This window comes from Oreochromis niloticus, linkage group LG2 (assembly GCF_001858045.2).
Source record: "Oreochromis niloticus isolate F11D_XX linkage group LG2, O_niloticus_UMD_NMBU, whole genome shotgun sequence".
NCBI lineage: Eukaryota > Metazoa > Chordata > Actinopteri > Cichliformes > Cichlidae > Oreochromis > Oreochromis niloticus.
This window is the reverse complement of record NC_031966.2, coordinates 20,879,875-21,320,542: the sequence shown is the minus strand read 5'-3', so window position 1 is coordinate 21,320,542 and position 440,668 is coordinate 20,879,875. Positions and strand designations below refer to the sequence as shown.

The following is a 440,668-nucleotide window of genomic DNA, read 5'->3' as shown; positions in this document are numbered from 1 at the left end:
GTGCACAAGATGGGCAGCATTTCACTACTTGTGGCCTAAGTTTTGTTTGATGCATATTTCATTCATATTTATCATTATTATTATTATTATTATTATTATTATCTGCTATGACTGTGTTATAACCTAGTAAAACAAACTCTACCAGCAAAAGCAGAATTTTCTACTGATAAAATGAAGTAAGAACCCATGTGATTAAGAGCCATGCTTCACATTAGAGTGGTTGCTTTCTTTCTTTTCACCTTTAAATTACAGCAAGGTCAAGTAATTTCACTCTACAGAGAACAGTGAAAAAAAAGATCTCATCAAAAGCAGATGATATACTGCTGTAATGTAACCCATCTGGCCTTTCAAAAAAGACTGCTTCTCACAGTTCTGTCAGGACTTTAACCACAACTTAAACAAAAAACAAAACTACAATTTTATTCAACAGTTTTGCAGTAATAATTGGGTAAAGCTGTGGAATGAATTACAGTCAAAATAAGTGCATCTTTTGAACAGATAAAAGAATATAGAAGAAACAAGGACAACGTTGAGGATGCACCCCAGCTCCAGGTAACATCAAACTCTTAATAAAACTGCAGCGAGTCAAAAAAAAAAGAACACAGACAGTTTCTTATGGATCCCAAACCCCTAATGCATTTTTGTGGTTAAACAGGACTTATTTTTTCTTTTCTTTTTTTTAAATAATAAGCCCAGCAATCAATAGAGCTACACTATTTTTGTTGCTGATCCTACCATACAGTCATAGCTGTTATGAAATCATGTGTTTGCTTACCGTTGCTTATTCAAGGCAGTAAACTTGGCAGCTCTATAAACAGTACAGATGTATATGAATCAAGCAATGCGCAAACACTGACTCCAACTGTGTCCATCTCCAGTTAGGCATAACAGCATTGCCTCTAAACTCACCAATAACCTAATAAATCCTGCAAACAATAATTAGCTGGGAAATGAATGCAGAATAGTAGCAATATTTTATCATCTCTTAAGCTTTTTGAAATATACAGTTCTTTCCCTATAGGGGAAAGAAATTGGACTAAATGCAAGTGGGGCCTATCAGCAATATTTGATCATTTGTCACAAGTATTAAAATCTGCTATTACCATCGCTTAATTCTACCCCCTTGACACAAATCCAGCCAGATTTGTCATGAGCTGTGAACGGCCATCTGTGCGTGTCACTGCAGTTCATATCTGCCAGAACTATGAATGCACAGCTGGATACAATGAAGTAGAAATATGCACTACGCCCCTGGCACTGTTTTACCCACACACCTGTCCCAGCTGCACCTATACACTACTTACCCAGAATGGAATGACTTAAAAAAAAAAGAAAGAAGGCCTAATTTCATTACCATCTGCTTAGGAGAAAGACAGACACTTTATTTAGAATCTGGCTTATTTAAACTGTGCAACTGTTAGGCAGAGGCTCATCTGCTTTCAAATGAGAGACTTTAACAGTGTGTGTGGGAGTGCAACTGTGCACGCAGTCCTGAATGTGTGTGTGCATGCGCGCATGTGTGTGTGTGTAAGCCTACATGAATGTGGGTGGTTGCACGTGTCTTGTAATAAGGTTGTTTTCTTCCCTTTGCTTCATTTTGAACTACTTAACCTTTGCTTGAGGAAATTCTTCAGAGGCTGAGGCTCTTTTTTTATTTTCCAGTACATAAATAAAAAAAAATCACATAATAAATCAAAGATAAAACAAACAAAAAAGGCAGGATTAAAGCAAAGTGTGTGGGGGGGGGAGTGTTGCCTTTAGACCTGTTGAGAAAGACAGAGCCTGCCTTTACCTTTCCTAAGTGAGGATGAATTAGACCACCATGGAGAAGAGAGCAAAAGCTTGGCTCTCTGCCTGCAGGTTGATGGAGGAGAGCTATGAACTCTGGGAAATGAGGATCTAAACAGAGTGTAGATCACCAAGCCCACTGGCTCTGGCTCTATCAGACACAGCCTCTCTCTCTCTCTCTCTCTCTCTCTCTCTCTCAGACTTAAACACCCAGACACACTCTAACACTCACACTCCACAGTCAATGTCTAGATTAATCTCTGAGGGAGGAATCAATCAACGCACCCGGTGGCATCTCGGAGAGCCCCGGAGGCTTGATGGTCCCGCTGAAAGAGAGTGATATGTCCAGGTGCTTTAGAGACATCTCAGCAGAAATCTCTGCCTTTCCATCTTTCCCCATGAAAATGACAGCGAGTTAGTTTCAAGGAGATATGAAGCTAACACCATGTCATTGACATATGGATGAAGAGCCTGGGGAGAAAATCTAAGGAAAATCCACAATTTCTTTGTACATGTACAATGACAATAAAAGGTTTTCTTGCTTCTCAAGAACAAAAGTCACAAAGTGCTGTACAATAAAAATAAGATACATCAATCAAAACTATATAAATGGATTGAATTTCTCAATTTAAGTCATCAACGGCGTCCAATTAAAACCAATGGAAGTGAGTTTCACAACTTTGAAGGTCCAAGGTACCACCAACAAGCACGGATCAGCTAACCCCAGAGACCTTGAAGTTGCATATGCATGTAGAAGTTAATTAATACAAGGAGGCATCAGACCACGAAGAGCTCTTAAGTGTTCACCAAAACCTGAATCTTAAACTTTATAGGGAGATAGTGTAAATAAGGCAAAATTGGTGTCATTGTTGGGACTCTTAGAAAACCTGGTGAAAAGCACAGCAGCACGATTCTGAAACAAATGAAAGCGAACACAGCAACAAAGAATTACAATAATCAAGCTATGGTGAAATTAAAACATGTGCGATCATTTCCATTTCAGATTTAGGCATATTATATGTGTAGATGGTACAATGTAGGGTCAGCACAGCATGATCATCTCACAGCAAGTAGGTTCTGGGTTCAAAGCCACTGGCTGACTGGAGCGTTTCTGTGTTGAGTTTGCATGTTCTCTTTGTGTCTGTGTGGATTCTCTCCGGGGACTCTGGCTTCCTCTGGATAAACACATTAGGTTAATTGGTAACTCTAAAATGACCAATGTCTGTCTCTTTATGTTAATGCTGCAATAGATTGGTAATCTCCTCTTGCCTTATGACATTAGGGATCAACTCCAGCCCCGGCATTACCTGAAGGACAGATAATCTGGCAACATTATGGGATTTGAATGACCTATCAAGCAACAGGTGGTAATTTAACCCTAACCTAACAGAAATGCTGGCTAAGCAGAAGTCTACAAACTACAGGCATGCAGTCTGTCCAAAAAAGAGCATTAAAGGTTAAGTCCTTGACTTCCCAATATAACTATCTTTATTTTACTTGTCCACACGTTAAACACAGAAGTCCCCACCCTGGAAGAAGTTTTTAAGCAACCTAAAATGCAGATTTCTGTGTGAACTAAAGGTCAAAACGGATAGAAAATGCCCATGTAAATGAGGACAGGGCCTATAATTGTGGCATTTTCAAAAAATGACAAATACTGAAGTTCCTCAAATGGCGAATTGTTGCTGCTGGCCTCTAAAGCTATGTAAACCACATAGACTCAGGTTGATAAAACATCCTAAATCTGCAGCAGATCAGGATGTTTACAGTCGTGGTCAAAAACTAATTTGTAGTAGCAGTTTCCTTATTATTAACCTCTGTAGCAGTACACATGGGAAGGCAGGCATCAAGTACATTAAACAGTCTTTAACCTACCAGCTCCCTAGTGCAAACCCTCTATGACTGCACCAATGTTAGAATAATGTAGGTAATAGTTAGCACAGTCCTCCTGAGTCCTGCTACACAAACTCCTTTGGATAAACCATGCAGAGACAATGCTTTGATTTCTGGTTTAATTCCATTGACGTTTACAGGAGGTTTTGTGTGAAAACAGCCAATATTACAAAGCCCCAAATTAAAGATATACAGTCAGCGGTTGCACAAAATCACACATGCCAACAAGTGACAAAGTCACCAACAAAGCAATGGCTGCTGGCTAAATGAGTCACCAACTTTCCCATAAAACATTCTGTAATCAAGGATCCATTGTTTAAAAATCCAGACAAAAAAATTATGCTCCATTATTGTTATAAATTCCATGTGCTGTGTGTAAATAATTTATATTTGTATTCAGGCATTTCCCTCTCTCTCTGCTGCATTTTTATCTGAATATTAAAAGCATTACCTTTGCAGAGATGTCGTGCACCTTGTTTTTCTCCTTTTTAAAAAAAAAAATGGACACTATGAGGTTATATGAGGAGTTTGGAAAACTATAAAATGATTCAAGTATCAATTACACGTCATTTTGTCAGCTCTGTTTGGTATAAGTGTATCTGTAACAACTACAGGTGGCCCGCGCTCACAGTTAGAGTGCAGCGTTTTGACCAAGCTGTCTTGAAGATTGAGTGTTTCTATTTGGATGAAACAATTCAGAAGAGGCTTTTGGTTTAGCTAGAGGGGAGAGTGTCTCGGAGGAGCTCTTCATCATCCTCTACAGCCACTTTCACAGGTTAATGAATCAAGAAAATACACTCAGGACTTTCTTACTTAGGAGCTGGGGGTTGCGGTTTATGGTGCATTTAAAAATTGATAGCGGGAGATAAAAACGCAGTGAAGTCAGTATTTGTGCATGAGCTCCTGTTTTGCAGGGACCGCAACAAGAATAACATTTCACATGGAGCACCAACTGAAAACCGCACAGATGGTCAGATGATTTAGTGCTCAGAAATGAGATTTGTTGGAACATCTTTTAAAACATTGTAACTATAAGCAGCAAAAAAATAAACTTTTGGTTCTGTATATCCTGCTAGCACATAAACACAGCCTACGTCATTGCATTATGATTGATTATTTAAGCTCCTAATATAAATCCTTCTCCTGGGAGATAGAATAATTAAAAGCAGCCTGATAATTTTGTTTAGTGAACCGTGATAACTCTTTGATCCATGCATATCTGATCTGTGCGCCAAAACAGCCATCACCATTTAAATGATGCTCCATATTATGATTACTATCAAGCCGCCTCTGCTCTTGTCTTCCTTCATCTTTGATATTTATCAATCCATCCTTCATGCTGATGGAAGCCCATTAGCTGCAGATGCTTTCAGGTTGACATGTTGACTTAATAAGCTCCATCTCATGATAAAAATAACTGTCCGTGGCACACGTGTCTTTCCCCGTCTGCATACGAGATGTTCTCTAAAAGAGTGCGCTGCGAGAGAAGGTGAATAATGAAGCCATACTGACATAAATGTGACACTACTAGACAATCACCCCCTCGAGGGGTGACTGGGAGGAACAAGTCTCCTGGGAAAACTATGCAGTCCCCAGGCAGAACATCACCCAGAAAGCCAGGCGTTCTGAGCTGCTGTTCACTGCATACATATACAATCAATTTTAGAGGTGACCCCCTCGCTCCCAGCGCAGCACTCAGCTGGCGGCTTGTGAGCATCTTAACTGCTGCCAGAGCCTTTAATTGGGGACAACTCTGATTTAGAATGAGATTTCTAACAGATACAAAACTACACATCAACACCTGTTTTTACCACTGCCACTGCCATGGTTTGTAAATAGCTGAAATTAAGCACATATAGTCCAGATTTCAATCAGAAATGCAAAGATATTTGGAGAAGATCCTTTTAGACTGAAAAACACCCTCCATTTCTTTACTGTGTTTCATCGGGGAGAAATGTGAAATTGAAATACAGTATATGAGACAAAAAATGGGCAAAGAATTGGTAAATATTCAATATTTAGTATGACCACCTTTATTCTTCAACACAGCCTGAACTATCTCGGGCAAGCTTTCCTATAATTTCTGTAAAGTTAGTTCTCCGGGCTTTTTGAAGGGCATTCATTGTGTATTTCTCTTTCCAGATATACTTTTATTGCAGTGGTGATGAGCAGACTTTCAAATACTGTTCATGTGCTGTAGATAGTTTTTAGGCCTGCCACTTTTTCCCTGACCTGCTTAGTTTCTTCATATGTTTTAAGGAGACAATTCACACCTTGCCTTGATATGCTAAGTTTTAGATAATAGGTCTTTGGAAATAACCTTGTTAGTGCACAAATACTACTATTTTATTCCTGTCAAACTGTGTTATCGTTGGTATTTTCATAGAATTGGCTAAAGAAATGGAAAAATGGAAACAAATTATGTGTTTTTGCACCAGTGTGCTGGTAACAAAGTGCCTACAGATACAATTTAAATTTCTTTTGCTGTTGTTTGTTATGTGTACACAGCACTGGTTCATCCCTGGAGTTGGGTGCCTTTTCTATGCTTGAATGATTCATAGGTGGTTGAAAAAGGAAACAAACACAAAAAAACAACCCTCTGAAATGGTCAGATAGAAAGACTTGCCTGAAAATGAGTGAAAATTTTGTGACTTTTGCACAGTGGTGAATAATGTAGAACTTCCATAAAAGATATCCGATATCTCCTTACGCTACTGACGTGTGTTTAATCTCAACGTGAGAAACTGGTGCGAACATTAAACAGACTCAGTGAATAGCTTTGTTTGAACATGACATGGATTTGTTTAACAACAGATGACATATCGAATCTGTCAGAGAGGAGAGGAATAACAGTGCCATCATTTTTCTTTCCTTCCTTCTTTACGATGATGTTTTGAGGATTTTAATAACTAATTACAATTTTCAAATTGCCAGTGTGTGTGCATTAGAATTTCTTTGACCGGTTCAGTTTTTCCATCAAGTATGAGGATATTCTGCCAGGTTTGATTGCATTTGGACTCAATAATAAGCACTAATATAAAGATTTAGTCATCATAGTAGGGTGTGAATCATAGATCACACAAAAAGACTAAGATTTTTAGAAAACAGCCATGTAAGATTATCCTCTCTATCTCTCGAGCGCATGAACAGCAGGAGATATACTGGGGGAGTAGATATATTGTTATCCTCGGGCTGCAGCGCCCCATGCAGCTTTACATCAATATTATCCCATCCACCATAAATGATCTATAAATAACAGAACTTCTCAATGTAATCACAGAGGTTTCCTGCCTGTTTTCATCTAATTAGTGGCTGAGTTAAACAGAGCTGGACAGACATTTCCTATTACTGTGCACTAGATTGTAGGAATCTACTGTACTAAAATAATGTAATATAAAGCACACTACATGTGGAGAAACAGCCGGCAGGTCTCATATGCTTTAGTTGGCTTTGAACCAGTTCTAAATCTGCCATCCTCTCCACTTGCAGGGTGAAGAACTTGCCTCTTTTCACAGTAAGCTGACATTTCACCACAGCCAAAAGTTAAATGTCGCCATGTGAGGCATACAACTGTGTCATGAATCTAATGCAGCTCAAGGTCTGGCAGAACTGTAGATTTGTCCACTGCAGTACATTTCTGTACAGAAAGACTGAAATATGGAGTCACTGAATAAATGTAGAGGACTTCAATTAATTTAATTAATGGACGTCAGTATAGACAGATGAATTGATGCGTACAGTAAGCACAGAGGTTTAATTGGTGGTTGGGTATAGAAATACACATTTAAGTAGTAATGTACCACGATTAAACGTCTGTTGTATGCTTTTCATATTTTATGGCTCTTGATTTGTAAGGAACTTAATATGTTTCTCGTGAGACAGTTGTAAGGTGTGTAAAAATCATCTAATGGGCATACACTCAGTTTAGCAAAATAATGTTCAGCTTTAACCATACACATTCAGTATCTGCCCTTTTCCACACCGAGAAAACAATACCACCTAATTTCAAACACTGAAGTGAGGTTGTGTTTCTCGCGCATGTTTAGGTAATGCTCTCTCTGATTCTCACTTTTCGAGGCTTAGCAGAGCGTTTGGTTTTGCTCAGCCAACATCGCGCCGTTAAGCCCAGCTGCATCCCATCAGTTTGCTACACTGCTCGTCTTGTCAGATCTTGCTTTGCACTCTGGAGGTCTCACATACCCTGCTTTGTTCTAACTGCAGATGGTTGATTGAGAATTCTGTGGTTGGTTTTGTTGGATCGTCCACAGCAGCCGGAAGAAGAGACGTTCGACAAAAGTACATAATGACGGAAACAATATGAAAGCACTGCAAACATTCAAAGACTCGCTTCCCTTTTAGCTAAAAAAAAAACATGTAAGAATCCACTTTAAATATTTAAACTTCATCCTTTTGGACCTCGTGATCAAAGTTTGATCGTAGGCACATTAAGTAGGAACAATGCTTTCAACAACATAATGAGTATATAAACAAACTTGCGAGCAATGTGGTCCATAATAGAAACTGACATTAAAAGTAAATCCATAGTTCTGCATAAAATCTACATCATAGTTACACTGCAGCTGCATAGCTTATTGCACACCCTTCAGCATAGCCTGTGGTTACAGCCCCAAGTGCATTTTCACATCTCTCCATGCAACAACAGCAACTCGTCCCCTTGGTCCACACATGGTGTAAACACAGTATGCTGATTATCACAAGGATAATACCTTGAAGGAAGAAAATACATTTGTTGCGGACTGTAATTGTATTTGGTTCACAAAGCTAACCCCATAGTCAAAATTCCATCAGTGCAGCCATAACTTACAATACAATTTTATTTCTTCTCATATGATGCTTCAAAAATGCCTGGAAAGACTCAATCTTATGTGTGGCCTCATTAGGATGTTGTGGTTTAAACAATGATTATACTGTAACTGCTGATTTTATAGATGATGTCAGGCCAAGTTGCAGAGTAACACAAAAGTAATGTCACAAGGATTCTGACTTTACTTGAGAACATATTTCACACATACTGACTTCTTTTCATTGGCTCCCATTTAAATCTAGAGTCAAATTTAAAATCCTTCCACTCACAAACAATGTGCTTGACCCCGAATTGTCCCTTAGTTACGCTGCAAAAGGCCTAGGCTGCTGCCGGTGTCCCATGATGCACTGATTATTACTTTATCGCTCGCCTTTTTTGACTTACTCTGCGTTCATAATCAGTGTGTATTACGAATATCTAGTTTTCTTCTAAAGCATGTCATTTGTCCTGTCTTTTTTCCTACACCTCCAACCAGTCACAGCCGATGGCTGCCCCTCCCTGAGCCTGGATCTGCCAGAGGTTCCTTCCTGTTAAAAGGGAGTTTTTCCTTCCTATTATTGCCAAGTGCTTGTTCGCAGGAGGTCAATGTTTGTTGGAGTTTTCTCTGTATTATTGTAAAATCTTTACCTTCAAATATAAAGTGCCTCGAGGTGACTGTTGTCATGATTTGGCACTATATAAATAAAAGTAAACTTTATTGACTTTAGTGAATGAGTATGTGAGTATGTGGGCAGCACAGTGGTTACCACTGTCACCTAACACAGTTTGAACGCACCAGCTGGCTGGGGCCTTTATGTGTTGAGATTGCGTATGTTTCCCTTTGCCTGAATGAGTTCTCTCTGAGTACTCCGGCTACCTCCCAAGGTCCACAGTACAAAGTGTGTTAGATTAACTGGTGATTCTAAATTAATGAAAGGTGTTAATTTGAGCGCGAATAGAATCTGTGTTAGCCCTGCCATTGACTGATGGCCATTACACCGCACCCCACCTCCACCACAAGGCAAGCTGCAGCTAAATCACATCGCCACAATAAGCGAGGTCCAGTGCAGAAACCTCACCATCATTATTTCATATTTTAAAAAGCAGTTCAATTATATTTCCATTGTTTGTCATTCAGTGAATTTAAGCCCAAACGATGTTAATTTTTGTCCTTTCATTCCTGCAAATTGACTGTTAGAGAGTGAGTCAGTAGATGATTAGTGAGTGACTAAGCTTGTCAGTGTGCCTATCTGTGCTCATGACCTTCATGCTCTTTCCTTCATTCATGTGTGTATGAGTACATTTTCCATGCTATTTTCACAAGCGCATTCCTTAAGGACAAGTGACAGTTATATAATGGGGGGGTGGGGGGTGGGGGGGTCTAAGTAAAGCAGCCATCAACGTCCTGATTTGTGCAATACATAATGCAAATTGTATATTTTTCCACGCTACTAAGCAAAACAGAGTTTCCGTGAAGTTTCTGGATGACATCCATGTCTTTCAGTTTCCACAGGATGGAAAAGCTGTTTCGAGTTATGTTAGGTTTAAAGCAAGTGGCGAAGGACACAAATTGCACGTAGAGATGTATGAAGATCACTGTGTAAATATCAAAACTGAGAAGAGGAAATACTGCAAGAAAATTACGTTTTGGGCTGCACATACCTTGACAAACATATGCTTCAAAGTGTATCTCATTTACACACAGATGGTGACAGGGCTGGGGTTCACCATCTCGCCCAAGGACATTTTATGCGGACATGTGCGACATGTAGAAAAAGGAGTGAACTGCCAAACGCTGATTAGTGGATGACCAACTCTACCACACAGACCACAGTTGACCCTTCATTTTCTGGTCAATTTTTCATTCTTACTTGGAAATGATCTGAGAAAGGAGGCGTGAAACTCTTAGTGTCCTCCAGAGTCTTTAACATACTTTTCTCCCGCAGCCTAATAGCATAGTTTATAGTCATGTCTGAAAATGCTTCCTAATCCACAGACCAGCAAAACCATCAACTATGCTGCATTAAAAATGTTCAAAAAAGACAGAGAAGAGAGACGTGGCAGTAACACCACATGAAGAGGAGGAGGAAACAAAACTACTTACACAGATTTTTTTCAGGCTAACAGCAGTGTCACTGTGTTCTCAGAAAAATAACTTGTAATGTTGGTATAAATAGAATTAGGGTAATAATGCACATGAATAACGTAATGTCATTCCTGACCATGAAGTCAGGGAAAATTAGGACTATTAGCACCATTCCATTCATGATGACAACATGTGCTGTTAGCTCTGCAGAGAAAATAGCCGGGAACAAGGTCAGTCTCTTATGCACTTAGTAGGCATTATGCACTATGAAAGGTCAGGTTTTTTGTGTTTACTCATTTATGATTTTACCATTTTATATAATGATCCATTCTAACCTAACAATATGGTAATCTGTGGATAATGTCATATTTTAAGGTTCACTCAGAGACACTCTCAAAGAGCTACCTGCTAGCAAATCATCATGCAGTTAAGATTTGGGGGAAAAATGGCAAATTCAGTTTGTATTCTCTGAATAATTTATGGAAAATCCCATAAAGCACATTGCTAACATATAGATCAACATATAGAAGATTACTGAATTATCACGTGATATCACAGAGCATGATGGCCACTATGATAATATCAATGTGAATACACATAAATTGTAGAAACTGCACATGAAACCATACTGATACAAGCAAACCAAGACTCAGCCACTTAAATGACAGCTCCAAGCCATGTAATTCATCCTCATCTGGATATAGCCAGCTAGCAGTGAAGCAAAAGCTAGCTCCTATTATCAAGAACACAACTGCCTGTGCATCTAGAACACAGCAATACTAGTAGTAAATAAAGGCTGAACAATCAGAGCAGCAGATACTTAGCTTATACTCCAATATAAAAGAAACAACAACAAAAAGCTGAAAAGTCGCTTAATAGGCCCCCAACAGAGGAGTAAGGATTCTTCAGGAAAACACAGAAAATTCTGCCTGCATGCATCACTTTCACAGAGGAACTGCAGACATTGCAAAAGGATTCACAACGCGGTGCCTCAAGGTCTTGTTCTGGTTTCATATGTTGTGCTCATGCACACGCACTCACCTGCCACTTTGGGTTTAGCTCCTTCTTCCCTAGGGCTCTGTTCAAGGTGTAATGACTTTTAGCTCCATCCAGCAATGCAAATCAAACATTTTAGAGCGAATGTCTGCATCCATTGGCAGCCTGTTTTAACTATTGTAGAATATCAAGAACTAAAGTCAAATGTAGTCTAAAATACAAAACGAGAGAAAGAAAGGTGGAATTGTCCAGCAAGATTTTAGAATATAATTGTCTTCGGGACAAACCAGCCAGAAACAATCTGAGTGAAAAATAACATTTTAAAAATTAGCAAATAAAAACATCTATGATTAAGGATACTGGGGTCATTTAATATCCACACAGATTAAATTAAAACAAGTTGTATATGTTGCACCCTGAGTTTATGTGTTAAAAACAAGCCTCAGAATTCTTATTGAAGTTCTTTGTGGTCATTTCGCCAGTAGGTGGCAGTGGTGGCTAAGAGAAATGAGTAACTGACGAAGTAATCCCTTACAAAAGTAACACAGGCCAGTTATAATGGAAGCCATCATTAACACAGAACTGCTGTTTTGCTGTGTTTCAGGTGAGAGCCGTATACAAGCACTATATACATTTATGTGAAGTTGATACTTATTTAAAGTAAAATGTTTGGAGTGAAATTCCTGTTTATAGGGTGTTTAATGTGACCAATTAAGGGAGATAATTCAGGTTATCTGTGATGAGTAACGTGGGTGTGCTAGCTAAATAATGTTAGCTAGCACATTTGACTTTGTAACCTTGTTGTTCGGTCAGAAATATGATAAAAACAATTAGCTGGTTCCAGTGAAAGTTATAAGAAATGTTTTGGTAAACCAGCCAGTACATGGAAGCCGTCAAAAGCACAGAACTGCGGTTTTGAGTGTTTAACATATAGCATTTTCCGACATTCAGGCCCCAGTCATCCAGGCCTAGAAACCACTCAGTGACCCAACAACCATCTGGCAACCAGTGGTTGCTAGAGAAAGATGATGTGCTTTCCCCAACTGGTTGGTGAATGGTTGCTGGCAGCCATCAGGTGAAATCAGTCGCAAAAAGTGCACTGCACAAAAACCTGCTCAAGATTACTTTGATCACTAGTAGATTGCTGATGTTGCTTGCAGGTTGCATTGAAGATGCTGTTTGCAAACACCCTCTAACTACTTGCCTAAACTGGAAACAAAGAAGATTCACCATCATGAAAAGGTTGTGCCTTACCACTGCAGCCAACATGTTTCAAAGGTTGTCCATTTCTAGTTTGTGTCACGCTTTTCAGTTTCACTACCTCACAGAGAGTAGTTGACGCATGTTTGCAGACACTATGGTGTTTTCCATACAACCTACCTACGAACAACTGTGGCAATCTGTAAGCAACCAAACCAACTGCAAGGATGGTTTTAGTGCAACGCCCACTTTGTGACCAGTTTCACCCATCAACTGCCAGTCCCCTAGTGACTTGTTGTTGCCACTGACTAGTCTCTAGGCCTGTGTGACTTAAACCTAAGCAACGGAGACAACTTTCAAGTAAGATGAACATCTAAATAACTCATATACCATATATATATTTAAATTTCAATAAATGCGTGTATGTGCACTTCTACTCAGATGCATTGTGGGAACTCATCTTTGGTGGTGACCCAATAAATTAAAAAAAATTAAAAGACGAGACTGGTAAATGAGTCTTGAAAACACAGACGCTATGCAACATTAGCTTGGAAAATAATTGTTTTCTTTGCTCAAATAATGATTTATTGAAAAGCTCTGTAGACGTTTGCAAGCGTGTCTGAAGATTTGGAATAATAGTGGTTCTTTTGTTTGATTCAGAACAAATTATTTGCTTTCAGTTTAATAAGGATTCTTTGTCATGCAGTCAAGCAGTTACTCTATGTAACAAGCTACAAACACTTCATAATGATTTCAGCATTTACTGGTGTTATTTGTACGGTATCAGACAATTTGTAAGGCAGCCCCTCCACGAACCATGTAATAGTTTGCCTGCACGTGTCAGCTGGCAGCAGCCTGTTTTCTAACCATTGCTGTATGACTGTGGAATAAGCCACGGGCAGGACGATTCATACAGCATCAGAAATGAGCTACGGCTGATAATCCGGTGGTTCAGAACATATTACGGCCTGATATGGAAAAGTGTGTCACAAACAGGGGATATAAAGAAGAGGATGCTTATAAATATCAGAGGCAGCCTGGAATATACAGTCAAATAGCAAAGAAATATTGAAATGATTAAAAAAAACACTACTTTGTATCCCATTTTAGCCGCAGGAAAAGGCAGAAAAATGAACCATATAGGCAGTATTTAGGGTCTGAACTGTTCATATCTACTGAGTGCAGTGAACTCATTGTCATGTTCAAGAAACCGGTTTGAAATGATCTGAGCTTTGTGACAAGCAGCCATCAGAAGACGGATACACTGTGGTCATAAAGGGATGGATATAGTCAGCATAGATACTCTGGGTGTTTCAACCAGGTTCAGTTGGTAGAAAAGGGCCCAAAGTGTGGTAAGAAAATATCTACCACCTGAATCATTCATACAAGGCAGGATGAATTCACACTTTCATGTTGTTTATGCCAAATTCTGACCCTACCATTTAACTGATGCAGCAGAAATCAAGACTTATTTACAGTCTTCTGTTGCCCAGTTTTGGTGAATTACAGCTTCATTTTCCTTTTCTTAGCTGACAGTAGTGGCTGCTCCCAATGTGATCTTCTGCTGCTGCACCCGTGTGGTTATTTGTGCCAAGACTCAATATGTTGTGTGTTCAGAGATGCTCTTCTGCAAAAAGCAGTCTGGCCCTTCTTTTTGGAACTCCAATATCAAAAAGGAAGAGTAAGGAAGGCGGTCGGTGTCCTGCGAGGTCTCCAACTTATTTGGAACTCAACCTCCCTGAACGTTAGGGTCAAGATCAGACTGTTGAACTCTATCGTCATTCCTACTGCACTATACGCTAGTGAAACCTGGCGCTCAACAAATGCAATTACTCGACACCTGAACGTGCTTCAACAATGCGGCTTGTGGCGAATCCTGAGAATTTCCAACAGGGACCGAATAACAAATGAAGAGGTCTTACGAAGAGCAGGCACCCGCCCTTTAGCCAATGTTGTTGCAGAAAGGCGCTTCCGCTTTGTGGACCATATTTTACGTCTACCCCCTTATCGCCCAGCCAAAATTGCCATTACATGGCTCCCTCGCACAGGCAAGCAAAATCAGGGCTGACCAAAGATCACATGGCGTTGAACGTTTATGGATGATCTGAGAACTGTCGACATTGCCTGGGACGAAGCTGAAGCAGTCGCCGCTGACCGACATCGATGGAGATCTTTAGCTGCCCGATGCGCCGCTCGGCGTAGGAGGAACTAAGTGCTAAGTAAGTAATATCAAAAAGGCATTTTCGCCAAGAGAACTGTGGCTTACTGGATATTTTCCCCTTTTTCCAGACCATTCTCTGTAAACCCTAGAGGTGAATGCTCAGTTTAAAATTCAGCACACTGATTTGACCATGTCTACATACCTGGAAGCACTAAGTTGCTGCCCTGTCATTTACTGAATAGATATTTGCATTAACAAGCAGTTGTACCTAACAAAAATGGCCAGTGAGTGCAAATGTAACCTCAAGTGAATAGGCTGAGGAGAGCAAATAAGTAACAAAGTGCATTAACGAGAAAATATAAACTGAAAAACAGTCTGGTCAAAATAAACAATATGATAGAGCAGAAACAAAAAAACAAAAACAAAAACATTACTACTCGCATCACAAAACACTCCTCTTAAAAAAAACACTAGGGAACCAGAGTATGTCATCATCTGTGATAAGTCTTTAATGGCACACATCTATATTAAGCTAATTGAGTTTTGTTTACTCTGTTTCATGGACTGAAAATGTGCTCAGATGGCAGCTTTAAAGGTCACGTTGTTTGCTTCACTTCTCTTCTGCATAATGTAGCTTTGAGCTTACTGAAATCACCCATACAAGGCAGTCTTAAAGGGGCAGTGGAGACGAGTATCTGTGGGTCTAGTGTTTATTATACTAAACTTGCATTACCAGGCAAACTTTCTCCTTTGTCATCTTCTCCTTCTTCTTTCTTTATGGCATGAATCTCATTAATCTGATCGCTAACCCTGAAAAACTTAAGTGCAACTTAACAGCAACTTAACTTTACATCAGATGTCAGCAACGTAAATGTTTCATACACAAGGATTTTATTTTTTGTTCATCTGTGTTTCTTCACTCTGTTTTTTGAGGTTTTTTGCCATGTTGCCACCTTCCTGCTCAGAAGAGGTCAACAATGTAAGGCACACCTTAAATAACATTTCACTTAAATCCTGCTTTTCTGTACCAGCTACAATTTTCACAGATTGTTCAGTTCAACTCAGCTCATGTGTGATTACAGATATACCGATTGGAGTGAGAAAAGAGTGCCGAATTATTTTTAGCGTCCTTCACTGGTTTAATCATCAGGGTACAGGAAGGTTTAATACAGTTCCAGAGGTTTATATGTACTTTATAAAATGCATTTGTTGTTGAAAAGAAAATGGTTTTATCATTAAATACTCTAGATGAAATGTTATGTCCATGGCAAAGCACTGAAAAGTGCTTTTTATGGTGCTTTCCAATTATGAGTGACTCACAGGCCTTGCAGAAATCTTGCTACACTGTGCACAAAGCTCTTAAGTGCCTCAAGTTTGGGTATAGATAGAATGAAAGAAGAGCCAGAGAGTAAGTTTATCACCTGGGCAGCAGCCATGAATTCTGTGAAGCAACATTTCTGCAGACCACAGAATGTCGGTCTAGCCGCTCTTCTTACTGAAATGTTGTTGCTCCTGAGCCAAAGGGAATAACCCTGACAGACTAAACAGAGTTCTTACTGCTTTATCTCTGCATGCCTTTTTCTTCGGCTTTATAAAATACCCCAGAAAGGCACCTCTGTAGGTTGTGTATCTCCTTGAAAAAAATAAACAGTGTGCTGTACATACTTTAGCAAAGCACCACACACAGCTGCAGAAATGCACAAAAATGTGCACCTGCACATGCACACACAGGAACACAAAGCAGAGTTCAGAAATTCTCCCAAACTTTTTAAGATCCTCCAAGATCACTCCAGCTCCAATCCGTGCTCATTGACCTTTGTGCAGACAGGAATTTGATCCTCATAGAATCTTTTCCCTGATTTAGCTTGACTTGATTTTTTTTACTCTTAATCACATTTACAATTTTGTATCAGTACGTCTCTATCTTACTGCAATCAAAATCTAATTTTTCTTTCTCTCTACCATCTCCATCAACCTTGTGTGTGTGGTGGTGGTGGGAGGGGGGATGTAATGGGATTAGAAGTTTGAATTGTCAGGGCTAAATGTTAGTTATATTGGGAGCGGGAATGTGGCAGGCAGGAAACCCCCTCAAGGGTACAGATGCCTGAGCTGATGGAGAAATGAAAATAATTACCTGGGGTTTCTGATTTATGCTTTCACGCAGGCCTGGAGCAGTGCCTTTTACGCCCCTTCGCTGTCTGATTCACTGCACCGTTATCCAGTGGCCTAAGTCTGCAGGTGTCAATTTAAGCATGAGGAAAAGCTCTGCCGTGTGGTGTTAAGAGAGGAGAGGCAAGGGAGGCGACTGCCTTCTAGGCCTTGCAAACCCGCAGCAGCTTTTAAATGTCAGACCTCAATGCCCCAGCTTTGCTTTTTAATACAAAATGAATCATAAAAAAAGGTTAGGTAGAAATATCACTGAGTTCAGGGTTGCTGAACCAATGAAGCACACCTCTTTTCATCCACTAGGACTGTAATTTTTCTTTAATCTTTAAAGTAAGTTGCATGTAAATTTAGTTTGACCCAGAAACACCCATTTAGAAACTCAAACGTAAACCTAACGGTGCATTTCACTCCATGAATCGCGCTATGAATATCAGTGTATTTGTGGTTTATGTTATCCTGCTTACTGTTCTAAGATGAAGGAGAATTTTAGTCCCTAATTAAATTCTGGTCCAGTGATCCCATTACACACACTTACTTACAAATACCTACCACTGCTTGTTTCTGTTAAAATTATGGTAAGAGCGTTTAAATTGTGTGACTGTGCGCCAGGGAGCAAGAAAGTGAGAGTGACTGTTTTGAATGATTATAATGTTTTGGATGGATGAGAACACTAAAGCCAATGCCACCCAGTTGGTCAGCAACACCTACTGGGTCAAAAGTTTCTGAATAGCTGTGTAGTGTCACATAACCCAGTAATTCACGAGCCTGATGGGAGAAAATGTGATTAAAAAAATTGCAGTCTAATAAATCCTGAAAGATTTCATACACTCACCCTAAAAATTGATTTTCACATAAAACATGAGATTGCTTGCGGTCCACTGCAGTTCCAAAGGTGGGAAATCAATCAATCCTTCATCACTACATTTCTGGGTATTAGCTGCCTGAGTTTGTGCTTGGGCTAAAATTTATGAACCTTAGTTTTTTTCCAACTTTTACTTTGAAGTACTTTTAAAACAGCTAATTTAAAAGAAAAAAAAATCATTTTTGACTTTACTTTTACCCTCCCAAGGTGGCACAATAATAATATTTTATTGATATTTATAGCACTGTGCAAAAGTCTTGAGTCATCCCTCATTTTCTTTATATTTTGCAACAAAAATGATAAACAGGCACCATGATTTATTAAGATGTGCAAACATATATGGACATGCAGTATGTACGGGGAAAAAAAAAGGGTTTGAACATTTCTAACAAACTTCAAAATCAGTAATTGATACAACCACCTTTATTTACTCTCATAGGAAAGCTTTCCTGTCACGTCTTTAAGTAGCCTTCAGGAATAGTTAGCCTGTTGTTTTATTCTCTGTCACAATGATCTCCAACTGCTTAAGTAATGTTGAGGTCCAGGCTCACAGGAGGCACTATCTCACCGATAGTGGGCTTTTTTTTCTTTCCAGATATGCTTTTACCGCACTGGCAGTGTGTTTGGGATCATTATCATGCTGAAAGATAAAGCTGTTGCCAATCATATGCTTTCCAGATATAGTGCATGGTGGATCAACATCTGATGGTACTTTTCTGCGTCCCTAATGCCATCACCTTAAACAAGATCCCTAACACCACTGGTGAACCTAAACTCTTGTGCTTGTGTAATCTGGCATACCTCAGCTTTAAGAATGGCTTCTTGACAGCCACCCTGCCACTTAGACCATTTCTAATGAGATTCACTCAATAATAGATAGATCAACTGAAGGCTTAAATGCATTTATCAGGTCTTGTGTCAGGTCATTGCTGGATTTTTTCCCGTTAATGACATGACTTTCAGATACTGTTAACCAGCTGTCGATAAGCCCAACTCTTCTTCTTCTTCATGGAAGAATGGCATTTTTTATAGAGGCATCTACAGAAATGGGACAAATTATGTATTTTTGCAACAGGCTGCTAGTAACAAAAGTGCCTACAGATACCACTACTTCTCCTTAAAACAGTAATAAAATGCTATAATTTCACTCACAAAAACAGAAACTTCTTGAATGGTGTGTATCACACAGCAAGCTGTAACTGTTATTGGATAATCCATTAACGGTATGGGCCCAGGCTAATGGGGTTCCTTATATATAAATAAATAAATAAATAAATATAAATAAACATATTCCAGAAGGCTCAAACAGTACACACACACAAAGTTAGCTATTCATGTAGCTCAGGTGGGGCCTAGGAGACAACAAAAGGCTTTAATGGCTGTGTTGGAACCGGGGGCGTCACCAAGGGAGGAGCCGGGGGGGCACTGGCCATCCTCTATTTGGTAATAATTCTAATAAACATGAGCGCAAGGCTGAGGAAGACACCCTGCAATGAGTTGAAACATTACCTTGTTATTTATTTGTTATTTATTATGGATTTCAAAATCTTATTTGCCTTTAATATGTACCTATTTTACCTAGCTAAACATATAATTCTTTTTCTCTCTCTTTTCGCCATATTTCTGAATAATCTACATTTGACAACTGCATCAAAAAACTGGAAATTCTGTTTTTGGTGTGCCACCCCAATATTTTTAGTGGCCCCCATATGGCCACCCCTATTAAAAACTTCTGGTGGTGCTTCTGGTTGGAACAATTGTCAGTCAATGCAGCAATGCCCCTAACTCCAGTGTCAAGGTGGACGAGTTACCAAAAAAAAGTTCACTTCCCTCGGAGTTGTTATGATGAGATAGCCTATCCACAGAGGCCTTTTTTTTTTTTGACCAAGCTGTAAATATGCTTTTTAATGCTTGTCAACATCAGATTGGAGATTAAATCGCTTTTAGAGCTCAGCACTGGCTTATTTTTCAGCTTCACAGTTGAGTAGTTGGCATCTACACAACATCTCACTCCCAGCTCACACACCCAACTCGCTGGCTTTACGGTATAAACAGTGGTTACCCCTTAAGTGTCTTTTCTATCACGCCAGGTGGTCCAAAAAAGACTAGTAGGTTTCCTTCAGCAGGACAAAAGTTCTGTTCTGGGTTAAATGTGGTATGTGATAGACGCAGGTTATGTTTTAAGTTGTGATTAAGTTGTTTTAACCCATGGAAATCAATGTAACAGAAAAAGACACTAAATTGCATTACAAATGGTGTGAATTGCTTCCTCACCAAGCTTTAGTTTGTGACACATTTGAAGTGAGATACTAATTTTACTTTAATCTGAGTCCTGGTGTAGTCCTTATTCTACAGACGCCTTGCTAACAACACACTGCCTGCCCATGGTTTGTGAGCTACAAGTTTGGTTTGCCTCATCTTCCCAGGCCAGCTCCTGTCAAACATTCAAAAGCTTGTTCCCACAGCAACTGAGGGGGGGTTTTTTATACTTCCTAAAAGGCTTCTTTTCTTGCTTCTTAAAAAATCGATTTGAGAATCTTAAGAATAACACATATGGGTGCAAAAGTGGACTACTAGATCTTATTTTGTTGTTATGATTGTTAGAATTACTACAGTATTTGTACTACCCTAGTAGTTGTTGTTGTTCTATAGCTAGTTCAGTGCTGTCCATACCTCCAGTGTGTTTGTTGAATCCTCCCTTTTCTATATCAAGGCTTTCCTCAATATAGTCTGACTTTAGCTTTAGCAACTTCTTACTTCTCATTCTCTCCACCTTCATTCTTTTTAGTATCAGTTTCAGCCTCTTGTTGAATGATGGTTTGCAAGGGCATCTGAAATCAATAATAGTAAGAACTGCATCTTTTATTACATTTCCACACCTTGACAGCAGCTTGGAAAGCCTGATCAGAAGCACAAACACAAACACACAGGAACAAACACACACACCTCAAGGTCTCCTTCATGTTTGAGCGACCACAGAAATTATGTGCTGATGACACCTAAACAGATTGTGTAATTACTTTTGCCCTGGTGGCCCTGGCCTGCAACAGAGATTTCCAAGTCCTAAAGCTGGTTATTACTTATCCAGAATTGTGGTGTTTGTGCATGTTTGGAGCTGCCTGATATTTATGATGTGATGCAATATAAATATAACTACAAGTTCAAGCTGAGATTGGAGCCGAGCCAAGCCAGAGAAAAGGGAAGGCCCTCCAGGGTTGAAGTTTGCAGGTAACGCTGCAGAGGGAGCGGTAAAAGTCTGAGAAGGACAGAGTGTGGCTCGTAGCCTGTAGATGCACCACAACCCCTCCTGTGCACAAACTGATTTGTTCTGTTGACAGCCGGCAGGCAAAGGTCATCTCTGGTTTCTGTGGAGACTTTTGCTCCCTAAAGCGTCATGCACAAGTTCATGCTAAACATTGTGACCTGTTACAGAAAATAAACCACAGGGTGCTGACAAATACGCCTATAAAAAGTAACATCAAGGAGGTGTTAGACACTTTAGGAGCTGGTGGTTTAAATTTGACCTGACATGCTTAAATATCACAGTCTTTTTTTTAATTTTCAAATTATCTAATTTGTTGTTCCTTAAGGCACATTTTGCTTCTAGGCAGTGTCAGATAAAAATATGTTTTGTTTTCACCTGCTCATTAAAATCTAAAAAAACAGGAAACAAAGTCAAGGACCGACAAGGTGAAGAGCGACTGGAAAACAGCTAAAACCTCATAACAACAGATGTGTCATTGTGTAATCATTTTGTATTTAATTCTGTAAAAACCAATCTTTTTATCCAGCGGGTCAGGTTCTTTATAATTAGTGTTCAGTCTTTCAACGATTTGTACTCTAAGCTGCAGGCTCATTGATTGGAAAACAGATTAATGTACTCAAAGCAAAACTTACATCTGAGTCCAAGCAACAAATTGAGATCTTTTCATGCATTTAATTCTATAAAAGGAACCCAAAAAATACACTTTGGCTGCTTGTTCAGAGTGCATTCCAGTGTCGCTGCTGTTGTTTGACAAATTCCAGATAGATCCACACTTTAGGTTCGGGTTAGTTGGCATTGGAGGGAAATTGCAAAACACTTGCAAACATTACTGTGAACATTAGAATTACTGTTGTTCATCACGGGACCTTTGATAAGTTTGATGAGTGAAACCAAATCTATTTTTTAAAAAGCTTATCTTGTCTTTAAAATCTTAATGCGTTTTAAACATAAAGCTGGAGCTGCAAAGCAGAAAGTTTCACACCTGTTGCTTTCATATTGATGACAATGGTCCACATGTAGAATTGTCAACAACAAAGATTTCAGCCTGAATTGCCCAGTCAAAGAAATGGTGAGCCATGTTAGAGAGGCAAAAATACAAAAGAGTGGTGCAGTGGTCTGTTTGTGGTAAGCAGGTGGTATTGGCAGAATAATCCGACCTGCAGAGAAAAACGGGAGAGAGAAACGGCTTCAAACAGGTTTAGACCATCGCTGTTGGAAAGGGATTTTTGTGAAGTAATAAATAACTACTGTAATTAGCCAGCAGATGAAATAAAACGGTAGTTGGCCTACTCTCCACAGAGTTTACACTCAGTTGCAACATCAAGGTGTATACTGCCCCCTGCTGTGAAGGAATATAAATGTTTTATGGCTCTTTTGACATTAAAAAAAAAAGGTTGTTTTCTCTGATCAGAGAATTTTTCCCCCTAACTGATCTAAAATGTCACAGTCTTACTTAGTAGTACATTGAAAGCATTTCAAGTAATTCATTCCTGCAGTATTTTCTGGTAAAGTCAGTACCAGCCTCATGGAAAAGGGGGAGGACACTTCATTGCTTCCTCGCTTATCTTTCTTTTCCTATTTTTTTAAATCACTACAATTTTGTATGTTTTTTCTTGGGTTTTTTTTTTTTCTTTTTTTGGGGGGGGGCATTATTACCATAAAATAGCATAGAAGTAGACATTCATTAAATATACACTGTAGAAAATGTAGCATTACTTTATAAATTCCTGTAAAAAGAATGTTACATTGTTATTTTTTGCAGGATTGTACTATAACAAAATACAGGAAAGTCTGGGTTTAGGGTTCTGGCAAACCTGCTCCCAGTATTTTATTGTAAAACTGTGTAGTGTTTCTCTTTTAGTGTAGTTCAGTGTGCATATGTGCAGAACTTGACATTGAAAGGTAGTTTTCACAATCATTTGCTGATCAGAGAATCATTTCCCTGTCTTAAAATCCCTCCATGTCCAGTCACATCCATGCCGTCACCAACAGACTCGTCAGAAATTCTTGATACTTATAACTTTGTTATTATAAGATAAACAGGTATCACCTTTTCATATTTCCCCTTCGCTTCTCCTCACTTTTGAGAACCATCTTCCGGTTATGGCCCCAAACCATAGTTTAAGTCTCTCAGTAAAAGATTAGTAAGGTGAGGATTTGCCACAACAGGAAGACTTATTCCATGAATCAAATAATGCTCACAGAGCATGCCGGGCTCCTGGGGGAAGTTGCACAGTTTATTTGGCTAGGAAACCCACGCTTGCTGTCACTGCAATTGCTTCCAGACATCACACTCTGACAAGACCTCTGAGGCACCCTCACAGTATTCATATTTCAGATGTCACCAGCAGAAACACACAGACAAAAGTTTCCCACAGAGGGAAAAAGACACAAAAGTCTTTCTTACCACAATACTCACATACCCATACGTTATGTATGTTGAAAGAGTTATTGATTGTTCCCAGCATGACAGACGAGGAACAAAATCCACAGTCTTTGTTCTGTGCCAAAGCGCATTATTAAGTTCAACTGAAGCTAATGCAAGGCCTCGGCAGTCTGTGACAGCCAATTAAGTATAAATCTTTGAAAGAAATCTTTTTTTGGTAGAATATTCCCTTTCTGTGTTTCAGCAGACGGGGCTTCTTTGCTGAGCAGCAGATAGTTATGTTTCTGAAAAGCACAACCTGCCCATTAAGTCCAACCCTGGAGAGCAAATACTAGAATTTCAGGACTTTTGAGGAAGTTTGTATCTCATTTGCAAAAAACTTACAAAATGACTTAGACGCCCAAAGTATTAAAACACTGACAAATAGATGTGAATGATTGCTGTAAAGCTTAATGACAGAGTATTGTGAGACTGCTAAGGTTGGGATTTTTTCCAAACTAGTTTTAAATTACCTGATACTGTTAACTTGTTGGAATTTAACTGCTCAACTTAACTGATGAAAATAATGTGACTGACTTTTTGAAATTCATGATAGCATGTCTGACTATAAGAGTTTGTGATGACTGAGCATCGTTTTGTAAATGTAAGCAGGCCCTGTGAAAGCAGCCCAACTCTAACCCCTGCACGCTGGCTGTGAATAAACTTTCTGATCATGGCTCCAGCTGTAAGCCCATTGCTCAGCAGCAGTACGTGTAACATGGAAACTCTTTTATCCCCAGATAAAAACACACGAATTAAAGTTGAGCTCAGTGATCTTGCTGCATCTCCATCATACTGCCACAGAGCCAGGATTCTTTGACACGATCCATCTGTTGTTTTCCTAACGTCCGTTTCAAAAGAAATAAGCCCCATATGAATGAAGGTGAGGAACTGGTGACTCTGTCTGCTTTGTTACACCTCATTGATCTCCACAGGTAACATGAGGTCCTCAAAGTGAATCTGAAAATCAGTTCTTTCATTTCCACTTTCGAGGAAAGTCAAACAATATCCTGAGCGAACTCTGCCAGCATGATCCACTGCAGCCTTTTACTGAGAAGACATCCTATTGGAAGCGCATTAAGATGTTTGACAAATTCTTTGAGTCCCTGTTTGTCTGTGACAGATAAGAGAAACAAGAGGCATAGCTGTGTCTGGAAAACAGCAAGACTGTATGGACAAAATAATGGGTGAATGGGTGAAGAAATACATGAGGAATAAGCATGCACGCACACAAGCTCTCCCACTGGTAAAATCCATAAACGAATACATATAACAACTTCTCTCTGATGCTTTATTCCACCTTTCACCTTCTCTCGTGGGAACACATAAACTGGAAAGGACTGCTTTGTGGTTTGCGAGGTTTCCAACAAATGCTTTCTTTTCTCTAGAGCCTCGTCTGCACTCCTGTTCAAGTGAAGCACAATTAGTTTATTTTCTCCCTAGGGCCTAACTCATAGGATATGTCTTTGTTTAGATCATACCGAAATAATGAAATTAAATGTTTTCTTTTTACTCCACCTGATTTACAACAGCACCAACACCTAAGACTCTTCCTGTGTTAGAAGAAAGTGGAGATGAAGCTGGATGAAGATGGTTTTCTCTCCCAGGGGACGAGGCTGCTTTTAAAGCAAACGACGACACACGAAAGGCGTCATAAATATTTATAGGAGGTGATCGCAGAGTTGTCTGCATGAAACAAGAGTAAAGCATGCACACATGAACTTTAAATTAAAGTTTCAACTCTGATGTCCTATTTCAAATAATGGAATAATTAAAAAATAATCACAAAAAAAATGTATTTTCTTGTCTCATGGATAAAATAAAATGTTGAGTGGACATTTACACACATTTACAGTAAAACATTTCAAAAGATGTTGAACAATATAAGCTGCTGGTTAAATAAATAGCAGTCACTTGTAACTTTTCAGTGTATTCTTCCAAAAGAATATAAAATACAATGAAAAATGTTGTCATACAAATTTCAAAACAGAGCAGCAAGAAGAGAAGAAAACCACCACAGATGATCTGTCAGCACTCGTGACAAACTTATGACTCAGTAAAATACATGAAAACAGTGACAACACATCAAAGACAAAACTCACTCCTTTATTTTTCTTTATCTATACATTGTTGTAATATATTGTTTAGTTACTCAGTCTTCTTCTGCAAGGAACATATACTACATACATCGAGACACTTTATCAGGTGATAAAGTGTCGCCACGATCAGAACTGCATTAAATCTTCATGGCACATGTGTGATACAAATCTCCTGTTCTACCACATAACAAAAGTGCTGTATTGGATTGAGATCTCATGACTTCGGAGCCCATTTGAGTAAACTTATTGTCATGTTAAAGAAATCAGAGCTTTGTGATATGTTCCATTATCCGGAAGCAGCCATCAGAGGATGGGTGCACTGTGGTCATAAAGAGATGGACGTGGTCAATACTCAAGTAGGTTATGGTGTTAATGAGCTACTAAGTTGGAAATAAGTGTGCCATTACACCACCATCAACAGCCTGAACCATTAACACAAGGCATCATGGATCCATGCATTCATGTTGTTTAGACTCGATTCGGTTTGTACCATCTGAATGTTGCGGTAAAAACAAGACTTACAAGGCCAGACAACATTTTCCCAATCTTTTATTGTCTAATTTTGGTGAGCCCATGGACATTATAGCCTGTCTCTTGTTCTTGGATGTCGGGAGTGGCACCTGGTGTGGTCTTGTGCTTCCTGGTTCTGCATGTTGTGTGTTCAGATGCTCTTCTGCAATAGGTTGGTTCTACCAAGTGGTTATTTAAGTTACTGTTGCCTTTCTGTCAAAGTAGTCTGGCCATACCTTCCTGATGTCGGGCATCAGCCAGTGAAGGTGTAAAAGCTCTAATATTTCTGATTTATTAGTTTTGTTAGTAAGAATATTTTTTTAAACTCTCCTTAGCTGTCAGTTCTCATGCTTTCTGTTTCAGTAACATGATATTTTCTTGAAGACAGAAGAAGAAAACATATGTTTTTGTATATATTCATTCATTGCTTCAGTGTAGCAGGTACAATTGAAGGACTCTTGTTTTCTTGTGGACATTTACTGACACCTAGTGGATAAAGGTGAATGTGTTCTGGCGTTTCTTTATGCTGCAGTTTTGCAGTGAATAAGTAAAAAACAGTATGAACTTAAAACGATGAAAGATATCATCCGTTGTAGTATAAATTTGCCTTAGGTTTGAATCATCAGTATCATTTTTTATGAACACCTCTATTTTAGTTCCTAAAAACAACAGAAAAAAGACATCTTAAAATTCTCCCACCACATTATCTACATTTCTGACGCCGATGTTTCATACAGATTTTAGCAAAGTAAACACTTTCAGTCAGTTGCAACCACCACATCCTTTTTTTCACTGCTGAAGTGACTGAATATCTAAATAACAAACTGCAAATATGCATCAAATATACTTTTTATTGGCCTATTCTTTTGTTTAAAAAGGCAAAAGAGCAGAGGATTAAGGCATGATGAATCAAACCTGGATCCCAAATCAGACTGAGCTTCTATTGATCAAATAAGCGAAATAAAATATGAATTAATAAATATAAAATGCTAACATGTCTTTTACATGTCTTTTAGATCCAATCCCCTCTTTACTTTTTAAAAACACTTTATGGATTTTTTGAAGCTGAGCTTTTATACATGATGAATTGCTCTCTTCATTTGGGTGTCTTCCCTGCTGCCTTTAAAACAGCGGTGGTGAGGCCCCTTCTGAAGAAGAGCAATTTGGATTGTAATGATTTTAATAACTACAGACCTGTATCCAACTTACCATTTTTAAGTAAAATTTTAGAAAAACTTGTTTTTACTCAGATTAATGATTTTTTGAATGATAAACAGATCCTAGAGATATTTCAGTCTGGATTTAGGGTGAACCACAGCACAGAGACCGCTCTCCTAAAGGTTTTAAATGATCTTAGATGTAACTGGGATTCCCAAAAGCTCTCAGTTCTGGTGCTACTGGATCTAAGCGCAGCCTTTGATACAGTAGACCACGCTATACTTTTAAACAGATTGAAACACATGGTGGGCCTCTCTGGTGCTGTACACAACTGGTTCACTTCCTATCTCTCAGACAGAACTTTTATGGTGAGTATGGATACATGCTCCTCTAAGATCCATAAAATGACATGTGGTGTGCCTCAAGGGTCGGTTTTAGGCCCTGTACTTTTTAATTTGTATATGCTCCTTCTTGGCAGTGTCATCAGGAGGCATGGAGTGAACTTCCACAGTTACGCTGATGACACTCAGCTGTACATCTCCGTGTCTCCTGATGACACCAGACCAATGGATGCCCTTTTTAACTGTATTCTAGATATAAAATCTTGGATGGCAGAAAACCTTTTAACTCAATTCAATTCAATTTTATTTATATAGCGCCAAATCACAACAAAAGTCGCCTCAAGGCGCTTTATATTGTACAGTAGATCGCACAATAATAAATACAGAGAAAAACCCAACAATCATATGACCCCCTATGAGCAAGCACTTTGGCGACAGTGGGAAGGAAAAACTCCCTTTTAACAGGAAGAAACCTCCGGCAGAACCAGGCTCAGGGAGGGGCGGCCATCTGCTGCGACCGGTTGGGGTGAAAGAAGGAAAACAGGATAAAGACATGCTGTGGAAGAGAGACAGAGGTTAATAACAGATATGATTCGATGCAGAGAGGTCTATTAGCACATAGTGAGTGAGAAAGGTGACTGGAAGGGAAAAACTCAATGCATCATGGGAATCCCCGGCAGCCTACGTCTATTGCAGCATAACTAAGGGAGGATTCAGGGTCACCTGGTCCAGCCCTAACTATATGCTTTAGCAAAAAGGAAAGTTTTAAGCCTAATCTTGAAAGTAGAGATAGTGTCTGTCTCCTGAATCCAAACTGGAAGCTGGTTCCACAGGTTTTACAGCTTAACCAGGACAAAACTGAAGTTTTAATCATCGGTCCTGAGGCTCAGAGAGAGAAACTCTTGTCTAAATTACAGGCATTTTCACTATGCCCTTCACTACAAGTGAAAAACCTGGGTGTTATTTTTGACTCTGAGCTTGGTTTTATCCCACATATTAAACACGTAACCAAAATTGGATTTTATCATCTAAAAAATATAGCCAGAGTCCGCCCTATTCTCTCTCGGGCCAACACGGAGATGCTGATGCATGCTTTTATTACCAGTCGCATTGATTACTGTAATGCCCTGCTCTCTGGTCTCCTCAAAAAGAATATTTCACCCTTACAACTTTTACAAAACTCTGCAGCTCGTGTGCTGACGAAGACCAGAGGGCAGGCCCACATTACACCGGTTTTAGAATCGCTGCATTGGCTCCCCGTGTGTTTCAGGATCGATTCATGATCATTTATGTTAATGAGAGTGTGGGGAGTGAGTGGGAGGGTGGGGTGGGGTGGGCTGCTTTTAACCATGTAAAGCACTCTGTGCTACATTTTTTGTATGAAAAGTGCTTTATAAATAAAGATTGATTGATTGATAATGATTTACCCTATAACTGTACTGGGATTGTACTGTTTCTTTTTAATGCTGCTGTCATTGTGCGACATTTTCCTCATCATATTGTTTCTCTTATTACGCACTGGGGAAAATACGTTTCTTTGAACACAGTCTTTTCATATAAACGGAAGAGATGATGGTGTCAGATAAATTTTCAGACTTCCACTTCCTTTTTTTCTTTTTTTTTTAACCACACAGTTCACTAGATGTCTGTCAGCTGGCCCGGGGGCTACAACCAGGGGATTAATATTTAAAGATATTCTTTGATTTGTACTTATGCCATCATTCCTAATGACTTCTTGAGGACGTTTTAAGAATTCCATGAGTAATTTATGTACCTGTGTTCTATAAGTCTCAAATCAGACACCTTGTGATTTAAGCACGTTCATCTTGGATTCACTCAGGACCAAATGTGCAACAGACCAAACGTGGAAAAGCTTCTGCATGAGGAGACTAAAGCCAGGTAACGCATATAAATCAGCTGACTAACAAACAAAACCAAACACACAGCTTTGGAGGACGTCAGCACGGCTGGCAGAAAGAGTATTTCTGGCTTATATGCGTCTCTACCAGCTATAAATCGAAACGAGTGGTAACATTACTTACATCATTGACTTTGTTAAGATGAGCTCACACCCACATTATGTTTAGTTTCAGAAATAATGCCTCTGTTGAACTCATACTTGTTTTGTCCTCACCCGGACAACCAGCAGTGAAAATTAGACCGCAAACAACAACAGCTCTGAATGTATTTGCTTCCAGAACACGCAGCTTTCTCCACTAAAGTTGTAGGACAGTACGGGAGATTAATCTTTCATATCAGCCGTGTCAATATTTTCATTCTCAGCAATCATTTACAGGCGCTTCACTGCAGGACATTCGGACTTTTGGAACTGCGCTTCTATAATTAGTAGCTCACTCTTCAACTGAGTTTGCTCATTTTGGACCGAATTTGTCTCTGTTAACCACGATCAGCATAATAATGTCTGTCCTCCTTTTCCTGCTACTCTGATTCTAGAATACTGCAACCACGTTAGAAGATGTCACATCATCATTTAATGCTCACATGATGTTATCACCTGTTTTATTCAGTCTTCACATTCATTTCCTGTTTAATCTCGTTCAATCTGCAGCATGAATTCGCCTTCTGTTTTCAAATTTACTCTCAATTTCTCTGTTTTTCTATTTTAAAAATAATCTGCACTTTTCACATTATTTCTTAAAGCATTACATTTGGGTGGTAAGTAAGCCAGCTGCTGCACAATGTCTTCTTTGAGTGTTCATGTTCAAACCCCCATTCCTCTGAGCTCTTAAAATCCTTCATATCCTCGATGGATTAAACACTCAAGAGCAGCTACTGAATTAACTTTGTGGTGAGTTTGTTTCTCTTTGTGATGCTCATCAGTCTCAGCATATTATACTGAATCTGAATGATCATTGTCTGACTATAATCACGTCTCCACACTAAGCTCTTACTAAAGGAGACTTACAACTAAGAGAAAAGGCCAAAATTTACAATGAGTACAGCTACACAGGACCCCTCTAGAAATCAACTGAGGTTAACATGAACTGAATTTAAAATCCATTTATCGCAGTTCAACTTCATATATTTTTACAATACACTCACCGGTTCAAGTTTTTTTATGCACACAAAGCTAAGTTATGTATTGATTACTTGATGACACCTGTCTTTGGTCTGTATTCTACCATTAACTAAATTACAGTACATTAAACTTCAACTTAAACCCATACAGTACGCTGAATATAAACGACTGTGGTTAGGGTCTTTCCCAGCCTCCATCTGCACCTGAAATTCTCAGAAAAGCCTTGCTGTCTGCTCATGTGATCCAGTTCAGGCTGGTTGAAGTGAACTTTGAATGCTGTTATGTTGGAACTGTGCAAAAAGTCAAGCAGCACACAAAATCACACAAACACACTTTCAGAAGCAAACGTCTGCACAAAATGATTCACACACTCATGCTGCATGTGTTTCAGCACAACTGTCATTTTCACTGATCTATCAATAGGTCTAGCGTCGTGTACAGGCATGCTGTACGTGAATTACTTAACACAACTTTCAGTGCTCATTTTATGAATACAAGTGAAAATAGATATTATTCATGTCAGCTTGTTTGTTCTGTTGTTGTCTTTCTAAAATTGTCTGTATTTCTTGAAGTTGACCAGGTTTGCTAAACTTGCTAAAAAAAAAAACATTAAAGAAAAAAACTGCACAATTAAAGTTTTCGCAACCAGGCAAGAAACATTGACAACCAACAGCAACATGGTGAAAAGCATCAAAGACTACAGGACATCACCAGCCCACACTGCAAAGAACTGACTGACAACTGGAATGTGTCATATTGTCAGTATGATAAACCCCAGCACTCACATCTTGCATACTGTAGGTCACACAAAGTGCACAGCCTGAGAACACTCACCAATGTAAAGATGACAGCTGACTGATAGTAGACTGAAGCGCGGTCTCCACCCGAAACAGCATAATCTATGTGGAAATGTCACAGCTGAGGCTCTGTTATATCTCAGCAGCAAAACAGAAGACATTAAAGGATGGAAACTTGCTTCGGAGCGCCTTAGAGCGCCTAAATGTCAGATTGAATTCATTTGCAAATGTTATTTAATTTCATCCTTTAGGTAACAGAGAGCAAAGTCATGTTTGCTGTATGTAGGTTGTAGCCTAATCCATGAATCTCTGCTCTGTGTTTTGGTGGTTTGAGTAAACCTTCTTGTTTTTATAAATAGAGCAGAGTGAAAGTGAAAGTAAAGGTGAGAAAGCAAAGTGCAGCTTGTACACAGTTCAAAAGACAATGTGTTTTTAGAGTGTTTATTCATGTTATAATGTAGGTGCACTCAGTGTGAGAATCTGCTGTTCCTTTACTGCTTGAGAGGAGTGGAAGGCAAACGCTGTCACAGAAAACAAAGAAGAGCAGCAAGAAAGCAGCACTAATTGGTTTACAGTAGCATAGAAGCCATTCGGTGTATTTTACAGTCTCATGTCTGCTGATGGTTGTGGCTTGATCTCTTTTGTTTCCTATCGCCATAAACGTTCATCCACTGGTTTTAAATTGCACGTAGAGCACCTCAAAATTGTATTTAGAGGTGCTCTATGTGCAATTTAACCTCTGTAGCTCTATTTAATGCTACTCACTTATCCTCAGTTATAGTATTTTAAGGATGAAATTACTTTGTATTATTAGATCTGATAGATGTAGCTACTAGTTAAAACATAACAAGCTTAATATACCGTTGAAGATTGACTAAGACATTGCCTAACAACTTTCCCTTGCCTTCATGCCTTAAGCTATAAAGATGCAGGAGGATTAGGTCATTTATGATAGCAAAAGGCAAGATAACCTAGAAGTGATTATGATTTTAACAGTCAATAAATACACTCACTGGACATTTTATAAGGTAGAATGGCAAAACCAATTTTACTTATATAGGACATTTCATTATATGTAAATTAAATGTGCTTAAAACAGAAAGTAAAAGCATAAAAAATCACTGCATGTTTACAATGCCTTAAGGCAGTGAAAATAAAATAAAACAATAAAAACATGCACAGCCATTAAGTGTAAGTGCCTGTGTGCCTGTTTGAATGTACACACAGATGTAAAAGTAGCTTGTTCCAAAGAACAGGACCACAGTACCTGAAAGCACCGTCGGCATACTTGGATCTGATTCTAGGAACATTTGAAAGAGCTGCACTAGATGAGAGATGATCAGGTGCAGTACTGGTACTTTCTAGTACTGTGCTGGATCCCGTTTTGGCTTCAGAACTGCCTTAATTATTCGTGGCAAAGATTCAGAAAGGAGCTGAAAACATTCCTCAGAGATTTTGATCTATGGCATTTAGTATAGTAATACAAAATAAAAGAGTCTGATCTCTTTGTACGATTCAGTCTGGTTTAAAACGACTCAATATTCAGTTACACACTCTCTGCAGCCTTTTTGAATTGTTTATCATCGTTTAATGGTTTATTAACAACTTATTATTATTATTAATGAGAAATTAATTGTTTTATTTTACTTATTAATTCTACTAATTTCTCATATTTTTAATTGCATAGTTAAGTAACATATGGCATTCACTAACTTTTTATAGCTCACAGCCTGGGACCCCACTGGCTGCTAATGCCTTCTATATAAAGAAGGCGAAAATTAGATATTAGCAATTAACTGTTAATTGCCGTTTTCATAAAGCCTTATGAAAACTGTGGGCTACTTACACTCCTGGCGCATTTCATAACCTCACGCTTTCCACCTTAACAGTATGAGGCAATCTTGCACAATGTTGCGCATGCCGCCAGACATTTTCCACGTGTCAGCACAACCGAGACGCGATGAGCCGGGAGCCGGTGAAGCAGACTGCCGCGGGGAAATACACGAGGCAACGATCGTGCAAAAAGATGTGAGTGCATTCTGTTAACTTACTATCTGTGGCCGACATGTCTCCCAGGGATTTTTCTGGACGTCTGTGGTGTGTTGTGCACGTAGGCTTTGCATTATGCCCAGTGTCAATGCAAATCTGTTCTATGTTCTCTGCAGACCCTTGTTCCCACATGGTGATTCGTGTGTGCGTGCTCCCCTCCCATGCCCTCGTATTGGGCGCATCCTAATGGCCAGTTTCCTACCTGGCGACCACCTCCTCCACGCGCCACGCTCGTCCCGTTATTTAAAGAGCCCACACGCGAAGTGACATCTGCTTTCTGTTATATAGGAGATTACTAATTATACCTTCCTACAATAACGAGGATCGTTAATCATCAGACTGATTGGTCACTTTATAGATTCGTTTTACAATAATCAACCAAAGACCACAATGGACAAAGGTATGAGCAGAGTAAATGTATTCATTTTATTTCTTTATTTATTTATTTACTACTGTGAAACTTCTTGAAAAGTTGATTTAAGCCAGAGGGAGCTGATTACACCAAAGTTTGGATTTTGTTTGAGCTGCTGTGTTATTGTGTTGTAATTGTTCACTCAACTGGTGGAAGTAATCCTACTGTGAACTCTGTGCTGGAATGTGATGGGGATTTGAACAAAGCTGTCAAATGATTTTCTTTTAACCTGGAGTTATCCCTCAAAAAAAGGACCATGAAGATTGTCTCTCACCCTTGTTATCACCTTGTCACTGGAATCTGAGATTTCACTTTGCCGCGTTGCCGTTGATTTAGCCTGTGGATGTGTGTGTCTCTGGTGTGAAGCACATGGGGAAATTTGTGAGTGAAAGCGGTAGCCTGATGTTTACTGTGTTATATATATGCACATTACTGCACATGGTTTTCTTGGATCTCTGTAAAGTTAAAAAAAATAAAAAAAAATGAATGGGGGATTTCTGGTGGGTGGAGGGGCGTTGTGGAACAACCGTAGTATAATCTGTATTTTGACAAAAGCCAGCTAAAACCTCTTGTGGAAATAACAGCACGTCTTATTAACAAAACCAAATTTTGCAACCTGTGACAGCGAACGAGTGTAATATGAAACTGATTCTGGTTTAATCTTCTGTCTATGTGGCAAATGAGTGTATTGCTTTGTGATTGCTTAATCAGGTTAGATTAATGGTTAATCTGTGTGGCCGCAGAGTGTTTGTGGGGGTTTATCTTAGAAGAATTTTTAGCCTAAGGGGTAGAGCCCTTTATATGAACATTTGTCAAACTTTCCAAAAGCTCACATTTGAGTGAGTTAAAAGAACTCAGATTGTTTTTTCTCTTTAAAAAAATAATTTACATCTTGAATAACTTATAAGTAACATGATTAACCTTATGATCACTTCTGTTTTGTCATATGCTTGATAGATGATTCACAGACAGGTACCCTTGAACTCTGACACATCATCTCATGGGAATTAAATCTTAATTGCACATTCATAAATTGTAACTGCATTGCCATCATTATTAGTGTCCATACACACACCCACTTACATACATATGTAGCTTCTTGCCAACCCCGTGTGTTCTCTTATGTGCTTGATAGTTCGAAGCAATATGACAGAGTTTTGGAAGGAGCACTCTAAGGCTGCTACAGTGGAGGAGATGATGCTGGATTCTCGTGCCAAAGAACTGACTCAGCATGAGCTGCCAGAGATCCTCTCCATGCTGCCTAGCCTGGAGGGATGCAAAGTGCTGGAGCTGGGAGCAGGAATTGGGTGAGCACACAGCTGCAATTGACTTAGAATTCTGGGAAAACAGTACAGAAGACAAGAAAGTCAGTGCTTTAAAAGACAGGGATTTAGTAGAAGTATAAGCTAATAGAGTACTGTAATATTTTTTAAAACATTTTGTAATTGGCATATTAATGATGGAGAAACTGAACTCACAGATCATTGTTCACTCAGTAGGCTAGTTTCAGTCATTATACGAATGTACTGTTTACAAGGTTGGGGAAACCTGCAGTCAGCTGAGACTGAAGAAGTCACTTGGATGAGTGACGAACGTTTCTCCCACTCAAGGCGCTGCGTCCAGATGAACAGAATCAACGTTTTTGGGTTTAGACTCAATTAAGTATAAAGATTTATGACCTAGGAGCACTCAAAAGTCATGTTATATTCTTATGTTTGTATCCAGTCGTTACACCAAGCACCTGCTGACCAAGGCAGCCCATGTGACTGCTGTGGACTTCATGGAAAGTTTTATAGAGAAGAACAGGCAGGAAAATGGCCACCATAGCAATGGTACCTTCCTCCAAGCTGATGTCACAAAGCTGGATGTTCCCCAAAACAGGTGTGTGTTAAGATATCATCGTTAATATTTAACCTCACTAATGGCGTGGTTCGATGAACGGCACTACTGTGAGTCAGCTGGTCTACTGGCCTGACTCTGAATTATCTCAAGAACAGCTGGATAAACTGTCATAAAATGAGTATATTTAACATACGCAGAAGTGGCTTCAGCAGAGGCTTACCTTGGAAAACGATAAAGCTGACATTTGCCCTTTTAAGTGAAATGACAAATTTTTTCCATGAAATCTATCTTCCTGCATCCTCCTAGCTTTCTCTTTGAGGGCTTACATGTCCACGTCTGCAGTGTCACTTGTGCAGATAGCGAAGAATCGCCCCTTTTGTCAGCTATGACCCACAGATCAAATAGTCTCGAGGAGGAGAGTCTACAGTTTCCAAGCCAAAGGCATCTTAGGAGGAGCATTTAGTATATACTGCTTTAACTGTTGCGTATGCTATCATGAACTTGGTCCCAGTGCGTAGAAAAGGCAGAAGTATTATGGCCACAATACTCATTCACCACAACTTTGTCCACTTCCCCAAATTAAACTTAAGTTAAAAGGTCACTGTTTCCAGCACACATCATAGGTGTACAAGTGGAAATAGTAACTCTGAAAGGAGCCAGTCTTGAAAGGCACAGAGAGAGCACGACACACACAGCTTTATTTGTTATATACTGAAAATCCTGCTGTTGGTTACTGTGTTAAAAGAATTGTGCTTTTTTTCCTCAGCATTGACTTTATGTTCTCCAACTGGCTACTGATGTATTTGAGTGACGAGGAGCTGAATTCGGTTATGCAAAAAATGCTGACCTGGCTGAAGCCTGGAGGCTTTCTGTTTTTCAGAGAGTCCTGCAACCACCGGTCAGGTACAGATGCAGAATTAAATTCAATGTTTAAACCTTTAAGGTAAATGAAGGTAACTTAAGAAAGATTGTATGAAGTCCTCTGCCTGTATATTTCAAAAAGATTTAATTAGATGTCTCTACTCCTTCTTTTAGCTGCTCTCTTTCTATGCTCCATATACCCTAATTTATCTTGCAAATATTCTGCACTACAATTATCTTCTGAACTACAATGGAGATTAGTGTGTTTTCATTCATAATTTTCTACCAAGGTGACAGTAAGAGGGACTTCAACCCCACCTGCTACCGTACTGAGGCACAATATAGCCACATAACTACAACAGTGCAAGTGACGGAGCCAAAAGAGGGCCAAACGTTTGGTTTCGACATTGTCTTGAAAAGGAGAGTTCAGACCTACGTTGAGGTAGAGACATTTGAGTCTTATTAAGATTTCAAGTGTGAAAAAAGCACATGGCAGTTTCTGATGCTGGTGTGTGGACGTGTAGTCAACCCATTTTACTACTCCTTATCTCCGTCACCTTCTCATCCATCCCACACTTACAGATGAAAAACAATCCAAATCAAATCTGCTGGCTGCTAGAGAAGGTCTCTCGCTCCTCGAACAGCCAGAACGGATTCAAAACCTTCCAGCAATTCCTGGACAACCAGCAGTACACCAAACGTGGCATCCTGCGCTATGAGAAGATGTTTGGGGCTGGTTACGTCAGCACAGGAGGACCTAGCACCACCAAGGTAGGCAAATCCCAAAAAATATGGCTGGATGCAAACGACAAGTGCTTCTTGGAAGGAAATTTAACAAGTAAAATGTAAAGATATGATTTTGAGTTATAAACACAATTACAGAAAATGACACAGAAAACTGCACACCTGAGTAAGTATTCAGACCTCTGAGCGTCTAACACTTTATTGTGGTGCAGAATTTGCATTAAATGGACTGGAAATTTTATTCAGACCCTTTGTGGTAGCTCTTCAAGTTGTGTTCAGGTGTAATGTTTTTTTCTTTGAATTATTTTTTAAATGTCTCTGAAAGTTAATGTAAAAAAAAAAAAGTTTTAATCCTTCAAAGGACCTGGGCTACCCAGTCTACGCTTTCGAAGGCCGCAAAGACTGGAAGTGAGCGGCTGTTAAATTGAAAGATCTAGCCTAAGATGCGCTTCTCCTGTTGTCTAGCAACTGCAATGATTGCAGCTACAGCCGTGGTGAATGACCGAAATAGAGGAAAATCTTGATTTTATGTAATTTATTTTATTTTTATTGCAGAAAATTGTGATGTTTCATCTATATATGAGCTGAGAACACCACAGCCATGGGCTGAGTCCCTTTAGCTAACAGTTATCTTAACTTTAGTTAGTAAACTAGTTTGCTAGTGTAGCTCACAAGACTAGTCTCATTTCATTTTGACGGTACAAAAAGGTCTAAAGTTATAGATATTTTATTATATATAAAAGGGAGCGTCTAACAGGAGCAAGATGATACAGACACATGACTTCCTTATAGAATACTATAAGACACACTTTAAGTTTATGAACGTACAATTTTTGCAGCTCTTTGAACGCTTTATTTCAAAGAGCTGCATACTTTTCTCACTGAAACCAACACAACGATGAGAACAATATTTTAACTAAATGTATTCTGGATAAATCAAACCATTATCAAAGTTGGATGTGATTCCCTTTATTTCATCAAGGGTGGAAAGCCTCTGTCCAGTCACCTCTCACGTGTAGGTTTCTCTGTCTCTCCTGACTCTGGACACTTGTAGAAAGAAATCAACCACGGCAGTTGACAACAAAAGCAGAAAATGTAATCAAATATCTGTTAACTTTCAGATGAAAGCACAATTTCATAGAATCACATTAACATATCTTATATATTGTAATCAGAGAGAAAAAAACTAAACAGAATATAGAATCCTGCAGAAATGTTGGGCTTTATGACAAAGGTGACAGGCTCAGGTTGTATGATATAAGCATGCCAAAAACAGCATAAAAACAAGAGGAGGATTTCTCTATTAACTCTCTGTCTTAATATAATTAGTTGCTGTAAACAGAATGAGAGCTTATGTAAATATGACTTCAGCACATCCTGGTTACATTAGTCTGTTTCCTTACCACAGTTCACGGGTCAAATGTTTGGTCCTGGTGAACACACTTACCTTAAAAATTGAACCGTCTGCTTGTTTTTTCGCAAAACATTTAAGTACATTTGGCTTCACACCGGCAAACAGACGCAGCTTCAGCAGAAAACTAACTAGCCAACTAACCAACCAACCAAAGCATGCAGGACCTGAGCCGCATTAAGTTGGCCAAAAGTTAGCTCAGTTCAGCTTTTTAGGATTCTTCTCTGCTGGATATTTGATAAAACTCAGCACTTACTATTAAAAGTTTATTTCTGGACTGCTTTGCTTAAACCGGCCACCATTTTTTCCAAAACGTTTCTTCAACCATAAATTCGCAATGAATTCTGGGATAGGGTGGGCCATCTGATGCCACTTTTTCTGAGACATTTTAGTCTGATGCCAGTCTGACGTCTGAGGATGTTTGAGCTGATGTTTGAGGATGTTTTCCTGAGACCTGCGGATGTCCTAAAACAGGGGTGTCCAACTCCAGGCCTCAAGGGCCGGTGTCCTGCAGGTTTTAGATGTGTCCTTGATCCAACACAGCTGATTTAAATGACTAAATTACCTCCTCAACATGTCTCGAAGTTCTCCAGAGGCCTAGTAATGAACTAATCATTTGATTCAGGTGTGTTGACCCAGGGTGATATCTAAAACCTGCAGGACACCGGCCCTTGAGGCCTGGAGTTGGACACCCCCTGTCCTAAAATGTACACCGTAGTGGCCTCAGTAACTATGAAATAAACATTTGTAGCCAGAATAACCTTTACGAGTTGGTTTCAAAGCCAGGCTTAATCAAAGAAAACATTTTTGTGCTAACAGGAGTTTGTGGACCTGCTGAACCTGAAGCCAGGACAGAAGGTTCTGGATGTTGGTTGCGGCATTGGTGGAGGAGACTTCTACATGGCAAAGGTAAGAGCCACTCAGGCTCAGGCTACACTTACAATGTTGATTTTAGGGCACTTATCATTATTGTAAAAGCTATAACTATGGCAATTATTATGTGATTTTTTCAGGCATTTGGAGTGGAAGTGCTCGGCTTGGATCTGTCAGACAACATGGTGGACATTGCGATAGAGAGGGCAAAAGTAGAGAACGTTCCATCAGTACGTATGTTATTCTGTTGATTACAACACCAAAGTTAATGGCTGGACTAATGACTTATTTCCAAATCTTTAACGGTATTTACTGTTCCTCAGGTGCGGTTTGAGGTTGCCGATGCTACAAAAAGGACATTTCCAGAAGATTCATTTGATGTGATCTACAGCAGAGACACAATCCTGCATATAGATGATAAACTAGCCCTCTTCAAACGCTTCCATGTGTGCATCTCTTTAAGTCTAAATGGTTTCATTTCATGAATTTCACAACTTTTCTTGTAATTTGTAGAGAAAAAATGATACAGCACTAAATGTAAGAAACATCTTGTTCTTGTTGATATCCAGTCATGGTTAAAGCCAGGCGGACAGTTGCTTATCAGTGACTATTGCTGTGGGAAGAAGCCCTGGACCCCAGCATTCGAGGCCTATGTGAAACAAAGAGGCTATGTCCTGTATACACCTTCAGAGTATGGCAAGGTAAAAATACTCATGTATAAAAATTCTAGTAGTTTAAAACTTTGGACTCTTTTCAGATATGCAGATTATATTTTCTGTTTTTGCAATTCAAAATCCTGTTTAACAGTATAAGCATTGCACTGTAGTAAAACTACAAACTCAAATAGTTTTAACTTAGTCAAAATAAATGGAGAAAGCTGCTAAATCTGCTTATAATAGTTTTTCACATATACTGTATGCTGGAATCCGTGCATTATTGCTTCATAAATACATAAATCCCAGAGATGTGTTTAGAAGAATATAGAAGCAGCCAAATTTTCCAATATTATGTCCAGAGAATACAGACTTTGTATGTTTGTACTACTGCAGTCCATCAGTTGATGGTGCTGTCCCCACACTGCTTAATCCCTCCTCTGCCTCCCCATCTACAGTTCATTCAGGAGGCTGGTTTCAGCAAAGTTCGAGCCGAAGACCGCACAGCCCAGTTCATCGAAGTGATTAAGACAGAGCTGCAGAGAGCAGAGGCCATTAAAGATGAATTCATTAAGGTGGGAATGCACAACCACAAAGTTCACACAGTGTGTCAAAGATTGCACCTTCATAATTGTGTTATGACAGAAAGCTAAATTCCTCCTTTAGTGTGCCGTCCAACACAACTGTATCTTTTCCTTGCAGGAATTTTCTGAAGAGGATTATTTTGCAATAGTGAATGGATGGAAAGAAAAACTGGAACGTTCCACCAGTGGAGACCAAAGATGGGGACTTTTTCACGCTACAAGAGACTGAGTTGTTGAAGCTCGCCGTGTTAGAGATAATAAAAGAAAAAAGAAACAATGTTTCTGCTACATTATTCTTTTTATGGGTATGCTGTTGTCTTTAAAGAAAATCACTGACAACTCTTTCATTATTTTGTAGCAATATATCTTTAACTGTGTGATCTACACTTTGCCATCTTGTATTTCTAGTGAGCAAATATTTTTGGGAGTATAACAACAACAGAGTGTAAAAGAAGGTCCAGACAACTGCACAGAGTAGTCAAGGTTTATTCTGGTTAAGCAGGTTGTTGGTATCCAATTACTTAAATGTAAACAAGTTGAAATGAGTTCTTGAACTAAAAAAATAGCACTGTTCTCAACTGCAGAGGCAAAATCAATTGACAGCAGATTGATTTTTGAAGGAAGATGCAATTAATTATTTCTAGTTAAATTAACAGGTGCACAAATTCATCTAATAGACAGTGTATTGCAACAAGTTTGAGTAGCTAATACTGAGCAGATAGACCCAGGGGAAAACAAATTCAACAGGAACCAGTTAAACTGGTTGAAGCAGTCAGCTCATCTTTTCTGGGCTGTCTGCATTCTCATGTCATCCCATGTCTCATGACATCAGATTACAGTTTAAAACCATCAACAGGATTTGCAAGTATTGCTGGGATGTGATTTGCTCATCTGGCTGGGGGAGGGGTTTGCCAATAACCAAGAGTTAGTAAAACATTACAGAAAAAGAAGTTTCTTTAGCTACATTCAGCTGCTCTCTTATTCTCCAGGGATTGCCACAGTGGGTAGCTCCACATGTTTGATTTGGCAGAGTTTTCTTCCTCATGCAACCACAAAGAAACTTCTGTCTCCTTCCAGGAAAAAAAACTAGAGATCTTTTGTTTGGTAGGCAAATGTGTAAACCACTACAATAAGAGCCACGGTTGGTAAAGCATTGCAACACCTCCTAAATCCCAAATTTTTAATTAAATACATAGTTTTTCATTTCTTAATAAAAGCTGGGATAAATCAATCTCATGAATTCTAAAAAATATGCTAATAAATACCAGATAATTACTCCGTGTTTACCATTAACTGCTTCTTCAAATATTCTCGTATGCCACATTCATCCACTGTGCAGATTTGCAATAATGATTCTGATCCATTTTCAAATCTGTGTGGTAACGCAGCAGATTTTCCTAAATGCAAAAAGACTTCGTAACACTTTATAATGCCACTGTTAATAAAAATGAATCGCTAATTAAACTTTAGTTAACAGTGTATTACAACAGTCATTATTATTGCTGCTTACTGTTTGGTCAATAGCTGGTTTGTAAATCACTGTAAATTTGCAACTGACGGTTATAAAACGTGTTTGGCTATAATAAAGCTGAAGCCTCTGTTTCTAATACAGACCAATCAATCATGACAGAAGCTGTGGTTTGTGTCCTCTTTCACTTACAGTTTAATTTTCATTTCGGTTAGGTTTACAGAAAGGTTGTGGTTTGATTTGAAATACTAGTTAGGAGTGAAACTCCTGTCACTATTGCCATAACACACGCATCGCTGCTTTACACCCAAGGACGCCTTGTGTGTAATAAACAGTAGTATTTTATGGCCTGCGAACGAAAGGAAATATGTCATCAATGATTGACCCTATCCTATCCTACAACACATATTTAATAAAATATAATATTGATTCTACAATTATGGCTGTTGGCAAAAAAATATTTCTACAGTAAAGCAATGAATCTTTTTAATTTGAGTAATAAAATATACTTTGTTGCGTAGCTCTTGTTAGTATTGTTTTAGATCCCCTGTTGCCCTCAGCACTGCCTTAATTCAACAGGGCACAGATTCGACATGCTGGTGGAAACATTGCTCTCAGATTTCAGTCTGTATTGGCCTGATAGAATCACACAGTTGCTGCAGATATGTCGGTGGCACATCCAGAATGCAAATTTCTCATTTCACCACAGAGGTTCCAAAGGTGCTCTATTGGCTTGAAATCTGGTGACTGCAGAGGCCATTTGAGTTCAGTGAACTCATTGTTATGTTCAAGAGCATTGCTAGGCTCTTGTAACACTGGGGGCTTAGGCCGGCGTCAAAGGCTTTTGAATTTTCACTCAATAACACTGCCACTCTTAAAGCTATTTACTAAATTTCAAAAAAAAAATTAATATATGCCAAAGACTAAAATGTCACAGGATGACACTGAAATAAATAATCAGTGCAATTTGAGTTCCTCACCATTTTTTAACTTTAAGCAGCAGTATAAAACCTTTAAAAAATGTAACATTAAAGTAAAGTAGTTAGTTGTGAGACCATACTGTGTCACTATTTAGTTAGAAAGCTTGTTTCATCCGTCCTTTTCTTTTCTTTTCACCTTTCTGCTCTTTTGTTGTCTAATGAACCTGCTCCACTCTTAACCCCCTTCTGCTCTCTCCCCCTCGCTTTCATGTCCTGGTTGTAAAAAGAAAACAGTCAGCAGGTGCCACCCAATTTTGATCTGACGATTAGGTTATTAACTCGTTATGTATAAACTTCCTTTATACGTGGACTCAAACACTGTATTTATCATTCAACAAATATCAAAATGCAGAATAAGCAAATTTTCTTGTCATCAAAAGCTAAATAGTTATCCAAGTCACTACTAAGTGACAGTTACAATATTTATGATTTATAGCCCAAATCACATTTTTTGAATTTGTTTGAATTAAATATTCATTTGCATATATGAGTTTTAATTTTTATTGTATTTTCTATATCCGTACATCCATTATCTTCTGCCTATCCTTATCAGGATTGTGGGGAAAAAAACCTCACCAAAAACATGGCAAGGTTTTTTTTTATTTGTTAAAAATGTACTGTGTAATTTAACTAGGGGGGAAAAAATCACACTGATGATGCAGAAGTCTCCAAAACTGACAAAACCCATGTATCAAATATGATACTCTAGGCCTTAAGGGGTTAATGCGGGCAGACATGACGTGCATCACTCAGTGTCCTGCAGGATATTTATTTCTATGGCATTCTGTGCCCTCTCCACCTAATGATGTCTGTGTTTACAGGCACACAGTGTTTTAACAATCACGCCTCTTTCATGCTATTTTTGTCATCGCTCTCTATATTTCTACATTTCCTTTATTTCATTTATGAATCCACAGTGAATGTGGGACCTAACATTGTACACAGACCTAAGTCAACTTGTTTGTGGCAGACTTCGTATACAAAGACATGCATATCTTGGAACAGTAAATTACACAAATGCACTCAAATGAAGAGTTCATTTCTTTGCCTCTCTGATATGATTCCTATAGAAAAAACATAACTGACTACTAACATACACAGTATGTTTTTACAAGGTTTCAGCACTGACGTGCATTCTTCAATTTAAATGGCCATAATAACCTGAGCTCTTTTATTGGGAATGGGAATGAGTGTTTCAGAGCGAGGTACAGAGCGTCTCCCTGTCATCATGGTTACTCACTGTAGCCATGGTTACTCATTGTCAACTGCGTGTGCAGTTTGAGAGGAGAAAGCATAAGAGGCTGTGCTGCTGTTTAGACCTGGCATTACTTTGAGCAGCATGAATGATTTTAAGAATCAATAGATTTATTTGTATTTTTCTCAGGTTTCTCTTGATGGTCTAAATAACTTTGTTATGATGAATTATTATTATTTATTTTTTTTCAGATTAGGCCTAAGTGAGAAAATGAAGGTCAGACAGATTGTGAGGAATATGTGTGAATCGTTGACTCAGTGTGTGAGAAACAGATGGCAACCATGACTTGTAGCAATGAACGCGTCAGAAGCACTTCACCAATTCACCGACCTGAGTTTGTATCTGATGCAGTGGCCATTTCATGCCTTGCTTTAACTGGTTAGCAACCACCAGTTTGTCAGATCCAGACCAATCAGCAGTGACAGCTAACAGGTGCTGACGTTGGACCTAAAGGAGGAATGCTCTGCTGTGATTGGTCGGACAGAGATGGGAGTGGGACTTCGCCCCAGATAAACTGCGGCAAACAGATGCCTAAATACAGGCTTCCTCTAAAAAAAATTTCATTCAGTCGGGAGATCGGAGGGTACTGAAAAAACATCTGGAAGTAGAGCCCCGAACACCCATGGCTAGCGACAAACCTGTGTTCAAGAAACCAGTTTGAGATGATCTGAGCTTTATAACATGGGGCGTTATCCTGTTGGAAGCAGCCATCAGAAGATGGATACGGTGTGGTCATAAAGGGACGGACATGGTCAGCACCAATTCTCAGGTAGGCTGTGGTGTTTTGAACAATGCTCAACTAGTATTGAGGCCAAAGTGTGTCCGAAAATATCCCTCACACCATTACACCACCTCCATCAATCTGAAACATTGACAGAATACAGCACTGATTCATGCTTTCACATAGCTTACACCTAATAACTACTGAACGTTGCAGCACAAATCGAGACTCACCAGACCGGTCAATGTTTTTCCAATCTTCCGCTGTCCAATTCTGGTGAGCAGGTGTGAGCTGCAACTTCAGTTTCCTGTTAGTATCAGCTAACCACGGCGCTGCACTTAGCTGACAGGAGTGGCACCCGGTGTGGTCTTCTGCTGTTGTAGTCAATCTCCTTTAAGGTTCAACGTGCTCTTCTTCATACCTTTGTTGTAACAAGTGATTATTTGGATTGTCTGGATTGTGCCTTCCTGTCAGCTCGAAACAGCATGGCCACTCTGCTCTGGCAAGACACTTTAACCTCTGTGAGCGACAGAGAACTCCTGAACACAGAATTTTTTTCCCCATTTTCAGACTATTCAGTAAACATTCAGTAAAGAGAAAGTTGTTTGGGAAATTCTCAATACAACCTCAGATATTCAGACCAGCCCATATGGCACCAAGCCACATTCAAAGTCACGTTTCTTCCCTATTTTGATGCCTGATTTGAAGCTTCAGCATGTCAGAACTGTTTTAATGAGTAGATAAGGAGGTTTGCCTAATACAGCGGCCATTTACTGTAAGCATTTAGCTGAATCTGCAACTGAATTATTGTGATGCTTGAATGAAAAAAACAACATATTTCAAACACGAGTTATAACAAAGTAACAATAAATCAACTTGGTAATAAATGCAATAACTTAGTAAAACGTCATATTAACATAAGATCTGCAGAAACAAATACCTCAGCTGTGTCTCTTTCAGACTCCTCTAAGCGCGACTCCGGCTGACTTCCTTTGACAGAGGCCCCGAGGACGCGCCCACTGCTCTGTATGGTTACGTACCTGCGCACGGAGAGCTCACACGACGAGAAGCAAAATATTCAGTCGCAAAACATGGCGAGGTTAAGTGAGCATGGGATTCGCCTGAGTTCTGTAAGTATTTCAGATATTTCCTGTAGAGGATTCGTATTTGTTTCGACAATTTAGAAAACGGCTCACAGTGGCTCACAAAAAAGAACAAGTGGAAGTAGGAGTCTAACTTCTTTTTTTAATTCTTTTTTTAATTTCCAGATGAGTCCTTCCTTCCTGAACAGCAACTCCACAAGTCATACCTGGCCTTTCAGCGCTGTGGCAGAATTAATAGGTAGGCGATAAGAAATTTCCCCCATAATACAGAAACTTTCCACAGTCCCGTGCACCTGTTGGTGCAGCTTTTCATGGTTTCTTTCGCACCGCTCTTCCGCTGTCGCGCACAAAGTCGGCGTGTTGAGCAGACATTTGTGTTGGTGCTAAAATGGACCGAACGGACTTCCTCTTTCACATGCGCGACGAGTTTGCGCTCACACGCCTAAAGACGTGTGCTGACAGCTGCAGACGCTGTGTTGTGGTAATAATCGCGTCGTAAAGCAAGGATAGAGGAGCTCGTTCTTTTAACGCTCTGCAGTTTCAAATCCTAGTCCTGAGATATTACGAACTGCTCAACTGCAGTGAGGTTTTCTGCACTGTCGCTACTCTTACTTCTCGTGAGCATTAACAGAATCAGTTTGGATTATTTTTGACAAAATACATATAAAACATATTGGTAAATATGCAGCAGTAGCTTATTTGCGCCTTCATGTGACATAAATGGATCGTGTCTGGGCTGTCAACATTGCCATTCCTCCACTCTGTGCGCTCTCATTGGTTAAGACGTGCTGACCGTCTGTTGGCTGCTGGGGCTTTTTTAAAAACCGGAACAGCTAAGGGAGTGCGCTTTAGAAACGCATTCGCACCACTGTCCCACGTGAAAGTACAGGCTAAAGTTTAGAAACAGCAAAGGGAGCCACGTGCTTCTTGGAATAAGCGCGCAGTAATTCGTGATAACCCTGCAGAAAGTTCCAAACTCCGTATGTTCGATGTTTGTTGATCATGGTGTGACGCAATTGGTGGCTGTGCCCCAAATAGAAGTATAGACTAAAGCACATGCAGTAGCGTCCAGAGATCAGCAGTGGAGTTGTAGATCTAATGATTTGTTCCTGCAGCATGAGTCTCTTTCTCGGATCTATAATGTGCAGTATCACTTTGACTATGCCTGCAGGAAGTTCACATTGTAAAGAAATATAAGGAAGGCATTAAAGAAACTAGCCTTCCCATGTGCTTCTCTCATTTTTCTTATTTCCAATTTTCTGTCTGTCGTCTTCTAGACAATGCCTCAGACCCCGGTGTGTCCGCTAAACAGTTCTGGATAGATGTTGTTCATGAAACGGATCACCTCTGTCTGTCTTTCATCGATAATGGCAGCGGCATGACCCCCAACAAACTGCACAAGATGCTCAGGTGAGACACGTGTGAAGTTCACACACAAGGGAAAAAAGAAACATAGAAAGACATGTAGTGCTGCACACTGATTGTGTTCCTCTTTTCTGCATTTAACCCACAGACACACACACACAGTTTCCAACTGTGGCCCCACGTGTGCCACTTTGTGTCACATTCACACACTAGGCTGGTTTCATCTTCTCAGCTTGCTTCTCAGTGTTCGATAATTAACACTTGCTCGCTTTTGTTTCCAGCTTTGGTTTTACAGAGAAGGGCTCAGGTAGGGCCAGTCAGCAGGCCATCGGGGTTTACGGGAACGGCTTTAAGTCGGGCTCCATGCGCTTGGGGCGTGACGCGCTCATCTTCACCAAGAACGGCGGCTGTCAGACTGTGGGAATGCTGTCGCAGACCTACCTGGAAAGCATTAAAGCCCAGGCTGTCATCGTCCCCATTGTCCCTTTCAACCAGCAAACCAATATCCTTCACGAAGGGAGTGGGAAATATTAGGATGCAATATTAGGTTTACTGTGTGAATTTGCTGATGCGTAGACGTTCTACATCAGCATGACTTCCTGATTTTTTTGGTTTGAGAACTGATGAGATCATTTGAATGGCACAGGGTGTGTGGGTGTGTGTGGGGTGGGGGGGGGCATGAATTAAAATAGGTAGGCCACGTTTAAGGCTGATAACAGGAAACAAATATATTATGTATATGTGTTTATTACCATACATGCTCCCTTATGTTCTGACCTTAATTCCGTGTTACAGTTATTAGTTGTGACCGAGGATTCACAGGCCAGTCTGACAGCCGTCCTCGACCACTCGATCGTCAAATCCCTGGAGCAGATACATTCACATTTTGACTCAATTCCCTCCAAAAAAGGCACCAAGATATTAATCTGGAACATCCGCAGGTCAGAATCACATGTTCGTGTTACATTAAAGTTGAGAGATAAGAGTGTTCCACACGATAAAGATCTCCTTTCCACCACTAGCAGTTCGATAAAACCAAATCTGAAAAATTTGTAATCTTGTTAGATAACCGTCATGATGTCAATCATTTTGTTGAACTCTGTACAACAAAGCAGATTAGCGCAGACCTCATTACGCTGTTTCTTTAGTTTGAGTCACGTCAAAACATCTCGGTTAGGGTTTCCAAGTTGGCGTGTTATGATCATTGGTTGAAAATACCACAAGATGCTGAGGAGTGTGCAAGCACAGTCAGTATCAGAGGGAGGCAAGCGGGTACAAACACACATATGTGGTATTTGTGTAAGCATGGTTTTATGCAAATCTATGCAAAGTGATCCACATTCAAATACAAACATCCTCACATGGAGTACAGAGAACCTCCTAAATTGAAGATTTGAATTTTCTCTTTTCCCCCCTCAACTAAATTTCTTAGAGATAAATGGTTGACTGAAGTCAAATTGTTGTAAAGTGCTAAAAAGAACCAGGTCAGGTTTCTCATACCTCCTGTTTCACTTCCTCTTCATGCTGGAGAGAGGGGTCACCACTATGAGTATAATCATCCAGCATTTCAAGTATTGCCCTGTGATTCAAAGCATAGTAGTTAGACACAGGAGGTGAACCCATGCAGTAACTTTGTGTTGCAAATCCTTCCCAATTAATGAAATGTCTTGCAAAGCCATCTGCGGAGCTTTCTAGATAGGCATTACACGTGTGCAGTGAAACACAATTACATGTTCTAACAGCCGCTTTCTTTCGTGCTATCCCGAAGAGCCAAAGATGGTAAGATGGAGCTCGACTTTGAGACTGATCCGAATGACATTCGTTTGCCTGAGATTCAGATCGAAGAGTTGAAGAAGGGGCTGAAGAACAGCGGATCCTTGAGAACTGAGCAGAACATCCCAGACATGCATTACAGTCTCAGGGTGAGTGGGTAAAAAAACACTTTACCATCTGTTATTATGTTAGAGCTTCTGTGCGGTCTATAATATTAATATTTGGCTTGGGAACCTGTTTAGGAGGATTTTAGTGTTAAAGGTTATGATCAGGGTTAGAGAAAAATTCAGGGTGTAGTGGTTGTGGTTTACGTGTGGGTTTAGCCATACAAGTGCTGTGTGTGTTGGGGGCTGGGTGTAAGAGTGTCTTCCACTTTTTGGCAGATACTGAGTACCTCCACACTACTGTAGACAAACTGTCAACCTTGTGGTTTTGTAGTAACACTGCCCCAGTTTCATTTAAAAAAATGGCGTTTTTGCAGGTTTTAAATGATAATTGGCAAATTCTAAGAGTTTACATTTTGTTTGTAAATCATGTTTTTCATGTTTCAAGATTCAAAAATAAACCCGCTGGTGAAAAATGTGCATTCACGAGTGGATTTCAACCGACAAAAGAGTATTTCATATTTAGCCTTTTCAGTTTTCAGCCTCGCTTCTTTCTTTTTTTTTACCTTCTCCGTTTTATTTGCTTGCATGTTTATCACAGGCCTACCTCAGTATCCTGTACCTGAAGCCGAGGACGCAGATCATACTGAGGGGGAAGAAGATTCAGGCCAAACTGGTAGCAAAGAGGCTGATACACATTGAGCATGACGTCTACAAACCCCACTTCAGTGTATCCTTACGCTATGTGTGTGTGCAACAGCCAAATTCAAGTGTAAACAGGAAGTGGGATTCGCGTGACTGTTGGAGATGAAGCATCTGTGTTACTTTACTGGGGTCTGGTAAAAAAGAAAAAAACACACACACACTTTTGGTGCTTAACAGATGTTCATGAAGGGAAAATCCAAACAAGCTTCACAGTGCCAGTTCATGCGGTCTCATATCTAGTTATTATTTTTTGGAATCGTTTCATGTCTTCTAGAGAACTGAGATTTTGAAACTGGGGTTTTGTGTTATCGTGCCAGTGATCGGTTCAGCGCCCACAAATCTAAACTTTATCTCTTTACCTATCTAATATTTGACTGCATGCAACAAACCAGACCTCGGGGATAGGATAAGAGTTATGAAAATTCTGAATTATACTCTACTATAATTAATGATAAAGTAATTAATAATAATTACTACAATAAATTTAATAAATAATGCTGTTCTATGAACATTGTTACATGTTTTTCTGTTAAAATAATTACATTAGTAACATCCCTTTAATTATATAAAAATTATATAATTTGTCAGTTTCCTTAACTGGTTTTTGTCAGAAAGACAAAGTGAAGGTGACCTTTGGGCTTAACCCAAAAAACAAGGATCACTATGGGATTATGATGTACCACAAGAATCGTCTCATTAAGGCGTATGAGAAAGTGGGCTGCCAGCTAAAGGTAAAGTAAAATAATGTATGTTACAAATACTGTGGGGCTACCCTGGGTACCTGCCTCTGTTTAATAAATGTCACTCTTAAATTCCCTTCAGACTTCAGGCCTAAGAGCGGGCATCGGCGTCATCGGCGTCATTGAGTGCAATTTTCTGAAACCTGCTCATAACAAGCAAGACTTTGAGTACACCAAAGAGTACAGGTAACAACCAGCAATAAATCAGATAGTTGCTTTATTTGTTTGTTTTGTTTGTGAATATGAGCTGTTGAGTTGGAGTGGTTTCATCCTGTATGTACAAAGTTAAGAGCAAACACGGTAACTTGATCGCGTAATCTTCAGTCACTGACCTTTAATTTCTTTTTCTGTCATTATCTTATTTTAAACACATTTACAGTTGTTTCCTCTTTTTACTCCCAAGACTGACCCTCGGAGCTTTGGGCCTAAAACTCAACGACTACTGGAAGGAGGTGACAGAGAAGAAGGCCAGGGAGCGAGAGTTTCAGGCTCTAGACAAAAATGAGAAGGAGGTCCAGGAGGATGTCGATGAGTAAGTGTTAACTGGTTTTTTTTTCACAGATGAAGTCAGAGCCAGATTTTGGAAAAACAGTGAGGTCAGACAATGGAAATAGTTGCTGTTAAATTAGCCGTATTATTAGAACATTAATGGTTTATTTTAAGTTAGGTGTGATGCTTTCATATTACAAATTATAAACAAATAATACATTGCATAAACATGTTGAGGCTCCGAATACAGGTTTACAGTATGAAAGCTGATAAATAAGCTATTGTTATTTGTCATCCTACCAAGCTATATGCTTGTTTGTAACACTGTTACAAGCTGACATCATTGTACACTAATAATAATTTCTACACTTGGCGTTGCGAAGTTTTATAGGCCTATTAATGTGGAGTCTGTTGGCTAACTAAGGTGTTTTTTAGTCAGTGATGTTGCCATTATGAGGGGTGAGGCCTCAGTGTTCTCTTGCATGTCCATCATTGCTGTGTATCATCAGGTGGTATTCATTGTTGCTGTTCTCACACAAAGCACCGGCTGCTGCTGCAGCTGTACAGAGATCAATTGAAGTGGTCATTATGCAATAGGCTGGGGGTGCCCTTGGGCCATTTCTCGCCATACAGCATAGGCCTTTTTTTTGAAATTCAGCTTTAAATTTCATTTCTAGTTCTAAAAAACAAAACTGTGTGGTGTTGTAGTGGTTAACCCTGTCGCCCAACGACAAGAAAGTTCCTGGTTTGAACCCTGTGTGGAGTTTTCATGTTCCTCATGTGCTCGTGTGAGTGCCCTCTGGCTACTTCCTCCGACAAACCAAAGATAGCATGTTAGGCTAACTGGTGACTTGAAACAGGCCATGGATGTGAGATGTGAAGGGCTTGAAGTGTTTGGAATAAGGTACCGTATGGTGTGTTTTGACTTGTAGTCTAGAGCACTTGGAGTGGTCAGTAAGACTAGAAAAGCCAGTCCATCACTGGTATAACAAGTATAGACCCAGACCTAGCTAGATACTGTTATAGCTGTAGTGCAAACAGTGACCAGTCATCCGGTTCATCTGGCTCTAAATACGTGTAAGTATTAAGTCTAGTTCAAACAGAAAGTCTAAATGTAGAACTCGGAAAGGTAGGAAAGGTAAATAAAGGTTGGGTGACAAGTATAAATAATTAGGGTGGAGTAGACAGCTAGAGGAATAGAAAAGTAACGGATGCCAAAAAGCTAGACAGATGGTAAATAGTACTATCAAAGGAGGAAATAATAAAAAAAAAACCTAATAAACCCTTACACTGCGTTCAGTGGTGCCCAGTATTATTGGTGCACTGCCTTTTCTATACAGGTGGTTTACATACATGTCACTGCTGATAATCTGACACTCCTCACTCACCCCTCCAATAAGATCAGTGTACTTCAAAGCCCTGCTGTTCCACATCATCGCACACTGTTTTGAGGAAACGTGCTGTTCAACTCGGAAGGGTTTCCCACAGTTTTCAGGTTTATTCATGACCAAAATGTAGAGTGCGAATAACATATCCTCATTCCAAAGTTCAGTTCAGCCGCAGGTCAGTGCATGCTAGAACTTGGCTATTTATCAAAAGTCATAATATCATATCTATATTAAACCAGAGGACTGAGACTCAGCCTCAGGGGTAAAATTACAGAGACAAGGAACATAAAAATATCATCTATATGATCCGTTAAGCCAAAAGTTTATATCTAGATAGATAGATAGATAGATAGATAGATAGATAGATCTTGAAGAGATCTGTTGTGTTCAAAAGTCTAGACTTACTGAGATAAAAATAGTTAAGAATATCTTTAGTGCCAACTTTAGCTTACTGACAGCTGTTGTATTTACAGGGGTCCCATGTGGTTACAGTGTGAAGAGTGTCTCAAGTGGCGAAGCATCCCTGACGGCTTTTACAAAATTGCTCCTGAGAGCTGGACGTGCAGCCAGAACCCAAATTCACGTTACAGGTGGGTATTTCATATTATTTCTGATGATTTTAACAGCACCGTTGTCTTGAGTGAGAAACACAATTATATAACGAATGCAAAAGCTGGATCATGTTCAACAACGCTGAGTTTTCAGGAGCAACGTTACACTGCTGGAACACCTAATTATTTGTGTCAGGCAGCATTTATCTTCTTCTTTCGGCTGCTCCATCGCTGGGCCGCCACAGCAGATCATCGGCTTCCTCGTAACCCTAACCCCTAACATCCTCCTCTGTCACGCTAACTTTCTAGATGTCTTTCACCACATCCATTTGTCTTCTCGGTGGTCTTCCTCTTTTCCTCCTGCCTTGCATCTCCATCTACAGCATCTTTGTCCAATACATATATATGTATCCACTGCCTCCTCTGCCCATATCCAAATCATCTTAGCTTTGTCTCTCTAACTTTGTCTCCAAGCTGATCAACCTGATATATTCATTTCTAATTTCGCCCATTCTGATCATTTACAATGAAAATCGTAATATTTTCAGCTCAGAGCCACTGCAAACCATACGAATACCATCTTGTAAACCTTTTTCGCTCTTGATGCTATTCTTCTGTCACGAGTCACCTCTGACATTTGTTTTCATCAACTCCACCCTGGCTGCACTCTCTTCTTCCCTAACATTTCAATTTTTAGTATTGTCTTAATGAAGTCAGAGCACAGAGTGGAGACACTGAATTTTAGCAGGCAGGAAGACCTTCTGAAAGCCTCTTTTTTTTCTTGAGCTATTCTGTGGACTAGAGGTCAAGATATTTTAGCCTCTTCAGCATCAGCAGTCACCATTTCCTTTTTTTGCTCTATATCTTTAATCCTTTAACTCTGCATGGTCATATTTTAGCGCTCTCTGTGGTTAATAGATCGAGCACGAGCCCTTTCTGAACCCTACGTGTCCTTTGCATTCTTTTTCTCCCTTGTATACTTTTTATTTCACTGCTTTTCTTAAAAAAGACAGATATTTCTAATGGCTTGTATGATGCAAAACGTCATTTTAAATTTTCGCCCAAGCCACTGCTGACTGAATTGAAAGTAAGCGCAAGTCTCTTTGTCTTTACAGAAGCTGCTCGTCACCAGAGGAAACAGAAGAACATGAGGAGCTGTTAACACCGAGCTATCAGAAAAGCCACAAGAAACTGTAAATTCCCATTTCTTTACACCTCTGAAACTTTGACTGTATGTGAAAATTCGTACATGGACGGATATATCACACTGCAGCTCTTTCTGCATGCCTGCTTGCTCTTGTGGGTTCACATGCCGTTTTGTGGTTTCATGCACTTATTTCCGGCGGTTGTCCATGTGACTCTAAGCATGCGTGTCTGAGAAAAGTTTACTGGTGCTATCCTCTAACTGATAAGAATCTGTCAGCTCTTTAAAATATGGTACTATGTTGCTCATCAGTACACAAAACGCTTTAAGTCTGTTATTTAGACACTTATACAGAAGTAAACAGAAAGGGTAACATCTAATTTGCTTGAATTTGGCAACTTTTGACAGAAATCTGTTAGATACAAATGTACTAAGATAAACCACAAGGTTATAAACCGCTCACTGACAGCAGTTAGTGAGTGATGCAGAGACTAAAGTGACTGTGGTCTGCCCATAGACTGTATGTAAAAGATGGATGTGACTTGAACCTGAAATCTTCCTAGTGGACGACAGGGGGCGACTACTTAGGTAACAAAAAGAAACCTGATACTAATCTTACAGGCAACTTGATTCATCATGTCTGATTACGACTCAGATTTACTAAGCAGAACAGCTTGTGTGCTCAATCCCCGAATGGCCTTCATGGGTTCAGTTAGTAAATACTCTCCTCCATGTATTTTGCGCCTTCATAAAGGAACTCCCAGAAATGCAAATGCAACAGGGTCAGCTGTGAGTTCCCACCACTTGCGTGCAGTCTTCTCACTGCACTTGCTTTTATACGCACTGTACTTTTTTTACACAAAAAAACACAGTTTATAACGCATCACTAAATGAAATTTAATACTTGGATTTTGGTTTAAATTAACCTATAAAATGTATGTATTTGAAAAATGAATCCCAAAACAGTGCCAATCAAATTGCAGCAGAGAAAATTATATTTACAGACGATAAACCAGAGCGTAACGTGATTCTCCGTGTTTTTATCTTGCAGAGAGTACTCCAGAGGCACAAAGCGAAAATCATTAGAGGTATGTAAATTTGTTTGTTTCTTATCTTTGTTGTGTTTTTGTCACCGACAGTAAAGGTCCCGTACTCTGTCTCACAGGTGCTTTCTGCTGTTTTCATTGCAGGTGTCTCAGTTACAGGAACAAGTGTCTAAACATCAAATCGTCTTACGGAGTTCATCTAAGCCCACCAGAGTGGAAAACGCCGAGACAAACGCAGATGAACTCACAGATCTAAATGACACTTTTGCGAATGACGACGCGGAGTCACAGTCGGACACGGACACGCAGGAGGAGGCCGCTGCAAGAGACACAGTCACTAAAAAGAAGAATGAAATTGCAAAAGGAGCGTCGCCCAAGGAAAATGAGACAAGTGACCAGAGGCTTCAGGATGAAGAGAGCAACAAAACGGAAAACGCAGACATGGAGACAGAAGAGGAGGAGCACTTAGAAACTTTAAGGTGAGGGATGAATGAATTTAATGAAAAAGAGAATCTAATTCCAGTCTAATCCAAGTGTATTGATCCAAACTTTTGCTTTGGATAATGGTTGGATATAGTGTAGTGAATGTGAATGTACCATTTTTAATTAAATTATACGTATATATGTATACATATATATGTGTGTGTGTATAGATAGATAGATGTATCAGTGTTTAATACCTTGTATCAACCGATTGAACCTTGTTTTTTGTAGCCCCAAAAGGGAGTCAGATTCAATATTTTACGGTGTTAAAAAGAAGCGTTACCTTTGGAAGCTTCGCCAGCCCGATTCAGGAGCTACGGATAAGGAGTTGCATTCTGGGAAACAAAGTGATGTATTCAAGACATTATCCCCAGAAAAAAACAAAAAGGACGCCAGCAGCCGGGTAGAAAACTCGGACACAAACCCGCCGCAAACCCACACCGGCAACACGTGGCAACACTCACCCCCCTCCACACAGACTGTGATGGTGCCCCCCCTGAGCCGAACAGAAGGGCAGCAGAGCGGGGTGCTGCCCACGGAAGGGGTTAACCGGGAGGCTAAAATGCAGAGGCTGGTTGGGTTGGAGAAAGAGGCTGAGAAGCTCCGCAGCCTTCTAGGTCTGGAAATCACAAAGACAACTCAAGGAACGATGACAAATGATGACAGCGATGAAAAAAGTCCAACGCAGACACTGGCGAAACCGACGGGACGCAAAGAGGTCGGCTGTCAGATGGACATGGCTGAGGTCAGAAACCATTTATAACCATTTTTGCGTTTTTAGTTCATTTAAATGTTGGTTAGACTAAAGTTTAATGAAATCACATTTACTCTTTCATGATTTGCTTTTGATTCTCATCAGTCCTTCTTGTAATGAGCCTCTTTTGATATTTACTTTTAGTAGTTATTAAACATTAGAAGGACATGTAATAATAATTCGTTCTGGTTAAAGTGGCCTGAATAAATTGATTTAAAACATATATTTTCAACAATATAGAGTGTCTAGGTGATATCTTTTCACACCCCGCTACTGTATTTAATTATTAGCACTTATTAAACTCTGGTTCTTTCTCTTCCATAGTTTCCTTTTGTCCCGTCTCTCTCTCGTCTCCCTTTTCTTTCCTCTCGCTACCATCCGGTCACAGCAGATAGCTGCCGCTCCCTGAGCCTGACTCTGCAGGTGGTTTCTTCCTCTTAAAGGGGAGCTTTTCCCTTCACACTGTCACCAAGCCGTTGCTCACAGGGCATCGCATGATTATTGGCATTTTTTCTGACGTTGTAGGGTCTTTTTGTCATGGTCCTGGGTCGAGTGACCCAGTGTTTGAGTTTTATGTATCTTTTGTATTCATTTGTGCCCTAGTTTAGTTCATCTAGTTTAATTTCTAGATTGCAGTTTAGTCTTGTTCCTTAGTTGTTTATGTCATCTCCCCCCGTACTAAGTCTCCCTGGTTCATGCGTCATGTCTGCGTGGTTATGTTTAGTTCATGTCATGTCTAATCTCCATGTTTCCTGTTTTACTTTGAAAGTCTGTATTCAGTGTCAGTGTATTTAGTTTCACCTCTCCTGTCCTGTCGTTAGGTTCATGTGTGTCAGCTGTGCTCCCATGTGTGGCCGCTTCCCCTGATCATCCCTCTGTGTCGCGTCGTCTGTGTTCCCACCCTCCGTGTTTCCATGCCCAGTCTTTTGTATCCTCAGCCATAGCCTTACCATAGTTTGTTCCCAGTTTAGGTTTCTGTTTAGTTACTGCTCTTGTGCTGCCCTCATTCCTGTTTGTTTCTTTCGTGATCATCAGCCACAATAAAAGGCTCGCTTTTGTTTAAGTTCACTCCCGTATCCTCACTTGTGTTCGCACCTGGGTCCACCACACACATCTCCGCACGGTCTGTCTCCACAAACCGTGACAGTTTTTACCTTACAATATTAAGCACCTTGATGTGACTTTTTCATCATTGGAGCTTTAAATTAAAAAAAATTGAAATTTGATTTGACTTGAAGAGCTGATTTTAGCTACTAAAATATATTAATCTAAGGTAATCCCAAGTATCAGTGTTGATCATCTTAATAAGTAGTTGAGTGTTTTGTAATAGTAATCATATGAACAAATCAAGCACAAAAGAGTGAATTATTAAGAAGAATGACAAATACTGCAGTGTAATGTGCTTTATTTTAAAGCAGTTAAATCTGATTTAAATGAAATCTAAATGAAAACTTTATCTCCTGCTGTCTATCAGTGCTCTACTTCATCCTCTGGCCTTACTCAGGCTGCAGAACTTCACGGGTTAAAAGCTGTGAGTGAGTCCAACATCCAGCCTGAACTGAGCAGAGCCAGGAAGGAAAAGACCGACAGCCAGTCGAGGACAAGAGTCAGTGACACTGAGGCCTGTGAAGACAACAGGTGAGTGCTCTATACAGACGTCCACATGCAGCTGTGTAGACAGGGATCCCAAGTTATATATTGATATTGTTCTAACTTGAATGCCTATGGCTTAATTTATATTTACCTTCACCTGCACAAGGTAGGTGTAGATAAATGGATCGAGTATCAGTCAAGACTGGGATTTATTTCACTTCAGCTTGATAGGTTTCAACAGGTTTTAACAAAGTGATAAAGGAATTCCTCGTGAACATCTCACTTGTAGCCTTTTACACCTATTTATACACGATACAAAAGCTCAGTTCTCCCAGAAAAGATTTTCTTCGAACAAGAAGTGAAATCTGAGCTGTTCGGGTTTCTTGCTGTAGTGACAAATCTGTCGTCCGCTCAGGTCTGTGCAGGAGAATCTGCATGAAATCCGCAACAACGTGGTAGTGCTTCTCACGGCCCTCCTGCCCCAGCTGGACCTGACTGGCATCAGCCTGGAGACCAATGATGTAGACAACATCCTGCAGCAGATCATAGAGGTCAACTCCCTGAAGCTATGATCAGTACTAAGTCCAGCAGAAGTCAATTATTATTCGTTGTGTTACACATACTTACACAAAGTTTGGATCAATTAAACCATTTCCTACTTCAGCATACAGTATGTATATGGTAATAATTCTCTTTCTGTTGAACCGGAGAGTAATGTCATTCCCATGTTTTTCATATTCCTGGTGCTGCATGTGGATTACGTGTATAATAATGAATGTTATAAAACCTGGTAATATTTGTGTTCCGTGTGGTAATCAGTTTGCAGTGTTAAAATAAAAGACATGTATCGAATTACTTTACCTCAGTGTCTTTCAAATTACAGTTCAGGTGTATAAAAAATTGACCTGCACTGATTACTATGTCAAGCTGCGAGTGCCAAGAGTTCTTGTTAAGCAAGAGGCAGGAAAAATGCTAAATACTAGTTTGCAAACCGTTTATATAAAGAAAACTAAGAGAAAAAAAAGTTTTAACTTAAATTCTTGTAATTAACTGTCAGGGTCAAGTCACCAAGTCTGACTACTCGTACTTATGAAGCTGTCTTGTACATATGGCAAACGGTTGTCACATCATTTTGAATACTTGTGCAGTATAACCTTTAAGAAACGTAAGCATGTTGGTCATGATGTCAGTCAAAAAATATGAGTTTTTTGTCTCAGTTCATCCATTAATTTTTTTAACTATTGCTTTTCATTGTTCTGCTTCTTTTGTTGTTGTTTTTTAAGTAGCTATTTAAGTTGCTGTACACACTCGGTTGCTGATTTCTAAACAGGATTTGTTATGTTTGCATTAAAATATTGAAACCGGTTATTGCTCACTGCATCTCTGTTTTTAAGCTACTCATGGGTTCAATGGTGGAATTTAAAATGTGCCTTGGGAAGGTTTTCAGTACTTATTCTTTTTGACCACAAGGTGACAGTAAAGCCTCTCAAAGAAACCTTTGGATGCTGTAGTATCGCCCATCCAGGGCACACGGTAACTTTTAATATCTTGTATTGATATATGAAAACTAAGTGGCGTCTGTGCAGAGTGAATGGTATTATATTACACAATAGTTTGATGCAGCATTAACAGTGTGCCACAAAACCAACCAACACACCCTTAAAAATATTTCTTTTCTGTCTCTTTGACATTTTTGTAAACACAACACAGTGCATGAAGAAAGTATGAAGGGATATATTGATGAAAGGTGTGTAGCGATAATTTATTGACGAGGCAGACAGTTTCATAATGCAGGTATTCATTCATTGCTATTGTTTGGCTATTAAACATTGGAAACCCATTATAGCACGTTATCAGCAAAACTCTTCTTGCTTCTGTTTTTTTTCTTCTTTTAAAGTTGTAGATGCTGGCGGTCGATTGGTGAATGCTATTTTCAAATAGTCAAGTATACCTTACCAACCTCTTCATTAGGTAAACCTGTTCAACTGCTCGTTAAATATCCCATCGACAAATCCCATGGCAGCAACTCAATGCTTTTAGGCACAAAGACATGGTGAAGACAACCTGCTGAAGTTTTAGAGGATCATCAGATGGGGAAGAAAGGTGAGCTAAGTGGCGTTGAATGTGACACGGTTGTCAGAGTATCTTATAAGATGCTGATCTAGTGGGTTTTCCTGCACAACCATCTGTGGGGAGTATAGGGAATAATCTGGAAAAGAGATGAGAAGTATTGGTGACCATGTCCATCCCAATTTCAGATGGCTTCTTCCAACAAGTTAACGCACCATCTAACATTGCTCAAACTGGCTTCTTGATTATGACCATGTACTCAAATGGCCTCCACAGTCACCAGATCTCAGTCCAATAGAGTTCCTTTGGGATGTGGTGGAATGGGAGATTCACATAATGGATGTGCAAACAACAGATCTGCAGCAACTGTGTGACGCTATCATGTCAATATGGACCAAAATCTCTGAAGAATTTTTCCAGCACCTTGATGATGTGAAGAATTAAGGCTCTTTTGAAGGCAAAAAAAATGATTGAACCCAATACTAGCAAAGTATATTAAAAGCATTGCTATTCAATATACTCCACATACCTGTTATTCATCATTATTTGCTCTTTATAAATAAGCTATATCACAGCCTCTGCTCTTTGAGAGCGTACCAACTGAGACAGAAGCCCCTCCTTCAAAATCAACACCTTCAAGTTCAACTGAAATTTGCAGCTGCCTACATGGAAAAAATACCTTTTGGAGAAAATTCTTTGGTTCGACTGCTGCAATGACAAGCGGTCTGTTTGGAAGAGTAAAGGTGATGCTTTCAAACCTGACAACACTGTCTGAGCTGTCAAGCATGGTGGTGGTAGCATCATGCTCTGTGGCAGTGGTACATTCCACAGTGGATGAAACGATGAAGCAGGACCTTACCTCAAATCAATATCTAGATATCTTGAACACAACTGGGTATTCCAACAGGACAGTGTTCCCAAACATAAATCAAAACTGGTTTTGGAATGGATAAAGCAGGCTAACGTTGCACTTTTGGAATGTCCTTCCTAAAGCCCTGAGCTCAACTCTGTCAAAGATTTGCATCACGAATTCTGCCAAGATGAGTGTTCAAATATCCAGCCAGAATTATGCCAAAAACGTCCAAAAGCATCAGTTCATGTGCGACTTACACTTTTAACCAAATGTCAGAGGCGGTGTGTGTCCGTCTGTGTACTTTCGACACTGTCTGGATTAGGAAAAATCCCAAATAAATTCAAATTTGTGCATCCGATTCTTGTGATTGACGAATGTGCAGTACAATCGTTCCAACCTTAAAAAACAAAACAAACAAACAACAAAAAAAAAAAACAGTTTAAAGAAATCATAAAAAGCCCCAAAATACAATTGATGTCCACTATGAGTATATATGAACGTTTGTAAAACAGGGATATTTGGCTTCTGTTTCATAATTATTTATCAATAATGTTTCCAATATGAAAAGCTGATGTTGAATGTAAGAGTGAGTGTGAATAAAGCTCCTTAATTACAAATATTTAAGAATGTGTAACCCTGGGGTGTAACTTTCTCACTCTGGGCGCCACATGGTGTAGCAAAGTCAGATAAATCTCTTTCCTGGAACATTGTCATGTAATGTTACCACAGCAGAGCGCGCAATCTCACTCACACACTAACCACAGATCCCCGCGTGCTTGAACCTCTCAGTGACTTGGCCCCTCTCCACCCTCCTCCCTTTAAATATCTCAGCCCACGGAAGGCGCACCAGAGCCGTGGCAGTGTTCGACCCGGGACGCCATGGAGCCGACAAGTGCGCACGCAGCGATGAGAGCGACACTCGCGCTTTTGCTGCCTCTCCTCTGCTCCTCCGCGCTGCAAGAGCTGCAGTCAGGTGCTACTGTAAGAGAGTATTATATTGCAGCTGTAGAAATCGGCTGGGACTATGAGGCTCACCCAACAACTGAACAAAGGTAAGCTCTTTTTTAAATTTAAGTCTGATTTAGACAAATGAAATCACGAGCAGTCTGTTCGGTGCGTAAATAATTATGATGCTTATGTTTCCAAATGAAGAAGAAGACTTAGCTTCAGAAAAATCTGTGTCCAGTCAGTTAGGTTAGATTTGTTTTTATGTTTTTAGCTTTTCTTTATGTAATTTATGATCTGTGTTTTGTTTCTTTAAATTACTAAAAGTAATTTAAATGCAGTTTTATTAAGGAAGAGCTACTAAGGGTATTTTAAGTCAGTTTTCTCATAAGTTTCTCTTCATATTTTTATGCGTGTTTTTATCTTTAAGAAGGACATCCAAGGACATTCCTCAAAAATACATCAAAGCAATATACAGGGAATATACAGACTCCACATACACTGTTCCCAAGCAAAGACCAGCTTGGACAGGTAAGTCTCCTTGTAGATATTTTTAATAATCAATAAAAAAAAAGCCATAAGTGCTTGTATCATACCACATTTTTGAATGTTACATTAACATCCAAGGACAGTCAGACAATTTTTCTAAGTGGTTTGAAAAAAAAATGAAACAAATCTAACTTTTTTTGCCTGAATTGTTTGAATTCTTTAAAAAAACAAATGAAAATGATGTAATTTTCTTGCAGGGATTCAAGGCCCTGTGATCGTCACGCAGGCTGGTGAAACGGTGGTGGTCCACTTCAAAAACCTAGCCTCTCAGCCCTACAGTATCAGCCCTGTGGGAATCACCTACTGGAAACAATCTGAAGGTTGGAGTAACAGAATGGAAAGAATTGCCGTTATTCTTAAACCTTTTCTTGCTTTCACTTATGCACTTACTCACAAGGTGTACCTTACTCAGCAGGATTCCATTCTTCCTCACCAAGCAGCTAGCAAGAAGTTGACTCAGCTTTCTGACTCATGTTTGTTTAAACATAAAGTTCATTCACAAAAAGAAAAAGCCCAGATCCTTGCTTTCCAGTGCTACTTTGGCTGAGATCAACACTTTTCTGGTTTTGCTTGAGTCTGAGAATATGTTATCCAAATCAAAATGTACCAAAACAACTGCTTGTTGAGGCTTATTAATGGTTTGATCGAAAACAGAACTCAGGAAATAACAGTTGCCACCTCATTCCTTAGAAATTGCAAAGAGAAACGGTTTTCATTATCTTGCGTGTGCAGATATTGCACTGCCCGTGAGAGCCAAACAGTCAGTCTTTAAACTTCTTTCATCTTCAACAGTACCCAACCGTCAAGGATATAGCTGAATATCCCTGACTTAAGAAGGTTCTTAGTGTTAATAACCCCCCCTACAGATTAATGCTGCCATGGATCTAACGCAGTCACTTCCTGTAAGCAGTTCATGTCTTACCACCAAAGGATAGATTCCTATAACTGTGCTTATCTTAATCTGAAAAGCAGCTCCTGCCATGTCCAGGAATGGGATTTGATGAAGCAGATCCAATCACTTCAACGTCACCACCACTCATCAACCACTCTGTTAGATACACCTTGCTAGTAATGGGTTAGCCTGTCTTTGTGTCTTCAGAACTGGCTTCATTCTTCATTTTTGTCCATATTGACATGATAGCATCACACAGTTACTGCAGATTTGTCGGTGGTGTCCCGTTCCACCACATCCGCTCTATTGGATATTTGGTGACTTTGAAAGCATTTTGAGTACAGCAGACTCAATGTTGTGTCCAGTGAACCAGTTTGAGATTATTTGAGCTTGGTTCTGGCCCAAGATGAACTTTAGCACATCATCTTGACTACTTATCTACATGCCTTAATGATGCGCTGATTTGCTGCCATGGGATTGGCTGATTAGAGTTATAAGACAGAGTGGCTAGAGAGTGCATTTCCTGCTTTTAATTCTTTCTACTGCTGAAAGGATACAGATGAGTCACAAAGTGATGATGTGTTTTCTTTCCAGGAGCTGGGTATGATGACTCCACAGCAGGCCAGGAGAAGGAAGATGACGCCGTCTCTCCTGGAGGATACTATGAGTACGTGTGGGACATCAGCCCTAAAGACGGCCCCACCACCAGCGACCCCGATTGCCTCACCTACTCATACACATCACGAGTCGATACAGTCAGAGACCTCAACTCAGGACTCATTGGTGCTCTGCTCATCTGTAAAACAAGTAAGAATGCTACTGACTCATCTTTCTGTTGATATTTTCCATAAACACATACTATCTTTTGAAATAAAAGACATGAAAATTTAATCAAAAACACAAAAAGAAAGAAATAAGGCCATCTTAATCAGAGCGTCATCTAGCTTTAACTGCTCTGACTCTGTTATGTTTCAGTTAGAGGCATAGTTATGATAGCACTGCATAGAGATAAAAGCAGTGAACTGGAAAGAGAATTTCAAAGAAGTGTAAGGAAATGTGGAAATGTACTCAATGCGATCCTTCTATCGCATCCTGCATCGCATGAATTATGCCTGTCTTCCTTCAGGTGCCTTCGCAGAAGACGGGGAGAGGAGATATCCGGCGTTCGTCCTGTTTTTTGCAGTGTTTGATGAGACCAAAAGCTGGTATGGAGAGGTCGGAGAGAGGATGAGCAGAGAGAAGTTCAAAAGGAAAAACGGCAAGAAGGAATACCACACCATCAATGGCTATGTTAACTCGACGTTACCTGGTAATCAAAGAGCCTGACTCAGAACAGAAATCACTTAACATTACAGCGAGAAAGTCACGCTGTAATGTTAATTGCCACTAACACTGTGTGGCCACAGCTTATCAGTGGCTGCTTTGTATTTGGTCGTCACAGGAATTTGGTCACATTTTATTCTCCCTTACCCACTCTCTCTGTTTCTGTGTTTTTGTGTGTAGGTTTGACAATGTGTCAGGGCCGAAATCCTGTGTTCTGGCATCTGATAGGCATGAGCACAGCTCCAGAAATCCACTCCATTCAGTTTCAGGATCATTCTTTGACGGTAATCTAATGTTTCATTCTGGAAGGGCAGGAACATTTATGTAATAAGAATACACTTACTTTAAGGAATATGTGCTGCTTCCTTATTATTGCTTATTACTTTTCTATACAACCCTACACTCAGCGTGGCTTCAGAAACAATGCAAAAGATATATAATGAAGCTCATTAAACTGTTTGTCACAGTAAAGCATTTTGGGATACGTGTTTTCTTAGAGTTAGGTGATGTTAGATTTACTACCTTTGTTTGCTTTTTTTTCTTCAGATATTGAACCATCGTAAAGTCACCGTGGAGGTAACCCCCATGAGCTTTATCACTGCAGAAATGAGACCTCACACCATCGGCAGCTTTCTAATCAGCTGCAAAATACATGCTCACCGCCATGGTAAGAAACACCAAGACTCCAGAACCGGAACATTTTATTCATTTTGTTGTTTTGCGAGTCTTCATTTTCATTGTGCACGTCTGCTTGCCCCAGATGGCATGAACGCATTGTTTACAGTGGATAAAAAATGCCCCGAGGCCGTCACTCCTCCAGCGCCCAACCTGCGTCAAGTCAAACACGACGAGGACTACAGCGACGAGGACTTCGACGACGACAATTTGTTCAATGTGTTCAACTTTAAACCAAAGAATACACAACTGCAAGTCAGAGGCCTCAGAGGACAGGAGTCCAAAACCTGGGTGCATTATATTGCTGCTGAAGAGGTCACCTGGAACTACGCTCCTCATCTCAAATCCTCTGACAGGTACTGAGAGGAATCATAGCAGAAGAGCCGAAGAAGAACAGAGCGGCACTTGTTTAACTCAATGTTTGTTTTCTCTTTGCTTCATCAGTGAGTTCCAGTCCAGGTATTTGCCTTCAGCTTCGCACCACCTCAGCTACCAGTATAAGAAGGTCGTGTATGTGGAATACACAGATGGATCTTTCACTCAGCGGAAAGACCCTGACAGCACACTCCTCGGCCCGATTCTGAAAGGAAAAGTCAATGATCAGTTCCATGTGAGTGAATAACATTTCCGAGTTTTGCATGCTTAAATTTAAGCAAAACCTATCAGAATCACACCAGACCGTGGGGTACACTTACCTTTGTATGGCTTTAATATTTTTTCAGATCACATTTAAGAACCTGGCCAGTCGCCCTTTCAATATCTACCCCAATGGCCTTACCAAGATCTTTCCACTGCAAAGATCCACAAATGGTAAGCTTAAGAGGCAAAATGGTTGTCTATCAGTTTTGAGTTGTTTTGTCAGAAATCGAAATGTAAATTTTAGTCATTACGAGGTGGCATTTTTAAGGTTTCTCACACTGTTTAAGGTCATTTTCCCACTTTTAATCTGTAAATATAATCCTGCAGTAGCAGATTACTGATCTGAAAAGCACACAGATAAAGTCAAGAAATAAATGACAGTTTTAAACACAGCACCTTTAAAATTGACAAGTTAAATGTAACTGTTTTTGATTAGTCCCTGTCACCAAAACGACTGACTCTAACGTCTGATCGATTATCTTTATTAAAGCTTCCTGATTTCATTCACAAAGTCTTTTCAAATCTAACCAAACAGCTGCAGAGAGAGACCTGCGCTCAATGGGTGTGCCCCCCAACAAGACGTTTGGCTACATTTGGAGGCTAACAACAGATGATGGGCCCTTGGAAGGAGACCCCACGTGTTTGACCCAGCTGTATCAAAGCACCGTCTCCCCAGAGAGGGACTTGGCCTCTGGGCTGGTGGGCACCCTGCTCATCTGCAAGTACGAAGCCATCGATTTCAGAGGACAACTGGTGAGGAGAATGTTAATATATTCAAGCTGCAGCCACAACTGTTAATGTGCACTGACGTAACATAGCAGCTCGCTCTGTGTTTTGCTGAATCCTGTTGTTGCATGCAGTTGGGACCAGATAAGAAGTTCAGCTTGATATTCGCCATATTTGATGAGAACAGGAGTTGGTACTTTAATGAAAACATGCGGAAGTCCACTCAGAAGTCCATCAATACCACAGACCCCGACTTCTACAACTCCAATGTCATTTACAGTGAGTTACATTTACTTCTTTTTGGTGGTTGTTACTGAAATGAAAGCCACTTTTGAACACAAAATATAGAAATAATCATCAGAAGTTTAAAAAAAAATTTTTTTTTCCCTAATTCCTTTCAGGTGTAAATGGCATCATGTTCAGCAGGCGTCAGTTTGTGATGTGTCAGACTGATGTGACCTTCTGGCACGTTGCCAGTGTGGGCACCCAGAGTGACTTCCTCTCCGTCTACTTCACTGGAAACATGTTTCAGTACCAAGGCCTCTACCAGTCTGTCCTCACCCTGTTTCCCATGACCGCTATAACTCTTCCCATGGAGACGGAGATTATTGGTAAGGGGATAGGCCAACATCTGCAGAGAGAGTCAGCTGTTGTAACTGCAAATTCATTTGTTAAATATTGTGCGAGGGTGGATTCAAACTTTAGGCAACTCTGGATTCTTGGTTGTGTGTGAATCTAGTACCCTATTTCCAGACACAGTAAAAACACTGTTATCAGGGATGCAACAATCTGGAGAGTGCTGCTTTTTTAACAATGAGTATCAAGGCAGTTTGGCTTGTGTGCAGAGTGGATGTTTTGCTTTGTATGACACACACTCTCACCTTTGCCCTTTTGTAGGTGAGTGGGAGATCAATGCCTTTGACAGCAGCCTCAAGAACCGCGGGATGAGCATCCGCTACACTGTTCGTCCCTGCGGCAATGGAGACCTTGTTGATCATGACAGGGATGACGATCTCTCTGACTATATTGATAAAATAGACTTCCTGCCAAGAGGTTTTAGACCTGAAAATCACACAGTGTTGGTTCGAGTGTGCAAGAAAGCCCGGGCTCAAAACAATACTCAGTCACTGAACACCACCGCTCAAACTGTAGGAACTGGACCAAGATGCCGCCTGAGGAAAGTGAACATAGCATCGCTGAAAGGGGGGAAAGCTCCCTCTGAGAGTGAAATCCCACTGGATGTCTTGAAAGAATTAGACAGAGATGGAGAGAGGGCAGCTTCTGAGAATCAGACAGAGCATGGAGAAAGACAGAGACAGAGAAGGCAGGCAAACAGAAATGAGACAGATGAAGACATAAGTTCTGAAGATTTAATGGATGAAGAAATTACGATGGAGATTGTCCGAGAAGTTGTGGAAAACATGACTGACGTCGATGCCGAGGCAAAGGCTGAGGAAAGCAGCGAAATGCAAAGCAAGAAGAATGGCACATTGGTAGAACTTGAAGAGAGCAATGAGATCATACTGGACCGCGAACCCCTGTTGAGCACCAAGGCTGCAGAATTACAAAATTCAGAAGACATGGATAAAAACTTAGTACCGCAAAACCACATTCGCATCAAGCCCGAGCGACTTATACATGATCTGCCTGATGTGGAAGTCAACTACACTGCTGCAAACACAACGATTGATCTGTCCTTCGAGTATGATGACTACAGTTATGAGGTACCGTGGTGTATGTCTTGCGCACATTTGTAAAGGACATTAAATAGCACGAGCCTCACTACATAAATTCAAATTGTTTTTTAGGCGAATGACACATTAGATACAGTTGGTGCAGATTACATAAACGTGCGCTCTGGAGAAATCAGACCTCGGCACTACTACATTGCTGCAGAGGAGATCATCTGGAACTACGGCATCAGAAAACCACATCAGCTCTTGGAAAACGGGTAAGAATCAAGTGTCCTTGCAGAAATTCTAAGAAACTGTCATATTTGTGGCAGTATGCCTTTATTTTTCCTGTTGTTTTCTGGCCTTTTTGACTTCTTTCTCAAGTCTGTGTAATAAGAATAGGTCAGCTGAAGACTGAGAGAGGACAGGAAACTGTCCACCCAGGGTTTATGCAAACAACTTCCCCCATTAAAATGTGAAAACCTAATGTCACCTAAAAACCCCAAAAATACATAATGTAATACAATGTAACATAATTCGTGTAAATGGCAGTTTTGACGCAATTCCTCCTTTTAGTGAGATACGTCGAGGGTTCAGGAAGTTCCTGCCAGATTATAAGAAGGTGGTGTTTCGAGCCTACAAGGACAAAGACTTCCTGCAACCTGAAGACAGAGGGGAGCTTCAGGAGCACTTGGGAATCATGGGCCCTGTCATCACAACTGAGATTAATGATCTCCTTACTGTGAGTGCTACTGTACCCAAACCAAAGTAAAACAATCACTGTTTCCTCCAGAACTCCAGATCATAGTTATCTAACATGGTGCTGAGATATGGAAATAAATGTGAACAATGGTCATCAATTAATTAGTTAACTAAACCCATCTTCTCACTATGTCTAATCCCAGGTGACCTTTAAGAACAGCGCATCCAGACCGTTCTCCTTTCACCTTCATGGAGTCTATGACCGAAGCCAGGGGGCCGGCACTGCCCAAACAAGCTCCTCCTCTGCTCCGCCCGGGGTGCCAGGAGAGCCTGTTCCTCCTGGTGAAGCCCGAACTTATAACTGGAAAGTAACCAAGAAACAAGGACCGACTGACTCTGAATTTGACTGCAAGACTGGGGCTTACTACTCCACTGTGGACAAGGTCTGCAGAGGTCTTCATTTGTTCCTATCTTAAGATAGGAACTAAAATGACCAACATTAACACTATTCACCTAACTAGGAGAAAATTCACAATTCTTTTTTATATTCTAGGAGAAGGACCTTCACTCAGGTCTGATCGGTCCACTTGTGATCTGTAAGCCTGGTACCCTCCAGCCCAATGAGAACACGCAGCCAGGCATCCAGGCGTTTTCCCTGCTCTTCCACACCTTTGATGAAACTAAAAGCTGGTACCTGGAGGAGAACCTGAAGCGACACTGTGCCCCACCCTGTCAGGTCAATGCTGAGGATCCCTGGTACCACACCAGCAATAAGTTTGCAGGTAAAGATTAACACATTGATTTCTGATGTAAAATCTGCCTGCCGTTGTTAGGCTGTAATCTCTCTAATAAGTAATGCCAATGTTCATCCTCAGCAATAAACGGCTATGTGGCAGAGACTCTTCCTGGTTTGCTGTTAGCCCAGTACCAGCCAGTCAGATGGCACCTTTTGAACGTAGGAAGCGACACAGAGCTCCACGCCGTGCACTTCCATGGTTTGCCTTTCACTATTCATGCTAAGCAGGAACACCGTATGGGCGTCTACAACCTCTTCCCTGGTAAATACATATGCATATTTATATTCATATACTTATTTCTCCACTCTCCCAGACTCTACTGCTCTTCGTCATATGTTAACACATGAACATGAACAGATGCTTCCACTGAAATAACAGATTTTTTTTTTTAACATTTGGGGTTAAACATGTTTTTGTTTGCTTTTCCTGCAATGAAACACACTTTTTTCATGTATTGCATTGCTCACCAATTTATTCCTCCCTCCTCTAGGTGTATTTGGCACGGTGGAGATGAAACCCCCCACGGTCGGCACTTGGCTGGTGGAATGCACTATTGGAGATTATCAGCTGGCTGGCATGAGGGCTAAACTACTGGTCTATGACCCAAGTACGTGCAATGTACTCTGAACAAGTAAAGCTGCTGTAAATAGTATTGACTGAGTTTTTAGGTGAAGGCTGGCACCAGCAGAACATGCTAAAAATTGTATAATATATGGGTAATTTTTGTGTGCATGTGGAAACTTTTAATGCATGGAATTTTTTTGGTTTTGCTATGCAGAATGCGTTTTGCCGCTGGGGATGAAATCCGGGAAGATTGAAGATTCCCAGATCACAGCATCAGATCACATAGGTAAGACAGCAGGAGAAGGGGAAGAGTGTTTTTATATTTATTTATTTTACTTCAATTCAGCAGGGAAACACACCAAGAAGGCTCTTAATCCCTCTTAGTGTGGACAGAGGAGAGGAAGGGCTTAACGTGCAAATGAAAAGAACTCACTCTGGTGGCCACCAGGAAACTTTATGAGACCTGAAAGCCCGGAAATTACCCACAGTGAGATGGATTATAACCGTGTTTTCACATGTGTGTCCAGATTACTGGGAACCGGCGCAGGCGAGGCTGGACCAGTCAGGTTATATCAATGCCTGGATGGGCAAAAACAAGCAGTCATGGATACAGGTTAGATGTGCAGCTTTCTTTGTTTGTTCTCTATTTCCTTCACTTACATAAAGTCATGATGTTCTGAACTGATCTAAAAAATGATGTCAAAATTACTTTAATCAATCGGTTATTTCATATAAACCAAAAATAGAGCACAGGAGAATATAATGCAATGTCTGTGTTTTTAGGTTGATCTGCAAAGGCCCACCCTCATGCACGGTGTGCAAACACAGGGAGTGAGGTCAAGGCTGAGGGAGCACTACATCACATACTTCACTGTCTCCTACAGCCTGGACCAGGAGACTTGGACTAATTACAGAGGAAACAAGACCAGCAACATCAATGTATGTCCACATGCTGAATATCTGTTACAGTAAGGGTTAAAACTGCCCTGTGATATTTAATTCCACACTTTCTAGATATGAGGCTTGAAGTAAGTGAATTTTACTTCAAATAAGCCAGGCGTCCTGACTGTCATTGCAGCACATAAACATGAAAATAAGATTATAAAAAGACTCAGCTCAAACAATCTAGTTATAAGGGGAACTTGTAGCTTTTTTTAGTGACAAATAAATCAGTTATTTATCAAAACAGGAACTTTACATTTACAAGAAATGTCAAAAAGGCCAGTTACGATAAACACCACTAGATTTTAAAAACAAAATCTAAATATAAGATTATCACACTGAACAGAAGCTGCAGTTTTGTGGCATGCACCACTAAAATGTTAACCCTTCTGGAAATTAGTACTGCAGCTTTGAAAAGTCCAAAACTAGAAACCAAACGTGTCATTTGCAAAGCCCACATCACCAGAAAAAAGAGAGCACGTGACCACTTTTATATTTTTACTGAAGTTCCAGATATGGCACGAAGTCTTTTAATGTGTGCTGTTGTGAAATTATGTGTTATGGAACATTTCACAGGGCAAAAGCAGCTCCGCTATCTGTTTCCTGTTTCATGTTTGGAGGAAGACAAACCGCTTCCTCCCTTATTCCTTTCTACTGAATCCAAAAGTTAAAGTGAAGAGTAGAAGCTCAAGGGAAAAGTGAAACTTGCTGCTGCGAAGCTGTTACTTAATATTTGATTGAGTCGACGGCTAAAATGATTTCCAGTTCCTCATAGTTGCTTCTAGTTTGCGTCAAAGCACCACAGAAATGAAAAGCCAAGGATAAATAGTAAATGAACTAAAAGGGAGGCTTTATTAAATTGTTTCATTCTTAAATAAATGCTGTAAGACACCAAATACTTTACTTTAACAAGTTACTCATCTCAAGCAAATTTCAAGTCTGGAAAAGAAAGAAAAGTATGGAGAATGTGAGGCAGTTGCTTCAGTGCTGGGTTGTTCTGCTAAAACATGCCGTCCTGCCAGCACGTGATCTAAAATGTGGTTCTGTTGTAGATCTTTCATGGCAACCTGGACAGCTCCAAAGTAAAAGAGAACCTCTTCTCCCCGCCATTCGTGGCACGTTACATCAGGATCCACCCTTACCGCGTTGTGCAGAGGCCCGCTCTCCGACTGGAGCTGCTGGGCTGTGATCTCAACAGTGAGTTGTACCAAAAATAAGAAGAATGATCTCACTGTAGTTCTGTATAGACTGTGAAAGTGCTTACATCATATCTGTATGATATATGTGCGTTGCCAGGCTGCTCTCTCCCTCTCGGACTCCAGATAAGGCGTATTCCTGACGGCAGCTTCAGCGCTTCCTCGTCTCATTCCTCGTTTCTCCGTACCTGGAAACCGAGTCTCGCTCGCCTCCACCAGGAAGGCGGCGCCAACGCCTGGAGGCCAATGGTGAACATGCACACACATAATTACACATATGCAAAATTTGTAGAAAACTGTACACAGACTTATTTTTAATTAACATAAAGAATAAGAACAAGTGGCGGCTTTAAGTGAAGTTACTCTGGCCTTCATTTAGCACTTCAGAACTACACATGGGGAGAAAAAGATATTGATTATGTTAAAGTTAGTGGAGCAGAGACCATAAGTTCTGTTTAACTCTGTGATGTCTGGGAAAAAATATGTCTGCCCACCAAAGATATCATAAACCAGACAGTTTGTTTTATATCTCATTTAATCTTGGAATACAAATGAAATATTTAAAAATGTTATACTCTAAGCAGCAAAAATAATAACAGATCAGCTTTGCAAGCACCATCAGTGCCTCAGCTATACTGTTCAAGAAGCTTCGCCGCTGATAGAGAACAGTAATTTGCATAATAACATTTATTAGGCTTTCGATCTTCTGTCTGTCCTTTTATTTTTTGGCCTTTAGTGTCTCGTTTCCTTCTGCACAACTTATCATTTTCACACTTCGCAGCACTGAACTTTAGAGGTGTGATTTGTCCTTGTGGAAAACTCTTGAGCTGCTTATTAAAGGTCACACACAGCAGTTGGGAGTGAGGTCAACCACTGTGCGCTACCTTTTACCTAGAACAGTGTTTTAAAAAGGCTTCAAGAACCTGATCGAATTCGATACTATTTTACTTTTTTTTAACATCCTCATTGGCTCCGCTAGTACCTGAAGTCAGTGCTAAGGTTAGACTAAACAGGAATACTGCAAATATGTCAGAGGATACTGAAAATAAATCATTTTCTTTGCTTTTCTTTGTAAGCGTGAGAGATCTGATTTTTAGACTGGGTTTTAATATAAAGAGCACAGACACGCAGTGAGTTTCAAGTTCTGTTTAGACTTCTCATGCCAACCGTTTCCCTGCAGTAAACAGCTAAAATGTTTCCTGAATGATGAATGGAGGATTTAAAGTACATAAAAAGTCTTCACAATAACCACTCATCTAGTTCTAGCCATGCACAGCGAAGTCATGTCAGTGGAAAATGATGCATCGCATTGCCAAAAGCATTTTCTTAATTTATGAGTTTCCTCCTTCCTGGTAATACAGGAGAGGAAGCAGTGTGGTGTTCATTTTGGCCATCTCTACATCTCTTTGCTTTCTTTGCTTTATCTGCTTCATTCAGAAACATGTATCCATTTTAGTTTAGTCATAAATTTATTTATTTTTAACTAATTTAATTTACTAATTTTTGCACATAATATCACAAATTTATATATATATACTGTATCATTTTGATTTAAGAGGCTGAGCATATTGGTGGATTAACCATTATATAAACATTTTTTTAAAAAGTTGGTAATTACCAATACTGTTAATTGAGGGTAGCTGTGGCAAAAATCTTGCACTGAGAGGTGATCAATTACATTTTTTAAACACTGTATGAAGCCCTGGTTTCAATCCTACATATTATATGTTGCATGGTACGTATTGATCCTGTCAACATGCTTTTTTTCCTGGGTATCTGTCAATTCAATTGCACACCACAATATTGAGTTTCTGCAGCCCAAGAGGTCAAGCTGTTTGCCCACTAACTAGAAGGTCAGTGGATCAATCCACAATCCGTGTGAGAACTCGCCGTAAATTCAAAAGGTCAAAGTCTTTACTGTATATTCAGGCAGCCGTACACAGAATGTACACGGTATGGACAGAAATATTGGGTTGCACCTCTTTATCTTTGAATTCAGGGGTTTTCAGTCCCATCGCTACAGAATTGAAGAAGTGTGGTGCTGTAACGATGCGCCAACACTGCAGTAAGTCAGTTGGTGAAATCTCTTCCTTTCTGCATATTACACCATCATCCGTGCTATTGCAAAGTGGAAGTGTTTTGAAACCACTGCAGCTCAACAACAAAGTGGCGGATCACATTTAGTTGCACAGTTGCCAACAATCTGTTGACTCATTAAATGCAGAGACTCGTGTCTCATCCAAAGAAGACAAACTGAAATAACAAGACGTGTGAGTCTTCCAAAACAAAACAAGAAGCAGAACAAGTAAACAGGCCAGGTTAACTGATTTTCAGAGTGTTATGCAAGCCAGGAGAAGCTTCTAATTAATTAATTAATTAATTAGTAATTAAGCTATTAAGCATTATTTTGTGATCAACTGAATGCACACACTATGCAAAACGTTTTTTTAAAAGGTACAGTTCTGGTTTTATCTACAGTCTGGTTAATCAGACTTACAATTTTCCATCTTCCAAGCAAAATATATAAAATGATGGGTGACTCAAGATTTATGCACAGTACTGTATTTCCTAAATGTATCCACCTTTTTCTTCCAGACATAGACATTTATAAGCATTTCCTAAATTTCACACTTGCACTTAAGCATTTTTTCTCTCTCTTTTATATCTAACCATCTTTCCTCATGTATCCCTCTTACCTCAGAACAACAACCCCCACGAGTGGCTGCAGGTTGACTTGGGGAAAGTCAAACGCATCACAGGAGTCATCACCCAAGGAGCACGATCACTGCTGACCCAAATGATGGTGACGGAGTTCTCGGTCACCAGCAGTCTTGATGGGCACTCCTGGAGCAGCGTGTTAGACGAGAGAGCCCAAAGAGAAAAGGTAGGCTTAGTGTTTAGTTTTCCAGTAAAATGAGGCCTCTGTCAGTCTGGGATGGGCTCCAGATTCCTCTATGACTTCACCTACATAAAACAGTCCATAAAACTACAATGACTAACATGCTTACTGCTTCTTTAATTTAATTCTTCAGGGAGGTTACCAAAATGTGTTGGCATTTAAAGTATTTTGATGTTTTAGTGCTCTAAAATGCTCTGGGTGCTGGCATGCAGAACCAGGTGTCCGATCCTGCATGAATCTGTCGAACTGTTTACTTATCGCTTCTCTTCTTTCTTCCTCTGTTCATCCAAAGATCTTCACAGGAAACAACGACCCAGACAAAGAAGCCATCAATGTTTTTGAGCCTCCGCTGTTTGCCCGCTACATCCGAATCCACCCACGGGGTTGGATCAATGACATCGCTCTGCGTCTGGAGGTGCTGGGCTGTGACACACAGCAGGGCGTCTGAGACCACCGGACAAACGCAACCAGCAGCACGAAGCAGCGTTTAAGAAGTAGAAAAGCCCTCGTTAAGTTATATATAAATTGTATTAAGCTATTTTTTCTGTGGCTGCAATCTGTGAACAATTACTGTTCAGAAGAAATTAGAGCTGAAAACTCCACCGTGCTGAGAATTACCACTTCAGCACATGGCTGCAATAACTACAGAGAAAACCTTTTGAATGTAATCGTGTGTAAATATTTCTGACTCAGATGGATGTATACTGTTTGGCTGTTTTATATTATTGGAAAAGTTTGTATTTTTGTGCTTTAAGTTTGAATAAACTATGAATTTACTAGTTAGAGTGGTGCTTTTTTCATGATAATAAAAAAAAAATATAATATATTACATAACATATTATTGTTGATAGGCATAAAGGCATATGCATAAAACATTTGAATTCTTATGGCTACTTTCCAAACTGTTAACTAGTGCAAATTTGGAGCCTGATCTCCAATTACTTTTCCTGCTTTTGCTTTCTTCATTCTTTCCAGCTCATTATCCATGCTCTTTCTTCATTTCATCTGTCTTCAGTCCAAAATGTTCCCAAACTGTTATTTTGGCTTATCCGCCTCCACCAGGCCCTCCTGGCAGAAACAATGAACACTTCAGGTCCAGCATTGTTCTGTTACAAGTTAAAATATGCACTCCCGTTCAGCAGAGGAAAAACAAGTCTGTTCACACACAATGATAGACCGACCAGGTCCAAGGACTGTCAAACCAATGCTAAGATCAACAAGGTGTGTGCATGCCTGTATCTGTTGGTTTTGCGTGTGTGGTGGCAACATGAAAACAGGGAAGTCACCCTGTTTGTAGGTCCACAACCTTTATCACCTCATTATCAGCCAGGAAGTTTCCAGGCAGGGGGTCTGTGTTTCGTTTGGAGGCCCGAGCAACGCTGGACAGGACATGAACTGGCAGAGAATTGGCTGTAGCACAATATGCCTGAGAATCACATCTCTCTGAAAACAATAGCAAATTGTCTATAATCTCAAAAACAGACATAGCACCTGTATTGATCTCGCGCTAACCAAGCCACACACATAATCTCAGAGGAAAGGAGAGGCTGTGGCCTGCTGCTCAACTGCTAGTATTGAGTTTAGTGTGTGAAAGAAGCAACAGCAACAAATACAGGCCAGTCAAATACAGCAAAGTGGACACGGGTGGAGCTTAAATGGCTCAACATGTGTTTAGGTTTATTTTCCAGCTTCTGGTTTCACTTTGTTCTTCGTAATCATTAAAATGTTGACGCAATACAGAAAAGCCCACAACTGAAATTATACATTTAATGTTTGTTTCTTTTTTCTTTTTTCAAGTCCCTGCTTCACATCACCAAAAGTCCAAAAAGTTTTCATGTTGAGGTAAAACTGTGATTAAAGAGACCAACTCAGACTGTATGAGTTTTGAATCACGCCTCATTTCTTTGCACTTTGCTGACAGTTTCCTCAATTCTTGAAAGCTTGAAGATCAATATTTGGTATCTTCTTTGGATGTTGACTGACTTTTATTCCATTTTTTGTCATGATGATCCCACACTGCTTCAATAACGTTGACGTTTGGGTCTTGGGAAGGCCCATCCATGACTGATCCTGTTCCTTGCTGTGTGTTTTCTTATCCAGGTATGCTTTTACAGCACTGGCAGTGTGTTTGGGATCATTGTCATGTTGAAAACTAAAACCACAGCCAATCAAATCCTTTCCAAATGTTTTGTGGATCAAAATCTCACGGCATTTCTCTATGTTCATAATTCCATCAGTTTTGACAAGATCTCAATCACCGCCAGACCCAAACCACGACAGTGCCTCCTCTGTGTTTTACAGATTGCTGTAGACACTTACAGTTGCACCTCATGTCCTCATTTAAATAAAAACATTTCTAATTTGGATCCATACACTCCACGTTTCCCTCCTTCTCTTCTTGAAAACCATCTTTCCAACCTTGTGCCTCCTTCTGATGAGGCTTCAGTCAGCAGCAGATGGATGAAGTGAAGGACGGATCTCTTCCTATTTCTGAAGGATGACTTTCAAAACCTGTTCAGCTGCTTTAGGCACTTCTTTTTGTCCACTTTCCTCAAATTATTTAAGAAAAGCTGCACACCATATGCAGAAAAGTTTTCAGCTAACAGCTGTTAACTCACTGTTGGTGCCAAAAAAACCTTCCGGTTCCTCAAAGCTACTCACAAATGTTGCTGTGAGTTATTTCATGAAGGAATTATTTTAGGAAGGAAAATTTAGCAAGATATGCTGGGGAATATTTACTTCTTGTGCTGACGCTATTATTTCACAAATAGCCGTCATCATTTCTGGAAAAAGATGTTGATGTTGATGACGATGACGATGACGATGACAATGACGTTGACGTTGACGTTGACACTGACGTTGATGTTTTTCAAATCGTTTTTTGGCTGATTTGAGTGTCATAAAGCAAATTTTATGTAGTACAGTCTAATTAAAAGAAAGCAGGTATCTTTACAGTGGATTCAGTATGACAGCGTAATCTAGATGGGCAACTAAAGCTACAAAGCAGATCAAAAAATACATTTAATTAAGAAAAAAGAAGGAAAGAAATTTAGAAATATCAAATAATCATAAAAATAACAGCACAAAATCAAAGTATTGAACATCCAAGTTTGTTAAGGCTCAAATGTATTTAATATAAGAAGACCTTTCTGTTGTTCAGCTGGTAAGAGGTGAGAAACAGGACAGATGGATGTCATCAGCGCAGTGGGTTTTTGAGGTTAATGTGCAACAACACACAGCTGACCTCTAGGGCCCCTCAGTTTCTTCTCTTTTCTTCTTCTTCTTTCAGTTTGCATCATACCAGACAATGAAACGAAACTAAAAATTTGCCGAAGTCTCAGGAAAAGTTGGCAATTTTAAAAAATTATAGCTTACCTCATTTTAATGCGAATCATGAAACATTCATAAAAAGTTTTTTAGACTGTTCTGATAGACTGATGACCTGTCCTGTCTCAATAGGCTCAGCCCCACCCACCCCCACCCACCCCCGACCCTGAATTGGATAAGTGGAAGATAAGGGGTGAATTTTTAGACAGCAACATATCAGACTGAGCTGATTTTAGACATTTTAAGCCCATTTGCTTTGAAATTGTATTTAACCAAACTGATTACTGATTCTGATATGAAAAAGTCAGCTGCCACAAAGACAGTAATCTGATTAAGAATTTCCAAATATGACCAATGAGTGATCAGAATTTTCTGATTTTCTCAAACATTTTATACATGTGAACTTCAGTGAGCGATTGCCATACTTCTTGTTGTGACAGCAGTGTAAAGGAATCTGTTTCTTGGAGTTCGTTTTTACCAACCAGCAGGAAGGAAAACAGAGTGACACAACTGAAGAAAAGACCACAGTTTTATCACCCTCACTGACATCACTTCCTACCTTGGCCTAAGGCCCCTGAGAACTGACATATAGATTAGGGAAAAAACCACACAAAAAACAGAAGTACCTCGTCTATACTTTTTTTCCCACCACCTTCTTTTTCTCCTTGCAAAATTGAACAAAAATAGTTTTGCTTTCACATTTTCTTCTCATATTAAGCAATAGAAAACTACTATCCAATGTATTTGTATAATATACACATATACTGGAGACTGTAACTGTCAAATCTAAATCAAACCAGTAAAACAGCTCTTCGTAAATTGCCCTTCTATCAAGCACCTACTCTTTTTTTGGCTGGAAAGCCGAGGTATACCCTGTGGAGTGTTGGGGCTATGTGGGGGGAAACGGTTGTCTAGATGCTCTGTGGTCGTGGAGGGACAAGCTCAAACCTGTGGAAAGCCATGAAACCGCTAGGAGAGGAGGTGGAGAAACATCCATGATCAGCCTCACGCTGATGACCCTGGAGCTGACCTTCTGGCATTGGTGGAGGTGCGACAACCTTAGTGCCAAAGCAGGAAATGTCACACCTGTACAAGAATCTACAATATCCACTCATTCAATCCAGTAAAACAGCTCTCCCATTAATTGTGCTTTTATTAAGCTGCCACACTTTTTTTCATGTTGTCCAAAAGGTCATAATTACTACTTTTATTTCTCCACCACATTAACATACATAATGGGTACGACTCTACTAATGAATATGAGCTTCATCACAGTCAAACTTTTGAAGAAGATGCTGCACTGCTTTGCAGTAGATTGCACAATGGTTCCTAATAAAGTGACCAGATGGTCAGATTTAAAAAAGTAATAATCAAACTCTATTTTTAATACCTTTTAGAAAGGAATTATCAATATAATGATTACTGAGCCTTAAAGATCTGCGCTCACTGCCCATAGGCATTGTTCAAAGATGAGCTGCTGAATGGACTTACTCAGGGGCTCTGGTTCCAAATAAACTGCAGGGTTTTCCATTACCGTGGTGATGAATAAACACTTCTTTGTAACAGTACCGTCTTGACCATATTAAGAACCATCCCACATGTGCAGCATGGTCCATATGCCGATTTTCCATTGTGACAACACCCTATTACCCATTACCCTGAAAAACTTTGAGATTACAAATATTTCACAAGCACAGAAGCGTCTCAACATCGGTTTTTCTACATCATCGTGTGTCTGTTTAAACATGCACATTTCAACGAAAACGGCTTAACTGTTGTGGGGTTTTACCTTTTTTAATTAGCATTACAGACTTCTGTAAATACCATGGCCTGCATCTAAGTTAAGTAAGTAATATATTAAATGAGTTATCTGTAAACAGTTAAATGATAGAAATGTCTTTTGTTTCTACAACCATTTTTTCACCATTAACTACAAAAATATATGTTTTTATAATGTGTAATCTTTATATATATATATATATATGGAGAGAGAGAGAGAGAGATAATATAATGTGTTTCATATTATTATTTCGCATTTAATAGTCCCTGCTGCACTAGCACACATATAGTATAGACATGATTTTTCTGTCTCCTGTCCTCATTTGTTTTTGCTAGTTTCAGACATCATCAGACTGTAATGAGTTAACAGTTCTGGTATAAAGCTGCTTGTTTGTGGAAGTTACTATCTACTTGTTAACATCATTGCTGTTGACTTATTTAAATCTCTAAACCTTTAGATTTAAACGTGTTCTTTAATCAGATTCTGCTCATGTTTAAACATTTGTGTGCATTCACAACATGTCAAACATATCTGAGTTTTTAAATGATATTTAGAAATCATGTAAACCCTTTGGTGACTCAAGAATATGCACCGTTGTCTAAAAACTGGCTCACAGACTTGCAAACAAACCTAAACTTGAGAATCAGTGGCTCGTAGGGTTTGCAGGAGTCATATTTATTGAAAGAACAAAAATCAAGTGCATGCCCACTAAATATTGTGGGAGACAGAGTAATCCATCAAACAAAACCAACCGGCATAATTATTAAACTACATTCAATTAATTGTCATATAATTATTAAAATAAGTCAATTTATTTGCAATAACTCAATGTTTACTATTTACTTTACTACTTTCAATATAAGACATGAGGACAGGGACCCCTGGTGGACAATTTTGAGTGTTACATTGGTGTTTGCTTTGGGGAAAAAAGGTTTAGTATTGAAGCTTGTTTCAGCTGCGGGGGGGGGGGGGGGGGGGGGGGGTTATTATCTCAATAAAAAAAATTTATTGAAATTTATAGTTAACTTGAAGTTTTGAGATAACAAATATTTAAAAAAAAAAAAAAAGTAAAAACTTCAGTGACGGTAACTTTTTTGTCAAAAACAAGCAGTCAAAACAATCTTCCGTAGTTTTCACTATATGGAAAGATCTATTGTTATAACATATTTTTCTAAGGCACTTCCTTAAAGTACCTTCAAGGCAGATCATTTGCTGTGTCGACACTACTGCGGTAAGATAAAAGCCAGGGCTGTTCCAACAGGTAATACCAGTCACTAACTGCAAATCTATCTAGAGGAATATATGAAAACAATTCTTAAAGGAAAATTGTTATGTTTTCTTCTAGAGGGCTCAACATGTAGGAAAGAGTCAAAAGGTTTAGTGGTTTTTGGGCTTTGGAAGAACAATGAATATCAATGGTAAGCAGCATCAGCAGAAATCAAATTCAGCTAAATGTCTTTAGCAGGTTTACCAAACAGCTCTTGGTACAGTGTCTCTCCTTTCTCCAGGGCTAGGACTAGTTCAAGTAAATTTACTGGAAAACAAGGATGTGACTCCCTTTCTCTTTCCATAGGGCTGACTTCCAGTAAGTAAAAAGATCAGGTAAGTAGTGAGGCTGGTAGGGCAAGAGTTGCTCAGGAAGGTTAGTAGAGTTATTTGCAGCAGGTACTCAAACAGGAAGTAGGAGACAGGTAAGTACAAGACTAATGATTCCAAACACACAGGTGAGCAAATGATTAACAAGTGGTCTGAGGTATACTACCACTACCATAACAGTCACACAAAGAGTGATGGTGTACTCTGAGTTTAAATACTGCATGGATGGGGCATCTGAAAAATGGTAAGGAGAGAAGAACTGTTCTGAGCATACTGCAGCATGTCCAGGGCTTTGATAGATTGGCCGACCAGGACACTATTACAGTAATCCGGGTGGGAAGTGATCATAGCATTAATGAGGGTTTCAGCCTTATTCTGCAGATGGTAGAAGGCAGATTTGGAAATGGATTTAATATAGAACAAGAATGAGAGGGTGGAGTTCAGTGTCCAGTCATGTTAAGGTGTAAATTGGCCACTTTTAAGAGCAATGACTTAGATGGATGAATGGACAAACAACATGTGCCTCCAGAAGTATAAAAGAAATCCATGAATTACACAGTATACAGTCATGCAATATTAGAACGCTCACAGTTAAAGGTGTTAAATAATGTAAGGTGTGCCCCAGAAATATCATCCTTCATTGTGTTTATGGTTGCTTTACAAAGGAGGGAAAAGTAGCGCCAAGCTCAGAGTTGAAGTCAACAACTGAGTTATTCTTTGCCTTGTGACACGTGCCCAGTCATTCCCTATGTACATAAAGAGCTTTGCTTTCCGGAGCTGATTCAGTGAAGCGTAAACTTCAAGATTAACCATGACCAGGTGCCTAAGTGAAGAATAGTGAGGCCAGTGCAGGATTTAAAGCCTGAATGAACATAGCCATGTTGCTCTGGTGATAGTGGACATATTGCACATTTGAAGACAGAGAGTGTGACCATGGACAACAGCACAGAATTACATTTCTCTTTAAAACCCTAAACTCTAACCCAATGTTAATCTCCAGTTGGGTGAAAGAGTTGACAAGTGAAGCACAACGCTATAGAGAAAAGAGTGACAGCATGAGTTGCAATGTTACATCTTTATTATTGGTTTAATAGAAATAAAAAAATGTGCCTCTTTTGATACAGATTCAAAATTATGACAAAAAAAATTCCATACATTTTTCTAGCAGCATGACTTAATCTCAGATCATGTGATGTCACTGGCCTTGTTTGATCATTTTGTAAAATGAATAAAACGGATAGATATATTAAAAAAAAGCTTCTTGTTTTTGTGCAAAAGTACAGCTTGTGTGAAACAGAAGGACAAAAGGTGGCAGCTTTAAGAAGTGAAGAGAGGCCATAGAGGTTTAACTGCAGGAACCTTGCTGGAGGTTAGAGAAGGAAGGTTAAGTAGATCCCTGTACTGAAATATGTAAGACTGTGAGGAGGTCTCAGCTGAGCATCACTGCAGAACTATACAGACAACGTACTGAATCAGTCAACAGTTTTAGCACACCTCTACTTTTCCAGTTACTGCTATTTACATCACATAATGTCTAAACCAGTGGTGTCAAATATAAGGCTCAAAGGCAGGGATAGGCACGCCAAGGACTCCAATCTGGCCCACTGCACAGCTTTGAAAAATGTGAAGGAGGACATGAATCATTTTTTGTTTGTTTTACATCTTTTACTAATGATAAAGAACTCCCTCATGACCAAGTAAATAATAACCCTAACAATTAAATAACAGAAAGTTCCTGTTGAAGCTGGCCCTCTGGGTCCTTTCGATGTTTGGCCGTCTCTAGAGAAATTGTTTGCATCTACTTTCAAAGCTAAGTTGAACTGCACCGCTACTGGAAATTATTTTCTTCATTCAGTTTTTGTTTCAATTTACTGCTTACCTTTGTACCATTTACAGTCAATAGACATTAAGTGCTTAAATCTCAATTAATACCTGGAAAATGGAGGGAGTGCTCGAAACGTTTGACCGTTAAGTGGAACATGGAAAGGTCTATACATTATGCATGTGCGACCAAAAGCACCTAAGAAAAAAAAATCCTGTAATATTGTGTTCTTCCTGGAAGGGATCCATAGTAATCTGCAAATCATGACTCAGCGTATAATATAGAGACCCTCAGCTATGCTTTAACACATACTATTTGTTTTAGATGTTACACAGTAAGCAGGGATTGAGGTCTGAAGAGCAGCAAAATGACACATTGCACAGCGGAATAACAAGGCTTGCTACTGCAAATGGTGAAGAAATGATGCTATTATTTAAAAAAAATTAACTAAAGAAAAAGCAAGTAAATATGACACAGTATAATCACATTTAGTTTATCTGACCTGTATTTCTATGGGTTTTTGTAAGAATCAAACAACCAAGAAAGCACATAGGGAATCATGCTAGCGTTGTCTTTTCACGTGTACGTTAGAGTTTAATGTGCCTCTTTGAAGCTGCGACATGCATAGTGTGTCACAAGCAGCACAGGAGAAAAAGGTGAAGCTTTCTGGGGAACAGTGACAAGTCTGACAACAGCTCAAAACTTTCTAATAATACAAAGTATTTAAAAAGAAAACATTAAGTAAAACAAGTAGTAGTGTTAGTAGTACATACATAGTTTAGGTAAAGTAAAAGGGGCTCTACTGTAGGTTTAGCTGTTCCTGAACTACTACTGGCTACAGCTTTGAGTGCTACAGAGACAAATGCAACTTGTAGTCCAAGTAAGCATTCATTATTACAGTCTGACATGATCAGAATGAAATTAATGCAGTCTCATGAAGTGGACCACAAACCCAGTGATTCTGCATAGATCAAACGGCTTTGCTAAGCCAAGCAGACACCCTGTAACCATACACATTTTTCATTCATTCGGGTGTTCCGCATTTATGTATTCCTTCAGAACCGGACACACAAACTAACTCAACAGTTCTCTTTCCAGTAGTATCACAAAAAAAATCTTATTTATGATTAATTTAAAAGAATTATAATAATATATGTCATTTTTCTGTATCTTAATCTACAGTAGGTTACAAAATAAGAAGCATTCAGCTGCTTCTGACCAGAAACTGGATGAAGCTGTTAAAAAATGAAAAATAATCAGTAGAAAAGTAGCACAGGTATATTTGAAAATGTTACGATTTTAATTCTGGTCTCAAATCTGGAAACAAATTCCGGTCACGAGTACAGCCGGGCTACCAGCTTTAGGTAAATGTAAGGCAGACAAGTTTTCACAATTTCGGTTTCTGCTGTGACTTGAATGTCTTGTTTTCGTCTTCAAAAGTGTGATTTGGAAAACACTAACACGATGCCAACATACTCAAAATTAAGAAAAAAGCAAAAATTGTATCTTCACAGTCAATGACATGCTAAAAATCGAAAAAAAAGAGAAATCTATTACATTTTGTTTGGACGGATACAAATGGTGCATAAAGAAAAATCACTTTTCACAACTGGGGGTCACCCAAGAGGACATAATCTTGCGACATTAGCTTTATCTCACTTTTTTTTTTACCAGTCTGTGGAATATAAATGACACAGGCCCTTAGTTTGAGCAGCAGTAGAATTGACGCTGTACACAAAAACGATTAGTTTATATAATAATATTTGCCTCATCAAATTTCATATTTACATATGGGTGGATGCACTTCATATAAATATAAACCAACTCTATAAGGATGCTGAATTTGCACTTCTAGAAGCATCTCCTGAAATCATTTATAATACTTAATTACAAAATCTGTTGGGCAGCAGGTGACTCTTTTAATTAAATAAGAGAGTTTTTGCTTGGAGACTATAATATCATGTTAAACTGTTATTTTATATGGCTGGTGTAAACCCATCATTTTTAATTACCACCATATTTTTTTATTGGCCAGCAGCAGCTGCAAATTATGTAAACAACCGTTTGCACTGCCAGTAAAATCTAACAAAGCCTTAGACCTCAAACTAGAGACATGTGATTTTGCTTCCCAACATGCGCATATCATTATATAAACTGTTTATGTTCTTTTATTCCATCTTATTAAGTATATCTGACGATTAAATAACAGCATTTCTTCAGCTGCAGACAATTTCATGAAGAGAACTCGCGGTGAAGACAATGAGTGAATGTGTAGGAAGAGCGGGAATGCTGAGGACTGAAAACAACAGAGTAAACGGATACAAAGGCAGAGGATCTGTCAACTGTTTACGCACCAACTGTTTTGTGGTACCTAAACAGACACTCGTGAGGTTTTGGAGGAAGCGGGACTGACTGGCAGTTTTGTGGCTCTCGGACTGTAACAGAAAAAAAAAGAAAAATCTCAACACAGAACAGCAACGTTATAAAGTAATGGAGAATGTCAAAGTGTTCAACTGGATTGCTGAGGATTGTGTAATTACTGAGGTACAGGTGTATGTTTCCTATCCAGAACCATTTGTCCATATAAAAACTACACTCAGCAGTGAGGTTTGTGCAGCTTTTATGCTCTGATCTGTTGTCAAGCAGGAGCGGACTGAGTAATGGCAGTGAAAGCAAGGAGGGGAAACCAACAAAGAAACACCAGCTGAATGCCACGGCATTCCCCCCTTTGCGATTCAGTTATGCATAGAACCACGTAGTACTGTGTAACTCAAACAGCTGATTATTGCAGCTCTACTTCACGTCTGTTCGCTGAAGTCCGTCGTTCAGGAGAACCTGCAATCTAAAAGCGCAGAGGTAAGTGGTCCAAAGTGGTAAGTGGTAGTTACCACTACAGATTGTCCTCCCGAGGGAATACTGTATCTCAACAAGATTGCAACTTTGTCTCCTTTTTTCCATTTCTGCAAAAACAATGAGTGATGCCGTCGTAGTGATGCTAAATTAAAGCAGCAAACTGGCTGGATTATCTGTGAGACGGCCTGATGAGGGCTTGAGCCATTTGGCAGTTTTTAATCTCTCCCCCCTCTTTATCAACAGACCCCAACTTAGTTTCATATTAAATAAATGCCTCTAATATTAAATGGAGATTCACACACGCACAGGATGCATGACTGACATCATCCCTACCCTTAATCCTACCCATCCAAACCAACACCCCAACCATAACCTTCTTGTAAACAATCCTTAGGCCGCATCATAACCTTTAAACAGGCAGAAAGGACGTGAAAACACGAGGGCTTGCCAATATGTCCTCGGTCAGTGGTCTAAAACTCAAACTAGTCCTTACTAAGATCACTAGGCAACCACACACACATACACTTTCAAACAAAATGCCTTTTGCAAAGTTGAATAAAGTCTATGTTTTTCACAGCCATTAAGTTCCCATAACAACTGCTCGACTCCAACTCTTTCCACACCTATAAAGCACAAAACTGTTGTCAGTTATTTTTCAAAGCTGTGTCGGACACAGTTAATTCAGATTTGTGTAGCACCCTGCTAAAAAAATTTAGTTTGGTGAGAAAAAAACATTAATGCTTTACAGACTCAGGAGGAAATACCCTCTATTAACTGTGGTGTTGAAAAGTCACTGACCCAACATTGAAAACTGGTAACAGGTCTAAAACACTAAGGTTCATTGCATATGAATCAGTGGAATCAACAGCTGCCACAATTACACACGTCCTCCTTGCAGGCAGACTGGTGAAAATTTTGCTGAAGTTTTAGACCGCGGGGTGTGAACACACAGTGCAGCCAGGGTCTAAAACTCATGTGCAGCTGAGCTGAGGTGGATTGTATCTGCTGGCTCATGTACTAGTAGAAATATCTGTTACCTCCTGTGACATGTACAACCAGTACGCATGCTTCTCTTCTAGCTGTCACAGCAGAAAACACAGGCAGAAGCGCAGAGCCGAATACAGCAAAGCTGCAAATCATTTAAGATATAACCGTGTTTAACTACTCAAACTAAATAAAACACATTGTGTTAAAAAGAAATCAAATGTCTGAGGTACAACATGAAGACATTTTGACTTTATCCCTTCACTAGTTGTTATTTTATATACCTCTTCATCTCAGAAGTAGGATCTAAAAACAAAAGTGTATCTTTTTTACAGCTTCAAAAGCTAAGGTAGCACGATTAAATGCTATAAAATCAGAAAGACTGCTTTTTAGTCTTCATTTAGTTCCTCTTGGAGGTATGTGTTACAACGATTCTAGATTAGACTACGTTGTGCTTTTCTGCTTTTATCCACCTCCGACGCTGATGTGCCCTCTTTACATCCACTCTGTGGCTTGCCGCCAGAGCATAGTCCACTTCTCTTCGCATTTAAAAAAAAAAAAAGAAAATAGCCAAAGAGGGGGGTCTTGGAGGGTTGCAGGTTAAAGATCAGCCAACAGGAAATCCACAGTTGAGACTTCTGGTTAGGTGGAGGGCAATTTATGGATGAGAAAAGGTGCTGGTGGGCTGAATCCCTGGGGAAAAACAGTATATGCAATATGTTTTAGAAGGAAGGAATATCTAGATGTTATTACATACATGTATGTTTTCACATACTCGAGCCATGCTTGACATATGTAAATATGTATAACCTTTGTATGACGCGATCAGATGTGTGTCTCTACATCAGTATAGCCGGGCAGGATGTCCCCATTGGAGCAGCTCTTGGGCTCCTCGGCCAGTGGGGCGCTGGGCAACATGTGGGCAGTTGTGGAGATCTCCTCTGGTGACGCCTGACCTCGCTGGAGCCTGTGGTGGATCAGGGGCACAAAGAACAGCACCACGCCCCCCACCATCGGAGGCACACCAGCCAGGGAGAAGGCCACTGTGTAATTCCCAAAATAGTCATGCAGGAGACCTGTGCAGCGGAGGTAAGGAGGCAAAATGCGAATGGAAAGATTAAAACATCTGCTTTGAATCAAGCATTCCCAGTTTGTTTATACTGTGTATACACACAGTGAAATAAATGCACACCCTCTTCCACATCCTGCAATGCATTTAAGCTATTCCGCTGCCTGGCAGATGGTGGACATCGCACACTAGCGAAGACCGGCCGTGTGTTGACAAAGGCAGTGAAGAAACAGATTCAGAATTACCAAACATTGACGTAAACAATGCAGGATTCAAACCATTTACAAACCAGGGTGTGCAAAGATTATATGAGGAAGGAAATCCACATTTGTTGGGCCTCAAGGACACATGAGAACAGAGCAGGGATTTTTTTTTTTAACTGCAGCTCTGGGCCTAGAAGACAATAAGCTTTGTCAAGCCTCTTAAAATGAAGGGTTCTTTAGTTTTTTGTTTGTCTGCTTGTAGGTTTTAATGCTAACTAAGCATTAGAATGAACAAACCGTTTTTAGGTTCCAGCTCTGTAGCATGAAAGTGGTATTAGTTTAACTCCCAACGATAAAGAAAATAAGCAATTTTCCAAAACAATAATAAGAGCAAAAGCATGTCAGTAATCCTAACACATCAGGAGTCTTGTCATAAGGGCCAACTTCATGAGCACCTAATAGCAATTTATTTACGAATAAGTGAGATTATTCAGGTCTGAAAACATCTCCGCCAAATCCCTAAACGTCAGTCTGTCAACACTTGCTATGTACACATCCTATGCTAAAGAATACATGCTACACTCTCAGTACAGCAACAAAGCAAGGTTCATGGCATGACATGGCTTATGGGATTCTTCCTCCAGACAAACCTGTTCAGAGCAACACATGCTCGAAGTGACAATTCATACTATAAAGAGCCTAGCTGCCCTTATTTTGCATGCAAAACACATGTTTTTATGTATTATCTCCTACATCCATCCTTTTCCTTATTCAGTGTCACAGAGGTGCTGAAACATATCCCAGATAGGTCTCCAGGCTATATCAGGGTTGTTTTTGTGGATTAAAGGGGCCCCAATATGCTCATTTCCAACTCCATGTTTTATCTTTAGACTCCACTAGAAAGCTTTGTATGTGTCACAATTCAAAATAATAATTATTTTTCTTATCATGAGGCCTGGTGCAGCCCCTCAGTTTTTCCTCTGACACAGTTCTTTGGTTCCAGTAACCATAAGTCAATACAAAAGACACTTTCTCTGCATGCAGGTCACAGTGTGCATTCTCAAGTAGTGCAATCTAATCTCTTAAAGTAACATCCCACCTGCACCGCGTGTTCATATTACGTTTTGGTGATACTGTTCGCTTAGAAAGGAGATAGAAAGCCAAGAAAGAAGGCTGTTCATTTTTGTAAAATTCACGGAATTTGACAGGAAAAATTCCTTATTTTCTGTCTTGTTTCCTGGCATTCTGGTCAATTGTGAAAAAAGACAAGTGCCCAAAATGAGAAAAATATTTCGGGTCATTGAATAGAAAACATTAAAGATGAAACTGGATCTGCTATATCTTGATTATGAAAACAAGACTTTGCAAAAGAAATGGATACAGCAAGGCTACAACTAGCAGTTATTTCCTTTAATTGAACAATTTGCATACTGTCATAATGCCTGTTTTTGTTTAACCAGCACTATAATACAGGTGCATAATAATATGTTATTACAGTAAGATGGATTAATGGTTGAACCAGTATCACCACTGATATTGCTGGCATAGCTTTGGATATATCATTGATCTATTTCAGTGCACTGCTGTCTCTAAAACTGCAATGTAAAACAAGAAGCTGTCATTAGGAAGTGATGGTTATTTTGAAAAATAAGTCTCTTTTAAGGAAATAAAAAAAACCTGCCAGACAGCATGACTCTTCATTTGAAAAAATACATTTAGCATTTGACATCTAAGAGTTTCAGTGTGCTGGCTGAGGCTACAAAGGCCAGGAAAAAGCTGTCAGGAAGTCAGAAAGTTGTGTAGTAAAAGCAGCTCTGGTATGTGTGAGAGGTAAAAGAGACTGTCGAGATAAAGTCAAAGGATGCCTGAGTCAGCAACGTGCTGCGACTAGTGTTCTTATGTATTATTTTTTTATTAGAGAGCTGGACAAAAGAAAAACAGATCGAGGATCAGTACTGTATGTACTTTTTCATGAACACAAAGGACAGGCAGTGGCTGGACATGAGCCCAACCATCTCTAAACACAAACCAGTGTATAATCTGTCCTGCTGTGCATTTGTCTTTCTCCCTTTACTAATTACATTGATTGTACCCAGGTCCAAGGTTTTTCTCTGCTAATATAATTCAGCTCGTTGTGCATCATTACTGCCAAATGATTGTGCTATGCAAAAAGAGGAAAACACACACACACACACAGCACTTACCAGCGATAGGTGGACCCGCAGTCATAGGGATAGACATGAGGCCAAGAAGGTAACCTATAGCCTGCGAGGCCTGCATGGGCCCGACAAGCTCAAAAGCTATGGGAGCCATCATGGTGAGGAAGCATCCATCACACAGTCCCAGAAACACACACACAACCACCAGCCCGGCGAACACCGAGCACTGAGGAATCATCATGGACATCAAGCCAAGAGCAATGAAGGAGACCACCTGAAAAATACAGCAAGAACCCATAAACAAGCTTTGAATGTCTTGATGCTCTCTAAACATTGTAAATCTTTTAGACAGGTGAATATGTGTTAAATGTAGTCAGTCAGTTGGCTCATATTGCTTTCTTTTTGCCTTTGTTCGTGCATGTAAATCTGGCCTCGGGCAGATATGGTTACGTGTGCTAGTGGACACACCCTCCATCTACTGGCTCCACCTACACATATTTATGTCAGGTAAATATGATTTGAGAGAAAAAAAAGCCAAGGTCTAGAAAGGTCTGCCAGAGAAATTGATCACGAACGATAAAAAGTCCTGATATGTTCTCATACATACTTTAAATATGCACAAAAAACAGTTCTGATATGAGTAACTCTTACCACTTGGCTCAATAACTCCTGTTGGTCCTTACTGTGAAATACTATTTAAGAATTTTTGAATTAATTTTTCAATCCAGGACTCTTTCGGTGCCATATCGCTCTCTTCTAACGTCTCCGTCAAGCTGAAGTTCAGCATCATAGTTACGTTTACCGTGGTAATTCACCTGAGTGCACTGGTGCCATCATCAATCTGATTAATCAACTAAACGCTTATGGATTATGAAGAATATAAAACATATCAAGCTGTCTGTTCACTAAGTGTACAAAAAGCTGTTGTCTAACAATGCAAACTGATCACTGGGTCTACGGCATTAATGCTTTGAATGGCTGTTCTGTGTCACTTCAATGAGCCAAAGAGTGTTACTTTAAATCCCTTCACAACTACAACAATGTGGAATTAAGCAATTAAAAACTGTGTTCAACACTTGGACAAAGAAAGATAATGGATTTCATTCTATAAAAGACTCTTGCATAACCAGACTCTTTAATATTCACCGCCACACTGTCAACAAATTCTTTACATGACTAATACTGCAAATGAAGCTTTAGAAATACCTTGTTTGATATGACAGACCAGCACATTTTAAGTATGCATGTCCCACAATTTCTAAGTTGTTTTTATATTTTAATTAATCTGTAACTCAGTGTCCCTTTGCTTAGTGAGGTGCTTGAATGAGTTTGCTGGTTCTAGTCAAAACAATGGATCCTTGTGTTTGCATTCAGCAGAAGCCGCACGTGCACCAGCAAGAAATGGCAACTCCTGTTTGTATTCACCGCACAAATTGCTCTCACGTCACTTTCGCCTATTTTCCAGGAACTGAATCGTCCCTGACATTATCCAGTCATGTAATTCCCCTGGTATTGGCAAGACTGCTTTTCATTCCAGAGAAACATAACGCCATTAAGCCATTAATAAAAATGAATTTCTAATTTCACCAAGGTAATAAAAAATAAATATTTTTGTAAAACTGGGCCTAACAAACAATGTCATTGATTACAGTTGTGTGAAAAAGTGTTTGCCCCTTTTCACGATTTTCTATTTTTTAATGTTTGTCACACTTAAATGTTTCAAATCATCAAACAAATGTACATTAGACAAAGATAGCACAAGCAAACACAAAATGCAGTTTTTAAATGAATTATTACATAAATTAACTGTTGTATATCGCATCTTTGGAAAGCTGAGTTCTCAGGACTGATTACTGCCACACGTGTTCTCGATCAAGAAATCACTTAAATAGAACCTGCCTGACAAAATAAACAGTTGACCAAAAGATCATCAAAAGCCAGACACCATACTGCGATTCAAGGGAATTCGGGAACAAATGAGAATCAAAATAATTGAGATCTCCCAAGAGGTTATAAAGCCATTACTAAAGCTGTGTGACTCCAGCGAACCACAGTGAGAGCCATTATCCACCAATGGCAAAAACATGGAACAGTGGTGAACTTTCCCAGGACCAAAATTACCACAAGAACGCAGCGGCAATTCATCCAAGAGGTCATGAAAGACCCCAGAACAGCATCCAAAGAACTGCAGGCCCCACTTGCCTCAGTTAAGGTCAGTGTTCATGACTCCATAAGAAAGAGACTGGGCAAAAATGGCCTGCATGGCAGAGCTCCAAGATGAAAACCAACATCATACCAACAGTCAAATATGGTGGTGGTAGTGTGATGGTCTGGGACTGTTTGAGTTACCCTTACATAGGAAAAGCATAGAAAAAAGTGCTTGTGTGGGTGAATGAGGCAAATTGTATAAAAACCACTTTTTGACGGGCAAACTTACCACTGTGAAGTGAATTAGGTTTCCCAAAAACATACAAAACAGCAAAGAAAAGCAGTCTGCATAAATGTTAGAGCTTCAATATTGTCCTCACCTGCATGTAGACTTTCCGTAGACCAGGAATGAGGTCCCCGATCTTTCCAAAAGTGAGGCGTCCCACTCCTGATGAGGCTCCTATGCAAACAAGGAGCACCCACTCCTTTTCAGTCTCCTTGAACTGTTCTTTTACAAAATTAATCTGAGAGACACAATAACACAGAATCATTACTGTGGACACTGTTAGTCCGTAAATGTCCATCGTGTTACTGTGCTGCAAATAACGACAAAGATATTGTACAACGTGCTCATGAACCGTATTCTTCATTGCCGAGAAAACATTACACTCAGCATTTGTTGGAGTGGAATATTTCATCCTTCACCCCAAATCAACCTCAAACATTAACAAAATGTCCTCTTCAACAGACCTTTGGAACAGCGGAACAGGAAGACCGAACGCATATAGGTCAGAGCCTCCCACTCCCTTTAGCCGTGACCCCCAAATTAGATCCAAAACATGAAACCGCCCTCTGAAGTCTTTCCTGAACATGCTGGTCCTTGTGAAATATTTGCTCTGCTTTGAAGGTCTACATTCATCAATGGCCATAGGATAGGTATGTTTAGGGATACAGAGAGGCCATACAGGAGAGGTTTCCTGAGATGGTCGAGCCAATACAAAGACCGGGGCAGTGTTTACATCTGGGCCCGGGCCTGAAACAACAGGCCTGACAGAGGGAGGCCGGAGCTGGAACATCCGACATCTGGATAGAGGGAGATCAACTTCACAGCAACTTAACACTTCATCTTCATTTTTTACTATCTTACTATCACACACCAAATTCAACCAGAGTACAGACTTTGAAAGCATACTTGAGTTTGTGGATGTAAACAAAATGGATAAATGCACTTCTTTTACTTTCGGCCTCTCTAGCTGAGTAGTGTAGTTAGTAAACCAAAAGTAAGTTACTGTCAAGCTCTTTGGCCTCAACATGACATATTTAAAATATAGATTTTTCCCTTTGGGCAACCCTTTTCAAAGGAAGAACATTTCCAGGGCAGATATGTACACTTAAGCATAAAAAAAATTAAGAAGAGCACAATTAACTCCTGGCAACTGAGTGCTGCTACTCACAGCAGCTATTGTGACAAACTCTGTTATCCTTATTGAGAGGGACAAAGCCGATGTTCAGCCACTGCTCATTTACTCAGCTGACATGCATTCAATTGCCCTCTTTTCGAAAAGCCTACAGAAGATGAATGGCACCAGACCGCCCACAGTGCAACAGTATGGCTCTGACATCAATCTCCCTCCCCCTCATTTCCAGTGTCAGCTGAGAAAAAGCATTTTTACATCAAACCCATGATTATGAACCCCACTGATCTCTAATGCTCTTTGTGTAAGCGTATAATATAAATAAAGAGTCGGAATGTTTTAACACAGCAGAAATAACTGAAAGGCTGTTAACAGTCCTTTCTTTCTTCATATAATCTTTCATTTATCTATCACATAAAACCTGGGCTTATTGTAAATATTTATAAAGCAGCACCATTTAGAAACAATTACTTCTTTAAAAATATACATTCTTGACTATCTTATGTTCTTACCAGATGGATATATGGCACGAAATAGCCCAATACAGCTGTAGCCACTCCAAACGCCCACACTCGGTATGTGACGATGTGAAACACACGCAGATTGAAGTACTTCCTGATGGTGGTGATCGCCCTGCTCCACCTGCCTCCACCCTGAGCATCAGCTTGAGTTTGGGATTCGGCATGGTCGGGGCCTATTCCTTGGGGGCCCATGCCTCCCCCAGCAGGGAGCAGAGGCTTGAACGTTAGCGCCAGCAGAGCCTGGATCAGCATGAAGACACTGAGGATCTGGAATGTTCTGCTGAGGCCCAAAGGTTCCACCACCTCTTGGAGTAACACCGGAAGGCCCATAGAGAAGAGGCTGGCACCAGCTGTCACCACACCATTGGCCAGACCCAGGCGCTGGCGGAAGTAGTGACCCAGGATGACCAATGAGGGCTGGAAGGCAAAGGAGGAGCCGCAGCCAAACAATATGCCGTATGTGAAGTAGCGAAGGATCAAGGAACTACAATGAAAAAAAGGGGCATCAGGAAGAAAAACAAGCATAAAAATAATAATACATAAACCCAGTGTAGGTTGCCCACAGAAAACTCTCACAGAGGACCACACGGGCTAGCCAACCCACATGGGTTTTCTATGTGCAAGCTCACTCTGGGTTACCCACAGAATTTCCTCTTGGGAGCCCAACAGGGCAAAACTGCTACGGGCCCCACATGAGCTAGCCTACATGGGGCTCACATGGGTCTAGGGCCAAGCTCACTGTGGTTTACCTACAAAATTTCCTCTTGGAGGCCTAAAAGGGCAAAACAGCTACGGGCTCTGATTTAGCATATTATTTTACATGGTTTCATTCGTGGACATCTCCGACAAACATGTCTTACTTTGCAAACGATGTACTGAGCAGTCCTATAAAAGCCAGCGCCGCCCCACTCACAGCCGTCTTCCTACAGCCAAAGTGGTCTGTGAACATGCTGACCACAGGTGAACAGAAGAAGATCATGCCCATGGCCAGGGCCCCAACCCAGGCTGGAGAGGAAGTTGAGAGAAGAAAGAATTCATCATCGGAAGCATGTGGAAATCTCAGGTGTTATACCTATCACCTAAAGTAAATAAAACACAGTGTTATATCTGTTTGTACACAAAGATCACAGTGTGTGCAGTCCTTGACCATTAAAACTTGTGGAGGTTATTGCATGAAAGTTAAAAAAGGCATTACTGAGCAACAACACGGCCTTCATGCACATATGCCTGCGCCTCTATGCAAATCTTTATGTTTTGTTTAAAGTTTTTGAGAGCTTGCAAGCTGTTTGCAAATGTCCCACCTGACCTCAGCAGCAGCCACGCTCAAAGTAAACATGTGTAGCATGTTGAGTCTTGCCTTTAAATGCCTCATACAGTAGGTATTAATTAACTCAGACAATAAGAATTTTGCCCACAAGATTTCCTGAAGCTTTGAAAAACTACAAAGCTTTGTACGCTGCACACTAGTTTTTTCTTCTCTGTCTTTGTGACTCTCTCACCACCTGATGTGATTTGCTATTAATATACATTTATGTAACTCTACTCATTATTGTGTCTACACTTGCATCATGTAGATCAGACACTCCATAAGATTTCTCATGGTGATTAAGCAGATCAAAAAGTGAATCAAAGTGGATAGTTCTGGCCTGTAGAGCATGCAGTGTTAAAACATAACGAGGCAGATTTCTCTAGCAGAGACACCGCGTACCCTGCAGTACAAACAAACACATGTCTGGATCCAGTCTCTGAGGGAGCAAAGGTAGCTTTAATGTCTACCATGGTGTCTGGGCCTTGGGTCACACTGGTCCAACAGTCCAATAGAAATGAGACCAGAGAGACTACTAAACAGCCTGATGGCAGGATTTATCTATCTAAGCACACACACACACACACACATGCTGAGTTCAGAGTGAAACATGAGCTGTGCAACACTGTATAAATAGTCTTAAATGTGGACGTTGGCCTAAACACTATGTACTATACTATACTGTATACGTGTTCTGGTACACAGAGTACAATTAAAGCACGGGACTCTACTCGAGTCTTTCTACAGTTTATTCATTCAAATTAAATAGAAAAAAGGGGGAGGGGGGGGGTCATATACCCAGCCATATAGGTGGAATCTACGTCCTCAATAACAATTTCAGTAGATTTAATATTATAATATATTAAATCCTTTTGATACACATTCACTAGTCACTTTGTTACCTTGCAGTGCTGGGTTACACTTAGAATCAACAAGGTGATGGAAACAGGATTTTGTTCCGTATTGACATCATAGCATCACACACTTGCTGCACATCCATAATGTGAATCTCCTGTTCCACCACCTCCCAAAGGTGCTCTAGTGGATTGTGATCTGGTGACTGTGGAGGCCATTTGAGTACAGTGGCAACAACACTGTCATGTACAAGAAACCAGCTTGAGATGATTTTATCTGTGGCATCCAGTCATAAAAAAATTGATATACTCATATCATAAATGAGTATATGATAAATGACCATCATAAATGGTCAGCTACAATACATAGGTAGGCTGTGATGCTTAAATTGTGCATTATTGGTACTAAGGAGCCCAAGAAAATATCACCCATAATATTGCACCACTACCAGCAACCTGATCCTTATTACAAAGCAGGATGGATCTATGCTTTTGTGCTGTTTACACCAAATTCTGAGCCTACCATCAGAATCCTGCAGCAGAATTCAAGACTCATCAAACCAGACCAATATTTTTCCAGTCTTCTAGTATTTAGCTTTGGTAAGCCTGTGCCTCGGTTTCCTGTTCTTAGCTCACAGGAGTGGCACCCGGTGTGGCCAGTGGTTATTTGAGTTGCTGCTGCCTTTATATTAAAGTAATCTCTCCATTCTCCTCTGACACGTGCCATGTATATGGCCTTTTCACCCAGAGAACTGCCACCCTTTTTTTTCTCTTTCTAGAGATGGTTATGTGGGAAAATCCCAGTAGATTTCTGAAATACTCAGAATGGCCCTTCTGGAACAAGTAACAATGCTAGATTCAAAGTAGGAATTGTCACCAGAGCGGATGCTTAAAGTATTGTAAGCAAGCAATGAAATTGTGATTTTACACCGACAACTGCTAGCACTAATGGTTACATCATGTGTCTGTACTAACCGAGATTTAGATCTAAGCATGCTGCATCCTACCAAATGACGGAACTTCTATATTATCAAACCTTCTGAAAGCAAAAGCAAAAAAAATAAAATAAATTTCAATATTCAAGATCCTCAAACTGTTGCATAGCGGTATTTTTTATCAGTGAAAAAAATGCAATTTATAACAAAAGTGAAATTTTGTGCAGTGCAATCTGCATTAGGTGTATTTATATATATTTATTTTAATGAGTAAGAGTCACACTGATTGTTCAAACTGAGTTCAAACTGTCTGCATTATGATGTTTAAATTATGCATGCAGAGGTGGAAAGACTTTTTCCAGTCCAGTCAAATTCTAGATAGCATACTTTGAGGAATTTGCAAGTAGTGAGAAATAAAAACATAAAAACAGTGCCCTTTAATTACCTAACAGTGTGAACTGGCTGGTAGTTATGAGTGCTTCTATTGCTGAATTAAACTCACTGCATTTCCTCAGCTTCAGATATTATTTCTTACTGATGTAGCTCCTAAGACCACTTAAGCTACCACCTGTAACACTTTTCCTTTTTTCTGTTCAATACTAGATGTCCAGCTGGTTTGTCTGGAAAATACCACAGGCTCTTAACTTAATCTCACCAATCTCAGCTAGTGATTGCGGCATTCCCATCTGGACATGCACTGCTGCTAGCATGCTGTTTCTTGCAGACTCATTCTTGGAAAGCCCAAAACTGACACAGAGATGTAAAGTGTTTTATAACACTCAAATTGGTCAGTTTGGCATTATAATGTAGTTCCAGTATTGCTTTTTTTTAATAGATCTAGCACATGCAGTGCTGGTATTGCACCAATAACAGTGTGGACATGACAAACCAAAAGGTCCGATGTGAAATCAGAGGGTCAAAACAACAGGCCCGTGTCACATTGCCTTACAGCATACTCTATATTCTGGCCAGCCCCACAACAAAGCCCCATTTCCCTGTGTCCTGACACAACAACTGAGTGCACTGTGCTCATTAGAGGGGATTAGGTCCAAACACTTTCAAACAAAAGCAAAAGAACACAGTGAGGGAGACTGGAGCCAAATGAAAAGATGTCTGTTTGTGTGGGGTAGCAGAGAAGGGGCTTAACAAGCTTCCATCTCTTAATGTGATAGATGAAGTCTGACAAGAAGCAGCAGAGTCTATAGGACCCATATGCATGGTAGAGTAAGAACACTTAAGGCAAAAAATGCTGTTGGGTTTTATATAAGAAGTTTATGTAAGACTAATGAGTTTAGCATGCTTTATGCTAAGCTGTAATATATGCATGCAAGACAACAGTGTGGATTTCTTCTATGTGTTATGTAATTAAAATATATATTTATATAACTGTTTCTTCTCTGATCTGTGTCACGTGTAGCCATCCTAGACAACCATATATATGACAGCTAAAGGTACACTAAAACTAAGTCATTCATATCACAGAGGTCCTGTTACTCCATTCATAACAAAGCCGAAATTTAACCAGGCATTAAATTACCCACACTGCAGTTACTAAATTATTAGGTTCACAGATCCTTTTTTATGAGCAGCTGTAGTGCAATGAGAAACTGACACTATTTTGTTGTCCACAGCACCAGATTTGAAATGAAATAATGAGGTTTAACTGCCAACTTTCAGTCTTAATTTGAGAATATCAGCATTCATATCAAATGACTAGAGTAGGAATAATAGGTCATTAGTTCCCTTGTTTAAGGGGGCAGAAAGTAAGACACTTTGAAGGGAAACTGCTCAGAATGTGGTCTGTGGGTTTTCCAGAATAACAAAGACACGGTCCTTGGAAAGATCTCTTGCTCTTGTTTTTGTTTTCGTTGCTTTGAGAAGCACCAATGAAATTTTCTTTCACTTCCAATGTATCCAGCGGTGTATGAAACCATCTGCTTAGACGTCGGCGAATGCGGCGCACTGCTGCTTTCACCTCAAAATTATTGTTTCTGAGCCAGTGAGCCCAAACAATCAAAAACACATCTGTTCAAATGCTTTCTGACGCTATTTTCCACGGCTGACGCAGACGCGGGGAAATACTCCTGAACCTAAACAATGCATCATACTGTTTCTGAGAGCGCCTTGGGAACGTACTCCTAAAGAAACAATAGTCATACGTATTTTTGTCCCTCAAGGTAACATAAAATGCTCTTAGCAGGTGCTGTGGCAACATAATCAACTGAAAAACACAAATACATTGCTTTTACACCGCTACGATCCAGGAGTGTTTTTTTGCACAAAAAGAAGTTTAAATGAGGAGCCGACTCTGACATTAAAGATTTCTGGTATTTTGCTAATGAAAAGAACTGTTAGGAAAAATTAGATCGGAATATGTACGAGTAATCCGTATGATCTAGCTCAGGCTTCAAACTGCTCCAAACGCACAGATTCAGAGCATTTTTCCTACTCTTTGATCTATATGATGAGAGCACATATCCCTAATACGGTCAGTCAGTCAATCATGAGAAGTTTGGCTTGAATTTAGCCGGAAAGAAGCTAAAACTTCTTGGTTCAGGCAGCGGACAAACTCAGAAGCCGCACCAACGTCCAGTATTAGATCAAACATGTTGTTTTTTTAACTGTGAATCATCCACAAATACTACAGTATTTGTACACTATGAAGATGAAGATGAGCATAAAAGTCATCTTTAAATCAGTCCTTTTTATCTTATAATAATTAATACCATACCAAGTTAAAGGTTAAAGTCCATAAGAAGGACAGAATATTCATTTTAAAGCATGAGAAAACACTGCTTGTATCAAATGGCAACATAACACTGAAATCTAATAAAGACAGTAGAATGATAAGGATGTTGTGTTAGCAAAAATATAGAAAGTACAACAGGTGAGGCGACACAGTTCGCAAAGGCTTGCTAGGAGAAGGCATGTGGAGGACCATCTGTCAGAGATCAACCAGGAGTGTCTTCAAACAGCTCAGGCTCAGACCAAAAATGAGCTCTGACAGCAAAGCTATCGGGATGCTCCTTGAGTTGTTTGCTCGGTACCACTCAGAGGAAAATCAACCATTCCCTCTGTTTACTAATCATATCATATTTCAGGCTGAGAGTAAGTGCAAACTGCTTGTGTTGACACTATTAATAAAGCTGAAAGGGGTAACCCTTTTTATTTTTTTATTGGATGTGTTTTGCAGAGATTATACTATGTCATGTGTCGGCGTAGTAGCACAACTGAAGTGAATTGGATTGAACTGAAATGATAGTTTCTGCAACAACATCTATAAACAGATGCGTTTTGGTATTGAGGGCACACTGATGTCCTAGCGGTTAGGGTGCATACCCCATAGGCTAAAATGCACTCAGGAGAAGGGTCCCCAGCCAAACACTTGATTAAATGCACCTCATCCTGTCTATCTAAATACAGGAAAAAATACCTAAAAACTAACCAAAATCAACGAATAACAGTCCAATTCCTCTTTTTACACCTCTTTATATATCTTTTTATAAGCACATGGAGCTTCAAGAAACTTTTTCCAACCTGAACCCATTCCACTGTCCACTGGAATGCTAAAAATGCCTCAGTGCACCCTGATCTGCCAACCTGAGATTTCCAGCTGCCCTGGGAGATGCTGGAGAAATCTGGAGCAGGGGAAAAACAATAATGCACTACCTACCAAGAGCACAGCCCTACGTTAATGATTTAAGACGTGTTCTTGGCAACGCTTCCAGACAGAATATGGTGTTACTTCACTTGTTTTTGATGTTTTTGAGAAAATCCAACAATGATTATTAAGCACATCTAAAATAATGAACAACTAGATTCTGGCCAATAAAGAAGCACAGAGGGAAACCTGGAATCATTGTTTTGAAGGTTTCCCCAGTTTCTGTGTATTACAACCACTGTGTATACAGATGTTATAAGCATATGTTGGACTTCATTCTTCACCAATGTCTCCTTAATGTTCTGTTAAAGGCTTTTTAACATTAGAAAGACTTTAAATAAAGACGCCATTGTTGCCTTTAAGCAATGAATCAATGAGTTTAAAGTAAAACAGTTTAAAAGTTATTTTTTTTACCTGACTGCTAACGGTGGCCAAGATAAATAAGGCACAACAAGGTCACACAAAGAAAACAGAGATATGATCAAGCACCACTCAATATTTGGAAGACAGCTTTCGGCAGTTTAGTAAAACATCTTTAACGCCTCTCAGTCGCTGACTAGTTTGGGCTTCTTATAGTTATTCCTAACTATATACTGTTAGCATGCAGCGAATGAGTGCTTTTAATCTTTAGATATTTTTCTTTTCTCCTGCTTTCCTAGGTCCAGGCCAGTGAGTGTGAATGTCCCTGTTATTTCAGTATTCTCAGAGTTTTCAACACTTAGAGTTATGAATGCATAAACATTGTGAAGTTTGACTTAAAAAGGTTCTCCTTTGCCTGCAGCATTACTAATGCAGCCTATCTTGCAGACGCTTGTCTCAAAGTCTTTGAACCAGGAACAAAACATCGAGAGTAATTTTTTTAAATGGACCCAAGAAATCCATTAAATTAAGAGATATATAAAGCCAAAAATCAGACTGCAGGTGACAGGGCAATTAATTTTCTTCTAGTAAAAAGGAATACACTTTTTAAGCTTTTGTGGGGCTCAATTTTAGGAGTTCTTATTAATAATAATAAGGGGAGGAACAGTTGAAATGTAATGAAAGAAAACTAAAGTGTGTCCCCTACTTTCATCCAGCAGCAGGCCCTCTACACTTACTCTGGATAAACAACAAATTGCTAAACACGTAACCTTGTTCTACGCAAACAGCTGATCAATAGTCAAGATGAGATAAACCCAGTAATTGTTTGATCTGTCTGACTGAGCTATCCACCGCATAATTAGCACCGATACTGCTCCACTCATTTTGGCTTCAATCCTATCAGTGTGACAGGACCAGGTAAGCTGTTTATCCAGACTGGCACCTAAAAGCTGGACCTGCCCTGAAGTCGTATCCAGACAAGACACCAGCTTGTCTGTAAGCACTGCAACATAAGGAAGTAATCATTTCCTGATTGGCAGAGCTATGTTGGCATTTCGAGTTTTTATCTTAAAATTTTGACTTAATAACTCGAATTTCAAAGAATAACAAAGGATCAAACCACACTTTGAACTTTGGAGGTGAACCCACTCCACTTCTGTTTTTTGGTTGTATTTGTTAAGTTTTAATACTGCTAGGCTAGTAGTTAGCGAGTGTTTTAGACACTGTCAGTCTCTTCCATGAAAATTAGGAGGGACCAGCTATCTGCTAGCAACCAAAGCGATTGCAAGGAATTTTTTGATACAGTTATCGATTCAATCAGTTTCAGCTGACCACTGTCACTTCAAAAATTCCAGGAACACACATTTTTCCCTAGCAACCAGAGGTTTCTGGGGAATGCCGCCCGGTCTCTATCCCTTTGTGTCTGCAGGCTTAGCTGAATAACTGTTAAATAACTGAGCCACCAGTATCTACACTGAAAATGTAAGCTTTAAGGTACTTCAGTTACAGTTCATTGTTCCTTATACTGAAATCAGCACGTCAAGCAAGAAAGCGCCACCATTTTTTCTTTTACATCTAGCGGTTCATCTAACGAGTCATCAGTTTTCTATGCTAAGACAGTAAATGTTGAGCTGCCGTCAAGGCCAGTGATAGAAAAATAACAGTTACCTCCTATAAAGGCTAAAACCGTTGGCTATGAGGGAAAATCGTTTCTTTCAGACTAGTTAATAATGTTCAAAAGTGAGATTGGCTATAATCCTTATTCATTTACCATCAAGGTTATGTAGTCCATTTGTGCAGAGAAACAAGATTTAACCTCCTCTATTTGTATTGCTTTCAATTAAAGTCTAAAATCTTTTAAATTTCTTGATAAATTCTTCAGTTGGTTCAACAAATAGTTTGCTATCCAATTTATTCGTGTCGTGGCTTTTATTGATTTCCATTAAAAAAACAGTTTCTTTACATATTTTTTATGAGTTTTGACAGAGTTAGATGCCTAATATGTCAGTAAAAGTATTCTATAGTACACTCCTATCATGCTTTAGTTAATTGAGCTTGTGTTTTCAATCTTTGGAGATTTAGTTTCTAACAATGACAGCATTTATTCTATTATTCTCTCCCAGTTTCATTGCAGCGTGCTTCATTTAGTTCAGCTCCACATCAAGCCACAGGGCTAAAGCACAGCTCACAATAGGTTAGTGAGTTTTCTTATGGGTGCATGCTTGTCTAGAACAGTCTGTAAGATATCCAGGAACGAGCATAATGCAATTTCTGAATCTTTCACGCAGTGTGTTCTTTTCCCCTGTGAATTTTTTACATCATAAGTCTTTGAAGCAGAATCTGTGACCTTAATCACGTTAATGATTGCTATTATATTATGCTTACTAGATCCATTAGTGTGCCATTAGTGTAGATGTGGTCAGTGCATGAGGCAAACATGGCTCTAGACATGCCAGAGCTCACTGTGGTAGGAATGATAAATATCTGAGTTAAATCACTCGCATTCTTTGTAATCTCTCTTTAAGAGCGCACATTCACATTCACTGCATTTCTCTCTGCTGATGTGTAGATTTGGGAAGCACTGCACATTCATTTGATGTAATGTAGGTGACTCTGAAGCCAACGGGCTTCTGCGACCGGATCAGATGTTTTCTGACGTTCACAGAGATACCATAACCTGCTGGTATAGTTACTACAGAGTCTTTAAGTATGCTTTTAAGAGAATAAAGTGCACAACGCTCAGTAAGTTAACCAACTTTACGCTTATAGACAAGCAGAACATGACGAGCTCCTTTTTTTTCTCATCGCAATTTTCCTCCTGCTCCGTTTCACGGTGGCACATAGATGGAAATAGTTTCAGGCTTCAATGAAAAATTAATTCCTCGCTCACTCAGTCCCTTTCTTCTGCCCCTTCACACACATTCCCTCTTTGCCAACTCTGCTGCAGCTGAAACAGTGCCGGCTGCATTTTGAACTTTTCTCCCACATTCGGCGCAGCCACGTTCAGTCGCGCACCACCTGACGGGGGGCTCACCCCTCGCTGATTATGAAAGCAGCACTCTTTTTCCTCTCTCTCTCTCTCCTTTCATTTTCAAAAGAAAAGGTGTGCTGGGCGCGTGCACTCACTTCACAAGTTTACCAACATTTTTGTGGTAACAAACGGAAAAAATGACTAAAGGTGTCATGCTGTAATCATGGAGGAAATCATCACCATATGTGACTCATAACCCACACACACCTCGCCATCATTAAGAATTTAAAGAACCTACTGTTCTGAACACCTACTTCGATACTGCTGGTGATTCTGAAACTCACTTGTTTACTCCTCAATGTTTATGAAAGAGCTCAGCAAGGCCTAAAGGTGGTCTCCAAGTATGATTTCACCATATCCAGCCTTTTTTATCCCTTGTGCTTTTTTCTATTGAGCAGTCTGACATCTTTTAAAATGTTCTACACGTGTGAGTTTAGACTGGATGTCTCAAAGAAGCCTTTAAAATCATAGCTATTGTAGCTAAGCTCTTCCCCTGTGTTTTTTCTTGCAGCTGAGGTAAAAAGGTCAGGTCTCAGCCTACTCACTTAATCTTTATGAGCTCAACCCAGAATTAAATCCAAGAAAATGCTGGAGACGAAATCCTAAATATGTCAAAAAAATGTGGGGGAGGGAATATAAACACCTCGTATAAAATTCCATCAGCTTCTTTTATTAAATAGGATGTCTTTCCCATACTCCCCCGCTCCTTATTGCGTTTACACTGATAACAATAATAAAGGTTCACATTTGTTCCAGCAAACAGCATTAGAGCCATAATCCCTTCCCACATCATGATCTTAACTTTTGCTTGTGATTGCAGGACCTGACGAGGATTTTAGGAAAAACATCCACTCCTGTTACATGATTCCCGTGCTCAAAACATTTCTCTGTATGGATCAGCAGCCTGTAGCAGCAGCTTTCACGGTTTTCAAACTGAGGAAGGGGAGGAGGAGGAGGAGAAAGAAAGGAAGGAGGGTCCCTTTCTTCTTCTCCCAAACAAGAATTCCCATGATTACTCATTTAGTCAGTATTTGTTAACAAGATTAACAAGCACAAAGCTAGAAGCCACGGTTACCCAGAAGCCCAGAGCTTCATTAGCAATAAATTGGACGCTGACTTTGTGAACTCATTGAAGAACAGAAATGTTTCCACTGGAGTTGCAGGCACAAGAAAATGTCAGATTCCTGCAAACAATTGGTTTAGCACCAGTAAAAGGGGGGAAAAGCCTTGCCCCATTGTTTCTGGGGACTAATTTATCTGCAACAACAAGACTGAGCTGTCACATTCCTGTAAATTAACATCAGTGATTTCTTTATTAAGATTGATATCCTTGACTGCTTTGTATAGTGGCTTTCTCGTTGCAGGGAGCTGAGCGCAATCAGTAAATAAGGATAGAGAAATAGGCTGAACATTTAGTAATGAAAGCTTACGATCCTAAACAGAATGGTTGAAATGGGAGAAGTGGGTAGGGTAATGATGTGACTCTAATAATAACTACCTGTTAGATTTTATTAAATACTAGAAGCAGCAGCAATATCCCTGTATTTATATATCTATCTCAGGATTTTTATCACTAGTCATGAGCATCTTGGGGACTCTAACAAGTCTTTCCATACAGATCTAGCAATGCATGGGTGTATCAACCAATATCAGCCTTGCTAACTGCTATTATCGGTCTACTAAATGGATTACATATACCGTCCTGGCCAATATTTAATAAGACAGCTTTGTTATGGCTAAATGTTCAAAGATATTGTGATAAACAGCTTAAAGTTTCTGTCTTTGTTTGTTTGTTGGGAACCAAGAGGGGAATAAATAACAAGAAAACTGGCAAACTGTGTTGTGGATAAACAGAATAGCCTTAATGAATAGTTAACAAGTGCCTACGGTGCTTTTTCAGTTAAGTGCCTGTAACTCATTAGAATGCTGGAGCTTTGCAAAACAAGAAACTCCAACCGGATGTAAGGACTGATTTCAGAGTAGGTGAAGAAAAGAATAATTAAAACATAAGAATACAGTAATAAGAATACTTTACAGTGCTGGTGGGGCACTTGTTTTATTCATTACTGTGTTTAGTGTCCTACTGGGAATTCAAGTTATTCCACTTATACAAACCAACATACTGTAAATTAATATAAAGTTGATGTTACATGTTTATTATAGTAATTGTGCTTTAACGCTTTAAAGTCCACAGCTCTAATTTCCACTTTTTTACAAATGTTTCTATAATTATAAACCAAATGTGCATTAAGAACTTTACTCCATCTACAGCTCACCTGGGCAGAGAGATACTGCTTGAGTAGTACTGTACTTACTCACCCACTTTGAACTGGGATGTTTGGTCTAAAGGGTCTGTGTGCTCCTTCACCAGCATCATGTGAAGGATGCCGAAGGAGTTGTGAATCCCGAAGATCGACCCGTTGCACCAGGTTGCAGCAAAAACCACCAGCCAGCCAGCAAAACCACCTTCGGGTGGGACGAAGCCAGCTCCGTGGCCGGGATTCTCTACCTGCACCCCCGCCTCGAAGTCCGAACCCGGCGTGAGTGGTGGCTTGCACCCGGTCTCGACCAGCTGCGTATTGCTGTCCTCCTTCACGATTTTACTCTCGCTGCTGTCCGCCTGGTCATCCTTTCTCTTGTCTGGGTCTTGAGGGGCATCCCTCTGCTCCATCTGAGGACCCGGAGCCGGCTGTTGCGTCCGGGACTCTCCGCCGGACGGCTGCGCTTGGTTGTCTAGCCCGTTGGTCCCCATGCTGTCTGGTCTGGCGGAGAGGTTACTGTGGGCTTTTGGCGCACATGCATGAGATATAGGTCACTGACATAAGAGCACCGATTTGAATAACAGCTTTGATTGGTTATCTGTCAAACGTGAAAGACGGATGGTGTTTTTCCTGGCACACAAGCTTCCTACACGCTGCTCGCAGCCCAAGTCTGAGCGTCAACTTCAGCGAATAAACTCCAACCTGCAAACGTAGCGTGTGTCATTCTGGCCGGAGGTCTGTATTTCCAGGAATTAGCTCGCACCGCCTATCCTTCCTTTTAATGCAAGCCTGCCTAACCGCCTATACAGACTAATACCATGTATTTACTTGTGTTGGCTCTTCTCCTCGGTGCCGAAAGAGGATCATCAACCTGCGAAAACGTCCGCTCCGCCTCGACTCCGTGTAGACCCGTCGCGCAGTCCCCGCACGGTCACCAACATCTCCCGGTGTTAAAAGCAAGAATTAGACGGTTCTTATTATCTTTACAAGGTGGAAATGTAACGTAGGTAGGCCTGTGCATTTCCCGTAGGCTGTATCGGCTCTCAAGTGTCAACACAAACCGAGCCGTCATTCAGCAAATCTACACCCCCCTCCTCCTCCGCCTCCTTTCCCCGGCGGATGGACAGTTAGAGCCAATGGTGGAGCTTCAGTACAGTTACAGTAGAACGAGTCTGCACTTCGTGGCTTTTCACGGAAAGACCCGAATGTGGCCTGCTTTCCCCCCTTGTGTCGGATTAGTAACAACATCCTGTGGCTAATGCAAACATCCGTTTCAGCGCACTTTCCTATATAATATAATATCACATGATATGACTGTGTTATATATCGACACGTGACGAGATATAATGTCATCCAAAAATCAAAATCTGAGATTATAATCTCAAAAAATCGATTAACTAACTCGAAATTTCAAAATATTTTCCCAGTTTAGGTTTATTTTCTCAGACGTTTGAGTTACTAAGCTCAAATTTTAAACACCTAACTCATAATTTTGATATAATGACTTATTCAACAAGTTGAGACGAATAGTTTTAATGTGTTGATGGCAAGAAATCTTTATTTATTAATCCATACATTTATTTATTTCAATGGCATAAGCAAGGTTCTACATACAGGGTATTGAAAAAAAAAAGACAGCAGTTTTCCATCTATGATGTTAAAGGGGTGAAGGGATAGCAAGCAGCGATAACGAGCATTCACCACTACGGGGAGCTACAAATCAGTGTAAAGGTCTCTCGTTAAAAAGAGATTTTAATCGAATAGATACATAAATTCCAAAGCTACATGATATTTTAACATATGTACAGACAGGTTTTGTTGTCTGTGATATACCACAGCAGAAACCACAGGTGTAAAAAATAAAATGATTGGTGATTTAATTCCTGCTTCAGCTTTGAGGACTTGGAAGTGAGCTTAATGTTTAGCATTAACCTGACCAGTAACATCTTATCTGCGCTTTTCCTACTGTGATGGCAAGTGAAAAACAGTCTTAGCAGGTTTGTCAGTAAGTTTATATATAGTGCAGCTGAAGAGCAAAAATAAAATGTTTATGCCACTGGCTGCTGTCCAGAAAGAGAAAACTAGAAAATCCTTCACTGATGTTTGGTAATTTTGAGATATTTTGAGCCTCTAAGTCACTATTCTGTGGTGTTGATACATTGTGATGTACACAGTATTTATACTGCCAGTGTGCCAACTTTCCACTCGTAGCCTGATATTTAAAACATTCTGCTCATTGTTAGCCAAGACTCTGGGAAGTACTTGTGCTGAGGGTGTTGCAGCACCCCCTGGCAAATTGTAAAGGACCTGTATGTCAATTTAATACTGAAAAATGATTAATAAATAATAGCAATAATAAGTTTTAAGTCATTTCCTCCATTATGTTTTAAAATTGTATTATATTAGCTTTTAATAGAGAGTAAAGTAGATCTTAGGTTACTCAGGTTCAGTTGTGTCCCTGCTTGCAGAGAGGTCACCAGATATGCAACCCAGCAGCACAGTATAAAGGCTATACAAAACTGCTTTTCAGATGTCTTTGTGAATCCTTGACATATAACAAAATCTAGCAGATTATCAGAATCAACAGAATGCTCCTACAGCACTAATGGTGACAGTGAAAGCATGTTGCCTATTGGAGAACCTTCACAGACACGTTGCCTATTTTTATTATCCTTTATTTATCTAGGTAAACATCTGATTGCAGTTAAAATATCTTTTTCTTTTTTTTCTTTTTCAAAAGAAACATGGCCAAAAGAGCAGCATAAGTTACGAAAAATAAAGAAAAAACTCCAACCAATATTCAGCAGACAAACAAGTGAACACATTGTTCCAGGAAACAGGGACAGTGTACTTATAAGCCTTTGTTTCCATATTCCATTCTGACTTTGGTGATAAACATTTGTATAATATTGTGAGAGCATGTGCTATATCGGTTTTGGTTTTTACAGATAAACACAAATAAGAAGGAATCAGCCTGAGCAGAGATTTATAGATAAAACCAACCAATTTAATGCTGAAGTTTCTCCAGATGCATTACACAAAAACAAAAAAAAGTCAGGTAACGAACCAACTAACCTATGAATCAACATAGATGGAGGACACAACAAGGGACACAAGCAAACTGAGGGTTTAAATAAACAAGAGAGGCCAGCTGTGGGGATGATGGGAATGAGGCCAGAGTGGAGACACCTGGGAAGAAACATGACACAACATAACTTAATCAAACTAATGAGGCACGGGAAGCAAAACCAAACATAATGAACATGAGACGAGAGACTAGCAAAATAACACTGAGACAGAGACATGGACAAAGACAGACAAACTTGACATTGCTAAAGAAACATGACTGACTACACACACAAGGGACCGTGGGGAGGACACACAAATTTTTAAAATATTTAAAATTTTAAAATAATACATTTTAGTTACATATAAGTTGTAAAAATAGCTGTAAACTATCAATTTTTAGATTAAAAACATGTTTTTACATCATTGTGGTAGAAGTCAGGCACGTTATCTGTTTACTAACTCACTGGATTGTACGGATATGGACAAGGGGAAAAAATATGATCCAAAGATCAAAATCTGGGATTGTAATCTCAAAAAATCGATTTACTAACTCGAAATTTCAAAATATTTTCCCAATTTACATTTATTTTCTCAGACGTTTGAGTTAGTAAGCTCAAATTTGAAAACACCTAAGAGACTAAAACAGGCTGGACACGAAAGGGAACAAAGACAAACAAAGAACTGAGAACTAGAAGCATGAAAAACTAAACTAGGAAACAGTGAAAATACTGAACTAGGAGCATAAACAATGAAAAATAGAACACAATCATAATAACTGAGAACTGAATAAAATAAATGAAATAAATAATTAACAGTAACATGAAAAAAACGAAGAACCACCACAGTGTTCTTGTTAAACGGTATTTTGAAAAGCAACTTAGAACATTTGCAGATAAATCAGTATTACCCACAATTTCATTGTATATGTACAATGACAATATAGGGCTATTCTATTCTATTCTATTCCATTCTATTATTCAGACTGTTTACCAAAATGGTCAAACCTTCCACAAAACAAGAAAAAGAGCAGCACTGTATTTTTTGCAGTTCACTACACCATTAATGTCGTTCATATTAATGTTGAATTTCTTCGCTGCAGAGAGCAGAAGTCTACCTTCAATTATTAGAAGACTAACATCAAAGTAACTATTTGATATCAGTGATATGATGGAAAGTTTCAGGGTGGATCCTGAAAACTTGCTGGAGTATCAGGAACAAGTAATACGTTTTTAATGTGCTGCCTCAGCATGAATCACCAGTAGCCTTATGTTAGTTGTCTCATGTATTTCCTTTATGTGTGAATAACTCTTGATTTAGGATATAGTAACAATGTTTAGGGTACTCTGATAAAGTGTGGTGTGTGCAAATATAAATTCTACAGCTCTTTAGATTATTACTTAGTGCTAAGGGTGCTATGTTATCACAATATGCAACACAATTGTTTGTGTTGTATAGCACTTTTCAGCATTGAAAAAAACAATTCTTTTCAAACATTACAAAAAGCTTGTCATTTCCCCACATATATCTCAGCCAAAATCTTTTTTAATAAGCACATAGTCAAGGTCTTAACAAAGTAATGAAGTTTTTTTCAGTGCTTCATAAGGTTTTTTTGTCCTTAATTAGGACAAAGATTAAAAATGTTGTGAAAAATGAAAGGTTATTCTTTGCCAGCTATAGCACATTAAAGGATGAGAACAAAACAAGGCCTCATCTGTTTCTATTCGTTTCTCTCCAGTGTCTCACAGTGGGGGCTACAAGAGGTTGAAGGGGTCTTTAATAAGTACACATCTGAGCATTCCTCACCCCGCCTCCTCCCCCAACCAGCACCACCACCCCTCTCTCAAAATTACACATAAACACGCTGTTAGGTGACCTTATGTGCTGTCCCTTTCCACAGTAACACCTGCAAAGTACGTGGGAAGTTTTGCTTTAACAAAAAGAATTTTAAAAAGACAGCTACACCTACAGATTGTGAAAAATATACAGAGACACAATCCTTTCTCCTTGCTACTTAGCACATTAATATGCTGAACAGCGCACAGAACCCCCCACCCAACCCCCTCCCTTCCTAACACACAATGAAACCAAAATTCAAAGCACAGATTTTAAAAAATCTGTGCCAACTGGTGAGATCACAGATGGTCAGTTAGAAAGCTTGCTGAGAAAGAGAAAATAGTAGTGCAAGAAGGGAAAAAAAGAGTCAAAAGAGGAGGTGGGGGGTAGCCCTGAAAGGAGAGAATGATGAGGGGGTGTAGATGAGGAGGAGGAGAGAGTTTGAGAGAAACAGCTTACGACTGAGAACTATAGACAGTTGAGAGCACACGTGAGAGCAGCCACAGTGGAAACAAAGAACTTCAGACTTGAGAGTTGAGACATCCACCAGCATTAAGCAGGTATAGACCCATTTCAGTATTTTTTATTCGCTTTATAGCTCCATGTTTTATTTTTAGAGGTTTAGTCATAAATATTAGCTTTTAACTGCTTTTTAAGAAATATTCTCTGTGTTATAATTCATTTTATAAACTGACTAGACTGAGTCTGCTTTTTGTCCTTTTTGGGTTCCCACAGAACTCCCCTGGCTTTCTGCCAGGTACAAATGTGTTTGCAGGACCGGACACTGCAGATGTTTGAGTATACTCAAGAGCATTTATCAGCTGTAAACGGAGGCCAGCCAAAGAATTTTATTTTGTGTCTCACCACACTAAACCAAGACTTTTATTTTTCTCTCCTTTGATACAGTGAAATGCCAAAACAGAGAACAAATGTTAAAGTCTCACTGTTTTTATCCTTGGTACCACTGCACAACCTCTGCTTCTTTCATTCTTAGAAATTTCAACCAAATTCAGTAACAAGTTCCTTTTTTTTGCTACAGTGTGTTCCTTATGTAACTTCCTTCATGTAACTGAAGGAAATTGCATAGAAATACGTTGTAAAGTGACCAGTGACCATATTTATTCTTGTCATTTCTTTTCACAGAGATGACCTCACTTTGCAGGAACCTGGTGGCTCTTCTCTTTTTTGTCTTGCCTCCCATGCATTCCCATTTCTTCACTAATGCTGCCTCTGCTTCCACACCCATCACCCGTCGACGGATCATACATATAACTGACACAGGCTCAGAAAGCCAGGATGATTATGACTTTAATGAGGATGAATATGACATCACCAAAGCTCCTCCTAGGGTGATGTCCTTCCCAAAGATGAACCAGAAACCCCAGCTCTGCAAGTATGACCCCTGCTCGGAGAACCAGGTTCCCTGTGCTACACTTTCAGTGCAAACTGGGTGCCTCTGTCCTGGGATGAGTGGAGCTAATGTGCGTCCTCACCCACCACGTATCCAAGCATTGGTGCCAGTCAGTGAGGGGAGTGACAGAGGGAAAATACAGGTGCAGTGGTGTGCTCCATCTTCAGTGGTATCTGAGTACAGAATAGTCATCGAGGGAAGGGACGGTGAAATCCAGAAGTTTGGGGATGCTTCACGGTGGGGTTTGGTCAGATCTTTGGAAGTGGGAACTAAAGTTTGTGTGGTGGCGGTGAACAACGCAGGAAACAGCGATCCTTCAGATTTTTCATGTAAGCGGTATGAATCTCATGAATCTTCTGACCACACACTGATGGCCTGGGTCATAGGAGGTGGAGTCGCTCTCCTTTTACTGGTTGTAACAACAGCTCTGATCTGTGGGAAATATCAGAAGTTTCGAAAGGGAAAGCGAGACTCTACTGATGGACTTATTAAAGTACAGGTGGAACACTGTGATCTGGACAAATGCAGTTCTGTAGTTGTGTAATCAGTGATTGTAGAATTTAAATATTATTTAAATTCCTTCAAGGAATTTGTAAATACAATTATAGCAATGTAAAATGAGCTAAAGTGGAGGAATAATGAGAACAAATAGTTTATTATGCTCTTTTGCAGTCACCATGATTTTATTTGCTGGCAAATTAACTTCTGTAGATTTGTTGTTGTTGTTTTTTGTTAATATATCAGAAACAGAATGTAAAGTAAATATTGTTTTTTAGGAGACAACTACTGAGTGATTTTATAGTAATAAAATCGTTTAAATTTAAATTTGTGTTTGTTGCGACCATTAAAAGGTTTGTGCTCACTGCATTTGATCTTTTATGCATGTCACACTCATAATTTTACTGCATAAACACTTTTTCCAAAGATTTGTAAAATATTTAAAACCACTGACTGTACACTGTAAAACAGCATTCAGCATATGTATTGATTTAAACACCGTCTCTTACTTTTACTTTGAAAGGAGTGACAAGTTGATTTGATTGGCTAAGCGATGAAGTCTCACTGCTTAACTCCGCCTTCCACCGGTATGTGAGCCAATGACACAGAACCAAACAAATGTATCAGGAAGAAGATGCAGTATTGTTATACCGTATGTGAATGTCATTGCATTCCCATTTCTAACTTTCACTCAACAACCAGGATGGCGAACACAGGTGAGTCTTTTTAGCCCACTCTTACAGTTACAGTTAACAAACTACAGAAGATTTATTACTGTCTGAATTTGCTGAATGAACTGAAAAATGTCTAACGTAATGAGTAAAAGACAACTACTTTTAACAGTGACAAACCAAAACTACAGCAGCTTAAGAAGCAGTAATACAGCATTTTCATAAAAATGTTTTCATATGTTTTCATGAACTTTGGGGTCACTTTGTTAAACTGTTTCCATAGCCTGTGCATATTTCTCTATCTAATAATTACAAAAAGAAAAAAAAAATGTAGAATAAGAATGACTCAGCAAATAGTGAAAAGATCAGATGGGAGACTACCAGTCTCCTTGGGAATTGTACTCGGATACTCGAGCAACACACAACAAACAGGTTTAATCGTTACTGATAATTATCTGCATACCATAACCTGTTGCATTAGCAACGAGTCAGTCCGGTGTACCTTTAGTCATATGTTACAGATTAACACTCCTCACACCATCTGATAAAAGCAAGTATGCGTGCCGTCATGGAAGACTAATCTGCCTGTAAGGAATGTACTATATAAGTGGCTCTGTATGTCAAGCTCTGCTTTTAGGAAGTCTTTAAAGTTTTTTTCTGCTTAAACTAGAAGCTAAATTGAGAAACTAATGATGCGAAGATAAGTGGCAGTTTAGTCCGGTTTGTTCTTCTGACACTGATTTTGATATCTGAACTCCAGGAGAACTTAAAAGCTGATTTATTATGTATACTTTCCTAGTACTGTGTTTGACCCCCATTTGCCTTCAGAACTGCCTTCTTCTTTGTATAAATTACAGAAGGTGCTGGAAATATTCTTTAGAGATTTTTGTCCATATTGACGCAATAACATCACAAAGTTGCTGCTGATTTGTCCCCTGCACATCCACGATGCAAATCTCCCCTTCCCCCACATCTCAAAGGTTGTGGAAGCAACGATTCTGACTCTACTATTTGAATGTCACAGAAATTAACAGTAGGCAGACCAGGCAATGTTTCTGCAATCTTCGCTGCCATGTCATTGGCTGATTATATATTTCAAAGGATGAACAGCTGAGCAGGTGTACCTAACAAAGTCGCTTGGGCGTGTACGTGTAACTATGATGTACAGGTTGTTGTGGCACTAACAATAGAGCCAAGATAGTCTTTGGATCACTGCATCACCCTCTCCATATGTCATGTTATCACTGATATCTGTGTGGTTAGCACTGGTACGTCCTTCCTTATCAGTGTGTTTGCATGTGCCTTTGTGGGCAGGTAGAGCAGGTATCACGTTACAGCTAAGCCTTCACATGAACAGCAGTTAGTTTTCTTTGACAAGGATGCAAGAATGCATTCTTGTGTCAGGATGATTTGTCAGAGGAAAATTAGTATTTAAGGAGTCCGTGGTGCAGTTTTATTTAATTTGATGAAAGGTTATCATGTGGTTTCTCCTGTTTCCTGCCATGTTCCCAGTTACCAAGGAAATCTCCTATGAGGAACTGAAGGCTCTTGTGGGAAAGAGCCCGAAACTCATTCTGATTGATGTCCGCAGTGAAGAGGAGGTGGCAAAAGGACATATTCCAGGATCCATTAATATTCCACGTAAGTCTGTTTTATATTTCTTAATATATATATATATAATATACACACAAAGACCTTTGCATGTGTGTAGTGGTGACTGTGGTTTTTCATGTTCTGTCATTTACGTCATGTTTTCTATCTTTGCCTCTTCTTTGATTCCTTCAGTTAGTACAGTAGAGGGTGCTCTTAAAATGGATCCAGATGAATTCAAGGTCAGGTACGGAGTAACAAAGCCACAGCTGGATGCACCAGAGCTGGTTTTTCACTGCCAGATTGGCAAGCGAGGGGCAATGGCTACCACCAAGGCTCATGAGTTAGGATACGTGAAGTAAATAAGTTACTGCTTATAATACATAATACACACACATGCATACACAAACACATGCATACACGAGGCCCATTGTTTTCTAAAACAAAAACTCCAACTGTCCTTTATTAATACAAAGGCAAAGAGTCCTTAAGACTTATTATTAAAATGTGCTGCTTTTTATGTAATAATGACAGTTTTTGTCTTTCATGTCTCTGTTCTCTGTTTCAGTGCACGTAATTATGCTGGTGCATACAGCGAGTGGTCGAAGAAAGAAGGAAAATGATGCCAAAGGAGAGTTTCATATTTATTTATGAAAATAGGAAGTATGAAATAAATATTTAGCCATTTCAATCTTGTGGTATTTTTCAGACTGTATGCTGAATTTTATATTTATTAATAAATACAAATAAATAAATAAAGTTTTTGTGTTTTGCTGTAAAACCACGAAAATATTGGAAGGTAATAAAACATGTGACCACATCCTTGATATTCCTGGGGTATTTTAACAATCACTAGTTTACGCCATACGGTTTATAAAGGAGCTCTAGCTTTTTGCTGGTGAAGCTTTTTATATGTTGAATTAGCTCAAAACAAGCCTTGAAAATCATCATTTTTAAATACTTATTACATTTTTTTTTAAGTGGTGGGTTGTGGGGGAATATAAGCACCTTGTATAAAATTATCTCTGATTCTTTTAATATTTAAAAAGAAGACCTAACAAGTTCCTGATTTTCAGCTTTGTAAAACACAATGTCTTTTTGTAATGTCTCAAATTAATCTGCACTCACATTAAAAAAAGGTGTCAAAAAGATGCCTTCTCTCCCCATCTTACTGCGTTCACACTGTTATTAATGAAGGCTCACATTTGTTCCAGCAGCAGTGTTAGAGCCATAATCCCTTCCCACATCATGACCTTAACTTTGTTTGTGATCGTGGGACTCCCTGGTCAACGCCACCTCTCTGTATGGATCGGCACACTGCAGTCGAAAGAAAGGAAAGAGCTTAAGAAAGGAAGGACCTTTTCTTCTTCCCAAAAAAGAGTTTCCATGATTACTCAGTTAGTTTGTTCTTTTTAAAAAGATTAAGCCACAGCTAGAAGCCACAGTTGCCCCAAAATCACAGTGCTTCATTTCTTTGTGAACTGATAGAAGAACAGCAAAGAAGATTCCCAGTTGTTTGTCCACCTAACTTCACTATCTGCTCATTTTCTCACCTGGTTCCTCATCCTCTTGTACAATCTCTCTGTACTCTCTCCATCCTCCTCACCTCTTCTTTGTACTGAACATCACACACAAGCATTATATTCTATAACAAGATAAAATAATAATAATATAACTTTATAAAAATTCTTATAAGAGCAGGTGGGGGATCCATAGATGCCTGCTCTTAGTATTTTGTTTGTAATTATGCGACTCAAAAGTGTTGTTACAGGGGGAATATTAAAATAAAAGAAAGGAGGAAACTTAAGTTATAAATTGTAAGATGTAAAATATCAGTTGATTTTTTTAAAAAATTGTTGTTTATATAAATAAAAACAACATTGTACTAAAAAAGTAGTTTTTATAGGATTTCTACCACAAAATGTTTTTTACATTTCTATATTTCAACTTGTTTTCTTAGTTTTGGGTTATTTTCTCAGAAGTTTGACTTAGTGCATTGAAATTTTGAGATAATAACTAACAAGTTTTAACTTACAGACGGCAAGAAATGTTTATTTTATGTTATGTCATTTTATTTGATCATTTATTTTTCTGTGGTAGAAAAATATTTATTTTTCCACACACAGGGGATTGGAAAGGAAATGGGGGGAAAAGAAAAAAGGTTTAATAATGAGCGTTCACCACTAAGAGGAGCTACAACTCAGTGTAAAGGTCTCCACTGAAAAAGAGATTTTAATCTCAATGATACTTTTACCTGGGCAGACAAATAAATAAATAAATAAAGAGCATAGACTGTAAATCTGTAAAGCTGCATCTTATTTTAACAAATATACAGATCACTAAAGTACTGTGAGATATATATATAAAACATTCCCCTCTTCCCCCTGTGGGCAGTCTATCCTTCAAGTTCGGGTCTTCTACCAGAGGCCTGGGAGCTTGAGGTGCTGCACAGTATCTTAGGTGTTCCCAGGACTGTGCTCTTCTGGACAGAGATCTCCGATGTTGTTCCTGGGATATGCTAGAACTACCTGCCTAGCTTGGGAGTCACTGCACCTAGTGCGATTACCAGTGGGACCACCGTTACCTTCACTCTCCACATCTTCTCAAGCTCTTCTCTGAGCCCTTGGTATTTCTCTAGCTTCTTCCTGATGTTGCTGTCATTCGGAACCACTACATCGATCACTACAGCCGTCTTCTTCCACTTGTCTACCACCACTATACCACCGGTTGGTTAGCCACCACATTTTGTCTGTCTGTATCTGGAAGTCCCACAGGACTGGTAGGTCCACTGGTAGGGCTTCTGGATGTCTGCCGGTGGTACATACCGTGCAGAGGCCTGTCCTTCCATGATAGTTCCTCCTCTTCCTGCTCTTGCTTGGGTTTCTGCTGCCTGAGGTATTTACTGAGCACGCGGTCGGTTGGGGCCATCTTCCTGATGTATCCGTGGATACATCATTGTCTCATCCTGGACTGTGGTACTGACACTCACTAGCCCCTGCCTCCTTCCTTCCACTTACCACACAGTCTCCGGTTGCTGGACTTGGGGTGAAACCCTCCATGCATGGTCAGGAGCTTTCTTGTCTTGATGTCAGTGGCTTCTATCTCCTCCTTTGGCCATCTTATTATCCCAGCAGGGTACCTGATCACGGGCAGGGCGTAGGTGTTGATAGCCCGGATCATGTTCTTACCATTCAGCTGACTCCTCAGGACTTGCCTGACCCTCTGCAGGTACTTAGTGGTTGCAACTTTCCTAGCGGCCTCTTTATAGTTCCCATTTCCCTGTGGGATCCCCAGGTACTTGTAGCTGTCCTCTGTGTCTGCAATGTTGCCTTCTGGTAGGTTCAGGTGTTCATGCTATTGGCTGCTATCAAGACAGTGATAGTTTTGAGATGTTTTGATGATAAATCTCTCAGTCACTAGTATATGATTCACAGCCCAGTATTTTAAAGAATTCTGCTTCTTATCAGCCAAGGCGTGTGGGAAGTAGGGGTGCTGAGGGTGTCATAGCACCTCCTGGCAAATCAAAAAGGATGTGTATGTGTATCAACTACTGAAAAATAAATAATAAATACCACCAATCATAAGTCTATGTCATTTTCGCTGTTATGTTTTTTGTTCTATTTATCTACATTCCATTCTATATTCTTTCATTTTTAATAGTGAATAAAGTGTCTCGCAGTGTGATCAGACTTGCAAACAGAAGCCCAGCTGCAGAAGAAAAAAAGCGCTTTTCACATTTCTTCACAAAGCTGTGAAAAATAGCAACATCTGGCAGATTATCAGAATCAACAAGCTGCTCTGTTGGTCGTAATGATGACAGCGAAAACATGTTTGCTGTTTTTACTATCCATGATTTATTATCATTTATTTATTATACAGGTAAAAGTTTCATATCGATTAAAAGCTCTTTTTCAAGAGAGACCTGGCCAAGAGGGCAGAGGACGTTACAACAAACACAACACATAACAATATGTAAGTAAAGGAACAAATCCAGGTGGTATTCAGTACAGACTAATGAAAACAAACCAATCATAATAGATCATTACAAGAGCACCATTAAAACTAGTCACACTGACCAAGAGACGTATTCTCTCGCTCCAATAAGGTGGACTTAGAGTGTCCCCTGCCGTAACCACTTCGGCTCGATTATTCCAGGAAACAGGGACCCAGGTCTTTCAAGGTGAATTTTAAATTACACATTCTGATCTATAGCGATACCTAAATACTTGGATTTGCATCCATTTAACACCAGCTAAAGTTAACTGAGACTTAACAACATCATAGAAAGACTGCAGAAGCATATTTTTTGTTGAGATTTCACATTATGTGACACATTTGTTGATATGTTCAAAGAAAATATGCTGTTTATTCGTTCAAAACATTAAAAGGGCACAAAAGACTTTAATAATAAAAAAAGAGGAAATGTGTTTGCAGCAACTCTTCTTTGGGTCTAGTCCGAAAATATTCAATTTTCCGTAGAAAAAATTTGTGAAATGACCTGTTTCCTTGCTTCCTTTATCAAATCCCTTAGCACATCACACACTGGGACTTTCTTTTATGAAATGAGAGGAGACAATGTAGTCCCATACATCACTGCAACAAATCATCTAACCAGTCATGAACCACAATATTTAAAATTTTCAACAACAGGCTGTTAAATGCAAAGCTGAACTCTGATCATCAAACTTCCTGATGGATGAATGTTGTCCACAAACACATATTTATATTAGTGCTGTAAATCTAGATTATGAGTTCTATTAATTCATCAAGGTAAGTTCAAGGTTCTTTATAATAAATTTTTTATTGTTTAGGTCTATTGTATTAATGCCTTTAGGATAATGATTAATTAGGTTTTACTTTGATTCCGCTGGGAGTGATGGATGGGGGTAATTTTACTTCAGTTGTAGAAATCTTAAACAAAGAGGAGGAAATGAGGTAGACTAGATTACATATCATTTCAGCAATAATGAGCATTCTGCTAAGAGCAGTGCAAACTGCAGTTCACCCAGAGAGTGAGCAAGAGGGAGGGAGTGATGTAGGTCTACTAACCAAAATAATACACAACAAGGCAAGTCAGATCAATGAGAAGAGTCTGAACGACATCAAACTATATATTTCTGATAGAAAGGATAACTCTTCTGATAGAAATTACTGGGCACTGCCAGAGAGGTTCTGAGGACTGAGACTCAGGTGGAGCAGAGGATTTATCCAGAGGAGAGCTGCGTTAATGCAAATTATCATCATTATTATTACAATGAACAGTAATTATTTATCATCAGATCAGATGTTAGTGAAGGTACTGATGCTGTGTTATGTTAGTCAATGCACGCCTGGCTGTGTTTTCTTTTGTTTTGCATACAGACATTTTTTCCTACATGTTCCAAAACAAAAGCTGCATTTGACAGTTAAATAAAGAAACATCACATATTGTGTGCACACTGCTGAGAAAAAGGCAGCCCAGTTCAGTTAGTTTCTAGTTTGTTTCGTGAAAGTACCAGTACTATTGGGGAATAATTGGGCTCGGCTCGACTTTGAGCCATTCATCCAACGTGCCAACCACTTACTCATTCTGATAACATCTCCGCCTTTCATTTCAAATTAATAAACACTGCTAGAAGCACAGATCCACAGCAGGCTTACACCTTGCCTATCTATTAAATCCAGTAGCTTTTTAATGCTAAAAGAAGGTTTTGCAGTGCAACGAACCCTAAATCTGGCCCTCTTTGTTCCTTCTTTTTTAAAACTCCGACCTTTGAAGTTAAAGGCCGTTCTCGTTTACATGACCTGCATAAAACAAGAAATTAACAACATACTGTTGTGAATTAAGATGCACGTTTTGCATTTCATTGTAGTTTCAACACTGCGGGCATCTTGAATTACATTGTTAAGGAGACTAGTTTGGATTCTCATTGCATCACTCTTCTCTTTATCTAAGTCCTCATGACATATTGACCTTGTTGACATTTTTATTAAGGCCAAGGAAAGGCGGTAGGAAGAGAAAATGTGAAGGACTCTTAGACTGCAGCCTCAGTTTTATGTAGGAAACAGGTGTGGCTGACAGGTCTTATCAGAAACATGCCTGTTGGAACTTGGCTAATGGCTTTTAAAAGGGGCTCTGTGCTAAAATTCTTTCTCTTCCCTCCAGCACGCTCTCATCTGCTGGAGAGAAGAGTGGCTGGTTTGGGTTTTGTTTGCTTTTGGTAAACTTCCTTTCCTTCAGATACATTCATCATATACTTGCTTCCTACTGACAGGAATTCCACATGTATAAGAGCTTAATTTAATAAAATACATGCTTGTTTATTTAAGCCCCCCTGTCTGTCTGGTGTCTGTATTTTGTCTGGGATTTGATCCGGTTCATGACACATAAATAATTAATAAAATATGCATAGGTATTGTAAGTTCATTGGGGAATCAAATGAACTTTTTATTTGTATAGCACCATTCAAAATTGAAAAAAGTGATTTACAGAGGGGAAAAAATGAAAAGGTTCATATATGCCTACATAAAAGTAAAAAAATAGAGCATAAAATTTTACGCACATTCAAGTTTTTTTAACAGAGAGGGAAAAAAGGGGAAAGGGAAAAAGAAAATAGAAATAAACCCATCTGTGTAATTTAAAAGGCCAATAAAATAAAACAAATCCGATTCAAATTTATAATTCACTCTATTGTGGGCAGATTTGGGAATGTGGGACCTCGTCATCACATAGTGCTGCTACATTACACTTCTGTTTCCAATTATCCTCTGGAGGATCACTGGGACTTCACGCTGACTGGGACTGCATTCTGGTTCCACGGCTATTTTAAGCTGAAAGTAGTGGTTCACACAACATCACAGAGTCTGGTAATAACCCTACCACGAGATTCCTTTTGAGTGAAGTGGGAGGTCAAAGGTGATTGGGATTTAGCCAATAGCAGTGCTTCCTGTTTAAACAGAAATAGCTTAAATCCTCAGAGACGTATGGACTAGGAGAGGGAATGGAGAATGAGTTTGATTAAGTCACGCCAAATCAATCAGAAACTGAATACGTGAATGTGAAACTAAAGGGATGTTATTTTAATTCAATAAAGATATGTTAGAGGAGATTCCGTATTTAATAAATAATTGTTGTTTTACTCAGGAAAATAATATATTAGAAAAATTTCATATCAGTAGGGATTTTTTTTACCACTACTACACCACTAGTTTAAACCATGGAGCTGTCTATATGGTGGTGGCTGTGTATCACATACAGCAACATGCTTAAACATGTAGGAGTGAAGGAAAGGGGAATGTGCACTGGCAGGCAACTCATTATCTCAAGTAATATGACTCAATCTTTATGGCTTCCTTTATTCCTCAGGGACCTCTGAACCACATTTTCTATGAAAAAACAAACAGTCTGGCCTAAAACTGACCGCAGAAAGTAATTAAAAAAAAAAGCTCAGCCTCCTTAATGATCATCTCCACCTTCAACAACTGCTGACCTTATCAGTACATAAGAGCGTGTTAGAAAAACCAGTGAAGACAAAACAGTGACTATATCAGCTATCAGCTCAGTCTGTGCATAGTTTTCCTTCAGCCACCTGTGTTTGCTTGGTTTTACCTGAGAGAAGAAGCTGAATAAGGGAGTTGAGACATTCCTCCAGGAATTACCCACCTCCCAACGATCACAAGACTTACTGAACATAATCAGTCACTGACTCTATGCTGTATACTTTTTTAAATCTACGCATGTATTCTTTACGTGATTGTAAGCGTCTGTAAGTAGTTGTTACAGAGTTGACAATGAACATGAAAAAACAGGCAATAAATTAAACCTAAAAAAAATGGCTGATTGGCTGTAGCCTGTTAAAAATAGCAGATACTTCCTTCCATTTCTGTTCTGTCGATTCCGCTTTCCATATTTGATGAAGAGAGGAGCTCCTTCTTTATCTGATGTAATCCTACCCTCACAAGTGTGACCTCACACACAAATAGCATGCAAGCTGATGGAAGTGTCTCTGTGTTGGAGTCTGCCTAGATGTATCGTTGGCTGAGTCATTGCTTGCAGACTTTTGAAAAAATCTTTATTGTAAGCTACTGTTTCTGTATGTTTCTTTTAATCTGACACTGTGTTCATGCAGAATGAAATTCTTTGGCTCTCTTCATTGTTAATGTCATAAAACACTGATTGTGCTTATTTTAGAATAAAAAAAATAATGGAGCAAAATGGCCACGCTGAGCTGGATGAAGCAAAAAAAAAACTTACTGCTGTGCCGAAAATGTGAGAATATTTCTGTAATGAGAGAAGAATCGTTATCACAGATCCTGGACTGTCCTCAAGGATTGACTGGATGTTGAAATGAATGACTTCAACTTGATGAACCACAGAAACTTGTACCAGACAGTTTCAGGGAAACCTTTGATACTTGTCAGTTTCTGACGTGGCAAACGGGGGATCAGACAGGGGAAGAGATGGTTGTCTCACGTAGCCAAAACAACATGAAGACAGAATATACATATGCGGGACGACTTAAGGAGAAGCTTTTCTTTGACTTTTCTAAACATGGTCTTTGCTACTGAATTTACGGTAGTTCTTCCTGAATTTTCTACTGAACCATGACACAGAAATGATACATCTTATATTCATGCTTGGTTGACTGACTAAACACAGGAGTGCAAGGAGAAAACCTACGCTGCCTTGTTCAGAGACATAATCCGCATTTATTGCTAATGAGCAATAAATCAAGTCATTTTAAAACCAGATCTTGGTACTTGGCAGTTCCTTTGAAGAACCGCTGAAATAGTTCTTCAGTGTCTTAAATAACCCCAGGATCAGCAGTCGTGTAACCATTGAAAAGCTTTGCTAACTTTTTCTCCAAATAAGACATTAAAAACTTTTTTTCCACCAGAAGTTCTCCCAGTATCAAGATTCTCCCTTAAAATGTCTTTGGATGAACATTAAAATACAGTTGTGACCGCAGGGAACTTTTCACAGGTCTTCATCCGAAAATTAAAGTACTCGGAAATGGAAAGTTTTCCATTTTGACATGACTAACATGATTACAGTTAATCCCGAGGATGTGAATGCGTTCATCAAATGTTTGCTTCATCCAGTAAGCACTGAGATATTACTTAAGGGAAATACCACGAATATCAAGTGACCAAAGATGTGGAATAGATGACATTTCAGAAGTAATCGATATCTGACCACTCCTGGGAACCTTCATTAGGTTTAAACTGAGTAGTCTTATCGGCTTCACTTGACCTGTTTGAAAGTCTGAACTTTTCAATTCAGCGATACACTTTTTAATCCTTCAGCACAGCCTTTGAACAAGGCTGTGCTGAGCCAGGAGAAAAGAACATTTGGATTCAATATGCCTTCTGCATGATAATAAAACCAAGACGTCCAACACTGTTTCATTTCCCACAACAGGCACAACCACTTGTGAAGCGCCTCCTCTCTTCTCTGAAAATGTGTTACTACATTGTAACTTCCTAAGTGATGACTCAGCTGGACTCCTTTTTAACAAGCACATAGAGTTTCAAGATCTTAAATGTGATAGTGAAGAATTTTTAAAGTTAATTAGGAGAAAGACTGTAGATGTTATGAAAAATTAAAGGCTACACCTCACTTTCAATTCTTTAGAGCTATGTGGGTCTAAATCCTGCTAAGTTTTTTTGTGCAGCATAACTTTTCCCAGTGTGGATTCATATGATGTTATTATGTGTGTTCTTGAAGCGCCAACTAAAGCTTTTTTTTTTTTTTTGCATAGATTGAGAGTTAAAGCATTAAACAAACTGGCCCAGTAATTGTGTTGTTCCACTTTGAATCACTGCATGTTTTGGTTCTTTTCTATTTTATTTTTATGTGGACTCATTTATCGCTTTCTTTAATCGTTTTGCCCTCATATGTATAGTCATAATCACTAAAACTTTAACAGATTTGCCTTCAAATCTTCTCATATTTATATCAAATAATCATTCTGAGAAAATTCAAAGGCACTTATGACTTTTTAAACACATTGTTTACTTTTCTTTTTTTTACACACAAAGGAGCCAATCATCATCCTCCCAAACAAAGAACTGTAATGTTGTATAAAATACTCTGAATTCTATCAGCGTGACTCTACTGCCTAAAAATGGCCAGAGATCTTGGGAATTGTTTCTGAATTGTTTCAAAGATCCAAAGATGTCATCAACATTTTCAGTGGTATGGGTTGAATGAATCTTTAACGATAAAAGGAGGCTCCTGCGCTGGTACTTTTCCTCTCATCAGTGCCACAGTGGCATTTGGAACAAGAAAAAAACATCTGTCCTTTGCCAGCTTTATCCCATAAAAGGGTAAGAACAAAACAAACCTCCATCGTTCCTCTCCAATGTCTCACAATGAGGGGCTTCAAGAGATGCAGGACAACTTTAATAAATACACACCCAAGCATTCCTCACCCCCCTCCTGACTCTGAAAAGCACAAATAAACACGTAGTTAGGTGACCTTATGTGCTGTCCCCTTCCATAACAACACCTGCAAACCATATGGGAAGTTTAGCGTTAAAACGAAGCAATGAAAAACAGACAGCTACACCTACGGATTGTGAAAAACACTCTGAGCAACAAGCACAAGCCTGTCTCCCGCTGTTACTTAGCAAATTAATATGCTGAGCAGCACACAGACACATGGCGGCTCTCCCCCTCTTCCTCCTAACGCACATTCAAACACAAATTCGAGGCAGGGATTAAAAAAATAAAAGAGCACCGGTGATCAGTTGGAAGAAAAACAAAATGGCAAGAAGTGAAAAAAGAGTAAAAAGAGGAGGTGGGGGGAGGCCCTGAAGGGAGAGAATGATGAGGGGGTGTAGATGAGGAGGAGGAGAGCGTTTGAGAGAAACAGCTTAAGACTGAGAACTGGAGACAGTCTGGAGCACACGGTGAGAGAAGCCAGAGTGGAAACAAAGAACTTCAGACTTGAGACTTGACACATCCATCAGCATTAAGCAGGTACTGTAGACCCATTTCAGTATTTTCTTTGCTCCATGTTTTATTTTTAGAGGTTTAGTATTATCTTTTAACAGCATGAAAAATGTTCTCTGACTGTTATAATTAATTTTATAAACTGACCAGAATGAAAGCCAGTTTACTTTTTGTGCATTTTGGGTTCCCACAAAACTCCCCTGGCTTTCTGCCAGGTACAAATGGTAGTGCTGATGGGGTAGTTGTACTTGCCTTCCCGCACTCAGTATTTATTTATCTAACCGTGTTTACAGGACAGGACACTGCAGATGTTTGAGTATACTTAAGAGCATTTATGAGCTGTAAACCGAGGCAAACAGCATCCTGGTGCCTCGAATCCAGCCAAAGAAATTCATTTTATGTCTTACTAGAAATAATAAACTGTTTTATCTTTCTCTTCTTTGATATATTACCCTCCATAATGTTTGGGACAAGGATGAATTTTTCTCTGCTTGTCAGTCCCCCTCATTTCCATCCATCCATCCATCCATCCATCCATCCATCCATCCATCCATCCATTCTCTTCCACTTATCTTATCAAGGTCGGACATTGGTCCATGAGTGTAGGGATAAGTTACTTATGCTTGCTTCTACAGAGTCTATAGTTGCCATTGTTCAACAACAGGAAAAAAGCTAAAGGTATTATGAGAAGAATAAAACAGTTAAAGACATCAGCTCTGTAATCACAATGGGCCTACTAACCCCAGGAAGACCACTGCTGAGGACAAAAGAACCTCACTATGGCAAAGAAACAAATCAGAAACGGTCTTCAGGGACAGGTATGTGTTTGTCAGAGACTTCAAAGTCTTCATGAATAGAAATACAGAAGCAAGATGCAAACCACTAGCTGGCCACAAAAACAGGACAGCCAGACTACAGTTTAAGTTTAAAAAGTACTTAAACGAGCCTGCAGAATTCTGAAAAATAAGGCGTCGTGGACAGATGAGAATAAGATTAAGCTGTATCAGAGCGAGGGCAAGAGGAAAGGGTGGAGACAAAAAGGAACTGCCCAAGATCCAAAGCTCGTCTTTTAAAAATGGTAGCAAGGGTGCTGTGGCTACCACAGGTGCTAGCAAGCTTATCTCCTCTGATGATATGACTGCTGAGGGAAGTTGCACAATGAATTCTGACGTGCATAGAAACGTATCTGTTATCTAGACCGCAAGTCATCCTGCAACAAGATAATAATACCAAGCATACTGCTAAGGTAACACTTAAGTTTCTCAAAGCTAAAAAATCATATTAATAATTTTTTTTTATTGTTCCCTCCATTAATTTGCTCAACACCTGATGGCACCCTGAAAAGAGAGGGACTGATCATATCTGCACTCTAAAGTATTACACCGAAGAGCAGAGGAGAACTCAAAGAAAAATGTGTCTTTGTATCAAACAGCATGGAGTTGTTTTAACAGTTAAGATGTTTACAGTTACTAGTCATCTTAACAGTACGTGTTAAGGTAAATGGCCTGTATTTGTATAGTGTTTTATTTAGTCCCTATGGACCCCAAAGTGCTTTACACTACATTCATTCACCCATTCACACACAGGTGATGGCAAGCTACATTGTAGCCACAGCTGCCCTGGGGCGCACTGACAGAGGTGAGACTGCCGGACACTGGCGCCACCGGGCCCTCTGACCACCACCAGTAGGCACCACCGTTGCCTACTGGTGGTGGTCAGTTTGCATCAATCTCAAGCTGTGGTTAGTTTGCATCAATCAGTCTATTTATGGCTGTAAAGTGACCAGTGACCATCTTTATTCTTGTCATTTCTTTTCACAGAGATGACCTCACTTTGCAGGAACCTGGTGGCTCTTCTCTTTTTTGTCTTGCCTCCCATGCATTCCCATTTCTTCACTAATGCTGCCTCTACTTCCGCACCCATCACCCGTCAACGGATCATACACGTAATTGACACAGGCTCAGACAGCCAGGATGATTATGGCTTTATTGAGGATGAATATGACATCACCGAAGCTCCTCCTAGGGTGGTGAACATCCCAAAGACGGACCGGAAACCCCAGCTCTGCAAGTATGACCCCTGCTCGGAGAACCAGGTTCCCTGTGCTACACTTTCAGAGCAAACTGGGTGCCTCTGCCCTGGGATGAGTGGAGCTAATGTGCGTCCTCACCCACCACGTATCCAAGCACTGGTGCCAGTCAGTGAGGGGAGTGACAGAGGGAAAATACAGGTGCAGTGGTGTGCTCCATCTTCAGTGGTATCTGAGTACAGAATAGTCACCGAGGGAAGGGACGGTGAAATCCAGAAGTTTGGGGATGCTTCACGGCAGGGTTTGGTCAGATCTTTGGAAGTGGGAACTAAAGTTTGTGTGGTGGCGGTGAACAACGCAGGAAACAGCGATCCTTCAGATTTTTCATGTAAGCGGTATGAATTTCGTGAATCTTCTGACCACACACTGATGGCCTGGGTCATAGGAGGTGGAGTCGCTCTCCTTTTACTGGTTGTAACAACAGCTCTGATCTGTGGGAAATATCAGAAGTTTCGAAAGGGAAAACGAGACTCTACTGATGGACTTACTAAAGTACAGGTGGAACACTGTGACCTGGACAAATGCAGTTCTGTAGTTGTGTAATCAGTGATTGTAGAATTTAAATATTATTTAAACTCCTTCTTCAAGGAATGTGTAAATATGAGTGAATATGTTAGTAAAGTGGAGGAATAATGTTAACAAATCATTTATTATGCTACTTTGCAGCCACCACAGTTTTATTTGCTGGCAAATTAACCTCTGTAGATCTGTAATATTTTTTTAATCTATCAAAGACGGAATGTAAAGTAAATATTATTTTTTTAGATAGCGTGCTGAGTGCTTTTTTTTAAATAAAATCATTTAAATGAGAACTCTATATGTGTTGACTTTTTTTAGCTTCCACTTGAAGGTTGCGTTCACTTTATTCTAATAATGCGATTGTGTCTGCATTATAAGAGCTGAGACAATTAGACTGGTTTACCTTTGCTCCTTTAGGCATGTCATACTCATAATTTTACTTGCACAAAACATTTGTAAAAAATATTTAAGCCACTGACTGTACACTGTAAAACAGGCTTTTGCACAGTCATTAAATACCTCCTCTAGCTTTTACTTGGGAAACAAATCAGTAAGACATTGATTTGATTGGCTAAGCGATGAAGTCTCAAGGGCTAAGCTCCACCTTTTACCTGTAGGTGAACCAATCAGGTGCCACCAAACAAATGCATGAAGAAGAAGATGCATTGTTATTCTAGCATGTGTGATTGCTAATACCATTCATATTTTCATCTTCAACCAACAAACAGGATGGCGAACACAGGTGAGTCGTTTAGCCCACTCTTCCACTTTGTTAACACGGTTACAAACTATAACATTTATAATATTTAAATATCATATTTTAATATTTATTACTGTCTGAATTGAAGCACATCTAATTTAATGGGGAAAACATTTTTTAAAATAACAATTTAAAACTACAGTAGCTTGAGAAGAAGTAATAAAAAGCTTTCATAAAAAATATGAATGAACTTAAACTGGTTTGGGGGTTCTTTTGTTGAACTTTTTCATTTTCCCACTTTTCTTTCTCTTACTACTAAATATTTAGATGAAGAAACCTCACTTTGTAGGGTAAGAAGGACTCAGCAAACAATAAAAAGGTCAAACAGGAATCTTTTAAGACGGTTATTCGAGCAACAAACAGCAATCAGCTATAATAACCACCAATAATTATCTGCATATATTCACAGCCAGTCAGGACAGTGTACCTTTAAACCTATTTTACAGGCTCATATTCATCACACTATATGATAAGAACATTTATGTCAACATGCGAGATAAATTATCTTGTAAGGAATATAGCATGAAAGCGGAGCTAAATGTCAGGTTCTTTTTTCAGGGCATCTTCTACTTAAACTAGAAGACAAATTGAGAAACTAATGATGTGAAACTAAATGGCAGTTCCAGTTGGTTCTTCTGACACAGATTTTAATATCTGAACTCAACACTCTGTTTACCTTACTGTGTTTAAATAACTAGGACAATTTACATCAGCCACTTTAATAGGTACACCTTGATAGTAAAACAAGCTTTTAGCTTCAGAACTTTCTCAATTCTTCTTGGTATCGATCCCAGAAGCTGCTATAAATAAGCTTTAGAGAATTTGGACCATGCTGAAATGACTCTTCTATTGTTTAATTTTCGGTGAGCCTTGTCTGCCGTGTGACAGGTTAATTAAATTTTTGAGACGATGAACAGCTGAGCAGATGTACCTAACAAAGTGGCTGGGTCATATGCATGTATTTGATTATTATTGCTAGATTGCTGCGGCACTAACAGTAGAGCCAAGATAGTCTCTGAATCACTAAATTACACATGCCAAATGACATGAAACCACTGATATATGATACCACTGATATGACCACATCCTTCCTTATCAGTACGGGTAGAGCAGGTGTCATATTACATCTAACCCTTTCACATGAACAGTAATTAGTTTTCTTTGGCAAGGATCCTTAATAATGCATTCTTGTGTCAGGATGATTTATCACTTAAAACCTGTATCTAAAAGAGACAGTGGTGTAGTTTTATTTAATTTGAAGAAATGTTATCATACGGTTTCTCGTGTTTTCTGCCATGTTCAAGGTACCAAGGATATTTCCTATGAGGAACTGAAGGCTCTTGTGGGAAAGAGCCCGAATCTCATTCTGATTGATGTCCGCAGTGAAGAAGAGGTGGCAAAAGGACATATTCCAGGATGCACCAATATCCCACGTGAGATTGTTTTTCAAGTTCTGTACGTTTTCTCTAAGTTTTCATTTGCATCTTCATGTTTTCTACCTTTGTCTCTTCTTTGATTCCTTCAGTTGATACAGTGGAGACTGCTTTTGCAATGAATCCAGATGAATTCAAGGCCAAGTATGGCATAAAGAAGCCACAGCTGGATGCACCAGAGCTGGTGTTTTCCTGCCAGTCGGGCAGGCGATCAGGACTGGCCATCGGCAAGGTCCAACAGCTGGGATACGTGACGTAAATACGTTATTGTTTATAATACACAATACACACACATACATGCAGAAGGCCCATTAAAAAAAAAAAAAACTTCTTTATTAACACAAAGGCAATAAGTCCTTAAGACTGTAGAGAGCCATCTTTGGTTTTTGTTGTTGTTGTTGTTACAAATGTGCAGCTTTCTGCTGCATGTTTGTGATGTAATAATGACAGCTTTTATATTCTGACATCTTTCATCTCTGTTCTCTATTTCAGCGCACGCAATTATACTGGTGGATACAGCGAGTGGTCCAAGAAAGAAGGAAAGTGATTTGTGCTAAAGAAGAGTTTCATATGTCTTCATCCAATCAGCAACTGTGAAATTTAGATGTTTTAATCTTCTGGTGATTTTTTCACACTGTGTAATATTAATATTGAATTTTATATTTATGAATAATTACAAAGAAATTAAATTATTACATTTACTTGGAAAGAATTGTGTTGTGTTTGTTATTCTTTAAAAATGAAAAAGATCCCAAAAGATATGATAAATACATGCATAATGATGTCTTTGCAAACAGAGGTACACGCAATGAGCCTGATAAACACCACAAAATAACAGCTGTACAGTACAAAGTACCAGTGGTACAGTGACTTTTATTGCATCATTAATAATTATTTATCACCATATAATTAAGTGCTTTTGCTAACATTAACAGAGAAGAGCGCCTTGAAAGGTTTTTGCCGCCTTTCTGATTTCTTAGTTTTATGCCTGTTTGTCACACTTAAATGTTTCAGATCTGCAAAAACATTTTAATATCAGGCAAAGATAACACTAAAACTAGAACTAAAACTAAATACAAAATGCAGCTTTTAAAAGATTTCCATTATTATGGGAAAAAATATCCAAACCAACAAGGTCCCGTGTGAAAAAGTCATTGTCACCTTCTTGTTAAATCATGAATTAACTGTGGTTAGTGACATTTTTTTTTTTTGGAAAAGCAGAGTTCGATTTCACTATCTATACTATCTTCACTTGGATTACTGCGAGACCTGTTGAATCAAGAAATCACCCTGTTTTACAAAGTGAAGCAGGCTAAAAGATCTCAAAAAGCAACACATCATGCCGCAATCTAAAAAGACTCAAGAACAGATGAGAAACAAGGTCACTCACATCTATCAGTCACTCTAAAGCTTTAAGACTTTTGTGAACCACACTGGTGAACCTAAATTACTTCAAGAGTGCATCGATGACTCAAGAACTGCAAAACTTTGGGGAAATAATCTGTTGACTGATAAGACAACTTAATCAAACTTAAATAATTTTTTAAAGGGTTTGAGTCCCATTACGTCTGACCTAAAACTAACAAACGCAGGACTGCATAAAAAGAATAGAAAACAAACCCTCCAATTTGACCGGGGTAAAATAATTCTGCAAAGAAGAGTAGCCAAAAACTCCTCCCCAGTGATGTGAAAGACTCATTTCCAGTTACTTGATTGTCGTTCTTGCTGCCAAGGACAGAACAACCACTGAACAGATTTACACTGCACTTATCTTTTTTCACATAGGACCAGATGGATTTGGATAGCTTTTATAATAAATGAAATAATCATTTAAACAGTGTGGCGTATTTAATCAGGTTATCTTTTTCTATTACTAGTATTTGATTAATGATCTGAAACAGTTAAGTGTAACAAATGTAGGGGAAAAAACGGAGAAATTTTCTTATGATCTAATATGCCTAAATATATAGACATTTTTTAAGATCAATTTTAAATGTTCAAAAACATACTTTTTAAACTACTGCCTATTATATGCTTACATATAAATTATCAAGTCATCATCACTTTTCATTAAAACTAAATAGTAAGTGATAAAACAGTTAGCAATACAATACATACCAATAAAAACCATGTTCAAAACTATGTAAAAATATTATTATTACTATTATTATTATTATTATTATTAATATTATTAATATTATTATGATTGTGTCAAATATTTTAAACAACTAATAAATAATAAATCATTTTCAAATTACATACAGATGCTTTCCTGGATTGGTATGAGTCAACAGCCTAATTACACGGAACAAAAGTTTATGTTAAATATAGGTTAGGGTGCTGATTTAGCACAAAGGCAACAACTGAAAATGCTGAAAGAAATGCAACAGGTAATTTTTTTAAGTAATAGCTATTCTTGATTCATGGTAGAAAAGAAAATGGATAAAGAGATTTAGAGATTTAGAGAGCAAATTACTAGCTAATGCTAACTAGCAAGTAGCGTTAGCATGCTAAGCTAGGAGTTTGTTTTTTCAAATGGCCTCTCCAGGTGCTGCGTTTGCTCATGCTAATGGGAAAGCAAAGGCAAAAGCTTTGTTTAAGGACAGGAGGAGGACTTTTGTTGCTTTTGTGGACTGACACAGGAGTTTCTACGCAAAAGCTGAACTGCACTGGTGAGTCAAAGCAGCTGAGATTGCTATAACACCAAATGAGCAGTAAAAGAGGTATAACAGGGAGATAAATGAGGATTAAGGTGGGGTTTGATCAAATATTGAAATGACAATGTCTTTGGATAAATGGGGTTATTTTTGATACACACTATATATTAGAAAAATACAGTATTTTAATATCTACAGGTCATTTTATTAGGGACACATTCAGCTTCTTATAAAATATCTGATCGGCAATCAAATGGTAGCAGTTGAATTTGTTTAGGTAAGTAAACATGGTCAAGATGACTATGCTGAAGTTCAAACTGAGCCTCAGAATAGGGATAAAAACAATGCGTTGGCATGCATGTTGATGCCCAAGGGGCTGGTCTGAGTATTTCTGCTGAACTGCTGGTATTTTCCCACACAGTCATCTCTATGGTTTACTGAAAATGGTCCAAAAAGAGGAAAATATGAGATGAGTGGCAGTTCTCTTGCCCAACCTTGAAGCAGATGGGCTACAGCCACAGTAGACCACACAGAGTGCGGATGTTTTGTAGAAATGAGGCTACAAAACAAACAGCCTAACCAGTATTAGAAAATAGAAGATTGGAAAAGATGCCTGGTCTGATGAGTCACAATTCATCGTGGAATACTTGGATGTTACGGTCACAATTTAATGTAAACAACGTGAAAGCACAAATTCATCCAGTCTTGTATCATCAGGTCAGGCTGCTGGTGGTTCACTGGTGTGGGGGGATATTTTCTTGGCAGACTTTGGGATCCTTACTACCTATTGACCATCAAAGAATGAATTAAAGCAGCTTTGAAGGCAGAAGGGGGTCCAACCCAGTACTAAGAAGGTGTACCTAACAAAGTGGTGGGTCTAGGGTAGCCTAGGTAGATGAGTGGAAACTAACCTAAAATAAAACTTCAATAGATTTTTATTGTATCAATTAAAGCTACAAATTATGTCGTAAATATTAAGTGTCTACATAAATTAATTTAATCTCCAAAGTATGGTGAAGATCATTTCATCAACAGATGATTAATTGGTTACCTTGAGGCATGAAAACAAAATAATTTATTACTGTACAATTACTGTTAGTGCCTTCATGTAAATTTACTGCAGTATAAAGATAACTAACAGGAAGCTAGTTGTCCCAGCAGCTCTTGGAACAAAGGCTAATGTTTTGTTGTATTGATCTAGTTAATTGCACAGTTGCAGCGGCTGGCCCCTGGTGTGCAGGGATTCAAATGGAAGCCCTCCAACCTGGTATGTATACACAAATATAGACATGTACACATAACTGGAACCTCCGTGCACTACATCGCCTCTCTTCTTGCTACATCAGTCCTTGCCAGTTTGAAAGAGAGCATGTTTCCCTGTGTGTGGCCATGTAATGAGCCTGACCCTGAGGAGCTGAGTGCCTTCACAGATCTGTATGGTTCCCTCAGATTGCTTCTATCTTTTCAGGTAGAAAAACAACCCAGATGAATTCTGACATGCATTTATTTTTTCCTTGTCTTTCAGTTGTAACGCAAGTAGTGTGAGTCACATGTTGTTTTAACATATCTTGCAACGTACAGGTAAAAGACACAAGACATTGCACTTCAGAGTGGCAAGCCCATATAGAGGCATTCCTGCGCACATTCTCTTTGGCTAATGCCGGGGTATGAACAGATCTGTTTCCCCATCTCGAGTCACATGTTAGGCTTCAAGCAAAAAAAGTTTACATCTTTCTTATTTTTCATAGATACAAATCCACCTCAAACTCAAAATCAACGGGGAGACCTCACTGCGGGAACTGAGGTACAAGTGCATCGATGTATATCATAGCTTCTCCCTCTTGTTTAACATCTCACAATTAATGACTTTGTTTTTAAGTTCATTAAGGATGTCACTTTATAAACAGAATTTAGCTAGTTATTTTTGAGTAAGTTTAATATAAAAAAGTTCAAGCAAAAGAGTATTGCAGTAGATCATTGTAATTGCCTTGAGTGGTTTGTCTTGGAGTAAAAAGATAAAAACGAGACAAAAGGCTGGCTGTGCTAAACCCTCTTGAGTGGAGTCTGGATTATAAATTACAAAGGAATGGAAATATCCGTCTCTGTTTTATGAATTGCTGACATAATCATATTATTGCAGTGTAAAGTTCAAGAGAAGAGTTGCACTGGCGGACCAACTGTTACTGACCCTGGACGTCACCTGTTCTGCACCGTCAGTAATGCCGCTTTTAAAGATTTGACCAAAATAACTGCCTCCTATTGATCTGTCTGATTTTCTCTTGTCCCCTTGAATTTAAAGGCCTCCGTGGTGTGTGAAGAAAGGGTGCTGGTGTGTGAGAGGACACCCTGCTATAGGAGGCAGGTTGCCCCTCAGCATCCCACCACAAACCATGGAGCAGGGCCTCTTTGGGGATCTGAGTGTTCAGGTGGTTGCACTCCTGACCCCCTGTCTGCTGCCATACCCCAATGTGACAACAGAACTTACTCACATACAAATATCCTTTTCATGTCTTATCATACATCTGTACCACACAGTCTCATTTCCTGTCATGGTAGGCAAAGGAATTGAATACGAGGGGAAATTCAGACAAGGGCCTGACTCATTTGGGGCATCTGATTTGGATTAGTCTTCCTTAACATGTTTCCATGTGTTGGTATACAACCCCAGTAACATTCCTGTCAATGGCCCCTCTGGCTTCTTTCAAAAACTTCCAGCTGTTCTGGACTGTCAAGAGCTGGGACTAGATAGACTTTACTGCTCTTCTTTCAAAGGTAATCACTGCTGGGAACAGCATGTTCTGATGTTCAGGGTGTATTTTACCTCTTTTTGCTGAGAGGTTTGATTTCCCAATAAAAAGAGTGTAAAACGAACCTGATGTAGGTCCAAAGTCCGGAACAGTTAATCCTGTCCTTACGGGATATTAAGACATTGAAACAATTAGAACTTGGATTTGTTACCTTTGTTGAAGAAAACTCATTTCAACCACCTGCGTGGGTTTATGAGAGAATGAGCCCAAGCCTGAGGCTGCTAATTAAGACTTTTATGGACCTCATAAGGCCGACATTTGAATGGGAGAGGCAAAACCAAACGGAACAATGGACGCAGAACAGAAAACATAAACAAAAGCATTAAGCACTAAAAGAAAATGGACTACAGAATTTACTTTCTGTCACAACACAGTGGTTTTCCCTGCACTCTAAAAACCTGCCTCATGAGAATGGGGTTCATCTGCAACTAATTTGCACTTGAAATTTATTTCCAATACAAGATTTAGTGCTCCAGTCGCACCACAAAATATTCTCATAGCAGCGATTTCAGTTGTGGAGAAAGGGTTTGACCTAACTGTCTGTTTCCCATGAATAACTGTGCTTTATTACAGTAATATACTTAAAAGGTTTTTTCCTTTTTTTTTCAGAAGTATTTACATAATTTTTCATGCTAATAGCTTTTGGGATGAGCAGTGTTTCATTTTCGTTTCATTGATATTGTCACAGTGACAGTGTAGAAAGCATGTGGAATGTGAACTGTGCGCAACGTGCAGACTGAATGTTTGACTTGATGACAGTGCTAGATAAAAAGACAGGACAACCAGAGTTCCTACAAATCTATCATCTTGAGAACAGGACCTGTTTTGTTGCAAAATATTCAGCAGTTGAGAAGACACATCCACAAGACTGCCAGTGCCATGCACAAAAAAGTCTGTCCCATCAGAGTTACCAAAACCTTTTAGAGCAATCCGTCAAGTTTTTCGGGTTTAAATTTGGACCAAACTGATGGACATAGAGGCAGCAGCATTATAGTTTTCCAACATGTATTTTGCAAATTAGTTGTATATGGCATATTTGAATAGTTTATAAGATCATTTGAATTACAGAGTAGTAGTCTTGTAAATATTATATGGTTTCTCCTGTCAATGAGTACCTAACAAGCAGGACGCTCTTCTCTAAAAAAGACCAAACTATCTTCTTGCGTCCAGACAGCAGTCTAGTAAAATGAGCCTAATTTAAGTCTTTATTAACCATTTAGTCATTTAGATTTTATTTTAAGTAGTAGCAGCAGGTATTTAAAGCCTTACCCTAAAGAGAGCTATCAAAAAGAAACACATCAGTCTGGAAGCTACATTTTAAAAAGACTTAACGGTCACTGTTTTGCACACAGAGCAGACTGGAGCAGTTTGATTAAACGCACTCATGTAGTGATAACAGTCAAAATACGGCCCTTTTATCAGAAACTGCTCTTTCACAATAAGTGTTTCCCCCTTTGTATACAATAAATCATAACTACAAACAAAACCGACAGTCTGTATTAATCAGCAATACCCTGCCCATTCACATTCACACAGTGAAACCTGAAAACACCCCGTAATCCATCCTGCTTCACGCTGTCTCTGACCATCTTCCATCATCATTTATTTTATTTAAGAAGTTTGATTTGGCATGAAAAGAGACACGTTTGACATGTTATTTTTTAATGCTGACATAAAAGGCTGCAATAAATAAATAAATGCCCTTACAATTATCTGCCCAACCCAGAGGTGTGTCTTTAATTGCCAGCATGTTAGATACATGTCATGCTGGTTGTAACCCATGTGTGGCTTCATGCAAACACTCTGTTTTCTTCTTAAAATTCTTATCTCAAGTAACTCCCACTGTATCCATCTTATTATTTTCTTTACTTTGGCATAAATGTTTCAACATCCCCTGCAGATCTTGTGTATAGCGGCGGTACTGTGTACACAGTAGAGAAAGACAGCTGGGATGATCCAGAGCAGGAATCAAGTCTTCCCACAGTGCAGCAGAGTCTCCTGCTTTTCTTCTTCTTACAGCATAGTGACCCCTTCACCTCCCAGCTCACTGATCTTATGGGTGAGGAACCGCAGCAGCATGTACAGTCACAAAACCCTACACTGTAGGCAGCCTTTCTTTCAGTTTTCCAATGCAAACATGCAAATTGTTGATCATTCAGCCACCGAGGTGTTGATAGAGCTCCACCTGGAGGACATTCTGAACAACAACAGGCAGGCCGTCGTAGCAGCCGTGCAGACTGAGCTGAAGAACACACTGAAATCGCAAAATCACAGAAAAAAGGCATGACAAACACATACACGCACATGCACAAGCACACTAAGTATCCTACTTCTTTTACTTAGAGTTTTTAGTCCTCTAATGATAACTATTACAGTCCATTAACAGAAAATGAATCAGCAACAATTTTGATCATTGACATCTTTTCTCTCTTTTCACTCACTATGGATTGAATTGGTTATGCAATTAAGCACAACCCTATACTCAGGTAGATTGTGATGGTTGTTTTATATTCATTTCTAACACTTATCGGCACCAGAAAAAAGTAATTGTGTATGTTTGTGTGTGTCCTTAAGCAACAAGAAAAGCTGCACGCAGCTGCTGAGGTGATTCTCAGTTCGTCCATGAGCATCGTGAGCAGCAGCAGTAGCATGGACTTCAGAAATGCCTGTCTGAACCGCATGAAGGTGTGGAAAAACTGCCTGTCTCATGGTGTGATGCAGAAACTGAATACTGTATTCAGAGGCGTTGACAACTTGTTAGGTTTGTGTTTGTCAGGTACATGATACACATGAGTTGGCAGCCTCCCTCCGTGAATCACTGTGGAGAGTGACATCATGGAAATTCGTTCCCAGGGCCAAGTGCTTTTCTACTAAGGTGAGTGAGACGCTTGCTTTCCGCCAGCACCACCCAATTCCTATAGCAGCTCCTCATTACCACTGTACCTCTTACACTGAACCACAATCTGATGCAATGTCATTGTTTTAACAGATGGAAGTACATCCTGTACACGATGAGCCCACCACAGCAGAAATCTGAGAATCTCTGTGTTTATCTTAAGAGTTCTGTTATGGTTAAATGCTGCGGAGGCGGCAGAAGAGGGTTTGAATGTGTTTAAAAAATTTAAAGTGCACCAGTTGTGCTGCCAAAAGCAACATCTGTTTAATCCATAATTTTAAAAGCACAGTTGTTGTTATAGCTTGGTTGCACCAGTTTATTTTTGTAATAATATTCCAAGGCTCAAATTGATCTCAGTTTTTCTTATCAATGTTATACCCATAGAAAAACGTCTGTAGCATATATCTATTTAGGATGTGAGGTGACATCACGTAGTGCTGGAGTACCAAATATACATTATTTGAGTGAAACACAGGGGTTTAACAGGAAGGTTTAGTGGGCTATTACAAGTTTAAAGTCAGAGTTTTCAGTGTGATAAAAGTGCCTCTCTTTTTACCTACATCACCATGGTAACCTGGAAAAAAAGCCCTAAAATCAGAGGCAGTGATACCTTTGTATTTGTCACAGATAGCCAGAAGAATGCCCACCGGATCTTTAATGAGTATCTGTTGTTGAGATATCTCCCTAAACTGACAAGATTGGACCCTGAAAAAGCCCCAGTTCAGATACTCATCCGTGAAACATTGGCATTCATCACCAAGAACTGTGCAATCAATATAATCAATTTCACTTTGATCTGGTGGCAAACAAAAGTGATTTTCACATCTTTTGGCTATGTTCCAGTAAGTTTGAATATTTAAAATTTGTAAAATGTAAAGTTTCAGAGCTCTAACATGCATCCATCCTATTAGAAATAAACAACAGCATTAAAATAATTAACTGGAGTTCAAATGTTTATTTTACCACTTTGTGTGCTAAATGCAAGATTAACAATTATCTGCTGAATTAATTTCCTGTCTTATTTCTAATAGTTTTGCATTTTACTGTTGTATTCTTTAAAGAATTTGGTCACTATATTATCATTATCTTATATCATTTCTGATTGGAGTAGGTGGCACTCATAGGGATCATTTTATGCAGAAGAAGAGTCATATGAACAACTAAACAGGTAATACAATTTGGAATATTATCTAAATTTAGAAAAACAAGACGTTAACGATCATATAATTAAGTTAAGGATATAAATCGGTAAGGATGCAATTTTTCGCATTCTTATCTGATTTATGCAGTTGTTTACAGTGCAGTTGTTTCTAGAGTGCAAACGAGTTTTGATAGATATAAAAACAGACAATAGGAGTTATTGCAAGAATGAGTCTGTTTTGCGTAACCTGTTATTGTGTATCGTAACAAGTTCCTAATGTGTGCATGGACAAAAAATGTTAGTGTGTAGCAGTGATTGTGAGTGTGACAGGTCTGGGAAGAAGCCGTTTCCCAGCCTTGTTGTTTTGGCACTGATGCTGCACTTTGTGAGGTGAGGGGGTAAAAAGTCCATGGGTTTAAAGAGTCCTTTTTGATACTGGTAGCCCTGCTGATGTAGATATCTTTAATCAATGACAGGCTGCTGCTGCTGATCTTCTGCAAGGACACAATTGTCCACTCCAGAGACTTCCTGCCAGCAGCAGAGCAGTATCAGTAACACACACTGCACACCTATAAAAAGATCTGAGAATTGTGGTACCCAGACCAGTGCTATCCAATAGTTAAACTGTACACATATGTTATCCAGTGATTCCCAAACTATGGAGCAGATAACCAGATGATTAAATAAGTATAAATAGATAAGAGTTAGTTGCCATTTGTCTGACCATTATTCAGATAGAATTCGTGCGTCCTTTGTTTTTAATTGTTGATTGGATGAACTGTGGGGCATTTGCGTTTTTCTGCTTCTGAAGTGGGACACTGCTAAAGTTTGAAACAACCAAGTTACCAGGACAGGCTTTTATTTTTGTGGGACCGCCAACTTCCGTTTATTATTGTTACGAATGTGACGCATATTCCGGCCGCCAACACGAACAGCGCTTTTTCGCGGTAAAATGAAACAGGCATCAGGTCGACCATTATTATTTCGTTTGTACTGTCTAACAGCTAACCGCCTGTAGGTAGTATTTAGAAGCCGTGTAGTTAAAAAAAAAAAAAACTAGGGTCAGCGGCATTGTCGCGAAGTAAGAGTAAAGCTAACGTTAGCAGCTATCATCACAACATTGGAGCTTTTCACGTTTTCCACAACGTAATAACTGTATATCATAAAACCATGTCGCTAGTAACTACAGAGAGCTTAAAGGCTGAGCTGGAAATATTCGATATACCCTATCAGGATGATTCCGTCCTCGACAAAAGTAAGTTGCTAACTAAGATGACCGTTTTTCTCATATGGATTGAGGCTTTACACAGGAGAGTGTGCTAGCAAAGAAGCTAAGTGTATTATCACTGTAATCATCGAGGACTCTACCATACGCAGGATAGCAGTAATGTAGTGTTGTGACATGTAGTTTAAGCTGTTGTCATCAGTCATAATATTTATATACCGATGTCAATGCGCTTTTGTTAGTTAAAGCTTTTAACTAAAATAGCATTTTTCTTCTTGATAACTTACTTTCACAAGTCAAGTAAATTAGAAATCAGCTTTTTTTTGTTTTGATTTCATTGATACGTCTTTTATATTTACTAAGCCATTTTTAAAGATCAAGAACAGTAATTATTCACTGCAAGTTGTGTCCCACAAAATTAATTCACACTGTACTTGCTTCTAGTATTTTCTCAGACACTCAGATTAAATCCTTGGTTGTTTTCCCTCATATATCCTCCATTCAGTGGTGGAGCAGTGTATTTGTAACAGACTGCAGACATCCGAGATACTGCATGAGTGGGTTGCCTATAGCGCCACAAAACAAGGGGTGAAGCTCACCATGGACACTCTGGAGCAGTTTGAACATGAGGTAACAGGACCACAGATTTTAACATGCATTACAAATTACTTATTAAATATGCAACAATGTAGTCATTCTCTACTCCTTATAAATGCAGCATGTTTGTCATCTTGCAGGTTTTGAACAAGAAGAGCAAATCCAGAAAAACCTCCCGGAAGGAAGAAGCATCCAGTAGAATGAGAGACATTAGCAGGATGGATGATTTGTATCCTTCACACTGATGCTTCAGCGTAAAGACCCGTCCATCTGCACTGTGTGGAGTCATGTGTTTTCTTTGATTTGTGTCTGCTAATGTTGCTGTTGAGTCATAGACTTTGACAAAATGAATCAGAATAAAAGCTGAGGAAGAGGAGGAGGATCTCTTAGATTCTTACTCTACTCCTGCTAAGGTAACCAAACACTTCTTGCTTGTCAGCAGCAGAGCATTATCTAATCTGAACAAAAGAAATACATTTTCATAACTTTAAAAAAAAAGTGTATCCATTTATGTTTTGGGTTTTTTTGTTGATATTCCTTTAAAAGCTAAGATAAGCTAGATGTGACTCGTGGGTCTCCCGCAGAGTAAGTTTGAGTCTATGTAGACAGACAAGATCCTGACTGTGTTTGTTCCTGTCGGTACAGGGCTCTCAGAAACGACCTCTGACGACACCAGAGCATCCTCGTTCAAAGAGAACTGCAGCTCCGATGGCCAGCCCGAGCATACTGCTGTCTCCAGCCAGCTTCTCTCCCAAGTACTCTCCACCCCATGCTGCTCTGATTTTTTTTGAAAACATGAAAATTATGCTCTCTGGTTGTGTTAAAGTTAAAAAAGAAAGCTTTATTTTTGTCACTAGTAACTTTTTTAAAGATAAACTTTTGTATTTGCATCACTGTCACTTTAAGTGACCTCCCCTTCTCTCTTTGGAAGTGCGACACCCTCACAGAAGTACAGCCAGCGGGGAGGAAAGGGGGAGGTGGTGGTCACATTTGGGGCTGTGCAGGGCACCCGTTGGGTGGGCAGGAAAGACCCAGGTGCAGGCGTCCAAGTTGAGATATTGGAAGGACCGGAAGATTCCCTTAACAGCAGCTACAAATACATGTTCCAGAGGCTGCGAGATGTTCGAAACGGTACATAGTTGCACACACTTGATTAAAGATTTCCTGTATGTTTGAGTGTAAAATCACTAAATGAATATACTCCAGAACCTTTGGATAATATTTTTTTTTTCCTGGGTCTTTCCCAGTGTTGACAGAGAAGATTGAGGAGCTAGGAGAAGGACTCAGGACTCACTTCAGCATTGAGGAGTTCTCCCCCGTCTCTCTGCCTGCCCAGGTACAGAAGAGATGACACCTTCAGAAAACTTTTAAATTAAAGATTCATCCCCACTGCTTAAACAATAAATTATTAAATAATAGTAGGTTGCGATAAAATGTTACGTTACATCACTGAATTCTTTTTCCTCTTAAAATCATATATATTGAAGAGTAAAATCAAACCTGCTTAAGTCTGTTAAATGTATTTGTTTGATTAAAAGTTAACTTCTTTCTTGGGTTTGCGTCTTCTTCCCTGCAGGACAGTATAACTGTGCTAGGACAGATTTGCTGTGACAGTAACGGCAAACTGAATGCACAGTCGGTTCTGCTAGAGGCCGGACCAGAACAAGGCGGTCAGCAAGTACCTGTTGACCTATCGGAGCTTAAAGAGTATTCTCTTTTTCCTGGTCAGGTGAGCTGAAGAAAATATCTTACTTTGACAGATGAAACTAGAAATGGGTACGCTGATGAGGTCCTTCCTAATGACCAGTCGGTGGTTTCTCCTTTGCCTGTGCACTGAGCTTATGTGCAGCAGGTTATATGGCCACCAAGAGTAACAGAGCATGCCAAGGACATGGGCTTGAGACTGACCCAGTGTCTGACCGAGAGCTCTGACAGTTTTTCCTCTCATAAAAATAAACTTTCAGAATTATAGGAAACCTTTTATCAGCAGAAGCATGTAGCTTTATGTTTTTGCAGCTCTTTCCAACAAACCCACATGTAAGAAAACATTTATCTAAATGCTTCTATTCTGTTTTTTTAGGTGGTGGTGATGGAGGGAATGAACACTACAGGAAGAAAACTGGTGGCTTCCAAATTCTATGAGGTCAGTTATAAGTTTTAGGCTTTAACACTTTTTGCCTGTTTGTGAAACCTTTTGTAATGGTGTTGTGCTTTTAGGCTGTTCCTCTGCCGTTCTACAGTTCTAACATGAAAATGGAGACAGATGAAGGTAAGATCTGTCTTTTATTTTGATCAATTTTTCAGATTTAGCTTGGAACTTAAAGCCATCTTCTTACACTCCACACTCTTCATTTGTTGCAGAGCCACTGAATGTACTGGTGGCCTGTGGACCGTACACTCCCTCTGACAGTCTGACCTTTGACCCCCTGCTGGACTTAATCAATGTTATTGTCAGGGATCGTCCTGATGTCTGCCTGCTGGTACAGTCTCCCTTGTTGTTCCATCATAAAACAGACACTATCCATGACAGAATTTCCACTAAAGCTCACATGTACACTGTCAGGAGTGTATTATGAGGGAGACAGTCCTCCCATGACTCTGTTTTGTCTGGTTTTCCTATTTCTTGTTTCTCTTCTCCAGCTGGGCCCATTTGTGGATTCCAAACATGAACAGATTGAGGTCAGTGTGACAGAGACCGTGTTTTTCTTGATTTTGAGTGTGTACACCACAAGAGGAAACATTTCATGCGCATTTTTGCACGTAAATTTTGTTGCGCATCACACACACAACAAAAAAACAAAAACCGAGAGCCTGAGTCAAAATATCACAATGATAACAATGGGTCAAGTTTCCTCTTTAAAGCATGTGGTCCAATAGATAAGTGAACAGTTTTTAAAAGGACGACCATTCATAAGGAACAATTCTAAACTCCTGAACAGGACTTTATTTAACGATCAGTCAAAATAAAATGTAAAGGTTAAAAAATCAAATCAAAATGCTTTAAAAGGGATATGTGTGTCGACAAAAACTAATAGGTATCACTTGCTGAATAAAACTTCTGTGTTATCCTTCAAGATATAACACTTAACCCACAAATAAAATGATTAGTTTCAGTGTTATTGGGTCTGGAAATGTATCCAAATTTGCAGTGTGAATTCATTTTAATCAACATATATGTTTGTTTGTTCATTCTTTGTCATCTTCATGTGTTTCTTAAATAGAAAGCCCAGGTGACTGAGACTTTTGAGAACATTTTCAACAGATGCATTGAAAGCATTGTGGATGGGACCAGAAGGTATGTGTTGTCTAATCAAAGCTCAGAGTCAGACAGCTTTGGAAATCCCCCTATCCATGTCACTTCCTTTGTAATGTTGAATTCAGGATCCATGTGTGACCTTTTCTGCAATTTTCCAAAAGTAGCAGGAGGTTTTTTCGCTTTTGTTTTAAATCTGTGCCTTAAGGACATTTAGCTGCAACCCCATCTGAAACCCTGCGACGTAACCTGCATGCAATTGCAATTGCACATGAAAATTGTCTTTCTTGTTGCTGCATTTAATTACATTTATTTGTGCATAAACTATGTTATCACATTATACAAGCAAGTTAAGAGAGAGATCAGTCACACTGTAACGATTCGAGGTTTGTTTTTGTCTTTTGTTTTTTTTAAACTATGCTTTTCACCTGTTCAAATCAGATTTTCTTTACCACAATGAAGCCTCGTGTTTTCTCGTTTTCTTTAATCCAGTGTTGGCTGTCAGCTGGTGTTTGTGCCTTCTCAGAGAGACATCCACCACCATTTCATCTACCCACAGCCTCCATTCAGCCTGCCCCACATCAACAAAGAACAGGCCCAGGTTAGACACTGTTGTTGCATGCTGATGAGCACATGCAGCAGATTTCTGAGCACTCGTGGCAAACCTTATTTTAATAGTGTAGCATTGTTTGTCTTCCGTCCTAGAGATGTCATGCTCTCAGGTTATATAATGTTTGTCTTCATGCTTTGCAGCGTGTCACCCTGGTCCCTGACCCCTGCACCCTGCTGATTGACGGTGTGACTATTGGCTTGACATCAACTGACATCCTCATCCACATGGGTCCAGAGGAAATCAGCTGGTGAGTAAGGCTGTTTTCTAATTTGCACCAAATTCTGACATCAAGGTTGCAGTCAAGATCAGAAACACCAAAGTGAGTTACATTTTATTCAGATTTATAAAGAACAGGTGTGACCGTTTTCTTAAATTATTCACGTTTTCCAATGAAGGTCATCAGTGTACATAGTTGAAATTGATGTGTTGCATTGCAGTGGAACCGGCTCAGACAAATTCTCACGCATACTGAAGCACATGCTCACACAGCGAAGGTAAATCCTGAAGGAGTTCAGATCTATTTATTTATTTGAGGTCACGTATTATTTAGTGATCGTGTCCATGTTCTCATGTCCAGTTACTACCCACTGTATCCGCCTGCGGACGAGGTAAATATGGATTATGAGAAGTTCCAGAGCTTCGGCCAAATGCCGCTCACCCCCGACGTCCTTGTTGTTCCCTCTGAAATGCGCTACTTTGTAAAGGTAAACAACTCGTCTTCCCTTTGACATCCTATATATACACATTTATTGAGCTAATTGATTGCAGAATCATCAGGCATTGCATTGATAATATAAAGTAAAACAGAAAAATTATTGCTTCTTTTTTTTAAACGTGAATTTTTTTTTTTTCTTTTTGGATGAGTTTTTTACGAGTGTTATGTTATTTAAAATCCCCTCCCATCTTCAGGACGTGGTTGGCTGTGTGTGTGTCAACCCTGGGCGGCTGACCAAAGGCCAGGTGGGCGGGACGTACGGGCGGCTGCTCATCCAGCGCAGCCCTCAGTCAGAAGACGGGAAGAGGGAGAGCCCGTGTTTGACTGCTCAGGTGGTGAAAATCTAACAAGAGTGCAGACTCTCACTTCTAATTGTCACCAGAAGTGAGCTGGTTTAACCAGGACCAGCTGTGCTACAGGCATGCTGATGGAAAACCATTTAAAAAAAATTCTTTTGTATATTGGTTTATTTTTATACCTTGAATATGTTGAAGTGTACTGTGCTCATAACTGATGGATTATCAGTCAAATACAGCAGCAATAATTTCTTTTTCAATAAATTATTGTTGCCCTTTGTACAGCTTTTGTAACATTGTCTCTTCCAATTGAGTTTTATTGTTGTTCAGATGTTTTTTTTATGTTCCTGTGCCTCTAACAGGAGGAAGTAACACGCTGAAAAATCCGGTTGCTTTTGTAGCTCAAATTGAAAATAATTTTGTTTGCAGGGAAGTCTGAGTAATGTCTGTATTCCAGTTTAAGATTGTAACATTCAAAAATGCCTTTAATTAAAACAAGAAAAAATAAAACAGTTATTAAATAACCTGTTGTTTCTGTTTTTAATACAATATTGTAAAACACTACTCTGCAGTACTTAATTTTAAATACAGTTTTGTCTCTTTTAACTTGCACAGCAGTACCTTTAGTCATAAAAATGATCGAACTCATCAGAGTCATTTGGGTCCTCCGTCTTCGACTTGTCATGCTCCACTTGAAAAATTCCCATGTTGGGAAAACTTGCTGGAAAATAAATTGAGCATAAATCAAAAGTCCTGCAGCCTTTCTAATGCTACTGTAATGACTGGTTATACTGTACCTTTGGGCTTCTCTTCAGCTCTCAGATACTTTTCTCTAAAAGCAAAAGGAAAAGTGAGTGGCACATCTCACACTGTAATTTAAGTCAGTCAGTTGAAAGAGTACTTACTTTTCCTGTGTTTCTTCTTGAGGCGCAAGAAGGTTCTCAATATCATCTTCATCACTGACTTCGTTTGAGTCATCATTATCAGATCCTGTTTTACCCTCTTCCTGTTCCTGAGCTGCCTCATCAGTTATAATCTGTGTAGATCTAAAAACGGGGATTGCATTAGATTTTTGTGATGTCTGTGAGGAATATTTCAATCCTTCACCATCTTACCTCTTTTCTTGTGGTGTGACGATGCAGTTGTCTGAATCTATCTGATCTTCCTCACTCCCGTGTTCCTCTTCCTCACTTTTGTCATCCTCCTGTTGATTCGAGTCCTCATCCTCTTCTTCACTGCCTTCACTTCCATCCTCTTCGTCCTGAGAGGAGGCAGCACCCTGTTTTCTGTTCTCAGTGCCTTCGTTCTTCAGCCTGATTGACTGTTCTTCACCTCCCTGCTCCTCTATTTCATCATCTGTAGATGTCTCTGCTTCCTCCTCTGTTGCGTCCTTGGCAGAAGCACCATCACCTTGTTTGATATCGTAGTCATCTTGTTCTTTATCTTTTTGACTCTTCTCTTTTTCTTCACCGTCTTCTTCAGCTTCCAGGTTTTCCTCTGTCTTATCTTTAACTTTTTCTCCTGTGCTGCTTTGCTCAGCGCTGCTACTGTCCTGCTCTTCTACTTCACCGGCATCATCATTTTTATTCTTTGCACTGTCACTTTCTGATTCCTTCTCCTTCTGGGATCCTGACTCTTTGCATCTGTTTGTTTTCTCTTCATGATTTTGATTCCCTGCTTTTTCACCCTCGTATGTCTCACTCAAACTTCCTGACTCCTCACCAGTGTCCTGAATCTCGGAGTCACCTCCCTTACTCACAGTCCTTTCCTCTGCCTCCTTCTGAGATCCTGGTGATTGAACAGAAAGATCCCCAGTTTTCTTTGTCCTTCTGCTACTGCTCCTCAGGCTTTTCTCTGACGAGTCATTGCTTTCTGAACTTTGGGCCACTCCAACTGTGGGACTGAAAATGGCACTCGAATTCCCAGATAACCTGAAAGATGGAAGAATGGATGAATGAATTTGCTTGTCTAAAACAGTAGTAAGTATTAAGAAATAAAGCAAGAGGAGAACACTTGTTTCTGATCTTTTGTAACCTCCTCTCCAGCATGTGCCGTTTAACTAATATGTATTTTTAAAAACTTAAAAATTATATAAAATTAAGAGGTAACAAGAATGTGATGTTTTCTATAAAATGTGGGTTAGTGCTAAGTTGTTAGTATGACTGCCACACGCCATCAAATACTATCCCCAGCTTCATTTCCAGCCAGTTTGACCTTTACTGTCATTCCTGTGCTCTCTTTTCCTGCAGCTTCTGTCTGTGCTGTGATCAAAGGCAAGTAGTTGCACCAGAAAGATCAGGACACACATAAATCTACTACATTTTTTTAAAAAAGGAGACAGAAATGTGCCTATAAATTGAGGGGGGTACTGATGAAGGTTATTCAGAACACATTTAATAGACTGGTGCAGCATGAAGGGAAGAAACTTAGGTGAGATGATACATCAGTGGGATCCAGTGAATTCAAAGTGACATCTACAAGAATGCTGCTTACTCCTGAGGGCTGCATCTCTCTCTGTCTGAAGAGACACGCTGTTTTCTTCCTCCCTTCTCCTCCTTCCCCGCCTTTTTGCTGGAGTCCCTGCCACTCTCACTGCTCTCACTGTGACTGCTGGACAGACGGACTGGATACAGAATGTACGAACACAAAACACAAGTCCACACACATGCTGAATACGCACAAAGTCTCATGTAAGAAAAGTATTTATTTTTATGTATTCTCTTTTCACCTGGTTTAACGTCTAACTCGTGGGACGAACGACTGCTGCTGCTTCTGACACTCCTCTCCCTCTGTGAGCTCAGCACTCTGCTCATTTTATCCTCCTCTCCTACAGTCTGCGAAACCCTTGAGTCACGTAAAGGCTCCTCCATATAAAGCTGGCCCCACAGGGCCTCGGAGTATGATGGAGTTCCAGTTGCACCAGCAGGCAGGTACCAGGGGTAGTCAGGCTGTAGGGAAGCCCTGCCTTGTAGATCTTGCCTTGGCCAGGGATGATGGTACTGTCCGGGTGCGGAGGCGGGATAGTAAAGCGGATATGGGTGAGGAATGATGGGTGGAACTCTGGTAGGAAATCTGGCTATCTGGGATTGACTGCGGCTCAACCAGGAGGACCGTGTGTGGGGAAGATGGGAGGAGCCATCTTGGTTGTAGTCAGTGTAACCTTGAGGTGTAGCAGTTTTTTGTGGCTCCGTGGGTGGACCTGAAAACAAGGATACATGTTAGACTGGTGTTTGTCACACTAACACAGGACTTTAAATAAAATATGTGGACACCTCAATCTTCAAAATAACACGTGAGACCAGATTATTACCACTGAACAATAAATGTGATCTAGTCGTTTCCTAAAGTGAGCCACAGCATAAAGGCTTACCTGCAGAAGATTTCATCACGTCCGTGTTCTTTAAACATGACTTCAAATAGTCGTCCATTTTCTGTTGAAGAAACAGTTTCTTTAATACACTCTCAGGAAGACACGGCATTAGTTGTAAATAAAGAAAAATGACTTAAACATGGTTATTGTTAATCTCCTTGCATTTGTCATTTTGAGGTGAGAGGAAGTGGAAACATTGAAAGTTCTATCAAATACAGCTGTGATCAGAAATATACATATACTCATGATGGGCATGAACGTCACTGTCATTTTGATTGTTTCATGATTTCTGTGAACTGTTGGGTGGAATGATTGTAAAGCATACATATTTAATGACTTTGAAAAAAGAAGAACTGGGTGCATAAATTTGCACGCCCCCACTAATATCTGGTTAGATGAACCAGCAATCAGCAAGCTTCTGGCATAGTTATTGTTGGATATTTGACCACTCCTCTTTGCTGAATTGGTAGAGTTCATTTCAATTGGTTGGTTCCTGGCATTGACTCAACTTTCAAGCATCCATGCATTTTCAATAGGGTTGAGGTCCAGCTTTGGGAAGGCCATTCCAGAAGGTTAATGTTAGCTGGCCTTATCCATTCCAAACCCAGTTTTGATGTTAATTTGGGATCATTGTCCTGCTGGGAACACTTAACTGTGTCCAAGTTTCAACTACTTACATGTTCAATTCTTTAAATTGATTCTTTGAAGAATCTGGACGTGGGCATCCTTCTAAATTATTTTATCCACGTTATCCACCAGTACCTGTGTCAGCAAAACAGCCCCAGAGCATAATGCTACCACCACCATGCTTTACACCTGGAAGTTTCTTCAGTTTGAAAGCCTCATCTTTACTCCTCCAAACACACCTGTTGTCATTGTCGACATAAATCGATCTTTGTCTTGTCTGACTATAAAACCTTGGGGTTTGACTTTTCTGTGTAGGGAGCTGCAAATTTTAGTCCAGCTTGAAGTTGTTGATTTAGTAGCAGTGGCTTCTTTCTCGGTCAGCGCCCTCTCAGTCTATGGGAATGTAAAATTAGCTTCACTGTGGACAGTGATGCTGGTGTACCAGCAGTTTTCCTGTTCATGGAAGGCTTGAGCCTTTGTGGTTCCTGGATTGTTCCTTAATATCTCAGTAAAGTGAATAAATCTGAATAAATTGTGTTACGTACAACTGATTAAACTTGTTATCCTGGAATCTACAGTTATTTTGAAATGGTTCCAATAGACCTTCCCAGTAAAGCAGCAAATACAGAACCAGCTCTACATTTTGACCACACACTTTAACTTTGTGAATAATCAGCTCGCCATGCTGTGCATTACTTGTACCTTCTTCTGAGCTGCCTGTCTCTTCTCCTTAAGTTGCTGCTGCCAGCGGGGGGAGTTCTCCTCCAGGTATCTCTCATACTCCATCTGCAGGGGTCAAAGCAATAGTTTATTTTAAGAGCTTCGCGAGGAAAGAATAGATTTCTTCCAGTGTGTCGAATGCGTCTTTTTTCTGCACGTCTACACACCCGAATCATTTTCATGGCAGCATTGCGGGCCAGCATCTCTTTCAGTGTGTCCTGGGCTCTCTCAAACTGCTGCAGCAGCTGCCTGTTTTGTTGCTGCGCTGTGTACTCTCTTTCCTTCAGCTCCTGCCAGCGTTGCTGCAGGTGCATCACTCTTGAATAGGACACAAACATAAAAACTTGGAGTTTAAAAAACACTTACTGAGAAAGCATCTTGCTGTCTTATGTCTTACAGATGTTCCTGACTGTGAAGAGCTGAAGGGTCATCTTGCAACAATACCGGCTTGTTAACACTGTAAGAGAAAGAGGTCAAGAAGCAGCAGGATGGTAATCTAAGCCACACCTTCCATCTACATACAGCCCATCTTTCCAGATGACATGGCAGCATCTGCTTCTTAGATTTGCCAATAAAACTAGTCTTGACTGTGAACATTACTTTTCATATAAAAACTGCATACACACTTAAATGATGTCACCTTTTAAGAGTTTAAAAGATTTTAAAGTCAAAATCATCCATCATTCTCTGCAAATATGGTACCATTTAGGTGGTCTAACCTCTTATTTCCACAGAATTGTCTTTCTTTGGTGAAAGTGTTTTTTTCTGAGCCGTTCAGACGCCCAAGAGACAGCAAATTTTCCTCTGGTGCAGCCATGACTGTGGGCTCTCAGTAGATGAGGAGATTACCAGGGATTAAAGGCTGTGTTTCAACAGGGGAGGGACCAAAGACATCCTGTCCAATCAACATATCGACATGCTAATGAGGTTAAACAGCAGCGAAGTCAACTTTATTGGTAAGTGGGTAACCAAGTTACTGGAACTTGTATTTATGCAAATGTGTGAGCCCTTAGTATAACATAATCAAAACGATTTTTTTTATACCTAATATCTGGTATTTTGAGGGCATGTAGCAGGCATCAATGGAATGCCATCTATAATCATCTATGTGTAACACTGAAGCTGCAAGAGGTAGAGGTGTGAAGGCTGATGAGTTTAAATACCTGGGGTCAACCATCAAAACCAACGAAAACTGCATAAGAGTTGAAGAAGACTGTACAGGCAAAGTGGGGTGTGCAGAGATGAGTGTCAGGGGTGATCTGGGACCGAAAGATAGCAGCAAGAGTGAAGGGTATGATGTACAAGATGACAGTGAGAGTGCGACACAGTTGAAGATGCTCAGATTTTCATTGGGAGTGACCAGGATATACAGAATTAGAAATTAGTCTATAATTTCTATAATGAAAAATTCATGTGATACTCAGGGCCGAAGGTGAGCTTCTCTGACTTGGAGAAAATTTAATTCACCTTCAAATCAGAAGTAATATAAATATTTTTGCAGTTCTGTCGCAAAAAGTACACCTGCTACAAAACTGAACAAACGAATAAGAGGAAAAGCTGCTTTGTTTTATCTCTTTCTTCAAAACAGGGTTGTGATTTAAGCAAATATACCACAAAATGGTGCCTGCTGGCACACAGAAATACATTTTGGGGCGTAGAAAAAATTCTAAACAAAATTATATACAAATAAAGGGCTAAAGGAGAGTAATTTAGTTATGTTTTGCCCATGGCAAGTTAGAGGTGGAACCAAAGTATATTGTTGCATTGCGGATGTATTTTCATGTAACACCCACTAGCAGACGAGATTCGGTCCACAATCAGAGATCGTGCTTGTCAGTGGCTTTTAAAGATTAAAACGGTACCATTCATTTTCTTACGCTACTGTAACTTTCCGGAAGACACGTAAGGCATTTTTTTAATTTCGTGTGTTTGACTTCATCTCACGCGAGAGGCTAATTGAGATTGTTTTAGGCTAGTTAAGCTAGCCAACGTTTACCGCTGTGCGTCGGTCAAAGCACTCCTTCCGCTATCCGTATTCACTTTTAGGTGCAATTTCAAATAAAACATGACGAGTTTAGCTAGTAAGGTGTTTTGCAGGGTGGAGAAGATGTGTCACCACCTCCCTGTGGTCCTTAACACGTTCCTGGTTTTCTCCATAACCGGAGAGGTGAGTTACCTGGTGTCGGTGGAGGCTCCGCTGGAGCCAGACCAGAAGAAGACTCAGTGGTCCTCTCGATGGAAATTAATCCACCTGCTGGCCCAGTATTTCATGTTGGGGAACATCTGCTGGAACGCCCTGCTCTTCATGAAAACCAGTCCCAGCATCAAGGGAGTGTTCCTGGGAGGAGAAGTCCTCGGCCAAGGGTGGAGGTGAGGATTAAACAGCTCTAGAAATGAACATTTGATGATGTACAGGACATCGTATGTATAATATTGCTACCTGTCTACCTGCTTTGTGGGCTTTGGGTTTGTTGTTGTCGTCATGATTTGAAAAAAAATCTTCATTTAAATCTTGTTCTGGGCAACTAAAGCATCGAATCAGAAAAACTACTTCCTGTATGCTTCCCTATCCTGCCCAGCATAAGGTATAAGCAAGGCAAGAGTTTCTTGACATATTGTTTTAGACTTTAAAGAAAGACAAGCTAGTAAAAACACTGAATCCTAACAGCTGGACCTCCAACAGTTTGAACAAATTATTTGTGACTGAGATCTGAGATGAGATGTTTATGTTTGAGTGAAGTGATCAGATTAAATTTGCAGTAAATCTTTGCTTACAACTGTGCAATGCAATAAAAGGGATGGGGGGGGGAATTACATAACAAAGTTTAGCATTGCATAACATGTACTGCATGTTAACAAGAAATATAACCTCTGCTGACAACTGAAACAGATTGTAGGTTTTCTCAAATCTGAAAAATGCAAGACCGGGAACCATAAATAATTAATTTAACCACAGCAAAGAAGTGAGATTTTTGCTTTTTGCCAGATCGAAAGTTTGCTTCACACTTTATTCCAAAGCGGGTCTTCATTTGAATTATTAACGTGGGGCTCAACAAAATCTTTATTTTTGATGCTAACAATAAAATAGATTTACTAATAACCATACATTAAAAAAAAGTCTGTCTTATTCAAAGGTACTGTTACACATGTGAAGCGCACACTCCTCCACGCTGTTCCCACTGCTACGACTGCAAGGTGTGCGTGCTGCGGCGGGATCACCACTGCGTCTTTTTTGGCCAGTGCGTGGGCTTCCGCAATTACCGCTACTTCCTGAGCTGCTTGTTTTTCATGTGGTCGGGGCTCCTGTACGCCACCCTGATGAATGCAGAGGTCTTCATTGTCATCTTGAAGGAGGGTGTGACAGTACACAGCATCCTGCTGCTGCTCATACCCTGGATCATGCTTGTTTCAGGTACGATACGGTTTGTCACAGTGTCTCATGCATGTTATTACTGTGATACTAACTTTTTGGCCTTTTGCTTAAAAATGACTGAGAAACAGTTGCCGCTTGATTTTCTTTTGGTCAGATAATTGATGAATAATAGTTTTGGATCTAGTTTATATTACTTGGTATGAATGTTATCAATCATGAGGATAAATTGAATAAGGGGAGGCATATTTGAATTTCTCAGATAAATCTGTTTGCACTTATAGATGTTGCTAAATGAACATAATGTATTAAAACGGAAGAAAAGAGGATACTGTTATCTCTGCTTAAAGAAAAAGTATCCTTATTGCAGTCTGATTTTGCCTGGTATTGGCTGATATTACCACTGTTGACTGGTATCATTGCTGATCACATATCTTAGTAACCACAACAAAAATCTAAAATTAAAATCAGCTAAATGTCAGTATCACATCCAAATATGCAGTTAGTGCATCTCCATTATTTTTACATCTCTGACTAATAAGGCTTAAGAAAAAATAGTTAAAATTATTCAGAAATACATATTTTAGTATGTATTTTAGAAACTCTGCGGGTTTTTGTTCAAGTAAAACTGATACTGTCTTCGTGCCTCTGGTTGATTGGTTCATTTGATTGTGATGACATGAATCACAGACCTCAGTTTGCCTGGATTTGTCATCACTTGCTGTGATTTAATGTGTGCTGCTGTTCCTCATCACCCCAGGCCAGGTCTCAGCGCGTGCCTTTGCCTTCGCATTCATCGCAGACACATGCGTAGTGGGTTTCCTGCTGGTGTCTTCCTTCTTCTTCTTCCATCTCTTCCTGCTGTTTCGTGGTCAGACCACCAGGGAGTGGTATTCGTCCCGCCGACCCTACAGCCTGGGACTGTTTGGCAATCTGCATCACACACTGGGCCTGCGTTGGTACATCTGCTGGCTCTGCCCTCTCATCCCCTCGCCGCTGCCAGGAGACGGCATAAACTTCCAGGTCACAGGATCGCTGGAGCCCTCGCGGTAACAGCTGCAGATCGGAGCGGGCCGAGTGTCTTTACTTTAGTGGTGGTGGTTATTGTTATCGGGAGCAGCAGGGGAACTCATCTTAGTTCAAGAAGAGGTAGCTTGGAGTGGGAAGAAACTAGTATTTTCTGTGGCTGTGTAATGTGTTGGTGGGTGTAACTCACTGCCAGTGTCTACTCTGTAGATTCTGTGCTGAGACAAAGAAATTAAGGGTCTTCTTTTGGTGTTACATTGATCTTAAATGGTAATCCGTACACTCAGCAAGGCTGGCCTCAGAAAATGAACACAGAAATTCAATGTGTTCATTTTGCACGCGAGCACTGACAATATATGTTTAAAAATAGCACTGAAATAAGAATGTATTTTGACTGAACAACGTTCAGTTTTAATCCTTGTTGAGAAGCACTCACAATCTCTGACAGTGACGCCTCGTGGGAGTGTTGATAATAGCTGCTTTCTTGGGTTTTCCCTACGCTGAAGCTGCCTAAATCCGAACGTTACACAAGTGTGGCTTACGCTGTTCCTGATTACTCCATTGGACTGTAAAATACACAATCATTTGCCTCCATTTTGCTGTTGCTCCGAGGATGCTCCTGAGTTTATTAAACTGACCTTTTTAATTGGATTCTACTGTGGCAGGTGGAACAGTGGGAGACACAAAGGAACGGTCTTAATGTCTTCAGCACAACATTAATTTGAAATAAATAAAAAGAAACACAGAAATTGTGTGAATTCAGTATTTAAAATTTACATGCTTATGATGTGTGAAAAGTTTTGCCTCCATGCTTGATATTTCTATCAGTGTCCTCATTCTGTACACTATATGTTACATACTGTAAAAAATCTTTAGTGCAGCAGTCCCCAACCCCCGGGCCTCGGACCGGTACCGGTCCGTGAGTCGTTTGGTACCGTTATTTTGTTATCGTTTTTATCATTAACTCGGTTTTCCTGGGTCTTTTCATGTGTGTTATGAATAAATCTTCTTTTTTTCGGTACCGGTACTAGTTTTATTTTGTTGTATTTATCCGCGACACCTTAAAGGCCGGTCCGTGAAAATATTGTCGGGCATAAACCGGTCCGTGGCGCAAAAAAGGTTGGGGACCGCTGCTTTAGAGCATCCTGTTTTTGCATACAAACACATTCAAACTCTTATAATTGATGACCATAGTTTTTCTTTTTTCACGAGGCATCCCTGTAACTGTTTACCTGTCTTGAGTGTACTTCATCCTGTCAAGTGCTTCAGTTCAGAATAATATGGAAGAATGCAAACATGTCAGTTTTAATTGATGCCAAATGAATTTCCTTTACCTCCATGTATTTTACTCCTTGGCAGCTTTTATTTTTCTTATTTTAATTCTTCTGGCCTAAGTGTACTGAAAAATTACAAGCCTTTTTTTGTTTGTTTCTACTGGTCACTAAATTTTTAAAGATTATTAAGATAAAGGTTATTATTCTTTACAACTGTTGTTAGTTTTTTGCCAAAAAATATCATTTTGTTTGGTTGATTATTGGGGTTTGCCTTTTAAAGGTGTTTGCTTGAAGGGATATACCATGTTAAATGTTTAATTTTAATATTATTCTATTTTTGTTAAAGTTGTTGTGCTGAAATAATTAAATTTTGGGTTTCAAAAGTTTTAACTTTTTCTCATTTGCATCATTTTAAACTGCAATTGTTGTCATGTTTGACTAATAAAAAATAATTCTTATTCCAAATAGATCCTGTTCAAATAGTGAACAATTAAACAATCATAAAAATCACCAGAAGATAAAATCTTAGCCAATCACATGGCAGCAACAGTATGGCAGTGTATTTATGTATGTAGAGATGGAAAAGGGGAAGAATGGTGATTTACGTGACTGAACATGGTTGTTGGTGGCAGATGGATTGGTCTGAGTTTCAGAAACTGCTGATCCCCTTGGAGTTTTCTGCACAGCCATCTGAAAATAACAGAAAATTAAGAGAAATGCATAAACTGAAAGGAAGGCAAAGTAATTCAAATAATTACTTGTTACAACCAAGGTATGCAGAAGAGCATCTCTGAACTCAAAACACAGTGAACCTTGAAGAAGATGGGCTACAGCAGCAGAAGACCACATCAGGTGACAGGAAACTGAGACTCACCAAAATAAAACAATATAAGATGAGAATAATACTGGTATGGCATGCTGAGACTCAGTTTGTTCTGTGACATGCAGAAGGTAGGGTCAGAATTTGGTGTAAATAACATGATATCATGGATCCATCCATCCTGCCGGCTTTCAGTAGTTCAGGCTGATTGTGGGCTGTAATGGTGTCGGGGATATTTTATTACCACTTTGGGCTCTTTGGGACGAACTAACCATTTAAACACCCACAGCCTGTCTCTGGCCATGTCCATCCATTTGTGACAGCAGTGTGCCCATCTTCTAATGGATGGTTAATCACAAAGCTCAAAACATCCAAGACAGGTTTCTTGAACACAACACAAACAAATTGTCATATTTGTCTAATATTGAACTAATATTGAATTGCAACTGAAGCAAGCAGCATTATCTATCAGCACAGTTTAAAATATTTCCAAAACTTTTCTGATGCCTTATAAGCAGTATCAGTGAGTCTTACAGTTATCCTGCTATATGAATTTGTTATAAATTCGACGCATATAAGCGATATGGTAAAAGTGCCTTCATTGTGAGGAACTCCCAGCCTGCATGAATTGAACTAATTGCTGCCATGGTAACCAGCTTACTATTGAAGCTAGATCCTCTTTAGCTGCTGTGACCAGGTATCTAGCAAAGATTTCATGTGCTGGTAAGGTTTTTAGCTTGTTAGTTTTATACAACTATAACACCAGTGAAACACTGTTATAACCTCTGTTAGAAATTTTCTTTATTGCACAAAGTTGAATTTAATTTAACTACCGCTAACTGAAAAAATTGTAAAGCTGGCCATTAGCTTGCACGTTTTTACCTTGCATTAGCGGGGTTTTTTTCTTTTTCTCCATTTTAGTATGTTTAAACATTTATGTAAAGTTATAATAATGCATGTATATCTGTATTTTAAAAAGCTTAACTGTCCTTTACAAAATGGTTAAGTTCTCATAACTTAATAGCTTAAATTATTAGCGTTACAGTTTGCTAAGCTGCGTTAAGCGTTAGCTAAGCCTTTTTCATTCATTTTCAAATTAAATGTGGCCTTAGTCATACCTCCCTCTATATTTACATTAAAAGCAAAATGTCATTCTACCCAAATGTGTGATGTCCTGGTCTTGCTAGCAAGGACAAAAAAACCCCCCAAAAAACATGTCTTGTATGAAGCATTTCTGGTTCAGATATACTAGTGTTTGTTAGTTAACTAGTTAACTAACAAACCCTTACTGTAGCCATAGGAAGTAATAGGGCAAGTTGCAGCCAGGTGCTCCAAATGTAAATCATTAATTGACCTTAAGCAAGTGCCAGCACCTCTATAAAAGCAGGAGTTTAGGCATTTTACTGGGCTGAAGCATTCAGGTGTGTGTTAACATAATGTGTCTATAATTCCAGGAGTGGACATCCCAGCATATTCAAGTTCAGATTGTGCAGTGCTTAGTGAAACTGCAAAAACCCAAGTGCTACATCTCAATCTCGCAAGCCTCAATTAGCATATTAAACGTTAAAGTTCATGAAAGTATAGTTATAAAAATAAAGAACAGGTAGGGTTTCTTTGGAGTCGTTACCAAAAGAAAGCCTGTTCTGTGTGTCAGCATGGCTTAGCTTTATTACATCTGAACAAACAATGATACTTTGTTTAAAAAGACAAGACCAAAGTGAAGATGCTTAGACATAATGCACAGTAACATGCTGTGTTGGGCAAAAACCAAGCACAGCATGTCAAAACAAGCATCTCATACTCACTGTCAAGCATGGTGGTGAAGGGGTAGTAAACTTGTTTTGCAGTGGACAATGAACTACTCTAAATACCAATATTTTAGTCTTATGTGAGGCCATCTATCCAGCAGCTAAAACCTGTTTCAAATCAGGTCATGCAATAGGACAATAATCGACAGCAGCAAATCTACAAAAGAATGGCTAAAAAAAAGTAATCAAGGTGCTACAATGGTCCAGTCAAGGTCCAGACCTCATCCCATTTAAAGAACTGCAGATAAGTAAATCCCAGCAAACCTCAATGAACTGAAGCAATAAAATGATTTAGTTTTTTACAAGACTGAATAGAGACCTGTTAAAACTTTCTTTTTCGCATGACTGTAGTGGCCTAGATAAATTAAGTAGATCATGGTTTTTTATGGCACAAAATTGTCTTTTGGAAGGAGACCACACATAAGCACAACTTGTCCACATATATTTAAGATAGTTTATGATACTTTACTTTATAGAAACCTGTGCATTTGCTTGTTATTTCTTGCCAAAAATGTATTTATGCTTGAGTAAATAAAGTCTCCTTGAAATCTAGCTGAAATCTAAATTACTTTCAACACCATTCACTTCAAAAATATGTATTGTGGCTTTGTCATTATTTTATATGAATTTTGACAAAAACATATGTTGATCGTAGCAGGGTGAGGAATACGCCAGCTCAATGGATGTCATGGAGGAAAACATGTGAGTGATGCTTAATGAACACACACTCAACCAAAATGGGTTGATTTACTGTGCAGCATATGACCTTTTTCTGTGATGTGCAGGTCACCAAAGAAGATGCTTGAGAAAATTGCAGAGCTGGAATACAGTCAGAGTCTGCTGAGAGCTCAAAATGCTGACATGAGGAAATTGCTGGATGCCGCAGATGATGACATGGCAGCGCTGGGCTCAGAGAATAAGTCCCTCAGAAAACTAGTTGAAACGTAAGTTGAGACAGATTACTGTCACTACTTGATTGTGGAAGGGTCACTTCCATTTTGTCTCCCTGCCATTTGGTGGCATTCAGTTGCAAGTGTCACATGTTTCCACATTTTGGCTTCCAGTAAAACATTGTGATTTATATTTGTTTCGGAAAAGTCTGAAAGAGAAAGATTGTTTTCTTTGGCCCTGAGGACAACAGCAGTGTTTCTAATTCTTGCTTGGAATTTAATGAAACAATCCAGTACTTTATCAGCTTGAGTTTTTAATATTTTACTAATTTCAGATTAATCTTGTTGTTTTAATGTTGCCTTTGAAATACTTCACATCTCGCTGTTAGATCTCTCCCACCTGTGGGATTTTTTCTTTTTAATAAATCAAAAATACAATCTTTTTTTGTTTGTTTTTTAATTTAAACCTTTATAAGTAAGTTGTTATTACTGGATAATTGTGCATATTTTTTTGTTTATATGTGGTAATTTTATTTATTAGTTGCTTTTTTTTAGCAACGTGGTCGGAAGCTTAAAACTGTGTGCTGTGTGTCTGCAGCATGGAGAACTTTTTCCAAGACTTGCAACAGACTGAAGCAGAGCCTTGCATAGCTCTGGCAGATGACTTTGAGGCACATAGATGGAATGTAGAAAAGATCCATGAATTGGTTCGTAAGAAGTGTTTGAAATATAGTAGAGGAATTATCTAATCCCCAGCTGAATTTGTAAGTTTGCTCACTTACAGTGAAATAAACAGTGTCTAGTTTTAATGGTAGTTTCATTTTAATGGAGAGATGTGAGCCAATGTGGTACACAGATTACAGTCAATCAATAACAGATACACCTGATCTTGACTTGTTATATGTGTAAAGCAGTCCTATCCTCAGAATCAATGTCTTTTATTCCAACCTCTCCACTACCATTGGCAAGACCAAAGAGGTGTAAAAGGACAAGATGGACAAGATTGTAGAGACTACACAACCATCAGCAAGAAGCTTTGTGAGAAGGTGACAACTGTTGGTCCTCCACCTGAAACTGGTACATTGGCACAACACCGTAATAAATTGAGATCTTGCAGCACCCGGAAGGTTCCCCTGCTCAAGCAAGCACATGTACAGGCCCATCTTAAGTTTGCCGTTGAACAGCTAAATGATTCAGAGAAGGTTTGGGAGAAATTGCTGTGATCAGGTGAAAGCAAAATCGAGCTCTTTGGCATGAACTTGACATGCCGTCTTTGGAAGAAGAGAGATGATGACCCAATGAGCTCTATCCCCTCAGTCAGGTACAGAGGTGGAATCATTATGCTTTTTCTGCTAACAATACGGGAAGTCCCTAAAGTCATGGAAGAGAACCCCCTTCCACAGATGGATCTTCAACCAGGGCAATCACCCAAAACAACGATGTGAATAAAGAAGAAGCATGTTAAGGAGCCTATTCAGTCTCCTGACCTCAATCCCATAGAAAGTCTGTGGAGGAAGCTGAAGCTTTGATTTCCCAAGCAGCAGCCAAGAAACCTAAAGGATTTAATAAGTTTCTTTAAAGGGTAGTGGGCCAGAATCCCTGCTGAGATGTGTGCAAACCTGGTAACTACAAGAAACATCTTCAACAGTTTTTTCCGCCAAGTGCTAAGTCATGTTTTATTATTGCATTCAATGGCACAGAAATCAATTTACTACTTTTATGTAATGTGTTTTTTTCTGAATAGTTGATAGTCTGTCTCTCTCCATTAAAAAGAAACAACAATAAAAATTAGAGACTTATGATTTCTTTGCCAGTGAGCAAACTTACAAATTCAGCTGTGGATCAAATCATATTTCTCCCAGTGATATTTAAGCTTCATAAAATGTAGATTTTATGTTGCACTGATTCGCACTGCGAGTTCACTTCAGATGAACCTTCATGTTTTTGTGTAGGAGAAGGAATCCACCGTAATGAAGGAACAATATGAGAAACTAACTGCAAAGGTAGATATGCATTACTTTTCACATTCAGTAAAAACTTTTACAGTCATATTTTATAGCACTAGCATCAATGTGCAGTGATGCATGCTTATTTATCTTGGATGAATTTTGCTTTTGGGGTTCAATTTTGACATCTGATGTTTTGCAGAAACTTGGAAAGCAGTGTCTAAATTTAAGTATAATTTAATTCTTTCAGCTCAAAAGCCTCCAGAAAGAGATAGACCAGGACAAGCTCACTTTGAGCAACCTGAAGTTTGAAATTCAGGGCTTGAAGGTAACATAATCAATTCCACCATTGTTATACCCACCTCGATGTCACACATTAGTTAAGTCTGGTTATGAAGCCTCCATCTGAGTGTTTTTCATTGCCTTATTATAGTTTTGAAACTGAATGTGGCAAACAAGGAGTGTATCTGACTGCAAAAACAAGGACAGCCCATTCTTATGTCATTGACAAGTTATTTACAAACAAGAATACTGTTCATAATCCTCTTTTTTGGCTCTAATAATGTCCATAATCTACAAAATTAATGTTTTATTCAGAATGATCTGAAATTAGTGAGCTCATAAAGATCCCAGTAGGGTGTCATATCATAGATCAAGGAAGCTGATTGCTGTTTTCCCACAGTGTTCTATACAACCGGAAGACTTTTTACAAAAGAAAAGTCATTAACAATAGTGCAGACTTAAAGAACGTCCATATTGGTTTCACTTGACAAACCTGGATGACATGAGTATATTTTATTTAACTTATTCTCTTCTAGTATTTTTATAATCTTCTCTTCTGTATTTTGTGTGTTTTTTAGTTTCAAAGGGAAGAGGACCAGTCAAAACTGGAGCACAAGGATGAGGTTATTCATCAGGCAAGTATAAGATCAGCATCGACATCAAAACAAAGCAGTGACTGACCAACAGTTTCAGATTTTCTCACAAACATTAACAGTAAAAATTGTCACAGTTCTCTGTTATTTATTATTTTACCATTTTTTTATAGATAGACTTGCAGTTGAAGCAGTTAAATGAAACTGTGGAAGAGTGCTTCAACAACATAAAGGTAATAATGTTTTTATCCATTGATATCTAATCAAACATTAAACCAAAAAAGTATAATTTATGCAATTTATACATATGATGCAACTCTTTATCACATGGATTTCAAACTAAGGTGAATAAGAAATTAATAAGAGTGAGTTTGTTAATTGTGTCAGTGATTGGCAGATTATTGGCAAGAGAGAGATTTCCTTTGTGTGATGATGTGGGAGCTTGCATTGGAGCTGCTGAGATCTGCAAATCCACAGTTGCATGTAAAAGTCTGGGTACTCTTTGGGTCTTAATTGACTTGTTGACAGGTCAAGAAGTGCAATAGTTGAAAAGACTGTCAGGGCATCAAAGGGAAGACTTTTAAAAAGATCAAAGTACCTCCAACTTTCAATTGTCTGACAAGTCACTGAGAAACGACAGTTAAAAGGAACTCTGAAAGTCAAGACAATATCTGCAAGGCTTAGAAAACTTTGAGCTAAAACTGCACCCCTGCTGTGCAAGAAGGGAAAACAAATCAACGTCATGAATTCAAAAGAGCTGCTGGAAATTTTAACTGACAGAGGAGAGTTGGTGCACTATTTCACTGTGCAGTTCAGATGTGCAAACACAGCCTGCATGGAAGAGTCCTCCAAAGGAACCCTTACTTGTAGTCACTTCACGAAAACATCTGGAGAAGTCAGAGCTGCAGAGAGATAAATAGTCTAGCCAGCTTCATCAAGTGTATATTTGGAAGAAAGTAAAAGCAGGTTGATCAGAAGACTGTGTGAACTGTTGGGTATTGATGCAAAGCAGACATCAGCTTTCATCACAATCAGAATACTTTATTAAAGGAAGTTATGTGGTTACATTTGCTTAAAGACAATAAGAACAGTAACAGACTGAACTAAACTTGCTTAATATAAGAAATAGCTCTAATACATACAAATAGCTTAATTATAAATATCCAGAATATTACAGAGATTATTATGTGATGTATTATGTGATTGATTGGAGTTGTAAGCTGACGCTTTTGGAGGAGCTCTCACAGTTTTCTGACTTAAACATCACTTAAAGTCAGCGGGGAGATCTTAAACATGCTGTGTCCCTGCAAGCCGTGCACGCAATTACTGTTTGATTAAAAATGTTTTTAGTTAGAAATAAAAGAAACTGGACATGAATCTTTCAAGAAAAACTCATCTTAAAGTCTGTTTGGTGGAGAGATTGTATTTTAGTGCTTACTACTTCATCTGCAATGTAAGAGTCAGAGATTTCTGAAATGTGATACTGCATTTGGAATCAGTCCATAGGCGATGCTCACAAAGAGTGCCCATTTGAACAAATGTCCAACAGTCTCCATGTCTAAATGCACAGCACTCTTGCGGCAGTTGCACAATTCTGGCTTATAAACTTTTGAGGTGTTTTACTGTCTGGCCCTGTGTCTGTGCTGCAGGACCTCAGGCAGACAACGCAGGAGCTGAGTAAGCAGATGGAGGACAGACGAGATGAGGCCACATTGTAATCCCGACTCACAGATCCTCTTGCTTTAAAAGATTATACAGTATAGTGGGAGAGCTCATAATGTACTGCGTCACTCTGTTTTTAGTGACCTGATGAGAGAGAAGGAACGAGTGCCCGACCGCCCTCTGTCCTTTGCAGAGGAAATTAAACTGCTGGCCTCAACAGCTGAAGTGAATGACGGCATGACAAACTCCACAAATCTTGGAAATGTATGACGTCTATATGAAGTTCAATAAAATAAATACAAACTAGAGAAATTGAGTTAGAAATACTACATTAATGATGCCTGCTACAGTGTCTACAGGAGGAACCTGAGACTGAGGAGCTGCTGAAACCTCATCTTCTCACAGTTAACCTTCAGTCTAAAAGGTACTCAGATAGGATTTTGTACGTGATGGAGTCATCCTGTTTCATCTTCTCACTCATTATTCTCACTCTTGCTTCTCACTTATGCAAAGATGCCCAGGTACTTTGGAGGCAGCGATCTGGAGAGTAGGTTTCTTTATGCTGTGCATCTTCATTCTCATGATTTTAGCCATTGTGGCTTCAGGATGCTTTGTAGGAACATCTGACTTCTCTTCCATCACCACTTTGTGGGCTAGCGCCCACCTGATGTTACAGCCCTACTTGAGTGTACAGTATGGGGCCTTGCCTCCCATTTGAGCTTAACTCTCTCTCTGGTCTGTTCTTGTATTTCTGTTCTTGTATTTTTTGTAAACATGAGTTCAGAAAACAAACAAATAAAACTTCAGCCTCAGGGTCTTGGATGAGCTTGCTGACTGTCTATTACACTGTTTTGACAGAAACTTCTAGATTCTAAACCAACAGCATTTAGAAGCTGTGCTGATCAATAAAATCATATGAGCAAAAGCAAGTATCTTAACTACAGAACAGGATTAGGGCCACGGGAAAAAAGTGGGCACGTCTTTTTTTTTTCCAGAATTCTGAGAAAAAAGGCAGAATTTTTTCAGGATTTTGGAAAAGGAAAAAAAAAGACATGTCCACTTTTTTTTACAGCGGCCCTAATCCTCTTCCATACTTAACAGCAAAGGAGACCGGATCCAAATAGTTTCAGTGAAAGGCGACTAAGAATAAAAGACCCCACCCAAACAAATAAACTATAGATGTTATGGCTCTGTTTGCAGATTGGATCTTTTTTAACTTTCACTTTATTTTGTTTTGATTTTTTAAAATCTCATTTCACTGTGTTATCATCTATGTTAAGTTGTATTGCATATATGTCTTTATTTAGCATCATTCTGATTTTATTGTTGGACCTTACTTCACACAGAGGCTTTACTTCCTTTAATCCTTTGAATTTTCTTTTTTAATCAATGGATATATATATATAGACTTTTGGAAAATATTCTCATTCACCCCACAAAATCCTCTCACGTGACACTTGAATCATTGCTTCGTGTTATCAGTATTTCGCTCGCGTCGCCCCACCCAGCTGAAGGCGCTCTAGTCTGTAGGTCCAGGAAGAAAAAAAACCCTCCTCCCCGACGGGAAAATCATAAACAACAGATCAAATTTAGGGCAGGAGGAAAGAGAGGATACTGACATATAGGCGCTGGCTGATGATTCATTGTGTGCACGTATCCGCTGGGTGTATGTGAAGCGTGTGGATGCTGCACGGTTAGTGCTGACTGACTCACGGAGATGCTGTGGACAGGCCGAACCTGTTTAACATCCGCTTGCTTATTGGATGGAGCAAAGAAAGAAAGACGATAAATCAGAATAAGAGATCAACAGGCCAGTTGTATTCGGTCTGAGAGAAGGAGCCCGAAGAAGAGGGACAGCGGCATGTTCTGAGCAGAGAGCCGACGAGCAGTGGCAGCAGGCGGGATGAAGGCTCCGAGAAGACCGAGGCAGACGCGCCTCCTCCCGCGTTTCTGCGTCTGTGGAGTCGGTCTGTTCGCAGCCGTCTGGATCTTTCACTTCTGTGATGTTACAGGTGTGTATAAAGACCCTGATGTAAAGTTTTCTTAACCCCTCCTATACTTTTATTATTTTCTATAACAGATCGAATTGCAGTATTTAGGCAAATGTCACGTTGCAGCTGTACATATTATTTTAGCAGGATACTAGTAAAGAAACACGTTAAAGTTGCATAAAAGGTTATATCCTCAAATAGCTTAACTGTATTTATATGTGAATGACTCCTTTTAGAGTACCATAGAGCAACTGTGGATCACAGCAGCTCCTTATTCAAGAGAGAGCTCATCCAGCAAAAAGAAGACAACCAGACTGGGGGTGCTTCTAGACCTGGTGAGGTGCTTTACCACGTGTTTGTGTCTTTCACATACACTTTGTTTATAGGCGTGCACGAGCCAACAGGAAGATTATCTTTACAAAACTTTAAAAGTCTAATCGCATCAGTGTGTTGAGCTAGAATGAGCTCAGGTTTAGATAATCACGGCACTGAGTGTACAGTCCCTGTGATCTTCTGAGCCCTTGTGTGTTTATGGCAGTTAAGGTGTGCCATCTTAATTTATTTCTTTAAATCAAGAACTATTTCCTCTTGTGCATTCCTTTACTCCTCTGGTCCGCCCCTCGCTTCATTTCTTTAAATTGAGCACATATAGATGTTTTAAAAACAGGTCTTTAATGGTTGCTAGGAAACTGAGTTTGTGGTTTGATGTAGTGTGCATCTGGAGCGGTTCAAAGTGCCCGCTTGTGGTAATGACCTGCTGATTAGTAACCTCTCATCAGCCACTCTACCATTGCTTATGCATGCTTGGATCTGTTTGGCTGCTCGAGATTTTTACAGAACACACTGAGCTACATATTCAGTCAGAAATAAATTCCTGCCTCACGGAAATACAGTGCAGATCAACTTAAAAGCCTTGAAGACATTTTGTTCAAACTATCATATTTCTATTTTTAAGAGCATCATTTGGTTCCTGATGCTAAAAATATACCGTTTGATTATGATCTGAATTAAACCAACGTCACATCATTTCTGCCTCTTAGGTGTGATTTGTGTTTGCCTCTAACTGCACATTGATATCTCTTTCACTTTTAACAGTGGTTTAAAAAATCTGACGTACAGTTAAATCAGAAAACCTTGAGGGGAAGTCACTTGGGAGGCTGCTTTTCATATTATTGTTGCGTCTGTATCATGAAAAAAAGCTTTTTAAATGTTGCAGTGAGCTGTGGTATTTATGAGCTTATGTGCAAGACAGTGCAGCCAAGCAAAACAATCGCTTTCTGCTGGGAGGAGAAAGACTGTGATGCATGGTGACGCTCAGCCAAATTAGATGCCTCTGAACTTCAATATAATTGGAATTGCTTTTAGAAGAACTGACAAAGAAAGTCAATGCAAACACTTGTTTTTGGATGGCGTGAGGGATAGTGTGAAGTCATAAGAGGAGCATGGAAAATTCAGCTGTAATGCAATTGGACTCCTGGTTGTGTGACTTTAAACTCAAGCTGTGTCTGCACTAGACAAGATACAGGATACATTCAACAAAGTGAGATACACAAATTCTAGATCTGACGCATGCAAGGATAAATGCCTGCAGGTTCAGGGTGGAGCTGAGTTGTAATTCTAATCACAGCCTTCATTTAGCCAGCTACCTGAGGCTCTTCTCTGAGCTCCAAGGGAACAAATCCTCCTTTAAAGAAAGTGTGTTAAAGTCACTGTGAGTTAATTTTGAGACGTGACAGAAACTAATCTTCAGATATCAGAAGATCAAAGTGTGGGTTTTAGGGAGTTTTGTTTAAAATGTAATGTATTAGAAAACTTGGTAACTGGTTTCTGTTGTCCAACACTAATTCCACACGTCATTAGATTACACTCTATCCATCTTTTCCCAAGCTATCAGTGAGTTTCCTGAAGACATCTTTACTGTGGATCAGAGGAGACAGGGTGCAGTCCTCCTTCATGTTCTCTGTGTGAGTATCACCTCTGTCTGAAAGCCTGCGTTTGACATAATAAAAAGCTGTATTTTCTCTTATTTTCATCTTTAACCAAATCTTCAGTAATGCGTTTGCTGTATTTCTCAGGCTATCTACATGTTTCATGCACTGGCCATTGTCTGTGATGTTTACTTTGTGCCATCACTGGAAAAAGTGTCAGAGGTATGACTGAAAGTAAAGTAATACTTGATACTTTTCCATTCTACTCTAGGTATTAAGTAAAACCTTTAAAGGGTAAGAAGCGAGTGTATTTTCTTTACTGGTTTTAATTCATCTATAAAGACATGAAACAATAGTGTGTTAGTCTATCAGAAGTCTCTGTTTAAGCCTTGTGGTATTAAATTATAAACTAGTGGTCATGTTCATTGGACAAATGTAACCTTAGTTGATGTTTTTGTAGTAGTTTTTGGACAGCAGCAGAGGTCTTTGGCTACGGCAGGCTTTGGATAAACACACCGTATTTATTAGGATCAGTCCTGTGAAAGAAGAATACCAAATATGACCATCCTCATCCTTAAGCCTGTTTAATCTCCTCTCTCCATCCACTAGAACCTTCAGCTCAGTCAGGATGTTGCCGGGGCAACCTTCATGGCAGCTGGGAGCTCCGCCCCTGAGCTCTTCACTTCTTTGATTGGTCAGTATCCCAGTCAGTCATTCCCTCCAGCTGGTTAGATCAATATTTCTGCCATCAGTGCTCCAATTAGAGGCAATCGGAGAGACAATGTCTAATCAGGACAGAGAAAAGTGCACATAGGGAGCAAGCAGTGATTAATTTCAGCCATTTATCATTAATCATAGATGTCAAGAAGACATTAATTTTTGCTTGATGGTTTATCATGTCAGTGTGGAGCAGTGGTTTTTTTTTTATCATAAGCAGTGTTTCAGTAAATCAACTTTCACTTTTTTAAAATAAAATTGTCATGGTTTGGAACCTTTATTTTTTATTTTGGAGTTTATGTTCAGATTTTTCCTGCTATTCCAGAGTCTATAGTTCTGTGTTTACTTAACTGTTTTCCTAGTGGAGGGTTGTGTGTGTCCGTGTATTTTGTTTTCTGTTTTCAGCTCATTATTCCAGCCTCCCCCTGTGTTGCGTTTGTATTTTTTAGTGTGAGTTTTCATATCTCTGCGTTTAGTTGGGTTCTCTTGTTATTTTTACTTTGTTAGTTAGTTGTCTCTTGTGTCTTGTTTTGAGTTTCACTCACTCCCCTGCCTCATTGTCTTGATTTTGTGCTCCTGTGTCTCATTTCATTCACTCGCTCGTTGAGTAAACAGTCCTGTCTCCATTGTAGCCTCTGTCAGATCGTCTGTGTGTTCACTGAGTTAGTCTCTGTGTTTTTAAGCTCTGCTTGTCATCCCCAGCTCTGTTTCTTTGTTACCTTTTTCTGGGACTTTAACTTTAAGCTTATTGATAAGTAAGTTAATCTGAGTCCAGGTCTGTACATTGAGCTCAAATATGTCAAAAATTTAACCGGTTCAAATATAAGATAAGATGTACATTATTTATCCCAGATGTGGGAAATTCTTTTGTTACAGCAGTTAAAAAATGACGTTAAACACAAAGAAGCATATACAGCAGGTCAGTAAGTGTAACTGCTTATAATAATGTTGCCCACACACTGTGACACTACAGTACAATAAGTAAATACATCACTTCTACTTTTTGCCTTTTAGCATTATTTTCTTTTCTTCTTCTTTTACACAGATATAAAATATCAGATATAACTGTCTTGTATCAGGTATTGCAGCATCACTGTAGCACAAGCCATTGTTATTGTTAGCAGTATATTGTGATATTATCATATTGTGACTCTGATCCTTTATTGAAACTAACTGCTTTTTTCTGCTTTTTCTGAAACAAATGTTGACCTACAGTTTGTAAAAATGAAAGCCTTGCTTCTAAATCAATGTTGCCTTTGGAAATGTCCTCAAAAACGGCCTCTGATACAATATATTTTAATCTTGAAAGAAAAAAAGTCTTGCTTTGACTTTAGTTGACTTCAGGCAATTTGCAGTAAATATTACAAAGACATCAGCCCAGCCCCTCTGGGTGTCAACTGAAGATAAATTACTGTGTTTGTCTTCTGTTGAGAAACTCTTAATTTGTACAATGTTGCAGATTAAACACATGTGCATGATCTCCGTTTGATCTTTCTTCTTCTGGACTTAGGCGTGTTTATCACAAAGGGTGACGTCGGTGTGGGAACTATTGTGGGATCAGCTGTCTTTAACATCCTGGTTATCATCGGCATCTGTGGCATCTTTGCAGGACAGGTACGCACACTACAGAGCACCCCTTTCTGCCTGACGGAGTCTTCACTGTGTTTCATATTTCCTTTCTCTCTGCAGCCCATTGGTCTGAGCTGGTGGCCTCTGTTCCGCGATGCTGTTTTCTACATCCTGTCCATAGTGGTGCTTATTCTGGTGAGAAATCTCTACAGTAAAAAACTCAGTACTGATGAAAAATCCTGAAATATTCACCGTTATATGCAACATTATTCCTACAATTAAAAGAAAGCACCTTTTAGTGCAAGAATAAAAGCAAATGAAAGATCACTTAAATGTTAAACTGGTGCATCTAAAGTGAATATTTTTAGTGATAATTCAAGTAGGACACAAAGTCACAGCTCATACTCTTAAACACACTGGTAATTCTCCAAATAACATGTGGCTCTTTTAGGTACTTTAGTAGCCCTACATTTGCTGCGCATCTGCAAGCCATTTTGCAACCCGCCTCTACCTCAGCCCCGCCTTTTATGCTGCATGTGGCACTTAATCAGTGCAGAATCTGTAGATCAGATGTTCATGTGAAGGGCGCTAAATCATTTTAATTTTTTTTTTGGCTGATTTAACTACTATATAAAGTATATGGCTAACAGTATAGGGAAAACTACACACCTCCCGTATTATTACTGGACATTAATATTGGATTTTTGTGGCCAGTTTTTATTATTTCTCATTCTTTAAAAAAACAATCTTTTGCATGCCTATACTGCAACTTATCGCAGTGAGTTATGGTTTAAGTATGGCTATGTTTCTAAAACTAAATAAAACTAATAGAAGTTGGCATTAAAGTTTATATTCATTTTATTTGTAGGTAATCTATGATGAAAAAGTCCTATGGTAAGACCTTTTTACACAAGACTTTTTTAGCAGCCAGTGTGCGTTGGATGATTGTGTGGGTGTTTGTGAATCTGTGGTGGTGTTTGTGTGCATGTTTCAGGTGGGAGACCATCATCCTGATCTCTATGTATGGACTCTATATAATCATCATGAAGTGAGTCTTTGCTTCTGCTCACATTTCCAACCTAAAGCCACAACATGTTTTATACGTACCATAGGCCGAATCTTCATGTGTTGTGCTTTGTGTAGGTTTAACAGATCTCTGTGCTGCTTGGTGGAGAGACACTGCAGCAGGGCAGGTCAGCCGTGTCTGAGCGGTCTGCGACGGACGACGGCTGTCGGCAACGCCGGAGACGGCGACAATGACATGGTGCCGCTGAAACCAGGTGAAAAGGGTCGTGTTTGTACGTGTGCGCGTGTACATCCAAAACAGGACACAGTTTGCCAAGCCTCTGAGCAGCATCCAGCAGACCTAGTGACACAGTTTAAGCTGTCAGTCAAAAGCTTCTTGTGTTCCCCTGGGGATTTCCAACTGGCTGAAATAGAACTAGACCATTTTGACGAACAAAAGTTATTCTCTACTTTGTCACTAACACTCTGTCCTTTTTGTCCTCCCCTCTATCTTCTTTTATCTCCCGCTAAACATTTTTCCGCTTTTCTTCCTTCTGTCCCCAAGACTCATGTGTGGTGGCCGGTCAGGATTCAGGGGTCGTGATGGTGGATGAGCTACTGAACTCGCACCCCCATCAACTCACTCTGTCAGAGGCAAGCCTCCGCCTTCTCATCACCCCGCATTTCCCCCCCTTCACCCGCCTGCGCATGGCAGGATGCATGGTCATCAGCGAGGTACACTGCACATGCTCACACCCATTGCATAACATCAAGCTACCTTGGCTTTTTCGGCCAGCTTGGTGGGTATTTTAATGTAGATTTGCAGCATTTAAATTTGGACGCTTCAATTCAATGGTTTTCTTTTCTTTTTCTTGAAACATAGAACTAGTTAGGGAGAAGTACACAGCAGACACCCAAAGCTGTGGTACTGGAATCAGAAGACACTAAATTGGTGCAGACAAACTGGCACACAGGGAGATGTGTACTGGCATATCAAACGACATCCTGTTTGCCATTGTTGCACAGATGCCATCTAATAAGCCCACAAAGAAATCACACCGACACAGAGTGCAGCCTAATGCATAATATTAGCCCAGACACAAAAGCAGACAAGACCTCAATCTCCAAATCTGCTTCCTCACTCTCTCAGCTTTCTCTCTGTGCTTGCCATTTCCAGCATCAAATTAAAGCACACCTGCCAATGCTATGCCTGCTCTCTCCATGCCCCCCTCCTCCAAAATAAAGCTTTCTAAATCCCCTCTGGTGAATGTGAAGACTTGCGTAGCTGCATAATCACTCTTCCTGCCAGTTCAAATAATCTTAACTACCTTCATTTCCATAACCCTGCTGCAGTGTTTCTCATGTGTTTTTGTTTTCTCCTGAATAAAGTTCTTTCTTTTCTTAAATTTCTCCTGACTTCCCTCACCAACCACCCACAGAGGCAAAGGCTGATTCGGGCTCGGGTTGGCCCAGAGGAAGGGGCAGCTTCAGGGGAGGAAGGTTCAGGAGCTAGTGGACCTTGGGGGAGGGAGAACGGGACGGTGGCTGAGGGAGAGAGACAGCCACCAGAGGGAGAGAGGGAGAGGGGTAAAGAGACAGTAGTGGAGACATGTGGGGGAGGACAGCCCAAGGAGGAAGAGGACGAGGAGGAGGAGCAAGAGAACCAAGATGAAGAGAATGTTCCTTTCAAACCGTTCGTCCTGCCAGGTAAGAGCTGGCCTCACAGCTGACTGGGATTTTGTTTTTAATACTTGGATATGTTTCATATCATTATGCTACGAAGGAAATCATTTTTAATATGAGTTTATCTGACTAACTTTAGATTGAATTTTAATTATTGCATATGTTCAATACAGAGTCTAATATATGCACCATCACACACCATCTTCATGCCAATTCACATCCAGCTGCTCAATATATCTAAACATTTAGGCCAAACTTGATCCTGAAACAGAAGTAAACTTTTTGCTAAAAAACACGTCTACATGGTAAGACTGAACTATGACTCTTAACCTAGTCTATCTTATCAAACACGTCTTTTGGAACAGCAAGAGACAAAGCTTACTGTCAGCTCTCTCAACTCAGCTTTATAATATAAAGTATCTGAAATGCCCATGTATGCAATTCTGCTTCAAAGAAATGCTAAAAAACACACAACTAGCTAGAGTTTTAAACACTATGTTGTAATATTCATCACATATTTAAAACTCAGGAAAAGCAGAAAAAGATTAATCCTGAAGCTCAATCATGTACCTGGCCACAGGATGCCATCTTTTGCCATCCGCAGCCAATCAAGTCTTCATCTCCATAGAAAATGCACAGATGAGAGACTGTGTCGATCTTCTAAAAGGCTTTTTCTGTCATTGGAATCAACCAGAACTTCTTGCTTTGATAAATAATAATATAATTATTCATCAAAGCACTGTAGAGATAATCCTCTACAGTGTTTGATAGCTGATGGAGTTAGTTAAAAGGAGATGACACGAGAAGTCGCGGACACATCCAGGCTGTGCCGGTGAATAATTTAGGTGTTGTGGGCAAACTGGTGGGTGTGTGTGTGTTTCACATTGTTTGTGCATTTATGCGTGTTTTCATCATGTTCTCAGATGGGTGGCGCGTGCGTCTGAAGTGGCTGCTCTCCTGGCCTGTGAGCGTCCTGCTTTACTGCAGCATCCCTGACTGTAACCTGCCGCGGTGGGAGCGCTGGTACCTGCTCACCTTCCTGTCCTCCACACTCTGGATAGCCTTCTTCTCCTACCTCATGGTCTGGATGGTAAGACGCACATTCACACACTCACATATTTGTTTTAAAAGACACACACACACAGACATATAACCATTTTTCTTCTGTTAAGGTGACAATAATCAGCTACACACTTGGAATCCCAGATGTGATCATGGGCATCACTTTTCTGGCTGCTGGCACGAGTGTCCCCGACTGCATGGCCAGTCTCATTGTCGCCAGACAAGGTGTGTATTTGTGTGTTTAATATTTAATGTATGAAAGGAAAATGAAGATGTGAACATATGATGTTGTTACGCTGCAGGGATGGGCGACATGGCTGTGTCCAACTCCATTGGCAGTAATATCTTTGATGTGCTGCTGGGTCTGGGCTTTCCCTGGGCGCTGAGGACTCTTATAGTCAGCTATGGATCAGTGGTAACACCAGCTGTTCTCTGTACCTCAGTTTCAGTTTTACTTTTCATATGTAAGCTAGCATAGCCTCAATATTACCATGAAATGTGTTTGACGAGACAAAACAAGTCTCTCAGCACCTGAAGAAAAGGTTTGTAAGTACCTTACATGATATCCAAGGCACCTTTCAAACTTACATTTGTAATTGTACAATATTTATAAAACTACTGCATTATTCTTTCATTGTTAACTACCATTTCTTTTGATTTGTCACTGATTTGTAATGAAGAACTAACTCAAAGCTGCTATAACTAGTATTTGAAGGTTACATCAGTGTTAAAATGTGAAGATTATGCTCATCCAGATCACTGTTTAGCTCTGCAGTCTTATTGTTTTGATTCACTGTTACTTCTCTCAAAACACTGTCTTTAGCTGTGAAAGCAGCTGTTGCTGCAGCCCTCTGTAAACTGTTTGTTGAGGACCAGTAGCAGACACACACAGCTAATGCCTAGTAAGGGAATGCCTGAACCAGATATTTATTCCAGGAGTTGCAAGAGACCAAAAGCTTTTTTCTGAGGCCATGGGCTTCCTTCATCCTTTCTTTAAGCTTTGTTCTGATTGGATGCTCCTCACAGACAAAAGGTTTGAACAGCAGGTAGGCGGGGTTCCTGTGCTCGTTGCCAGAGTTCTCTGAAACTACCAATTGTCAAGGATCTCTCTTGGCATCATAAATCATGATTTTGTTTTATTTAATTGCAGTCTGAAGCCTGAGCATTTGGCTCACATGGATTACCTGTACAGTTGCTGATTCCTTTATTTGAAATGCTGTCCACTGGAATAGTAAATAAATGACAGGGAAAAAGGAAAATCATACATGGTCCCTTTTAAACAGTGTGAGTGCAGCAATTAAAAAAAAAGCCCGAAAATTAAAAATCATTGGCCAAAAACAAAATATGACTGTGAATATGTTATAAGTGTTTTTAAACAGCGGGGTAAAAGCTTCACATTGTGTGTCCTGTCAGGTGACGATAAACAGCAAAGGCCTGGTGTACTCAGTGATTCTGCTTCTGGCCTCAGTCACGCTTACTGTGAGTAGCTCATCTCCTGCTGTTATAAAGCACAGATCAAATAGTCAGATTGTGTCGCAGTAAACAAACAGACCACCTGCCTGGTTTTCCTCCCCTGTTGATTCCCATCACAGCCTGAGAGCCTTTTCACTAACACATTTCATGATTACACAACAAAACAAAAAGCTCTTATTTATTTTTTCCCCGTGTGCCTCTTGCTGTCCGTCACTCCTCAGGTCCTGTGTGTCCATCTGAACCACTGGAGGCTGGACCGCAGGCTGGGAGTCTGCCTCCTGCTGCTCTACGCCGTCTTCCTGCTCTGCTCCGTCGGCTTCGAACAGCTTTAGACGACACTCCCATTACACACAAACAAACAGCCCTCCTCCCCTGCTGCCATTATTAATGAAAAACGTACGGAGAGATGATTTATGGTTTCGTTTCAAAGTGGCTTTTCACGATAGAGTCGTTACTATGACACCGGCTGCCTACAAGCGAAATTGTTTACCTTTGATAAATGAGTCTTTTACAGAGTTTTGTACTGTAGCACTTCCAACCCACTGATAATGCACTGTCTCACAAGAAATTTATAAAATATGGAATTTGTATTCTGAAACCTAGAATATTGTATAAAAACCCCAAAGTGTGTTAGTTTACTTATTATTACTGCCACAAGTAACCTCAACGAGCAGATGATTTCACATATAAGTATATATGGTTGCTTCTCAGTTTGCCCACTCATTTCATGTAAAGTTTTGTGTTTTCCTTCCTTCCTTGCCTTTGTGTCTGTAGCTGTAAAAATGGCATAGCATGGCTAATCACGCTCCAGATATTTGCACTAAGCCACTGTTGTCTTGGCCTTGTGTATTATGTAGGCCCCACACCCCTTGCTAAAAGCTTCTTAACACAAAGGTTGTGTATTAATTTGTCCTGAAACAAAGGTGATTATATTCTGCAAGATGTTTATAAATGTCTGTCTGGAGAGAGTCCTGAAGTGTATGTCTTTGAGTGCAATAAAAAGCTTTGTTCTGTCATGTTTTTCTTCTGAGGCTCGAAATCCATAATCACACTTTTAATATTTAACTGTACTGTGAATTTGTTTTATTTGCACTTAAACTAAAGTGAAAAATGCTAAATTTAAACTTGTTTTGAATGGACCTGATGAAGCGTGAAAACCAGTGGTTCTCAAACATTTTCTGGCATTTCTCAACAAAAGGATTCAAGTTGAATTTTGCTCAGCTCTTGATCGGTGCAACATCATCAGCAAACTGTTGGTTGTTTACTTTTCCTAATACTTTTATTCACAGATATAGCAACCAGGCCAGATGGGCTACCCACAGCCATGGTCAAAGGTGGAGACTCAAATTGGTTCTTGGGACATGGAAACTAACATAACTTTGTCCTATCAGCAGCTTACCTGCTAAAGCAGATGACAGAAGAAATGTATGTAAATGCTGCTGTTACTGTAACGCAGTGGCAGTCTCGTTTTAGAATGCATATCGAAGCTAGACTAAAAACAGAGTCAGAGGCGTTTACCTGCTGCAGTTCAGCACCACGGACAGTTCCACAGCCGTTAGCTAATTTTAATGATAGGGAAAATGCTAAGTATATGCAATATGATTTCAGTAAACAAAAAGGAAAAGAAGCAGTGTTATGGAGCTTTGTGACAGCACGCATAAGCTCAAATGCACTGAACAGGCAAACGAGGAGCCAGATGAAATCCTATTGCAGCTCACTTTGATTCTTCTGTCCTTTAGATTAATTACCAAACATGCAGTCCGACTTTACACGACTGGATGCAAAGTGAGCTTAAACCTTCAGTAAGAAATTAGCATTACTTTAAACCATAATATAGTACTGTCGGAGCGCGTCAATTCGTCTTAGTAATGTGACCTGTGGGTGGAGCTGGGAAAGCCCAAGCCAGCTGCTTGACACCAGGAGCTGAATATTGCTTGGAGACTATAAGGAGCAGACCTGGACAGTTTGTCTCTTCTCTTCTCCTCCACATAGCAGACAGACTTATAGCACATAGACATGCACTCTCACTGCTCACCTATGACACTACTTTTTTCATTGATTTTACTTTTTAAATCAGTTAATAGATACACATTCAACAAGGGGCTGAAACATTCCTCAGGGATTTTGGCCCATCTTCCAACACCTACTTCAGATTTGTCGCCTGCAAATCCATGATGTCATTCTCCTGTTTGACAACATCTAAAAGGTGCTCTACTGGATTGAGATCTAATGATCGTGTAGGCCATTTAGGTACACTGAGCTCAGTGTCACGCTGAGAAAAACCCCCCAGTTTGGGCTTTGTGACATGACACATTATCCTTCTTGAAGCAGATGGGAATACTTGAGTCACAAAGGAACATGGTCAGCAATGATACTCAGGTAGGCGGTGGTGTTTAGACAATACTAATTTGGGACCAACGAGCTCAGAAGTATGAAAATATCCCACACACTATTACAGCACCACCACCAGCCTGTATCAACTTTATCAACCAACCAATGATGATACAGTGCAGATTAGATCTATGCTTTCATGTTGCCAAATTCTGACCCTGCCATTCAAATGTCACAGCAGAAATTGAGACTCATCTTCTGTTATCTTCTAACTTCGGTAAGCTTGTGATTAGCCTGAGTTTCATATTCTTAGCTGACAGGTGTGGCATCCGGTGGGGTCTTCTGCTGCTATAGCCCAGCTCTTCTGCACACCTTGATTGTAATGAGTGGCTGAGTTATTGCTGGCTTCCTATCAGCTTGAAGCAGTCTCCTCTGACCTCTGACATCAACAGGGCATTTTCTCCAGAGAATATATGCTCAGCCTGCAGCATATGGTCTTTCTGTAGTGCTTTTTATGATCATTTTCTGGAAACCCAAGAGATGGCTGTGTGGGACACATTCAAAATCACCGGAATTGCCTTTTCCAGGTGGCACTGACCTGTCTAAATTCAGTGAGTTGCTGCCATTTGGTTAAGTAAGCAGATCATTTTGTTAATAAGCAGTTAAACAGGGGTTCCAAACCATAATTAAGGAAGGAATAATTCAGGAAAAGACGAAAATGAAAAAACTATGAACACGTTATTCAAAGTGATATTTTTCATTCAGGCTAAATTGGCTTCAATACCAAAGAAATGTAAAAATAAAAATAGTACAACAAAGTACATCATTATACAAATACTCATGGAGGTTTGACATATCAGAATAATCAAATAAATCCAAACATGTCACAGTCATAACAAAAATAGAAAAAGGCAAATACAGTACAGAGAATGCATTAGGAGCTAGATATTGAAGTGTTTGCTATGCTGTAGAGTTTACAAAATTCTACTAGAAAACTCCCAATACCAATGGAATATCAGATAATACAAAATGTAAAAAATAAAATAAAATACAAACAATACAATGTCAATAACAACAAAAAATAAAGAGTGTGACATGAGAGTGTGTGTGCGTTCATACAGGTGCAATCTGCATGCAAATCTGCCTCAGTGTGACAAATAATGAAAGCAGCTACATTTTGTGAATGAGTGTGTGCCACTGGATCAACAGAAATGGGAGTGTGAAAGGATGATGTCACTGCCAGATGAAGTTTACAAAGCAAGCACAAAAACAGCTGTGAGAAAAGGATGCTACTTTATCCTAATTAGTTTCATGTTTCTGACGTCCCGGCAAAAATCAGGTTTTCTGTCTGATGGAGAAAGATGAGAGAGAAAAAAAAAGGCTTTTGTTTGATGAGCTCAGCCTACAGCATATGGTCTTTATGTAGTGTTTGGTTGAAGTAATGGAGTGGAGATGAAAGGTAGCAAATACAAAAACTTTTTGAGCGAGTGACAAGCCGCTGTTGTGTGATGGCGGACCTCGGCACTGACCGGGTCCCTCTCTGGAAACTTCCTCAAAGGATAAATACTCCGATGGATCAGACAAAAGCACACATGCCACTACAAAAGCCCACTAGTAACCAGAACAATAACAATAATGATAATAATAATAACAATAAGAAGAAGAAGAAGAATACTCAACCGTTTACTGTATGTTGTGACATTTTCCTTTCGCTCCTTTCGGGGCATAAAAACAGATCATTCGGCAGAAGAAGAACTGTGGTGGGTTGACACTGCACACTGTGTCTTTGTGTGTGAGGGGTGCAGGTTATTAGCTGTGGTGCTAATCCGTTTTCTCCTAGGAGCTCCCATGGAGACAGCAGTTACTATGGTTACTGTATGCGCTCTGTCTCTGGTATCTGGTGTGTAACAGTCCAGGAGAAAGTGTGTGTCCATGCTGTTTGACTGCAGGCCTTGGGGACTCTGCAGGCAGGTTGGTAGTGACGGTTTGATCCCCGTGGTTGCTGATCTGAGGTCTGTTTTGGCTCTGTTACCCCCCTCCCCCTTTGGGCGCTGAAGATATGAAAAACTTCTAAAGCTGATCTGCAATCTCGCTCAGCTACATCTGGACCGAGCCTCGAGCTCCAGACTAAGAGGAGGTCTGACGCTTCAATTCGGGGTGGGATCCTGGTGCCTGAAGGGGGTGGAGTCCACCACTGCGTTGTCACTCAGGGGCGGAGCTCTGGTTTTGCTGGTATATGGAGGCTTTGTCCTTCAATAGAGCCAGGCACAGGTGGCAGCTCCAGCTCCCTGGAAAACACAGAAGCAAAGTGAGACAAGGCTCGAAGTGATGGAATCTCGGAGTAACTTGGCAGATACCAGAAGTCACATTTTTAGCGCTCTCTCAGTTGTATCTAACAATTTCCTTTGAGTTTGTTACTCTCTGCTGTAAAGTGTATGCTTACCCTCTGGTGGTTCAGTCATGGGTGGGGTTAGACAGTACATGTGGTAGCCTCGATCACAGTCATCACAGAACAGCAGCTGGTCCTACAAATACACAAAATTTCAGTTTGCTGGAGAAACGTTCACCTCTTTTCACTCTCCATGACTTTCTAAAACCCTCTGCATTTAATAATTAGTTATTGTTATTCATGTTTGGCTCTTCCACAGTGTGTCTTTTATCCAACCTTCCTCCCCTCACCCCCACCCAGTCGATAGCTGCCCCTTCCGAGCCTGGTTCTTCTGGAGATTTCTTCCTATTAAAAGGTTTCTCTTTCCCACTGTCACCAAAGTGCTTGCTCAAAGGGGGCTGTCTGATTGTTGGGGTTTTTCCTGTATTATTGATGATCTTTACCTTAAAATGAGACACTATATGAAAACTGACTTGAAGTAAGGAGGAACCACAGCACAGTTACTCTCAGAAACTGCCTCAACTTCTGTTTGTCAAAATAAGGTAAAAAAAAAAAAAAAGAATAAATAAATGAACAGACTTTTAAAAATACTGGTGACCACCAGTGCTACCCATCAGAGGATTAGGGTACCCCTTCATAGTAGATACACCTAAGGCAGGAGTGTCGAAGTCCAGGCCTCGAGGGCCGGCGTCCTGCAGGTTTTAGATAACACCCTGGCTGAACACACCTGAATCAAATGAGTAGTTCATTACCAGGCCTCTGGAGAACTACAAGACATGTTGAGGAGGTGATTTAGCCATTTGAATCAGCTGTGTTGGATCAAGGTCACATCCAAAACCTGCAGGACACCGGCCCTCGAGGCCTGGAGTTCGACACCTGTGACCTAAGGTATCAATTTAAAAATCTTACGACACGTCCTTCTCATTCAAATTATCGCATTAACAAGAGTTTCAGGAAACCAGACCTCACCAGGATTTCAACTAATCTGAGATTTTTAATAGCCAGCCCTATGGTATCAGTCTGAAGTTCTAACATCACCTCGTTGTCGAGTTATCGCATTCACAAACTTGGGTGTCCACGTCACACGCCAACACCCCATCAGCCTTTTACACCTGAGGTGTAAAAGTGTGGCTAAGTTTACAAACTCTCCTCTTTCCATTCAAAAAGAATATCTGATATAATTTTATATGATTTTCTCTTTATTTGAACACTATCCAATTTTTAAATCTGATATCCAAAGATACTGTTTCTATGGCCCAGTATGTTACACTGGTGTCAAGATAGCAGTTCAATAAAGAAAATAAAGTTAATCACACCTACATGAGCCACTATAACAACTACTTTGCTTTTGTTTTTCCTCTCAGGCTCATTAAACTCATTAAAAACAGAACATGAGATCACAGAGGTCAGATGCTCATTAAAACAAAAAGATTTTAAAATTAGACAGTTTTATGTGGACATGATGAAAAAGAGAAAAAAGGGGTCACAGGCAGTTTTTTTTTTTTTTTTTTTAAACTTAGCAGCAGCCAGTAACCACTACACATTAACGTTTTGGGAATCTGTTTTGCTAGAAACATAAAAAAAAAAAAAAATCTCACATCATTCTCGGAGGTGCCACAAACGTTGCAGCACTTGCACTCGATGCACTGCCAGCGATAGGTCTTCACTGCAGCCATCATCACTGGTGTGAACTGCAGGCACGTTGGGTGGCCTACGCAAAGGAGACAGAAAAAAAAGACCAAAAACAGTCAATGTGGCATTTTCATGCAGTGCAATAATTTTTGTTGGTAAAAAACAACATTAAAAACAACATGGCTGTTTTTGTGTACCTTTATAGAAAGAACACACTAAGATTTGCCAACATTTCCGCTTTAAACTATATGTGTGATAACCAAGCCCAAAGGGACACGACATGTTCATACCTGAGCGACCACAGTCTGAACAGGATACCAACTCTTCTGATTGGCCGGTCTTCTGGTTTAGGGTGGAATCTCCCAGACAGAAGTCACAGTAATCGTTGGGCAGTGCCAGCCCATTGGGACCCTTCTTAGTAGCTGTACAGGAAATAAGTGAGAAACTATAAGAATCTGAACATATAAAGGAAAGAGAACACTGGGGTCTTCTTCCAGGTAAGCAGATCAGCATACAGAGCTTACAAATGAAAGTTTCAAATTTTCCAAGAACAAACCTGTTTGTATCAGGCCTTCCAAAAACAACATTTATAATGATGATGCATTAAATTATGATTGAAACTTAAGTATGAGTGACAACTCACAAAATGCACTTGTTTTTATGTATCTGAGAACACGATTTCGTGTGCACAAAGGATTTTTTTTTTTTTTTTTTTTTTTTTTTTAAAGCAAGACAATGGATATGTTTGGGGGTTAAAAAAAAACAGAAAAAAATAAATATGGATGATATGCTTAAAAAAAAAAAAAGTCAAAAGTCCCAACTGTGCAAGCACGTTTCAGTCAGATATGCCTCCAAATTTAGGATCTGAAATCATGAAAATCAAAAAATGAAAAGAGCAAGAAAAATAAAAAAAAAGAATGAGAGAGAGACTTCTCTTGAACAAACACACACATGCTACATGGCATGCAACCAGACCTCCCTCCCCTCTTTCTCTCCATCTCTCTCTCTCAGCACTAGAGAGTGACTCACTCTTCTGCTCCTCAGGCTGGCGAGGAGTGGGTGGTGCCTCGATCTCCTCGCGGTCCTCGCCCTCCTCCTCTGCCAGGTGAGAGTGTGTATAGTGGTAGCTCAGGCCAGGACGGTTCTTGTAGCGCTTCCCACAAACTGACACACACACACACGGTTATACAAAAGTGTTATAGTTGTGGCAGCGAATTTTAACTACCGTCCAAAAGGCCCAAGTTGGAAACAAGGTGGACGTGCACCTTTCACCACCTCAAAACCAAGTAAAAAAACAAAAACACCAACTTCATTTCATATGATTAATTTTTGGCGGACACGCTAGTAGCAAAATCACACAGCGAAGGAGAGCATTTGCACAGTGAGCTGGGGCCAACAGGAAGTTACACAGCACACACGAAGCAGCATCTCAGGGATAGGAGAGGGGAAAAAAGGGAAAAAAAGAAAAAGATAACGCATCCCCAGGCGAGCAACTTTTTCAACTTCTGCGTAGTCAAACTTTAGTTCCAGGTGGGATCTTTCAGATGACTCCATGCATGGCACAAGGCTCATCTTTGTCTTTTAAGAGGAGAAAAGCAAAAGCCTCTCTTGCTGGCATGCGTGGCGCACACAAAGACGTTACACAGAAAGCTAATACTCACTGTCGCAGGCGTAAGGTTTATCCCTTTCCTCCAGTGCTGCAGCTGCGGCCTCCGTTTTCTTCTTGCCATTCTTGTCACTGCGACCCTGAACAACAAATTGCACAGTTGAGACAAACAGACTGACTTAAACAACACAACTTACAATATCCATGGGAAAAAAGTGTGTTTAAGAAAAACTCAGCAGCTCACCAATTGCTGCAAGTTCTTTTAATTCAGTTATCTATCAACTATCGTCGTTTTAGTCAAAGGAGTTTGCAAAGAAAAGCGTCTGGACTTCTTTAAGTTGCTTGAAGACGTTTCACCTCTCATCCGAGAAGCTTCTTCAGTTCTAAGGTCAAATGGCCGAGAGTCCATTTGACCAGGGGGTCCTTTGTCCCTCCTTGGGGGGATACTCCCACTGGGTTTAAATCTGGGACTCTCGGCCATTTGACCTTAGAACTGAAGAAGCTTCTCGGATGAGAGGTGAAACGTCTTCAAGCAACTTAAAGAAGTCCAGACGCTTTTCTTTGCAAACTCCTTTGACTACAATGACCTGGATGACTGAGAACCTTCACAGACATATCGTCGTTTTAATTATGTAAGACAAATCATGTTGACTGGAAATAAGACAAAGGATGACTTGAATTATCATCTGGTCACATGTTTTTCTTTTTGTTATAATAAAGATTTCTTTATTTCATGTCAGAAAGATGTAACATCAGCTGTCAGCTAAGTTAATATTTTAAACATATCTGTTTGGACTCACAGTTGGTAATCCCTACATGAAGAAACAGAACACTAACCTTGGACTTGCTCTTCCCTCGTCTCTTGGGGGTCTCATCCTCAAAGTCTTCGTCATCCAGATCATCCAGGTAGTCGTCATGGTCCAGCACTCTCTACCATAAAAATAACAGCCTAATTACTTCTGCTTGTTAAAAACCAAACAAACAAAAAAAATCATTTGTGCCATTTTTAACAAAAAGCATCAACATCCAGTCAGCTTTGGGTCTGACCTTACGGATGCGCCCAGAGGACGTGGTGGTCGTTGATGTCACAGGAGGCTCCACGGTAGCCGGATCGTCCTCGGGGCCGCGGATATCCGCCACACCGCTCCTCCTGTCAAGGGGCTCTCCTTTCAGCAGGGCCTCCAAACTGCTGCCATCCACTGCTCCCAAGGCATCACGCTTCAGACCCAGCTCCAAGTCTGCTGCACAAACAGAGCAGAACAAAAATGCATACAACCACTATTTAATTCACAGCTGTAACAGATAAACCAGCGTGAAGAAGAAAGAAAAACAGAAAAGAATTAAATCTATCGAATGTTTATTTAAATGGAAAAGTTGTTTCACCAGAGGTGGTACCTGGTTTGATTGGGGGGAAAGCCAGGCGGGGATCCTCAGGGGGATGAGAACGCCGTTTCTTCCTCCAGCGACGGGCTGGATAGGTGTAGAGCTGTCCTGGAGCTACACCTGATGTGACACAGAAACACCAAAAGCTGTTTTAATGAGAAAGATGACATGCTACATCCTGTATATCAGTTACAGAGATAATCTAAGGGAGCTTGGAAAGAAAAGCGACTGGACTTCATCAACCTCTCATTCGAGAAGCAACTACTCAGTTCTTTAGTTCTTCAGAAGCTTCTCGGATAAGAGGTGAAATGTCTTCAAGAAACTTAAGGTCGTCCAGTCGCTTTTCTTTCCTTGGATGACTGAGAACCTGCAAATACTTAAAAAAAATCATCCAACACTACGTCTATACCTGCACTTCGGTGTCTCTTCTCCATCCAGATGTAACAGTTGGACTGGGCTACACCAGTCTGAGAGTCCAGGAAAGGCATAAGGATGCTGCGCTCAGCACACAGACGAGCATTATAATTATGACACTGCTCCATGGCATCTCTGTAATACTGCTCTCCAAGCCTGAAAAGTCAAAGTTGGACACTAACAGGTCAAATAACACATCGGAACAGACTGTTAATAATCAACTGCTAATTAAACAAAGTTAAAATAATCAACGCTGAAGAGATAAGTAAAAATGTATCAGCTTGGCTTGCTTTAGCTCAGCCCTGCACAGTAAATGGGTGCATCTCTAGCTACAACTATCCAGAGCTCAGAGCCAGGCACAAGTTAGCAGCCTCGATATGAGCAAAAGATCAATGCAGTTATGTGGAAAATTAGGCAAACAAGTGAAAAAGATACAAGAGTTATTAACATACTGCATACAACATACAGCAGAACATTTTATTTTCAGTAATTTAAGTGACAGAAGACCCTCTAATTAAACTTCAACTTGGGGGAAATTTTCAAGTTTAATCATCTCTTTATTATGAAAATAATATTTTGCTTTGAAAAAAAAGTTTAGTTTGGTTAATATATGCTCAGTTATAGTTCTTAGAAAAAAGGGAAACTGTATTGGCACGTGACAGTTAAGAGAAATCTGGCAAGAAAATTGCAATCAGTGCTTCTCTAGTACTAAACAATTATCTATTAAACCTTTTTTCAGCTCCTATTTTTGTTACTTATATGCCAAGCAAATTTTAGCTGGGTTTAACAGCATGACTATGCTCTCTACAGAGTCAAGAGAGAGTGGATTAAGACACATAGCACCTGATTTTCACTTTAAAACAGTCTGTTTTGAATGACATGCAGCTGATACATGACTGTGCTATCACACAAACCGGCCTTTTTGAGCTGCACAACAAAGGACCTGTGAAATTACTGCAAACGGCACTACCGAACAACCTACTGCGACTTTGCTCGCATATTTCACCACAAATGTCTCTTTTACTGCTTTGTGATTACGTCACAATTTAACTATTTTAACAGAGTAGTCAATGTCGATGTATCTAAAATGAATAATTAAGGGTTACTGATCTCCTCATAAATACACAATTAATTATGTTGAATCATAAGCAGTAAAACGATGATATTTTCTTTCTGTGGTCAGTTTATTTAATTATTTACTTACGGGCGACACCAAACCAAGCCTAGTTTCATTTGAGCATTCAGCATTAACAGTAACGGTGGAGGGTGTCAGAACAAAAGGTTGATTGTTAGCGACTCTCTCGTCACAACAAAGCGCCCGCCAACCTGACAGGTTAAAGGAAAATTAACCCTCCTTCATCTGCGTGTGGCTGGCTACAAACAGTTTAAAGCTTTTAAACGTAAAAGCACTTTTAGTACAATTAAAACTAGCTGAACTGGGCTAAAACGGAGGCTGAAATGCAGCTCCATAGCAGGGTTGATTCCCTTATGTTTCCCCAAAGCTAACAAGCTAACAGTAGCACGGAGGATAACGTTATCCTCTTGGGACAATTATCGTATTCAACACTGAAGATGCGATGTGCAATTTTTCTGCGCCCTGCCCTTAAAATGATGAATAATTAACTAAAAAGCGCTCCTGTGCTGCTGCTAGTTTTACTCTCACAATAAATAAAGGTAAACTTACACTTTAACAACACTGTCGACGGCCGCCGCCATATTTGCTTATTGCGGTTGTGTGATGTGCCACTGCGCCTGCGCACAGATGCTGGAAACCGTTATTGCCTCCACCCGGCGAAAAACACGAAGTGCGCATTTTTACAGCAAACTCCTCCGCACTTCGGTTCCGCTGCACAGCTACGTTCGGGTAAGAGGAGTCATTTTTACTAAAGGTGACCTATAGACGAAGGAATATTACACATGAGCAAAAACTAATGCATAAAATACTGATAAGTTTAGAAAATGTGCCATGTGTTTAAACTGTGTGTCTCTCGAAGTTTTTTTTTTTTTAACTACAACCAAAGTTCAAATTTGTCAATAGAACAAGCATTTATGTTTACTGTGAGGAAGGGTTGTCTACAGTAGGTATTTTCAAAAGTTTATATGCCCAAGGGCAAGCCAACATAACAATGCACACCTGAGTTAATGTTTCAAGTATCAAGAAGTTTATTGTCAGTTCGTATAGTGTTACCCAGGCTGAAACGAAGTCCTCTTTCTCATCAGCCTCTACAGTGCAATAGTCAATACAAATTTAGCTGAGCAGTAAAAAGGCAGTAATAAATTGTAACAATAAGTAGGGATAAATAACATAAATTCTAAAACAAACACAAGTCTAAATAGTCACACGCATTCAGGTAGCAGCAGTCCTTTCAGGCTTTCACAGAAAAGGGTAATTAATTTAAGTAGTGTGTGTATCTGGTTAGTATATTGTATCTTCTGGGGAGTATAATGTGTGCTCAAAGTAACCCCTGCACCATATAATCTTTGCTTATTTTAACTGTATTTTTTTCTAAGAGAGCTGCCATCCTACTATCATATGCTTAGCCTCAGTGGCCTTATCAAACAGTCCAACAAACGGGTCTAGGTGCTTCTGGTTCAGGTGTAGCGCTTTCTCAATGAAAGAAGCCAAGTTTTTTTCAAAGATTATTAGGTGTGCCATTGATAGTTTGTTTACTTGGTCTGTCTGAGGTCTGTATACATGCTGAGTAAAGCTCAAGTTGTCTTCCTGAAAGTTCAAGGATGCAATTCCTCCACTGTTATCTACTTCAATGTCATGTGCCAACACAATGCAGAGCACTGTGTACGAACCTGGATACTGTGGCTCCTCTGAAAAAGAAAGCCTCAAATCATTGCTTGACTCCCTGGTATAACTGCCTGGCAAACCTGCACCTTAAAACAGATAAAGCGTAAGCTTGAGAGGAAATAGCGTCTTATTAAGTTAGAGCTTCATTTAGTCTGGAAAAGAATTTGCTGCCCTAGCAAAAAGCCCTGGTTGGAGAAAACAAGAACAACCCCAGGTGTCTTTTCAGCACTTTAGCCAGGCTGACAAAGAGTCAGGGCTCTGTTGAGTCAAAAATTAATTAAACGTTAGCTTGAATTTCTTCATGAATAAAATTTTAACCACAAGAGAAAAATAATATTTATAACAGTCCCACAGACATATTATATTTATACAGATACTTTCAATACTATAGTTATTTAGATTTTTTCTCTTTGATTGATCATTCTCCATTAGCGCTAATAATCACTTCTTCGAAAGCATCAATCTGTGATCCCATTCCTACAAGTCCATTTGGTAATGCTTTAATCTTGAGTGTGGTCTCTTTCTAATAATGGACTATGTACCACAGCATTTAAGGTGCCAGTAATTAAGCCATTGCTTAAAAAGAAACCCCTTATCCAGCTAATTCAAAGCCAATGTCCAACCTTCCATTTATCTCAGAAATTCTTGAAAGAGTAATTGTAAAACAGCTAACAGAGCATCTGCAGAGGGATGATTTATTTGAATAGTTTCAGTCATCATCACACTACAGAAATGGCATTATGAAGGTTAATGATCTTCCTATAGCCTCTGACAGGTCGTGTCTCTGCTTGTCCTGCTAGACTTCAGTGCAATGTTCAATACTGTTTATCACAACATTTTATTACAGAGATTAGAGCTTGCTGTAAGTATAGGAAAAGTACTGTGCTGCAGTGGTTTGAATGATATTTATCTATTAGACTCTAATTTGTTCATGTAAATTGAGAGTTTGCCTCTTACAATAATTATGGAGTATCACAGGGTTCAGTGCTAGGACCAATTCTGTTTACATACCATTACTATGCAGATTCAATTCAATTCAATTCAATTTTATTTATATAGCGCCAAATCACAACAAAAGTCGTCTCAAGGCGCCTCATAGGTACATAGAAAAACCCAACAATCATAAGATGACATGCAACTTTATCTATCCATAAAACCAGATGAAACACACAATCATATCATAAAGACATTAAAACCTAGTCATTAGTATGTGAAATTAAAATGTTTTATTACAGTAATGCTGACTTTAAAAAATAGTGAAGGTTTATTTCAGCATGTTGGCATCACAAGTGTATCAGCTGATAACAAAAACATCATTACTGCCAAATCAACATACCCAGTGTACTTTACCACTCAGGCTCTGGGCCATCAGGCAAGTGTTTATGTTGAACCGTGCCCAATAAATGCCCCTGACTTAGACTTAACTCTAACTTTGACCCTCAAACTGGCTTTTGAAAGGGTATAAAACATTAGGGTCAGCTAAAAAGTTATAAGTTTGGTAAGATTTTTTTTTTTTACATCAAGGGCCTAAATAAATTCTGACACTCAATATGCTGACAAGAGAACTTTTTGTTTATGTGTATTTTATCTTTAGTTTCCAGCGCAAGATGACGTCAGTCACACATGTAGCCTAAGCAGTTTGTGAAAAAGTTGCAACCTACAGCAGGAACAAGGTCCTAACTGTTCTCATTTCAAAATAATAATATTTTTTATACATGAACATGAAGTGAATAGGGAGTTTGTAGATAAAACAAAAGAGGGTTACTCTGTCCACAAACTAGTTATCTTAGATCTAGTATGTAAAGTAATCTCAATAAAAGACTTACTCATTGATGAATTGAAAATTCTGAACAAGTTACTAGATTTTGAAATCATGTGACACTCTGCAGAATGAGTGTTTTTTGCTAAAGCACAGGATTTTGATTGCAGTGTAACAATGTCTACACTGTATTTTAGATTGCATTGCAACTTTTGCTGAAGTCAAGACTCTAAATCTCCTTCCGCCACAATTTCATTGGCTAAAAGTTGCAATTCTGTAATTCTTTAGATTTAGACTTTTATCTCTGCAGGGATTTATTAAATCTAATTATTTCCTGTGGCATCGGTATTCTTGAACAGGCACTTTTTGTCTACCTGGAAATGATCGTAATTTCCTGGGTCCTTTGGTGTCTGTCAGGAATGAAAAAACCTGCATTCAGCCTCAGATTTTTGCCTTATCTGCAACAGGCTCAGCCCTCTATGCCACGAGGAAGCTTAGACTGACTATGAAACAAACAGAAAGAACAGTCAGGCAGAGACGATAGGAAAGCAGCCCTGGATTCAGGATTCACAAAGGTACCAGAATACCCACACTAGTGTTTGACTTTGATTCTCATTGCTTAAACCTGTCACAAGTAGCAGTTAGCAATAGCTTCTGTCTGTATTTACTGGAGCTGTTGACTGTAAATTAAACTAAGCTGGTCTCTGATAAAGCAAGCATGTGTTTTAGTTTGGCACTTACTGGTGACTAAGATTTAAAACACAGTAAAAGTGTAAAAGTTTACAAAAAATACAAATAAGAGTCACCGTATCACTTTTTAGTCTACACAAAAGGTCACTCAGATCAGGTTTTAAGCCAGTTTTTACCACTGCATTTTCACATTCATATTATGCCACAATCCATTTATATGGATTTATAAATTATTTTCAAAGCTTTCATGACAGTTTGTAACATGTTTTTAAAGTATTTTAAGTGGTGAAGCTAATGCATTATATGTTTAATATTCCCAATGCTTTTCCTTGAATGCAAGGTTGGAGAATTGTTAGGTGTGGCTAACATTTGATCTAACTACTTCTCACCTAACCAGTACTCAGGTCAGTTAGGCATTTTTTTCAGTTGCCAAGGCTTTGTGCAAATTTTGTCGTATGCACTTTCTGTTTGTTTTTGTTTTTTTTAACCACAGAAGTATTCGTTACCTCTATGATGATGATGATGATAAAGAGAGGGAATTCACACAGGCAGACTTTATACTGTTAAAACGTTCCCTAAAATAAAACAAGCTTTTAGAGCTGGGAACTGGGAGCTTTGTTCAAAGATGTATGTCTCAACAGCTCTTTTTATTAACAAATACAATTTTTGTTCTAGCTGTTAGTGGGAGTAGGCTCTAATTTTATAGGTGAGTGAGTCTTTTAAGGTTAATTGATTTGGAAAAAAAAAAAAAACCCACCCAAACAGTTACAGACTGGTTGGTGGCTTGTCTTTTGTTTAGGTACTTATTTACAACCCATCAGTAGATGAGTTGCGTTTTCAGAAAAATACATGTCCATAAGTGTTTTAATGAAACTGACTTATTTAAAATGTTGTAAATAAATTCTAAGTCATAAATTAATTATATACCTCCAAAAACTGGTCCAACAGAAACTGAACATTGTAAACTGCAGTGGTAGAGCAGGTTATCCAGAAACTACGCAGTTGACATGTAAATTTATATTCTAAAAAATGCCTCCTAGAGAAAGTCTCCTAGTCAGTATATTGTGCCCCAGGTGCTGTGTCAGTTTATGTCCACACCTACAGTAGCTCTATGTCTCACCAGTAGAGCCCAACACACAGTTTACAAAGTGCTTACATTTTTTACCAGTGTGATGCTGACTCCACCACATAAGTAACTTTTAAAATTGTAATAGTTGTGGTCTTGCTGGCTTATTTTTTTCTGTGATCAAACCACTAGAACACAGTTTCATGAAGGCATTAGCTGGGTTTTCATTATCACTAGCCACACGATTGACATGAGTGATTTGAGATTTGGTATTTTAGTTACCTAACGTAATATTGAAACAGACACCGTGATGAAGTCAGTACATTAAGTTTTTCAGCTTTACCAGGAATAGCTTGGGTTGAAAAAAAGAGGCACGCGGCTGAAATAAAAATCATCCACCAATTTGTGGCCTTTAATATTAGAACAGTAGCCTGAAAACACATCACTACCTCCGAAAGAAACAGGCTGCCTTTTCTACCAGAATAAAAGACAAAGAATAAATAGTATTTTGTATTTGTATACATGTAACTATGCAGCATGTAACTCCCCTAATCTGGCATTCTGGTTTGCCCCAGGGGTTCTTAATTATGGTGACTGAGCTGCTTTTACTCTTTTGCTCTACATTCTGCTGAGGAAACAACTAGGAACAGGTTACTACTAAGGTTACTACGGTGACTGTTACTAGCAGCTATATTGGCAAACATTCTTTTAATTCAGGGCACTTGTTTGTGTCCAACTCAGGTTTACCAGCATTTATTGTTTGTTGTTGTTTTTCATAAGTTTTACTGAGTTTTTATTGGGAATGAGTGTCGTGTGTCAGGTCAGCCAGTTTACTGATATTGAGGTTATTTGTGGGCTTTTATCTCTTGCTTTTGAGCCCACTGTCTTGGACTTTTTACTAAGCACTTGATGTAAGTGTCTAACGTGTAGCAACAATCGGCAAAATCATTCTTAGCTGTGAGCTCCTCCTGTCACTACGGTCTAGCAGCAGAGCCAAGCCGGTGGATATTTCTCCAGAGCTTTCTAGACTGTATAGAAAAATCCTCATGCAAGAAACAAGGACCAAGAGGCGGAATACAGATGCAACTCAGAAACGACCGTAGAAAGCTGCTGGCTCTCCCTACCATCCTCTTGTCCAACGTACAGTCTTTAGCTCTCTTATTAATCTCTGCCTTGACATGCGACAGTGTTTGTAAATAGTGGCTCTGTGAGTTTGACTGTGGGAGTATATTGTGTGGGTAAGCTGCAAACAAATTTCCCTTTTTTGGGATTAATAAAGTTGTTTTGAATCTGAATGATGAACTCCTGCCTCCTGACATCTGACCCACGTTAAACTCATGGACTGAACATACACACACCCACAACCACTAGCACTTTACCACTACTGTATAGTTCTGTGTAGATAATCATTCTGTACATACGATAATTTTTAATCCCACAACTGTTTATAACTTACATAGTTCACATTCTGTATAACTGTATATCTCAGATTTCTGTATAGTTTTTATTTCATATTTATATCCTGTTCATAGCCTGTACATAGCTTGTACTCACTACAGCCTGTACATACTTATAGTTATAGAATATTCATAACATACTTCACACTGTGTACATTATATCATACCATAATAGACCCATTTCTGTAATATACTTACACATCTCTATTATTGCTAATTTATATTGTAATATATCTATATCACGACTAAAGCACTTTCTGGATGGATGCAAACTGCATTTCGTTGCCCTGTACCTGTGACATGTGCAATGACAATAAAGTTGAATTCTATTCTTTTCTATTCTATTCTAACTACGCAACATAGTTTTCAAGTTCTCAAGATAAATAATTACAAGATGTGAACAGTTCTGATGAAGCTTTTCTTTTAGGCACAGGTAGGCTTGCCTTCCATAAACTGTCACTTAAATAACACCCCCAAAATCTCAAATAAACTCAATAAATGTCCTTACCTTTTCAGTCGTTTCTAGTATCAATCATTGAAAAAAAGGGAAAAATATAAGCAAATTTAATGATCTCCATCAAAAGTTTCACTCCGGCTTTAACCAAGTGAGGCCATCAAGACTGTAACCACAGGTATTTGACGTCCTCAAAATCAGAGAGATTTCTGATCTTCAGAAAGGAGCTTTCATCTTTTTTCTTTAAATCTCTCTGTATGCTCTCTATATATTCATCCTCTGTCTCTCTAACTCCTCTTATTTCTTGATTTGAATTAATTCTGAATACTTGATGATCTTTTAGGATAGAAGATGATTCTGTACTGACTGAATACATTTTTAACCCCTTTCACTAACTTAATAACTAGTAAACAGTAAAAAAAAAATGTAACTGAAAATATAGTCCAGTTTTTAGAATTCTGCTACACTGGTTACAGTGTGGCACCTGGCAGCTTATTCATCTACAGATATCAGTTTATAGAGTTGTAAGTATAATTACAAAGTTTTTTTCCATTTCCAGCCTTGGTTTTCTGAACACATTTTTGGAGTCATGCCAATATAAAACTAAACTATAACTGAGTAATTCAACCAAGAGAGAAAAGTCTTAAAAACAAACCTTACATTGTGAAGGAAAATTCCAACCCCAATCAAGAGCTATTCTGGGAGTTGTGAGAAACGAGTCAGTAGTTTTCAACTGTAGAAACTGTCAAACATTTACTAAATTCTAATCAAACAGTAGCACTCCAGACTGCCCTTGACTGCCCCACCCATATGACATTACAACTGATAATTCATAGTTTAAAGTTGGCCACACCGTTTGTAGGAAACGTTAGGGTTTGACTAAAGATTGTGCATTTGAAAATCAACTTATTAGAGTCTTGTTCTATTTTTTTTTTTTTTTTTTCATCAGTGGAACCACGTTTTGTCAGTCATTAAAGCAGCACACAATGGCTCTGAACATCCCGGGGCTGGTGGTAATGGTGGTCTTCTACCTGATGGTGCTGGGCACTGGCCTGTGGGCCTCGATTAAGTCCAAACGGGTGCAGAAAAGCAGCCAGGCAGCCCAGACAGAGGTCACTTTGCTGGGAAACAGAGGGATCAGTCTGGTAGTAGGAGTCTTCACAATGACAGGTGAGAGTGCATGTTTCTGGATATTTGGCTGTTATTGTTAAGACTACTCTGCCGTTTGACATAATTTCAACAAAAACATGTGCAGCTATTAAGATAAAGGGACCAGCCTGTTCAGTGTTAGACACACTATGAAAAGGCTGCATCCTTATAATGTAAAAGACAACAAACCTTTCTTAATACAGTTTTTAAAAATATATTGTTGTGCATAATCTAGCCTCTTTTATTACATAGTGAAGTGGAACTTAATCAAAGCTAATAATTTTCTTTTATTGTGCAATTTAATTCCTACATTTTGAGTTACACTGACTCACACACAGTTAAAAGAGAAAACAGATTTTTTTTAAATTTCATCTCATTTACTAAAGTGTTCACACCATCAATTAACTGCTCATTTAAGCCAATATTAATTCAGAAGCCTCTTTACCTGAGCCTGAAGGTCACAGTGTAATTCCTCTGTGTGTGCTTGTGCTGTGCTCTCTGCAGCTACTTTTGTTGGAGGCGGCTTCATCGTTGGTCTGACAGAGGCAGTGTACACACCAACTATGGGGCTGGCCTGGGCGGTCATGCCAATAACAGCAGCCCTGTCTTTTATTGTTGGTAAGAGTTTTAATAATAACACTATCATGTGTATAATTTCTGTGTTTGCACACTATTTCACATTTTCTGAAAAGAGGGGCATGTGTGTGTGTGTATGGTACTACAGAATTTAATCATTATGATTTCTCAGTCATACTCTGGTACGCCTACAAATATCATATTCATCTGAGCTATTACAAAAAACATCTACAAAATGACCTTTTCCAAAGCAAGGTTTTTATTTCTTGATATTATTTTTAACGTCTAAATCAGGAATGATGTGTCTTATAAGACAAAGGCATATAACTGTGTCTATATGATTACTTTAAATGTGTATTAAATCGGAACTCCACAAATTTACAGAAACACTTTTTATGCGTAATGATTTATGCTGTGCAAAATCATTAGGATTATTCGAGAATCAACACTGTTTCTGAAGGGCCTCTTTTTTTCAGTGTCCACAATGACTCAGTATTACAGGCCTGTAATGATAAACCACTAAAGTACTCTTTTGAATACACAACAGACTGCATGCAGTGGCACTCACAATAATGTACGGAGCCAAATTTGTCTCCCTTTTGTGTGTTATTTCATAATCCTGTCACGACTAGAAAAATCTCAAAACCTACCTTTTCTAAATTAGCAGGCATGTGTTAAGGAAGTGGGAACACACATCCGTGCAAATTAGCACAAAATAGGATTTGCACAAGATTATAAATGAATCTTAAAGAGGAAGTCCACTGATTTTCAGTAGTGAATGTGAAGAATTTGTTTCTGCCTGTAGATGGAACTGCTCAAAATTCGATAAATACAACAAATATTAGTTAGTTGAGAGTCAGCGGCCTGTGTGGTCTGCATCAAGTTGCACTCTTATGCAGGCAGGGGCACAAACTTGTCTCCCTTTGTTTGATTTTAATCGTTAAGGTGGACTTTTCTTTGCCAAACCAATGAGAGAAAGAAAATATGTGACAATGATGGACCCGTTCCAGATCAAGTATGGAAAATCAATAAGTGGAGCTCTGTCCGTGGCTCTGTTAATTTCTGATCTAATCTGGGTGACAGGAACTCTTATCGGCTTAGGTGAGTGACACCCACATATTTTTTTTTCGTTCTCTAGTGATAACACCTGCAACTGAATAATTTCCAGGATAGAAACAAGTGTCTTAAGTTCGTGCTGCTACAATAGTTTTAACAGCATCCCAAACACATATACAACAACCTACTATGATCATATTAACTAGAATTTCATTAAATCGTACTAACGCATGCTGTTGGTGTCATCCTCAAGTGACTGAACACATTTTCCTAAACTGAATGAAGGTAATTCTGATGTATGTGGTTCTGTATCGTTTACTGTGTTACTTTTATAGGAGCAACAATAAGTGTGGTCCTGGATTTATCCTACATGGTTTCCATTTGGATCTCTGCTGCTGTAGCCATCGTATACACATTAATGGGAGGCCTCTACTCTGTAGCCTACACAGACATAATACAGCTAACACTCATATTCTTCAGTATGGTGAGTTCACTTGCACGGGAAACTACAGCCCTCTTTATAAAATGTTGGGAAACTGTGTTGAATTTATATAAAAAAGCACAATTAATGCAAATAATTTAGAGTTTTAAGTTTGCAGAAGAGACTATTAACCACAACAGTTTCTCATACTGCTTATAATATAGGATTAGAATGGTTTCCAGTACATTGCGTTGTATTTGTATTACAGTTTTAGGGTGTTTTTAAATTTTTCATTCCAACTTTTTAGAAACGGTTTTAATTTAATGTAGGCAAATCTAATGTGATTGTGAATATTGTGACTATCTTAGTCTTCATGTCCTTGGATCTTCTTCTATTCTGCAGTGGCTCTGTGTCCCCTTCACCCTGATAAACCCCCACTCAGTGGACATTACTAAGACTGCTTTCAACTTTACCTACCAAGCCCCCTGGATTGGTTCTGTAGATAAAGAAAGGCTATGGAGGTGGATTGATAATTTCTTATTATTGGTAAGAACTGAATTTGTTTTTATTTAGGACTGAATTTGGTAAAGGAAAAAACACAGAAAAACATTAACAGTTGCAGAGACCAAGACAGATTTCTAGCAGTAGACTCTTGATGGGTATTAAAAGATATAACTGTTTAAAATTAAGGCTGTCTATCAGTAAGTACAAACAAGCATCCAAAATAAACTATTACAAAGAAGAACCTAAAACGACCAAAATTTTAAAAAAAAAGTTCGGTTCAATTCTATTTTATTTATACAGCACCAAATCACAACAGTTGCCCCAAGTTGCTTTATATTGTAAGGTAGACCCTACAATAATACATACAGAGAAAAACCCAACAATCAAATGACTCACCTATAAATGGATCGGTTTCAATAAGTAGTTTTCATCCTCTGACTATGAACCTCAAGCAGATGAAATCCAAGATGTGAAAAGTGGTTCCGGTATAACTGGTCAGAGATGGATCAATCAAACAAAATAGGAAAAAAAAGCTTTATCAGCTTTGTCAAAGCTGATAAAAGAACAGGGTATCCCTTTAAATCCAGTAAAACTAAGGATATCAATGTGGACCGCAATATTCATCTTAGAAAACATGAGTGGAGAAATTGTGGTTAACAAGTGAACTCTATCAAATTACATTCAGCAATATTCAGTCATTCAGCATTAGGCCTTCATGGGTATGAATTATTTGCATGATGTACGCCTAATGATGTAATGGGGGAAAAAAGGACATAGTTTTCGTTTAAATTAATGATTATTAATACTTAATACTATAATTAATACTAGAAATGTCCATTTACATTCAAAGGGCCTCTGAACAAGTACTGAAACTCCAAATAGACACAAAACAATCAGTCTGATGAGAGACAAATGAGCAAATGTTTAAACCAATAATGTGCACTCCATGTGAACATTATAAACCTAAAGCACATAAATTAATCAGAATTAAATAAACAGTTTGTCATTTGCTGAGTGCTAATAAAATATAAATATTTAGAGAAAAAACTAAAGGTGAGAGGTTGTAAACTAAAACAACATTACCCTAATAAATGGCTAACTAACGAAATGACCGGCTAACTGTCACACTGTCATTTGTTTAAGGCTTTAGGTAACCTTGGATATCAGGACTTCCACCAGAGGACTCTGTCAGCCTCTTCATCAAATACAGCCAGGATCACCTGCTTTATTGCAGCTCCACTTATTTTTGTACTTGGAATCCCATCTGTGTTGATTGGAGCAGTCGCAGCATCAACAGGTACAACAACAGAGAAATAGATTTAATAAAATTGTTAAAATATATTTTCATTTATTTGTACTTTCTCGGTTTTTATGCCAGACTGGAACATGACCTTATATGGCTCCCCATCCCCCTTTGAGCGAGGAGATGCTGGTCAGGTTCTGCCAATTGCTCTGCAGTACCTCACTCCAAACTACATCTCCATCATTGGCATTGGAGCTGTAGCTGCTGCTGTGATGTCCTCAACAGACTCTGCACTATTATCTGCTGCCTCCATCTTCTCATCCAACATATATAAGAACATCCTAAGGACCACAGTAAGAGACCTGAAAGGGGAAGATTAGAGCTGTGGTTATGTCTTTTCTGTTTCAGTTTTCAGATTTTTTAACATTTTTTTATTTTATTTATTTTTTTGCAGGCATCAGACAGGGAGCTCCAGTGGGTGATCCGTGTCACTGTGGTGCTGGTGGGCGTGGCTGGCACATCGCTCACCTTCCTAAACAACAGCATCATGGTTTTTTGGATCCTGGGCTCAGACATAACCTACACCATCATGTTCCCTCAACTAGTCTGCGTCCTCTTTTTCAACATCTCCAATGGTTATGGCTCCATCATGGGCTTGCTAGTTGGAGTGCTGCTGAGATTGCTCAGTGGTGAACCATCCATAGGGTTACCTGTTGTCCTTCACTTCCCGGGTTGCACTCTTGAAGATGGCATCTATGTCCAGCGCTCTCCGGTCAGGACTATCTGCATGTTATCCACTATCTTTGTTACTTTGTTGTTCTCCTACCTGTCATCACAGCTCTTCAATAGAGGATTGATTTCTGAGAGGTGGGACGTATTCAAAGTGAAGGCCAACAAAAAATCACAAAAACTAACATTAACGAGCAATGGCATCATCAAAACAGACGAGGAGAAGCCCGATGGTCAGAATGAAACTGAACTAATGCTAACCACCAGTCAGTTGGAGTGACAAACTAATGATTTAGTGGGATGCAGATGTGTTTTTTATGGTGATATATTATCACACCTTCTATTTTTATGCAAAACATTTTGTGAATTGATCATGTTGGCCTTAGGACCTTGGAGGAATTCATTGATTCTTCCAAAGTCATCCATTTGTTTATAATCAGTGCATGCTTTCTACATGCAGTATATACATTTCTTAAAATTACATTGAAGTAATTTCTTTGAATTCATTTTACTAGGATTTCTTTAACTGATTACTGTTAGTAATGGTGAATTATACTGATATAGTGTTACATCAATAAAATTCCCAAAGAAACTGGGAGATAATACATGAATCACTGAATGAATATGAGTCCGTTTATATGTATGAATCTCATGTAGCATTCATGCCACTGGCATTCATTTTGCTGGATGGATGTATGGAATGGAAGATGGATGCTCGCAGTAAAGTGCTTCCTTACACAACAAATTATGATTTGGGAAGAGAATTAAAAATATTTTTGGACTTGCACTTATGCTACAATCAGCTGATTTCAGTTCATTTTGAACTGAAGAGGAAGATAGTGGTCTACAGCGTGGATATGGACATTATTTTTATTTTTATTGCCCAAAGGAGGAGAGCACCGTGGGAAAGTGCAAACTACATTATGCTGCTAACACAACTTCGGCTCTTTGCCAACAACTGCAAGGACAGGATGCTAACGCTAAGCTAACCAAAAACCCAGAGTGACTTAAAGCTGAGTGAATGCTGACCCCACCCAGCAGCCAGACCCTGAACTTCAACAGGTAACATCAGTGATGTGCAGTCAGGCTCTACCTGTTCATGTTGCTAAAGTAGAATCACTGTGGACATTACTGTAAAGTTTCTTTGTTCCGGTTCTAATCTTTTCTTTGTGTTGCTGGCTTTGTGTTCGCATGTAGATGCTTTGAGAACAATCATATGTGTGTCCCCATTAGGTTCAGCATTTGTGTTGGTGTGTAGGGCTGTAGTATATAGGTTTATATTGATAAATGGTAATTATGAGACTGTGCATTTCATGCAATTTTACGGAAAAATGCTGATATAATGTAAAGAGTAACAAATTACTGTCTTCTGGGAGTAATTACTTTTAGTAATGACCCCAACACTAATCAACACCAAGAGTGGAAATACTGCCATTATGCACAAACGTTTGACAACATAACACGCAATTAAGTTGCACAAATATGATGTCTTCTATATGCTGCTTAGTGATGATGGTGACTCTCAAAGTGGATGCAGTGAGAATCCAATGAGAGTTGATAATGGAATCAGAATCGCTAAATTCTTATCAATTCTAGTCAGACTACAGGACAATTTTTCACTGTGCCAGAGTCTATGTTAAAAAGCTCAAGTACAGTATGGCCTGTAGCATTTGTATGATAGTTTACTGGCAGTGGTTTCGGTCACAGTCATGTTGGAGCTGTAGTAACAAACAAATGGTTTACTGGAATGTAGATTTGTGTTGTTATAATGTTACACTAAACAGAGAATTGACATTTGAAGTACCTTTAACTGTTACTTCTGAATTTAAAGCCATATGAACATTACGTAAAATCTATATCTCGCATGCGTTCTGAAGTATGTAAGTGTAGGTGTTAGCATGCCTGTATACCACTTATTTAAATATATGTTTTGTGTGCACTGATAGAGGGTACTCATGTGTTACATTTAGTGCGTGTGTGTATCATATATAGCAGGATTTTGTTGGGATTTAAAGGAAATCAATATGCAATTACAATCCTATTTCCAATAATCTTAGGTCAGTCACTACAGTTAAATGTAATTCAAAAAACAAATCTAAGATTTGGAAATAATTTCTTTGGATTGTTCAAATGTTTAAATTTAACACAGTATATATCTTGTGAATATCTGAAATATAGCAAAACTTCTAATTTTGTATTAGAACAGACTCAACTGAAACATAAATAATTATATGCTCAACAACAACACTAGTTCTTTAAAGTTAATGGTAAATTACTTTGTAAATTACTAAGTGAAATTACAGTCAGGTCCATAAATATTGGAACATCGACACACTTCTAACATTTTTGGCTCTATACACTATGGATTCCAAATGAAACGAACAAGATGTACTTTAACTGCAGACTGTCAGCTTTTATTTGAGGGTATTTACATCCAAATCAGGTGAACGGTGTAGGAATTACAACAGTTTGCATATGTGCCTCCCACTTGTTAAGGGACCAAAAGTAATGGGACAATTGGTGTCTCAGCTGTTCCATGGCCAGGTGTGTGTTATTCCCTCATTACCCCAGTTACAATGAGCAGATAAAAGGTCCAGAGTTCATTTCAAGTGTGCTATTTGCATTTGGAACCTGTCGCTGTCAACTGCCAAGATGAGATCAAAAGAGCTGTCACTATCAGTGAAGCAAGCCATCATTAGGCTGAAAAAACAAAACAAACCCATCAGAGAGCAAATACATTAGGCGTGGCCAAAACAACTGTTTGGAACATTCTCAAAAAGAAGGAACGCAGGGGTGAGCTCAGCAACACTAAAAGACCCGGAAGACCACGGAAAACAGCTGTGGTGGATGATTGAAGAATCCTTTTCCTGGTGAAGAAAACACCCTTCACAACAGTTGGCCAGATCAAGAACACTCTCCAGGAGTTATGTGTATGTGTGTCAAAGTCAACAATCAAGAGAAGACTCCACCAGTATGAATACAGAGGGTTCACCACAAGATGTAAGCCATTGGTGAGCCCCAAAAACAGGAAGGCCAGATTAGAGTTTGCCAAACGACATCTAAAAAAGCCTTCACAGTTTTGGAACAACATCCTATGGACAGACGAGACCAAGATCAACTTGTACCAGAGTGATGGGAAGAGAAGAGAATGGAGAAGGAAAGGAACTGCTTATGATCCTAAGCATACTTAACATTATCTTGTATTATTGATGATGTGACTGCTGACAAAAGCAGCACGATGAAGCTGGAGCTGAACAACAACACCCTGATAACGACTGTGTTGAGACTGTTCTTCCCTTTCTATGCAAGGCCACCTGGGTTGGCTGGAAGACTGTTTACTTAGCCTGGCAGGGTGAAGGACACTGTCTCAGCTGAACTCTGGACACATACTCATATACACTCATCCCCCCCTCCCCCCTCCAAACGCCTTCGACGCTTATTCCCTTCCGATGCTGACGGTGGATCATGGAGACCAGCGCATAGGCTGCAGGCCCGGATGTACTGTGTACATTGGCTGTCTCTCACCCTTTACCCATCCCTGTTGCTTGTCATGTGTTTCTTTGGTGTATTATGAGTTTTTTCATGTGCTATGTGCAGAGGTGTTTTTTTTCTGTTCTCAAACTGATCTCCCTGTTGGAGCTCAGTCTGGGGGGAGTTATGTTTTTTTTCTCCTTATCTTTCCTCATGTTGTGCTTTTCCATGTTATACCCCTCTGACCTGTCTTCCCCATGTGATGTTTGTGTAATGTATGTATGGTCGGATGGGTAAGGCGGCGCTGGCACGGCTGGCAGCCTTAACCCAATTTCCCTCGGGATGAATAAAGTACAATCAAATGGTTATAATTAAAAAACTTTTATTTTCATGTTGCAGCATGTTTGATACACGTCCTAGGTATAAATTCACTAGCTGGGAAATTTCTGTATGTTGTTTGCATGTTGTAACATCAATAATAGCTGAATTAGTAACTGTTTGTAAATCCCTTTTGTGAACACTCATTATTTTTCATATAGTTATTGAATAATATTGAATATTCATTTTCATTTAGTTTGTATATATTAAGTTAAGCAACAGGAAACACCTAAAAGTTCTGTATCAAAGTAACATACTTTGATACCGCAATAGTACTTGCACCTGTATGGAAAATTCCAGGTGCAAGTACAGGCTGAAGTGTGGTTGTTTGCAACATCGTTGATGTGGTTTCGTCACTTTGAAATGAATCCTTGGCCAGTGTACTATCAAATTTCTTGGTGTTCTTTTCCACTCATGTACAAGCCAGACCACCACCAGTTTTTTGGCCCATCTACAGCATATGCAGCATTCCTTTTGCATTTCGTATCCTAATGCCTATATTCAGCTTGTCTGCTGCATCCAGCACCAGCACCTGAACTTTGGCTGTACTTACTATATGTATTCTTGCTTTTTGTCTCATCTGAGCCTGATAAACATTGCATCCCCCTTTGGCTTTAATGAAGCTATGAATTGTTCATAGCATAGTTGTTCCATTTCAAACAGGCAGCTTTTGAAACTGGCACTGCTCTAGTTTGATTTATACCATAAAACCATGACACATGTGACTTCGGACAGATAGGTGGAGAATAGAATAGAATAGAATTCAACTTTATTGTCATTGCACATGTCACAAGTACAAGGCAACGAAATGCAGTTTGCATCCATCCAGAAAGTGCTTTGGCAATAATATAGATATATTACAAAATATGAATCTATTATAGGTATGTTACAATGTACACAGTATGAAGGTATGTTATGAATATGCTATAACTATAAGTATGTACAGGTTGTAGTGAGTTTACAGGCTATGAACAGGATATAAATATGGTTAAAAATATGAAAACTATTCAGAAATATGAAACTATACAGATTGTAGATATACAATTGTGAGTATTAATAAATAGTTGTAGAAGTATAATTATTGTATTGTACAGAATGATTGTCTATACAGAATTTACAGTAGAGAAACAATGTTACTGACATCTGAATGTTTGGTGATCACTTAACAAACTCACGATGTAGATCAATCTATCTATCGATCTAGATATGCTTACATGTATTAGTTGTATTAGATGCATTAGATGGTCTGTTTACCCTTGCCTTGTGTGTTTTTGATTCTTGGCTTCATGACCTTTTTGGATTGTGCTTTGGCTTTTCAAACATTCTGGATTTGACCTTGATAAAAAGTTATTTTTTGTGTCAGCTGAGCCTGATTTTGAGTCCTGCAACTGAGTACTACTTCTTCCTACGACCCTTGACGAAATGGTAAGTTAACTATTGTTACGGGTTCAAATATCGAGGGAGGGCACAAAAACAACAATTGGTCCAGGAGAGTCGGTCAAACAATGATTTTAATGAACACACGCGTGGGGAGATGAACACTGCACACAGTCAGCATCAATCTCTGCCCAATAATACACAAGCAGTCCTTTTTATAGCATCAGGGTATTGTTTATGACGCCCCCTCCTGCGTCAAGCAGATACAGTACATACATGAGTTTCAAAGACACATGTGTCCTGTTGACAACTTTTGACACATTTAAAAGGACATCTTCTTCTTCCCGAGGCCAGGTCCTTCCCGGTAATCTTCTAACTCTGCTTATCCCCTAGAACAAACTGTCTCTTTTGCAAACATAATCTTACAGCTACAAGGTTTTGCAAACTATTATTTGAATATTTGAACTCTTACCTAAACATGAGTCTAACTACTGTTTCACGACCTCAGCATCCACTCGGCCTCACTCCGCCCATTGACACTTCTGACCTTTTGCCAGACAGAAGCTCTCTGTGATATGTGTAGTAATCTTAACTAAGAACATATGTAATCTACTGAATAGATGCTTCACCAAAATGCCACTACTCAAAGCTTAATAAAAAGGATATAAATGAATAAAGAAATACTAATGGATAACCTGATACAGTGGCTTGCAAAAGTATTCGGCCCCCTTGAACTTTTCCACATTTTCTCACATTACAGCCACAAACATGAATCAATTTTATTGGAATTCCACGTGAAAGACCAATACAAAGCTGTGTACATGTGAGAAGTGGAACGAAAATCATACATGATTCCAAACATTTTTTACAAATAAATAACTGCAAAGTGGGGTGTGCGTAATTATTCAGCCCCCTGAGTCAATACTTTGTAGAACCACCTTCTGCTGCAATTACAGCTGCCAGTCTTTTAGGGTATGTCTCTACCAGCTTTGCACATCTAGAGACTGAAATCCTTGCCCATTCTTCTTTGCAGAACAGCTCCAGCTCAGTCAGATTAGATGGACAGCGTTTGTGAACAGCAGTTTTCAGATCTTGCCACAGATTCTCGATTGGATTTAGATCTGGACTTTGACTGGGCCATTCTAACACATGGATATGTTTTGTTTTAAACCATTCCATTGTTGCCCTGGCTTTATGTTTAGGGCCGTTGTCCTGCTGGAAGGTGAACCTCCGCCCCAGTCTCAAGTCTTTTGCAGACTCCAAGAGGTTTTCTTCCAAGATTGCCCTGTATTTGGCTCCATCCATCTTCCCATCAACTCTGACCAGCTTCCCTGTCCCTGCTGAAGAGAAGCACCCCCAGAGCATGATGCTGCCACCACCATATTTGACAGTGGGGATGGTGTGTTCAGAGTGATGTGCAGTGTTAGTTTTCCGCCACACATAGCGTTTTGCATTTTGGCCAAAAAGTTCCATTTTGGTCTCATCTGACCAGAGCACCTTCTTCCACATGTTTTCTGTGTCCCCCACATGGCTTGTGGCAAACTGCAAACGGGACTTCTTATGGTTTTCTGTTAACAATGGCTTTCTTCTTGCCACTCTTCCATAAAGGCCAACTTTGTGCAGTGCACGACTAATAGTTGTCCTATGGACAGATTCCCCCACCTGAGCTGTAGATCTCTGCAGCTCGTCCAGAGTCATCATGGGCCTCTTGGCTGCATTTCTGATCAGCGCTCTCCTTGTTCGGCCTGTGAGTTTAGGTGGACGGCCTTGTCTTGGTAGGTTTACAGTTGTGCCATAGTCCTTCCATTTCTGAATGATGGCTTGAACAGTGCTCCGTGGGATGTTCAAGGCTTGGGAAATCTTTTTGTAGCCTAAGCCTGCTTTAAATTTCTCAATAACTTTATCCCTGACCTGTCTGGTGTCTAAATCCAATCGAAAATGTGGCAAGATCTGACAACTGCTGTTCACAAACGCTGTCCATCTAATCTGACTGAGCTGGAGCTGTTTTGCAAAGAAGAATGGGCAAGGATTTCAGTCTCTAGATGTGCAAAGCTGGTAGAGACATACCCTAAAAGACTGGCAGCTGTAATTGCAGCAAAAGGTGGTTCTACAAAGTATTGACTCAGGGGGCTGAATAATTACGCACACCCCACTTTTCAGTTATTTATTTGTAAAAAATGTTTGGAATCATGTATGATTTTCGTTCCACTTCTCACGTGTACACCACTTTGTATTGGTCTTTCATGTGGAATTTCAATAAAATTGATTCATGTTTGTGGCTGTAATGTGACAAAATGTGGGAAAGTTCAAGGGGGCCGAATACTTTTGCAAGCCACTGTATATGTGTTTTGTAAGCGTGTTCTTTCCATAGCTCAAAGACTGAGCTTCAACTCTTCATGAAATGCAATATGTGTATACAATAATTATAGCTGCACCTGTAATAAAAATGTTAATATGAGATTATGACAATACCTGTAATACAAGTTTTAACACAAGGCCAACCGCTTCAATAAATGCTTTGATGAAATGATAATTAATGCAATGGTAATGATGATGATTATGAATAGTAGCAGTAAAATATTTATCTAAACTCCACACTATGAAAATGTCTGTGAAATTGTATCATGTACAAAAATTTGTGGTAATTGTTCATGTTTTTTTAAAGAGAAAATAGTCAGTGAATCTCCATTCATATAAAGTATAAATGCTAAGTGACCTCTGTGGTCTGGCAAAGCATTGTGCAGCATGGAAGCTCAGTTGTTTCCCCGCTAGTTATTTTTAATGTTTATATATTATACAGTATACAATATACAATGTGCACTTCATATATATTATATGTTGCATACTGGGCCACCTATACATTTAATCTACAGTCATCCATTGAAGCAATGTTTGTGCTGATGTTAAAGCCAAAGGAGATTTGGAGCTCTACAGTTATTAAGTCAGCAGAGTGTTGGTGACTCACCATTCAGGGACCCTGCTTTTTTACTTTACGTGGTCTGACACTTTGTGGCTGAGTTCATGTGGTTCCTCAACACTCCCACTTTGCAGTAATACAACCTGAAGGTTGTTGAATGCTTAGGAGTGAAACAAAACTCACAAAACTAACTTGTTGCAATGGCGGTATCTTCTTACAGAACCATGCTGGAATCCAGTGAGCTCTTTAGAGCTACAGATTCGTTCACAAATGTTTGTAAAGACAGACTGCATGGCTAGGTGCTTGAATTGATTTCCATTTAGTCCTTCCATGTTTAATAGTCTTACTACCCACATAGCAACTGGAACTTCTTTGACTTTAGAGGGCAAAATATTTCTTCATAACCCTGTTCCCCCCAAAAAACAACGTTAGGACATGTACAGTTTAAATAAAAGAATTTATTTTTACAGGAAAAAAATATATGACAAAATTATAGTGAAAGGTGGAATGTTTTAATGTATCTATAACACGTTGGCAACAAAGAGCTTCCCCTTATGAGACACTGTGAATACCATTTCTTAGTAGTAAGGTGATGCCTAAATACATACAAGACTTGTATGGACTTGCTGGTAAGACCATATGAAATGTAAATGGATGCTATTTTTTATTATCCACCCAATATGTTCACATTGCTCTGGGTCCCTATATGACTTTTTAAGCAGTGATAAAACATTTCCCTCATTCTCGTTAATGTTAGATGACCTGATTCAGCACAGAGGACAGCTACCCGTAGCATCCTGGTGTAGTTCCTTTTATTTCTGTTTTTAAAAATCAGCTCTTTCTTGCCATTGTGGAGTAATTGGCAAATGCAATTATCTATCAGTTATCCGTCTGTCTGAGTAGAGAGAGGAATAACAAAGTGCATCAGGTAGAGCAATTTATTCAAACAAGTCCCACATAATCATCTAACAGCCCATCTCCTGGTATTTCCACACTCCCAAATCTGTGCTGGGAGACAGCATACCTTCACAGCTCCTGAAGGAGATGCACTACTTGTGAAACCTGAATGGGCTGCAGGTACCGATTCATACTAACAGTACTGCTAACATCACTTTAACTGGAGAAAAAATCATTCAAGAGGGGATCAAAAGGTGTCTGTGGTCACCCCCTGAAACACATTTTTCTTTTGCAGGGGCTGCAACTGTTGATATTTTCATTTTTAAAAAATGCATAAAGATTAGTTTTATGGATCTTTTGTTGTAAAAACTGTCTAAATCTGTTTGCTAGTTTTAGTAAGATGAAAATAAAAACACTGGCTTTTAGTAGTTTCAAAGCAAAGTGTCAGCAGTCATTTCTGAAATGCTAAATTTAAAGGCATTTTCTTTTCCAAATCAAACTGCAAACCCGTTAATGAAGACTGAAATCTCTGCAAGGAAACAGTGGCAGTGGCATGAACTTGCATACTTTATTTCTTTACTTGGTGTGATCCATAAAGTTTCTCACAAAATGCTGTCATCCATAAAAGTGTGTAAACTTAATATCCTTCATTCCAATAAAAGTGGACGCCTGCCAAACAATGGGCTGGATTTCAACAGTACTACAAACTGCTGCCTCCAACATACCTTGAGGCTGAATCCACACCTCTTTGAAAACAGGTTTACAAGTGGAAAATTACAAATGTAAAAGGAGTAGGATTGTTGAGCTGGACTGAAGGTTAGCAAGAGTGATGGAGCACTAGCAATAGATCAGACTAATGATAACAATTCCAAGTTTGCAAGAAATGTGCATTACTGAATACTACAAGACTTGTAGCATTTGTTCCACACATGGCACAACGATGGTAACTACATTAAATTATTCATGAATATTAATAAGTATTAATGACAGAGCGTGTCATTAATGATGCTACTACTATTACTAACAGTAAAATCACAAGCTTTAATTTTCTAAGCTTCACTCAAAGTGGCAGTTTTTGTTAGACAGTTGCTACTCAGATTGATTTGTTAACTCCATATTAATTTCACTATTAGTATAAACTCAAAGTTAGTCTATGCAGCTCTGGTTATTCCAACAGGTAGGAATAATAACTGTGTATACTCGATAGCCATCCATACATTTGCTTGTGCATGTCACAGTGTGAGAGGAAGGCTACTCCCTGGACAAAGGCATTACAGACAAAGGCAGTGCATTACAGCACCTACAGTTTTGAGATTATCTGAACAGGGATCTGCTCCTATTTTTCCTTTGTGTTCTGTTTGTGAGCTTTGTTATTGAGCAACACCACTCCAGCTCTACATCAGGAGGCAGATCATGCTTATTTAGCAGTAGGTATTTGAGAGAGCTAGTAGGAGCCATTGTCTGTCTGTCTGTCTGCAGCGCACGATGACCCTCAACGTCCCAGGCCTGGTGGTGATGGTACTGTTTTACCTGATGGTGCTGGGTACCGGACTGTGGGCCTCGAGGAAGTCCAAGGGGTTAGAGAAAGACAGCAAAGCAGACCGGAGAGAGATCACGCTGTTGGGCAACAGAGGGATCAGTCTGGCGGTGGGAGTCTTCACCATGACAGGTTAGCATGCAGTGTGTAGGAAAAATGGTGAATGTGGGAGAAATTTTAAAATATATATGTACGTATGTATATACAGTATATATATATGTAGACATCAGAAAGGTAAATAAACACTCCATTTTCAAAAAACTAGAATTTTCTGGCGGTTATTTCTCGGTTCAGGTTTTAAAAAGTTAAATACATAATTAGATAACTGCAGCAGCCTCATATGCAAACACCAATGCTGAAGAGCAAAGCTGTAGTGAGCCAATTTTTTTTCTGTTCTGTGCAAAAAAGAAAAGAAATAAAGTTGGAGCTCGATTCTCATAGACAATAACAAAATTATTGCATGGCTTAGTTTGTTAAAATTTGTTTAATATCATTTAGTGTCACTGCAGAAAGGATGTGTATTGTGCAAACAGGCACCTCATTGTGCCCTTTACATTATTCTTTATTGGTAGTGAAAAACAATTATGAATCAAAGCTTGGTTGGTCATTCCATGGCACAGGAATCATGCCTGTAGATATGTTTTTTTAAATAGTATTTTGTTCATTTCTGAAGAAATACACCTTAAAACAGTTAAAAATGGCTCCTACAAGTGAGGCTGTTCAGTATGCTGTTGCTTTAGATTTGATCTGTCCCAGCCTGCATCTGAGTTTTTATTTTATGACCTCATGCAGTCTCTCTCTCGCTCTGCTGCCAAGTAATTGATTTATATTGCCAGATAACATCAAATACTGCTGTGTTTGATGTTATCTTTCCAAAGCTAATAGTGTCATCAGTAAAAATAAAAAAATTAAACTAGTTGAACTTACATTAAGATTTTGCCCATTTAGCAAACGGGCACACTTAATAAGACACAATAGCAAAGACAAAGCATGTTTTGTGTGTGTGTGTGTGTGTGTGTGTGTGTGTGTGTGTGTGTGTGTACATTCATGCTGTGCTCCCTGTAGCTACATTTATAGGAGGCGGCTTCATTGTTGGCCTGACGGAGATTGTGTACACTCCAACTCTGGGACTCACCTGGGCGGTCATGCCAGTGACAACAGCGCTGACTTTTATTGTTGGTAAGTTTTACAGCGTGTGTGATTTCATTTCAGTGTGTTTCCAAAGCTTCATGCAGTATGTTCCTGCACAATATCTGTATTTTGTTTCACATTCTGGTGAGTTTGAAATGTCACACTGACCCTCATATGATGCTGCAAGTGGAGGAACACATTCAACTTAGTAAAAACTGTAGTACAGCATTTATGTCCATCGCTGGTAGACATAAATGCTAGATATAGATGGACCTGATAAACGCAGATCCATCTTATTAGTGCAATAATGGATTTGCATACGATTATTTAGAATATATTAAAAAGGAACTCTGCTGATCTAACAAATCAGTATGAGATCAGTGGAAAAGTACTGCAGACATGGAAAAAAAAACCTGATATAATGCCTTTTACAGTTCCGGGAGCTGGAAGTCAGTACTGTGACTGATGGATACAAGTTTAAAAATTTAAAAAGTCTGGGTGTGGTGAAAAGTTTTGGCAATGCTTTGTAACAAACAAACAAACTATCTATTATGAATTTGACAGATTTAAAGAACATTAATTATCAGATCACAGACTTCAAGCAGTGGCACTCCTGTGCAGGCAGGAACATAACTTTTCCTCTCTTTTTGTGATTGATCCATTGAGGTGGACTTTTCTTTGCCAAGCCAATGAGGGAGAGGAAATATGTGACAATGATGGACCCCTTCCAGATCAAGTATGGAAGGTTAATAAGTGGAGTGCTTTCTGTGGTTCTGGTCATTTCTGATGTAATCTGGGTGACAGGAACTCTTATCGGCTTAGGTAAGTGGAACCAATGCAAAGGAAAACAATAAAAATAACACACAAACAAGCTTAAGACAACTGCGCACTGATTGTGCACCAGAGTAATTATAAAGATAATGTTTTTGATATATGACCATGTGAAATGCTCAGACGTGTTTTATGGGTAATAATCACAGGGAAAGTCTTGCAAGGAATGCAGGATTTTAATTATATTACTGCGAGACTCGCAGCTGTTGTGCTCCATAAAATCCAGTCAGGTCCCTGTGCTTTTTATCAGTCTTGCATATTTTAAGTCTGTGAATATTACACAGAAGTTATGAATCAACATTTAATTGACTCATATTGAAGTGTGCTGTTGGTACTATCACCTAAAACTGAATGGGCATGATTCTGTCACTCCTGTAGGAGCAACAATAAGCGTGATCCTGGGTTTGTCCTACACTGTTTCCATTTGGATCTCTGCCACAGTAGCCATCATTTACACATTAATGGGAGGCCTCTACTCTGTAGCCTACACAGACATCATACAGCTAACTCTCATATTCTTCAGTATGGTGAGTTTACATTAAACATTTTTGACACCTAAGTTGGTCAACTTTGGCTCACCACAGCAGCAATCCCAGTAATTTATAAGGCAAAAATGAAAACTGTGAGAGCTTGAAACGACTGCTTCCTTGTTTATTTTTGTAGTGGCTCTGTGTCCCTTTCATCCTGATGAGCCCACACTCAGTTGACATTACCAAGACTGCTTTCAACTTTATCTACCAGGCACCTTGGATTGGTTCTGTGGAAAAAGAAGAGGCATGGCTATGGATTGACAATGTATTATTATTGGTAAGAATTAATTCTATCTTTTGCAGTAATTCCTAATTATTGGAGGAATAGATACCCGAGAGACCTCCACTGCTTTGAGGGAGTGGCTCAAGGGTCCAACAAGAAGCAACAGATGCATTCCTTTTTTTGCTTATTATATGGCTTTCTGTAACACGATTATAACAACAAAATCCAAATAAGTAATGTACTTTGAAAATGCAAATGAGCCACATCATAACTGTTAGTGTGCAGTCAATCTGTGGGTCATGCATGAATTGGGCTATTTCACTTAATCACCCACTGTAACATCAGCCAGTGGATAGTGAAATTCCTTCAGTGTAGTTCAATTCAATTTCATTTATATAGCACCAAATCACAACAACAACAGGAAAACCGAGCGAGCGCTGTGGCGACAGTGGAAAGGAAAAGCTCCCCTTTAACAGCCTTTAAACCTCCAGCAGAACCTGGCTAAGGGAGGCGTGGCTATCTGTAGCAACCGTTTGGGGTGAGGAGAGGACGAGAGACAGATATTAATAATAAGTAATGATTCAATGCAGAGAGGTCTGTTAAGACATAGGGGAATCATGGGAATCCCCCAGCAACCTACACCTATTGCAGTATAACCAAGGGAGGATTCAGGGTCACCTGATCCAGCCCTAACTGAAAGGAAAGTTTTAAGCTTAATCTTAAAAGTAGAGTGTCCATCTCCTGAATCCAAACTGTAAGCTAGTTTCACAGAGAGGAGCCTGAAAGCCGAAGGCTCTACCTCCCATTCTACTTTTAAATACTCTAGGAACAACAAGTAAGCCTGCAGTGCGAGAGCGAAGTGCTCAAATGGGGTGATATGGTACTATAAGGTCAGAGCCTTCAGTTTTCAGGCCCCTCTTCTATGGAACCAGCTTCCAGTTTGGATTCAGGAGACAGACACTATCTCTACTTTTAAGAGTAGGCTTAAAACTTTGCTCTTTGCTAAAGCATATAGTTAGGGCTGGATCAGGTGACCCTGAATCCTCCCTTAGTTATACTGCAATAGGTGTACGCTGCTGGGGGATTCCCATGATGCATTGAGTATTTCCTTTTCAGTCACCTTTCTCACTCAACATGTGTTGATAGACCTCTCTGCATTCAATCACATTTGTTATTAATCTCTGTCTCTCTTCCACAGCATATCTTTATCCTGTCTTCCTTCTCTCACCCCAACCCTGAGCCTGGTTCTGCCAGAGGTTTCTTCCTGTTAAAGGGGAGTTTTCCTTCCCACTGTTGCAAAGGTGCTTGCTCATAGGGGGCATATGATTGTTGAGTTTTTCTCTGTATGTATTATTGTAGGGTCTACTTTACAATATAAAGCGCCTTGAGGTGACTGTTGTTGTGATTTGATGCTGTATAAATAAAATTGAATTGAATTGAATTCTTATTTTCTTCAAGATGAAGATGTAAAATGTTCTAGCTTCACAGAGGGCTTACTTATAAAGCAGCAAACTATTTATAGACTAAATGATGATCTTTCTTTCACTATTTTGATACAGCTTTAAGTGTATGGGTTAATTACCCCAAATGTATGAATCATCTTTAATTAATTTTTGTTTGCTTGTTTTTTTGTTTATATGTATGGGGAAAGTTCTCAATAAAAAGACTTTATTTTAAAAAAAAAAACATACATACCTCAGAGGCAGGTATTGTATGACAATATGATATCATTTATTGTGTGATATGGTGATGTATAATATACTGTGTGAAGAGTGTGTGAGGTTTATTTGTGCAGCATGACAAACTGTACAGATTATTATGACTTGGCTATTAAAAATAAATTAATGGCATCAGTCACAGATTTAAAGTATTGTAGTCCTTAATTGTAATTTCTTTTTGAAGGGTTTAGGTAACCTTGGATATCAGGACTTCCACCAGAGGACTCTTTCAGCCTCCTCATCAAATACAGCCAGGATCACCTGCTTTATTGCAGTTCCTCTAGTCTTCATACTTGGAATCCCATCTGTGCTGATTGGAGCAGTCGCGGCATCAACAGGTACAACAACAGAGTGAACAACAAGTGTAAAAATGTTAATGAATTTATATGACTTTATATAACATTTTTATGTTTTTATACAAGACTGGAACATGACCTTATATGGCTCCCCATCCCCCTTCGAGCGAGGAGAGGTTGGTCAGGTTCTGCCAATTGCTCTGCAGTACCTCACTCCAAACTACATCTCCATCATTGGTATTGGAGCTGTAGCTGCTGCTGCGATGTCCTCAACAGACTCTGCACTATTATCCGCTGCCTCCATCTTCTCATCCAACATATATAAGAACATCCTAAGGACCACAGTAAGAGACCTGAAGGGGGAAGATTAGAGTTGTGGTTATGTCTTTTCTGTTTCAGTTTCCAGATTTTTTTTATTTATTTTTTTGCAGGCATCAGACAGGGAGCTCCAGTGGGTGATCCGTGTCACTGTGGTGCTGGTGGGCGTGGTTGGCACATCGCTCACCTTCCTAAACAACAGCATCATGGTTTTTTGGATCCTGGGCTCAGACATAACCTACACCATCATGTTCCCTCAACTAGTCTGCGTCCTCTTTTTCAACATCTCCAATGGTTATGGCTCCATCATGGGCTTGCTAGTTGGAGTGCTGCTGAGATTGCTCAGTGGTGAACCATCCATAGGGTTACCTGTTGTCCTTCACTTCCCGGGTTGCACTCTTGAAGATGACATGTATGTCCAGCGCTCTCCGGCCAGGACTATCTGCATGTTATCCACTATCTTTGTTACTTTGTTGTTCTCCTACTTGTCATCACTGCTCTTCAACAGAGGATTGATTTCTGAGAGGTGGGACGTATTCAAAGTGAAGGCCAACAAACAATCACAAAAACTAACATTAACGAGCAATGGCATCATCAAAACAGACGAGGAGAAGCCCGATGGTCAGAATGAAACTGAACTAATGCTAACCACCAGTCAGCCGGAGTGACAAACTAATGATTTAGTGGGATGCAGATGTATTTTTTATGGTGATATATTATCACACCTTCTATTTTTATGCCAAATATTTTGTGAAATGATCATGTTGGCCTTAGGACCTTGGAGGAATTCATTGTTTGTAATCAGTGCATGGTTTGTTCCTGTTTAAGTCCCTGTTAAAGAATACTATCATTGACTTACTTAAAAAAATACTTGAACCTTCTCTTTTTAGCACTTATATACACTTCTCAAAAGTTATTGCTTAGAAAAGGTTAAGGCTAAGCAGCTTACAGCTGTTGTACACAAATACTTCATAAATTACAATCTTTCTTATGTAGAGTTCAGTCCAGCAAAATAGCACAGTGTTACAGTCAGCCGTGTCCCAGACCAGACACTGCTGACCATCACATTATGCTTGATAGACTGAGATACTGGGTGGGTGTTTTAGGGTCTGCTTTGAAGTGGCTTGCTTCATATCTGTCTGAAAGATTCTCTTCCGTGGTTGTTTCTAAATTCAGGTCTCCTTCCACTTCTCTTGCCTCTGGTGTGCAACAAGGTTCTGTTTTGGGGGCCCTATTGTTTCTGGTATATCTGCTCCCTCTTCAGTATATTTCTCAGCGGTAGCAACAATTTTCTCAAGCTTAACAAAGAGAAAACAGAAGTTGTTACTGCCCCTGACAGACTTCTGCCTAATTTAAACTCTTGGTTCCCTTGTCACTTTTCAGGACGCTTAGGGTAGCTTATGACTCAGCTTTGACTTTGGATTCTCACATTAAGTCTCCGCCATGTGCTTTCTTTTATCATGTCATTGCACCTCTGCATTCTCAGTCATTTTTAAACATGTTGCTGTCATTAAATTTGAAACCAGCATTGTTTTTTTAAACATTTCTATTTCTAACATTTCTATATCGATTTGAAATGGTGTCCTTTTTAAACAAAGGTTTAAATAAAGGGGTTTAAATGATTTGCTGCTGCATTATGTTTTTACACAATTTCACTTTTTTTTTTAAATGTCATTTTGCATTATTGAGCTTGTGTCAATTGTGTTGTGTTTTCAGATTAATCTAGAGGTTTGTTGGTGTGAACTGCACTTTACATCTTAGAACAGTTTAAAAGTTTCTAAATTTCTAAAATTTTACAGGTGCTTTGTGATAAATGTGGGTTTTTTTCTTTTTTTAACTGGAATAATTATATTAGGGCATTTGCAGTTTTATCAATGAGTCATTATACAATTATGAAAGATTTTGAAATTGTAAAAAAACAAAAAGATTTTTTGTTGTGTATTTAAGAAAAAAATAAACCATCAGATAATTATATTTATCAATCTCCAGTATCAAATGTAAATTTTTCATGAGCTATTTTAGTTGCTGTGTGGTATTCTTGGTATAGCTCTGTTATCAGGACTCTGGAACCTGAAAAGTAGATTTTGAAAACATTGTTTAATAAATTCATCGCTGAAGTTAAAGATGGTCACCGTCATACTGAATATTCACTGAGTTTCAGACTTAATTTCAAACTTAATCTATACATGATTTAAGCAAATTGTGAAATCTACCTTGCCCAACTTTTCAATATTCACAGATTTTTTTATTAACTTCTCAATTTTAAAATCTTTGTTCATATAGCCTGTTCGTTTAATAATACAAACTATTACAGAGGCAATTGCGAGCTTATAAAAACATTTGACTATATACCATTCTCAGGGTTTCCCAAGTGTTATTTAGTATTTTAAATAATGTTTTGGGGCAATTTTTTCAGTAACTACGTTTACATTTTGTTCCAGAACAAGTGTAATTTACACCAAAAAAGTTCGTTTTAGTATTTTGTGCATGGATTACTTTCAAAATTATATTTAATAAAAACGAAGAGGCTGTATTTTGTGATAATTTGCTGACAATTCCTGCTTCGGCCTTATGGTGGCAGTAACGCTGCACACAGTTTGTGGGCGAGTCCATAGAAAGGCAAGCAAGGAAGCGCACGTGTGGCAACAACTAAGATGACTACCAGCTGAAAAGTAGCTATCCGTGGATTGTCGCTTCACTGGCGTAAGGCGAGAGAATGCATAATAATACAGCTTTCATGTAGCGAACCTCCTAAAATGCGCGAACATACGGGAAATAGTGAGTTAGCTAGTGTTCGAGGACGCGGGCTAGCTTGGCAGCCTGCTAGCTGTAGCGGTAGCTACAAACCCTGGACGTTTTGCCGCAAAAACGTCGGTTTACGTTTGGACCTGAGTGACGTGCTTTCTATTTGATTCGTAAAAAAATTTAATGTTGCCATGTAGCAATACTTAAAATAAAAAGCTGTAGACTTGCCGTCTGACATATTAAATATGGTGAAATGGCCAAAAACTACTGCTCTTGCGGTTTGTCTACCTTCTTATTAAAAGCAATGTGGCTCACTGTGTGACTGCCAGGTCATATGTGAGGTATTATAAGTAAAGGAGTAAAGTAGCAGAGGTGTGACAAACTGTTTTTCTTACACATAAGTGCTTTCTACCATTATATGCAGAGAATCTTTACACTGGAACAGGTGGTGTCGAGCCTTCTTAATGTCGATCAGACTCAGGTGGACTGTTGCGTGTAAACAGTGCTCGGTTGGTAATAAGGGGCAGAAACTGTACCCCTCAGTACCCCTCAAACTGTAAACTGAAAGTGTACCCCCACATTATTAAACCACCACCATCAGCAACCTGAACTACTGACACAAGGGTGGGCTCCATGTGTTCATGTTGTTGTCTTGACTCTGTTCTTGCCGTGTGATTGGCTGATTACATGTTTGTAGTATACAAGCTGTGGAACCTGTGCACCTAACAAGGTGGCCAGTGAGTGATTATGTATGCAAGTTATTTTAGCTCTTTTTTTGTTTCAATTAATGAGCAGTTAATGAACAGGTGTACCTAATAAAGTGGCCTGAACCTGTATGTTTCATAAGTCCTTAGATCTTTTTCTCTACATCTCACCACTTTATGTTTTAGGCTTTCTGTTTAAGAATAAACTAAAATGTGCTTTCTCACCCCAACAGCTGATTAGCTTCACTGCAGACATGGAGGGTGCTGGTGGGGAGGCTAGCCTAGATGTACAGGGGGCAGCGGCAGCAGCACCAAGCCTCTTTGGACACAAACCAAATTCTGCTAAGCCGGTTTCAGCTTTGCTAGAGGAAGCAGCCCAGCTGAAAACAGAAGGAAATGCTTTCTACAAGGACAAGAACATTCGCTCAGCCATTGGTCGTTATCACCGCGCTCTTCTGCTCCTGCGAAGCATTGACTCAGATGTGACGACATCAGTGAAAGGGTTTGGGCCTGAGACACCTGTGCTCACAGCTGAACAGGAGGCTTTAATGAGAAATACTCAAGTGGACTGCTACAACAACCTTGCTGGTAGGTAAATATCATTCTGAGATAATGTCATATTCTTTTAAAGCTGTTGAATTAGTAACTCTTTGAAAAACTGCTCTCTAGTCTCTAGTTTGATACAAGTGCCTCAGTATAATCATTTCTTTATATCTCTTCCAGCCTGTTTGCTGCAGAGAAAGATTGTTGATTATACTCGTGTGCAGGAGTACAGTCTGCGAGTGCTAAAGTGGCGACCAGGCAATGCCAAAGCGCTGTACAGGGCCGGGGTAGCCACTCTGGAGATGGGAGATGCAGAGACAGCCAAAGAGTACCTCATCCAGGCCTCTAAAGAGCAGCCTAATGGTAAAGACCCAGACTCTCATGATCGTTCAGAGCAAGTTGACATATATAGCCAGGTTTTTCTTCCCGCATATTACATTTTTAAGGACCACCAAAGAGGTTATAACCTTCTACCAAAGAGGTTATAACCTTCTACCAAAAGAAACATCTCCAGGGCTCTGATTGAAAATATGTTAGGTTTAATTTACTAAAGTTTAAAAACATTTCGGTTCATCAAATTGCATAAAATAAACACAAAATATATTCTGTTAACTCAGAACAGATGCCATAACTACATAACTACTAAATGAAGATAAACTTAAAAATAACAAGTCAGGAATTGATGGTTCCCTTGAAATTATTTATAACATAGTTATAAGTGAGCTCACCCCAGGTTTACATAAAGCATACAGTATGGGGGATTTTTCTGTATACTATGACGGCCACTTCGTTGCGGCGTTCCATGTATGCCCTGCCTGCTAGCATCTTGTACCCTCAAAAACATTAAACATTCATTCAGCTAGTTGCACTAGCTGGAAGCAGGAAAGAATAGCAATAATAAGTATCTGTAACTTTGATGAATAAGTTGTATTTTGTAGATGACTAACACAGAGCATGTCAAAACAGCAGTTCTTTGGTGGGAGCTGTTTTGTGTCCAAGTGACGTAAAATTTCTAAATTAATAAATGGTGAACAAGTAGCTCAATGTGGACACCTGTGCTCTCCAAGTGTATTTATTTTTCAGTCTACATTTGTAATCAGTCCACTGCCATAACCAAAAATTGTTCTTTTGTTACAATGTTATCCATTCAGAAATGGCAATAAATGCAATTAATATTAATACTCATCTTTAAAGTAAACAGTGAGCTCAGCTTTGGAAAAGCTTGCTGACCTCGTTTAACTTTGTGATCAATTAAATACATGAGTTAGAAGCGTCACCATTTCCCATATTTAATTAAAGCATGTTAGAAGACTCATATATGAGTCATTTCATTTTATCAAGAGCAGGTGGGTAACTTGTGCAGTTTTTTTTTTTCTCTGAAGGATATAGAGTTTCTCATAGTAATTTGAACATAGTTTGTCTGATCTTTTCTCTGGAGACCAGCGAGTTAATGTATACGTTTCTGCCACAGATGCCAATGTGAGGAAGTACCTGCAGAGGGCTGAGGAGAAACTCAGTCGGGACTTACAAAAAGAGAAAGCCATGTATCGAGGCATGTTTTCCTCCAACCAGAATGATCGCTCCAAGGATGGGATTAACCAAACCAGAAGAGCTGGCGACGGCGTTTAGCCCACGAGCTGAATGTGCCAAATGAAACCTCAGCCTGAGAGGCTGCTCCAACCTCAGACCACGCCACAAAGGAGTTAAAGAATGTTTACATGTCTTGAACGACTCTTGCTGTGTCTCCTTGGGAGAGGATTGACGTAAGCATAACAGACATTATACAGACTTGAGGAAAGCAGTCAGTTGGAAAGCAAAGATGTCACAGCTGAAAATAGAAAGGACAGAAAAGTTGGTTTCCTAGCAACACAGTCTAATATAGTTCACAAAATGCTTCTGAAAGCTAAAGAGGCTCTTCGTGCACTACTCAATTGCCTCTGTGATTGCAGTTGTTTGGTCAGTGATATGAATGTTAATTTTGTGACTTTTAAATAAAAATATTTGTTAAAAAATGCTCATTTTCATTCATTTTTTTAGCAAAGCACGTAAACATCTTTAATACGCTTACAGTAGGAAGATCACACGTTCAGTTATAAGTTTCCTTTATTAGTCATAAGCCATGAGAGGACACATATTTATCTTGGATAACTCATCAATACTTTAATTCAATGTTCATTTCAAAATCCTGAGCAAAATATCAAGTTAAAGAGTATTTGCTTAATTTTGGTCATAATCTGGCCAATGTGATTGTACTTCAGTGGCAATACTGCCCATGATCAAAGAGGAATGTCACACTCTCACAATAGCTATAATCACTGAACAAGTCACAGAGCAGCATGCAGAAGGGGAGTGTGCACGTACACATTCATACGCATGATTATGCACTGAAGCTTCTTACAGCTGTTATTACTACAGTATTTTCAAATGGCTACTTTCCTGTCACAATAGGATCCCAGAAGTGTTCCTCTTCAGGATGGCATTCACATTGATACAAATTAGGATTTTTGAGGGTTGCAGTCCTTTAAAGATCCTAAAAAGAATCATTCACCCCTAAATAAGGGGTCACTTGCGTTCCCTTCACTGATGCCTCCTTTCCACTGATGTGGTGCCTAATTTAGAAGGACTGCCACACATAGAGTATTCTTGGTGTCAATAGCTAGCAGTGCACAGCAGCATAAAGTTGTTGGAGTCAAAGTTGAAATCATTTAGTGGCTATCAGAGAAATTCACATAAGTTATGTCAGTCATGGTCTCTTTCCTGTGGAAGTTACTTCAAATGCATAAACCTGTAGACTGCTACTCAAAACGTACCAAAGCAGAACTAGCTGCAGACTGGTACCACATCAATGGACAAGCAGTATTACAATTCTCTGTGGGCCATGTTGCATCATACAGCTCTTTCTTGCTGCTGCGGTGTATATGATTTACAATACATGGTTTTCTAATACAAAAACTTCTGAGCTTTAAAGTGCTCCATATATGCTAAATATCGTGTTTGGGGAAGGTTCGCATTTATTTTATACTTTTTGAGAAGGTTATAAAAATGTATATGCCTAGTTTTACAAAAGAAACATTACTAGAATGAAAGAAGTGACCCAAGATTAAAAGTTCACAGACCTGATGTGCCTGAGAGGAACTTCAACACACTGGAGATGAGTGAAAGGACCAGTGGATATCTCATAGCCAGTATTAGAGAGCCAGTGTATCAGATCGGTCATAAAAATCCAAAACGATGGCACTTTATTTTAAACATCAAATATAATACTAATCGTCACTGGTATTTTTGAATGTACAACGCAAACGATAAAGTTCACTTTTTTGTACAGCAGTCACTTCTTGGATGATTTCTGTTTGAGACTAAGCGACCTCATTGAGCCAAACACTTTCCTTCCCAAATCCCTCAGTGATCGGGAGCGCTGGAGAGGCAGCCGTGGAGGAGGAGAAGGAGAAAATGAAGGGGAGGAGAGAGGAGAGAGTGAATGGCAGCTGCCTTCTAGGCTCTGAGAACGAGAGAGGTTAAAGAGGCTGGCGGTGGAAGACAGCCGTTTGTCCTCCTCCTTCGCTCTCAGTAGTCTGACCCCTTCGTCTTTTCTGATCCCCATGCCACCGTGCCCCACATCCAAGGAGGAGACCCAGTGTGGCCGCTTTGTGGGCTCTTCGCTGTGGTTCCGAGGTACCAGCAAGCCCTGGGATTCACTCCTGAACAGAGCCCGTCTGGAAAGCCTGAGGCTTGAGCTGCGTCTCTCCCCATCATCTTTACCTCTCTTCTTTGAGAAGACAGGAGAGTTGTCTACTTTAGGCCTTTTGTCACCGCTGCTAGAAGCTTTAACCCTTCTGTGCTCTCTTCTCCAGCTTCCCACGCTGTTTCTTCTCCATCCATAGCCATACTCTGCCCTGTCTATCTCCTCTCTTTCACTTTCAGACTCTTTGCTCCAGAGGCGTCCCTCAAAGCCCTTCCAGAGTTTGCTGGAGGACTTTTTGGATGTGTGAGCGGCTGCTCGCGACTTCTCCTCCTCCTCACCCCAAACGGAGCTGTAGTCCTCTCTCTTTGCATAACTGCTAACTGTTGCTGCCCTGATCAGCTTATGGGAGGCATGCTTTCCTCTGTAGAGCCCATCGCCCTCCGCCCTCTTCCGCCTGCTGTTACCCTCGCCTCCTCCACTGCTCTGCCGAAGTGATCCTCCTCTTGGTTGGATCCCGCCATGCTCGAAAGGAGAGGTCCTGGTATTGGTGCGGGGCAGGGAGCACTGGAATGGTGCATCTCGTCGGAAAACAGAGAGGGGAGTCGCACCCAGGGGGGATGGCTGGAGAGGGCGTGGAGGTGAGCGACCTCTTGGGGTAGGGCGGGAGGCAGGTGAGGAGGCTGTGGAGGAAGGAAGGTCAGGTGTCTGTTGGTAGTGGGAGTGCGAGGAGTAGTGGGAGGAGGGAATGTGCATGGATTGGTAGGGGTGTATGGGGCTGCTGGAGTGTGAGAGAGGAGGGGTGAGGCTGGACTGAGACTGTGGAGAATGGGTGACACTGAGGGACAGCTGTATTGGTCTCTGGGGATTCAAGTCTGTCAGTCTAGTATAGTCATGTGACTGATCTGTTTGGGCTGTCAGGTGAGTTTTAGTGTGGCCTCTCACCTCACCTGCAGTATCTGTTGGGAAGCAGTCAATATCTAGCTCCACGCCTTGTTCCATGAGTCCGACTACAACAGCTCGAGACAGGCCAGAGAGGCGGGAGATCTCCTCCACCATGGGTGAGTCTTCACTTAACTTTGGACTGGAGTTGGACTCCTGGATCAAGCTGCTGCGCTGAGATCCGGGAGCTGATCCTGCATTTGCGCCAAACACTGGCTGTCCAGCCTCAGGTGGAGCACCACTGCTCCAGTCTAATGAGCGACAGAAGGCTGATGAGCCAAACCCAGAGCTGGCTCCAGACGCCAGTGGGACCTCAAGGGAGCTGCGGTGGCTCAGGCTGCTTGGACAAGTTGAAATGCGAGGGCGAGATCTCATTGCTGGGGTGGGTGTAGAAGAAGAATGTGATGAGGCAGAAGCGGTGGAATTGGCAGCAAAGTCTCTCCTCAGAGCTCCGTTTCTGGGATTGTCCACCAGCCCATGGCCAGAATTTAAACCGGGAGTCAGGTTCAAGTTGAGGTTTAGATGCAGATTTATGTTTAAGTCTTCTCCGGTGGCTGAAGGAAGATTTCCCAGGTTGATTGAATTCCTGGTGCCCTTTTTTCCGGTGGTGCTAAGGCTGACTCTGGCTGAGTTCCCTAGCAGTGACTTAGAGGGTGTGATGTTGACGCCTGGCTGGGTGGAGGGTGTGCTGCGGCTCTCGAAGGCAGAAAGAGACTGGGTGGATCCATGAGTTTTCCCAGGGGTGCAAAGGCCTCTGTGTGTGACTGCCCCAGGGGTGGCAGGTGAGGTGAGATCAGAGGTGGATTTTGCCCGACTGTGGTACTGGCGAGCCAGACGAGAGATGTACTGCTCCAACTGGGTGAAGGAGGGCGGGGTGGGAGGCTGCTGAGGCTGGAGAGGCAGAGCTGTGTCAGCGTTTGACTCTGTGGGTTCATCATGCTGGGGTCCCTCAGGGCTCACAGAGGCTGACTGTTCTGGATTCTGGGTGGTGAAGAGGGGGCTTTGGAGGGCAACAGCATGCAGTGGGCTTGGGTATGAGTAAACCTCTTTGGTCCGACGGGACATCAGGTCTGTGCAGTATCGGGAGTCAAGCTGGAGTTTTGAATTTTGGGAGGAGGTGGAGGAGGAGGATGAAGGATTGAGGAGCGGAAGGATGAAAGAAATCAGGGAATCGCCAAGTCCTGAACAAAGTTCAGACAGAAAGGTCAGACCAGTTGCTTCAAGGTCATTTGGGACTGTAAGAGACAGAGGGGAAAAAAAAAACATTAGACTTCAGTGGACATTTTCAGGTATTTCCACTTACGGCTGAAACTTCATATCTACATGAACTGATTTACAAGATAGGGATCTATGGTTTGCACCAACTCACCAGAAACTGGCGTCTCTTCTGTTTGTTCAGCATCCTCCTGGCTGTCCTGGAGTACAGGTTGCTGCAGGTGCACTACACCTTCTGACCACAGGAGGTCAGTGTTGTCAGCACACACAGGAACCTGCTCCCACAGCTTCAGGGGCCTGGCAGGGGCCACTGGTCCTCCATGGGCTGCGTCGCTGGACACAGAGTAGCAAGAGTCTGACAGGGAGCTGCCGCTCACTGAATAAAAACCTTGAAAAAAAGACATGTGGACATTTGGGGATGAGCAAATGAAAAATGTTCTAGAAAAATGCTCAAAAGGTGCTATGATATATGTCAGGAATCAAAGAGGGTGGCTGTGATGTAATAAACCACCCTTTACATCACATATTATTCTCTCCTGGCCCTACTGCCCTTTTTTTTTATAATTATTGTTATTTTCACAAGGTGGGGCATTTCTTTGTGGATTTTGAATGTTCTCCTCTCCTTCTTCTAGGTTCAGCTTCCTGCCACCATGCAAAGATGCACATTCAGGTTAATTATCAATTCTAAACTGGCCTTAGGTGTGAATGTGAGCACGTAAGTCTGTCTCTCTGAGTTAACCCCATAATGAACTGGTGACCTGTCCATGGTGTATCGCACCTCTCGGATAGACTCCATATAGAGAAAATAACTCGACTAAACCGATAACACACAAACTATAGTTATCTTCCCTTTATTAAACACACAGAGGTATCTGACAGTGACAGACAGGAAAAGTAAACAAACCTGTAGATTTATTAACTAAATCCACCTCTTAATGCAATAAACTCTATTAGATGTTTTCTTGGACTGTAACTGCTCAAGAAATCACTTTAATTCAACCTTCCTTCACTGAATGTGTGTCTCAAAGCTGTGATACTCCTCCATCCTGCTTTACATTTAGGATGAAGTTATAATCATGGTGTGTAGTAACATTTTTCCTCCAAGCAACCAGATTTTGCCCCATCTGTCCACAGAGCATGGCCTCACAAACGCCGTGGCAAACAATAGTGGCTTTTGTAGAGCGGTGGTTTCCCTCATGATTCCCACTATTTCCATGAACACTCATTAACCTGTAGTGATTTCTGCATACTGCCTCTCTTTTGCTCTTCTGTTACTCTTGGATTCTTTTTCACCTCGTTCAGGCTTGTACGTTGTGCTCTTACTGTGACCTTTACAGGACGCCCACTCTTTGAAAAGTAGCAGCAGCCTTGAATTGTGTCCATTTTTAGGTAGTCGTGTTATGGATTAATGAACACCCAGATCTTCAGAACACCTTTTGCAGCCTTTTAAAGCTCCCTGCGTCTCTAAAACACTTCTGCCAAAGCCCCATGGAGGTATGTGATTGCAATATGCTTCCCAGCGATCAATCTTTCTTAAGATGAGCAGACTTTGATATTTATGGCCTTCTTTAAAAAGAGAATCACCCCTACAGACCACATTTCCAATCTCATCACGTTAACTGGAACAGCTGATTCAAAGGCTCGGTTGATTTGTCAGCCTGCACTGTGAGCGGTACCTTATTAGCAGTCAAATACTATTTGTCTCTTACTGTGACTTAGATGAAGCTCAGGCCACAGTTTATGAGTCAGAGCAGAGACATCAGTGCTTCCACAAGATTCACAATCGGATAAAAAGGTGAGTCAGTAAAAAAAAGCTACCATCACCTGTAGAAACTCAAACTTTGTAAAAATTCCAGAAGAAAAGCGTCACAGTGCAGAAACCACTGTTAGACATGCAGTGTGAGCCATGAACACTTAGACTTCTCCTGAAATTACACTTTTACTGACTAAAGAATGGACAAATTACATTCATTTTGATTTAAAATATATATATATATATATGTTATCATGTCTTTAGGTTTGATAGATTTTCCAGAGCGTAAATAATAGTGGAGTGAAAAGTGGGTGAGAGTCTATACCTGGCCAAGAAAAGCTTTCAGAGGGAGCAGAGAACGGATAAGAGTTTGAGGAGAGGCTAAAAAATGTTGACAGCAAGAGACAAACTGAGTGAGTCAGTGCCGAGTCACGCAGAGTGCAAGCAAACAAAAGTAAAAAAGGGACGTGGTTAATGTTTGATGGAAATTCTCTCAAGGTGAGCTGTAGTTCTATCAGGAGGTGAGAAACTGTTGGATCATTGGACAGCTCAGCGCTGTTGTCTCAGCCGTCTGACATTTAAACCACCCGAAAGAGGTGTTCAGGTGTGTAATTACCTGAACTAGGTCTGGAGTCGCTGTCCAGGGGGATCATACCATTAAGGTCCGGGGTTGGGGGAGAAAGCAAGTCAGAGGGGGCGTCCCAGGAAAGAGTGGACCAACGTGAGCTACTCCCTCTGCCCGATGAGAGGTGAGCCGCCCCGTCCCCCGAATTACCTCCGCATTCCTCTGGGCTGCTCTGACAGGCAGTGTCAGAGGGAGAAGGATCCTGAAAAAAAAAGGAAAAAAGAAAAGAAAAACAGTAGGTGACTATCGACGATTCATTCACACAGATAAAATGGAAGTAAGGGTTAAACCCACAATCAAAAAATCAAAATGACACATCATCGTCATCAAAATGTTTGTCAGTGGACAACAGGAAAAAAACATGACTCATATTAAACATATTGGCTGTTTTTTAAACACACTCCATCTCCATGAAGCTCTGTCCAACTAGGATGGACACAAACATGTGTCTGAATACTTCAGAAACAAAAAGTTGAGCACGTTTTGAGATTTTTTTTACTAAACTGCTGTTTGCAGACTCATTAAAAAGGCCTAAAACTTAGCGAGCATAAAATAACGTTACTTTATTATGCATTTGTTCTTCAGTTGCAGGTTAGATGCTGAAAATGCATAGCATACAGCAGGAGTGTGAAAATCTGACAAGAGTGATCGAATAACAACGTGATTTTACCAGAAGTCAGTTATATTGATTTACTGTCACTTAAGATATGAATGCAGCAAACATGAAGTATATGGATGGACTGTTATCTAAATAAACTGCTTTACTGTTATTGGCTTCCCAAAACACTACAAGCTACACTTCACACTCACATTTATACAGAAATGGATGCTTTAGGGGGCAAGTTAAAGATCAGTATTCTTTATACTCATATTCCAGCATCCAACTGGAGGACACAGGTATTGAACCACCAACCATCAATAAGAAACAGTGGAAGTAAAACTAGAGATTAAAGGTCAGCTCTCATAGGTGTATATTTGGCTAATATTTACTCATGGAAACTTCATTAGGTACATCCATTCAGCTACTTGTTAACACAAATATCTAATCAGCCAACTGCATGGCAGCAGCTCAGTGCATTTAAACATGCAGACGTGGTTAATTGAACCTGCTGAAGCTCAAACTGAGCATCAGAATAATGGAAGAAAGGTGATTTAGGGAACATGGCATGTTTTTTAATTCCATACAGGCTGGTCTCAGTATTTCAGAAACTGCTGACCTACTGGGATTATCCAGCATATTCGTCTCCAGGGTTTAGAGAGAATAGTTTGAAAAAGAGAAAATTTGCAGTGAACAGTAGTTCCCTGGGAGAAAATGCTACGATGATGTAAAAGATCAGAGGAGAATGGTCAGACTGCTTCAAGCTGACAAGAAGGTAACAGTAACTCAAATATCCACTCCTTACAACCAAAGTATGCAGAAGAGCATCTCTGAAAACACAAAACACATCCAGTGTGTTCTGCAGCTGCAGCAGGAGACCACACTGGGCGCTACTCCTGTCAGCCAAGAACAGGAAACTGTGGCTCTAAGTTGGACCAATTCACCAAAATTGAAGAGTAATCGATTGGAAAAACGTTGTCTGGTCAAAACACTTCTGCCTCTGCTCTGTTTGGATGGTCGGGTCCAAATTTCGCACAGTGAGCGAGAGCATGGATTCACCCTGCATTGTATCGTTCAGGCTGCTAGTGGTGGTGTGATGGTGTGGAGGATATCTTCTTGGCACTTTTTGGGCCCCTTAGTACCCAGTGTGCATCATTTTAACACCGCAGCCTACCTGACCATGTTCATGCCTTTATGAGACAGTGCACCATCACCCATAAATTCACTCAAACGTCCTCCACACTTACCAGATCTCAATCCAATAGAGCACCTTCGGGATGTTGTGGAAAGGGGTAGAGTAGAAAAGCGCTATATAAGAACCAGTTCATTTACCATAAAGCTTCATAAAGAATAATTTAATTAGATTAATACTCAAGTTTACCTACTTAATAGATGCGTGGGGGAGAATAAAAAAGCATGCAGAGGTCAAAACTTACGCAACACTTTCTGTAAATAAAAAAAAAAGAAAGCCCCGAAGAAGGTTGGATAAAAACAGTGTTGTTACAAAAAAAACTACAATATATTCCTTGGAAACCTAGTAAGGTAGAAGAAGAAAGTATTCTAGATGGTATTAAGCATTCAAGTATACTTTCCACCAGTGACAATAAGGATACTGCTTTAAAAACGCAGCTTAACCCTCTGCATGTTTTGGTCCAGACCCACGTGAAAGGGCTGTGCGTTCACAATATCATTTACCAGGCACATGGTCCAGCAACGTCACACCACACTTACTGGAACAGTCAGAAATGAGGCCTCGTGCACAACAAGAACAAGAATAACAATCAGCCCATCAAGTTAGCAAAGTGCCTCCATTTCCCAGATTAGTAAGAGGGCAGAGAGTAACCCCCCTTCACCCTCCTCCAAATCCCCAACCCATCCCTTTAGGACAGCAGCCAAAAGCCCCTGCATTAGTGTGATCAGGCCCAAACAACAGAAACACTGTGAGTGGTGCTGCTGATCAATCCTCTGGTTACTGAGGAAACAATACAGGTAGTGACTCACTGGGGTGACAGGAGAGGAGGGGGATTCAGAGGATAATGGGAGAAGACAGATGACGTAACAAAGAGCTGCCAGAGCGGCAGAAGGTAAAAAGGGGGATGGACTGTGGAGGAAAGAGAGAAGGAAGGAAACAGTGTGTGAGAGTTTCAGACTTTGACCAGTCTTCGGCTTATCTCTCCCTCTCAGGTCTGTGAGATCTTGTCCCCCTCCTCACTATTTTTTTTGTTTCCCTGTGAATCTACAGCGAGTCGTGGCTGAGTGGGTGACCAAAACTAAGTGCGAGGGACAAAAAAAGAGACAGAGAAATAGCGGAGTGAGTCACTGAGTGAGTGAAGGCGGTGAAGGGAGAGTGAGGTGAGGTGAAGGGGGGGGGGGGTGAGCGGTTGCCGGGCGAGAGAGAGGGGCATCTTGAAGGACCCCCACCTCCCCCACAGGCCCCTTAACAAATAACCCTCCTCCTTCTGCTATAATATCCTTCGAGCCAGCCACCCTCTACTCACCATAGCTACAGCTGCTCGCTCTCTAACTCGCGTTCGCTTCTCCTCCCACACAGACCCACAACAGCACAACAGGCCTGGCGAAATATTTAACTCAATCCTCAGCCTGAACACACACACACACACATACACGCAGTCCAATGGTGACGCGACTTCCTCTCACATGTATGATCTGAAAAATTCTACATTTTTAACAGACCATTAACTTATTCTGCCCGTGCAAAGATGTGAAACGCGTTTTTAAAAGTCTCCTGAAAGGGTAAACATCTGCAACAAATCCGTGCCAGCAACACAAGGCCTTGCACACTACGGGATATATTGTTACACAGTGACTAGCACATGATCAAATCATTGGAGAGACGGGTGATGGTCTGCTCAGAGCTCTGTAATATGATCGTCCTGCATGTGAGGGAGGGGTGCACATAGAAAATGCATGGGTCGATGGGATAATAATGCTACAGCGACTGCACAAGCCATACACTTCTTCTTAATAGGTGCATTGTGTCATCAGCGAGAACGAATTGCAGCGGTTGGCTTGTCGAGACAGAATAATTTGGTCAAACAGTGTGGGACGGCGCGAGCGATCGGTGTGAAGAACTCGCACGGTGGTCTATCTATTGTTTCATACATTATTAATGTTGTATTGAAATGTAAAGACAGCCCACACTGTGAATCTTCATCTTCATCCAGCTACCAGGTGATCCCATCCTAAGGAGCACGTAAAAGTATCAATATTACACACTTTTGTTGTTTTACTTAGAGATACCCCGAGGCACAAAAAGGGGGGAGATGAAAGCTGTCACTCCACAAGTGAGGGGGGGCTAATGACTCACCATGTAAGATGATGCTTCCCAAACCTAATTTCGAGACAGCCTCCCTTCAATGAGCGCACACACGGCAATGTAAACACTTCTCATTAGGACCTTATCTGAATATTATCCCCATCAGTTATTGATTTATTGACTCATGGTTTGAGCAGGTCGTCTACTAATAAGGAGGTCGGTGGTTCGATCCCTGGCTCCTCCAACCAAAGCATAACTGGGCAAGATACTGAACGCTGACTAACCCCTGATGTGTCCATCAGCGTGTGTGTGTGTAAACGTTAGGTTAAAAGTGCTTATCATTTAAAGAAACATGAATATGTGACTGAGGTTTGTAGCAGTGCTGTTCAATACTACCAAGTAAAGACAGGTCCAGTATGACTGATATTAATACCCATACTTATAGTTTAAAGGCAGGCTAAATTATTAACTTGAAGTAAGTTAGAGGATAGAAACAAAGTATCGATCCTGTCGCGCTAGTATCGATATGATAACGGTATCATTAGTATCGATACTACTGATATTTGGATCAACCTGCTCATCTCTAGCTTGTAGTAAGAAAGCGCTGTGTGTGTTTAATGTGAGTAGAAAAGCGTTATATGAGTATCACCGGCTGTTTGCTCTTAATCACGAAGCTCAAAGATATTCAGCTTTCTGCAAGACACGACAGCTGATTTCCACATTTGACAAGCTTTAATCAGTCCTGAAAGATTTCCTTATTACAATAGCTGCTGATTAATTTCCTCTCTATTAATTAATCGTTGCAGTTCTGCTGTGCGTGTGAATTAATTAAAGCTCTGCAGCATATTCCCTCCTTCTCCCACTCCTGTTCTCGATGTGTTATGTTCAGCGAGGAGATTTTTATTTTTAAACTCCGAACGACAACGAGCCGGAATCCGCCATCGTGGCCTTGATGTTCATTTCGAAAGCAAGAAGTTAAGTTTTCTTCTTGTTTCCAGATTAGATGTCGTTTCAGTAACTCAAAGCTTGTTCTCTCTACACAACAGATTGCGCAGATCTGAATTATTCATAGTATTAATGCAAATTAAATGTGTTTTCTGTGCATACTACAGAACCACTGCTCTGTTTTTTTAAAACATTTGTTCAAAAGCCGGCATTCTTTAAAATACTCCCTCATTTTAAACTGCATTTTTCAGCACGGATGACACCACAGCCGTAATAGTCAGCCATAACCCTGATGTGTGCAGTTATGACTTCTGTCCTCCTCTTTCTGCTGCTAGAGAGAAAAAATGTGAATCATATTTCAAGAGTTTATTAAAAAAGAAAGAAAGAAAGAAAAAAATCTAGTCTTGCGCTAGAGCACATTATGCTATGAGTCACCTTGGCTTACCAAAAAGGCTGAACAACCAATGATTTCCAAAGTAATGAGTAGTGTATACAGGGAAAATGAATATAATGGGTTTACGGATAAAACTGTATGTTGATTCTGGTAAACAAAGCAGTAGGTAACCGTCAACCTTCCCTTCCTCGTTCCCTCTCCATCTGCAGCTACATGTTGCAACAAGACAGAAATTTGTTTCCTTTTATGCAAATGTTGTTTTTGTGTGTGTTTGTGTGTACCATGTTTACATATCTTTGTTTGGACCAAAAATTGGAATGTTACTACACTTTTGGGGACCAAGAGTCCTTATGGGGACAAAATGCCTGTCCCCATGAGTTTGTAGGCATTTTTGAGGCTCAAAATGTGGTTTTAATGTCAGGGTTACAATTAGGTTATGGTTAGGTTTAGGCTAAGGTTTGGGATTAGGCACTCATTTTTTGATGGTTAGAGTTAGGGTAAGCAGCTGGGAAAGCGTCACGTCAATTAGATGTCCCCACAAGGATATGAAAAAACAACTGTGTGTGTGTGTGTGTGTTGGTGAAGGCCAGCCGGGGCAAAGGGCAGTGTGCCAGCCTGCTTGCTCTGCTACATCGGCAGCTCCCTTCAGAGGTGAGAATGAGCAATGCTGCTCGGCCTCTCCACAGGATTTCTCAGCACCACGGGAGGAACTACAGAGGAGATGTTGGTGGGTGGATGGTGAGGAAGGCGGCACGTTATGAGAAGCGCTTCCATGCGGATGCCCTCTCTCAGATGGGACTGCAAAAAAGCTCTCTCACTTCGCTGATTATTTCAAGTGTTTCCGCTTCTCCTCTGCAGACTATTTTTGGGGATACAATTTCATTTCACTCTGTCATAAAAAAAAAAATACAATATTCTGCAGATGTGACCTCAGCTGTAGCCTGGCTTAAACAGAACATGTATTAATATGCTGCAGGCTGCTGACTAATACCGCTCACTGGTATCAGGAACACATATCCACAGTGTAATAACAGGTTGTGCAAAGCCACCATGATGAAGCATTTGTTACTTTCTCAGAAGGAGTGTTATTTCTGTAGTTGTCGACGGCATTGTTTCATGTCACAGCAGACCATGGAAACAATCCGGAGATAACATATTTGGTGAAAAGCAGCATGCACAGCTGGGCAGTTTGTTTGTAAAGCAGTGACGTTTAGTTCAGAGGAAAACAGGTCTGCACATAAACAGCATCTACAACAAAATCCCTTCTGTAAAGAATCTGTTTTGGTGAAACTAGGCATCTGTGCAGTGGAGGTTACTGCGATGCTTCAGACTTGTGGGTTGTGGTGCTGCCTGGCTCTGAAACTATTTATCATTTTCATAAAAAGGTGACTTAAATTTCTCATTTGCTCAAATTCCAGCCTGAACCTATCACCTGTTTGTCAAGTCTGGAAACATTCCAGGTATAATCCATATTGTACAAAGTAACACACCACTTCATGTGCAATGCAGGGAAGTTTCAGATTACTTTTGCTTATTTTTGATATTAAAGTCGCTGGAAAAAATGTTTGTTTTATTTTTTTTTAAATGGCCATGAATACCATAAAAAAGGTGTTTAAACTAGAAGCCAGTCATCGCAATCAGTCAATGTCCATCCATCAACTTAACGTTTTCTAGCATATAATGACTGAATTTAGATGTCCAAGGTGACATCTTCATGTTGCATGTCTCGTTTAACCAACAATCAAAAACCAGAAAATATTTGTTTAATATCAAAAGACAAATTTATCAAGTTGAAACAGTTTTCATGTCTAATATTTTCAACATTATATTTCTGTTTATAGCACTAGTCATCCTCTTCCTGTGCTCTCTTGCCCATTGCCATTTTACATTTATTATGTTTCGTTAAAAACACACACACACACACTGATGGATGCACCCATAGTCATCTTAATCATCTCATTTTTGGCCGATTTTACATCTTGATGACTCCTCAGCTTCAAATGTAGATCACCAATAACGGAGCAGACCAGCTACGGCCTCGGGGCCCATGCCTCAGGATGAGACCTGTTCTCATCCTGTCCTCCTGTATCAGCCTACATGTCAACCCACATTCTCCACACAAAAGACCTGCATATCCATTTCAGGGCAGGTTTGAGGAAATGGGGTTAAATGGGTGTTTAGAGACAGCCTAACCCTCTTCAGGTTGGTCACACTCCACTGGAACATACAGGCTTTAAAAAAATAGGCAGCGCACTTTTTAGACAAACAGTGGCGGGGCTGGTATTTAGAATGTGATCAGAGTAATTGTAAATGCAAACGGAGAGCCAAAGTGACCTTTGGAGAGCTTATGATCCTGAGCCAAAAAATGCAGCGCTGGCTTGTGTATTAATACCTGCACCTGATTTGAGCGCCACATGTTTCTTCCTAACCATGAGGCAGGGCACAGAGCCAGAGCTGGTCCCGGTTTCCTGACCTCAGTGACATTTGCTCCATGTCACACACACACACTGCATGCCTGGCTTGATCTCTGGCACCATCACATTCAATTGTGTATTCAGCTCTCGGCACAGCCGTGCGCCTCGAGGCAGCGATAAAATCTGTCTAGTGAGTCGCAGAGGGACTGGCTTTTTGGCAGATCACCATCAGCCCCGCATTCATATTTAATCATCTGTCTGTGGATCCAACCTGTGAGCTGACAGACGTACTGACTGACCTGTTGCCGGCGGGATGTCGCAGAGCCATGCTCGGCATCCATTGCGCCGCTTTCCGAGGTCTCTCTTCCCTCCTCCTCCTCCTCCTCCGCCGCCCGTGGATCCTCGGCGGCAACGGGCGCTCGATCCTCCAGAGCGGCGTCCACCATCTCCAGGTGTTTGCACCTGAGCACCTCCAGCTCCAGCACCCCGGCCAGCGTCGCTTTGAGGCGCTCTCCGATGCGGACGCGCTCGGTGCCCGACCAGAGCGAGTTCACGCATCCGCGGCGGGCGGCCATCCTCCTCAGGGCGCACCGCTGACCACCGCTCAGTTACCGCACACGGGGATAAGGGAAGGAACGGGCTAGGGTCCAGCACCAGGTAGAGCCACACAGGTCCGAACGAGGGATTTCAACATAGCAGCTGCTTGGTTTAACGCAACATCAACGATAGCGGCTCATTCTAACGTGCAGTGCAGCCTCACGGCTTCAGGCAGCCCCGCTGACTGACTGACACAGGGCTGGAATTAATGAATCCACCGGCAGACTGAAGACACCTCAACGAGCCATGACTCATACTATCCCAGGTTTTCATTTCCGGTCGACATTATCCATTTTTTCCCTCCCCTGTCACTTTAAAGCTCGCAGGTCCGCCGGAGTTGTCCGCAGCGCTGGACTCCGTGCGCTGCGTCCCCAATGAGACAATGCAACAGACAGGCACCGATAGCGTTACATGTGGGAGCAGGCAGAGGGAGAGGGGAAGGAGGAGCCAGTGTGCAGGAGCTGCACACGGATTGGACGACCAAGTTTTTTCGAACGGACGCAAGAAAATTCCCAGAGTGTCCAACTTCAGCGCGCAGGATCGCAGAGGACAGATGCACTGTTTCCTCAAGTGTTCATCCAACTATAGCAGTAGAAAACACCCCAGCACCCACGCTCCGAGCAGCACACTGCACATAATCAGCAGGGTCGTTTTTCTGCTTCACTTTTTAGCCCATGTTTTGACCCCGTAAACTGATTTTTTATGTAGAAAAGTTGAACTTTTAATGCGCTGCATATTTTTTTTCCATCGGCTATACTTGAAACTTGAACGTATTTCATCTTAAAAGCTGCAGCTATGCAAGATTTTATCATCTCTGCAAGATGGAGAGCAGTGCTGAGATAGGAAGCCACGTGACCCACTATGAAGAGCTTTATTTGCCTGCGTTGACGTTTCTGTTAGAAAAGTAGTATTTTAACTACATTACATTTAAAACTGCGAGTCTTTGTTCTACTTTAGAACCTCACTAGAAAAACACCTTTTGTGTAAAATGCTGTCTTGTCATGTGACTTCAAACAATGTTAGATATTGAGAGAATGGGTGACTAATTTAATAAGAAAACTAAAGTGATTAGATATAGCAGCAGTAATCTGATTACTTGGAGGATGCTTTTCTTTGAGATATAATCTGTATAATCATAATGTGGCTATTTTCTACACTGATACATTGCATAGAGTTGAGTATTATAATCCGATGCCTGCATTAGTGAAATCTATACTCTCTATAATATTATTGAATTCACATATCAAAGGACGCTCTTTGTATTCCAAGCGTGGTCTTTAAGCAGTGACGTTGCATTTATCCCTCCTATCGCATGTAACTCTATAGCTAAACAGCGCGCATGAAAGATGCTGCTCACCCACACAGAAGCCTGCATTTGCTCTGTCTGATTACGCCTCCTGTCATTTGGAGTGTTGCTGACATTTACCTGCCTATTTCCACTAAACATTATGCTTTAGAATAATTGCAGGGTAAATAAATGAAAGCAGCTGTGTTTGCCATCCATCCAGTTTCTTTCTCCCGGGTTTCTTATCCGTCTAATTCAGGATTTGAAGTGGGTGGAAGGCGGGGATGGGAGTGGAGCATATCCTAGTTGTCGCATGTGATACGCTTGTAGTCAAATAGCTTCAAGTTTTAAAAGCTGCTTATACTTTCTTATATGTATAGTAATAAATCATTACAGTTTACGACCTTCTGCTAACATAAGGAAGAGACTGAGCACAGGAATTGTGCTGAAGAAAGTTTCTACATGTGGTAGATGAGGGTTACCAATGGTTACCAGTCAAGGTGAAGCAGGCCCCCTCGCTGGCCCCTCAGCTCTCCAGGCACCACAGGGGGCAAGGTTTGACCTTATGGGAAAAAATTCACAACAAAGTTTGTATCCTCTTCTTTTCCTGGGGAAAAAAAGCACAGCAAACACAAAAGTGCTTTAGTTTCAGCATCGTTCCCACTGTCATGACTTCTACTAGTAAAAGTATGCACTCTGCAAAAAGGGTCTTTCCCAAATCTCTTTTATTGTTTGTTTGCTCGCCTGTTTTTTGTATTGTAGGGTCTTTATTTTACAATATGAAGTTCCTTGAGGTGCCTGTTGTTGCAAATTTGTGTTAAACAAATACAACTGAACTGACTTGTTTGTTACTTTTGTGGTTTTTTTGCAACTAAACAGTTTGGATCTTTTAAAATCTTCATTTATTTTGTGATGACAAGTAGTATAATCCTAAATTACCTTGTGCTGAGTGACATTCAGTGACCTCTGAGCACTATTTGCTCTCAGAGTGAGCTACCCTGGCCAGTCTGCTGTGTTTACTGTATGTGACATGTGGGCAGCTTGGAGTTGGCAGGCATGGGAGGAGAGGATGCCAGAACGGAGCAACACAGGATCCACCCACAAGTTTCAATTGTCTTACTACAGAAGAAGGTTAAAGCCTCAGAAAAAATAATGTTGTGTCATGAATTAATTTTTTTTTTAATCTGAAAGAAGTCGGAGATTAAATCAGAATTCACAGGAAACAGTCAGAATTATGACTTTATTCTCAACAATCAGATTTTCTTTCTTTAATTTCTGACTTTCCTCTGAAGTCTGACTTCTCAGAATCCTGATTTAAACTCAAAATTTCAACTTTAATCTCAGAATTACGATTTTCTTTTCTCACTTTATTCTAAAAATATTGAGAATAGCCTAGTGATATAATAAATGAGAGTAAAGTCGGAAATCATCTCTCAAAATGAAAATTTTGACTTTTTCTCAGCGTTACATTTATTTATTTTTTTAAATTCTGACTCTGTTAGTTGGATTTATATTCTTTTATATGTACTTCATAAAAGTTTTAAAAAGCATAAAGTCATCAGTTTGGGGGGACAAACTGACAAGAGATTTATCACTCCACTAAGAATGTTATGACAGGCATAGGTGAGCGTCTCCTCTGCGGTGCAGGGGACCTTTGGGCTACCTTCCATCCAGCAGAGGGCAATCTTTATCCAGAGTAGAGCAGCTGTCCACTGCTGCATGAGCTCCTTAAAGAGAAATGCATTGTTCATAACTCAGCTGACAGTTTATTCACAGTGGGTTTCACAAAATCTGAACACACATCTTTGTATAACGGACAATATAGTTGCGTACACATAATAGCTACTTGTGAACTCTTGTTGCAAAATATTAGTTTTAGCTTCACAACAAACTGACAACTCCAGTAAATTCAGCAGGGAAGCAGCTTTCACACAGATTTTAGAGTTTCCAAGAGAAAATAGAAAGAGAAGTGTAAAGAGACTGAATAAATCAAAACAATACAGCCCCAGTTAATATAATGATAATAATAACACTAATAATAATATTAAAGTTTATGTGTAAAGCAGAATTGCAAAGTGCTTCTAAAAACAATTTACAAATCAGTGAAAATGGGCCACACAACAGTCAAAATGACAATACGAAGAAGATAAATAACTTAAAATGAACACAAAAAAACTATCTAAACGTTAAAAGAATCAGCTGAGAATGCCAAAAAATATAAAAATCTAGACAAAAACAGATATCAACAGATATCATATACATGATATAAACAAGTCTTTGGCAGTGATTTAAAAGAAGACGTTGATGAGGTGATTCAGACTTCTGATGAAGCTGGACGGCCAAAGCGTAATCGCCCTTTGACTTTAGATGTGATGTGGAAACAGCTACAGATTTCTGCCTGAGGGTCTAAATAAATGGCTCTGTGTGCATATGTGTGAAACACACATAGCACTTAATAAGCTAATAAGGAAACCTTTGGAGCTTATAGATGCTGCAGACATGAGTAACACAGTACTTCCTGTCATTAGAACCACACAGGCTCAAGTCGCTGTCATCACTGGTGCTGGCTATTGTCAGTCAAGGGTAAAAGTTTAGCTTAACATGGGTTAAATGTTCTAAAGATGACCGTGTTGTCCTGCATCAGACACTAAGTGAAAGGATTAAAGTTTGGATCATCTAGTGTTGTGAGAAATGAGGCACCAGGTTTTTGAGTGTGACAGTTTGGGATGTCCAGCCTCGTTTAGGAACCTCTGCTTCTCTTCGAGGCGGACCTCCTTCGTTACACTGTGTTCTTCACATCTTGTCCTCCTCTGTGTACGTGACAGCAGCACCGAAGTCACGAGCCGACGTGAGAACACTCAGAGACATAACCAGTATGTGTGAATCTGTTCTGAAGAGCACGCACATCACTCACACACACATGCACATACACAGCTCTGCATCCATACACACTTCTCCCCAGGACGAGGAGCGTGTCTTTGTTTGCTGGTGTCACATTTCGACTCCTCCCAGCCCACGCACCCTATAAAACACCAGTGGTCACCTCAGCTCGTCGGGGTTTGCTTACTTCCACCCGAGGGGACTCTGTCGTTAGCCGGGGCGAGACAGCCTCAATCACCACCGGCCTCTGCGAAACACTCAACAAAACCAAGCACACATGGCTCCTTTTGAGAAATCTGTGGAAACGGTGCCCTTCAAGCAGAGGAAATGCCTCGGTAGGACAATTTGGTTGACCTTTCACTGAGTGGATGCTGTTTTTAAAGCATGTGTGTAAAATATGGTCCTCAAATTATTTCTTTTTTTCTCTAGCAACAAGAAAAAATGAAGTGTGCAGCATTCGGTCTAAATTCCCCAACAAGCTGCCTGTAAGTTGATTCAGATTAAGATGTTTTAAAGACATAATGGATGCATGTTGTTGAACTTCCTGTTAAAGCAGGTGTGTTTTCGCTTTTAGGTAATTGTCGAACGTTACATCCGTGAAAGGACCCTCCCCCTGTTGGACAAAACAAAGTTCCTGGTTCCGTATGAGCTCACCTTGGGTCAGTTCCTCTGCCTGCTCAGGTACGTCATCTGTGACTCACAGCAGGTTCTTTTGTTCTGATTTTTAAAGCCCTTTTCTTCTCTTTTCTTCTCCTGCAAGTTGTCAGATTTGTCATTCTTCTCCATGCCTCTGCCTCCCTCACATTCTGTCTTCCTTTGTCCTAAAAATCTCAGTCTGCCTCTCCAACTGTCTCCCCTCCAGGAATAAAATCGCTCTGGACTCCACCCAGGCTCTGTTTCTCCTGGTGGCGGAGAAGAGCATGTCGTGTATGTCTTCCAACATGGGGGAGGTGTATACCCGCTACAGAGATGCTGACGGCTTCCTGTATATCACCTATGCCTCTCAGGAAATGTTCGGAGCTCCTCTGCAAGCAGCCAGGCGGCCCTGCTGAGCCTGAAAAGTGATAAAATGAACTGATTTGTGACCAGTGGAGACACCACACAACCAAACCTGGGGAAAAAAGGACAAACTGAGCCAAAGCAAGACTGTTCCTCCCCCCAAAGAGCACATCTGTCTACCTCATGAAACATCCCTGGACTTAAAGACATAACACGAGTCTGTGGTCAAGACTCAGATTTGGTTTCGGGTAAAAGGACTAATTATATTTAAGGGTTTCTATTTAAAGATATTCAGTATATAAAGCTATTTTTTTTAATTAAGAAAAAATGTAAGAAATTTTTAAATTTGAATGTTTGGTGTGTCTCATTAAACATTAAAAAAAATGTCTTTCTGTTGAGTTTCAGTTCAGATAAACCAGCATTTGTGTTTGTGGCAGCACTTTCCTCCCCCTCCACCAGACAAAATCAGGTTAAACATCGTAACTTCTTTCTTATGCCCATCCTCATCTTCCCTCAACAATGTGAAACTGTCCAGAAAATATTGTCATTATAGGAAATACTGAAGAACTCCTGGAGTTACATTTGAAGCTGCTCTGATGTGTTCTTAATTCACCAAAAAATAAAATTTTGTCCCAATAAATTATTGGCCTCCTGTGATATTTCCTACACAGATTATAATAAAAAAAAATATTTTAAATAAGGAGAAATCATCTGGAAGAACATGATTTATTGAGATAGAGAAATTAATGCATTTGGCAGTTAGACTCCGATGACCCATCATGGCAGAACAATCCCAGTGGTGATCAGATATAGAACAGGAGTCTAGGTGCTGGTGAAGATTAAGACTGAGGCTTGGATGAAGCGCTCACTGAATTGTCTGCTAGGTGGAGATGGGTTACACGAATGAGTCTGAAAGGGAGAATGACAGAGAACACAGATTTAAACAATGCAAAGTGGATACTGATTGGCTCTAAGAAGGCGAGCAAGAAGATAATTGGACTAGAGTAATGATGACAGTATTGAGATTGACTGTATTGGAAAGCAAAGCAGCCTAAAACCCAGGAAGGCAGGCAAATGAGTGATTGCAGATCTTCCTTTCTGAACTCATGCATAAGCTTTGTAACATTTTTAAGGTGCTGAGTAAGATGGGAGGCTTATAGTTGAAATTACAGATCTGGTTCATTTTGATAGCGAGAAAGACAAGTGAAGATTTCATTCTTTTACCTTTAGAAATTTTTCGGATATCTTTGTTTAAAGATTGAATTCAGTGTGCAGAAAAAAAGTAGGCATGTTTTTCAAAACGATACATCTTAAAAAGTGTTCGATATATGAGGTTTATTCCACAGGTCATTAAGAATCTTCAAACTACACTAATGCTGACTTGACTTATATAAGATGAGTATTTAATAGCTGCACATCTTAAAGTTTGTACTCACACATAGGCTACAGGTGCTTCATTCCAAGTGGCGCTCCACATGACTGTGTTACATAGGCCTGACCCAGTCAGCTCACTGCTGGGGTCAGCATGTCAGAGGGTTGACGTGGAGTGAAAGAGAGAGTCAGGGGCATGGCTGGAATACAGATGAAAAACAAAGAAGCAGTAGCAGAAAACAGTGGAAGGCAAGGAAGGAAGAGGCGAAAAGGGTGACGTCCTGACAGAGGAAGGCAGGAAGAAGGAAACAATGTAAAGGAGAGATATACAGTGTGGAAGGGTGGCTATCCAAACACACAGTGTACAGAGGCACAGGGATGCAGAGCCAAACTGCTTCCCTCTTCACACCAGCGTGGGCATTCCAGCAGCTTTCTGTCAGTAAATTATCATACCTGCACAGGAGGAACTCTGGAGCTGCTGCCAGCTGGAAATGATCTGCTTGAGCCGGGGAGGATCCCGACTTTTCAAGGGGAAGTAAATGTTTTTGGCTCCATTTTATTTAAAATTAAAAGAACACCAGAAGCAAAGGAGCTTCAGTAAATTCCAATATTTTCATAGTAACTGGAATCTGTTCTCTTTCTAAATTGCATTTCTTTTCTATTTTAAAGTGTGTGAATGTGTGTGTGAATGGGTGGATGACTGGTTGTGTAAAGCGCTTTGGGGGGTCCTTAGGGACTAGAAAAGCGCTATACAAATACAGGCCATTTACCATTTTAAAGGTGGCCACGAATTATGCTTGATGTTAAATTTTAGGAATCTCTTGGTATCTCTGATTGGCAGTATAATCCAGTCACGTTTCTTAACTAATTATTTCTTTCCGATTTTATAAATTATAATTTTTTCCTCTCTTTGCATCCATTTAATGACTAGGCTCTTTATCCTGGTATAATTGGGTTAGTGATGCAGTGGCTGAAATTCAGGGTCAGTGGTTTTTACAACAGTTGTCGGCTTGTTTTTGTTGCCTATTCAACATTTTTGGGGCAGAGAACAAAAAGAAATCCATCTTAAGAGAGTTTTTACCTCTTTTGTTTTTTCTTTAATGGGAGACAACGAACAAGCAACCACTTTTGGTTAAATCCATTTTGTTTGCAGACACAGTGACACAACCAACAGTACAAATATCAGGTAATAAAGTTGTGCACCCTTAAAATTTGCAGCTTATGTCCATAAGTAGGTGGACAAAAAGAACCCATGGACATCGCCAGATGCTGTCTTCATGGTTAAGATGCTGTGTCAGGCCTTTCCTGCTTTGTTTTGTTTTGAATAGCTGAAAAGCACGCTCTGTTGACCTGAGAACAGGCGACTCACTGGGCCACTGAAAAACATCTGATCAGTTTTGCAGCATTTGGCTGAATCTGAGCCAAATGCCTGCACACTTTACAGTTGATCCTTTTACTTCTATCAGCAGTCACATTAATAAACAACATGACCTGGTTCCACTGAGCGCCCATGTCATAACACTGCCTCCATCATGTTTGACAGATGGCATGGTATGCTTTAGATCACAAGCCTTTTCTCTTCCCACTGTTCTGGACCAAGTTTATCTCTTATCTGTTCATTTACCTTGTTGTAAAATCCTTGACAATGATATTCCTACCTCATAATGAGTGTTTTTGAATGCAATCATGCACTTTAATTGTCTTTTGTGGTCTTTTGGTGGTGCTGAGCAGCCCGGTGCTGTCACACCTTTTACACATGTACTAGATTAAAGTTAGTGTTCTCTCCCTGATTGGTTTATTTGGGTTTTCAGCTTAATGATGGTGTACCTTATTTACATTTTTAGTAGCTGTTCACTGTTTAGTTCCAGTGAACAGCTACTAAATCCAAGATCAACACTTGGAATCAAATCCAGGTCTTTAATCTGGTTAATTTGAAAGGACAAAAACTGCTCAATCTGAACCTGGGCGCCGTGTATAAAAATGTCCTTAATGGTTAATGCATTTCTGAATTAAAGCTAAAAGCCTTTTTATGGGCCTAACTGTGTGACTTAAGTTAAAGGTGTAACAATGCAAAAAGCAATACATTTTTACCATTCAATATAGTAAACCATTCACATCAAGTATCAATAAGTAAACAACCTAGAGATGGGATGGTTATAATTATTCGGGGCACTAAAAATATCAAGAATGCAGATAAGAAAGAGAATTAAGACAGAGCAGACCTGTTTATGTAGTTATTAGGAGCTGCACAATGTTTACTGTCATCATCAGGCATGTGCTGGAAGGGCGTGGGAAAGTAGAATTGCTTACAACTGGTCGAAACACAGCACCTGTAATAACTCAGGAAGACACAAGAGAGCGCCTCTGGACTCTGTATCAGAGGAGAACTATCATGTATCTTATGCTGGCTGACAACTTACTGAGTCACTGTGCAGCGTTTCAGAGTAATTTTAAGATAAGATGGAAACACACCACCATGAGTGTAATGGCGTGTTTTAGGAGGTAAACTGATTCTCTCAACTGATATTCAGTTACATAAAATGATCAGATGAGACCGATGAATCTGCCATTTGGAAAATATGCAAACAAACATGATGAGACGTGCAGTGTATGAGGATGTGTTTGTGCATTTCTTGGAATTGCATAAGTCATCTTTTTGCATTTCCCTTTACAAACACGGAGAAAACAGCCGATACATACAGGCCTGACAAGTATGATTTTATACTTCAGTTGCTTGTTTTGACATCTGACATCTACATTAGGCCTGCTCAGGTTATATAATCGTGCAGATTTATAAGGCGAATAAAAGTGTATTTTATTTCCAGGCTCACTAAAGAGGGTTTCCTGTCTTTCTGTTTACAATTTGTGCTCGTCTCTGAGCCCAGACTGAGTTTTTGTAAATCGTCCCCACGTGTCGTGTACGAGCTCCAGGGAACGTAAGCATGTCTGCCTTCGCCACAGTTTTCAATTTGCCCTTGAAAACATGCAGGCAGAAGCCACTTTCATGGCTAAACTACCTTATATGTCCTCCCGAGCCCCCTGCTTTGACTCTGTCTAGCCTACAGAGGGCAGAAGAGCACACTGAACCAATTTAAATTAATACATTAAAAATTCTCTGGATGACCTTTGGATGACCCCTGGGTGACACAGTCCTTGACATAACCTTTGGTAACAAAAAACTACTACAAATTTAAAGCACCAAACTATGAATCAGTTAAGATTTATTTAGCATATTTATTTTAAATGCGTTTCCCCATTTTATTAAGTAGCTTTCTTCTGACAAACCACTGTTAAATGTGACAGCAATATTAAATACAAATCCACTTAACCTTTTGAATGGTACAAGCATTCCTTTTTATTTATCTGGCAAAATAATAAAAAAGGAAGCTTCTGGAAAGAGTCAAAGTTAACAGTGAGGAAATACAAAAATAGAGATAAAGCACATCTAACAGCTGTTTTGATTAATTTCCTTTCTCTTTCCCAATTGGAAAAAAAACCTAGATTTCTTTGGATCAACATAACTATATGAAGTGTATATTTGTAAGACATCTTTTACACAGGATGCATAAATCCATGTTCCGCCTCATCGTGTGACCTCCAGCTATCCATCAGCTCAGTAATTGTCCTTCTATCAGTCTGCAAATCAAACCCCTTTCCCACCATTTATTTCACACACACTAAACATTATCCCCAGATTCACAAAGATGGCCCTGCCCTCCCTCCCACCCAACCCCCAGATACCCTCCAGTCTCTCTCTGGTGAAAAATACCCCAGGTGCTGCTGTTCTTTCTTGAAGTTAGACACTGCCTGGAGAGCCCTGTGCTGACATCAATGATCTGCAGGGTGCATCTAGGCCTCCACCGTCCCACGCTTGGACGGGGGCACCAGGTGTTCTGGCAGCGTGGGAGGCAGCTCGTGGCCCTCCAGCTTTACCTTGATCAGGTGGTTGGCCAGGGCAAACTCCTCGTCGTCGAGGAAGCCATCTTTATCCACATCTGCCAGCTTCCAGATCTTTCCCAGGACTGTGTTGGGCAGCTTGGACTTTACCAACTCCTTCTTGGCGGCAGCGCCGGACACTTTGCCGTTGATGGGAGAGAGGGTGTAAAAGATCTCATCGTACGTGGGCTTGTCGCGACCCACCACCCACTCCAGCTCGTCAATGCCTTCGCTGGCACCCTCACCGTAACCGTGGCCAAAGGGACCACTCATGGTTCCCTCAAAAGCTCCACCCTTGACGGTCTGGCTGGGCATGGTGGCCTCTTCCTGGCGGACCATTGCCATGAGACGTGCGATGTCATTGGCGAGCATGTCCTCCACCGCCTCAAGCAGTTTGGGTTTGAGTGAGGCAAACTTGGTGAAGTCCTGACCGTTTAGCAGCTCCTGAGGGAATGAAGGTGGTTGAGAGAAAACAGGAATTGGTGATAGAAATAGATCAGTCTTCAATGGCTACCAATGGGAGTAACATACAAGAAGCAGGATTTCCTGACAAACCAGGAAAAATAAATCTCATCTCCGTCCTGGCCTATCCTGGAGGGCAAGAGCAGGAAAGAAGGGCAAAGATGTGAAGAGTAAAGGTTGGAAGGTCATTCTACTCTGAACAGCCTGTTTCTAACACTTTATATAACACTCCAAAAATAGAGTTGTGTTTTCATCAGATCTGTAACTCAAGATAGCACTTCAGTTTTGTCAGGGAAGTGCTTCAGTTCTTTCTAGATTTAGACTTTTTTTTTCCCTTTTTAAATCTTACCTGCATTTTGTCGAGTTTGGGGAAGTCTCCGGGTGAGATCTGGTGCTCCTTTTCTATCTTGTGGTAGATTTCCCCCAGGTTGGCAATCAACTCCTTCTTTTTGGTGTCCTTTCCAAAGACACTCGGCATCTCCTTTTTCAGAGAGCTGATAATGTAAGCTTGCACCTGAATGCATAACAGAAAAAACAGAAATTCTTAGCACTTACTGGACTTCCGCATTAAACATTTCGGAGTTACAACATCTGAATTTTGGACTTTTCAATCAGGCAGAAGCGCAAATGAAGGGAACTAGATTTAAAATGGATGTCTGCAGTGTATTTTTAAATTTCAGATATATACATATTGACTAAAAGCAGAAATAAATTAACCCTGTGCTATAATTTGTATTAGTCGTTTTAAAACTGACATATGTTCAAACATATCACTGGGCTGACATCTGCTTGTGGTGACTTTAGACACGAAACACTAAGTTGCATAAAACAGGGTGGTGATTGTTTGTTTTTTGGTTTCATCCTATTAGTGACATAAGACAGGGGCTTAAAAAATAGAGTGTGAAAATATGACCACATAAATTAAACTCTAAAAAGATCTTCATGGTCAGTGTAGCAGCCGAGTCTAAGAATGAGTCTAAGAATCTGTGACAGAAATATCTATTTTATAAAAAAAAAATAAAAAAAAATCAACTTTTTTTTTTTAAACTTTTTGGTTTCTTCAAAAATATACAATTCAATGAAAAAGGCCATCAAAAAGTAAGAAGATAGGACGGGTCTAAGGAACGTGTAACAACACAGCAACACATACCACATCGAGACAGAACACAGTGACGCGCATTTCCAGGGTAAATAAATGCATATAAAATTGTTTTCTGACATCGCAGGCTTTCTTGCAAAAGTGGTCAGTGCTGTTTTGTTTTATTTATTTATGTTTTATTTACCGTATGTATTTTTAAATTTACCATTTATGAAAATATGACTTCAAAAAAAGTATACTGGTACTATCAAGGGTTTGTGGGGGTTTTTAGCAGTTTATGATGTGAATGCTACAAAGCTTAGTTTATACTATTACAGTGTTATTTGTCACCTGTGCCCCAGATGTAATGTCACCACTCACATGTGGTGAGCTTGGTTATTTCATGCAGACGCACACCTAACTCTGGTTATGTGCACTGAGCTCACTATGTACAAAGAGCTGCAGACTGAACTCTAAGCTTGTCTATAAACACTCCTATGATCCATCGGTGAGTAAACACTGGATTATCACACACCACAGAACTAGTGTTCGTGTATAGCACTGAATTTTTTAATGTATTTCTCCTTTATAACCAATCCTATCACTACTTCAAAGGTGAACCTGTGCTGTTTCTCCAAGTATCAATGCCTATCCTTTAAAGGAAAATACAGAATAGGTGTTACTCAAGCACCAGTATAAAAGACTGTGGTGCTTTGTGCAATGATTATTGCATCGGGCCAAAGGGTTTAATTTTTCTTAATACTGACCTTGGCGAGACGTGCTCGCTTGATGAGGTCATTAAGTTTGCGTAGAGCTGCGTTGCGTGGCAGCGACTGAATATCCACGAAAAGGTCCTGCTCCTCCGCCTCAAACAACTTCCTGTTGTCCGGGACCAACAAGGGCTGGGCCCAGAATGACCCAATGTACACACGCACCACCTAGAATAAAGGTTTTCCAAGTTAATATCCATTCATCTCCACCAGGTTACACTTTACAGCTCACACCCACAGCAGGAAATTCTCTCACAGGCCACATATGTGACATTGCTCTCATGGTTTTATAAACAGAAGTAAAACATTTATATACTCCAACACAATAGAAACAAGAAAAGATTGTAAGACTGAGTTAATCAAGAGTACATTTTTAAAAATGTGACTGACTTGTAGTGTTAATCCTTCAAACAGGATATGAACTACAGATCAAAGTCAATGAGTAATTATCTGCATGCTCCAAAGGTTTCCCTGGGATCACTTTATGAATATGGCTCTGGATCAAACATTAACTCGGTAGTCAGGTGGAAAAATCACAAGTGCTTATGTCACGTGATATCAGCTAGGACATGGGATTTGACATGGATGGTATTTTATCCGTGTTTCACTTTCATTAAGGAGTTTTTTTTCTTAAGTTCCTTGGTAAAGTGAGAACTTGATAACGTTGGAAAAGCTATCCAACCTTCACCCGGAGCTTGGCTTTCACTCTGAAACCGTAACATCCTTTGTTTGCTCCACGTGTCTAACACTTGATTACTACCAACTAAAAAGCGAAATAATTCTCGCAGCGTTACAAATCTTCAGTCAAAAACAGAATTGTAAAAAACAACAACAACAAAAAAAGCAAAAACAACAAAAGGGCTTTTTTTTCCTCCTTCCCACCTCAGGTGTGTTGATGATTTTACCCAAAGACCACATCAGCGCTCCATAGACCCTCATCAGCTGCTGGGTGCTGATCTGGTCTGCCTTGTTGAGCACCACGCGCATTTTGTCCTCGTGGTTCTTGAGAGCGCGGATCACCTCGGAGAACTCATCAGAGATATCCAGCTTGTGGGCATCAAACAGGAGGATGATGCGATCCACGCGTTCAGCAAACCACTCGAGCACAGCGGCAAAGTCGTACCCTGGAGAGAGTAAAGAAAAGCTTTTTAAACATCTTTAAATATATTAAATGTCTCATTACTGGGGTTCTTAACTGGACTGTTTCCCCAGCTCTAAACTTTTTCTCTACAATAAGGTCCGAACAACAATAATATTTGTTGGTGTGTATGCTGCTTGAAATCAAGTTTCCCAAACAGATGATCCATTACTATTAAAACAAAAGACAGAACATGTTAAATTCATCCATAATACAAATTATTATAGTGTCATGCTGTTAGCATATGGGGAGTGATAATGAACTGTCATGGCTAGATAAGCTCACAGTGACACAAATAACAGGCTACATTGTCCTGGGTATCAGTGTGGACTATTATGGTGCACAATGGTGTGGCAGCCATCTGACCTGAAAGAAACTCCAATAACTTCAATAACTGGACTCTACTTTGACTATATGTGTAATAAATATGTGTAATGTTTAGATAAAGGATTTCAAGAGGCAGGTCTCTTTCCTCTGATTACTGATTAACTGGCTTTACTGAGACAGAGAGAGAGTGGTATAAAGGTAAGTTTAAACCACAGTCCCTTTGGATAACCTGAAGCATGACATGTTTTTTCCTGGCCTGCAGCAGGCCGTGGGAGGTTGACAATGCAAAGCCTGTTACTTTTTCTGACATAACCTAGTACTTCTGACCCTTTAAAAACAAAGAATTGAACCATCAATGTAACAAAAAACATTTTTAAAATTGTGTTGCAACATTGGAGGGTGGGTGACTCCTGTGGAGCTGGCGAAAAACTTTTTTTTTGTTGGGGGTGGGTGGGAGGTTTAAGCCTCAGGAATAAAATGACCTCTGGACAGAGCAGACTCTGCAACGTGCCTTAGAGAAACCAAGCAACGAAAGATCAACAGAAAGCCACATACTTGATATAAGGTGTTAAACTGAAAATGCTATACACTGTAACATCTTAAAAAAAGTGACTAGCTTGACCATAATGTGCACTACACACATTTCTATAACCGCCTGAGCACAGAAACTTACTGTACCATTCACTTCCTTTAGTTATTTGAGAAACTCAGGGCTGAGTCAGATTGCATAAATTGGCTTTTTTCCCCCCTGAGTTTTCCTTTGCTTCAAGGACCTGAGGACGTAGGAGCGAAGCGAGTAGTGGTTTTCATTAGTGTGTGCATTCTTTTCTGAGCCGTTGAGGCAGTCGCTCTAAAAGCTCATCGCGCCAGCTGCACAATTGACGGCAGATCTGCAGCTCATGCATTCCAACATGGCTGGCTTTTGTCCCTGTCCAAATACATGTATACAAAAGAGCAACGGAGAGATACGGTCGAAAGAGCGACTGTGATAGAGACATGAAGAGGGAGACATGGAGATAAAAAGAGAATAAAGAGGGAACACAGAGAGAGTAAAAGTGAAAGTAAAATGGCAACGTCCGGATGAATATAGCAGATGGATACTGGAAAATTAGTTCATGCTTGTAACATGTGAAAGTAAAGGGGCATAAAGGGGGAATGCTTTCAGTTAAGGATCCCAGTGGGAGCCAGCTGAGGATATTTGTTCATTCCATCTTAAGTCTGTTTTTAAACGCACATGTCAGGGAATCGGAGAGGCAGCTGCTCAAGACCGACTTAGTTAGAACACATAGCATTAACAAGTGCTGTGTCTGTACTATTCGCACAGACATGCAGGGATAGAGCCATGCGCTCATGACTTCATGGCTTCAAAATCATGTGCCTCTTAGACAGAGAGCAGATGATTGGAAAAAAACCCCAAGCATATTTTCATTCAGAATTCTGGGAAAGTCGAAGGACTAGTTTGGAATTCGGGAAACAGAATTCCATATCACAGCACAGCAGCTATAAAACAACAGATAGGACTTAGCATAAAGTTGTGCGATATGCCAAGGTCTGTTAAACAAAAGGCCAACAGAAACAACCAGCTTTAAACATCTGTTTGCTGCACATTTACTTCACAGCAAGGAAGTATATTTCCAGAAAGTGACATCCTCTTCTTCAGAATAATCCTTAAGTGTTATTTTTTTTATCTCTTAATAGGGGCAGGCTCAGCCTTTTAAAAAAAAAAAAAAAAAAAAAAATGTATTTACAATCTGCTTATGTGGACCTATTATGCTCACTTCCAGCTCCAGATGTTTATTCTTAGACTCTAGTAGACTTTTGCACGAGTCACAGTTTAGTTCAGTTCATTTATGCAGGTCATTGGTGCAAGCCCTCAGTTCATCCATTGCCTGAAACAAACTGTTTTTACTCTCTCTCTTTAAGACATCCCTCTTCCGATTGGCTGCCTTGCAAAGGTTTGAACAGCAGGTGGGTGGGGATCTTATGGTCACAGAAGGAGACTGGTGTCTGAGGTAACCACATTAGGAACATCCCCTCTCTATGGCAATATAAAGAGCCAAGAGCAGAAAAAAAAAAAAAAAAAACACTGCCTGAGATTTTGGCATACAGGGATTACTTTTCATTGTATATTCTTGTATAATGACAATAAAAAAAGCTTATCTTACTTGCACTTCTTGCTGACTGTTTCAGTCCTTTGCTATGTTTAACAGGAGCTCTCACCAATGTAAGAGCACATACATGACAGAAAAAATGGGCAACAAGTCCCCTCTAATTTTGCTAAATAGGATTAAAATATCATTGTCAATTCATCAGCACTGATTGTCGGAAAACACACCCCCTAGTTCCAGTTTTACTATAGCTTTTGCCACTTCATAGTTTACTAAGGAACAAGCACTGAACCACACATGCTGACCTAATCAAAAATAAACAGTCCAAGTGTTATGCAATAAAAAAGCACCATATACATATAAATCGATTTCACGGTTCCTGATTTTTTTCCTGAAAACTTTTGTAATTTCAAAGTTCTGTCAACAGCCTGCACATTTGAAATTGTGCAATGCGGATCTACGCTACAAACTAGAGACGTTTCACACACACACACACACACACACACACACACACACACACACACGATTAGCAATCTGTGGAAACCTGAAATAATGTCATAGCTTCCTGTAGGCCTGGTACAAAACAAATCTGCCATTATTCTGGGTGAGGCGAACATAACCATCAAAGTTGAGCAGCACAATCCAATCAGTTGTGTTTATATATGACACAGTACAGTATGTCTGCAGTACCGTATTGTATTCATGTTTATACAGAAACAGAGGAGAGGATAATGTCTGTAAGACAGTGTGTATGCAGAGGACGGTCTCTTTGAGAGCAAGAATGTAGGAGTATGTGCTGTATGTATAAAGCTGTTTAAGGTATGAAACATCAGATTTAGCCTCCTCGTGTCTTTAGTCAGGGTCACTTTTCTGTGTGCCAAATCTCTTTATTCATACTCAGATGTGCACATTTTTCCCTTTACTACTTTCCGTTTCTAGGTCTACAGTTGCTTGTCTGGCCTTGTCAGTTTCTCTGGCCTTTCCCTTGGTGGGGGTGGGGGACTATAACTACAAGCTAATTACATAATCAGTTTTCTTTATTTAGCTTAATAGTCTTCTTTTTCTCCATTTCTTCATATAGTGCCTCACAGGAAACAACTGCGATAAAGAGCAGCCTGTGAAGAAGCTGCCGAACACAGGCGGTGGTGGATAAGGGGAGGGCAGTCTTGGGAAACTCTGCTATGTTTGCCATTTTACTCCACTTCCTGTCTCTGGGGTGTACAGAAAACTTGTGCTTATATATGTGCTTCCTCTCAAACACACAGAGCAGGTGGGGGGGAAAAAAGAAGAAGCTATGTTTTTGTTTGTAAGATCATCAAAAGTTACAAGAAAAGTGTGTATGTGGCAATTCTGAAATGACCCTGCAGGTCAAAGCATTGCTGAAGCATGCAGATAAAAATATAAATTGATTCATTTCCACAGAGTACAGGGAAATGATCCAGATATGTAGTGATAAATAGTAGATAGGAAACAGAAAGGGTAAATCAAGTTTAAAAAGTAGTAATAAAGCAAATAAAAATAGGAAGAATGGTAATGCAGGAGGCACATTTTCATACCTTTTTAGGTCTGATTAGAAAACAAGAAGGATTTAAATGCCATCTAGTACAATTATTCCCTACTATATCTTTTTATTCCTGGAGCTTTGCTTAAAATAGTCCTTATTTATATTATGCCAGGCCTTGGTCTTGGGCCTCAGCTCTGTTTTAGCTCCTCTCCCTTTCAGACAATTTCTCATTGGTCACCCCAACTTTGCAAACAAGAAAGAGCTACAGAGAATGAAAAGTGCTATGTGGCCTCTTGGCACTGTCACGCTGTTGAGGTCTCCATCAGATTTATATAACCTGTTTGGTTAGGCATTGACCTAGAGGTGTTAAAGGAGCTAAATACAGGTTTGACAGCACAGTGAGCCAAACTGCTGCAGTAAATCTGCAGTGCATTTGCTAAACAGAGAGAGGCTTGGGGAAAGGAGGGTATGTTTGTTGTTTCAACATTTCTTTTTCAGAAGTGAAGTTGTCACTTCCTGTGGTTTTATGTTTGCATACATGCAATCCTTTCTGACTGTGCTTGTTTCTGGGTTCTGAGCAGTGGGTGTGGTATGGTAGAGTTTTAAGAACATGAAACAAGGTGTATGTGAAAGGTGGGAAAACTGGATGTATGTGAGGCAGACCTCTGCTTATCCTCTGCTTCTCCCCTGACAGGATTCCAGGAGTATCAATGATGCTGATGCTCTCCAGGACGGGGTTAGGCATCTGGGCACACATGAACCTGCCAAGGAGGTAGAGAGGGGGAGGAGGGGGTGAGAGACACAGAAGCACAGAGAGAGGGGAGAAAAAGAAAGTGAAAGAGAGCATTATTAAAGAGAGGGAGAGATTGGATCAAGAATAACAGGCACAGGGGTGTAAAAGGAGAGAGGGATACAAAACTGGTTAGGTGAGACTGCTTACATAGAACTCCTATGAACAGACATTAATCTTGAACTTTGTAGCAACAACCTCAAGCATAAGATAATGTTCTTTCTTGTTGGAAGAGACCTGAAGCTAATATAAAATAGGAGTTGGTTAACAGGACAAAGCTGGGGTTCAGAGGACAGCTACAATCTTATTTTACAAATCCTCGATGTCTTAAGGTAAACTAAAAATTTACATTTCTGAAACAGTTATTCTACATCTGCCCTTCCAATGTTCAACTAATCATTTGGTTTATAAACTGTGATTATTGTAAAAGACTGCTACCAACTGCTGCTTTTAACACACTTGATTCAATATTTTTAAGATGAAATGAATGGACGTGTGACATTTTTTGCTTGAAAACTTGCTTATTATCAATAATGGCTTATCAAAGCAGTAATTTCTTTTTGTCGTTCAACAAGCTGATTAGTTTGGCTCTAGTTTGGATGTTTTGCCCTCAACAACAGTGAGGCAACATAATTATACAGTCAGATCCTCCAAACAGCGTGACAGGCATGCTTTTAGGTCAGCACTGATGTAAGAATATTTAATAAGGGAAACATATGAACAATACATGATAAGCCATAAATTATATGCCTTAGTCATTCCCAGTGCAACATAATTCACTTCACAATACTCTCATCAAGCTGGGACACTGGGGTTTAAATTTCAAAGCGAGTGTGAGCCCTTAAACAGAAATGAAGCCAAGAAATACAAACACAGACAGATAAAAGCATGAAAGTAGATGACTGCTTTTGCATACATCCCCATTGTCCCACTCAGGACAAAGAAGGGGATTGTTAAGACACCACACACTCAGGAGTACTACTTCTCACACTCTGCTGCCCTTTCAGTCAAACTGAACTGATACTCACAACATGAGCTCAGAAGCAGCAGGTCATAAGACTGGGGGGGGGGGGGGGGGGGGGGGGGGAATCGTGCTTTTACATTCCTACTGTGACCGCACTGAGAGCGGCGCACGCACACACACACACACGAGAAAACCCTAACAAATCGGGGAAAGGAAAAATCCACAAAGAGCAACTCAAAGAAATATAAGAATAGGGCTTCCTGCATAGAGGCCCTGTGTATTAATGTTACAATAATAAACTACAAAAAGATAACAAACGTGCAGGTTTTTCACTCTCTCGCTCTTAAAGCTGATGGCACATGATTCCCAATAGGAATTTTGGCTGAGCTTTTCCATTTCAGCCATCTATCCAAACATTTTTCCACATAGAGCTAGCAGAAAAAAAAAAAATGTTCCAATGAACTTGAGCTGGAATTCTTTGAAACGGAGGGCCCAAGGGGACGAGGGGGGACTGTGCATGAGCATATCAGAGATCCTTCAGTTTTTCACTATATCTTCACAAAGTGGGAAACGCACCACGGTGTAAAAGACATCAAGCCTATGCTGTGATTGCAAATCTGGCTCCAGCTAATGACCTCCTGACCTATGACCTTCCCTCACATCGTAACCTCAACTTCCCTGAGAGAAGAGGAAACGGGGTGTCCATCACTACTGCTGGAGATGTGAACAGCAAGGTTATAACTGTGTGACTTTTCCTTCTTCCTGTGAAGTCTTGCCTCATGTTGGTGAATAAATCATTTTACTACACACATCTACACAGGTCTTCATGCTAACCTCTGTATAAGAGTGTACATGTGTCAGCCGCTATCAGAACAAAGTGCAGAGTCAGCACCCTGGCCTTGAGGAGTACAGGACGGAGCAGGATAATGTGGGCCAGGGTGGGCCAGTGCGGAACTTGAGCTCTGCTGACTCTGATTTTACTGACTAAACATTTACAGAAAGCACTGACATACACTGAGGGCCTCTGACTGCAGTTGAATTTAGCATAAAAGGGAAGAAGAGCTAAAACATTTGCATGCTCATCTAGGTGTAAAAGAAACTGGGTTACTTTTGTGGAAACACTCAGAACAGTATCACTGCACAATCAAAGGTCAACCACAATTCAATAAAAAGAAAAAGAAAAAATTTTTAAACCACGAAAATTGGGAAGCTACCTACTATTTTGGGCTTACAAAACCCAAGCGAAAGCTCTGCATTTGACGATCACATGACTGATTTCTGTTTACTCACTTCATAAATAACTGCTTATACCGAGAGCCTGGTATTTAAAGCCTAATCTGCAGTTTGAATGACTATAGTTAAGAGCTATTAAGAGAAGCTGCCCCGACAGTCTCATTCAGTCTAAGTCTTTGGGTCAATGTGACCCTTGATATTACCTACCTAGCTGAAGACCAGGCTAAACTCTTTGACTTCCTGAGAGGAAAATGGAAAACTGGCCTCAGAAGTATGGTTCAGAAGTCAGCCTGGTTCTAAATGTTTATCTACATCCAGTTCTTCGTGGAATATTTGAATCAATTTATCAACTTGCAGGCCACTTCTTGGCTAAATGCCACGTGAGCTGTTTAAACAGTTCATACACCTGCTATTGTCTTACCCACATATCCTGTTGTGTGTGATCACATGAGCTCTAAACCAGCATATGCCCACTCATGTCTGCGTATGCCTCTGAGACAGATGCACACTGAAGTGAAAGATCACCACAAGTCCCACAATACCGCAGGACTGTTTCCAGCAGTTTGGCAAATGATGCTACAATGGACAATAGCTTTTGTTCAAATCTTATCCGTCTTCCCTTCAAGTCAGTAATAAAGCCATAGAGGTGACCTATGAAGTCTTAGAGTCCCCTACTCTTACTTCACATTTTCAAGTTTGAGTGATGACACTTGGCAAAGGTTTGACACTCATGCGAGATAAACCAAACACTCTACATAAATAAAGGAAGGGCTGTCATGAGATAATGGGAAATTAGTCCAGCTAGGAAAGTGTCAAGTTGAGTGTTTGCGCTACCCTACACCCAGATAATACCCTGAAACTAATAACAGAACAAGTATTATAACTGTCCCAGAGTTTTTCAGTTGTGCATTATTTGTTAATCCCACTCAGGGTGCGACTCAGGCAGAGAAGGGAGGCATATCCACATCCTCTACAGGAAATGACATAATCAACAATCAGATGTTTGACATGTCAAATTCCCGCCCCCACTAAAAGCCCCCCAGCACCTAGGAGACTGGACTCAGATGTTTTAAGAAATGTCACACTGGCTCTGGCTCACTGCACATTGCTTGTGCAGTTTCACTTGCACTCTGAGCTGGGAGGAGCATGTACTCAATGAAACACTCAAAGATTTAAGCTGTCCTTGGCTCTCTCTGGGTTTGAAAGAATACCCTAGAATCAGTTATCTATGCCATTTATTTACTTTTACTCTGCTGTTTTTGATTATTTCTGCATTCTTGCCATAGTTAAATTGCATTAACTGGTAAAAGACCCACAAGGGGAATACTTCTGAGTCATCTGAGTGTTTGCTGGGGGACATTTTTGTTGGATTAGGACATGAGCTGAGTAACAAATATAAATGTGATTAATAATACTTTGGGAGTGGCTGTGGAGGTTTCCCCATAATCTCTTCATTATCTAGATCATGGACTAGAATTAACCAACTCCACATAAGCCAGCCTAGTAGTGCCAAAAAGTATGTTACATTAGTCAAAATTGATAACCACGCCTTTAATCCTTTGTGATAGGACTATATAAGGCCTGCTCACAGGTAGCGGATGAGGGAGTTGGTTTACCATACCAAAGGACATGAAAGTTATGGCTTCATGATCTGAGGACAGGACAAGGTCGGCATGCTGCCTAGCAATATAACCTTCAACTATTTCTAGGTTCAAGAGGCCACACTGGTGAGACAGGGAGAAAATGGTCAGCCAAGAGTGACTCTGCCAGGCGAAGAAGATCATTTGATTGGTAGCATAAGATACAAAGCGAAAGGGAAAGGCTAGTGGGAAAAGGTGTTGGAAAGCACCTTCCAACCCTTTGCTTTTTATACAAGCTACATCTGTCATCTATTGACACAAAACACCAGCAATTCTTTTAAGATGATGAAAGAGGTAAAACCCTCACAGTCTTGGCTCATTTTAAAAGATTGTGCAACAGCATAATGTGAGAATGTACCTTGAAACGAGTCATACATGTGAGAACATGTAGGAATGCCTTTAAAATCAGGGCTGCTGTGTTATTATGACAGTTTCTCAACACACAACAGCAGTCAGCCCCATTCATTTCATTCACAGAGTAATGAATAACCCTGGGAGGTGGAGGTAGGGGTGGGAGTCATATAATTTGTCATATTCTCTTTGATAGAATGGAGTCCCGTTCACTGGCTTTACCTGTTGAGAAATGCGTTGCCAAAGGCGTTGAGCTTGCGGAAGGGCTTCTTGGGATCGACAACCAGGGCATTACCCGGTATCACCCCCTCCTGTTCCCCGTGCATCACCGCGATGAAAGAGTCTGTTGTCGGCTCCGGGCCAATCCGCATACCGGGGAAGTCCTGTTCCATGAGGTGCCGGATAAACGTGGTCTTCCCGGTGGAGTACTGGCCGACCAGGAGAACCATGGGCTTGTTATCAAAGTCGGCATCTTCGAGGGCTGGGGAGTGGAAGTCGTGGAATCGATACGTGTCCTCTAGCGGGAACAGTTTGGTCCGGTAAAGCCGCCGCAGTCCCTCCGACACGTTCTGAAACAGCTCGGGATCCTTCTTCAAGTTTTTCCTGAACATGGTTGCTTCTTTTCGCCTACTTAACACGAGGGTTTCAGTCTCCCCTTTAATAAGTATCGAATTTAGAGGTGTGGGTGCTCACACCGCCGAGAGAGTAGCTGCCTGCTGGTAAAAAGCTACGGACTGGGCGAGGCTGAAGTTTTTGTCCCCACCCTCCTCTTTGCTAGCTAGCCACGCAACTGCGAAGTCAGTCATTCAAGGAGGACTCCTTTTTCACTGGACGTTATCTAACGTGGCACGACACGACACGACACGCCACCATAAACACTACGCTGCGGTCAGATAGATGCAGTCAATTGCTGCTTAAATGTCAGACAGCAAAACCGTTTATTGGCTTGCCAGCCGACTAGCCACCTGCTGACAGTTGGTGAACAGCCGAAGAGGACTTATACCGGAAACAGACTACCACTACAGTCTATATTTCACAATAAAAGCCTCTGTACTTCATAACCCATATGAAAACTTTGATGAAAGCATGTATTCATTCATTTGTTCATATATATGAACCTGTGAAGCTTCCAATAACATTGTGAATGTTTTATTTCACAATAAAAGCCTCTGCATGAAAAGTTCATACACATACAGTAGTGTGAAAACGCGCTTACCATCTTCCTGATTTCCATTTTTTTTGTATGTTTGTCATGGTTAAATGTTTCAGTTATTATTAATTAGGAAAAAATCCAAACAAAAACGTAAACAAATAAACAAAGAGAGTGTAGTGGCAGTTATTTCAATATATAGAAAAAGCATATCATATGAATGTGGAGGGAATGTCTACTAATTAATATTAGGGAAATGGGTATAAATAGTAGAATGTTCCGATGGATTAAGGACTTCTTAACAGACAGACAAATACAAGTAAGGGAGGGTTTAGCAGAAAATTGAACACCACAAAGGAGCATTGTGAGCAGACTATTTTTTTTAATGTTGCTAAATTATTTGTTTAAGGATGTAGAGGGTGGAATCGGGTTATCACTTTTTGCAGATGATGAGGCAATGTGGAGAACAGGAAGAAATTTAAAATTTATTATACAGAAGCTACGGGGAGCAGAAGTGGAAAAGTGATCGCATAACTGGGGGGTTTAAGTATTCGGTTGATAAGACTAAGATAATGTTTTTTACAAGGAAAAGAATTAGTAATGAAATGAAGCTCAGACTATATGGGTAAGAGTTAGAAAGGGTAAAACAATTTAAGTTTTGTGGGTTGTAGTGTGATGAAAGGATGACATGGGATGCACATATTCAAAAGATGGTGGATAAATGCAAAAAGGTGTTAAATATAATGAGGTGCTTAGTTAAAAGTGACAGGGGAACAGGCAGAACTTCCTTGAAAGCCATATAAGCTGAATTAATCAGGGCATAATAAGGCAGAAAATAAAGGAAAAGTGGCAAAAACAATGGGACATATGAAAACATAGAACAGGTTTTAGTGCATTGTGAAATATGAATCCCAAATCCCAAATCAAATAGCACAAATCTCAGAGATGAAAAAGTCCCATATTTCCAAAAAACACAAAAACCCCCCCACAGATTTTTTAAGATTCGAGTCATGTCTTCTCAAGAAACACTTTCACTTTGCAAGGGTGCAACAAAGTCATCTCCAAAGGCAACACAAACAGCGAGTCCCACATCCCCCTGCATACAGGCTGGAGAGCTAGTGTAACAGTCTAAAACATGGCTCTATCACAATTTGTTTTAAATATACAGTCCCCCTTCACAGCAACAGCCACAGCAGACAGATTTTACACAAAGAAAATGCCAAATACCCAATAATCCATACTAGGAGCATGCAATTAGCCAGAGAGAGAGAGTATGAAGAACTGCCTTTAAACAGGAGGCGACTCTGAGGCTTAGCAATGCTGGGTGAAATCCATATGCTTATAACTGCAGTGTCACCAGACAACCTCTCTATTCTCTAATATTGTTCTACTATGCTAAACATTTTCTTAGTGTCCCGATGCCACTATGAAAGTGTATTATGCTGAATGTGTTACTGTTATGCATGTATTCATTCATTTGTTCATATGTATGAACCAGTGAAGCTTCCAATAACATTCACTATGAATTAATATTCACTATATTGTGTTTATGTGCAGTGTTTGTACTGGAATTAGTGTTACTTATAATTTGAAATGACTACATCAAATTGCAAACAGTGAATTAGTTTTGGTTTGACTTTTCTTATTAATGATTGTGTTCTCAGGCTGAGTTGTGAATATTTTTTTACTCTGTTTTCAGTTTGTTGAGCTGAAAAAGATCTTGTTACAATATCTTCCTGTAAACACTTACAGGGCTTACAGGAAGAACCCCCAAAAGGCCATTTTCTTTGTAAGGGACCTTTGTGTCTATCACCATCACTGACTGGTGTCAGGGAAAGTCCCATATCCTTCTGACTATTTACTAGAAAGGATGCTTTTGTATTCACTTTTACTTTTGGTTTTCATTTCAGAAAGCTACACGAAGTCAAGCCATACAAATCTTAATCTTTGTGTTTTATGCATGAAAAAGTCTTATAAAGAAGCAGAAACTTCAACTGATTTCACAAGAATTGTTTAATTTATTGCAGCCTTCACATAAATCACCACGAAAACTAAACTAAACAGAGAAACAAGAAACCGAAAGTGTTGCCGTTCATGAGCTACAGAGAGTCCCAGCAGTGTTTGCATGACAAGAGGTGTCCCTCCACAGATAACAGCAGCTCCACTGGAAGCCACAGTTTTTCCATATGGAGATGCTGTTACAGCTGGTGAGACCCAGAGAAAAACACAGCTGAGAGCACCAAGCCAGACCACAGCATTGGATGTACACTTATTCTGTTGGCATCTTCTATTTCAGTGTTTTCCCTGTCGTATATTCAGTTGACAAAACTGAATATAACCAAAACTTACCTTAAACAACTCCTCTGGGCTTTCCTATTTTTGTGGAACTACCACTACAGTCTGTATTGTTTGCATAAGGGAGGTGGGGGTGGCAGCATCGTGGTCCACTTTTAAATCATATGAATTAATGCTGCCCTCTTTTGGTCATCTGTTTCTGACTACATGAACTTAAATCATTTTTATTACACATGATACTTCAACTCTCATGTCACAATACCACCCACACCCAATAAAGACTTAGTATCATCCACTATTTTATCTCTAATCTTGGCTTTTACTGCCTCTAAGATTACATGTGTCCCTTCTGATGCCAATAAAAATCAGGCTCATTCCCTCCAAGAACACGTGCTCCTAGAAATTAACAGTGGTTGCAGTAACCCTAGTAAAACAAAAGATCTATTGTCCTATTTCTTTTTATATTAGGTGTTGAAATGATCTTTAACACAAGTGGTAAACAGGAGCGAGCATCATTTTCTTGTGTCTAGCTCATCTTCTTCCCAGAATCTCACTGAATATCCTCGCTGAACTTTGACCTTTAATCCTCTCCTTCTGTAAAAAAGAAAAAAAAACACAGAGAACCATAAAGCAATATAAGGGCAGACTGTAGAGAACTTCACCCTATTGTCTCCTTCGACTTTGGCCGCCCTGCTATATATTGTTAACAGATAATTCCATTATGAAGGGTCATTAGCGTCTTCAGATAATGTGCACCAAGAGGCCGAGCACGGAAACTAGAACGAACTTGGTCTGGACAGAGAAAGGTGATGTCAGGAAATCAAATAGCACATATTAAACCAACAGAGTTAGAACCTGCAGAAACTGAAATGTATTCATACTATAATCATTTTTATCTGAACAGGTACAATATCGTCTTTGTTACCGAAATGACACCAAACATCTTTGTAAATTACACACATGTTCACACAGAACTTGTTTGCTTTTGAAGGCACTTGAATTCATTATAAATGAATCATCTAATTTCCTTAAAAAATCCTCTGTGATCAACTGTTCTCATTTTAACATAGATACAAATACATATTACAGGATTTGTCCTACAGTGTGCAAGTAGATTAGATGCATGGTGAAATAAACTGGTCTTGTTAATCTCCTGAGTTAGTTTGCTTTCTAGAACGCAAAAGAAAAGTTAATACTTACCCAGTAAAAGCTGCAGGCAAAGCTTCTTCAGTTATTAATTGTGAAAGGAAAACACAAGACAAGTGAAACCCAGATTTAAAAAAGAACAAAATATAAGTGTGAGGGGCAAAAAAAGACAAACGAATAAATAGTAAATAAGAGCGTTTAAAAAACAAGACACCCAGCAGTGAGCGGAGTCTCTGAGTAATGGTAGGCTCGTGAATGAGGGCTGCTTAAGACTACGTGGGGGAGAGAAAAATTAATCATTACACTTACTGTAAATATGTAACAAACCCAACCTGCACATAAAAGTCAGCAAATTGCATTGTGTTTGAACACCCACGGAGACACGCAGATGAGATGAAATCATACATGCAGCAGAGCAACCAATAAGATCATCTGACCTTCCCATCAGGCCTCCCCCACCCCTAATCACCAGTGGACATAATTCCTCTGCTGACACATTTCACTGAAAGTACATATCCCTCTCTCTCTCTCTCTCACTCACTCTTACTGGGGCGCAATTTATTAAAATCACCTGATTAAATATCTAAATGGAAAGAACATTATGAGATTATTTTAAAGAAACGATTGATGAATAATCAAAATCTGGGCCAACTCCATCAAGTTGTACTGTTTATTCTGGTCTTGGATATATATAAAATCCAAATCTGGACTGGACTTTTGAAGTGACTGCAAGATGATATATGATTTTTTTTTTCAAATGATTTGTAAATTATAGACAATAATAAGAACTTATGTATCCCCCAAAACACAAACCGTTTAAAAATGACCCAGATTTGAAGGATTTTCTATTAACAGTGTTTCTTTACGCTATTGTTTTGAAGATGACCTTTGAAGACAAAGAGTGTTTGCCTGAAACAAATTTGTAAAGTGCATTTGGCTCAAGCTCAAAGTGAGTGATTCCTGCAAACAGTTCATTCCTGCATGTATCTTTGGTCAAAGTGTGAGAACAATAATTGTAAATGAGTTACAAAGGGAGAGCCTCTTTTTCTTCCTCCAAGCCAGTTAGATGCATTTATAAATAGCACATCTAAACCAGTAACACACTCAATGTGTTTCTGATCTCACTGACTTTGACGGGAATTCCGGTTTAACACCCTATTTCACACCAAATTATATTCATTTTAAACCATAAATAGAGGTAGTGAAATAATGATTTAATATTCACTTAATCTTTATTTCAGAGGTAAACACCTTGCATTGTGTATCATTTGACATGGTTTTAGTATCCCGGTATTGATATGCTGCCGTAGCGGTGATGAATAGATGGGGTCAGGTGAACCCTGCAGTAGCTTACGTGTTACTGTTCATTATTTGCATGTTAGGGAGGCTTATTCATACATTTGAAGTATAACTCAGTAGAAGCTCAAGGTGTATACACGTGAAGATAGCGTCGTCAAAGTGTCGCCAGTAAGTGGAGGATCTGTATGTTGTTTGTCTTTTAAACATATTTTAAGACTACAAAAACCGTTCTTCCTAATAAGCGTGAATTTCGCGTTGTTCTGTTTGACCCGTGTGGGCTTCCTTACTGGTGAAGCGGTGCTGTCCGATGTGTGAGTAGCTAACTATCCCTACCTTCACTGGGTATATTAGCTCATATTTCCTCCTTGCATAAATAAACTGGCACGTCAGTTTGCATTTAGCTCAAGTATACAAACTAACATTAACGGCACAAGTGATGAAGAGCTTATTGGAGTTCCTGATTGTTTCTAATCGTGCTAGCCAGCGAGGCTTCCCAGTTAGCTTTCGCAATTTGAACGTTAGCCACATTAAAGCTAATTTTAGCTCTCAACACGATGGTATTTATTATATCAAATAACTGCATATGTGTAGCGGGAATAAATTTGTGTTTTGGTAAGCTGCTAGTAAAGGAATCGTTTATTTATATTCACGTAGTGTTATATTCGGACAATAGTGGTCAGTGTAGCTGCTTTAGTCAGCTAAAATAAAGTCATAAGCTCTTGCACTAACTTTAGTTTGGTTAGAAGTCCTTTGAGTTCTTTTCATCATCAGATGACAGCATTTTACTGGTAAGTTAGACGATGAACTCCTCGTTAACGTTCCTGTATTGTTTCAGGTCAAAATGGCAGAGCTAACAACACTCGAGAGTCTGCTGGAGATGGGGTTTGATCGAAACAGAGCGTGAGTGATCCCTGATGCACACATTTATATTGGTTTATTTGGATTCCAGGTTTGAAGCTGATTTCAAGGAAATGAAACTGAAACTGTCTACATTATCTATCATATTATCATAATCTGTCTTTAGAGAGAAGGCAGTGGCCAACACAGGGAACCAGGGAATTGAGCAAGCCATGGATTGGTGAGTTTAGCACTCAGAATAACAACACACTACTTTGAAACCTCACACATTAACATTTTGTCATCACTTACCCCTGTGCCACAGTCCAGCTCCACATGCCAATTTCCCTCATAAAACTATCCAGTGGTTTTCATTTCCCAATGTAAATATGATTGTGGTGATTGGAGAAAGTGACTGTTGTTTTTTCAATTTAGGAAATATTGATTAACTCTGTAGTGTTGTCTCAAAAAGTGAATTAGAAATGCTTGTGTGTGCCTTCATCTCCTCTCACTTGGAAATCGCTGTTTTCTTGTCGGACTGAAACATTTATTATTCGCATCTAATCTGTGCAAGATTATACTGTGAGGCTTTTAACTCATTATAAACTTTCTCATATCACCCAATTTTTAAAGCTGTCACACTGGTTTCCTGTCAGGATTAGTTTACAGTTAAAAATCGTGGTTCTCACTTTTATGGCTTTATGAGGTGCAGCCACCTCCAAGATTGTCCCCCTGCTACTACTCCACCCCTATTCTTCAAACCAAGTTCTTAGACCGGTTTGTGGTTCCTCACACCCGCCTGAAAACTAACATTCCAAAACTTTGGAATAGCTTGTCACACACTCTTTGCACCCTTGACTTTGTGGTATTATTTAAAAGGCAGTTTAAAACTAATCTTTTCAGACATTTTAGTGGTTTGTGTTTTTTTACTTTGTTTGTGTGTGTCCATTTTGACTTGAAATAGGGTGTTTAAAAAAAAATGTTATCTAGACCTCTGTAAAGCTCTTTGTGACTGTTGGAAAGTAATGCATTTTGTACGTACTCTCCTCAGGCTAATGGAACACGAAAATGACCCAGACATTGATGAGCCCTATGTGCCGCCAGTGGGGAACGTCCTGGGAGGAGAAGCACAGAGCCAGCCTAGCACAGCAGACAGCTCTGAAGGTCAGGAGGGGCAGGAAAGTTTTGAAGGTATGTCATTAAAGGGGCAGGAAAGAAAAGTCACCCACAGATTTTCAGTGTGATTGAATATACCACTAGACAACCTAAATGTATCTACTCTAAAGGACTTTACACACTGGATGTGTAAAATCCATGTGAATATTTCATGTGTTAAAAAATATTTTTTGACTTGATTTGGGTCCAGATAAATAGATCTGACCAATCAGACCGCCACATTTGCAGTAAGTGTGCTCATACTGAATGTGTGCACCTGTGCTGTATATCCAAAAGGAAATGGTAAAATTACACTATTTTACCTTTGATAGCTAGACCAGTCAATCGTATACACATATATGTGTACATATATTTATGTATGTGTGTGCATACAGCCAAATTCGGCTACAGAATATGCACACACAGTAAACATATCTTATCTAGCTCTTTATCTCAAAAATGTTGTTTCAAGTGGTTGAGTCACTTCCTTGGTGTTTCGTTGTGGTTCATTGGCACTGCTGTGGTGTTTTAAGGTTTGTGGTATTTGATTTTAGATGGGCCTCTGGTTTTGCTTTGGTTAGTGGTCGGAAGTAAGCTGTCAAAGTTTTCACGTTGTCTTGCCCGTTTGTTTCGGCTTCAGGAATAGCAGGTGGAGACATCGGCTACATTGAGACCGAGGACGGCGTCAAACGGCCAATGACAGAAGAGGAGAAAAATGAGCAAGTCAAGAGGTCAGAGGATACTCAAAGTGCATTTTGCTGATTGGCAGTGTGCATATTGAATATAGAAGCACGTGCGTAATTTAAGCCTGTGTCTGTTTTTCAGGCTCGAGGAGCTGATGCGGGTGAAGCAGGCGGAGAGAAGAGAGCGAGAGCGGGCAGAAGAGGTGGAGAGGGAGAAGCAGCGAAGGAAGCAGGGCCAGGAGCTGCAGCAGATCCGCCAAAAACTGCAGGATGATGAAATGAAAAAAATCGCTGAGCAGCGTCAGAGGGAGAAGATGGAAGACAAACTGGCAAGGTATGTTTTTCAACAACACACATACAGTTAGAGAACATGTGATAATTAGGTTTGGATAAGGATTGCTTACCGGAGTACATAGAGTCTAATAACCATTCAGTCAAAAAGACACTTCTTTGGCTTCCCTATTGGATGTCCAACATGTTTATTCTCATAAAAACAAACTGTCAGTCTTACAGGCCCAAGACTAGCAAATCACACCATCTCATATACAGCTTGGCTAAAAGGCATCCTGTTAGTTTTTAAATAGGATAATGTTACTCTGCTCGATAATTGTCTCCCAGCATAGTCTCATGACAGATGGATGGGCTGTAGAAGAGCATCAGCACAGCAACAGGACTGGTGTCTGGAATCTGGTGTCTGCTTGTGTGAGGAGGAGCACTGCCAGACCCTACAGAATCAACTTTAAACAGCTATTCTTGTGCATGTTTCTGACCAGGCTGTCGGAAACAGACAACGCAAGGGTGACATGAGGGTCGCGGTGATGTTACAGGGATCATAATGTTTGCTACAATGTCTCCACACTCTTTCACGCCTGACACATGTTCTCTATTTGAAGCTTCTTTAATCTGTGGAGAGAATTTGGGTGTTCTCTGGTTAAAAGCCATAAAACTGCACAGTGCTGGGCTGTGAGCTGATACCACTAACAGATTTCAAGCCCTTGTTTCACCCTCGGTGAAATCATTTTCTGACAGTCTGGTGAGAAACATCCACAAGTAACTCACTGTGGTCACTTCAGCTGAGCACTGGCAGTGGTCCTCCTCACACAAAAGAGCAGATACCAGTCATGCTGTTGATTTTTGTGATGTTTTCCAATGTATTGCAAGCCTAAAATCTGTGGATTTATTTATAAAAAAGCTACAAACTTTTTATCCTAACCAGTTGTTCTCATGAACCCTTTTTGTTAAACATTCAGTTGTTTTAAAAAAAAAGGTAACAAATAACCCAGGAAATAATTTTATCTCTGCTTTACCTATTGGAAAATGTTCACATTCATAAAGATTAACTTGTGTGTGATCAAGTAACTTTGTTCCTTTGTTAACTCTGGTTGCTGAGTCATTGTGTTGCTTATCTTTATTACAAACAGGCAAAGGGTTAAAGAGAAGATAGCAAGAGACAGAGAAGAAAGAGCGCAAAAGGTACTTTTAAAAGTCAAGTTTATTTTAGGTTTATTTTCCATTTCTTTATTCTACCACTTCTATTGGAAACAAGAACAACTTGAACTTATTTTTTTCTGTGAAGTTTGGAGGTGGTGCACCCTCGAGCACCGCTGCATCATCCCAGAATGCCCAGCCCAGTCCGTCTTCACCCACCAGTCAGGGCCCTCCACCCACTAAAAAGGAGTATGATGAATCCAGGATACAGGTACCTAATTCATCATTGATTTTAAAATTTTACTTTGCATATATGTTAATAAAGTTTGAAGTCTGTGCCCCGTGAAACAGAAAGTCACAGGTTTCGATAAATACATATAAAATATGTGCAGGCCTAACCGGGTGTTTAGAATAAAATGGATGATAAGCAGAGTGTGCTTCAGGGCTTAGGGCTTTATATGAAAATGAATCTGCCCCTCTAAAAACGCAAGTCAAGGGTTCAGAGCAGATCTTCGCAGACTAATTGTTGACATCAGGGCGGTGAGGGCCATCTTTTATAAACGCAAATAAACTGGTGTTGTGTTGAACTTTAAAAATATGTACTTAAATTTTTGCTGCTTCTTCACAGGTCCGTCTGCTGGACGGCTCGACCATCACAACAGTCTTCAAGGCCCAGGAGCCGCTGGCGGCAGTGCGCGTCTATGTGCAGATGAACGGCAACACGCCCGAGGGTCAGGACTTCACGCTGCTGTCACCTTACCCCCGTCACGTCTACACTGAACTGGATATGGAGAAGCCCCTCAAAGAGCTGGGTGAGCTGGGGATAGCATTAGGCTGCCGCTTAGCTTATAACTGGATTTGGTATCATCACGTTACATTTTGAAAGTTTAAAAAAAAAAAAATCACAAATTGAAATCCGACTTGCTTTGCTTCTGTGCGTTCAGGTTTGGTGCCTTCAGCTGTGCTGGTTGTTGCCAAAAAGTAAGAACAGGAGGATCTGCTCTGTGAGCCTACCTCACCACTTCCATTACATCGACACCAGAGATACCACAACATGGACTGATCCACAAACAGAGCTGCGGTCTTTTTAATTTCACCCAACAAGCCAGATAACTTAACAAAAGCACAGATGTGTAATTCCTCTCAAAGTGATGATATGGAGGAAAATGGTTCGACTATCAAAAAGAAAAAGGCTTGATTGAATCCATCCTCTTCTGCGCTGGTTTCACAGGCTGTGGGGTTGGTGTGTGCAGTGAGCCTGATAGTGAAGATAGCTGGCTTCTGACAGATACTGCTTCAAGGAGCACCACTCATAGTTTCAACACATTAAAGGAAAAAAAAAAAGAGAACAAACTCGTTGAGTTTTAACCCGATCCATAACAACACCTGATTCGGAAAGGGCCTTAAGTTTAATCCCCACGATCTTCCTGATTTTGTGACACTTTGCCTTTTTTTTTTTTATAAGTTTAAATATATTGACAGCTATGTCTACCTGGTCACCAAAAATCTACTTACAATAAAGCTGACTTGGAAAGTTTGTTACTTGTGACGTTTGTTCATTTAATTCTGCTCGTCGTCTTCATCCTACTTTATCCAGTTATCACCAAACAAAAGGTTCAGCTGAGGCTGTGGACGGTGTCATTAGTTTCGTCTCAGTGAACAGATAGAGAAAGACAAATTCCAACCTTGGGATGGTGCTTTATAAAGTTTAGAGAAGGGTTGGGCAATTTTCCAAAAGGGAAAGTGTAACATCTCCTCTTATCAGTAGCAGTTTATAAACAGATAAAATTAACATTGAACAGAATCGAGTCCAGATTATTGATTCGTCCCTCCACAACGGTCCCAATTTCTCATGTGGTCACTTGGGAACATTAATTGCCCACCCTTAGTTGGTTTAGAGCAGGGGTGTCAAACACAAGGCCTAGGAGCTCAGAACTGGCCCAGCAAAACTCCGGTCCACTGGAAGGCATTGGAAAATGTGAAGGACGACATAAACTTTGGACTTTTAACTGTATTTTCATAAGTTTTATAACTTTCGTTCTGATAAAGCCCTCCCCCACGCTTCATCAAAGTAATTAAGTAATAAACAAGTGGGTGACAGAAGTGGTTTTTTTCCACAATGGGTAGTTGATGTGTAGTTAAACTTCCTTAGACAGAAGGGGGAGTTTCTTTGGTCCGTCACACTCAAGATTACCATGTGTTGTATGTAGCCTGCAGTGCAAAATGAGTTTGACACGCCCGGCTTAGAGGATCATCTGTGCTAAACAATATTCACAAAGGTTAATAGTCCGAAATTCAAACGTAAACCCAAAGTGCTTCAGATTGTCTGGGGATCTGTTGCTTTTTTCTACTTTCTTACAGATTTGTTGATAAAGTAGGTCTTAAGCAGGAAACTATATTTACATAATCTTGTTGACTTAGTGATTTTATCTCTGTGTAAAGTCTAAAGTTGACTCAAGTGATTTTCCTCTGGGTTTTGTAGTTTGCCACAGATCCTTTTCCTGCTGCGACCCATTCCCACATTACATGTTTGGCATTTTGTCCACCTTTGAAATCAATACTTAATCCACCAAATAATGCAAGTTTTTGGACTTTGTAGTCCTCACTGAACAGCCACTGGTGCTGGAATTATACAAGACAAAAATCACAACCAGATGCTCTCAGTTTAACTCAATTTGACATGTACAAGTCCATGTTATAAATGGCCTTAACTTCAAACAAGGTTTTTTTTGCTTTTTTCCCCCCTTTCTTTAAAAAAACCTCAATACCTTTTTTCAGTTAGGTTTTACATCTTATGTAACAGCAGTCCCTCTTCTCACAGAAATGTTGCTAGCTTGGCTAAAAATAAAAACCCATGAAGAAGACGAGTGCTTTCCCTGTTTGCATGTGCCCATCCAGCCAACACTTTATTTTAAACAAAGGACATTCCCTTTGTTGTAAATGCTCTTTCTGACATGTAAACTCCAGATAACGAGCAAGGCACAGCGACCCGAAACAGGCCACCAGCTTTACAGTGTGATATTTGATATTTTGCCCCACCCACTCTAATTATGAACATACAAGCAGAAACACATGACACAAAGAAGCCGTGTTGTGACACACTATAAAACACCTTTATATACATTAGAAAAAAAACATAGCCTAGTCTGTGGAATGGTACAAAATGTCAATCATACATCACCTGTGAAGTTGGATGATTTTAAAACACGAGCAAAGCGGTCAACTTGCAACAAATACAAAAATAGTTCTGATTAAAATTCAAAGACGCGCCACTGAAGATGAGCGCCGTGTTTCCTTTCATCTTTCCACCTGCTGTTCAGGAAAAAAAAAAAAAAAATGAAAAGATGATCTTTTAAATGACCTCAACTCCTCGTTTTCATAAATCCAGTGAGACAGTGAGGTGACTGAGAGGAAGGACGGAGAGGGAAGAATAATGATTGGATGAACTTTAGCAGGATGAAACATCTCCACAGTCTGGAGGACTGTTCAGTTCAGTTTTATTGTTCAGTGGCCTGATGCGGTCTTTTACTGTTGCTCTCTCTAGCTCGGTGGATAGTAGCCCTGGTTGTAGTTCCAGGTGTTCTGGTAGCCGTAGCTGCCGTATTGCGGTTGCTAGAGAAAAACCACGACAAACAGGAAACGGGATTAAAAACATCTTAAACTGTGCTTTGCTACATTAAACCAAGCAGAAAAATCAAGACACCTCTTGAGCGTCCACTTGAAGGGGCATCTAGGACAAATCATTCTCAGTAGACTGTAGATAAATGATGGCTATAGCCACTATGACATAGCCCATTAGTTTCTGGACTCCAAGCTTAAATCTTTAGCTGCTAAACTCCATTTGTTTTAACCCTTTAAGACCTACCATAGAGCCAAGTCCGCCAGAGCTTATCTTTATATTTTTACATGCTGTAGTGCCATTTTTAGAAGAATTTCAAGTTGCTATACATCAATACAACCGTCATATCCCAAATTTTAATAATATGTATGCATTAAGTCCATAGTAACTACATAAATTGCAAAAAAATGCAATAAACTACAAAAAATTGAAAATCGTTTTAGTTTTTTTTTAATATATATTTCTAGTTAGAGAAATTTAAGAGGTTTATCCCTCAAAACTGTAAATACCAAAATGTTGCACAAAATAGTTTCCCACCACAGGAAATTTATTTTGATTGTCTTCATAGTTTTATTTTTGAGCTACAAAATTTTTTATATACTGCAGGAAAACCAAAATTAAATATTATAATGCAAATTTGCAAAAAAAAACAGCATATGCATCAAAATAAACTATTTCCAGCAGTGCAATTTGAGTTCTAAGCATCCCAGAAACTATACAGAAAAGCATAAAGTCAAACATGACTTTTAAAAACACCTGTATAGACTTATAAGGCCCTGAAGGTAAAAAAACCCCCCCTACATTTTCTGCAAAAATGTTACTTCCGGTTTCGGGCAGGTAATGACGGACATGCGATAGATCGTGCTGACGTTTATTCCAACGTAGGAAGTGTTATGAACAGCTGATTGGATCGGCAAAGCGTGTTTCTGGAATATTATGTTTTTGTTGCTGCAACTGCTTTTTACGAAATTTTTGCAAGGCCATATGTGACTTAGGACAAGCTGATGGCAGTACAACTCCTCCGGTTTCATATGCAACAAAAATTATTGCACTAGCTTATGTGGTTGCAGTTCTACAAGGATTTAAAAATAGTTACGCAAAACGGAGCGTGCCCGCTCCAACCGGTCTTAAAAGGTTAAGCCGCAGTCACACAATGCTTCCTGGAGCAACTGCTAAAAATGAAGTTTGTCAAGTTGGTCGGAGTGTCAGGGACAACATATTTTTTTTCAAGGGACTGGTGGTTGCAAGGGGTTTCTGACAGCCCCATTATATGTGCACCACCGGTAACGGTCATACAGCCACATCTATTTATGTTTGGCACTGGACGGCAGGTATAATAGGACCCTCACTAGTCTATAGGCTTGTTTGGCTCGGCCGCAGGAGCATATTACGATTGGGTGCAACTGGGCAGGAGACAGGGCTACACCCTTAATAATATCACACACTAATCTGAGGGCTAACACAATATAGACAGTCACATTAACACATATGATCAATTTAGAATTAACCAATCAACCCAACAAGCCTGTTTTTGGACTACGGAGGAACCCGGAGCACCTGGACAGAACCAACACAGGCTCTGGGGGAAATTTCTAACTATTTCTAAGTATTCTGATCCTACTGCACTATTAATAAAACACAGGCAGACATGTTAAACCACATAATACAGAGTTAATATAAATCTGAGTGTTACCTGGTACCAGCTGCTGTATCCTCCGTATCCAGCCTGTGCGCTCATATCGGTGCCCATCACAGGAGGAGGCGGCGTGGTGATGGGGACGTGCGGCATGGTAGGTGGGACTTGTGCAGACACAGCCACAGCAGAGCCGTCATCAGTTTTGCTCAGCTTCTCTGGATCTTCATCCCTACAGAACGAAAATCCTGAAAGTGTGACTTTCATTCTAATCATTTCATCTCGTTTACTCAGCAAAAATATGTATCTAGGCCTCAGCTGTTATACATGTTTATTAATGAGGCAGATGACAATAACATGAAGGACTATTCTTTAAGAAAAATAAATCAACCCACCCCTTTAAGGCATTCAGACTACATGTTAAATAATACCAGTTTTAAGTCCATTTCACATTTAGTTAGTCGTTCCTCCCTCTCTCACCCGTTCTCTGCTTCTCTCTTTGTTCCACCGAGCTCCTTCAGCAGCTTCTGGTGCTCCTCGTAGACAGACAGCACACTGCAGAGGACACACATAAAAAAACTGAAGAACCTGAAAGGCTTTTTGGGATCAGTTTAGTTTAAAATAGTTCCCTTTCTGAACTCTGACCTCTGGATAGAGTTGCTGTAGTCCTCTGCAAACTGTAAGCCCCTCTGTGAGAAGAGGATCTTGGTGTGAGGTTCGAGAGGAGCTGCCAGAGCTCGTGTCACACACTCCTGCACCGCCTCGGCTGAGGCCCACGGGTCACCTGAAACCTCCAGCTCCAACAGGTTCATGTGCAGTTTATCATTATCCTGAAGACCCACATGTGAAAAGGGAGAAAAGGGAGAAAGAGGATGGTGGCAATTAGTACTACTACTACTACTACCTACTTTGAAAGTCCATTAAAATTTGAATTTTATTTATTTTTTTAAGTTTGCTCAAACAATACAGGATGCAAAGCACGCAAGCTATTATATGTGAAGCAAATTAGATGTTTTAGTGGTCAATATGTAAGAAAACAACATTTAATTGCCATTAAAATTCAGCCCAAATGTGAAAAATCATTACTTATTACACAAACTGTAAAGTGAGCATGTTTACAATATAATGTAAGAGGTTAATGTAGAAGCTTTAAACTGGTACAGGTATGCAAAACAAGTTTCAAAACCTGGAGCAGAATTTTTATAATAATGGCGTAATGGACATAATGGTTTTTGGTGTCCTCCATTTGTGCGTTTTCTGCCCTAATCTTGCTATTTTGTCCATTTTGCTGTAGTTATGAACATAATTTACAAACTGAACATCATGTGTGTATTCAGTGAGATTTAAAACATCTGATTCAACCTACGAACGCATCAGGAAAAAGTTAACTAAGGTCCCAGATCAAGTGAGCAGTACTGAAGACTCTTTTTCCCCCCCATAGACCTCTATACAACCAGACTTGTTTTTGCAATCAGAGTCGACCCCTGCTGGTCATTACAAAGAATGCAAGCATCGTCTTCACTTTTCAGCTTATACAAATTTATGGTCTAACATAATTTCTCTGGCAATATGAATGAATTGTGTTCTGTCATCTCACCGGACTAATTTCCAGCGCTTCCTGTAAAACTCTGCGGGCATTGCTAGGGTCTCTGCCCAGTTTCAGCAGCAGTCGAGCCAGCTTGATTGAATAGAAAGCGTGTAACGTGGGCTTCTCTTTGGATTCAGCCACCGCCTCCCTCAGCAAGGCTTCCGACTGATCCAGCTGGCCGGCTCGTCTCTCCAAAGCAGCCCTGCGGATACGGACGACCGCCAAACCTGGCAGTTTCTTCTCCAGGGCCTCCAACACTCGCCGAGCTTCAGTTAAGTCACCTGATGGAGAAGATGATAAGCTTTCATGACTGTCCAGTATGGGAGCCCTTAAGTGTCTGTTAACATTCAAGAATAAAGAACAAAGGGATGGGTGGGTGTTAATGTTCTGTCGTACCGTGCCTCTCCTCGAAGGTCGCCCAGTGCATGTGGATGTTGGGTTTGTATGCCAGGTGGATTTCACAGGCTCGTTTATAAACCGCCCGGGCCTCGTCCACGCTCTGCGGCTCCAGGTACTGGATGTACTGAGAAACACACACAGAGATACATGCAGACTACACATTAACTCAAACTGAAGTTTATATTACACTGGAGGATATTTAAAGTTTTACAGACTTTGAAAAGCCAATTTCAGTGCACATGCATACATGTCTTAACTGCTTTTTATTTTTTATATGACCATTCAAACAGCACCGATGTCCCTGTTTTGGGGTTGCAGGAGTTAAAGCTGTTAATGTAGAGTTGCTCATGCTGAGGCTGGTCTTTGATGATGTTGCTGACGTGTATGCAGAACAATATTTGGTGATGGCAGGTGTTTACTGACTGGCTTTTTTTTCTAGATGCAAATCTACCCATTTCCTAATGTGAGCTTTTTCTTTTACAAGGTGGATCAGAAGCAACTATGCTGTCCTTGAGCCGGATCTCATTGAATTTACACTTCCACTTATAAGATGGAAGAGGCATCAAGGGTAACAGTTAATTTATTTTAGAACTACCAAAGGGGTCATTTTCATCCTCTGCATTTTTAAAAACTATGTGTCGTTTTATTGTAATATTTCTTTATTAGTAAATTCAAGTATATGTTTTACCTTTACGATCTGTAATGAAATAATAAATAATTTGCAAAACTGATAAAAATAATTAAGACTTAATTTTAAATACTAACTTTGATTAGAAAAATTAATTTAACTTCAAGAAATGACTTCTCTGGCTTTACTGTTTATTGTTGCTGAACAGGGTCAAAAGGACCCACCTGGCAGTTTTACTGTTAAGGCCTAAAATTTTGAGTTTAGAGAGAATTTAAGGAGATTTTAAATGAACCTGCAAAAAAAAGTGTATCTGCAAATCATTCTTACCCTGGACCAGAATTCCTCATAGAGTGCGCAGGCGATCAGGCAACGTTCAAAGAGGATGCGAACTCTGTGGTCATCTTGAGCGACTATAGCATCCTCCGATGGTTCCTGTGGAGGGGCCGTGACCTCCGACTCCTCTGTGGCCTGGTTTGGATCTAGTAGGACCGAGGTGTCACAAAGCAGTCGCAGAGCATGGACAAACAATTACAAACAACTTACAAAAACATCTTTATATTTGTTTTGATACTTGACCAGCAGGTAACGATTAATGACAAAGAGAAGCCCTCTTACATGGGAATCAGCTCCAAACTAGTAAACCGCATCCTCCTCCCGGTGCCATCAGGACTGTGCAATTATTTCAAATGTAAATTCAGATACAGTTATTGCCTCCAATAATTATGAATACAAAATAATCAAGACCTGCAATGGGACTCTCATTTCATCTTGCATTATAATTCTAATCCTTTCCCTTATGACACAGTTTCCTGCCTGTGTAAAAGCCCAAACTCATTCCTCACAAGGTTCTGGCAGGTCAGCTCGAGGCAAGATTAGGGGAAGACAGATTTTTGGCTGGAAACACTTTGGTTTTAATGGGTTTGCAGGATTAAACTGCATACTTATATCTACCCCCAGCTCAGAAATGCTTATTTATTTATAGGTGAACCTGCTAAGTTAAATGTATTTTGTCATATAGCTTTGTTATATATAAGAGGGCTTCTCTTTGCCTAAATGCACTGTACTGTACAGCACTTTTTTTACTTTGAGAACTTGAAGGATACATCCACCCATTCCTCAAATACTTTTTTCCCCATTATGGCAACTGAGGTTTCAGGGATCGAACCACTGACATTCCGATTAATAGAAGGTCAGTGGTTCTCCATAGCCACAAGCCGATGAGGATATATTATTAAGCATTGTGGATAAACATTTTATTGCAAGCATGTGGGAGCCTGTTTGGAACACTTCATTTAGATTCATGGAAACCAAACAGCCTCTTCATCACGTGTGTAGTCACCTTGACTGGGGTCTTTCGTGTCCTTGTTCACCTCTGTGATCTCCCAGTCGAGGTATGAGTGCCAAGTGCGGAGCTGGAGGCGATCAAGTGGCTTAACATGGAAGTACGGTCGCTTGATCTGTAGTCACAGAATGGGGAGGGAGCATCTTTGTTAAAAAGGGATCTTAGTATTGCACTTCTTTTTTTTTTAAACCTATCAAGCCAAGAATTTAAAACTTTCTGATTACTGCCAATAAAACCTTTAGTTTTTTTTCTCCAACTGTCTTTATGAAAAATCTTTTTTTTTTTAAAACCACATAGGTGTTTTTTACTTTCCCCAATAAGGTCTAATTAATATATATATGTAGTTTTTCTACCAGGACCTAATCTGTTAATCATCGCTAATAATTCTTACATTAACCTCTTGATTCAGGTTCTACATTAGTAAAGAAACAGGAAGGCACTTATAAGGGAAAATAATCCCTCTACTCCTAGATTCTCTTAGATAGAGAGACAAAAACTAAAGCAGCAGCGAATCACAGAAGGACAAACTCACGGCATCTTCAAAGTGCCATCTCTTCCGGACTTCTCCCTCGTTGTCCTGGTACACTTTGTCCCTGCGTAGTAACACCTGCTCCCTAATCTTCTGCATCAATTCCTCCTAAAACACAGAAAAAGCATTTTATTAGTCTATGTGACCTCCGCATTAATCACACACCTCTAATCAATGTGAGGCTGGTGGCTGTTACTCACTGTGTCTGTGCCCTCGGGTGTGGCAGGCTCTTCCTCACCCGGCGGCCTCTCCTTCTCCTCCTCCTGCGCTTGTTCAGCTCGTTCCGCTTTCTGGCTCTGACGGCACAGCTCCCTCAGCTCCTCGTACTCCTCTGGAGAAAGCACCTCTTTAGGTTCATGGCTGTTCAGATGTTCTTTAAACCTGACAAATAAAGTAAGACCTCAAATTAGAAAGAGGAAAAGAAGAAACGAAGGAAGGGACAGAACAATGGAGTTATTTAGTGTTGCCCTAAAAAGACACAAAACCTAGCACATGGGGAAATATTTTAACAACTATTAAAAGTTCAGTAAATTAAGAAGATAACGTGGTATTTTAAAAGTAAAGCTGGTAGAGAAAAACACATTAACATCAGCATAAATAACTGGGTGGTGGCCGTACTTGTCGTAGTGGGTGTTGTAGAGCTGTGTGGGGACTCTGAGGACTCTGTCCAGGACGGCTGTTGCGTTCTTCATGTTCCCCTGCTCCTTCTCCCACTCAACATACAGATCCCAAAGCCGGTCCGAGTGGAAGTCCAAACCGGCTGCTGCGACAGCATCCTCAAACACACTGATGGTTGTTGTGAAACAAATAAAATCATGATAATCAGCTTTCAGTTTCTCTTAACCAAATCTGATTAGATTGGTTTTAAGACCAGGAGAAAAACTGAATGTCAGTGCATGGAGTCTAAGGACTTTTTTTGGGGAATCCTTACAACAACAACAACAAAAAAAACAGAGCTCTTGCTGGAAAAAAAAGACATTTTAGTTGTATGGGAACTGCAAATGCAGAAAAAAATGAAACTTAAAAAAAGGAAGCATAGGTAAAGAGGAAGTAAGATCTGGTCTGTGTGTATGTGTACCTGCGAATCCGTTTGGGTGACTCAGGTAGGTTCATGTCCAGTGTTCCTAGCAGCAGATTGATGTAGTGGATCCACAGATCTACACTGAGAGGGATTGCCTGCAGACCCTGAATGCACACCTAACACAACACAGGACACCCATAAATGTTAACTACCTAAATAAAGCGCTTCTAAATAGCCTTGAAAGTATTATTATATAGTAACAGTAGGACAGAACAGTAAAAGCTCTCGCGTTACCTCCTCTGCTTTGTCGTTAAGCCCAACGCGGCGCTCCAGATCAGCAAATTTCTTCCAGTAACCATAGCAGAGAGGATAGCGAACAAGGAAGGCTTCTAGTGCTCTACGTGAAGCTGTGATGTGACCCTGAGGAGACACATTAAGTCTAAGTGTCACACGAAGCAACTCACCAAAAATCTCTTGTGATCACCGGAAAACAAATGTATCAGTGATCAATCAAAGAAACAAACACACCTCTTGCTCACAGTACTGCAGCAGGTCAGTCCAGGAGGTGAAGTCTTGAGGATTGTCATGAGCGGCCTTCCACAGACGCTCAAAGTCTGCAGGTAGCTCCCCTTCTTCATCCACTGCGGCTGGTTGCATGGAGAAGGAAGCAGGGTCGGGGCCAACAGGAGCCTCAGGAACCACGGCGGCACTGCCGTTCTCTTCCGTTATTTCAGGTAGAGGTGGCGCTGGAACCTCAGGAGCTTCCATGGCTGAAGAGGAAAAGATCAGGGGCATATCTCAATATATTTAAGACCCAAAATATGCACGATACTGAAAAAGATTTTTTTTGGTTGAACCAAAAACCCAAAACATTCTGAGCCAATATTGATGTTTAATACAAGAATTTGACTGACAGCTGGTGCCAGCAAAATCTTATTGTTTATATTGTTTCTGTGATTATTTAATCTGCTTTTAGTGCCAGAGAATAAATCTCTTCTTTATGAAAACTTTTATAAAGTCTGACAACTCCTCATCACATGGTCTCAAAGCATTTTGATGTGACAGACCAAAGAAATATTGGCCACTGACATAAATGGTTGTCTGTCTATGTGTTAACCCTGGGACAGACTGGCAACCTGTCCAGAGTATACCATGCCTCTTGACCTTTCACAGATGAGATAGGGCCCCACCCTGTCCCAAACTTAAATAGAAGAAAAATGAATGTCTACATAATACAGAGTAAGGAATAAAATAAATACATTTAAACGAATAAATCTTTTAACATTTTTAGCAGTTATTTGAATTATTAAAAAAAAAATCTAACAGCCTACCTTTTGCAAATGCCCATCAAGTAGTTAATGAGAAAAATGTCCAAATCAATAAATGATTCAAAAAGACTACAACCCAAACAAACACCTGATAAAACTCCCATTATGACATCGTTTCTGTTTCACCTTTTCTTTGTTGTTCAGCAGGTGTGATGAAAAATAGAAAGAAGACTTAAAGAAACACTGAGCTGCTCAACTGAAGTAACTCATTCACTTTCTGTTTCTTCTACTTCCTGAATAGTTTTGAATGAAAAATGGTAATAACAGAAACCATGCATGAACATGTAAAACTTTAGAATAAAATATGAAAAGAATGGAAAGAATTATCTACTGCCTACAGATGTGATTTATCTAGTAAAAGGCCAAATAAACTCAACTAAATGAGTCCGTACAGTATTTTGTTTTGTTTTACCGACTCCTGTCTGCGCCTGCAGAGATGCTTCATTCATATAAAGCTCAGAGTTTTAAAGCGCCTCTGTGCTGTTTTTGACACATTACAACTAACTTGTCGAAAAAAAGGTACAAAACAGCACCCAACAGCTGTATACCCCACCCGATTGCAACTTAGTGAAAGTAAACGACAGACGGTTCTCCGTGCAGGTGAATTCACGTTAGCTTAGCCTAGCATGTCATGCTTGCACCCACAATGGCTCCAGCTGGAGGCTTTGTTTTTAAAAACGCTGGCTGATAAAACCAAAGCTCCACCGCATCTGTAAAACAACTACCGGATACGAACTCCAAATTCACCACCGTTAATCACCTACCTGAAGACTCTACCAGCTCCCCGTTGCCGCTCATCTCCTCACAGCCCTCCGCGGCCGCCATGACGGTAAACGTCTGGCTGACGTCATTCAGGCGCGACAGGATGCCTAAAACAACCTACCACGCTAAATGAGTCGGATCGGGTAGTGACAGTGACATTTGTCAGCAATATTTACATTTTATGGAAGCTTTTTACCGCCACTGAAAAAAGTGCCAGCCACAAGTCATGCCATCCCACTATGATCACAAAATTTTAAATTGTTTGATATATTAACCTAAATCTCTAAATTTTGATATAATAACCCCAAAATTTAAGACAATAACCCGAAATTTGGATAAAATAAGCCGATAAAGACAATTTTTAATCTTACTCAAACTTTCAATATAACAACCTGAAATTTTAATACCCCAAATACTGATAACCCCAAATTTTTATGTAATAAGCCGAAATTTTATTATCACTCAAAACTCCAAATATTGATATAACCCAAAATTTTGAAATGATAACCCAAAACTCCAATTTTTTTTATATAACTTGAAATTTTCAGACAACCCACAATGTTTTTATAATCACTATAATAACTACTGGTGTAGCCCAAGTTGTCAATTTAATTTTATTAACAACTCGAAATAGGTGTGAAAAAAACTTTAGCAAATAAAAAATAAGAATGCTGGCGGTGGCCAGCGGTACCCCTCAGCCTCCTAGAAGATCCACCTATTGTATGAACTTCAAAATCATATGTTGTCTTGTTCTCAAGTTATGTCATTCACAAGATTTTCAGAAAGCTCAACCTCCGACCCCTGACCTTGAGGCAATGGTCAGTGAGATTCAAACTCATCTGAAATTTTTAGTAGATACACCTACGGTATCAATTTGAAACTCCTATGTCAACTTGTTCTCAAGTTTTTGCATTCACAAACTTTTTACTCCTCTAACTTTTAGGGCTGAGGGGTAAAAACTAGACTTGGAAAAAACAAAAATAAAAACAAATGATAGTCTATGCTCACAAAAATAAAACAATACAGAATATGTCTTGTCCAGGTTTGGTGTTTGGCAATGGGGTTAGCTTGTAGGTCCTCTTTTTAAACTTTAAGCCCGACTTTTCTTATTTAGACTATTTATGCTTTAAATTTTTTGTTATTGGTTGTTTTCATATTTATTGCTTGTGTTTGAATTCATATTCTTGTTGGCTTTAACTAATTTATTTTTACCTTGTGAGTACGTGTGTTTGAATAACAAAAAAGATTATTGAAATCCATTGGTCTATGCGTTTAGAGACTTCACGATCCATGTCTTACATTCCAGTAAATACCATTTTTCTGAACACAGCCATACATGTTCTTCTGCTTCAAGGTTCAATGTTTTAGGCAGCCAAAAAGGAGTGAGCCCCCTGACCTCTTTCCATTTTCAAATAGCAAGTAAGATACTTGATAATTAGCGTTAACATGGTTGATTGTAATAAGCAGTTATTAGTTACTGTTGCTTCTCTATCAGCTTTTAGTCCCCATTCTGATGCTCTACTTGAACTTCAGCAGGTCATCTTTACCATGTCTACATCCCTAAATGTAATGAGTTCCTGCCATGTGATTGGCAGATTAGATACTTGCATTAACAGTTGAATATGTGCACCTATTAAAGTATCAGTCGGTGTAGGTTTAATATAATGCATACCACCATATCCAAGTGGCTGCTTTAGAAGTGATACTCTACTCAGAATATGAAACAGGACCAAGCACATAAGAAGAAATTGTCATGTTAAAGAAACATTTATGAATTACTGACTCAGAGAAGGCAATAGGTTTACATTTGATCAATTTTATTTTCACTTGGTCTCATCTTTTTAAAGTACATCTGACAACTTTGAGAGCTGAAGTCCGATCCCTCACTTCCATTTCCACCAGTTCATCACCAACAAAAATGCAGCTAAGCGTATGGTTGTGATCATAAAAGCAATCAAGCAAAAAGAACAAAACAAAAAACCTCACAGAACTAAACTACAAAAAAGGTCAGATCAATTGACTCGGTGGGGCATAACCCACCTCCACAGAATCATTTCAATCAGTTCTCATTCTTCTTCAAGTGCATTTAAGGAAAAAAAAAATCTCTTGAACAATGCTGGAAAACAAAAAGGTAAAACAATGAAAGCACATCAACAGAATGAGCCACAAATTGTCAGTGGTTCAGTCCCCTGAAGTGATTCCCATTGCCAACTTTGTTCTAAACAGCAGCTGCAAATCCCCTCACTGTGCGGCAGGTAAACAACCAGATCGGTGCCGGTTGATTATCCATGCATGCAAATTCTGGAATACAGGGAACGGCGAGGGGAGAAATTTTGCATTCTTTGTTTGTACCACAAACAAAGCCTGAATCTAAGTCAATTTAAGTGGTTCTCTTAAAAGAGGAATGAAATTAGTTTTCGATGAGCATCGAGGGGATCAACAGCAGATGGAGGATTTGAATGTGAACCTTCATTTTAAATGGAAAACAGTGGATTGTTGTTTTATTTCTGAGGCAAACTGGATGGAAAAAGAAGTGGATGAAAAAACAAAACAAAAACAAGTTTGTCTTACCCCAAAGATTCCTAAGAATAATGACATGAATCAAACAGGTCGAGCAATGTGGCAAAACCTAATTGTCCATCTAGCAATAACCCTGAACTCTCTCTGTTACGTATTAGAGTGTGAACACAAGAGGGAAATGGCAGAGAAGTAAAGTGGTTCAGATCGACTAACAGGTATACATGAATCTCTGTGTGCGTGTAATCAGTGTCTTTTTTCCCCCACCATGTTGCCTATCTTACTCTGTTTTAGTTAGTTATGGGTATTAGTGCCTTTTTTACGTTTCCCTCTCTCCCTCTCCTCACTTTCGGTTCAAACCAGACGTTTTCCCCCCTCCTGCTTCCTCCTCTTTCATCTTTCACGATTACTGAAACGTCATGGTCCAGTCGGCCCCTGCGTTCATGCCGGGCTTACGGACCGTCAGAACAGACATGGAAGCGTCAAAATCGAACTCCAGCTGCTTCTCTTGGCCATCTGTAAACAAACAAAAAAGTAAGATAATCATCAGGGGATTTTAAGTTTAGAAGCTGCATATTTTTCACATAAATCCTTAACAGATTGCCAATTTTCACATCTGTTGTTTAAATCTTTAGCTGCCATCTTTAAAGCTGCCATCCCATCTGAATAAGAGTTTGAAAACAACTTCTTAAACTGCATGAAACTAAATAAGGGGAAATCAGCAAAGAGTAGAAAATGATCCTGTCCCTTATTTTTGCTCATCCATTGCCTGTTTCAGTTGTTGGATGCTCACACTAAACGTGGTCGTAGTATAAACAAATATCCTCAGGCTTCAGAGTGCCGTCTGTACAGTTTTTTCTAGTCCTGAAACTGCATGATGTCAATGAGAAGCCCCACCCACCTTATGTTCAAACTTTCTATTTGTGAGGGGCATGAGAAAGGTGGCTTACTTCAAGCAGTGGATGAATAAATAGTGACTATTTATAACTGTTTCATGCCAATCTACTCTAGCATAAGAATACAAATCTGGAGCATGAAATTTCACCCAATAGATCCCTTTTTATCTTATATCCCACTTTAATGGCACACATCACGATTTTTTCAATTCCATGAGTGTTTACCAGTAAATGCTTACATTTAAAACATTTGAAAGGAGCTTTAACATGCAGACTCGAACTGAAGATGATTTCATATCAAGCACTTACCAGCAGTCTTAAGGGTAACTTTGCTGGGTTTACTGGCTCCCAGTACGATAATGCGTTCAATCCAGGAATCGGTAGTAAACTTGGCATCAGGAGCAAGGTTACTGTGGATCAGGCAGACACAGAGTTAAATACTTAGCAATAACAGATTTAAGATTAAAGAAGTTGTCCCTGAATAGATTGGCACAACATGTGGAAACGTTTCTTCAGTTTCACTGTGTTTATATTTTATAATGTTACATTTCTGAGACTATTACAAGTGTAACTACAGTGACAATGATTTATTTATTTATTTTAGTCAGAATTTTGGTAACTTATCCGTCACTCACACAGAAGAGAGGACTTTGTTGGCAAAGGTAAGCTTCCTGTAGATGAACTCCTTCTTTTCATAGTTGAAGGTATGGCCATCGTCTATGTAGAGCTCACCATCTGCAGTTCTCTATCAAAATAAATAATGCATTAAATAAATGGTTAAAACCTGTCATTAACATCTCAACATTACTTAGCACTGTCGCAACAGAGGATGTGCAGCTCAGTTACCTGGAGATTAAGAGCCACATAGAGAGTGTAGGGGTCATGCTCCATGCAGGTGGAGGACCTGCGGACTCTAAGCTTCCTGGGAATTATGGAACCGCCACGCTGGAAAACCGGGATCTACCAACAAAACATCAAGGCTACTAATGAGAAATGTGAGAAAGAATACATTGAGCTTTAAAAAAAAAAAGTTAAGTTGAGAGTTTGACACTTACAGAGCTCATGGTGACAGGAATGTAAAGGTTTTGGGCACCGTTGTGTTTCTGGAAGGTGTGGACATCGAACCAGACCTGATAACACACGTTCACACACATTAAGATACGCCCGTCTGAAAAGATCAAAGATACCTGTTACATGTGTCAAAATAAAAGCCTCCTTTTCTTCCTCTTACCTCATCTTTGCCGGGCAGGTAGGCAGTGACTCCTCTGGCTCCCTCCTCAACAACTGGGTGCACCAGCAAGTCTCGTCCTGAGGCAGAATTAAAATAACATCAGGGGAAGTGGCAACCATTTCAAAACATGCCTGTCTGACTGGAACAACTGGATTCGGGGTTTTATTCTCGTTTGTCATCTTGTACAAGACAAAATGAAGCACCACCACACAGACAGGCACAGCTGCACAGATTTTCTCATTCAAGTGTCTGAACATTAGGAGTCAATTTAAACCGAGATAACAGGTATTTTTGGCCACCTGATGGCAGCAGAAGCAAGTTGTAGATAACTCTATAACATAAATAAGAGTGTACCCCCACTATACAACCTGTACTTCCAAAACATGATTTATAGAGAAGGGAAAACAGTGACCCAAAGCAGTGAGTTTGTCAGGTGGAAAGAAAAACTGAGGGAAGCTAGATAGGAGGTGGTTATATTTTAGCCAAAATCATGTTCACATGCATATCGACTTGTGACTTAATTTCTTTTTCCAACTTTGAACTGTAACTTCAGCTGTGACAAGACCGGTCTGAGCATCAGACTGTCCCTGTTAGCTGCTCACCTGACAAACCATTTGTTTGTGTCAATGCAACCGTAGCTCTGTCACCTTGTTGCACTTCCTGTCATTTGATGTGGTGTTGAACAGTCTTGTGTTGCATGTAGTCCGAAGTGTGGGTGCCATTTGGTAAATCACTTACAGAGCACCACACTCAAATCACACATCACGACAACACAGTCAATGATGCATCATGTGAGTCACATGAGAGGAAAGCGCAATAAGGTGACAGAAATAAAGTTCCACTAAGGCTCATTGCATGTTTGAACATAAGGGAGCCTTTGTTCAACAAGGTGTCTGTAGATGAACCTGTGAAAGGGGTCACTTTTAATCCCAGGTCACTCAGGGAGGGGTCTTTTAATGACAAACTGCAGTTATCACTGTGGATGCTTGATGAATGCTGAAGGCCTCAAATTTTGTTACTTGTCTTACCAATTAAGTACTCGTCTTCCAGAGCAAAAGTAGCCAGATCCTGAGGATACTCCACCCACAGAGGTCTGCAACAGACATGCACACAATATTTGCATCTGCATCACAATATACTGAACAAATCAGCCACACGGCAATGTATTTTTATAACCTGATATATAACCCAAAGGATTTTTTTTCCTTCCCCATTTGAAATTCCATTTCTCTTGATTGGGAAAGTAATATTCACCTCTGTCCTACAGCACATTGCAGTAACTACATGAAATCACCCTTTTTTCGGTGTGGTAGTATGCATCACTCTTATTTATAAACTCTAAAAGCAAGCAAATAACTGCCTTAAAATTAGTTGGCATATTAAATACATTTTAAACAGCAGTCTGGTTAAATGAGGCCTTTTCAGAGTAAAATTATCCGTGGATAAACAGTCAATACATACAGGTTAACCAAAATCATTCACCTCATGACGGGCTCTCCTGTCACATGTGCACGGTAGAACAGCTGGTACCAGTAGGGCAGGAGGGTGTAGCGCTGACGCACGGCTTCACGGATCAGTGCAGTGTTTTCTGGACCAAACAGCCAGGGCTCGCGGCGGGGCGTGTCCACATGGGCATGGGCTCTATAGAATGGCTGGTAAGCACCCGCCTGGTACCAACGCACAAGCAGTTCAGTGCTGGGAGACTTGAAGAAGCCACCGATGTCAGCTGTGAGACAGAGAGGGACATTATAGCCTCGGTTGACAACACAAGACGGCAGGACACAAACTTCTTGAAATAATCCATGTTTAGAGCTCAACTCTTAAAGAGGATTTTGTACTAAATCAGGTTTTATGTGACTGCAGCTAATTTAACATGGGAATATGGGCTCACCATGCTAACGTCTCATGCCCATTTCCTTGACAACCTTACCAAACACCCGAGGGATTTGTGTATTAGTCAAAACAATTACGTAAAACTGATCTGAATGAATGCATTTTCCCTTTCAAAATTCAGTCCAGTTTTACTGCTGTGTTCAAGTTAGATGCTGCACACTAACACCTATTTGAAAGCTGCAGTATAGCTAAATATTAAAAGGTAGCAAATAAAAGTTTTTTTAGCATTGCTCTGTTCCACGTTTGAGGTTTCATAAAAATCAAGACTTTGTAAGTACTATAAATAAAAAGGAAAGCAAAATCTGAGGACTGATAGAACTAGAAGTAGTGCCTCCAGGTTTGGAAAGTCCCACGCTCAGAGCTTTGATGACTTCTGATCACTTCTCTGAACCTGGACTATAAAACTCTGGCTGTAATGATAATGGTAATTTCAGTCTCCAGTGTGGCAGCAGAGCAGTGCTTCAGCCTTAAGAATTAAGTTGTATCAGGTTTGAACAGTTATCTGATGGAGGGTAAAACATTAAATGAGGCAAAGGTGGGGAAAAAAGGGGAAAGAAAAAAAACAACCCGACTTGCAGCAGCATCCAGAGATGCATTTGAAGATTGTGTTTGATTTTAATATGACTAATCAAATTATAGCTTTAATGTGGTTTGGATGGTTGTCCTCATCATGAGATTGACCAGCACAAACAGTATCTGAACAACATCACTATGAAACTGAACACGATGGCCATTTTAAGCTGACCAGAGAATCTAGGAGGGTTGCACTCACCGCCACAGAAAGAGATTCCAACCAGGCCCATACTCAAACACATGGGGATGGATATTTTCAGGTGGCCCCACTCAGCAGCATTGTCTCCTGTCCACACAGCACCTAAGAGCCAAAAAACAAACCTTAACACACAAGATAATGCAACACCCAATTCTTTTTGTTATAAAAAGTAAAAATAAAGTGAACAGTTTTAATTTTAAGCTTCAATTTACTGCCTTTACAGTACTACTAATTAGGGAATTATTAAGGTAAGGGTTGTCAAACAATGGTTCCTGTAAAACAATGATCCGTGCTGTTTTTATGAGCATGGATAATTTTACTGTCCAAGAGTCGAGGGTCCTTTCACGGCTTAGTCTGAACAAACTTAAAGTGGTGTTTGGTCTAGCCAACACCAAATGTAAACAAAGAAGACTGCATCCTGTAAACGTCAGCTGTTCAATGTGTGATACCACGTCTACATTAGAGCAGGCAAGAAAGTAAAGCAAGAAAATGTCTCACCGAGGCGCTGAGACCCAGCGAAGAAGGCCCTGGTCAGGACAAATGGTCGCTCAACTCCTCCTGACCGCTGGATCAAACCCTCCGCCGTGGCCATTTGCTGTCGATAATAAAGAGATCGATAAATAAGAGGAAAACAGACTAACATTTTACAGTAAGTTACCAAATACAACTTTAGGATAGCTTATTCCTTTTCAAAGGAAGTTTTATTTTCAGCAACAGGCAATAAAAGGACTGACGCCACAGACCATCTGTCCTCCAACAGAGTAACACAAACTCCAATAATCTATAGGTTCTCTGAAAAATTATTAATGAGAAAGGTCACAGTTCAATACACTCACCACATATAAACCATACAGGTTGTGTATATCACGATGCTCCCAGGCTCCATGCGTTGCATCCTTGTGCATAGTGACCTCCGGCCCATTGAAGACCGACGGCTCATTCATGTCGTTCCATGTATACAGGTTCTCCATGGTGCCCTGGAGAGTGAACAGATTAGATTTCATTTTGAGACAAGATTAAACAAATTTATGGAAAATCAATTTATTTTTACTCCTAAAAAGTTCAAGCTTGAATGAATATTCACAGTTACAAGCCAGTTGTGGAAAGCTCAGGTGGTTCAGTTTCATGTGAGAATATATTAAATAAATTTTGTTTACTAAAACAAAAATGTAACAAAAGCATCCTATATCAGTTACACAGCTGTCATGCTGTATCTTCAATAGGTAAACTTTAAGTTGCAGATTATCAGCTTCATGTCTTCAAGGCTCACCTCATACTGATCGTAGGCAAACATGCTGGCCCACCAGGCTCTCATGTCTGCACGAGTGAAGTCTGGATAACTGGCACTTCCTAACAGATGTCATCCAACCAAAGAAAAAACAAAGAGAGTATTAGAGAAATATTTGATGTTTGATAAAGAAATACTGATGTGGAGTTCTCAGTCTCTTACCAGGCCAGCACCAGCCTTCATAGTCGCCACCATCTTTATTCTTGACATAGAAACCCCGAGAGCGGATTTCATTATGGATCTTGTAGTTGCCATCTACTTTAATGTGGGGGTCCACAATAGCAACCATCTAGAAAAGTAAAAAGAAGTTCAGTGAAGTTCTGGGCAGACACCCATCAAACTGTGCATCATATCACTGAACTTCATAATATTTCCATCTGTACCTTGCGCTTCTTGTCCATGAGACCCTGCAGCATCTCCTTCGGGGTTGCAAACTTGTGTGGATCCCAGGTGAAGTAGCGCTTCCCATCGGTGTGCTCGATATCGAGCCAGATGAAGTCGTAGGGGATGTCGTGCTCGTCAAAGCCGGCATCGACCGACTTCACGTCCTCCTGGTCATTGTAATTCCAGCGGCACTGATGGTATCCCAGGGAAGCCAGTGGAGGGAAAGACTGAGTGCCTGATAAACACAAAGAAGAGGCCAGTCAAGAGCTGTTACTCTAAATTTGTAGCTTTATTACTAGCATTAAGCAGTGGATCAATAATCTAAAAGATTCTTTTATTTCAAGTCAAATTTTTATTAAATTTGAGCAGACGCTTTCATGAATTACCACTGATTTTAATCACTTCTGTTTAAAATTACCAGCAATCTCAACTAGAGGGTACAAGAAGGCAAATATTGCATTACTGTCATTGAATTTGTGAACCAAATATAATTATTGGGTTCACTGAAAACTGTCAATATTAATTAATACTCTGCAGATTACAATCAGGTGCTTACCTAGGCCAAAAAAAATGAATCTATAAACGTTATTACAACTACAGAGACTGGAATATTTCTTATGAATAAGAGCTATAAAACAAATCTGAATAAACTGGACTGCTCATTTTGAGCTAAACAAACAAACAAAAAAAAAAGCAAAATAGGTTGTATTCTTGAATAGTCAGAGTTCACCTTAAGATTTCTTTATCGCGTATTAGGCCTTCATATAGCCCAGTAGATTACTGTCTATCTGAAACGAGATGTTTTAGCTCGAGGGTACCACTTCTGTGCTCCCGGCCAGAAGCATTTGCTAACGAACAAGGAAATCCCAACAGGCCCTCAATAAGAACCATTAAAACATTAAGACTATTAAATTAAGGCTAGTGGTATTTGTGTATACAACTTTACACAAGAGTCTCAGCAGTATTGACACTTCCTACCTGTAAGAGAGGCGTACTGAGAGAAGACGTCTTTAGGAGTTGGTCCCAGCATAATGAAGATGTCAATGATGCCGCTTTCAGAGATCCAACGCACATCTGTCTGTGGTGTCTCACTGGAGCCCTGAACATAATCTAGCATTTTCCCAAAAACAGTCTGGAAAGAGAGCAGCACGACCAAAGACGCTTTTATATTTTTTTTATATTATTAATGCTGGCCAAAAACAAACAAACAAACAAAAAACTAAATTTACTTTAAGTGACAATCCAGCTCAAGACTTCTTGGAGGAAATGACAAAAAACCCCACATACCTTTCCAGCTGTGTTGGAGCTAATATCCACCCAGGTCTCTGCAGCATTAAGCCAGAAGATGCCTGTAGTTCGCTGGGCACTGTGGGCTACCATCACTGGGACAGACCCGTACAAGGCCATAGGGTTATACAGTTCATACTGGAACACATCCAGGTTATACAGTCGATACGGATCTCCATTACTGGAACACACAAACACAGGCATGCATAAAACATCTGTGCATTTTTCATAATGAAATCTATTCTACATGTAAAATGCTGGTGGCACTCACTCTGTTGTTTTGAGTCTGAGAGTGTCTGCATGTTCTGGAATACCATAAACATGCTCGACTCCTGGCAATGAGAAATCTAAACTAACAGCAGATGGACCTGAGGAGCAAACACATCCAACATCAGTCAAAGAGAATACCTTTTCACCACCTGGCAGACCCGAACACACACTGAGATGCAGACATTATGATACCAATACTGAAATCACAAGTAGGATTTACCATTAGGTTTGCTGTCTGTGTGCGATTTAAATGTTTCTTCCCACATCCCGTCTTCTACTTTCTCTTCCTCTTCCTTCGTTGTCTGTTAGCCAAACAGAGGAAACCGTCATGTCACTCAGATCTAGCTGAGATGCAGCAGTGAAATGGTGGTTTTAAATCAAGAGGGGAAGACTGAAAGAGAGTGGATTTTATTGTGCAGTACCTCTGCTTGGTTTGCTGGATCAGCCTCCTCCTTCTTCTCAGCCTCTGGGTCTGCCTGACTGCTCCATGCCATAAAGAACAATGTGAGGAGGGGGTATGGGAAAAAGAAAGGTGTGTTACTTTGGCAAAGTCAGGCCATCTTGATGATATTGTGATGGTGGTAATATATGGGATAATTAAACTATGATTAAAGGAAAGGGACATACAAACACAGGTTGGTGATTGCCCCCCTGACAACACACTGACATTGACCATATCTACCATTAATTACTGTAATGACAAAAGGGACTGAGCAACTCCCTGCCTTGTGGCTATTTCAAGCTAGACATTATGGGACAGGAGCTCCAGAGGCTGCAGCATGTAACACCCAAAGGACTTGTACCCAGTAGATCAGGCATAAACCGAAAGTAACCGAGAGTAAGCCACCAAAAGACCCTTCACACATTTGAGACAAAGTTTTGAAATGAATTGCAGTGATATACATGCCAGGGATAAGTGTAAATAACAGCTTGTCTTAAAACCCTGTTAATGCCGACAGTAAGCACTGTATTGTTGGTTAAAATAGCTCCACTGGCAATTCTTACACCAAGAACACGCACAACTACAAACTGAAATATAACCACAAAGAGAGATGTTGCTGTTGGGTTTGGGAATTGAGGTAATGCCCGAGAACTAAGAGGCAGGACAAGGACTACATGCACTGTTTCCCACTGACTTTGTGGCAGGAGAGGTTAGGGGGTGTATGTGCGTATATGCATGATCTCACATTAACGTATACATATTTTATATGCAAATAAACTTAACTCCATTGTCTTGGACTCTATTTGGTGATGTTAGTCATTATTATGCTCTGCACCCTAGATGGGCTCAGTGTAGCAACTCATGAACCTGGAACTTGCTAGACCACCATTAAGCGCTGCAACCTGTGGCTGCAGAAACACTTCAAGTCCTGTTGAAGTCTATAGGAAAACAGCCCTCTGGCTTGACCTCTGTAAACATTTTCCTGATGAATTTATATGCTCAGTCACACTCAGATCACACTAAATAAAGCATCAAGTCAATTTCTTACATTTTGGTCATGCTAAGTGTCAGGAAGGAGGGTTACCCTCCAGCCACAATCATTCACCTCTAACCAAATCTGGTTAGAAAACACCAAGATGGTGACAGCATCTCAGTGATTTATAAGACGTCATGCTATCTCTCTCTCTTTTATACTATGTATGACAGCAACATAATTTCTGGCAGATCTAAAATAAGTTTGTGGGAAACCCAGATGTGTGTGTAATACCACATCATAGCTCTTATCTGGACCTTAAACCAGCGCTAACATTATTTCTGCACTTAGCTCTGACCATAAATTAAGCAAGAGTAAAAATTTGAATCATTCATTCAAAAGAACAGATTGAGAAATCCAGTCAGTCATGCAGTTGCGGTGTTAGATGAATTTCTCAGACGAGCTGCTAGAGCAATACTAAAGAGTACAGTTAATCAAACGCTGATCTGACAAAGCATTGGTTTACACAGACAGTAACTAAAAGGCCTAAAGCAGACTCTTCTGGATAATCTCTTTGGGTCTTCTGATCGTCATTGTAAAGACAGTCTATCACATCTATGCTAACAGGAAGGGCTGGAATGATCGCTTAATCTAAATAAAAATCAAACATCACCATGCACACACTCACCCACACCCTCTCTCTCCGTCACATTTATTTGAGTGTAAATACAGCAGTTGATATGATGTGTGGCCCTAAATTTTATGTCACTACTGGCAGCATTAGCACATGGGACAGAATACACACAAATCTTAAGGGTCTTTACCTAGAGAATACCCTCTTGATATTATCCCACACGCTAGCCACTGTGCTAGTTACTTTATAGGAGAAACTAGGATGATAGGGGAGAAGAGGACAGAACAACGAGTCAGAGACAATACTGAAAAAACAAACCATATCATGGGAACAAAAACAGAAATCATCCACGGAGTGACGACGTGGATTCAAAGAGAGGGCTGGCATTTGTAAATGTGTGTGCATGCGTGGGTTTCTCACGTGTCCTTGCGCATCCTCAGGTGCTCAAAGGCCAGCAGGCCGCGCGAGTTCAGAGACATCAGTACGTCGCTTCCTTCCATGATGTCCAGTCGGAAGGGCCGGGCGCTAATAATGACTCTCTGAGACTCCACCCCCAGGGACAGCACCACACCGTTCTCATCCTGAGACAAGACAGATAGGCTGAAAGGAAAAAGAGAGAAAGCAAGAGAGAAATGTGAAGCGAGGATTTAGTTTTGATGAAGAAATACAAGATCAGGAACTCAGTTTGAATAGTTTTTACTATCATCTCATTAATCACAACTCCACACTTATATAAGCTGTAAGACAGAGAGGAAATTATCTGAAACAGTTACTGTTTACTGGAACAATTTCTATTCAAAGTTTCAGTTCTCATTGACCTGACACCTTCACAGTCAGGAGGTGCAAAGAAGCCATGAACCATATGATGGGTTTTCTTTCATTTAACAAGGAAAATCTGACAGCTTCTTTATCTTATAATTCCTAAGTCACATCTGAGTGTGTGTTGCTTTGTTTGAAGCATCTCTTTTATTCAATGGATCTTTGTCAAAGTAGAAATTGTAGAATTCACACCCTCACTTTACCTAACCTTTAAAAAAGCTGATGTTATCATGAAATATTTTCTGTTACTCTTCCTATTTAAAGATCCTTTGAAATAAGTATCCCTCCTGTTCTTGTCTTTTCGGCTTGACTCCCAACATCAAAACCTCCACCCATGAAACCCTCACGGGACACTCACGGCTCTGTGGTAGGCTCCCTGATGAGCACGTCTGGGACTTCATAGCGAGGTTTCAGAGGCTTAAGCTCGTTAATCTTCACCCTCGTTATGTTTCCCTGGAGGCGGTAGAGCTCGAGCAACAGACGCACCTGAGACCCAAACACAAAGCGAGAATGAAAAGAGTGAGAAGCAAAGGCAAGTGCCTCATTTTCTACAAACACAGCATAGGAAAACACTGGGTTTAGCAATGGGTCACTATAATTTCACATAACAAAGAGGTTACCCTGGAAAATGGGATTAACATTTTTTATTTCAGCAGATAGTTCAAAAACATAAAAACAAGGTAAAAGTGATTTGTTAGCCTAATAATTCAGTTATTAACGCAATAAATAAAGATAAAAGCAATAAAAACAAAGGCAGAAGTAAAAAAATAAATAAATAGAGAAATCATATTTTGCAGATTGTGTAAATGTTTGTTGGATTATCACAAAGTCCCTTTTCTATAATCTACCTTGTTGTTGTCATTGATGAGCTGCAGGGTGAGTCTGGTGTTGGTCAGCTCCATGGTCTCCAGCAGGGCTCGATAAGGAGACTCTCCAGGCTTCAAAGCTCGCTGACGCCTGTTTAACATTTCAAACCAAGAGCCGACACCAGTTATAAACCTCTGCAATTGTATGCCACTTTTATTATGAGCAGTTTGTCTTTTGGGAACTCACTTGCAGAAGGCACTCTGCTCACAGGTCTTGAAATTGCCTTTGTCCACAGCCCAAGTCCCGCTGAGGCACAAAGCCAGCCCGAGTACCAAGAGAGGCGCCATCCTGTATTGGGAAGCAAAGACAAGAACATTAGCTTCAGCGTGCAATCACATTTGGATGCAGTTAGGTAACAGACAGCACACACAGACGGACTTTGGTCTCTATGGGGCTAAAACGATGAAAAATAGCGCCAGAAAATGTGACAGGCTGCTATACAATTACCCATTTCCTCACCCTGCACACAGTGTGCATATTAACAAGAAGCACCCCATTGTCCTCACCTCAGACGCTGGTCCTGCAATTAAAGACTCATTCCCAGCCCTACTGTAAAAATCCCGATGAGGGGATGTGCTCAGACTGCCGACAAGGAAAAGAGGCAGTAAAAGCTAACGCATCAGCTAAGCGGGCTAGCTAGTGAGTGCTCAAGACGGAAAAATACAACCGGAAACCGCCACGAATTTTTAATTTAACAATAAATAAACGTCTACGTTTTTACACACGTACTAATGCACCCGTTGTCTGACAGCAGTGTTATCGTTAATCGCCAATCCGGATCAAGATAAGATGCTAACCTTACTAAGAGCCAGCCTGTCAAGTCGCTAATTCAATTCAATTCAATTGAGGGAGATATCGAATTTTTCCCGCATTAATTTTCCGACTTTGCGGCAGTTAAACCCCGAAACAGTGAGTTTCCTTTCACGCTTACACGATGTCCAACTAAGGTAATAATCTCTGCCCTCCCGCGCACTGATAATATATCGAAAAAAAGAATAAATTGGCGATGAAACAACGGAACTGCTTTGTCCTACCTTGCAGTGAAGGTGGCCATCTTGATTATGCGGCCTCTTGACTCCGCCCCCAATCACTCCGCAACAAAGATCGTTAAGAAATGGGACACTCAGCAACCGCGCTAATATTTACGCGTGTTTTCCAGATAGCAGGTCAATATGTCGCGGTTAACACTATAAAGAGTATTGTTTTAATCTTTATGTTATTTTTCTGGCTGTAAAGAGAGGATGAACGTATGAATGTATCCTCTCAGGCACGGACACGTCATCGCCATGCTCCAGTCAGTGAAGTGCACACATGTGAGTCTTTGTCCCACCGGATTCATTTCCAGCCAATCCGATGCGTGCAACTGTACTACAGCCGTGTTATAAATCATAACGATCAGCAGATGTACACACACACACACACACACACAAGGAACACAACTGAACGTAATCGCCTTAAAGATCAGTGTTCGTCCATGATTTACGCTTATTTTCCCCTCTGGACCTCATGTTAATGGTCCTGTTTCTTCTTCTATCGGCTGCTCCCTTTCGGGATCGCCACAGATCATCAGCCTCCATCCTCAGCATGTAATCCTTCACTACATCCATGAACCTTCACTATGGTCTCCATCTTTAACAGCCTTTGCTCAATACATTCCCTCTGCGACAAACTATCTCACCCATGCATTTCTACCTTTTAATCTCCAAAGAGCTGTTCCTCTGATCTACTCACTTCTAATTTTGTCCATCCTGATCACCGCTCATGAAAATCTTATCTGCCACCTCCAGCTCCACTTCCTCTGTCTTTTTTGTGGTCTCACTACCGCCTTGTAAACTTTCCCTTTCACTCTTTCTGTTATCCTTCTGCCACAAATCTGTCTTCTTCACTTCTCTTGTGCACTGTCCATTGCTTTGCATGGTTGAGCCCAGGTGTTTAAACTCATCCACCTTGATCACTCCACCTGTCTCCCTCCCATTCACACACACACACACATACATATTATGGCTTGCTTCCACTGACTTCCCTCTTCTCTTCAGCCCATACCTGCATACCTCCTCTTAATCCACCTTTTCTTTTTTGTGAAATACAGATTATCTGTAAATTGTATAGTCAAAGTTATTCAAAGACAACTTTAAGTCTATTGTAAAGCCCAGGATTGATGATTTGATAATCGCCTTTTTGTTTTTACCTTATTTAGAGTGTCTTAACTTTTCTTTGCAAGTTATTTTTTTCTTTTTCAAATTGAATCTAAATTAGTGAATCTCAAATACAAAAAGAGCCTGTAAACTGCTAATAATACAACTTTCTAACGATCACATCAATGAGGAACACTCAAGTTAAGTCAAATTCTGGAACAAAGGTTTATTTTTTGAAAAGTAGCTGAAAGAAGAGGTCGTGTACACAACAAGAAAGCAAAGTTGTGTTTCCGTTATAGAACACGAACAATGTGAAAATTATACAAAACAGTCTGTAAATGATTTAGCAGTTAATGTATTTTTTGTAACCAAAATGACACATTAAAACACATTACATCCCAGATTCTGTATGCACACAATGTACATGTGCCATTTGTGTTGTGTTTCTCACCAGTTAGAAATGTATCATGTCTAAAAACGGTACAAAAGGTATGCACGCGCACAAAGCTCTACTGATATGATAGTGAACTACAGTGACTGAAACTCTGGGGTCCACTCTTGGACCGTAACACAGTATTCCCTCCATTTTACAGTCTATTTATTCCCCGTCACTCCTCAGAGCTGGAACCGCCAGCACAGGTGCCCCAGTCTGTCAATGTTTTTATGTAGCACGCTGTGGATCGGTGCCACGTATCTTGCCACGTCGCCGTCCCGTGAGAAATCTCTGCAGAACATGCCCTTCTCTGGGCTGAAGACAAACTTCTGAGGCATGGGCCCATTCCCCCTTACATACTCCCACACAGCCAGCAGCAGCAGCCTCACCTCAAAGGGAGTCAGGTGAGGGAAAGCTTCGTGGACGTTGGCCAGGACGGGTGGCAGGAGCTGGCCTTCTCCCATGCAGGACACCAAGAGGCAGGAAGCCTGGAGGTGCCATGGGGAGTCTGTGGATGATGCCTCGCGAGATGCCTCCCAGTGGGCCAACAGAGTGGCCAGGAGGCCTCGGAGCACCGCTGAGCAGTAGCAGAGAGCCGGTCGTCCAGCCGCAACGACCTGAAGCAGAGGGAAGAGCACAGGGTGGGCCTCAAAGCAGCGCCGAATGTGGATGTCTCTCTCCACTGTGGTGCGGGCGTGCTCCTCTGGGGGCCAGGATAACTCGCTATTGGCCACGTCGGGACAGACGTTTTCCACCAGTGTGACTGCAACAACCTTGGCTGCTTCTGCGTTGATGGGTGGCGGCTCATCGGGGTCAGACGGTGATCGTGAGCCGTTCAGACCGGAGGAGCTGCAACACTTGACAATAACTGCCAGCAGAATCTGAATGTTCTGCAGGAAAAAAAGAGGATGAAAACATGCACATTATTACAGATTTATCTCCTCTGTTTGATCATTTTATACGAGTCACATGGAGGAATAATTTCTATTCACAACCTTCAGTAAAAATACATAAAAAACCCACTTCCATTTATAGTTTTAACTGCACTGCAATCTTTAAACACTCACCTGTATGACTAATGATGGATCAGGCAGCTGTGTGATGGTGCGAGCCTTTAGTCCCTTGCCAATCACACCTGCGTGAAACACCGACCACACACTACCTGAAAAATTAACGGTGGTACCAAACCGACAGTTGACGTCCATCAAAGAGGCTCCAAGATCAGGCGACACAGATGGGGAAGCCACAGGGGCGCCAGACATGTCTGCGATCTGCCCTCCAAACAGGTCGGTGTTGCCTTTATGTAGCGCTCCTTCAACCAGCTGCTGAAGCACTGATTTGAGCGTAAGAGGAGAGTATGCGGCAAAACGGGACAGTAGAAGAACGGAGCAGTTCACTGCTTCACCTGCCTGCCCTCCATCTCTCCCTGCCTTCCCTCCTTCTCCTCTCCTTCGCAGAGCCAGGAAAAAATGAGTGACGGCGGCGCGAGAGAGCTGGAGCAGCTGTGCTGGGGAGCAGGTCCGAGGGAGCGGGCTGCAGGACAGGAGGCGTACTGCAGCGTGAGATACAGCTGGGTCACCGTGGAGAAGAAGTGGGCAGAAATCGTGGAGGTGTCCTGAGACCGCCGAGCCCACCTGGACCACCATGGAGGACTGAGCACCTGTTGCTCCTCTTCTCTCCTCGTCCTGACTCTGGATGGCTGCAGCCAGGTTGAGCAGCAGCTGCCTAAGCTGCCGAGGCCCCAGAGTGTGTGTGTGGATCTGGGCCACGCTACGTGCAATGGCAGCGGGAATGAGGCCTGCCATGCAGGAGGAGAGCGTGGTGTGGAGCTGCCAGGCCAGAGCCAACTCCTCTGGATTGCGGGCCTGAGTGAGCAGCTGGCAGAGGGCCTCGGTGGCTGTGCTGGGACCCCCATAAACTGAGAGCAGACACAGCAGCTGGTGCAGCCAGAGGTGACGCTTCCTCTCCAGTCGCAGAGTCTCAGCACACAGCTGACCCACGTGAGACTGCAGCTCCTCCAAGAACGGGATGACCCTCTGGGGCTGTGAGGAAGCAGAATGATGGGGGTTGACCTCAACTCCATCAGTGCGGTTGAATACTAACTTGTGGAGATGCAGGAGCAGCATCTGCAGGAGGCGGTCGCAACCTTCTCGGACTCCTTCGTGAGGTGAGGGAGTTGGGCCAGAGATAATGACTGAAGCTGGGGTTGCAGTGTCTGCCAGAAATCTGAGGACCCGGGCCCCTCCCGACGGGCTCTGGCTAATGAGATGTACAACCAGGCCCAGCATGTTATCCAGTTCCTCTCTGGGGAGGCCCTGCAGCACGGCCTGTAGCTGGAGCAGGACAGGGGGGCGCAACAACTCGACGAGCTCTGCAGACACAGGACCAAAAAGGTTTGGGGACATTGCTGCCAGCTGCAGGAGAAACGGCACCGCAGCACGACGAAGCTGAGGGGAGCTTTCCCAGGATGTTGAAGATGAGGTTGGAGATAGAGGGCTCGACGGACTGAGACTCTCCTGGAACATCCTGAGCAGCTCTTTCCGGATGCTGTCGGAGTGGTGAGCAGCAAGGTGTCCAAGGATTCCCACCACTGAGCCAATCTTTGGCACTCTGCTGCCTTTATCCACTCCCATTACAAGCAGCCCTTGGTCCTTAGCACCATGAGAGCAGAAGTCCTTCAGTCCACATGCCATCACTCGGCTGATGATGGTACCGGGGAAGGCAGACCCAATGTGAGCCACCACCCAGTCAAAATGAGGAGAGTGCTGAACTGAAGTGTCCAAAAGAGCATCGACACAGGCATCGGGGCACCAGGCCAGCATTGCAGCCAGACACTGAGAGTAGGCTTCCATGAGAGATCGAGTGGCAGCACAAGACATCCAGAGCTGAAGCAGCTCGTTGAGGCTGGAGGAGTGGGGGGCGACCCGACGCCCGGCATGCTTGCTGCTCAGCTGGCCCAGTAAATCCACAGCCCAGGTGGACACTAGAGGGGCCCAGGCTCGGGGGTTGAGACGGATGAACTCTGACAGCACGCCGTGAATCTCCTACAGGCACAAGAAATAATAAAACAAATTTACCTTTAACAATCTTTTTTAACTTCAATATGCGCATATTTGCTTTATTGATGGTGTATTTTTGTAGTCACACCTGTATAATGTCCTCCAAGTTGGAGCTGACCCCAGTGCTGGCATTACTCTCCGTCTCTAGGTTGTGCAGGAAGGCGGACACATGCTCATCGTACACGCCTCGCAGATGCTCCAAGACCGCCCCACGACAGGCCGGGACTGAGCGCAGCAGGCGCACAGCGCAGCGAGCATGTTCCCGGACGCTGAGCTTCCGGCCCTGAACGGTGTCAACACCACTGATGAAAGACTTGATCTCCTGAGACAGTTCCTGGGTACTAGAGAAACAGAAAGTAGACATGAGGAAAGTGAGTGGTGTCTCACCAACAAGTTAAAAATTATAAGGACGGCTATAATGATCTAAGAATACATCACTGCCAACATATTCTGTGTGAATACATGAAGAAGTTGTGAGCAACACCCATTAAAGCCTTACAGAACCAAAAGTGACATCCTGTGACAAATAAAACTTCATTTCACAACATATATAAGAACTACAAGTGGCAAAGCTAGCAAGTAACTGTTTGGTGTTATTATTAAAATGTAGAAGCTTGAGCCTTTGATTTAAGCTCAACTACGTGTGGAGAACTGAACAATGACAACACTGAAGAAATGCCAGTATGTCCTGCTGTTCTTTGTTTTATAACATTATGAACAAATTATGTTCAAGTCAAACAAAACTATTAGTTGATGGATGTCAGTTTGGGCTTTTGTAGGCATTCATTTGCTATTTTATGAGCTCCCCAATTAAAACCGAGATTCTAAATCTGGATCTGGATTTTTTTTTCTTTAAATGTTTAAAATAATTTTGATTATGTGATGATCAAAATAATATTAATTTGTATCTTTAATTTGTTAGTATTCTCTTTGTCCTAAAAGTAGAATTTAATAAATATAATGAAACCAAGACGAGTCCGGGTTTACGGCGTTAACAACATCAGTTGGCTGATATTGGCATTGACTGTCACCGGGCTCTAAAATCAAGTATCAGTCACGTGCCATCCAAGATACTTTAGACTGTGGTCCCATTTTAACTATATGTGAACCATTCAAGCTTATATGGCCCAATCTGAGCCCTTGTTGAGGTTATATTGATCACAAATCTTCTGATGATTATTTCATTAATTAATTAATTGATTAGTCATTTAAAAGAAAAGACAGCCAAAGAAATGTTGTCACATCAAGGAAAAAACACTTAACTATTACTAGAAAAGCAGCAGATTAATTTTGATCCAGTGAAGTAATCATTTTTTTAACCCTGCACAGAAAGTATTCGTAATGAAAAATATTTTGTTATTTCATTGATAAGTAAAAACATACGCTTGACACGACTTTAAACTAATCAAAGTGATCGAATCAAATTTAGGTGTTTTTACTATCTTAGTCAGCAGAATTAAGCAGGTTTTAACTACCTGTCATGTGTTTTGTCTTCTTTAACGTGAAAGCATGCACTCTAGGATTAAAGCACTAACTTTAATCATGCAGAGAAATATAAATGTATGCCCCACTGTTCTTCATACAGTTAACCCCGAGCAGGAGACTTAATGCTGTGGGACTTAATCGTGTGGATGCACTTCTTGTGTCATATCTGCCACTCACCTCAGGGCAGTCTGCGGTGTGTGAGTGTGTGAGCTCTGCATCGCTTTCAGCGGACTCCCGTCAAACACCACAGACATCGCTCGGTCGGTAAACATCAAAACATCACAGCGAATCCACCTCTCGGCCGTGGGGCTTCGAGTTGAGCGATTATGACAGCTTTTTTGTTGTGTTCGCGGCCAAATTTCAGGACAAAATACAACGAAAGGGCGATCCGAAGCCGGAAGTTGGGAGTTCTTCGCTGTTAGAAAAAGGAAACGTCAAGCCGACCGCGGAAGTCTTTGGCGACACCCAGTGGTCATGCCTTTTTCTGCTACTGCTGCTGTATACTCGATAGAGATTTATTTATTCATTTATTCATTTATTTATTTATTTATTTATCTATCCAAAAGTGTATCAACAAATAAATAAAATCAGGCAAAGGAAAATCAAATTAGTTCGCCCGATTATTACATAGCCTGTAGTTTCAGTAAACTAATAGTTATATTTTATTTAAAAAACAAATTAATAACTTTTAAAATTATAAATATTAATTGGGTGTCCTTTAATATGTGTTTCAGTATTGACTTAATGATCTAACTTTGCTAATGGAATACAAGTTTTTACACAGAGATATTTAAAATGAGGTTCAGCCATAAATAATAATACAAAACTTAGAAAAATTGTGGTATTTATTCACCAGTTGTACCAAATAAAGAGTGAAATCTTCATTACAAACACATTAGATCAACATCAGGCACTGCCAGCAGTTAATGTTTTCTTATTTGCTGATAGGTGGACATCAGCCTATAGGAGCATCATTGCTACTTTTAAATTTCATTCCCTGTCATTCCACTTATTTAGATGACTTCTATGATCCTGGTTTTCAATTCATGTTGAATTTAAATTTAATACAGGCCACTTCAAGTGGGGTGAAGTCCATCAGGGAGAAATATAGAGTAAAATTATATTGAATAAGGATGATTTTTGTAGTTAAAATAAATAAAAAAGATTTTCGTGATGCCGCCAAAGTTTTCACAGGGTGGCAGGCAGTGCAGTGAAAATGTATTTGCTCCCTTCCTAATTTCTTTTTGCATATGGGTATAAATGTTGCAGATCATCCAGTATATTCTGATATCAGATAATAAATAAGTACCCAAATTAATTCAAAATGCAGTTTTGAAATTAAAATTGAATTTAATGGCATAAAAAGTCTACCTGGCCCTCTGCGAAAAAGTAATTGCTCCTTTCAAAAAGCAGCACATCATCCCACCATCTAAAGAAACCTATGAACGTGAGAGAAACAGTCAGTGACATCTATCAGCCTGGAACGAGTTAAGAGCAATTTTAAGGCTCTGGTGAACCATAGTGACAGCCACTATCCATAAATTGAGAAAATTTGGAACAAAATGACTTCATTACATCATCAGCGACTCATTCAGGTCACAAAAGAACCCAGAACAACATTAAAGAACTGCAGGCCTCAATTGAAGTGCAACTTGTTAAGGGGCATTTAACCAAAGGTTAGTGAGTGTGTATGTACAGTGAGGTCTTTTTTAGATTCTGTCTCTCACAGTGGAAATGCACATATGCTGAAAATTGTAGACCCCATGATCTCTAAGTAAGAGAACTTGCAAAGTCACGGGGCGATCAAATACTGATTGACCTCACTGTACATATTTGAGGCTGTGTGGATTAAAGATGATCCAAAATATATTCAGACTTGTGCGACCAAATTACCAGGACATTAATAGCCATGGTTGTCACCTTCTACGGGAGCAGACCGTGTGGAGGGTGTTTGGAGGACCGAGGTGTGGACACAGGAGAGGAGACGGAATTAACTTTGAACAAAAAGCGAGCCTTTTATTGTGGCTGGTGATCATGAACAAAACAAACGAGAGCGAGAGCAGAACAGGAGCAACAACTAAACAGGAACCTAAACTGGGAGGAAACTATGAAAACTGAGATAACTATGATAACTCTAAAGACTCTGACGATGATGACTATGACTGTGAAGACTATGAAAACGTGGTGTGAGGTAACACAGACAACGTGACAACGAACAAAGGGAGACAGAGGTCTGAAATACACACATGAGGTGATCTGGGGAAGTGGAGACACATGAGGACACAGCTGACTAGAATGACAAAGGGGAGAGTAAAACATAAGAAACCAAGAACACAAGACTCTTTCAAAATTTAACAGGAAACATGTGGACACGACATGAGCAACATGAAAACACAGACAGAAAATACATGACACAGACGACTGGGACAGACTCATAACTAAGGAGACATGAAAGGACCTAAACTATACTGCAACTCAAGGCAATAATAATAATACTAAGACTTAACAAGTCACTTGGATGAGTGATGAAACGTTTCTCCCATTGAAAATGCTACGTTCAGATGAACAGAATCAACCTTTTGGTGTTTACCTACCTGGATGACTGAGCATGCATCAAGACACACATACATGATTACATTTTTTTAAAGTGCAAAGGACACATTTTGAAAGAGTTAGACTGTACACATGAGTTTAAAAACAGCTAAAACCATTAAAAATCTGCTCAGTGACAGGACGTAATTTTTTAGTCATTTTTCTCATTTAATGACTCATCTCTTTACTAAAACAGATGATGAATAACATGAAATATGGCAAAGCAAGCATATATAATTTCAACATTTCTTTTTCCACTTTCACTTTAGTCTGCTGTCTTTACAAGGATGTCACCATCTGCAGCTCACAAGACAGACAGGCTTTACATGGACAGTATTAATTAAGCAAAAACAGCATTCAAGTCGTCCATATCTACAGTTCCCTTCTGTTTAGCAATCCTGCCATTAGCCATCAAGAACTCTAAGCTTATTGCAAAGCCATCCAGTGGGCCAGGCTGGACCTTTAGAAGGGCCAGATCTATCCCCTTGGACGCATGTTTGACACCCCACATCTAAACTACTCCAGCAATTTCCCACTTCCTTCACACTAAAGCAAACGTAGTTTAACGTCACAGTCACGCAATAAATAAAACCTCGTGAAGATTTAGTGCTAAGTTATATTTAAACTGAAAGTCTCGTGTGTCTGTGAGTTATTCCTCCAGTCAAATAACATCCAAAACCTCAAATAACGGAACATGGTGTCAGAAGACAACTGGAAATGTTAGCTGGGCATAAGTGAAAGGTTTCGGCGTCGGTGCCAGGTTAAAGGTCAGCCACAGAGGAGCTGCGCGAACAGAGACGTGACGTCATGAGTCAGTTTCAAGTCACCCCGCCGGAGAAGTTCACTTTTAGGTCCGACGACTGGACCAAATGGATAAAGCGTTTTGACAGATTTCGCATCGCGTCTGGATTGGAGACGCAAGCGGACGAAAATCAAGTGAACGCCCTCATCTACACTATGGGCGAGGAGGCAGAGGACATATTGGTATCCCTGCACCTGACTCCCGAAGAGGCGAGCGATTATGAGACCGTTAAAAGGAGGTTGGATGCTCACTTCGTAGCCCGCAGAAACATCATATTTGAGCGAGCGAAGTTTAACCAGCGCCAACAAGAGACGGGTGAGTCAGTCGACAGCTTCCATACTGCACTGCATTGTCTGGCAGAACATTGTGGATACGGGACTTTGCATGACGAAATGGTGCGAGACAGATTTGTCGTAGGTCTGAAAGACAAACGATTGTCAGAACAGCTACAAATGGATCCAGAACTAACGCTAGAGAAAGCGCTTAACAGAGCCCGACAAAGTGAGCTTGTAAAGAAGCAACAAGAGATGCTAAACACTAACTTTAAAATGGATATTACCAACTCACAACTGAACCGCGTCCATGCTAAACGGCAAGAAGGGGCACGTCCCAAGCAGCTGACACCGCTACATAAACAAACCACTGCCAAAACACAGAAAGAAAAAAAGACACAATGCAGAAGATGTGGAGACATAAAAGGTCACAATCTTCAACAATGCCCCGCGAGAGAAGCTGCATGTAATTACTGTAAGAAAAAAGGACATTTTGCCAGGATGTGCAGAAACAAAAAACTGTGTGAGATCAATGCTGCAACAGTTTCAGAGAACAGCGATACTGATGATGAGGTCGCTTTCTTGGGTTCCCTCTCTGCGGAAACCAAAGAGAGTCCATGGGTAACAGAGATAAATGTGGACAAATGCAACACACTCTTTAAAATCGACACCGGAGCAGATGTCACAGCAGTCCCAGAGACTTTCTACTCACAGCATCAGTTGGGGAGATTGGATAAGCCCAAGAGGGTTCTGCAGGGCCCAGGAGGAACACGTCTGAAGGTAAAAGGCATGTTCACAGCCACTCTCAGCAAGAACAACCACAAAACCAAAGAAGACATTTATGTCGTACAGGGTTTATGCACACCACTGCTGAGTGGGCATGCTGCAGTGGCACTACAGCTGGTTGCCAGAGTGAATCATATTAGCTTAGACTCTATTGATGCTGTCAAACAAGAATTCCCCAAGCTTTTCAGCGGCTTAGGCAAAATGGAAGGGGAGTACAATATTGTTCTGAAACCAGGGGCACAGCCGTTTTCCCTCTCGACCCCTAGGCGAATCTCTCTTCCACTCTTACCAAAGGTTAAAGAAGAGCTGAACCGGATGGAGCAGCAGGGTGTCATTTCCAAGGTGGAGGAGCCGACTGATTGGTGCGCGCCTATGGTGGTGGTTCCTAAGCGCACAGGCAAGGTGAGAATTTGCAGCGATCTCACTGAACTAAACAAATATGTCATGAGAGAGAAACATCCACTCCCTTCAGTCGAACACACTCTAGGACAGCTTGCAGGAGCAAAAGTGTTTTCAAAGCTGGATGCCAGTGCAGGATTTTGGCAGATTCCCTTATCCAGGGACTCTTCTTTGCTCACGACCTTTATTACACCCTTTGGTCGGTATTGTTATAACCGTCTGTGCTTTGGAATCTCATCAGCCCCAGAACACTTCCAGAAACGGATGGCACGCATTCTTGAGGGCTTAGAAGGAGTCCTCTGCCAGATGGATGATGTGCTCATCTGGGGGACGTCGCAGGCAGAGCATGATGAGAGACAGCGAAAAGCACTGGTTCGACTGCAGGAGGCTGGAGTAACATTGAACGACAAGTGTGAGTTCTCCAAGAACAGGATAAAGTTCCTGGGGCAGGTCATTGAGGCATCGGGGGTTAGCGCAGATCCTGACAAGGTGCATGCCGTGAGTTCCATGGATGAGCCCAGCAACATAAGTGAGGTGAGACGCTTCCTGGGCATGGTGAATCACCTAGGAAAGTTTCTTCCTCACCTGGCGGAAAAAACGCGCCCCCTAAGAGATCTGCTGAAGAAGTCCAACCTGTGGTCATGGGGGCCACAGCAGCAGCAGGCTTTTGACGGCATCAAAAAAGAACTGACAACACCCCCAGGGCTTGCTCTGTATGATCCAAATGCTGACACGTGCGTATCAGCTGACTCATCTTCGTATGGCTTGGGGGCAGTGCTTCTCCAGCGGTACGCTGATTTAGGGTGGAAACCAGTAGCATACGCTTCAAGAGCTCTCACCGCGACAGAGCAGCGATATGCTCAAATTGAGAAAGAGGCCCTCGCTTCAACATGGGCCTGTGAGAGGTTTGCAGAGTTCCTAATTGGGAAAACATTCCACATTGAAACAGACCACAAACCTCTGGTCTCGTTGCTTGGCTCCAAGGGCCTGGATGAGCTTCCACCTCGTATACAACGTCTACGCATGCGATTGATGAGGTTCTCTTATACCATATCTCATGTTCCTGGTAGAGACATTGCAACAGCGGATGTACTGTCCAGAGCTCCTGTAGGTGACACAACTGAGGGTTTGCCGGAGGAAGAAATCAACTTGTATGTGGAGTCCGTCATAGCAAGTCTGCCAGCCACAGAGCCACGACTCAGAGAAATCCAGACACATCAGGACAGTGACAGCATTCTAAACCAGCTGAAGAAGTTCTGTGTGGAAGGATGGCCAGATAAGTATTCCATTGAAAGGGTTTTCCGGCCTTATCTGCCATTTTCAGGTGACCTCACAGTCCACAATGGTTTGCTTCTTTATGGGAGCAGAATAGTGATTCCCACATCACTCAGAGCAGACATTCTGTCTAAACTACATGAGGGACACCTAGGAATAACGAAATGCAGAGAGAGAGCTAAACAATCTGTTTGGTGGCCAGGCCTGAGCAGTGAGCTGATAAAAGTGATTGAGACCTGTGACACTTGCTGCCGTGAGCGGACTAAACACAAAGAAACCATGCTACCTACAGAGTTCCCACAAAGACCGTGGGCCATGGTTGGAACTGATCTGTTCCAGATAGAGAATAAACAGTACCTGGTCATTGTGGATTACTTTTCCAGATTCTTCGAAGTTGCCAAACTGACATCTACAACATCAGAGGCAGTGATCGAGCACTGTAAATCAATCTTTGCACGTCATGGCATACCAGAGCAGGTTCGCTCTGATAATGGGCCTCAGTTTTCGTCTGATTCCTTCAAAAGATTTGCGCAAGAATGGGGTTTTAGCCATGAGACATCCAGTCCCCACTTCCCTCAGAGCAACGGGGAGGCCGAGAGGGCAGTCAGGACCATCAAAAGTCTTCTTAAAAAGTCTGGCGATCCCTATCTCGCCCTTATGGCATACCGGGCCACTCCATTGGCAAATGGCTACAGCCCGACTGAGCTTCTCATGGGTAGGAGGATAAGGACAACTGTTCCTGTCATCCCATCACAGCTAAATCCAAGAGGTACGAACACAGACAAACTCAAAGCTATAGAACAATCGTACAGACAAAAACAAAGGCAAAACTACAACCGCAGACACAGAGCACATGATATGCTACAGCTCAATCCTGGAGACAAAGTGTGGGTCTCAGACATGGATACTAGAGGGACAGTCGTGTCCATGGCAGGCTCACCGAGGTCCTACATCGTAGAGACAGCAAAGGGTACGCTGAGAAGAAACCGTTACCATCTTACACGGACACCTGGTGCACCGGAGATTTCTGTCGATCCACCAGAGACTTCACCTGAGAACTCTGTTCCAGCGGCACAGAGTGTGTCGGTTCCAGACACTATCTCGCAGGAGGCCAGCCAGCAGACTCCTGAAGCTGGGAGCCAAATCCCACCCAGGTCTAGGAGGCCTCCAGCATATCTGAAAGACTATGTTTGCTCATAGGGCTAGGAACTGAGTGAGCTATGGGGCAGAATAATCCCCACACTCAGGTAGAGGGTTGGGTAGTCTACCCCATCCCTCATAGAGACAATGTGAAATAAAGCAAATGGTTGCACTGTTTAAACAGGTTGTTTATAGCTGCACCAAATAGTTCAGAAATGTGCACTTATGCTTAGTGTTCAGAGTTGTATACTTTGAGAGGTTATTTTTGGACATTCTGAGTAGTCTGGGTTTGAAACCAAACGAGTTCAGTAAACAAGTTGTTACCAGATAAAACACATGGAAATAGTATACTTTAAAGCACGCGGGTCTAATCTGTTTTCTTAGTTATATCCCAGCATCACATCCTATTTAGTAGGGGGGATGTAGTATCAGGTAAATGTTAAGAGGTAGGAACGTTTCTGCTGGGTTGTTGTTGTGGGGGGGGGATGAAAAATAATAAAGGACTCATTGGAGTAATGGCGCGTCTCGTGTGTCTGTGAGTTATTCCTCCAGTCAAATAACATCCAAAACCTCAAATAACGGAACATTGAGGTCGTTAAAGGTTGCGTGGTTGCGTGGTTGGTAGCCATCATGACTGATCTGGGAAAGAAGAAATAGAGGAGGTGGCGGATAATAAAAAGGAAAAAAGGTCAAGTTATTCATTGAAATTAGACTATAAGGTCAAACACCGGCCAGACCAAAAAAGGTAAAATAAAAACAATAATAATAAAAATAAATAATAACAATATAATATATAAATAATATATAATATAAATAAATTCAATATTTTTAAATTGAATTTTCCGATAATAAAATCACAAATGTATGAAAGAAAGTAAATAAAAAATGTATTTGAAGGTGAAACAGCCGCATGATTCCTTCACACGTGATTTTATCACATCATTAAATATTCACGCGTTTTCTCGTAATATTCTTGAACCTTGCTTAAACAATCAGTTATCTTAAAAATCACCTGACGCTTAAAAAAGACAAATAAAATACTACCACGCGTTTATTTTGAAGGGCACTGAGCACGCGCACGAATCAGCTGATCGCTCGCGGGTGAGCTTTTGATGTTTGAGTCGGTGACGTCTCTCATTTAAAAACGAAAGAGATCGAGATCGTTTTGACAACCACCATCAAAACAGAAGAAGGAAAAGAAGAGTCTGGTCGTTGCAGGTAAGGCATTAACCCGATCAAACACCTGCCACAGCTCAGGGTCGCTTGAATGTCGGTGTTAGCTGACGGCTTTTGGGTGATGCAAACACGGACCAGTTCTGGCTAATCTTCGTGTGCGATTTTTAAACACTCTTTGTGCCTTATTTTGATTTATAAGTCTAAAAGTGCGAGCTTTTCTCTAACAGACGCTTCTTTGGCGTTTATTTCCACGAGTTATGGCGCAGAGGTTATGCTGACATGTGTCCAGACAGTAAGGTGCCAGTTTATTAGGAACATCAACAATCCTGCAGCTCCTTTTATTTAAGAGGGGCGCTGTTCAGCTCAGTGTCCACTTTGAAGCATCTAGCCCGGTTTGGTGTGCAAAAACATACAGATATTTAAAGTGTTATTATTTATCGGTCTCTTACTTTCATTATGTATCACGTGGTGTGCTTAAATCTGATGTGTACTTTGATTTATTTATTTATCTTTAATCCCTACAGCTGAAAGTCGTCAGGAAGTCCAACAACTGGGAAGTTCGCAGACCAAAGACAGGCTGCCATGGCACCAACACTGGTTAGTAAAAGAACTGGATGACATTTATAGCCTCAGAGCTGTTTATTGCATCAAGCTGATTTCTATTTAAAGCGAGTCAGCGTGTCTGCTCGGGTAAAAGGTGCTGCAATTATTGCCAAACACACTCTTTTGGAAATTCAAACATTTTTTCCTCCTCTCTTCTAATCCAAGTATGACGAAAAGCCAGAGCTTGGGGATTTAATCGAGATCTTTCGTGGCTCTTACCAGCACTGGGCTGTGTACGTTGGCGATGGCTTCGTTGTTCACTTGGCACCACCCTGTGAGTCCCTCCACACACACATACACACACACACTGTCTGGACTCCTTCCCCCAAATCCCATCACTGAAAACAAAAAGCAGCTTATCTGAGAGGCCACATGCAGATTCTGTGATGTGGGTTTTCAGGACAGAACACAATGTAAATTATTTGTTGGGTTATGGCACACTCGAAACAAACTCTTGCAATATTCAGCATGTAAACTGAGTGGGTTTTGTCCCCAGCTGAGGTCCCGGGTGCCGGCTCCAACAGCATGATGTCTGTCCTAACCGAGAAGGCGTTGGTGAAGAAAGAAGGGCTGTGGGACATGGTGGGAACTGACGAGTGGAAAATCAGCAACAGTTTGGACGACAAGTACGAGCCGCGCTCGCCTAATGTCATTGTGAGGGAGGCCTGCAGGCTGGTGGGCCAGGAGCTGCCGTACTGCGTCTTCAGGAGAAACTGCGAGCACTTTGTCAATGAGCTGCGCTACGGCAAGGCGGAGTCCCGGCAGGTAGGTCCAACCATGTCAATCCTTTGTGTCACTATAAAAACACGAAGTGAGACAAAGCACTGATACACAGACGGTGGGTGAGGCTGGGTGGTGTAAGTTTCAAACAATAGAAATCTTCAGTGAAGAAGGAAAAAAATAGCAGAAAAAGCTGGAACAAATTTACAGAAGAAATAGTTCATTTCTTAAAACAAACATGGGGATTAAAGATTCATTCATAGCTATAACTTTGAATCCTCTCATTCTTATTTGACAGCAGCTGGGAAATTATCTCTCATACCAAACATTGCTTGCACCACCCCTCCTGTTTCCTCTGGAGGTTTGCCATCTTCTAAATGATGAATGGCTCAATCAGTTGCAATTTTAGCTGGATGATGTGTGCAGAAATTTGACATAAACTATGATCGGACTTAATCCACCTGTGTCTTTTAGAGGATCAAAATAGGAACAGGTAAATAAAGTTTCAGGGGGTGAAAGAGAGGTACCAAATAATTCTGAAGCATCCACTACAGGAAAAAACAAACACCTTAAACATATTTCATTTGTAATTAAATATCAATTAATTTATTTTTCTGTTAGGGATTCAAAGAAGGGTACAAGAGGCTTTCCAGCTTCATACAACACCGAAACATCAAAATGTCACCACATATTTAACAAGGCATTAGTAAAGGATTATGTAAGAAACTAAAGAGAGAGGTAACTGTGAGTAACAGTGGGAAGGGCTTTTAAAGGGCAGAATGATATCAGTGAGTCAACGTGCTGCATACAGTGATAAGAGGAAACTTTTGTGGCCTGGGACATGACAGGGCAGGTCTGTGGATGCTGGTTTTACAATCTTTAGTTAATATTTAAATCTAAGCATCAGTGAGTAAACGTGTAAAGTGTAAAATTGTGTCTGAGGCTGGAAACTAAGTAGACAAAGCTTTCAAACATTAGTGGAATTTGCTTAAAGTGCATTGAACTCCACCCATTACCTTTTCTGAACAAGGCTCTGAGTCAAAATGAAACTTAACAGGCAGTGAAAATGAAACTTTAAACTGCTCTCAGTGCAGGTGAAGCTCAGTAGGAGCGTCAGCTGCTCTTACTGAATCAAGTTCTGCATCCACTTGATTCCTCGTATTCCAACCTTTGTTCATTAAGTATAAACACTCATATGTGTTGTTTCAGGAATGCTTCTTTCAGACACTAAGAACAAATGAACGTCATGATCTTTTAACCAGAAGATGTTTTAACTGAAACCCAGTCCACCCAAAATCTTTTAACAGTTTAAATCGTTTTTTGTTTTTTTGTTTTTTAAGTTGGGCAGCTGTGGACAGTGAGGGGATTTAAATTTTTTTGCTATTTTATACATTTCAACAAAAAATAAATCATGCTAGCTGCAGATAAAATAAGAAAAAAATGTATCTATGCATTTGCATCACCAGCTAAATGATGTATGTTTTCCTTGCAGGTGCGTAAGGCAGGAGAGGTTGCCATGTATGCAGGCTTGGCTGCTGCTGTGGGTGTGGGTGTTTTCGCGCTGGCAGGAGCTCTGTTTGGAGGAAGCAAAAAAGAAAACAAGGAAACACAGTGATGAACCTTCGTCCTCTTTTGTTTTGGGTCTGGATTAGCAGATCACCAGCAAAGCCTAACTGGCGCCTGCCATAATCAGTTGCAGATAAATAACACTGCCTAACTTGCATGCAGTTATCTGTGATTTAGCAGGAAATTTGGATCGGCTTCACCCCTATCTGTCCTTCATGTTGTTTTTTGGGGAAAAATGATGTAAGGCTGGTTAGTTTGTATTTTTGGGGTTGTTTAAAATTTGTACATACAGCACAAGTTTGACAATTTTTCCTCAGAAGATGAAATATGTGGTTTTCATATCAATGAAATGACTGTGGATAGCTCATGAGGGATGAAGGTTGGAGGGTATTTATAATTATATAATATATAATAACTTTATAAACTCACAAATGGTTTCAAAATAAATGGCGATAGTCAAACATCGGGAGGGAAAATAGGAAGTGCTATAAGTGAATACTCAATATTAAGCTAATGAGTATCTATGCTAAGTTATGTAGGATTTAAGGAAAAAACCTTATATGATCAACATGTTTCTACATTTCACAGATATATCATGTTACACTGTTCCCCTGATGTTTTACTGTTTGAACAAGTTTTAAATAAATGAATTGTTTGACTCTCAATGATAGCCTGGAATGTGTGATATAGCATTCTTGTCATTGGACCCATAAATATAGCCTATTACATTAAAGTCCTTGCAAAGGGACACTTACAAGCTCTGCAAACTTTGAATATAGTGGAAACGACCATGAAGAAAATGAAGCAGAGGTATTTTCTGAGAAAGAGACACTTTTTTGTGCTATTTTTCAGTTTTGCACAGAGAGAAAATATTGTAGGGAGTGACACATTATATGTGTGTTATTGTTGATTGTGGCTCAAAAAAGCTCTGTCATCTACGGATAAACCAGTGAGAGCAGCAGCTCTATATAAAGACTTTAAGAATACACAAACTTTCTCATAAACCTGTAGCATTTCCTAAGCAAAAGAAGTGGAGATACAATATTTTGGGCCTGTACACGGTAACTGAACCTGTCAGCATCATCCACGTGCCCCACTTTATCTCACAGAAGTGCAGCTTTTGCCCCACATTTAACCTTGTTGGTATCTGGCCTCTCTATGTTGATCTAACAAATGGTCATATTAGTCCAATGTTGGAAATGATGTCTCTCACAATTATTTAGGTCTTGCTCTGCAGTCTGGTTTAACTAAAAATTTACATGTGACAGGAATGTCACTCCACATGAAATCTGTAAAAGAAAAAAAAAAACCTCCCACCTCACCCCATCAGAATCAGCTGATTTTTTAAACTATAGCACTTTTCCCCCAGCACTTGTGAACACAGCTAGATGCAATTTAATCTCTATTAAAAATAGTGATATGACCCTTCAAAGTGTTCATCAAAATCCATCTTTTATCACATAAATTTTCAGAAAACAAATAAAACATCCAGGGTAAGAGTGCTTGTTTCTGCTACTCTATGTCACAGACACGAAACTACTGAAACTGTGCAACACCATCCCCACCAGTGACAACGTAGTCCAGCAATCAGTCATGCAGTAGTGTTAACTTTCTAGTCATTCTTTTAATACATGCGATCCCTCCATCTTACCATGGGAGGCCTTCAATGATTAGCGATCGAGCTACTGCCAGGAAAAAAAAAAAAAAACCTGTTCTGAAGATGTTGGTTTTAGGTTTTGAAGCTTGTTTATAACAAATGTCACACAGCTATCTCCTACAGCTGTGAAATTATTGGGGTTTAGAAAAGCATCGGAAATAACAAATTAACACATTAGCAAAGAATTTAATAATTTAAACTCGTCATAAATCGAGGACAGGAAAGCAAAATTTTGCATGGCTCATTAAACATACTGAAGTTATTGTATGCTTAAAAAAATAATAATGATTAGGTGATTATGTGGGAGTCAGGTGGTAACCTTTCTCAGGTTTCACTCATTTCATATGAGATGACCTTTTATATGAGCAAACAAAGAAAGCAGCAGGTGTTATCAGAACTCACATTCCAGGTACAAACACACTCACTAACCTTGAAACACAGGAAGACAAGCATAGAAGAAGAAACTTTATTTATTCTTTAATTAATACGTCAGAATAGCTCACATGCTACATGATTTGTTTTCTTAGTAAAACATCCGGATTTCATTAGACTAATGCAGCGTAGTCCCCTTCATAACTGGACCCAACCAACCAAAACCCGGATTTCAGATCCAGTGGTGATAGGTTCGGATTGTGTCAACTGGCTCATCCATAAGACGTCTGGCTCGAAAGACCAAACCTAGAAATACCATATCCGACCCAGACAGGCCACACAGGGTCACTCTGTAAGCTTTAATGCGTTCCAGGTCCGCTTTTCAAGTGGCTGTTTAAATGTGGAGTTATTGATCCCGTCAATTAATTAAAGGCACAAATACTAAAATCAAAAGTATAAAAAGGTTCCCCTTCACCTATACCAAACCATATATTGCCTAAAATGACTTGGTGGTAAACAAGTGATTCCAAAAGGTGATCATAAGCATTACAGACGATTTCACATAGCCTCCACCACAAGGCTACAAAGTCACCTGATTTTGCCCTGAAACCACCGGATTTGCATCTTTCTATGTCCCAGCTCCTCCAAAGTGCATGTTTATCATTTAAAGATCTCTAAGCAGTCACCTGTGTTACCTGTCGGGTCACTTCTGTAAAATACAGTGTTGCATGTGCAAAGTAAATTCAGCACGTTTGTAATTTCTTGCCATGAAGCCTTTTGTTAGGCCACACAATACACAGTGCATGCATGGACTTATTCTTAGTCTGTAACTGAACTAAAACATTCGAAACCACAGTGTGTGTGTGTTTATGTGTGAGTGTACGAGTGTGTGTGTGTTCACATGTACTGAAAAACAATCAGCACAACAATACATGTGTGAAGAAAAATTCTATTATATATATATATTTGTGTTTTTTCCTTCTAAAAAAAGTCATTTTTAAGACAGGATGCACCAGTTATGTACATATAGTTTACAAGAGCAACTGTGGGAGTCATGAATAAAAAATAAAGAGGGGGACATTGTCTGAAACCTGCTCAGGCCTCTGCTGCAGGGGGTGCTGCTCTGTGGTGCGTCATGCCTCTCCAGATTTCCTCTCTGTCTCCATCTTTTATCTGTGTCAATTTTTTTTTTTTTTCCAGGAACAAAGACAAAAAATCCCCAAACTAAAAGTCGTCCAGAGGAAAGGTTCTCCTCTTCCTTCTCCATTTAAGCGACTGTTCAGTTTTCTTTAATGCTGCCACTTCTTTCTGGTCCTTAACTTGTGGAATGTGGAACCTTGATCCGCTGCTTCGTGCCGCTCGGTTAGGTCCTCATCAGTCCAGCTTGCGCGCGCCCAGTTTGAGAGGACCTTTAGCAGCTTTTCGTTCCGCCCGTTTCGCCTCCAGTTCCTTCCTCCTCTCCTCGCGTTTCTTTTTGGACAGCTCTGCCTTGCTGAGACCTAAGTGAAAATAAAACCAGAATGTCAATGACATCGTAGCTCAGGAGGCACATGATCGATCACAATTCACATGATACTGCCTGTAAAACAAAAAAAATGTGACCTTAGCTCTGAGAGTAGTTTGACTAAAGACCTATCAGCTGATCATTGTGAGCAAATTTCACTAAAATCAGACTAATGATCTAGGAGGTGTCATTCTTATGAATTGTGGACAGACACATGATGGATTTTTCACTGGTCCTTGAGCCAAATGAGCTAAAAATAAAGGGGCAGCTCTATGACTTATTACTGCAGGTCTTCATTTTTAGAAGCCTCACAGGAGACGCTAAAAATGCCCGACTGAAAGGAGGTACGAACTGATTGGAGTCTCTACCATCAGGCCAATCCAGGGTCTCATTTCTGATTAAGGTAACCTCACTGTTGGACTTACCCTGGCTCCCATCTACTGACTCCCAGCTCTCCTCAGCTCCCCAGTCTCCTGTCACCTCTGCACCCCAGCCATCTCCAGACTATCGTTGAGAAAACAACACAAACATAGTTCTCTGTTATTCAAACCTAATTCAAGCCAATGTGCAATTATTGAGGGAAAAAAGATCTAATTTAGTTCTTTACAAATAAATAAGACTTTCAAGTCACAATCAAAAGTGCACCTAACACTCCGTTGTTCTTTTTTCCCTCAAATCTAAAAACCAACTTCTGTATTTTTGGCTCACTGCGCTCTCACCGTGGCCACAGACGTGCTGGCTGTGTTTCTCTGGGACACGCTGGCGAAAAGATCGTTCTGACTGGCGCCCTTTGTCGTGCTGTCCCAGTTGTACTCGCTGGCTAACCGCACACCTTCGGGCAGGGGCAGCGTTTTAGTGGCCGAGCTTGTGTCGGTCTCCTCCTCCCCCCAGTCGTTCCCCCAGCCTTCCTCGCCTGCAGAGCTCTGACCCTGACCTTCTTTCTCGTTGGACCAGCTGTCATCGGCGTCCCAGCCTGAGCTCCAGTCGGAGCTCTGCTTTTTCACCACCATGGAGGTGGATGAGCGGCTCGCCTGCGTCAGAGAAGAAAACTGAAATGAGTCCAGCTGCTGATTTTGATTTTTCCACATCTACATACACCCACTAGATGTGATCAATTATTGTTTGTTTTTTTTACAGCGGAGAAATTTTTTTTAACATTTGTTTTTAATAACATATACAAGTATATATTACAGGTAAATGGGAACCTTTCAAGTCAACAGACTATACTAGGAGGATTAATAGTTTAATATGACTCACAGTAATCCAACAATATCAGCAGTGCTCACAGCATTAGAGGAAGTAGAATGAGCACAAAAGGAATGACTGTCAAATAACTGCAATGCTTAGTATCTTCCGTCTGACCTTCTTTTTGGATGAACTCATTCCTGACCAGTCGGTGCTCCAGTCATCAGGCTCAGTCTGCGCTTTCTCTGGCTCCTTTGAGGAAACGTGCAGTCGATTTATGTGATTTCAAATTATAATTATGTGAGACCGTAATCTCCCATTTATGCGCAATACATATCTTAATTATTTTCTCCCTACCTCCAAACTTCCCCAGTCCTCCTCATCATCCCAGCGGTCTCCTACAGGCTCATCATCGTTGTCTCTTACTTCAAGAGTCTGTGATTGGTTGGCACGACTAGAGGCACCGTGGTGAGTCAGGGAGGCTTGTTGATTTTTGTCTTGAGAACCTGAGATTGAAAGAAACCTTTTAATGTGAGACACTGATTCGAAGCACTGATTTGTGTGGGAACATTTAATAAATTAAAGAATAGTAACTGGGATACAGAGGCTGTTATTCTGCTGCTACACACAGGTTTTAAACTGCTAAGCAGAGCTCTGCTATAGCTTTTCATATTTATAACCATACGTATACATCTTCATAGCCTGTACATACTTATAGCTATAGTAAATTGATAACATAACATAATACCGTGTACATTGTAACACATCTATAATAGATCTATAATCTGTTATATATCTCTATTATTGCGAAAGCACTTCTGGATGGATGCAAACTGCATTTCGTTGCCTTGTACTTGTGACATGTGCAATGAATTCTATTCCATGAGATCCACTGACTTGCCTGAAGTTACAGATCTATCAAAGCACAATGCAGGGACTCCAGCAACACCTAAAGGGAAGAGGAACAACTTTATTGACTGACCAACGCGTTTCGGCTTGTGGCCTCATCAGGGTCATCTGAAGGTCACAAGCCAAAACGCGTTGGTCAGTCAATAAAGTTGTTCCTCTTTCCTTTAGGTGTTGCTGGAGTCCCTGCATTGTGATTTTTTTCATCCTCTCCACGCATCCCGGACGCTGGTGAAGTTGTACCAGAAATTTTAGCTGAGATCTATCAAAACAGGCAGAATATGCACTCTGGACACACCTCTCTGAGTGAGTTTAATTAGCTAAAGTGATAATAGGTTGCCTCAACTGATGCTGCAACCACGAGACCTGGAAAACGTCTCACATGCGGGAAGAACTTCAGACCCTGGGAAAAAAACCCTGAAACTTAATAGGAGCAATTTCTGAGTGGAATTTGAGGCTTTGCATCCATCCAGCCTATTTCCAGCCGTTTTTGATTTCTATTTTGTTCAACTGGTGTAAACTAGGTTCATAAGTAGCATCACCTGACGTCATTCTTCTCAGATATGGAGAATGAGTAAAAGACGCATTGGGAAATAATCTTGGGATCAAACCCAGAACCACACCTACATGAATGGAGACTTGTGAAACCTGTGGTTACTACAAAAACACCAAAAACTCAGAAAGCTATTTGTGCGAGTTAGCTTTCTCCCACATGATAATTAAAGGGTCAAAACACAGATTCTTAGATCTGTATTGACAGATGAAGGCCTTGTATTATAAAAGGAAGCTGACACCTTCCAGCACCAGCAGTCCCACTAATATAGACCCATACACTTATTCCAGTGTTGAGATTCTTCAGATGATTCTGTTTAGATTAAATATACATGTTAGTGTACGTAAATCTTTATTTAAAAAAAAGAAAGAAGAAGAAGAAGAAAAAAAAAAGGCGGGGTGCTGTGGTTCCATCTCACCTGTTGCAGGTGCTCCATCACTGGCACTAGGGGGAGTAGTGGGGCTGGTGGCGTTAGCAGCAGGTCCGCCTCCCTCAGTGCCTGTAACCCCCTCCGTCCCTGGAGCATTGCGGATCAGCTTAGAAGTGAGTGAGCTCATGCCTGTCACAGCCCAGCCAGCCCAACTGGACGAGGCACCTGCAGGCTGAGCGCACGATGCTACGTCCTTTTCTGCAGGACACACAGAACAGAGTATTGTTACATTTAGGTTTTCATATAAAATGTGTCTATCAATTCCATTACAAACATCTGAGATAGTTACGGGATTATTTGTTTCCTTTTCTCAAACTCTATTCATGGTAAAGAAACAAATACACAGCATGGAGTTTCTAGTTTGAAGGAAGATTTTCAGTGCGGTTTACAGTTACATACCGATCTCAGCTAGCTTGCTGGGATCTTCTGACACAGTCTCTAGTTTGGAAAGGAAACTCTTTATGGCTTTGAATGCCTGACAGGGAGAAAGAGACAGGCAAAATTAGAGGTTCAGAATGAGCACCAAGACATGTAGACATCCCAGTCTCAGCAAATACTCCCTTCTTGCACTGGTCATGTTGACAAATGTGACTGAATTAACAAAATCTAAAACCGTAAAACTATATTTTTATTTTAGTTTTGTGCCTAATATTGTTTCAACTAATGTTATTTTTTTTCTAAAGTCTATTTTTAATTTAATGTCATTTAACTGAAATGTTCTTGCACATTTTATTTTTAGTTAAATGCTGTAAGATTGATAACTCCACCACCACTGCTGGTACACATTCCTCAGCATCAACCGCTGGTTTGTATGCAAGTCTTCAAAACAGCTGTAAGATCGAGGATCAAAAAGACTGCAAATAAATTTAAACATTGTTGGCATAGTTACAGATAAAACTAAGGAACACTACAAACCAAAGCAAGAGTACAAGCTGTGAGAAACCATGAAACCATATCTCCAGCAGTCAAATACCTGATTCACTGTGAGTTTTTATAGTCATTATCTAGACTTTTGTTTCTGTAATTTCAGGTCATCACATTTTTTATATGTTGTAAGCACAAAAGAGCACCTTTTTAAATTCATTTGTTTTATTTTGTCTTGTGAATTCCTGCTTGATGTACTTTTTTGTTGCTATGATTAGCCATTTGTGAAAAACCTCCGTGTGCAACTGATGTTTAAAAAAAAAAAATGGTTAAAATAATACATTTCAGTTCATTCTGATTTTTTGTATTCAAAGTATACAAAAAAAAAAAATACTGAATGGTCGATTTGAATGAGTATACCAGTGCAACTGTAGGCAACATATGGCCAAAAACAACATTTGTTTTTGAAGGTTATTTAAACATATTGCAATATATATTGTGTATCTTGATATAGCAAAAAATATATATATTGTGATATTCGATTTTCCTCACATCACCCAGCCCTACCTGATCCCTGACGCTCTTATCGGGGTCAACAGTAACGGCACACAGGGTGGGCAGGATACGGGCAGCAATCTCCGTTACACTGTAGTAGTTGTGTGTAGCGGCAAAGCCCAGCACGCCAGCAGAGCGTGACGCAGGGAACGGGTCCTTTGTGGCTCGAGAGAAGGCAGAAATCAGAACGCGCTGTCGAGTCTGTGAACAGAGAGGCAATTAAATTCTCTACTGAGCACTGATCTCAGTCTTTCTGTTTTTTAAGTTTTACACAGTGCGGGTCTGCCTTACCCCGGCGTTGAGGTAGGAGGCGATTTTTCCCAGGCAGACGGTGGTGTTGCATCGGATTGGGCCTTGTTCATCTCTAGCCTGGAGCCGGGCAAAGTGACGCATCAGTTCCTGGTTCAGGTTGGTCTCATTTAGCTTCGGAGCCAGCAGCAGCATAGACTAGAGGGGGGGGAAGAGATCAAGAGCATATTTAGGATGTTATCTGCCATGTGCTATATGCCCAAAGTATGAGATAACACCTGTTAGATTGTGCTTGTGTTTAAGTGTGAAAACTACCTTCACAGTCTGTTCCCTGATGGCAGGGTTTGTGTCTGTGAAGCCGTGAACAACATGAGGGAAAATCTGGGAATTCACTGCAGCCTCATTCAAATACTGAATGAACTGCTCCATCTGAGAAAGACAGAGACAGAGTTAGGGTGAGTAAAAGATAAATGGTTTTATTCTTTAATACAGAGATAAAAACAGCCGGACAGGCATGTGATTAAAAAACTGTTATGTTTTACTTTACTTTTAATTAATGTTTCTCTTTCCATGCTATAAATAACATCATAAAATTAAATATGAACTCTATATTAAAAAGGAAAATAAATAAGAACACTGTCTCTGCAATATTCACCCTAATCACTGAAAAATATCTGAAACTAGTCAATATTTAAAAAAAACAGAACTGTTTTGTGCAGAACTTGTTTTTTTAAAATCTTACACATGATGTAAAGATTACGTCTGCAAGCAAAAGAATATTACACACCTGCTGCAGAAGTCGTATCCTCATAGCTCGGTCTGTGGAGGAGAACATTTTCACAATGACAGGGATGATTTTCTGCTGGTACTCTTCTGCTGACAGGAATTTTCCCACCTAGAAAAACAGGGGAAGAGAGAGAGATTGAAGACAATTAAGTGTACAGATATAGCTACAGTCATGTCATTTTCAACTTGTCTTGAGAATGTTTTTACTGATGATTATTGTCTGCTTCACTTTCTGTTTCTAATTAGCGTCTAAAGTCGCCTTGGGAGTTGGGATTTACCTTGAAGAGCGGTGTGAGGACGACAGCGCCTGCATTGCCAAACTCAAAGGCGGTGAGCAGCTGAGGCAGGACTTTGTGCTTACAGAAGTCTTCAGGAAAAGAATCGAGATTGTCACTCAGATCCTGGAAGAACTGCTGCTTCTCAGCTGGCTCCTTGATCTAGAAAGGATCGTTTTAAAGAGATCATCTAATTTCTGCAATAGACGCTTGGACTAAAGCAAGGCATGGTGTCCAATTTAAGCTTGTTTAGCCAAATGACATCAATCTGTTCGAGACTTTGATTAATTTCAACCTTGGTTTTAATACTTCATGCTGTGACTTGACTAGAATCTTTTTATTGTAGTTGTAACACAAACAAAAGTCTTTGTGTAAGACCTGAATCTCTTCCAGGAAAAGGTTGCTCTCCACAAAGCTGTTACTCAGGAATCCCCCTGGGGCTCTACAGTTCTGGAGAAAGCGAGCAGGGTTTGGCCGAGTCCGTGGGTTGGCTCCAACCAGCTCACAGTAATGGGGAACCAGAACCTTGGGGATCTGTGGGAACAGAAAGAAAGAAAACAATAAACTTGACTGTATACCTTTTTTTTCATATGACAAAGAAAAAATCTCTTCAGCTGTCAGTGAACCTATGAAGCAACAGCACATTGGATTCCTTGCATTAAGGCACTAAGACTAAAGATCGCAACGAGAGATCACATTTCCTTCATTAGAGCTTCTCCTCGCAGGCCCCATCATATCTTAAAGACCTCATTAACACACTATTCTGACAGAGCACTCAAAACGCACAGGATGCAGAGCCTTCAGCTATCAGGCCCCTCTCTCATGGAACATGCTCTCTACTTTTGGATTGGGCTTAAAACATAAATTCTTGAAAAAGCTTAAAATTTGGGTTGGATCAGGCGACCCGGAACTATCGCTTATTTATGCCGCTATAGGCTCAGACTGTTAGAGAGCTTCCCATGATGCACTGAGCACTCCACTCCAGTCATGTTTGCAAGCCATTAACTTTTGTTTCCTCTTTCCTGTGGTTTGCTTTTTGTCCTGTTTTCACAGTTCTTCCTCCCGGATGCCAGCAAACGCCGGTTCACATTAGATCATCAGATTCTTGGGTTTCTTTCCAATTGATCTTAACTATGACATATTTATTATTTAAGGGTCCTGCTAACCCTCTATGTGTTCATTTTATTGCTGCTGCTTCTTTACATAAGCAGAATCATGTAATTTCCTTTAAACAACAACCATCATAATCTAAATATTTCTAAAAGCTGTATTTTTCTTAAATAAGAGCATGCACTCCAAGGAGCAAGGACAATATTTAATAAAAAGGTTTTTGGATAAACAGCAAGACACAAACCTTTCCCAGGGAACGAAGGGAAGAAGTACGTGGCAGTGGCCCGTTGAACACCTCCCAAATCAGGCAACCTAGTCGCCACACCTCTCCTGCCCTGTAACAAAAATACACACAGGTCAATGCAAAAGGGTGCAGCCAAAGAGCACCAGGTAGTTTTCCTCTAAATGTCACACTCACCATTTCTCTCCACTGCTGTTAGACATCTCCGGTGGGTCATATTTCTCCATGTCTGGGTAAACTGCCTTTGGTGCAGGGAGCGAGACCCCACTTGGGTCTCCCTGCTCAGGGACCACATGGTCGAGGGCTCCTAGCTTCCACTCTCCAGCTCGATCCACAAAAACAGCCCATATGCCCAGGTTGTTATGGAGCAGATGGCAGTCATTGATGAGAAAACTTAGAGCTTTCTGTAAGCAAACAGAGGTAGAGACGGTGAGAAACGACTAATAGAGGACAGCTGCCACAAACAGCTCAACTCTCCTGTCCTTACCACTATCTGGTGGAGTCCCCATGAGATCTCCAGTTCCCCAACACCACCCTTCTCTGCCCGTGCCTTCAGATGGACTGCCAGGGGTGTAACCTGCTCAGTAACCAGGTAGAGGCTCTTCTCTGTCTGTAACAACCACACCAAGCTCATCAATCAACTAAGAAAGGAAAAAAATAAAAGCAAAACTATACTTCAAAACTATTCTATGTCACTGCATTAAAGAGTAACTTGACATAGGAAAACAGCTTTTCCACACCAGTTTTTGCATTTATCCATCATATGCACAGCACATTTATACATCACAGCATTTTTCCATCAGATCTCTATTAAAAACATGCTATAAATTAATACTAAATTTACTGAATATTGGAGAGTTCAGATCACAGATATTTTAGAAGAAAAAGCGACTACTATTGCTTTGCTGGATATTTGATTATGTACCAGTTCTTCCACGTGCTCTGTTCTTGTCTACTGACTGTTTTTCCTCCGCTTGATTGTATTGTTTTCCAACCTTGTCATTGTGTACTTTCATTGCCAGGTGTCTTTGTGAAAGATGTTTCCTCTCAAAAGACTTCCTGGTTAAATAAATGATTAGCTAATGCTGTACGGTTTGCTGGTCATATTCCTTGGACAGATTCTCCAGATGAAAGGGTAAAATCATATTCTTAGTTGAGCTAATAGTGAATAGTGTATCAATTATACTCTCATTAAAATCCAAAGAGAAAGCTCTGTAATTGTCTGCTACTTCACTCACTATAACTACTACAAAACTACTACAAGCCTACAGGAGCCTATTCCCACTCACCTCTGTCTTAATGTTTAATATGCAGAGAAGAGCAGATGACGGAAATGAGACACAACTAATTATATGACAGTTACAGCAAAACATGGAATCTCAGCTCTAAATATCAAGAAAAGTGTGTTTAAAGAAAAGTGGTTTCTGTTAAATTTAAGTCACAATAAAATACATACCTCCAACCCATCAACATAGGCCAGGATGTTAGGGTGACGCAGGGTCTTCATACGCTTGAAGGCAGCCTTGGCGAGCTGGGTCTGCTGCTCTGTGCCCTGAGCCACCTCGTATACAAACACAGACACTGGCTCTCCAGTGGTCTGAGGAGAAAGATTGGAGTAAGAGCAGCAAGTTATAATTACTCCATCACTCTTAATTAAGTCAATATTTTGTGGGTGTAGTCCAAGTCTAAAATTTTACTCCAACTTGAGTATGCATGTTACTAACAGACATCACTACTTGCATGTCATTTAATTTTGTGTCTCTCCAGTATTTTCTGTTTTACCCTGTTCTCTTTATACTCTACTTTATCCATTCTCTTCTCTTTTTCTTCAGCTTTAACTGATCATGGCAGATGGCTGCCCCACCCTGAGCCTGGTTCTGCCGGACATTTCTTTCTTCACACTGTAGCCAAGTACAGCACACAGGGGATCATCTGATTGCTGGGTTTTTTCTCTAATATCATAGGGTCTTTACCTTACATTGTAAAGCACTTTGAGGCCACTGTTGTTGTCATTTGGCGCTATACAAATAAAACTAAATTAATCTGAAGTAAAGCTATCCTCTGCAAACAGACTACTCCCATTTTCCTTCCATTGTAATATATCACTGGTGTTATAGATTTACAGGTAATATTATTATAGCTATATTTAAGCAATTATAATGGGAAAAAAAATCTACATTCACCCTACAATCAAAATTCCAGAAATTAGGGTAAATTATGTACTAGCTTAATTTACACCAACGCTCCCATTTTATCGGACTGATGTGAACAGTATGGTGGCCTTACATCTGTGCTGTATTAAATATAGATATAAATGTAGCCATCGTGCAGAAAATATTACCAGTAAGCAGCAACTGTCAATACTGTATACAGAATTCTGAAAAGACATTTAATGTGACTGAGGATGATGAAAGTAGGAAGTTTGGGCTCGGCTGCCCGCGGTGAAGATGATGACACTGAGATTATAGCTTTCCGCTTCTCGGTGATAATAATGAAGCAGTGGGTTATATGCAGTGCTGTCTGCAGTTAAGACGGAATCTTTTATTCCTGAAATAAAGCATTAACTTTAAAACAGCTCAAATAAGAGCCGTTACTCGGCTAAAACGGGTGACGTGGCGAGAAATACGTGTCTGCCTCCGGGAGTAAACAAAAAGCCTGAGCTAGGCTAGTCAGCGACAATTATCAGACAGACAGACAGACCAAGCAAAAAATAAAAAAATAAAAATAAAAAAAATACATGACTACCAAGACTGACTGATTGATTGAATGAATGAAAAACACCCGAAAAACGCTAACAGAGCTGACATTTAATCTGAAGGCTAAATCAAGCTCTAAAGCTGACTTGTCAGCTTATTGGCAGGCCCCATAACCGAGCGAGCTAACGCTGACTGCTAGTGCATCAGCAGCAGCAGGCTGCCGCTTTTACCTTTCGCTTTCCCCGGTGTAGAGTCCATATTCCGGACTTTTCTTGGCTGTCTGGGAGAAGTTCATACGCAAAGTCTTTCACGGGATCCCTAGCGAAAAAGGACCACATCTCCCCTTAGCTCCGCACTTCATCAAACAAACAGCGACAGGTGAACTACACAGTGCTGCTAGCTAGCGACTGGCACGGATGTAAAATGACTCCGCGGAAACGTCGTTTCTGCCTATTAGTTCCACAAGAAGTTAAGCTTACTCAGGTTGCTGTGAAAAAAATATATATAAAAGACTTAATTTATTATGTATAAATTCCCCTCACTCGTTCTCTCACTAAATTAAAGCCTCAAACTGAACTTTGGGTAGTAATAAAATAATGTCGATGAAAACAACGTCACCTGTCCAAAAAACGTTTACAATACGTGTAGCAAAATATAAACTCAAACGAATACTTTTCTATTACAAATTAAAACGTGCTTCACAGGGGCAACCAAACTAATTAAATCCTTAAAAAAATATGAAGGGCAATAAAGTTCCATAAAAATATGTGTTCTTAGACGTGCCTTAAAGGAAGTTACTGACCATGCCAAGCTGATTTCCTTGGTCAGAATCAGAGCCATCTACCGCTAAATCAGTTTGACTTTTAAGATCTGATAAGTATGAAAAAAAAAAAAATCAAAAGTCAAAGCTGACATCCTTACTCAGCGTATGTCTCTGATATATTTTTTATAAGATAATTTTTTGAGTGTTGCCTTTTATTAGATGCAATGTAAATGTGAAGAGAGCAAGTAAACGTAGTGCACCTTTTTTCAGCTCAGACAGGACTTGGACCATAAACCTCATCTGTTAAAAACAGAACAAATAGATCAAATACATTATTAGTGTGCAAAAAGTCTTGGGCCACTCTTTGTTTCCTTATATTTCTCTACAAAAATAGGTATATGTTACAAAATTTTAATTCTATTTTAAGAACTACACATATACATTGAAACACAGCTTATGAGACAAAAACAGATTTCTGTACATTTCTAATGCACATCTTTATTCTTCAACACAGCTTGAACTCTCTTAGTCAACTGCTTTGTCTTTTACTGCATTGGCAGTTTGTTTGGGATCATTGTCATGCTAAAAAATTAAGCTGTTGCCAATCAGATGCTTTCTATGTACAACTGCATATTAAATTAAACTGTGATGACACTTTGTCTTCATATTTCCATCAGTTTCGACAAGAATTCCAACACCACTGACTGAACTGCTGCTCCAAACCCTGACACAGCCTCCACCGTGTTTTACAGATGGCTGTAGACCAGGGGTGTCGAACTCCAGGCCTCGAGGGCCGGTGTCCTGCAGGTTTTAGATAACACCCTGAGTCAACACACCTGAATCAAATGATTAGTTCATTACCAGGCTTCTGGATAACTGCAAGACACATTGAGGAGGTAATTTAGCCATTTGAATCAGCTGTGTTGGATCAAGGACACATCTAAAACCTGCAGGACACCGGCCCTCGAGGCCTGGAGTTCGACACCTGTGCTGTAGACCCTCACTGTTGTACCCCTGAGTACCTATTTCTGATGAGACTTTATCAAACAGTGAATGGATCATCTGAAGGGTCTGATGATCTCTAGAGTCCAATTTTAGGTCTTTGCTGGATTGTTTTTATTTCTTCAGAATGTGACTTTAGTCTTCATCTACTGTGGATATTTTCTATGCTTGAGATGACTTCTTTTGTCCTCCACTTGTCCATTTTACAAAAATGTTTTAAAGATACACACAATGCACACCATTCTGAGTTTTTTTAAAAGTACATTTTATGTATACGAACCAATTCACAAAAACAGTCACCTCAATACACATTATATCGTAATGTAGAAACTCTACAATATATACAAACCATAAACTTCAACAATCAGATGACCCGTTACAAACAATGGTGGGAAGGAAAAACACCTTTTTAACAGGAAGGGTAAACTGATGCAACCTTAACTATAAGCTTTTTTTAAAAAGGAAAGTTTTAAGCATAATCTTAAAATACCTTGTTAATGCAAAAATATTTTATACCTCTCAAACTGTTATTTTCAGTAGATTCAATGAAAGAAACAAATGTGATTTGTCACAGGCCACAAGTAATAAAATACCCAAGGATACAATATGAAATTCTTTGTTTGCATATTTGTGTGTAGTATGAAACATTCCCATGTATCCAACTAATTAAACTGTTTAAGGTTTGACATCACTTTCCTTTATTGCCATTTGCCTGATGAGCATGAAAATAAGTTAGTTGAGGTTGTGACACACCCCTCCCCAACAAAACATAGCTGAAGTCTACAAATAACTTTTCCTTATTCATACCTTCTTTTAAGCTTGATCAGACATCCTGCTCTTCAGTGTCATTCAATAAAAACACCCCCCCCCCCCAAAAAAAACAAACATACATGTATAGTAAAATGCTACTTTAGAGGTTTTAATTGTTCATGACACTGTACATAGTCATCTCATAGAAGAGCTGAGATCATCACATACAGCAATAGCTGGACTGTTTTATGCTGCTGTACTAAAGTGGATCCAGAGCAAGGATGACTTGTTGGATGCCTGCTGCCCTCAGGTCTTCTTTCCTGACCTCCCCTCTTCCATTTGTTATCATGTGATAGGGACCTCAAGAAGGGTAGTGTCCAGGACACAGACTGCAAAAGGAGGTTTATAAAACTGTTGCCAATCATCACAGGACATCTTGGATACAATGTTGAGTATTCTTTGTCCATTATGCCCACCTCATCAAGTCATTTACAGAATATTGATGCAATTATTTATAGAACAGAGACAAAAACAGAGACATGGTTTTAAAGTTTTATTGATCATTTCCACTCAAATATTTTCCCCACCCAGACATTGTCCTTTTATGGAATGCATATTTAAGTCGAAGTGTTATTAAATATACTTTCAGCCCCACAAAGCTTATTTAAAAAAGCAAGACACCGCAGGGAATTGAACCCCGTCCCGACAGAGTCAGGAGTGCCACCACCGGAGTCTTTTGCTTTTTGTTTTTGCTAGTTAGGGCAAAAGCAAAACCTGGAAGAACAAAACAATTTGTTCTTCCAGGAAAAGAAAACCCGACACCTGGATGCTAATTATGCTGTCACCACACGGGGATTCTCTTGGTCACGAGGCTGAAACTAGAACAGAGAGAGACATCTGGTTTCCCCAATCCCCAAAATTCCCCACAGCGACACTGTATTGGTGTATTATTCCACGAAATCCGTTTAGCCATAATAAAGCCACGATACCAGAATCCCTTGTCAAAGCGATTTTCCCTTCTGCAATTCAGCAGGACTCGCGGGTCAACTGACAGTGAAGGCTTTCTTGCCAATTTTATGGCTGTAATGGGAAAAAAGACAGACAATTTAAGCCCCCCCCACCCCACCCAAACCCCACACTTGTACCAAGACTCATCCAATATGATGGGAGATTGAATTTATCAATATGGTTGTAGTTTACCACAGCTGATGCAGCATTTACCACAGCTATTCTTCCTCTGATGCTCAGCTCTTCAATGTATTAAATGAACCCTAGAGGCTGGCAGTACCAAGTGATCCAATGACTCCCTGCAGACCTTTAAGCTGTCTGGTTCAGTAGCAAGATAAGCTGAATGAGAAATCTGAAAGGGAGAAAGAAGAGTGTTTGCGCCCCCCCCAGACCCTCCTAACCATAATACTACTGCAATGTTTGACAACGACTTTATGAACATTGTTTTACAAATAAAATGTTATGCATAGCTGATGTGCATGCAACATGTTGAGTTACACATTAAAGCCATGGTATGTTAAAGAAAAATCAAGGGAACCGAAATTACTTAACTTAGCACCCACGAGACTGAAGTGATGCAGTATTAGCGAAAACAAGCTTGCAGCTCTTGATCTTAATGTGACTGGATTCTCAGTGTTCCATCACAGGTTAGGCCATCCCAGATGAAAAATTAAGAATTTGGGGTAATTTGACCTGAGAAACCAAAGGGAAAGAAAAAGGCACACAAACACAGAGCGGGGGCTTCTGCGAAGGACGTCAGGGGTTCAGATTTAAGCTCAAGCGCACAGGGGATTGGTACTTCATTCAGGGGCCACACTCATATCGCTGACAGCTTCCACAGATGGCTTTGCATTCAGAGGCAGGCGAGATCGGAGTGGACAGACGAGAATGATCTGAAACAAAGAGTGATCTACACAACACACCCACCACACAATACTCAAAGATTCGGGTTCTACTCATCTTATGGTTTTAAGATGCAAAGCAATAGGGCCCCAAGGCCAAAGAGGAATAAGCTAGTAAAGCATTGTTACTGATGATTTGAGGTTAACATAAAGCCAGTTCCAAGATGTCATTTTGTCAACTACAACATTGCAGAAGTTTTGACAAGTAAAGCCAACAGCTTACTACATGCTCCGGGTTAGGACTTGACTCGTGCTTGTACCAGTCTTGCACTGTGAGTTCTGTGAAGAGAAGTGTAGGGATACGCCCAACCACAACCATAGCACAAAAGAATCTAAGGCAGCACATTTGCGCTGCATTTCAGACCAAATTAAGCCGCACCATGCGCAGCTTTCCTCAGCTGCTTAAATTTTGAAACTTCGCACAGTTGCGCGGTTGCTAAGGTGACCAACCTGCCACTTGTACAGTTGCACAAGGGCAAGCAGCTGAGGGCTAAATGCTCTAATCCATGTAAACACATCAAAAACCTGACTCCTTTTGTTCAAACTGCATGTTGGTGGAGTTCAAAGGGCAGCGTGATTCTTGTGTTCTCCTAGGTACACTGCTTTCTTCCTTTGGATTGTTCTGTAAGATCAAAGAGGCAGAAAAGAAACACCCCTATACCCCTCCCCACAGTATCGTAGAACTGACTATTGTTATCCTTACCCAAATGCTTTACTGCAGATAATGTCAGAATCAATGAAGGTCCATCAAATCTTCCCGTTATCACAAGTGACTTGTTAAGAAAGCACAGCAGTGCTATTTCTACTGTCAAGTATAGCAAGTTGCTTTCATTTCAAGAATGAGGACACGCAAGTCCAGTCAAGATAAGTGACCCCTAAAGGGCTGAGAATTTTCTGTTTTTCGACATCAATATTTGATGGATTCAACTTATCTGCCTTCACTTTCCACTTTGAAATAGAAGTCATTCGAGCCCAGGTCACATCCGTGCTCTACAAAGCTCCAAGCTTTAGTCATACCTGAAAAAGCACAAGAAAAGCTCCCCCACACAAGCCCCCCCAAAAAGAACAAATGCATACCAAAACTGTATTCAATCACAACAAGCTATGCATTTATTATGCAGTAAGAAAATCCTTTACAGATAGTTCACTCATTGTATTGGCGATACAAAGCAAAGTAACTAATTGCAAAGGAATTGCAATGAAGGCAATTAGCCAAATAATGAATGTTAAAGTAAATGAACACATTTAGCCACCTTACGTGATGCTCGATGCGCAAGGAAACTTGTACATACAATGAGTTAGGAGTTCCTGATGGTCTTGGGTATTGAAAGCACACAGGACACAGCACACTGAAAAAATGCAAAGAAAAGCCTCTCCCCACAACACCCCTGCCCTAATACAATATGGCAGAAAACTACAACACTGGCATTATAGTAACATTGTAGAGAGCTACAAGACAATACTGGGATTACAGCAATTGCAACTGCTTTAACAAGGCCAACTTTAAGACTATGAATACAATTCACAAAAGATTGAAGCCATTTGCCATAAGAAACATTTAAAATACCACAGGCCTGAGGGACTCCTTCCTTAACTGTAGGCATGGACTTGGACGTAGCTTTTTGAAGGATGGGCCTTACAAGTTAATCTGTAAGAGTCAAAAAATACACAGCCCCCTCCCAACCCCACAAAGCAACGTAAAGCCTGTACAGAATTACAATGACTTCTAGTAAGGAGAAGTATTACCGCACTCTCCCTGGGGAAAGGAGCTTCACTACATCAGAAGACTACTTTTGATGTTGCTATCTTGCGTTGTAAAGTGTCCACTTGAATCTTGTTGCTTGCGCCTGGATGTTTCCTATTCAAGCCATGTGCACTGGGCAATGTGGAGCTGTGAAGTCTAGGAAGAGACTGATTAACGCCCCACAACCCACCCCTCCCAAAAAAAATTCATGGAAGCCCATTTACAACATGTTCCAAATAAAAGTGAAATGAAAACTAATTGAGTCACTGAACACCAAATACCTTTCTATATCTCGTTTAAGCACAGTGGATGCGCATGATCTCGATCCATATCACTACTGTATATAGGATGAGCTCAACTTGTACCAAGCAGCTAGAAAGGGGGGGATTCTGTCGATGATCGCGTTAGGGGGCCAGGCCTGTAAAAAGAAAGACTCCAAACAAGTTTTAACACCCCCCCATCCCCCCTCCCCTTAAGCCAAAAATATTTACCCACCAGGATCAACTACCATTTCAATGCAAATTCCCTTTTGAGTGAAGTCATTACAGTATACTTATGAAATGTAATGATGAGTTAATGTACAGGATAGTTACACCCACATGTACATTCCATGCATTAACTCACTGCTTGGGTTTAAGAGGTAGATGTAGCTGATCTGTACCAATGAGGTGCAGCTGAAGTACCGAAGGGTTGCCGAATACACAATTGGCCGTATGGGAGACCATCCACTTTCACACTCCAATGCAGAAAACTTCTCTGGGGGAAGACCTATCGAACAACAAAAGGACTGCCTCTCCCTCCGCTTGTGGAAACTACTTGTGATCGCAGGGGGGTAGAGAAGTCCATTAAGACGCTCCTCGTCAGCACACTACCAAGGCATTCATCACAGCAGACACCACCACACATTTCAGCGCACAACAGGAGGGGTGACCACGGTACAAAACACTTTACACGGCTTGCCTGAAAAGAGGAAGAGAGAGCTGTGCGAGAAGTTGTTCGACAACAGATGTTTCTGGAAAGTACAAAAACCAAATACTGAGTGTTACACAGATACCTCTACCCAGTATACAAACCAAAGCCCCGCTTTAAACTTGTGACGCTAGAAGACTGCACGCCCTCGTCCCACCCTCTCAGCACTGGATCGGCATCGGGGCTGGTCACTGCGCTTCTACACTGCCCTGCGTTTCTGGCTCCCTCTGGCGTACACTGGCCGACAGCTCCTGATGCTTCCTGCTCTTGGCCCCCTCTGCTCCTCCCCTCCACGCCCCTCTGGTCCTGTCCTGCCTGGCTCCACACTGGTCCTCCCACGCCCTCTGGTCCTGTCCTGCCTGGCTCCACACTGGTCCTCCCACGCCCTCTGGTCCTGTCCTGCCCGGCTGGCTCCTCTGTGCTCCTCCCCGTGTCCCGCGACCTCGCTCCAAGCCGTCCTGCGATCTTCATCTAATAACTAAGTCCATTCCTCCCCGTGATAACTCAGTCCATTTTCCCCCCGAAGAAAAAAAATCAAACCAAAAAAAAAATCTTCTGTCGTCTCTAAGTGATGAACCTTTTTTTTTTCCTTCTCAAGAAGTCCATAAATCTGAACTTGATATTGCTTGAGCTACTACTAGAGCTCTAAGATAAGCTTCCATTCTTCAGCATTACTTGACTGATGCTATCTTCTTTCTTTGAATGCAGAATTGATAGCTTGAAACTTCAAGTCTAATGACTGATGGAAACTGAGCGAAACTTGGATTAAAAAAAATAAAATAAAAATTTTGCATTGCAAAATGCTTCCCTGATCAATGGGATAAGAGTGAAAAGACAGAGGTAAGGACCTCATCCAAGTAACCGCTATCAAATAAAAACTAAAAACATCTTCATTGCTTCTTTGATGCTGTTGTTGCTTAATCTGTTCCTGATTTTTTTTTTTTTTTTTTTTTTTTTAAATTAAACACAGGCTGGTCTAGTCTATCGTAGTTAGATAGCACCTCCGAGCTTACACATAAACCCTCCGTTTTAAATACAATTACTAGCACTTCTCATAATCTACGTCTGATCACGACTAGGACATCCTTATTTTCTTTCTTCATTCTTCGTTTCTTCAGAATAAAAACAAATCTTATATTTAACAGAGTCACTTAACTGTAGTTAGATTGTGATCTAATCTGAAAGACCTCATTGCAAAATCAGTACTCTTTAGGAACCTAATTAGGCACCTAACTTCACTGCCTTATCAATTTCAAAAGTATGAAAATTGTTCCTCTGCCATTTTGTTGCTAAAAGCTTTCTACACCTTCCGGAAAAACACTACGTGAAGGTTGATAATGGCCGTCAGTCTGACCACTCCCTTTTCCACTGCCGTCTACTTACGTCATGACGTAAATTGAATTAGCCAATAGACAACGTTTACACGTTTCTACGTTACAGCTCCTATCTCGAGCCAACTGCTGTTAGTATGACCAAAAATGGTTACTTCGAATATATTTTTAAAAAGCAAGATCACCGCTAGACAAACGCTAAACATGACAGCTAACAAAACAACTGTTGCGGAATAACTGACAATACTGGCATAAATTTATATATTTGGCTGGCTAAGCCTAGCGTCAGCTCAACAGCCCTCGGCAAAAAAACAAAAAAAAGAACGACAACAAAAAGGAATCAGGCCTTCGTTTCGACTCAGTAGAATTTGTGTTCATCTTCTACAATCTTACTCATTTGCAATAAAGCAGTACTAAAAAGCGTTTAACAAACCGAAAACAAGCGACACATGGTATCTAGAGATTTAAAGTACTTGCATTAAAATAATGATCAATAACGCTCAAGAGGCTAAAATTAAACTTGTCACAAACAGACTAGATAGAGCAAGGCTACATAGGTTCGAAAATAAAACCCGAACTTTAAAGATCGAAAAAGGAGAAGAAAAAAAACCGAGATACGCTCAACCTGCAACGCCCAACTGCAAGACGAAAAAGCTTCAACGCGGTGTAAGTTGCGATAGCGTCACCAGCGCTATTTATATTGTTATGGTGATACGGCTACAAGAAAATGTGGTACTCATCCGCTAAAGTAGTCCCCTTTTTTAAACAAAAACAAACCCATGTATTTGTTTATTTTAGCTTTAGAGTCCTGTCAGAATAATGAAAATAACACACGAACCAATGTGCGTGAATAAACGCAGTACTGTTGAATTCGGTACTGAGGCACAAATAATTCAGATTTCTATTCTTAGAAGCCTTCTAATAATCGTTGCAAATAACACGTTGTTTGGGTGTTTCTGGTTAATTTAAACTTAATTTCGTCATTTGCCAACACATGAGTGACAAAACAGCGAGGTATACTGTAACAAAAAAAGGAACCTTTTTAATAATCCCACTAAAAACTAACGGTCAAAACAGCTGACGTCACGGGAAATGGTGCGCGGACTAATATTTTTTAGCTGTAACAAGGCCCTGCAAACCGGATCAAACTAGAACGTAGTGGAGTTGTCGGATCTACTTGCTTTTTACTGCAGTGATATGCTGTTTTTGATTGAATAACAAAAGAAAACAGCCAGCTCATCTCCTTTAACTTCGATGTCCTATGTAAAATAAAGTTTTTGTTTTTATGTAAGATTTAGAAGCTACTGTAAAAAGCTGATGGTGTTTACAGTCTTTTTTAATCAAATGTATAGTGTGCTTTCACGGTTCATGAATTTCCACGTCATAGTTTGTACGATGTTAAACTTGATTTTTAATTCAGACATTAATGTTATTATAGGCTGAAAAGTGTACGCGATAAATCCAGAAACGTCTAGAAACAACCAGAGCCTGAAAATGTGTTGCTGGGGGAAAGGTGGAAAATTACTAGATCCAAGCAGGAGTTCCCGATGTTCACCAGCAGAGGGTGCGTGCAGTTAGTCACGTACCTCGGACAACAATGGGATCACCATGTTCCTCACACGTGTTTACATTAACAGGACTGCTTTTTAGCATTGATTATATCAACCTGGACAAGTCTGGGCAAGTTCCCTTAACCAGCTATGTTTATTATGATGGTAAGCCATTGATCAGCAACAATCCAGAGTGGGGAGCTGTCCTCTGGCTGCTTTCAGGGCCCCTCCCCAATCCCAATGAATTGATCTCTTTCAGAGTTGCTACAAAGGGTGCAGTCAATGCAATGCAGTGATTTGAAAACCCCCGCATTACCATTCATGTGATAATCAAGGAAAACAAAGCTTTTCCAAAGGGTGATCGGGACCTTGGTGTGATTAACTTGATTAAGAAGAAGAATAAACTGTGGAAATAAACAGAAAAGCCAGTGGAAATGGAGGTTATATGGGTGTTAGAGGATGAGCTGTGGAATTTTATAATGAGCAGACATCAGTCCCCAAATAACAGTGTCATTTTAAATCACAATATTGATCTTGATGAAACAGAGTTTGTACAAAATCAATTAAAAAGCGTTTGTATAAAGAACAGGAACATAAAGAGCAATGCAGCTGATGAAAAACCCATCAGCCACATACAGCAAACCAAATTACCAACAGTAATTAAAGTGGATGCCTGCCACATTAAAAAATAATGTGATACAATTTCTAATTGCTCACTACTTCCTGTTTTCCCATATATTGCAATACCGCTCATCCCTAGAGAATGTAATTACAAAGGAGTCAGTGGAAAGGTTGCAGGAAACCTCTTAAAATCAATGAGGTAGCATTGTGCAGTTCAATAGCTTAGATTAACCCTTAGATGTGCTTTTTGTATATTTATAAAAAGAATGATAGTGAAAACAAAGTAATAATAAATATTGATACTAGGATAGAGGCCTGAAATTGGCCCACAGGGCAGAACAAACATATGGACAAAATGAGCCCAGTTATAGATTGTGTTCCACAGGGTTTGATTCATTTGTCTCCTGAATGAGGACAAAGGTCATGCTCTTTCGGTTTGTTCAATGAGCACCCAGCTGTTAGCACATCAGAAGTGATGCAAAGTCAAAACAGCACCTAGGAATTCATACAGTCCTGCACACAAGCCATGATTCCATTAGTCTGCAGCCAGACACTGAGGAAGACAAACATAGTCATGCAAGTCCTTTAACAGGAGATGTAATTACCAAAGAGACTACTTTTAAGGACTGAACTTCTTTTTAGCTGGATTAGAAATTAATTTGCATGCTTTGGTAATTTTTTTATCTTCAGAATGATTGTATTCATCAGTAAGATTGTTCTTTGTGACTGACATCGAGAGATAAGTTGTAGCTTTATAGAGAAAAAAGAGCAGAGTACCAACACGGATCACCCTCAGCGCCACCAGTGCAGTCATCCCAACCAGGACCCCATCAACAGACTACCACCAGGAAAGCGAGAGGTCATGGAGAAGTATTTTAAACCGGTTCAGAGCCCAGCTGAGCTGGATAAGCTCAAGCCACGGAAAATCCACCATCATCGCCATCATCACCTTCACCATAGCCAAGACACTCAGTCACACAGGTAGGATGGCTTTTTCCACACACATTTAATTGGGGTTTTTTAGTCTAAATTTGTTTGCAAGATTAAATTTGCCAGTTTATTGAGCTCGAACATCTGCAGCCTTAGACAAAATATAGTACGCAGGGTCCCTTTTTTCATGGTCAGTTTACACAATTTCCCTGTTTTGAAGGTACTCGAAGTTTGATGACACTGACAGGAACACAGATGACAGCCGAGAGCAGCCTCGCCACCATCAGCACAGTCACTATCTCCATGAAAGCCCTCGCCACGATGCTCACTATCCCCGTCAGTTTCACCACAGTGAAGAGGATGAGATCATTTACGACCATGATACTTCTGTAACTCTCTCAAGGGCTTCCTCTTCTTCCCTCTCATCCTCATCCTCTTCCTCCTGGTACACAGAGTCAAGTGCAAATGATCCTTTCACTCTTTGCCACGCTGAGCGCCCACAGCATTCTCTGTCCTGCTCCAATATCCCAGATGTGCGCATAGGTTTCCGGGAAGATGAATGCAGTGAGCCCATTGTCTTTGCTACCGTCAAACACAGCAAAAAAGGCAAGCTGCTTCATGAAAGCTCACAGCAAAGAGGGAACACTGGCTTTTCTGCTCTTGACAGAGGTCACAGTCGGAGCGATGAAGCCTTTTTTCAGAGTAATGATAGTGGTGGAAGAGAACAATCTAAGCAAAATAACTATGGGCCTTTGTATAAGTCAGCTAGTTTGAACCGATGTCTGGCTTTCAGTGAGGAAAACATTCTTTTAGGGGTCTCCAGTGCCCCCAAGAGAGCAGTATCTTCAAACCAGCTACCCAGCAAAGGGATCCTCAAGAACAAGGAGACTCATACTGACATTCGTAAGACTAAATCGATGGAGGTGTTGTCCCCAAGAGTTGCTAAAGAACATGGTCCTGGGCAGAAGGGTAAAGAAATTACTCAAGCTAACATAGAGCAAGCCAGGGCCAATTTTCTGCAGCAGAAATTACAGTTCTCTGCTTTTCTAGATGAGATTACAAAGAGCGTTATAAGTCCATCGTATCTCACCAGCTTGGGTGTTAATAATAATAAAACTCCTGCAAAAACATCTGACTCAGCCCCCACATCTAACCCAGTTAAGCCTCAGCTCCCACCAAAAAAACACAGAAAAGCCCCAGTGGAGGAGACGGGCCAGCATCCCAAACTGGCCAGCAGACAGGAGAAAGCACCTTTCAGTAGTTCTCGAAAACACTCAGACTGCTCCAATCCTGACAAACTGATTTCATATGCCATGAGGAACCACCATGGTAGCCCACCGCCTCGTCACCACCCGCACTCTGCCAGCCAAAGCCCACACCACGGAAGCAACCGTAAGGACAGGAGGCCTACGTCAGGAGACAGATTTGGTAGAGGTGGCCCTCACCTCACCGATGAAACTAGCACCAGCCCTGAAACCAGTCAGTCCAAACAACGCCACCACCACCACCGAAAACAGCAGCATAGCCAGCATCCACATAACCAGCACTTCCACCAACAGTCCTATCCAGACTCTGGTCACCAAGAACCAAGCAACTCGCCTCCAACTTCAGCCCAAGGTGCAGGGGTCGGATCTGAGTCTTCATCCACAAAATCCGATTCATCCAGGGCCAGGGACACAGCCTCCACAGCTACCAGCCACAGCTCAGATCAGAGTGGTCGACACCAGCCACAACATGTTGGGCACTCTCAGCAGCACAGGGTAAGTCCACTTTAAGCTGATACACTAAAATGACAACAAACAAATGAGTTTAGAGAGAGTCAAATCAGTCATGAGCTGTTTTTCACCACCTTTAAAATATTATATCCTGCTAATATCATTGCTATGTGTATGTGTTTTCATTTTGAAGTTAAAGTTAACTAGTATAACTAGTAAGAACCATCATGAACAACGTGATGGAGAAGCTAGTGGTCTTCAGTGGATGGATTTGTGAATCAAATGATAAGATATAAGGGTGCTAATGAGCCAAAGCTCTCGTTAGAAAGCCAGCACCTTTCTATTCAGCATTATATAAATATATAATACTACAATTATTTCTTTTTTATTATTAATCATGTGTTTTTTTGATGGGCTGCTAAAGAACAAAGTGTGACGCACATTACACTGCATCAAATCATTGATATCTCTATTAAAAGAACAGAATGTTGCTCCTCTGTTGCAGAGGCACTGCTGCTGAGTCACAGGGTGTGTGGGATGTGTCAAGCACTGCGCATCGCATTACAAGCTGAGTCATTCTCCAGCATTGCAGCAAATGACGTTGAGTGCTTTTAGGGGAAAATTCATTTGAAACTACCTGATATATCAGTTTCGATTCTTTGTTTGCGCTGTGACCTGAAGGGACGTAACTACATACAATCACAAAGACAAATCTGCATACTTCCCTCATGGGAAAATGTGTGAGTAATACAGAAGGTAGAATCCAGTCGTTCTTAATAGACACACACACACACACACACACACACACACACACACACACACACAGAGCCTTACATAATTTTGCCCCTTTCCATGCTGTAACAGCATAGATTCTGGTCTCATTTGGTTTATTTGTTTTATTGAATTCACATATACGCACGTGTACAAAGGGGAACATCCTGGCTATGGTTTAGCCTCACAGAACAAATCGATTATGTTTCTGGCACAGGTCTACCACAGCTCAATAGTTTATTATTGAGCTGTCCTCAGTAATGAAATGGTGACCCAGCCCGGGTATATTGCCCGTGCCGGGCTCTAGCACCTATTAAAATAAATAGTAATGAATAGTTATAGAAATTATGTTGTTTTTGGAAAGTGATGTGACCTCACCCAGCCAACTGGAATTCAAATGAAACAATGACTTAGAGGGTGAAGTTCTGGTTTTCCGACAGGGTGCTTGGGGAGTTTTCATATTTGCAAACTGAAGCTGAAAGCTGTTCCACACCTTCAAGTTTCATTTTACATTGAATGTGTTGGATTACAAAACAAGAAATGTTTGAATCACACTGCATATTTTACAGACTAAGGAGTCTGCTACAAAAAACATTATTATATCTAACTAACTAGAAAAACTCTAAAAATAATCAACTGAAATAACAATTTGAATTGACACAACATACAAAACCTATTAAAATAAAGTGAAAATATACAAAATGCACCTATAGTTTTAGGCGGCAACACAACCAGCCTGAGGACACACTATTGCATATAAAAGGGTGGCTGTGGCTCAGGAGGTACAGCAGGTTGTCTACTAATTTGAACGTTGTTGGTTTGATCCCCAGCTCTTCCAGTCTGCATGTCAAAGTATCTATGATTTACACCTGATGTATTCACTAGAGTTTGAATTTTAGATCAAAGCATTTGAGCATTAAAAAGATTAAATGAGGCTTGCAGTCGATATAATTTCAGTTCAGTTTTATTTAGATAGCAGAAAATCACAACAATAGTTGCCTCACAATGCTTTATATTGTAAGGTAAAGACCCTACATTAATGGAGAGAAAACCCCCACAATCAGATGGCCATATATGAACAAACACTTGGTGACAGTGGGAAGGAAACACTCCCCTTTAACAGCAAGGAACTTCCAGCAGAACCAGATTCAGGGAAGAGCAGCCATCTGCTACGACTGGTTGGGGAATGCGGGAAGAAAACTCCCCCCTTAGTACCAGTTCATATGTTTGTTGAGACTGGCATGTTTATGTAATTGTGTGTCAAATGTTTGCATTCATGTATTTTATCAATGAAATGTTGTAAACATCTTGGATGTTGTCCCTGAGAAATACCACTCATGTTACTCAATTTAATGCAGTTTTAATATATAGCTCCAATTCATAACAACAGTCACCTCAAGCTGCTTTATAATGTAAGGCAAAGACCCTGCAATATTAGAAAGAAACCTCATTAATCACACAGCGCTTTTTGAGCAAGCACTTGGTGATGGTGAGAAACAAAAGCACCGTTTTAACAGGAAGAAACCTCTGGCAGAACTAGGCTCAGGGAGGGACAGCCTCTGCTGTGAGTGGTTGGGTTTAGGGGAAGAGAAGACAGCAGAGAGATCCAGGACAAAAGGTAAACTATAGGAGAGAGTTTTAATAATTGCTAACGATTAAATGCAGAAGAGGTGTATAAACAATACTGAGAGTGAAAAGAAATGAGTGAAGAAGAAATGCTCAATGCATTATGGGAAGCCCTCAGAAACATAATTCTATAGCAGCATGACTAAGTGAGGGTTCAAGATCACCTGATCTGGAAGCTAGTTCTATAATAGAAGGGACTGATAGCTGAAGGCCTTGCTCCCATTCTACTTATGAAAACTTTATGACCTACAAGTAAGCTCTCTCAGGATACTAGGGTACTATGAGGTCTTTAAGATTTGACAGGACCTGATTATTCAAGATTTTGTATTTGAGGAGAAGGATTTTAAATTTAATTATGAATTTAACAAAGATTACAATAAGGAAAAACTAACACACTCTACAGTACAAAACAGAAATACCTGTGTCTACAGAGAATCTACAGCCTGATCTCAGCCACCGCCTCCTTAAACTTGTTCTATTCCTTTTTTAGGATGTGCTGTGTGACGCTGACCATCTTCAGTAAGTGTCTCTATTTATATAATCTCTCTCTGCACACGTCACGTTTGACTGCAGATTTTCACGCCTTTCTCTCTGGCTCGTTCGGTTGTCTCTCTTTGTATCCGGTTATGGATCAGTGCTTATTGATCACACTAATGAGCTTCACTTCCCCCACATTCCTGTTAAAACAGGATGAAGTGTCATTATGAAACCTTTTTACATAACTATATGTCGTCAGTAATATGTATATGTGCCAGGGAAACCAACATTTAACAACCTTTGTGAATACCTTTTAGAACTACTTTTTAAACTAAACCCTAATTGTCATATCAGCAGTAATACCTGTCGCCACTGTGTTGATAATGCATAATTCACGTGTCCATTTATTTATTTATTTTTACCTTAACAATGTTAAACTCTTTGACATTTCATTTAAAAAGCACAATTGACACATCCTAAATAATTCACTCTGCAAGTTCTGGACCTTAAATCCTCCTTAAATCCTAAATTTTGAAAGTAGAATTAACCTTCATTATTAACATATGCTGGCCCTCTAATTCCAATCCTTCCTCTGTGTTCAGGGCACTGCAGGAGGAGAATGCTGATCTCCACCAGAACTTGCTGCAGACAGTGGTTTGCATTGAGAGCCTGGAGGCAGAGCTGCAGAGGACCAGAGACGAGCTCAGTCACGTCAAGGAGAAATACAAAAGGTTAGGCTAAACAGAATTCAAAACACACGTGATGACTGTGCATTGCTTAAGCTCTCTGACTCATGTCCATAAATAAATACTGAGCTTGGCTCTACAAGAGGGCGTGTGCACACATTGATTCCAGAGCCACTATTGAATGAACTCAATATCTGACTTTACTTAACACTTCCTATAGATGAATTGATCAGTGGAACATCCTGGATGAACAGCATAGGCCACAGATCTCCTCCTTGCGTAGGTGGAAATTCAGTGACATATAAACTGCTTCTTCACACTCACCCAGATTCTGTTAGGCCCATATTTATAACCAAACAACTGCTGCTGGCAGTCAGACACATACCAAACATTCTTCAGCAGACTGCTGCAGCTGGAGTGAATGGTCGCCTCACACTGCACACAAGTTGTGCGTCAGTTGTTGTAAGTTTATTAGGAGAGTTTGTTGTTGGCATTTGTCTTGACAAACAGCTGCCATTGACCTGACTCAAAGACTGCAGTGGTGCAGGCATTACGTTCAACAATGGGCCTTTATATACTGTGTTAAAAATAAAATGTAAGGATTTTGGATTAATTCTATTAGTGCAGAAAATAGATGAATGACATATTTTACTTCTTGTTTTGAAGCCTTCTGCAAACACATACTGGGACCAAGCAGGCCAATAACTTGCTGGGGGAGCACCTGCACATAGCGGTGAGAAAACTGGAGATTTATAAACTCTGAGTGAAACTTTTTAAAAAAAAGGAAACACATCGTTTGACTTTCATGCATGTTATTCCTTATTTTTTGCATTTGCAGTCCGAGAGCCTGAGCAGTGAAAGGAAGTACTTGCTCAATCGTGTGTCCAACCTGAGCTCAGAGCTGGAAGACGCCCACAGGACCATTGCAGCCCTGGAGAACATTAATGTAAGCACACTGACATCTAGTGGACATCAGTGCACACTTCTCCCTACTCAGTAGGCCTCAGGACCTGAGATTCATGCTAAATGCCTGCAGACAAACCTATGGACATACTGAATGTTTATCATTTCCTTATAACCAGAAATAACATAAAATGTAATTTTATGATTTGTGCTGCCAAATCATTTAAATGGTTTGGCAGCGCAACATGTTATCTATAATATTTGTGTGTTTCCCTGTAGTGTTTTGTAGCATATTAGGAGACATTACTGCCATGTTCAGTGTCATTTTGTTTTCAAAAGGATACTCATCTGGATCTCCAGTCAGTGCAAACAAAATACTGAAGCACAGCTGTCCACAACCCCCCCCCAAACATCTCTTTCCACATGCATAATCAGCAAAATGTTGCTTGAAATAAGCTAAATAACGCATAGCAACCAAATGAAAGATGCTATGTTGCGCCAGAGATTATGATGAAGCACTGAGGTGATACTGTTTTTGAAGCTAATGTTTCAAAGTTACTAAAGCAACAGAATTCGATTTGAAAGCAGATGCATTTCATGAATCTTGAAATGTAAAGAGTAATGTTTACTTATACATATTTTTTCTTAAATTTAGGTGCCATGCTTGATAAAGGAACTACTGAAGAAGCATTTTGATTCAGCTGAGGCTGTACAGAAGTTTCTCACAACCACTGCTGCAAACAGCCATTCTGCCACCTCTCAGCAAACAGATGGCCAGCCCCACCCTCCTAAAGCAGACAAAGCAGCACACGATTGGCTGACAAAACCAGAGGCAGGTCCACAGAGGGTCACAGCTTTCACACCCTTTAAACAGAGTGTACCAGCAACAGGAAATGAATGCGGCCTCTCGGGTCAGCATGAGCTGAGCCACAGCCCGCCTTTCTCTGTGGCTGAGATCAGCACCGCTATCTATAAGAAAATGGCTGCCAGTTATGCTGCCAGGCCACAGCCTATCTACCCCCAAAGCCAACAGCAGTCCTCTTTGGCCACTAATCATGCTGACACCCTTCCAGACCTCAGGCAGGGCCATGTAGCTAGTGATAACTGGGCCGGGAAGGGAGAGTTAAAGGTAACTCTTTTGGAGCAGGACACTGATGATGTGAACTCTGTGTCAGCCCAGCAGATTCTGGATGATTTCATGCAGCACCTACAGTTACACAAGGAGGCTGGTGAGAGGAAGGAGCAACAGAGTGGGCAGAATTGTAGGGCAGAAGTAACAGAGTGAAAATGCCACAGGCACAGTGAATGTTCATCTTAATGCTTCGAAATGTGCATTTATTCATCTGTCTCATGGATATCTGTCAGATGGAAATACTGTATTTTGAAAATGCTGTGGTTACGAAAACTTGAACATTATGTTATTTTAGGCTATCTGTGGGTGACAAAGGAAGGCTTTGCATAATAGTCAGAAGATTTTCATGCACAAAAAGAAAGAAAGAGCCACAGCTACGTCAAAAGAGTGAGAAAAATGGCAATAAAATAACAAAGTAACCAATTATTTTATTAAAAATATGCTTATGCATAAGTTCCTGTAGTATTAATTCACTGTCTATTTTTTTTTACCTTTTAGTTTTCTTCCAAATTGATAGTGAAGGCAAAGTCACAGTGGATATCACATAATATGGCATCTCTATCTAAATCCATCCATTCACCCATCTTCATCCAAGTTAAGGTCATGGGGGTAGCTGGAGCCTTTCCTAGCAGATAGGTCACCAGTCGGTTGCAGCGCTGACACAGAGAGACAACTAGGGCCAGTTTAGAATCACCAGTTCACCTAACCCCACTAATTGCACATAGAACCTTCTCGCTAACCAGCTCATCACCATGCTGCCCACTTCATACAGACTACAGAAGTATTTAATTGTCTCTGATAATAGATCATTGACACTGATGGGATCAAATGCGATCACTTTTAACAAATTAAAAAAACAGTGAAAGACAGGGAATTTAAAAGCAGGATACCTCAAGGCCTTCTGCTAAGTGAACAATGAATATTCAGTGAACGACTTTGAGTGACATCGAGAAAACAACATGAGAAAGGAAGCTAATTCCCCTTTGGAACCCATTTAAGTCTTGAGTCAGGGCATCTCTTTCTTAAAGCAGCAGGTTACTGTACCATCAGTATCACTAGAGACTGTTTTAATCTACATTTATTCATAATAATTCAGCCAGACTCAGTTGTTCGTGTTTCTGCTATATATTTGTGTAAAATAACGCTTCAGGGACTGCTTTGGATGTTTCAAACAGTCTAAATAGCCCCCATGTGAAAACCTCTTAAAATTAATAAGTGTACAATGAAAAATACTATTTTGAGTTTACTGTGCATTGATTGGTTTGTGTAAATATCCAGAGATTCAGTGTAAATGTCTTTAATTCATAAAAAGAAAGTCAAATATTATGATTCAAAAATGTTTTCTTTGTATTATTGCAGGGTCTTTACCTTACAATGTAAAGTGCCTTGAGGCAACTGTTGTTGTGCTTTGGCACTATATGAATAAAATTGGATTGAATTGAATTGTTGACAGGAGAAAATCTTTTCAAGCTGATGTAAATGACAAATGTATACAGTTAGAATACAAAGGCGTGTACAGCTATTGTGATGGTGTTGATAAGCTTAACAGAACGTGTACACCTGGAATCTATGTGTTCCTTTAATTCTGTGCTTAGCATTCTTCTGGTATTAATGTTGTTTTAATCTAAATCTCTCTCTACATTTTGTCATTAAAAATACTTCTTTGTGTCTTTGCAGCTATTCTACCAATAAAGATAGTTTTGTTGATGCAGTATATCAGATTACAAACATTTGTTCATTATTGATGATTTCTTCTTCAGTTTCTTGTTGCCAAATTCAAATAATATATAGCATGTTTTTTTTTTTATATGCAAACAAAACAAACAAACAAACAAAAAAACCCAATTGGAAGGTTGTGTTTTAATCCCCGGCTCCTCCAGCCTGCATGTAAGTGACCGTGGGCAAGATAATGAACTCCGTGTTGCATTCATTGAAATTGAAATTGATGACCATCTTGAGTTTGAGGAACAGAAATGCATCTGAATGTGTGTGCTTCAATGGGTGAATGAGGCTTGTAATAAAAAGTACTTTGAGTGCTCAGTTAGAGAAGCCTTCAGTTAATCCAAAATGCTGCAGCAAGAGTACTGACAGGGACTAGAAATAGATAGCATATTTCTCCTATACTGGTTTCTTTTCATTGGCTCCCTGTTAAATTCAGAATTGAATTCAAAATCCTGCTCCTCACATACAAAGTCTTGAATAATCAGACCTCATCATATTCTAATGACCTTGTAGTACCATATCACCCTATTAGAGCACTTCGCTCTCGCACTGCAGGCTTACTTGTTGTTCCTAGAGTATTTAAAAGTAGAATGGGAGGCAGAGCCTTCAGCTTTCAGGCTCCTCTTCTATGAAACCAGCTTCCAGTTTGGATTCAGGAGATGGATACCGTCTCTACTTTTAAGATTAAGCTTAAAACTTTCCTCTTTGCTAAAGCATATAGTTAGGGCTGGATCAGGCAACCCTGAATCCTCCCTTAGTTATGCTGCAATAGGTGTAGGCTGCTGGTAGCTTCCCATGATGCTTTAGTATTTCTTCTTCATGTGTTAATAGACCTCTCTGCATTGAATTATACATTTATTTTTAATCTGTGCCTCTCTTTCACAGAATGTCTTTTGTCCTGTCTTCCTTCTCTCTCCCCAAACGGTCGCAGCAGATGTCCGTCCCTCCCTGAGCCTGGTTCTGCTGGAGCTTTCTTCCCACTGTCGCCAAAGTGCTTACTCATAGGGGGTCATATGATTTTGGGGGTTTTTCTCTGTATGTATTATTTTAGGGTCTCCCTTACAATGTAAAGCACCTTGAGGCAACTGCTGTTGTGATTTGGTGCTGTATAAATCGAATTGAATCGAATTGAATCAAATCGAATCGAATTGAAAAAAAGTGCTACATGTACGCTGCTGACATATCTGAGATACATTAAAATCTCTGTTGTTAGAAAGCTAAACAGGTTTGCTTGTAAGTTTTAAATGGCTTTCAATCTGTCTCACTATTCGAAAATATAGCTGCAAGCATTAATATTGATTTGCTGTAGAAAATTATTTGTGCTTTAAGAGCTGATAACGTGACACCAGCCTCAACCTAACTATAGCTCTGATTCAGGCTGTCATAAATACTTATAATAGCAGTTTAATCCTATTGATCCAGTCCCACCTCCCTCCCTATTGCACTATATTCATAATCCCCTGCAAACATAACTCTGGCCTTACTTTCACTGCACATGAAGCAGCTAACCTAACCTACCTCAAAAAAGAATAGAGGATCCTTTTGGGAACCATATTCTCTTTATTTCAGTCAGCCCATTGATTAATAGATATCTAACCTGCCCTATGTCTAATCATCACATTCATTTTAGTCCTTTTTAAAAATAACACTATGCCGTGGGTTGCTGCGTCACTGTAATGTAAAAACATTAATACTGCAGGTTTCTTATATTTAACTTCACACAAACAGTTTAAATGGAAATGCATGAAAAGTTAAGGTTACAAATTATTATGAGAATAATGGTTTTAGTGCATAAACTGAGAGCATTGTAAAAGATAAACTATACCATATGTTCCAGTTGTATTTCAAGTATAACCTGATATGTGTGGGCCTATTCCAAATGTATTAGATTTTTTCTTCTCTAACTGCATAAAATATCTTGGCTCAGTGAAAACTCTGAGTGATGCTGACAGTAAATTGGATTTTGTTCCATACTCCTGGACCCCACCGTACTCTTGCTCTTAGGTAAACAGTAATACATATTTCCTGTGTTTATTTCCTCAGACTTCCAAGCCTGTGTTGATGGGCTTCAGGTAAATTCACCTGTAATAATAGTTCAATAGACCCTCCCATACTATGAGTCCATCAGATAAGTTTGCTGATCAGACACTGGCCTGCTTTCCCATTGGTTCCTGGGCTCTAATAGGATCCCAGGGACTCTACTGTGAGGATTACGGTTCCAAACTCTCGACTTTGGCCAGTTGTCTGTGTCCTCCAACCATGGGTACCGCGGTTTAGGGGGGCGCCGCATACGCACAGACCCGGAGGGGCGCCATCAAAAGACAATATCACATCAAGAGGAAGAAATCCCTGATTTCAGCTTGGAGGGGGGACTGCGGCGTTGTGACCACTTGCTTGAGGGAAACATCTGTAATATTTGTGAAAAGGATTATCACTTTTCCACCATAATTTAATAATAACCACTTTTCTCACATTTCTCCTCCGCACGGATTTGGATTATTTAAGAAAAAAACAACTTTTTGAGACATTTCGTCAACCCAGTGAAAGTTTTTGGATTATCCTCTAAGGTCGACTTTGTCCTCTACCATCTCAGGGATATACCTGCTTATCCCCTCCACTTGGAACAACTTAGATGAGCTCAACGCACTAATAACTAATCAAACGACCAGGCCTGGACTGACCACTGACCAATCCAACAACACTGAGTCCATCGTCTTCTGAACTCCCTTGGGTTTGTCTCCATAAATGCAGTTGGCCACCTCTGGATAGCCTCAGTTTTGACCAGAATAGACTTGCTCTGCTCCATCCAGCTCCCTCTCTCTTTCTTTTTTCTCTTTTCTCTGTGCTGGCCTGTGCATAATAGTGAGCCATGCTGCTGAAAATTACGTTCACCCAGCAGAGGCGGGTTCGTCTGGCCCAGGGCCTGTGGCTGATGTCCTGGCTGGCAGTGATGAGTGGGGCCTTCATCTTTTGTCTTGGTGTTTACCTTAAGACAGAGCTGCTTCGTAGGGCCGAGGTACAGAAAGCGATGCTTGCATGGATGCAAACACACACATGAAGCAACGCAAGCTAGAAGGCCAGGTGGAGCTGACATCTAGTGCATGAATGTATTAAAGGTTGAACAAATATAGGATTGTATGCCCAGGCATCTGCCTTTGCTAGGTGTTGTTTACTGAGCCTGCTGTGTCACTCTTTTTTGAAACTTAGCTTCAGCGTTTAATTGACAAATACAAACACACAGCACGCAAGTGTAAACATGCACATTCATGCATGTTAAGTCACGTAGGTGCAGTTTGCTGAAAGGCTTCTTTGTAATGTCAGCACTTTTCCCATGAAAATCATTAGTGTGTGTGTGCCATGACCTCTACAAGGATGGTGCATTTTGTTTAAGCACTGTAGCCATTTGTCTTAATTGATCAGTGATCAATTAGACAGACTTAGTGAACTGATATTCACAGGAAAGCAGCCATGAAAGGATGCCTTCACATATTTATTGATCTAAAGTGAGACGTGCTCTTACCTGCAAGGTAATCATTTTTCCCAAAGTGTTGGTGAATGGCTGTGAAAAACAGAAGACATATTTGCTCTCTGACCAATGAAATGGAATCAGGAAGCTAAGGCTCTAACAAATGATTCATTAGAGCATAATCCTCCTTTATCATCTGTAGACAAATACCTCATTTGTATACTCTGTTTTGCTCTCTACTGCACTCAGTGACAATACTGAGTATTCCACATGGAGCTTAAAATATTTCTTTGCAATATCATTTAGAGAGATTATTTGTCCTAAAGCCAAGCTGGCTGGACAGATTTTACAGGATCATGTTAGACAGTGGCGCCACCGGACTGTAAATGTAAGGTATTTTTTAATGGTAAATTTAAGACAACAATTGGGCAAAGGTGCTTTGTGGCTGGCAGGCTTTTGCAAACTCAGTCAATAATAAACTCAGTCCATAATTGACTTCTGCAGTAACACGGGCAATGGATTAAATTTATCATCATATTTCCATGTAGACTTTGCAGCTAATTGAATCTTTTGGCTGCCAAGGTCATTTTAGACTAGATAAGGATAATTGAACAGAGGATTATTGCCTTCTAAATTGAGTGGAGGAAATGACAAAGAGACCTGCAGCCGACTGCCAGTGTTGTGCCAAGTATTATCTTTGACTTTGCTCTTCTTCTATTGAGGTGATGGACAACACAGAGATCCATGTGGTGCCCAACATCCTGATGATGGTGGGCCTGGTCTCCATTGGCACCAACTGGGTTGCCACTCGTGTGTGTCAGGACTCCCTGGATGCGAGCCGGTTCCCCCGTTGGAAGTTGCTCCTGATGGCCTGGTTTACTGTAGCTGTGCTACTCTGTTGTCTCCTTCTTGCTGTGGTGGTGCTCAGCTATGCCCTGCAGGGACGTCTGGAGGAGTCCCTGAAGGTGGGTTCACTGGGCTGGGTAAAGATTAAAAGGAGGGTATAAGTAGTTTACCTCCAGTGTCAAGCAAAACATTAGGAAACATCTGCTTCCCGATAAGTTGAAATTTGACCAACAATCAAACATTATTTTTAAAACCAGCTCAAACTGCTCTGAAACTCCAACAACTTTTAAAGATAACACCTTCTCCTTCCTTCACTTTTCTCTCTTCAATGTCAGGTGGGACTGAGGAATGGGATCCGCTTCTACAAGGACACAGACGTGCCCGGCCGCTGTTTTCAAAAGGAGACCATTGATCGTCTGCAGATGGAGTTCCGCTGCTGTGGAAACAACAACTTCAAGGACTGGTTTGAGGTTCAGTGGGTCAGCAATAGATATCTGGACTTCACCTCCAAGGACGTCAAGGAGTGAGTGAATGATGATCCACAGAAAGAAAGAGAAAAAGGTGGACTGATGAGGGGTATACAGCGAAGAGAAGCAAAGAAAATAGAGGTCTATATGAGTGAGAGATAAGCAGACTTCACATCCAGAAAGGTCAAGCAATATGTCAGACAGAGAAAGAGAGAGAGAGAAATGATATTAAGGGTAGAGGAAGACTATATTAAAAATAGATCTGGCCTTTACTTTTGAAGAGAATGATAGGCATCGATGAAAAGGTTGGTGGTACAGCAAGCAGAGAAAGGTTGGTCAAAGATAGGGAAGTGAAAAGGAATGAACAAACAGAGAGGTTGTGACATGATGACACTTGTATAGAGGTGCTGCTCTGAGCTAAAAGTCGGCCTTTAACTGGTTTTAAGATGACTTTATCTCCTTACTTCTCTTCCTCTTGCTCTTCTCTCACTTCACTGTTTTTTAATCTGTCTCTCTTGGTGGTTTTCACACTTTCTCTCCTTCATCTGTTTACAGTCGTATCAGGAGTAACGTGGATGGCCGTTACCTGCTGGATGGCGTTCCTTTCAGCTGCTGTAACCCGGCCTCCCCACGCCCCTGCCTGCAGTACCACCTGACAGATAACAGCGCTCACTACAGCTATGACTACCAAGCAGAGGAGCTCAACCTGTACAGCCGCGGCTGTAGGCAGGCTCTGACCGACTACTATATGGAGATGATGAATTCAACTGGCCCTGGTGTGCTGTCAGTCATCCTAATACAGGTGAATAAAAAAAAAAAAAAATCCAAACAGCTGTTATTATGTTATTATTGTCATGCTATTCTATAATTCTTCTTTGACTTCCTTGAGTTTGGAAAGGAGTGCTCAAATTATTCTGTACACTCACACACTCACACACACACACACACACACACACACACACACACACACAAAGAAAGAAGAAGCAAAAAACAGAATTTTAAATGATGACTGTCTACCGACGCACACACTGCCATGACAACCGACAGAAAGAAAGAGCTCACTGGTTTACATTGATTTCCAACTTTTAATCAAACATGCACTTTCATTCCTTTGCAAAATGCCAGCATTGACAGCACATGTTTAAATAGCCAAACTAAGCTTGTGACAGGAAGTTCTTTCTTATGTTCAACACAGCACTGTTATACGCTCCAACCAGCCAATTACACAGTCTATACCTCAACAGACCAGCGGCATGGTTTTTCTAGTCCACTTTGGCATGCCAAGGCATTAAGACATTACTTTAACAAAACCTGTTCTGAATCTGAACAGCAGACAAAAAATGGAAGAGGAAGCATGAGATAATACTAAAAATATTTTGTACTCCTGCATCACCACTACATTGTTGTCCTGAAGACTGCTGCAAATATTCAGTCAAAACTGGATCTCACAATTTTGGGAAACAAACCGGACACAATGTGTCTGTATGGCTGTATGAAAACGATCAGATGGAGATTTAATTTAACTATTAACTTTTACAGTGATTTGACTTTGAAAAAGCTTCAGATTGCAAAATCCAATATGAAGGCTGGAAGTAAGATTTCTCCAGTTTAAAAACTAAGAAAATATAAACATAACACCCCTTCTGAAATAATCATTCCCCCCCCCAACATGGTTTATGAACATCATCGCTCCAAGATAAATGTAAATATTTTAAGTAAAACCATGTTTATTGTTACAATCCTACAGAAAAAAATAAAATAATGTGTAATAATGCTGATAATACTTCCACAGTGAATTCAAAATCAGAAAAAATGTGTATAACTGTCTCTCACATATATAACACAGTACAAGCTGTCAGAAACACAGAGTTCAAATACATCCACACAAACTTCAGCTGAACAGAATAAAAGTCCTTCAGAGTGTGATCACCCAGCAGCTTTAAAATTACGTGATGTATTAAAGTTGATGCCTCTCTTCATTTTTTTTTTTTTTTGGTGAACTTACGAAACCCTTTGACCATCTCGTTTTGTGATAAAAACTGTCTGCGAGCACAGATTTTACACCCTGATTTCACAGTATCTTTATTGCTTCTGTCTCCGCAGATGTCAGTGCTGGTGAGCCTGAGGTACTTGCAGACGGCTGTGGAGGGAGCCACGGCTCTGGAGGACCCCGAGGGTGAAAGTGTGGGTTATCTCCTGGAGAAGGGTGTGAAGGAGACCTTTGAGGATGTTAAAGCGAATGTCCTCAACATCTTGAAGTTTGCGCAGGTTGACCCCTCGGCCGCCGAAGGATCCCCCGGGGCTGAAGACGCAGAGAAGCCAGCTGATAACACCACGGAGAAGGCTGCCTCCCCTACTCCCTCCCCTGCCAGCTAAAGGGAGAAATGTTTTTAAAAACACAAGCTCAGGAGGAAGAGATGCAAGGGGGGAGGATGTGTCAGTGCTTTTTTTTTTTGTTTTGGTTGTGTGAGTTGGGTGGTGGCAAGTAGGGCACCATTTGGGTTTTGACACATTAGGCTTGATTTATGTACCACCAAAAGCAGCAGCTGCAGCTCCCTCGCACATGGCCAAAACAGGGCAACACACAGGGAATCTTATCAAGCCCTGCACAGACACCAAAACAAACATCTCCTCTGTGCAGGACATCATGCATGTGTCACCGTCTACGAATCTGTTCAGGAGATGTGTAGTACATCTTGTTGTTTCTAGAAAAGTCAGTTTAAACAGGTTTAGCTTAAACACGAAAACATATTTAACAATTTTTAACAATTTTTGGGCTCAGATTCACAAGTTCATCCCGTGTGCACTGTAACATTCATCCCACAGCTGTAGTTTGTACTAATCTGCAATGAAATGCTTAGGAACCTGTTAAACTGGCAATGCACATGAATTATATATTAAAAGTAGAAGTTTTTAACTGCTTTGTAGTGTCGGCTTCCTTTTGTACATGTCCTAAAACAGAGGCACGTTTGAATATGACAATGGTTATCTGAGTTCAGCAAGGAGAGTTGGATTAAGTGTGCGTGTTTGCGTGCATATGTGTGTGCGGTGCCCTATATGAAGCTGTCATCGTGTCTGTTCTGGCAGCTCTGAAACAATCTGATAATCCTGGTGCAGTTAATCCCAGAACTGCTGCACAAGCAGTGTCAGCACACCCTGACAGCACACAGGAACACACTCTGGCATAAACAGCACACTGATGCAACATGTTGGAAACTATTTTACATAGACGAACAGTCTATAAATCCTTTTTGTGGCAAAATATATTTATATATACAAATATGGTGATCTGTCCAAGCTGCAGGTATATCCAATGTGTGCTCAACCTTCCTAAATAAAACTGTATCACAGACTATTTTCCACGAATGTCTTATTTGATTCCAAATATATAAGCATCCATTTAGTGGTTGCAGAAAATAAAATATTTTCTTTTTCAAATAAGCAGAGATTAACAAAGGAGCAAGCATTACAGTCCATTTCTCAGTTCTGACCTCCAAAGAAATTGTATCATAAAATCTTAAATTGGATCATAAAATTAATACATTATTAAAATACATGGAAAAAATGTTCTAAAATTTGCCTTTTGCTCATCAGGCCTTATAAAATTTCCCTAATTACATAAAGAAGAAGCCTTGTGCGGACCATTAAGGGCATGTGAGACTGTACAGAAACTATGATGATAATGATTTGCACATATCTTCAGATCACATTCATCTTCTAACAGCTTCCTTTTGGCAGCTTTTCAATGATATCTTTCCCTTGGTATCTTTTTTTGAAGCCTGTGTGCAAAACCCAGAAAGAATCTACTATTATGCACATCCACTCTCCATGTCATGCTTTGATAAAGCATTGCACAATAAGAACAACAAATCATCACTCTTCTTTATAGCAGGCTAAACCTTGCGTCGTTGACAAATACAGCTTGAGTTAGAAAATGTAACAGCCACTTCAGGAAATAATGATAAAACATAAAAAAAAAGTCAACCACCATCATTTTAACAGACACATTATAAGTACTGAAAAAGTCCTAGAGTATTATAAGTCCTACAATGCCCACCACCATCAGATGAGATGCGTGGATGGGATCAATGGGAATGTAACTTAGTACATTTACTCAAGTACTTTACAGAAGTAGTATTTCTATGTTGTGCTACTTTCTGCTTCTGCTCTATTTGGAGTGCAGTTATTGGACTCCATGCTATTTATTTTAAAGTTGTAGTTTCTTTATAGAAAATTAATTCTATGTTTTGTCACCCATCCAAGCTAGTCTCAGCTGCTTGCCTTCCCCAGCCTTATAAGGAAAGAACAGACCGAAGAACTCACTTGAATGACTGACGAGATGTTTCTCCTCCTGAAAAGGCAACGTCCAGATGAACAGAATGAGTTTTCTGAGATTTCCTTACTTGGATTATTGAGCATGCTATTGTTATTGATCAGCAATACACAAGTAATTAAAATCACATCGAGCTGCAGCATTTAAGAAACAAACATTTATATCTAGTATTTACATGAATCTGAAGAGTAGACACAATGAGAACATTATACAGTATACAGCATATCATTTCTAATAGGGAAGTTTTTACTTAACTTTTAGTTAAGTTACTGTTTTTCCACTTTTGCAAAACAAATATCCAGTATATATATATAAAAAAGAAGCTATTTAAAGTCTTGTGCAGCACCACTTTTCACGTAATAAATTACATAATAAGTAGAACACAGGGCTGGACATGGACCTGAAAGTTGTGCCCCGTGTTTTCTGCACTAATGGTTTCATTTTCTGCTTAAATATACTCATTTCCTGTGGTCCCACCCTGCTCTGCGTTTGATCAACCCCACCTAAAAAATCTTAGGAACGCCCCTGTCCATTTACTTGCAGTCCGCCATCAAAGCCTTGAGAGATGAAGGCTTATACCACAGGTTTAGCCAGCTATAGAATGGAAAATACTGCGATGCATTGTACACAGCAGCTAGCTCAAAGTAAGGAAGCTCACTTCCCCTTTGATGATGTAATTAATAATATGTGAAAGCATGAACTTTCCTTTTGAAGCACCAGAGGTCACTATTGCACAGTGCTTGGAGCGCAGCTGAACGCCTGGTGAACATTGGAGACACTAAACCTCTGACAACTTCAAGTGGAAGCCTTCTTATTTTTAACACACATTAGATCAACATGTCATGTCTAAGGTCAAAACAAATCGATACCGAGGCAAATAATGGCGTAAAAACACACATTTAAGGGAAATGTGCACATAAATACGCAGAGGAGGAAATAGGCCTAATATTTCACCTCTGCGAAGTTACAATGTCCCTTTTTTGCACTCTAGTTTTCTGCGGTACTCAAGAAAAATATTTCCGTATTTGTGTGTGTTGTGTGAAGTATTGAGGGTGTGTTTTAAAAAAAAAAAAAACCCTCAACATGTGCGTTTGAAAAATTCCGGTGTGGTTTTGCAATGAAACTAACTGACACACGCAGTCAGAGAGGAAGAGACAGCAAACGAGGTAGAGGGAGGGGAAGAAGGGCCGCACAAATGTCAAACTACTTCACTTGACGCAAGATGGATTCTCTGTCTCTGATTCATTACATACACCGCGTTGGTGATATTCTTTAATTAGCTGTCTTCTGTAGTGTTTCACAGCCCTCGTGCCACAACAATGGAGTCCAGCATTAAGGAGATAATAGAGGAATTCATGGAAAGTGCGTTGGCGCAATGGGTACGTCATTTATCATTTATCACTTTGAGTTAGAGAAAAGGTCATCATTTATAGAGGCGCAGAGGGGAGAATAAAACAGGAGGGTGTAAAACTGTGAGAAAAAAATTACAAAATCCGACTTAGCCGGTGACCAACTCTGTAGTAAAGTCTGTATAATTTCTAGTCAGAAAGCTTGTGAAATTTTTTAGACCAGTCTGTTTTCCAGTTCCGTTCGTCAGAATACATATAAAACTTGAATAAATAACACAAACAGCCTCGACCCTGCCTTTTTTTCTGTTGTGTACAGAAAAGCAAACACTTCTCCTTTTGGCAGCTTCCCTCGCCTCTTAATAACCAACTTTTTCTCTCCCAGCCTTGACACTTCCGTGTCCTTGGGCTGCTTCTGATTTCAAAATAACGCAAAGTCGTAGAGTATGCGCTCTCTTAAACCAACTACAGCTGTAACACACTGAATTCCCAGCTGGCTTTTCCACATGGCAAGTCACCGAGTCTCCCCCTTCTGGTTAATGATCTCTGCTTGGATAATGTGATCACTAAGTCTTATAGGGATGTTCTCATTGGCTGTTGTTTCCCCTTTCCAAAGAGGGGGCTGGTTAAGATGTCAGGTTCAACAGGACTTGGAAGAGGTTTGTGTTTTTTTCTTGAGGGCACTTCAGCAGGTCATTTTTTCACTGACATGAGATTTTTCACCCTGAAGGGATCCCTTGCCACCCAACCCAGTTGTTATCCTCCGCATCTCAGTCTCCTCTGTATCACCTCATCAGCTGAGACCAACTCTGGCTTGTTACTTTGTTTACCTACGGTGCAGTTTTTAGAAGGTGCAGGTGGGAATAAACCTCATTATATTGCAGTTTGCATTGGCACAAGTCGTCTTAGGAGCGAGCGAGAGAGAAACCTTGGCTGCAGTCCTGCTTGGCTGGCTGTCGCTGTGAAGTGCTTCCCAGTGTGAGCGCACAGATCCCACCTGTTCGGACAGGTGCACAGACTCAAGTGACTTCCTGTGTGAAAATTTTCCCTCAGCCCATCTCTGTGTCTATTTTCTGCTCCTGTGCCGGTTCTTCCTTGTCTTTGGTCACCACACAAGATCATCTCTGTCTGTCTCTCATAGGTGCTCCTGTTTGAGAATATGGTGGAGAGTGAGGACGGTGCACCTCACTACAGCCAGTACATGGAAGTGAACTCTGTTTCGCAGAGCGCCCGAGACCGCTACCTGAGGCTGACCAATGGGATTTTCCTCAATGAGGTCATGAGGGTCATGTAAGATTCATCAACATTTTCTCACTTTCACTGCTTCCTAGCTGTGGACACTGCAATAAACGTGACTATTAGAGAGGGGGAAAAGATAACTTGATAAACTTTTGCAAACTTTACCCAGTCAGTCTGCTTTTAAATGTAATAATATAAATGTAAAATAATAAAAGCATAAGTGCTCATTTGTAAATGGAAAATATAAACCGTTCAACCTTGCAATTAGTTGCAAAAAAGTGCCTGTGGCTTTTATCGGCAATCTCAAATGCTGAAATGTACACACAACCCATTCTTTGCTTAAACTCCATGGCAGCTTTTTTTTTTGCTTTTTGAGTGAAAGCCATTAAAAAGCACTGAAATTGGGCACCCTGGTGGCCTGGTGATTGAGATGCTTATGTAACTTAAGTGAAGTGAGTTAAGGTGATGGACAGTGTGTGGGATAATAGAAAGAGTGCAAACTGACCTTGTGAGCAGCTGTGTCCTGCCAATAATTTTACACCTCTCTTTTTATAATATGGAGAAAATGCCTGTTTGTATGGATGTGATTTTTTGTTGTAGTAACGTTACTGACAACTGGAAAAAATCAACAACACCTTTATCTGTATGCCTGGAAGTCTTGCCTGCTTCTATAATGGTTCTTGCACCGTGCATGAACCACAGAAGCTTTTTTAATGTCCTGGTTTCCTTCTGGGTTGCAGGCCGCACAGTTTGTACGCTGTAATGATGTCACTTAAACAAATAAACAGTCACATTAATAATAGAAAGAGTAATAGGAGGACACTATATTAATATATAATAGAGCAACAGGAGAATAATTTAAGGGCTGTAGATGATTTTCTTTTTATTGCAGTGTTTTGAGTGACCACTGGGACGTATTGGCAGTGTGGTAGTTGCATCCAGCCCTTTTACAGCCATCCAGCTATTAAATAAAGGCAGAAAATCCCTCAGTGTAATGTTGTGCACTAAAATACTTCAGCTTAGTTTAACTGACAGCATGACTCAAGGGACAGAAACTCGAGTTTTGCTCAGAGTGAGTCTTAATTTTGTGATATTTAATGCGGCACCATCACTTTTCGCGTCCACTTTGTAGTTTTTCTTTGATTTATGCGCAGATATCTCCCAAAATACCAACCCTCACTTTGTGTTTGATGGTAATTTAAGAACCCTATCATGCTAACTGGTAAACATTTTCCCTTATGCTTTATGGTGTGCCACAGCACAGCCTCAGAGAGGTGCTAACATGGTTGCAAACACTTGGCATTGTTCTTTTTCTTTTGCATGAAAAGTGATGTAACATTTATCACACTCGGTTTCATAACCTCATGTTGTTTTGCAGTGCGTGTGTGTTTAAGCACAATGTCCTGAAATTTCTAGCAAATTATAGTAATGCCATCCTATAAGCCATCTCCACTGATTCCCTTATCTTCGTGTTCAAGTTTCAGCAGGAGAAAACCTTTTGTCTATTAACTGGCAAGACAAGATCTTAGGCAGGATTTGCTCAATGGCTGATTAATTTGGCCCGACCTAAGCCACATTATTTCAACAAATAATTGCATGTGGATTCTCACTGCCTGCTTCTCAGACCTCATTAAAATTTTATTCACTCTGCTTAAATGCACTGTTGCATAAGAATTTCTCATCTGGAGAGAAATGTTGCTGGGCTGTTTGATCAAGCTGCAGTGTGTAAACCACTGTTTGTGTGTGTGTGTGTGGTTTTTTTGTGTGTGTCCACCCAGAGATCCAAACCCCAAGGTGGAGCGGCTGTACAACAGTGAGAGAGATGACCACATGCTGAGAGTCCAGAATTTTTCTATTTTAAATCGACACCTGCGAGCCTTCTACCAGGTAGGGGAGGGTGATGGTGGTGAGAGAGGGGGTGGGGGTGAGGGGAGGTTGGTGACATTCTGTTAGATCAAATCATCAAGACGGAAATCAGGGCGATGTGCTGAAAGTCAACAGAGCCTGCACAGGGCTTCTCCTGAGCTTCACATTCCCACTATAACAAGAAGAAACCCATTAACGGTGTAGTCCATTTAGGCAAGGCTGTGATAAACCCCCTCGAAGAAATTTTTGAAAGCTATGAGGGCAACTACAGTTTCTTTTTTAGCTCATATTTTTATGTAACTGCATTTTGTGCACTTTTTATATTTTAGAACTTGGATAGATGAATACTTTTTGCACAGTATTGAGAAAACAAAAGCAAACCCCACACCTGCATCTCGTGGTCTTCTCAGTGAAGCTCTGGACATAATTATCTGGACAAAACTGTTCAAATATTGGCTCATTAGTTGCTGCTGGGTTGCCACAAAGCAAACAGCTCCTTGCGATGTAAAAATGAGCACTTGCAATGCTGAACCCCCGTGAGGTTTGTCGTCTGCCGCTCGAGCTACAGTGTCTTTTCGCCCGTTGTTACTACAGCTTTACCGTTCTGCTTCACAGTGCTTTTTATCAGCCTGTTTTCAGAGGCAACAGGAACCTGATTTCAGCCAGAAAGCTTTAATAAACTGGCTTTATACGCTACCTGCTCAACTTCAAACAGCAGGCAGAGTTAGAGACTCGGCAGTGAACATATCTGAGCATTTAACATCTAGAGCACCAGGTATTTCCCTCAGGTGTTAGCGGAAACCTCAGGTCAGCAGAAGCATGACTGCAAAATGCTGATGATGCAGCTGGATGGTATAGCCTCCTAATGTTGCATAAAAGTTCATCTAAAGTGGCAAAATATTAGAAGATTTGCAACTGTAAATGTCTAAAAAAGACATTTGGTGTGAAATGTTATGAATTTATTTTTATTTTGCAATCTTAGTTTCTTTATGAATAAGCACCAAAACAGTACCATCACATGTGCTCTAAAATCAGGAATCGCAACTCTAAATGTGTTTGTGTTTGATTAGATAGTTGTTGCATGTATGATTGCAACAACTTTGATTGCAAGATCGTTTGATGCAATAAGGCAGCTGTTGGTTAGCTGAGCTCATCACAGTGGCTGGAGACCTGTCTTTGCTGCAATTTAAGTTTACTAACACATAATTATTTTTGCTGTATGAAGCTTTCAAAGTCCAGCATCCAGCTAAGCAACAGTCCTTACGTAGGAATTAAGAAAATCCAATATGTCAGTTAATGAGCTGGTACTTTTTTTGTTAGTTTTTTGTTTTCTTTTTTCACCTTTACCTTGTTTTCTTGCATGCTATGCTACTCTGGTGCTAACTTTACCCCGGCAGCTTTTAGCAAGCAGACATGAAAGCAGTATCGATCGCCTCATCTGACTCTCAGCAAGAAAATAAATACATGTTTTTCCCAAAATGTCAAACTAATTCTTTGAGTTGTTTTTCTGGAAGTTTCATCTCTGTAGCTGCACGCTTCAGCAAAGCTTAATTGGGTGGTTTGATACCTTGTCAAACTGTGGCATTAATATCTCAGCGGCAGGACAAGTCATTACACCGAAATAGCGAGGCAAACGTGTGACACAGTGATACAAGCTGCACGGTCATTTGTAACTGGTCCAGCTCCTGTCTTGAATGGCCCCAATCACTTTCTCTAGCGTTTCTAGAAAAAAAGAAAAGTTTTCATAAACACTAGTGTAATGACTTCTTTTGTGGATGGACTAAAATGACTCCCAGCTTCTCATTACGAGAAGAAAAGTCTTGTGAAAGCGCTGGAATATCTTTCTAAAACATGACTCACAGCCACACAAATGGCGAGGGAGACGCGGTGATGGCAGAGGGCCGGAGAAGCAGTTGTCTAGCTGTGAGGTAGTAAAAACAGAGGACAAGATGAGGCTCTACTATCACTCTTAACACTAACAATATATTGCTTGGGGGTATTGTGGAAAATTTGAAGTGTATGCAGAGGGAGGCAGCATATTAGCAAAAGAGAAAAGATGAAACAGAGAATTTTCCAGTCGACGTGTCCTTGCTTATTATCAGGCAAATGGGGTGAGAAAAAGTGGAGGAGTGGCGAGCTGCATTTTTTAGCTGCTGCTGTGGTTAGAGGTTGAGGAAGGAAGGAGACTGAGAATCTATCAAATAGCCCACAGTATCATGCATTTCATAATGTGCATCCACATGCGCCGTTGGCATTTGAGGAAATGACACAATTCTTCCAACCCCCGGAGGATGACTCAGAAAGCTACTGCTCTGAGCGAGGAAACCATCCCGAAGTACGAGTCAGGTGGACTGAACATGCACTGTTTTGCTTGTCACACAACAGAAGAACACGAGTCTACGAGGTTTCGCTTCCTAATTTTCAGTGAATCACTAATGTCCCTTGAAAGCCCCTAGCAGCACAGCACACTGCCAAATAATTGAGAAGCTCACATCAGCCGACATTGCACTAGAATTTCAGCAGGTGTGCTCAGAATAGGCTCCAGTGTCTCTGCAGACATTTAGTTCCACATCGGTCACAGCTTTACTTCTCACTGAATTATTATAATATTTTTTTTATGCTGTTTAATGCTGCCTGTGTGTTTATGTGAGAGAGTGCGTACAATACAATGGCAAGAGTGTGGAGAGCTTAAGCCACAGAAACAGTGTGCAGCTTGGCAGGGCTTGATATCTGCTGTGACCTCAGCTTGTCTTCTATAGAAACGGAGTTATTTGTGTTGACGACACGGGCGGGAAGTGAAGGCTGTGCACGTCTACTGTATGGACTCATATAACCTACTGTAAAATTTATGAGTGCTATGCTGCATGTATCCTGCTCTATTCTACTGGTTTAATTTCATTATATGCTAATGTATTATACTCTAGCTGACTGTATTCTGTTCTCCTATGTCTTTCTTAATCTATTCTTCTTCTTTTTTTTAAAACTCCATTTACTGCCACTGAATGAGACACTTGCTCTCCAGCTTTCTGTTAATGGGATTTTAAATGTTAATTTCTCTTGACTACTAATTTATTGACCCTCCACCTTTTAAAGATCTCTCTCCTTGGTAAACCGTGACATTTTTACGGCTGCCGAACATCCAATAAATGATGTCTCTACTAATCTGTTTTTGCATAAAGCCAAAAATTAAAATTAGGGGGAAAAATAAATAAAAGCAAGTCTGTGGCAAAAATTAAAGCCAACACCAATCCAAACAACATACAATAAAAAGGCGGGATTTGAAAAAGATGTTACAGATGGAACTTAATTCTCTTCTTAACTGCAGCCAGCAGTGTGATGAATGCTTTTATCCCAATTTCACGACTGCTCCGTAAAGCTAATTCCTTTTTTTTTTGGCGTTTGCTTTAGTGGAAAAATCTGCTTCCTTAAGAAATTAACTTTGAGTGTGACTGCCCTGGAAATCACTGCACATTTTTCATATTCTTGACCTCTTTCTTTTGTATTGTATTATAAATGATAATGTATGAAATAAAGTGCAGGAGGCATTCAAGCAAATACAACCCAGTATGTGTCTTGGCCGTACTGCTCGGCAGGGAATTGCCCGTGCAAAGACATTACTGTGCCAACAACAACAAGGAGCTTCTATATAATTATCAGTCTGGCTAATCTCCTGCAGAAGTCTGTTTGGCATCATCAGCCATGAGCTGCACGATGACCAACTCAGAGCTACAGTGGCTAATATCCTGCACGCCCTGAAGGAGCAGAAACATAAGGTTTGCTGCACATGCCAGTTGCTAAAGGGAGTCCCTGCCTTTCTCCCCATACAGTTTATAAATTACAGTAAGCAGCTGAGAGAGCTGTAACTGTGACTTACATCTGTACTCTTGTGATTTTGCGCTGATGGATGTGAGGAGGTAGTGAACAGGCTTTCTGAGCAGTTGGGAAAGGAGTTAGCCAGCAACAGCGTGTGGCTCTCTGACAGAAATGTTTTTAATTAACGGTGAAGTTGTTCTCCTCTTTTTTTTTCTTTTTCTTAAGTTTAAGACCAACTAAATTAAGTGGCAAAGTAACAGTAATGATTACCCTCTACACTAGTGATGCACTGGATGGCAACGTAGGAGGAGGGAGGCGCTGTGGGGTCACATGACAGATATTTCTTTCTGCTGCCAGAGAAGCCAGGTTTCTGGACGGGAAATGTCTGAGGCGTCTGTGGTCCAGCTTGATTCAGCGTCATTTGAGTCTGCCAGGAGATTTGTCCAAGAGCTCAAAGCAGAAATTACGACTCGCTGAAACAAGCTGAACACAGTGTTGGTGGGCCTTCTGCTCGTCCTGAATCTCCTGAATTTGAAACGCATTAAAAATACTTTGTAGCCCGGGACCATGCAGGAACTGTCCAAAATGAGGAGCCAGAGATTTAATGGCTTTAGTGAATTCAAATTTTTAAATGGTTTTCTGTAAGATGCACAGTCCCTCAGCTGAGATAATCAAGGCAGTAATGAAAAGATGTTCTCTTTTTTTAGGAATGTTTTCCCTTTTTGGCAGTGGAGAAATGAAAATACATAAATAAATAAAATAAAGTGCAGAGAAAATATGACAACATGCAACAAAAGTCCAGCTTTGACCAGTTGAATTGTAGTTACTCTTAGATAATCTCCGAGACAATAAGGATACACATTAAACAAATATTTTGGAAAAAAAACTTCTAAGAATTGATTATTAACACTCTGTGATCAGAATTGTTGTTAACAAGAAAACCAACCAAGCTGTCTTCTTATTAAAGTAACTCAAAATTATTAAAATTTCTCTTAAAAGTACATTCAGTGGTCACTTCATTAGGTACACCTTATCAGTATTGGGGTAGACCCCCTATTACCTCCATGGCTGCCTTAATTCTTTGTGGCATAGATTCAACGAGGTGCTGAAAACATCTTTGGGAGATTTTGGTTCATACTGACATGACAGCGTCACACAGTTGCTGCAGAGTTGTCAGCTGCGCAGCTGATAGAGATCTGGTTGAGGTCTGGTGACTGTCAGCTGAGGATTGAGATCTGGTGACCGTAGGCGCCATTTGACTACAGTGAACAAAAAAAAATTCTCCACACTATTACAGCACCCCCAGCCTGAACTGTTCATACAAGGCAGGATTATTGTGGATATTCAGATCAGCCCATTCGGCATCAACAACCCATTCTTCTGCTCGGTTTGAAATTCAGAAGGTCCTCTCTGGCCATGTCTACATCTCTAAATATACTGAATTGCTTCCATGTAATTGGCTGATTAGATTTTTTTCTTGGAAAGAAATTGAACAGGTCTGTGTAATAAAGAGTTTGCTAAATGTAGACAAGCAGCTGCTTCCAGCAGTAAACGGTTTCCGGTGATTGATCTGGACCTATTTGGTTTGGTCCTGTCATAGCAGATCCACTAAGGAGATGGTTCCTTAGTGAAATCTGTTAAAAGCCAGTTTTGACAAAAAAAATGTTTATTTACACTTATTATAGTTAAGATTTCCTGAGTAAATACTAATACTAATATATCTGTTACAAGCTGAAGTGAATGAATAATGGCTATGATCTTGTACCTGTCAGGATTGATTCACTCCAAGTAATTTGTTCTGGTTGTTTATGACGTCACTTGTGATCTGTGAGATTATGTCAGTGCGTCTGCATTGCTGTCACATCGCCCACATTACCCATATGTTATACCCAAAAGGTCAGCAGTAGTTGCCAGTAGTGTTAAGTGGTTTAGCTGCAGGTTTCTTATTCACTGGTATCATCATATTGTTTTTCTTTGATTCTATTACACATTGAGAATAAGTAGAGAACAAGATGCAGTGAAATATATTAAACTAAAATTGTACAAAATCTCTCCAGCCTGTAAGAACAAAACAATGCAGTCTTATCAGGGATCTCTTATTTGTTTACACAACAAATCAGAGCCGACTGGTGGAAAGTTCCTGCGCTTTTGTTTATCTCGGCTAACTGAGGGCAGAAGAACAGGACAGTCCAGGTGATTACTTGAGGTGTTTTGTGTGTGTGTGTGCGTATGTGTGTGCTGAACTCTTTACATTTCTTTTCTTTTTCAGGAAGACTTGCAGCAGTTGATACTCATGCCTCTCCCAAATGTTGCCATTCTGGGCCAGGACCCCCTAACAGGTATAAAGATAACAACACGATCCTATCAGTGCCATGTCTCTCAGCAGGAAGAAAGTAATTATACTTTATGTTCGAGTCTATATCTCAGCTATCTGTGAAGCACATTAAGGTGATAATGATAAGGAGGAGGGTGCTGGGGGGGTGAAGATGATGATGATAATGATGATGATGACAGTTATTTCTGTGTCCTCAGAGGCAGCCGTGGAGGAGCTCAGGCGACTGCTGCTACTCTTACTAGGAAGTGCAGTGCAGGTGATCACACACTCATATGACCGTCATGCTTTTTCAAAGCTGACCACAGCAGCATTGTGCATGTTGCTTAAAAACAAAGTAGGAGGACAGACACAATAAATTTCACTTTACTTTACATGTTCTTTCCTCTAAAATCAGTTCAAAGTAATGTGCACACCTTGAACTCTTTGGACTAATTTTTCTCATATTTTCGGTGCTAACTACGTAGATTTGTTGTTTAAACTTTACCAGAAAGGAGTGAAGGATAAATTCTTCTAGGAAAACATAAAAGACAGATTGTTGTGCACTATTTTGTATAAACTCATTCCAGAGGAACTTGATTCATTTCCTTTTCTAATTTCAGCTCAGGATCATTGCGCTCAAATACTGTTTGGTTTTTTTGTTTGTGTCATTAGAGTTTCCGCTGGCATCAGTCTTAGCCTTGTATTGTGTTACCCTGGCAACCTTGTACAAGGGCCAATTTCAGGCTTCGCATTAAAGCGGCGTGATAGTCTTGCCCGACCGCTCAACAGTGCAAGTTTACAAAATGTCTAAGTCTAAGGAGAGTCGTCCAGGAGTCCTCCACCCAAAGACTGCCCTGCTGTCTTCTAATAAGCGTCCTTCACGGCCAATTCCAGGAATACCTATGAACACACTTTTTGGTATTTTGATCTAACATGCACACCTGACTCCATCTCTTCCTGTGTCTACAGTGCGAGAATAAGGAAACCTTCATTCAGCAGATCCAGTCCCTGGACATTGAAACCCAGGCTGGCATTGCCGGTTGTATTCAGCAGGTAAGTAAGTGCCGAATTAATCAAACCAAATCCCTCACTCATTAAAAAAGAAAAAGAAATTCTTGGAGGATTTTTGTTCCCAAACATGATTAAGCAAAGAATCGCTTCACTGTCTGGCCTGTAGGCAGACAGAATGAAACTGTTATACCTTCTCCTTGTGCTTCAACTGAGTTGTGAAAATGAGCTACTTGTCATTCTGTTGGCAGCCTTTTAAGGACCTCTGGGTGCCCCTTGCTGCCACTGTAAGCTGGATCCTCCACCTCTCATGTCCACCTCTCCAATCTCCCCCTCTGTCACATCATTGTCTCTCCTTCATCTTTTTTCCTGTCACTGTCCACCATCCGCTCCAATAAGGCAGAAAGGCCAAATTGCCTCTTTTAAAAACACCCCCCATGAATAATTGCTGGAATTACAAAAACAACATTTTGCATAGCAGCGTGACTGAATTACAGTAACAGCATGCTGCCTCCCAGCCTTTTTCTCCCCAGGTTTTTCAGCCTAACAAATCACAGAGGTGAGAGGTGCTCTTTCTGTGTGAATGGATGCACCCCCTGCTTTCCTTCTGTATGGCTTCCACCCGAGGAGATTTTTAAACCTGTCAACATGATCACTAGCTTTGCATGCACTAGTGAATTTTTTTTAGTGCATTTTTCTACAGCTTTCACACATAGACATGTGAGAATTTATTTTTCTTTTCCTTTTCATTGTACACAAATGCTTGGTATTCACACAGCGCTCGCAGTGCCCGGGCTATTTTGTGTCAGGTGTCCCAGATGTGTATTGATCTTGTCATAGAGGCCTAAAAAATGGTCCTCGTTGCAGGTAACTCAGGATCCTCGTGTGGTTCTGCCACTTCAGTGGGAGGAGCTAGTGGAGACTGAAGGTGCAGACTTGCAGCTGGTGTTTAGCTCCATGGCCAAACAGATCCAAAGCCTGCTGGCACAGAGAGACACACAGTTGGAGGTATGCAATACACAAAGCCTTAAAGAAATAGCTTGACACTTGCGCTTTTTTTAACCAAAAGATAAATGACAGCATTGATACCAATCTCAAGAAGCAGCCGGTAGCTGTTAGGCTAAATAGAAACTCATGGGGAATGAAACAGCCTGTTATAATATAAATATAACTAATTCTTCCCACCAGCACCTGTGAAATTATCTGTGACTTCCTGAAGTTGCAAAGCAGCACATCCCGAAATGATTCTAGCACAAAGCCTACCGTCATTTTTAATTTAAACAGGAAGTCTGATTGTGATTAATTTTTTCTTTCAACGAAAAGGGAACTAAGAAACTTTCACAAGAGCAAGATAACCAGACAGACGCAACAGAACAACGAATGAACAAGGAACGAGTAGTCACAAAAATCAGAAAACGGATCAGATAATTAAGCTCTATGATTTCTAGTTTGGAGGCAGTTTGCAGTTTACATTGAAAGGTGTAACTAGTAGTATTTATTAGATCGTGCACTGGGAGGTAGCTTGGAAGAGTTGCATAGACCCTTTATTCTGATAATGAAACATGATAACAAGTAAGAGATTAGTAGGTCAATGTTTTAACCCCTTAGCTGAGTCAGGCCATCGGTTCTTCCTGTTTCTGTGGGCTATTCTAGGCTAACTGGCAGCTGGTGGTAGCTACATATACCAGACATGACAGTGCTGAGCAGCTCATCTAAATCTTGGCAAGTGGGCAAATGAGCAAATAAGAAATTAATAACGACTATAATAGCTGATTGGAAAGAACACCAAATTACTGCATCACTTTTGCTCTCTTCAACTGTGCAGACAGATGGAGGCAGACCCCTGCGTGGGTGCAACTGCATTGCTGTGGGAGTATGGACTTCATAGTGTGAGCGTCATTGTTCCTTAAAGTGAATTTAACATCATTGTCCGTGGTTTGATTCTTTGCTGGAGAACTGTAATGAATGAAAACGAAAAAATTGGACATTTATGATGTTTTCAATCACGCCGACGTGACAAGAAGGAAATTAAAAACGTGTTTTCCTGAAGAAATTAAAAGTTAATTAACTAAATCAATTTCAGCAAGTGAAGCAGTTCCTCCACTGTTTCAAGTTGGATCAACATTTCACACCAGATGCCGCCCAGACATTTTGTGGCTATGGATTACCTCCTACAGTTGTAATAATTCTGCTTTTTAACCAACAAAAGGTGGTATCAGTGAAATCTCTGCTGAACCGCTCATAGAACTTATTAAAATTCATAAAACATTAGTGCACAGTGGGATTGAAATGGCACTGTGGTCAAAAGTTTTAATGTGATTTAAGTAACAATGAATTGGGAAATGAAATTCATGCTGTTAGGCTGGAGATAACAGACTACAATATTTTTTTTTAAAAAAAAATAGTGTGCAAAGTGTAGTACTAGTGTAGTCTTTGCTTCTTTGAAATAGCAAAGACCCCACAGTCATTTCTAAATGCACCTCAGATTCCACTTCATGTTCCTGCCTTCTGATCTCAAACACATTCTCAATCCTTGAATCCACTGATATTTAACTGAGATCTGTCTTAAGCTTCTAGTGGATTAAAAGGCATTTGCTACAACCTTAATATGAGATCAAAGCAACGTAAGATCTTAAATTTTGTTTCAAATAAATTCCACTGATTTAAATAAAACCCTGTCCCACTGTGCTCTCCTTTATATGAATACTGCGTAAGATCTGAATGTTCTGTTGCTGTGCTGGTTTGCAAAATTACAGGAATAAAAAGGTCATTCTGCATTAATGTTTATAAAATACACACCGTTTGCAAAACTACCTGCTACATTTAACCCTTGTGTGAATTTTCTGCTGCTACACAGATCTGACTTAAATTATACATCACAAAGCGTCAAACAGTCTAAAACATCTGAAGACATCACAGCAGCCGAAGCTCCTTACTCTGTAAAAAAAGAGTGCATACACAGCAAAACACTAGTATCTTAGCTTTGCTGGCATCTACTGAAGCACATACTTATTTAGTCGCTGTGTGCCGCTCACTGTTTTCACCTTCACAGATCCTCAGAAATGTGTTTCTGAGCCTTTAGTCCTCAACCCACGTCTTTCTTTTCAGCTGTTCTTTGTATCCTTTTCCACATCCATCATTGATCTTTCTCTCCCTCTTCTTCCCAGAGAATAGCAGAGCTGTGTCGGGAGCGGGAGGCCCAGTCTGATTCCACGACGGGGCACTTGGGTGGCCGCAACGAGGAGTCATCCCAAGGTCTGCTACTCCAGCTGGCAGACAGCAAGGCCAAACTGCGCCGGCTTAAACAACAACTGTGAGTCTGTGTGTTTGCGTAAGCGTGCAGTATGTGCTCGAGATGATCAAAGTCAGGAGAATGCTTAAAAAGTTGTGACAAAGGTCAGTGTGTCAAGACTGTGAAAATTATTTGCAAACCTGAGCAATGAGTCGGGACCAGATGAGATGCTCACAGGTTATTAAACGCCTGTACAGTTTCAGAATAGCGTTTTTTACTCTAATTATATTTCTGTCTGCCACTTTATCACAGATACAAGTCAAAAGAAAAGAAAAAGCCTTTAGAAAAACTGTGTAATTGCATTTGGGGTGCTGATATGTTTTCTAGGGAAGATAAAGGTGATCAGATACTGGATTACAAGCAGGAGATTGAGACCATGGAGGAACAGCTTCAGAAGCTTCAAAAAGAGGTACAGACATGGAATAGAGGTCAGCACATAGACAGAAATCTGATGTAGGCTTCTTCTTCTTCTCCTTCTTTTTGTTTTGTTTTGTTCCTTTACCACACATACAACATTACTAATTTGACAACATCTAGACTATTGCTCACTGGGCCTAATCACAATAGTGCAGAATCATCCAAAACCATTTGATCTTGAATAAAAACATCTCTCTTAGGCTGTAAATTAGATTGTGCTTTCTCTAGTCAAATACACTTTGACCTGAATAAGGTGGCTGTTACTGTCCCAGCTGAACTTGAAAGTTTAGACTCATAACAAAACTACAGGTATGATCATACATATACAGCCTTAATGTTCCCTCACTGATGACTCATTTAGTTTCATTTTCCATTGTCACATTGCTAAGTGTGCTCCATATATCACTGTCATTCTTCATTTGTCATTATCATTTACTTATGCAGATATGTCTTACACATAGAAGTGCACTGTAAGGACTCGTCTATGATATCATTTTTAAAGTCAACATTAATTTAAAAAATTTTACTTGAGTTGTTGGATTTTTACTTTTCTCATCTTAGTGACAAATCAATGCGTTTTAGACTACAAGCCACAATTAACCACACAGTCATACCGCTCTTTATTCAGTTAACCTAACATGCATGTGTTTGGACTGTGGGAGGAAGCTGGAGTACCCAGAGAGTAAGCACATGGAAAACATGCAAACTCCACACAGGAAGAGCGCCAGCCTGCTGGTGAATTCAAAGCAGGAAGCTTCTTCCTATGAGTTGACAGTGCTAAGCACTGCAGCGCCTTGAGATTAAGCGTTGTTGATAATGCTCAAGATAATTACAATTTAAATAGGTGACTTTCCTGTTAAATGATTAATGTCTATGTGGGAATAACGTCTGTAAGGAAACAGTTAAGTAACTGGCTACCTCCTGCCAGTCCTCCTGAATCGTAACTTGTTTATTTGTTGTTTAAATAATGACACTCGACATTACGGGTATCTTATATGTGAATAATTTCTCCAGTAATTTAAATGAAGTTACATGCTATGTGTGAAAAATGCCCAAATCTAAAGCAGTTATTCAAGTTTTGCATTATTTAAGTATCATGAGACTTATTGCATGCTAGTTTTTTTTACACACGACCTTTTCTGCATTGTTTTCACACAACATATTGCTTACGTGATTCACAGTTAATTCGACCACTTTCATTGTAAATAATAGCAGAAGACATGCAAATGTTATTTGAAACTATAATACATGCAAGTTCAAGCTCTTGCTCTTTTCCATATGGGTCTTTTCAATTTTCTTCTATCCTTCTGAGTACATTTCAGTATTGTATACACCACACGAGTGCACACACACACATTTTCTTCCTCGTGTATCAGACTTTGTCAACATTTGCTTTACTGCATTCCAGATCTGTTCACAACCTTCTTTGACCTCATCCCAGCTGGTGTATGAATGTATCTGTGTGTGTATCTGTGTCTCTGGGTGTGTGTGTGTGTGTGTGTGTCTGCGCGCATGCAGAACCGTTCTCTGCAGGGTGATGTGAGGGGCATGCGTGCACTGCGGGATGAGCTGGACTGTGCCCGAGAGCGAGCTGCACGGTCCGAGCAGCTCCAGACTGAGCTTCAAAGCTGTAAACACAGATTGCGCAGCCTGGAGCTCACACGCACTCAACTGAAGGTACACACACACACACACACACACACACACACACACACACACACACACACACACCAAGCACACATCTCACACCATAGAGAAATCAAGCAACACAGCTACATCTCCACTACAAAATACATAGTTTTTAAAAAAAATGTTATGCAGGGAAGACAAAATCATTTTCACATTGCTTTGATACACACACACAAGCTTGACAAAGGCCCTCATATAAAAATTGCTGGCGAAGGTCACATCAAGAAGATCCCTTTTTAAATCTTTCTCTTTGAGTAGCTATTATTTTTTAAAAGAAGTACCACTTAATCTCAAAAGCCATATATTCCCTCACACGGCCCTGAGGGTTTCAATCAAGAGTGAGTACGAACAACTCTAAAGCTCAAAGCCGGAGAATGAGATTATATTGTGTGATGTCATTGGGATTTACCGCCTGGAGCTGCTTCATTGACAAAGAGCAGCTACAGTTATTGGAACTTTTACACCCAAATGAGATTTATTCTGAGGTACTATAACTGTTCAGGGCAAAAAAAAATGTGCTCATATCCTTGTGAAACACTTTGCAGTGTCCTCACCGTCACCTTCCCTGTCTTTTTTGAGTCATCCTGCTTAAATTCAATATCAGTGTGACTGCTCATGTTAGCCGGAAGGGTGATTTTTTTCTAATGTTGTGTGTGTGCCGAGAACTCGTTTCCAGAAATTCAAAATGAACTGTTGTGCGGCTGTAAAGAATCAGGAGGAAAAGGTGCCAAATATTTACGTGTAAAAAAAATAAATAAATCAGCCTTCAGTTTGGAAGGTCAAATTAGTTTCATTACATCTTGGCTTTTATTTGCATTTTTTATCAGTAGTGACAATATCGTACTCACAAGTTGTTTGCAGCGATCTGCGTAAGTGTGGATTCTGCTAAAAATTACACCGAGTTGGCCAAAAAAGGACCAGTAAGACAGCTAGGGAGGTTTGCTGACAGTTTGTGTGCGATTATTTCTGGTTTAACACCTTGTGGCTTTTTATACTCTTGTTAAACTGCTAACTTGTCTCACTAAAAACACAGAAAGTCTAAAAAAAATGTTTAAAATGTGACTTAGTATTATATTATATTTTATTTTCCTTCGTTTTGAAAGATATATTTTATCACTATGTTGTCGGCTTTTTCAATTTTGCTTTAATAGGTTATTAATGTGGATTTAGATATTAATCAGTATTACCTTATTTTTATGAAGTAACTACCACGAGTATGAGGATATAAAAATGAATATTTTTAAAATGATATTACTATACTAATTGGTCTTGCTAATGTGTGCCTATTTAGTACACAGTTACATAAAATTCAATATAATATACATCAGTTATAACCACTGTTCTTACAAGGTAATTACTAGGCTATTACTTTGGCAATTAGATTGTAATAACTTGCTGTTTCCCGTTATTATCAAGCTGCTACTCTGGGTTTAACTTCACTTAATACAGCCTAAAAAAATCTAATAAAATATAAATGTCATAATTTACAACAGTTTTCAACTCTAACATTGGAGAGCATCAGCACTGAGTACTAAAAGTACTAAAGTAGCCGGATACAAGCTCCAAAATCACAGTTAGAGATCATATTTTGGTACTTGCAATGTCTGCAGTTTGCTTCTCAGCTGTACGTCAGCCTCTCTGACTCCCTCAGCAAGACTTGTCTCTGTCTTTACTGTGAACTGTATAATAAGGGGAAATTATATAGAAAATACATTCAGCTGACAGCTAAAACCATTTAAAGTTGCTTTGTGCACTTAAGTGACAGTAGAGAACTGAATGGGAACAAAACAGTGATAGATGTGACAGATTAGAGGAAGTTGCTACAAAAGAAACCTCAGACTTGACAGAATACATGAAACGAAAACCGTGAGCACGTCATCGTGTTGTTTCAATCGTCTCTGTTTGGTGCCCCCTGCAGGAGCAGCAGCAGCTGTGCGCAGCGCTGCAGGAAACCAAAACGCTTCTAGAAGAGCAGCTGGCGGACGCTCGGGCGCGCTGCTCCTCCCTACGTGAGCTGGAGAGGGACAATCTTGTGCTGCGTCAGAGAATCATGGAAGTGGAAGCGGTGGGTGGAAACTATGATGCAGTTTTTGCATTTCTGTCCATCCCGTACAAATGAGCTCTTAATTGTACTGAAGATTGCAGATTGTTCTAATATTTTCTTTTTTTGACAGAAAGGTTGCATTTCATGAAAGAACCCCATGCATGTTGTGTGGAGGCCCATTGAAGTCTCTTGCTCATGTGATGATTGAGTGTGTGTGTATGTGTGCTCAGGAGCGGGACACTGAGAGGCAGCGAGTTGATGAACTGCTGGAGATGAACATGAGCCTCGAGGCTGACCTGAGGCACAGCAGCAGCGGGGGCAGCGTCCTTGCTCCGGTTGTTGCACTTCCGCAACGTTTCCTCCAATCAGAACTGGAGTCCGACGAGGAGCTGAGTGAAGTGATTGGTCAGAGCACCCACCTCTCTGCACCTTGTCATTTAAGACATGCTAATTAACTGATAAGAGAAAATATTTTGAGGTAATACTTACCCACAGGTTATTAATCAACAGTAACTGAGTTCATATATCCATTTCTCTTTTTCTCTTTTTCTTTCCTCCACCTATCTGCCTCACTCCCTCCTTCTGTTCTTCTTTTTCTTGTTTTATTCTTTATTTCCTCCTCTCTGTGCCTCAGATCAGAAGCCGCTGAGCGTGGAAGTGGGCGAGGCTTCGACGCTGAGGCTGCTGGGAGCGGAGCAGGAGAACGCAGAGCTCAGAAGACGACTGGAGGAGCTGCAGGCCCAGCAGGAGGTCAGAGTTCAGAGGTCGCAAGTTGTGACTAATAGAGAAGAATTTCACCTTACTCAGTAACAATAGTCAGGCAGCCTGTGAATTTTTAAATGATGATCAGTTAATACTAAAAGGGCCCAAAGTGTACCAAGAAAATATCTCCCACCTCTACCGCCACCAGCCTGATACAAGGCAGGTAGGACCCATGCTTTAATGCTGTTTACACCAAATTCTGACCCTACTCCTGATTGCTGCCACAGTTTTTCAAATCTTCTGTTGTCCAATTTTGATCAAACTTTAGCTTTAGTTTCCAATTCTTAGCCCAGTGTGTTCTTCTGCTGCTGTAGCCCATCTGACTCAATGTTCAATGCAATTTGCAGTCAGAGATGCTCTTCTGCATATGTTGATTGTAACAAGTGTTTATTTGAGTTACTGTTGCCTTCATATTACCCTGAAGCAGTCTGGCAAATCTCCTCTGACCTCAGGTGTAAACAAGGCATTTTTATCCAGAGACCTGCCGTTCACTTGATATTTCATCTTTTTCAGACCATTCTTGGTAAACCCTAGAAATGATTGTGTGGGAAAATCCCAGTAAATCAGCAGTTTCTAAAATGCTCAGACCAGCCATTCCCCATTCAGAGTCAGTGAAATGACCTTTCTTCCCCATTCTGATGCTCAGCTTGAACCTGGGTGATATATTCTTAAAATCACGGTATTTCATGGAAATCTGCTACTAGGATTTTTATCACAATTTAAAAAATACTGAACAGCCTTTTACTGATGACTGCAGTTTGCAGCAGGTCATCTGCATGGTGAATTGTGCAGCAGTGTGAATTGCTGATATTTACATTAATCAGCAGCTTTAACTTTGTAGTTGTAACAATGTAACTTTGCTCGAGTGGTCACGGTAATGCACACAGACAGAAGAGAAATGACAACTGGATAACATGCAAATCAGGTTTTATATATAGTTTTCCATTTCCCTTGCGTGTCTTGTAATTGATATGATCATTATGTTGGGAAAAAATATTTTTAATTAAGAATGTTTAATGATGATACTAGCAGGCCTGCCATCTCTGAATATATCTGAGTTGTTAAAGATGTAAATGAAGCTGGAAAAACAGGATGCAACAAATGAAGGCATTAAGCACACATCTCCCCTCGCTGCAGGCTGATTCTCCAGATGCAAAGGATGAGCTGGCCTGCCTGGAGATGAAACATCAGGAAACATTTAGGGAGGTGAGCACAGAGCAAACTGAAGGCTTTACCAAACAGTTACTGTTCTAACAATCATCTTTTCTTTTTTTTTAACCGTCACATTGTTGACTGGTAGTAAACTGTTCTGACGCGAATGCATTTATAAGTAATATTGCTTTTTTAGCCAATGTAAAAACCCTTCTCTGCCACATGTATTATGTAGCCATATATAATAAATTCATGGCATGTGTGAGCAGCTTTGTGTTGCAGTGGAGCAGAATTCTGGTGCTGAATCAATTTGTTTTTATTTATTTATCATCAGCAGAAAATTAGCTGAAGTATTCTACATTTTTACAAAAACAATGGCTCACTTGTGTTTGAAATGGATTGTTCGCAGACTCTACAATCCCCCTTCAGTGTTTTTTTTTTTTTAAATTTCCACTCGTCGTTTCCATCCTCCAGCCTGAGAATTGACTGTTTTGGCTGTCAGTCTCATAGCTTACATCTGCCTCTACCAGCAGCAGGAACAAGTGAAAAAGATTTAAAAATACAGTGTATGCTAGCCTCCCAACACCAGATGACTGACAGGTGGAGCTGGTGGATGCCATAAAAGAGCTGAAAGTATAGAAATATTGTTCTATATTTCTCATTAACTGTTAGTTATTTAAGTAGTAAAGTGTGGTGATATGTTGTGTTGTTATTGTTTGCTGCCCAATATGACAGAAACGCAGGAATGAATGTTAGCTTTAACAAAGGAAAACATAATTAACTGCACTTAATACAGCATTTTAACTGCATTTAACTGTGTCCGCATAGCTTTGGGGTTTCCCACCAAATGAAATCTGGGGGCAGATGCTATATCCTTAAAATAATAATACGATTGTTAGGGATAATGATAAAAAGGGATAATGGTATTTATTAATTTTTTTAAATATATACTGAACAACAAGTTAGAGGTGATTATAACTCGTAGGTGGCAACATTTATCAGTGCAAACAAAAGGGTATTTTCCGTCCTTTTCCAGTGAAGCGCTGTCACTGATGACTGCGATACCAGACTAAGTTAATGTGTGAAATTGTTGTCACAACAAGGTACCAGCAGCAGCAGCAACACTATAGTGCAACTGTAGTGACACAGTATTATATACAGTGCAACAGCACAGGTCAAATGTAAACACAAAGGTTGCCTAGGTAGTGTTATTATGAGTGTTTAACAGTAATTAAAGTAACTCAGCCTCTTCAACAATGAGTGAAACAAATTTGTAGCGTCAAGATTCAATTCTGATTAAATGATCACCGGAGGCTGACACACTGCTTATTAGTTATTATTAATCTCTGGCTCTCTTCCACAGCATGTCTTCCTCCCCTCACCTATCAGTCGGTCGCGCCATACGGCCGTCCCTCCCTGAGCCTGGTTGTGCTGGAGGTTTCTTCCTGTTAAAAGGGAGTTTTTCCTTCCCACTGTCGCCGCTCATAGGGGGTCATATAATTTTGGGGGTTTTCTCTTTTTTTATTATTGTAGGTTCTTTGCTTTGAGGCAACTATTGCTGTGATTTGGCACCACATAAATCAAACTGAATTGAATTTGAATTGTATTTTATTTTATTGCTCTCAGGCTTCTCTGGGTTTGTGTTGTGTATGCTAAGTCCCATAAACATATGGCGTTGACTTGTCACTGATGTCACAAGAAAAAACTTTTATATATTTTATTATTGTATTACTGTGGACAGTATGATTTGGCATTAATATTTTAACACTTAACCCCCCCCCCCCGAATACTTTAAATAATAAATAGTAAATATGTTATGATTACAACAACCAGTATGACACGTAAAAGACACTTGAAGGCTGTGCTTTACATTCCCTCAGATGAAATATGGTAATTAAATGTTACTCAGTTCACAACATTACATCACACTACCGTAGCCACAAAAGTTGTATTAAATCAGTGGTAATCAGCTTTTTAGAAGATAATAGAATAATGTTTTGGGTGACTTTTGGTGCCAGTTGTGCAGCTGTTCAGTTGGGCAAACAGTATATTTGATTTCATTTATTTTCTGCGTTACGCTAGAATTTTGAATGGTGCTGCGTGACGGATTTCAGGCATACTGAGTTTTCTGTAGTTATTTGTGTGGAGGAGTGCTTTTATATTGTGTTGTTATAACCAAAGATCATTTAAATCGATCAGTAATTTCCCTGTCTGTCCTTCTTTCATTTTTCCCTACTTCATTTTCTTTTCTTTTGTATTGAAACTGGATGTATTCTGAGGAAAAGGGGGTGATTTCAGTTTTCTTACCCACCATGCATTCAAGTTCAATCACTGTCAGCACATGAAAGGAAACAGTGACAAAAAAGGGATATTCAAAGCTTTGAAATGTCTCTAAATTTCTCTCCAATTATGCTTTTCAGTTTCAAAACTTGAAGAATGAAAATGCCACTTTGAAACAGCGTCTGGAACAGCTTGTGACCAAACTTCAACACCTAGAAGACAAGAGGAAGGAGGAAGGAATGAAGATGCCTGACAGAGTGGAGGAGGAGGGGGAGGGAAAAAAGGTGGTGAGAGGAGTCCAGGGATCTGAATCCTGCAGGGGAGAGGGGGAAGGAAGGGTTAGGATGATGGAGGAGAAGGAGAAAAGAGGAGAAGTCATCGGGACACACCGTGAAGCTGGAGTTGGTGAAGAGATTCTTCATGTTCAGACGGGAAAAGATGAACCATGTAATGAGGTGATCCAGACCAATAGAAGAGGAGAGGCTGAGGGAGGGCAGAAAGAAAGGGAGAAACAGGAAAAAGAAAGTGAGCCAAAGAAAGAAAAGACTGAATTACCAATAAGTTCAGAGATACAGAAACAATCAGTTGAAGATAAAGTAGAGACTATAGCTACACACCTGGCCGTATGTTCCCTAACTAGTCCTGATATGGAGCTTCTGACAAAACGACTCCAGGAGGCCCAGGAGGAGGCCGAAAGACAGACTAACCTGGCCCAGGACTTGCGCTCTAAGCTGGGAGAGCAGAGCAAGAAAACCTGGGAGGCTGAGCAGCGGCTGGTACTCGTCGAGGCTGAGCTGCAGCGTCTGAAGAAAGCCGGAGAAAGTTTGGTGGAGGCCCGCAGGCAGATAGAGGTATGGCTGGCTGTAGTGGTTAAGTTGGAGACTGTAGAAAGTAGATATTAATCTTTGTTGGTCGGTGAAGCAAGTGAAAACGTGGGCGTTATATTATTGTATAATTGTGTTTATAATGTGTTTCTTGTGTGCAAAGTGCCATCAAATGTTCCCGCTACAACACCCATAAAAAGCAAAAGCTGAAACTGATTTAAAATTGACTGCAAGCCACTTAATGATCGACTCCTTGTGCAGCTATAAACTGCCTTCAGTGCTAAGCACATGTTTAGATCGCTCCTTGGAAATCCCTCTCTGACCACTTGCAGTAATACATCTGTGACTCATGATGGATCTTAGCTTTCATCTTGAGAAAGAGAACACATTTTCTAAGGGAGAGTGGCAAGTGACAAATGTATTGGGCACAAACAATGGTAAATATAGAAAAAAGTCTGAGTTTTCAATGTACTGTGAAAGACGTCACTTTTAAACGTGTCACAGTCAGGGAAAGTTCACGCTTACAGTTACAGTGCAACTCTGCACTAACAGTCTGACCTTGATGATGGACAACTGTATAGAGCGCAGCACTGTAAATGTTAAATAAAATGAACTTTTCCACTGAACTTTCCACTGCTCTTTGGTCTGTGGGTTGTAGCCGAAGATCCTCGTCATGCAACGCTGAGTCAGTTTGATAAAGAAGCTGATGCTTGCTCTCTCCACATGCTTGATGCTCCTGGTGAAGTTGCAGATGTCTCACTGCAAGTGGTCAAAATGTAACAATCCAAACGACAATCCAAAAGTGTCGTATGGCTGCACAAACCAATGACTGTGAAGGTGATTTTTAAAGCTCACTCTTAAGTTATTGGGTTATTTTTGGTTAGAAGTATGAGCTGCATGGAGTAACTCTATAAATAACAGAAACAAAGATTCAAAACGTTCACACATCAGAATTGTTTTCAGCAATAACATTGGCATGGCTGTTCACTCCAAACTAAAATATCTACTACAAAAACAGCTTTTATATTGATTGTCATAAAAATTTGTTCAAGCCACATGAAAATTTTTAATTTCTTTGGTAAGTTTCTCATCTACACTGTCATAATTATCCTACAAAAAGGTGATTTTTGTACTTAGCTGTACTTTGCATTAAATGCATGATGGAAAATATTTGCAAACATGGTGGAACTTGAAGCTCACCAGGTTGCTTTTGTGAGCATTTTTGCATTTCACTCAGGGCAGCAGTGTGCCAGAGTAAACCCTCGCAAAGCTGCAAGAGTATCTGGGATTGTTTGTGCTTTTGCACACTCATCAAACCTGCAGTGCACCAACAACAGACCCTTTGTGTTGTTTGCCAGTTAACTGGAATTATTAGCAAATGTATTTACTCAATACTTCCTTTAAAGCCGTAGGTTTGTAGTTCTTTCCTAAAAATTATATATATACAAGACTCATTCAATTACTGGAAAAATATAATGTTTTCTAGTATTAGTGACTGCACATGCTATACATCGAGCTTTCAGATGTTTCTAACTGCTTTTCTCTCAGGTTCTTCAGTCTGAGGGTCTAGTTATGGAGGAGGAGTTGTGTCGCTTACGAAGCCAAGCAGAGCTTCACAGGATGCAGACCACAATCATTGCCACCCTGGAGGGAGAGCGGGCTACACTCGAGAGAGAAAGAGACATGCTGCGCAGCACCTTGGACACCATGCGCACCGCCCAACGCAAGGTTGGAGAGTACACAGCCACAGACCTGCACACACAATATAAAGACGCCAAATATTTCCATGAACATGGCAGATGACACTGGACTTAAGGGGGAAATAGAAGAAGAAGGGCAAATAAAAAACAGAAGAGTTCAAAATTTTCTTACAGTCAACCTCTGTGATCTCCTTAAATAAAAACATCCCATCTGGATTCCACTTAACCAATAAATTTCAGTATTTCTGAAAGCAAATTCCCTTACTGCACGACGCAGGCTTGACAACATGAAGTGGAACAGTTTTATTAAGCTGTCGGAGATGCATGTTAACATTTTTATCCACCTTATATTGAGCGAGCAAATCAGATTTGAACTGCAGTATTCACATATTGACAAAAATCTCATCTGCACTCAGAGGAGGGAAGCAGGTGAATGTTTTGGTTTGGCTTATTCAGTGCATTTCTGCAGATGGAGATTCAAGCAGAAATCCAACTGAGAGCCACCTTCTTCAGACGGCCCACTTTGGGTCATTGAAGTCTTTGTGAATACGGTGCAATTTAATGTGCAATTTGCAGTAAAAATTTCAACACATAAGAAAAACTGCAAACTAAGGAAAAGAGCACTGCTAAGTCAGCATTAAAGAAATACCTTAAAAGGGATTCATAAATACCTCCCACTCAGAAAACGCTGTATATAACCCTCCATCTGATGGGGTAATATTCTTTGGTGACACCCTCCCAGTTTTTTGAAAGTGAAAACGTCTTTTTTGTGGATGTTTGGCCTAAATGTCTACTAAAATTACTCTGGCTAATAAACTACAATTTTCTTAGGCAAGATTGGATGTTTTTTAACTGTACACGACATATAATTGACAACCTATTGTAAAGGAACAACGCGTTAGAACAAGTGTTTTCTGCTATGACGCATCCCAAAAACCTGTTTTGTGTACATTTAGTTGCTTGCATGAAAAAGTAGTGCAACTCTGGATAGGCTTTTCCTACCGATCTGCCACACTTCTCACGACATCACATCAAACCAGAGATGCATCTTTAAAAACAGTGGCTCATTCTTTTGATTTCTAAACACTAAATCTAACAGCACACTCTCATAATGTAAGAGCTGAGAAAGTACTCTGCTGTCACTTTGGTTTATGAATAAAATAGCTTAAGTTGTAAGCCAGCCAGACGTCAGCAGCAACTAAAAATTTGTTCATTTCAATATTTGATGTTTTAGCCCATGAAACAGAATGGTTTCTATCTACATTCGAGGTAGACTTCACATCCCGACCACCAGCAGGAAGAGCAGAGAGCCAGAATTCATGAGATTAAAACAGTGCATGTTAAATGAATCATGAAGTGTACTTCTTTCAGCTGTAGGCGTGAGTAAAACCAAAATAGGAACTCACGTCTCATCCTCGTTCTCCCCTTTGCTTCCCTGTCGTTGTGTACGTTTACTGAACTGGTTTGTATTGAAGCATTTTTTTTCAAACCCCTCATATATCCTGGAAAAAATGATCAGATTTTCTGCTAAGTAATGAGATTTAGTCCACAATCTGGAGGACGCTGTTTTGTGTCTAGGAAATAAAATAAATGTACTCAATATGTTTTCTACTTTTTAAAAATACTTTCTATAGGGCTTTGAAAGTGTTTCTGAATTGCATTGTTTACATCCACGTTTGATGATGTGGAGGGGTGCAGTAATGTGAAGTATGGTTATTCTCCCGTAGGCGGCAAAAAATGTACATTTACTCAAGTGCTTTAAAGTACTCTTGACATCCTTGTACTTTCTATTTCGTCCCTCTTTTTACATCCTCTTCACTAAAGTACAGGATTTAATAAATTAGGTGAATTTCCCTAACAGGATTTAAAGGTGAGCATTTTAACATTCAGGAAAATAATTATAGACCACAGTAGAAATATCTAACCACTGCCATGTATCAGATGAGCAAACAGTTCCTGTTATCCAGAGGTCCTTTAAGTAAAACTGACAGAGTCCAAGCTGCAGTTTGGTTTCAAGGTAAATTAATGTTTATTGTTTTCAATAGTCTGAAAACTTTTGAATTACTTATTTTTGAGCTGTATTTTAAAAATGTATTATTGTTGTTTTAATCGAATCAAATGCGAGGACCTAAAAGCAGGGCACACAGCAGGAGGCGGGACTAATGAAAGCTGTGGGAGCTACAGAAATCCACCAGGTACCAAAGATCTCAGAGTATGAGCAGATAAAGTGCCCAAGGTGCAATTAAAAGGCACAAAACTTAAACAAGGTCCAGCCCGGGTTGACTTGAGGACTTGTGAGGTGCACTGGGGCCTGGCCCAAAACAAACAATGCCGAAAGGAAAACAGACATCATGACAAATAACTAGAGAAGGGACTATAAATACATGGAAAACCAACTCACTATAATAACACAGGGGAAACTAAATAGGGCAGGAAAGGCACATACAGATAACAGCTGACTCTTAGAGTAAAGCAACTGCCAAAATGAAACAGGAAGTTACTATAAAATAACAAGAAACAAAAAGAGGGAAACAGAGAAGATGAAGTGAAGAGGAAAACACTAAAAAACACGAGGGATGAAAACTACAAAAGTAGTAGAATCAACAACCCAAACGCAAAACTGTGCCAGTGGTTTAATTTTTGTACTCTGACAAAGTTAATTTTATGTTTATTGCCGGTTTTATTGGCCACATGCTTTTGTGTTGTCTGTTGCACTTTCCTCTGTGATTATGGGGGACTTATTTAAAGCGGGCTGTGTTTTCTCTTTTGCCAGAGTGACCAGTTAGAGCTCACTACTCAGACTCTCAGAGCAGAGCTGGAGCGTCAGGGCCGCAGTTTGGAGACCTCACGCCGTCGCGAGGAGGAGCTGGAGGCAGAGCTCCGCGAGGCTACCCTAGAGGCTGAATCTCTGGCCAGGGCACGAGATCAGGCTCTGCTGGAAGCTTCACGGTTAGAACAAGAGAAAGAGGTGTGTCAGTCAGAGCTGGATGGCCAACGGAAGGAGGGCAGGCAGAGAGAGAGAGAAGCGGGGAGACTGAGGCAGCAGCTGGAGAGCACAACCCTGGCCCTGGAGCACAGCAACCAGAGAGCCTGTGCTCTGGATGCTGAACACAGGTACACAGACTCCTAAGGACATGGAGTTAACCTTGATCATGCAGTTAACTTTATAAGGCACCAGAGACAGCACTGTGCTGAACAGTACATTTATCTTTAATGTCAACTCTGTCTTATGCAACCAGTATCTAAACTGAGTTTGTGGTGTGTGTGTAGACGTGTGTGTCAGCAGCTGTCTGAGTCCAAGGAGCTCTGCGCTCAGCTGCAGGACCTGGAGAAAGAGCTCAGCTTTCGATTAAGCAGCATGGAAGAGGGTAAACAGCAGCTGCAGGAGCAGTATGCAGAAGCACAGGCCAAGATTAGCGCACTGTCCCAGGTGTGTATGTGTGACGTGGTACTATAGTTCCTAACGGTAAGCACTGCTGCAGGGATGTGGTGGAAAATTCACAGGAAGCTCAGCAGTGGAAATTACTATTATTACTGAAATGAATTCAGTGTGTTCACACCGGAAAAATAATGAGAAATGCAGAAGATTCAAATTGTATTTTTTTTTATCTGTTGATGGACACTGTAGTCCCTCAGTACAGAGCATAATGAAAATGGAAATGGTGCTCAAAACTGGAAAAAGGAAAACAGGAACACCTTATTTACTACAACATAAAGTGAAGTATGTTTGTTAAAATGTTTGTTTAGTTGCATTTGAGTGTGGATTTTATATACTGTGTGGCGGTCTCGGTAATTCCCACAACGGAATGAAGAAAATGATGTTGAATACTTTCTGCTAACATTAGAAAAAACTATAAAAATAAATACATTCTGAAAAACTCAAAATCTTGTACACTAAGTAACTAAACAATTATGTTTTAAGCTGAATTACTATACTCATTTCTAGATCCATATTGTTTATTCTATGTTAGAGTAGCTGGTGTGAATTCAAATAAGAGATATATAATTCTTGTATAATGTAAACAGAATTGGTCCTAGCGCGGAACCCTGTGGAACTCCATAATGAGCTTTAGGACGTAAAGAGGATTTCCGATAGATAGATAGATAGATAGATAGATAGATAGATAGATAGATAGATAGATAGATAGATAGATAGATAGATAGATAGATAGATAGATAGATAGATAGATAGATAGATAGATAGATAGATAGATTTCTATCTATCCATTCTAAGAAAACAAAGATTCAGCACTTGTTAGGCAATGTTCTAGTGGTGTATCCTAGTTGTTTATATTACTTATTTGTCTACTAATTTGCTATCTAATTACTAACTTATATTAAATATGATATAATGTTATTAGATTGATCCACTATAGGACCACAACTAGTATCAAACTACTCATATGAGGACTGGTTCTCACACAGACTAAGAACATGGTGCAAATGGGTGATAGATGAAAGAAAAAACCAACATAAAGTTTCCTAGGAAGGTGTTGGATTACCACATATTGAACAGAACAGCTTTAATATTCTTTGGCATTGATTTCCCAAGAGACTAAAGTCTGGAGGGATGAAACACCACACGTTCACAACATAATCTCTCATTTGGTGTTTTAATAATAATGCTTGTGAGCGCTGAAAATGTCCTGTTGGTGTTGAGCTAGGTTGCAGTGTACAGACTGTGAAGCCATTATTTCCAGATATATCAAACCACTCTGACCTCAGTTGTCCTATTCATGATGACATCTTACTCCCATGAAGACTGAAATGTTTTATCACTGCACAACCGTGATCAACAACTTTGTATTGATTTGAACTGGCCTGTCCCTCTAAGGGGACGAGTGTACTAATGAGAAAATACATGGGTGCATAAGGACTGCTGAATCAACAAACTTTTGTGGGGAAAAATGTATGTAGTTTAGATTAGTTTTTTTTGTGGTGTTTACAGCAAGTTCCAGAGATTTTAATCTTTATACTTTCTCGCTATCTCTTTCTCTCTCTTATCAGGATCTAACCCGTGAGCAGGCTCGTTCTGAGAAACTGGCCACTGAAGTGGAACACCTGAGCCAGAAACTACAGCGATCCGAAGCCGAGCGGCAGTCGGCAAAAGATTCTCTCCACCAGTCACAGGAGAGGATAGAGTCTCTCTCCCAGCGCCTAAAGAAAACTGAATCTCTGCAGTTAGAGACGAGGAGGGAAAGTGCAGAAGTGAAGAGTGCGCCTAATTCAAATTCAGAATCGACAGACAAGCAAGATATGTCACCTTCGGATCAAAGCCCCGAGGCTGCCAAAGGTTGTGACCTTTCCACGACCCGTGATCATTTCACGGGGGAGGCAGAGAGGCATCTGAGTGAGAGGGTGATCGAGCTGGAAAAAGAGGTCTGTATTTGAATGTGTGAGTGGGTGTTTGGGGGTTGGTGTGGGGGCTCGGTCTTCCCTGTGAGGGAGATGATGTATATTATGTTGAAATTCTTGCTCTAGGGATTCTCGAGGACGATCAGCTCACAGTGGGCCACTTCCCAGAGTGCAGCACTTTATTTCCAAAACTAGTGCTTTATCTCTGCTCATCGGTTTTAAAATGTCACCCCGGCTACTGTTAATCTTCCTTATCTCCTCTGCTGCTTTTCTGCTTAAGCTCTTACTGTCTCTCTCTCACACTCACACATACTCTCTAACATCAAGCTGCGAGGGGCGCTTCCAGCATTGCCAAGGTCACAAGTTTCACCTGGTGTGGCTCTCAGTCAGAACGTTATTATGTCAGTGCTTTCAGGTTTTGTACAGTAGATTAGTCTAGATGAACTAAGGCACAAACAGATCCGGGCTACATCCTGGTCCCACTTACACTTATTAATACACAAACAACGATTGCGGATGCAGACACCTTCACATCTAAAAATGCAAGAATGCTCTACTTAAGTACATAGAATTAATAGCTGCACTGTCCTAAAATATTAAAAGTGGAAATTATGCAGGAAAATGGCTCCTGTGTGTGATATAGTGTGCAGGATTGTTAATACTAAAGCTAAAGTAGCATTTTAATGTTCACTCCTTACTGGCTGTAGCTGCTGGAGGTGGGAGCTCATTTTCACCTATTCGTACACGCTTGGTCATAACTGAGTAGGCACCCCCTTGAGTGTCAAACAATAAAACCGAGTAGACCTGTCATCATAGGAGAAGAAACAAAAAAGTATTACCTTCTAAGCTTTTTTTTTTTTGCTATTCTTGAAATATTAGGGTTACATCTCACCTTTCTGGGCCCCTGGGTTTCTTATAAATGAAACCATATCAGAAGCTGAGATGAGAAATCACTCTTTGGTGAAGCATGACACCAAGTTTTATTCATAAAGCATCACAAGCTAGAATCATTGGTTTTTGTATATTGCATAAGCTGATGCAATAGCAATATTAAGATCAACTGTAATCTGAAGCAAAGAAGCGAGACGCTCTGATATACTAACTCAACAAGTCTTTATTGGGGTACACAAGTTGCAGAAGTGAGGAGGATGAAGTGAAGCAAAACCATGGAAGAGCTGTGCTGGCAGAGGGTGAATGAATGTGGTGAGCATGGCAGTTAGAGCAGATGGGCAGGTGAGGGTGGCTGTAGCTGTAGAATGAAAGCTGGCCCAAGCTGAATGGTGAGAAGTTGGTAAACGAACACAGGGAACAAAAGCTAAACTGAAGATGAAGGCCTGATGTAATTACCACAATAGCTCTGTGGTGGAGTTGGCCTGAACTGCAGGATGATGGGTAAATGAACCACCAATCTGCACACTGATTGGGAGAACAGGAGATAACAATCCATGTCTGGCGCACACAAATAGAAACAAGACAAACAGGCAAGGAAAACAAACAGGAAATAAGAAGCGTGTGAGCAGCAGTTCTCTGGGAGAAAATACCTCGCTGCTGCCAGAGGTCAGAGGAGAACAGCCAGACTGCTTCTAGCTGATAGGAAGCCAACCGTAACACAAATAATCAAATGTTACAACCAAGGTATGCAGAAAAGCATCGCTGAAGGTGCAACCTTAAAGCAGATGGGTTACAGCAGCACAAGACCACACGGCGTGCCGCTCCTGTCATTGAAGAACAGGAAACAGAGGCAACAGTTCACACAGGCTCACCAAAATTTGATGATAGAAATGAAAAAAATGCTGTTTCATCTGATGAGTGTCAGATTTGTTCTCCAACATTTGGAAGGTAGGGTTAGAATTAGGCTAAAATGAAATGAAAGCATGGATCCATCCTTCCTTGTGTTCAGGCTGGATGTGATGTGAGAGGGTATTTTCTTGCCAGACTTTGAACTCCTTAGTACTCCTATCTGAGTATTATTGCTGACCATGTCCATTCCTTCATCATGATAGTGCACTCATCTCCTCATGGCTGTTTCCAGGAGAATAACGGACCATGTCACAAAGCTCAGATCATCTCAAACTGGTTTCTTGAACATGACTGAGTTCACTGTACTGTCACCATATCTCAATCCAGCAGAGAACCTTTTGGTAGAATTAGCGAAATCTGCAGCAACCGTGTGTAAGTGTATCATTCGAGTTTGGACCAAAATCTCATAGAAATGTTTCCAGCACCTTGTTTAATCTGTGTAACAAAGAATTAAGGAAGCAGTGAAGGCAAAAAGGGGTCTAAATCAGTGCTAACAAGGTGTACCTAATAAAGTGACCAGTGAGTGTAGTTATTTTGTGCCACTGACATCAGAAGGGAGAGAGCTAGGATGATGAAGTAGGAGAAAAATCTAAAAGTGACTGTAATAAAAAGTAGAAATCCCCTGTGTAGCACTATGAGTCAGTCAGCAGTACATGAAGACTCCACAGTGGGGGAAAAAAGAACAACCCCACACCAAAACTGAGCTCTAGACTCTCTAGACGATGCACACATGAAATGTGTTGTCGCTCTTCCAGTACTTGCAAATAAAATGTTCAAATAAAATCGCAGCGTAGGGGGAGTACAGCTGACTTGTTGTTTGCAGCAAGTTAATTTTAATTTTGGGAAATACACCAGATTTTACACCCTCAGCAATTTATAAGGTGGTTTTCTTTTCATTTCTAAACTACCCGCCTCTGTGCCAAATCAACACATTCCTTTATTTATCAGAGCAGATTGCACCGAATCATGTGTCATCAATAAATACGCAGATTTTCTGATTGGACCATTAAAGCATGTGGAAAGATTGCACTGACAGAAATCTCGCGTAAACAACAGATGTGAACTAATGAAATATAATTTTTAACATTTATGTCAGACACAGGAGGAATTTCATCTCTGTGTTTATAGAGTGACACAAATGTCGCATAAAGATGCTACCTGACTGAGAGCACTTTAAAAGGTCAGCGGCAGAGTCTGCCCATGTTCAAATATTATGGATGTTTCCAGAGCCAAATGTAGCACAGTGTGTGACGCATTATAAAAATGAAAGAAGAGATTTTTCTCCCCCTCAGAAAGCGGTGGCGGCTGCAGAGCATGAGGCTTTGCTGACGAGATTGTCTCAGTCCCAGGAGGCTTGTAAGCACCTTGAGGAGCAGCTGGAGGCTCTGCGTCGGAACTCCCTCAGCCTGCAGGACTCCTGCACCAGACTGCAGACGCTCAACACACAACTACAGGTGACCTAACACACAGACACAGAGTGTGGTTATGGCTGAAGTTGATTTGTTCAAAAGTGCACCGTGTTTTTAAACCTTTTGTCTTCCTAAAGTGAAACACATTCAGTCTTTGTGCAATGAATTTTGACGTAAAGTGCGCAGGGACCTGTTACATTATTGGACATTATTTCATATTTGTATTTGCTCTAATGTAGGGAGTAAGATGACAGGCTCAGTGCCAGTGTCATGTCTGTGTCTGGCGCCAGAAGCCAGGTAGATTAGCACTGGCTTAAGAGCAGAAAACTAGAAGAAACAGCCCATCTGGCCCTCTCCAAAGGACAAAAACTACACCTACCAGTTTTTTTAAAGCTTACTAAGTATCCTTTATGTCAGACTGTCCGGTTTGGGATCATAATGCCTCGTTGTCTGACATAAATTTATTGTAAACTGTTCTTATTGGAATTTGTTGCTCAGAGAGAAAGGACAGCTGTGATGAATGTCTTCATAAGAGATGGAGAAAATATTCCAGTGAAGAAACGGGTAGTTAAACAGATTCTGTGATCCGTTTTTATCAGATTGATGATCTCATCCAATGGAGGATACAGGAAATGATCCACCGTTTTTTAGACAACAGAGGCCGATCGGAGTGTTTTTAATTCATCCTGCTGACTGGCTTGTGATTGCTCTGGCTTTATACTTGGTATCAGTCTATTTATAAAACTCAGCAAGAAAGTGGAAACTACCAAAATGTCAAACCATTTCTTTAAGGGCCCAGTGCTGCACACATAATATCTTGTTTAGACCCATGGCAAAAGGTTAATAAACTAACTTTCAAGCTTGTTGGCTTTCAGCTCAACCTTTTGAAATTGCTAAAATTACAGACATGGTCTCTCTGTTTTCTGTCACATACACACACATACACACAAACATAGGTGGAGCAAGCGTCACTGAGCTCCCAGCATGCAGCGCTGCTTGCGCGTTGCAGTGAGAGTGAGGCGCGGTGTGCCACCTTAGAGGCCGAGTCAAAGGTGTGGGCGCGGGAGCGAGAGGAGTCCGTGGCCAGAATGGACGCTCTGAGGCGGGACCACGAAAGGATGACGGCGTTGCAGCAGCGTCAGGAGGTGGAGCTGGAGGAGCTGGTGGAAAAGCACTCTCAACTGAGGAACAACAATCGCAGCCTGGAGGCCCAGCATCGAGAGCTGGAGGGCAGGTACAAACACTCACGGACCTAAAGACATGAAATCTTCACTTTGAAGATTTGTGACATATTTTCCGTGTTTGAAGGGACTTCTTTTAAATCTCCCCCAAAATTAAATATGCACAAAAACATCTATGAAAGACACATGATCTTTTGTTGGAGGTAAATCCTGTGCTTGAAACGTTAAGGTACAAGGAGCTCTTGGATGGCAAAACCCAGCTGGAGGAGAGAGAGCGGGAGATGAAGACGGAAAGAGAGAAGATGGAAACGGAGGCCCAGAGGAGGCTGGAGAGAGAACGAGAGCTGGAGAGGCTGAAAGAAGACAATGACAGGTAACAAATCCAGTCAGGGATCTGATCATCCTTTCACAGCACTCGTGTTCATTTGAATACGAGGAGCAGCAGCAGCAGTAATGTCTCTATATGAAGCACAGCGAGCAATACAAGAATCAATTTGAATGCAAATGTACTATATAACGCGCAGAATGCATTTTTGTTCCAGATCTAAATCCTCTGGGCTGAGCACGAAAAAACGAAGTTATAGTGCAAAAAAAAAGAAAGACAAGAAAAAGAGATAATAATAATTTTTTTCAAGGTTTCTTTCTAAAAGCAGAGACGCAAGAGGAATTTATAAAAAGCAGCCTTTTAATAAACCATTTCCTTCGTTATAAACATTTTGTGTCTTTCGAAGCTGCAGATCAGGCTTACTGAAGTTCGAGACCATTTTGAACGGTTCTCATTATATTTTCTCTTAGTGACTGATTGATATACAGTATGATAATAATGGCCACAATCATAAGATACTTGTGTGACATAATTAGTTAATCAACCATCATCATCTTTTTGATGCAATTGATTACTGACTGCTTGTTGCAAACACGTGGCTGCCAAGGCAGGGAAACAAAAAAACCTCCTTTGGTGGTTTTTAGACAGCATTTAACTAAAAATACTGTACAAAACACAAAAAATACGATATTAAATAGATTAAAATTAGACTTGTGTGTAATGTAGCAATTTATTTCAGTTGTTTGAGTAATTTCTTGACAGTGGCTATGACCTATATTTTGAGGAATATATTAAATGATGGGATGAATCAGATGTAGTGATGATCCTGCAGATTCTGCTGCTCTAAAGTGAGTTTCAGCTCATTGTTTACTTGTCTGGCTGTCTTTCTGTTTTGGTTCAGCCTCAGCTCTCTTATTGTCTTTTTTTTTTCAGCAATAGCAGGTATTTGTAACAGAAAGCACATCTCTCGAAAACATTGTACACTACCTGCTCAGTAGGAAGCCAAACTGCAGGCGGGCGAGGTTAGCGACTAGCTGGTAAACATATTAGAACTGAAGAATCAGACATTCCAACCAGGAGTTGTTATAACAATTCAAAGAGAGGGAAAGTTCCTCGGATGGACAGGAACAAGTTTAAATGAAGAATAACGTTGCTCCATGGTTGTGGTTAGTTAACAAGTGGCTTTAAAATGCCAGTGTTGTATTTACCTAACATAACTTATTTCTTCTGCCCTTAAGTGGCCAACAACTCATTTCCAGAGTCTCGAAACACCTTTTTACACTGTAAATATTTTGAATTGTCACAGTGGGGAAAGCACAGGTGGAATTAATGACTGGCCAGCAGCGCAAAAACCAGAACATCCCCAATGTGGAATTTAGCCATGTGTGCCTTTCCTGTAGTCAAACTGTCCAATGTGAGCACTTTTGTTTTCTCTATTTGCAGTTGAATTATATTTGGCTTCTGAACTGTATTCTCTGGTCGTTTTATTAGGTACAGTTGTTCAACTACTTGTTAAAAACTGATCGAATCATGTCAGCAAGTCAGTGCATTTGAACTTCAGAAGGTCGAGACTACTTTCTGAAGTTCAAACTGAGCAGCAGATAAGGAAGAATGGTGATTTATGTGACTTTGAACATGGCATTTTGTTGGAGTATATCAGAATATATCAGAATCAGACAAACAGATTTGACAACAAAGCCGTCTCCAGGGTGAATAAAGCAACCTGATATCACAGCATGAAATGGATACGCGTGCAGAAGTTGTAGTACCAGCAGGTGGAGATAATTGATTTAAGTAATCAAAGTATGAAGTACATTCCAGTGTGTTTCTAGGCCAGAAATGATTACGCTAGGTGGCTGATATGTTTTTCCATGTAAATGTGTTAGTAATGTCTGTCTAAATGCTTTCCTGCGATTATTTTCACGTTGGGTTGAAATAAAATATCTCCCTCTGCTGGTACTGCAGCTTACACAATGCCTGCATCCATTTCACGCTTTGGAGAGACACAAGCGTGAAATCACGTTGAAAACATGGTGGACCGGTCTGTCATGCTTTTAGGGTTGTATAAAGGTCAGAAAAAGAGAAAATATCCAGTGAGCAGCGGTTCTAGGTTCAAGGTGAAAATATGTTGTTGACGCTAAAGGTCAGAGGAGAATGAGCTAATTAGGAAGACAACAGTTTCTCCAATAATGACTGATCACAACCAAGGTATATAGAAGAGCATTTTTGAGTGATGGGCTATAAAAACGGAAGACTACACTAGAACCCTCTCCTGTCAGTGGGATCTCGTGTAAGAACAGGAAACTGAGGCTACAATTTGCATAGGCTCGCCAGAATTGGACAACAGAAGGTTGGAAAAATGTGACCTCCATGAGTCTGGATTTCTGATCCAGCACGTGGATGGGAGGGTCAGAAAATGGCATGAACAGCATAAATGTATTTCGTCTTCTTAACACCAACTGAGCATTTTTTTTTAAAAACAACAGCCTACCTGAGAGTTACACTGACCATGTCCACCCTTTATCATTTATTCATTTGGCCAAACAGAAGAACTTTTGGGTGTAGTGGAATGGGATGTGCAGCAGACAAACTGTGTGATGCTATCATATCAATATGGACCAGAATCTCTGAGGAATATTTCCAGCACCTTGTTGAATCCATGCGATTAAAAATTAAAGCAGTTCTGGAGGCAAAACAGGGTCCAACATAGTATCAGCAAAGTGTACCTAATAAAGTGTGTGTAATATAAAAAGTTTGAAACTGAACTTGAAGTTTCTACTTTAATATGACTGTGACTGATTTGTTTTAATGTATATAAAATACTTACCTCCAAAATTATTATGTGAATATTGTATAATTTTCCTATCAGTGATGTTTTCATCTTATTGCAGTTTTTCCGTCCTCATTACAGAATGATACCGAGATGATTACTCCTTTTTCAAACAACGCCGAATGAATTTGCTCTTTAAACATTTTGTCCGAGATAATATCTGTTTGTTGTTGTCTGGCTTTGTGTAGACTCCTTGTGTTGGATAATAACACAGTGATCTTCAATCAGAGAGTAAACAGTGACACAAAGCACTTTACGAGAGCGCATAACAGTGGCCGTGCGTGTCGATGTTGCAGGCTGCAGGCCCACCAGAAGGAGTGGTTGGCGTCACAGGCGGAGCTGCTGGCTCAGGGCTCGGTGCTGAGGGCAGAGCTGAACGCCTCCCAGCTGGAGAGGACTCGGCTGGAGGGCGAGCTCAGTGCCCTGAAGGAAACACACCAAAGCCTGGACCTCAGCAACGCTCGGCTTACCAGCCAGTACCAGGTATGAGCGGATACACAGAAATGCATCCACACACACACACCAGCACACAGTAGATACTGGTGACCTCTATGCAAAATAGGATTAAGTGCTTCACAGTGGAGACATTACACTCTTGAAATAAAAGAAATGCATCTAAAGCATCACTGAGCAATTAAACAACATTTATTAGGAATTCACTGCAGGTTTTAGAGAGCATTTTACATAGTTCAGGTCTGGGTTGAGCATGTCTCATATCATCAGTGGGGAACAACGGCTGACTGATTTCTAATACATGATTCAAAGCTAATTTCAGCTTGACATGTCAGACAAAAGTGATACATTGGTCCAAACAGTAAATGAATACCAAGTAGCTAATAAAAAGCAGGGGCATCTTTTGCCTTCTAAACAGCTTTATCCTTCTGCGCAGTGCTGTCAAGCCATCACTGAGTATTGTTAAAATTGTTTGAGGGATAAAATTGGTGCAAACTGTCTCACTATAAAAGGCTTAAAAAGTCAGCCAGCAGATGTTTTGTCCTGCTGCTTCATCCAGCTGCTCATGAAACCGCTCCTGAATCACCTGCTGCTTTAAACGCTGCTAGAGGACGTTTGGTCTGTCAATATGGAGATGTGTAGAAATACACAAAATAGTTTGAGGAGAGCAGACAGGTGCCGACTATTCAGTTTCTTTTCTTTGACAAAACCTTGAGTCTTAAAAGAGGGAACCTCATGAAAAACTACTTCATCTAAATATAATGTTGGGTGTTAAAGTTACTGCTCAAAAATGGAGGACAACTCCTGGATCTGCTTAAATGATTTATTGACAAGTTCAAGAAACTGCAAACAGAAACTCAATTGAGGGGCCAAGAGGGGGGTCTGTGGGAAGGAGAGGCAGCAGGTGGGGAATTGCAAACATAAGTAAATGTAGACAGGGTCGGTGGTGGTGCACAGGAGGAGATCTTGCTGAAGCAGAGGGAGAAAAACCACGGGTCATCCCAAACGGAAAAAAACACACTGGAAATCTTCAGGAGACTACAGCGAGTAAACACTAGAGAGCTTGAACAATAATACCACTCAGCCAGCAGAACGATCTGGCGAGACTGGTTGGATAGAGAGGGGTTTAAATGCAGAAGGAGAGTGATTGATGATTGAGCCAGGTGAGACCAGTCGCAGCCACACCTCTGCAGACAATGCAATGCTGAGAGGTAGGCAGAAAGTAAGAGGAGAGAGAGCCAAATGATGAGGAAAAGATAGACGGCAGGTCGGCGCTGGAGGTGAAAGGGACCACAAATAATCAGATAAGCTTAGCTTAGCATGAAGGTTGCATACAAGTCAACAGCTACAAAATCCACATACCAGTAAATTAATGGTTCAGTGGGTTATATTGCTTTTCATGTGAGTTTATGGGAAGTAATGGGTAGTTAAGAGTGAAGTAACTCCACCCAGCCAACAAAGATTAAAGATTAGAACATACAAGAAATAAAAAGCAATAATGTGTTAATGAGTTTCAGACTTTGTGTTGGGAGGCTTTTGCTCTTTAAATTGAATCATTTTCATGACCGATCGCTCCAACAGTTCAGGTGCTAAGATGCTGGTGGCCACAGGATACAGTAGGTTCCCCCATATAAATATGTAATAACAATCAAGCCAAATTTGCTGCCTGCTGTGGACAAAAACACTGAATATGCTGTCAGTGTGTGATAACTCATCTAACTGCTAGGGATGGGAGTTTAGAGATTCTGATTCCATTATCAGTACAACTTATCGATTTGATTCCTTATTGATTCTCATTGGTTCTGCTCTGAGATTAACCGTTATTGCTAAACAGCATTAAAGACACTGAATGTGTGCAAATTAATTGCATACTGTGTCATCAAATGTTTGTTTATGTTGGGGGTATTTTCATTACGCATGCGTATTACACATACATATGTGTATGTACTTTATGTGTACATATGTGTATTACACATATAATGTATTACACAGAACTCTTAAAAGTAATTCACTGTTACTTAAATATTCCCAGGAGAAAGTCATTTGCTACACTTTACATTACTTTCGCATTTTTCAATAAAATGACCTGAAATGCATTGTCTCATAATTCCCAGTTAACAATATAAACCCGAAGCTAAAGCCCCACAAACCAACACAAATCACTATCCTAATGAGGACACACATATGGTCTTTTTCATAGTATTTAGGTATGAACACAAAGCCGACAGCACAAAACAAAGATGAAAATTAGCACAAAGAGGCTTTAAAGCGATCGCCACAGTGGTTCTACTGTAGAAACATGAACAGGTAGAAACGGAGGCTGCAACCTGACTGTTGAAGTTCAGGCTCTGGCTGCTGGGTGGGGTCAGCATTCAATCAGCTTTAACATCACTCTGGGTTCTTGGCTAGCTTAGCGTTAGCATGCTGTCTGTGCAGGTGTTTGCAAAGAGCTGAAGTTGTGTTAGCACTATAGTGCAGTTGTTTCTGTCCTGGATACAGTTTCCACTTTACCATCACACTCTTGTCCTTGTGTGCAACAAAAATAAAAGTCATTTCTCTATCCACACGAACTGAAATCTGCTGACTGTAGCACAAGTCCAAATGTAACCAACAGGCAAGCAGACTAACAATTACAAGGAACTGAACTACTGGAAACCAGTTCTCTACAAGAATTAAAACTTTCAATCTTACAAGGTTGCAGGTTGCTATATTTCGTTAGACTTCACTGATTACAGAGTATATCCCACATGAGTATTTAGGCTAATGCATTCATACACACTTTAAAAAAAAGGTTTGAAAAGCCATGCAGCTCAGGGTCTTGATTTGTGGATGACAGCTCACGTGTCTGAAGAGAATAAAAGCTCGCTACAGAGTAATTTGACTTCATGTCAGGGCTAACTGGTTAAGCAATTAATGAAGTCAACACTGCTTTTCCCCTTGCATAAATGCCCACAAAGCTCCATCTACTTTAGGCAATCCTACAGAGTCTGTAGGATTCTGATGGAGCTTCAGTGAACAGTAAATGGATCAACAGATACACCTCTCCGGTCCTGTGTCATGGTGGATTTTTTCCTTTTTCTCAAGGACATGACTTTCAGATGTAGATACGTTTATTTCAGGCCTGACACGTCTTCTTTTGTCCTCCACTTGTCCATTTTCCTCAAATTATTTAAGGACACAGTGCACACAACGCCAGACGTGTCACGTTTTGAGCTAACAGCTCTTTGGGAATCACCTTGTTGGTGCAAATATGCTATTTTGTGCCTGTCAGTCTGTGTTATCTTTGACATTTTTCATAGATTCAACTAAAGAAATGGGAACAAATTATGTGCTTTTTGCAGCACACCGCTAGTAGCAAATTGCCTAAAATTACAATCCAAAATTGGTTCTTTGTTAAGTTGTCTGTTATATGTGGACACAAAACTGCTAGGTGCATTTGTTATGTTTGAATGATGATGGTTAGAATTAAGTGGTTCTACAAAAAAACAACAAAAACAAAAAACAGTCCTCTGAAAATGATCAGGTACAAGGACTGGATTAAAACTAAGTGAAAAACAGACCTTCTGAAAGCCTAAAGAAGTATTGCTCAAGACCACTTTAAAAAATTACAAGAAATTTTGGCTCCTTGCAAAGAAAATATAAAAAAACTGAGGCGTGACTCAAGAGTTTTGCAATGTGCAGTACAGTAAAGAGGGTTTTTTGAGGCTTCCTGGATTTGAAGATTGTTTGTGTGAGTGAAAGCGAGCTTCCTATCATAAATGACAAATGAATGCATTAACACACACAAATGACACTCTTTATATAATCATTGTGAGGATTTTATCTTCCTAAATCATGTCATTATCTACTCAAGGCCTGTTCTGCCCCCCACAGTAGGTTGATAGGTTTGTATGCTGGGAAGTAGAAGTCCAGTCTTCTCATTACACTATAATATGGAGAGAAAAGTTAACAAAGTTCATCCTGGAGTCTGTGGACCCACAATTAACTTGTTGCAGCAGCTGTGCTAACTAATGGGCCTTGACTGAACAGGACTGGGGTTATGAGAACGAAATAATTGGAAACAGATTCACAAATAGGAAATTATAAGAGGTGCCCACTAAATGTGTGTCCATACCTTATTATTAATTTTTTTGTGATCTTAATAGTTATAAGTGTTTGAGAGTGTAGGATTTAATAACGTGGTTTAAAAGCATTCTTTGTGAATTTCTAAGCTTAATATCTTCACTTAACTAGATTTCTTAACTAATGCTCGTTTTTTGTGTAGACAGCTCCACAGAGCAGCTGTTGTAATTTCCTTTCTTCTTCTGGTGATTCTTGTGGTTATTTGCCTTTCAGTCAGTTGATAATGAAAAGCTCTGACCTCTTGAGTCATCTTATAGGGTGAAGATGTGAAGCAGTTAAGCAATTATTATTTACCAATTTTTTGAGACCAGTGACATGACAATTCAGTCACTACGGGATCATCAAATCTCTTTTTTTAGCTGACATTCAGTAACGTTAACTGCTATTCAGATAAATCCTTGCTTTGTATAGAGTTCCCTGCAGATATGTTTTGTGTTTTTTATGTGCTTTTATGTCCAAATGGGTCCAACAGCAGCAGGTTTTATAGAAGTTCAAGGGGGGCAGCTGACCCACACCCACGCTCTTACAAAAGGTTCTTCATCGCCTTTTTTCATTGATTCAGAGCACTCAGTGCTGAATTCTGTAAGACTGAAAAACACTCACCTGTTACCTTCCGGTACATCTTTATTCTGGTGGCATCGTACTGTTACTATACTGATCTTTTCAAAACGCTGGAAATGTTTTTCAAAATACTTAATTAAATAATTTATCCTTGCTGACACAGAGATATATAATACATGCCAGAGAATATATCAGACATGGTAAAAAAAATAAAGTATACCTTCTTTCAAGGTTTTACATATCAGGACATAAAAAAATAATCTCCTTTTTATCAGGTTCCAAAATGATTTCAATCTAATCACTATGGCACAGATGCCATTGTTACTATATTTATTTAACAAAAGCTAAGCCAAAATGAAGAAGCAGTGTGTGAAAAACCAAGTACACCCTATGATTCAGTAGCTTGTGAAATCACCTTTAGCAGGAATAAGTGAAGTAATTGTTTACCACCACAGGATTTCAGTCAGATCGAGGCCTAGACTTTGGCTGGGCCATTGCGACGCCTCGATTATTTTATTCTTCGGCCATTCTGTTGTAGATTAGCTGCTGTGCTTGGGATCATTATCCTGCTGCATTACCCAATTTGCTCCAAGCTCTAGCTGTTGGAAAGAAGGCCTCACATTGGGCTGTAGAAGAGTTTGCGAGGCGCCCCGGTACTGTGGCTGCATAACGAGACCAAATCATCACTCCTCTACCACTGTGCTTAACAGTGGGTATGAGGTGTTTGTGCTGATATGATGTGTTTGGTTTTTTGGTGTTGCGGACAAATGTCTCCTCAAACATGCTCCAGACGTTTGTTCAGATGCAACTCTGCAAACCTGAGTCGTGCTGCCATCTTTTTTTTTTTAGATAGAAAGTGTTTTTCCCCGGTGACACTTTCAAATAATTATTCAGTCTTTTTCTAATTGTGCTGTCATGAACCTCTGAGGGGTTTTTGTAGTTTCAGTGAGCATCGCATTACCTGATCTTGGGGTGACTTTGCTGGATTGTTCACTCCTGGGAAGATTTGTGAATACTCTTTTAACTATAGAATAAGGGACTTGTTGTGTGTCAATGGCCTCATAACCCATCACAGATTGACAGATCGACCGACAGTTGATTCTCTTCGATCATTGCTGATGTCTTTCCCTGCATTCCTATGGAAGCAGTAGCCGTGTACTTATTTTTCATGCACAGCTTCGGCATTTTGGTGTAGTTTTAGTTAAATGATGACACGGTGTAAGAATTTTCTTTAGAATATTCTTTTTATCTTGCCAGTAGATATGTACCCCATTGTGAAGACATATTTGTATTAAAACTATAATATAGTCCAAATAAACTAAACTGGAAATAACAGAAATCTTGTGCACAGTTGCAGTAAGGCAGATAATCATTATCGTTATTGTCTTATCCTCTATTTTTTTCTCACACGGGTAAATCAGCCTTTCTGCTAATCTTAATAAGGGATAAGCTTGGCAAAGGTATGCTCAGTAGTCAAACTGATGAGAGTGACAGTCTTGACATTATTATTTTTTTATTCCTACAATGTAAAATCTTGTTAATTGATAAAATCAGGCCCACGGTGTGCACTCACTCTGGCACTAAAGGGAGTGGGATTGTGCTTTTTGACTATTCTGCTGACTCTGTTCAGATTTGGCTGCTGCAACAGCAACTGGGACTGGCAGGCTGTTATGTAGAGAGAGTCTGGCATGATAGTAAAGTTATTAATTATTAATTACAAAGTTCAGACCTGCATTTGGATGACACACCTTTGTTTTGGTTAATGGCGGTTTGTAGGAGTTCTTTCATTCATTGTAAGCTACCAGATTTCAACACAAAAGTCCTGGCAGAGACATTGTAAGAATTTTATACATGCATTAAAACGATAAGCTATGAAAATGCGTTTAATTTTTAATGATATAGTTAGATGCATTTTGTCAGTTTCACTGTGTTTATGAACCGTATGACTAACAAAGCACTGTCCGTACCTTTCTGTCTGCAGGTCTTTTTTCTCTGACTCACACATCCTCTCGGAAAAATAACCCATAGTTTAAATCATTAGGCATCCTTACTTTTGCAGAACAAATAGTATATTCTGTTCTTGTCAAGCTATTTATTCTTGATCGCATTTATGGTCTTGTGTACAGTTGTTGACCCAGCTGAAGGGGAACATGGAGGAAGAGAATCGACACTTAGCAGAGCAGAATCAGAGTCTTCTGAGGGAGAATCGTGCCTTACTGGAGCAGAGCCTGGAGCGCCGTGACCAGCATTATTCACAGCAAAGGGAATACCAGTAAGTATATACTCACACACTCACTGGCCAGTTCTTTAGGTATCATCGCCTTTATTAGGCGCTTTAATTGACGTCAAATGTAGAATGATTGTTGGTGCCAGACGGTCTGGTCTGAGTATTTCACAGACTGCTCAAGGGTCAAGGGTCTGCGGGGTTTACAGAGAATGGTCCCAAAACTGAAAATATAGCTGTTCAGCCGATAAATCTGCAGTAACTGTGTGACGCTATCACATCAGTATGGACCAAAATCTCAGAAATCTTCTGAGCGCCTTGTTAAATTTGCACAAAGATTTAAGGCAGTTCTGAAGGGGTCCAAAACAGTGCTAGCAAGGTGTAACTAATGAAGTGGCCAGTAAGAGTGTATCTAGAAAGGATTATCAGTGAATCCGGCAAAGTCGAAGGGAACCAAACAGATGTAAACAGCTGACAGAAATGCAGCTGAGTGGATTTGCACTGAAACACATTAAGAGATTAAAAAAACAGCTTGTAAACTATGAGTGAAAATCACTAACACGCTCGAGGTTTGGGCCCGCACCACTTACCTGTGATGTCTCTACATTCACACATGTTAAAAATACTGGCTACCCCTCAGCCTTCTAGTAGATGCATCTATTGTATACATTAGAAAATCTTAGATAGCATCTTTCTTGATTTATTGTGTTTACGAGATTTTCAGAAAACTTGACCTCTGATCTTGACCTTGAGTACAAGCCACAGAGTGTTAAATTCAAGTCACGTATACAAGCATGGTACCAAAAAAAAAACAAAACAAAAAACTGTAGTGAAACTAACATTAAAGTCTGTTAAATTTATGTTTAAAAAAAAAGTTTATGTAAAAAACGATACATAAAAATGTATTTTCAGGGTATGGGAGCTTTGCAGTAATGAAAAGCAGAGGTGCACTGAAGAAGTTTGACCTTATTAATGGAGTTAACTTCATGTAATAAGTTGCAGTGAATGCATTTTGTTTACTGCTATTGTTTAAGTTTGTAGGCTGTAACAGAGTTTGTATTCATATCAAGCACATAAAAGCACTTCTATAAAGGTTTGAGACTGCAAAGACAACAATTTCACAGTCCAGTGGCCCTCAGTAGTCTTCCTTTTGAATGACTAATAGACTGCTTTGAGAATAATCCTGAACTAATAGTGAGCATGCAGAGTTGGCTTCAGTCTTTAAGTCTAATGAACCAAAGTTCTTGCAAATTACATCTTTTTGTGCCTTCAGTTCAGGCTTGTGTGTGTGAAAAGATGACTTTTTTCAGCCTTTTTCGTTAAATCGCGGGCACAGATTTCGTTGTTAACATTTCACGGCATATTTTGGTTCATCACCCTGCCACGCAAGGTCTGCATCATCTCATAACAGCTCTTACAAGTGAATGTTCAAAAGCCATGTACTTTGCAAACTCACAGAAATGCGTTTAGATTTTTTCCTTCCAAAATCAGCACAATTTTCATGAAGCAGAAAGAAATCACACTACATTTACAACTTAATTACAGGACAGACAAGATTTCAGTGTGTACGTGATGGAAGAAGTGAAGGGCTCTGTGCATGCATTAAACTTCAGTCAGTCTTGGGAGTAAACAGAAATTGTGTATCCAACTTTCAAAGCAACTGGAATTAACAGTAAGAGCACCGGGGCACTCGTATAGTTCACCAGGTTAAACAAGCTCTAAGGTACACTCTAAGGCTGTCACAGAGGCCTGGGTTTGAATCCTCCCCGAGGCCATTTGCTGCGTGACTTCCCCCTTGTTCTCTTTCTGAGCTTTTCTGTGTCAATAAAGGCTAAAAATCCCCCAAACAGGGAGCACAGTAAAGCCTAACAGGCGCACAGCAGAGTCTGTAAGTAGTATTTTGCTGAGAAGGTTTTGTTTTAATGTTGTTGTTTTTTAGTATCACTTTCACAAACATAAGCACATAAAAATATGTCATGCAAAGCATTTTTGATGATAGTTTTATTCTCTTTCACTGAGCCAAAGTCTGTGGCATTAATGCTTTAAGTTATCTACGTAGCAGTGTATCAGTACATTGCAATAAAAGAAGTGGATGTTGTACATTATACAAAATGATATAAAATATTTTAGTGTAGCATTATTCCAGTCTGGCCACAAAGATAGTCGCTGATCTCCAGACCAGGTCAGATGATGGCTCAGCTGATACCCGTTTAAGCTGCTTTAGCTGGCCTAAAGCTGCTGCACACATGTAAAACAACTATTTCTTTATATTTAATCGGATAAACTGACATAATTTTTGGGTTGTTATTAATACTTGCATAAAAATCCTTTGCAGTCAGTGACTCCCTAAAGTCTAGAAGCCGTGGATTGTTTGTGGGTCTCTCTGCATTCACTATTGTATTTAATAACTAAAAGCATGCTCTGTTGGGTTGAGATCAGATGACTCACTTGGCCATTGAAGAGTATCCCTTTGCTTTCCCTTGAGAAACTCTCATCCATTTGCACTGTTAAGCTCACCTCATTTCTCTGACTCTGAGCACAGAGTAGAGCCCTGTACACTCAAGAATTCATCCTGCTGAGTCTCACAGCAGTCACATCATCAGTAGATGGCAGTGATCTGTTTCCACTGGCAGCCATTCATGCCCATGCCAAAACATCTCCTCGACTATGTTTGACAGATGATGTGGTGTGCTTTGGATCATGAGCTGTGTCTCTCGTTCTCCATACTTTTCTTTCCCATCATTCGGGTACAAGTTAATCTTTTTCAGATGTTTTCTGTCATCTCGACTATAGAAGGACAACTTCTGTGGTGGCTTTTCAGGCATTTCAGTCACTACATACTTGTAGTCCACAGTTTTTGCAATCTTTAATTGGTTTATTTTGTTTTTTAACCTAGCGATGAGCGATGGCCTTCCTCACTTATATAGACATTTCGTTGGCCCTCATATTGAGCATTCCAGTGAAAAGAGACCAAATGCAAGTTCACTTAAAATAACTTCCAGATCATTTACTTGCTTAATCTGTCATGGAGTAACAAGAGAAGAGGCCTCACCTGACCATGAAACTGCGTGCCAATTAATTGTCCATTAATTGTTCAGTAACATGTTGAGTTGGGACTTTGTATTAAAAAATGTCTGTAATTTCTACACAGTTAATGAAATACTTTAGTTAAACCCCTTGAATTCAAGCTGAAAGTTTCCACTTCAATCACACATTGACTGATTTAAAATCCACTGTGTTGGTGTACAGAGGCAAAATACATAAATGTGTGGACTTAACTGTATATATGGAACAGTACATAGCATAACATATGAATAAAAAATATAATTTAAATAAATCTAGTTGCTCACTGAGTAAATGATGGCATCGAAGCAGCACAATAAAAAAAATATGAAAGGAAAGGAACAGCGATTTAATGAAAATATAAGCAACCTGATTTGAAATGACCAAAAAGGATTTTAGAATAAGTGAAAAGATGAGAAGGAACAGATGTTTAAAGATAACCTATTCCCTTCATTGGTTGGTTAAAAAAGGTTTTTTTTAACCAACTTCCTTTGATACAAAAGAGACATTAGAAATAAATATATAAATTACTGCAGATTGAAACGATAGTCTTTTTCTATCATCGCTAAAATAGTTTGTCGGGTATTTACTTGTATATAAAATGTGTTTTTGTGACAAACAGAGTCACCAGATGTTTCAGCTTCTTACGGCTCTGTGGAAGGATTTAGTATCCGTTTCCCCCTTTGTTTAATGGTGAAATCATCGAGAGGCAAGTATTTTCTGAAAAAAACCAAAACCTGCTGTGTGGTATGTATCCAGAATTTTACTGAAATTGGCTGCGTCTTACAATTTAGCAGCAGGAACACAGACCAGACAAGTAAACAAAGGCAAGGCAAAAAAAGGCAAGGTATCACCTGCCAGCCGATCGGAAAATGTGTAGCTGTGAAAAGATCATGTGTGGCATGGGAACAGGATCCATTTCAGGGGTTATGTTGCAAAAAAACAAACAGAAAACTGGGGGAAGGGGACTGGTATATATATTCTAGTGGTGACCCAGGAGCAGGTGGATGTAGGAGTCGGGTGGATTTGACCGGTGAGGAAAGTCTGTAAATATCTGGTAGATGGAGAATGGCAGGCCTGGAAAGTTCTTACGAAATGCATGGGCCTGGGGGAAATGAGAAATGGCTTGGGACTGAGGCAGAGTGCGCAAGATAAAAACAACTGAGATAGCTGTCTTGACAGGCGTGTTTAGCTGCTGAAAAGCTGCTGAAAGATATTTCCCTCAGAAGTTAGAGAGCGAGTTAAAGGGGAGAAGAAGAAACACAGAATTTATATTCATCAGGTGGCCCGAAATATGAGCCTGAATGGATGTTAGTGTTGTTAAAAGCAGCTGTTTGCTGGTGAATGTCCACCCCGTCAGTTTAAAAACATCACTCAGCAGTTTTGACCCGTCGGGTGAGCGCACCAATTTTGTTATTTTGTAAAGATTAAAGTGGCATCAAACTGGAAAAACAGAGGTGGCCTTCAAACTTTCGGTGTTTTATTCCAAAAAGTTTGACTGTAACCTTGATCAAATATGACTATACCAATGATTACAAATGAAATTCTAATAGAATTTTTTTATTATTATTATTATTGTTATTATGTTGTATTTAATTTTACTTGGATAAAGAACAAAATGAGCTGCAAATCTCATAAACCCCATAATTTATTTACAGCAGAGCACTGAAAACATATCAAATGTTTAAACTGAGAAAATGCACAAGTCTAAGAAAAAATAAGGTTATTTTGAATTTGATGGCAGACAGTAGCATCCTGTCTTCTTCTGACAGCAGTGCGTAACATCTGGAAGCTGAAGAGACCAGCTGCTGGATTTTGGGGGAGGAATGTTGTCCCATTCTTGTCTGATGTAAGATTCTAGCTGCTCAACAGTCCGGGATCTTCTCTGTGGTATTTTGTGTTTCGTGAAGCTCCAAATATTTTCAGTTATCTTCAGCCACGCCGCAGCACTGTCTTTCTGAAGTATGAAAGGCTTTTCCTGAAAAGACGTCATCTGGATGGGAGCATATGTTGCACTAAAACCCGGATATACTGTATCTTTCAGCATTCATGGTACCTTTACAGATGTGCCAGGTGCCGATTCTAAAGGCACTAATGTCCCCGCAGACTATCACGGATGCAGGCTTTTGAATTAAGTGCTGATAACAAGCCCCTGTTCTTTAGTTGGGAGGATGCAAAATCCATGTTTTACAAAAAGACCACAGAACAATTTCCCATTTGGCCTCAGTCCATTTTAAATGAACTTTTGCCCAAAGCAGTGATTCAGAATCATGTTTACACATGACTTCTTCTTTCATGATGGAGCTATAACTTGCATTTGGGGATGGCACATATTTATTCACAGACAGCAATTTCCAAAAGTGTTCCTGAGCCCATGCAGTGATTTCCATCTCAGGGTCCAAAGATCACAGATATGATTTTGGACCTTGTGACCTGTACACAGAGATTTCTCCAGATTCTCTGAATCTTTTGATGATCTTTCATGTAGTGTAGATGATGAGATGTTAAAAGTATTCACAATTTTACAATATGGAACATTATTCTGAAAATTGTTCCACAATTTGTTGATGCATGTTTTTGCAGACTTGTGAACCTCTCCCCATCTTTCCTTTCGAAAAACTCTCTCCTCTTTTTATACCAAATCGTTTTTCAATCATTTCAATCATTTTTCAAAATTCAGGTTACATATTCGTCCATGTGAAAAGTCCAGTTGTGTTCAAATGAAAAACAATAATATTGATGCATACCTCTGAGCAGTGGTTTTTAAGACTGATTGCACTTAACTGATTTATTTTCTGCTCACCAGAAATACTTTACTTTGAAAGGGTGTGCAAAGTATTTGAGAGCCAGTGCTGCAGTCAAACGATGTTCTCCCTTCAAACGAGTGCAGGAGGAAATGTTTTGAATCGAGTGAGGAAACACGTGAAGATGACTGAGAAGCTTTCATAAAACGAATTAAACCCTCCTTAAAGAGTCTCGATCTTAGTTCATAGTTTTAATACTGTAGTCGTAATACAAATTCTGAGGAAGAAGCACAGCTGTCAGTTAGGTAAACAAATGAAATAGATAATCAGAAAGCTTTGCATGACACAATTCGCCTTAAATCAGTGTAGCTTTGTTACAGCACACAGTAATATTTTCTGTAATTGAATTACAATCTCTGTAATAGCTGTTGAAATATTTCAGTCTGGAAAAAAGTGGTGGGCTAAAGGAGTGATTGAACAGCCATCAACAGCACCATGAACACTGGGAGGCTAAAAATGTCCCGATGCCTTGATGCTGGACTAAATGTTTCCATCTATCACTCCTGCTTTTGAGACTGATTTGAGAATACAAGCTGTTCTTTCCAGCAGATTCATACTTGAGCACATCGCAGCTCAACAGGATCGCAATAACATCAACACACAGTCTCGCATCTGATGTGCTTGTTAAAAAGAAAGAAAGAAACGAGCTCCAGAAGTCTCCATTACTCACGAGAGGATTTTAGGCGTTAGTTAAATCACACACCATCAGCCACGTTCGTGCACACTACCAGAATAATCCTATTAACTTGCACTGATAATGCATGCACGACGATGTGTAAATTTTCCTCCCTCTTCCTCTGAGCTGCTTTGTTCTGATGCTTTGTGTGTTTTCCTTCAGGGAGAAGCTGAGCGAGCTCCGACGGGAGAAGCAGAAGTTGGTGGAGAAGATTATGGATCAGTACAGAGTACTCGAGCCCAGCATGCCATCCCCCGCCAGCAAGGCCAAGTACATTATATAAATTTGTTTACATGTACAATACACCAAGCTGCTAATGTATTTGTTAATTACACCCGTGCAGTATATAATACAGGAGTGAGGGACATTGATTTCATGTAGAAAGGCAGTTGAAGCTGTTGGACATGAAATGTGTAGGTCAGATTCCCACCAGATACAACAAGATGGGCACCGTTAGTGATTAGCCAGCGAACACAGCAGAGAAAGTTGCAGTGAAAGAGCCTGAGAGATCCCTCGGGAGGTAGTGGAGAAAAAAAAAGAGTTAAGTGAGAGTAAACACTGACTTTAAATTCTCAACTGTTCCCTGAAATAGAGACTAAACCTAAGTAAATTCACATTTTGTAAAGTTTGATTTGTGTGACTCCTTGTTTGCCTTGATCTCAACACAGAGATACAGAGTACAGTAGTTCAAAGAGGCCATAATACAATCTGGAATCATACACTTTATTAGGGACAGTTCAGCCACTGTTTGTTTATCTTATTTATTTACGTGCATGAATGTACACTTACGGACACTTTTTTAGGTACATTTTTTCACTTGTTCATTAATGTAAATATCTAATCAGCCAGTCAATCAGCTACAGCAGCAGAGGTCCGCACTGGCTGTCTGCTAAGAACAGAAAAATGAGGCTACAATTCACTCAGGCTCACCAAAACTGGACAATAGAAGACTGGAAAATGTTGCCTGGACTGAGGAGTCAGTTTCTGTTGTGACTTTAGGTGTAAACAACATGAAAGCATGGATCCATCCTGGCTCCAACAGTTCAGATTAGTGGTGATGTAATGGTTTGGGAGATATTTTCTTGGCACACTTGTACCCCTGATCGTGTCTTTTCCTTTGACACGGCGTACCATCTTCTGATAGTCGTCTCCAGACGGATAACGCACCGTGTCACAAAGCTCAGATCATCTCACAGTGCCAACAAAAACAGAACATTGCAGAAAATTAGACTTAGTTGCAGAGTAGCTGCACTGGATTGTTTTACATTGACTGTTTATTAAGTGTGTGGCGACCCAAGTGTTTTGTGAAGATCCATTTCATATTGTTAAAGTATACATCTTTAAAGTGTTGCCGTGTTATGTTGCATGACTCTGATAAACCCTTTTAATCACAAAATCCATCACTACAGGAAAATAAAACACTAACTTGAGATGGATTACATATCTGATAGTAAATGTGTCAGTATTGTTTTAGAAATGTGTCAGTTAAAAACCAATGAAAAGTTGCATTTTCAACTGTAAAGTGTCCTGATACAAAAAATGTATTTTTATTAGTTTTTCACAGGCAGAATCATTATTATCAGGGGTGGATTTTGGATTTTGGCGTCCAGACATGTTGACAGCTGACCATTCTCTTCCTGTGCCTTTACACCTTTTTATGGTGGTGACATTTTAATTATAGCGTTTCCAGTTGCACCTTCTACAGGTGAAATCCTGGCGCATAAACGACACATGGCACAAAAAGCATTTTGTGAACAAGATGAAACCCCTGACACTTGGCTTCCTCCCATTGTTTCTGGAAAAATCAGGGTGTGCAGTGCATGCAGACACAAACACTCCCATAGCTCATCTCTTTGTAAATGGTCCCTGTCCCCTGTGTCCTCGTAGGAAATCTAACTGGATTGCAGACAGGATGAAGAAGCTAATCAAACCCCGGGGAGGAGGAGGAGGAAGAGAGGGACGCGCCCTCTTCACCGCCGCGGGCAGCGTGGAAAACCTGGCCGACAGCGCTGAATTTACATCAGACACACACGCACCTCAGCCTGGTGAGATCTCACACACACCCCCAGAACCAAGCTCACTATACCACCACCCCCCCGCCCTTCCTGCACAACGACAAACACACAAACAGCAGCTGACTGGTTTTCACAAAGATATGCTCACATGCTCAGCCCATCAAGCGAGCCTGCAGGCATGCATACAAATCATCTCATGACTACCAAGTGTGGTCGGCATTGATACCACTCTCTTCTCCTTAGATCTCTCCCCATAGAGTGCCAAGACTCACAGAGGCTGGCTTTCTCTGCTAACCACATGTTGAAAGGAAAGAGATTCGTGAGGCTTCATTCGCTTTTTATGCATTTACTGACTGAGAGTCAGAAAGACAACTCTCTGCAGACGCTTTCAAAGCCAGGATTTAATCCTCAACCTGCATTCTTGATGTGTTTTCTCTCTTTCTGACATACCAACATTGTCTCTCACTTAATTTTTATTTCCCTTGCAGTGTGTTTTCTGTAAACCCCTGGATTTCTTAAACTCGAGTCTCTCTTTATGCCAGAGAAAGACTTGATCTTTCATCTTCACAACAAGCAGAGAAAAGCAGAAAAACTCCTTGAAGTGAAGAGCCAGCTAAGACAGTTCTCAAAACTGCTTCCTGTTTATTATGTTTGGGGTGACGTATACTACAAACATTTAACGGATTCACAGCTGTTTAACATGACAGGTTGGACTTGGAGTAGTATTCTTGCTTGCAACGATCAGGCTTGTATCAATGCTAAGCTCTTTTGTTTAAAAAAGTGCATTGGATTATCTAGAAAGGAATATTTTATTATATCATTTATGCTTTTAAACAGGTGGATTTGGCAGGTGGGGGAACCCTAAGCTTCAGTATAGCGGTGCAGCAGAGTCATGAGCTCTAGTAGATTTGTTTTTTGCGTACAAGCTGTGATCAGCTGACCTTTGCTGCTGCTTCTCTGAGGTTTACTGCTCTCTGTGGATTTAGCCAACTACATTTCTACAGTATATAAGCAGATTTTAAAGCAGCACCGTGGCTGCTTTCCAACACTAAACCAGTATAATGCTACTATAATAGCGAAATTGTTACTAAAGAACATCATCAGCTTAAATTCAAACTGATGACTCCCACTAGACTCCTCCTGGATGCAGGTCCAGGAGTCATGCACACAGGCACTTATTTTGCATTCTATAAATTAACTAACTTTTACATTGATGGTCAGTGAGTATTAAAAAAAAAGTATAAAAAATGATTTAAATAAATTTAAATTCTGAATTGTTTCAGTGCCTCATCTCTCAGGTAACATCTCTGCTGCTAGCCAGGATCTAAAGTAAACGTCACAGTGGACATCAGTCTTCCCCAACACTGCAAACTACTGTCCAGCTTAAACTTTAACTAACATGGAATTATCATCACTTAATTGGTTTTAATTGGTTTGCATAAACACCTCCACCTCCTCTGAGGTTCATGGATGTAGTGAAGGAGGACATGCAGAGGGTTGGTGTGACAGAGGAGGATGCTAGGGACAGGGTGAGATGGCGGCAGATGATCCTCTAAAGGAAGCAGCCAAAAGATGGAGAAGACTTGTAGAGCTGTCCTTACCTTTAAAAATGACCTCTCATCTTCCTCTCCTGTCTTGTCTTTCTTACATCTTTCTCTAACCTTCTCTGTCTCAGATAAGAAAGCTGATGTTTTTTTTCCCCCTGAGAAGTACAACAACTCTAGCTAGCAGGTTCATTGTGCAACACACTGCACAGCTCAAGTGGTGTTTTGGATTGTACTAGTTGAGCTCTTTGAATACCTGCCATTTCAAGAAAAAGGTTAGTCTGTTTATGCTCGCTTCTCTCTTTAGAAGCACTAGATGCTGAAATACTGGGACAAACAGCTTTGTTAACATCTGCGGCGTGGATGCAAGACAGCAAAGAAAAGAGGAAAAAAAGATGATGTATACAGGCGGGACCTGGTGGTACTTAACTGCGGCATCAGCTACATGAAGCATGAAAAATTACCTTGATTTATAGTATTTTGTATTAAACTGTCTATCACATTTAATTACTGATTTACTGAAGGTGTCAAAATGCACTATGGGTGACTTTAAGCTCTGCTTTTAAGAAAACTTTAAGTTCTAGGCAATATTGGAAAGTGCTTATTATAATTTTTTGTTGATATCGTTCTTATCACACCTTGCGTTTCAATTCCCAAGAATATATACATATAAAAAGAGAGATATGTTATTTTAGACACACTCTCATTTCAATAGAAAATAGAATAGGAAAACAATACAAAAAGGAACTGAACTCTCTGTGAGCTCTGATTCGATTGAAAATAACTCACACTCAGACTGCAGTCTGAACAAGACACGATGCAGCATTTTTTCAGCCTAATGTCCTAAATGATGCGTTTTCATTGTTATTGTTAGTGCTGAAAATGTGCCTGAGTTCTCAGCAGCACTGTTAAGTCTTTATTGGTAGTGCATAAAAACAGGTAACAAACAGAATAGACACTAATGTAGCTGGAAACAGGCATGAGTACACATTCAAGTGTTTAAAATCAATAATTCCAAAATTTGTTATGATGCTAATAATATATTATTAGCAATGTTATTGCTGTTAATGAATGTCTAATGTAAAATTGAATAAACCAGTTGTTATATGTTTGCAGTTGATGTTAAATGTTGAAAAGGAGGATTTAACAAATTCTCCTCTGCACTTATTGGCATTTTATTGCAATCTATTTATCAATAACTATTAAAAGAGACTAACATTTCAAATGTATAGAATATTTTACATATATGCCACAAATGCCTGCTATAGAGCATGCACATTTAGTTGTTTATATATGTAATATAGTGGCTTGATAATTGCTGAATAAATGTTTAAAATGAAGGGTTAGGAACTGATTTCTCTCTGCTTTTCTGCTGTATCAAAACAAAGAGCTTCACATCACTTGTCGGTCTCACCCTCATGGATTGATGGCTTGCAGTGCTGCAGATTGTACAGGCTTAATGTGTGGCTCAAGGACACTTAGACATGAGGAGGGAAGGAATCAAACTAATAACCTCGCCATTAATGGCAATACAGGCCCACCACCTGAGCCACAGTTATCTTTTTTTTTCCTGAACCTATATTTGTCCTGAGTCCCTGAGACTGCTTTGGCACTGGAAAATTGTACCTTCTGTCTTTGTGCTGTGGCCTCATCGTGCAAAACACAAATGCGGAGGATCCTGTACATGAATTATACTCATATCTCTGAATGAATGCTTGATGATAAAATGATCAATCGTAACAATGCGCTTATATTTTATTTAAGGTTTTCTTAGTAATAATTTCTCAATCCTTCTCATACAGTTCCAGACCCTCGCAGTGCTCCGGTCTCTCCTTCTCCCTTGAGAAAATCTGCATCCCAGACAGAACCGGAGGTCTCTCTTCCCGGCGCACCGGCTACGCGCGCTGGCTCCGGGGGCCGTCGTAAACTGGGATCCCGTCACGGCTGGGGGCTGGGATTGGCCAGAGCAGGCTCGGGAGTTTCACAGTCTTTCAGTCCCGGCGACCAGAAGACACATCCACGCCAGCGGCTACGCTCCAGCCAGAACAACGCCTCCGTCCTATGGGAGGGAGAGAGAAGTGCATCTCAGGAAGCAGACACCCCGTTGACCAGTCAGGAGAGCGCCGAGGAGGATGAAGTGAAAGGTGAGGAGGAGAAAGGGGGATGAGGAAGATGCATGTTCATGTTTTATTTTAATTTTTTTCTTTAAGAAGGAAAAGTGTAAATAAGTAACAAAGGGGATTATTCGGAAGAAAAACATTTACCAGCTTGTTCAGATGGATATTTTCAAACTTCTCCTGTGTTAACAAGTGAGCTGCGAGCACATCTTTGGGGTAATAAGAAAAACATTAAGCCAAATGACAGTGAACTGTAAAGAAAAGTAAACTGCACAGAATCATCACACCATCTAAAATCCCTCAAAGGTAGACCTAGTATTTTTTTTTCTTTTGTCTTCCAGATAATCAGCACTCGAGTGACGACAGCACAACGGCACAAGACAGAAGTGTAGACTCCCCCCAGCTGAATTAATAACAAATGTTTTATATTATGTGCTCCATGGAAACCATTTTCATGCATCTTCTTGTGTGTCTGAATATTTTAAATACAAGATCCTCCTAGTATTTTTGAATACATGAATAAATGCTTTAATCAGTCATTTGAGATCTTACTCATTTGTGAAGCAATTAACACCCTCCTTAGTACATACTATAAATAAAACTGACTGTACACCATCTATATATCTAGTCCTCCTATTAAAAAAAAAGCTGAATATTGTGAAAATGTTTTCTTTTTAATTCAAAGAGGTAATCCTGCAAGTATTCTGTATTTAAGGCACATACAGAAAACAATTTAACAGCATTTTTGTTCTAATGTTTGTGATTTTGGCTTTTAGCTCATGAAAATTAGAAATCCAGGCTCCTAGAATAATAATTATAAACATTGTTTATCTCTTGGTCGAGTTCAGTGCATGCAACACAATCACGGGGAAGACTGTTGAACTGACTGTTGCCCAGATCACGATCATTAACACCCTCCACGAGGAGAGTGAGCCACAGAAGGTGACTCCTGAAAAGGCTCACTGTTTGTGCTGTATCAGCGGAAAGAAACAGTGTGTTAGGAAAAGGTGTACGAGAAACAGGGATGACAGTAGCTCCCTGAAGTCTGTCAGGAAAAGTCCATTCAAGAACGCGGGAGGGCTTCACAAGAAATGGACTGATGTTGCCGTCAGTGCATCAGGAGCCACTATTAGCGGATGTCTTTAGGAAACAGCTGTAACTGAAACAGAGACAACATCAGCAGCATCTTACCTGGGCTAAGGAAAAAAGAAACTGGACTGATGCTCAGTGGTCCAAAGTCGTCGTTTCAATTTAAAGTGAATATTTCATTTAATTAGTAAATCAGATCCTGGGATGTGTGATGATCCCATGTCTGGTTGATCCGTGATGCTCCAATCCAGAGTCCATGCATCCGTGTAGCAGAATCATTTCAGCGCGCTTCATCCACTTCCATCTGCTTATAAGCTTTATGGAGATGCTGATTTCCTTTTCCAGCAGGACTTAGCACCTGCCCACTGTGCCAAAACTGCTATGAAATGGTTTGCTGACCATGTTAATACTGTGCTTGATTGGCCAGCCAACTGGCTGAGAACACCAGTCATTACCTACTTCTTCTCCAAACTCAGATTTGCTTTTTATTGAATGGCACCACAATCGTCTCCTAATATTAAGAGAAAAAGTATAAATGGAGACTTTTTTTTTTAATCAAGTGAGTTTTGATGTGTTATTCTGAAATGGAGTAACTCACAAGAAATTTAGTCTTTTATTGTGGAGGACTTGTTAGGAATGTAATAACACTACTTAGGAGTTATGCAACTAAACCCAGACCAGATTGACCACTTTTAAAGGACCAAAAGATTTTTATACTCATATAACAGCTGATATGGTAGAGTTGTTAAAAAAGGGAAAGGGATTAAAGGGTTGTTAAATAACTCTGAATTTATTCTTAGAGTTGGCGACTTGAAGACCACAGCTGACACCACGCCACTGTTTGTTCAGCTGCAGTGTTACTCTGCTACATGTGCTGCAGACAAGTAAGCAATGCATTTTGAGCCTCTAATCTCTTTTACTGCACTTTCTTTCTACTATGAAAATGTACGTGGTGTATATCAGAAACATTTTAGCAAATACCGGCCAATAATCTCTGCTTGTATCTGTCCGGACTCAACAGATGAAGCTAATCCACGAGCAAGTTACACAAAGGCTGCAAACAGCAATTTTCAGAAGTTATGTAAAGATATATGAACAGTAAGGCTTTAAACTGAAACACCTGAGTTTTGTCAAATTGAAACATTTATGCATTATTTTTCTGCTTTTATAAGTTTCTCTGCATTATTGATAAATACTTTAAAATGAGGATGAATTTAAAAAATCCCTCTGACGCATGTTTATTCATCACAATCTCAAGTCAAGGCAAGTTAAACACTGAGGAAGAGATTACATTAAATAACAGACGATGAGTTATGGCTATAAGAACGAAACCAAGTTATGTAATACAGTAAGTACACGAGCATGGGTACTATTCTTTGAGTGGAGGAGGATGACCCGAGTGCTTCAAGCTGATAGGACGCCAACAATAACTCAAGTAACCACTTGTTACAAAAAAGGTTTGCAGAAGAGCATCTCTGAGCACACAGCCGATGGGCTACAACAGCAAAAGACCGCACCGGATGCCACATGTAAGATTAGAACAAAAAACTCAGGCTGCAATTCACATCTAGACAACAAAAGACTGGGAAAAAAAAACGTCTGATCAGATGAGTCTTGATTTCTGCTGCGACATTCAGATGGCAGAGAACAACATCCATCCTGCCTTGTATCAACGGTTCAGGCTGCTGGTGGTGTAATGTTGTGGGTGATATTGTCTTGGCATACAGTCTCCAGATCTCAAGCCAGTAGAGCACTTTTGGATGTGATTTTCATTGTGAATGTGAAGCTGACACATCTGCAGCAGCTCTTTGATGCTATCGTTTCAATATGGATCAAAATCTCCGAGGTAATGAAGTTACAAGTGTTCGCAATTAAGGATTGGATTGAGTAAGTGGGAACTTCGGTCTACTGAGAAAGCTTCTTTACTTCTTTTGCAACAGCAGTAACAGCATTTCATCTTAACAAGCCCAGACTAAAAAGTTGCCTCTGTAACTACTAGGAAGCTGAGTGTTTCTACTGTCATAACATTGTCTCCATTTTAATTGTTAACATTATTTATTGATGTATTCAGTTGTATTTTGACATGACCTTTTACTACACTTGTCAGTTCCAAGGCTCCACATTCACTGTGTAAATCCCTCAGCAGATTCTCAAACAGCAGCTCTGCAGCATCTGTGGAGGCGGTTAATTACTGATGCCAGCAAGAAGACACCAGGAACATTAGAGTAGATTTCATGGGCTATATCATAAGTGACATATATGTGGCTCGGCTGTGGCAGAAAGTGGAGCAGAGCCCTCATATGCAAATTTCACTTGAGCATTAAAGTTCAGCGCTTGAAGTGCTTCATCTCGTTTTCCATAAACCTTTACAGGATTAACGAAAAAATGTTCAGTGTTCACGCTGCTCCTTCTGATCGCCTCTCCTTTAAGTTGGCTCACTCAAAGTCAAAAAAGTGTGACTTTTAAAAGCTGCTGGTTTTTTTTTTTTTTTTTGTGAGAGGAGCTTCAAGGTAAAAAGGAAAAGCACTGGAGCAAGGTGAACCAAAAGCATAAAAATCCCTGCAAGAGAAAGATTTAAGTACAGAAGTGAGACAAAAAATAATGAAGTCATCTGCAATGCAGTTTCTTTCTCAGGGTCAGATTCATGCAGAAAGCAAAATAATGCATAAATCTGATGGAAAACCTCTGCGTAACCCCCAGATCTTATTTGCGTACAGCCACATAAACATGAGAAACCCTGCCATCTGGCTCGCATATGGTTGAAAATCCCATTTAGTTTAGGGTTCCTGTGTAAATCTAGCCATTGATCAAATGGCAAATGAGCTGCATTAGTGCTTTAATGAGATTCCTCTTTATCTCCTTTCACTGTTGCACCAAATGGTGTCAGTGTAGAGCCGGCCAGGCCTCTGTCAACAGACAGACACACGGACAGATGAAGACGGGGGAATTAGCATGTAGCTTTCCAAATGCGCAGAGCTGAGAATTCATCATGAAGCTAAAACGGCCCTCTCATAAGACACGCAGTTCTCAGCCTCCCAGATTAGGACAGGGAAACGTCAGCGTTTCCGTTAGGAGTGCTATTTTTTGGGGAGGGTGGTGCGTATAGCGCAGCGCATAGCTCTCTGTTTTTCCTACCCCTTCTCAAATACACATCCTAAATTATGATTTGCAAATGACAAATAGATCGCTAATACAATTCATGAATTATGTAGTTGTCATGGTGACATTAATCAAAAAGCAGGTCCCTTCTCTGGGCGCCGAACATTGTGTTTGTGGAATTGAGATGCATGACGGGGGCTGCACACCGAGCCGCCTGAGTGAGCGCAGGGCAAAGCGATAGCAAGATATTGGTTCTGCCAGTCACTCAGAGGCTTATTATGAGTGCAATGCAACAATCACATGCCTTCAGGCACACAGACAGACAGCGCCCACAGACTAAAAGTGAGGGCAAGGCTTTAAATCCTTTTCAGCCTTGTAAAAAAAAAACCCCCCATATAGGTTATTTTTTCCTTCTGTTTATACCTCTGTGCATTATCAAGAAATTTGTAAGGGGAAGATTTATTTGAAGAAAAAAAGCATAAATGTGGCTCTTTTGTAATTTGAGCCATCTTTATTCAGCACAATCTCTAGCTGAAATAAAACATTTTTTTAAAGAAAGCTTTTCCCAGGGAGCATAATGAGCTGCAGCAACACAAAATCAGTACAAAATAAATAAATAAATAAAAGGCCTTGAAGAAAAAAAAAAGAGAGACGTCTATGCCACAAAATGAGTGATTAAGTGCCATCTCCACCCCTGATTCCTAAAGCGATGAATGATGGATGGCTGCTTTGGCTGACATCACAGTTGGATCTCAAGAGTGTGCTCAGCTGCTTAATTATTGAGCACCTGAGGGGTGTAACACTATCAGTAAAAATCACTTTTTCAAGCCTCCTTTTCGATGTTTTTGGTCTTCCTCCAGTGCTCTATTTTTTCATTTTCGGTGAAGCCAGCGTTTCTTTTTTTTTTAACCTCCCCGGCCTGCATATGTTTTTCTTCACCGCTTCCTCTGCCCGTTCACCTCCAGTCCTGGCCTGAGATATCAATTTTTCATGATTGTGTCTTACTAAAGAGTCTCTCTGGACTAAAAACCTCACTTAAACCACTTAGTCCACTTACTGAACAAGTAAGGCATCCTAAATACTTAGGTGCATTAGGTTTTTGTTCAGTCTTTGTCTTTGCCACAGAGATGAATCTTTGTAACTATCAACTGAATTCAAATCAAGCTCGTCTTCAGTCTTTCCAGACTTGTTTTGTGCCGTCTGCCTGATTTGGAAGCAGCTCACACCACTGAAACTTTGCTTTGGGTTAATAAAAAGTTATAATTCATGGCTTGTTGTTAGGCATTTTCTCCCAGCAGAGGCCCCCCGGTTGGGCAGGCACCGAGACAAGAGAGCGGCGAGGTGATCTTTGATCGAGAAGTGGTGGAGTAATTCAATTAATTATATTTTGCTCTAGGCAACAAAAGTCGGGGAGGGGATCCTTGAGAGGGAACACAATGCAACTAGGTGGAGAAATAACAAGTAAGTGGAGTGTGTGTGCACACACACCGACTGACCCTGCAACATCGCCTCCTCACAAAACTGTCAGAATCTCTGCTTTCAGCGGGCTTTTACTCAATGAGGTTAGCCCAAAGGTGAGTCTGTTCATCTATAACTTCCCTCCGTCTGCCTCCAGCCGTCTCTTTACCTCTAACTTCTTCCTCCTCTCCTTTAATTCATCCCTCTCCCCTCTCTCTCTTTCCTTCTCTCCCTTTCATTTTGGATCATTCCTCCTCTTCTAACAGTTTGTCCATGCTCGCTCTCTTCTCCTCCTCCTCCTCCTCCCCATGCACTCCCTTTCTCTCCCCTAGTGTATTAAGGGGCTTTGACGCTCTCAGTAAAAGCTGATTTATTCTCTGGGTGGTATCGATCGGTTTCTGCATTAAAGATTATAATTCATTACCCCGGCCCCTTTTAATACATTAAACACTCAAAATAAAAATAAAACGCTCCCCCCGCCCCCCACCAGACTTCTGGCGTCCCGAGGGTGCGGGAAAACACTTGTCGAGACGTCCGTTCTGTTGTCCTGGGTCCCAGAGCTCCACCTGTGTGTGTGTGTGTGTGTTTGACAGAGGGATCCTCACAGGAATACAATCCTCCCTTTAAGCAAATACAAAACACATGACAAATCGCTGACAGTAGGGGTCAAAACACTGAAAAACAGACGTGACAGAGCTGGAACAATTAATCCATTCACTGATCTGCAGAAAATTAATCAAGTATTTGAAAACTGACTAATTATCTGTTAAATCAAGGAAAAAATAACAAACAATCTCAAGTTTCAACGTGTGTTAGGATTTCTTCTGTGTTTTCTATCCGGTTAATTGGGCAAATTCAACATTTAAGGGGTGCAGTTCCAGTCTGTCTGCATCTGTTGCCATTTATTTACTAAAATATCTCAACATTTTCTAAGTGGACCAGCTGCAAATGCATGCAGACATATGTGTTTGTTAGAAGATTAATCCAAATGATTTTAATAATGACTGCAACGGTTTTGAGTCAAATAATTCAACAAGTATTTGTGTGTATAGGCAGAAAATTTGGCTCACCAAGATAGTCTGTAACAGCTTTGATGATCTGTTGACTTTTAATTTTGTCTCATCATCAGGATGCAGAGAAGGGTGGGCGATTAATTTTCCTAAGGGCTCGCATGCAAAACTGGGACTGTTGTGGTGGGCTGCACCAATAATCTAACTGGGACTGTTGTGGTGGGCCGCACAGTGCAGCCCCCACAACAGTCCAAGTTTCTCATATGACCGCTTGAGAAAATTAATTACCCACAATATAATTATATAAAGACAGGCATGTTCTGGAGAACAAGTCAGATTACAGATTAACTAAATTAACTAGGATGAATTAAAACAATCTAACAATCAGCACAAGTCTGTATATCTACTCCACTCCAAATGACAATATAAGTTGATCAAAGTCATCTATAATGTGGCTGATATTTGATGGTTAACTCTTGACCTAAATCCAAAAATCCAAATGGTCTGTCAATCACTTAGACCACTTATATCAATGAAACCAGTCTCTCTCTCTCCCTCTCCCTCTCTCTCTCTCTCTCACTCACACACACACTCACACACACACACACACACACACAACATACCTTTCTTTGAGTTAGGTAATTCATTTAAAAATAGACACCAGCAGCACAGTGATCAGGAGGAGTGAATTTGTCTGTCCTCATAATGAAAATACATACTGACATGAGAGATTATTTCATGATGTTACTAGAGTGGGAGTTTATTGGAGCCAGAGATTTATATAGAGAGAGCTTCAGGTCTAGTCTCAATAGTGTTGCCCTTTGAAGCACTTCTGCACTGGCTTCATTTTCAACTAACCCACCTGGGAAATACCCATGTTTCAGTAAATGAGCAAATATTAGCACAATGAAATGCTAAAGTATGATGATTAACATGATAGACAGATTTTTTTTTTTAGCCTCAGAGTTGCTTTTTTCTCATTTACATGACTGTCCTGCATTTACAGCACAAAGCAGCTCTTTTGTACACCAATAGATTATAGATTTCTTACACATGGGTCAACTTAAGGATTTGTGTACTGCCTACGTAGACTCCACTGTTTGTCAATAATCTGGCCTCTGTGGGATAGTAAGGATTTAAGAAGCACCATGTGTCCCCTATTGATTTTACCCCAAATGGCCGCACCAATTCCCCTCACAAAACAAGATTGCCCTTCCCCATCGTCTTGACAGATTGATTTTGTATCTTGGCTGTGAGGACTTGAGGAGCAATCCCTCTGATTCTGCCTCCTCGCACTGTCACTCTGACGGACAATTTCCCTCTCCATCCTTTACCTCTCCCCATCTCTCCTCTGTCTCCTTCCATTAAAGGGCTCTTCTACCTTTAAGCTTCTAACTTCTCTCCGTCCAGCCTCCACCCCACCCTTCCCCTGGCCTCCTCCTCCCCCAACTTGCTCTCTTTCTCCCTGACAGGCTTTCAGACAGTAAATCAGAGACATTGATCCAGCGCAGCGCCCAAGTGTCCTGGATTCTGCTAAAGAGCCATTTTCATTTCACAAGCAGTTTACTGGCCTCGCTACCCCCCACCCGTAAACATCGCTCTCCTCCCTCTTCTCTCGCTCTCTCCATCATGGCCTCATCCATACACATCACCCATCTCACCTAACTGCCGGATCCTCATTCTCTCAAAGTGCCGCCACTGTTTTCCTCCCACTTTCGTCTGTTTTCTCACAATTGTCTTAGCAGAGAAATACCTTTGAAGGCTTGAAACATTTCACTACTACATACCAACTGCACACACAAACATTTGTGTACTATAAAGTCTCCCACAATTAGGATACAAAGCCCTGCAGGAGGACTCCTTGAATGAGCTCAAAGAAATCTGCAGCAACATTAGGAGAGGACTAGTTTAACCTTGCTATAATTTGTGTGAGCATTGTAAGGAAATGTGTAGGGCTATATCGTTAACAGGTTTTTCTCTCCTCAAAGAGGATGTCTGTACTGTTCTGTAAGGCAGTTTTTTTTAAAATTCAAATTAAGAAACACTGCAGAGAAAGAAGCAGCCCACAGCTGCTCCTCTGCACTAGGATAGCTCATAAAAACAACAGAAATCTGACATTTATCTTTCAACCCTGCAGCAATACCTATACATTATGTTTGCATTGTAATTGTCTGCAGCAGCACACCAGCAGGAAATTTCCACAGCTGTTTTATTTTTTAATTTTTTTATAGTAGCTAACTTTCTGTCTGCACTCAAGTGCCTGCTGTTGTTTTCTTACATGCAGTCTGTAAGTGTCTGGACAGAAATGCATTTTCCTTTACGTCTGTGCAAGAACATTTGGTGTGAAACGATAACAAAAGCGTTCATGTTGCTTCAACAGCACATGAGTTTGTTTGTGGTTTGCATAAACCCCCTCACTTTTTGACTGGTGAAGACGGATGGGGTTAGAATTTTCTGGTACAGTAACACCGGCAGCAATTTACAGTCTAATTCTGGTAGAAGTCAAACACTTAATGGTCCTTACTAGCATTAAATGTCACTACAGTGAACTGAAGTGTGAGGAAAATTATGTTAATAACTTCTTATTGTCAAGTTAAGTAAAAATCTGTATACTTTACTGGCTGTGGTTCAACTCAGACAGTTTACTTTGAGTGAACAGCTATACCTGCACTGATACACTGAATGAAATAGAAATAAGGAAAGAAGTCGCTACCACACTTTTGAGAATGTGCTGTTAGCAAGCATATTTTTTCCAGCGCTGCAGCAGCTTATAACAGCTTTGCTGGAGTGGAAAACTAACTTACCTTTTTTCAAATGCACACTGGTGTCTGTTACTAAAACATAAAAGAGAATCCAGTGTAACACATAATATACAGGCAGATCTAACATGGTTGTCCTTTAATGTTTAATGAGAGACTGACAAATTATTAATTGTTTTAATTAAACTAATATAATTAATTATGTGGGCTGTAATTTGATGGGGCTGTTCTCCTCTTTTTACCCTTTAATTACAGAGTGGGAAAAAAAGCTCCGGTTTCAGCTTTGTTCTTTATTAGGTGACCAGTACCAGTATTTATAAAAAACTACTCCCTATAGTCTTGTTGCCATCTGCAGACCATACCAGTTAGAAAACAATAGTACAATAAAATCCCCCCCACTCATCAATAAATATGTATTGGTGTCAGACTAGAACTGACATGCACTCACTGGTCAGTTTATTAGGTACACCAATTCAACTGCACGTTAATACAAATATTTTAATCACCAATCACACGGCAGCATTTAAAGCATATAAGCATTTAGCCATGTAGACATGACCAACACAACCTGCTGAAGCTTCAAACTGAGCATCAGAATGAGGAATAAATGTGATTTAAGTGACTTTGAATATAGTGTGGTTGTTGGTGCCATGTGGGCTGGTCTGAGTATTTCAGGAACTGCTGCTTTACTGGAATTTTTCCACACATCCATCTGTAGAGTTTACAGAGAGTGGTCTAAGAAAGAGAAACTATCCAGTGAGCAACATGTTTTGGGTGAAAAAACCTTGTTCATATCAGAGGTCAGAGGAGAATGGCCAGATTGCTGCAAGCTGATAAGAAGGCTACAGTAACTCAAATAACCGCTTGTTACAACTAAGGTATGCAGAAGAGCATCTCTAAATGCACAACTTATTAAACTTTGAAGCAGATGGGATAAAGCAGTATCCCACGCCAAGGTAAGGCTAGAGTTTCCACATGGGCTCACTGGCACTGAACAATGTCGGGATTTAGTGTAAACACCATGAAAGGATGGCTTCCATCAACAAGTTCAGAGTCTGCTGGTGGTTTAATGGTGTTGTGGATCTTTTCTTGCATCACTTTGAGCCCTTTAGTACCAGCTGAGCATCACTGAAATGCCACAGCTGCCTTGAGCAGTGTTACTGACTATGTCCACACTGTAAAAAAAGTCAGTAAAATATACAGCAAAACACCGTCAAATTCCAACGGTAATGGAGCGTAAAACCAAAAACTTCCTTTTACTGTATTAAATAGATTGAATAACCGTTAATTGTGAGACTGGATAAAACTTTGTTTTTTACTGTGATAAAATGTTGAAATTATAAATATTGTCTGTGAAAACAAATAAATATGCATACATTTTACAATTAAATATTGTAATGTTGAAAATGTCTGAAAAACTTAGATTTTACGGTATTATTTGAGTAAAACTACATCTTTTCGGGTTGTGCACATTGGAATTCACAGTATAAAGCTGTAGATTTTTAAGCAAACAAAAACATTCATTTTTACAGAAGCAAGATGTTAAACAATAGGGTCCACTGTAATAATACAACCAGTAAATACCATTTAAAAAAAAAAAAAAAAGCAAATATCAGCAGTGAAAGACAATAAAATTGATAGTATTTTTTTTTTTATTTTAAAATTCAGATACTGATATGCAGATTAAAAGTTAGGCCTGCAGTATATCATTGTTAACCTTCTGATAAAAAAAAAATCAACAGCAAAAGAAGATGTTAAAAAAAAAGTTCATGGTTGTGAATAAAATTGATTTCAATAATCTTTTTTAATTATTATTTTTAAAACAACTTTATGTTGTTGTGTTTCACGCCATATTATCAGACCACCTTAAGTGGGTCCGCCTTAAATTTTGAGTTTGTGTGATCGCTGTTGATTGGTAGCTAAACTGCTGGTAAACTGTGTACAGACGTTTTACGTTCGAATTGCAGAGAAAAAAAAATTCTGGTTGCAACATTGTGCAGTATGAGCGAACCATTTCACCAAAAAGAGGGGAAGCAAGGCAAGACGTGGCTGCAGCGGTCTGCAGACGTGACTTCTGATCAAATTCGAACCTCCTCCTAAAGAAACAAAGAGCGACATTATATTGCGGGATGACGTCACCTGAAAATGACCAATAGCGCGGCGCGCTGCTGAGCTGTGTGCCAACCGCTCTTTTTTTCATGCAGGAGACTCAAGTTGGCTTCGCTAACGGACACAGTTTTGAACTCGTATATTAGCGCCATTTATTGCTGCTTGGACCACAGCATCTTCGGAATTTGTAGACATCCTGGCAGCATACAATTAGTTCGAGGTGAGGTGAGTACATGCAACTGCAAGTTATCTCTGTTATAAAAATCCACCAGTCCAGCGTTTATAGATAATTTTAGCAGTTCGTTTTTTATGAGTGAGGTTGTGAATTTAGTTAGCATTTGTGAGTTGAGTTAGCATTACTGTCGCCAGGGAAGCATTGCTCTGGATTAGTTTCTGTGTTTGGCATGCTTAATTCGCTAGGGAGGAATTACCAAAGTACATGGAGTTATGTTAACCTGTAATTTCTGTGGTAAGGTAGTTCAGTCATCAAGGGGCTACGTGCTTCATTGTAAACTGCATCGGAATGAGCCACGTTGTTTCTTTTGGTGTATTGAAGCAGGCTGCAAGCAGACATACACCAGGTATGGCGTGTTTAAGGCTCATTTTTACCGAAGACACTCTGCCCCCACCCATGTCACTGGTGTGGCGGTGGTTTTTTCGTTTACATGTGCAATGGCGATGTGTGAACGTCAGTGTCAGAACTCTCTCTTTATGATTAAAAAGGTTTGTTTTGTTCCTGCCCTTTTCAGACACTGAATTTGAGCAGAAACCATAAGGATACTCAAAGGACCTGTGACTCTCAGGAAATGGTGAGATTTCAGGTCATAATCTTTTTTTCTTTTTTTTCCATTAAATTCATTTCCCTTTTTCCCTTTACAATATTGCTGTTTTGTTTTTGTAAACAGCATCAAATGAGAGGGACAGATGAAACAGTTTCAAGACAATGGCAGGAAAAACATGCTGAAGATTGAAACAAACCTTGGCTGGAAATATTTGGTATGTGTTTTACCGTAAATCAAATTGTTGAAAAACATTCAGCTACACTGCAACACAGGGAAACTTGATTTGCACTTATTTTGTTACTTTAATTTCTTGTCTCATTATTTATATACAGTTATTATTGTTTATGGTGTATGCCCTTCTTGTTTTCTTTCTGAATGCAGAAAGTATCTAGCCAGTCCACAATGAAAAGCTTCGTTGCACCCCATGAGTCTTCTGGCAGAAATGATGGCGCCTGTATTCTTTGGTTTCCCTAAACATCACACCCTGCCTGTTTATACGAGGCTCTTCAATTAAGTCTGCACCCAAAGATTCAATAAGAGGTAAGCAGTGGTATTATTCAAGTTTTGCTAAAGAAAGATGGACAGGAGACACTAATCTTAATCAGCCGAGCTCAGGTTCATGTCCAGGTGAGCAGTTTCATACGCTATAAAATGTAGATTGAATGATAGGTCTCATCACCATGCATTCAGCCATTAACTTCAAGTTCTATGATAAATCAATAGGAAACTTAAATACGTTTTCCAACAAATTATGATTGTGATTAGGGCTGTGTTGTCTACAGGGAGTGCAGAATTATTAGGCAAGTTGTATTTTTGAGAAATAATTTTATTATTGAACAACAACCATGTTCTCAATGAACCCAAAAAACTCATTAATATCAAAGCTGAATGTTTTTGGAAGTAGTTTTTAGTTTGTTTTTAGTTTTAGCTATTTTAGGGGGATATCTGTGTGTCCACGTGATTATTACTGTGCATAATTATTAGGCAACTTAACAAAAACCAAATATATACCCATTTCAATTATTTATTTTTACCAGTGAAACCAATATAACATCTCCACATTCACAAATATACATTTCTGACATTCAAAAACAAAACAAAAACAAATCAGCGACCAATATAGCCACCTTTCTTTGCAAGGACACTCAAAACCTGCCATCCATGGATTCTGTCAGTGTTTTGATCTGTTCACCATCAACATTGCGTGCAGCAGCAACCACAGCCTCCCAGACACTGTTCAGAGAGGTGTACTGTTTTCCCTCCTTGTAAATCTCACATTTGATGATGGACCACAGGTTCTCAATGGGGTTCAGATCAGGTGAACAAGGAGGCCATGTCATTAGTTTTTCTTCTTTTATACCCTTTCTTGCCAGCCACGCTGTGGAGTACTTGGACGCATGTGATGGAGCATTGTCCTGCATGAAAATCATGTTTTTCTTGAAGGATGCAGACTTCTTCCTGTACCACTGCTTGAAGAAGGTGTCTTCCAGAAACTGGCAGTAGGACTGGGAGTTGAGCTCGACTCCATCCTCAACCCGAAAAGGCCCCACAAGCTCATCTTTGATGATACCAGCCCAAACCAGTACTCCACCTCCACCTTGCTGGCGTCTGAGTCGGACTGGAGCTCTCTGCCCTTTACCAATCCAGCCACGGGCCCATCAAGACTCACTCTCGTTTCATCAGACCATAAAACCTTAGAAAAATCAGTTTTGAGATATTTCTTGGCCCAGTCTTGACGTTTCAGCTTGTGTGTCTTGTTCAGTGGTGGTCGTCTTTCAGCCTTTCTTACCTTGGCCATGTCTCTGAGTATTGCACACCTTGTGCTTTCGGGCACTCCAGTGATGTTGCAGCTCTGAAATATGGCCAGACTGGTGGCAAGTGGCATCTTGGCAGCTGCACGCTTGACTTTTCTCAGTTCATGGGCAGTTATTTTGCGCCTTGGTTTTTCCACACGCTTCTTGCGACCCTGTTGACTATTTTGAATGAAACGCTTGATTGTTCGATGATCACGCTTCAGAAGCTTTGCAATTTTAAGACTGCTGCATCCCTCTGCAAGATATCTCACTATTTTTGACTTTTCTGAGCCTGTCAAGTCCTTCTTTTGACCCATTTTGCCAAAGGAAAGGAAGTTGCCTAATAATTATGCACACCTGATATAGGGTGTTGATGTCATTAGACCACACCCCTTCTCATTACAGAGATGCACATCACCTAATATGCTTAATTGGTAGTAGGCTTTCGAGCCTATACAGCTTGGAGTAAGACAACATGCATGAAGAGGATGATGTGGACAAAATACTCATTTGCCTAATAATTCTGCACTCCCTGTATGTATCACTTTTACATAAGTAGATTTAAGGGATAACTATTGCCAAAACGCAACCTGGGCTGTTTTTTTTGTTTTTGTTTTTTTTTACTGTATCGATTTTGATGCGCTCAAATTTATGCCCCGCCCCCCTAGTATTCCCATTCACTGGCTATTGACCACAAAACAAAATCACGGTCAATCTCAAAAACGGCTCGTTTGTCGTAATTATGCTTTTAGATATATGTTTGTCTCGTTTACAGTTAAAAAAAAAAAAAACAGCCCAGGTTGCATTTTGACAATAGCTATCCTTTAAGAACTGTATATTTTACACTTAAGAAATCATTTATCATTAGATCTGTTTTTGGCAGCACGTTTTGTTCATTTCTGTGCATTTTGCTCAAGCACTGATCAAACTTTGTCCATTTTTTGCTGCAGAGGGGATCCTGCCAGTCCAAAGTGAACTCCTGATGGACATTGAAGTACTCCTGCAGAGCTTGTATCTTCGACACCATGCGCATTTGAAACTCCACTGAGTCCTTTCCTTCACCAAGGCAGGACCCAGTGACTCATTACTGTTGATAGGTCAGGGGCAGGTAATATTTTGTTTTATGTTTATTCATTCCTCCATGGATTACCAGCCATATATATGGACACATGCTGTATTCTCAAGATCTATGCTGTTTTGTAGGAATAGAGAAAATGATATGTTTAGTCTGTTTTCAAATGGTATGTCAAATTTTCTCATTGTTTATCAGTAATATTCACTACCTTGGTTATATATGAGCATCTTTAGATTTTTCTATATTTAGCAGTTGCAAATGTAAAATGTACGGTAAACCATTTATGTTCCTCATACTGTACTGTATTTTTAGCGGTAAAATACCGGCAGCTGTGGTAGCCAGGAATTTACCGTAAAATGTATCTGGTCAAAATAAAATGCTGTAATTTGTTATACAATTTCACTGTGTTTTTTACTGTCAAAGGTTTTAATAAGGTTTAACATATTTCTGTTATTTTTACAGTTATTTACAATAATAGGGTCTATCCTATTACTGTTAAATTAACAACAAATTACTGTAAATATTATTATATTATAACTTTTTTTTTTTACTGCAAATATCCGTAAAAAGCTATGGAAAGTTGCATTTTTTACATTAAATTGCTGTATAATTGACAAATATATTTGTTTTTTTCTATCATGATTTTGGTAAAATAATACGTTGTCTACCTTAAAATTTAGGGTTACAAAACCAGTATACCGTATTGTCTTTCACAGATCCCACATTTTTTTGACGGTATATTCCTGGCTACCACAGCTGCCGGTATTTTACCGTACATTTGACAGTTTTTTTTTTACAGTGCAGTCCTTGCTGTGGGGGATCTGTTCCTTGTAAACCTGGCCCCTCTGTACTAAGTGTGCATCATTTAAACACCACAGCCTACCTGAGTATTGCTGCCTGAGTGTACCCATCTTCTAAAGGCTGATTATAGCAGGATAACACATCATGTAACAAAGCTCAAATAATCTCGAACAGGTTTCTTAAAAATGACATTGAGTTCACTGTACTCAAACAGCCCACACAGTCACCAGATCTTATCCCAATAACGCCCCTTTAGGATGTTTTCGAACAGGAGATTCACATGTGATGCTATCATGTTAATATGGACTAAAATCTCTGAGGAATGTGTCCAGCACCTTCATGAATCTCTGCCGTGAAGAATTGAGGCAGAGCTGAAGGCAAAAGAAAGACCAACCTAGTGTAACTCTACCTGGCCAGTGAGTTCTCTATTTTTTAATGCTATTGAAAGGCATATTACTATATCTGATATAGTGCACTCAAAGTATTCCACAATGCCTTGAAGTAGTGTACAACCAATGGTCACTACTCACACTGTATACGATAATGTACTGTAATGATTTAGTGGGACTCTAAATGGATCCAATGTCATCATTAATTTCGCCGGCGCTTTCACTCCTGTGACCGGTCACAATGTCTCCTGTAAATAGGTCTATTGTTCCATTTCAGAAGCAGCATACAGAGCCAACATAACAGAAGATGAGTCACTGTTCAAGTACTTACAGGTGGCTTTAGAACTGATGGATCTATTTATATTCGAGCATTAGCATGCTTTATGTGTAACAATGTAAAAGCAACATCGCGGTTAAAGAGGATGAGCTTTCACACACACTTTGCGGTGAGATGTCTCAACTGCAAAATTCGGAACATCTACAATGAAATCACAAATTTGGCAAACTCAGGCCACTGATACGCCGTGGGTATGCACACAGTCCAGGCAACAGAATTTCATTTCCCTTCGCAAGCAGGCAATCAAAGAAAATAGCCTAATCAACATAAATCAGTCAAATTTTTTAACATATTCTAATTATTAAACAAATGAACACCTCCTATAACAACTGATTTATTTAAAAAATAATGTCATATGGTTTAAACCTTGAAACAACCAGAATCAATGACAACCACCAGCACAGAAGATGAACAAAATGCTACAAACACCTTCTTAAAATGATAAGTTATTACAAAGATGAGGTGATATTAGTGCGAATACAACCAGCTGTTTGTCAAACCCATGCACGTGGCACTGACTCCACCTTATATGTCTGTACCTTTTTTTGGCTACTGCTTACATAATGATGTTGATTTCTACAGCTTTGTTAGTGTTCTCATATTGCCTGAAAAACTCACATCCCACAGTGGTGATTGTCACCGCTAATTGGCATTTAGTCTAATATTAGCCACCTGTAGCTAGCTGTGTTTATGACTGTGATTAAGTATGATTAAATAATTGTGTTTAAAATGCCCTAAACTACCATTTATTGTGTGGTTTAGTGCACTTTTACCTAACAGGACCCAGCTCGTCTTGGCACTTTTACAAAGCTGATTCAAAGCTCGGCTCTTGAGCGTGTGACGACTTGAATCTTAACATCAGGGGCCATAACCCCTCTGCCTGCCAACAGCCAGCAGGTTTGTGAGACCCTTCAGGGACATTACATCCCACAGCTGCAAACTCAAAGGCTTGTAGGGCAGAGGTGTCAAGAAGAGAGGTGTCTGCAGCAATGAATAAAATGCTGCTGGTAGAGTCTCATTTCCCAAGTCAAGAGGATGTTTTTCCAACTTTAGTTTATGTATGTTCCTTATAAATGGGACGCTACAAAGAAAATATGTTTTCTTTTCTCACTGTTGTTATTATATAATAATAATTAATAGTTGTTTTACCTGCCTTGTTAATGCATAACGGTTAAATGCTTCTCTGATTAATCCATTTTCCATGTTAATTTGCAGCACTAACAAAACATTTCTTATCAAACATTTACTTTTGTTCATCATTTTTCTGCTTAGTGCAGAGGCAATCACATACAGTATCTCTTACTTAATAGTACTGATATTTGAATATTTTTAAAAAAACTAAACTTAATTAAAAAATGGGAACACTGACTTGGAAGGCTGTTAATATGATTCATCACATAACAAGTTTTCAGAATATTTGCCATACCATTGCACTTAAAACACTCACCTGTCCCAAATACAGCCCTCCACCCCTAAAGTCATCATAAAGGGGGGCTAAAGATCGTAAACATGTTTGTCAAACATTTCACACGGTAGTCTTTGAAGACTGACTCACTTTTGGAGAAGTGTCCACAAGAACTGACATTTTTGGCACTGGTTAGCTTCTCTAGTTTTGTATACCCAAAATGTCATACATGTATAGGGGCAATAGAGGGCCATTGTATTCTAATTCAACAAGGTGCTGGAAGCATTGCTCAGCAGTTTTGCTACACATTAACATGACAACATTGCACAGTTGCTGCAGCTGAACATTCATGATTTGAATCTGCCGTTCCACCAAATCCCAAAAGTGCACTGTCGGATTGAGATTGAGGCCATATCAGTTTCTAGATGACCTGAGGAAGCAGCCATTAGCACATGGGTACACTGTGGTCATAAAGGGATGGACATGGTCAGCAACAATACTTAGGTAGGCTGTGGTGTTTAAAAAATGCTCAGTTGGTCCTAAGAGGTTCAAAGTGTGGCACGAAAATATCCCCCACCAGCAGCCTGAATGTTGATACAAGGCGGGAGGATCAGACCAGGGAACACTTTTCCAATATTGGGGAGCCCAGTCTCTGTGCTTAGACGACAGGAGCGACACCTGGTGTAGTCTTCTGATTAAAAGTTTGACATGTTGTGCATTCAAAGATGGTCGTCAGCATACCTTGAATGAGCATTTGAGTTACTGTTGACTTCCTATTTTTCTGGCCATTTTCACCGGGAGAACTGCTGCTCACGGGATATTTTTTCTTTTCCTGACGTTCTGTGTGAACATCATCCAAGATGGTTGTGCGGCACGTCTAAATACAGTTTTGGAATTGGTTAGATATTTGCTTTAACAAGCAGTGGAACAGGTGTACCTAATAAAAAGTGTAAATTCTTGTGTGCCCGGGATTTAACACCTCACACATCCCACGCACCGTATATTCTCAACTGTAGTCTGATACCTGAGCAGCTGACTGCATGTTCTAATAATATCTTTATTTTTTTGTATCACTATCAGTGATGCAACAAAGCTGAAGTCAGTGAAATGTGAGCAAAGGTCCCACACAGCTCTCATTAGTTTTCCACGTGCAGTTATTCTCTCTTTGCTATCAGAATATCCGTTTTGCATCCCAGGTGTAAAGAGTTTCATATAAATAACAATATATTGAAAACAACCAGCAAATGCATGTATTACATCACAAATCACAGACAAGTTCTCAATGTTTGGTCTACACAGGTAAACTGGGGCCAAACCAAACTCTTATTTAATGGTCTGACAGATAGAGAAACAAATGGAGCTCCACAGTGTGCTCAGTGTAGCCTGTGGGACTGAGTGTTGTGTTTGATGGTTAAAGCTGATATTCTTCAAATAAAGTGTGAGAGGTTTCTGATGTAATATAACCAGCCAGGGACAACATTTTCTTTTTTTTAGTGCATGCAGTTTGAAAACTTGACTCAAGTGTTTGACCCACATTCTCCGGGCAGACACGTGGATTTACTCTGAACACAGCACAACAACTTCATCACACTGACTTCACACAGACCACAGCTACATGTTTAATCATCAGTGAGAATCTCTTGTTTTGGATCAGCATGAAAAAGCAAGGCCTTTTAGAAAATATACCAAACTGTTCATATTTTTGAAATGTAATTTTTCACATTTATATAGCACTTCTCTTTTCTTGCTGCCCACTCAAAACACTTAACTAAAAGTCAGATTGTAACTGCAGCACTTTGTCTGCCTCACATATATGGGTAATTTACATGCTGCAGTTCACATGCATGTCTTTGGACTGTGGAAAGAAGCCGGAGCACCCAGAGGAAACGCACACAGGTGAACCGGGGCAACACGCAAACTCCACACAGAAATCCTCCAAATGGGATTCAAACCAGGAGCCTTCCTGTTGAATGATGACGGTGCTGCCTAACCACCTCAGCACCAATATCCCAGCCCAAATTTTAGTTATTGCAGGAATCCCTGCTGATTACACTGGGCCTCCGTGCGGTCTTGTGATTGGCTGACTGCTGCAAACAGAAGGTGTGAACAGCTGAAAGGGGAGACATCCCTCTGCTTTGTCATATAGACCCAAGAGTTGTAGCATCGTTTCATTTTCATAACAGTTTTTAACTTCTACTCTGTTATACTGATTAATATCTTTTGTGAAGAGTTTTAGGGCTCACCTGTGAAAACTGCTGTATAAATAAGTATTGCCTGCTAGCTAAGAATAAAGTATCTGAGGCTGAATAGTTAGATTAGCCCTGCTCTACAAAGAAAGAAAGCTCCTGACCTTACCAGGTCATAAAATTAGGTAAATACACAACATATTACACTTTAATTATTTATTTAACAAAAATTATAGCAAAGTGAAATGGTAGTGTGTGGAAAAGGTTTGTCCAGTCCACGAATAAATAGCTTATAAATAGCACGAATAAATAGATGTTTTTGTGGAGGAATTTTGGACTACTTTTTTAAACAACATTGCTTAAATTCTTTGAGGTTTGAAGTCAGGAGGTGGAGGGGTTTCATAGTTGAACCAATCATCCCTCTCCATCACGTTGCTTGACAGCTAGTATGAGGTGTTTGTGCTGATACGTTGTATTTATGGACAAACATCTCCACTTTGGTCTCTTCTATCTAAAGGACATTGTTACAGAAGAGTTAGAGAGAAAAGGCTTTATCCTGTCAACCCTTCCAAACAAACCAAACTATTTCAGCCTTTTTTCTAATTGATCTGTCATGAACTTTAACATTTAACATGCTAACTGAAGCTAGGAGAGTCTGAGTTATAGCTCTTGTGTATTTTTTAGTTTCTCTGAGCATTGCACGGTCTGACCTTGGGGTGAATTTTATGGCCATCCGCTCCTGAGAAGATTGGCAGCCGTCTTGAATGTTTTCCACTAGCGAATAGTCTGTCTCACTGTAGAGTGATGGATTCTAATGTTTGGAAATGGCCTTATAACCCTCCCCAAACTGATGGGCAACAACGATTGCTTCTCTAAAATCCCTGCTGATGTCTTTCCTCCTAGGCATTGTGTTAACACACCTGAATGCTCCAGACCGGCAAAGTGACACAACTTCGACTTTTATAGAGGCTCTCACACTTGCAGATGATCAGCTAAGCAAGTCCATTTGGTTAGCAGTACCTGGAGGCTTTTATCCTCTGATTTCGTTTGAGAGCAGTGAAGGTGAGACTAGTTTTCTTTTTGCCATGAATATAAATGTGATCGGAATTGAGGAAAATCACAATGGGCCCACTTTACTTAAGCCAGAGATGTTAATGAAAACTTTCCCAGGATGACTGATTAAAATGGTCCCATTATGTGGGATAGAGTTTATCATGAGGCAGTGTGTAACTTTAGTTTTCAGTAGTGCTAAACAAATAACCTTCCACATGCACTCGGAGAGAGTTTTGTGTCACCTTACGTGACAACTGACATTTTTTTGTGCATTTATCACAAAAATCTGCATATGAATGAATTATCTCCTCACGCCGCGATTTACTGCACCGCCACGGCGCGCAAAAGCACAATGAGCAGCCGAGACGCAGCGCGATCAAGAGAGCTTGCTGCAATAAAAACCATTCAGCAAACTTTGCCTTGTTTTACATACAAAAAGCTTTTCAGCATAAATCAGAACCGAGTGGAAAAACACTGTTTTTGAGTGGGAGCCGCTTCGATTAAAGCGATACAACGAGAAAGCAATAAATGAAAAGACAGATTAGCAATTTGAAGTTTATTCTGCGTCTCTCCCCGCTGGAAGAAACCCAAGCCGATCAGCAACAAATACGTTTAGGTGCCAAAAAATGTTGACAAAGCAGTAACCTATTAGTGTG

The 440,668-nt window shown here is 40.2% G+C and overlaps 30 protein-coding genes and 3 long non-coding RNA genes across 64 annotated transcripts; 22 read left to right on the top strand and 11 right to left on the bottom strand.

Annotated features, from left to right (window-relative positions):
- The first annotated feature begins 33,483 nt into the window (after positions 1–33,483).
- Positions 33,484–42,432, top strand: pmt (phosphoethanolamine methyltransferase). 4 transcript variants are annotated; one of them, XM_005467572.3, is made up of 12 exons: positions 33,484–33,619; positions 35,188–35,359; positions 35,778–35,933; positions 36,661–36,797; positions 37,046–37,197; positions 37,338–37,526; positions 39,730–39,819; positions 39,924–40,013; positions 40,107–40,229; positions 40,353–40,484; positions 40,895–41,011; positions 41,139–42,432. In XM_005467572.3, exons 2-12 carry the CDS (start codon positions 35,199–35,201, stop codon positions 41,247–41,249), a joined length of 1,458 nt encoding a protein of 485 aa, XP_005467629.1. In that variant the 5' UTR covers positions 33,484–33,619; positions 35,188–35,198; the 3' UTR covers positions 41,250–42,432. The 4 variants fall into 4 exon arrangements, with proteins under 4 accessions (XP_005467629.1, XP_005467627.1, XP_019221124.1 ...); XM_005467570.4 differs by lacking the exon at positions 33,484–33,619 and adding an exon at positions 33,882–34,040; XM_019365579.2 differs by lacking the exon at positions 33,484–33,619 and having other exon boundaries at positions 35,160–35,359; positions 41,139–41,255; positions 41,472–42,326.
- LOC112848207 (uncharacterized) lies at positions 41,628–46,405 on the bottom strand. The gene is made up of 2 exons (XR_003222204.1): positions 45,678–46,405; positions 41,628–45,585 (listed from the first exon to the last, which is right to left on the bottom strand). It is a non-coding gene; the product is annotated as an uncharacterized LOC112848207 (long non-coding RNA).
- On the top strand, positions 44,307–60,048 carry zgc:152774 (MORC family CW-type zinc finger protein 3). 3 transcript variants are annotated; one of them, XM_025911544.1, is made up of 19 exons: positions 44,308–45,492; positions 46,405–46,574; positions 46,713–46,785; positions 47,825–47,957; positions 48,194–48,414; positions 48,706–48,853; positions 49,681–49,834; positions 50,391–50,519; positions 51,106–51,225; positions 51,317–51,420; positions 51,638–51,766; positions 53,585–53,701; positions 54,778–54,855; positions 55,858–55,894; positions 55,997–56,331; positions 56,567–57,080; positions 57,414–57,512; positions 58,564–58,727; positions 59,098–60,048. In XM_025911544.1, the coding sequence occupies exons 2-19, from the start codon at positions 46,473–46,475 to the stop codon at positions 59,252–59,254; spliced, it is 2,814 nt and encodes a 937-aa protein (XP_025767329.1). In that variant the 5' UTR covers positions 44,308–45,492; positions 46,405–46,472; the 3' UTR covers positions 59,255–60,048. The 3 variants fall into 3 exon arrangements, with proteins under 3 accessions (XP_025767336.1, XP_025767329.1, XP_005467626.1); XM_005467569.4 differs by lacking the exon at positions 57,414–57,512 and having other exon boundaries at positions 44,313–45,492; positions 59,098–59,521; XM_025911551.1 differs by lacking the exons at positions 48,194–48,414; positions 48,706–48,853 and having other exon boundaries at positions 44,307–45,492.
- Positions 60,049–62,430: 2,382 nt separating this feature from the next.
- f8 (coagulation factor VIII, procoagulant component) lies at positions 62,431–76,910 on the top strand. 2 transcript variants are annotated; one of them, XM_003444715.5, is made up of 27 exons: positions 62,431–62,657; positions 62,981–63,081; positions 63,297–63,419; positions 64,586–64,798; positions 65,118–65,300; positions 65,495–65,598; positions 65,861–65,981; positions 66,075–66,345; positions 66,434–66,599; positions 66,712–66,799; positions 67,164–67,381; positions 67,489–67,633; positions 67,756–67,965; positions 68,252–69,078; positions 69,163–69,305; positions 69,604–69,769; positions 69,933–70,172; positions 70,283–70,511; positions 70,605–70,787; positions 71,017–71,133; positions 71,305–71,376; positions 71,618–71,703; positions 71,874–72,029; positions 73,085–73,229; positions 73,329–73,477; positions 75,930–76,112; positions 76,420–76,910. In XM_003444715.5, the coding sequence occupies exons 1-27, from the start codon at positions 62,485–62,487 to the stop codon at positions 76,573–76,575; spliced, it is 4,968 nt and encodes a 1,655-aa protein (XP_003444763.2). In that variant the 5' UTR covers positions 62,431–62,484; the 3' UTR covers positions 76,576–76,910. The 2 variants fall into 2 exon arrangements, with proteins under 2 accessions (XP_003444763.2, XP_005467624.1); XM_005467567.4 differs by having other exon boundaries at positions 62,984–63,081; positions 76,420–76,575.
- A 7,135-nt stretch (positions 76,911–84,045) lies between these two features.
- Positions 84,046–109,647, bottom strand: slc16a2 (solute carrier family 16 member 2). Its single transcript, XM_005467565.4, has 7 exons — positions 108,471–109,647; positions 96,865–97,009; positions 95,996–96,488; positions 94,449–94,592; positions 91,966–92,194; positions 89,300–89,565; positions 84,046–89,182 (listed from the first exon to the last, which is right to left on the bottom strand). Exons 1-6 carry the CDS (start codon positions 108,901–108,903, stop codon positions 89,315–89,317), a joined length of 1,695 nt encoding a protein of 564 aa, XP_005467622.1. The 5' UTR covers positions 108,904–109,647; the 3' UTR covers positions 84,046–89,182; positions 89,300–89,314.
- Positions 109,648–113,616: 3,969 nt separating this feature from the next.
- Positions 113,617–115,587, top strand: LOC106098187 (leucine-rich repeat neuronal protein 4). Its single transcript, XM_019365543.2, has 2 exons — positions 113,617–113,874; positions 114,458–115,587. Exon 2 carries the CDS (start codon positions 114,460–114,462, stop codon positions 115,267–115,269), a length of 810 nt encoding a protein of 269 aa, XP_019221088.1. The 5' UTR covers positions 113,617–113,874; positions 114,458–114,459; the 3' UTR covers positions 115,270–115,587.
- Positions 115,588–115,795: 208 nt separating this feature from the next.
- On the top strand, positions 115,796–118,243 carry LOC100710757 (thiosulfate:glutathione sulfurtransferase). Its single transcript, XM_003444593.4, has 4 exons — positions 115,796–115,939; positions 117,407–117,535; positions 117,680–117,842; positions 118,053–118,243. The coding sequence occupies exons 1-4, from the start codon at positions 115,858–115,860 to the stop codon at positions 118,105–118,107; spliced, it is 429 nt and encodes a 142-aa protein (XP_003444641.1). The 5' UTR covers positions 115,796–115,857; the 3' UTR covers positions 118,108–118,243.
- A 10,047-nt stretch (positions 118,244–128,290) lies between these two features.
- Positions 128,291–131,321, top strand: LOC109204524 (leucine-rich repeat neuronal protein 4). Its single transcript, XM_019365529.2, has 2 exons — positions 128,291–128,447; positions 130,241–131,321. Exon 2 carries the CDS (start codon positions 130,243–130,245, stop codon positions 131,050–131,052), a length of 810 nt encoding a protein of 269 aa, XP_019221074.1. The 5' UTR covers positions 128,291–128,447; positions 130,241–130,242; the 3' UTR covers positions 131,053–131,321.
- A 346-nt stretch (positions 131,322–131,667) lies between these two features.
- LOC100699020 (thiosulfate:glutathione sulfurtransferase-like) lies at positions 131,668–133,899 on the top strand. The gene is made up of 4 exons (XM_003444717.5): positions 131,668–131,770; positions 133,093–133,221; positions 133,314–133,476; positions 133,714–133,899. The coding sequence occupies exons 1-4, from the start codon at positions 131,758–131,760 to the stop codon at positions 133,766–133,768; spliced, it is 360 nt and encodes a 119-aa protein (XP_003444765.1). The 5' UTR covers positions 131,668–131,757; the 3' UTR covers positions 133,769–133,899.
- Positions 133,900–135,481: 1,582 nt separating this feature from the next.
- top6bl (TOP6B like initiator of meiotic double strand breaks) lies at positions 135,482–143,778 on the top strand. Of its 3 annotated transcripts, none has more exons than XM_013270973.2 (14): positions 135,482–135,611; positions 135,770–135,893; positions 137,080–137,145; positions 137,225–137,346; positions 137,460–137,543; positions 137,627–137,682; positions 138,019–138,090; positions 138,178–138,373; positions 138,539–138,650; positions 140,586–140,744; positions 140,845–140,966; positions 141,260–141,370; positions 141,447–141,560; positions 141,675–143,778. In XM_013270973.2, the coding sequence occupies exons 1-14, from the start codon at positions 135,591–135,593 to the stop codon at positions 141,720–141,722; spliced, it is 1,407 nt and encodes a 468-aa protein (XP_013126427.1). In that variant the 5' UTR covers positions 135,482–135,590; the 3' UTR covers positions 141,723–143,778. The 3 variants fall into 3 exon arrangements, with proteins under 3 accessions (XP_013126427.1, XP_005467621.1, XP_013126426.1); XM_005467564.2 differs by having other exon boundaries at positions 138,527–138,650; positions 141,462–141,560; XM_013270972.2 differs by having other exon boundaries at positions 138,527–138,650.
- pola2 (polymerase (DNA directed), alpha 2) lies at positions 143,627–149,945 on the top strand. Its single transcript, XM_003444594.5, has 18 exons — positions 143,627–143,977; positions 144,453–144,577; positions 144,685–144,773; positions 144,900–144,957; positions 145,190–145,299; positions 145,476–145,675; positions 145,792–145,880; positions 146,121–146,273; positions 146,625–146,687; positions 146,762–146,813; positions 146,906–147,024; positions 147,185–147,223; positions 147,766–147,839; positions 148,290–148,398; positions 148,551–148,657; positions 148,848–148,904; positions 148,988–149,114; positions 149,320–149,945. The coding sequence occupies exons 1-18, from the start codon at positions 143,893–143,895 to the stop codon at positions 149,470–149,472; spliced, it is 1,809 nt and encodes a 602-aa protein (XP_003444642.1). The 5' UTR covers positions 143,627–143,892; the 3' UTR covers positions 149,473–149,945.
- Positions 149,708–156,401, bottom strand: LOC102076456 (eukaryotic translation initiation factor 5B). Its single transcript, XM_019365513.2, has 12 exons — positions 156,315–156,401; positions 154,858–154,966; positions 154,536–154,595; positions 154,306–154,456; positions 154,121–154,204; positions 152,792–152,852; positions 152,150–152,620; positions 151,915–152,044; positions 150,537–151,352; positions 150,327–150,467; positions 150,219–150,253; positions 149,708–150,142 (listed from the first exon to the last, which is right to left on the bottom strand). The coding sequence occupies exons 2-12, from the start codon at positions 154,953–154,955 to the stop codon at positions 150,045–150,047; spliced, it is 2,145 nt and encodes a 714-aa protein (XP_019221058.1). The 5' UTR covers positions 154,956–154,966; positions 156,315–156,401; the 3' UTR covers positions 149,708–150,044.
- Positions 155,903–159,056, top strand: zdhhc24 (zDHHC palmitoyltransferase 24). Of its 2 annotated transcripts, XM_019365527.2 has the most exons (4): positions 155,911–155,996; positions 156,236–156,508; positions 157,273–157,550; positions 158,269–159,056. In XM_019365527.2, the coding sequence occupies exons 2-4, from the start codon at positions 156,246–156,248 to the stop codon at positions 158,559–158,561; spliced, it is 834 nt and encodes a 277-aa protein (XP_019221072.1). In that variant the 5' UTR covers positions 155,911–155,996; positions 156,236–156,245; the 3' UTR covers positions 158,562–159,056. The 2 variants fall into 2 exon arrangements, with proteins under 2 accessions (XP_019221065.1, XP_019221072.1); XM_019365520.2 differs by having other exon boundaries at positions 155,903–156,508.
- Positions 159,057–161,204: 2,148 nt separating this feature from the next.
- On the top strand, positions 161,205–168,649 carry LOC100711466 (coiled-coil domain-containing protein 102A). 3 transcript variants are annotated; one of them, XM_013271071.3, is made up of 12 exons: positions 161,206–161,351; positions 163,092–163,138; positions 163,222–163,380; positions 163,925–164,033; positions 165,279–165,329; positions 165,523–165,600; positions 166,133–166,189; positions 166,321–166,380; positions 167,797–167,861; positions 167,950–168,073; positions 168,160–168,233; positions 168,323–168,649. In XM_013271071.3, the coding sequence occupies exons 2-12, from the start codon at positions 163,116–163,118 to the stop codon at positions 168,525–168,527; spliced, it is 1,005 nt and encodes a 334-aa protein (XP_013126525.1). In that variant the 5' UTR covers positions 161,206–161,351; positions 163,092–163,115; the 3' UTR covers positions 168,528–168,649. The 3 variants fall into 3 exon arrangements, with proteins under 3 accessions (XP_005467618.1, XP_013126525.1, XP_019221052.1); XM_019365507.2 differs by having other exon boundaries at positions 161,262–161,325; XM_005467561.4 differs by lacking the exon at positions 166,321–166,380 and having other exon boundaries at positions 161,205–161,351.
- Positions 168,650–169,277: 628 nt separating this feature from the next.
- Positions 169,278–180,257, top strand: slc24a6a (solute carrier family 24 member 6a). Of its 5 annotated transcripts, none has more exons than XM_005467557.4 (17): positions 169,278–169,821; positions 170,037–170,135; positions 171,688–171,764; positions 171,876–171,950; positions 172,338–172,422; positions 173,956–174,059; positions 174,135–174,209; positions 174,883–174,908; positions 175,009–175,062; positions 175,158–175,294; positions 175,585–175,673; positions 176,459–176,726; positions 177,626–177,792; positions 177,875–177,989; positions 178,067–178,179; positions 179,178–179,243; positions 179,459–180,257. In XM_005467557.4, exons 1-17 carry the CDS (start codon positions 169,713–169,715, stop codon positions 179,567–179,569), a joined length of 1,770 nt encoding a protein of 589 aa, XP_005467614.1. In that variant the 5' UTR covers positions 169,278–169,712; the 3' UTR covers positions 179,570–180,257. The 5 variants fall into 5 exon arrangements, with proteins under 5 accessions (XP_005467614.1, XP_013126420.1, XP_025767289.1 ...); XM_013270966.3 differs by having other exon boundaries at positions 175,585–175,754; XM_025911504.1 differs by lacking the exon at positions 171,876–171,950 and having other exon boundaries at positions 175,585–175,754.
- Positions 180,258–182,302: 2,045 nt separating this feature from the next.
- dpf2l (D4, zinc and double PHD fingers family 2, like) lies at positions 182,303–190,804 on the bottom strand. 3 transcript variants are annotated; one of them, XM_005467554.4, is made up of 11 exons: positions 190,677–190,804; positions 188,988–189,148; positions 188,591–188,698; positions 188,243–188,436; positions 188,033–188,125; positions 187,251–187,335; positions 186,619–186,753; positions 185,880–186,011; positions 185,556–185,668; positions 184,012–184,093; positions 182,303–183,856 (listed from the first exon to the last, which is right to left on the bottom strand). In XM_005467554.4, the coding sequence occupies exons 1-11, from the start codon at positions 190,706–190,708 to the stop codon at positions 183,771–183,773; spliced, it is 1,221 nt and encodes a 406-aa protein (XP_005467611.1). In that variant the 5' UTR covers positions 190,709–190,804; the 3' UTR covers positions 182,303–183,770. The 3 variants fall into 3 exon arrangements, with proteins under 3 accessions (XP_005467611.1, XP_003444769.1, XP_005467613.1); XM_003444721.5 differs by having other exon boundaries at positions 188,243–188,433; XM_005467556.4 differs by lacking the exon at positions 186,619–186,753.
- LOC100700364 (high-affinity choline transporter 1) lies at positions 190,765–204,841 on the top strand. Of its 3 annotated transcripts, XM_013270962.3 has the most exons (10): positions 190,765–190,856; positions 194,019–194,126; positions 198,168–198,388; positions 198,872–198,985; positions 199,889–200,044; positions 200,335–200,483; positions 200,823–200,966; positions 202,068–202,221; positions 202,303–202,520; positions 202,622–204,841. In XM_013270962.3, the coding sequence occupies exons 3-10, from the start codon at positions 198,205–198,207 to the stop codon at positions 203,174–203,176; spliced, it is 1,674 nt and encodes a 557-aa protein (XP_013126416.2). In that variant the 5' UTR covers positions 190,765–190,856; positions 194,019–194,126; positions 198,168–198,204; the 3' UTR covers positions 203,177–204,841. The 3 variants fall into 3 exon arrangements, with proteins under 3 accessions (XP_013126416.2, XP_003444770.2, XP_013126417.2); XM_003444722.5 differs by lacking the exon at positions 194,019–194,126 and having other exon boundaries at positions 190,771–190,856; XM_013270963.3 differs by lacking the exon at positions 194,019–194,126 and having other exon boundaries at positions 190,792–190,881.
- Positions 204,842–212,861: 8,020 nt separating this feature from the next.
- LOC100700639 (high-affinity choline transporter 1-like) lies at positions 212,862–220,612 on the top strand. The gene is made up of 9 exons (XM_013270961.3): positions 212,862–212,879; positions 213,416–213,605; positions 214,539–214,652; positions 215,271–215,426; positions 215,814–215,962; positions 216,099–216,242; positions 218,091–218,244; positions 218,329–218,546; positions 218,634–220,612. The coding sequence occupies exons 1-9, from the start codon at positions 212,877–212,879 to the stop codon at positions 219,186–219,188; spliced, it is 1,683 nt and encodes a 560-aa protein (XP_013126415.3). The 5' UTR covers positions 212,862–212,876; the 3' UTR covers positions 219,189–220,612.
- A 492-nt stretch (positions 220,613–221,104) lies between these two features.
- ttc9c (tetratricopeptide repeat domain 9C) lies at positions 221,105–224,325 on the top strand. Of its 2 annotated transcripts, none has more exons than XM_003444724.5 (4): positions 221,105–221,223; positions 222,203–222,557; positions 222,693–222,875; positions 223,984–224,325. In XM_003444724.5, the coding sequence occupies exons 2-4, from the start codon at positions 222,224–222,226 to the stop codon at positions 224,139–224,141; spliced, it is 675 nt and encodes a 224-aa protein (XP_003444772.1). In that variant the 5' UTR covers positions 221,105–221,223; positions 222,203–222,223; the 3' UTR covers positions 224,142–224,325. The 2 variants fall into 2 exon arrangements, with proteins under 2 accessions (XP_003444772.1, XP_005467609.1); XM_005467552.4 differs by having other exon boundaries at positions 221,105–221,228.
- Positions 224,326–224,597: 272 nt separating this feature from the next.
- Positions 224,598–243,941, bottom strand: si:ch211-168f7.5 (uncharacterized). Of its 2 annotated transcripts, XM_025911466.1 has the most exons (5): positions 243,771–243,941; positions 238,654–240,843; positions 230,718–230,928; positions 228,503–228,736; positions 224,598–228,368 (listed from the first exon to the last, which is right to left on the bottom strand). In XM_025911466.1, exons 2-5 carry the CDS (start codon positions 238,927–238,929, stop codon positions 225,841–225,843), a joined length of 3,249 nt encoding a protein of 1,082 aa, XP_025767251.1. In that variant the 5' UTR covers positions 238,930–240,843; positions 243,771–243,941; the 3' UTR covers positions 224,598–225,840. The 2 variants fall into 2 exon arrangements, with proteins under 2 accessions (XP_025767251.1, XP_005467608.1); XM_005467551.4 differs by lacking the exon at positions 243,771–243,941 and having other exon boundaries at positions 238,654–241,077.
- Positions 242,728–244,746, top strand: map1lc3cl (microtubule-associated protein 1 light chain 3 gamma, like). Its single transcript, XM_005467550.4, has 4 exons — positions 242,728–243,451; positions 243,546–243,601; positions 243,691–243,797; positions 243,979–244,746. The coding sequence occupies exons 1-4, from the start codon at positions 243,394–243,396 to the stop codon at positions 244,166–244,168; spliced, it is 411 nt and encodes a 136-aa protein (XP_005467607.1). The 5' UTR covers positions 242,728–243,393; the 3' UTR covers positions 244,169–244,746.
- A 3,944-nt stretch (positions 244,747–248,690) lies between these two features.
- On the bottom strand, positions 248,691–262,798 carry ehd1a (EH-domain containing 1a). The gene is made up of 6 exons (XM_003444726.5): positions 262,010–262,798; positions 257,473–257,570; positions 252,615–252,856; positions 251,730–251,900; positions 250,234–250,398; positions 248,691–249,866 (listed from the first exon to the last, which is right to left on the bottom strand). The coding sequence occupies exons 1-6, from the start codon at positions 262,396–262,398 to the stop codon at positions 249,336–249,338; spliced, it is 1,596 nt and encodes a 531-aa protein (XP_003444774.1). The 5' UTR covers positions 262,399–262,798; the 3' UTR covers positions 248,691–249,335.
- Positions 262,799–264,932: 2,134 nt separating this feature from the next.
- On the bottom strand, positions 264,933–266,605 carry LOC102083166 (uncharacterized). The gene is made up of 2 exons (XR_269028.4): positions 266,433–266,605; positions 264,933–265,826 (listed from the first exon to the last, which is right to left on the bottom strand). It is a non-coding gene; the product is annotated as an uncharacterized LOC102083166 (long non-coding RNA).
- A 1,105-nt stretch (positions 266,606–267,710) lies between these two features.
- ubxn1 (UBX domain protein 1) lies at positions 267,711–273,124 on the top strand. Of its 3 annotated transcripts, none has more exons than XM_005467548.4 (10): positions 267,711–267,845; positions 268,513–268,577; positions 268,702–268,755; positions 269,566–269,705; positions 270,310–270,400; positions 270,495–270,686; positions 271,774–271,825; positions 271,929–272,051; positions 272,409–272,592; positions 272,725–273,124. In XM_005467548.4, exons 2-10 carry the CDS (start codon positions 268,519–268,521, stop codon positions 272,763–272,765), a joined length of 936 nt encoding a protein of 311 aa, XP_005467605.1. In that variant the 5' UTR covers positions 267,711–267,845; positions 268,513–268,518; the 3' UTR covers positions 272,766–273,124. The 3 variants fall into 3 exon arrangements, with proteins under 3 accessions (XP_005467605.1, XP_005467604.1, XP_013126413.1); XM_005467547.4 differs by lacking the exon at positions 267,711–267,845 and adding an exon at positions 267,852–267,988; XM_013270959.3 differs by lacking the exon at positions 267,711–267,845 and adding an exon at positions 267,955–268,019.
- On the bottom strand, positions 272,763–284,779 carry si:ch211-114c17.1 (pre-mRNA-processing factor 39). The gene is made up of 15 exons (XM_013270958.3): positions 284,632–284,779; positions 283,068–283,309; positions 282,834–282,959; positions 282,597–282,715; positions 282,137–282,304; positions 281,719–281,899; positions 281,522–281,626; positions 280,987–281,104; positions 279,975–280,126; positions 279,017–279,143; positions 278,630–278,901; positions 277,678–277,862; positions 277,513–277,587; positions 277,093–277,264; positions 272,763–275,392 (listed from the first exon to the last, which is right to left on the bottom strand). Exons 1-15 carry the CDS (start codon positions 284,690–284,692, stop codon positions 275,321–275,323), a joined length of 2,175 nt encoding a protein of 724 aa, XP_013126412.1. The 5' UTR covers positions 284,693–284,779; the 3' UTR covers positions 272,763–275,320.
- Positions 284,780–286,425: 1,646 nt separating this feature from the next.
- Positions 286,426–300,776, bottom strand: ganabb (glucosidase II alpha subunit b). Of its 4 annotated transcripts, none has more exons than XM_013270957.3 (25): positions 300,634–300,776; positions 299,089–299,190; positions 298,884–298,992; positions 298,394–298,521; positions 297,637–297,816; positions 297,407–297,472; positions 295,590–295,647; positions 295,388–295,469; positions 295,169–295,265; positions 294,898–295,078; positions 294,589–294,742; positions 293,610–293,845; positions 293,389–293,515; positions 293,209–293,288; positions 292,775–292,915; positions 292,437–292,533; positions 291,939–292,040; positions 290,756–290,999; positions 290,302–290,366; positions 289,274–289,350; positions 289,098–289,172; positions 288,889–289,002; positions 288,678–288,787; positions 288,352–288,452; positions 286,426–287,662 (listed from the first exon to the last, which is right to left on the bottom strand). In XM_013270957.3, exons 2-25 carry the CDS (start codon positions 299,187–299,189, stop codon positions 287,553–287,555), a joined length of 2,835 nt encoding a protein of 944 aa, XP_013126411.1. In that variant the 5' UTR covers position 299,190; positions 300,634–300,776; the 3' UTR covers positions 286,426–287,552. The 4 variants fall into 4 exon arrangements, with proteins under 4 accessions (XP_013126411.1, XP_005467600.1, XP_005467601.1 ...); XM_005467543.4 differs by lacking the exon at positions 300,634–300,776 and adding an exon at positions 299,937–300,170; XM_005467544.4 differs by lacking the exon at positions 300,634–300,776 and adding an exon at positions 299,409–299,930.
- A 462-nt stretch (positions 300,777–301,238) lies between these two features.
- On the bottom strand, positions 301,239–306,468 carry ints5 (integrator complex subunit 5). The gene is made up of 4 exons (XM_005467546.4): positions 306,192–306,468; positions 304,618–304,870; positions 302,538–304,514; positions 301,239–302,360 (listed from the first exon to the last, which is right to left on the bottom strand). Exons 1-4 carry the CDS (start codon positions 306,284–306,286, stop codon positions 301,653–301,655), a joined length of 3,033 nt encoding a protein of 1,010 aa, XP_005467603.1. The 5' UTR covers positions 306,287–306,468; the 3' UTR covers positions 301,239–301,652.
- Positions 306,469–314,341: 7,873 nt separating this feature from the next.
- LOC100712009 (HRAS-like suppressor 3) lies at positions 314,342–318,010 on the top strand. Its single transcript, XM_003444598.4, has 5 exons — positions 314,342–314,498; positions 314,981–315,053; positions 315,225–315,333; positions 315,556–315,824; positions 317,272–318,010. The coding sequence occupies exons 2-5, from the start codon at positions 315,039–315,041 to the stop codon at positions 317,392–317,394; spliced, it is 516 nt and encodes a 171-aa protein (XP_003444646.1). The 5' UTR covers positions 314,342–314,498; positions 314,981–315,038; the 3' UTR covers positions 317,395–318,010.
- Positions 318,011–319,454: 1,444 nt separating this feature from the next.
- scyl1 (SCY1-like, kinase-like 1) lies at positions 319,455–331,183 on the bottom strand. Of its 2 annotated transcripts, XM_003444731.5 has the most exons (18): positions 330,959–331,183; positions 329,489–329,629; positions 328,520–328,642; positions 328,210–328,436; positions 328,036–328,126; positions 327,060–327,215; positions 326,685–326,843; positions 326,408–326,515; positions 325,936–326,049; positions 325,663–325,818; positions 325,384–325,572; positions 324,352–324,427; positions 323,941–324,150; positions 322,421–322,569; positions 322,241–322,315; positions 321,598–321,909; positions 321,304–321,382; positions 319,455–320,873 (listed from the first exon to the last, which is right to left on the bottom strand). In XM_003444731.5, the coding sequence occupies exons 1-18, from the start codon at positions 331,064–331,066 to the stop codon at positions 320,749–320,751; spliced, it is 2,598 nt and encodes an 865-aa protein (XP_003444779.1). In that variant the 5' UTR covers positions 331,067–331,183; the 3' UTR covers positions 319,455–320,748. The 2 variants fall into 2 exon arrangements, with proteins under 2 accessions (XP_003444779.1, XP_005467599.1); XM_005467542.4 differs by lacking the exon at positions 330,959–331,183 and having other exon boundaries at positions 328,520–328,673; positions 329,489–329,620.
- Positions 331,184–340,796: 9,613 nt separating this feature from the next.
- Positions 340,797–351,322, top strand: LOC102082053 (uncharacterized). The gene is made up of 7 exons (XM_005467541.4): positions 340,797–342,349; positions 342,519–344,058; positions 346,901–346,929; positions 347,490–347,618; positions 348,240–348,306; positions 348,412–348,519; positions 349,132–351,322. Exons 1-7 carry the CDS (start codon positions 342,231–342,233, stop codon positions 349,759–349,761), a joined length of 2,622 nt encoding a protein of 873 aa, XP_005467598.1. The 5' UTR covers positions 340,797–342,230; the 3' UTR covers positions 349,762–351,322.
- A 2,218-nt stretch (positions 351,323–353,540) lies between these two features.
- On the top strand, positions 353,541–359,464 carry rom1b (retinal outer segment membrane protein 1b). 2 transcript variants are annotated; one of them, XM_005467540.3, is made up of 6 exons: positions 353,541–354,061; positions 354,194–354,346; positions 355,519–355,761; positions 355,978–356,165; positions 356,665–356,911; positions 358,213–359,464. In XM_005467540.3, the coding sequence occupies exons 2-6, from the start codon at positions 354,200–354,202 to the stop codon at positions 358,483–358,485; spliced, it is 1,098 nt and encodes a 365-aa protein (XP_005467597.1). In that variant the 5' UTR covers positions 353,541–354,061; positions 354,194–354,199; the 3' UTR covers positions 358,486–359,464. The 2 variants fall into 2 exon arrangements, with proteins under 2 accessions (XP_005467597.1, XP_003444780.1); XM_003444732.4 differs by having other exon boundaries at positions 353,541–354,346.
- A 2,080-nt stretch (positions 359,465–361,544) lies between these two features.
- ccdc88b (coiled-coil domain containing 88B) lies at positions 361,545–419,206 on the top strand. Its single transcript, XM_005467538.4, has 29 exons — positions 361,545–361,608; positions 361,736–361,821; positions 362,930–363,078; positions 364,806–364,914; positions 370,976–371,045; positions 371,239–371,297; positions 371,990–372,073; positions 372,896–373,036; positions 375,196–375,341; positions 375,648–375,729; positions 377,256–377,414; positions 379,345–379,491; positions 379,701–379,875; positions 380,105–380,220; positions 381,370–381,438; positions 383,805–384,515; positions 386,037–386,216; positions 388,962–389,302; positions 389,459–389,618; positions 391,196–391,567; positions 394,636–394,797; positions 395,709–395,986; positions 396,163–396,306; positions 399,385–399,571; positions 406,351–406,496; positions 413,154–413,261; positions 414,879–415,036; positions 418,353–418,694; positions 419,009–419,206. The coding sequence occupies exons 1-29, from the start codon at positions 361,560–361,562 to the stop codon at positions 419,077–419,079; spliced, it is 5,001 nt and encodes a 1,666-aa protein (XP_005467595.2). The 5' UTR covers positions 361,545–361,559; the 3' UTR covers positions 419,080–419,206.
- A 10,659-nt stretch (positions 419,207–429,865) lies between these two features.
- Positions 429,866–433,755, top strand: LOC109204438 (uncharacterized). Of its 4 annotated transcripts, none has more exons than XR_003222161.1 (5): positions 429,866–430,411; positions 430,941–431,000; positions 431,097–431,187; positions 431,355–431,513; positions 433,717–433,755. It is a non-coding gene; the product is annotated as an uncharacterized LOC109204438 (long non-coding RNA). The 4 variants fall into 4 exon arrangements; XR_002063912.2 differs by having other exon boundaries at positions 429,867–430,416; XR_002063913.2 differs by lacking the exon at positions 429,866–430,411 and adding an exon at positions 430,459–430,772.
- Positions 433,756–440,668: the final 6,913 nt, after the last annotated feature.

Bases quoted from the DNA above. Each gene is read 5' to 3' on its own strand.
- ganabb (XM_005467543.4), bottom strand. From the start codon at position 299,956: ATGGCCACCTTCACTGCAAG. The intron at 292,916-293,208 runs GTGAGCCTTGAA...TTCACTCTCCAG, and splicing joins TTGCCTACGATCAGTATGAG to GGCACCATGGAGAACCTGTA. The intron at 292,534-292,774 runs GTGAGTGTATTG...TATTATCGACAG, and splicing joins ACCTGTATGGTTTATATGTG to CAAATGGCCACGGCGGAGGG.
- LOC100711466 (XM_013271071.3), top strand. From the start codon at position 163,116: ATGGATGTCATGGAGGAAAACAT. The intron at 163,139-163,221 runs GTGAGTGATGCT...TGTGATGTGCAG, and splicing joins GATGTCATGGAGGAAAACAT to GTCACCAAAGAAGATGCTTG. The intron at 167,862-167,949 runs GTAATCCCGACT...CTCTGTTTTTAG, and splicing joins AGACGAGATGAGGCCACATT to TGACCTGATGAGAGAGAAGG.
- si:ch211-168f7.5 (XM_025911466.1), bottom strand. From the start codon at position 238,929: ATGGCCGCCCGCCGCGGATGCGTGAACTCGCTCTGGTCGGGCACCGAG. The intron at 230,929-238,653 runs GTCAGTCAGTAC...TTTTTTTTTCAG, and splicing joins CGACATCCCGCCGGCAACAG to GATCCTTCTCCCTCTGACAC. The intron at 228,369-228,502 runs GTGAGTTGGTGC...TGTCTCTTACAG, and splicing joins AGAAGAGACGCCAGTTTCTG to TCCCAAATGACCTTGAAGCA.
- ubxn1 (XM_005467548.4), top strand. From the start codon at position 268,519: ATGGCAGAGCTAACAACACTCGAGAGTCTGCTGGAGATGGGGTTTGAT. The intron at 268,578-268,701 runs GTGAGTGATCCC...ATCTGTCTTTAG, and splicing joins GGGTTTGATCGAAACAGAGC to AGAGAAGGCAGTGGCCAACA. The intron at 270,687-271,773 runs GTATGTTTTTCA...TATTACAAACAG, and splicing joins ATGGAAGACAAACTGGCAAG to GCAAAGGGTTAAAGAGAAGA.
- ttc9c (XM_003444724.5), top strand. From the start codon at position 222,224: ATGGAGGGTGCTGGTGGGGAGGCTAGCCTAGATGTACAGGGGGCAGCG. The intron at 222,558-222,692 runs GTAGGTAAATAT...TATCTCTTCCAG, and splicing joins CTGCTACAACAACCTTGCTG to CCTGTTTGCTGCAGAGAAAG. The intron at 222,876-223,983 runs GTAAAGACCCAG...TTTCTGCCACAG, and splicing joins CTCTAAAGAGCAGCCTAATG to ATGCCAATGTGAGGAAGTAC.
- dpf2l (XM_005467554.4), bottom strand. From the start codon at position 190,708: ATGGCGGCGGCCGTCGACAGTGTTGTTAAAGT. The intron at 188,126-188,242 runs GTCAGACCCAAA...TTTTTATGGTAG, and splicing joins CCTCTGGGCGCATCCGTAAG to AGAGTGCTGGACCATGACGA. The intron at 185,669-185,879 runs GTATGAACATGT...TCCTTTGCGTAG, and splicing joins TTCAGACTGTGGTCGCTCAG to GCCACCCAACGTGCCTGCAG.
- si:ch211-114c17.1 (XM_013270958.3), bottom strand. From the start codon at position 284,692: ATGGCGGCCGCGGAGGGCTGTGAGGAGATGAGCGGCAACGGGGAGCTG. The intron at 281,627-281,718 runs GTGAGTAACAGC...TCTGTGTTTTAG, and splicing joins CACCCGAGGGCACAGACACA to GAGGAATTGATGCAGAAGAT. The intron at 281,105-281,521 runs GTGAGTTTGTCC...CTGTGACTACAG, and splicing joins GATGGCACTTTGAAGATGCC to ATCAAGCGACCGTACTTCCA.
- LOC100712009 (XM_003444598.4), top strand. The intron at 315,334-315,555 runs GTGAGTCCCTCC...TTTTGTCCCCAG, and splicing joins TGTTCACTTGGCACCACCCT to CTGAGGTCCCGGGTGCCGGC. The intron at 315,825-317,271 runs GTAGGTCCAACC...TTTTCCTTGCAG, and splicing joins GCAAGGCGGAGTCCCGGCAG to GTGCGTAAGGCAGGAGAGGT.
- top6bl (XM_013270972.2), top strand. From the start codon at position 135,591: ATGCTGAAAGAAATGCAACAG. The intron at 135,894-137,079 runs GTGAGTCAAAGC...GTATTGATCTAG, and splicing joins GCAAAAGCTGAACTGCACTG to TTAATTGCACAGTTGCAGCG. The intron at 137,347-137,459 runs GTAGAAAAACAA...TGCAACGTACAG, and splicing joins GATTGCTTCTATCTTTTCAG to GTAAAAGACACAAGACATTG.
- LOC102076456 (XM_019365513.2), bottom strand. From the start codon at position 154,955: ATGGCTGCACCAGAGGAAAATTTGCTGTCTCTTGGGCGTCTGAACGGC. The intron at 154,596-154,857 runs GTTAGACCACCT...TTTCTCTTACAG, and splicing joins CAATTCTGTGGAAATAAGAG to TGTTAACAAGCCGGTATTGT. The intron at 150,468-150,536 runs GTAAGATGGTGA...CCCCGTTTTTAG, and splicing joins GTCACACCACAAGAAAAGAG to ATCTACACAGATTATAACTG.
- rom1b (XM_005467540.3), top strand. From the start codon at position 354,200: ATGCTGCTGAAAATTACGTTCACCCAGCAGAGGCGGGTTCGTCTGGCC. The intron at 354,347-355,518 runs GTACAGAAAGCG...TCTTCTATTGAG, and splicing joins AGCTGCTTCGTAGGGCCGAG to GTGATGGACAACACAGAGAT. The intron at 356,166-356,664 runs GTGAGTGAATGA...ATCTGTTTACAG, and splicing joins ACCTCCAAGGACGTCAAGGA to TCGTATCAGGAGTAACGTGG.
- ccdc88b (XM_005467538.4), top strand. From the start codon at position 361,560: ATGAAACTAACTGACACACGCAGTCAGAGAGGAAGAGACAGCAAACGA. The intron at 379,876-380,104 runs GTCAGAGCACCC...TCTGTGCCTCAG, and splicing joins GGAGCTGAGTGAAGTGATTG to ATCAGAAGCCGCTGAGCGTG. The intron at 389,303-389,458 runs GTACACAGACTC...GTGTGTGTGTAG, and splicing joins GCTCTGGATGCTGAACACAG to ACGTGTGTGTCAGCAGCTGT.
- LOC102082053 (XM_005467541.4), top strand. From the start codon at position 342,231: ATGGAGAAGTATTTTAAACCGGTTCAGAGCCCAGCTGAGCTGGATAAG. The intron at 342,350-342,518 runs GTAGGATGGCTT...CCTGTTTTGAAG, and splicing joins CAAGACACTCAGTCACACAG to GTACTCGAAGTTTGATGACA. The intron at 348,307-348,411 runs GTGAGAAAACTG...TTGCATTTGCAG, and splicing joins GGGAGCACCTGCACATAGCG to TCCGAGAGCCTGAGCAGTGA.
- LOC100699020 (XM_003444717.5), top strand. The intron at 133,222-133,313 runs GTGAGATTGTTT...TGATTCCTTCAG, and splicing joins AGGATGCACCAATATCCCAC to TTGATACAGTGGAGACTGCT. The intron at 133,477-133,713 runs GTAAATACGTTA...TCTCTATTTCAG, and splicing joins CAACAGCTGGGATACGTGAC to CGCACGCAATTATACTGGTG.
- slc24a6a (XM_013270966.3), top strand. From the start codon at position 169,713: ATGAAGGCTCCGAGAAGACCGAGGCAGACGCGCCTCCTCCCGCGTTTC. The intron at 174,909-175,008 runs GTAAGACCTTTT...TGCATGTTTCAG, and splicing joins TATGATGAAAAAGTCCTATG to GTGGGAGACCATCATCCTGA. The intron at 179,244-179,458 runs GTGAGTAGCTCA...GTCACTCCTCAG, and splicing joins TGGCCTCAGTCACGCTTACT to GTCCTGTGTGTCCATCTGAA.
- LOC109204524 (XM_019365529.2), top strand. From the start codon at position 130,243: ATGACCTCACTTTGCAGGAACCTGGTGGCTCTTCTCTTTTTTGTCTTG.
- slc16a2 (XM_005467565.4), bottom strand. From the start codon at position 108,903: ATGGGGACCAACGGGCTAGACAACCAAGCGCAGCCGTCCGGCGGAGAG. The intron at 96,489-96,864 runs GTAAGACATGTT...TTTTCATTGTAG, and splicing joins CTCAGTACATCGTTTGCAAA to TTCCTTGATCCTTCGCTACT. The intron at 92,195-94,448 runs GTGAGGACAATA...TGTATTTTTCAG, and splicing joins TACGGAAAGTCTACATGCAG to GTGGTCTCCTTCATTGCTCT.
- zgc:152774 (XM_025911544.1), top strand. From the start codon at position 46,473: ATGGTTACGTACCTGCGCACGGAGAGCTCACACGACGAGAAGCAAAAT. The intron at 48,854-49,680 runs GTCAGAATCACA...GCTATCCCGAAG, and splicing joins TTAATCTGGAACATCCGCAG to AGCCAAAGATGGTAAGATGG. The intron at 53,702-54,777 runs GTGGGTATTTCA...TTGTCTTTACAG, and splicing joins AACCCAAATTCACGTTACAG to AAGCTGCTCGTCACCAGAGG.
- LOC100700639 (XM_013270961.3), top strand. The intron at 216,243-218,090 runs GTAAGAATTAAT...TTCTTTTTGAAG, and splicing joins TTGACAATGTATTATTATTG to GGTTTAGGTAACCTTGGATA. The intron at 218,547-218,633 runs GTAAGAGACCTG...ATTTTTTTGCAG, and splicing joins AGAACATCCTAAGGACCACA to GCATCAGACAGGGAGCTCCA.
- pmt (XM_003444591.4), top strand. From the start codon at position 35,175: ATGTGCTTGATAGTTCGAAGCAATATGACAGAGTTTTGGAAGGAGCAC. The intron at 37,527-39,729 runs GTAGGCAAATCC...TTGTGCTAACAG, and splicing joins GAGGACCTAGCACCACCAAG to GAGTTTGTGGACCTGCTGAA. The intron at 40,485-40,894 runs GTAAAAATACTC...CCCCATCTACAG, and splicing joins CACCTTCAGAGTATGGCAAG to TTCATTCAGGAGGCTGGTTT.
- pola2 (XM_003444594.5), top strand. From the start codon at position 143,893: ATGTCGCTAGTAACTACAGAGAGCTTAAAGGCTGAGCTGGAAATATTC. The intron at 146,274-146,624 runs GTGAGCTGAAGA...CTGTTTTTTTAG, and splicing joins ATTCTCTTTTTCCTGGTCAG to GTGGTGGTGATGGAGGGAAT. The intron at 147,224-147,765 runs GTCAGTGTGACA...TTTCTTAAATAG, and splicing joins CCAAACATGAACAGATTGAG to AAAGCCCAGGTGACTGAGAC.
- LOC100700364 (XM_013270962.3), top strand. From the start codon at position 198,205: ATGGCTCTGAACATCCCGGGGCTGGTGGTAATGGTGGTCTTCTACCTG. The intron at 198,986-199,888 runs GTAAGAGTTTTA...TTAATCGTTAAG, and splicing joins AGCCCTGTCTTTTATTGTTG to GTGGACTTTTCTTTGCCAAA. The intron at 202,222-202,302 runs GTACAACAACAG...TTTTTATGCCAG, and splicing joins AGCAGTCGCAGCATCAACAG to ACTGGAACATGACCTTATAT.
- scyl1 (XM_003444731.5), bottom strand. From the start codon at position 331,066: ATGTGGTCCTTTTTCGCTAGGGATCCCGTGAAAGACTTTGCGTATGAA. The intron at 326,516-326,684 runs GTAAATCCCAAC...CTGTTTTTCTAG, and splicing joins TCCTCACACCGCTCTTCAAG to GTGGGAAAATTCCTGTCAGC. The intron at 325,573-325,662 runs GTAAGGCAGACC...CTCTGTTCACAG, and splicing joins CCTCCTACCTCAACGCCGGG to ACTCGACAGCGCGTTCTGAT.
- ints5 (XM_005467546.4), bottom strand. From the start codon at position 306,286: ATGTTTACCGACCGAGCGATGTCTGTGGTGTTTGACGGGAGTCCGCTG. The intron at 304,871-306,191 runs GTGAGTGGCAGA...CTGTTTCTCTAG, and splicing joins ACACCGCAGACTGCCCTGAG to TACCCAGGAACTGTCTCAGG. The intron at 304,515-304,617 runs GTGTGACTACAA...TTGTGCCTGTAG, and splicing joins ACTTGGAGGACATTATACAG to GAGATTCACGGCGTGCTGTC.
- zdhhc24 (XM_019365520.2), top strand. From the start codon at position 156,204: ATGACGAGTTTAGCTAGTAAGGTGTTTTGCAGGGTGGAGAAGATGTGT. The intron at 156,509-157,272 runs GTGAGGATTAAA...TCTTATTCAAAG, and splicing joins GTCCTCGGCCAAGGGTGGAG to GTACTGTTACACATGTGAAG. The intron at 157,551-158,268 runs GTACGATACGGT...TCATCACCCCAG, and splicing joins CTGGATCATGCTTGTTTCAG to GCCAGGTCTCAGCGCGTGCC.
- ehd1a (XM_003444726.5), bottom strand. From the start codon at position 262,398: ATGTTCAGGAAAAACTTGAAGAAGGATCCCGAGCTGTTTCAGAACGTG. The intron at 250,399-251,729 runs GTCAGTATTAAG...TTATGCATTCAG, and splicing joins AGCGAGCACGTCTCGCCAAG to GTGCAAGCTTACATTATCAG. The intron at 249,867-250,233 runs GTAAGATTTAAA...TCATTCCCTCAG, and splicing joins CCAAACTCGACAAAATGCAG to GAGCTGCTAAACGGTCAGGA.
- LOC100710757 (XM_003444593.4), top strand. From the start codon at position 115,858: ATGCAGTATTGTTATACCGTATGTGAATGTCATTGCATTCCCATTTCT. The intron at 117,536-117,679 runs GTAAGTCTGTTT...TGATTCCTTCAG, and splicing joins AGGATCCATTAATATTCCAC to TTAGTACAGTAGAGGGTGCT. The intron at 117,843-118,052 runs GTAAATAAGTTA...TCTCTGTTTCAG, and splicing joins CATGAGTTAGGATACGTGAA to TGCACGTAATTATGCTGGTG.
- f8 (XM_003444715.5), top strand. From the start codon at position 62,485: ATGGAGCCGACAAGTGCGCACGCAGCGATGAGAGCGACACTCGCGCTT. The intron at 69,306-69,603 runs GTAAGAATCAAG...TCCTCCTTTTAG, and splicing joins CATCAGCTCTTGGAAAACGG to TGAGATACGTCGAGGGTTCA. The intron at 69,770-69,932 runs GTGAGTGCTACT...GTCTAATCCCAG, and splicing joins AGATTAATGATCTCCTTACT to GTGACCTTTAAGAACAGCGC.
- LOC106098187 (XM_019365543.2), top strand. From the start codon at position 114,460: ATGACCTCACTTTGCAGGAACCTGGTGGCTCTTCTCTTTTTTGTCTTG.
- map1lc3cl (XM_005467550.4), top strand. From the start codon at position 243,394: ATGGCTCCTTTTGAGAAATCTGTGGAAACGGTGCCCTTCAAGCAGAGG. The intron at 243,452-243,545 runs GTAGGACAATTT...TTTTTTCTCTAG, and splicing joins CAAGCAGAGGAAATGCCTCG to CAACAAGAAAAAATGAAGTG. The intron at 243,798-243,978 runs GTACGTCATCTG...TCTCCCCTCCAG, and splicing joins CAGTTCCTCTGCCTGCTCAG to GAATAAAATCGCTCTGGACT.